The 518,155-nt window shown below is 46.2% G+C and overlaps 6 protein-coding genes across 29 annotated transcripts; 3 read left to right on the top strand and 3 right to left on the bottom strand.

Moving 5' to 3' along the window:
• Positions 1-47,185: 47,185 nt before the first annotated feature.
• On the top strand, positions 47,186-325,344 carry NFASC (neurofascin). Of its 19 annotated transcripts, XM_075910491.1 has the most exons (36): positions 114,559-114,697; positions 146,042-146,147; positions 150,227-150,434; positions 182,942-183,028; positions 190,758-190,883; positions 207,145-207,329; positions 213,848-213,865; positions 215,993-216,098; positions 216,560-216,756; positions 217,915-218,037; positions 219,442-219,612; positions 224,453-224,503; positions 233,811-233,922; positions 235,168-235,352; positions 237,605-237,736; positions 239,867-240,010; positions 240,727-240,838; positions 240,941-241,107; positions 244,726-244,873; positions 247,305-247,429; positions 249,133-249,177; positions 250,519-250,620; positions 250,780-250,977; positions 252,584-252,654; positions 254,111-254,333; positions 259,855-259,970; positions 261,430-261,634; positions 274,660-274,782; positions 275,584-275,757; positions 283,915-283,929; positions 294,009-294,167; positions 298,273-298,389; positions 301,123-301,278; positions 307,934-308,065; positions 310,380-310,446; positions 318,718-325,344. In XM_075910491.1, exons 6-36 carry the CDS (start codon positions 207,236-207,238, stop codon positions 318,944-318,946), a joined length of 4,017 nt encoding a protein of 1,338 aa, XP_075766606.1. In that variant the 5' UTR covers positions 114,559-114,697; positions 146,042-146,147; positions 150,227-150,434; positions 182,942-183,028; positions 190,758-190,883; positions 207,145-207,235; the 3' UTR covers positions 318,947-325,344. The 19 variants fall into 19 exon arrangements, with proteins under 19 accessions (XP_075766604.1, XP_075766606.1, XP_075766609.1 ...); XM_075910494.1 differs by lacking the exon at positions 150,227-150,434; XM_075910495.1 differs by lacking the exons at positions 150,227-150,434; positions 190,758-190,883 and adding an exon at positions 180,662-180,748.
• A 21-nt stretch (positions 325,345-325,365) lies between these two features.
• Positions 325,366-443,763, bottom strand: RBBP5 (RB binding protein 5, histone lysine methyltransferase complex subunit). Of its 5 annotated transcripts, none has more exons than XM_075910513.1 (14): positions 443,540-443,763; positions 442,446-442,471; positions 441,367-441,539; positions 439,981-440,121; positions 439,206-439,368; positions 438,015-438,124; positions 437,148-437,267; positions 436,644-436,797; positions 436,456-436,527; positions 435,006-435,123; positions 432,820-432,889; positions 431,891-432,120; positions 430,740-430,817; positions 325,366-325,556 (listed from the first exon to the last, which is right to left on the bottom strand). In XM_075910513.1, the coding sequence occupies exons 1-14, from the start codon at positions 443,556-443,558 to the stop codon at positions 325,498-325,500; spliced, it is 1,533 nt and encodes a 510-aa protein (XP_075766628.1). In that variant the 5' UTR covers positions 443,559-443,763; the 3' UTR covers positions 325,366-325,497. The 5 variants fall into 5 exon arrangements, with proteins under 5 accessions (XP_075766628.1, XP_075766625.1, XP_075766626.1 ...); XM_075910510.1 differs by lacking the exon at positions 325,366-325,556 and adding an exon at positions 422,915-426,036 and having other exon boundaries at positions 430,623-430,817; positions 443,540-443,762; XM_075910511.1 differs by lacking the exon at positions 325,366-325,556 and adding an exon at positions 422,915-426,033 and having other exon boundaries at positions 430,623-430,817; positions 443,540-443,762.
• CNTN2 (contactin 2) lies at positions 338,089-399,435 on the top strand. The gene is made up of 23 exons (XM_075910507.1): positions 338,089-338,227; positions 366,259-366,365; positions 372,930-373,074; positions 374,080-374,255; positions 375,376-375,471; positions 376,504-376,713; positions 378,690-378,789; positions 379,098-379,273; positions 380,170-380,306; positions 381,320-381,449; positions 382,754-382,904; positions 384,210-384,337; positions 385,040-385,215; positions 385,433-385,553; positions 386,221-386,379; positions 386,505-386,654; positions 387,771-387,841; positions 388,647-388,881; positions 389,164-389,279; positions 389,992-390,178; positions 391,454-391,566; positions 391,664-391,832; positions 392,990-399,435. The coding sequence occupies exons 2-23, from the start codon at positions 366,311-366,313 to the stop codon at positions 393,097-393,099; spliced, it is 3,111 nt and encodes a 1,036-aa protein (XP_075766622.1). The 5' UTR covers positions 338,089-338,227; positions 366,259-366,310; the 3' UTR covers positions 393,100-399,435.
• On the top strand, positions 413,655-416,033 carry LOC102460472 (uncharacterized). Its single transcript, XM_006133066.4, has 3 exons — positions 413,655-413,684; positions 413,915-414,001; positions 414,645-416,033. The coding sequence occupies exons 1-3, from the start codon at positions 413,655-413,657 to the stop codon at positions 415,833-415,835; spliced, it is 1,308 nt and encodes a 435-aa protein (XP_006133128.2). The 3' UTR covers positions 415,836-416,033.
• On the bottom strand, positions 420,010-422,765 carry TMEM81 (transmembrane protein 81). The gene is made up of 2 exons (XM_025189664.2): positions 421,434-422,765; positions 420,010-421,122 (listed from the first exon to the last, which is right to left on the bottom strand). Exon 2 carries the CDS (start codon positions 420,977-420,979, stop codon positions 420,155-420,157), a length of 825 nt encoding a protein of 274 aa, XP_025045449.1. The 5' UTR covers positions 420,980-421,122; positions 421,434-422,765; the 3' UTR covers positions 420,010-420,154.
• Positions 443,764-445,513: 1,750 nt separating the features above from the next.
• DSTYK (dual serine/threonine and tyrosine protein kinase) lies at positions 445,514-516,824 on the bottom strand. 2 transcript variants are annotated; one of them, XM_075910508.1, is made up of 13 exons: positions 516,366-516,824; positions 492,511-492,899; positions 473,887-474,550; positions 464,033-464,265; positions 463,419-463,502; positions 462,132-462,308; positions 461,610-461,739; positions 459,865-460,021; positions 457,772-457,904; positions 455,871-455,984; positions 454,825-454,939; positions 453,701-453,835; positions 445,514-449,908 (listed from the first exon to the last, which is right to left on the bottom strand). In XM_075910508.1, exons 1-13 carry the CDS (start codon positions 516,637-516,639, stop codon positions 449,721-449,723), a joined length of 2,793 nt encoding a protein of 930 aa, XP_075766623.1. In that variant the 5' UTR covers positions 516,640-516,824; the 3' UTR covers positions 445,514-449,720. The 2 variants fall into 2 exon arrangements, with proteins under 2 accessions (XP_075766623.1, XP_075766624.1); XM_075910509.1 differs by lacking the exon at positions 516,366-516,824 and adding an exon at positions 515,368-515,490.
• Positions 516,825-518,155: the final 1,331 nt, after the last annotated feature.

Below are 518,155 nucleotides of genomic sequence, written 5' to 3'. Positions count from 1 at the left end.
ACTTCTGTGGGAATGTATCTGAGTAAAGAATAGGTGAAAGCAGGTTAGAAACATCAGGGTTTGGCTCTACCTCTCTAGTCCAGCACTCTCTGGTTCAGCAAATGTCCGTGACCTGGCATGATTTTAGTTAGCCAGATGTCCACTTATCATGGGTGGGGCCAAGTTTCCTGCTATCCCATAAAGTTTGCTGACAGCCACCAGCCCTGGTTGTCAGTGTTCTGTGTTGTTATTTAGCTCTGATTTACCTCTAAATGTCTTTGAAGAGCTCAGGGAGCAGTGGAAGTGTTGGTCATGCTTCTAGACAATATTGACCTCCTGTGGTTTGGCAAATTCTCTGATTCAGCGCCAAGGGCCCGAGGATGCCAGATTAGAGAGGTTCAACCTGTACTAAACTCCCAAGCTCAGGTATGTTTAGCCCAGGTTTGAAGACCAGAAGGGACCATTCTGATCATCTAGGCTCAAATCCTACATCATGCAGGCCTGAGAATTCCACCCGTGATGCCAGCCTTGAACCCAATAACATGGCAATAAAGACAGAACAAGAGTGAAAGAATTCACCCAGCCTTACCCGGTGAAGCTCCTAAGTGGGCTATCCTAGATATCTGCTGGAACCATTTGGGCACTGCAGCTTGAACTACCTGCAGGTTATTGTGGCTTAGAAATCAAGAGCAACATATTTTCCTAGCATCCGTTATGCTTCGTCTTTTCCTTGACGAAGGCTACCACATTGAGAGATTTGCTTTTGGTCAGTGCTGTGCTCAAGTCAGCAACTGCTACTGCGGGCAAACAGGTGAAGGGACATTCCGGGTTGCTTCCCCCAGCTCTAGGTTCACCCACTGCCCATGACTGGCCTGTGTCCCTTTGCCTGGAGAGGTGTACTAAGCTTGGCGCACACGTGCCCCAACTCTCTTCAAGAGCCAGCCCACCTGCTGGCAGCCAACAAAATAAGTGGTTAGGTTTTCAGAGCAGCTGCACATCCAAGGTTTGATTTCCATTATCTTTCACCTGGCACAGCCATTACATCAGAGGTGCTGGTAAAGGATTGGGCTGATCCTCACAGTATTTTGTTTTCCTTATTGTTACCAAGCAACTCTAACGCCCTGGGGAGGACACTCACTGGCTGGAATATTTCGAACACTTTGACATTTTGATAAAAAAAAAAAAGTGAAAATAGACTAGCAATGTTTCTTGCTGAAAACACGCTCCCGGTTCTTTACCCAGCCCACTGCAGGTTGAGGGGCATCTCTTCTTTTGCTGCTGGACAGTGTTCTCTGCAAGCTGAGCACTTGGGCGGCCACCCAGAAGAGATTCAGGTGCCACCCAACTGATTAGCACAATGCCCACAGCTGACAGTGTGTGTTTCTGCTGGCGGTGCACATCCATGCATGCCTTGGTGCGCATAATAAAATGTATTCCAAACACGGATAGAAAAATTAGAGGGAACACTACTGCTGGACAAATTGATCTATTCAACCTGTGCATGAGGGATCATGAGGGTTTTGCAGTGACTGTTGTACCTTCTGTGCTTTGATTTCTGGTAAAAATACAAGGACAGAGCCCTGGCTTGACACAGAGAGTTAAAATTAACCATGTTATCCCATGGGACTCCTAGGCACTACAAGATATAAGAAAAATCCAGGGTTGTCACTCTGTCTGGGTTTCATGCTGAAGCCTAGAATGAAGAGATGGAAATAGCTACAAGCATGGCTGATATTTCTTTTTGTTTAGATTATCCCTGGTGATTATCTCTGGGATTCAGTCTGTGAACACCCAGTTTTTAAGTTCACCCATTCTGACTTTACACGTGTGCGGAGTACTGCTAAGGTATGCCATAGCAAGAATACTAGCCCATTGTGAGATCAGAGGTAACTCAGCCAATCACTGCTCTTATTCTACAGCCAATTTGCATCAAAGAATGCAATTAGTTGTATGAGGAAGATTGCACAGATGGCGGATTACTTGGCACAGCTGCCACACCCATGTAACTGCAAGGATTTTCTGCCATTAGTACAAACTATGGTGGTGGGTTTTTGCACCTTCTTCTGAAGCAACTGGTATTGGCTACTGGCCTAGACAGGAGTCTGGACAAAATGGAGCCCACTTTGATCCAGCTTGGCAATTCTTATGTCCAGGTACATCTACACAACAGCGTTATTTCGGATTAGCATCAGTTATTCTGAAATAACGAATTGCACATCTACACAGAATAAATTCGAAATAACAGTCTTAGGGTGTGTCTACACTGCATCGTAACTCAAAATAATATACGCAATTTGAGCTACACAAACTGCGTATCTTATTTTGCTCTAATTTCAAAATAAAATGCTATTCCAAAATGTCCTTTAACCCTCAAGAAATGAGGGTTACAGGGATGCCAGAATAGTGCTTCCATTATTTCTACATCTATTTCAAAATAACGGGCATGTTTAAAGATGTGGAATAGCTATTTCAGGATACTTCCGGTATCCCAAAATAGCGCCACTGTCTAGTCATATCTTCTCTCTGATTTCCGTAAACCTCATTGTATGAGGAGTAAGGAAAGTCAGAAGAAAAATGCTCTATTTCCAAATAAGTGCTGTGTAGATGTGCCCAAATTCGAACTAAGCTATTTCGACTTAAGCTACATATTTAGGCTACGTCTACACTGCATCCCTCTTGCACAAAAGCTTATGCAAATGAAGTGTGGATTAGCATATTGTCTCACTTCATTTGCATAATTAATTGGGGCCGTTTTTGCACAAGAGGCTTTTGCGCAAAAAGGAGCCATCTAAACAGCTCCGTTTTGCGCAAAACCATTCTCTTGCACAAGAGCTGTTCTTCCTGGAAAAATAAGGAAGAACGGCTCTTGCGCAAGAGGGTGTTTTTGCGCAAAACGGAGCCGTGTAGACGGCTCCTTTTTGTGCAAAAGCCTCTTGTGCAAAAACGGCCCCAATTAATTATGCAAATGAAGTGCGACAATATGCTAATCCACACTTCATTTTCATAGGCTTTTGTGCAAGAGGGATGCAGTGTAGACGTAGCCTTAGCGTAGCTCAAGTTGCAAAGCTTATTTTGAGTTTAGCCCTGCTATGTTGACGTACCCACCAAGACCAGCATAATGCCTATGCTGTATTTATCCTATTTTGAGAGTTAAAGAGGGATGCTGAAAGCTTTATTCTGCACAGAGGTGAATTTAACTTGGGGTGCATCTGCCCTGCAGCCATTGCTTGAAATAAGCTACACAATTTGAGCTATGCAAATCGCATTGCTTATTTTGAGTTAATTTTGAAATAGATTGCTATTCCAAAACGTCCCTTACTCCCCATGGAATGAGGTTTACAGGGCCATCGGAATAGTGATCCTATTATATTTCAAAGTAATGCTTGCTCAAAAGACGCGGAATAACTATTTCGGAATACTTTTGGTATCCAAAATAGCTTGGCAGTGTAGACGAAGCCTTGGAGAATAATGTTTATTTATACATGACTGAGGCAACCTTTCCCCGTACTTTTCTCTCCCTCTCAATTATAGGTGGTACCTGAGGAAATCCTGGCTGCACTAACGCAGACTGAGCAATGAGAGCTAACATGCCAGGAGCTCTAACACCATTCGAAGCATGGTTCATTTTTATTTGGACACAGGAATCTCTCTATTATTACTTGTAATGTTTTAAGGAACTGAAAGTGTCTCTCTTGGCTACATGCTAGGGGGAAAGAAATAAACTGGAAGGGTTTGGAAAAAGCATCTGCTGCTCTTTCCCCACCTTCAGGCCGAAGGCCCCTCACCTCATGCTTCTCCCCCATGCGGAATAAACTGAATCGCTTACCAGTGGTGCCGAGTAAGTTCTTGCAGGCCTATCGCTTGCACAGGACAGAGTCATAACTCATGCAAGTCTCGGGCTCTCCTGAGTTATAGTGTTTCTTATGCTAGTGGCAGAGCTATTATATGTTACCCGTGGCACCCAGGGTCTCCCAATATGTTTTGTTTTAAGCAGGGATCAATAAGCCTTCCTCCCTTGGCAATGACACCAAGAAATATTGGTCATGTGAAATACAAACGGGCCATCTCAACCCAAGCCCTGAAGCTTTCCCAATCAATCTCAGCAAACAGATATTTTACAGGACCTGCTGTGCACTCGTCTGTCCCTCCTTCCTCTCCCACATCTCTCTGTTGGGAAAGTTCTTACCTGGCTCGCATCCTCCCTCTGCTCACCCAGCCCCAACCGCAATCCATAGCTTTCCCTCTGCAGTCAAATTAAATGCTCCATGGGGCTGGAGTCATGTGTTTCAGGAGGGCTTTTGCAAGGCGGTGTGCAAGGTGGAAGGGGCAGAACTGACTCGGGAGGAGGGAGGCAGAATCCACGGGAAGGCAGAGCGTTCCTTGCGGCTGTGCCCTGAAAGTTACAGCCCACCGGGGAGCCTGGGTGAAGTGACAGGAGAACCCATGCAGCTCATGGAAATGGAGAATAGACCCTTCTCCCTGTGAGAGTCACTCAAGAGGCTCTGGCCTGGAGCCTGCCAGTCCTCACAGGGGAAGCAAAGCTGGGCGGTGAGTCATATGGGCCCATGGTGTTCAGGCACCGGGAATATTCTTGGCCTATGGCCTGGCTCAGGAAAGGCTGGGGTTGGGTCTCTCCTCTGGACTCAATTGCCACCCCCACACATTCCCCCAGTGCATCCCACACCAGCTGTCCCACAGACCCCCAGTATGTCCCCTAGCCCTGCCTGATGCCCCCATGGGGCTGGAGAGATTTAGAAGGCCCTTGGTGCCTCCTGCTGCCACATATGCCTGTGGTGGCCCTGGGGGAAGGTGGTGGTGTCCATGCACTGCCAATGGGAAGGTTAGGTGTGGTGCCTGCAGGCAGCAGTGTAAGGAAATCTCTCCACTCCCCCCACCTGGGAGCTACAGTCAGAGGGGATGCCCCAGGTAAGAACCGCACCCCTGTCCCCTCCCTCTGTACCCCACCCCCTCCGAGAACCCCTCCTCCTGCCCCCAAACTCTCTCCCCAACCCCTCTCGCTGCAGCCCCTCTAGCCCAAAAATTCGCTCACAGAGCCTGCCCTCCTCACTGCTTCCCACAGCCACTCTCCCTCTCAGAGCCTGACCCCAGGCTCTCTCCTTCATCCAAACTCCCTCCCAGAGCCTGCATCTTGCACCCCCTCATGCCCCTTAGTCCCCTGCCACAGGCCAGAGTCTGGTTAACTAGCTCTTGCAAGATAACTTGGCCAGCGGCCAGCCGCACTGGGCCAAAGCAGGACCCTGGCTGTGGTGGAACCCCACAGATGCAACAGGGCCAGTGGCAGGACCCTACAGATGTAGCAGAGTCCGTGGCAGGGTCCCACAGCTGTGGAATGACCCCATGGCTGCAGCGTGGCCGGCTGGCGGGCCAGGTGGCAGGTCAGGCAGCGGAACCTAGGTTAAAACGGTTAACTGGTTAAGCGTTATTGTTTAACCAATCAACCGTTTAAACATCCCTAGTCTGCACCCAGTAGCCAAATCCCCCCCTCCCCCCGAACCTTCGGCAGGTGGGAGGGAGGGATTTGGGCAGAAGAAGTGCGTGGGCTCTGGGCGTTTCGGGCACCATCCAAATTTCTGTGGACCGGTTGCCTCTGTACCTGTTGCATGAAAACAGGCAAAATTCTCACCTATATAGAAGGCTCCCAGACCAAATCAGGGCCCTATCATGCTAGGCACCATCCATACACATAGCATGTGGGTGTGGCCGATAACTGGAAGCTGTGGGGGAAAAGGAGTAAGAAGGGAACAATATGTCCTCCAAGTGGCATGTCAGTGGTATATCGTAGTGCAATCCATGAGGTCTAGCACCTAGGCTAGCTGCTGCCAGCGGTCTTGTCTCCCCAGCCAGCCCACGAGGACTCTGCCACACCCAGTCTTTTCCTAGGCATACACTTGTATTCTCCAAACATAGAACTTCCCACAATTGTTCATTCCACCCTGGGCCATAGCTTTCCCCCTTTGCCTCTCTCTGTCCCTTCTGCTCTGAACTGAGGTCTCACAAACCTCTCCCCAGATGAGTATGTGGGCACGGAGGCAAACAAGGCTAGCCATCGGTAGGACCTCTGGGTATAATGGGGGTTATGGATTTCATTTTTACGTGGATAGTCAGAAATCAGGGGACTTTCAGTAGCTTCTCTTCATAATGTTGCCTGGTTCCAAACAATGATGTGTTAAAGTGCAACAAAGATTCCCTGGTGCACACCAGCAGATCTAAATGGACCATAACTGCACTATAAAAAACATATCCCCATTGTGTGTAATACAAGCTCTGGGCAGAGAAGCCATAGGTATACGTAGCAATTTCCAGTGTTTTTCAGATGTTTATTGTTGGGGGGGTTTTATCACCGCGTTTTATGGGGTAAAACCTAAAATCAGAAGCTCAATATCAGGATCAGTCTTCTTCTTCAGGAATGCTGAGACCAATCACTTGCTGACATTAGATTTAGACATTTATGGTCCAAACGGAGTCCCTTGAATTCAGTGGGATCCACACAGTTGTGAGGGAAGGCAGCAGCAGGCCCTGCATTTGACTTTTCAGACCGTAGGCATTATTAGAGTTTATTGACCTATGTGCACAGTTCTGTGTGTGACAGATTGGGTTACAGAGATCTCATTGAGACTGCCACCTGATGGGCTGATCATACACTGAGCCTGCCTGCCTGCCTGCCTACTGGGTGCCCCACCACCCTGTCCTGCTGAGCTAGAAGCTCTGATCTCCCCCAGCAAAGGCACCGCGTTGGGGTTACAGCCCATAATAGAGCAACACAGATGCTGAAAATAGTTCACCTCTGAGAAGGCTTAGTTACAGGGATATGACACAGCATCTAGGTTCACAGCCCCAATGGGACCAGAACCCCAGATAAATCTGTCTAATTCTGTATAAAAGTTGTACACAGAGCAAGCTCATAAGTTCATTCCCTTTATCAATCAAAGAGAGAGATACACAATTGTTTCCTGCCCCCTTCCCCACCAGGTAACAATTATTTACACTGGGTTCATTACTAAACAACAGTGATTTTATTAAGTATCAGAAAGTAGGATTTATGTGGCTGCAAGTGATACAGACAGATCAAAGTAAGTTACCAAGCAAAATAAAACAAAATCCACCAGATAAATGTAATATTCTAAGAAACTAGTTACATGCGATTTCTTTCCCTAATAGCAGTTTTAATCATTTTCTCACAAACTAGGGAGCCTCCTATCTTGGGCCCAATCCTTTAGCCTGTTCAGTCTTAGTTGTTTCCAGCAGTTTTCTTGTTGATAAGCAGCGGGTGTCTTGGTATCTTGCAACCACTAACTCCCCTGTTGTTTGGTTCACTGCCTATAAATAGGTTTGGCATAAGGCAGGAATCATTTGAGTTCAGCTTCAACCCTTTCAACTCCCTCCCTTAGAGAAGTTTCACACTCAAAATGGGTTCCAGCCTCAGGTTACCTGCCGCCTGTCTTGACAGGCCTACCATAGTCCAAGCTTACTGGAAGAGCAAGACTATTCACAGATCATTGTCTTGAGCACCTGGCCATTAAGTTCTTTAAGTACCTCTAATAGTTTTCCCTAGTACTCCTAGATTAATAAATATGTTTACATTGCATATTTCTAACTTCAAATGAAGGAATGATACATGCACACAAGTAGAATATACATATTCAGGGATCACAAGTTCTTCAATGATAGATTATATGCCCAATTTTGCATAAAGCATACTCCAGTTATGCATGTTCATATTCAAAAACATATTTCCATAAAGATATGGGGGTGCAATATGAATAAAGTGAGACAGATGGATTTTACCAGCTAGAGGAGATAAATATATAGAGCACTATGAGACCAAGAATCAGAAAGTCTAGTCTCTGCACTGCACAGGGTATATTGATATTTTTGTGAATAGAGGTGAACTGAAAGGCATCCTGGGAGAAATATGTCTTGAGGAGGGACAGAATGTAATTGGAGGGAACACATTGCACTGGCAGGAATCAGTGGTGTTCTGTAACTGCCCTATATGGAGAAGGTGTAAAAATCAGTTCTAAGCCCCATGGGAAGAAATGAGTATGTCTATTGGTTCTGGGACTAAGGAGAAAAGAGAGACAGGATAAATGAAGCTCTCTGTAGGACCTAGGGGCACATTTTAAATACTGACTGATTCAGATTCGTAGCTGTGTAAATCATTGTAGCTCCATAGAAGTTATGAGGGGTAGGCTGGTTTATGCGCCTGGTCCTCTGAAAGGTTACAAGTTCTTCTCTAAGCAACAGGGAGGAAGGTTGCTCTGAACCAAGCCCAGAGGAAACTATTGCAAACTAAGCCACATAAAAGTGGGGCAATTTTCCATCTATTCATCCTCTTTTGTCTAATACTGTATGGCTACGTCTACACTGGCATGATTTTCCGGAAATGCTTTTAACGGAAAAGTTTTCCATTAAAAGCATTTTCGGAAAAGAGCATCTAGATTGGCACGGACGCTTTTCCACAAAAGCACTTTTTGTGGAAAAGCATCCGTGGCCAATCTAGACGCGCTTTTGCGCAAAAAAGCCCCGATCGCCATTTTTGCCATTGGGGCTTTTTTGCGCAAAACAGTACTGTGCTGTCTACACTGGCCCTCTTGTGCAAATGATTTGTGCAAGAGGGCTTTTGCCCGAACGGGAGCAGCATAGTATTTCCGCAAGAACACTGACGATCTTACATGAGATCGTCAGTGTTCTTGCACAAATTCAAGCGGCCAGTGTAGACAGCTGGCAAGTTTTTCCGCAAAAGCAGATGATTTTGCGGAAAAATTTGCCAGTCTAGACACAGCCTATGTGTTGCTCAATAAAAATTAGCCTTTGCCTGCTGTGCAGAATTATTCAGTCTTTCAATGCCCTACCTGTTTGGAAGTCACATTTTGGGGACAAGTTACCTAAGTAAGAAAAATGCTGTATCAAACCAATTCATGCGCTGCTGTACCATATTAGCCAGAATAAGTGATCCGTTCCTTTGAGACTGTCTTTTGGAGAAAACTTTTTATCTCTTATCACAAGGAGCCTCTTCAGTATGAAATGAATGGAAAGAGCTGTGTGTTAGTTTAGATGGAGTCTCCCACACTGTATTGTCGGGGCTGCAGAGCAGGATGTTGGAATTGAAGTCTGTGCACAAGGGGAAATAGACAAGCATAGTCACTATTAGTGACTTCATTCCATAACAGAGCATCCATGTGAGGGAGTTGTATGGACATGGCTAGAGCAAAATAATTATGCCGATCAATTTCACCAGGCATACAAGCCCCATGTTGTCTGATAACGTATTCATGCAACTGCAGTAACTTTGTGCCAGTGAGCAAAATTGGAGAGGTAAACCCTGATAATCTAAATGGGCCAGAAGATGGACACCCAGTATCTTTGGATACTTGGAGTTTGGAGGAAACAAAATTTTGCTGCGATTCAAATTTCAGACAATGGGAGAGGAACTAAAACTTGTTGCTGCAGTAAAGAGGTCAGCTAAAGTCAGGAATTGTTCCTCCAGTTACTTTATTTCTCTGCTTTGTGGCTGTCTCACTGCAACTATAAAAGCTTTTCATAAATCAGGGCTGATACTAACATCCCCTCTAATTTTTCCATCCTTGTGTAGAATAAATTTTGTTGTGTGCACCAAGGCACATGAAGATGGGCACTGCCAATAGAAACACATTTTGCCAGCTGTGGGTGGCTGTGGGCACTCTGCTAATCTGGGTGGCATAATCTCTCCTGGATGGCCACCCAAGCACACAGTTTATAAGGAACACTGGCTGATTTGATCATACAGAGGAACAACCATAGTTTGAGGAGACCTAGAGCTTCCTCTACCAATGTTAGAAAAGCAGCTCATTTCCTCCTCCCCCATGAGTTTTCTTTATAGCCATTTTGGTAGAGAATTTATAGGGGTGAAGTAAAGCTGACAGAGTCTCTTGTTATATGAACACACAGGCCAAGTGTGCAGCAAATACGGTGTGCAGTTTTTACAGAAAAAGCTTTGCATTGCGGAAGTTTTATATTGCTCTCTCTCTTCCCCCTACATCCTCCTATCAAATTTACCAGCAGCCAGTTGGTGCCAGAGGAAATAAACTCCTAAAAGAGCACAATGTTTGTGGGTTTTACAATATAATGCCTGATGTATTTAGAGCTCCTTTAATCTATAAGACCCGTCAGGCTTTTTTACTGCCAGTCAAAAATTCAATTACCAGGCTGTGGTGTCATCCAGTGGTGATCAGGCATGTTGCATTCTTTAGTGAACACGGATCATTAACTCGTTTTCTGTATGTGTGTTTTAGTATCAGCTAGGGGCTGACCCAAAATCCACTGCAGATAGTGGAAGGTGATATGAATGTAGTTAATCAAATAGTAATTTGTGGGTTTAAGGCAGGGGCGGGGAATCCTTTTTTGGATCGGGTGCCACAGACCCACAGAAAAGTCAGTCGGGGGGCCATACACAAATGAGAAGCAAAAAAACAAAAAACAAAAAACCCCTCCCTGACCCAGCCTAGTAGATTTTGTGTGTTCCGGGGCACCAGTGTGGGCACCAGTGTGGGCACCACCCTGAGCCTCAGGGGTGGACCCTGGCAAGCCAGAGGGGCTGCATTCAGTCTCCGCACCTGAGGTTCCTTACCCCTGGTTTAAGGGGACTGCTTTCCTCTTATGGGTTCTATACACAAAGAACAACCACATGCGTTTGATCTAACTTTTATTTCAGATCAAGGGCAAGCAACAAGATAAGAAAAACAAAAATAAAGTTTCTTACCGCCTGCCCTACCCAAGTCATTTTTTGGAAATCTTCCACCGTTCTCTACTGGTGGTATTAGCAACTGGTATTAGCAACAGCGCAAGAACTAGGTTTAGACAATATAGCAGTGACCTCCTGTCCTTTGTCCCATCTACACTAGCTCTCCCACTTTTTTCACCAGCAGGGGAGCTGCACCAGGGACAGTGAAATACTAGGAAATGTTCGATACTGATAGAATTTTAGAATCACAGGATCGGAAGAGACCTCAGGAGGCCATCGAGTCCAACCCCATACTAAAAGCAGGGCCTATCCCAACTCTGTCATCCCAGTCGGGGTTTTGTCAAGCCGAGACTTAAAAACTTCTAGGGATGGAGATTCCACCACCTCCCTAGGGAACCCATTTCAGTGCTTCCTTCCTTGTGAAATAGTTTTTTTCTAATATCCAACATGGACCTCTCGCATTGCAACTTGGGACCATTGCTCCTTGTTCGGTCATCTGTCACCACTGAGAACAGCCTCTTTGGAACCCCCGTTCAGGTAGCTGAAGGCTGCTATCAACCTCCCCCCCCCCCCCCCACCACAGTCTTCTCTTCTGTAGGCTAAATAAGCCCAAATCCCTCAGCCTCTCCTCATAAGGCATATGTTCCAGTCCCCTAATTGTTTTTGTTGCTCTCCGCTGGACTCTCTCCAATGCATCCACATTCTTTCTGTAATGGGGGGCTGAGAATGAGATGTAATATTCCAGATGTGGCCTCACCAGTGCCAAAAAAGGGGAATAATCACTTCCCTAGGTCTGCTGGCAATGCTCCTTCTAATGTTCCCTAATATGGTGTTATCCTTCTTCGCTACAAGGGCACATGCTATGCCTGAACTGAATACAAAATGGCAGCTGCTTCCACATAAGCGCAGTCCTCTAGAAATATAAGGGGAACAACAAATGAAGTAAGTAAAGATCCTCTGAGCGAGCACAGTGTGTATGCGTCCCCTTCTGTAACAGTCTGATTGAACTGCAAACAAAATGGCCGCTACCCTCAGCTGACAGCAAGGTCCTTCAGAGAGTTCCTACGAGTCACGTAGCAGCATATACCTCATCCTGTCTTTTCTTTGTTCTCCCGCCCCCCTCCCCCCCCACACCTGCGGGTTTATGTGTCCTGTTTCAAGGCAGTTGGTTTTCAAAACATCTTCCCCTCACTAGTGCGGAACCTTTGCTTGCAATGCACAGGCGCACCCAGAAAATAGCAATGGGCCTAAACGATGAGGCTCAGACCACGACATATCTAGATGAGAATCTCACTGAAAGCATAAACAGGGAGGAGGGTTTGGATCTGAGACTGCCATTCCTGTCCCTCTCTCCCAGACACCAAGGGGTGTGTTACTTACCTGTGCTACCACCAGGGATGGAATCTGTAGCAGGGTGATTAACAGTTCCTTGAATCTGCTCCAGCTAGGAAGAAGAAGCATAGGTCGTTCCAGCTAGGAAGAAGGAGCCTAGCTTTGTCAGGGCTTCTCCCCATCCCTGCCTGTGTTTTTCCATTAGCTCTGCTGCCATCTTTTTAAATGAACAGAGAGATACATAGCAAACCCTCTTCTCCTCTTATTCACACACTGCAGCTTATAAGCACCCCAGAGAGCCTCTCTTTGTCACACTACACAAAGCTTCCTCAGCACTGGAGCTATCAGCCTCCTCCGCCCTCTCCCCCTGGGATGCAGCCAGTGCCTGGCATCTCTCTGTGCCCTGGGCTGTCTTTTACTTCGTGCCGTATCAACCTGTTGAGCAGATAAAGACTGGAGCAAGATGGGCAGAAAGTGACAGTGTCCAGAGCAGGGGCCTGGCTCCATTTGATTCTCCCTGTTTCCCCCTTTTTGTGGGTTGTGTGTGCTCTACCTCCGAGCTACAGCTCTATCCAAGATTCCCAATGAAAGAGAGTGAGTGGTGTTTACTGGCAGTTTTTGTATTTGTCTGGGTTACCATGACGATGTGCACCACCTTCTGTCTTCTAGTGTGCCATGCACCCCCCCCACCACACACACACACACACACACACACACACCAAGCCTTCCCTCTCCTCTCTTCATTTCCATTTGAAAGGCAGGTTTCTCAGGCCTCCAGGTTTTGCTTGCTCCTAGCAAGTAATAACAGGCCGGCTGCTTTTAGTATCTGCACTGGCAGTTGAACACTGATTGGTATGAAACTACGGAGGGGAAAGCGGCAGTTCCGAGATGTCGCTTTTATTTGTTTTTCTGTTATTGTACCATTTATTTCCCCCCTCCTTCGTTCACTGTCCTTACAACAAACACAAGGTCACAGAAGGGCCACTGATTGCTGGGATTTGGGAAGACATCATCCTCTTTGACAGACACATGCTCTGCCTAAATAACTGATTCTTACTGTTTGTAATGCATAAGTGCCAAGAGCCTCCAAGCAAGATCTGGGCCTCAGGGCGCGAGGTGCTGTACATGCACAGACTGACAGTGTTGCCCTAAAGAGCTTTCTGTCTTCAACAAAACAACAAAGAGTGAGAGGAAATCATGCATATCCCCATTTTACAGATGGGTAAACTGAGGTCAGAGCAACTGAAGACTGCTTTGCAAAAGACCCCAGCATGTTGGCTGCACTCTGGGCACTGAGCTTGTTTTGAAACCTGCCCAGAAGTGCACACCTAGCACACTGAAGTCCTTCATGACTGGAAATCCCAGGTGCTGCCACAATATAACTATGTAAATTATGTCTCAGCAAGAGCTACCAAGCACTTCTGAAATGTGGCCTCAACTAGGAGGGCTGAGTAATGGAAAATTTAGCCTTAAGTGACTCACCCATGGTCACATACAAAGTCTGTAGCGGAGCCAGGAGTGACTTGGTATGTCCCGAGTCCCAACTCAGTGCCCTCATCATAAGATTGGACATCCTCGTAAGAAAACAGGTGGATTCTCTTCCTCCAGACGCCTCTGATCCTGGGTAGGCATTTGAAATCTGAAGCTAGATCGGGTTCTGAAATTTTCCCATCATCTCCATGACGGAGAAACCAACCCTTTGCATCCAATATGAGCGGTGATACAAATTTCAAGACTATCCCAGCTCATAATAGTAGCCACCTGAGCTAATCTGTATCAATGTGACCCATCCATCCCTCTCCACCAGAAACGTGGCCCCAGCCACATAGGGACTGAGATTTCTTTCTGTGGATGCATCTTGTTCCACAAGTTAGACTTTGCCACGCAGATGCCCAATCCTGATCCATTAGCTTAGGCTCTCTTACCCGTGGGCAATACTAGGGCTTTATTTCGAAATAATCCCCCTTAGGTCCAGTTAATAAAGTGGAGTGTCTACATTACCAAGCCCGTTATTTCTAAATAACAGGCTGCTTTCCTCGAGGAATAATGCTAATTTCGAAATACCACTGCTCCTATTTCAAAATCACTACTCCCCAGAGGAATTAAAAGTATTTACTCCCCAGTGCTTCCTGGGGCTTGAAGTTGAGGTAGTGTATCCACATTAATGGAGCCTGCCTCAGACTAATTTTGAGGCTTCCCCATAATGAGTATACGCCATTTCAGTTTTGTTATTTTGGGAGTTCTTAAATTGATTTTAGTTATTTCGAAACAGTTTCCGAATGTAGACAGGCTGTGCACATATGAAAAAGTCCAAGTGCCCTGGTAGAAATGCAAAAACACTTTCCAGCACTGCCAACTTCCGTTCAGCCAGGCACGTGTGTACCATAGGAAGGAAGATGTGCATTCGCAGTCTTGCCCACTGTATCCAAAGTGTTAAAAGTGGGGTGGCAGGCACTGGTCATTAGAAACCGGAAATGACAATTGATTGCTCTCTCCCCGGGTGAGATCAGTCTGGCAGACACAGTGTTCTGCCTCCTTTCCAGCAGAGAACATTGGTCACAATCCCCCAGCCTTGCTTCAGTCTGACCCTGCCGCTGCTGCCTTCTTAACCAAAACGGATCCCTCATTAATCATCATCACCCATAGCTCTTGCTAAGGCTGCCCCTTGCCTGAGTAATCCCATTAGCTTTCCCTTCCTGGCTCCCTCCATGGCCCTTATCAGAGGCTTCTCAGAAACCCAGGCAGGGTTGCCATCCTCCCTCCACTTCTCTGCATCTCCAAAAAAGCCCTGAGAGGAGCACATTGCCTTTTTTTTTAATTGGAATCTCTGCTGAATCTGCTAATTAAGTTCTTTGCTTGCAACTAATATTCTGCTGTTAATTCCTCCACGGAATGATTCCTCCGGCAGCCACAGAGGTTATGTTCACTGGCATCTCTCCAGGGCTCTTTTATGAAAAAAGAAGGGCCCTTTCTAATCACTGGGAATGACTCATCTATTAGCAGCCATCCTTCAGTGCCTTGCTGATGCTGCTTTGATGCTCTACATGCCCAGGCTGAGGAAGCAAGAGTGGAAGGTGCTCAGTACCTCGCCGGATCATCCCGCAAGGCCTTCTCTAGACTAGGATTTAAAGATGTGGCATTTGAATGTGCGAATGAGCACCCATGGGGTCTGTCTATAGTACAGAGTTTTGTCGGAAAAAAGGCCATTTTTCTGACAAAACCTGAGTTACATCCACACTGCAATCGCATTCTTTCGAAAGTAAATCGAAAGAACAGAGGGTTTTTTTCCGGCATTAGTAATCCTCTTTCTAAGAAGAAGAAGCCTTTTTCCAAAAGAGCTCTTTCGGGAAAAGGCGTGTGTGGACGAGGAAGAGGGAGTTCTTTCAGAAGAGGAAAGAGGAAAAAGCACAGGTGCCCTGGTGGTCATTTTGTCCATAGTCTTCACAGCTTAAAAGTGACATAGAGTCCATTCAGTGTGGACACTATCTTTTGAAAAAGCAGATCGCTTTTTCAATGCACTTTTGTGCGTGGACACTCTTTTCAGAAAAAGTTTTTTTGGAAGATCTCTTCTGAAAAAAGGTTCTTCCGAAAGAAGCCTGCAGTCTAGACATAGCCTTGGAAAGGAAGGAAATCCACAGAAAGAAATCCCAGTCCTTATGTGGCTGGGGCCAGTTCTATGGTGGAGAAGGATGGATAAATGAAGCTCTCTGTAGGATCGAGGGGCACATTTTAAGTACTGACTAATTCCAAATTCTTAGCTGTGTAAATCATTGTAGCTCCATGGAAGTTAAGAGGGTTAGGCTGGTTTACAGATCAACTCGGGTGGATAATATTATGACCTGGGATAGTCTTGAAATTTGTATCCAGATTTCTCAGACACTTCCCACACAGCTCATATTAGATGCTGAATTTTGGGCTAAGTCTACACTGGCACATCACAGAGCTGTAACTTTCTGGCTCAGGGACGGGGCGGAGAGTGTAATAGATGGGGGAAAGCCATGCCCCATCCAGACTCTGCCCCCAGAACACCTACTGCAGGTGTATTGGGGGTGAGTGTTGCTGCCCCCAAGCACCCACCCTTCCCATGCTCCAGGGCCAGGGACTCTGAGGCTGCATGCCGCTTGTCCTCTCCAGGCTCCAGGGCTGGGGAGGCTGGGGCCATGTGCTGCCCCACCTCCCCGTGGTGCTCCAGGCAGGGAGCCCATGGGGGTGGAGCATGGGCAGAAGGAGTGAGGCTGTGAGTGGGGGTGTGAAAAAACACCTTCCCCCCAAATGCAGCATCTTACAATGTTGTAAAGCACCAGCATGAATCAGGCTTCGGTGCTGGGAGCTGTGCTGTTCGCTACTCCCCGTGTGGAGGGGGTTTACACAGAGCACGGGGACACCTCTCCCCCTGCACTCATTCCGTGGCCTCATTTCAGTTTAAAGTGTAGACATAGCCTTCGTTTCTCCCCGTTATGGAGATGGGGAAAAACAGAACCCGATCTAGTTTTAGATTTCAAACACCTACCCAGGATTAGAGGTGTCTAGAGGAAGAGAATCCTTCTAGTTTTTATGAGGAAGGCCAGTCTTATGCCAAAGGCATTGAGCTGGGACCCAGGATTGATGGAGTCTCTTCTGGCTCTGCCACAGACTCTGCATGTGACCATGGGTGAGTCACTTAAGGCCAAATTTTCCAATACTCAGCCCTCATAGTTGAGGCCACATTTTCAGAAGTGCGTGGTAGCTCCCATTGCAACACAATTTACAGTTGTGTATTGTGGTAGCATCTGGGAGTCCCAGTCACGAACCAGGATCCTTGTGTGCGAGTTGTGCATAGACCTGCAGTGTGCATAGTCTTCCTGATGTGTGAAACTAGTAACATCTGGGTAGGGTTACACTGCAAGAGAAGATAGGATTTCAAGTGGCGGCGTGATTGCACCATATGTAATCTCGCTTGCTCGGGTACAGATAGCAGTGATGCTGCAGCACTCCAGAATTCAGCATGGATTAGTTGCCTGAGTAATTACTCAGGGACCCCGAAGGGGGTAGTAACGTGTGTGCTGAAGCCCATCTTGCCGAGGCTTCATTGCTATTGGTAGTTACTTGCAGGGCCATCCCAAAGGGGACACGGGGCCTGAGGCAGCCCCCTGAAGCCTCCCTGCAGGAGTCTCCACCCCCACCCCTGCTCCACCCCTTCCACAAGTCCTGCCCCTGCTCCACCCTCTTTCCCTCTCCACTGAGCAATGTGGCCTGAGGAATTATGGGGTCCTAGTGCGGGGTGACAACTGGGGTCACCCTTCCACTCACTACAGGGGCAGCTCTGCTTCTCCATGGTGGCAGGATGCTGCCCGCTGTCCTGGAGAAGCGGAGTGCAACGGGCTGGGAGAGGGCAGCCCAGCGGGGTGGAGCAGGCTTCCGGGCTGCTTTGGATCCCACCACCCGCATGGTGAGTGCGTGTGTGGGGACCCCTGCTGTTGCCCTGCACCAGGCCCCCATAATACTCTGGATGCCTCCCATCCATAGGATGGCTGGAGCAGCTGCTGCAGGGTTCCCAAAAGCACAGGGCCCAGAGCAGGTGCCCAGACTTGTCCTATGGATGGGACTTCCCTGCTGACTTGCACTGGCTATATAAAAGCAGCATAGCCGAACTCTAAGGGCACATCTACACAGCAGGGCTAAAGCCAAAATAAGCTACACAACTTGAGCTATGTCAGATGTGTAGCTGAAGTCAAAAGAGCTGATTTCGGCTTTTGGTGCTGTCCACACAGCAGCCAATGCCAACCCCATATTGTTTGGGAGCGGGAGGCCCTGAGGCAGACTGTGGGAAGGAATACACCTGAGGGATCCCATATAGGCACTGATCACTCATCCCTAGGAGGAGGGTGTGGGTCTGTAATGGGCTCATTTGCCACCTCTCCATGGAAATGGAGCCTGGGACGCAATGCGTTGGCAGCGGTCGACAGGGAAGCTTCCAGCTGGCTGTTACCATATTGGAGCTGGGCCTGAAAACACACAGTGAAGCTAAAGATGATATAGATACAGAGCTGGATTTTCCTTGTCTGGTTACACTTGCCTCTTACGGGAATTCATCTGCGCCCGAGCGGAGTGAGCCTGCCATGCCCCCCGATCAGAACGGTGTCGCTTAGTCCAGGTGCGAGTGACAAAGGGAGGCAGGTGAGATGTGAGCCCATTGGTTATACAGCTGCAGATCTATCTACATTCCAAATCACTGCTCGGGTCTATCGCACTGCTCCATTGCTCCCACTTTGGCATCACACTGACAGCATGATGGACCTTCATGCTGCACTGCCAGTGGCCCCAGGCACCCGGCTGCAATCTGAGAGGCTGATCACTTGCACACCGCATGTAAATTCAAAGGCTCTGCAAGGAGGGGTGGTTGGGTTTTAAAAAAAAAAAAACTCCCTTTTTTCTCGCTTTCTATTTTTATAAATAATACCTGGTTTCAAACTGAATCGAATACCAAGTGTGCAATTAAGTCCCCGGGTGCCAGCACTGCCGCTGAGGAGTGCCTCGATGCAACCCTTCCCGTGGGCTGACGCCAAAGCAGAGCCCATGACTGAATCAGAGCCTGGGGTAGGCGAAGGCGCTTGTAACAGCCTGATTTTGTTCCCATGCCATTTCCATGGCAGACAGGTTTGGACTCGGGCCCCAGCTCCTGAATCCCCCCCCCCCCACCCCCGGAGCTAGGCTCATCCCACGTTTCTTTGATCAAAATTCTTATTAGTGCAGACTGGACCTGCATGGAACTATCTTATGTGGGGGGGGGGCACTCGAAATTTGTTAGGTGGCAAAGCGCTTTAGAATCAACAGGATAGACGGGTGGAGAGTAAGACAGACAGTACGTGTGGGCAGGGGGAAAAGGACCTGGGACATGTTTGTTAATTACTCTAAGGCTAAGTCTACACTAGGGGACAATGTCCAACTTAGGTACCTCAACTCCAGCTGTGTGAATAGCGTAGCTGGAGTTGACCTACCTAAGTTAGAGTTACTACAGCTTCTCCACTGCGAGGGGTCTTAATCAAGAAGCATTTATTGAATATAACAGCTGCAAAGCACACACACAGAGGCAGACACATAGATTGAGCTCCATCTTTGTCAGTTTTGTTTACCATGGGCCGCATGTTCTCTGAAATTTTATACAGTGAAGAACTCCAAATGCCAATCAGTACCCAGCTGCACATGCACAGCTTTTCTGAAAATCTGGCATCTTGATGTGGTGTCTACAAGGGATTTGGATTGGGCCCTAGATCTGCCTATGCCCTGACTGAAAACTTTGAGGATGTGAGCCTAAGTAACTTGCCCGTGGTCACCTTACAGTGGCAGGGCAAGGTATTAACTCTGACTCTCTAGAGTCCCAGGCCAGAACCCCAAACACTGGAAGTAACTTTACCAGGACACTGTCCATGTTGTAACTATGCTGTGAATGGGAATCCCAACCATTAGGATAGTCTATAGAAACATAAAAACATAAGAACAGCCGTACTGGGTCAGACTAAAGGTCCATCTAGCCCAGTATCCTGTCTGCCGACAGTGGCCAGCACCAGGTGCCCCAGAGAGGATGGACCGAAGAACATGATCAAGCGATTTGTCTCCTGCCATCCCTCTCCAGCCTCTGACAAACAGAGGCCTGGGACACCATTCGTTACCCCCTGGCTAATAGCCTTTTATGGACCTAACCTCCATGAAATTATCTAGCTTCTCTTTAAACTCTATTATAGTCCTAGCCTTCACAGCCTCCTCTGGCAAGGAGTTCCACAGGTTGATTACACACTGTAGTTGACTACCCTACATTGGTCCAATAAAAGATATTAAGTTCACTTGTCTTTCTCTGATGATACTTAATTCCCTTTTTAAAAACATGTGTATGTGTGTGTAATGTGGAGCCTGAACTATTTGAGGGTGTCTCTCTGCTGCTCCAGATATAAAATACAGAAGGGGAGTCTGGGATGATTTCTAGTTGTGAGTGGTGGGCAATTTCTCTGCAAAGCATAAAACTGAAAGACAAGTGCTACTTACCAAGATAAAAAGGACCGGAACGTTTATCAATGTATCAAACTTCCAGTCAGCTTGCAACCTCCTCTTCCTTTATTTAAGACATTTCAGTAATTGCTTCTAAATCTAATCACTGAGTCTTTTTGATGTCTCCTCTGTCACTATTATGTAAATCCTGCTATATCTATGCTGTATATTTTATGGTTTGTGTATTTGCCAAGGTCCCTTAGAGTGTGCAGAACTAAAGCAGTACCTTTGATTACAAGATCAAAAAATCTCAGGAAATATAAAGATAAAAACAAAGAGAATCTCAAGGAAAACAGAGAGCATGTGGTTACACTAATTTGGTTATACTGGTAGATGGAAATATTAAGGTTCTGAATTAGCATAGAGAGAATTCCCAGTGTTCAGGAAGAAGCAAGCTATTTTCAGACGCAAGAGAACATGATGCATATGGGCAAAGGATGGCCAGGACTAAAATATCAGAGCGGGTTTTTACCTAAGCTACTTTGGCAAATGCTGACATATTAAAATGTCCTGGATGCAAACCCTCGGTTGGTGTAAATCAGTGTAGTTCTAGTGACTTCAGCAGATCTTCACTGGTGTACAGTCCTAGAAGGTCTCGGCCTTTATCCTTGTTCAGTACTTAGGACCGGAGCATCCGCTAAAGTTGAAAAGTGCATCATGCAGGTCAGGAGTGCACAAAGGTGGCATAAAGCTCACCTGGACCCCTCTGCATCCTCACCTGGACCCCCAGCCTAACTTAGAGCAGCCTCAAGCCTGCTCTAAATCACACACAGGTTGTTATGGACCCCAAGGGGCCATTGTCTACTTTGGGTTCAGGGAAGCCTCAGACATGCACCTTTTCCTTGAGTGCAACCCTTAAGCCTGTGGCCAGGTGGCACAATAGCAGCTATATATGCTATTGGAGATTCCCTTTTACAATGGAAGGCCTTCCTGCTGGATAGCTGGTTCTACATTTAACAAGGCTTTGGCAGGGCAGTGTGCAGGGACCACAAAGTGAGTGCAAACATCCCCTGAGTATACCTCCTACGGGATGGGCCCTCTCTAGAGAGTGCAAACTTGGCTTAAGGGATGTACTGTACTAGCCACTCATCCTACTCCTAAACCCAAGCACAAGGGACAGGCAGGGGGCATATCAGGGGCATGGCCAGAGCCCACTGCACTACAACAATTCTTTTTCCAAAGCATATAGAAAGGCATGGGAAACAGAGTGGGTTAGAGTACCCCCAGGTTTGCTCTTAGTTACATGGCTCGCTAGGCCAGTGTTTCCCAATGTTATTTGGCCACGGAACCCTTAGAGTTGCCTTAAAAAAAAAGGCCCCTGCCGTGTTTCGTTGAGCAAAAAAAATGCCATGGCTCTGTCTCTTTAACAGGGGGCGCGGGAGTGCCGGCTCTTCGCGGAACCCTTGCTTTCTCTTTGCGGATCCCCAGGGTTCCCCGGAGCACCAATTGGGAAACACTGTGCTAGGCATAACCTGGCATTGCCATCACACAGTATGAGGAGAATAAAGGTAGATAATCCACCTTAAAACCTACCCACACATGGATCTTCCTCCTCCCTCTCGGAAGCATAGGAATGGAAAAGGTGGGAATAAAGCCAACTCAGTTTGCTCCAGTTCTGCCTCCTGGATCTGATCCAAACATTATTGAAGCCAATTGAAAGACTGCAATGGGTCCTGGGAATATTTGAACAGGCGTTGAATTGCCAACGAGCGCCCCTTAGAACAGGTGAGAAGCCCCAGCCTTGACATTTGACCTTCCCCATAAACCAGTGGATTTCAGAGCTGGGGTTTAAGATGTAACTCATTATAGAGAAAGGCTCAAGCAATGAAATCCTGACCCAAACCCCACCCTTTCCACAGTTTCAGGGCACATGGACTCACTGTACTTTAGCTTCAGGCTCCCCTCTCATGAGAACAGACTTTGCTGAACTTAGACGATCACTTGGAGCTGCCTTTGTTTTCCTGGGAAGTCCCCGCCGACCCTTCTTCCTCCAGACGGCGATCTGCTTGGTCATTCTGGGAAAGCAGCTCCTCTGGAACTCTCCTGATCATTGCTGACAGTGACAGGCCTGGAGTTTCTCTGCCTTCCAAAGCTGAAATCAAAGCAGCTGTTCTTAGGGCTTGTTTTATAGGGGCTTCTACACTAGGGCAGTTACAACCGTGAAACCCTGGCGTAGACGCACAACAGGGTTCCTATCACCGTAGCTTACTTCAGTCTAGCAACCCCAATGCAAAAATCTCTAATACAGCCCCTCCGCCTCCCGCCTTAGGCTGCAGAGCAAACATCACAGACTCATGCTTCCTTGACAACTGCATGTGCAGAGGAGGGGAGCAGGAAGTCAGTCTTTTTGGTTAAGCAGGAGAGGAGATATAGACTTGGCTTGGAGCCTCTGAGAGCCTTCTCTTATGATGGCTGATGACCGTATCCATTTTTTGTAGAGGTCAGTTTCCCACATTGGCTGGTTAAGCTGCTGAAAGCCAGTGTAAATGGGCTGCTGCTCCCATCAGAAAGACATTTGGGAGGCTCACCATGTAGGTTAAAGTAAGAGAAAGAAGAGAATAAACAAGCTTTTTCTCCGGCTTTGAGAATGAAAACCAGATTTCTTGGCCAAAGAGCGACAGCTCCTCTGCCCCATTCACCTCTGAAAAAGATGATGACAAATGAGGTGGCCTCCAGGGCTGACAGGGGAAGCTGGCAGAACCATGGAAATCCACTGCCAGATTTGGGGGCGCTATAAATGGCATTTAATTAGCTACATTCAGGTGGCCACAATGGTGTTTAGCATGGCAGTGGCGGTAAGGCAGAACTGCAATCCTTGGCATTTGTTTATTAAAGCAGCGCCTGACAGAGACTATTGACTTCTTAATGGATCTGTTGTCACAGTAAGCTGTGGTCTTCCCTTCTCCCCTCTCCTACCACCCTCATTCTTTCTGGGATCTTTAGCTCCTGGAACATGACGAGGAAAGGGTTCAGGTTTGCTTTTTGGCTGTTCTTTTTCTTGTCTCTCAAGGAAGAAGCTCAGCTGGGGTAGTGCAAAAAGATGAGCTAGCTCTGTGGCATTGGCAACTTGGCAAGAACAGCAAAAAAAAAATGGCTCTCTAGAGAGGAAGATTCCCAGCAGCAGAAAAGCGCAGGGGGAGTCGGGCAGAGAGCATGTGTGATTTTATTGCAGGAGATCCCTTCCCTTTACATTTTGCCGGGATCTTACAAGCAATAGGAAAGCTCCAATGAAGATCTTTTCTAGTATGAGATTTTTCCCCCTTTCTTTAAAGGGACAGAGCCCGTTTCCCTACTGCTCTGCATCGTGTGCTCTCTGTTACTTTTGGCATTGGTTGTGGGGAATCAACCCCACTGTTTTGGCTTCCCTTGCTCCTTCTCCCCAAGGCCTTACTGCTTCCTACTAGGCTGTGCAGTAGCTCACTGCTTTCTTTCCCTTTCCCCATCTAATAGGCTATGTCTACACAGCTGCATTATTCTGGAATAACTGACATTGCTCCGAAATAACAAAGAGCATGTCTACGCCGCAAGCTGTTATGTCAAAATAATGTCGCGCTGGAGGACTTCTTATTCCGACTCCTGTCACCCTCATTTCAAGAGGAGTAAGGGAAGTTACTTCCTTCGACTTCCTGCTGGGTAGACAGTGCCAAAAGCCAAGTTAAGCTATTTCGACTTAGGCTGAGCAATTGACGTAGCTCAAGTTGCGTAGCTTAATTCGACTTGTGCCCTGCTGTGTAGACGAGCCCAGAGATATTCACCAAGGTGTTCTCCTTACCACTTTCTAGAAGCTAGTCTTCTTTTATCTAGGCATTTAGCTTCTCTTGTCTTCACACATCTCCTTTCCCTTCCAGTTGGTGTCCAGGTATCCAGATGTTCTTCCAACCCAGAAGTTATTCCCCCCCACCCATTTCTCCACATGTTCTCTCCCTTGTGCGTTTCCTCCACAGACATTTTGCCCACAGATATCTCAGATTCCAGATGTCTAAACGCTTTCACGGCCCCACCACCATAGTACCTGAGTGCCTCACAAGCATTAATCACTGTATCCTGTGAAGTAAGTGTAGCCTGCACACTTTCTGGATATGGTGTTTTGTCCTATTTAGTGGCACTGACACCTCTTATAGAGAGAATAATGAGTCTGTTCTACAGGCTGAGTTACTAGCCAGCTGGCATTTAGCTCATAAGCTCCAGAGATCCCAATTCCACTTGCAGATGACTGGGCTCTATTTGTGGTACACAAGCAAATATTGCATTCCTGCCTTATAGTTGGGGAGCTGAGATGTAAATAGATTAAGTGACATGCCTAGGGTTATATAGTGTGTCTGTCCTGAGCCAGAAATTGAACCCACATCTCCTGAAGTCTCAGCCTAGGAATCAAATCACAACATAGGTGCAGGAAGTAAGGGTGTGGGGGTGCTGCAGTTTCCCCCAGGTTTTGTGCCCTGTACTGGGGTACTAGCTAACCACCCACACCTGGGGGCCCCACTGGTATCTAGGGTCCTTGCACTGCTGCCTCCAGGGGTTCTGGCTGCTGGCCCCACAATCTCCCACTGCAGGCCCCTTGGCCCCGACCATTGGCCCCATGCGCACAGCTCCCCGGCTGTCCTCACCTGTGGGCCCAGCCTGGGGCAGTGAGGGGCATGGATGGGGTAAGCTCAGGGGTGCATTTCAGCACCCTCACTCTAAACATTTTCCAGCACCACGGAATAACAAGCCTATCCTTACTCCAATGCTTATGGTTTCTTTTGCCCTCCAACTGTGGATTTCTGTCCTGCTTGCATTGTGATGGTGGATGAAACATTTCTAAGTAAATAGCCGGCTTTCTACAAGCCTAACTATGGTGCTTTCTGAGTCTTAAGATTAGAGCTGTGCACTCATGTGGAGGTTTTTTTGGTTTTTTTTTATTACACAAGAAATGAAATATGGGCAGTGTTGTTTTGCATTGAAGAGTCTGTTATTTCACTGCAGGACTCCTATTTGCAATAAGTACATCAGGGAAGATTTAATTATGCTGGCATTAGGAATTGTGTTGAAATAGCAAAATGATCTATTGTCTTCCAGCAACCTCAGGGCATGTGACAGAAGTGATAGGAATAGGTCAATTTCCAGCCATTTCTAGCAGGCGCGACAGGCAGCACAGGCCTGGTTTCTTTTCAGCAGGCAGATGTATCCATGATAATAAAGCAGCACCTGCTGTGTGGAGAACCTCACGGTCTCGGCATCTCTCAGCAAGGCGCTGCGGTAGACAATGACATACTCACTCTTGTGAAAAGGCAAGGAGGGATCTATTCAATACAAGCAAGCCCATCCCATTTCCAGTAGAGGGCGTTGTTTCACAGACGTGTGGAAACACCGACACGCCACTGCTCATTTAGCAGAACTATTTGCCATAAATTGCCTTGGGGGTAAAGAGAAATTGGTGGGCTAATTTCAGTTTGCCTACTTGCCCTATAGCTTGTGAGAGGCCCCTACACCAGCCCATTAGTTCATTAAGGGCTAGATTTTCACTTGCCCTACAACCAGCAGCTCCCATTCTCAAAAAAGCTGTATTGGCGTTGGAAACGGTGCAGAAAAGGGCAACAAAAATGATGAGGGGTTTGGAGCAGGTGCCATAAGAAGAGAGATTAAAAAGACTGGGACTTTTCAGCTTGGGAAAGAGGAGACTAAGGGGAGCTAGGATAGAGGTCTATAAAATCATGACAGATGTGGAGAAAGTGAATAAGGAAAAGTTATTTACTTGTTCCTATAACATAAGAGCCAGGGGTCACCCAATGAAATGAATAAGTAGAAGGTTTTAAACAAACAAAAGGAAGTTTTTCTTCATGCAGCCCATAGTCAGATCAGGAATTTAACAGGGTTCAAAAAAGAACTAGAGACATTAAAGGAGGACAGGCCCATCCATTAGGCAGGATGGGTAGAAATGGTATCCCTAGCCTGTCAGGGGTTGGAAATGGGTGACAGGGGATGGATCACATGATGACTCCCCGTTCTGTTCATTCCCTGTGGGGAAGTTGGCATGGGCCACTGTCGGAAGACAGGACCCTGGGCTAGATGGACCTTTGGTCTGCCCCAGTGTGGTTCTTATGTTCATTGTAACACTTAAGGACAGATTCTCACAAAAGCTCAGCACGCAGCAGGCTAAGCATTGGTAAAAACCCATCCCCAGGTGACAGTAGCTTTGCAGCAACACTGAAACATCAGGAAAAAAATTGTCTTTATATGCAAACCCTGGCCAGGGAATTTTCCACTTGAGCCATGATGGACAGTGCATGGGTCCCTCTGTGGAAAGGAGTAGCCACATGCAAGCCCTAGTTAACCCATTCTCTCATTTCCTGCGGGAACTTGCCGGTCTTTAGTGAGTATGGTTGGTTCTTAAGAAACCCCTATTGTCATATCACACAGCCAAATTGCAACTGTTGGGCTGGCTTTCTTTTCCCATGGTCTTAATAGAGATGGACAGAGCCTGAAATTATAAGCAGGGAGAAGGGAGAAAGAGAGAAATGTGAACCAGCCATTGTGCTCAGAACTAGTCCTGATCAGACACATGACGCAGCCCCCAAGAGCTTGAAGAGGCTGAGGGGTCACAGATCTTGGCCCAGTTACAAGGCCAAGGAAGCCGGGCCTGCCCTTAAAGAAAGAAAAACATAGATAACGATGAATTGCCCAGCTAAGATGGGTGGGGCAGGTGCTGAGTGAGCTGCTGAGCCAAAGAGGATTTTGGTTGTGCGGGCAAGGCAGATGGAAAGACTGAAACAGCACACCCCTGATTTACAACCCCCTCCTTTAGAAAAATCATAGACCAGCTCCTCAGTGGACATGGCTCCTTGAAGTCCTAGATTTACACCCGCTGAGGGTCTGGCCCGTTCATACACACAAGCCAGTGTTAAACATTTCTGTTAGCTTTACAAACTGGTGAGCTCCCATCCTAAGTGGGGGGCATGGTCAGGCAAAGGAGGTAGAGCTAACACGCAGCTATGCTGGAGCACTCTCTTAGGGTATGTCTACACTACCCTCCTAATTCGAACTAGGAGGGTAATGTAGGCATACCACACTTGCAAATGAAGCCCGGGATTTGAATTTCCCGGGCTTCATTTGCATAAGCCGGGCGCCGCCATTTTTAAATCCCGGCTAGTTCGAACCCCGTGCCGCGCGGCTACACGAGGCACGGAGTAGCTAGTTCGGATTAGGCTTCTAATCCGAACTAGCTGTACTCCTCGTGGAATGAGGAGTACAGCTAGTTCGGATTAGGAAGCCTAATCCGAACTAGCTACTCCGTGCCGCGTGTAGCCGCGCGGCACGGGGTTCGAACTAGCCGGGATTTAAAAATGGCAGCACCCGGTTTATGCAAATGAAGTCCGGGAAATTCAAATCCCGGGCTTCATTTGCAAGTGCGGTATGCCTACATTACCCCGCTAGTTCGAACTAGCAGGGTAGTGTAGACATACCCTCTGGGACTGTGGCAACTGAATGTAGTTTAGAGCAGCCCTGAGGTTGCTCTATGTTGTTCTGAGTGTCTGAAATGCTACACAGCAGCTTCTGATACTGGGGGCTGTGAAGGTGGCGTCAAGCCACTTTTATCCAAGCTGTAGCCCTGTTACAGCAGGAAAACTGTCCCCAGAATAAGAGCCACTTTATTATTAGAGATGGACCCCAGCTGTCACATTTGAATGGGTTCTGAGGTTGACACCTAGAACTCTGAAATGGAATTGGGATCTAGGAATGAGACTTGTGGCCCAGCCCCACTGTAGGCATAATCCTGTGCACAAAGCCATCTGTTTATAAGGCCTCCTAGATGCTCATCTCCTCCGCACATAACAAAGGAAGTGGAGTGTGACCGTGGGGTGGGCCAGTTCCAGGGGTAGCATTCTTTCAGAGCCATTTATCACTGTTCCCTCCCCATAAACAGCTGAGACTCAGCTGAAATGCCTCATGGCCTGTCACCAGCCTGATTTATGGCTTTTCACTCCAGAGTCATTTGTATTCCCTGAGACATGGGATTTCTTTCCTAGTGAGCAGGCCTAGATGGAGACAGAATAGCTTCAGGGGAACTCCACCTTAATGCTTTGGAGATCTTTTCTCTGTTGTACATGCACTCGCAAACACACTAAGATCCGGACATGTTCACGCACAAGCAGAATCAAGGCAGATGTTACTGATGTATTTATCCAGATACATACTCAGAGACACAAGAACAGATTGCATATAAGACATGGACACAACAGGATCCAGACATGTACACACACACACACACACACACACACACACACACACACACACACACACACACACAAGATGCACATGGATCCAGACATGTGCACAGAAATACAGACAGATGCAGCTACACTGAGTATCAGACCCAGAGATACAATTCAATTCATTCAATATGATTTTATTGGCATGACAAGCTAGCCAAGTGTTGCCAAAGTGTAAAAAAGACAGTACTGAGATCTCTGTCAGCAGTCCAACAGCAGGTACAATTTATCAGGCGTTCAGCCAGAGTGGAGATATACAATACGTTGGTGTTTAATCTGAAATATCTGCCTGAAATGGTGACACTCAGACATACATATACAATTACACTAAGACGCACACACTTCCACACAGAGACAAACATGTCCATTAGGTCCAAACACACAGACATCAACACCTACCTGCTTGGACACAGACATACATGCATACATCAGACAGGGACATACTGATTCGTCAATGCACTCAGGCATGAACCTGCACACACACATTGATTCGGACGCTCAGGGTTTGTCTACACTGCAACACTATTTTGAAATAACTAGCGCTATTCTGAAATAACTTAGTCTGCATCCACACAGCAGGCAGTTATTTCAAAATACTGTCAAAATACTGTCGAGCTGGAGGACTTCTTACTCCGACTCCTGAAACCCTCATGAGGCTCCATCTACACTGCAGGCTTCTTGTGCAAGAACTGTTTTGCACAAGAGTTCTTGTGCAAAAGGTCTTCCACAAGAGTGCATCCACACTGCCATGTGCTTTTGCGCAAGAGAATCCATGGCAGTGTAGATGCTCTCTTGCGCAAGAAAGCTCTGATGGCCATTTTAGCCATAGGGCTTTCTTGCACAAGAAATTCATGTTGCCTGTATACATTGCCCTCTTGCATAAGAACACTAGCGCAAGAAGGCTTCTTCCTGAGAGGGAGAGTCAGAGCTTTCGCGCAAGAAGCCCTATTTTCCGATGCTGTACTGTAGATTTACTTGAGCAAGAACGCATGTCCAGTGTAGACAGGCAGCAAGTTTTTGCACAAGAACGGCTGTTCTTGTGCAAGAACCGTGCAATGTAGACACAGCCTCATTGTACAAGGAATAAGAGAGGTCGGAGGAAGAGTGCTCTATTTTGAAATAAGTGCTGTGTAGAAGCTCCCCATTTCAAAATAAGATACACAGTTGATGTAACTCAATTTGTGTAGATTATTTTGAGTTCAGCCCAGCAGTGTAGATGCACCCTCAGACACATCTATATTCTCCCATCCAAAGCTATACACACTTAGGGTATATAGTTTGCAGCGCTGAACTTGAACTAAGTTACGCTAATTGAGCTACATTAATTGCGTATCTTATTTCAAAATAGCTTATTTTGAAAAAGGGAGCATCTACACAGCACTTATTTTGAAACCGAGCACTCTTCCTCCAGCTTCCCTTATTGCTCGTACAATGAGGGTTACAGGAGTCAGAGTAAGAAGTCCTCCAGCTTGACAGTATTTCGACACTATTTTGAAATAACTGCCTGTTGTGTGGATGCGGACTAAGTTATTTTGGAATATCACTAGTTATTTCGAAATAGTGTTGCAGTGTAGACGTACCCTTAGAGATTCAAACACACTCTCTTGGACCCCCACACGCTGACTCGCACTGTCATACAGAGACACACACACTCACGTAGTCACACAAAGGCCTTGTCTACACTTGCAAGTTTTGTCATCAAAAAACCTGCATCCACACGGTGACACGATGTGTCATGACAAACACCCAGTTTTGGCGACAAAAAACTTCCACCTCTGCACAAGACTCTTGTCTCTCTCCCTCCCTTTATTGTTGACAATCACGTAGTAGACAACAGTAAGTTTTTTATCAAGTTTTGTGACCTCCAGCATGTTTCCCACAATGCCCAATTAGCCACTCTGGCCAGTGCTTTGAACTCTGCTGCTCTTCAGGTGAACAGATGTGTTCCTCCCACCTGCCAACCCCAGGAACTTAAAAAAAAAAGCATTTCCTGGTATCTGGCTCATTGTGTAGTGGTCCTCATGGCATCTTCTCAAGGAAACAGGTGGCTATTGCTCAAGATGCTCTCCTGCTTGAAGTACTGTGGAGCTTTTAGATCTTATCAGTGTGTGTGGGGAAGAAATGATTCAATCACAGAAGCTAGTGACCCATAGGAACTGGGGATGTGTCTAGACTACAGGGTTTTTTCGAAAAAACTTCCCCTGCATCTAGACTGCTGCTGTGTTCTTTCGAAAGTAAATCGAAAGAACACGGCAGGTTTTTCAACCACTGAAAACCTTGTTTTACGAGGAATAACACCTTTTTTTGAAAGTGCTCTTTTGAAAAAAGGAGCTATGTAATGCAAACTGTGCTTTTTCAAAAGAGAGCATCCAGACGCTTAGGTGCTCTCTTTTGAAAAAGTGGCTTGCTCTTTCAAAAGTACTGGTTGTAGTCTAGATGCTCTTTTTCGAAAAAGGCTTGCAGTCTAGACATAGCCTGGAACATGTAGGGTCACATTTCCCAAACCCTGTGTGAGAAGGGGTATGAAGAGACAATGGTGTACCTGGTGTGGCATCCAAAACATGCCATTTTTATAAAGAACTGGACGCAATTCGAGGTGAGGGAGGACCTATGTCCACACCCAAGGAGAATGTGGATACACCCCATAGCACAAAGTCAGAAACACTTGTCCCAGAGACAGAAATTATTGATGAAGAGGTGGAAGCAGACAAAGGGGTTAGGCTCAGTCCGGTGACAACCCATGCGCCAGGCAGGGAGGAACGGTTCTCACGTCCTGATGCCTGTGAGGACTCTCAGCAGCTGTACGTGGAGCATGAAGCAAGGGATGAGTCACGAAGCCAAAAGTGCATGTGGGTTATGGCACACCATGTCTTGGTATGGTCATGCAGGTGGGGGTTCACCGCGTCTTCATTCCCCTCCTGCATGACCATGCAATCTTGCCACTCTGTACTAGTTTCCCTAGTCCAAAAGTGATGCTGGATGCTGCACAGCTGCTCTGTGACAGCCCAATGCAATGCCACTTCACTGTTGACCCTGTCACATTATCGTCCACATCCAAGTCTTCTTCCTCGGATACTAAGGGCATAAATAACTCTGCTGCAATGTGCGATGTCCTAAGCACATTGAACACAACATGGAAGAGAAATCTGGGATCCGTGATTTCTCACAGCAGGTGCTGAAGTTTGCAGCAAGGACTGTCATTCAAGTGACAAAGGGAGTCAACAGCCCCAGAAGGGCTGGGAAGCAAAGCGGTGGCTGACAGGACATTTTTCACGTTTGCAAAATGGCTAGAGCTATGTGGTGCATTCCCACAGGGCCCAGCGACTAAAGGTGAGATGCCAGGCACTGTGGGTTGCCTGCCCATAGTGCTTTGCTCTTTCTTTCAACAATGTGGCCATGAAATGTCAACAATGGTAGGCAGAAATATAGGCTTGACCAGGTCTCAGTTTTGGCAGTTTGTGCATGTGGATGACACTTTCGCCACCAAACCTAGTGTAGACATAGCCAAAGACTCTCAAATACCTTCTCACATGGACAGGCACAAACACACAAGTCACACATTTACTCACATATCTTCCCCCTCTCCCGAGACTCACACAATCTCTCCTGTACAGGGACAGACACACACACTGACATGTCACACACATTCACAAGAATGTCACACACTTAACTACATAGCTAAACATCCCAGAGCGGTTGGCTTTCTCCCTCTGTAGTCATTGAAATGCAGGCAACATGCTGCTCCTTCGATTTACCTAAATCTTGGTCCACTGCCAAAGGCGTCCTTGGCACAGAGCATGGCATAATGGCATTGGATCAGTAACTCTCCCGTCACTGTGGGAATGAGCGCTGGGGAACCTGGCGTGAGACTTCCCTGCCATCTGTGGCTGAAAGCATAAGAGGGTCTTTATCTCAAGGAGCCACCTTCTGCATGCTGCATAGCTGTAGGTGCTGCTGAGGGATTTAACGCAGGCAGCCCCTGCTAATCCGAATGCCTGGCTAGCAGCAGAAGTCTCTCTGGTCTCTCCTCCCATGCACGTGGGTAAGGCAGGATGAATCTGGCTGTGTCTTGGCAGCTCTGTCATCAGTGCAGGGAAAGTGCCAGGTCTTAGCATGAGAAGCCCAAACCTCCACCCCACATCCTGATAGGACCAGGGAAACCGTATCACTTTCCCTTACCAATGCTGGCCTCTTGGAAATCAAAACCTTTCCCCCACTTCCTGTGCCCCCATCATCTGTGTCTAGCTCCAGCACCGAGGAACTGAGCCGCATCTGGATTCAGGGCTGCCGAGGTAGACAATCATTGTAATAATCCACCGCCGAGGCCCTCCTCTGCCCCAGTGCTGTTCTGCTCAATTGGGGCTGGATTTTCAAAACTGTGGAAGGGAGTTAAGCACCTAAATCCCAGGGAGTTGGGAAATAAGCCCAGTTCTTACCTCCCTTCGGGCTCATTAAAAAATCCTAGCCTGAGACTTTATTTGGATTGCAAGAGACTGGACTGAGATGAAGGCCTCTTTTGATGGTGGCTGAACATGAGGATAAACAGTCCTTCCCTCCTCCTTACCGCGAAGACCAAGGCTTTGTCTTCACCACAAAGTTAGTGCAAGTTCAAGTACTCTAATTCAAGTACTCTGTACTCCAGCATCATGGGGCTTTTCACTTGTTTTGGCTAGTGCCTCCCAGACACAGGCCCCCGCTCAACTGATCCAAACTCATCAGCTGCTAGCGTGCCCATGAACTAGCGTGGATATAAGCAAGTGTCATGCCAGGAGGGTGACTAGATATCCCAACTTTATAGGGACAGACCCACTATTTGGGGCTTTGTTTTGTATAGGCAGGGGAACCGACAGGATTGCCAGGCCTGTGAAGGGGCGGGGCCTCCAGTGGAAGGGGCGGGGCTGAGGCCCCCACCAGAGCAGCCCTGAGATCTGGCTGGTGTTCCAGAGGTGGTTTAAAGGGCCCAGGGCTCCAACCACTGTCACTGCCACAGTAGCAGCAGGCCCTTTTGAATCATCAGGTCCCAGGGCAATTGCTTCCTTTGCCCCCCTTGTTCCCTACCCCAGGTCAGCAACCTTGTATATAGGTTCCTATAACTCCCCTCATCCCAGTTTTTCCACCCTTGCTATCTGGTCACCCTAGCTCAGTGGTCTCCAGCTGTTCTAAGCACAAGATCACTTTTTGAATGTAAGTGCAATGTAAGATCTACCTCAAACCCAAATACACTGGCCCCGCCTCCTTCGTGCCCCTTCTCTGAGGCCCTGGCCTGCTCACTCCGTCCTCCCTCCCTCCCCCATCTTCTCTCCCTTTCACCAGGCAGCGGTAGCGGGTTGGAGCGCAGGCTCTGGTCTTGAGCTACAGGATGTGGAGTGTGAGGGGCTCTGAACTGAGCCTGAGGCAGGGAGTTGGGGTACAGGAGGGGGTTCAGGGTGCAGGCTTTGGGAGGGAGTTTGGATTCAGGGGGCTCAGGGCTGGGGCAGGGGTTCAGAGCTGGCTCCAGCTGGACACTGCTTACCTCAGGTGGCTCCTGGGTGGTGGTTCAGTGGGGCTAAGGCAGGCTCACACCTGCTTGGCCCTGCACCACTCCCAAAGGCAGCCAGCAAACTCCTACCATCCCAAATCCTGTTGTGCCCCCCACCTTGGTTCTGTGGAGATAGAATACAGGGTGGGAGGGGGCACCCTGACATCAGCACCCCCCTTCCCTGCTCTGTACCGCAGGGGGGCAGCTCCAAAGCAAAGGGCAGGAGGTGCACAGCAGTGGGGAGAAGGGCAGCTGAAGCGCTACGCTTGAGATTAGCTTCTTGTCCAAATCAGTCAGGATCCCCTGTCAGAGGCTCCAAGATCTACCAGTAGATCCTGATCTACTGGTTGGTAACCAAAGCTCTAGCTTCTAGTCCTCCAGTGCCTTCCCACAATTCCCCCACGTGTGCCCAAAAAGGAGAGAGACATTCTCCCACAATGCACTGGGAAAGAGTTCCCAGAGCAACTCAGCTTCAAACAGCACACGGAACCGTGGGACACGTCCGCAGAAGCCCCTTGCACCGTTTGAGTGTAAGTAGCACCCGGCTGGGTGCTGCTGCTTGTGTGTTTATTTCCTTGTGTGGCTGCTCCTGCTCCCGCTCCCGCTAGGCCAACTCGGGCAGAGTTAACACAGAGTGACGATATACCCCAAGAGAGCATCATTGTTCCCATTAACCCACAGAAAGTTGAGGCACAGATAGATAAAGTGATTTGCCCAGAATCACACAGGGAGTCTGTCACAGCCAGAACATGAAACCTCTATTCCAGAGCCTCAACCCTCTTCTCTACAGCACTCATCCATCCCTTGCTCTGCAATGACTGCCCACTGGAAACACTGGTGGCACTTTTCCCTATCACATTCTAAATGCTGCGCCTATGAGCAGCACTGGATTGGATTCATATCTCCCATGGGCCAGGTCTCACTGGAGTCAATCACCGTAAAGCCCAGTGTGAACGAGATCAGGAGCAGATCTGCTCTTCCCTGTCATCATCTCCACCTTGGTTGTGGGAAAAAAGGAATTAAACATCCCTTCCCCTCCCCTGTCTTTTACAAGTGCCTGACTGAAGAAAAGTCTTTGAACCATGAATTGATGAGATAGCCACGTGGAATCTTTTGAACTCTCTCTGCTCTGCAGCCAGCCACTCTCACTATCCTAATTAAGAAGTTAAGGCTTGGAAGAGAGGATTGAACAGATGCCAGTTAGGAAGAGGAAGGGCAAGGTACAGAAAGCACAAAAGAAGTGGGCTGCAAAGTTACCACAAGGAGACAAATAGAATATGCTGCAGATATTGGGGAGGGAAGGGTGAAAGCTGATGCTGTATAACTAGGAAATGGGTGCCTTTTGTCTCAATAGCAAAGAGAAAACATGACTACAGGCTTGTCTACACTGGCATGTTTTGTTGCCAAAAACGGCCTTTCCTTGACAAAACAGTGAAAGCGTACACATTACAATGCAACTTTTGTCTGGAAAAACATCCAGTTTTAGTTACAAAAAACTTCCAGCCTTGAGAGAGACGTTTGTCTTTTCCCCTCCCTTTATTGTCGAGAAAGAGCCAGTGTGGATTGTGCTGTTTGTTTTGTCGAGAGAACTGGCTTCCACCAGTATCCCATAATGCCTGGCTTGGTGGCTGTGCTCAGTGTTTTGTGATCTCTGCTGCCCTGCAGGCATGTGCCCCTCCCCTTTCAAAGCTCTGGAAAGTATCTGACAGCTGAGTGAGCTGCTCCGTTTGGGGAACAAACAAAGAACAAATCATTGAATGCTCCTGTTCTGCCCTGCTTTAGGAACACAGCGTCAGGCAGGCTGCTGCTACAGGGGGAGGGCTGGCGAAACTGCCGTGTTGCTTTCACTTTCCTTAGTATGGAGAGATCACAGAGCTATGAGGGAATCCCAAGAAGTGCAGGGATCAGCTCTGCCTTGAAGACACTGTGCTGAGACTCAGCAGATCTGTCTCTGCATGCCTCAAACTCCTTGTATGACCCTGGGTGAATCACCACTGGATCCAGATTTTTGAAAATAGCTCAGCTCCCATTTAGCACCTAAGTAGGGGCCAGATTTTCAAAAGTGCCATGCATTCAACAGGTCCCACTGTGCCACTGACCAGCAGTTTTCCCAAAAAGTATTCATAATGTTCATTACTTCTGCTATTTAAGTGCTACCGTAATACAAATAATGGGTTATAATTTCAAAAGCACATAAGGGACTTTGTCAAGGGGACCTAAGAGCCTACGTCCCTTATGTGCTTTTGAAATTATAACCCATTATTTGTATTATGGAAGCACTTAAATAGCAGAAGTAATGAACATTATATAATTCTGAACTGTCAAGAGGACCTAAGAGCCTGTCAGTGAGACACATATTGAAAACTGGACCTATTAATAACTATCACTGATCTCAATAGAAAATTTCAGCAGCGTGAATCCATCTTAAGGAGGACAAAAGATCCAATTTCTACAATCTATTTTTAAAGTTTTTAGGTTGTTGCCATTTACAAATGATGATTGTTATTAAGGATCGCTCTTACTATTAGAATCACTAGCCGGTTTCCATCCCCGCCCCCATGTCAATCAATAGTTTAATTCCCCGGCAATATATTTGGAGTGTCCCTAGCACATTGAGTGGTAAAATGCACTGAAGTAAACACTGCGGCTACGTCTACACTGACAGCTTCTTGCGCAAGAACTCTTTTGCGGAAGAGTTCTTGTGCAAGAACTCTTCCACAAGAGAGTGTCTACACTGCCATGTGCTAAAGCGCAAGAGATGTGCTTTTGCGCAAGAGCATCCATGGCAGTGTGGATGCTCTCTTCCGCAAGAAAGCTCTAATGGCCATTTTAACCATAGGGGCTTCTTGCTCAAGAAATTCATGTTCCCTGTCCACCCTGCCCTCTTCTGGAAGAGCTCTTATGCAAGAGGACTTATTTCTCATGGGGAGAGGAATAACTCTTCCGGAAGAAGCCCTGTTTTACAACGCTGTAGTGTAAATTTACTTCTGGAAGAACACTCGTGCAGTGTAGACAGCTGGCAAGTTTTTGCGGAAGAACGGCTGTTCTTGCGCAAGAAGCTGCCAGTGTAGAAGTAGCCTGCCCTGTTAAACAGATCTGGGGAATAAATCCATCTTGTGTTTACGGAAGAACAGCCAGATCCCATGGGAGGAAAACACTGGTCATGTCTTGGATTTCCCCATGACTAACAGATAAAAAAGTGTGTGCCTACAAAGACATCACTGGAATCACACAGGCACACAACTCCCTCTGGCTGTTAATTCGTTCTGAATAATGAATGCACTGACACTACTCACTAGGGACACGAGCAGACTGAGTTATTTGGAGTGGGAGTGGGGGGAAGGGGAGAGGAAGTTGAGATCCGATGGCTTTCAAAGGGTTCTATAGGAGGATTGCCAGTCTACTGCCTCGTGTTCCCACGTTGTCCTGAATCGAACCTTGCTCTTCCTATAAACCGTTGGCAGGAGGTGCTGCTGGGCTTGCCAATGTTCCTGGCTCACCATAGATGGGGCAGTGGTGAGAAAGGAATGGAGTGAAAAAGAGAAAGTGACAAAGGAAGTGAGAAAGGACGAGGGAAAGCGAGCCAGGGCCAGAGAGGAAGGACTCAAACAATAAATAATGAAGCCGAACTTTCATTACCTGATTTAGAGCAGCCCGAAAAGTGCAGTAACCGATGCCTGCGTAGCATCTGACTGGAATGGCTCGGTAGCCATCACTTCGGCCAAGATTTACCGCACTTTCAAATTGCTTCCTCCCCATCATACCCAGAGTTGCTTTAACAGTGAGAAATATCACTTGTCTTCCCCAGTGAAAACAAACAGAGCATGAAAAAAAATGCAGCTAAAATAATTGCAGGTTACAACAAATCAATTGGAACTGTGTAAATAGCCTTCAGGCAGGCATACGACACAGTGTTGTTCCGCTCACATGTTTAATGTGCGCGTCTGTGCGAAGTTCTTCACAAGGCCTCAGCAGCAGCCGGTCTGAGCAGCGCTCTGATAGAAATTCAAGGAACCAGGAACACAGACCCTGATTGTGTCAGCTTGACAGCTCTGGGTTACCCCAACTCTGGGGTGGCTGTCAGAAAGAGCCATCATAATTCATTGTCCCTTGTTATTGAGTAAAGCACAGAACTGAGGGAGTGAGAAAAAGGATATAGAAACTAGCTTCCCCACAGTCCCAGCAATTAGGTTCATTTACTACGTATTTGAGAGTTTGTCTGTGTGTCTGTCTGTCTGTTTGGTCAACAACTGTTCCTAAGCAGTAAGAGCTAGGACATCCAAATTTGGTATACAGCTTCCTCCTATCATAACTTAGAGTAAGGAAAGGGTTTGGCTGTGCCAGGACAATGGGATGTGCCTGGAATGGGATTGCTTCTCAGAAAACCGATCAGAAAAGAGAATCGTCAGGCAGATTAAAGAAGCTGGCTGGGAGTGTACCTCTCTGTCCAGGACTGTCCCAGCCTTGAGCTTCCCACCCCCCAGCTGCCCTTTAGGGAGGGGGGCCTGAAGCTACCCCCCTGATTTATAAGGGGCTGTTGATGGCTTTTTCCCTTTATCAGGGAGCGAGAGAAAAAGGCAGTTTGCTCCATCCCTCACTCTGGATGGGGAACACAGGAGGCAGACAAATATGGACCTACCCCAGCTGGGGGACATGCACCCCTTCCCCATGGAGCTGCAGTGGCCATGAAGAAGCGCTTCTCATCTGGCCTCAAGCTGCTGTGGTGAGAGAGGGCTGGGTAGTCCTCTCTGCCCAGGACAGCCTGCATCCTGAACCCCACGTCCCCAACCCCACCCCAGAGCAATGATTTAAATGAAGCATGTGCATTTTCATTTTATTTTCCAAAATAATATAATATAATAAATAAATAATAATAAATAGTTGAGTTAAGGTTGGATATTAGAAAAAACTATTTCCCTAGGAGGGTGGGGAAGCACTGGAATGGAGGTGGCAGAATCTCCATCCCTAGAGGTCTTTATGTCTCTGCTTGACAAAGCCCTGGCTGGGTTGATTTAGTTGGGATTGGTCCGGCCTTGAGCGGGGAGCTGGACTTGATGACCTCCTGAGGTCTCTTCCAGCCCTATGATATTTCTATGATCAGGCTGGAAGGGACCATTAGATTATCTAGTCGGATTTGCTGCATTATACAAGCTAGATCACTTGTACTAAGCCCAATAACCTGTGTTTGTCTAATGCATTCCTTCCAGAAAGGCATCCGGTCTTGAGGTGGAAAATCCATCCCTTCCATAGGTAGCTGGTTGCAGTGGTTAATCAACTTCACTTACCTTGCAAGCTGTGAAGTTTGTGAATTTGGTGTCTGGAGAGAGATGCTGAATCTTTTACCACCTGGGGATTTGCCCACAGATGAGTCTGCTGGGAAGATTCCCCAAAAGACAGCAGCAGAATGGGGGACAAAAAAACACTAGATATCCGGGGGAGATCCTGGTTCCCAAGCTGATAAGAACATTCAGAGTCAATGACTGTGGGGACTGGTCTTCACACCAACTTGCACCAAATTAACACAAGGTGCCAATTAAATCCCATCTTTTTATTCTTGTGCAGATGCTCTTACTTCAGAAGACCAGCATCAGCTGCAGTGTCTTTAGCCATGTTTAATTAGTAGAGTTAAGTGTGTTGACTGGACCTTGGAGAATTTTCTTCAGGAGCTGCACAAGCACCACCTTGGGAGGTGGTTCTAATCAGAGACTTGCCAGGCCCTGGGCAAGGTGGGAGGGGGCCTAGCTCCATTTCCCCAGAATGGGAGGAGCCTCAGGCAGAAGGGGAGGGGCCTCAGGCAGAAGGGGAGGGCCTGGGGCTAGCCTCTCACAGCCAGCTTTTCAGGGGCCCCTGGAGTGTGCTGTGCAGGGCTCTGATGGCAATAGCAGTGGCTGGGAACCAGGTCCTTTTAAATGGCCAGGCCTCAGGGCAGCTGCCCCCTTTGCCCCTGCCATTGGCGGCCTGGGTTCAGAGTTTCCAGTCTACATAGGTGCATAGTAGGCTGTGAGAGCCTAGACCATAGGCAGAACACCCCGTCATGCATTCATAAGCTCCTTTTAGCCAAGACAGTTGTTAGGTACTCAGGCAGTTAATTCTTAAAGACACACCGTGCAAAGCGAGAGGGCAACATCATTGTAGTGTTGAAAATTTTATGACTTGCAAGCCTCATCACAAAACACTTTGAGGGAGCAAGACAGGAGCAATTTTCGAGGATGTTTCTCGCACATCCAGGAACCCCGATGAAGAGAAGGGCCCCAAAGTGTCTGCCGGCAATGTCACAAGTCCCCCGAACTTTTCGTTGTTGCATCTCTTCATGCACTCAGCGACGTTCTGGCCTGAGTGCTTTGTGGTTTGGTACCTTGGCTCCTCCGCTTGGTAGCGTGCAAGGGTTTTAAATGGGATAAAGGGTATGTGTTCACGGATGGGACATCCTGCAGCAGTCAGTGATATTGATCTAATGGGGTTTCTGGTTGAAGAGGTGGTTGCTATAGAATAGATCAAGCCTCCGTCTCGGTTGCTGGAATGTCTGGGGGACAAGAGGAAAAGGCAGATACATTCAAGCTATTGGGGTCTGTTTTTCCAGCGGCCGTATTTCCATCTTCCTGTTGGCCATATACCATTTGGCTGGTGCTAAATTTTCCAGCCAGTACCACACAACTGCCTCTTCTCACCCAGACAGCATGGCCCTGCCACAATGCCACCCCCTAACTGCCTCGTCCAGGGAACATAGCCCTGCTTCCACGTCTATCTAGATAGATTCCCCCATGCAGCTGAGTGATCCTGGCAGCTCTCTGAATCTTGTGGACTAATAGGGAAGGATTAAGGGCTAGCAAGAAGCTGTCCCCACAACCTTGGAAGATGCACTAGGCCTTGCCTGCAACAGCCATCCTACAGCATGGACCAGGCAGCCAGACAGCCTTGGGGGCCTCCAGAACTAAATGCAGGGGTCACTACATTGTGCGGTAAAGAGACACAGTGTGTATTTAGCAGCTGAAATAGCCCCACATCCTCAGTCCGTTAGGCAGGGAGAGAGGTGTCTAACAAATGCCTACTTGTAGGTTACACTTCTCCCAAGGTGCAAGATGCCAGGGTCAGTGCATCTGAATGACAGCACAGATTGCTCACCCCCGTTTATTCCAGCCGCAGCCTTAGTGCCTGGACCTCAACTCACAGAACAAGGTGGTACATTACACTCCAGTTCCCAAGATTATCCCCCTGTGCAGCAAAGAATGAGCCCCAGTCCCCACTAACCTGGAAAGTTCTGGGTAATGTACATTTAGAGGGACCCCAAGGAATGATCTTGTCTCTCCTTTGTGATGACTTGGAAGCTGTTAATTATCCAAACCTGTACAGCGGGGCAATTACCCCACCCCTACATGAAGTGCACTTGAATAGTCAGGAGAAAGGCTGGTTTGATGGGACATGATATCTGTCTACCTTTGTTGTACTATTGTTATTTGTATTGCAGTGTTGACTAGGAGACCACTGTGCTAGTCGCGGTACAAACACAGAACACAAAGATGGTCCTGTCCTAAACTGTTTACAATCTATAGCCTATTTATATATTCATGATAGCTGGTGTTTTTCTTAAAGTGCCAGCTCCTGGACTCAAGTTGTTGCTTGAAAAGCTTAGTTTCCATCTTAAAAATAGTGTCAATTTCTAGCTAAGCCTAGAGGTTTTTAAGAATTGGTCAGACAAGCACCTGTCAGGAATTGTATAAAAGTCTCAGAAGGGTAACCAGGCTAGTCTGTAACTTTAAAAACAGCGAGTAGTCCTGTGGCACCTTAGAGAACAGTGGACACCCCATTGTTTTTTGGCCTTTAACCTAGCCTGAGCAAGCTAATGGGAAAAGCACCACAATCAGTGAGTTTGATCTTGCAGGGAGGTAATTTATTTATGCTTTCTAAACAGAAAGAAAGGTGGGTCCCTGCCCCCTACGAGTTCACGGCATAAGGACACAAGGTGCCCTAAAAGGTCTTGGCATCATCTAACCTATTAACTGATTCCCTCCCCCCCCCCATCCATATCTGACCATCCTTCCTAGTTGTCTGTACAGTGTGTGTGTGTGTGTGTGTGTGTGTGTGTGTGTGTGTGTGTGTGTGTATGTGTATACTCATGCACAATGTATCTTTGTAAAAAGGCTTTCATTTGACACTCTGTTGCTGATATATTGCCAAACGATGTTTGTTCCCACTGATTCATCTTCCGCTGCCTCGTGTGTGTTTAACTAAATGATAATTTAATGCCGTAGTCAGGTCAGTAGTATATGAAAATTAATGGGGGCTAATTCTGTAGTGTTTGAACATTGCTTCTTATGAAATATCTAAGCTGACATGTTACTGCCAAGTTTGAGAGAAGCACCCAGCTACCTAAACCCATTCACTGTCTTAATGGATGCCCTTTGTCTGTATACAGTTGGCTTAGACACATGATCTAGTTCAATCATAAATCATTAGCCTAGATCCAGGAATCTCTAGGTGAAATTTCATGGCTTGTGTTACACAGGAAGTCATATTAGCTGATAGTAATGGTCCTTTCTGGTCTTAAAAATCTATTAAACTACATAGGGCTTATTAGATCAAAGCTAGAACTGAGCAAACTCATCACAGCAAATAATTCATTGGACAAATTTGCTTTTTTTCTGTTTGTGATTTGTCCACGGGTAGCTAAACATTTTCCTGGCTACATCTTCCATCTCAAATCCTTTGTTGAATACCTTCCCCATGCATTCTCAGCCTGTAGCTTGTAAATAAGCAGTTGGCTGCATATACTGAAGTCAAGCTGTTCTGCTGAGTTTTTGATTGGCTACACAGCTCTTTTGACATTTCTGTGTTCTCCTACTAGGATAACTTTTAGCTCAGGCTTGAATATTCACATTTATGAGTTTAAAATTTGCTTTCAGCAAATATTTTTCTATCACTGCTTAACATCTGGCTGCTTCCACAAATATTCCTGCCAGGAAACTCATTAGGTAGAATATTAATGGACGCAAAAGGTCTGTGAATGCCCATCAAAGAGAATTTGGTTTAAAAACCTGGGTGAATATTCAATGCTTAGTCAGCTCTGTCAAAGTCAACATCTTTCATTACACCTGAGGGGAGTGAGGAGGGGAAAGGAAATGGAAACTATAAAACACCCTGTGATCGCTAAGGAAACGGAATCCTGCATTCACTACAGGGTGTACCTCGCTAAACCAGGTGGGAGAAAAGTGCTGGGCTTGAGGTGAAGAGGACATTGTGCAGGGGCTGGGACAAAGTGAGCATGGGTTAGTGGCAAAGAGGGTGCAGAGGTTGGGAAGTCCATGGGTGCCAGGGGAAATGGGGGGCACCATGCCCACAGGGGCCAGGGCACCAAAACACAAATTCACCCAGGGAGTCATTGTCCCTAAGGCCAGCCTTGGCATATGGGACTGGACACATTTACTGGGAACTTTTAGCTCCATCAGGCCTGACTTTGAAGTGAGCCCCTTACAAAAGATGAAGCAATTAGTGGATTACCATCTCGCTGCCTGGAAACAGCCAGTTAATCAATGCCCCACTGGCAGCCCATTTGTTCGTTGTCTGTATTTCTCGCTATGCAGTAGGTAGCCCTGGCTGCCCTCAGCCTTAATATTACTTTGTCACAGCATCAGGAAAGCTTTCCATGGGCTATTCCCAATGGCGGCGGGGGCAACGGGGAGGGGGGGGGGAGGTGGGAGGAGGAGGGTTGTATCATACGATTTGTGCCTGAAAAGTTATAGGCATTAAAGATTTTCCTGGAACGAGTAAGGAGAAAACTTCAACAGCTCTTCTTTGCCAGGGTGAATTGTTGGGCAGGAGGAGGGGCAAACTGAAAGGAAGGGTTATACATGTGATAAGGGAATCCTTAAGACATACCTTGCGTAAGATGCTTCTGCAATGTGAGCTCTTGGCGCTAGTGCCTCCAGTGATGTCAGGCTGAATAAATATTTATGGGCTGCCTTGCCAGGGTTTGTCACATGGAATTATGTGACACTAATGTGACTCTGTGTGTAGGTGACATGCGTAGGTGAGGATCTGCACTAGAGGTTACTGGCAAATGACAAACACAGCTCTAGGGACGTTCAGAATAGTGATACCTTGGGGTGAGCCACTGGGGGACGAGACAGCTCCAGGTGATGAGAGATGTTCCCTCCCTCCCCCTTGCAAAGAAAAGGGAAGCTCAGAATTGGTATTGAAACCTCTTACCAAAGTCATCCGGGTGGTTTTGAGGTACCACGCCAAGAATGGCAGGGTCGGAGTCCCCACCAAAGCAAAGCAAGCACAGTGCAGGGGTTAGTGGCAGAGGGGGCGCAAGGTTGGAGATGCGGGAATTGGGGAGCCCATGGGTGCCAAGAAGGAAACCACTTATTGCCAGCGGTCTGTGTGATATGGACCCCTGTCCACTGGGAAACAGAGACTCGACAGGCCACCAAACTGGAGCAAATTTTGGCCCCTACTAAAGGGGTCAGATTTCAACCAGTGACCTAGAAGGGAGAGCTCCCCTGTGTGAGAGCCCCGCCTTGTCCTGAGACCATTCCCTAGCATGGCAGGAACTGGTACTAATGACACTTACTGGTCTGTAGGTCTCACGTACCAACCCACATGCCAGACAGACAGCCAACACCTCTGCAAAAGCATAGCCAGAGCCAGACCCTCCTCCTCCACTTTCTCACTCGCACATTCCAAGAGGCTGTTTCACATTAGCAACTTGCTCCCCACTGCAAGAGGAAACCAATCCTAATGTGAGATGACACCAATACAACAGACTGACGGGCCGCTAATGGGATGAGACTGCCACACGGTGTCAGGACAGAGACAGCCTCGCCTGCCAGCCTCAGCCTGTTCTCCCCGGTGTCTCTGACACCGGGGAGAATGAACTCCAGGACTTCTCAGGCGAAAAAGCCCCACTGTACATGTGGCCGCCACCATCACAGCCTTTCCTACAGCGGGATGCACCCTCTGATGCAGCAGTCTGGCCAGGGACAAGGCTTTGACAGCCAGCTGCGGAGGGAGGTACATGGCTGGAAACAGAATTCACGAACCTTCAGCATCGAGTGTTCCCCCTGGGCTGCTCCATGAGTTCAATGAGTGGAGGGAGCAGCTGTGCATGTGAGCAGTTTTCAGATCAGGCATTATTTTACTATCCTCCTTCCCCCTTGTGATGTCTTCCATTGGAACTCCAGCATCCACTGACAGAGAGCCACAGTCAGCATTTGCAAAGGCAAGCCTGTGGCAGTACCTCCCCCCCCCCATGAATAAGGGTGGCACTCACACATTTGTAAAGAACCCAGCCCTCTTATTCCGGCTGTTCACAAATAAGAGAGTCACTGGCCATGTTGCAGGGGCATTTGCTGGGCTCCATGACACACAGGTCAGGGCACTCCCAGAGGAAAACATTCAGCCACAGAATATGCTGATCTACAAGTGCTTGCTGCAGCCCACGCTTACAGGGATGAGACTGCACTGGGGTTGCCAGGAGCTGTCCTCCACGTGACTATTATTGCTTCCATTTGGGCAATGATGAAAAGCCTTTCTCCCCTGCAACCTTGCTTATTCTGTATAACTGGGGAATAAAACGCATGTCCCTTCTGCTAAAACACACAATCCTGTTCCTCTCTTTTGTTCTGCATATTTCAACTGCCAGAGGCTTTGAAATGCTCTCCCAGCACCTTGCTATCACCTTCCATTGTTCCCCTAACCTTCCACCCCAAACAGGGCAGGCAGGAAGGTCTCAGAGGTAGGAGATGCAGCCTCACCAATACCAGGTATCTGGTCAGTTTGCAGCTGTGATTCACCTTCAGAAAAGTTCAGGAGATGGGGGAAGGGAGGAAGACTAATAGGATTAATCCTCTGAATTCATTATGCAAAATCTTGGCATCCTGCCAGGCTCTCTCACACACAAATGGTCAATGCTTTTCTTTAATAGCATTAAGCAAATCACAAAACATGAGGTGGGCTGATCAATCTCAATAGGTTTCTCTGCATGCATTTGAAAAAACCCAAATCTTTCTGCCAGAGAAGACCGTTGAACTGATTTTTCCCAACCCTCTCTTGGCATCAGGAGCAACTGACAGAAAGATGCTGGGGATTTTTATCTGTGCTGAAGGTCTTCCACCAGCAGGCGAAAAAAAGTGCATGCACCAAAAAGAAGAGGAAAGTTTCTGACGTGCTGAACTCAGTGCAAGCGAAGCGAAATCTCGGGCCTGATTCACAGATCAGCTACAGCCTGTCTGCATCACTCCTGAGTCAAAAAGAGGATGTCAGCTGAAACAGGGAATATGTCCAGCCCAGGCCCCAGGAGTTCCTTATGTGAGGTACAGCTGGGGTAATGGCTGCACAGCTCCCAAAGCAGGGGACAGGCTGGTAATGTGGCAGAGCAAAAAGGCCAATCTCTAGTGAATCTTGGAACTGGAGAAATTAGAAATGGAAGAGACCTAGCCTAAGCTGTACAGGTCTTTCCTCTTGACCCATACAACATTGTTCCCTACAGTACATTGTCCAGTGATTTATGCAGGCTAGTTTTAGAAGTCCCAAAGAATGTGGCTTCCATGATGGGTTTTTGCATCACAAAATGACCACATAATTTGGCACAATGAGCAATCTGAGTTCTGCAGAACGATCATAATCATAATGCCAAATTCTTAGATGCTGTTCCCCATTATCTTTCAAAACACTTCCCAGACGTCCAATGTTGGAAGAACAGGGAACAGTGCAAGTTCCCTAGGTGACTTGTGGTAGCACTGGAGAGGGGCGCGCACACACACACACACACACACACACACACACACACACACACACACGCTGCTGCCAAAATTTTAATTGTTAAATGCGTGTAAAGAGCTCACTTTTTCTCAACCACCCTCTTCTGGCCAAGGACATGTGTCCACAAGCTCCCATTCCTCTGACTGGCTCTGGGACTAAAGAGTATCCCAGATGCCCTCTCTTCTTGGTCACCTGGGACCAGACTTCTTTACTGCCTCCTTGATTAGCTACTGGAGGGTTGGGGGGAACCCAGGCCCACCCACTCCTCTGGGTCCCAGCTCAGGGCTCTGTAAATAGTAGCTGGCCACTAAAGTCTTTACTGTGCTCCGCTACTCATGCCCTAGACCACTTCTCCAAGAATCTCTTCCTTTCTTTCAGGGTTTTATCTCAAAGACCTCACAGCACCCTGTCCAGGGTTCTGCAATTCACCGTAGCCCAGCACACCCGGTCTTCAGCTGCTGGACCTGAACTTCAACCAGGTCTGCAATCCAGCCTACACTCTGAGCTGTCCAAGGTACTGATGCCTTCCCAGCTGGTCAGTCCCTGAGTCTGCCTGGCTTGAGCTCCAGAGAGGAACTGCCCGGCTGTTAAACGTTACGTTCATGTGTGAGTATATATGCATATGTGACCTGGTACACAGGGATGTTGTATGTATACATGTGTCTGAAAGGCTGATACAAAAATTTATCAACACTCCGGTCATCTGAAGAAGTGGGCTGTGCCCACGAAAGCTCAGGATACCATCTCCATGTTTTGTTAATCTATAGTGCTACCAGCCCATTCGTTGTTTTTTAAGTTTATATCTATTGTGACAGACCCCAACCAGCTGGCTGCTGCAGACTAATGGAGGGAAGATATGCTGGGCTCTGGGTGAATAGGTTTCTCTTACCTGAGTAAACAGGGCCAAGCCTAGTGCAGCATAATCAGTCAGGCTCCTAGGGCCGATTAAGAGCTTGTTGGAAGAAGCAGGCTAATCAGGGCACCTGCAGCTCATAAAGCCCTGCTGAGGCTTGTTTATAAGGCCCCCCTGCAGAGAGGGCTTTTTAGCCCAAGATTTGAGAGTGAGAAGGTGAATTGTGTATGAGCTGAGGATTGTGAGCAAGGCAGAGGTCTGTGGAGGAGCAGGACTGACTTGCTCAGGTACCAGAGGAAAGGTGCTGGGAGGGATCGTTTGGGGAAGTGACCCAGGGAAGAAGCTGCCAGAGTGGGAGTAAAAGAAACCCTGTCTGTTACCACTGGCTTAGGGTCCCTGAGCTGGAACCTGGAGTAGTGGGTGAGCCTGGGTTCCCCCCAACCCTTCCCCACACCACTACCCAGTCTGCTCAGGAGAGGGGTGACCAGGACTATGGAGAGGTTTTCATCACAAACTATGGACTGGCCTATGATGAGAATGACTCAGTAGGGCGTGACCCTTGCCTCTTTTAAAGGGCAAGGGGCTATGTGGAGGGTCACAGCGAGCCTCTGAGGCAAACACTGGCCACCAGAAGTACAAGACCCTCAGGGCATGGCCAGAGCTTTGCCACAATATCTATATGTGTTGCGTCCAACCAGCTATAGCAAACTAGCCACACCCAACCAGCCAAATAGCCACATTATTCAAGCCAACTGGCCACATTCAACTGGTCAAATAGCCACATGTGGCTAGGGGTTAGCATGTTGGACACCACAGATCTATATCTATATGCACACACCACATGTATAGATAGCGATATACTGGAATAGCAGTGTGTTTGTGTGTGCTGATGTAGAGCACTGTTTCGGTCTGAACGCGGGCTGATGAATGACTCACCTTCCTGTCTGTCTATGAAATGTGTAATATTCCCACCATTTGAATTTTCTAGACATGTTAGTGTGTAGGTCTACAGGTGGATAGAATTTGTGCTTGTGGGGTGGTATGTAGAGTTCAGGACCATCCTTAACATAGGCAGAACAGGCAGCTGTGTAGGGCATCTGAAAATTTGGGCACTCCTGGGACTTAATGTCCACCGTCCTCTTCCTATCCCTGTTCTGTGACTGTTGCAGTCTGGTAAGTCTTCCTCCAGAGGGGATACAGTTAACTTAAAAGTGAGTAAGCCAGCCTGCCTGCGTGCCCTATTAGCACAATATTGAAACTATTAAAGAGCTGTTGAAGTGGTAACGAAGCCATTTAACAGGCATTTGCCCACCACCCCAGGTGTATGCTGTCAGGTTCTGAGTTTAGTGACACAAACAATTGTCCATTACTGGGTTATTTATTAGATCATGTTAGTCTACAGGATCGTAGTTTAAAATCTGCTTTAAAAATATTTAGTGTGTTGTTGAAGATTACAAAATCACATCTCTAAAAAATTGTCCGCCACCCTCCCCCCGGCCTGCCATCAGGCAGAGGGGTATCAGTTTAATAAGTGCTACGTAGGACCCCATAAATCTTAAGGACAGTCCTGGTTGAGCTTAAGTGTGCATTAATGCGTGTCTGCTGGACAGTATATGACTATGTACAGCGTATGCATGCTTGTTGTTGGAAATGGGATATGAGTACATATAGTCCTTTGAAACCTTGTAACATCTATCCATTACCATAGTGGCTAGTTATACATGCACATCTGTGAGTATATGTATGACCAGAGCTTATGTCTGTGCTGGGTCTGGTGTATAATTGCTTGTACAGTGTACGTATACATGTGTCTATGACTTGGTGTACAACTGCACAGGTATCACCAGCTGTAAACAAACTGGCAAATGGAGTGAACTCTATTATAGAGAATGAAGAGTGAAATTTAATGCTGAGCTTCCCTTCCTGTTGCAGCCTCCTCCTCACCTAATCTAAAATTAACTTCACTGTTCAGCTGCATTTAAGCAAAACCAGTTGCCATGGCCACGCCGGGGGCTCCTAGATGTAGCAAACAAGGTAATCAGTTAAAATGAACAGCCACCAAGCCGATGCTCGCTGTAGGTTACAGATGAAGTTCATTCACTTGTTAAACCTAATGGACTGTATTGCCTATGAAATGGAAATGGAAATTCTCTCTCTGCTGGCAGCTGGAGTTTGAAGTGGGCTGGAAAGCAGAGGTGGGCGAGGGGGACGGACGTTGAATGAAGGCAGCTTGTGCTACGGGTGACGTGACTCAAAGAAGCCATAAAGCGCATGAGGGGGTTCTGGGGAAGGTCTATGCCTCTGGTGCGCTGGAAGGCAAAAAGCTGAAGGCTGATCACCTCAAACACTGCTGAGCAGGAACTGGCATTAATAACACCCTATTAGTGCTTGCCATGCTGGCCTGTTCCTCCCAAGCAGCATTGCTTCTTGGAAGGGAGTAAGTCTTTGCACCACACTGCTGCAGGAGAGACAGGAAAAGGTCTTGGATTCTGTGGCATTATCTCCACTGCCTGCAGAATCTCAAAGCACAATGGAATATGATACACAAGCTACAAACAGGGATGGCTTTGTTTTGCTACCAGAATGCAGCCTTCTCCAGGGTGAGCTGTTGCACAGGGCACTACGTTGCTTAACAGAGGAGCTGAGGAATAATCTATCTATTGGCAGAGCATTACAACTGCAAGGGGGACTGAAGTAGGCAGAATGAGCTGGAAGTTTGCCAGTCAAGAATAGTTGTTGCATTTCTAATACAGGTCGAACCTCTCTAATCCAGCACCCTCGGCACCTGACTGGTGCCAAACCAGAGAATTTGTCAGATCACGGGAGGTCAAGACTGCCTAGCAGCATCACCAACACTTCCACTGCTTACAGGCTCTTAGAAGACATTGAGGGTGTGTCTAGACTACATGGCTCTGTCGACGGAGCCATGTAAAGTAGTTTACTCGACATAGTCAATGAAGCGGGGATTTAAATAATCCCCGCTTCATTAAAATAAAAACGGACGCTGCGCTGTTTCACGAGGCTAACAGGAGTGGTTGACAAAGGCTTCCCTTGTTGACCGTGCCACGTCTAGACTGCCGCGCTGTGCCGGATCAGCTGATTGTCGGCACAGCGCAGCGGCCATTTTTATTTTAATGAAACAGGATTATTTAAATCCCCACTTCATTGACTATGTCGAGTAAACTACTTTACATGGCTCTGTCGACAGAGCCATGTAGTCTAGACACACCCTTAGGGGTAAATCAGAGCTAAATAACAGCACAGAATGTTGAGAGCCAGGGCTAATGGCTGTAAACAAACTTTATGGGACTGCATGGCCACACCCATGATAAATGGAGAGCTGGCTAACTAAAATCATGCTGGGCCACAGATGTTGCCAGACCAGAGAGTGCCAGACTAGAGAGGTTCAACCTGTATAAATGCCATAGGATCATTAGTGATCACAAGTGACCAATGTCTCATACAAAAGGTTAGTATCCCCCTCTTAACACTGCAAGACCCTGGTTCAATATTGGCTTAGAGGGAAAAGGGCTAAGTGTTGAGCACCGTCTCGCTGCTTCTGGTCAGTATCTGAGCCTGATACTGACATTGCCTGAGCAAGCCAAATTTGCAACAACAAACAGGATCTGAGCTCAAAGTGGTCCAGCTGCCAGCTGACCTTCTTTTAGTGTCTCCTGGGCTCATACAGTTGCTCCAGGGTTTGAAAAGTTTCTTGGTCAGGTTGGCTTGACAGAACAGGCCATCCTGGCTGCCTAATGCCAGAGGAATTCATTTGCTAAAGCAAGCAGGTACTCTGCCCAGCAAACTGCACCCTGGATTGGATCTGCAACCAAATTTCCTGCAGTGCTTATGCAAAATGTTTTGCCATGCTTGGCAAAGAAAAGCTGCTGTCACCTCCTGAAGCAGTAGTGAGTGGCAAAGCAGACCAGGCCACAGGGGATGGCTAGCTCTGATTGCCTGGTATGGCCCTGCATTGACAGCTAGCACAAGTGTGGAGAGAGATGGCACCAGCAGAGCATCCCAGAGGGGCAGAATCTGGCAGGGTCACAGGGATGAGGTATCCACATACAGACTTTATTTCATTTTTAACTCTGTGGGCAAGAGTACTTGTGATGTATTAAGTGGAGTGGTCAAGTGTTAAGTAAAGTTTCCTTTACGCAGCTCTCTGAATGCACCTCCATCCTGACCTGCTAACCCCCTACTATTCCACCAGGCTCAGAGAGAAGGGTGATGGGCATACACTAATAAAAACCTAAATAGAACAGGATAGCCGTGAGCCCATACACAGCTCTGCAGATGCATCTGCGGCCTGACCCACAGCACGTCTTGCTATGCCAGCCCTGGGATTCCTTCCTAGCTCTGCTGCTGACACAGCTCCATGCTGCCTAGCAACCCGCCGCGATAGTTTGTGCTGTGGACAAACCTCTGTTCAGAGTGAGGTCAAGTCCTTTCATTTGTGATCTAATCGGAGCGGGTGTCAAAAGTGTCCATTTTATTAAAGCTTGTTGCATCCCAGATGGAGTCTGCTGCACACAGAGACTCAGAGCCCTGAACATTCACGCTCAGATTGCAACACGTCTGTTCGGAGGTCACATCTCTTGCAGTTCCTGGAATTCCCTCCGAGGTTTTCTCTGAACACACCAGGCCACATAGCGCCCTCTATTCACACCGGGATTCTGCTACACTGTGGGGGAGATACATTCCTTTCCCCCCTTAACTTGTCTCTCACCACCTAGTGAAGGAGGAGGACGGCGAAGGCTGGAGGAGTGATGGTGGGTAAGGTACCAGACCAGTACCCAGGAGATACGGATTCATTCTTGGTTCTGCCACAGACTGTGTGTGATCTAGGACACTTCACTTAGGGCTAGGATATAGCATGATGTGGTAGGCCCAGCCAGATTGGAGTAGCCCCCAAACCCTCAAGCCACGGTGCACTGCAGGTGAGGATTGAACCCAACACCATGTGACAGGCAGGGGGCTGCTTTGGCCAGGCTGAGCAGTGTTGGCTACACTGCATGTAGGGTCTCCTTCGGCCAGGCTAAGCTGCCAGTTAACCAGTTACCAGGGAAGAATGTTGATATGGCTGATGCTTACCAGGTAACCAGTTAACCGGTTTACCCTTTACACCCCTACTTAGAGCTTGATTTTAAAAGCTATTTAGGCTCATAAAGATGCCGAAAGGATCTAGTGAGGGTTTTAAAAGTGCCTTGGCACCTCACTCCCATTGAAATCCTACTAAGCATTTATCTGCATCTTTTAAAATGTGGCCTTCAGTCTCTGTTTCACATTTCCCCATTTGCCCACTGGGAACAATTATCCTTCCTTTTCCTCCCATCCCTTCGCCTCTCTTCTCTGTTTAGATGGTAAACTCGTTAGAGTATGGCCTGTCTTTCATTATGCCTATGTATAACACCTAGAACCATCAAGCCCAATTCCACGTGTTGCCTGTGAGTGCTTCTGCGATATAAATAACAAAAATGGCTAATTCTAGATGCAACTCGCAGAGATCCCCAGCACAAGAATGAGTGTGTGTTTAAATAGCTCATAGATGTGTTTCTAAAAAGATACACGATAAGATATTGGGCTAAATTCAGAAATCACCAGCCAAATTCTTAAGGCAGTCTATGAATCTACATCTACTGTAAATATGTTACTTCAGAAATGAGTAATTCTACTAATCAAATCAATCATTCTAACATTCATTTCCAGCAAACCTATAGGCCCCTGAGGGGTAGCCATGTTAGTCTGTAACTTTGAAAACAACGTGTAGTCCTGGCACCTTAGAGACTAACAAAAATATATAGAATCATGAGCTTTCATGGGTAAAACCCATTTCATCAGATGAATTGGAGTGGAAATAACAGAAAACTATATATATATATATAATGTATAACAGAAAACTATATATATATATATATTATATATATAATGTAAATTTTTAAAAAAGCAAAAAAAACCCCAAACCTGTCAATTGTAGGACCCATGTTAATGAGGCTAATTAAGTGGGCTGGATGTGTCTCCATAGCTTTTGATGCAAAAATGTGCAAGTTAGAGGCATGAGATATTGGCTTTGTAATGTTCTTAAATCCATAACTGAGCTGCCAGACATGTTAAAATGTTCCCCTACAGCTTTATGTGTGTTACCATTTCTGATATCCGTCTAATTTGTGTCTATTTATCATAACACTAGCAAAATTTTCCTACCCTGATAATCTTTTATTGTTGTTGTTGTTGTTGGATTGGTTTTTTGGTGGGCAAGTAAATCACCATTAGCCTTCTTCATGATCATCCATCATAATTGCAAAGGGCGGAATAGTAATTTTTGAAGAAGGTGATAGTTTTGCAAAACTGAGTCCACATGGAGATTGTAAACCAGTTCATCTCCTGGTACAAATCAGAGCAATTCCATTGTGTTCAATGCGCATGTGTCAATTTATATCAGGGTAGTTCTGAACTTAAGAAAACTAATGGCACAGAGTTAAAAGAGTTTATTGAAAATCTAAGGGAAATTAGCTTTCCAGTGACACATGGCACAACCCCCAGCTCCTAATATTCTGGCTCATGCATTCAGTATCCCACCAATTTTTTATATATATAAAATGAGGCTGGATACTATGTTTATCAGTAATTTTTCCCTACTCACAGTTTATGTGCAACTGAGTAGCACCCACTGGAATACTTCAGGCACTTACGCTCTTTAATGGATGGTGTGTCTCCAGATGTGTCACAATGTAAAAAAGCCTCGGTAGAATTTGATTTCCATTCTTTTATCATTTCAACTGATGTTTCCTTTAAAGCATTCTTTAAAACGTCTACCTCTTTAATTTTCACATTTGCGTGAAATTATGTGTTTTAAGGATTTTCCCCGTCTATTTTTACTGATTTAATTTTTCACAGTTACAGGAAACCATGTGGGGGTGAGACAATAATTATTGTCAACTAGAATATTTACCGAGCATTGCTCAGGTCATTTGGGCAGGGGGCTTGGAGTGCGGGGGAGGGAGGTGCAGGAGTCAGGGTTGGGCGTGAGGAGGGGCCAGTGCAGGGTTACGAGTGTAGGAGTCAGGGCAGAGATTTAGGAGCTGTGGGGGGAGGGTTAAGGGAGGGGGAGGGGGAAGTCACTGGCTGCTCCTCAGGGTTGGTCTGGGGCATTAGGGGCTACACTGCCTGACTGCTGGCTGTTGTCCTGGGCCATATACACACAAACTGATGAAAAGTACTTCCATCAATAATAACCTGAAGTTTACAGATAGGCACAGTATGAAAAAATGCTGCTTATGGAGCTTGATTTCAGGATATTTGTGTATTTCTACATGGGATGTTGACAGTTTGTGTTTTAAAGATAATAAAGCTTTAAGGTTTTGAATCTCAGCATCTACGGTCTTATCTACTATATAGGTGAGAGAGATTGTGTGTCTGTCCATCCATCTGTGAATCTGCTTGTTCAAGAACTCCTTTTAATCGGTAAGAGCTAGAACCACCAAACTGGGTAGTCAGCTTCCTCTAATCATAACTTACAGCAAGGTCAGAGTTTACTTGTGCCAGGAATATGGGATGTGCTTCAAATTTGGTTGTTTCTCATAGAATAGAAAGGGAGGGGTCTGGTAGGAATGACAGTTACACTGTAGAATGACCACTAGGGGCAACGTTGGGAACTGCAGCAGCTATAACCCCATTGGGCCAGCAGGGGGCAGAGGTAGAGAAAGGGACAAGCTATCTGCTATATATTTCAGGGAGTTTGCCTGTTTGCGTGTCTGTTTGTCTATGTGTCTTCCTGTCCCCCTCCCCTACCTGTGCCTACATGCATCCCTCCCCTACCTGTGCCCTCTGCAATGGCCATGGAGAGGCTCTTCTCACCTGGTCTCAAGTTGCTGTGATAAGAAAGGGCTGGGATTGTCTTTTCTCCCCGCCTGCATACCAAACCCTATGTCCCCAGCTCTACCCCAGAGCAATGATTTAAATGAAGTAAAACAAAACTTATTTGAGTTAATGCCAGGTAAATCATCTAGTATATACATATACATGTATTTCCCCAAGTTCTGATGAATTTTCATTCCCAAACCTTTGTAATCTTTTCAAAACCTGCTACACCAGTACGTGCTACTACATTAGTACAATCATGTACTGCAGTGTATTACGCTAGTGCCTGCCAGGTTATAGCACAAGAATTCTAGATAATTAAACCCCTTTATTATTGTTCAAAGTGGATGCACAAAATACACTCACGATTCATTATCCTTGGGTTTTTATCATATTTGTTGATTTCCTTGCTATTTCCTAGAATTCATATTATATTGCAATGAATTGAGCAAGGTTCTGCTATGTTGTTGATACCTGTTATTCATTTTTCCATAGTGCCAAGATGAGGACCCAGTATTTTAGGAGCTAATATGTACATAGGTGGAGATAGGTTCTTGATTTGAACATCCAGCAATCTAAACCAGAAGTATTATTATCAGCATTTCACAGGTGGGGAAACTGAGGTACAGATTGATGAAGTGACTCAAGGTCATGCAGAGAGTCATTGTCAGAGCCAGGGTTAGCACTCAGATCCCCTGAATCCCATTTCTAAGGTCTTAACCACAAAGTCATCCTCCTGCTCATGCACAGTGCATTGTGTACATTTCTGAAAGCTCCAGGCTGTGCGTCTCTGTAAGCTCCTGTGTGCTACCCAGCATTTGGAAAGAAAAACAAGCGTTATCTTAATGCTCTGAGGGCCCTTGCTTCTTATCTTCTCTGCTCCTGGTAATTTCTCCAGCGAGGTTTTTAGCTCTCTCCTTTTAGCACTAATCACCCTTATCTGACAGTAGAGATGTATTGATTGGATAATGCAGGTTGATATGAGAAGGCTGGAAGAGGGGGCTGAGTAAATGCAGGACAAAGGATGACATGATCATCTCCAGGCGGCTGGGGAACCAGCTGTCCCTTGCTTATCAAAGATGCCACTGCTAAGCCAACTATTACCACAGAAAGACTAGAGGCTGACTAGACAGGCACCCTCCAGACAAACTTGGAAGTAACTTGCAGGGTGGAAAGATAAAGGATCCCATTGGAAGAATTCCCCACTTGAAGGCAATGTTACTGGTAGGGTTGTCGTACCTAGGACGCTGGTCTTAGATGACGTTCCATGATATGAAGTGTCTTTTGCCTATAGAATTAGCTCTGGATCCCTCATAGAAAGCAGTTTCTGGTTGAGCTCCCTTCCCCCATTCTATCTCCTATCCTAACGAAATGATCTCCGTTGAAACATGTGGGTCATTTAGGCTAGATCTACACTACAGAGTTCTTGTGCAAAAACTCACGAAGTGTCCACACCTCAAGAGCATTTTTGCACAAGTAAAATGAAAGAACAGAGGGGTGTTTCCAGTGTAGGTATTCCTCCTTCTACAAGGAACTCCTTTTTGCACAAGAGTTCTTGCACAAAAAGGTGCATGTGGATGGGGAACAGGGTTTTTTTGTGCAAAAAGAGGCAATCAAAAAAAGCACAGGTGCCCTGGTGGCCATTCTGTAAATAGCAATCAGAGTTTCCTTTCGAGAGAGCATCCATGCAGTGTGGACACTCTCTTGTGCAAAAATGCATGGTTTTTTTATGTGCTTTTGCAGTGTGGACACACTCTTGTGCAAGAAGTTTTTGTGGAAAATCTCTTCTGATAAAAGCTTCTTGTGCAAGAAACCTGTAGTTTAGATATAGCCTTAGAAGCCAACATTCTTTCTGCTGTGCATGCACACTCAACACCCAAGAACTTTTAATACCAGTAAAAGGTTGCCCTGGTGCCCCGAACTAACATTTCCTTTCCTGTGGGTCTGTGTAGAATGTGAGGTTGCAGTTCTTTGCTCTCCCAGAAAAGGAATAAGGCTAGGAAGGATGGGCTACTGGATAAAGCCCAGAGGAGTTAAGCAAGCTGGGTATTATTCCAGGCTCAGCCCACTCATGGACACAAGCAAACAATTTTGTCTCATTGTTACAGGGCCGTAAGAGTAGCTAGATATTTTAGATGGTACCTGGATTTTAGTGGAGATGTGACTCCTTTGTGGATACAGTTTGCTAGGACTGAGATCCTTCAGTGAGAAAGGTACTGTCTCCTCATGGATGCTGCTGCTTTGGCAAAGTGGTGCCCAGCGAGAGCTAATGGAGCCAGTGGGGCTAATGAAGAAGGCACTTGAGTGTGGGCTAAGAGACCTGGCTTTGTCCAGTGTTCCCTGTAAGCTGAGTACTTGGTGCTGTCACAGTTGAATTTCCCAACCTGGCACTTTGAGTGTAGGTAATGGGAGCCAACTAACAAAATAAAACCTCTGTAAGATCCTGTCTCTGCAATTCCCAGAGGAAAAAAAATGTTTCTGGTTTCAGTTTCCCTGAAATCCAGCGATTGCTGCCATCACCAAGTGTCCAGAGAGTGCCCCATTTTCCCCGGGAAGAAGTCACTTGGAATCTCTTCCCTGAGGGCAAAACCCCCAAACTTTTTTCTCTAAGGACTTGGGAAAAAACAAGCAAGAGCACTCTCACAGAGGACAATGAACCCATGCTCTCATTCCAGTAAGGTGTCTGCAGCCAAGCACTTAAGTTTAAAGACACAAAAGATCAACCTATACTGGTTAACAAAAGAAAATACTTTTATTATTAAAACAAGACTATCGTTGCAAGCATAGTAAATGACTGGGTGTTAAAAAGCCATGAATTGAAACAAAACTCGGGGATTCTCCCTGGGATTAATTCTTGGTTACAAGAGAGAAAAACAAAAGACAATTAACCAGCTCAGACAATTTCCAAACCCCAAACAAGGAAAACAATAAACCTGACAGAATATATAAGCTTTTCCCTACTCACACATTCTGATGAATCCAGGGGATCTGTTTTGGGGAGGAGTTCATTTCTTTCCTCCATGCCTGGAGAAAATTCTCCTCTCTCTCAAACAAGAGTTAACTTTCTCTGGTTTGAAATTCTTTAGCTGCATTTCATTGGCCAATGCCCAAAGCCCCCCTGCCTTAGGTTCAGAGCTTTAAGGTTAGCTTAACCCTTTCCTCACTCTCCAGGTAAGTTAAACTCTCTTTTACAGCTCCCATTCATGACAGGAACCCACCCAGGAGAGATTCAAATGCCACCTGGCTGATTAGAAGAGCTCCCACAGCTGGCAGCATGTGTTTCTACTGCTGGTGCACATTTGCACATGCCTCAGTGCACGCAACAAAATTTATTCCACCCATGGATAGACAAAATTAGAGGGAACACTTGGTTCTTTCCCTAGCTTGATTAAGGGGTAAAATGGTGGCAATAATCCATTCTTTTGTCCCTTGACTCATGTGTTTCGTTTGTAAGCTCTTTTGGGCAGGGGCTGTCTGTTACTCTTTGGATGTACAGCACCTAGGCTGTGTCTACATTGGCATGATCTTGCACCAAAGCAGCCGTTTTTGCGCAAAAACATGCTGCCTGTCTACACTGGCAGGGAGTTCTTGTGCAAGAACACTGATGTTCTAATGTGTAAAATCAGTGCTTCTTGCGCAAGAACTATGATGCTCCCTCTCAGGAATAAGCCCTCATGCGCAACTGTTCTTGCACAAGAGGCCTGTGTAGACAGGCAACATGAATTTCTTGCGCAAGAAAGCCCGATGGCTAAAATGGCCATCGAAGCTTTCTTTCACAAAAGAGCATCTACACTGGCATGGATGCTCTTGCGCAAAAGCACATCTCTTGCGCAAAGGCACATGTCAGTGTAGACGCTCTCTTGCGCAAATACTTTAATGCAAGAACGCAAGATCATGCCAATGTAGACACAGCCCTAGTGTAATGGAGATCATATTGCTGTTGGAGCTTCTAGGAACTTCTGTAATACAAACAAGAACAATTGTGCTTCTCTTTTAATTGAACAATGACCTCCCTCCACAAACCTCCCTTCCTTGACAAGAAAAAAAGCTCATTACAAAGTTCCCATAACTCCCTGAGCTAGTCTGAGTTGGGAAGGCAGACAGTGAGATACTTCAGAAAGAAGCTCTAGCAGCATCACAGATACTCAGCAGCAAACAATAATGAAAAGGCATCAGATGCGATTCCGGTAGCAATCAGCACAGCAGGCATTTAGGACTGCATCTAGCTGGGCTCTTACTCTTCCATTGGCAGCTCCTCAGCTAATCAATAGAGCTTGGTGCTAGAGGAATGTTAATTAAAGCAGAGATTTATTGGAGGGAGGCCTGGGAGGGATGTGTGGAAGTTATTATTTTACAGCAGGGGCCTGTTTTTCTGCATAGGATAGATAACATTTAGAACACATCAGAATCAAGTTCAGTCAAGTGGGTCTGACCACTGCAGGCAGCAATAGATTCTGACTGCCAATGCTAACGAAGCAGTAGCCAGGGCACATCTATCTATTGCTGTGTTTTCCTGAAACATATTGAACATCTGACTTTGCAGGTGTGCTTAACAAGCTATTCCGTGGGGGTAGGAGCCCTTAATATTGGAGTTTGGATGCTCAGGCTTTAGGGTTACAAAAGCTCTGTTGCCATCCTTGTTCACTTTTGTTACCATCTGCTTGCTCTTTGGCCTATATCAGGGCTGAGGAACATATGGCCCAGGGGCTGAATCTGGCCCCTGGCTTGCCTGGATCTGGATCCCAAGGCTCCTGCATCCTCCCCTCTGCCCAAACCTCACAATGCAAGCCTGCTTCCTGGCGGCTCCCTCCCACACACTGAACCCCTAAGGGGGGGGGGCACAAAATCTATGAGCCCGGATCCCCCTAGGCACTAGTGTGCAAGGAGAATGTGGGGCGTGTCTTTTTGCTTAGCTGGGAGCCACATCAGCCACTTTTTTTACTTCTCACTTTTGTGTGGGCCAACTGATTTTTTCTGTGGGTCGGCAGCCCCTGACCCAAAAAAGGTTCCTCACCCCTGGCCTATATAAACTAAGATGTGAATTAGTCCTTCTTAGCCTAGCCACAAACCCATTGTAACGAGCACTGTTGTGAGTAAGGGAATTTTGTGATTAAGACACCGGAAGGAGGTATTGATCTGGGATAAGTTCCTGCCTCTGCCAAGACTCCCTGTGTGGCCTGGCACAAAAGCACTTCATCTCTCCTTGCCTTAGTTTCCCTGTTTCACAGATGGGAATGATAATCCTCCCTTTCTCCCATCTGTTGTCTCTTGCCTGTCTTGCTGAGCCTGTAAAATTCTTGAAAGCAACAGCTGGCTCTTGCCCCCTCTTGTGTTCATACAGCGCCTGGCACGGCCACCATAGAAATAATTTAAAAACGTGCTTGCAATGCCAAAGCCCTGAATGAAACAAACCCTTTTAAGCATTTCATGTGATTCCAGTTCAGTGAACTACCCGGTCTATGGCAGTGTTTGATGAGCAAGCAGAGCATATGGTGCCGGGAAGCTTTTCCTCTTAAACAATAGTCAGAGCCCCAACTGGTGTAAATCATCAGCACACCTTTGACTTCAGCAGAGCAATGTTGATCTATGCCAGCTCAGGCTCAGGCCCCTGAGATGTAACATTTCTGCTTATTTTTCATTTGCAACATTAGCACTTGCCTTCTGTTTGACAGGGGAATGTTCTTTGCACAACAGGATTAGCAAAGGGTTGGGTTGTGAGAGCTTAAATTCCAGTGACCTTTCCCGTAGAGCTGTACAGAGGATTGAAGTTCCATGTCACGAAGGCTTTTGAAAATTGCCTTCCTTTCGAATCAGCCCAAAACTCTGAAATCTGTCAGAAGTAAAACAACAAAGACATTTTCATTTTGAGTCACCTGAAAAGTTTCATTTGGACAAATGGGAGAGGATTTTTATGGCAGATGATAGTATAATACTAAAATGAAACATAGGAAATGAAAAGCCATTTCAAAATTTCCTTTCAATAAGGACAAAGGCAAAGGACTCCACTTAGGGAGGAACAATCAGTTTCATGCGTACAAAATAGGAAGTGACTGTCTAGGAAGCAGTTCTGCAGAAAGGGATCTAGGGGTCATAGTGGACCACAAGCTAAATATGAGTCAACAGGGTGACACTGTTCCAAAAAAAGCAAACATCATTTTAGGATTCACTAGCAGGTGTGTTGTGGGCAAGACATGAGAAGTCATTCTTCCGCTCTACTCTTTGCTGATTAGAATCATAGAATACTAGGACTGGAAGGGACCTCGAGTCCAGTCCCCTGCCCCCATGGCAGGACCAAATACTGTCTAGACCATCCCTGCTAGACATTTATCTAACCTACTCTTAACTATCTCCAGAGATGGAGATTCCACAACCTCCCTGGGCAATTTATTCCAGTGTTTGACTACCCTGATAGTTAGGACATTTTTCCTAATGTCCAACCTAAATCTCCCTTCCTGCAGTTTAAGCCCCTTGCTTAAGGCCTCAACTCGAGTATTGTGTCCAGTTCTGGGCATCACATTTCAGGAAAAACGTGGAGAAAATGCAGCAGAGCAACAAAAATGATGAAAGTCTAGAAAACATGAGCTAGTTGTGAAGACTGAAAGAGCTGGGGTTGTTTAGTTTAGAAAAGGGAAGACAGAGGGGACAGGAGAGCACGTTTCAAGTACCTAAGAGGGTGTTACTAGGAAGGAGAAAAATTATTCTTTTAAACCTCGGAGATAGCCAAGAAGCACTGGAGTTAAATTGCAGCATGGAAGGTTTTGCTTGGACATTAGGGCTCACTTTCTAACTATCAAGGTGAGAGTTCCTATAGGTAGAGCTTCTCACCCTAGCGTTAGGGTTCCTATGCACAGGGCATTTGGAGTCAGGCTTAGAATTCCTGTGGGTAGGTCACTCGGAGTTAGATTCAGGTTTCCTGTGGGTTAGGGTTTGTATATGAAGGGCACTTGGAGTCAGGCTGAGAGATGCCACCTGGATTGGCTGCGTGAAACAACTGTGGGATAGATACAGCTGACCCATAGTATTAAGGGGCCACAGAGGATGGCTAGTGGCACCCAGAATGAAAGTAGGGTCACGCTCCACCACGCCCCTAGTACCAGCCTAACATCATGGGGCAGTTACAGGAAATGTTGCGGTACCTCTTCCCCAGAATTATCAGTGAGATAATCATAGGTCATGGCTGGATTATCGGGCTGCTTGGGTGGGCAGGACAGTGCTAGACACAGACACACGTGCTCGCTTAAATTCAGGGAGACTTTATTAGCATAACAAGCTCTCCAAGTGCTGCCAGCGTGTGTGTCAGACTGCCCGGGCATCTGTCAGAGGTGGATATGAGCCACACAGGTCAGGACCATAGGCCATGTTGCAGGTTGACCTTGTGTCTGTTCACCAGCAATGTTCATTTCTGGTGCAGTGGCAGGTTGCCATATAGTGTTGTGTCCTCCTGGCCAACTCCCTCATTTTCCCAGGACTGGAGGGTGGTTTTTCCTCTCCGCTTTTGGATAAGGCATCTTTTTCTCTAATTCACCTTCCCTTTTGTCTTGGATGTGGGCAAAAAGTGGCTCTCTCTCTCTCTCTCCTTTGTCACTTGAGCTGCACAGCTATCGTTTTTTGGGTCTGGACTGTGAGCTGTGCCTGCCAGCTTGCTCTCATACAAACCAGATTTCAAATAAGGCTACTAATTTTTTTCCATGCATGCTCAGAATAAATTTTTTTACATGCACCGAGACGTGCAGTTGTACACCACCAGTAGTAGCTGTGATAAATTTGGGCTAGCACTAGCCTCAGGCCACCCCTCCCCTGGGCATGGCAGGTTAGAGGCCAGGCTAGGTTAGGGTGGAGGATTGTGTGGCCCTCCTCCCACTGCAACAGATCCCTGGGTGGGTTCCTTGATCACCCGCATGGTGCTAAATGGCAGCTGCGTGGCCACTACAGGAAACAGACCAGCATCTCACGGTCTTTAATGTCTTTACTCTCACAACAACCCTGTGAGTTCAAGCAGCACTGTTATCTCCACTGTACAGAGGGGAAACTGAGGCACTGAGCAAGTAAATGACTTACCTGAGGTCACACGGAGATTCTGGCAGAGCAGGTACCTGCACCTGGATTTCCTCAGTGCCAGGCAAGCTCTCTCAGCACCATACAAGAGCAAGTCTCCTGTTAGTGGCACTGCCCAGCAATTGTCCATCCCAATTGGAACCGGGCCCAGAGTTTGTCGATGAGGCTTCAAAGCCTTACAGCTCCTCCGCCCCCTGAGTGCCATAAAGAGCCCAAGCTCCCTCCCAGCCGACTCTTGCCAGGTGTAATTCCCAGCTCTCTCGGCAGGTGGGAAATAAAAGGGGAAAGGAACATCCAGGCAGGACTCAGGCTGGCCAGCGTGGCATTGGGTGGTGGTGTATGAGGATGAACCATTTTCCTGGAATCCTCTCAAGGGCACTCCCTCTTCGGCAGACCAGGAGAGAGTGAAAAGGGGGTGTCTGTCACTTATTCTGGATAATGGGTCTCCCCCAAGGGCTGCAGCAGAACCCCAGGGTGGGAGCTGGCCTCTGGCTGTTGATATTCAGAGCCATGCTGTGCTTGGCTAAGGGAGAACAAGCCAGTTTCTATTTTTATAGAGGCCTTTTATCTGTTTCTCTCCACTGTCTGAATCTCTCGCATTCTCTCTGTCTCATTTTCAATCTCTCTCTTTTCCCTCATTTTTCTCTGCTTTGCAGACAGCACTAATTAATTTTGCTAATTAGTTCATGTGTTTGCGCACTCTGAAAATAAATAGACAATGCTCTCTGAGTGCTAAGTATTATTAATTCAACGGCCATTTAAGCCTCCTAATGCAGACAAAGGCACGACACGCTTCGTGTGCGAATGTGCACGCGTGTGTCTGTGGGCTGAGGGTAAGTGCTGCTTGTGTGCGCTGTGTATGTGAAGGTGTGTGTCTGCTGCATGTACTCTTTGTTGTGTGCGTGCTATGTATTAAGAGGGGGTATAGGTGGAAGTGCGTAGGTTGTGTACACTCAGGATGCATGTGGGTAGGCTCAGTGTGTAAGGTCTTTGCAATAGAGAGGAATTCACAGTGCGTTTGAGGATGTTGCATGCCTGCCTACATAGGTGTGTGTGTGTCTATGTTGCATGTGGGACTGAGCGTGAGCTCAATGCATACGTATGTTAATATGCAGATAACTGTGCAGGCACTCTGTATGAATGTGTAGTGAGTGTGCATGATCCTGCATCTAGATGGTGTGTGCAGTCAGTGTGCGTGCCTTTGGCACATGTACAAATGTGCTCTCTTTATGTCAAACACAAGAAACACAATAGATTTGACTTGGACAGTTCAAAGATTTGCTCTAGGTGCATGGGTCAGATGCATTCATTTGGGAGTAAGCGTTCCTATAAAGAGAGCTGGACCTGCCCGTATCACCTAAGTTTGGGGTCCTAATTCAGGATAAGAGTCTTTTCCCTCCTTCTCATTCAAAAGCTGCCTATTAAGTCATTCTGCATATGGAACTGAGTATGGAATAAAATGGGTTATTATAAATAATAAGGTACTTCATTATTATGTATGTTCAGTACGACTCACTCATCATTTCAGATGTTGACATGGGAATACAGCAGCTATCCTTTATGAATACTAATTACCAGTAACTTTGCCATTCCTTCTAAGAACTCTTGTGTCTTGGGTGCTCCTCTTCGCATCTGAGTCATGGAAACAGGAGTTAGGGTGTCAGGCTGCAAGGCCACCCTTCGTGAAAACACTTTTTTATGGGAGAGAAGCAATTTCAGGAGGCTGTTCGGCTAGGATCTTCCCCTGGTGTAAATCAGTGTAGCTCCACTGGTTTCTGTGTACATCAGGGAGGGGCCTTGGCCCATTGTGTCCAAAGTTGGATGTAAGGTCTGTCTGGGGCATTGCCAAGAAGTGCTAGATTCTCCTCTCAGATCTGAAAAATTGGTCTCAATTCTTGTATTTAGCTCCCCTTATAGAACACATCTGGGAGCTGGGAGTAATTAATGCGTGGGGAAGGTTGGCTCAAGGTACACAACTCCAGTTATGTAAATAATGTAGCTCAAATCAATGTTCCTTAAGCCAAGCTTGGTGCCATCTCCACAGCAGGAGGTTGATGGGAAAAATGCTCCCTTCAACTTCCCTTACTCCTTACTACAGCAAGGAGTACTGGCACCCTCAGTGTTCAATTTAGTAAGTCTTTACTAGACCTGCTAAATCAAACCCCAAAAGATTGATTGCCAAAGCATCAATCCTCAAGTAAGTGGAGACATGGCCTAAGGCTGGCCCTATTATCTCTGTGCATCACAGACTGTATGTTACATTTTGGCCTTAACTTTCAAGGCTGCCCTTGCCACAGCTCAGACTGGGAACAGAGATGGTGATTAGTAAATCCTCTGCTCCCAGGATATTCCTGGATGGGAGAGAATCTCAACCAGACTACTGTGGGGCACAAACACTCACGCTTCTCCATTGCCTAGAGCACTTCCCATTGCTGTTACAGCTTATAGACATCAGACGATGCCCTTTTGGGGTCATGACGTGCTAGCTGAGATGATAGCTGGCCCTCATTTATACTGTTCTGCTGAGTTCAGCATACTTGCCCCGATGATAAATGGGGAGTATGAAGAGCCCCTTTGCATCCTCTTCCTTCAGTAGCGCAATCACGAAATGCAGGTCAGGATTTGGTCTTGAGTCTGCAAAGCATCCTGGGATGCATAGAATTAGGTATCAAAGCCTCGTTAAGAAGCTCTTACCCTTGCCTAACAGGCTGCTAGCCTCAGCACACCAAACAAACAAGCTCAACACACTGCAGACAGCCACTTATCCCAAGGATCACAGAATCGCTCTTCCTTCACCGGGAGAACTCCCTGGAAAACTCCCCTGATAGCTGCACCCATTCACTGTCATAGAAAACACAACAGGAAGCTTATTATCAGCTTAATACCATTTCTTCTGTGGCTGACATTTCCACCAGCCACATTCAGAAAACAAAAACAATCCCACGTTCATTTGGAACTACAAGTGAAGTTCTAGGGGAAGGACTCAACTTTCCTGAATCACGGTTCTCACCTTCACTCTTGTGAAGAGTGCCATGGGTCATTTAGATCCCACACCAGCAAAACCACTAAAACCAAGTGCATAACTTGCAGTACACGTAGGGTTGCCAACTGTCTAATTGTGCAAAACCAAAGACCTTTGCCCCGCCCCCCTGCCCTTCCACTTCCCCAAAGCCATGCCCCTGTTTGGCCCTTTCTCCAGAGCTCCGCCTTCTCTCACTCCATTCCCCCTGCCTCTATCATTTTCTCCTCCTTACACACACACACACTTTCACTCACTTTCACTGGGCTGGGGCAGAGAGTTGGGGTGCATGAAGGGTTGTGGACTCTGGGAGGGAGTTTGGATGCAGGAGGGGAGAAGGGTCAGACTCAGAAAGGAGTTTGGGTGTGGGGTGCAGGGTTTAGGCTGGATCAGGGAACGGGAGTGCAGGAGGAGGGCAGAGAGTTTGCACTTACCCCTGGTGGTGCAATTTACAGAGGTACGTCCCTCTGGCAATGGCTTCTCCTGGGCAGGTGGGCCAGGAGATCTCCATGTGCCATTTCTAACAGGCACTGCCCCTGCAACCGCCATTGGCCACAGCTCCTGGCCAATGGGAGCTGAAGAGCTGGCACTCTGGGCAGTGGTGGTGCCCAGAGACCCACTCCCTACCCCAAGACTGCCAGGGCAGTGCTGGCTGCTTCCAGGAGCAGTGCAGAGTGAAAGCAGGCAAGGAGCCCACTGCTGCACCAAACTGTTAGCACCCTCTCTCCTGGTTTGGCTGAAGTAGCCAACAGGAGATAGGGCATGATTCGGGGAGACTCTTAGCAAAAGCGGGAGGATGGCAACCCTAAGTACATGGCTAACCCCCGTGCTTTCATAAGCTGAAATACTTTGCTGAGGAGGGATTTAACAAGTCTTGTGGATAAGGGAGAAGCGGTGGATGTCGTATACCTAGACTTTAGTAAAGCATTTTATATGGTCTCGCATGATATTCTTATCAATAAACTAGGCACATACAACTTAGATGGGGCTACTATAAGGTGGGTGCATAACTGGCTGGATAACCATACTCAGAGAGTAGTTATTAATGGTTCACAATCCTGCTGGAAAGTCATAACAAGTGGGGCTCCACAGGGGTCTGTTTTGGGACCAGCTCTGTTCAATATCTTCATCAATGATTTAAATATTGGCATAGAAAGTACGCTTATTAAGTTTGCAGATGATACCAAGCTGGGAGGGGTTGCGACTAATCTGGAGGACAGGGTCATAATTCAAAATGATCTGGACAAATTGGAGAAATGGTCAAAGGTAAACAGGATGAAATTTAATAAAGACAAATGCAAAGCGCTTCACTTAGGAAGGAACAATCAGTTTCACACATACAGAATGGGAAATGACTGTCTAGGAAGGAGTACGGCAGAAAGGGATCTAGGAGTTACAGTGGACACAAGCTGAATAGGAGTCAGCAGTGTAATGCTGTTGCAAAAAAAGCAAACTTGATTCTAGGATGCATTAACAGGTGTGTGGTGAACAAGTCACGAGAAGTCATTCTTCCGCTCTACTCTACGCTGGTTACGCCTCAGTTGGAGTATTGTGTCCAGTTCTGGGCACCGCATTTCAAGAAGGATGTGGAGAGATTGGAGAGGGTCCAGAGAAGAGCAACAAGAATAATTAAAGGTCTAGAGAACATGAGCTATGAATGAAGGCTGAAAGAATTGGGTTTGTTTAGTTTAGAAAAGAGAAGATTGAGGGGGGACATGATAGCAGTTTTCCCTAGCACTAAAAGGGTGTCATAAATAGGAGGGAGAAAGCTTGTTTATCTTGGCCTCTGGGGATAGAACAAGAAGCAGTGGGCTTAAACTGCAGCAAGGGAGGTTTAGGTTGGACATTAGGAAAAAGTTCCTAGCTGTCAGGGTGGTCAAACACTGGAATAAATTGCCTAGGGAGGTTGTGGAATCTCCATCTCTGGAGATATTTAAGAGTAGGTTAGATAAATGTCTATCAGGGATGGTCTAGACAGTACAGGGTCCTGCCATGAGGGCAGGGGACTAGACTCGATGACCTCTCGAGGTCCCTTCCAGTCCTAGTATTCTATGATTTTATGATCACAATTGTTTGAGGCCTGGTTTCGTGTCTTATCTGTAGGACTGTGCCTCCAGCAGCTCAGAGAAGGCTAATATTGTGGCAAGAGCACGTGGATGATTTTGGTCAGGTCCAACTCTGAGGCAATGACACAGTCTCCTGAATTACCAACACCACTTCCTATATTGCACTGGGTTTCCTGGGAGGCCTCTCATGAAAGCACTGACTGGGCTCAGCCCTGCTTAGCATGAGATAACTGCCAGCATCAAAACCCGGCCAGTGGTATGGCCAGTGGAATAGCCACAGGCTGGTTGCAAATTAGCTGCTTACCTGCTCTTGCCCGGGACGTCAACAAAGCTAGGCCCTGTTGTTTCTCCCCTTAACTCTGCTTCTTCGTTCGCAAAGGAACACAAGCGAGCAAACTGGTCCCAAAGCCCTCTAAGCAAAGGAGGGAGCCACAACTGTGTAAACCAGCGGTCTCAAACCTTTTTACACTCAAGATCACTTTTTAAGTTTCAGAACAGGCGAAGATCTACCGCCTCGCCCCGCCCCTTCCTTGAAGCCCCACTCTCTCTATTCTCCTGTCCATCACTTGCTATCCCCAGCCCTTATACACTCTGTTAAACAGTTTATTTTTAAATTATGCAATATATAAAATTAAAATCACGTTTATAGTTATGAAATAATTGGTCTGTTTTTAATTCACGCTATTTAAATGTCAAATGAAGCATTTACAATTATACATTTTGTTCTCTGCTATTTTGTAAATCTAAAATCAAGTATTGATAATTATATATTTTTTCTTCCAATAACAAAGTCTCAGTGTGACACCTGTGACTGAACAGTATCTGCCAGTGTCTTGAAGTCTGGGTTGTAGTCTGAGATTGCTAGTCGTATACAGTCCATCAGATGGGCATCTGTGATCCTGCGCTCTGCCTGGGAAGCTTGCTCCAGCACAGCTAGAGCTAGACGCAGCCTCCCTGGGCTGAGCACAGGGCAGCCGGGCTGGAGGGAAGAGAAGTGGCTGCCCGGCCAGTTGGCCATGGCGCTCAGCCAAGGTGCACCAAGCTCCATGTGGGCAGGCACAGAGGAGAAGCCGCTGATCAGCTGGAGCACGGGGCAGCCTCTTGCAGCTGAAAGTCACAGTCAGCTGGCTGGGGTGTTTCAGCCCTCCCGACCTCCCAGCTCCCACCATTCCTCACAGCTACTCACCTGTGTTGTTGCTCGGTGAGTAGTTGCTCCTCAAATGAGGAAATCTAATGTAAATGTCCTGCGCAGGCGCGCAGTTCTGAGAGGGCTCAAGAGCTATTCTTAGAGCCCCTGAGATCTACCGGTAGATCACAATCTACTGGTTGGTGACCATGGGTGTAAACCATTGGAGGGTCCCTAAGCCACAGAATTCGATGGTCGTATACCCTGCAGCCTGCATGTGAATTCCCTGCAAGATCTGCCAGTCATTGTAAATATCAAGATGTCTGTATTTCTTTGTGTCGAGAGCAAACTGTCCCGAAAGCCCCTGTAGCTCCCCATCCCAATTATCTCTCTAACTCGGGAATCCCAATTATCCATCTAGCAGCCAGGGTCAAGCAGAAAGGCAGTTAGGATGAGGAAATTTTCATTACAATGTCCCCCAGGCTTCGCTGTATTATTTTCTCCCATCATGTCACGCTGTCAAAACCCATTACTGGTGTGCCGGCATGGGGGTTTGATCATCCAGGCTGATTTCCATGGGATCACAGCTGATTAACACTGAATGAACTAGAGTATCAGAGCACGGATGTTTGTTTGTTTGTTGTGGTTCTCTCAATGGGCCTGCCAGCTTCTTGGGTTGCTCCTCTAATTCATTAAAGGATGCTTGGCATTGCCCATCTGGAGGCTTCTGACTGCTTTATATAGATTAATTAATGGAGACTCACAACATCCCTCTGAGGCAACCCAGTGCTACTGTAAATGGGGAAACTGAGGCTCAGAGAGATTAAATGACTTGCCCACTGTTATGCAAACAGCCTGTAGTAAATTTGGGAACTCAACTTAGAGCTCTTCAGTTTCAGTCCTCTGCCCATGCCTAACCATACAACTTTTTCTTTTCTAATTTCTTCACTCCAAGTTGGGTTTTCCCCAGCCTTGCACCCTTTGAAGTCAGGCACACTTGTACACAGTGGTTGTAAAACACTACCAGAACAGTAACTCCCTGCGTGGGCTTTGCACTAGTGGACATGGCTGCACCTTGTGCAAAGGAAAGGACAAGTTGTCTCAGTGGACAATCTCCTGACTCCTGTCTAGACTACATGGCTCTGTCACCAGAGCCATGTACATTAGTTTACTAGACGTACCCAAATGAAGCTGTGATTTAAATAATCACCGCTTCATTTAAATTTAAATGGCTGCCGCACTGTGCCAATCAGCTGTTTGACGGCACAGCACTGTAGTCTGGACTCTCTGCAGTCGACATCAAAGGCATTTGTTGACGTCCCTGGTATGCATTGTGGGATGAGGTTTACCAGGTAGGTCGACAAATGCCTTTGATGTCAACCGCGGAGTATCCAGACTACAGCGCTGTGCCACCAAACAGCTGATCGGCACAGCGCAGCATCCATTTTAATTTAAATGAAGCGGTGATTATTTAAATCGCCGCTTCATTTGGGTATGTCTAGTAAACTAATCTACATGGCTCTGGCGACAGAGCCCTGTAGTCTAGACATACCCCTTGTCTTCATCTTTAGTCAGACACGTGTGTTTCTTCTAACATAGAGCTTCAGTTCTTCCTTATTCCCCACTTGCTATCGGAGCATAAGCAGCACCCACTCACCTTACTCACTCTGCGGTGAAATGCCAAAATAAGAGCCTGGAAGAACAGAGCCCTCTGTTCAGCTAGAGAAAGGGCAGAGAAATTGTAATACTACTCCTGATCGCTGATCTAGAGGGATAACCTTCAAGGGAGGGAGTCTCCACATTCCATTCAACCTTTGCCTTCTCTGCCAAGCCTGGCAGAAAGGGGGAAATGAATGACCTCTGATTTTCTGAGCCTCCAACTGGGTGTCTCAATCTCTGAAAACTCCACTCTATCTGATGAAGTGGGTTTTGCCCACATAAACTGATGCCCTAATAAATCTGCCAGTCTCTAAGGTGCTGCCGGACTCCTCCTTTTTGCAGCTACAGACTAACACGGCTGCCCCCTCTGTGACTTCTCCCCAAAGGAAAAGCCATTGTCATTTCAGAGTTAGACCTTAAAATTCCCACCTATCCTCGCTTTGTGTTGCATAGAAGCCTGTAAACTTGCTTCTAAATCATACACTTGTACAAACCACCTGAATTGTTATGTCATCTCTTGGACCAAATTCCCTGCTGCCTTGAAGCCAATGGCACTGCAATCTTTTATGCCAGATCTTTTATGTTCTGGCCGGGCTGCTCTCCTGCCCCCGCTTGTATCCTGCTCCTGGTGGGGTGGGGGCTGGCCCTCCTGCCCGCTGGTGCCCTGTGGGCTGGAGCCTGTTCCATCGTTGCTGTTCCTCATTCCACTGAGAAGGAGCACAAAAGGTGCAGAGACTCGAACAGAGCGAATTCATTTAAAAACTCGGATGAATATTATTATTTGCATTTAAGATTCCGCTAGCTTTGCCTATCAACCATCCAGCTCAAAATAAGGAGACATTGTTCTGTTCCATACATCTCCTCTGGATCTCTCTCAATACGCCAGCATGGCGGCTTCCCCTTGAGAAAAGCAGTTGATAATCTTTTCAATATGTTGGGAACTAGGTTTTTAGAAGCGCTCACAGTTCCAGCTGACATTAGTAGGGATTCAGCACTGGTGAAAGCCCAAAAGCTTTCTTCGGCATAGCATGTTCCACTGAGTCTGTATTCCCAAATGGTTGGCAGAGGTTTATAATGCAGTCTCATATGTAAATAATAAATACCAGCAGAAGAGAGAGAGGAAGGCAAGGCAGGTGAGCTATGTTTTCAGAGGGGATTTAAAAAAAAGATGGAGAGCTGGTTGGCCAGGAAGATGCTCTTACGAGGGCAGGGTCTGTAGAGGAGACTCTTGTACCTACAGTGGTAATGCAGGAAACAATCGATGCAAGACAAGCTGTAAAGCAGAATGAGAGGAGCAAGGAGAAGCAAAATGCACAGTGGAGCGAAATAAGTAGAACTGGCTGGAAAAATGTCTGTTGTCCCAAGAGGAACATTTTGGCTTTTCATCAAGAAACTGAGGACTGCAAGATCAAAAAAATACAGGCTACGTCTACACTGCCCTCTCTTGCTCAAGAAAATATGCAAATGAGGCAAAGCAGTGAATATCACCGTACCTCATTTGCATACTTAATGAGCTGTCATTTTTGTTCAAGGGGCTTTTGTGCAAGAGCAATTCTTCCTGAAAAAAAAGCAGCAGAACAGCTCTTGCACAAGAGGTTTTGCACAAAATGGTGGCTCATTAAGTATGCAGATGAGTTGCGGCAATATTCATCGCTTTGTCTTATTTGCATATTTTCTTGCGCAAGAGAGGGCAGAATAGACGTAGTCAGTTTTTGACAATCAAAACCTGAAATATTTCAGCCAAAAATGAAACATGTTTTTGATTTTCTGGTGAAAAAATAGGTCTTTTTTGAGGAGAGGAAATGCTTCCCAGGAAAGTTTTGTGTAGTCATATAACTAGTTTTCTAAGTTTAGATGGAAAATTTCAGATCAGTTTTATGAGGAAGGCAATGGTGGGATTTTAAACCAAAGCAGGCCATTCTAACACACTCCTGAAGCTAACTTAAAGCCAGTGGAGGAGTTTGAGTCTGAGACAGGTGATGTGTCCACAATTCTGCACCTGCGTGGGAAGGCCCATGGAAATTAAAGTTAAAACAATAACGGAAGATGAATTCCAAGCTCTCTGTCCCAGTTAGCTGGAGGGTATCTGTACCACATACAGCTCTAATTATTTTTCCCATCTCACTCATGCATACAGGTTTCCTTTCAACAGAGACATTAATGTCACTGGATACATAAAGTGTAAACACTGTCTGGAGGTGACATTTGGCAGGCACCGAAGCAGTGTAATTGCAAAGAAAAGAAAATGCACCTTCTGTGGAAGCACCCACTTAAAATCCAATAACTCTTACATACCAGATCCTCATCTGAACTGCCTGTGGTGACTGGCTGGAGTCAATGGAGCTAAGTTTATTCACACCAGCTGAGAATACGGCCTCCAGCTATTTCAGCATGAGCCAAACACCTTCCACCTTTGAGGGGTTCAGAAAGAAAACCCAAATTCAGTCGCTACATGTCACAGCGTTACTCTAACCCCATTTCTACACCCGGAAGACCTGAAACTCCCATTTGACTTCAGCTGTATGTCACCCAGTGCTGTGTGAAATGAAGATCCTGGTTGAGCAGCATGGAGCCCTTCTCTCCATGAAAGGTATCAAAACAATCAAAATGCTGTAGAGACACATCAAAAAAAGGAGCAAGCACGCAGCAGAGAACCAGGAACACCAGCATGTCAGCTGGCTCTGACTTTTCCCCCTTCAGCTGATGACATGGGGCTGTCAGGCCCTGTCAGGGTAATTATAGAAAATTGCTACAGGATAAACATCGGTGTGTTTGGAGGAGTAATTGTGCGGCAGCCTCAGGTTCCTTGCTGCATGTCAGGTAGGCACTGAGTTTAGCTCCTAGCTTTCTGACAGGCTCACACTCTCTGAGGGAATGCATTCCCTCCTTCCTTCTTATGTATGGCTTTCTTTTCCCCATGACAGCAAGTCAGTGCTTTTCTCCTCCCCCAAATCAATTTCTCTCAGGGGTGGGGAGGAGGGGGGGTAAACTCCAGCCCTGGCAATGAAAGTGGTCTCCTTAAATGCAGTGAATTTCCCTTCTTCTCCGAGGGTTCATCTACACAGCACCCTAAACTCGAAATAAGATATGCAATTTGCACTATGCAAATTGTGCATCTTATTTAGAAACAATTTTGAAATAGCTTATTTTGAAATTTGGTGCATCTACCCGGAGCCAAATTTCGAAATAACGCGCTATTTCGAGCCAACCCTTATACTTTGTGCAACGAGGTTTACCGGCATGGTGAAATAGTGCGTCCATTATTTTGAAAAATATTTCAAAATACTGGGCAGCGTGTGCAGACCGGAAGTAGCTATTTTGGCATACCTCTGGCATCCCGAAATAGCCATGCAGTGTAGACATCCCCTTAGGGAGGAGCAAACTCCTTTGGAGATGGTGAGAGCAGGACGGGCATCTGAGCCCAAAGCACATCCAGAAAATGAAGAACAGAAACAGCCTCACAGCCTTTCCATTTCGTGGCTTGTTTTTTCCTTGCGTTTGCATGCCTCCTTGCACATACTAACCACAATACTCATTAATAGTCACTATTATTACTAATTAGCAATCTGGTCTTGTTTTGATCTGAACCAATTTGCTGATATTAGGAGGATGAGGGAGGGCTGTTTTCTGGTGAAAGCACTGGCGTCCGGAGCTCAGGAGTTCACTCCCTGGGAAAGTTTTGGCAAGAGGGCCTGGCCTCAGCTCAGCCTGGCAGGATCACTCGCTGTCCCTGGAGAACATTGGCAATGGATGGACAATCCCTGACTCCAGGGGGTACACAAGATCAGCCTGCCTTGATTGGCAGGGCTTTTGACTGGTCTTGCCTTTGGGGCTGCCTCTGTGGCAACGACTTCACGGTGAGTTTTGTCGGCAAAAAATATGCTAATGGGGGACTCATTAGCATAAGTCACAATGTCATGAGCATATTTTCTGCTGTTTCTTTTTGCACAAGGGGTTTTTGCACAAAAAGAAGCGTGGGTTTTTTTGTGCAAAAACCCCATTTTTGCACAAGATTCTTATGCCTCTCCGGGACAGGCATAAGGATCTTGTGCAAAACAGGGTTTTTCGCAAAAAAAAATCCCCATCCACACAGCTTCTTTTTGTGCCAAAACCCCTTGCACAAAAAGAAACGGCAGAAAATACGCTAATGAGATCATAACTTATGCTAATTAGTCCCTCATTAGCATATTTTTTGCCCACAAAACTCACAGTGAAGAGGAAGTCTGTGTGAATAAGGAAATAAGACAGCCCTGGCTCAAAGCAGGTAACAGCACAGACCAGCACTGGGCAGGCTTCCCAGACATTTCTGCCCTCCCAGGCTATGTCTATATTGCACTCACTTTGCGAAAAAATATGCAAATGAGGCAAAGTGTGGAATATTGCCATGCCTCAGTTGCATACCTAATGAGCTGCCATTTTCACGGAAGGGGCTTTTGCGCAAAAAGGAGTTGTCTACACTGCTCCTTCTTGCACAAAACCCCCCTCTTGCGCAGGAGCCATTCTTCCTGAAAGTAAGTGGCAGAACGGCTCACTAGGTATGCAAATGAGGTGCAGTGATATTCATAGCCATACCTCATTTGCATATCTTCTTGTGCAAGAATGCGCACTGTAGATGTAGTCCCAGAGTTTTACCACTGTGCCTTCATTAGAGATTGGCCCAAGCTTGAAAGTTCAGAGCTGGATCCAAACTGCCCACAAAATTCAGCAGCCAGAATCTGGGGCAAGGCCCATCTGTGGCCTTAATTCCCCTGCTCCCAATGTTGCAAGGCCCTTCACTTCCTCCTCCCCTCTCACCCACCTCACTTGGCTCCTTTTCTCCATGTCCTGGCTTTCTTGCGTCCCTTTGATGTCAACAGTGTAGACAGAATTCCTTGAGGGCCACCGGAAATAAGTTCCACAGAGTTCCATTCACAGAAAACTGTAGGGTCTTAAACTCACCCAGGACTTTAAGCACATCCCCAGATTTCAGATTGGGGAAGACAATTTAGATCAACTATAGGACTGGTAACCAATAGCCAATCTTTAAGAAGGAGGGGCCAAGCCAGGGGAATGGAGTGAGACACAGCTCCCCAAACTAGGGGTGTTGAACGAAGAGTATTCTTCTGTGGATGTAAGATGCTATTTTAATGATGCTAATTCCCACGCCTGGCCGTTTTTCTCCCAATGTCTAAGCACCTTGGTTTGGCTGAGCTGCGTGGCCTTCCGCCCCATCCATTATAGCCCACAGCAATGCCAAGCAGACACCGACACCAATTTCCTTGATGAATTCCCTGGCTTGTTATTTGAGGGATCGGACAGGCATTCGCTTTCGGGAGATTAATTTTTGATTTATTGCCAGCAACTGTGATTTATTCCGATCCTTCCCCAGGGTAAAGACAGGGCTGTAAATATTTTAAATGCCGTTAGCTGGTGACAAGAAACATCGCTGGATGGTAGGAGGGCAGATGAGGTTTGGAAATCATAGCAGCCTTTCCACTAAATGACTTAAAGGCAACTCTGAACACTTGCTATTCTGTTTAGAATGGGGACAGAGGAAGGGGGGAACCTGCCTCATATTAAATTGTTAACTTATTAACTGAGACAATGTCTTCAGCTTTCTCTGCAGAGTCTATTTCCTCTCACTGCTGCCGCTGATTGGATTGAATTGAATGTCAGAGCCTGCTGTGGCATTAGGGAGAATCCATATGCTCCCTGGTGAGATGGGGGGGTGGGTGGCTAATAGGAATCCTGTTTAAAGGGGGTCGTGCAAGCAAAACTATGAACTCAGGAATAGAACCAGCCCCCGTATGTTGCTCTTTACAAAGGAGGTCATGATCGATCTCCCCAACGTTGCAGTGGGGGAAACGGAGGCACGGGAAGTGACTTGCCCAAGGTCACATAAGAAGCCAGTGACTGACTCATGAATAGAGCTCAGTTTTTCTGAATCTCAGTCACTAAGCCCTGCTGTCTCCCAGCTCCAGCACCATGCTTAGGGTTTCTCTGCACTAAGGATCCTAGCCACTGGAGTAAGCTGTCCCTAGTTGAACCTCAGCTCTGAAAGGAAAACACCCAATCACCCTCACTTGGGCTCTGGTTGATGGACCTGGGACAAGCCCTTGGTGCCAACAAAGCCTAAGTGCCAATGCAAACCTCTAGTGCAGACAAGCAAAGAAGCTATTTGCCCGGGGTAATTCCCTGCCTGAACATCCTGGTGCCATGTGCAGCACAGACGGATTGCCTCTCTGCACGAGGGGGTTGACCTGACAGCCACACTGGTCTGGTTACACAGGGTAAAGACAGGGCTGTAAATATTTTAAATGCCGTTAGCTGGTGACAAGAAACATCGCTGGATGGTAGGAGGGCAGATGAGGTTTGGAAATCATAGCAGCCTTTCCACTAAATGACTTAAAGGCAACTCTGAACACTTGCTATTCTGTTTAGAATGGGGACAGAGGAAGGGGGGAACCTGCCTCATATTAAATTGTTAACTTATTAACTGAGACAATGGCTTCCCTGGCTTTCATGCTCCGTGACGCATTTTTCATGGCCATGTATTTGAGCTGTCGCTCTGGCTGCTGTGGCCCTGGTCACAAAGGCTTTTGGGATACCTATGAACAGCTGAGAGTCACCAGCCCCTCTCATGCTCAGACTAGAGAGCTGTCCCTCCCTCTCCAATTCTCTCCTCCTCATCCCCTCCCCGCCCCGCAAGGAGCATAAGAACTCCACCAGGGGAGTGACAATGGAGATTCTCTGCCACCCTTCCCTAGCCCTACCCAGAGGCAGGGGGAGTAGACTTTATCTTCCAAGGGATTCCCCCTGGAGGAATTCCTCCTGAGACAGGCATGGTGCTTTAAGAGCTCTTACAGCTTTCTTCCTCTTCTGCATGTAGTAAAGAGAGGGAGGGGAAGATAGCTGGTCTGGCAGAATCTCCGATTCATTGCAGTGGTGGGGGAGTATGAACCTCCCAGGGGGGACCTCTGCAGCAAAATTAAAAAGCTCTGACGTTCCCTGCTAGAAATCCCTTGGCGTTGCCTCCTTGACGCTGTGTTTTATTGACGATATGAAGAACCTGATCAAAGAGAACCTAGATACAGAGCCTTGTGGGAGAGGAAAAAAAAACACCCAGCAGCTCCCGCTAAGTTATGCAAAAAATGCAAATGGGTTTCTTTTTCTTAAAAGCACGTTTCATGCCCTTCTCTCCGGAAGCTTGAGACAAGTAGAAGTTTTGAGAGTTGAAAGTTAACTTTTGGCTCCCGCCAGTTCCTCTGTGTGCATGGACACGGAGGTGTATCCGTATGGTTTCGTTGTCTCAGAGAGGCCCTTACAACTTGCAAGAGATCCTTAGATGGATTAGCAGTTAGAAATATTTGTATCTGACAAAAGGACCTTAGCATGCTCCAGGAAGTGGGTTAGGCTCCATCATCTTGAGCTTGTATTGCTCAGTGTAACGATGGAAAAATCGATGAAAACTCCTTTTGAATAGATGGATGTAAGGAATTTTAGAGAGTCTGACAACCCATCCTGGCAATAGAAGCAAGTATGAAGGTAGGCGGAAAAGGAAAAAAAAACATGGATTGACTATTCCCACCCCATTTGTGTCTATCCAGAACCCTTGAATGGTGCACATGGCTGTAATGTGTATGTGTATGTGTAGGGCCCTACCAAATTCACGGTCCATTTTGGCCAGTTTCACAGCCCCAGGATTTTAAAAATAGTAACTGTGATGATTTCAGCTATTTAAATCTGAAATGTCCTGGTGGCATAATTGTAGGCATCCTGACCCAAAAAAGAGTCGAGGGCGGAGGGAGCTCACAAGGTCACTGTACAGGAGGTTGCAGCACTGCTACTCTTACTTCTGCGCTGCTGCTGGCAGTGCTGCCTTCAGAGCTGGGCAGCTGGAGATTGGTGGCTGCTGGCTGGGAGCCCAGCTGTGAAGACAGAGCTACCGCCAGCGGCAGTGCAGAAGTAAGCGTGGCATGTGATGGTACGGCCACCTTTACATCTGCACTGCTTCCTGCAGAGCTGGGCCCTCAATAAGCCACTGCCACTCTGACTGCCCAGCTCTGTAAGCAGTGCTAAAATAAGGGTTGCAATACCTTACCCTCCCTAAAATAACCCTGCCACCTCTCCTGCAACGCCCTTTTTTGTCAGCGCCCCCAATTTGAGAAACGTCGGTCTCCCCCATAAAACCTTTATAGTAAAGGATAAAAGCACACAAAAAGACCAGATTTCACTGGAGGGGAGGAGACTAGATTTCACGGACCATGATGCATTTTTCATGGCTGTGAATTTGGTACAGCCCTACATGTGTGTGTCAGGAATGGAGGCACATTATCTCAGTAATTGCCAGCAGATCTGAATCTATAAAGAAGGGGAGGCCTGCGGGGTTGCAATATGGTGAACTGGAAGAGTTTCTGGAGGACAGGGTAGGAATACTTTGCTAAAATAGGAAGAGTTATTCGGGGAGATCTCCCCACACTTTTGACTTTTCAAGCTTTCCCAGATTTTCCAACACTCTTTCAGTACCAAAGAGAATTGTAATCCTGCACCACATTTAATGTTTGTGCATGTTTGGGTCAGGGAGGTACAACAATCCCACAACATCATATCGACACATCCTCATCCTGATACCCAGCCAGTCCATTGGTGTGCAAGGACACAGCTCTGCCAGAGCACCTCAGTCCTGCTCTGCTATTCCTGCTCCATGACCCCAGTTCTCCCAGGGCTGCTCTTCCCACACTTAATAGCAGAATTGTCTCTCCGTGCACAATGTCAAGAGGGTGGACTGCAATAAACAAACAGCCACCAGTGCCCAGGTGGAGGGAACTTGGCTTGTTACACTTGTGATTTAAGACACAGCAGGCTGAGCCTTTGATTACAGTATCATGTTCACTCCCACTGTTCAATGTGATGACACCAAAGCCACAGCAGCAAAGGCATCCCTCTTCATTTCAGCGCCCTGCGGCCTTTCCCTCCCTTGACCCACGCTGCCACAGTGCGGTGCTGGGATCTCAGCCGATTGAAACATATGCCTGGCGTTTGTACGGGGAGCTTCCCTTCATAGCAGGCAGGCCAAAGATCTGACAGTGTTGGCAGTGATAGGATAGTATGAATGGGCAGCTCAGCAGCTGTTTGCTGTTTTCTTGGACTGTAATTCCTCATCTTCTAAGATATGCACAAGCCCCTGCTTGTGGTGCTTGATTCAGGGACATTAGAGGTTCGTGGGCTGGCCACAGTAGCTTTGGCACTGGTTCAGCGCCAACAGAAAATGGCATCTTCAAACAGGCATCCACCGGGAGCACTCAGTTCCACGCTGGGGGTGATCAATGCGCCAGCACTAGCAGCTTTTCCAGCCTTCGCATTCATACACACCCGTTTTCCACCTCTTTGGCCTTGTCTACACAGGCAGAAATGTGAGGTGTAAATCACCGCCGATGAGCAGCAGGAAGGAGCGTGTAGCGTATATAGGGAAAAGGGGAAGTGTTATTTAAATAGACAGAGGTCTCTGCTAGTGGGCCTCTTACCTTCTGTTGCAGAAGCCACCAGAACCTACCGAGCAGCCGCGGAGATGGGCAGCGAGGCCTTGCGTTTGTGTACAGGCACAGAACGTTCTTTGGAATCCAGCCGTGTCCATGCAACTTGCCCCAAATGTTGTGTAAAGAGCAAAGACCACCATGAGTAGAACCCCTCTTTGGGTCTCATCTCACTCCATTATTTTAGTTTATTTTCCAGTGGCTTTGTGCCCGTCTAGGTGAGGCCGGAGTGGATACCAAGCAGCTCTGTACCAATCCAGCCCCAATGTAAACAGGCCCCATTCTTCCTGTAGGCAACAGGATGTTGCTTTCTTTCCAGCATTCGGATGTCCACGTGGCTGCATTTAGCCAAGCAAGTGCAGTTCTGCTGACAGTGCCTCTTAGCATGTCTAGAGGATGGACTTGTGCTTAAGGCCTGGGTGAGGAGCCAGAAGAGCTTTCTGACCTCGGACAAGTCACTTCCCCTCTGTGCCTCAATATTCCCATCTGCAAAATGGACATAATAATACAGGCGGCTGTGAGACTTAATGTACACCTGTTTGTAGAGTGCTTTGAGATCCTAATGCTCTAGCAATGCAAAGGATGGTTGTCCAATGCCTTGTATTCTCAAAGCACTGGGCAACCTTTATCTTCTACTAGTGATCATCCCTCATCCACCTTCCTTTCTAAGTGTCATTCCAGTTGGGGCTCACATCTGTGAAGTAGGGGCAGGAAGCACCCCTTTGTTCTATGCTTGTACCGCACCTAGCACAGGAGTGTTAAAGGCTCGTAGGCTCTAAAACAAGACAAATAAATAATACCAGGGTTGTCTCTGTTGGTCTGGGATGAGCTGAGATCACTTGTTTGTTATGCTAAGACTCTTTAAGTTTGGCTAGTCTGAGCATGCTTTGCCAACTAGAGAGGCTAGAGACAAGATGCTGCAGGATGTCACACAGGGACAGCTGTACATATCACAGGTTCCTCATACTCATGGTCAGATCATACCTCCCACAGGCTGAGTCTGGAGGGCTCATGAAGGCAGAACCAAGAAGGGAATGTAACCCTTAACTGATTTCACTCTCCGCGATCACTGTGATTGACCAGGGTGGTTCTACAGCTTCATTACACGCACCTGCCTGGTCTCATTATGCGGACCTGAGACAGCTCCGTTCTGCGTTGTATTCTCCGCTACCGCCGGCTTCTCACCTGAGTTTGAAGGGGCTTCTCAGTTCCTGAACACAATGGGCAAAGCACAAGGGAGGGGAAATGCAAGACCCAGCTGTACCGTGGCTTTTCCAGGCTCTCTGACATACTAAGTACTTTGGAAACTTAAGAACCCCATCCGCTCCACCCTGCCCTTCCTTAGTACTACACACAGTGGGAGGCATCCCCACTGCCCCATAGACACCGAGTTCCCAAGAAGAAAGGTACCAGTATAGGGAGCGTGGGATGAGAAGGGATGTGTACACAGTATGGGGTTTGTTTGCACACAGTCATCCAACTCACACACCGATTGCTGTCTCATAGTGTGGGTCTGTACAGCGCCTAGCACAACACGTCCAGATGGTGGGGGGAAGGGCTAATTACCATCTGAGAGAGGCACTGAAGGGAACTTCTGTCCTGCACTGGCCATGCCGTGCAGGACACACACTAGCAACGGTATCCAGGGCTTTTCAAAACCCACCCAGCTCTGAAACTGAAGCCTCAAGAAAGCTACTTGCAAGAAGGAATAGTATTGGCTCCTGTTTTTTTTAATCTGCCCGCATAGCAAATAAAATCTTTCCCTCCCGCTGCTAAATTGGAAGAAAAAAACCCCCAACCAAACAATAAATATCTTGGAGGAAAAAATAACTGGAGCATTGAAGATAAAAGAATGGCTGTTAAATGAAAATGTTGAGGCAGAAAGACATTAGACGGCGCTAGTAATTGTTAATTTGTACTCGGATTTGGTATGAAAGGGCTTTTATTACTTCAAATCTGCATTCATTCTGGTTTTCTATTTGGAGAAGTAACACACAGATGAGATTTTAAACCCCTGAGGTACTGGGTAAAATAAAAACGCCTTTAATGGATTTCAAGTCTGGCTGGTCCCAGGCACCAACTTTTTTTGTTCTTCATTAACTCTTTAGAACTGAGAGCAATGAGGGTGACAGTGATAGATGTACAATGGTCATGTACTAATTGGGTAAGATCATTAGGCTGACAGCCTCCACAGCCCCCAGCAGGGTGTGTGAGAGGGCCGGTTCTGCTCCCTGAAAAGGGTGGGGTCTTGGATTGAAGGGACAAGGCTGGGGCAGGCAGCTCTCCACGCTGCCCAGAGCATGGTAGTGGCCTCCCACTAGCCCTCAGAGACATGCAGGGTGCAGTGCCCCCATCTGTCCAAACAGCCCTACGCGCTGCCAGGAGCACTCTAAATCACTGCTGGAGTGCTGCACAAAGGGCCAAGGGCAGCAGCGGCAGTGGACTCTTTGAATCACTGATGCCCGGGGATCTGAAGAATTTGATGTTATAGGATGCTGAGGCTAGGATTATAGCATGTGGAGAAGGGAGTGTTTTCTTGTGGTTAGGGCGTGGTCTTACGTGCAGGACTCCTTATTATCTGTATATAGTAGCATTCAGATCCTCAGAGATCAGGCCCCATTGTGCTAGCTGCTGTCCATACACATAGTAAGAGGCAGCCTCTGCTCTAAAGAGTCTAAAGAGACAAGACAGACAAAGGAAGGACGTTCTTGTTCCATTTCACAGGTGGGGAACTCGGGCAAAGAGAGGTTGATGACTCACCCAGGATGTGATGACTCACCCAGCTGTGGCGCTCGTCCACTACATCCAAAATACTCGATTTAGCCAAAGGAATTCCCATCCCTGACGAGGCAAGACCTCCTCCACTGCCTCTGCAAGGACATGTGATAGAGAATTACGTCACATGCAGCTGATTATCCGCAGCTCATTTTTGTGGCTATGGATGTGGATACTAATGTATCTAGATCCCTGCAAATTTGCAGCTATACACTTTATATCCATGGGTATCCACATCCACGGATGTCAGTGTGGATATCCGTGGCTCATTTTTGCAGATACAGATGGGGATACTAATTTTGCATCCAGGCAGGACTCTAGCAATATGCAATAGTTTAGGCCAGAAAGTAAAGGAGAATTCCAAATACAGTCAAAACGTTAGCAGAAAAAGCATGTTGAAGACATAATGCTTTGGAGACCAATGATGGAAATCACATAGTGATGCTCATGGGGGCACATAGTGGAGGTCTATAAAATCATGACTGGCGTGGAGAAAGTGAATAAGGAAAAGTTATTTACTTGTTCCCATAGCACAAGAACTAAGGATCACCAAATGAAATTAATATGTAGCAGGTTTAGAACAAACAAAAGGAAGTATTACTTCACACAACACACAGTTAACCTGTGGAACTCCTTGCCAGAGGATGTTGTGAAGACCAGGACTTTAACAGGGTTCAAAAGAGAATTCAATTCATGGACGATAGACCCATCAATGCTTATTTGCCAGGATGGGTAGAAATGGTTTCCCTAGCCTCTGTTAGAGGCTGGGAATGGGTGACAGGGGAGAGGTCACTTGATGATTCCCTGGTCTGTTCACTCCCCCTGGGGCATCTGGCATTGGCCCATTTTGGAAGACAGGATACTGGGCTAGATGGACCTTTGGTCTGATCCAGTATGGCCGTTAATTTCAAAATAATTTCCAATGAGTTCAGAAACAGGCCAGGTATGAAATGTTGTGTCACCAGAGGAAACACAGATTGAGGATTAGCTTGGGGGAAACTAGTAAGACAAACAATTACTAATTAACTACCAACTTTTTTCCTACTTAACATTTTGCTTGTGCAACATCTTCCTGTTCCTATTTCTGTCTTGTCTATTCAGAATATAAGCAATCACCTATTCTGTGTTTGGGGAGCAGCAACACAATGGGTCCCCAACCCCGAAGCTGGGGGGAACCGCACATTGACCAGACTAACTAGCAGTTTTCATAGGGTGTGCGTTTGTTGCTTGTCATGCAGGCGCCAGCTGTGCTGCTACATTAATGATCTGTATGTACTACGGCTTTGTGATCTGTTATTCTCTGTAATGTTTCATTAAGACTTTGCAACAGAGGCTCCTGGTGAGCTATACTGCCTGAAAGCAGTGTCGAGGCAGCCTTCTCTTCAGCCCAGGTTCCAGTTGTGTTCATTTCTTATCTCATTTTCCTCAGCTCAGAGGGAGCTTTGAACTCCCTTGCGCTGCACCAATGACAGGAATTAGGAAGGGGGGAAGAGGAGGAATGTACTGATGGTTAATAGAATGCTGCCCTCTGCCTGAACTTGTCAGCAGCAGAAGCTCTGCACCTAAGCTGAAATGCATCCCTCTCACTTTCCCATTATGAATGCCCCAGCCCTTTCTGCCACTGACATGAAACACCACTGATGCAGACGGTAGGTTGGCAGCATAAGCATGGCAGCTGACAGAGAGCAGGCCGCTAGCACACCGTGCTGGGCCGAGCTGCCTCGTGCCCCCCAAGGACGGGCACGGATCCAAAGACAGGCTCAAAGTTAATGTGGTTTTCAAGTCAGACTTTTGGAGAGAGGCCATCTGCATGTTTGGATTTCAATGAGGCACACACTTCACCTCCCAAAGTGCCTGGATCCAGGGTCTTCATTTGGACTCTCTCTGAATTGCATCAAAATTCAATTACCGTGACACCTACAGGCCCTGTACTTCCCCCTCCGGACAGCTGTGATTGCCAGAGGATTTGTATGCGAATGAAAATGTTCTTTATCGTCAGTCTTCTTCAGGCCTCTCTCACCCCCTTAACACACCATTGCTCTGTCATGGGACCTCAGTCATTTGCAGGTAAATAGATATACAGAATCTGATTCTTCTCTCAGGTCCCCCTCTGTCAAACCAACCTAAGAGGGAACCAAAAACAGGACTATGCAGCACTTTAAAAACTAACAAGATGGTTTATTAGGTGATGAGCTTTCGTGGGCCAGACCCACTTCCTCAGATCAAATAGTGGAAGAAAATTGGCACGACCATATATACCAAAGGATACAATCAAAAAAATGAACACATGTGAAAAGGACAAATCAAATTTCAGAACAGAAGGAGGATGGGGGGGGGGGGGAGGTAAATGTCTGTGAGCTAATGATAAGTGGGTCTGGCCCACAAAAGCTCATCACCTAGTAAACCATCTTGTTAATCTTTAAAGTGCTACATAGTCCTGTTTTTTGTTTCAGCTACCCCAGACTAACATGGCTACATTTCTATCACAGCCTAAGAGGAGACTCTATGTCCAGGTCTACACTAGACACGGAAGCTCGGCTTAAGGTACATAACTCTCGCTACGTAGATCACACGACAGGAGGTTGGCCCAGGCATTTCACATTGGAAGGCAGAGAGGGCTGTGTAGTTATGGTAGCATGATGTGGGTTATTAGCAAAGTAACCCATGTTAATGCACTAGTTCTCAAGCAGGGTACACATCAAATGATGTAAATATATGCCTGGTTTTACAACAGGCTACGTAAAAAGCACCAGAGAAGCCAGTACAAAGAAAAATTTCATACAAACAATGACTTGTTTATACCGGTCCATTTATTAAACACTGAAATGTAAGTACAATATTTATATTCCAATGGATTTCTCTTATAAGCCTACGGTAAACATGACAAAGGCAGCAATTTTTCAGTAAGAGTGTGGCTGTGACACTTGAATTTGTATGCCTAATTTTGTTAGCAAGCTGTTTTTAAGGGAGGTGAAAGTTGGGGCAGGACTCAAGGCTCCTTGAAAGGGGGGCAGCACCCTGGAAAGGTTGAGTGAAGTTGCTCTAGTAAAGCCACAAGATTTTGGGCTCCATGAAGGGATCTCTGGGTGAGATTCTCTGGCTTGTGCTATGCAGGAGTTCGGGCTAGACCACGGGTGGGCAATACTTTTTGATGGGGGGGGGGAGCACAGGCCACCCCAAGAATTGGTAAGTGCTCAATGGCCGTACTCTTCCATGATATTAATGGAGGAGGTGCAAGATCTGGGATGAAGGGTGGGTGCAGAAGGGAGCTTGGGGTAGTGGATAGAGTACAGGAAGAGGCGTGGGATCTGGGAGAGGATTGTAACCTGGGGAGGGAGATTGGGGTGCAGGGTCCAGGAGAGGGTATGAGTGCAGGAGAAGATGCTGACATGGAGGAGTGTAGGAGGAGGCGCAGTGGCTGGAAGGGGGTTATGACCTGGGGCAGGGGTGCAGAAGTTTGAGTTGTGACCGAGAGTAGGATGGGGTTGGGACCTGGGGAAAGGGTGCAAGAGGGGGGCAGAAGTTTGGGGGAGGAAGGAGGTGGAGTGCCTGGTGCAGGCTCTGCCTGCCCCACCTCTGCACACCACTCAGAGCAGTCGACTACCGAGGCCATGTGTTCTATGCACACCACAACCCCAGTGGAAAGGGGAGGCAAGTATGGCCTAGGCCCGGGGTGGCCAACCTGCAGCTCACAAGCCACATGCAGCTCTTCAGAGAAAAAATTGCAGCTTCTGCACCCGCAGCTCTGAAAGGGTCAGTGTTTCTGTCTGATACACAGAGTGGGAGTTGCAGCGTCCCGTGCAGAGTTCAAAATGTCTGCCTTAAAAGGGCAAAGCCTGCTCTGCTCTTAAAAGAGTGGCGGCCAGGCCTTTTCTTTTCTTTTCTTTTCTTTTCTTTTCTTTTCTTTTCTTTTCTTTTCTTTTCTTTTCTTTTCTTTTCTTTTCTTTTCTTGACCAAATACAGAAACTAGGGCTTTTTTTTTTCTCAGCAACATTTTTTCCCTCAGCTCTTTGCGCTGTATCCATCACTATTTTGGCTCTTCATCTGTAACGGGTTGGCCACCCCTGGCCAAGCCAGGTCCCACTGGCCAATTTCTAGCCAATGGGAGATGCAAGATTGTACTAGGTGCAGGGGCAGCCCTCCCCCAGTCAGAAAACATGTGGTCCCCACAGCTGGCCCACTGAGTGGCATTTGGGGCATGGAAAGCCAGGAGCCTACCTGTGGGGCAGCACGCCTGATCTGGTGGCGTGGTGGGCTGGATGCAGCCCATGGGCCATATTTTGCTGGCCCCTGGACTAGACAATCAGGTTGGTCCTTTCTGATCTTGAAATGCAAGAAACAAATCCTGATCTTTTAGCTTTTCAGCATCTGAACATGGCAGGGGGCTTATCTGAGCTCCAGCCCTTGCTGGTTCAAAGAGTGAGCAAGACCAGTCCTCCACCCGAGGGCTCCATCCATCCCCGACTTCCCCGCTGTTATTGCAAAACCCACGTGCAAAAGTCCCATGGCACGAGCCCAGCCATAAATCCGTCAGATGCGCTGCACCGGCAAGAATCGATTCTCTGCACAGGATCAACAGAGTCATTTGCTGTCGGGGCCTTGTTCTGCTGTGAATAATAATCAGGGATGGAAGCTCCGGCAGCTGTTTTAACACACCTTCTTGCAACCTGAAATTTGAAAACCGCTCAGGCCCCCTGTTCACGAAGAGAGGGAAATAAAAAAGAGAAGAGCACGAGGTGGAGGTGTGTGTGGAGGAGGGGAGGGGGAGATTCCTGCCACTGGTTGTCAGCATTGTCTTCTGTGGCATCTCATCCATCAAGGGCTCTTCAGGCTCCAAAGTGCTGCGGCAGTCGCTAATTCAATGAGGTGTGAAAGTGCCTCTTTGAGCAAAGAGGGGAGAAACCCAGAGGCAATCTGCCTGCCACCTTAAATCAGCTGCAAGGCACCGCCACGGTGGCTGGCAGAGGCTGCATCACTAAGTGTTTTGATGTCCCTTCTCTTCCCTCCCTATATCCGACCCGGAGGAAGAGGACTCTGCATCTCTCTTGTTAAAGGGTGAAGGTTTTTTTTGTAATTCATCCCATTTCCATATCAACTAGGCCATGTCTACACTGCCACTTTTCTGCGCTTTTGCAGTTTTTCCAGGGGTGGAAAGCACCAGTGTAAACAAGCTCCCACCACTGTGAGCTACTTCCCCTCTTTCTGTGGTTTACATAAAGCGCTGGGAGAGCTCTCTAGAGCTGCTGCTGTGGCCACACTGTCACTTTAAAGTGCCACCATCCCCTTGCTTTAATGTTTTAAGTGTAAAGTTAGCATGGGGGGGGGGGGGTATTTGTCAGAATTCTTGAGTCCCACTTCATTCCACTGCATTGTGGCAGCCCAGGCTAGGTGGTACCTAAAGGAAAAGGGGAAGCCAGTGTCCAGTATTTTCTAAGCCATCACCTGATGCTCTGGATTCCACCAACCACATGGGAGCATGCGGGCACAGTCCAGCGACAACGTACAGTTCCCCGATGCCAGCAGGTTTTGTGACAATTAGCACGTGTGTGCTCTCCACCCAGATATTAACTCCGTTAGGTCTCTGTGCCAAATGGCACCGACTGCCTCAGCAACTATATAGCTTAGCTGGGCGCATGTGTTCATTCAGAGTCAGATTGGAACTCAGAGACACTGGCCTGTTTTGGGGACGGGGCATCTGAAGTCTTCCAGAGCCCTTCAACATGCAAGAGGAGTGTCCTCTCCCAAAAGCCAGCTGTTCACACTGGGAGCTGCAGGAGCTGGAAGCGGTTGCTCGTATTTCGAAATCTCTACCGCAACACCAGCGTTCTCCCAGACACTCCAGAAGAAGGGAGACCGTTCCCAGGATAGTATTCTAAGCCAGCCCATCCCTTCCGTGATGGCCCACTCCATGCTTTATGAAATTGGCTTATGAATATAAATACACTTCAATGAAGATGTGTTTATGCAATGGAGTGACAAAGAAAAACAGCACAGGAGACCCTGGCCGTGGTGCAGAGTAGGGGATGGAGAGATTTGGGGCTTTGATGTGTTGGAAGAAAAGGAGGGTGCAGTAGCTGTGAATGCTCCAAGTCCTAGTGGGACTCCAGTGAATATGCAGGAGACCTCAACCACTATGGATACAATGGGCCAAACATGAGAGCCACCCAACAAAACCTTCTCTTCACCAGGGATAATATTTTGTGTCTTTTGCTGCCTCCAGTGCATTTTCTGCATTCCTCCAAGAGCCCATCAGAAAGCCAACCCCCCTCTGTAACAGCATAAATATTTATGACATGTAGCTAATGCAGTCGACTTATTGGATTTCCAGCATTTCAGGTGGGAATTCTTCATACAAGAGACTAATATTATCCTTGGGAGTAGCATGCTGCTGACCAACTGCAAAACAAGTGTTCCAGCTCCTTGCCCTTCATTTGATAAGCTTTTTCAAATTAAAAAATAAAATCTGCCAGCTTTGCTGGCTTAAAAATAAAACCTGACTGCTTCTCAATCACTGTCAGAATCTGAGTGGGAAAACAGGTACCAGAAACCCTTTGTGTTACTAACTGCTCTCCTTTGGCAGGTCTTCGCAAGGGGTTTGAAAAGAGCTTGCCTATTAATTAATTAACAAACCAATAATCTGTCTCCATGAAGGTGCAGGTTGAGATGTAAGCCCAGTTTCTTCAGCGGTAGGCTTGTGTAACTCCATCAATCTCAAATACATAAAAGTAGGCCTAATCTACACTAAATCCTGCCGTCAATCTAATCGACGTGACTTCAGCTAGGCAAATAGCGTATCTGAAGTTGACGTACTTACCTCAACATCTTGTGTGCGATAAAGTCAGGCGAGGGGGCTGCTCTCCCATTGATGCGAGCTACTCTTCTCATCCTGGTGGAGTATCAGTGTCGACAGGAGAATGCTTGGACCCCAATTTATTGTTTCTCAGCAAACACGATAAATTGATCGCTGATAGATTGATTGTTGCAGCGTCAATCGTGGAGAAAAGCCCTTAGAGTACGTCCCTATTGGTACTGTAAATACCATGTAAAGTACACATGCATGCAAAGGATTTGGGGACTGGGTAGAAGATTTCAAGATGGCTGCACCCTGGGGCCTCATCCCTTGGAAGGATGAAGATCTTGAAGGCAGAAGCCAAATAGTCACAGACAAAGCCTGACAGAAGATTAAGGCGCTGGTATAGGATGCAGGAGAGGCAGCTTCAGTTCCCAGCTCTGTCACAAGCTTCTTGTGAGAGTCACTTAATCATTCTGCGCCCCGCTTTCCCTAGCTGTAAAATGGGGATAATAGCACAGCGGTTGTGAGGTAAATTCCCTAACGTGCACGAGATTCACAGAGACTGTGGGGACAGGGTGATATGAGTACCTGGGTGGGTCATGCTGTTCCTTGACTTTCAAGTCAGTGTCCTATCCGCTAGAAAGCAATGGCTCCCCACATCTTTCTTTTAAACACAGAGACAGGCCTAAGCACACACGGATCTTATAAAGACACCTCCTATGAGTAAAAGAGCGGAAATAAAGAGATCGACAACACGCACCTGACGGAGAATAAAGCTGCTAGTCATGTGCCATTTCAGCCTGCTGCCACCACTGCAGAGGGGCAGGGATTTCACAAAGGGGAGGAGGGGGGACTTTGAAAGGACAATAGCACTTCTTTGTAGAAAAGGCTTTCGCTGGAACCTCTTCAGCTCCTTGCCTTGCCAGTCTTCACTTCCTTCTTCCAGTGTCCCTGCCCTGGGCCCTTCTGTTCATACCAGCTCAGAGTCATCGACAATTCCCGGAAAGGAGCATTGCTCTAGGACTGACACCTGCCAGGTGCCATATAGTCAGTGGCACTTGGGCTATTTCCTCCGTGAAGGGCAGCTCTAGCAGCGGGTATCAAAGGCCACAGGGCAGTGATGTGAGTGATGGAGCAAATGCAGCAAAATGCTTCCACCACATCAGCCAGGGGACTCAGCATCTCTCAGGGCATATTCTCCTTCCTTTCGAACCCCTTCCAGCTCCATCTAGGCCTCCCTCCCTTTGCTCTCTCTCACAGCACCTAGAATGCTACTCACTGAGAACAGCTGACTAATGATGCTGGTCCATCCCTTTGGATTAAAGTGTGGCATGCAGAAAGAAGGGGTTGAAACCTCTATGTTTTACCAGATGAGCTCTTTTCAATAATTATTCATGAGTAATTATTCTTGATTAAGCAGAGGGCTCCACAACAGCAGCCCAGGAAACGGAAGCACAATCCGATGGGACCCAGGAGGGAGAGATACAGGGGGCAGGCAGTCTGAGAGCTACAAAGCAACACACCCTATTTGTATACAGGACACAGGACTATGGCAGGAAGACAATGCAGAGAGGTTACACCTCTCAATTTTACAGCATGACCTCTGTGAGTTGAAGGAGGAGACCAGACAAAGGCAAAGCGATTAACAGTAACAATGCAAAGACACCTCGGCCCCGGATGTTGCATGTGTAGTAGCCCCATCTCACAAAAGAAATCCATGGCAAAGACACCTGCAAAAGCAGGTGGCAGGAAGGGGATTCTTAACAAAGGGACTAAACACTTCCAAGACAGCGACCTGGGCTAGCCCACATGTCAATCAAACCCATGGCGACCCAAACTTAGCATCTGCCATGTGGAAGGAGAAAATCATTCCAACAAATGATGCTTTGGCTTGATGCAAGAAATAAACATCAGTGATGATCATAGAATCATAGCACACTAGAACTGGAAAGGACCTCGAGAGGTCACCAAGTCCAGTCCCCTGCCCTCCAGGCAGGACCAAGCACCGTCTACTCTAGACCATCCCTGACAGGTGTCTGTCTAATCTGCTCTTGAATATCTCCAGTGATGGAGATTCCACAACCTCCCTAAGCAACTTATTCCAGGGTTTAACCACCCTGACAGTTAGGAAGTTTTTCGTAATGTCCAACCTAAACCTCCCTTGCTGCAGTTTAAGCCCATTGCTTCTTGTCCTATCCTCAGAGGTAAAGGAGAACAATTTTTCTCCCTCTTCCTTGTGACACCCTTTTAGATACCAGAAAACCGCTATCATGTCCCCTCTGTCTTCTCTTTTCCAAACTAAACAAGCCCTATTCTTTCAGTCTTCCTTCATAGCTCATGTTCTCTAGACCTTTAATCGTTTTCATTACTCTTCTCTGGACCTTCTCCAATTTGTCCACATCTTTCTTAAAATGTACTCAGAACTGGATGCAATACTCCAGTTGAGGCCTAATCAGCGCAGAGTAGAGCGGAAGAATGACTTCTCGTGTCTTGCTCACAACACTCCTGTTAATGCATCCCAGAATCATGTTTGCTTTTTTTCCCCAATAGTGTCACTCTGACTCATATTTAACTTGTGGTCCACTATGACCCCTAGATCCCTTTCTGCATAACACCTTCCTAGACAATCGCTTCTTATTTTGTATGTGTGAAACTGATTGTTCCTTCCTAAGTGGAACACTTTGCATTTGTCTTTATTAAACTTCATCCTAGTTACCTCAGACCATTTCTCCATGTGTTTATGTAATGGACCAACAAAGAAAAATAACCCACAGAGACCCTGGCAGTGGTGTGGAGTAGGGGATGGAGAGATGTGGGGCTTTGATGTGGTGGAAGGAAAGGAGGGTGCAGTAGCCATGAATGCTCCAAGTCCTGATGGGACTCCAGTGAATATGCAGGAGACCTCAACCATTATGGATACAATGCATAGGAATCCTCCCTCTAAAAGCCTGGAATAACCAGCGCAACAAGAAAAAACCGCCAGAACCTGGAGCATTGGTGGCCCCATGACACAAGAGCTTCAGTTTTGGGGAAGTTTCCCAGGCAAGGGATGGAAAGCAGAAGTCAAGAGACAGCCCCAGGTAATGGACCAGGGCAGTGGAAGTGTAACCTGGAGCCTATCCTGGCTCACACCTTTTCACCAGAGTTACTAAGTCACATTCTGCCTCCAATCTCAGCTACGGCTCTGCTGTAAAAGTGCCCACTCTGCCAGGCAGAGAGATGCGAATTGTCAGCTTCACTCCAGCAGGGGGAGATAGAGATGCCAGCCTGGAGCTGCACCTGTATAGTTAACAATGGAACTTACAATCAATGGGGTTGCTTGGTTGTAGCTTTGAGTAGAATGTAACCTGCCAAACCTATGACAAAGACTGCCAAAATAAGGGCTGAATGTTAGGCTCTAAAACCCTGATTAAGGTGGCTGGGAATGTGTGGGTTGATTCTAAGAATTGCTGGGCCACCATGGACTTAACTTTACATGTGGAGGAAAGAGATCTGCAGAGGAGTGGCTTGCCCAGCTAAACCAAGTATAGAACCAACACTGTCTGGGCTGCCAATCCCCTGTAACCACTAGCATAAGGTGTGTATATCTGACTATCCAGCCATTTCTCCCATAGGGTGGGTATTTTGGGGGGGCGGAGCATCAGATTTTCTAGGGAACCACACACACAAGTGAGTTTTAGCCACAAAAGCTCATGATACTGTGTGTGTGTGTGTGTGTGTGTGTGTGTATTTGGTAGACTCTAAGGTGCCAGAGGACAACTCGTTTTTATTGTTATAAAAGGTTTCGGTGCTGTAAGCATCATTCCTTCCTCTTGTCATACAGATTCTAAAAATGTGAGGAAGCATTGGAAATTGGTGTTCTGCTGCTCCCTAGTGGCTATATCACACTGGACTTCACAACATTAGCTACAGAGAGAAGGTCTAGTCCCAGACTGGATAGATGAGGAGAGAGGGAGGTCATACCCTTTTACTGGACCAATTTGTGTTGGTGAGAGACAAACTTTCAAGCTTCTTCCTGAAGAAGAGCTCTGAGCAAGCTCAAAAGCTTCTCTCTCCAACAGAATTTGGGCCAATAAAAGATAGTATCTCACCTAGCTTGTCTCTCCAATATCCTGGGACCAACATGGCTATAACAACATTGCCAAATGTGTACACTCATGATGCTTGTGTACTCAGGATGCTAGGGTAGGGCTACTCAGGAAGATGAGGGCTTTATAAAGCCCACTCCTAAGTGACTAGAGGAGCTAGGTAACAGGAGCAGCTAACGGGAATTTCACAAGGGAGTTTGGGAGGGGAGGGAAGTTGGGAGGGGCCTCGATACATTGAGCATTCTTTAAACTTCTTCAAATTAAAATAAACCCCAAACCACCTGATTTTTTAAAAAAAACCTATCAAGAACTGAATTAGTTTTAGGAGTAAAAAGAGAATGCAGACAGAAGCCCAGCAGTAGAGTGGGGCTACTGAGTATGTGAACACTGTGGTCGCCTCATCTCAAAAATGATATCTTGGCATTGGAAAAGGTTTAGAGCAGGGCAACAAATGATGAGGGGTTTGGAATGGGTCCCATATAAAGAGATTAAAAAGACTGGGACTTTTCAGCTTATAAAAGAGGAGACTAATGAGGGATATGATAGAGGTCTATAAAATCATGACTGGCGTGGAAAAAGTGAATAAGGAAAAGTTATTTACTTTTTCCCATAACATAAGAACTAGGGGTCGCCAAATGACATTAATAGGTTGCAGGTTTAAAACAAGTTTTTCTTCACGTAGTGCACAGTCAACCTGCGGAACTCCTTGCCAGAGGATGTTGTGAAGACTAGGACTTTAACTGGGTTCAAAAAAGAGCTAGATATATTCATGGAGGTTAGGTCCATCAATGGCTTTTAGCCAGGACGGGTAGGAATAGTGTCCTGAGCCTCTGTTTGCCTGGAAATGGATGACAGGAGAGGGATCATGTGATGATTACCTATTTTGTGTTCAATCCCTTTGGGGCATCTGGCATTCGCCACTCTCAGCAGACAGGATAATGAGCTAGATAGACCTTTGATCTGACCCAGTATGGCCGTTTTTATGTTCTATCCAGTTTATTGCACCAATGTAGCATATTGCATAGGGTATCATTGCACCCTATGGACAGGTAGAGTATGTGTGCATTCAACGGCAGGAGCTCCTGGCCCTCACAGACTCTGCAGGCTTTGGAAACCCAGGTGGCTGAATTGGAGGAGCTAAGGGAAGGCAGAAAGGTACATCCATGAGACTCTCCGGGACACAGTAGAATGCTTTCACTCCTGGTCAGACAACCTCTGTGCTGTTGAGGAGGATGAAAGTCTCAGGGAAGGAGAATAGCCAACTGGAGCAGAAGGAAGTGATCCCATAGTTGGAACTCTCCTTCCAATGTCATGGTATCCTCTCACACTGAGGATACCTCTCCAGGGAGAAGGAAACTCCAGTAATTAGGACAAGAGAGATGTTAGTATTAGAGGATTTGATCACTAGAAACAGAGCAGCTCACACAGAGAAACCTGCAGGGGAACATTTTAATCTGCCTGGGCACTCATTAATGGATTTAAAAGTAGCCATTCTTCTATAAAGGAATTTCACAAGCCAGCTACAGAGAGAGGGTGCAGAACTGACCTTCATATTCAAATTTGTCACCGTCTCCCTTGGCCTGAACAAAGACTTGAACTGATTAACATATTATAAAACCAGTTTTCCCTACATTCAACACCCTACTAACATCAAAAGCTAAGTATGGGACACTTCCAGCCCACTCAATTAGCCTCATTAGCATCATAGAAACTTGGTGGAATGAAGATAATCAATGGGACACGGTAATATCAGGGTACAACATATCGGAAGGACAGAGCTATTCCTACATTGACTGGATACATGTCACCTCAGGACAGGATGCAGAGATAAAGTTTCTTGAGACCTTAAATAGATTTGGAATCCAGAAGAGGAGAGACAATTCTTGATTTAGACCTAAGTGGAGTGTAGGATCTGGTCCAAGAGGTGAATAAAACTGGACTGCTAGCAAATAGTGACCATAATATATTAAATGTAACATCCCTGTGGTGGGAAAAACACTACAGCAGCCCAGCACCGTGGCATTTAATTTCAGAATAGAGGCTCAACTTAAATGTGTACCCCAAATTAAAAAAAAAAAACATACAGTAAGTCAACCAAGCTACCATGGCTTAATAACCATATGAAAGAAGCAGTGAGATAAAAAAGGCATGATTTTAAAAGTGGAAGTTAAATCCCAGTGAGGAAAATAGAAAGGAGCGTAAACTGTGTAAAAATATAGCTAGGAAGGCCAAAAAAGAATGTGAAGAACAGCTAGCCAAAATCTCAAAATTAATGGCAATGTTTTTAAGTGCAACAAAAGCAGGAAGCCTGAAGTACAACTCGGGGGGCAACTAGAAAATTGAGATGCTAAAGGAGAACTCTGTGATAGGGTCATTGCGGAGAAACTACATGAATTCTTTGCATTGGTCTTCAGAGCTGAGGACTTCAGGGAGTTTCCCAAACCTGAGCCATTCTTTGTAGGTGACAAATCTGAGGAACTCTCACAGACTGAGATGTCAGAGGAGGTTTTGGAACAAATTGATGAACTAAACAGTAATAAGTCACCAAGGCTGTGTCTAGACTACATTCCTCTGTCGGCAGAGGCATGTAGATTAGACACACAGGCAAAGGGAAATGAAGCCGCGATTTGAATGATCGCGGCTTCATTTACATTTACATGGCTGCCGCGCTGAGCCGACAAACAGCTGATCAGCTGTTTGTTGGCTCGCGCGCTAGTCTGGACGTTCCCCCTGTCGACATCAAAGCCCTTTGTCGGCAGCCCCGTTATTTCTCGTGGAATGAGGTTTACCGGGGATGCCGACAAAGGGCTTTGATGTTGACAGGGGGAACGTCCAGACTAGCGCACGAGCCGACAAACAGCTAATCAGCTGTTTGTCGGCTCAGCGCGGCAGCCATGTAAATGTAAATGAAGCCGCGATCATTTAAATCGCGGCTTCATTTGCCTTTGGTGAACAAACAAATCTACATGCCTCTGCCGACAGAGGCATGTAGTTTAGACGTACCCCAAGACCAGATGGCATTCACTCAAGAGTTCTAAAGGAACTCAAATGTGAAATTGCAGAATTATAAACCATGGATGTAACCTATACTCCAAATCATCTTTTGTACCAAATGAGTGGAGGATAGGTAATGTGATGCCAATTTTTAAAAAGGGCTCTAAAGGTGATCCTGGCAATTACAGGGTGTAAATCTAATTTCAGTACCAAACCAACTGGTTGAAACTATAGTAAAGAACAGTATTGTCAGACACTTAGATGAACATAATTTGTTGGGGGAAAAGTCAACAAGGTTTCTGTAAAGGGAAACCATGCCTCACCTTTTTTGTGGCGGTCAACAAACATGTGGACTCTTGTCCACTAAATCCTAGGGATCGAAGGGATATAGCTTATTAGATTTCCAGAAAGCCTTTGACAAGATCCCTCACCAAAGGCTCTTAAGCAAAGTAAACTGTCATGGGATGAGAAAGAAGGTCCTCTCATGGACTGATAACTAGTTAAAAGATAGGAAACAAAATGTAGGAATAAATGATCATTTTTCAGAACGAGGAGAAGTAACTAGTGGTGTCTCACGGGATCCAGACTGAGAGCAATCCTACTCAACATATTAATAAATGATTTGGAGAAAGCAGTAAACAATATGGTGGCAAAATTTGCAGATGATACAGAACTGCTCAAGATAGGTAAGTCCAAAGCAGACTACAAAGAGCTTCAAAAGGATCTCACAAAACTAGGTGATTGCACAACAAAACGGCAGATGAATTTTAATGCTGATAAATGTAAAGTAATGCACATTGAAAAACATAATTCCAACTATACATATAAAATGATGAGAATTAAATTAGCTGTTACTACGAGAGAGAGAGAGAGAGAGAGAGAGAGAGAGAGAGAGTTCTTGGAGCCATTGGGGATAGATCTCTGAAAATATTCATTCAGGCTGCATCTAGACTGGCATGATTTTCCGCAAATGCGTTTAACGGAAAAGTTTTTCCGTTAAAAGCATTTGCGGAAAAGAGCATCTAGATTGGCACAGATGCTTTTGTGCAAAAGCACTTTTTGCGGAAAAGCTTCCATGCCAATCTAGACGCGGTTTTGTGCAAGAAAGCCCCGATCGCCATTTTCGCCATCGGGGCTTTTTTGCACAAAACAGTTTTTAGCTGTCTACACTGGCCCTCGTGCACAATACATTTGCACAAGAGGGCTTTTTCCCCAAACAGGAGCAGCAAGAACACTGATAATCTTACATTAGATGGTCAGTGTTCTTGCACAAATTCAAGCGGCCAGTGTAGACAGCTGGCAAGTTTTTCCTCAAAAGAGGATCCTTTTGCGGAAAAACTTGCCCATCTAGACGCAGCCTCAGTGTGCAGTTGCGGTAAAAAAAAAGCAAATAGAAAATTAGGAATAATTAAAAAAGGGATAAAGAATAAGACAGAATATCTTATTGCCTCTATATAAATCCATGGTATATCCACATATTGAATACTGCATGTAGACGGGGTTGCCTTATCTCAAAAAACATATCTTGGCACTGGAAAGAGGTCATAAAAGGGCAACACAAACGATTAGGGGAAAAGAACAGGTGCCATACGAAGAGACATTAAAAAGACTGGGACTTTTTGTCTTGGAAAAGAGACTACTAAGGATGTGTGTGACTGAGGTCTATAAAATCATGGCTGGTGTGGAGAAAGTAATTATAGGAACAAGTAAACAACTTTTCCTTAACACAAGAACTTGGGGTCACTGAATGAAATTAATAGGTAGCAAGTTTAAAACAAACAAAAGGAAGTATTTCTTCACACAATGTACAATCTGTGGAACACCTTGCCAGAGGATGAAGACCAGGACTTGAACAAGGGTTTAAAAAGCACTAGATAAATTCATAGAGGATAGGTCCATCTATTGCTATAAGCCAAAATGGGCAGAAATGGGCTGCGTCTAGACTGGCAAGTTTTTCCGCAAAAACAACTGCTTTTGCAGAAAAACTTGCCAGCTGTCTACACTGGCCGCTTGAATTTCTGCAAGAACACTGACTTCCTACTGTCTGAAATCAGTGCTTCTTGCAGAAATACTAAGCTGCTCCTGTTCGGGCAAAAGGGCCAGTGTAGACAGCTCAGATTTGTTTTGCGCAAAAAAGCCCCGATGGCGAAAATGGCGATCGGGGCTTTTTTGCGGAAAAGGGCGTCTAGATTGGCCACGGACGCTTTTCCGTAAAAAGTGCTTTTGCGGAAAAGCATCCATGCCAATCTAGATGCTCTTTTCCGAAAATGCTTTTAACGGAAAACTTTTCTGTTAAAAGCATTTCCGGAAAATCATGCCAGTCTAGACGTAGCCACTTTGTTTTCATCACTTGATTCTATACAGACTCTTTAGTTTGAAACTGGGAGGTGAAAGGGGGAGTTTCTAGTTAGCCTGCCTGTGGCACACTTCCATAAGAGAGGAAGAGAACACAAATATGGCTTCTGTGTGGGAAAGGGCCCCAGTCTGTGCCCCATGCCCCACCATGGACAGGGGCTGTTCTGTCCGGGCTAAGGTGCCTCTGCCCACAGTGGGCCCCATGGGGCTGGAGCAGCCCCTGCCCACAGTGTGTGAGGAGCTGCGGCAGCCCCCACCAGTTACCCAGAACTGGTAAACCTCACCTGTAAAGGGTGAGGCTTACCGGTTAACATTCCATATCCCGAACTGGCAGAAGCCTGGTCTAAAGTGACTTCATCTAGGAATCACAAGGGGCTTAACCATAGCTGATCCCAGTAGAATAACTGGAATTTGCTAGAACCTCGGGGCCTCTACTCTCCGTGACCCTGCAATATGGTTCTCTTGGGCAGAGGGGGCCAATCATGTCTCAGTTAGCCGATGGGTGGTCATTTTGCGATTGCAGACAAATGAAACTAAAATGCACCAAGCCCAATTTCATTTGTGACTTTATCTCCAGAGTCGAGATGGTGTGTGTGTGTGTGTGTGTGTGTGTGCGTGCAACATGCTCGCCTCTCTCTGTGCGCCCCAGGGATCAGAGGGTCAAAAAAAGAATTGCCCTCATAATTGCCAGGTTTGGGCAGGCGGTGGCAGCACAGCATTAAAAACTATGATGATGCATGTGAGGCTTATATACATACTGCACAGAGAACTAAACTCTATAACGACACATACAAATGCTCAGCACTACTGAAAAACAGGGTCAAGGAGTAGGAAGATGAGCACCCAAACACAGAAGCCCCTTTGAAAATCTGACTGCCAGTGTACGGAAGCCTGTACCATATTGCTGTCCTGAGCTTCTAGTCTGGTCGTTCAGTGAATGACTGGCTAGCAATGTTCCACTGTTTGGGCTCCAAATTGCACCCACCCCAGATTTGGACTTCTTTTAAAGAGGAAGTAATTAGAGCAGGGATTTAAGTGAGAAAGATGGGTGCACACTAGCTGTAGCATGAAAATTAATGTCTTAGGGGAGGGAGAGCGGCTGCCGCTCCAGAGAAACAACTTGCTTGAGATGAACACCCGTCAGTAACTTTTCTGGGCAGCTGGCATGTTGCGAGCCGGGGGGCCAGTGAATAAATCTTCCCAGCAGAACCTTTTCAAAGTCAATTGATACTTTCTTCAAGTAGATCTACTCATCGCAGTAGGACAAGAAGCAACGGGCTTAAACTGCAGCAAGAGAGGTTTAGGTTGGACATTAGGAAAGACTTCCTGCCTCAGGGTGGTTAAACACTGGAATAAATTGCCTAGAGAGGTTGTGGAATCTCCATCTCCGGAGATATTTAAGAGTACGTTAGATAAATGTCTATCAGGGATGGTCTAGACCAGTGGTCCCCAACCTTTTCAGGTTGGCGGGCGCCAGGGGGCGTGGCCGTTCGCCCGCCGGGCGCCAGGGGGCGGGGACACTTGCCCGCCCGGGGGCGGCCCCCCCCAGCCGCATGCCCGGGGGCAAGGCCCCCCCATAGCCACGGGGCGGGGCCGGGCCCCCCCCCATAGCCACGCGCCCGGGGCCGGCGCCCTCCCCCTGTAAGCGCCGCGGGGCCGGGGCCGGGGCCAGGGCATGCGCGGTGCTCCCGGGGGCGGGGCCAAGGCCGGCGCCGGAGCTGGCAAGGGTACGCGCGGCGCCCCCGGGGCCAGGACCGGCCATGCGCCCGGGGCTGGCACCTGCCAGCCCAGATTGCTCCGCGGGCGCATGTAAAGAGCCCGGCGGGAGCCATGGCGCCCGCGGGCACCGGGTTGGGGACCACGGGTCTAGACAGTACTGGGTCCTGACATGAGGGCAGGGGACTGGACTCGAAGACCTCTCGAGGTCTCTTCCAGTTCTAGAGTTCTATGATTCTATGGTCTACGGTTCCTTGTCTGTTCCCTGGTTAATCAGATTGAATACAAGGAAGTGGTGGCTGACAGGAAGTAAACAAAAGGCCCTTTGCGATCTCTGCTAGTCAGTGGGGATCACACCATGTAACGGAGAAGAGAATGAGAGCCTGAGGGGATCTCTGGTCCCAGAGATCTGTTTAGACCTGATCCTGAATTCCTTGTATACACAGAAATCCCACCAAAGACAAGCTCTGGGGAGGCGGGGGGTGCCTGGGAAAGTCCCTAGGCACTTTGGGATGCTGTAAGGAAGGCTGGGCCAGACCTGCTCTCCATCCACTGTGTTCCCTTGTTCCTCGTAACAGCGGAACAAGAGCTAGGACAGAAAGCAACGTCACTATGCTTGGCTTATAAACATACTTACAGTGCAGCATTCTCAGGAGGAAACCTATTTCAATGGCTTTTTGGGACACTTTAATCCTGGCCTGTGATGGGGCAGAAGCGCCCCGCACTCCAACACGCCCGGGAGCCGTATGCCTGGCGGCTCTCCGGCCGGAGACGGGAGCCGCCGAGTCAGGCACTCCGCGGCCAGCCGCCAGGGCGGCCCCGACACAGACCACGCGGCGGTGCGCCGGGTGTTCCCAGGCGGCCGCAGCCGCAAGACGCCTGGGCAAGCCGGGGAAGCCTGGTGACGTCATGGTGCGCGTGACGTCACCTCGCAGCCGCAACGCCAGGCCGGAAGCGGACCCATGCTGGGCCGGGCAGAGCCTCACAGGCGAACAGCGGCGCGGGTATTTAAACCCCGGCCGGCATCATGGCAAGGGGGGAGCGCTGAGAGCATCATCCCCCGAGAGAGGACAATGGATGGGCCCCAAGCCGAGGAGGTAAGCCCCAACTCGGCGGGCCAAACCCAGGTGGGGAGAGGAAGCAGTCCAGGGCGGGCAAAGGGAGCCTGCGGGCTGGCGAGTTAAGGCAGACGCCCCTCCAGCCGGACCGGACAACTTGGCTGTCTAAGTCCTTAGGGTCCTGTGCTGGGGTCCGTGAGAAGGGGCGGGCCCGGACCCCCCCCTCTCTCCATCACGGGAGAAAAGCCGACCCCCTGCACGAAGGAGGCTGGCAAGCCGAAAGTACAGGTGGCTAAGACACGGGGAAACGGACTATAGGGTGACAGGTGCACGGGATTAGGGGGGGAGGTGGCAAGGACGACCGCACCCCCAAACTGGGACGTTTACATGGCCCCGTTGACATTAAAGCAAAACTCCAACTGGCTTCAGTGGGATGAGGATTTGGTGCAAGATCTTTACATCTAGTTAGTTGGCGACTTCCCAGGGCAGAGGTGAGCTTCGCTTTTTGGAATAGCCCAGAAGTTGGAGTTGCTTGGCAGTCAAGGCAGGGGTTCTGCAATGTGCCACTTGCTCCTCGCTGCTTTGGTTTCCTTCAGTTATACCAGGTGGAGCGTGGATCCCCTTTTGTACCCACCGACTGGATCTCAGTCCTCATGTTTTCTTTTCAATATCATTGTCAGCGTACTTGAACAATAAAACCCTTCCAGGGGACTGGCAGAACCATCTTCTAAGGAAAGATCAAGAGAGCTAATTCTGCACCTGGGAGGCAAGATGGTCTTGTGGCTAGGATGATGGGCTGGGACTCAGGAGATGAAGGTTTAATTTTCAGACACAGCATGGACCACCTTGGACACATCTATTCATTTCTCTAGGACTCTGCTCCCCATGGGAATAATCATAGAATGCTAGAACTGGAAGGAACCTCAAGAAAGTCCAGTCCCTGCCCTCAAAGCCCCATCTAGACCATTACTCCTGACAGGTGTTTCCATTCGACTACCCTTTCCTCTTGTTTATTTAGAACGGTATTTCTTAAACTGTGTTCCGTCGCAGAGAACAGAGTTCAAAATGGGCAGGCAACCTTTCCCCCCCCTCCCAATAACTTTTCCCCCGACCCCCTCTTTTTTTTTTTTTCTTTTTTTTTGCGCTCAACAAAAAATCCTTAGTGTTCCTCATAAAAAAAATATTGCTTGGTGTTCCTCAGTCTTAAAAAGTTTAAGAAACACTGATTTAGACTGTAAAGTCTTTGGAGGCTGGGACAGTGTCAAACTCGAGGTGTGTGAAGCAACCAGAACAATGGGGTCTTGGTCTCTAGTGCTAGTGGATTACAGTATTTTGCTCAATTGGGCTAGAGCACTTGGAAGTTTGAGCACCACGTGACCAAGACCTCATGGTGCATGATTGTGTTTCACTAATTCATTAGTTATCTAGAAATTGTGCGAAATAAATGCCAGTGCTGATGGATCAACTCTTTAAGAGGGAAGTGTCAGATACAGCTGTATCATGAGGTACAACTGCTTAAAATAATTACACAGCATAAGACACTCACTCTAGTCTACACTAGGGATTTGTTTTGCAATAACCTTCCTTAGGTCAAATTTATAAGCAGAGCATCAACACAATTATTACTAGCCTGTTATTTTGAAATAATGGGCTGTTTATTTCAAAATCTGTACTCCTACTTTCCTAAGGGAATAACGCTAATTTCAAAATAGTTATTTCAAAATAGCATTAGTGTGGACGCTCCGGTGCCACCATTTTGAAATAACGACTCCCCAGAGTAATTCGAAGTAATTACTCCCCAGTGCTTCCTGGGGCTCTAAGTTGAGGTAGCACATCCACATTCACGGAGCCTGCTTCGGACTAATTTCAAGGCTTCCCTGTAGTAAGGGCACACTATTTTGGGAGTTATTAAATCAATTTTGAAATAGTTTCCTCATGTAGACATGGCCTCAGAGAAACTCTAAGTATACAAAATGTTCAGCCAAGAAATCCTAGAGACTTTGTATTCCAGAGACCTGGACAGCTTCTTATCCAAAAAAGAGAAACAAGTTTTGAACTGTCTTATAAGATTTGTATTGCTATATGGAGCTTTGGGTCAAGTGGCACAAAAGTGGAACAGTTTTAATATCACTATTTGCATGGTAGAGTTGGAGCATGCCAATTTGTCTGTGGAAAAGCTTAGCTACTAGTATGGCTGGGGCAAGATGGCTTTGAATTAAACTGACCTTATGGATAATTGAGTCATTGGCTTAAGTGTCTGAATTCTCATGTGAACCATGTTCTTTGCGGGGTCACAAATAGGAAGAAAATGTTACATTCCAAACGGAGAGCAGCTGGCATCGTGGCCAGCCTCACACTGTGGTGACGGATAATGCTTCACCCCCTAAGCAGTCTCATTGAAGTCAATGAGGAAATAGTCAGTGTAAGGCTCTGTAGCATGGTGTAACTCAGCACTGCAACGCTTCCTGCTGGTCTCTTTGGGTATGTCTAGACTGCATCCCTCTGTCGGCAAAGGGATGCAGATTAGGCAGGTCGACTTTGCAAATGAAGCGGGGATTTAAATATCCAGCACTTAATTTACATAAAAATGGCCACCATTTTTGCCGACTCAGCACTTTGTCAGCAAAAAGTGATAGTCTAAAGGGGTATCTGTCGAGAAAGAAAGCCTTTTTCAACGGATTCTTGATGCCTCCTGCACCATGCATTAGGAACCACGTCCCTCTCAGACCACTGCACCCTTCCCTTTGGGTTTTGCCCCACGGCAGTGCCCCCACACTCTGGGGTCCACCTCTCAGGGGACCCCCTTTTCCCACCCAATGCCCATCATCATCTAGCCCCTTACCTCAGGGGCAAATTGCAGCCTGATATGCCCACTCATCCTAGGCAAGGCAGTGTGGACCTACTGTCCTTGCCAGCCCTGGCTGCTTCCCTAAAGCCCTCGTATCCTAAGGCCTCTGTTGCTGGACCTCAGTCTGGGACTGCTCACGCTGGAGTTCCCCTGGCTCACCCAGCCTTTCCCCAGCACTACTGTCCATAGTACTTCAACTAACAGTCAGCTAGGTCCTTCTCCTTCCAGGGCTGGAGAGAGAGTGTGTTCAGCCCTCTCTTTTATACATCCCCCCTGGTCTCTGATTGGCTGCCACAAGACCTCTCAGGATTGGCCCATTGCTACTGCCCTCTCCATGGGCTGTTTTAACCCTTTTTATGTCTGGAGTGATCTGGCTCTAACTAATTAATTACGCCATCCACACCAGGGCCACACATCCTAAGTACTTGAGGTCAGTCCTACAGGAGGACTATAAATCAAGCAGGGTGCTGGCTCTCAGTGACTGGAGGACATTTGGAATGTGACTGACAGAAACCCAAATGTCACACAACCGTGTGTATGCACGCGCGCGCACACACACACACACACACACACACACACACACACACACACACACACACGTCTACTTACGAAGAATGAAAACAATCCTCAGCAGCTAGCACAAGTTGCCACTGTGCCTGGTAGGGAACACAGCTAAGAGGGGCAGTCTCCAGTCAGCCTTTTAAAAAACTGAGCAAACACTCTCACACCAGCAACGTGTGGGTGTGCTCCTGGATCACTATACTAGTGAGGCTTTGTAACTGTGCATGTCTGACTGCAGGCATGAGACTGCTGAATCCTCTCTCAGTCCAATCCTCGTTTCATGGTACACCTGGCAGATTCCAGTGGGGAAAGGCAGGGGGGAGGGGAGAGGGAGGAGTGGGAAGGCCTTGAGGGAATATTGTTCTGTGCTCTCTGTGTGATGTTGATTTGCAAGGTTTTCAGTATCCCTGGTGATTGAGAGCTAGGCACATAGAATCATAGCACACTAGAACTGGAAGGGACCTCAAAAGGTTATCAAGTCCAGTCCCCTGCCCTCATGGCAGGACCCTGCACCGTCTAGACCATCCCTGACAGGTGTCTGTCTAACCTGCTCTTAAATATCTCCAGTGATGGAGATTCCACAACCTCCCTAGGCAACTTATTCCAGTGTTCAACCACCCTGACAGTGAGGAAGTTTTTCCTAATGTCCAACCTAAACCTCCCTTCCTGTACTTTAAGCCCATTGCTTCTTGTCCTAGACTAGAGGCCAGAGAATGAATCATTTTGGGGAGGAGGCAAGGGGACAATGCACTGGGCATGGGTTGGGGGAGGGCCCAGCATGACAGGAGGGGTGAGGGGAGCATTGCATTGATCAGGGAGGCAGAAGAGAAATGGACAGACTGGGATGGAGCTGGGAGGGGGAGCCTGATTTGGAGGAGGGAGGAAGGCAGATGCGCAATTATCCAAGTGGGGAGCAACTAACTGATTAGTTACAGAGGCTGGATTAGTCAGGCAGGCATGGCAGGACAGATGGTGGACTGGGAAGGAGTGAAGGGTTGGGGGGGGTCAGTGAGGTGTACTGACAAAGCTGAATGGACTGGATAATCGATAGGGGGAGATAATCTGGTGGGCTGTGCAGGATGGTGTATTCAGGGGGCTGGGAATAGGTATTTACTGTTAATTGTGGTATAATGGCCAAAGACTCCAATCCAGATGGAGATCCCCAGACTGTGCTAGGTGCTATAGAAACACACAAGGAAAGAGCATCCCTGCACCAGAAAGTTTACCGTCCAAGACCCTGATCCTGCAAACACTTAGCCTGTGTCTAGACTGCAGGGCTTTTTCGAAAAAAAGTAGCCTTTTTTAAAAAAAACGTCACCTGCGTCTAGACTACAGCCACGTTCTTTCAAAATTAAATTGAAAGAACGCAGCTTTTCTTTCAACAGCGGTACTCCTCATTTCACGAGGAATAACGCCTTTTTTCAAAAGTGCTCTTTCGAAAAAAGGCGCTATGTAATGCAAACTGTGCTTTTTCGAAAGAGAGCATCCAGACTCCCTGGGTGCTCTCTTTTGAAAAAGCGGCTTGCTTTTTCAAAAGTACTGATTGTAGTCTAGATGCTCTTTTTTGAAAGAGGCTTTTTCGAAAGTATCTTTTGAAAAAGCCTCTTTCGAAAGAGGCTTGCAGTCTAGACGTAGCTAAAGGGTATGTCTAGATTGCAGAGGTTTTTTTGAAAAAAGTGGCCTTTTTTCGAAAAAACGTCCCCTGCATCTAGACTGCTGCTATGTTCTTTCGAAATTAAATCAAAAGAACCCAGCAGTTTTTTCAATCGCGGTAAACCTCATTTTACAAGGAAGAATGTCTGTTTCAAAAGTGCTGCTCTTTTGAAAAAAGGTATTATTGAATGCAAATAGGGCTTTTTTGTAAGAGAGCATCCAGGCTGCCTGGGTACTCTCTTTCAAAAAAGCAGCTTGCTTTTTCAAAAGTACTGGTTGTAGTCTAGATGCTCTTTTTCGAAAGTATCTGGGTATGTCTACACTGCAACACTATTCTGAAATAACTAGTGCTATTCAGAAATAACTTAGTCCGCGTCTACACAGCAGTTATTTCGAAATAGTGTCAAAATACTGTCACGCTGGAGGACTTCTTACTCCGACTCCTGTAACCCTCATTGTACGAGAAGTAAGGGAAGTCGGAGGAAGAGGGCTCTATTTCGAAATAAGTGCTGTGTAGGCACTCCTAATTTCAAAGTAAGCTATTTCGAAATAAGACACGCAATTGACTTAACTCAGTTTGCATCGCTTATTTCAAGTTAAACCCAGCTGTGTAGATACACCCTTATATACAGGCTTAACTTTGCCGCTGGTTGCAGCACCATCGCATGATAGAAAAGTTGAGCAAGCGTTTGGAGGATCCGGGCCTAACTGGAGCAGGCAAACAGCAGCAGACACGCATCATCAGTAAAATATCAAAAAGAGTTTTTGTCTATTTCCTTTATTTTATAAGTAGCACTTCTCCCCAGCCTTGCTCGGGTCCTTAATTAAGTTTGCTCTCTTTCCCCTTGTTCCCTGTTGGTGACAAAGGGGAACATCCCCATAATAATCTGTAGGGAGCACTTCAGACCCATCACACCTTCCCTGAAGTGCACTTGGGGGGGGGGGGGAAGATGGAAGTCTAAGGGCTGGGGTATTCCTGGATGAGGGGGCATCCCCTTTCACATGCCTAATGATTCTGTCTCTTCTCTATATGGTCTTCTGAGAAGCAATCCCATTCCTGGCACATCCCATTTTTCTGGCACAGACAAACCCTTTCCTTGCTTTGTTACGATAAATTGAAGTTGTATAATGTTTGGTGCCCTTAGCTCTTACTGTTTAGGAGGAGTTCTTGAACAAATAGGCAGACTAAAATATACAGTAGATAAACCTTTCTGTTTCCTTTTTGATTTACGATTATTTATTTAATCCTTTAAACTTCTACCTGTTTTCTTATGGTTTTTTTTCATACTTTCTTCCCTCACTATTACCTTTCCTCAATCCCCTCCAATAGGTCCTCCTCTCCCTGCCTCCCAGCAAGGGTAGCCTTCCTATTTAAGAGTCAGGTGGTCTGTCAGCCCTCTTCATTTATGAGGCCCAGCTGGGACATGGTCAGGTAGGTGAACCCAATAAAGGGCTGTGAGAGGCCCCTGTGTGAGGGGGTGGGTATGGGTTTCTATAGCATGTTTTGTACTTGGGAGGGTAGAGTTTGTTTAGTGTCAGCTCTGTGTATGAGAGGCTCTAGCTAGCTTCTGGAAGCTGTAGTCTTTGTGGGGGAGGTAGGTAGAGGATCTGTTTTTGTTTTATGTGTTGCTAGTGTTTTGAATGCTGTTTGGGAGTAGCAACAAGTCCTTAGGGGAGGATCAGGAGATCTAACTTGTGTGAGGGGAAACTAAGGCAGCAGTTCTCCTGAAGTCTGTCTGGATGCAGTAGTCCTGCTCATGTTGCCTGTACCCTTAATCTGTTTTCTGGATGATGTGGTAAAACTCTAGAAGTCAAGTCCTCTGCTAACCCAGAGACCCCTTTCTCAATAAAGACCCCTGAGTGATAAGAGTTTACACTGGAGCTTGACTGTAGAAGTCTGAATAGGTGAGTCTGTGGTGAAAGTAGGTGGGGGGGGATACTGTTGTGGGGGGAAAATATGCTATCTCCTATTACAGTTGAATCTCTGTGCTCCTGGTGTCCCTAACCTGGAAACACCTGGGGCAAGGAGGAGGAGGTGGCTCTGTGCCCTGTGGCTTCCTCCTCTTCCCTCCCTCCCCCCCCCCCCCCCCCGGGCTGGGGGAATGGCAGTGCAGTGCCACTTTTTCCTGCTGCTCCCAGGAAAGCCCCCCACTGCTATCCCCCTCATGCCCAGGCCCTGCAGTGCTCTCCTGGGCCTGACAAAATCTCTAATCCAGCATAGCCTGTTTTCCAGGGTTACCAGATCAGAGGCTTGCATGTCTTGAATTAAGTGGGCTGGGAGTAAAGAGGAAGATTCAGTGAAACAGAAAATGGAGACCTTAGAAAGGGGAAGAGGGAAAGATCTGTATCTGTAGGGAAAACAGGCAGAAGAAAAGCAATCAGGGAGGAAATAAATTTGGGTGGGAGAGGGAGAGATGTGTATGTGCACGGGGAAAAAGAATGGCAACCAGTGTTCCCTGTAAGATGAGCACTTGGGCAGCCAGGGCTGGCTTTAGGTCGATTTGCCTGATTCCCCCGAAATGGGCCCTGTGCCCTAAAACCAGAAGTGTGCTGGCGTGCCTGGTGTGCTGCGGGAGGGAGCATTGGCCCCGGAGGAGTGTGGTGGCTTCCCTGCGCTGCAGGAGGGGTGAGTTGAGCGCAGGTGTTTCCCTGTGCCGCGGAAGGGGGAGTTGGCCTCGAGGTTTGGCAGGAAGGCGGGACTCTGCCCTGTAGCTGGGGATTTAAAGGGGCGGAGACTCTTTTGTGTGTGTGCTGGGTTTTTTTTTTTTCTTTAATAAAAAAATCCTGGCTTCCAAGGCCCTGTCAAAACTTCGAATTGGGTCCCACATTTCCTAAAGCTGCCCACAGGGCCAGCCATCCAGGAGATTCCCATGTTACCCAGCTGATTAGCACTGCACTGTCAGCCTGTGTTTCTATTGGTGGTGCACATGCCTTGGTGCACATAACAAACATTATTCTGATTATGGATGGAAAAAATGCGGGAACACTGGAGATTCAAATGTTTTTTTAACGGAATTGGTGACAATATTGTACAAAAGATGGCTTTTGTATAGTACTTTTTGATTAGGACAAAAGATAATTTTGAGAGATCTGGGGAGGATCTGGCTAGCGGAGTCCAGTGTTCTGTAGTGCAGAGTGCAATATTTTTTACAGTAAAGGTTGCCTATCACTTCTCCACTTCACAGATGGAGAAACTGAGGCACCGTAAAAGGGATGCAAATTGCCAAAGGTCCACTAGCAAGTCTGGGGAACCCAGGAATAAAATCATAGTCCAGAAATGAATAATAAAACATCAAACATTGACACTTCTTGGTTTGACTTCGATGCTTTGCTTGCAGTCTAGGTTTGGAAGATTCTTTCAAAAATACAACCAAGAAATTCTGCTGGGTGTCTAAAATTTGGGCTGGGAAGGATGCCAGGCCTTCCCATTTAAATTTGTCCTAGCTCTTCACTTGTATTTTCCTAACTGCAGACTTGGAACAATTCCACGTAAAGCTCTTCCACTGGTAACTTGTAACATTTTCTCTGGCTCCTATGTAGCACTTTTCATTGGTATAGCAAATGTTTTGCGGAGAAATTCGGTATCACTGTTCCTGCTTTACAGATGGGCTAACTGAGGCACAAAGGGATGAAAGTGACTTGCCCAAAGTCACCCAGCAGACTAGCAACAGAGCCAGGAATAGAATCTGGGTCTCTTGAATCCCATAAGGTAACTTCTGCTGAAGTATAATTGCACACTAGTAACAGAGACCAAGGGGCCTGATTCTTTTGGTGTCTCTGTTTTACACTGATGAAACCCTTAGTGATACCAATGTAGTGACTTCTGACTTATGCCAAAGTTATTCAAAGAATCAGGCCCAGTGCTTTCAGTGGGGCACTACCTCTAATTTACACTGGGCCCAATTCTGATGTCACTGAAGTATCATGTGCAGACTGCCTGCTAGCTGACTGGTAAGGTCTTGAAGCTAATAGCAAAATGTTTACTAACAGCAGTAATGTGGTTTCAGTCCCCAAAAAGTCTTTACAGCTGTCACAGTAGCCACTGCATATTGGAATAACTATAGATTTTTCTTGAACTGTCCAGAAGTAGTGTTTCTTCCTAGGATTACCAGCTGCAGCAGATGCAGTATATGCTTTAATTAATGTTACTTGAAATATCTGTTTCAAGCTGTTGCTGTTCTGCAGTGTGAATCTGAGAGGCAAGTCTCTTCCCCCATATTCATATCCTAATTGAGCTAATCATTATGGGGTGTCATGAGTGCCATTTTAAAACCTGTTTAATTTGTAAATTCTAAACCAGTTTTGAACCCAGTCTTGCAGAAGTGAAGAGCAGGGCCCAATAGGGCATTAGTGTCTTAGCTATTTCTCAGATAGGAAAGATCTATTTAAGAGTAGAACTGTCCTTGCAAATAGTCTGCTCTGTATTGTTCAGCACACATAAGCATGTTGTTGACATGCTGGTATTTATTTTCTTAACTAACTTTGTTCAAGGATAACACACATAGGCATGCATATTGATGAAGTAAAAGGTGCAATGAGGAGATGCTTTTAAAACTATAGATGGTACTTGTCAGCTGCCTATGACCCTACTACAGCAAAATACTTAGGTACATGATTGTCTTTTAAGCATGTAATTAATCCTATATTTATTCAGCAAAGTACTTAAGCACATTCTTAAATTCATGGGACTTTAGTTCAGCAAAGTATGTAGTACTTGAGCCTATATTTGCTGTGTTAAGTGTTTGTTATACCTATTTAGTTTTTCTATTACCTTAACATGTATATTTAATCAAATAATGTCTGCATAAACCCTCCTTAGTTCTGGTATGGTCCATCTATATTTGTATTGCTTCTCTAGTAATGGATACTTGTATTTTGCTAAAGGTGTTGGAATTCCTGTTTCATCCTTGCCTTGTGGGGTTGTGAATCTAAAACGTGACAACATTGGGCAAGTGCTCTAGAAGTACCAAGTCAAGCACTGATCCTTACATCTGCTCCAATGGGACTCTTGGTGGGAGTACGGGTCTGCCTGCAGGGACCAAACCACAGGATGGGGGCTTTAGAGCATGGGCTGTCTGGGGCAGAGATTTCGTGTGTTACTTGTCAACGGTTAGCATAATGTGGTGCTGAAATGGAGTGGGGTGCTACTGTAGTAGAATGATTCTTTGTTTATAGTAGTGGCTCCCAAACTTTTTTTGGCATTATGTCCCCTTTTTTGATTTTTTTGAGACCCTCATGCGTGCCCCCCCTTCCAAAAAAAGTAGCAAAACATGGGGTAGGATTGACAGGGGTGTGTGTGGCTGGGTCGCTTCGTGGCCCCCCCTGGAGTTTCTTCATGTGCCCCCACCTTGGGAACCCATGGTTTATAGTATTTCTGATATCGCTATGCAAGTGTGAAATAGAAAATAACAGCATAAATGATGAAAAGTGAAACAATGTAGGTATTTTGTTTTACTTGTTTAAAGTGTCAGAGGGCTAAATGATCACATTTAACAATATTTATTCTTTGGCATTACTCCCCCTCTTTTGATTTTTTTTTTTTGAGAAACCCTCATGCCCCCCCCCCCCCCATAGTAGCAATGGTAGGGAATAAGGCCTTATACATTGCTTAATTTTATCTGTCTTGATTTAACACACAGTAGAAAATCAAATTCTACTTGTCTTTTTCAGTTCATATCCCATTTCCAGTTGTAAAATCAATCAGTTTGCTTCAAATCTTGTAGGAAACTGAGGAAATCATTAAGGAAAATCTTATAGATTCATAAGAGGGTAATCATTGGGTCTAGATTAAATGGTTTATATGGAAATTACTTAAGCCTTCTGCTACTTTTTTACCCCAGGACAAAATCCTATTTGTGGTAAAACAGTGGTATGCAGTTAGTGATATAAAGCACCCCTTATCTTAGTATCAAAACATCTTCCAGTGACGTGTTGAGCCAACAATAGGCCGTTCTCCTTGATAATATGACTTTGTCCAAAAGCCCACAAACTAGGTTCCCATACATGTTGAAAAGGAGAAAGTGCATTACTAATCCATGCTGCTGATTCTCAGCTGGAGCCCAAGATAATGTAGATAAGCCTAAGCTAAATGGACAGCTGTACATGCTTTTCCAGGAGGCTGGAACCTCCATGATTAAAGAATCAGAGTTCCTGTGTGGGAAACAACCAGCAGCTGTCAGTGAACAGGCTAGGGTCTTTCACCTGGTGTGAGTCCAGCTCTACAAGATTGCAGGGAACATCCTTACGGACAAAACTCCAGCAGGCTGCAATCTTTGAATTCAATGAAAAAAATGCAGATTTATTGAAACCAAAGCTGTCCATGAATCAAACTTTTTTGAGTTTACAAAATATTCAGGGGAAAATGATGCAATTGTCAATGAAGACTTCCAGTTGTTTTTGTCTGAAAAACTATGCTACTAGTATTAATTACTATGAAGCAAACTCCCTTGATTTCCCCACTCCCTAAAGGTACCTCAATATCCAGCCTCTCTTCTCCTTTCACTATTGTATCCTTTTCATTAACTTACTCCGCCAGCTTGAAAACTTCCAGGTCAGTAAAACAAGCAGGGCTTTGATATGATATAGGTAACTAAGGCAATTTACCTGGAGAGTAAGCAACGAAACCAACTCCTCTATTTACCCCGTTCCCTCTTCCTGGGTTACCTCATTAATTACACTCTCTTCCCTCAATTAATTGCCCCCTTTCTGTTTACCCCCCAGATCAATGGCTTCTCTCGTTTAATCCAATTTCCTACTAGGGAGGGAATAACCCCAGTCAGTAACCCTTCCCTTGCCTCCTTGTCCCCCCTTTATGTACCCGCTGGTGCAGGCGCACCCATGCTCTCTTTCGCTCCTAGGCAAGAGCCGTGTGGGACCTGCAGCGATAGAGGCGCGCTCCAGAGCCCCCTTCCCCGGGGGCGCGCAGGCATCCGAGAGCGCGCTCGCCACGTTCGGGGACGCGCACGCTGGTCCCTGCCCTAATGCGGGAGTGGGAGGGGGAGGCTGCAGGAGGATGCGCTGGGCAGCCGGGCGCGGAGCAGGGGCGCAGCTCTCGTGCAGCCGGCGCGGGAGGCCAGAGGCGGGCGCATCCCGAGCTGCAGCGCCAGGTACAAAGATGCTGCGGGGGCGCCGTGCGGGGCTCTGCGCTGCGGCGGGGGGCAGCCACGGGGCTGGGGCGGGATCGGGCCCTGCTCCCTCCCCGCGCAGGGCGCTGCGCAAAGGTGCCTTTGGCACCGGGCCGGCCTCTCTATCTAGCAACCCCCCCCCCCCCCAGCAGCCCCCGTCCTCTCCCCGCTGCTGCAGTCCGGGTCTCTGGTCTGAGCGGGCTGCCAACCCCCCGCGCTCCTCGGCCGTGTCCGGAGCCTTTAGGGGAGAGGTGAGCCATGGCCCCGATGCCAGCCAGGCGCGCAGCGCTCGCGGGGCGCCCTCTGCACCCCGGGGCAGAGCCTGGGTGTCAACCAGCCTCCTGGGGGGGTGTCATTTGACTCCCTGCCGTGCATAGAGAGTGGAGATGCCTGATCATTGGGGGGGGGGCGGTTTTGTGGCCACCCCGCATGTGGAATCCTGCTGACAGGAGGCAGAAATTCCACCCCAGGAGACAGCTGCAGAATCTGCTAGACATATATCGCTTTATCCCCCCCCCCCCCAACACACATACTTTACTCCCTTACACCCATCACCTTTATGCCAAATGTTGGGAAACCAAGCTATGCCTTACCTCTGTCTTTGGACCCATGGAAGATATCCTGTCTAGAACCTTTCTCTCCCTTAGTGATGGAAATATGAACATCCAGACCAATATCTGATAAAAGTTTTTGCCTGTCACCTAAATGTTGCATGGCCTTACAGGATGGGTGTGAGGGAAAACACTGGTGGGTCTATTTCTTTGGGGGTGCAGAAAGGGAAGACAGCTTGGAGGTAAACCATAAGCTTTTTTCTGCTTCAGGGTATGTACTGACCTCTGATGTAGGAGGAACTCCCCCCCCCCCCCTTCCTAGGCTGTTATTTCATAATTGTTTACTTCAGGCTATTTTTATTTAATTTAACCATCCGCTGAGGCGGCTGGCATAGGCAGGGTACTAGGTTAGCTGGACTGCTAGCCTGATCCACTGTGGCTATTTTGAAAATACCTAGAATAGTATGGGGTTGCAATATGTAGATTAGAGGCCCTGCCAAAGGACTGGTTGCTTGCAAGATGGAGAGATCTGTTGTCTAGCTCTGCTAAAATTGTTTTTAAGTATGGAAGTTCCATTGTGTTGGTGTGTGAGGCTAGCTGGTGTTAGTCAGGTGGTAAATGCTGAATCATGTGTACTGCCAGCTGTGCAGCAGGTTTAGCTATCCGCTGTCTCTAGGAAATGACATAGAAATTCTCCTTTTATTGCGTAGGTGTACAGTCCCACGTCAGCTGTAGGAATGTATTGGGCCTGGAAGAACTATGGGTTGTTGTGATAGATAGTACGTGGTATGTTTATTGTGTGCTCCTTGGAAAACATGGACTCTCAAACAACATGTATGCCATATGTACTGGGCAAGATCTTTCTACAAGACCATGCAAAGTAGATCTGTGTGGGGTTAGAAGGTTGAAAGGGAGATTTTTCACTGGGGGAAAAAAGCATTCTAGTTCTATTGTAAGGAAGGGCCTTTCTTTTAGCATCTGTCTTTGTGGATTTTTTTTTTTTTTTAATTCAAGGTCAGCTCCTGAGATGAGGAGTGTTGTCTATTCAGTATTATGTCTGAAGAGAGATCACTGGCTCTCTTCCGAGAGAAAAGCTATAGAAAGTGTGTGTTTGCATTAGGGATGTTAAAAAGTGTGTAACTGCTGGAAAAATCTCAGTGGTTACATGGTTACACCCACCTGCAGTGTGGGGTGGCAGCCAATTCCTGGGAACCAGTGTGCACCCGAGTGCACACCGTCATTTAAGTGCCTCCCAGTACACACCAGTGGACTGCTGCCCCGCACTGCTATCTCTGTTGAAGGCAGCAGTATGGGGTGGCAGCCAGCTCCCCAGGAGTGGGGCAGGAGCCTGTGTGTAACCGTGAACGGTACCCAATGAGCCCAGGCTTATCGTTTAACCATTTAAACGGTTACACAAACTAGGGATGTAAAAGTATGAGACTGACATTTTTACTGTTGTAAAAGGACACAGTGGAGATGCTTCTGTCTCCTAGGTACACCTAACCCATGCTAAAGACAAAAGCAAAAATTCAGGGATTTTTAATTGGGATGCTGGCTCCTTTATTGTTAACCCAATTTCTGTAAAATGCCTGCCCTTTGGCAGCCAGCTAAATTGAGTGACAGCATGACTGCTTTGTTTTCCAAAAACTTCTTAACAGGACAGTTCAGCATGAGAAATAGCCACTTAAATAGCATGATCCTGAATGTATCAATTGATTTGGTCTGGAGCACATGCTGTCTAATCATTCTTATAGCTGTAACGTGAGAGATTCAATTCATATGTGTACAGATCGTCTCAGCCAGAGTTGGAAATCGACTTAAAGTTTGGGATGGTTTAGGTGTACAGGGTTGATTTGTGTCCCATTATATTAATGTAACATAAAAGGATCGTGGTCTGTGACTAGGGCTCATAAGCACTATAGTAATAATGGTAGTGATGCCTATTTCAGCAAAAAGCTCAGTTATATTTTTAATCTCTTGCTCCAGAATGTGGAACTTTGTCATCTGTGGGCCCTTGTCCACTTAACTTGCTGCCTTTCCATTTCTGAATCCAACATAGAAATGCCCTCTTATTTCCGAGGGGTTTAAAACTTCTTCTGCCTTGCATCTCCAGTTTCATTTCCCTACAAACTTCTCTGCCCTGCCTGCTGTCCAAAAATGGGGTGTGTGTGTGTGTGTGTGTGTGTGTGTGTGTGTGAGAGAGATATATGCACACCCACCCTTCCTTCCTTCTGGAAAACATTTGAGGGGGCAGCAGGTCCGTACTCATGAACTTCTCTGGGGGTGGTGTTTTTTCATAAATGGAGGACAATAGGGGTGAATTCACACCCTTGTGGTCCATAAGTAAGCAGGGAAATCAGCCCCAGCCTTCTCCCAGCCAGCCAGAGCATGGGGAAGGGAGGCTCGGGCAGCGTGTCGTTCCTGCCTTCCTTCGACTGGCCAGAGCATGCTTACTTGGGGGGGGGGGGGACATGCTTGCTTTCACACACATACCTGCTATGGGCCTGGGCCAAGAGCAAAACTTTACCATCTAGAACAGAGTTGTTCCATGAATCGGGAGAAGTTTATAGTAAATCCCAAGAAATTGGTTCCCAGGCAATCCCCTTCAAGTGGCTCATAGGTTCTCAACCTGTACAGTCAGCACATCTGTCTAGGGCTGAGATTCTGTTGTCCCTCCACCAGTTAGCATTTTCTTATAGATTTCAGTTCATAAAGCCTCCAGGTCCTTATGGAAGAACATTTTGGTCCTCCTACAGGATTGTGAGAAATGGAATGTTGTGTTTCCAACCCCGAGGTCACAAATTCTGAAATTGCCCCCCCCCCCAAAAAAAACAACCTGCATCTTTTTCACCTCCCCTCCCCCCCCACACACACCCACACTTTTTGAGGGAGGGAGAACCATTTCAAGCTTTTTCTCTGCAGACATGAGGGCTAGAAACCTTAAAAAGCAAATGTTCTTTGTGGAATAACATGACTCCAGGAGTGGAGCCTTTAAGTAAGACACCAGTCTGAGAATTGGCCATGCTGAGTGTGCCATATAATTGCTCTTTTTGTAACTGTCACTTTTGTGTGCAATCTGCAGCATATCGGAGTTGGTCACATAATCTGCTCCTGAATAATTTAGATGAAAAAACTGCCGAAATTCCCAATGAATGTTAATTTACAGCAAATTATTCAGGGGCCTGTTCAGACATTCATGTGCTCCGACTTTCTCAACGTTCCTGGGTCTTCAGCATAATTGTTGCTGTTGTTGGCAAAGGGTCATGCGGGTGGATTTTTGTATTGCACCGACACCAAAAATGATTTGAGATGCTCTGTCATAGTAGCAATAGATAAGGCCTAATCCTCTATGCCCATAATTCTTCAAGCTGTCCCGGGGCTTCAGCGAGGCTACTTAAGTGAGTAAGGATTTGTGAGACGGGAGCGCTCCTGTATTGGTCTTTTGTCCTCTTTGTATTTTATGAAGCACAAAAGAGTAGCTTAAAATATTTGTCAAAAAAGAGTTCTGGGTTCAGGCAGTACTTTCTGAATTGTGATACGGGAAAGACACTGGGGTTTTAAAAACAGCGTAATGCTAGTTTACATAGAAGTGACAGAAAAATTAGATGAAGACTATTGGTTCTCGGGATTTCAGGTTTGAAATACAGTTAGTGGGTAACTTATGATTGAGAGGCAAGTTTAAAGAAAGGATGGACCCTGAGAAAGTAAAGAGATTTTTATTAGTATTTCACAAATGGAGGAGAAATATTGAATACATATTTTTCTAAAGCAATTGTAACCCTCTTTCTGTTGAGGAGTTTGATTTATGAGGGTAACATTTACATTGAACTGGCAGTGTCCAATGTTATAGCAAGAATGTGACCTGCTAGGGAGTAAGCAACGTTCTTGTGGGAGGAGAGTGTGCTGCTTTTCTTGTGACATTTTAAATCTTAACAAATGGCAAGTAACTATCCAAACCCTGAACACCAGAACTTGGAGATCGTGGGAATCGCTACACTTACCATAAGTGGCTCTTCATATTTGTGTGGAATGCGGCCTTGTGAGCAGTGTTAAGAGTCTTGTCCAGCAGAGTTTTGTTTTCATGTTGGAAACATTTGTGTTCTGGCCAAGCCCATCTCAAAGTGTGGATTGCTTGCTTTGAAGCACCATTAAAACCTTTTTGATTAAAGGAGACATTTATAGATCCCGAATGAAAGGGCTTCTTTTAGTTTGTGTTTTTGCATGCGTGTTTGTTCATGGTGACTTAGTGCTCATAAAAGGAAGGGATTAAAGGCACCTGATAAACCTGGACATGATACAAGTAAACAAAGCTAGTTCAGACTTCCCTTCAGCTCTGCCTAATGCTTGAGATTTTTCAGAGCAGATAGGGAGAATTAAATGCAACCGAGCTAAGCAATAATGGATGGGGAACATTCTAATTATGGCCCGGATCCTGTAATACAATCTACCCGGACCCTGGCACCTGTGTGGGAGCTACATTGTTGTCAGTGGGTTTCTGTCCAGATGCAGTGCAATGGTCTACACAGATCCTATTTCAGGGTCTGGACCGTAATTAGAAAGTTCCCTTTCTATAATTGCTTGGCTCATTTGCACTGAAGTCTTCACTAGTTGCTGTTGTGGGGAATATTTGTTTAAGGCTTTATTTGCACTGGGGATAAATAACCACACTTCTGTTTAAAAACGAATAGCCCTGTGGTACCTTAGAGACTAACCAAAATATATAGAATCATGGGCTTTTTGTGGGTAAAACCCACTGTTCTCTTTAAAGTAGTTCTTATTCCAAGACCTACATTTTGCTCTGCTGTTCCCTTGACAGTCTCTTTAATGCTCTGGGGGTCATCTCATTTGACTACAGCTCCTTGTGATCAAAAGTTTCCTTGATATTTTCAAGCAAAGTGGCCTGTAAAAACTTATAACTAGATTCACTGAGGGGGAGCGGAGGGTAACACAAATCTCATCAAAGGCTCTTCAGTTTTCCTCCTTGCCCTGTAGGTAATCACTTTCCAGAACTATCTTCTTTAAAGTGACTTATCCAGGACTACAGGCTTAAATTTTGTTGGGGTAACTTTTTTTTAGTGCTGTTTTTTCTTCCACAAAGCATATGTCATGATATCAGTGTCTCACCTGTGCTGCTGCTCCTCCTCCCCCAGCTGGCCAGGACAGTTGCTAGCTGAGCCTGGAAGCTCAGCCCAACGTGGATTAGCTTTCATTCGCTGTTGTGCTAACTTAATTTAATCCATCATAACATAGAAAGCTTTCTTTCAGTCCTTGTTTAAAAAAAATTAAGATAATTTAGAACTTCAGTCTCCTAGCAGGGGGAGGGATAGCTCCCTGGTTTGAGCATTGGCTTGCTAAACTGAGGGTTGTGAGTTCAATCCTTGCAGGGGCAAATCTGTGAGGGATGGTACTTGGTCCTGCTGTAAGGGCAGGAGACTGGACTGGATGACCTCTCAAGGTCTTTTCCAGTTCTGAGATGGTAATTACTAGAAATTCCACAAGCCAAATACACAGGGAAGGGTTCAAACTCAACTTTGTTTACAAGTTTGATTCCTATTAGAGAGGAATGACTAACAATATTAGCTGGCTTGTACACTACTTTCTGCATCCTAATGACTTGCCCATTGTTTGGCTGGTTACTTACAGAGGTGCAAATTGTTCTTATCAGCCTCCTGTAACTAAACAGTCTAATTCATCTTTTTCCCTTCTCCCTCTCCCCCCACCCTTATTTATTTTTGGATCTGGTTTTTTAATACTCCAGTCATCTGAAGAAGTGGGTTGTACCCACAAAAGCTCATGATCCCATATACATGTTTTGTTAGTCTTTAAGGTGCTGCTAGGCTATTTGTTTAAGTTTTTCCACTAGAAATAGGTTTGTCCGGCTAATTCAGGTGAGCATTTTCAAGGGCGATACACAGGTATAAACCTTATCTGTACCTCTCTGGAATCTCTCAGTTTGTGGGCTATTGCTTTGCTAGTGGGTATGGCCAAATCCTGTCATTTTTGCTGACTCTGATCTCCACATCCTAGGTGCAGCAGCCCTCCCTTTACTAATGTGTTTGCAGTCAGAGGGAACAGGCTGTGTTGTGTAGCGACCACTCCCATGCTGCAGGCCAGAGGCTTGTAGGGGAGGGCTGGGTCACAGGGGTTTAGGGGAAGCTAAGAGTAAGCTGGAAGAGCATTACCTTGAAATCGGGGCTGCTGGTGCGCTGAGCCTGGTGTCTGACAATGGCTCACCAAAAGACAGCAGTGTGCAGGGCTGCTAGAGAAATATTCTCATCATGGAGGATGCTTTATGATGCTAGGGGTCCAGTGTTGCAGGGTACGGAGCACCCTCAATTCCCAGTGACTTCAGTGGGAAGCAAAGGGTGCTTAGCCTCTCATAGGCTTGGACGAAATTGAAGTTCTGGACCCACCTATGTTTGAATGCAGACAACTGATTTTCCAAGGCAACATTTTGCTTGTCTAATAAATACTTCCAATGCACTCTAGTAACTACCTGGGCTGCCATGCTAGACAGCAACAGTCTCCTTCACCTTTGTTTTTAGAGTGAACATTCACCTCTGTGACAGGTGCCCGAATGGAGGGGGAGCATCACCCAGACATTGTGGTCAGAGTGAGCTGCTATGCCCTGCTCCCGTCGCATCCCAGTGTGACGCCAAACATCTGTGTGGTCCTGGCAGATTCCTTCCAGAATCACGCTTCCCTGACAGCTGACTTTGTTACTTTCCAGTTAAAGGGCTAATGGATTCCTACAGGCCTTCCTCCCTTTGATGCCTGCAACAACATAGCTCTGACTCGCTGTCAATCTGCATCTGAAATCCCCCCCTGAAATGCCCACATAGGGATGACTAGGCATGGCAGTATAAACTTGGGTTGAGTGGGGAGAGGGAGAAGCCATGGGGATATTCCTGTACCTGCCTGAAGTGCAGTCTAATCTTTTTTCTGTGCTGGGTAAAAGATCAGTTTATTTGAATTCACACTGCACCTGACCTTGAGTAAGCCTAAGAATGTATGTGGATTGAGGGGAGAGGCTGTACATTAGGAAACTGTTAAATGCATAGACTAGCTGCTCGGCTTTTCTTTTTAACTCTAAAAGGTCTGTTCCTTATAGTGTTAAACAGGCCTCTCTTTGTTGTGCATTGGTCAGCTTTAGTGCTTCCAAAGATACTTGCTTAACCGATCTTTACCATGTAGAATAACTTGTGGTTTGTGTCTCGTGTGACTGTGCTCTATAAGCATACAGGAAGACGTGGTCCCAGCTTCGAAAGTGTGTCAGTCCCAAATTAGGAATGCAAAGCCCCGATCCTGAAGTAATTTCAGATCACTACTGGGAGGCCTTCCTGAAGAAGGATGTTTGAAGAAGGGATATGAGGCTCAAACCTTGTAGCAAGAGAGGAGAGGTGAAGAGGAGAGTGGAAGCAGTGTAAAAGGGGGCTAGATGATTAAAAGATTTGGAGGATATGAAACTAGAGCTGTAGGGAGTGCAGCTACATGAGGCTTTGGAGGTAAGGACAAGAAACTTGGACCATGTGAGAGAGTGGGTAAAGGGATTTGAAGATGAGGGAGACATGAACAAAGCATTGGAGAGCAGATTTTAGTGTGTAGGCATTTGTTTCCCTTACTCAAGAGGGCTCAGTGTTGAGTCTCCATGAGCTGCAGATGTAGGAAGTTCAGGACAGCCCTTTGTGGCTTAATGAAACTCAGATGTCTCTAGATCATGCACTTGAGCTGCAGGAAAGGTGGTGTGAGGTTCATTACTAGTTGTTACACAAGGGCCATGTTTCTCCTGGAGTGGCAGTGCTGCTGGTTTCAGAGGGAGCCACTTGCATGCTCTCTGATGGAGAAAATCACTATAGCTTCAGCATTTGGGGACACCCTAGGCCTCTATCCAAACTTCTCATCTGAGCCAAATGCACAATAGACAGCTGCCAGGTTTAGATGTCTGAGGAAATACTGTAAACAAAAAGGATATTGGAGGATTTACTGCAGCTGTCCATGGCCAAGTTCACACAGTGAGTTGCTATCCTTGTTTTGTTCTTTTGGGGGACAAGATCTGTTTACCAAGGTAGTATAATCTAGTACAGGTAGAATCTCTCTAGTACAGCACACTCTGGTCCAGCAACATCCATGGTCCGGCATGATTTTAGTTAGCTGCATGTCCATTGATCAGGGATGTGGCCAAGTTTCCCACAGTCCCATAAAGTTTGTTTATAGCCAGCAGTTCTGGCTTTCAGTGTCCTGTGCTGTTTAGCTCTCTCTCACCCCCAACGTGTCTCCTCTGAGCCCAGTTGGCAATGCTTCTAGACAGTCCTATCAAGGCCATTATAGACAATATTGACCTCCTGTGGTTCAGTAAATTCTCTAGTCAGGCACATGTTTGGTCCCAAGGGTGTCAGACGACACTAATTGAGCAATGGTTCAGAATTACGATAGGGATAGCCCTAAACCTTTGGAAATTTTAGACATTGTCTGCAGATCCTAGATTGAAAACCACTGTTCTATGGTAATGACTGTCTTTTGTCAACTGCTTAGCTATCGTCTTTGGCTTTCAAGGGGTCTGCAGGCCACAGATGGAAAACTATTGCCCTAAGAGCAAGGGAAACAAAAGATTAATGCTAGTCATTCAACAGCTGTCCATGGTGCTGAAATCCAAGATTCACATAGTGCACCTTTGTCGGCACCGTTTTTAAAAGAGTTGACTTCTAAGGGTTAAAACAAACGTAGCAAAGGCTGCTTTCTGTTTCTGAACAGGGTCCAGGGGAAGTCTTAAAGTGTGAAGGGGAGATGGTGGCTTGTCCTTCTGCCAAGGAAGGATTGGTCTATGTGTTGCTGATGCTACTTTGAGACCTTCCCAAAGAACAAAAGTGTGTGGTCAACCCTGGTTCTTGACATGAGTTAAGAAGTTTCAGTCATACTAGGTTTGTTTAACAGGGATCTTAATGTCTTGTTGGTGCCTAATCTAACAACTGGTATACGTCGTTCTGTTGAAAGTAATCAAGATGATTGGTACTTGGAGTCCTTTTGTTCCACAAACTCTGAACTCTGCATGTCTCTTTCACAGTTGGGTCTGGTACCACCAGCCACTCATGTTTAATTACACTGCCCTGTTTGTGACAAGTTGGGAGAGTTGCTAATATGCCTTTCGGCACAGCGTGGCTCCATGGTGATAAAGCCGTATCTGTATGCTGAGCTGTACCCTTGTTGGGTTAAGGGCATGTATAAAAAAAGCTCTTTCTTGCTGTCACTTAAATGGTGTCAGGATTTGTGAAATCTTGCTTTCAGACTTCTAATAGACCCAGCAACAAAGACTGCTTGTTGCAAGCTCATTGGCCTCTGTTTGGATCCTTGTGACGTCTCCGCAGATGTGTGCAGGCGAGAGGGAGAGGAGAGCGATAGAAGTGAAGCTTTGTAACCGCATGTGTGACTGCAGGCATGAGATTGATTCCTCTCTCAGCCCAGTCCTCATTTCATGTACACCTGGTAGAGCCCAGTCTTGTGGGGGAGGGGATTGGGGAATACTGCTCTGTGCACTCTGATGCTGATTTGCAAGGTTTTCAGCATCACTGGTGATTTGAGAGCTTGGCTCATAGAACACTAGACCTAAAAGGGACCTTGAGAGGTCCCCAAGTCCAGTCCCCTGCCCTCATGGCAGGACCAAACACTGTCTAGAGAATTCCTGATAGACGTCTATCAAACCTGCTCTTGAAAATCTCCAATGATGGAGATTTCACAACCTCCCTAGGTAATTTATTCCAGTGTTTAACCACCCTGACAGGAAGTTTTTCCTAATGTCCAACCTAAATTCCCCCTTGCTGCAACTTAATCCCATTGCTGCTTGTCCTATTCTCAGAAGTCAACAAGAACAGGTTTTCTGCTTCCTCCTGGTAACATCACATTGTCCAATCTCTGTAGTTACAAAATTCAATGTTAGGATTTGGTGCCCTCTGCATGTCTCACTCCCAAGAACACCTCCAGTTTATATAATGCTCCAAATGAAACAAGACGGTCAATATCAACCAAAACTAGTCACATTGTACTGCTTTTCAGGGACCGGCATCTAAGTGGTGGATATCTGCAGGATCTAAATGCCAAGGCCTTTAGGGTTTTCATTTTCTAGCCCTGTCAGCATCTGGGTTTGTGGCTTTGTATTTTTGGCTGACCTCTGCTCAGCTCTCTTGGTCACAGTAGCAGCTGTGAGACTGGCCTGGTGTCAGCCTGATAACAGAGCTCTGCCTTGTTATCTGGAATATTGTGTCCAATTCTCTCTCCCCGCCCCCCCCATATAAAGGATGTGGATGCATTGGACAGGGTCCAGCAGAGAGCAACGAAAATGATCAGAGGGTTGGAGCAGATGACCTATGAGGAGAGGCTGAGGAATTTGGACTTTAGTCTGCAGAAGAGAAGAGTGAGGGGGGATTTGATAGCAGCCTTCAACTTCCTGAAGGGAGGTTCCAAAGAGGATGGAGAGAAACTGTTCTCAACGGTGACAGAATGAGGAGCAATGGTCTCTTTTGGGCAATGATGTGAAACTTAGTCCTGACCACTTGTGGACATTAGGAAGCTCTGAGAATTTCCCATGAGTCTCTGCCCTGTCGCAGACACTGGTTGTTGCAGCCTGTGTAACCAAGCAGAGAATTTGGGCCAAGGTGAGCATGTCCCAGTTGCAGCTTGCAAAGTCCTCGCCCCCTGACATTCCCCTGGCAATTGCAATTGGAGACTGTGCTGTAAATTCCCTGCTCTAAAACAGTGTTGCTGTGTGTTGCAGGTATTAATCTGAATCCAGGTCCAGAAAGAAGCTTTGCCAGTGGCACCTACCTCTTAGAATAATCTGATCCAAACCCTTAGGTTGGAGCACTTTTGAGTTCTGGGGTGTTGGCATCCTGTGCCTAAATACTTCTTGGGCACTGCGAGCTCAAATCCGCTCCAGTAGAGGAGCAAGAAAACAATCACTTAAAAAACTACTCCAACTTAGAATCAAAGCAGTAAAAACAGAAACTGAAGGAAACCAGTGGTGATTTATCTCTGACATCCATTGTGTTATCTCAAGCCACTTTAAACCACCATTGAATCCATTGCAGCACTTTGTGTAAGACTCACGTATTCAGGAGGGGGCATTAATTTTGGGTGCTGTGGCTTTTTGGAAACTGCACCCGAGACAGGCTGAGCCTGATTTTTTTGATACCCTGGGAATGTGTAGCTCTGTTCATGTCAGTTGAAGTTGTCAGTGCTCAGAAGAAGGCCCCAAGATTTTCTCAAATTTGGGCATAATCTGAGGCTCCACTGAAAATATGGGCCTGTGTAACGACAGGGCAGATTTTCAGAGTGGTTCAGTTTTAGCCAGTTATTTGGATGCCAAAATTAAAGCTGAGCTGTTCTGGAAAATAGACCTGTTATTTAGATGGCTAAATGGGAACTGAGTTTTCCTCTGCCTCTGAGTTGTAACTTAACAGAACCTCAGAATGGATGAGACCATTTCGGTGCAACAGACTGTAAAATAGTCCATATCCTCCTGTTTTCTGAAGCCCTGTCTCCCTCTTGGAGTTGTGTATTATCTCACCTTCTGCTTGTTTTCTTCCGGAGGGAATTAGTCTTAACGCCGGGAGCTCACATCCAAGAAGTGGCATAAGCTTGGGTCTTAGTACTAAAAAAGAAAAAGCCCCTGAACGGCACTGCCCATCTGCTTCTACTTTTTTATATAATCATAGGTGGCTAGGGGCATGAGGGCTCTTGTTTTGGAGGGTGTATTGCAACTTTGAACTGTTTTATAAAAGGACACAGGCGTGTTAGATGATGCAAGACCTATTTTTCCCCTTCTTTTTCAAGTATGGCAGAAGTGGGTCTTAAAAGTAGCAAATGTCAACCTGCTTGTGTCCCATGTGCATATCTTATTGGCCTCTTTGTAATCATCAAGGACTTGTGCAGCTCTTGACTGGCTGGTCCTTTGTATCACTTAAATGCAGGCTCATTTAAGGTGTGTACCTTGTAAACTCTTTTTTCCTTTCAATCTTTATTTGACACCTCCCCAGCCCCAGTCTTGACTTTATTTTCTTCATTTCTGACACAAACCCCACTAGGGTAGATTTCCTAACTCCTGCTTGGCCCAAGACATAGACTGTCTGAACGCAAAAAGAATTGTTCCAGCCTGGCTAGCTCTGTAACAATGGAGCTTAAGGGCAGGTCTTCACTCATTGCACCAGAGATCAATGTTATGGCATTCAATTTAGCGGGTCTAGTTTGCCCCCTTAAACTGAACACTGAGGGCAGCTCTGGCTGGCTGGAACAGCCCATGTCTGTGGTGGGCCCAGTCCCCTCCCACCATAGATTATATGGTGACTCCCCAGGAACAGGCTGGCAGGAGCTGCTGGTCCCACTCTTGGCGGGGGGGAGGGAGGGTTGACTGCAGAGCCTACAGTGGAGCCTCCCCGGGAACAGCGCTGGCAGTCCTGCTCTCAAGGAAGCTTCACTGCAGGCTCTGCAATATAGAGCTTAAATAAGCTTTATATTGCAGCGCCCACAGTGTGTAACAGCTGGGATTTTTAGCGGTTACAGTTACCTTTTTAAGCAAACCTTTAGTGTCCACTCCTCCCCTCCCTACTTCAGTCCTGACCAAGAGACACCACCCGCATGGCTCCTGCATCCTGAGCCTATAGCAGCCAACAAGGAATTATCACCGGGCCTTTGTGATGTCGAACCCTGTTCACTGGGACCTAGGCTGACTTCTGCCACATGCACTTTCAGATTGCAACAAACTTGGGTCTCTTCTGAGGCGCTGAATGGGGACTGATGAGCTATGTGTGAAAGGCTTTTCAGCTGTTACCAGGCCTTTGAGTCATCCAGCCTGTGTAAGCGATCTTCTTAAAGTGTAAGGCGTATGAGCAATAACTCCCCCATAGGTTGTAGAACCTCTGATCGTTCAAAGAGCTAAAAATGATTTTGTTATAACTTTATATACCATCCATGTCTAGGTTTTGTGTAATGAGCATCCTTGCTGATCTACTGGGCTTTGCCCTAGAGCCGTTTTGATCCTCCAAGGAAAGCAGGCGTTTGTGTTATGAATCAAAAGTGGGGTGACTGTAAAGCTAGTTCACCAAGCAAACAAAAACAAATACTCTCTGTCTATTGTTGCAAGCAGCCTGTGTAAATCTGCTGAGTACCTGGAGAGGCAGGTAAACCAGACAAAGAGTCCTCTGTTGGATACAATGATCTCTCTGTGGTTCTCTCCGGCATTCAGGGCTTTGACAAAAGCGGGACAGGGCTATAAATCAGCATGTTATCTGCTTTCTGAAAGGCTTGTTTTCCATCTCACTTTTCTCATCTCTTAAATGGCAAGGAAGGAAAAAAGCTCAGTGTTCCCCACCGAAGCTTTGCTGTCTAGGCTGGTGCAATTCTATTGGGCTGTACTGCAGGATGTAACCTGGGTTGATATTTTTTTTGGTGATGTCACAATATTTAGAGATGCTTTTTGTCACTCTGGTGTTGACATGTGCTATGAGGCTGAACTGATGAAGCAGGCAAGGTCTGTAAAATGCAGTGGAGCAAGGTTAGTGAATTGCGGGAGAAGGGGACGTACCGGGAGAGCGGAGCTGCTGCTGACTCTCTCCAGTAGGTTATAAATCAGTCTGAGTGGTGTCACTCCTGTGAGATCTGGGAGGACATCCAAGTCCCACAGCTTAAACTGAGGTGTTTCTTCCGACCTTTAGGCTATGTCTACACTACAAGGTTTTTGCGCAAAAACTGGTGGAGCGTCCACACCTCAAGTGCATTTTTGTGAAAGTAAATCGACAGAACAGAGAGCTTTTGCCGGTTTTGCACTACAGCTCTTGCGTAAAAAGGCAGGTGTGGGTGCTCCTCAGGGGGTTTTTGTGCAAGAAACCCCTATTGGAAAAAGCAAAGGTGCTCTGATGGCCATTGTGTGAATCAGAGCTTTCTTGCACAAGAGTGTGGATGTTCTCTTGCAACAAGAGCGCATCGCTTTTGTGATGCACTTTGAGGTCTGGACACGCTTTTGCGTAAGAAGTTTTTGCATCAGAACTCTGCTGCAAAAGGCTTCTTGTGCAAAAACCTACAGTGTAGACAAAGCCTCAGGTACAGAAAAGAGTTGTGTTGTGGTGTGTTTTTTTTTTTTTTTTATAATGGTGATTTCAGGAGTCCAGTTTGAAATCTCCAAAAGGGGCATGATTTTTCAGACCACTACCATTTCCTGCCCTCTGCTCATTCAAAGTACCCAGATGTCCAAAGTCTTGTAACGAAGAGGAGGACTTCTTTCATTCTGTTACATAGGCCATGTGCAAATCAGTAAGTTCCTAACAGTGGGGTTCACATGTCAGTGTGGGAAGGATGAGAGAATGGGTCTGGAATCAGGACTTTGGGTTTTGTGTTCGACTTTGCCACTAATTCAGTGTATGGTTTCTACCCAATCCCCTGGGTCAAGTCACTTAACCTCCACTTCTCCATCTGAACAATATGGGGGGGGAGGGGAGATGAGATACTTGACACAGCAGGGATGTGAGGCTTCATGCTGGAATTTTCAAAGGACCCTAAGGGACCTCGGCCCCCAAGCCCTCCTCAGCAAGAATGGCGCATCTGAGTGCGTGGGTTCTGCAGCACCTGCCACCCAAAAGTTGCAAAGTAACAAACCGATATCCTGGAAGTGACCAGCATGTGTCCTGGAGAGAGAGAGAGAGAGTAGCATCCTCCTGTTGCTTACCTGTTAACCTGTCACATCCTTAATTTACATGCAGTCTGCTTCAGCATCTCCTTTAATGAGTGATGCTTAGTGGTTTTGGTTAACTGGGGGCAGGGCTAGCGCTGCTCACTGCCCCCCATAGGAAGGGGATTGTCCAGCCCCGTGGGGCTCGTTATGGACAAGGGCTGCTCTAGAGGCACTAAAAAAAAAAAAAGAGGCACTAACTACATTGCTCAGGGGTGTGAAAAATCCACACCCCCAACTGACGTAGTTATACTGACCTAATCTCCTGTTGACAGGAGAGCTGCATCCATCAAGGCAGCTAAACCCCTTTGGTAGGTGGATTAACTACATCAGTGGGAGAAGCTCTCCCATCAGGCTAGCAGTGTCTTCACTTAACTGCTCTCTGTAGCGCTATAGATGGAAAAACCCTAAGGGTTGAAAAGTTTAGGATTTGCCCAAGATGCGTTTAGGGATCCTTGTTGGCTCTTGAGAGCCCTGACTCTGTCCTGGGAATGCACATAATGCACATTCAACTTGTGAAACTCCTTGCCAAAGGATGTTGTGAAGACCAGGACTTTAACAGGTCCAAAAAGATCTAGATAAATTCATGGAGGCTAGGTCCATCAGTGGCTATTTGTCAGGGTGAGTAGGGATGGTGTCCCTAGTCTCTGTTTGCTAGAAGCTGGGAATGGGTGACAGAGGTGGATCACTTGATGGTTATCTGTTCCATTCATTCCCACTGGGGCACCTGGCATTGGCCACTGTGGGAAGACAGGATACTGGGCTAGGTGCACCTTTGGTCTGACCCAGTCTGGCTGTTCTGACCAGAAAGCCACGTAAGAGTTCTAGTCTCAACCCCAACGTAGTTTTTAGTATGAAAGAGAATAAATCCAGGCAGCCTGAGTGGTCTCCTTGCAGGAATGCTGGCTGATACCAGTTGAAAGAACCGGTGGTCCTGAGGATGTCTCCATTCCTTGCATGTCCTTGCTTATGCCAGTTTGGATCATTGTAGCTGTAGGCTGGGGCAGGTTCTTGCTGTAACACATGCTAATGCTCCAGGGTGCTCACAGCATTCAAGTCTATCCCCTGGTGGTGACTGAAGCTTTCCAAAGCAGCGTGAGCCACTTCAAGGTGTGGATTTTCCAGGCCACATCCCATCAGTTGCCTCTTTCTGCCTGAGGTTTTAATTGAAAGACCATTTAGGAGCATGCAGTGTTAAATGCCAATGCAGAGGGATGGATTGCAGGGACTTGCATGGAAATAATTCCATCAGGAGATTCACTTAAGTGACCTATGGTACCAGGGCTAGAACGGTTTTTAAGTGATGCACTGCAGCTCATTAGTTGTCTGCTGTAAATCTACCTATGTGATAAAGGCTGAGGCCTTAAAACCCCCCATCTCTCTCCAGAGCCCTACGTACATGTCCAAAGCCAGGGTACGGCCAGGTAAAAATGCAAGTGAAGGGTTTTTTAGTTTCGCTGACTCAGTTCCCAGAAACCTCATTTTAAGTGACCCGAATGTTCCAAGAAAATCTATCATTAAGCCTGCTGGATTATGGGCCAAGAAAGGCATGTGATACTCTGCAGCTGCTGCCATCTGTCTATTGTAATGGGAATAATAGACATGCAACTAATGGTCTATAATCTTATCAAAAGGCTGGTGGTAATTTATGACAGCGGGGAACTAATGATTTGTCACCAGAACCGTACAGGAGAACATCTCGCAGTGTTCCACAACAGCAACACTGCCAGCATTCTTAACAGTCTAAAGGGTTTTTTTTAATCAAGCTAATATTAATATGACTGTATGAACGGGGAGATGGTCTATAGACCCTCTCATCTATAGACACTAGCTTTCAAACTCTATATTGCAGTTAAATGACCCAAACCTGTTTTAATACCTAAAAATTATTGCAATAACTTGATCTGGCATTCTCTTCCCCATATCTGTTGTAGTAAGTTGAGGGTCAGTAACATGGAGTTAGCAGGCCTAAGGCCTGCAACATGAAAACAGCAACAGGCCTGCAATCTAGAGAGCAAAACTTTGGTTTAGTAACAGGAGCCAAGAAAGAGGCCCTATTAATAACTATTAATAACTGTGTAATTGTGTAAGTTAGGTCGAGCATGGAAGGACACAGGGAGGCACTGGGTACAGACTGTGAGCCAAAGGGGAGTAATGAAACATCTTAATAAGAAATGTCTTGGTACAAAAACTCCCTAAAAACTAATGCACATACCGACCTAGGTTCAGGACCAGGTCGAAATTGACAGCATGAAGGATAGTAAGTAAGCCCCCCTTTCGTAAGGTGAGGGGTGGTAACTAGGCAACAGAGGGTGGTAACCGGTACGTAAAGAAATGATGTAAGTTGTTTGTACCTGTCTATAAAAGGACCCTGCAGAGGGTGCTCTCCGGCCGACCTTGGGGAGGGGGGGCGCACTAGGCGCCTAAACGGCAGGTGTCATTGCCTAAACTTACAAAACGCACAGTAGCTTAACTTTGACTAACTGCTGTTAATATCTGTTATATGGCAATAGGCCTGCCTGGTGTTGGTACCTTGTCAACGCGGGCCATAGTGCCCAGTGGCGTAACATTGTACCGATCTCTGTTACCAACTGGTAGAGCTTCGCATTTGACAGTAAACCTGCTCGATTGATTTCAAACCTTGCCTGCATTTGTCACTTCCGGGGCCTCTCCGAGATCTCTTGTGTTGACCCAAGTGCACGGGGCTTAACACTCTAGATAAAGGGAGTACCGATTGTTACGCACGCAGCCAAAAGTTTATCAACGAAGTAGAGGTCCTGTCAGGAGCGCGCCAGAACAACCCTGACCAGACGACGCTAACACTGACAGTCCAGACCTCTGAAGGTACCGAGGTACAAGAACACCGAGGTACGACATCTGTCACCCTCTACCACCCCTCGTCTATGCTTGTTGACTCTTTATAGGCCAAACCCTGGCTCCAATGAAGTTGGAGAGCACAGCCGACAGGCCTGTGGGTAACTAACCTGTATAGCATGTTTCATTCATAGGACTGGAAGTTGTACACAGTGATGTTCATTTTATAGATGGAGTAACTGAAGAACAGATTGCTTTTTGGCCAAGTTTTAAAAGTCCACTAGTTTTTGGGGTGCCTGATTTAAGACCATTGGGCCTGTCCTTCAAGGTTGCTGAGCACCTACAACCTTGCGTGAAGTCCAGTGGAGATGTAGTAATCAGATCTTTTGAAAATCCAGCCCAAGGGGTCTCCAGCTGGCCATGGAAACTTGGTGGGCGCTACCAAAACCTTAATCCTAAAATTGCATTTAGTGTCCAGGTGGTGGGTGATGTTGGTAGCCCTTTCTGGCCTGACTTGCCTAGCTCAGTGGTAGAACTAGAAAGCAAATTCGCCTGTCTGCCAATCCAGTGCTCAGTTCACAGGTCCACAACTGCTTTGAGTTTATACCCTCTCGCTTAACTGGTAAGATCCAAGATCTTGTCTGTCTATTATTTTTGAGATGTGTGTGTGATGCTGTATGCCTCCAACTTTTGTTGGAGTCTATGGAAATTGAGGCTACTTGGCCCCTTACGGTATAGGACTCAAACCCTACACGTGTAGCATATCCACAGCATGAACCATGGAACTGGAAAATACGTATGAGCCTCATTACATGAGTGGCATAGACAAAGCTACATGCCAAAGCCATTTTGCTAAGTACTGGGAAAATACACTGTTGCATAATATAGGTTTTATGAAACCTGTAGGACTTGACCAGTATGCTCCAGGAGTAATGAATTAGGGAGGAGATTACTTACTATTTGAGCCAACAAGCAGGTGATTTTAATAAGAAATGGATTCCAGTGATGACTTAAAGAATGATTCCCAGGGCTTCCATCTCTTTTGGGGGGATGCTGCATTCCACACCAGGTTTCAAAGTTGGTACCTAGCAACTGCAACCCCTCCAAGTCCAGTGAGAGCTGTTGGTTCTTGGCCGTATGTGTTTGACTATAGATGTAGGTTGCCTAATTTTAGGCGCAGAGGTTTGGGAATGTTACTTTAAGAGTTTTTGATCAGTGCCAGGTTAACATTAGTGAAAGCTGAATTCCTTTGCTAGGGGAGTCATGGATATTTCACTGATTGGCTGGGAGGGTGGGGAAGCACTAGGAAGGGTTCCCTAAGGAGGGAGGTGGAATCTCCATCCCTAAAGGTTTTTAAGTCTTGGCTTGACAAAGTCTTGGCTGGGATGATTTAGTTGGGATTGGTCCTGCTTTTAGTAGGGGGTTGGATTCAATGACCTCCTGAGATCTCTTCCAGCCCTAGGATTCTATGATAGGGGGGTTGTTAATCTGCACAGTAGAAATTCCCTGACCCCGTTTTATAGAGTATGGCTACTACACCAGACTGCTGGCTATTGTCTTCTCTGGTTTCCCTTCTCCAATTCACCCTGCAGCAGAGGAGGGATGGGAAGCCTGCTGCATCTTCCAGCTCTGATAGCTGTGCAACCTAGAGGAGGATTGCTTCCTCTGCAAAATCCCCCTCTGCCTCGCCTGGTTACACATGCCCGGAGCCAGGGGAGGATGGAGACTTTAATGGCATCTATTAATAGAGCATCATTTCCGTGCGGCATGGGGTAGGGTGCCAGCAGTTTGCATTAAACGCCTGGGTGGTGGCTTCATACTGTTGGTCCAATCCAGGACAGTGGCTCTAAGTCTCATCTGCTTCTACCAGTGTCCTGGTACAGTGAGGGTATGCTCTAACGGGTGTGCTGGGTCTCGATTCCATGGAGACACTGAAAGTGACTGTCAAACATGTTCTGGAGATCCAGGCAGTAGGAACTCTCCATGCTAACCAAGCAGCAGGCGGCGGATGACTTAACCCTGTCATGGCCACAGTTGTTAGAAGAAAACTACTAATCAAAGCCACTGGAAATAAATCTCCGTTAAGACCTCTCCAGCCTCACCATGGCCAATGTAGGATTGTTACCTAAAGCAGGGAGCAAGGAGGCTTCAAGTATAGGACAGTCAAAAGGTCTAGGTTCCGTTCCCACTGCTGTTGCTGACCCATGCTGTCATTTTGGGCAAGCCATTTAAACAAGCCTTGCCTCAGTTTCCCAACTTGTGAAATGGGGATAAGAGTAATTGCCCACTTGGCAGAGGTATTGTAGTGAATCGTTTTTTGCAGTCCTCGAAGGAGGGCCCTGTGACAGTGCAGCGCATTTGTTATGAGGGTATTTAAAAGTTATTAAATCTCCCCGTTGCCTGGCTCAGTTCAACATATGTTACCCAATTTGCTGTAAATCCCAGTTGTCAATAAAGGGGAGAAGCTTAGGAAATAAAATGAGCCCATGCCAAGGACAGTGATGTAACAAATGTACAGCAGCAGAGGTTGCTTGCCATAAAATAGCCAACTACTACAATGAACGGGACCTTTCGCATTGTCTACACACAGGCACATGGTGCTATTGATTCTGAACAGATGTTTAGGTGCTGGGCAGGCAGATGGAACCCTGAAATGTAATTACTTGACTTCCCAACATCCCTTTAGTCACTGTTCGTGGCTAAAAGTCTCCGAGGGGCAGCCATGTTAATCTGTATCTGCAAAAACAGAGAGGAGTCCTGTGGCACCGTAGAGACTTAGGCCATGTTTTCACTTCCCAGAAGAGCGATGCTAAAGACCCACTAAATCGAATGCTATGGGTACCCCTGTTGACACCAGAACTACTCCTCACAGGAGTAAGGGAGGTCAAGAGGAGCATTTTTCCCATTGACCTCCTGCTGTGAGGATGGCGCTGAAGCTCAGCATAAGGTACATCGACTACAGCTATCTTTTTTACATAACTGGAATTGCGTATCTTAAGCTGACCTTCAGCTGTAGCAAGGACCTGGCCTAACAGATTTATTTGGGCCTATGCTTTTGCGTGTAAAACCCACTTGATCAGATGAATTGGAGTGGAAGTTAGAGTTTGGGAGGAGAGAGGGTATATACATCAATAACTTCTTTCTTTTGTTCTTGGTTAGCCTCATTAACACAGGTCAAGGTAGATGTGGCTCATTCCCAGCAATTGAGGTGGGGATGTGAATACCAAGAGAGGGGAAATTGCCTTTGCAGTGCATTAACCAGTTAAGATCCTTGTTCAGCGCTAAGTTGCAGGGTGGTTGTATGCTCTGGTCCAGGTTCTGAGACCGGCTTTGATGCTGCGCTGACTGCTGGCTAAGTGAGGCTTTCCCTCTGCTTGGCACTTCCAAAACCCCCCTGCAGCCTTGGCACTTCCAAAACCCCCCTACTGTAAAGAGACAGCCTTCTCTTTACAGTAAACACGGGCATTTCTGATGGCAGCCAAGCAGGCCTGACTCTGGACTGAAAACGGTTCCAATGGTTAGGGACCTAAAAGCAGCACAGCACACTGTGCATTGCAGCCTTGCTATTTCGCCGCCTCAGTCTATGACAAACCTATAGCCACTTTTAACATCCGACTCTGGAGGCCACAAGAAACATTTTGGAGAGTTCATAGGCACTGTCTGCATATGTTAAGGCCTAATTATAGCCAGCTCCTGCCAGCTGGGACTCTAGCAGAGGAAGTGAGCTCAGGCACCGGGCCCACCACTGCGAGCTGTGGCTGCACAAGCCTGAACTTCCTTCTGGCACAGCCCTGTCAACACCAATTACCGGGCCGCTCAAAAATGTGAGCACTGGGGTGCTGCTGTTCCAAGCTCTGGCTCTGGTGCCGTGAGCTTCCTGGGAGCAGTGCCTTTTTGGACTGCTACTCTGCACCCTGGATCCTGAGTTCTTCTGTGTAAGCCTTTCAGGGCCACGAAATGTGAAGATGTTGGGTTTTTGCTCTGCTTATTGAGCTGGTGCAAAGAGGGTCTTGCCTCCCTGTCTACTTTTTGTGATGCCTGCCCAAGTGCAGGGCAGAGCGACAGGTGGAGAAAGTTAAGGGTGTGGTCAGCGGCTTTGGGTGCATATCCAGAGGGTCAAACCTTCCGGGGCTGGAGGAAAGGATCAGGTTTAGCCACTGTTTCTCATTGGTTTTTATTGTTGTGGTTGGTTGGTTTTGTACTCAGTGCATTTTTTTCTCATTGCAAACAAACCCTTCTTAATGGAGTTTTGTTCCCACTGTGATTCTTGTGGTGTGAATTTCCCTTGAACAAAGCTCCAATGATGCCAACTGTGATTCTGGTGCAGGGGGAGGTATGCCGGAGTGGGTGTTCTTTCAGATGAAAGCTTAAGACCTTGTAGCAATTTTCAGAGAGTCCTCTCAGCACCCCAGGGGGCAGGTAAGCTGTGTCTTCATCTTAGAGAGCTGAAGCAAAAGGAGAATTGACTTGCCCCTGGCTAAAGAGAACCAAGATGCAAATTTGGGACTTCCTGGGCTCTATGCTGAGTGCTAGCCGATGCCCCTCCGCCTTTCCCTGGCTATAATTTATGGCACACTGTGTGGCTTCAGAAAGACTTGTAACTCCTAATGGACAACCATCAATTCGTACCAGTGCTGTCCAGAAAGGGCAGAATCTCATGCCAACTTTTCTCATTTGGAAAGCAATGTTGGACAATATGGGGAAAAAACCCCAGAAGCCTGGAATGAACACCAGTGCCAAATGTGACCACTTGGTCACCTGTCTACATCACCTGTCCTCCATCTTTTACTCTGCTCAGATTCAAAAGTCCTTGGAGCAGAAACTCTTCTAGACAAGCATGAAGAGAAGAATGCTAATCACTTGGATGAGATCTTAGAAGTAAGCTTTCTAACAGCTTCAAGATACATACGTAATGGGTTTTTATTAGGCTCCTGTGTCTCACAGTTTATTTCATGTGTGTGTCACTTTGTGATCAATACTCTTGTCGATGTTGTCTCGGAACCCCTTGCAAGTTTCCATGGATACAGATGTGAAGTGACAGGTCCCCATTGTTTGCTTTGACCTCACAGTGACATCTTGCTCCCAGACATTCTCTCCAGAGAATAGGCTTGGGCTACTACTTTGATTTTGTTTTGTACCGTTGCATATTTTGACCCCTCTGCAGTCCGCTTCAGGATACAGGCAGATGAGACATCTGATGAGTTTATTCAGGGTGGAAACTTTTTGCAGGGTTGTCAGATGTGTTTTGGTGGCCAGGATAGTGAGAAACGTGCAGGGCCAACCAGGCAGAAAGGCAGCATGCAAGGTTAACTCCTTCACTGCTTCAGCATGGGAAGAACAAGGATGTTGACTTATTAAAAATCCATTCCTACAGGGCATGTTCAGCTGACCTGTTCTGTGGCAGAACCGGGCTATGCTAATAAAGTAGCATGAAGAAAACCTGTATTCTACATGCAAAATGACAGACTAACATTGGTACGAGTTACCCACAACATAAAATTCGGTGAGTTTCCTTAGTGCATTTAATTCTAAAGCATTTCACAAGTTGAAAATTAGATCTCATAGCTGTGTGAAGTAGATGGGTCTGCTGCCCATTCCAGTGGGGGAAACCACTTTCCTGTGGCTCCAAGACTGCATCCATCCCTGCTCCTCATCCTGGCGCTATAAAATTAACTTATTTCTCTGATTGGCCCAGGGAGATTTTCAGCTTCTTGCTAGCCAGGCAAACGTGATAGATGTGGGACAGACCATCAGGATTAGTCCTGAATGACCCAGTGTGGAAGAATACACGTGAAAGGCTGCCTCCTGTTTATTCCAGCAATGAAAATTGGTGATTGGAAAAATGAGCTCCTCTCTTATAACCAATAACAGCAATAATAAAAGCTCACTTAAAAAAAAAAACCCTCAAATTTATCCTGCAAGACAAACCAAAATTGCTTTTTCTTTTCCTTTTAAACAAAATAAACCTAGCGGTTGCCTTCAAATCTATTGGATTTTAGGGGTCCTGAAAACAGAATGGGGTCCATTTAACCTGGAGAGGCTCGACTTAGGGACATTTCTCCCTGATTCCACTTTCAAGGTGGCAGCTGTGGGAATGTTGGACTGAGCAAATCACCTGTGCTGTAGAATTTGACACAAGGGATACATTTTCCCCACTGTGAACCCTGGTACCAACCACCTGCTATTGATTTCAGTGGGTTTCATTCCTTCTTATCAAGCTTGGTCTAATCTCACATCTCTCTTCTTCTGTAACCTGAAGTCCTGATTGTCCCTCACCTGTATCCAGTGTAAACGGGGAAACAGAAGTTTCAAGGCTATTTCTCTACCTGACACCAGCAATGTACTGGCTGCCATTTGACGGATGCAAAAAGCAGTTCTCCATGGATTCTTTCTGTTCATAAGCGAGGGTGCCCTGCAACTGCACAGTGACACTGACAAATGCATGGCTGTCCCACTGAGCAACCCTGGCATGTGACACTATAGGAGGAAGCTTGCATGTTAAACTAGTAACGTGGGTCTGAAATCTCATAAGAACGGCCATGCTGGGTCAGATCAACGGTCCATCCAGCCCAGTACCCTGTCTGCTGACAATGGCCAATGCCAGATGCCCCAGAGGGAGAGAACACAGTGGGTAAACCTCACATGATCCCTCTCCTGTCACCCACCTCCAGAAAAACAGAGGCTGGGCTAAGAGCCATTGACGTACCTGTCCTCCATCCATCTAGCTCTTTTTTGAACCCTATTTGAATCTCGGTTAATGTCTAGTTGCTGTTGTAATACAAACCACCACTGATTGCCGTGAGAGTCTGCTCAGGCCCATATTTCCCATGTCCCTCTTAACAGGGGGTGCAGGGTGGGGTTGGGTGTGTTGTTTTGTTTTCTGAAAGATCTGCTCTAAGGATTACTTTGGGGATCTTTTCTGGCCTGTGGTAGGAATGGTGTCCCAAGTCTCTGATTGTCACAGGGATCACTTGATGATTCCCTGGTCTATTCACTCTCTCTGGGGCATCTGGCATTGGCCACTGTCGGCAGACAGGATACTGGGCTAGATGGACCTTTCGTCTGACCCAGTGTGGCCGTTCTTATGGTATGCAGGAGGTCAGACTAGATGGTCACAGCAGGACCTTTTAGCCTGTGAACACGCCCACATTTTGTTTAATTTTGGACTCACCTGTGGTTACTAGCGTCAGCGGGCGTTGAGTATCCAAGTGAGTGAATGTTCACCATGCTCGACTGGCAGTAGGTCTGGTTAGTTTAGTTTCTACATTCAGACCTTGCTTGTGTCTTGATGCTTTCTTTAATATTTCAAATGATTGAAGGGCTATTTTATTTTCACCAAAGTTGCACGGCTGGGGGGAAAACTTTGCCTGGGCCAAAGGCAGAAGTGGAGTTTGCTGATGTTGTTTGCATCTCTGAGATACTTCCATTGGCTTCTAGCCCAAAGACTTGATCTCCTTGTTCAACTGGACCACAGATGCTTCCATTCCCAACATCACTAATTTCCCAGTGGTTGGAAATTGGTTTAGGGTTGTTGGCCTACCCTCTTCTCATCATCCCCGTGCAAATAATCCAGATCAGTGAGGCTGGTTGTATAATTATCTCTGCAGCTATTCTGGGTTAATGAGAAATGCAGATAGAGTTGAAATGAAATCAGTTCATGGCAGCTACTACCATGCCCTGTGGTGGGAAGGGAGCAGGTTGTGTGTGCTGGTTGTTTTTAGACTTTAAACGGAATTTCATGGTGCCTATGATATTAGCTGTCACAAATAATGTGTTTGCCTCCCCCCTCCCCCAATCAGCTGTTTGAGGCTTAAAGTTACTAGAATGGTAATTGCCATGAAAGAGTAGCATTTACTGCTGTGTGTTGGGGGAGTTGCATGCATCCTTTTTCCTAAAGATAAGAATGTACCCCGAAGCTTGTAACATCAAACAAGCATGAATAACTAACACTTTAGGGATAGGAGACAGCTCCAGCGCCACTATTTTCTGTGTTTATTCTAAAATGTCAGGTTTTCAACCCATCTGATTCAGGGATGAAAACGCATCTTTGAGGCCACCTTCCGCCTATGGCAAGCGGGTGGTTTTATGCTTCTATTAAAAAAGTGTTGGCTGAAGTCTTTGGACCCTGAGACTTCCCAGGGAAGGCAATGCCTTTTCACTTGGGAAAATAGTCAGATTCCAGGAAGGGTTTGCCCCTACCCCTATCTAATCAGTAAAATGAAAATAGCATGTTAATAAGATGGTAATGGAGTTGCAGATGTCACTGGTCAAAACCTCACTTTAAGGTTTTTGTTTTTGTGTTTTGTTTTTTTAAATGGAAGCTTTATTTTTCCTTCTGTGTATCACTTCTGTTCTTAATTAATCCTAATCTCTTGCTCCTTCAGGGGGAAACTCTCCTTTTTTGTCCCCCCACAAAAGCCTCTAGTCAAGTTTGCACATGGTTCCCTAGGGAAATCAGGTTGCTTATAAGATGTATTTCATTTCCAGGCTTCATACAATTAACCTAACAAAGATTTATCTCCCCCCACCCTCTCCTCCCTTCCTTTCAATCTCTGTTTTCATAATTATCAGCAGAACTAGGAGGCCTATAGACCGTGGCCCATGTTTTAATTAAATTACCTCTTTGTTTTATGGTTTGTGGTGTTTAAGAGAGGAGAGTTACTGGTGTCAAAGCTTAACACACCATGCACAATTAAAGTAAGAAGAGCTAAGATCAAGCAAGAGGAGAGCTCAAAACAGGGCCTCAGGATCTTAACATTTGAAGGGTACAAAATCTGACCTGGGATGCACATGGACTTATGTTTTTGTAGTGGACCAAACCAAAGATCTGGTTTGAAACCACCTCAGTCTTTGGGATGTTAAAAAAAATCTCAGATACAGTTTCAGGGTGTGTGTGTGTGTGTGTGTGTGTACACACACATACACAACAATTTATATATAAAATACACATACATGTAGGGTTGCCAGATGGTTTCAACAAAAATACCAGACACTCTTGACATTACATCACAATCTATATGACATCTTATTTAGAAAGTACCAGACATTTATATTTTCTCATATGTTTTCAATTTGTTTCCCAAACAGAAAGCTCAAATACTGGACAGTCCGATATCAAAACCGAACACCTGGCAACCCTACATACATATATGAACTAGTAAGGCTGTGGAACCTTAGAACAGGGGTGGGGAACCTTTTTTGGAATGAGGTGAGGGTAGCTGACTCATAGAAGAATCAGTCGAGGGCTGCAGACAAGTGAGAAGCAAAAAAAAAAAAAAAAAGTCACTGACGTGGCCCCCAACTGAGACACAGACCCTTTCCACATTCTCCTCACAAACTAGGGCCTAGGGCAATTCAGGCTAGTAGATTTTTCTGGGTCTCCTTAGATTCTGGGGTGGCATCAGAAATCAGTGTGTGTGGGAGAGGGCTGCCAGGAAGCTGGCTTGAGGTGTGGGATCTTGGGGGGAAGAAGGATACAGGAGCCTTGGGGGTGGATCCGTGCAAGGTAGGGGCTGGCTCCACCTCTGGGCCGTATGTTCCCATGCCTACCTTAGACTAACAAAAATAGATAGTATCAGTTTTCATGGGTAAAAACATGCTTTATTTTTATATTATATATCATGAGCTTTCATGGGTAGAACCCACTTCCTGACTCCACTCCAGCTCATCTGATAATGTTAGTCTCGAAGGTGCCGCAGGACTACCCATTGTTTAAGTTACAAACCAACACAGCTCCCCTCTGAGATTATATAAACTAGAGACCACTTTAAGAGTCTGGTTTCAACCCCTTGTTTTATTCCCTTCCCTGTTGGATAGATGGTGAATGTTGCATATAAACTAGCTTCCTCCCCTTTATGGGGAAAATTTTAGAAGTAGGGCTCGGTGTGTGTACACATCCCCGGTTTGGCATGACTCAGGTCTCTTTAGATAATTGAGGAAACTGCTGCATCGGTAAGATGTAGGGAATGCACAGTTCTGAATCCATCCGTGTGCTCGGTGACTTGTGAGGCCCAGCAGTCTCCTGGTAAAGCGCTTTGCATCACGGAGGGGATCAAAGCTGCCAGCTACGGCTCCTGGGCAGGCAAGAGCCCTGTCGCGTCAGCCTGCTTGTACCTTGGAATGGAGGAAAAGCCCGGAGTCACTCGCTAGCCTGAGGATTTTCCTGTGACCGAGAACATCTTCAGGCCCTGGAGGAAGTCACTCTGCAGACTCCACTAGGATGTGGAGCTACGACGGTTTGAAGATATATTTGAGGGTGGGAGAAGAAGAGAGTGAAGGAACCTGGCATGTCTCCCTTTTCCCCAGCCTTTTAAAAAAATCTGTATGTTGCTCCATCGTCAATGAAATGTGTGATATAAATAACTCCACATAGAAAACACTGGCCGGTAGCCATACAGTTCCTGAGGAGAATTCCTGCCCTGCATTGAATAACACAGAACTCCTTGTAACTGAGACCCTCTGTCCCAACAGGGTAAGTTGGATTTTTAAGGCCTGGGGTGTGTACATGGTCTGGGTGGGCAAATCTCCTGGAGCATAGGGTTTTATGACTCTCAATCTTTTTTCCCTTTGTTGTTGGTTTTCGTCCATAGACCATGGGCAGTAGCAGTGCAACCCCCCCTCATCACCCGGCAGTTAGGATTGGGTGCTCTGTGAAACAGTTTATACAGATTCTCCAGTGCTCTGCCCTTTGTGCTCTCAGTTACCATCACGTGACGTGAGAGAAATGCTGCTGTTCTGACGTGGCTGCATTTTATACCTGCTCTGTACTTGTTAGAGTAATTGCATGCTGGGTACAAATGTAGAAAATCAGCCACTGTCTTTATTTCATTAGAGTCCCTCCCTCCCTCCCCCTCTCCTCCACCCTTCCACCTCTCTAGATCACTGCCTTGGAACGCGCTCTATTTATTTGTTCCTCTTGGATTTCCTTTCTCTCCTCCTAGCATCAACCCAACTATCCAGACCACACTGCTTAAGTGTGTTTTGAAATTGGGGGAGACAAGTTTTCCTGTCCCTAGCGTATCTTTTGGCCGCTGGCAATCAGCTCTCTACACCTAGCCCAGCTACTGCTGTATTTGCCATCCCAGCCTCCTGGGAAATTATGGCTTGGGGGCTAGTTCAGTCAGCACGTGAACATTCCTCTGTTAGAGGAGCAGGCAATGTTATCCCAGGGCAGGCCAGTTTGGGCTTCTAGAGCCCTGCAAATCCAAGGCTCTCCAGTGGAGGTGGGTGTCACGTACCCACCCCCACCCCCACGGTACGTAGGATCGGGGTGCCCTTGTTGGTGTCATGGTGGCCCGGATCCCAGGTTTATTCCTAGGCCTGCAAGTTCACGGAGGGGAAGCATACTCGTGTATCGAGGTCAGACCCCCATGCACGGTAGCCTACCCCCCTTCGAGCCACCTGTCCCTCCACCACAGCTATCTGCTAACGGGTCATAGTCCACGTCCACTGTGGGTGTCCCTTGTCCCGTCGCGCACCCAAGTTCAGTAGTAAGAAGGCAAAGAAAAGGTCCCTCTCAAAGCTCCGCCTTCCCGTCTTTCTCGACAGTCAGTTCTTTGGTTGGGTAGGGGAACTCGAGCCCTCCTGAGCTCCAGCCCCAGGACCCTAAGGTAAAGTCGAGCAGACCTTTCCCGAATGATGAGTCCCATGTTGGGACTGCGCCGGTCTGTTTCTGGGCTGGGCACCTCCGGCGCGTCCGGCCCCATGTGGAGTGACGGGCCCATCCCATCACAGTGGGTATCAAGTGAACTTAGCACAGAGATCCATGGCTCATTTTTGCAGACATGAATTCTGTATCCATGTAGGGCCTCTAGCTATAGAAGCACCCGCTGTGAAGTAATTATCGTCTCATTGGCTTGTCCTGCCTGGGCCGTGCTCCGGTGCCATGCGAGTTAAACATGCAGTTAGAGCTGCTGTGTATTGCCTCTTGGGCTTGAGCTGCAGTAAAATTTCCCTCTCAGCGCTGCCGACAATGCAGTAAGTGATTCAGCAGAACAGAGCGAAGTGGGGATGGGAGGCGGCCAGTAAGTTTTTGTTTGGTCGTGCGCCAACTCAGCAGTCGGGTGCCCCTTGGGTGTTGCCTGGCCATCCTTTTTGAGGCTGCTGTCTAGATTTCAGCCTGGCTGGTGATTGGACTTCGGGAAAGACTTTGTGTGAAAGTCAGCGGCTATTGGAGCTTCTTGGTGGGGCTGAGCAAAACCGTGCCATCAAGATTGTTGGTGTTCAGGAGTCAGGAGTGTTGGCCCTACAAGAAGAGAATAGATTGTTTTCTGCTTCTCCGGACCAAGCCCCCAGCAGAGCTCCAAGTGAGTTGTTTTTTGGTTTCTCTGTCCACGGCCAGCATAAATACAGCACTAAAAATGCTGCTCTGTAGCTGTTGAGCTGAACAGGGAGCAAAGGCTGTTAACAGATCTCTGATGCCGGTTACTAAAGCCAGGTGTTCTAATTCCTGTTTGTTGCCAGTTCCAGAGATTCACTAGTATTTGTAATGGTTTGCACTTCAGGCTTCGTCTCAAGCACTGTAAGATAAAGCTCCTGCTAAGGTCATGGAGTTTGTGCTTGCCCTTGGAGCACCACGAACTGGACCTTTTGTTAGATGGCAAATAAGGGAATAGTTGAACATCTAGGGGGTCTGCCAGACTTCACTTCCAGAACTACTGGTAAACAAAAGACAGGACTATGCAGCACTGTGAAGACTAACAAGATGGTTTATTAGGTGATGAGCTTTCGTGGGCCAGACCCACTTCCTCAGATCAAATAGTGGAAGAAAATTGGCAAGACCATATATACCTAAGAGATACAATTAAAAAAAAAAGTGAACACACACAAAATTGACAAATCAGATTTTAGAACGGGGGGGGGGGGGATAAGAAGGAGAGGTTAGTGTCTGAGATAACGATATTAGGGATGATAATTGGGGGAGCTACCAAACTAACATGGCTGTATCTCTATTACTGGTAAACAATCTAGAAGATTCACTCTGGCAGTTTTTCTTTCTGGGCTTGGTGAAGTGAACTCCCCACCATGCAATGTGGGCCCTTAGAAACGGAGTCAATCTTGGTGTGCAGCTCTTAAAGATTGCATGGTGCTTATGAGTACGAATTTTCTGACATTTTTCTCTTGATGGGTATCTTTCTGTGTAACTGTCCACACCTAGTTACCATCCACCACCCTACAGGCGGCCACATTTCAGTGTAGTAGTGAGAAATGCCTCTGTGCATATAAGGGTCTATGTGCTTTTCCCTTTTTTAGGGTCTGTGAAATTGAACTGAAAAGCCGGGAAGGAAGGGAGCAAAAATCACCTGGCTGTTCACAGATGCTTAACCACCACCCCACCCAGGACAGAAGCTTTGCTGTGGTAAGTACTAGCATCAACAGTGCTTGGTCAGCAGGCATGCTCCCCAACAGACCAAGCAAACACAGCCACTGTGGGGGAGAGGGGGTTTTTTGTTAGCAAAAGTGCTGACAAACCGTGTTTATGCTGCCATCGGGTCCGTAGGATTGTTTCAGGCAGTTGCTCCAGGCCCTGCACTTGGCAAATGACTTAATTGTGCGACCCCTGTTGCTGTCCCGTGCCAGGCCACGCAGTAGTCCCTGGCTCACATTGCTCAGGAGGAGGGACAAAGGGGTGGGACTTGGGGAAAGAGGTAGAGCAGGGGCGGGGCCTGTGGCGAGGGAGTTGCCCCAGGCCTAGTGCCCCTCTAGGGATGTCCCTGGTGACCCGGCTGCATGGACACAGCAGTGTCGCTAAAAGCTGTGCAGTGTACACACCTGAGTGAAGAGCCTGGTTGGATTTTGAAGAGGTGTGCAGCAGGGAGCTGATCGGTGGAAACTTGTATCTAGGGTACAGCCATTGTGGGTGGATCTATGCAATTTGAATATTGCTCAGAACAGCTGACACTCCAGTTTTTATCCAATCAGGTTGGGTGGCACAGCTGGTTAGTGTCTAGTCATGGCACAGGGCCAATGGCTGCTTGATTGTTAAGATCTATGGAATGGAGACTCACATGGCTGAACCCTGAGCTCAGATCCTTGGAGATCAGCAGGTCTCCAATGCCCATTGGTCTTGGGATTCATGCGAGTATAAGGCCATCCCCTGGCTGCTAGTCTAGCCTGCTCCGGGAACCTCACTTTGCATGTGTCAACTCAAAATGTTGAAAAGAATGTGATGTGGTGTCCTCCCAACTCGTGTTACCTTTGCATGAGTAGTGTGGCCACTACATGGTGAAATCCTTTGGCATCTGAGGGGCTTGATAGGAAGGAATACGGTGTGTCTAACATCCCTACTGTAGACACATTGCTAAGGCAGAGTCGTGATTTGCCTAGAAAAGCAGGAATTGTACAGTAAGGGCCGGAGTTAGTCACATGAAGGAGTTTTGTGGGGACCACTCTTCCAGGCCAAGGAATTCAGAGTTTTGGGGGGTTTCCCTACCATCTTGTCCAAGTTCCATTATGTCCAGGATGAACCTCTCTAGTCTGGCACCCTCGGGAGCTGACCAGTGTCGAATTAGAGAATTTGTCAGAATACAGGAGGTCAGTATTGTCTAGCAGCATGACCAACACTTCCACTGCTTCCTGGGCTCTGAGAAGACATTGAGGGGTAAATCAGAGCTAAAGAACAGCACAGAACACTGAGCGCCAGGACTGGTGGCTGTAAACAAACTTTACAGGACTGTGGGGAAACTTGGACACATGCGTAAGTGGCCATCCTGATAACTAAAATCATGCTGGACCATGGATGTTGCTGGACTAGAGAGGTTTAACCTGTGGGGTGGAAGGTAGATATTGGGCAGAAAGCTGCTGTGGTGCAGAAGAATAGAACAGCTGATGCTGGGCCTGATTTTCCTCCAGCTCACACTTCTGTCCATAAAGGCATCTTTGCTATGGGCAACAGAGTGACACTGATATAAATAAAAAGAGAATTGGGCTCTCTGACCTTCTCTTGTTGAGAGATACTGCCAATGACAAACTCAGCATAAAAGCATGAGGAAAGGGTTGTGAATTAAGGACTGCAGCCTTATTCATAGATTCATAGACTTTAAGGTCAGAAGGGACCATTATGATCATCTAGTCTGACCCCCTGCACAGTGCAGGCCACAGAATCTCAACCACCCCTCTTAGAATAATCCTCTCACCTATATCAAAGATATTGAAGCATTCAAATACTTTGAAGGACCCAACATGCAGAGAGTCCTTCAGCTGTGATCTGTGCCCAATGCTACAGAGGAAGGCGAAAAACCTCCAGGGCCTCTGCCAATCTACCCTGGAGGGAAATTCCTTCCCGACCCCAAATATGGCGATCAGCTAAACCCTGAGCATGTGGGCAAGACTCACCAGCCAGACACTACAGCAAATGGGACGTGGCTGGTTAACACTTCTAGAATGTGGCCAACAGTTCTAGAATGTCATCTAGTTCTTGTGCAGAGAAATATAGCAAGGTTGTTTGGGGGTTTGGGGCTAGATTATTTTTCTTCCATGTGTCTGAAGCTTCTTAATAGGGCATTCAAATCATCTAGAAAACTGTGTGTCTGTGTCTGTGACCTTTTCCATCTCCAGTGACTTCCAATGCCAGACTTAGTGTTTGTATTCCTCACATCTTCCTTGTCTCTGTCTGGTTTTGCCAGCAGTCTGGCTGGCTGCTTCTCCTTCCAGTTCTGTTGGATGTTTGGTTTGCACCACATCTGCCTTTGGAAAACCAGAGGTATCCTATTAAACTAGTAGAAGGTTCTTTTCCCTATCTGAGCTGTGACATTCTGGGTTATTGACCAGTTCTATATCTGTTTTGCATAGTAGTGAGTCCCTATTAATATCAGTAAAGAGAGCTTCAGTATTGTAAAGGGATGAGGAAGGATGATTAAATAGTTAGATTAGTGAACTGTAAGGGGATCTGTTCTTCACTTCTGCACCAACTCCTTTTAGAAGTCCATTCCTCTCTATGTCCTTGTACACCCAACATTGCCATCTGTGCTGCAGATTGATCTTCTGTAAATGGTGTTTGTTATAAATGTCAGTGGTGAGTGGGTAGTTTGAGACTTACTTGACATTTATGAAGCACTTAGGGATCTGTGTGTGCTACAGAAGGGCAAGGTAATAACTAGGGTACTACCAAATTAATGGTCTGTCTTGGTCAATTTCACAATCCTAGGACTTTAAAAATAATACATTTCATTATTTTAGCTATTTAAATCTCCATGGTGGTGGTGTAGGAAGGGTCAGTCCTATTGACAGCCCTGGGTGACCACCAGGGAACTTGTCAAGCCAAAAAAAAAAAAAAAGGTAGACAGTTGTGGCCCTTTTAATTGCCACATGTCCCAAGTGGGCTTCCATTGGGCTCTGTCAGTGGCCCCTTGAAAATGGCCCGGCTCACCCACCCCTAACCCTGGCTCTAGTTGTAGGAGGAGTGGGGGCTGTGGTATTGGTACCCTTCCTTGTGTACTGCTGCTTATGGTGGCACTGCCTTCAGACCTGGGTAGCTGGAGAGCGGCTGCTGGCCAGGATCCCAGCTCTGAAGGCAGCCGCATAGAAGTAAGAGTGGTATGGTATTGCCAGTCTTCTGCACCGCTTCTGACGGAGCGCAGCCTTGAGAGCTGGGTAATCCCACTCCCCAAATATCACCACTCTCCAATACTGCCCCCCCTAAAATAACCTTGTGACCCCTCCCACCCTCTGCAATTACCTTTTGGGTCAGGACCTCCAATTCGAGAAATGCTGGTGTTCTCTGTGTAGTACAGAGTAAAAGCACAGAAAAGACCAGATTTCAGTCTGTGACATGTTTTTCATGACCATGAATTTGGTAGGACCCTAATAAATCCACATTAAAATGATGCTAGTAATCGGCATTAAACTGCTGGATGCTATGCTGCGATACACAGGGCCAAATATATTGGTGTAATGGAGCTGAAAACCTATTGCCTCAGTGGACTCGTGCTATTGTATGAGAAGAGCAGAACTTCCTGGCTTCTCGTCCGTTAGAAGCGTGCACTGCGGATCTGTCCTATCACTGCAAAGCTCTATAAAAAGGGTTGGAACAGAACGAGGCTGCATTAGGAACAATGAAAACCTGCCGTGCAAGTGTCTCTGGCCTGCAGTGTGTGGAACATGGGGACAAGCCCTGGCTGGTACTTAAGCCTGTTCTCAGCTGACTCCGAGGCACCGAGTACAGAGTGGGTAGTGTCAAGAACTATGTCTCCTGCATTATGCATGAGGGAAATCCAGAGAGTTGGAAGGGATGGGGGGAGTAAAGGGAGAGACCGAGGAATGGGGGAGCAGTTATTAATAAATGGAATTGTGTGTTCTCCCATCCACTGTGGCACTGGGAGATAATAAAGCTCTGTGTAAGCCAGAGAAAGCTGCATGTGGGGGGGCGGATCTTCTGAAGCAATTGCATTTTTTTTTTCTCCTGGACACTGGGAACGTCTGTTTGTGTTTGTTCTGCAGCTGAAGGCTAGGGACGGGTCTGAGCCTCGCATCCTTGGAAGCAGTAGGTCCCGGGGTGAGCTCCCTGGATGTTACTTTGGTCTTTGAGAACTTAATTCCGTATTCCCTGTTCACATGGAGGACCTTCTTGTCTGGGATAGAGGAGACTGAAAAATCTTGAACCTGAATTTCAGAGGGGATAAACATGGCTTAAACGTGAGAGGCAAAGGTAGGCTGAAGTGTGTATTAGATAGTTCAAGGGTTGTTTATGGGAGGGGTTTTTCATATGCCCAGAGCATGCAGGCAGAATGGAGGTGTAGGCATAGATAGTGTAATGGACAGGAATTTCATATACTCTTATCTCACTCAGCAGCCCTCATGAGCATCCTAAGATGTTAAAGGGGGCAAAAAGGCAGATTTTTCTAATTTGTCAAAGGTAAGAACTTTGTCCAGTCTCAGCAGAACAAGAGCTTTGAGTGAATTTGGGCTCCAAGCAAGATCTGTGTTAGCTCCGATGTCAGACAACCTGTGTGAAGGCAGCTTTAGGGGGTAGCTGAGTGAGTCTGTTACAGAAAAAAACAAGTGGTCTGGTAGCACTTTATAGACTAACAAAACATGGAGATGGTATCATGAGCTTTCGTGGGCACAGCCCACTTCTTCAGATGAGTGGAGTTATGAGTAGGGGATATGAAAACTTGAAATAAATAGGAGAAGGGAAGGGGGGAGGCAGGTATCCCAACTGACCTGAGTTTACCTCTTGGATGTGAATCCTTGAGTTACCTGGTGTGTGTTGCTTTGCTGCCACTTCTCTGTGCTCTGTGCAGCCTTCCCATGCTGGATAGAGAAATTCATCAGACTCTTTTCCCTAAATTCTTGACTCCCCTCCTCTGCTTTCCAGTATCTCCCAAACAATGCGGAGATCTCATTTGCATCTAACCCTTAGGTATTAGAGTATCTGACTATTTGAAACCAGGCTGGTGTAGCTAGAAGTAGAATGAAGCCGCTGATCTCTGTATAGGGAAGAGAGAGCTAACTAACTTACCCCTTTGGCTATTGTGAGATGGTTGCCATGCTTTCAAAGCACTGTGCAAACAGCAATGTATTATACATAGCTTGATAGAGGATACTCTGATGGACATTGCTGGAGTACATTGAAATCATTCAGCTGTTTGTTCTGTCATTTGATATATACATAACATTTCACTATGAAATTTAGCTTCAACGGGGGCAGACAATGCCTAAAACTCCCATAGAAGTTTGTATAGAAACAGAAACATCTGAATGAATAAGTTATTTTTAAATGCATTTAGTCACTGTGCTCATTATCTGGAGCTGTGGTCTCTTGCCTTTGCACTTTTTATTCATCTGTGCTTTGGGTGAGCAGTAAAATTGAGGTCTGATCAATCGTGGTAATTAACAAGTCCTTTTTTAAGGAAGATGACCCGTTGGCTTCAGTGTCCTGGTCAAATTCTCAATTTGAGGGAGCCTCTCTTGTCTCCCTAAATTCCCCTGTGGCTTCAGTTGAATGCAGGTGCCTCCTTCGCTGCCTGTTTTATTGCATTGCTGTGAAGCAGCACCCCAGAGTTATCCCCTTTCAGTGAGAAGTGAAGTGTTTGGATCATTTAGTGAGAGCCAGTTACCCTAACACTGGCTGCATCAGTCAGAGCAAAGGAACAGGAATCTTGATGCCTGAAATGCCTGGAAATGGGGAAGGAAGCTGCTTTTGTGGCTTTCCCTTCTCCCAACCACCTCTGTGATTAGCTTTGTTTTCTTACAGGAGACGTTGGATTAAAATAGGAGTTGCACTGAAATTGTTTTTTGAGCCATGCTCCAGTAGCAACCCCAGATTTTTTCTAGTAGAAATAACACTGTCCATTCATAATTATGCCAGTGCATGATTTCAACATGCCTTCCTTGCTCTGCCGCCAACAGGAGTAGGTGATGATGGGCGGGCGGGGGGGCTGATGAAACCACAGCCTCTGGGGGAAACATACTCATGGGATGGAACCAGCTCCCCACAGAGGTACCCACCATCACCCACTAATGCATCCTCAAAACCACCAAAACTGTGCCCCTTGCCTCTTCCCTGGAGCCCTTGGCTGGGGTCAGAGCTATGGAATTGGGAAACAGGTTTTACCATCAGTGAGCTCCCCCATGAAGGGGGAACTCAGCCCTTTGCATTGTGTTCCACTTCTTATTACATGCGTGTAAATCTGAATTAAATGTGGTGACACCAATGAAGTTATTCCAGATTTACATTGGTGTCACTGGGGTCAGGATTAGACCCCTAATATTTACCGATCTCTTGCTTTTTTTTTTTTTTTTTTTTTTTTTTTTTTTTTTTTTTTTTTTTTTTTTTTTGAGCCTCTTTCCTTTTGAGGTTCTCAATCTTGTTGTCATTCTCTGCTTTTCTTGCTCTTTTTTTTTTTGCTTGAGTCTCTGTTCTTCCTCTAGAAAACACAGTTATTACTGCCAGTGCCTGTTTACAGTGTAAAATCCGCTTCAGATGTTTGTGGCCAGCTATGCAAAAAAACCACATTGTTCTGAGTTGGCGGAGGGCAATCTTGCAGAACAAGCCTGCTTTGCTGTGAAGTTTTTTCCATGACTAAATATTGGTGTTTGACATTGAATGCAACAGACCACTATAGAAGCAATATAAAAGCCTCCTGTTTTCAGGATATAAATTAGTGGGGTCACTCGGGGAAACCTTCCCCAATAGCCAAGATTCATGAATGGGTTCTTTGGGATAGCCACTATATGTTTGTATTGCGCTTAGAACCCTGAACTTCTAGTTGGCTTTGATTGTAGAATCATAGAACCGTAGGGTTAGAAGATACTGCCTGGGTTATCTAAGCCAAACCCCTGCCAAGAAGCAAGATTTTCTGTGTCTAAACAACCCCCGACAGAGGGCTAGCCAGCCTCCTTTTGAAAATCTTTGGTGAAGAAGTTTTCACAACCTCCCGAGGCATCTGTTCCAACCGTTAGAAGTTTTCCTGAAATTTATTCTGAATCTGCTGTGCTGAAGTTTGAACCCATTGCCTCTTGTGTGCAAAACTTTTTGCCATGTTCTTTTTGGCAGCGATGCAAGTACTTGAAGACTGCTACAGGTTGGACCTCCCTGGTTTGGCACCCTTGGGACCTGACTGGTCCAGGATGAGGGATTTTGCTGGACCAGGGGAGGTCATTTCTGGCCCCCCCTGCTGCCAGCCCCACCATGAGGACCAGCTCCTGTCTACCATCCCATGCTGCAGCCTCTGTATCAGAGGAGCAGTGTGGGATGCTGGAGCAGCCTCTGTCCGCAGGGAGCTTAGGACCCCACGGATAAAGAGTGGCAGGCGTCTTCCTGGGAGTGGGGTGGACAGCTGGGAGCATACTGGCTGCTAGCCCCACTCCCAGGGTAGCCTAGCAACCATTGCAAAAAAATTTTAGTGGTTACACAGTTGTTAAAATGACCCTTCTTTTAAAACATCCCGTCAAAACTTTTCACAACAATATATCTGTTTTATTTAAAGTTTTGCTAGGGAGATACTTCAGAAGAGAGAATCTGACCAGGGACTTCAACTTTGGTCTCCCATGTCCCAGCAGAGTGTGCTAACCTGTGTGTGTGGTGGGCGGGGTTAGGTTTTGTCCTGCTGCAGAATGGCAAAGTTTTGGAATCTCAGAAATTTTTGTGAGATGGAAAAAACCATTTCCCGTCCAGCTCTTCTTTTAGGATGGGGGCATGTGATCTTAGCCTACTGGTTTTTTTCCTAACACCCTTTCTATTTGTGTAGTTCAGAAAGACCAAACCGTTGTCAGAGCAATGAAACTAATAGCTTTTATTAGAATACATGGACTAATTAATAAAACAGGTTTCCACTTAATATTTCTAACTTCACATACAAGAAAGATATATACGCACCAGTATGATCTACAGATTCAGCGGATTACAACCTTTAAAGTGATGACATCACCCATTTTGCATGAAGTGGTTTTGACTTATGAATATTCATAAGCCAATTTTCATAAAGCATGGGGGGGCATAACAGCAAGTGTTCAGAGCTTTCTGGAAATCTAAGGTTCAGAAAATCAGGCCTCCTTAAAGCATTTTTTTTCTTAAAAATGGAGACCCTTACAAAAGATTTCTGAAAGCAAAGGCTGGTAGCTTCTGGCAGGATGTGTTGTGGGGGTGAAGCTATAGTGTTGATGAGGCTTTTGTGTGCCTTCTCACGTTGCCCTGGTGTGTTTCTCCCACTCTTTGTTTTTCTCCCCTGGCTTGTAATTACATGTTGCAGTTCTGATGTTGGAAAGCAGTTCCAAATTATACCTTGCCTGGGTTCCGTGCTGTGCAGCTGCCGAGAAGATGCAATAAGAAGTTATTAGTCACACTTAATATCTAGCCAGCCAGTTGCAGGGGGGTGAAAAGGGCATCGTACATGCTAGCAACCTTGCCTGTTTCTCAATGACCCATCGGTGCATTATGAACAAATATAGATGTAGAGGAAATAAGAGTTCAAAAGGAGCTGACTTGTACCACTGGGATCTGGGGTGAGGAGACTGTTATTTCTACACATTTTGCTCTGTGGCTAAATTAGCATGAAACTGTCCTGAAAATCATTAGCATGAACTGGCTGAAGTGTTACAGTTAGCGAGATAATAGACTTCCCAGGAGGTGCATTGTGTGCTACAGGGATTTCAAGGGCAGGCAGCTTTCCCTACAAATCAGGTTGGTTTTTCTGTGCTGTTTCTTCTGCAATGGAACTACCAAGCACCTGTTGAACAGGGAACAGAAGGGGTTGATTAGCTCAGGCTTCAGCACAGAGTGAGCATGGTCACCTGTTCCTCTATAGCGGGAGATCAGCAGGCAACACCATTCACTCAAAAGACTATTCTTTCGATGCCTGGTCTACGGCCTCTCACGCTACTCCCTGCGACAACCCTGCCCACTGGGGAGGGAAGTCCGATAGTGAGTGAACGGAAATGCCTCTTACACAGGTGTTTAGGCATCTAAAATGTGGACAGGTGTCTGAATTCCTTTGTAAAAATAGCCTGTAGGCTTGATCTGTGTACTGGTGTGTTCCCTTTAAGCTGTCACAGTGTTATAACTTGAACACCAGCTGGTAGTGTAGTCTCACACACTAACACTTGAACAGCTTGGGTAACTCACACACCTTCTGAGTGTGGTTCACTGTCCCATGTAGGGTCACATCTATACTTACCGGAAGGGGAATGCTCTGGAGATCCATCTTCTGGCATTTGATTTAGCAGGCCTAGTATAGACCCCCTAAATCGAACACTGAGGGCAGCTTCCACCAGAGTCCCTACTCCTCCTCTTGCAAGGAGTATGGAAAGCTGATGGGAGCTTTTGTTGTCATTGGCCTCCCCCAGGGCACTGCTAAGGCTTGGCTTAAGGTAAGCTGACTTCAGTTACGCATTTTGCATAGCTGGAGTTGTATACCTTAAGCTGACTTTCCTGCTCTAGTGTAAACCAGGCCAAAGAGAATAGTGAGATTGCTCTATGGCCTTAGCTGCTAGCCCAGCTGGCTTTTAGCTCATTCAGTAGAAGCTCCTACACTAAGCTCCAGAGGTCTGAGGTTCAATTCTGCCCCCAGACGACTAGGGTTTGTTGGCATAACATGCTGCTATCAGGCCTCCATTGGTTTCAAATAAATAGCTCACTTTTGGAGGATAAGGCCTTAAATGGTTTTATTTAAAAAAAAATACAAAGGGTGGGAAGGATTGTGAGATGAACATGAAGTGTAGTTCTACTTAGTGCAAGCCTGGACTCAGGGTGAGTGCTGGTTTTGAGTCAGTCCAAAAGTGAGAGCGAACCAGAACCTCAACTATGAACTCACTGGTCAATTGCACCTCCTCCCCCCTTTTAGAAAGGAAAGCGCACACTCACAGCAAATACAGCAGAGTACTGTATTAAATTTAAACAGCTTTAAAAAGGAGGGGAGTTTTTTGTTAAACACTTGGCAAAGTGAGGAAATGATTTCTGTGCTTGTTTCATTTAAATAGTTAAAAGCAGGATTTTTCTTCTGCTGCATTAAACCGATGTTCCATCATGCACTTTTGAAAGAATAGCTGTAATATTTTGTTCAGTGTTACAGACATCCAAGGTCTTCATAACTCTGTTCTTCTGTATCTGCAATCTCAAAAGAGTATCCTTTATCTTAATTACAACCCCGATCTGCTCTTTGCTCGGTTTGACCCAGGTCACTTTAGTTACAGCAGGCAATAAGAGAGGTTAGTCTTGCTTAAATTGCAATGTGAGCTGAATGTAGAGGAATACAAGACGATGGAGGATGGTGAAGCACTGGAATGGGAAGTGCTAGAATCTCCATCCCTAGCAGTTTGTCCTGGCTTGACAAAGCTGTGGCTGAGATGATTTAGTTGGTATTGGTCCTGGTTTTAGCAGGTGGTTGGATTCAATAGTGGTTGGATTCAATAAACTCCTGAGGTCTCTTCTAACCTGAGGATTCTCTGTCTAAGAGCAGTGGTGGATGGCTGTTTGGGTGGATGGTGAGATGCCAACTGCTCTGTCCCCCATCACTGTGTGTTTTTCTTCCAACAAGCAGTTTTGAAGTAGAACCATGCCAATTTCAGTCCATTTCCGAATGAAAATGCCAATAAACGGCACCCTTCCCCCTCTCGCAATTAACACCTTTGGCAAAGGGGAAATAAAAGGGAAAGTCTCCTGCTTGGCGATTTCCGTGCAGTGCTGGGGGCAGAGTCACGGTGTTAATTTTTCATGAATAATTTTTGAAGTAGTGTCTGAATTCCACCCCGTCTTGTTCATATGGGAATTTCTCTGCATAAATGCTGGTTGCTATGGATACGTGGAACGGCCGTGGTCCCGATGGAACAAACCCAACAGCTGAGGATACTGTTAGCACAATCGGGGGGCTGCGTGTCTGGCCAAGTGACATTTGAATGGTAATAACTTTGCAAAATGTAACCATTGCTAGACAAGGAAATTACTCTGCCAGCTTCAACCATGGTGTTGACTGGTGTGACCCTGCATGACTAGGTGTTCGCTGTGTATCCCAGACGTCTGTGTGGAAAGGAAATTCATTTCAGCTTTTATAGAAGCATTCGGATTACCAGCTGCACATTTTCTTCCCTCCTCCATGAAACCCCCAGTGTTGGCTTTAAACACGGGTTCCAGTGCTAAAGTCCCTCTTGAATTTCTCAAGCCACAAGAAGCTCATGGTGGCAGAAACCTCTTAGGGTACATCTAGACTGAAAGCTTCTTTTGAAAGAGCATCCACACCTCAAAACTGGATCGAAAAAGCAATCTGCTTTTTCGAAAGAGAGCATCCACACTGCATGGACGCTCTCTAGAAAGAAAGCCCTGTTCGTAACTCTCAGACTGGCCACTAAGGCACCTGTGCTTTTTTCGATTGCCTCTTCTTTCAAAAAATGTCCCTATTCTCCGTCCACACATACACCTTTTTTTGAAAGAGCTCTTTTGAAAAAAGTGTTCTTCCTCGTAATTTCAGGCTTGCCAATGTCGAACCCCCCCCCTTCTTTCGATTTAATTTTGAAAAAATGTGATTGCAGTGCGGACACGGGTGACGTTTTTTCGAAAAAAGGGCAGTTTTTTTTTCAAAAAATCTATGTAGTCTAGATATACCCTTCGTTAAGAGTAAAGGATGGATACATCATAGCAGCATTTTAATCTTATAGCTCAGCTGGTTCACAGCGCTGGTCTTGTTGACACTCATTGTTCTGCCATACTCCTGCCTTTGGTGGTGATGGTTTTGTGAGCGTGTATGAGCCAGACACGCTTGAGCTGGAAAAATATTTCAAATACGATTTTCTGTGGCTTCATGTAGGGACGATCTCAAAGGTGACTCCTTCTGCCTTTCTCAGACAAAACTCTTCACTGTCTTGGTATTACATTACAGCAGTGTGAAGGCCTTTGTGAGCTGGGCACTGTGTATACATACAGTGAGAGACCATTCCTATGTAACAGTGGGGCTGACAGACACACATTGGGCCCTTGAGCAAGGTGTGGGGAGCGGTCACTGACTCCATGCCCCCTGGAAGAAGGGATGGGGCTGGCGGTAGCCTCCCCTAGGCAGCCCTCAGCACTGCTCGGAGTGTGCCCTGTGGGTCTTGGTGGTGAGTTAAAGGGCCTGGTGCTCTAACTGCTGCCACTATTGCAATAGCAACAGCCAAGACTCCTGGGTCCTTTTGAATGGCCGGACCCTAAGGCAGATGCCCCCTTAGTCGTCCTCCTGCGCATTGGTGGGCCTTCAATCTAAATACACCTGACAGACACACGATAGCAGGGGAAGCAAGGAGGTGAAATGGCTTCCAGAATGAAAGAATGGGCCAGTAGTGGAGCCAAGATTAGTTCTCCTGATTTCCAGTCCAGTGCAGATTGTGCTGCATTGCATTGATAATACCTCCTGTCTCCATGCCTCCCTTCACCCCAAAGCGCACCAAAGACCTTTCCGTTCTGTGGCAACGGTCACTGCAGAGGTTCATCCCACACAGAGGACAGGAAATGCCGTGAAATTTATCTGCCGGAGCCTGGTTGTGATCACCTGCTGGTGCCAATCAGGAGTAAATTGCCTTGAAAATGGACTTAGACCAGCATAAAACCACTGAATGTGAGGCCAGACCCAGGTCCCAACCAAGCATCTGAGTGATCAGCCCCATGGGGAACGTTTGTTGACCTACCTGTCAACAAGATAAAGTGCTAAATTGACCCTTCTGGAGTATCAGCATGGGACCGCGGCGTGCCTGTGTTTTGCACATGCTGAGCTCTAAGCCATTCTCTAAAGTCGATAGCCATGATGGTGATTTTGCACTCAGGAAGGGTCAGGAGGGAAGGAAGACGCAGACACTCATTTAGGCAGCTGATCAGAACTTCAGTGCAGCAAAAGACTCCTGCACCCACTTCTTCAGGTGCATTTGTAAAACTGACAGACAGTACCAAACCTGTGACCTCTGGTGCTCAGTGCATGAGCCTCTACAGTTTGTGCTAAAAGCCAGCTGACTCTCAGCTAAGGCTGTAGAGGAATCCCCTTCTTTCTCTCTCTAAGTTGGTTAAGTGCCACTGCGTGGGACAGCGAACCACACCGGTAGATGCATGGGTTACACATCCTTACTGCTCCAGTCAGGTTTCTTCTTCAGTAAAAGGAGTCATGTTGAAGGGCACAGTCACCCATATCCTTTTTAGTGCTGTCATCTCACCTACTTTCCAAGTGTCACTGTTTATCTGCCAGACTGTAGCCTCAATGCCCTTTCTCTTTAGGTTTCACATTGTCCGAAAGTTCTTTTGTAAGTAGGGGTATGTCTACACTACAGCGCTAATTCGAACTAACTTAATTCGAATTAGTTAATTCGAATTAGCGCAGCTAGACTTAAAAACTAGTTCGAATTAGTGTTTTGCTAATTCGAACTAGCATGTCCACACAGAGTGGACCCTGAACAGAGGTTAAGGATGGCCGGAAGCAGTGCCGGCAGGGCATCAGATGAGGACTTAGAGTGTGGAGCTGCTGTCTCAGGCTAGCCGAGGGCTGTGCTTAAAGGGTCCCGACCCCCACCCCAGACAGACAGTTCTCAGGGTTCCCCGCTTGCAAAGCAGTCCTGGCTTGGAGTGCCCTGAGTGCCCCCATGCGGAACATCACAGCACTCAGCAATCACCCCAGCTGCACTTGCCGCAGGCTGCCATCCGGGGGGAGGGGGTAATTGGGGGGCTGCAGGAGAGCTTCCACCCCGAGAAACCCGCAGAGCCAGCCCAGTCCTCCCCATCGGGGGCACGTACCTCATTCCTCCCTCACCTCCTTCCACTTACCCTTCCCTAGCCCCCCTTCCTGATGTACAAAATAAAGAAAACGTGTGGTCAAAAATAGAAACTCTCTTTATTGAACAAAACTGGGGGAGACTGGGAAAAAGGTGGGAGAGGGGAAGAGAGAGGCTGGGAGAGGGGAGGGCAACTAAAATGATCAGGGGTTGGGAACAGGTCCCATATGAAGAGAGGCTAAAGAGACTGGAACTTTTCAGCTTAGAGAAGAGGAGACTGAGGGGGGATAGGATAGAGGTCTATAAAAGCAAGAGTGGTGTGGAGAGGGTGCATACAAAAAAAAAGTTCTCCATTAGTTCCCATAATAGAAGGACTAGAGGTACAAAAGGAAAGGAATGGATAGCAGGCTTCAAACTAGTAACAGAAAGTTCTTCACAAAGCAAAGAGTCAACCTGTGGAACTCCTTGCTGCAGGAGGCTGTGAAGGCTAGAACTAGAACAGAGTTTAAAGAGAAGTTAGATCAAGTCATGGAGGTTGGATCCATGGAGTGGTATTAGCCAGGGGGTAGAAAAGGTGTCCTGCCCAAAGTTTGTGGAAGGCTGGAGAGGGATGGCACGAGACAAATGGCTTGGTCACTGTCTTTGGTCCATCCCCTCCAGGGTACCTAGGGTTGGCTGCTGTCGGCAGACAGGCTACTGGACTAGATGGACCTTTGGTCTGACCCAGTACGGCCATTCTAAGCTCAGGGCTCAGGGTCGGGGGTCTCAGTGGACCACCTTGATTTTCATGCAAACCTGCTCCTGAGTGGCCAGGCTGGCAGTTCTCCTGCCCTAGACGGCCACTTTCCTGTGCCTAGTGCGGAGGTCGTGGATGAGGTCCACGATGTCTGCACTAGACCAGGCAGGTGCCCGCCTCTTGCGGTCCTGGCCAGGCTCCCAAGAGCCGCCAGCCTGGTCTCAGGAAGAGGCGGAGGGCTGGGGGGCATCGGGTGGCTGGCTCATGGCATTCCAGGTGCAGGGTCTGTTGGCTGGGTGCTGGCAGGCTTGCACCTGGCACGGGCACCGTAGCCAGCCCGTGCCCCTTTAAGGGCTCCGGGGCCGGGAGGGGGGCATAAGAGTTTCCCTGGTGGTGCCCAGAGTGGCCACCAGGGAAAGCTGGGGAGGGCTAGCCTCCCACTAGTTCGAATTAAGGGGCTACACACCCCTTAATTTGAACTAGTAAGTTCAAACTAGGCTTAGTCCTCGTGCAATGAGGTTTACCTAGTTCGAACTAAGCGCTCCGCTAGTTCAAATTAAGTTCGAACTAGCGAAGCGCTAGTGTAGCGCCTATGAAAGTTAATTCGAACTAACGTCCGTTAGTTCGAATTAACTTTGTAGTGTAGACATACCCTAGGAGATCAGTGTCCTTGTTTTGTCTCCTTGTTTGTGGATGTCTTTAATAGTAGTATTCTGTCTGTCTAAATATTTCAAATAAAGTCATCAGCTTTTAAAAACCCCTTGCTACAGAGAAGGGAAGTTGTGATGGACTGGGAGCAACATGCAGTTGTGTTAAAAATAAACGTTTGAGGACTAGTGGCCCTCTGATAGCTAAAGAAGGGCACTGGTCAGAAGTGAAGTATGTTGACAGGGCATTGTACTTAAAGAAGCCGTGTTATGCACTTACTTTATGGTGAAGAGGACCGTCAAGGGCGTGCTTTCATTTTTATGTATAATTAAAAAACAGGAGGGTGGGGGGTGGAGAGTTGTCCAGGGGGTAGCGTAGAAGATTGAAAGCTACACAATCTGAGGCTTTTATTCCCAACTCTGCTACTGATTCTTTGTGTGCAACTTTGATCCAAGTCAGTTCACCATTTTGTACCTCCGTTTCCACGTGTGTAAAATGGGGAGAGGCTCACCCTCAAAGGGCAATTGTAAAGCTTAGTTGGTAATGTTGGTGCAATTCTCTGAGAGTCTCAGCTGGAAGAGGCCTGAACAGTGCAAAGCAGGGTTATGAATGCCTCCTATTCTTGACAGACTTTGTAAACGGAGAGCAGTGACAAGAATGCAAATGTTATGAGAATTGTATGCATTCTTGAGAGGGAGGGAGGTTTTTTGCACATGCAGTTGTCACATGACCCATATTTAGAAGCCAGATAAAGGATTCTAAGGTTACTTCCCAGAATAGATATTTGTTCTTAATCTAATTGCATCCTTTCAATTGTTTTCAAATAATAGTGTGCCAAACTTTATCTGCTCTGGGACCTGACAATGAGGGTGTTTTAATGCACTCAGTCTAGTGGCTAGTGAGAATTTATCTTGATTTATAGCAACCAGCAAAACTACCAGCTATGTATAATTGACAGTATTGTAAAACCAAATATAGCATTTCACACAAACTAACCAAAAATACCACGTGTGTATTAAGCTGCATCTAGGGGTCCATGCTTCCAGTGTGTTACTTCAAAAATAATTCCATTGGACTTAGCAGACTACTAGGTGCTGGGAAGAAGAGTGCTTAGAACCAGAATCAGGTCATAGACTTGTGAGAACTTGTGTGGAAGGCCCCTTGAATGGGAGTCTCATCATTCACTTCAGAGGGAACGTGATTGGTGCCTTATTGTGCTTCTAAAAGGGTATGTCTAGACTACGTGCCTCTGGCGGCAGAGGCATGTAAAATAGGCTACCTGACATAGTCAATGAAACGGGGATTTAAATATCCCCAGCTTCATTAAAATAAAAATGGCTGCCATGCTGTGCCGGCTCAGCTGATCGTTGGCATAACGCGACAGTCAAAACACATCGGTCAACAGGGGAAGCCTTTGTCAACCGCTCCTGTAAACCTCATTTCATGAGGCATAAGGGAGAGTTCGACAAAAGCTTCCCCTGTCGACCAATCCGCGTCTTGACTGCTGCGTGGTGACCGTTTTTATTTTAATGAAGCCGAGGATATTTAAATCCCCGCTTCATTGACTATGTCGGGTAGCCTGTTTTACATGCCTCTGCCAACAGAGGCATGTAGTCTGGACATACCCAGAAATTCAGGTCCGATGCTAGTCTGCTCTGGCAAACGCCTTGCTGAAGTCCCATTGCATTTAATGTGAAAATTCCTTTCCAACCCAGTCATTTCAGGAATTTTAAATGTAGGAAAACATTTTGGAAGTATCTGCTCCATAATCATCCCATGGTTTTGTGTGGTCTACCCATACAGTCAATAGCAATGGTATTGTTCAACAAGGAATCAATGCTCTTTTTCTACAGTGAGATCCCTTTTGAGTAGGGTGTATGGGTCTAACATAAAGCATAGATACGGTCTGGAGAAACTGATCAGTCCTGCTCTCTCTCTTGTAGAATAACTGCGGGAACTGGCACTTGATGCCATCGTTACACGAAGCACTAATTGGAGCCCGTATTCTCATGCACCTCAGGGTGCAGAACACTCTGCAGGCCTAATCGGGGAGTGATACTGAACAATTTTCCTCTCAGCCCTCCACTCCCATTTGAATAATGCTCAACACCTAGCAGGATCAGGATCTATAGATGAAGTGTTTGTCAATTTGCATGATGATTCCTTAATATAACTATATGGGGCCTGATTATTATTATTATTATTTTTAAAGGGTGCAAAGCTCTTCTCATTCCCAGGACTAAGATGAGATTTGTAGGCACTCGGCATTTCCGAAACTCAGTCCCGTAACCCATGAGGGCAGCTTTATTTCCTTCCATTCTGCTCTAACTTCTTTGATCAAAAACAGATCTAAGATATACAAGTGTGGGGCATGACCACTTTTTAATGGGGTCACCAGGGTTGGCGTGGGTACTTGCTGGAGCCTGGGGCCAAAGCTGATGCCTAAGCCCTACAACAAAGCCTGAGGGTACATATGGGATGGTAGGGCTCAGGTGAGCACTTGACTTCAGTTCCTTCTCCTGGGGTCATATAGTAACTTTTATTGTCAGAAGGGGGTTGTGTAACACTGACAGACTCCAGTCAGCTGTGAGCGGAATCAAACGTAGGCCGTCTGGAACTTAGAAAATGAGCCCCTACCACATGAGCTAAAACCCAGCAGGCTCTCAGCCAAGGCTGTAGAGCACGCTCATTATTCTCTCTCTAAGTCTTCTCAGTGCCACTAGATGGGACCCTACACCACATGCAGAAGGTGTGTGGGTTACAGTTGCAGTGCAATGAAATTTGAGAACTACGGATGTTAAATATCGACTAATTGACTAATCAAATAGGGCACCTCTGCCTTTGAAGTGTAGCCCTAGAGCTGTTACTACACTTCAAAGGTGAAAGCACCACATGGAGTCTGGTGTCAGCTGGGGACTCCATCGTTGACCGCAGGCTCCGGGCGGCACTGCTGCTTTGAAACACCACATGCAGCTTGATGCCAGGCTTTACGTGGCGTTTCAAAGCAGCAGTGCTGCATGGAGCCTGGGGTTTGGCCCCAGGTTTCAAGCAGTGCTGCCCTTTGAAGTACCCCCTTCTCTTTCCTCCTCTTGTTGCCTCTTTGTGATGGAGGCAGAAAGCGTGGGAGGAGGGAAGCGACTAGTTGACGAACCTATCAGATAATCGACTAGTCCTTCACATCCCTATTGAGAACCCCATGCGCTAAGAACCTAAAAGTAAACTTTATAATCTAAAATGCTTCCTAGGAGAGACCTGCAGTTTACCTCTACACAAGCTGCTGTGTTGGCCTCTTGCTGGGAGCTTGATCCTATTTCCATATCATCAGAAAACCAGTTGCACATGCTACATCTGACACAGTCTAATCTTGTTAATGGAAGCCCCTTTGTACCAGCTGAAGAGGTAGTGTGTCCTAATGCCATTCTGTATTACTGGGTGCATCGTGGACAGACAACAACCATGAAAATGCTAACTTGAAATTAAAGCTTAAAAATTCTAGAACCAAACAGTATACCCATATAGAATGTAAGTTCATAGCCAGAGGGACTCCGCTTCAACCCAGATATGATTAAACTTGTGGCTTGCCCTCTCTTCATTCCCAGGGGTTTTAAAATTGAGCTCTACATAATCTAGTACTTGCATTGCCTTGATTTTTTTTTCTCTTTAAGCTTGTGAGCAACAAAACAGTATTAACAGGGCTGGAAGGCAGAGATGAATTCTCTCTCCTCAGTTGGTTTTCAGATGTAGCAAGTGAATCAGGCATTCGCCCTCCCCAATTCTCTTTGTTCTTTGAGAGGGTTTAATAAAACTTGTGAACATAACGGGAGTTGGGGGCAGAGCGAAGATGATTTAATGTAGCTGTCTCTTAAATGCACGCTTTACTTTTCAAAAGTCTTATTAAGACCATGAAGCAGGGATTTGAAGTGCCTAAGGGATTTAGGCTCCCAAATTGCATTGACTTTCAAGAGGAAATGGATGCCTAACTCCTTCAAGCAGCTTCCAACACTCCAGCCTAAATCTACATGCATGACAACTGAATTCATCACTCTGGTGCATACTTTAGTGTTACTTTATGAGGGTCCACAAGACATACCGATTAGTGGAATATCTGTTACAAACAGATGAAAATTCATTCACCGTAAAAAAAACAAAAACAAAGGATTTGCTTATTTTTAAAGCATGGCCCGACATTTTGCTTTGCGTGCATGTTTGTTGACGATATGTGTAGTCCATCGCTGACCATGCTTACTATATGTGATTTAAAAAAACCTGTGCGGGAAAGTGTTAAATGAGAAAGTTGCCACACCTGGACATTCTCCTGCTCTTGGTTGTGGAAGGCCGATTCCAGCGCCACAAAGAAGGTTATGACTGGGGACTGTCTTAGTTGGAGTGGGTGTCCAGGACGTTGTCTGTACCTTGTCCTGCTCTCTGTGCCCCTCAATATGTTTCTAAACCTCCTTCATGGCTATGGAATCACAAATTGATTTCCTCCACCTGAACAGTCTTTGCATGCTAGAGCAAGACAGTTTCCCTATCTCGCAGAGGGCAAAAGTTCCATCAATGACTCTCACCTGATTTAACTGCGAGTCACAGCAGTTTCCCAGGGTGTACATGTTGCATGCAAGCAACTACTTGGAGAGAGCAGAGAGTAGGTGGGGACTAAAGCGCGTGAACGACTCCCAAGGAGCATGCTGTGCTCCTCCTGCCCTGTCTTATTACCCCTCATTGACACTAGGGGTGCCCAAAAGGATCTTGTTTTGAAACCCAACTCAACATTTGCCACTTTCTTTTTTAATTAAAATTCATTCTCAACAATGATGTGCAAATTTCAAGTGTTGCATATTGTTTCTGCTTGAAGACAATACAGCTTGAACCTCTCTAGTCCAGCAGCCTTGGGACCAGACTGGTGCCGAACAAGAGAATTTGCTGGACCACGAGAAGTCAATATTGTCTAGCAGCACGACCAACTCTTCCACTGCCTGCTGGGCTTTTAGAAGACATTTAGGGGTAAATTAAAGCTACATAACACAGGACGCTGAGAGCCAGGGCTGGTGGCTGTAAACAAACTTTATGGGACCGTGGGAAACTTGGCCACACTCATAAGTGAATATCCGGCTAACTACAATCATACTGAACCATGGATGTTGCCAGACCAGAAAGTGCTGGATGAGAGAGGCTCACCCTATAGTTTTGTGAAGGTTTTACAAACCAGATCACTTCTGCAATGCCCCCAATTAATCTTTTCAGAAAAACTACAAGAAATCATACAGCTTTAATTATGAGTCACGTTGGGACTTGTCCTACTGCTGTAGATGATGTACAAATCCTGCTAAAGGTTAAGAACATAAGACCGGCCATACTGGGCCAGACCAAAGGTCCATCTAGCCCAGTATCCTATTTTCCCACAGTGGCCAGTGCCAGGTGCCCCAGAGGGAGTGAACAGAACAGGGAATCATTAAGTGATCCCTCTCCTGTCACCTATTTCTACCCTGTGGCAAACTGAGGCTAGGGACACCATTCCTACCCATCTTGGCTAAGAGCCATTGGTGGACACAACTTCCATGAAATTGGAAATTTGAGAACAGATTTTCAAAAGAGTTTAGTATTGAGCATTCTGAGCTCTTTTGAGAAGGTTCCCTGAGTTTGGCCTAACTGGGACATTGGGTTCTTCTGAAAATCGTGACCAAGAAGGTAGAATATTGTATTCAATTTAAACTGCACAGGAAATTTTAAGGGAGTCTTTGAACTGGAATTTGGTCAGGGTGTTAAGATAGTGCTGGAGAGGGGGCTGTGGAAGATGCAACGATCCCAAGTGTTTGGGATGTTGGGTTGTAAATCTCATCCATGGGGCATTGTATTGTAGCATTAGTGACAATCCGCAGTGCAGGGTTCAATACAGAGTCTGATGGAGTCACCACCCTCCCTTCTTGCCATGCTGTGTCATTTCTCATCCACATGCTGGCTCGTTCCATGCCAGTTTACCCTGGAAAATCTGACAATATCCCTGCCAGAACCGATGCTAATTGAACCACTCCAAATGTGATATTTACTTAGAAGAAAGTTTTGTCTGCACTTGTAGCCCAACCACTACCTGAAGTGGAAGAGTGAGTTTGCACTACAGCCTTAGCTGAGAACCAGCTGGCTTTTAGCTCGGGTGGTAGAGGCTCATGCACTAAGCTCCAGAGGCCCCAGGTTGGTATCATCTGTTGATGATACACTGTCCGTGCACCCGCTGAGAAGCTAGATAAGAAAGTTATTAGAAAACTGGAAGTTACACCGCATAGAAATGTTGGCACAAGGAGCCCAAGGAACTTGCCATGGGTTAAGAACGGCCATACTTGGTCAACCCAAAAATCTATCTAGCCCAATGTCCTGTCCTCTGGCAATGGCCAATGCCAGGAACCCAAAGGGAATGAACAGAAGGGGTAATCAAATGCTGATTCAGCACTTCCTGATTCCCAGGCCTTTCCTCTAACTACTAGATTATGCAGCCTCTTCTCAAACACATTTTTCAAAGGTTTTATTTTTTTGGATGCAGGGCTGTGCAGCAATGAGCCTTTATGAACCAGAGTTCCATTGTGCACCGTGAGGGTGAGCTGGGAAAAGATGAAACAAACAGGCATTTGGGATCCCTGCAAAACTTCTTCTCACTTATCTTTATCGTACCATAAGTCCATGTGTCTATGCTACAGCCTATGTTGGCGGAATTGCTCAGGGGTGTGAATATTCCACATCCCCCAGTGCCATAAGCTCCACTGACATAAGCACTCGAGTGCACAGCATGATGTCGGTGAGAGAGCGTCTCCTGCCGGCATGGCTTACGCCCCTCACAGAGGAGGTTTCTTGAATGCTCACCGGAGAGCACTATAGCGTATCTTCATCAGAGGCGCTGCAGTGGCGTGGAGGCATCAGTCCGTATAGATGTACACTAACAAACTGGCTTTTCTCTGCTCGAGTCCTATAGAAGAGCTAGAATCAGTGAGGCTTAGTAGGAAAGGCATTCCATGCCTTCTGTACTCACTGCAGTTTGTGGGATGATGAGAATATTTTACAACCCACAGCAAGGGGGGAAAAAAAGTTTAACTGTTTGGAGTCCCACTTATTTAACCAGTTCAAAACCTTGAACTGGGGAGTTTAGGGGGGTATGGGGCTGGACCATGTAACTTGACATTTAGCAACATTGACTTCTAAGAAACCTCCCACTAGCATCGTCATCAGACTAAGGCTAAATCCACTCTGGCACTTCACACAACACTTTCTGGCTCAGGGATATGAACCCCCCCCCCTGCTCTGAGCACAGCAAGTTACAGTACTATAAAGCACCCGTGTGAACCAGGCTACAGCACTGGAAACCACGCTCTCAGCTCTGTTAGCTCAAGGAGGAGGTTTACATAGAACGCTGGATGCTGCATGCTCTGGGCAGCTCTGAAGGCTGGGGAGGGGGAGGTATATCATGCTCCATGCAGTGCAAAGGGCTGGTTGCCCCAGCCTGCCCCTTCCATGAGTGTCGCACCAGTCCTTACCCTCTCCCCTTGCTCAGGGGCCCGCATGGGCTGTCTCCTCCCCTGGAACTGGGAGAGCTCTCTCCAAGCGCTTGTACTGGGGCTACACTTTGAGTGTAAAGTGCTGCCACCGCTGTGCACTAAACTTTTCAAACTAGACAAAGCATCAGAGCTTCATCCCTTCCTCAGATCCCTGCACATTGGCAGATATCCATGGATACCTGCATCCGCGGATGCCAATGCAGATAGCTGAGACTCATTTTTGCAGATACAGATGCAACTGTGGATACAAATTGTGTATTGGCATGGGGCTCTACTCTTCCCAACCCTACCAAGGACAGAACATGTGCTGGTTGGGGGGCTGGCGCCATACGTGAAAGAAAAAATGTAGAATCAAATGAAGTTAAAAGTCTTAAATGAACCAAACTGTTCCATAAAATCTCTATAGATAGTAATTCCATGCTCTAACAATAAAAATATAGCACTAAGGATATAGTACTACATAGATAGACATACACAGACATCTATCAGGGATGATCTAGACCTGTGGTTCCCAGACTTTTTAGCATCACACCCCCCTTTTTGATTTTTGAAAAACCCTACCTTCCCCCCCCCCCCCCCCCCCCGAAATAGCAGCAAAAAAAATAAAGGAACTGAGCAAGGCAGTAAACTTGATGGGGGGAGGCTGGGTCACCTTGCACCCCCCCTGGAAGTTCTTCACGCCCCCCCAGTTTGAGAACCCATGATCTAGACAATGCTTGGTCCTGCCATGAGAGCAGGGGACTGAACTGGATGATCTCTCAAGGTCCCTTCCAGTTCTAGTATTCTGTGATTGGCCTTCTTGTATTGAAAGTTGAATCACCATCCTGAAGCTTTAACTCTTCTCGTCATCCTGGTGTTTCGAAACTCTGTGCAGCCTCCAGGGTCACCTAGCTGCCATTATTTTGCTCTGGGCTATGTGGGTACAGCTACACAGTAACCAGAGACTTAGATAGGTGTGACCTGGTCATGGAATAATTTCTCTTCCTGGTAGCTCCATCCAAAGAAGCCAGGACTCACGCTGTTCTAAGATAAAGGACAATGACTCAAAATGAAGAACACGATAAAAACAAATGGGGCTGCAGTGATGAATTTTTTCCTTAATGTGCACAGGGTAAAGACTTCTATTAATCTCGCTTTCAGCAATGGCAGCAGGCAGGGTTGATTGCTTACTGTGGGTTGAAGCAAGTGCATCCTTACTCGGCATTGTAAACGGGCTCTGGGACCTGGTACCTTCATGTGTCAGCTTTGCCCACTCGCATGTGTCATCAGCCTGCACAGAGGGTGGTGATCTCACATTTCTTTCAGTACCAGTAAGATCGTAACAATGTAAGTGGAGGAGGCTGGGATATTTGGAGCTAAAACAAGTAATATCATTTGGAGCAGGGTAAAGATGTGTGAGAGAGAAACACAAACCTACACACTGAAATACATTTTCACAGCTCGTTCAGGTTTTTATTGCTTCACTAAAATATAAGACCTTGATAAACTGGAGTGAATGTAAAGTGAGGTGTGAAAGAATTATGAAAGGCGCAGAACATGAGTAATGAGGGGGCTTTACAATTTAGTGCGTAAAGAGTGTGAGAGTCTTATGTTTTTCAGAGTACTGTAAATCACAAATAACACTGACAGTGTGAGTGAAATTAGAATCTAGTCCAAATCCAAATAGGTAGCAGGTTTATATTAACAAATAACAGGTTTAAAACATACAGAAGGAAGTATTTCTTCATGCAATGCACAGTCAACCCGTGGAACTCCTTGCCAGAGGATATTGTGAAGACCAGGATTTTAACAGGGTTCAAAAAAGAGCAAGATAAATTCATGGAGGATTGGTCCCTCAATGGCTATTAGCCAGGATAGGCAGGAATGATGTCCCTAGCCTCGGTTTGTCAGAAGCTGGGAATGTGTGACAGGGGAGGGATCACTTGATGATTCCCTGTTCTGTTCATTCCCTCTGAGGCACCTGGCATTGGCCACTGTCAGAGGACAGGATGCTGGGCTAGATGGACATTTGGTCTGACTCAGCATGTCCGTTCTTATGTTCGTACATAAGGCCTGGGAGTCTTTCTGTTGGCTTCAGTGGGTTTGGAAAGAGCCATGTGATGGCAACCGGTGTGAGTCAAATCCTGAAATCCAAAGCTTTCAGAAGTCAGTGGCGGGAGGGGGGGGGGGTTCAAATATTGAGTGATGCTGAGTACTCCTGTAAACGAGAACAGAGCTAAGAGTGTTCAGTACTGCTCAGGAATTGGGAGCTTCGCCTGTAGGGCTGAATAAAAGCAGAGGAAAGTACTGACCTTGTGTAAAGACTTAGGAAGAAATAAGACACAAGGGCTACGTCTACACTGGCACCCTTTTCCGGAAATGCTTAAAACAGAACAGTTTTCCGTTATAAGTATTTCCGGAAAAAGAGCGTCTACATTGGCAGGATGCTTTTCCAGAAAAGCCCTTTTTCCGGAAAAGCATCCGTGGCCAATGTAGACGCACTTTTCCGGAAAAAAAGCCCCGATTGTCATTTTTGCGATTGGGGCTTTTTTCCGGAAAAGACTACTGTGCTGTCTATACTGGCCCTTTTCTGGAACAGTTTTCCGGAAAAAGGACTTTTGCCCGAGCGGGAGCAGCATAGTTTTTCCGGAAAAGCAGCTGATTTCTTACAGTAGATCATCAGTGCTTTTCCAGAAATTCAAGGGGCCAGTGTAGACAGCTCGCAGCTTATTCTGGAAAAGTGGCTGCTTTTCCAGAATAAGTGGCCCAGTGTAGACACAGCCAAGGAGTAAAATATTCAGGACCGGTATAAGGAGGGAATGGCCTTGAAGGTACAGATAAAACCATGAAGAATGCAACCTTTTTGAGCAAGGCAGTTTGATAAAGTGGGCAGAGTAGAACACCAGCTATTCAGGACTCCGGGGTTCTAATTCCACCTCTACCACTAATTTGCTTTGACTTTAACCAGGCCCGGATTTTCAGAAACAGCCTTTCAGTATGGTTTCCTCAGTTTGAGCGGGAGACAAGTAGGGCCTCCTCAGTCAGACGTGCCACACGTGTTCAGCTCCAAGTGAAGAGAGTGAGAGCTTGCAGGGGTGAGCTTCTATGAAAATCAGAACACCCACGATTAGTCATTTTGCACATAAATCAATTAGGCCGTAGCCATTCTGTACCTCAGTTTCCCCATCTATAAAATACCTTGTAATTGGGCTGTTGTAAGGATACAGGCTATTTCTGAATTTTAAAATGGATTCTAGCAGGGCTGTCCCAGGGGCCAGATCCAGCCTGCCTAACACTTCAATCCGGCCCACAAACAGCATCTGGCCGCTTACTATATCCTGCTGCTCATGCCACCGAATTTCCAGGTGGTGGCTCAGGCAGCGGGATCCTATTTAAATAGCTCCCAGTTGCAGGTCTATCCTGGCAGGGGCCGGACCTGCAAGCCTTCTACGTAGCTGCAGTAACCCCGGGCGGCTGCCAGGCAACACGGTAGCAGCAGGGTCTGGAGCTGTGAGCCCTTTGCTGTGTTTTTAATTCAAAGCTTCCAGCCCCAGACAACTCTGGGGGGAGTCTAGTCCCCAGCCCCGCCCCAGCCTCCAGGTTCAAGAGTTGACTAGATCTAAGCTCTTTCTCACAAAGCCCCTCTATAATTAGGAGCTATGCATGCACATGGCAAGGAAAGCCAGCCCCCGAGAGAGAGAGCCCAGTGTTATTAAAGGACATAGAGAAGATGATCCAGGAGGTCTTACAGCCTCATCATCTGACTCGCCTAAGTTTTTCATTAATTGTCCCATATTTTTCTCCCCTTTTCTGCGTGTTGCAGTGTGGTCTAAAGGTTGCACATCAGATAGCTCAGGGACGAAATGTCAGATCCAATGTTCCTTTGCACTGTCACTGCTCTTTAAGTGCCTGGGGTTTGAAATTAAATGTCAAAGGCATTTTGTAGCGCATGGAAACCAGATGTGCTGGAAGATTGTCTTCGGGAAGGATGGAGCGGCTTAATCACGTACATTGAATCTTCTTAGTGAAATGGAATCACAGTGTTGCCTTATGAAACAGCCTAACTGTACGCAGCCGGGGTTGTTTTAACCTCTCCTAGTGGGCTAACGTCTGTGCTGAAGAGGGACGTGGCATCTGGCGGCGACGTACCTTTTGCCAACGTTCTGTGACATGGCATTGACGTCGCCTGGAGGCTCTCATCTGGACTCTGGCAAGGGACTGGACAGCTCACTTACTAAATCAATAAACAGCAGTCACGTTGCCATCTTGTTGGTGACACTTGATTCTTCCATCTAATTAGAGAGCTCCAAGGCATGTTATCTGAGGAGATGGAACTATCCCACAGAGGAGACACCCGGGAGGTCCGGCATGGCCCTCTGCCTGTAACAAGTGAGGATGGCTACCAAACAGATGTTCTCTATCAGCAGTGACTAGAGAACCTGGGTTGGGTCCATGAGGGAACTGTAGGACTAGTACCCGCAATTCTGTCAGGGATGCCTGTTCCCTTCTCCAAAGAGCTTAGCATGTAAAAAGCTGGTTCTCTACGATGCTGAAGGTTCTCCATTCCCACTGACTTCTCTGGGAACTGGGTACCTACCATCTCATATGGAGCACCAGGGCCATCCTTAAGACTTAAGGGGCCCTACGCAGTACTATTAAACGGATGCTCCTGTGTCCAACAACAGCTGAGGGGAGACACACGCATTTTTAGAGATGTGATTTTATAATCTTCAGCAACGCACCAATGAAATATTTTAAGGCAAATTTTAAACTCAGGTCCTGTCGACTCACACCATAAATTCAGAAGCTGTTGGTATCTACCTGGGGTTGGCAAATGCCTGTTAAATGGCTTCCTTACCACTTGACTGGCTTTTTCACAGGTTCAGTGTTCTGCTAATTGCTCTGGCAGGCCATGTCACTTTTAAGTTGACTAGATACTCTCCCAAAGAAGCAGAACCACAGAGCAGGGATAGGAAGAAGTGGGTGGGTGGACATTAAGGCCCAGGGGTGCCCCAAATTTTCAGGTGCCTTATGCAGCTGCATATTCTGCATATGGGTTAGGGCATCTCTGCGGAATACAAGGTATGTTGCAGAGTCAGACCCAAAGTAAAGACAGGTCAAATAAAAAAGTTTTATTTGGAGAGGGAGGGTGAGGTTAGGGGTATGTCTAGACAGCAGGACTATCCCAAAATAGCTACCCCGCGTCTTTCAAATGTGCCCGTTATTTTGAAATATTTTTCAAAACAATGGGCATGCTATTTCAGCATCCCTGTAACCCTCATTCCAGGAGGCTTAAAGAATGTGTCAAATAGTGCATTATTTTTAAAATTTGACACTGTGTAGGCACGCCAAATTTCAAAATAAGCTATTTCGAAATACAATCGAAATAAGATACGCAATTTGCATAGCGCGAATTGCGTATCTTATTTCGAGTTTAGGGGACCCTGTAGATGCACCCAAAGAATTGGGAAAGAAAGGCTGCTTGAGGTGGGTCTGAAGGACAGAGAGATCGTTCTAGATCTAGGCCCCAGGCCTGGGAGCAGCATAAGCAGTAAGAGTGGAGTGAAGTGAAAAGACTGGGAAGAACCTAAACGCCAAGATTGGAAGTAGAGGATACCAACAGTGAAGATCTACCTATGGGCATAGGCACCAGCTACGCAGCCCCATGGATCAGCTCGTCCCCTGCCTACTCAGCACTTCCCACCTGCTGGCCTTGCTGATCAGGCCCTCCCCGTGCCTCCTGCCCACCTTGATTAGCTGTTGGGTAGTATGTAGGAGGTGCTGAAAAGGGAAGGGACAGGAAGAGTTGTGGGTCGTTGGGGTGGATGACAGTCCAGCAACCCGTGGGAAACAAAGAGTCCGCACCTCTGAGAATATGACTGACTAGCAGATCTCTGCCATCTGTGGGTATGTCAGGTTGGCAGTATCATTGACATTAGAGGGGAAGGTTAGTTGTGGGGAAATGACATCTGAGCTCCCCTTTGACATCTGTGGGATCGGAGTGAGCATGCAGGCTACTTAACTAACGGAATAGGTGCTGGGTTCTCCCAGAACATCACCATTAATGGGCCAGTGATTACTAGAGCTGTTGGAGATGGGATTTTATGTAGTGCTTACACCGCCTGCTACTGGACTGTGTCAAGGCTCAAGTTGTCTTAGCCCAAGCTACTGTGCTGCTGAATGTGGCAAAATGTAGCAAACGCGTAGACAAGGGAGGGGGATCAAGAGGTGGCCAGCAACCTGACAAACATCTTGTTAAAAAAGAGACTGATATGTGGCTGAGATAATAGTTGCATTTTGGAGATGCACATCCCCAACGCCTCCAGCCTTACGTGTTCAAAGGAAAACAATATCCTGTGTCTGAATAGTTTGGGTGCTGAGGACACGTGGTGTAATTTTGAATGTTGGGTTGAGTGTGCAGGTGCTGGGCAGTGTGGGTAGTCTGTGATGCCTGACAGGTCAGAGTCAAACTCTGACTCTGTGCCATCACCTGCTGAAAAAATGAGTGGTTCCGAGGCACCTTAGAGACCACTCGTTGTGACACACTAACACGGCGACCCCTGAGACTCATCACCGACTGAGTTAAGCTAGTCTAGATTAGAGATGTTAAAAAGCAGATAATTGGGTAACCATGTACTCCTCGATTCACAAGGAGTGAGAGAAGCCGACAGGAGCATTTGCTCCTGTTGACTTCCTGCTGTGAAGATGGTGCCAAGCACCGTTTAAGGTATGTCGACTCCAGCTATATTATAAGCTAACCTTCCGGGTCTAGTATAGATTTGGCCTCAGATACGTGGATCTCTCTAACGTCGCTGTTGTGAGCCTATCCTGGCACGTGTGCTGATACATGTGCCTGTCAGTGGGGTTTTTTGCTTGCTGCACTCTGGGTATTGCCGATAAGAAGAATTTCTGTAGAAAAATGGCATTTAGAATGTCCCAGAATGTGAATTCCTGCCGGGGAGGGAGACACACCGCACAAACCCAGCTTTGTTTTGAAGCCCTCTGGGAACAAACAGGCACATTTTCTTGGCGTGGCTGTTTGTTTGTTTCTCTGAGCTGGTCGCAGGGCTGGTGTGACTTTCCTGTTTCTGCTCCCTCGGTTTTCCTTCCTCTGGGCAGACTCCAGCTTGCTCCCTCCTACCCCCAGGTGACCCTAGAGGCAGTAGAACTCACGGTTTCCGGTGCACAGTGTAGGGGAGGAGATGTTTGCACAGGTCAGCCCTGCGAGGAGTTGCTTGTGAGTGCCAATTTGCAGTGGGGCTGAGGAAGACAGGGCAGGAAGGGACCTCTGCCTCCAGTTAGTGAGTATTTTACATGTTTATAAAGTAGATTTCACTGCCAGCCCACATTCCTTACTTTCATAGACTCTGTTAGGGTACGTCTACACTACAGCGCTAGTTCGAACTAACTTAGTTCGAATTAGTTAATTCGAACTAAGCTAGTTCGAACTAACGCATCTAGAACTAAAAACTAGTTCGAACTAGCGTTTTGCTAGTTCGAACTAGTAAGTCCACATTGAGTGGACTCTGAACAGGGCTTAAGGATGGCCGGAAGCAGTGCCGGCAGGGCATAAAAGGAGGACTTAGAGCGTGGAGATACTGTCTCAGGCTAGCCGAGGGCTGCGCTTAAAGGGTCCCGACCCCCACCCCGGACACACAGTTCTAAGGGGTGCCCCGGTAGCAAAGAAGTTCTGGCTTGGAGTGCCCTGAGTGTCCACACTGGGCACATCACACCACTCGGCCATCAGCCCGGCTGCACTTGCCGCAGGCTGCCATCTGGGGAGAGGGAGTAATTGGGGGGCTGCAGGAGAGCTTCCACCCCCAGAAGCCCGCAGAGCCAGCCCAGTCCTCCCCATCGGGGGCTCGTACCCCATTCCTCCCTCACCTCCTTCCACTTGCCCTTCCCTAGCCCCCCTTCTTATTGATGTACAAAATAAAGATAACGTTTCTTCCAACATTGACTCTGTCTTTATTGAACAAAACTGGGGGAGACTGGGAAAAGGAGGTGGGAGAGGGGAAGAGAAAGGCTGGGAGAGGGGAGGGCAACTAACATGATCAGGGGTTGGGAACAGGTCCCATATGAAGAGAGGCTACAGAGACTGGGACTGTTCAGCTTAGAAAAGAGGAGACGGAGGGGGGACAGGATAGAGGTCTCTAAAAGCAGGGGTTGGGTGGAGAGGGTGCATTCAGAAAAGTTCTTCCTGAGTTCCCATAAAGAAGGACTAGAGGACACCAAAGGAAAGGAATGGGTAGCAGGCTTGAAACTAGTAAGAGAAAGTTGTTGTTGTTGTTGACAAAGCAAATAGTTAACCTGTGGAACTCCTTGCTGCAGGAGGCTGTGAAGGCTAGAACTAGAACAGAGTTGAAAGGGAAGTGAGATAAAGTGATGGAGGTTGGGTCCATGGAGTCCTATTAGCCAGAGGGTAGGAGTGGTATCCCTGCCCAAAGTTTGTGGAAGGCTGGAGAGGGATGGCACGAGACAAATGGCTTGGTCATTGTCTTCGGTCCATCCCCTCCAGGGTCCCTAGGGTTGGCCGCTGTTGGCAGACAGGCTACTGGGCTAGATGGACCTTTGGTCTGACCCAGTACGGCCATTGTAAGCTCAGGGCTCAGTGTCGGGGGTCTCAGTGGACCCCCTTGATTTTCATGCACACCTGGTCCTGGGTGGCCAGGCTGGCAGCTCTCCTGCCCTAGACGGCCACTTTCCTGTGCCTAGTGCGGAGATCGTGGACGAGGTCCACGATGTCCGCACTAGCCCAGGAAGGTGCCCGCCTCTTGCGGTCCAGGGCAAGCTCCTGGGAGCCGCCAGCCTGGTCCCGGCAAGAGGGGGTGGGCTGGGGGGCATCGGGTGGGTGGCTCTGTGCCGTGCCAGGTGCAGGGTCTGCTAGCTGGGTGCTGGCAGGCTTGCACCTGGCACGGGCACCGTAGCCAGCCCGTGCCCCTTTAAGGGGTCCGGGGCCGGGAGGGGGGCATAGAGTTTCCCTGGTGTTGGCCAGAGTGGCCACCAGGGAAACCTGGGGAGGGCTAGCCTCCCACTAGTTCGAACTAAAGGGCTACACAGCCCTTAGTTCGAACTAGCTAGTTCGAACTAGGCGTTAGTCCTCGTAAAATGAGGTTTACCTAGTTCGAACTAAGCGCTCCGCTAGTTCGATTCAAATTCGAACTAGCGGAGCGCTAGTGTAGCGCATAGGAAAGTTAGTTCGAACTAACGTCCGTTAGTTCGAACTAACTTTCTAGTGTAGACATACCCTTACAGCTTTAACAGCCCTGAAATGGATCTGCAGCCAGTCAGTGGTGTGCGGGGGTTTCCTTTCACTCTCCCCACAGCTGAAGAAGCCACCCCTGCTGATCCTCACTACTGGCACTTGGGGGTGGAGGCAGGATGGGAGGGTTTGGCCCTCGAGATATTTCGCTAAGCGGTCACACTTCACAGCTCTACATTTGGGAATGGAAGAGTACATGCTCATTTCTCAAATAACATCTCCCCTGCCCCTCGAAGTGTTACTGAACCCTGTTCCCTGGGCTTCCTCTCCATCTTTGAAAACAGGGAAGTGGAAGCTGGTAAATGGAGCACACCCGAAGCCATGTACCCGGCATAAGCCCTTACACCCAAATGCAGAGGTCCCTGTTCTGTTGTGTCCTCTTCCAGGCAGCTTCCCGCAGGAGCAGGCCTTCAGTGCAGTTCTCAGATTGAGCTGAGCCATCTGCATGTTCCCCACGTGGACTTTTTTCCCTTCTTGCTACAACCTAAACCCCTGTTCCTGTGCTCCGTATTTGGCTTTCCTAACTTCTCAGCACAGCACAGTCAGAGACGTGAGCTTATTTCCAACACACAACCTCCTTTCCCCTCGCCAGTGCGTCGCCTGGTACTATTAGTTTTGTTCAGCCTAGCTGTAGTTTCTGGCCCATAATGCTGCATGTTGCTAAAATGCATGCCTTGCTGCACAGAAAGGCATGCACAATTCTCTGGTAGGGGCCGGGAGCCAGGAACTGGAGTATGTGCTTTCCTTGAGTGCAGAGGTGCTGCTTTCTCTTCCCAGGAAAAAGATGTTAAGGGTTTTGGTGCTGTATAAGAAGCAGGCATTGGGTTTTCACCAACTTCTCTTTCATCGTTAGCTGCCTGTTTCCCAGACAAAATGCAGCTGGTGGCTCCAACTACAGACGGTGTGCTTAATTTTGCTTGGATACACCAGCATAACAGGAACAATTCAGTTGACAGGGTTAAGGAATAAGTTATTTACTTATGTCCACAATAGAAGAACTAGGGGTCACCAAATGAAATTAATAGGCTGCAGGTTTAAAACAAACAAAAGGACATTTCTCTTCACTCAGCACACAACCTGTGGAACTCCTTGCCAGAGGATGTGGTGAAGACTAGGACTTTAACAGGGTTCAAAAAAGAGCTAGATAGATTCATGGAGGTTAGGTCCATCAGTAGCTATAAGCAAGGATTGGGAGGGATGGTGTCCCTAGCCTCTGTTTGTCTGGAAATAGGCGATAGGAGAGGGATCACGTGAGGATTACCCATTGCGTTCCCTCCCTCTGGGGCACCTGGCATTGGCCATTGTTGGCAGACAGGATACTGGGCTGGATGGACCTTTGGTCTTACCCAGTATGGTCGTTCTTATGACTTCAGTAGAATCAGTCCAAACTCTTACCTATGGAATGGAAATGACTCCATCGACCTCAGTGGTGCTCACATGGATTTGTACCGATGTATCGGTAAGAGCAGATTTGGCCTCTGTTTTCATTTGTGTTGCTGGACACAAGATTCCTCCAGTACAGAAAAGCATTTCTCTTGGGTGTTCTCCCAAAAGACTGTAACTTCACAACCACAAATGGTGGATATCAAAGCTCCTGCGTCCTTTTTGCCCCTCCAGCATTTGTTACCCAAGTGAGCTCTGCAGCTGGTACTTCTTTGCGAGCAGTCACTCTGTGGATGTTACCGTTTTGTAACATACTTGAGCTGGGAAAGCATGAGGCTTCTAATAGCTCACATTCAAGCCCCAGCAAGGTGTATATGTCTGGTCAGAACCATATAATCCATGAAGGAGGGTAACACTAAAAGCAGATTCTGTTTGAAAACCATGGTAGGTAATTGAGGGTTTGACTCTGGGGCATCTTGCTGGAGGATGTTGTGAAGGCCAAGACTATAACAGGGTTCAAAAAAGAACTAGATAAGTTCATGGCGGATAGGTCCATCAATGGCTGTTTGTCAGAGGCAGGGAATGGATGACGGGAGGGATCACGTAACGATTCCCTCCCTCTGGAGCACTTGGCGTTCGCCATTGTTGGAAGACAGGATTCTGGGCTGAAGGGACCTTTGGTCTGACCCAGTGTGGCTGTACTTCTTACTGGTTAAGATCATGCTTTTAATTTTAAAATATGTCTATAACAAAGGCTCCTCTGAGGTCTGAGGGTTTGTAACTGAATGCCATTGTTTGGCTGGAATGCATTTAGGGACAACTTGTTTCCTAGCGGTACAAACAGTGGGACTGTGCTGTTATCAAAAAGGTGATCATGTGGTGTGTATCTGGAATTACCCCACTGAGCCATAGCGTTAGTGGCTCTCCCTCTGTGTTCCCATTTTGGCCATAAGGGCTATGCTTAACGAGGGTCCTTTGGGCTTATTTCTTCCTGGAGTTAAAAAAAAATAAAGTGGTGTATGTCATTATGAGAGTGGAGGGCACATGTGGTGCTGAGCTGCGTGTGTGCAAAGTCTTGAGCAGCAGAAGGCGGTTTTTTTCCTATGACTCTGATGTGACCGCATGCGGAATATTGCCCTCAGTCTTGTGCTTTCCTGCACCTGTAGAACACGAACCAACTGGAAAAGAGTTGAGATGTTCTCAGGGGACGGAGTGGATTGGATTGCTTTTGGAGGAGAGAGGAAAGCAGCGAAGTATGTGCGTTTTGCCTAAGCCGTGATTCCATTGATTGGGGTGAGGGGAGCATGAATTTATATCATTGCTTGAAGCGTATTGCGGGAGGTGGGATTGTTTAGTTTGGTAATAGGGGTAAAGCGAGAAGGAATGGGAAAGAGGCCATTTAGATTGAGTGGGAAAGGTGGACAGTGAGAAGGATTCAGCTGTGAAGTGCCACTTTTCTATGGGAAGTACAGGCACTCTCCGGGTTACAAACATCCGACTTAGGAACACCCGCGGGTGCTCACTAAAGCTCACCTGCAGCCTCCCTCAGGAGCAGGCAGAGGGCACAGGTGGTAGTGAGCAGTGCAAGTACTGGCTGGAAGACTTTGGAGTAGGGGAGAGCAGATGCACAGCCAGCAGCTGGAAAGAAGTGGCACTTTGAAGGGCAAACTGCTGCTTCTGTTCAACCACTGCTCGCATGGCCTCCCCTGGCTTCCTCGAGTCCTCCAGCCTGTGCTTGCACCTTGCTGCTTCCAGATAGCTGGGGTTGTGTGCAGCCCAGGGGAAGTCGGGGGTTGGAGGGGTGGCCAGAGGATGGGGCTGGCCACAGAAGTTGGCGCAGAGCCCGCAGCCGGGGGATGTCCGGAACTCCCCTTCAGACTCTCCACCTACCTCTTCATCTTCCTGTAATTAAACCTGCCTTTCCTCGAGCACCAGCACTCCAGGTTAAATTAAAAAACACACACCCTGTTTCTGCTGTTTTTCATAGCAAATATACAGTATCTCAGCTACATTATGGGTTAAATAGGCTTTTGTGGGCTAGCCTGGGAACCCAACTACCAGTGATAACATCGGTTTCCATGGGAAAATGCGCTGAGGTTTCCAGCAACCAACTTAACAACAAACGTTTGGAACACAACCTGTTCGTAAGTTGGGGACTGCCTGCCCTGGGATCTCCATTGCTTGGGACTTTTACACCTCAGCTGGACAAAGCGCCAGTCGTTGTACTGTAGGAAACAACCCTAAGGGAGACGGAACACATTATCTAATAGAGCGGGTTTCAAACTTTTTATTTCATGACCCAGTTAAAGAAAATGGTTGCGGGCATGACCCAACATCATTTGACTGGAGTGTGGACTCCGGGGTGGGGCTGAATATGGGAGCTTTGGGTGTAGGAGGGGGCTCCGGCTTTGGGTGGGTCAGGGCTGAGCAGGAGGGGCTTATATCGAGAGGCTCCCAGTCAGAGATGCAGCAGGAGTTGGGGGGGGGAGCTAAGGTGCCCCCACTGCTCACCTGATCCCCCTGCAGCAACGAGATCCAGCGCCCGACATTCTACCACCCAGTGCTGGGTCATGACCCCTAGTTTGAAAACTATTGCTCTATTAGGTTTTGTCAATCTTCTGCATCCGTGATCCCCTGACGGAGAGCCAGTCGTAGAGGGGAAGCGGCTTAGCACATCTTTTTTAGGTTTCTTTTTGACGTGTATGTTCTATGCTCTGTGAAGCAAAGCCACTAATGTTCAATCTTTGCAAGATTTGTCCATGTTACATGGTTTCTGTTTTAGGGGTCAAATTCTGCTCTCAGTTACATGGGGGATACAAGTCTGGAGCAACGCCGTCCACTCCTTATTGTGTCAAATGCTTGCTGTGTGAGAGGCTAATTAAAAAGTAGTCGTCTTTGGAGAAACAGCCAAATTGCACAGTTACGTTAAAGCTGCCAGAAAATCTCAGATGCTCAGAGGGGAAATGTTCCAGAGAAGATTCTTACACTGACATGTTTAAAAAGCACGATTTTAACCCATGGCAAAACGTCTGGACTTGCACTGGTGAAACGGAGAACTGAATCTGGACTTCTGAAAATCTGCAGTGATGTTTTTCAGCAATGTTTGAATGTACTCATGGCCTGTGTCTCTCATTAAAATGATGAAGAGGCTAAAGCCAAGATAGTCCATTGTAACTAGTGATATTTTTCCCCCAAGTGCCTCAGCTCTGTGGTACATGATCAAAAACATCCTTCAAAGGAGTCCTGATTTCTGAGAGGAGGGTGCCCAAGACCCTCTGAAAATTGGGCCCTTTTAAGGCGTCTCAGTTTGGGCATAGGAAATCACTAGTCATTTATAAAACAATGGCTTAAAAATTCTAAAGAACTTTTAGAAAACATCTAAAATGTAATGTACCGGTTCTTTACCAACCAGTCGTTCATTCTGATTTTTGTATTCCCTCCCCCAGGCCCAGTTTCCATTCACTGAATAATAGTCACCTGAAACCTTTAAGAGAAGAGACAAGTATTTAAGAGACCCAAGATATTGTGTTAAGGTAAGACTCGGCACTTTGTTTATTTCAGTCATAACCACGTTAGTTTGAATTAGAATGTCATAGTGGTTAACTCGAGAAGCTAACCATGGGCATAAGACTAACTTGCGATGGCTGCTGTCCAAACCAAAACCCCTAATCCTAATGTGACACTTGGCACACCCCGGATGGGACCAGGACCTCCAGAACTAACTTGCATGAGTTACTATAACTAACAAGACTAAGATCGGGGTGGAGGTGGCGGGGGGAGTATGTGTTAGAAATGCCTATCATTTGACAATTGGCACAGACAGGAGCCTCTGTAATACACTCACCAGTGGGTTACACAAGGACTGCAAAAAGAATTCTGATCTGGATTTTTGAAGCTTATTCCTGGCTTTTTTATAAACATCAGAATGAAAACCTCAGATCTTGAACAACCCCGATCTTGTTCGTACTTTGCTTTTGGGTGTAGATTTAGTGATAAGCATTTCTGCCAAAGTAAAGACCATATACATTTGGGGATTACAATAATGATTCCCTGGCTATTTTGGTTGTATGTGCTTTATTCCCCTCTCCTTCCTGATTGCTGAAAACAGTACTGAAATAATTGCATTACCTTAGTGGAGAGGATGTTTAGCTGCTTACCCAATTCAAGAACAGTCTATAATAACTTAATTAACCTATTCCATCTGGCAAAGGAAAATCTCAGTAAATCAGTTTAATATTTACCCAGCTTGTTCCTATCTTAATTAAGTGTGTGTGTATCTTTAACACAACTGGAAACTCTGGTGCAGAGATGAGAATTGGGGATTGGTTAGCTTTGATGTGGGCAAACACTGAGAATAGATGCTTCCCAGGCTAACTTTTCTTGAGCTTGTTGTCGCTTGGTTACGTCTACGCAGAGCTGCTGCTGTCCAAGCGCAAAAACCCAGGCGTCAGCAAACGGCATGTGCTCCATGTGTCCGTTTCAGCATCAGGAAAGCAACATCACCGCCAGGCACTGGCACAGCAGATCAGCTTCAGTTGTATCAGAATGCCCTTGAAATAAATAATCTATCCAGATCAGTCCTCATCTCCAGACAAAGGTTAATTCTAGCCCTGTTTTTGGGCCCAACATCAGCTTTATGTGTCATGATATTTAAAAAAAAAAAAAAAGATTTTGACAATGAAATTAATGGTATGTTTTGATAGTAGGGCTACACCTAGACTGCAGAGTTAAATCAGAAAAAGTTTATGGTATGCAAATTGCATATCTTTTTCCGATTTACTTTCGAAAGAGCCTTTTCCGAAATTTGGCACGTCTACACAGCACCAAATTTCGGAAAAAAGTGCTTTTTTGACACATCTGTTATGCCTCATAGAATGAGGTTTACAAAGATGGCAAAAGAGCATGTCCGCTTTTTCGAAAATTATTTTGAAAAAGAGGGTGCGTTCCTTGGACGCGGCATTGCTTTTCCGGGATACCTCCAGTAAAGCAATGCAGTTTAGACATAGCTTAGGTGTCAGATCCTTTCACCAAAGGAGATGGTTGATTCTCCGATATTTTTAATTATAAATTACAGTTGGAAGATTTTCTAAAATAGATGCTGTCACTGAACCCTGGAATATTAAGCGTGATGTGGGAATCACTGGATAGACATGTGTGGCCTATGTAACACAGAAAGTCAGACTCTCTGATCAAAAACAAATCTTTATTGCTATGGAGTGAAATCTTGGTCCCACCTTGACTTTCATTGATTTCAGCGGGACCAAGATGTCGTCTCGTGAGTGTCTGGTCTGCTACTTGAGTCACAGTCTGTTTTGTGAATGAAGTGAGAGTATCTGCCCTTGTTGTGAGTGAGTTACTTAAATAATCCTCCCAGTTCATCCAAAATAAAGTATAATGATGGTTGAGAAATATTATTAATAATCCTATGCCATTAAATGATTTTGTGTTACTTCAAACCCTAACTAAAAACCTCCGTACCCCTTTGCCGTAGGTGAAATATATGAGAGCTCTTTACACATCTCTGAAATCTGACTCTCTGAGGTGGAACACAGTAACTGTCTCTCAGTTCACAGGAACAGGTGGTGAGATATAGGGATATAAAAAATGAATTAAAATATTAACCATGCGACAGATAAAACGTCTGTTTACACGTTTAACTGTGGGACGGCCAGCAGTCCCATGCAGAGTTTAACCATTAATGATAACCAATAAGCATCTAGCCAATAACCATTAATGATAACCAATGATAACCAACTAGTTAAACTCTTTCACCTCTTGTGAGGCATCAGTATCCACTTGAAAATGTAATTTGGGTTGACAGTGTGTATTCCCGAGATGAAATCTGACTGGGACACAAAGGTTAAAACTCCTTCTCCTACAGAAAGCACCCTGGGATCTTTACTGATTCTGAGTGGTCAGGGCCTTCTGTTTACATCTTCCCTGGAAGGTATAAGTATAAAGAACAGTGGAATTCAATTAGTCATCACGTAATTTCCTGGCTTATGAGTAGTCAGGGGAATTTTAACCCCTGGGCATCCACATACTGCAGCTCATGCAATTTTGCTTCATTAACCTTTTCTCTCTGCACAGAGGGAAACCCTCGCTCTCCGTGTCAGGGCCTGTAGATCTGTGACATGTTGCATCTTGTCATAGACTGCTGTGATGCATCCGAGCAGAGGCAATTTAACCTACGTGACACCATGGGAGAGTGTAAACACTTCATTGGGGGCACACTGAGAAGCGCTGACTTTGGTGGCAAACTGTCTCCTCTTTGGCGGAGAAACCAATGGTGCTGTGGCCTCCTTCATGTGGTCTGGGAAGTCTGGGAGTTTAGGGCTTGTCTGTATGAACAATTAGACTGCAGCAAGCTCAGGTATGAATCTATCTCTCATTAGCCTGCCTCGGTCTAACAGTCCATGTGCACCCTGATGATGAGCGTTAACCATTGGCTAGTACGCTTCGAGCTAGTTCCATTTCAAAGAGGGACTGTATCAAAGTAGTCTAATGAAATGCTAACGTACATCAGCAGGGACAATACCAGTGGCACACAGAGGTCTTCCATGGGATACATCAACTCATCCAGATGTCTGCCTTGTTTTAAAACAAGCTACATAAAAAGCACTAGCGAAGTCAGTACAAACTAAACTTTCATACGACCGGCTCATACTACTCTATATCTTATACACTGAAATTTAAGTACAACATGTATATTCCAATAGATTTATTTTATAACTGTATGGTAAAAATGAGAAAGGCAGCAATTTGTCAGTAATAGTGCGTTGTGACACTTTTGTTGTATGTGTATATCTGCTTTTGTAATGAAAGTAGTTTTTAGGTGAGGCAAAACTTGGGGTACACGAGACAAATCAGACTCCTGAAAAGGGTACAGTTGTTTGGAAATGTTGAGAACCACTGGTTAGACCACAGCAAGCTAGAGAGGGATAGTTTCACACCCCAGCTTGCTGAAGTCTAATTGTTTTGCATTGACAAGCTCTTAGCCTCAGACCTGACCTACACTAGGGGACAAAGTCATACTAAGGTACACAACTCCAGTTATGTGAATACTGTAGTCGGAGTCGATGTACCTTAGTTTGAATATCCGCAGCATCTCCACTGCTGGGGGTCAATGGGAGAAACTCTCATGTCAACTTCCCTTACTCCTCACGACCTGGTGGAGTAGTGGAGTCGACAAGAACATGATCAGTGGTTGATTTAGTGGGTCCTTGCTAGACCTGCTAAATCAATCCCCAAGAGATCAATCTCGGCAGAGTCGATCTCCTGGTAAGAGGAGACAAGGCATCAGTTGTAGCCCTACTAGTGTTTGAGTCTCATAGGATCCTAGATTGGGAATGTGCAATGCATTCTGGCTTGGCCGTTCATGTGAACACAAGTTGTGTAGGACACTATTGGCCACATAGATGCAAGGCTGGAACCTAACACCTTCATGGAATGATAATGATGTAGCCTTTAGCAAGTCCCCCAAGAGCCTGATAATTACAGATGATGAGCCCTTGCCCTTCCCAATCACTTCAAGAGGGAATTGTGGGTAGTCAGTTTGTCTGTCTTAGGGGGCTCATGTTACCTCCATGGCCATAGTATCCAGACACTGTCTGGCAACATATAACACGAGGATGATGATATCTGCCATGCAGGCGAGTCACAAGAATGGAAAATGCAGTGAGTCAAGAGAACTTAGAATTCTCCTCTAACTGCAATGTCCTCAGTTCTATCAGACGAGATTTGGATGGAATTTTCTGCATTGGTGGATGCTCTTTGACAGGACTTTGCCTTTTCCAAGCACGCAACTTCCATCTGAGAGTCTAATAACCCTTTATGGATATGAATGAATTAAAAATCATGTAAGACAAGTATTATCCCCAATTTACTGATGGGGAAACCGAGGCAGAGAGCAAAGACATGGCTAGCTCCAGTAACGTAGCCAGTTGGGATTCAGTCTCTGGTTCCCAGTACTGTGTGGTTGACGTACTAGAGTCGCCTCTCTCTGGGTGTTGCTTCTATTGGCTTTGCCTGTGATTCTCGGCAGCTTGCTGCAAATCCCACAGCCCCCCCTCCCCCATCCCACACACACACACACATACATTCAGCCTGTCCTGGAGAGGGAAAGTCTGTGAAGGGAGATGAAACAAACGAGTGTGCGAGCCCAGAAGGAGAAAGCCGACTTTCCCAAAGCAATAGCTGTGCCAATTGTGTAACCACGGGCAGACGGCTGTTCATAGCAGTTGCAATGTGTGATTAGCAATCTGCTAATCGCCAGATGACAGATGCTGCTAGCTCTGGGGTGGGGCGAACAAGGGGAGCAGGCACACCAACGTTAACAGCTCATCTGTGGACATGATAAGTTTTGGTTCCTGCTATTTGCTCCCCATTGTGGGGGTTTCCCTTCTATCAAGTGCTGATGAAAAGCACCAGATTGCAAGCCTCTGTCCATCCGCAGAGTAGGGGTGGCAGCAGAGTAAATTATCTGCATGCCGTCCTGCCTGCCTCGAACATCTTTACTAAGTCTGAGAGGAGAGCCCCATCTCCGTGATCTTGTCAGTCGTTTGCACCTTTGCTGAGACTGCAACAGAGGAGCAATTAGTGCCAGCGGAGGATGTGATCTTTATGGTATGGGCTGTATAGTCTAATCTATTGTGAATTTAACGGAGATGCGCCAAATTCATTTTGGGGCAAGTCACAACTTGGTTGTGACTTTGAGTCACTACCAAACAAGAGCCAGCTTTTAGAAATGATGACCCAGAGTTGAGAAGTTCCGTAGCCTTTCATCAATCCACGGAACCATCTACTCCTCTGTTTTCCTTTTCAGAAAAGCTCTTGTATGATGGCGTGTGATAGCAGAGCAGACGCATGCCCTATCACGGGCATATAATTCCATCTGCTCACTCCATGTGCTATGCTGCTTTTTAAGCTCCTCTCTCCTCTGGCTCCCTTTGCAGTACTCCTTTAAATTGCTCCTCGTTCTTCTTAAGCAAGATTATAATAATAAACCAGACGACAATGCAGTGTGCGCCACCCACAGGTAAAAATATAAAAAGGCTTGGCAAAAAATTTTTTTTCTGATTTTGATAGCAATGATTAAGTGTCCTTCCTGCCCCCCTCCCCATTTTTTACCTATTTAAATGTTCACCATTGTGCAAAATTATGGAGTTTCAGCATCTTTTTTTTTGTATTTTTTATTTACATTTTCACCACTGTGGGAAATTGTGGGACCTCAGACAATGAGGGGATCAGCAATAATTATTTAAAGACAGATTCAACAGTGAAAAGTTAAAGCTTTATAGCTGTTAACACACAAACTTGTCAACATCACACGCCAAAATAAACAAAATAAATATCCTTCAATCAAACTGTAATTTTAAAGTTTTCAAGCACTTTTTTGTTGTTGTTCTTTGCCTATCTGAAACTTTCCATTATTATCAATGGAAATATTTTTGTTGGTATGCATGTGTAACTATGAAATCAGCATTTACCAATAAAAAAACTCATCCTTCCAAGCCTAAATATAAAGAAGAGCCCCAGACATGCCCAAATTGTCAAGAGATCATCTTGGTTGATTTCAAATGTAGGTTGAGTGCCCCAAACCATCTGCCCTAAATGCAACATTTATGGTCACTGAAAGGAAACTTGCATCAACTGTGTTCTGTGACACAATAGAAAACAAAAGGAACTTCCAAGAATGATTTTTCTCACCACTTTCCAAACCCATTGATGAAAAGAAGAGATGTCAAAACAAGCATAGCGGGCGAAGCTTTGTCCACTGAGGGTGGGAAATGGAGTTTGGTTTGCTCATTAGTAGAACTGTTTCAACAAGGTGCCCCTGCTGTTACAGGAAATGGCCCTAAAAATCTGCTGATCAGCTGTCACATTGAGAACACCCATCAGCTGCTGTGCTTTCACAGATAGGAAGTATTGGGGTTTTTCTTGTTAGCCTCTTTTAGTCAATGGATGTCCAAATCGTGTGTCTCCACTGAAGGCTGCATGTTTTCAGGTGATAGAAATGTAGCCGTGTTAGTCTGGGGTAGCTGAAGCAAGTAGTTTTCAGGTGTTAAGGCAAGTTCTGCTGTTGGTAATAGACCTTTAAAGCTAGAGCAAGTCCTTCTGCTCATGATCTGGACTGCCACACAGGTGGTCTCAGTGCAGTTCCCATCTCTGCCACATTTCTTCTGGGACCAGTGGCAAGTAACTTAATCTCACTGGGCCTTTGTATCCCTTTGGTATATATGGTCATGCCAATTTTCTTCCACTATTTGATCTGAGGAAGTGGGTCTGGCCCATGAAAGCTCATCATCTAATAAACCATCTTGTTAGTCTTTAAAGTGCTACGTAGTCCTGTATTTTGTTTCAGCTGCACCAGACTAACACGGCTACATTTACATCACTGGGCCTGGATTCCTTCTGACAGATTGATAATATGAATGAACTTTTTGAATTGAGTTGAGCATCTTTGGAGTTGATTGTAGTACAAATACAAATGTTTAGGGGGATTGTGAGTTTGTATAGAACTTCTTTAGCAGGAAGACGAGATAAATGTGATCTCTGGAAGGCATTAGGTAGATCAGTGGGCACAGTATCTCTGAAATGAATTTCCTAGGAAGTACCTTGAGGTGAGAGGAATGCAAGTTCTTTCCCTCTGTAGCTGAGTTTTGAACATACACCCTGGGAAGCGTGACCTGTTGTGTGTTCTAGATTAAATCTATATAAAAGGATGGACTGAACTTGTCATGAATATGTTTGCTCTGATTTGAAGCTGTGATGAGTCTGTAACCACAAAGAAACCACTAGAGGATGGGGTGTTAAAAGTCTTCTACCAGGTCCCTCGTTCAAACTCTGAAAAGGGTATGAGAATTTGCATAGTTTCTGTTATTGTTTTCCGTAGGGTTTTTTTTCTGTCGTTTTTTTTTACCTCAAGAATGAAGTCTTCTTGCTTAGGAAGGGCTGTGGGGAAATGTATGTCTGTCGCCGTCACTCTCTGAAGAGAAGTGAGCAAGTCTGCTTAGGCCACTTAGACTTAGATCTTGGAGCCTGTGACAGGTGATCCTGACTGGTTTGGCCAAGAGGTTATTATCGAGTGCGGCTCTTCAGCTTCCCCTCTACCCTGCTGCTGCACATCACCTGCCCTTTGCCTTGGAGCTGCCTCCTCCCCACCCCCGGGAACCCCCTGCTTGCTGTGCAGGGCAGGGGAGGGAGAAGAGGGGCACTGATGTCTAAGTGCCCCCTCTCCAACACTGTATCCTATCTCCACAGAGCAGGGCGGTGGGCACAACAGGACATGGAAGGGAGTTTACTGGCTGCTTTTCAGAGTGGCGCAGTGCCAGGGCAGGAGTGAGCCTGCCTTAGCCCCACTGAACCACCACCCAGGAGCTACCTGAGGTAAGCAGTGTCCAGTCAGAGCCCATGTCCTTAAACCCTACCCCAGTCATGAACCCCCTCCTGCACCCCAAGCCCCTCCCCCAGCCTCAAGCACCCTTGCATCCAAACCCCCTCCTAGAGCCTGTACTTAGAACCCCGTCCGGCACCCCAACTGCCTGCCCCGAGCTCAGCTCAGAGCCCCTCTCACACTCCAGATCCCTTAATCCAAGACCAGAGCCTGCACCCCAACCCTCTGCCCCAGCCTGGTGAAAGTGAGGAAGGATGGGGGAGGGAGGGAGGATGGAGTGAGCAGGGGCGGGGCTTCAGAGAAGGGGCACAGAGGAGGCGGGACCAGGATATTTGGGTGTGAGGTAGATCTTGGATTGCACTTACATTCAAAAAGGGATCTCGTGCTTAAAAAGCTTGGAGCAGACTGTCTTTGCTGGGAAATACACAGAGAACGCAGGGAACTGCTCTGCTTGGGAAAAACCTGAGCAGAATGGGAGGGGTACATGAAATATAATGGCTGGCGGAAGCCAAGAGTATGCATCTTTGTTGAACTGTGAAGGGGAAATACAAGCGCAGGTGACCTGTCTGTGACATTCCCCCTTTGCAAAATGGGGGTCACAGAGGAGTGGTTTAATACATTACTGTCTGTGAGTGCTCAGACGTGACGACGGCAGAGGTAAGTACCTAGATGCTAAGACTGTAAATGGAACTGCCCCGTGCTATAGTGTGACTCAGAGATTTGTGAGTAGACCGATTTCATTATAAAACTGTCACCTTTAACTAGAAGACTTGTCTTACAAGGTGGATAAATTCCAAAGCTGCGCGCTACAGTCGCTGCCTGGAGTATCAGCAGATCGGATGATTCAGTTCCCCCTGCCATTTAAACAATAGCAGTAGTAATAATAATACTCAAAAGCTGTGTGCAGCTCTCACCACTGCAAACCTGGGTTGTAACTTTAGTCAATCCGCTGATTCCTCTTGACAGCCAACGTTTTGCTCTATATCACGTGCTATGTGCTTTGGCTGCTTCCACATACTAGTTAATTTGCTGGGTAATTTAGGGGACCTTCTGCGGTTTCCAGTGGTAACCTCACACTTTTGATGCCTCTGGCTCACAACTACTCATGTTCTCCTCCAGTGGATATGCATGCATACCACAGCGATTCTACAAAAGGTGAGAGAGAGGAGAGGGAGCAATGGACCATGAAATAACACGGAGAAGTGATGCGAGGAACCAATAGCCCTGAGGTTCAGCGTCCGTTTCTCTGTGCCTTTCGTAGAGGGGCAGATGGGAACCTGAAAGGAGGGTATTGATTTTAATACAAAATACATTGATCTATCTGGGATTTTCCAGAAGGCCTAAAACTGAGGTGTGTAAGCTGCCTCCTTTCTGTCTCAAGAGGCATCTGGGGAGGTGAGTGAAAGAGGCTATATTAACTTACCCTGCAGGACATTGCAAATGGGTGATTTGTGAAAAGCACGAATTTGTGACCAGATATCCAGCGAGTTACCGTGAGCTGAGAGACCAAACCTGACCTGTTTTAAATGGCATCTACACTTCTCTTCTGCTGGGGTGTTTGTGTGTGTTATCCAACGTGTTGTTCTAAAAGCGTTTCTCGGGTAGTGGGAGCTTGTGGTCTTTCTGGTTGCGTCACACTGAGACCACGCTGTACACTGTTTTAGTGCTCCATTTTCTCACCTCCGGCTTTTTTGGGTCCCTCTTTTGCTCCACCAACTGGGGAGCAAAGGGGAGAACAAATTAAGAAGGTAGAGTTGGTGTGTGGGGCTGTAAGTAAAACAAGTTGGGATGCCCACAGTAGCCCTAGATTTGGCATCATGGCTTAAAGTAAGCTTTGACTGAGAACCCTGCCTCTCGTTGTGCTACTTTATCATTGCAACAAAGCTATACAACTGTACCCTACTCAACTTTATGCACTTTAGAAACCACCATTCATACCTAGTGCATGATTAGATCTCAGAGGGTGTAAATCATCATAGCTCCGTTGCTTTCAGTGGAGTTAAGTGGATTTATACCAGCTGAAGATTTGGCCCAATAATAAGAGTAGCAGTGTTATTAACAAGACCGTACCAGTGGTTATTCTGCAGGCATTCTCTTTATGGCACGTTTCAAACTAGTTGTGCCATTGCAAGCACAAGGGAAGAGGACAGGAATTTTTATGATGGACAGAGTATACCATAGAAGAGTTTTCCCCCTCTTGATAGCAGACAAGAGGACTGTTAGAATCGGTTTACAAGTAAAACTTCAGGCATTAGCCTTTACATTGCCAAGCACTTCGACACACTCGTTCTAAGAATCCTAATGTGCTCTCATTAACTTTGCTGGGGGGTGAAAATGCTCAGCACGTTGTGCTAAATCAGCAGTCTTTTAGTTACGGGATCATGCTTTATAGGGAAAAAAAGAATTGGCTGATGGAAGGTTGGGACTCATTAGAAAAGATTGATCATAGTAGCCAAAGCACAGGCTAGAGAGTTGAAATGGAATCTGGGCACTGACGTCTTGGGTACTGACATCTTTGGTGACCCTGGGCAAGTCACCAAACCCATCAGTGCCTCAGTTTCCTCACTTTGAGCTCCTCATGGTACTTAGGGCGATCGCCATTTTAAAAGCCCACAGAATTCTATCACCTACATAACTTAAGAGTGGCCATGCTGGGTCAGACCAAAGGTCCATCTAACTGTATCCTGTCTGCCGACAGTGGCCAGTGCCACGTGCCCAGAGGGAGTGAACAGAACAGGGAATCATCACATGATCCCTCCCCTGTCACCCTTCCCAGCTTCTGACAAAGAGGCTAGGGACACCATCCCCCCCCATCCTGGCTAATAGCCATTGATGGACCTACCCTCCAGGAACTTATCTAGTTCATCGTTGTTGGGTTTTTTTGTTTGTTTGTTTGTTTGTTTGTTTGTTTGTTTGTTTGTTTGTTTTAAAACCCTGTTAAAGCCCTGGTCTTCACAATGTCTTCTAGCAAGGAGTTCCATAGGTTGACTGTGTGTTGTGTGAAGAAATACTTAGGAAAATATTCCACAAAATGTATTAGAAAGTAACTTTTTCCCTAGAACTCTGTAGAAGGATTTTAGCTCTCTAGAATTTTTTAAAAAGAAGATAGAGTAATTTTCTGTTCTGGTTTATTTTTACAGTAATATTCCATATCCAGTTCTCCTGATGGTACTTTACCATAAGACTTAGGTCATATTCCAAATACCGGAAGAAACTGTTGTATCTAGCATACCTCGGCATGCAAATGATTGCCTTTTTAATGATGGCCACTGCACCCATCACAAGGGAGGGCTGCATGGCAATATTAGCCGGTGTTTCTAGAACTCTTCCATCTTCTCAGGCAGGAAGGAAAGGGTGGTGTGTCCTCCATCATCAAAGCTTCTCTGACTTTGAGGCGCAAGGCAAACTGGGGGTCTCTTGATGGCTCTTTGCTTTCGTGAATCCCAGCTCTTGCCAGTCCAGCAAACTAAGCACATCATCATCTGACTTGTGCCTGCACAAATCCTTTGGAACTGGGAAGGGATACGAAACGAATGGATGGAATTGCTCATGGTTAGTGATGAAACACTGTACAATAGCATGAACTGTGACACCCTCCCTCCCCCGCCCAAACCTGTGTTCCCCTGACCCCTTGATCTGCGTGGATTCCCTGATTGACAGCAGCAGCATATGGGTTCCTGTAGGAGGCATCTCACATGGGCAAAACAATAAAACAGATGGACAGCCTTACCGGAGGGTTGAACAATAGCTGTCTGTGGGGGAGGCAGGATGGCTGTGTACAGAGGTTCACCACTCCAGCTATTGATTACAGCTCCACAGCATTGCAGATGGACTGAATCAGGCTGCTTCCAGCCCTTTTGCTGAGGTGAACCCAGTGGAGGGGGGAAGGGAGGGGAGACCAGAAGAGACAGGAGAGCTGAGGTATGAAATTTTAATGAGGTGTTAATTGCCACTTTTCCCCAACAGGCCAGCATGCTGGTACAGCCTCTGGGTGCAAAACTCTGTGGTGCTGAAATCCCTGTCACTCCATCATATTTGGGATAGATAGATTTTTCTTGATCATGTGTGATTTTTGCCTTGCAAACTTTTCCTAACTTTTTACTCTAGCTTTCGGTTCCCAGCTAGTGCCCTAACCCGTAGGACATCTCAGGCAGGTCCAGTTTGCTCTGCTCAGCTTGGACACTAAGGATCTCATAACTGCTTTGTGAGGGGGCGGGGGAAATCTGGCCCAAAATCACACCCCTGCTGCACTATTGTGCTGTGTTCCAGCCACTGGTTGCTTTCCATCCTAGCATTTTATTATAGAGCCGTGTAATGCACGGCACATTGAATCTCTCCTGGCTGAGGCATCTAGGTGCTATAGCCACAGAGATAGTTGCTAATAATATTGGACTTAATCTGAAAATTTTTGAGATTAAAGATGTCATGAGCCTAAACTGTAGTCTAGCAAAACTTGGGTGAATTGGGAATCAGCTGTTAGGTGTGACCTACTGCAGTGATTAGATCCAGCCAAAGAAGTTGGATCCAAATGGTTTGGGACTCACCCTCCCCTCCCCCCTTACAAGTGCAGAATATGAATATGAGGGGTGTTAGTTTAAAGCAATGGAAGATGAATGAAACAGGTTTCCCTTTGCAAACCGGTTTTTCACACCCTCCTGCCCCCTGCTGCTGGACCGGGAGAGTGTTAGAGTTGCTAATGAGATTTTGTAATGAAAGATGGCAAATTACCTGGATTTGTCTGGGCTTGTGTGTGACGATCACTGTGTTCTGAAGAACAATTGTGACAGCTGAACCCAACTTCAGAAACACGTACACTGTGCTTCTCTCTCCTTTCTGAATACAGAGGACAGAAAATGCTGCCCTTTGTTGGTTTTCAGAAGGCTTTTGTCTGGAGGAACGGTTACTCTCCAGTCCCGTGAGACCTCCCGGATTAAAGTTTCAGAAAATGCTCCGCTTACTGCTTCTCCCATATCTACTAAGCACTGTGCTGGGATTGCTATTCATTGAGCCTCTTCCACCTGCACAATAATGCAACATATGTTTTAAGTGGCTTCCTGAAAGGCTTCTGGGTTTGTGTGTATGTTGCATATTGTGAGGGGCTGTATAGGTAGCTTAGCTATTTAAAGTAGAGAGAGCATACATATAAAGCAGTGTCTCTCAACCAGTGGTATGTGTACCCTTAGGGGTACTCAAGAGAAGTCTGGGGGAGTATGTCAACACAACTGAAATTTGTAGAAAACTAAATTTTTGTTTTAAGTTTTACAGCACTTTATTATTTTTGTACTTTTTACACCCAAAAATTTCATCGTCTGCCCAGCTATGATTAAGTTGTTTAAACAAATGTGTTGCAATGGTTAAAAAAAAAAAAAAAAAAAAAGTGTGTGTCTGAAAACTTTAGGTACTGGGGGTACTTATAATTTTTTTAAAGGGGTACTTTATAAAAAAAAAAGTTGAGAAACACTGACATAAGGGATCTTATTTGCCATTTTAAGTGTTAGTCCTGCATATCGTCCCAGGTAGGCAGTGCCCATGTGAACAGCTCACAGGATCAGGGCGCTAACAATCCATTTACATGCAAGTGATGACTGCTGAGGGGGAGGGTTCCAACAGGTCCTGTTACTGCCATTAAAAAGAAGGCAGATTTACAACCTCCAAATCAGCAACCTGGAAACCCCGCTACCATATTACATGAACATGGGGTAGGGAAATGAGAGGAAATGGGAATAAAGCAGTAGGGCAAAAGAGACCCCCCCCCCCCCCCCAGGAAGTGGTTTTTGTTCTCCCAAGTTTCCAGTAAGGAATGACTTTTTTAAAAAAACATCAACTTAAACTGCATAAAGCTTAATGTTCATCCTCATTTTACAAGTGATGCCAATGCATTGTTTAGTAATTTAGTCACTTTTAATTATGTGATTGAAACCCATAAAATGATACGGTAAGTGTCTTCTCGGGAACATTAGTAACAGGAATTATACTGTTCCTTCTGCCACCCTAAGTAAATACACGTTCCTAATTGCTATGAGGAATGTCCTGGTGGAGCTGCAAAGCTGATTTACAAACAGTTCTCTGCCAAAAGGTATTTAGTTTAATTTTATCATGGGATGATTTGTGTCCCCTTATTTTCCTTTTGTTGCTTTTTGTTTGTTTGTTCCAAAAGGAAGGCCCAGTCCTGCAAAGATCTACACACCTTTTACAACCAATGATTCCACCAAGAGTTCAGGATGCTTAATATTTTTTGCTCAGACTACAAGGAAGGAATTGGTTTTAATTAGAGCTCCTGAAGGCCCAATTTCAGTAAAGCACTTATTCCCGTGCTTAACTTGATGTGACTGGTTCCATTTTTCTTCAGTGGAACAGCACAGGTGTTTAAAGCTAAGCAGGTGCATAAGCTAAGCAGGAGCTTAATTTGAGACTCACTCCTGTCGTCACTGAAGCTCAACTTTATTGAGTTCATTGGACACGATCAAGCCCTTGCTGTGTAGGAACAAGGACTACTTATGGGCTTTGCTGAATCTGAATGAAAAGTCATATTCCCAAAAGAGATGGATCCAAATCAAGCCCGTAAGATCCAGGCTATTCCAATGGGAATCTGGACTGGAACCAAATCTGGACCGAGACTTGACCGCTTGGACGCAGCGCTGACTCTCACTGAAAGTTGCGTATTTGCAGCAAGGGCAGACGTTTTCACATGCACCGCACCTTTCCTTGCTGCTCTGCCACTGACTGTGCACCTGCTTGGAATAGTTAATCTCTGCCCTGTGGGGAGAGCCTGGCTGGAGAGGTAATGACCTATTTGAGTGGCATCTTCTATTAATGATCAGAACATGTGCTAAGCCTCTCTTCTGGTCCTCCCATTCTTCCTTCTGCCTTAGCGAGCCAATGGTAGTTAAATATGCCCTCCCGTCTCTTTTGTCCCTACATGCTAGCTAGGAAGCTTCCCAGCTAGGAAACTTGCTCACACAGAGCAGATGGAAGTCTCAAGTTGCAGGGAGGCAGGATGGGACCGATGCAGCAGGAAAGAGATGCTCGGTTTTCTAACTCAGCTGCCCAGAGACAGTGGGAAGAGTAGATTCCTGTCACCTTGAACCAGGCTCCTCAAGGGTAGAATGTACAGACAAGTCTGTTTCTTCACCTACATATGCATTTAATGCAGAATCAAAGGCTCCAGTCTTCTACAGTTACCCTTCTGGAGCATTGCATCCAATTCTGGGTTCCCCATTACAGAAAGGATGTGGACACATTGGAGAGGGTCCAGTGGAGGGCAACAAAAATGATTAGGGGGCTGGAGCACATGACCTCCGAGGAGAAGCTGAGGGATTTGTACTTGTTTAGTCCACAGAAGAGAAGACTGAGGGGGGATTTCATAGCAGCCTTCAACTACCTGAGGGGGAGGATTCCAAAGAGAATGGAGAGAGGCTGTTCTGAGTGGTGGCAAATGACAGAACGAGGAGCAATGATCTCAGATGCAGTGGAGAAGGTCTATATAGGATATTAGGAAAAACTATTTCCCTAGCAGTATGGTGAAGCACTGGGATGGGTTCCCTAGGGAGGTGGTGGAATCTCCATCCCTAGAGGTTTTTAAGTCCCGGCTTCGCACAGGCCTGGCTGGGATGATTTAGTTGGGGTTGGTCCTGCTTTGGGATTGGATTCAATCACCTCCTGAGGTCTCTTCCAAACCTAGAATTCTATTATTCTCGTTTTCCCAGGCTGGGTGAGTGGATTTCTGTCTCCAAAATGTGTCCTTGAATAATCTGTCTGAGAAAGGAAAAAGCAGGGACTTACAGCCAAATACCTAGCAGGGATGTTAAATATCGATTAATTGAATAGTCGATTAACCTCGTGAATTCTTATTGGTTATTCGACTATTCTATAGTTCCCGAGAGTGGGGCTGACAGCCCTACTCCTAAGGAGTCCCCTGCTACTGTATCATGGGCAACAGCACATCGTGCCAGGCAAGAGCTGACCCACAAGAGGAGCCAGGTTAAAAACCAGCTCCTGTCGCAGACTGGCTGTCTGTCACCCCATACTGCTGCCTCTGTATCAGGCAGCACCCCCTGTCTGGGGGGAGGGGGAGCAGAGGGGGCAGATGAGCTCCTGGACCCAGCGCAAGCCAGAACTGAGTTGGGCTACCTGCCTGGCTGGCTCCTAATTCACTTTAAATGCAGAGCTGCAGCGGGGATAGATACCAGACCCGGGATGAGCCAGGACTTAGCTGGGCTGCTGGCCAGCCTGCTAAAAAATTTACTGACAAGGTTGGGGAGGGGAATGCATGTAGTCTATAGCATTAGCCTATAAGCTTTTGTATCGATAATCAATTAATCAACTACACTATTACATCCCTAATACCTAGAACTGTAGTTCATTTAGAAAGATCACAAGATGAAAGTGATGCAGTTACAGCTGTTTGGGAAAATAATTTTAAAGAATGATTTTTTTCATTACAGTATTATGTTACAGTGAGAGAGTTTAAAACTGGTCTAGACTCTTTTCTCCTTCACTACTAACTTGAGTTTGCAGACATTCTGCTCAGTTTTTATCATTGGGGTATAAATATTGTTTTAATCGCAAGATAAAACTTGAGAGCTTTTGGGACTGCTATGAAAAGGGGCTGCACTTATACTTGATCTACACCTCCAATCAGTTGATTCGAGGAGCCGTTTTTCTATATTTGTATCCACAACAGAACTATGCAAAAATGTATGCAAATAACATATGTTCAAATGCAAAGCCACTTTTTATAAACCACCTATGATAATATTAAAGTTATTCTATCCATGCGTTGGTTAGAATGAAAGTTACATTGAAGTTCGCCAAGTTCTGTAGCTGAGAACTCCAATAGTGAGAAACAGGCTTTTGAGCTTACACACACTCTTCTTTGGGGTATTGTGTCCCTAGGGGAGTTGTTTGACCTCTCCTTGCAACTATATAATAGGTAGGTTAGTATATATCTCACTTGAATATTCTTGAGAATTCTTTAATGCTTATAAACACTTTGAAAGGTTCAGATAATATATACATTGAAACTGTTGCTTGGAAGAGAGAGTAGGTACTTAGTCTTGAAGAAATCACACTTGGATGCACAAAATCACTCCTCTGCCTTTTACAATAGGCCATGTTTGGATCCAGCAACAGTTTATTTGGTGATGGGAAATGTACCGTGCATGATAAGAAATTTCGTCCTTAAGCCTGTGTATCCTGCCCAGCAGATTTGTCATGACTGCTGCACAAGAATAAAAAGTGTGGCTAATTTTGTCATGGAAAACGTAATTTGTGCTTTAAACCCTGTTTATCGACTAATCACATGGCCCTCGGCTGTAATGTGCATCTGCCTCTGTAGAATAATAATAGTTTCCATTGTTTGTATTCTCCTGGAGTAAAATCACAGGAAAGTAGTCACCCCATCTTGTGGGTCACAGCTATCTCCATGGATCCATTCCTTTTTGCTTACTCCGCTTTAATCTTTTGCCTCCTCCTCTCTCTGTGCAAACATTGTTAGGTTTTAAATAGAGCTGGGCTCAAGCTGCAAGTTGCAGATAGGTATGCAGATTTCAGTGGGTCTAAAGTGGAAATGTGTGAATCTGAATCTTTGGATAAGGGTTAACTGGTTTTAAGCAGAGGGCATACTAAGACTTAAAAAAATAATTTTAAAAAAAGTTGATCCATTTTTTTTACACATTTTACAAATTGCACCTTATCCACAACCTATTTGGGTTTGATAACTGAAGTTATTAAAGTTTTACTCTAATGTTCTCAGCTTATGCCCCTCAATTCCTCCTGCATTTCTCCCCAGAGAATGAGCATAACACTTCTATTCCAATCTGTTTCTTTGTCATGCTCTCATTCGCTAGTGCCATGGTGCAATATTTGATTTGCTGGTAACTTTTATTTGTTTTGGAATGGCCATTTTCCTAAGTTCAAGGAAAAATTCCTGTTGGGTGTGGGCTTCCCAGAAACTTATTCTGCCAAAAAAAGTCATCAGAGGAAGGTTGCTATTGTGTTCAATGCAGATTGATGCACTTACTGAAAAGCGTCTTTTCGGCTGGAAGGAGTTCCGGAACAAGGAATGTGGCAGATTGCAAGTATTCTGGGCTGTATTCTCCAGTCTGGACTGAACAGTTTGTGACAGTCAATGCTGCAGTATATCCCACTTTCAGAGGGAAGAAAACCAAGCACCGACCAATCGGAGACATGCACTTGCTTTGAACTCTAGTTGTCGTTAGTTTTTCTAGATGGGCTGGGGAAATGACACCAAAATACAGATGATGCTGGAGTCAGGGTTATGCCTCAGGAGATTGGCTTCCTCTTCGATGGAATCAAAGTCTTACAAGCCGCGATGCTAGAAATCTTGCAAGAGCAGCTCATGTCATCAGAGTTCCACTGTCTTAAACCAAGATATCACAAAGAGCAGAGGGGATTTTTGGTCCAGTCCAATCTGAAACCAGATCCCCTGGAAAGACATTGTCTGGCTGCCTGGACTGTGTGCTGGCTTCTAAGATTTGGCTGACTTTCTTAAAACTTGAGAGGGTGGAAGATCACCCTGCCGCGAGGGACAATTGCTGAAAGTTATGGGCCCTGGTGTTGCAAATGTGGCAACACGTGGATGGTGTCCTGACCATGAGACCAGCTCCAGGAAAAAGAGACTGTAATTGATTGTAAAGGTTTGAGTACGTGCCCAGTTGTTTTGATGGGAACCACTCCCTTTTAGTTTAACAGTGCAGTATAGGGATATTAAGGACTAGTCGACTATCGGATAAGGAAATGCTTATTGGATAGCCAACAGGATAGTCAACTAGTCGCTTCTCCCCTCCCCACTGCTGCCTCTATCAGATAGAGGCAGCAAGCAGGGGCAAGAGGGGGGTGCTTCAAAGCGGCAGCGTCGCAGGGAGCCCAAGCTCTGTGTGATGCTGCCGCTTTGAAACGCCACAGCAGCGTTTTTGAAATGCCACAGCAGTGTTTCAAAGGGGTGACACTGCACAGCTGACCCCAGGCTCCGTGCGACGCTAAGCCCGGGATCTGCTGTGCGGCGCTGCCTCTTTGAAACACTACCATGGGGTTTCAAAGGCGCAGCGCCACTCTATCGACTTATCGAAAGTCGATGCAAACAATGCATCGACTCTTCGATTAGTGAAATACACGCTACTTAACATCCTTAGTGCAGTAATGCTTCATAGTGATGTCTCATGCAATGTTGCAGCCGAAAGGCTAACAGTCTTGAGATGGCATTGAACTGTGATGGGATGGGCTTACGTTTTTGGTCCTTATATTTTTGGTCCTGTAGCGAAGGTGATAAAGCTTTAGGACAGAACTGAGTGCAGGAGGAGGAAGAGCTCACACTCCCATGCCTTAAGAGGAGGGATTTATGTGCCAGAGTCCCATTCTCAATTAATTTCCAGCATGGCAATGTAATCGGGATGTTTCCAAAATCTCCTGTTTAAAATTTCAACTCACAGATCCCTTGAGTCACTCATTGAAGTGCATTTGAAGCCTCAGAGAGTCTCATGACCAGTAGCATCTCCATGTGTGCATATGCCTGAATGAAGCTCCGTTCCTTTGCATGAGTGAAATTCTCTCCACGCTTTCCGTCTCAGCGAGAGGAAAGGTCGTGACAGCGTGGGCTGAGTTCTGCTTTGACATGCAACAGCCGTGGGCTTGCAGCAGCACTGTGCATCCTGAGCAACCCTCCCACACACACAAGCGTGGCAGCAGAGGTTTCCAACTGCATGGTGAGTCACATGCACATGCCTCTGCTAACAATGGGTTTTCCTAGCCTGCCAAATGACCTGCCCTTGCACCACTCACTCATCTGGTAGTATGCAGCAAAAAACAAACAAAACTAAACTAAACTAAAAAGCCCTCGTGAAAAGAGAGAGGACATATCCCATGAAAATAATTCTGGAGATATTCAGCTATTTGCTGTTCTGTCTTAATGTTGGGTATCTGCTAAGAGATCTCTCTGCAGGTCTGCCACTAATGCTCTGTATTTATAACACTATTAAAGACACCCTAACAATTCAGCCACAATGCAATCTCCAATGAATTATGAAAGCCCAGCTAATGGGATTATATCTCCTCCTTTGCCTTGTCTTTTAATCCATGTTGAAAAAAAGCAACAAAAGACCTAATGCTGGCGGGCTTGAAAAGTTTCACAAACACCTGAAGGTGTTGATTTGTTGATGTGACAGTGTATGCTTGCGTCTCTTAGATGTGCCCTGTGTGCCTCAAAAGACTCTTTCAGGTATGGGAAGATGAAACAGAACTAAATAACGAGTATACAGACCTCTCATGTGCAGTACCAAATTCAGCCATCATTTGTATCTGGGTAATCTCGCTGACTTCAGTGTGATTCTTAGATGTGACTGGAGGGACAGGAGGAAATTCTGTCTGAAGGCTCAAGCCTTAAAGAGCTCAGGTCCTTCTCAAACAACATTTCCCCTCATTTCAGTTGGCGTTTCCATAGATTCCCAAAACATCCCTGCTGCCGTGCTATAGAAAGCCCCAATCAGAAATCTCCCAGTTCCAGGTATGGCAGGGGAAGTTATTCTGAACTGCAGAAGCTCTAATCAGAGCAGGTTTTTGACTCTGCTCACTTAGGCCTTCTCTACACTTCCCAGGAGCTCGACAATGCGGTGAGCAATCTCTCGAGGGTTGATTTAGCATGTCTAGTAAATTCCTGCTAAATCGAACACTGATCACACTCTTGTCAACTCCGGTACTTTACTGGGTTGAGAAGAGTAAGGGGAGTTGACAGGGGAGTTACTTCCATCAACACCCCCCTCTGGCGGTAAAGACGCCTTGGTAATTCATATTAAGGTACGTCAACTCCAGCTATGCTAGTCACGTCTCTGGAGTTACCTACCATAGTGTGACATTGCCCCCTAGTGTAGACCTAGCCTCAGAAAACCACTGGAAAGGCTCCCGTAAAGAGAAAGCATGCAATGCTCCCCTGCAATGCAGGAGCTGCTGGTGTGCAAGATTTGCTACTTTGATTCATCTGTTTGTGTGCCGTTCTCCCCGTGCAGAGAGGTTCAGCACCAGGGGCAAGCCCCACATATGCCCTCCAAACAGGACTGGTGCATACGCCCATGTTCTGGCTCTCTGCACCCGGAGCTGAGTGAGTGAGTGAGTGAGTGAGTGAGTGAGTGAGTGAGTGAGTGAGTGAGTGTGTGTGTGTGTATTTTCCATTTTGAAGTTTGATCTACTTCTTCCCACAGAAGTTAAAGGAGTTTTCCCCATCAGCTGTAACAGGAGTAAGATCACATCCGTTCTCTTTATACTTGTCACTTCCACTAGGGCCAATTTGTTCTCCCACTACATCTGTACCACTCACATTGGAGTTCCAGGCAGCTCTGCTTGCAGAAAAGAGGGCAGAACTGGGCCTGTTGACTTCAGTAATAGGAAGGATAGGATTTATCTCATGAGTAAAACTCCTCTGTGTGCCATAAGCGTCATAAGAAGAGGGCCATGGGGTTTAGTGCTTAGAACAAAGGCGTAGGAGCCAGAAGGCCCCAAGCTAGCATATTGACTCACTGCATGACCCCAGGCAAGCCTGTTGACCTTCTGAACCTCAGTCCAGCTGGAAAATTGAGTAAAAAGCAGAAAGCTTCCCGACAAAGAGATGCTACAGCTGAGCTCAGCTTTCCATAATTGACCACAAGTCGTCTTATCTTGTAACGTACAGTATGATATTCACACAGCATAATGGTATTGTTATAATTATTACCCGTCAGCTGGCTCTGTTGAAGCACATGGCATGGGATTTCATTAGCACTTTGAACTAGGGATGTAAAATCCCATTTAATCAGGTAACTGGTTAAACTTTATGTTTAACCTGTTAACCACTTAAAAGAGGGTGGGCAGGCTGGAGTACCCCTGCCCACAGCATGTCATGCCAGGCCCACCATGGATGGGGATGCTCTCCAGCCAGTGATGGGTGGGAGCTGCTCCAGCCCCTGCTGGTTAACTATAACTGGTGCTTACTAGTTAACTATTCACATTCCTACTTTGAACTCTTCTCTGTATAACTTCAGTGAAATGCAGCCCATTTTTTATATTCACAAATACACTGTGTCTTTTGTGGTATTTATTTATTATGGTTGGTTTCACTCTTCATTAGTCCTGAGTAACATAAATTTAGTCACTAGGCACAGCATAATGTTTGCATGCTGAAATGAATGTGCAATTTCTCCCTATTATTCTTGATCAGAGTTGATTTAGGGTGAATGTTTATAAACAAATGATCAATGGGGTTGTGAACACAGCAAACTTGATTTTGGTGTCTAATTTTTCAGGGATTTGTGAAAATCATTTGCCATGGTTCACCTACTTCTAACCTTCATAGTAATAGCAAAGAAAACGTTTGTTTGTCCTCAGTGTTTGGAATTTTCTTACTGTGGACTTTGATCATTGATTGGGGTTTAAATTGAAAGTACAGTGGGCATATGCTGTGCAGGTTTAACCTCTAAAACCTGGGACTCTCTGGTCCGGCAACATCCATGGTCCGGCAGGATCGGCTTCTGGCAGTCGGGAGTCAGGTAGCAAGAGAGTCTGCGGCCAGGAGCCTGGCTAGGGGAGAGTAGTCATAGGCCAGTGGGTTCGGTGTCCCAGCTGATGACGGCATCCAGGCCAGGGGGTGTGGCATTATTGGTGTCCCAGCCAGAGTGGACAGTTGTGAAGGGCAGCACAAGGTCAGCGGCAGCAGCAGGACAGTCTAAGCGGGGCTAGTGGCCAGGGCAGGGAGACACCTGTGGCTGGAAGCAGGGCTGGTGGCCATGGTGGGGAACGGGAAGCAGCAGGGGCTGGGACAAGACTTGTGCAGGTCCCAAAGGTGTCAGATCAAGGAGGTCCACCCTGAAGTAATAGGCAAGATCTTTATCTTATACGTGGGGTCCTATTTTCAAGAGTTCAGTGCTCACTGTTAAGCTGAAAAATTCACAACAGGAGCTGCTGGCTGCTGAGCTGTTTGGGGCAGATTTGAAGTTGTGGGTGCTGAGCACTTGAAAATTGCCCCCCTCCCCGCATATTTCTAGATGACCCCACTGAGATGTGCCGAGGCCCCCATCCTGCTGTGAGATCCGTGCATAAGAGCTAGCCAGTGCTGCTTTGATTTCAGGACCAGAGTCTGCTTTTGATTCAGTGTGCATCTTTGGGAAAGATTCCTTGATTGCATACAGAGAGGATGCTTTAATTAAGCTGTTCCAGATCTGTATCCATCTCATGGTGAGCAGAATTTGATCATTGATGCATTTTTTTTAAGTGCTCCAGGTTTTAAATCAGTATAATTTAGTATCTCTGGCTAGGGCAATTCTTACAGCAACCCAGGCAACGTCTATGAAAGAGGAGTTCTGATGCAAGATCGGAGGCGTGGATTCTTTCACAACCAAATTATTTGAGAGGGGCAGTATGACAGGACAGAGCACAGGCCAGGAAGTCAGGACTTTTGGATTTCTAATCCTGGCTCTGACAGTGACTCATGATATGGATTTGGATACATTTCTTGTCCTCCTGTTCATTTCCTCCCCCTCCCCCCATGTAAAGTAGGGGCATGTGTTGCAAAGATCCAATAAAGACTGTTGACATGAAGTATTTCAAAGAGGTTGATTCTAAATCTTTAGTTCACAAGCATCTTTCTGAGTATTCTGATTATGTCGTCAACAGTGGCGTAGCAAGGGTGGGGCAGTTGCTCTCAGGTGCCATGCTGGGGGGATGCAAATTTGGTCCCCCTCCATTCCCCCTGTGACCGCTTGGCTCGCCTGCCTCCTCTCCGCCCCCAGCCCATCCCTCTTCCATTTCTGCTGGCAGGTTAGTGCATGTGGGGGCCCAGTCCCAAACTGGAGGGGGTGGGGGAAACACGGTACAAGCTCCCCTGCCCTCCTCCCAGGGTCAGGCTCAGCCGTGCGCTGGAGGGGTGTGTGTGCAAATTTTGCCTTTGACCTCGGGTGCATAACACCCTCGCTACGGCTCTGGTCGTCAAATGACTGGGAGCCAGTGAAGATGCAAGAGGATTCTCTGGGGCTCACATCTCACATCAAATGTGAGACTGTAAGCTCTTTGGGGGCAAAGACTCTCTCACTATTTGCATGGACACTGCCTAGCACGATGGGACTCCGAGCTTTGATTGGCGCCTGTAAGAGCCACTGCATTACAGATGGAAATTGCTTTTGTCCTCTGATGCCCCTCCGCCCCCCATAAGGAAATGAGGAACACAGAGAGTTCTGTAATCAGCTCATTAATTTGTGGCTTGTGTTTATTTTGCAGCTGAGAATCCAAGGACTCCCACTACTGTGGCAAGAGGCCAGCTTGCCCTGTTGAAGGAAAGTGGAGGCATAATACTATCCAAACATTCAAAATGGTAATGCAAAGGTATCTCCTAACCTACACCGGAGCAGTGCTGGCTCTGTACCTTCATCATATCATCAGAGCCATTGAAGTTCCCCTGGATCGTAAGTTTACAGATTTATTTTCAACGTTCTCTAAAAATCTCCATTACGATTGTTGTAGTAGCAAAGAGGGAAGAAAAGGAGTAAGCGACCCCTCCCCACAAGGTCAACCTGTGTAGTCCTGTTCCATTGCCAACCTTTAGCTCCTGTTAGGGTTGCTTAGATATGAACTGTTCGTTTTGAAATGATTGGAGCCCTTAGGGAAGTACCTTATGCCAACTGGGGCTCTATCCAGGCTGTTCCCCATGCAAGTACTTCAAGTGCAGAAGATGGGGTCTGCAAGAGACTTTAAAATACCTTGTCTCTATAGGTTTCTGCTTAAAAACACCTGAAGGTCACCAATTTCCTGACCTCGGGTGGTATGCTGCCACCACCCAACTGCAAAACCCCTTTTCCAAACCCAGGAAGATTCACTTGGGAATTTCTTCCTGGGGAGAACTCTTTTACCCTCCCTCAGGAGAGCTTAAAAACAAAGTGTAATTTCTAATAGCTGACCTCTCTGTCTTAGGCACATGCATACAGACTCTCCTGCTTTGTAAGACACAGGAATCAGACCATAGCCTTAAAAAGGTGATTTTATTAACAAAACAAAAAAGACATACTGGATAAAGCATACGTAGTTGCCAGGTGTTACAGAGGAACAAAGAAAAACAGATTGAAATACAGAGAATTGCTTCCCTGGGATTCAGCTTCAGTTTCAGTGTACGGGAAGGGGGCACCTGGACTCAGCACAGAGTTCACAAACCAGAACTTAAAAAAACCTGATTGCATCTAACTACACATTCCCTGTCTACTCACATTTGTTATTCCAAGGTTCCATCCTTTTTAGACTTGAGTATTGCTGGGCATTCCATGTCTGGCTCCCAAGGCTTACTTCATGTCTCTTCTCAGCTCTTTCTTTCTACAAAGCACACAAAGCATTGTAGCAGGCACATCACTGCTTTCAAGTCAGATCTCACACTTTCTTACCATTGGCTCTCCTGGCTCCCTGCCAACATTTCCTGGATACCCACTGTTCTTGGTGTAACCCTTTACAGGCAAGTTAGTTACTGAATGCTGGGATGTCTGGAAAAGGATAGTACACATCCCATCTATCACAGGCGCCAGTCCTCCAATGTCTGCACATGGGAAGACCCTTGTGCCCAATGCTGTTTTGTATAATTCCCATGAGCATAATGGCCTGGGGAGAGGAGTTTTGCATACACACTGTGCATAGGTGAGAAGGAAGATATAACTCTGTCCCTCTTTTTAGGAGAAGGTACAAATGTCTGCAGAGATATGCAGCATTAGTAACACACTGTCTTCACACAGTGCAGTGGAAGATAGATGGGGCTCATCCTGACAAGAAGGAAACATGGTGGAGCTGAGAGGAGAACCAGGGAAAAAAGTGTTTCCTTTTCTTTATTCCCACTTTCCTTTCTGCTGTACATAGGCTGAGGAAACTCCAGACATATTTGTTTGGCTCGGAGAGGTGTTAGAACACCACCAAGGTACACAGAACCCCCTCCTACCATTCTTAGCTACATGCTGCCATGTAATTACCCTTCATCAGCCCCAGAAATATGGATTCACCCTTATGGGCTTTACATAAAGATGAGGGCATTTCCACCCCACAGGTTGCAGCTGTGTTAAGGCACAAGCTGACATGCCACTAATAATTAAGAGACTCTGAAGATGTATGATACGGGCAATTACCATGGAGACTGAGTATAGGGTGCTCCTTGGTGGAGGCAAGAATCTCATTAGCAGTCCTCCCAGGCAGATGCTGTCATCAAGATGTAGCTAGGTCTGGTCCCAGCAGGAGGAGGAAACCGGGTTATCAGGAAGGTTACATATAGAACTCGGCAATTTTTATCTCTTTCATCAGGCCATTTTGGGTCAGTTAGTAGGCAGGATTTATATTCTATTCAGGAGGACAAATGTGGGGGGAAATGCAGGGCAATGAAATCGCTGTTGAATTATTTGTTAAGTTGCCTTAACACCAGTGCTTAGAGAATGTATGCCCTTGTGCGCACATATTCTAGACTGTGTCGTCTAGTGGTTAGAGCACGTCAAAAGTGTCATTGGCTCAGATTCAATTCCAGGCTTGGCCACTTGGGTCAATTACTTAAACACTCTCTTCCTCTTTTTTCCCTCTGTAAAAGGGGGTGGTGTTAATCATCACCACCACCACCCCACCTCACAGACTTCATTGTGACTTTGAAGAACATGGAAATCCTTTCATGAAAGGTGCTACGGAAGGGTACAGTATTATCAATGGAGAGGAGGCTTTGGGTGAGCTCACCGATTCTTAAAACCCAAACAAAGCAATTTTTAATAGGATCTGTAAATGGACACAAAGTCCGTGATGGAAGAGTTACTTGATGTTTATGAGAGTTTCAGGATGATGGACCTGAGCTTCCCCATAGAGATCCACATCTGAACTTTCATGCAGGTTGTGGACGTTTTGATGTGAGCTCGGTGGGAAATAGGTGATTTGAGCCGAGTTTTGACAAAGTTGCCTTCAGGAACGTGGCTAGCAAAAGAAAGACATGCTTCCCCTGTTGCCTTCTGCAGCCTGGTGACTAAGATCCTAGCCTGGGGATCCACATTCAGGTCCCTGTCCTGCCTCATTCTGAGTGATCTGGGATGAAAAACTCTGTGTAGCTGCAGGTGGTGGTGTTTTAATATGCACACTGCACTTCCTTGTTCCTAACTAGAAGGCATTTTGTGCACACAGTTGGATTGTGTCACTTATCAGGCCCTGCTTTAAGAACTTGGAGCCCTTTCAGAAATGTGAGCTGCCTGAAACGGAAGTAGAAGCAGTACAGCCAGGAAAAAAAAAGAATTGATTTCAAATACAGCTTTCTACTGCTGTTCCTTGTGCCTTTGATAAAGGAAGGAGTTGTTTTGCCTAGTCAAGTGTAATGCAACCAGAGAACAATAGAGAGAAATGCTCAATTCAGTAGAATATTGCTTTATGTTTCTATGGTCCCTCTGACCGAAGGGACTTGAAGTGTCTAACGATTGCTTGAGCCTCATACCACCACCTGGGGTAGGAAAGTATTTTCATCTCTGTGAGAAGTGCAGAAGTGGAAATAGTTTTAAATGCTTTGGTTTACCTTTATGATTGTTACTTTGTTGTGTTCAGTGCCTATGTCCGAAGATGACTGGCCCTCCATAATCCTTAAGATACATACTGAAGTGAGCTGCCTTTTGCTGATGGGGAACAGGACCCATCTACACTCACAAAATTATGTCTAGGGATGCCATCATAAGCCAGTTGGATCTGCTCTGTGTAGATGCAACAAAACTGTGCTTGCTGCCCTGATTAATAACTCTGGCTTCGTTCTATGCTAAATGGAAGATTGCAGCTACCGCGATCGATCTTCCAGATTTTGATGTAGTGAGTCTAGCTAAAACTTACTAAATCGAACTCAGAGGGCAACCCTGCTGGTGTCCAGTTCACCTCCTTTTGTGAGGATTAAGGGAAGCCGATGTTAGCATTTGATCCCATCAGCCTCCCTTTGTGGGGGTGCCACCAAGCTCGGCTGAAGCTAATTTCAGCGACATATTCTACATAGCTGGAGTTGCGCACCTTAGGCTGAGCTGTCGGGTCTAGTGTAGCTCTGGCCTCTGATTCTAACTATATAGGCAGGGCCAAACTGTCATCATCCCTAACAGTCAATTATAACACGAGCCCCTTCTCCAGCTCCCTGCTACAATAGTTTTGCTAGCATCAGTGGTCCTTACATGTCTTGGTCACGGAGTGAGGAACAGAGCCAAGGAGACCGCACTGGTGTGCATTAGCCATTAAGTTGTTTGCCACTCTTGAGGGAGAGCAGCTCCCTTTCTGACTCCATCCACGCTTTGTTTGAAACCAACCACCATATTTCACTACCGTAACCACCGTTCAGACAGGACCTTTGTGTGACTGCCTGTAGCCGGATGAGAAGACAAAGGGGAAGCCAGGCTCTGGGGCAGGGCACGCCTGTCTTCCCCTAATTTAGCCTTTTTTAAGGAAATTCAAATGAACTCAGTGCCACTGGGCAGACTTCAAAGCACTGCCACTCCCTGCAGCAACTTCTGGGGGGGAGGAGGGAAATCCATAAGCGGGGCATCCCAAATGGACGCAGGAGGGAAAGATCTTGCCCGATATCTGTCCCACCAGCTGAGCCCGTTCCAAGGAGTTTTGTTTCACTCTTTGAAGACATTGAGCACAAGCCGTTCTCCTGCTGACAAAGCCTTTAGAACTGCGGGGGGAGCTGGCGTTTTAATCTCACTTTTAACCCTCCAGCCCTCTTGTGGCTGCTCAAGGTTCAGCTCCAAGACTTGCCTAACGAATTCCCATCACTCCCTTCTTGGAAGGTTACAGGTTTTGCTAAGTCGAGCAGGTGGTGCATAAACAGCCACAGCTGCTCCTGGATTGTGCTGGGCCCTGATACGTGGGCAAATTGCGAGCTGTCTAAGCAGATGAGCTTTATTCCCTGTGTATTCTGAACTGTGCAGCACTGCCTTCCTTCCTGGGGATTAGCTCTTTCTACAGGTGCATGGATGTGTATTGCAGTGAACCTCCATCAATGGAGCAGGAAGGGTCTATAATAGACAGAGATGCTGCCTCCTGAACTAGGACGCTCCCTCTCCGGGAGCTTGCCAGCTCAGCTGCTAGTGGGTCGTGTGTCTAGCTAGAGCAGCAATTGCAGTCAGGTTTAAAAAGGGGAGTCTTGGAGAGCTAAAATCTTTCACTCTGCAGCGGTTAGAGAAATAAGGAGGCAGTGCTTGTTAGTGGTTAGAGCAGTGGACTGAGAGTCAGGAGATCTATGTTAGATTCTCTGTGACATTGGGCAAATCACAGCCCCTCTCTGCCTCAGTTTCCCCACCTGTAATATCAGGGGTAATACTCTTATTGTGTGACGAATGTTGTGAATGCTAATTAATGCGATTTGTAGATTCAGAACACTTTAAAGTGAAAAGTTTTATTAATGTATGTCTTTTAATTGTATAGCTACGTAGAACAGTTGTATTGCTGCATGCAGAGATCCTGGGGTAAACCGCTCAATAATACGTGGCTCATGCAGTGAATTAATAAACCACTGTGGCACCTGAAGGGTCTTAATGGTACCAAACTATGGCTCTATAATTTTAAGTATTGTTTTCTGCCCCTCTTCTCACTGCTCTAAAATATTCCATAAGCCAACTTTGCTTTTGCATTATAGGCAATATTGTTAATTATTATTTGTTGGGAAAGTCAGCATATATTTGAATAAGACTTGTCTCTAGTTTAAATGAATTCCTTGTAACAGTAATATAATGATAGTATTAAGCCTTCATTAACAAAAGGTATAATAGTTGTGCCTTATTATGAAAGTCTCCTTTTTATCTGCTTATTGCTTTTACTAGAATTGGTAAAGAAATACAGTGAGTTACATTTCTTTCAGTAAGCAACCAAGACCATTACAAATGCAAATAAATCAGCACTCTCCTTAAAACCCTCACTAGGTCCCTCTAAAATTAACTCTGCGGTTTTTACCTTGTGTTACAGTAGTAGTTAGCCATGAAGCTGCTGCTTTTCTTTAGGGATAGCATTTCCCTTTCTGACCCCATCCCTACCAGGATCAGTGACTCTCTGTGCTACATGATGTACAAACATCCAGAAACACTATCAGAAGGAAAAGTGTCCCCGCTGTTGGTAACTTGATTATTTTGGATACGTTCATTGTTCTTCCACTTCTTTTTTTTCTAACCAAAAGCCTTCTTAGACTCTTGGTCCCACTTCTCCTATCAAGTCTGGCTCCCTGAGCCCCAACTTGTGCAGGCATTGCTGAATATGGAACTGGGATTTCCCCACTTCCCAAAAGTTTCGGAGCTTCATGCTATGATGTGAGGACAAGGCAAATGTTACACAGAATCGCAACAACAATACACTTGGGGAGGATGGGGAGTTGTCCATCGAGCAGTGTGCTGGTATTCATTTCCTCCAGCTTGGAACTAGGGATGTGAACTGGTTACCTGGTAAGCATCACCCTTCACATCCCTACTGAGGTGATTCATCCCTTACTGGGTGATGCTTACCGAATAACAGTTAACCGATGCCCGAGAATAGCCCCCTGCCCGTGGCCTGCTGTGGATGGAGGGCTGCTCCAGTCCCGCTGGGCCCACTGCGCCCAGGCTGGGGCCGGAGCCGAGAGCCCCATGAAGCTGATTTGGCACCATTCAACTGCACTAAATTCACAAGTGCAGCTTTTAAAAGGCAGGTGTGAGGTGGGAGAGGGGAAAGCATCCTGGGACGTGTAATCCTCATTGTGAATATGAAAGAACCGTGGTTTTGATGGAGATTTTCCCATGTTTAAATGAAGGTAAGTGGGCTAAAAGGCATTTGTACCATTTACTCTAAAGTGGCCATGTTTGGATATTGACACATTTATAGTCCCTGTGATAGCCATGTTGCTTACGTAATCTGTTGGATTGTTTTTCAATTAACCATCTTCTGTTTCTTCTTCTTTTTTTTTTTTTTTGTAATGCTTACACCTCGGAACTAACAGCAAATATTCAAAGTGAATGTAAGTCCTACCCTGTCTTGTTTTTTGTATATTAGCTCCCTCTTCCATTACGAAATAGAGCGGAAGGAAGCAATACCCGCTGTGCAGTGGGGGCCGTCGCTTGACGCGAAGTGCACAGGGGTGCAGCATGAGCAATCTGAGCGGCTTGTGATGGCCAGACAGAGTAAAACAGAATCCACTAACACAGCATCTGGCTTGGAGAGGGGGATGCCGTAGGAACATTCAGATATTAAGCGCATGAGCTGGGGAGTTTGGCTACACCTCTGCCTCCTCGGATTGGCTGTCTGTTGGCCAGCATGCAGATGTCTCGGCCAATGGCTGAACATTCCAAAACGGCGCTGCCTCTAAAAGCCTCCTGTATTCTGATCTGACTAATGATTACATCACTCCATTGACTCTAACAAAGTTACTCTGGATTTATACGAGATCAGAGTTTGGCTCCGAATTTTAAATCCAGGCTAGCGGATGCCCTAATTTGCAGATGCTTCTGTTGGCTCTTGCAGATGAGCAGGTTCACAGTGGAGGTCAGAGCTGCAAATAGGAAGACACAGCAGACCTTCCAAGGCAGCGGTTCTCAAACTGTAGGTGGGGACGTTCAGAGGACTATTCTTGTTGTAATGGTGGTTCATAAGGACACCTTTCCGATTCTGTCTTGCCATGAGATTCTCACCACCATTTGTCTGCTTCCAACCTAACTCCCTGCCTTTCCAAAGTGGCTCTGCCCTTTCCCCTTCAGCCATATGCAGCTGGCACCTTTGAATCAGAAAACTGCCCATAAACCTAAAGCTCCTGGCATGCATGTCTCATTGAGAATTGCTAGACATGCAGAGGGGCATGAATTCTGGGGGTGCAGCAAATAGATTTGCTGTGAAGGCAGCGATAGAATTGCCCCCAACTCATTGCACAGCTCAGAGATGACTGTATATCTTAGCTCTTAAGCAGCCTGGCTCTTCCCTGCGTTTGGCACCTTGAGAGAGGATTGGGAAGGCAAGCAGTCAGGGTGTGGTATAGGGAATCTGCCGTACTCTAGCCTACACCCTAACCCTTCCCCCATACTCCATCGGACATTGGAACCCAGATTAAGAAGAATCTGGCCTGAATTAGCTGCATTTCACTTACTTTTCTGTACATAAGGTATATGCGGACAGGAAATAAACCCAAACAGAACTAGAGGGGACCCTAGTAAAACAGATGTACTGCAAAATGATGTGATATGAGAATAGCAGCAAAGAGAAGATGGAGTCTGAGAGAGGGAAGCTAACCTTGACTTGCCTCGTGTACTGAAGGAAGTGAACTTTTGAATGGTGGGAAATTGGAACCCATAATGCGGGGATCATGTTGTGGGAATGTTTGAGAACCGCTGCTCTAGGGAGATTTCACTTCTACTAAAGAAGCGATCATGTCGCAGCAGACACTTAATCTTGCAACATAAACACTAAGAGAACTGAAGGTAAAACTGTTGTTTGACCGCTCCTACTAAATAATGGACGTGCATGTCCGATCATTTTCCTCTATCAAATTAGTAATGAACAAGTATCTCCACTTGAAGCTGTTTCCCACTCCTGGCATAAGAGACTAGGGTTTGGATTCTGATCCCCTGTGGTCTTGGTGCAGGGATAAATCTGTAGAGAGTCTCTGAAACTACACTGCTGTTAAATACAGAGTAATGGTGCAGAGCATGACCCTGAACTGGTCATTGGTATATTCTTTAGTCTTCCCAAGCCTTATCTCCTAGATATCAAGCTAGAACTATTGCTGGAAGTTTTCAGTCCATTATCTTGAATGTGTGCAGCCTTGATTGCTCTTTGCAGGAACTTTTACCTAAAACAGGGATGTTTGTGTTCTGTCTTTGACTGCCATGTTAATAGAGAGAGAGTATTTTTTAAAAAAGAAATTCACATCAAATAGCCTGCTGGTGGCAAGAAACAGCTTGAGCAGGGAGTTTGAATCCCTAAGACGGAAATATGCAGCTCCTATATTTTGAAGGATCCGTCTACTGACACTGGCAATTTCAAAGATGATGAATGTAAACAGTGAATCCCTCACTCCATTCCCTGGAGAGTTCCACTGAAGGATAATGAGTAAAGGGCTTCTCCTCACTCTTTTTTCTTTCTGTGTCTTTTGCAGTACCGCAGCCCCCTACAATTACAAAGCAGTCTGTGAAGGACTATATTGTAGACCCAAGGGATAACATCTTCATTGAATGTGAAGCCAAAGGGAACCCCATTCCGACGTGAGTGCATTTTAAAGTTCTCATGACCTTGATGTCTTGGTGGTTTTGAGATGCAGAAAAATGCAAAAATGGGTCCCAGATAGAAAGGCTGGGTACCTTGGGCCAAACTCTGCTAGTGTGAACTGGCACAGCCCCATTGAAATCAATTTTATACCAGCAAAGAACTTGGCCTCTTACATTCCACTGTACAGTGCTTAACTCTGGAATTCAGACACCACGGTGATAGAGGCCATATAAATACACAGATAGATTTAAGGTGGGAATATGCAAGAGGTGAAAGCCTGGTACTCAGTGAGACCTTGGCCCTGGAAGGCTTTATGGAAGAGCAACCAACTGTGTGTGAATGTGTTTTATTATGTGGGAAAGTTAACGGCTGATAGGTTAAATATAACCATAAGAGCTGGTAAGGCTCTTCCTGTGCGCACGTGATCACATAACACATGCATGTCCAATGCTGGCAGTTTTTCTTGGACACGGAATGGGAAGTTCTTCAACGTGGCCAAAGACCCGAAGGTCTCAATGCAGCGCAGGTCGGGGACACTGGTCATCGACTTTCGTGGCGGCGGGAGACCGGAGGACTATGAGGGGGAATACCAGTGCTTTGCTCGAAATGAGTACGGGACGGCGCTCTCCAGCAAAATCTTCCTGCAGGTTTCCAGTGAGTAATGTCGGCTTGTCATTTTTAAGGCTGAGCTAGGCAGTCTATAGCCTCTGGTAGCTGAGTGGTCCTGATTTGATTCAAAGTGTTTGCCTGGTATAGAGTGTACAGAAGGAAATATTTGCCATGCAAATGCCACATCCTGGAGTATGTGTCTTTCCTTTAATTCAGCCTGGCACAACCAACAAGGGATGTAGAGTGGTAATAAAATACCCATTATTGACATGGACTAGCAGACTGGTCTTCCTTTCCTTCCCACACACTCCCGCTCCTATATTCACCAACCCAATTGCAATAATTGTATCCTGCCTAACTTCACATCTGTTGGTTACTGTGGGATCTGGGCATAGCGCACACACAAGCATCAGTTTGTAATTGATCACAATGGACAGCAGAGTCAGCTAGGAGAGGCTGCATAGCCTGGTGGTTAGAACCAGACTTGTGAACCAGGCAACCTGGGTTTCTCTTCCTTGCCATGCCACTAACCTGCTGTGTAACCATGCCCAAGTCTTGCCGCATCATGCCTCAGTTTCCCCATGTGTAATACAGGGGTAATGACACTAACCTTCTAGAGACTGTTGTTGTTGAAGCTTAATCGTAAGTAATGTTGTAAAACACTCAGGGTATATTTACACTGTGTGGCTATTTTGGGATACTTCTGATATCCTGATATAGCTACCCTGCATCTTAACAAGCCGCCCATTACTTTGAAATATTTTTTGAAATACCAAGCACTCTATTTCAGCTTCCCTGTAACCCTCGTTTCATGAGGGATAAGGGATGTCTTGGAATGGTGCAGCATTTTCGAAATTTGGCGCTGTGTAGACACGCCACATTTTAAAATAAGCTATTTTGAAATTGATTCTAAATAAGAGATGCAATTTGCATAGCACAAATTACATATCTTATTTTGAGTTTAAGGTGCTGTGCAGACACGTCCTTAGAGATCTTCCAAGATACGTACTTTTTGGAGGGTGAAATATCGTAGCACAAGAAACCTGGGTCCATAAAAATGAAACTGCACCAGGGTTTTTCCATTGAAACCAGGCCAGGTCCTTTGAGAGGGTGATATGATTTCAAAACAACAACAAATCTCCCCCAGTATATTCCCTTCAGCTCAATGCTTGCCGTGTCTCCCGCATCTTCTTTTGATTGCAGAGTCTCCCTTGTGGCCAAAGGAACATTTGGACCTCGTAGAGATCGATGAAGGAGCTCCGCTAACTTTAAAATGCAACCCACCCCCAGGCCTGCCTCCCCCTGTTATCTTCTGGATGAGCAGCTGTAAGTGGGGACAGGGGTCAGATGGTTGCGGCTCCCGGCACCATTTGTTTCACCGAGGGAAATCTTGACTGATCGCGATGTGTGTTGTAATGAAGAACCTCAGACTCCCTTTTCTCCCGTTTAATTGCAGCAGAAATGGAACGGTTGTTTCCTGGCATAGGCCGAGGGTGCTCAACCTCTGTTTTTTGTTTCTTTATTGTCCCATGTCCCACAAACTAGTGAGAAAACCACGTCCCGGCCCACAAGCCTCAGGAATTGTGGGGGTTAGATCCTGGCATGAGTTTTTAGCCCCTTTGTGGTTCACAGGTTTTAAAAATGTAGGAATGGAAGGGAAAGGGAGAAATTGGCTGGGAGCTGAAGCGGGACAAATTCAGACTGGAAATAAGGTGCTAGTAGTGAGGGTGATTTAACTTGCCAAGGGGCGGGGGTATGGAGGTTTGGATGTTTTTGCTAGAAGATCTGTTCTAGCTCAGTCTAGGGATGTAAAATCCCATTGTAATGAGTTAACCAGTTAAATGTTAAGTTTAACTGATTAACTGATTAAACGGGGTAGGCAGAGGGGCTGGAGCATCCCATGTCCTGCGGGCAGAGGCTGCTTCAGCTCAGCTGCTTCTGTCCCCAGGCTAGGAGTCGTCAGCCTTGCAGAGCTGGAAGCAGAGACTATCCCAGGCTGAGAGCCAGCAGCCCCGTGGTGCTGGAGCAGCCCTAGTTCCCATCCCTAGTTCAATCTCAGCCGATTGCACACGAAGTGGGGAAGCCCCATGGCCTCTGCTATGCAGAAGATCTGACGAGTTGATCCCAATGGTTTTCTTCTGGCCATGGAAATCTACGGAAGAGCAGTGGTTTGGTGCTGCTTGAGTAGGCTGAGGAGCCGTTGGCCTGCGGGTAGTTGGGTGAGGAGATTGTGGGAGCCAATGTTTGCTGCTGAATGGATGTGGCTCAAGAAAACAAGCCTCTGCTGTAACCGGGCATGGTGTTGGCAGCAGCTTGAAACCAAATCACCTTGTTCAGTCCTGAGGAATGCCTGGCTCGTGTGTGGACCTCGCTCTTTAAAATCCCTCCCACCCCGCAGCATGAATTCTGTTGGCAAACCTCTGAGTTCTTGCCATCCAACAGAGTCCGTTCCGGCAGGCCAGGAGGGCTGTGTGTGGGTCTAGGTCCCTGACAGCCTGGCAACCTCCACAGTTGTATTTTGTTCATGGAGAGTTTCATGTCTGGCCCACAGGACAAGAACTGGTTTGTGCTCATCCGCTTTTGTTGACTTCAGCGACCCTGCCTCCGTTGGGCATTTGCTGGCTTCTCTGAGTGCATGGCCAGAAGGCACCCGAGTTGTTTTAAGGCAGGTGTTCGGGAGTCCAGCAACGCGGTGGCTTTTGTTTCCAATTCCTGTTTTTTCTCTCTCAGCCATGGAGCCGATCCACCAAGACAAGCGCGTCTCCCAGGGCCAGAACGGCGACTTGTACTTCTCCAATGTGCTGCTGCAGGATGCCCAAACTGACTACAGCTGTAACGCCCGCTTCCACTTCACCCACACTATCCAGCAGAAGAACCCATACACTCTCAAGATCCAAACCAGTAAGTGTTGCTTGGACCCGCGGGTGGTGTTTTAAGTCTTTCTGCAAGGGGTTCACCGCTGGTCTCATGCAGAAAAGGCATTCTGGGCAACTCTGAGATCTCTCTGGCAGGAGGGCGCTTTCTTCCCTAACATGGTTTAAAACAGGGGTGGGGAACCTTTTTTGGATCAGGGGACACTGACCCACAGAAAAATCAGTTGGGGGCCGCACAAAAAACCTCACTGACATGGCCCCCGACTGAAAATCAGAAAGACACTCTTCACATTCCCCTCACACACTAAAGCCTGGGGGGAGGGGTCAGGCTTGTAGAGTTTGTGGGGTCCCCCATGGCTCTGGGGTGGACTCCCCAATCCTGGGGGGAACTCTGAGCTTTGGGGGCCAGATCCATGCAAGCCGGGGGCCGGATCCAGCCCCTGGGCTATAGGATCCTCATCCCTGGTTTAGAATACCATAAGCATTGGCAGTTGAAGGTGACAGTAGCAGTTGGACCAATAACCTGTAGGCCTCTATTACCTCAGACCTTCACCGGCTGATCGGGTGAAGCGGGTCTATAGCTGATGCTATAGTTGTGTGCAAGAGGGAACCCCAAAACAGCTTCCACAGAGATGAGAAGTGTCTGCACTTTGCAGGGCAGTTTTTATAGAGTCTGTTTCGTTTCCAGGCAATAGCTTGGGTTTGCTTAAAGGGCTTGTGATGCATCGAAGGTTAGAGTTATTTCCTTTGCAGTGGAACTCAGTTCTTTTACTCTTGCGTGATAGCTACTTTCCAGAGCAAGTCTGAATGAGTGCACAAATACCTGCAAGAATGAGGTAAAAAGCCCCAGGCAGCAGGGAATCTCTTAACATGCTGGGTCACATTTTGTTCTTGGTGCAGTCTCCTTGAACTTGTTGAGATTTCACCAGTGTAACTGAGAGCAGAATTATACAGGGCCCAATTCAGATCTGTTCAAAGTTGGTGCAGCTCCTTTGATTTCACTGGAGATTCACTTGCTCAAGCCTGGCCTGAATTTAGCCCGTTGTTTCTCTTGCTGGGTAGGGAAGATATTGGGCTTGTGAACACACATGTAGTCTCCTTGTTTCACCCACGAGCCGCACAGCACAGGGCCAAATTATATATAAACAAGGGGCCGCTGTTTAGCTGTGTGACTCCCATTCACGTTAACAGAAAAATTTACCCTCTGGAGCCCAGGAGATTGCACTGAAAACTTGTGCTGGCTCGCAGGTGGCCTCCGTGTGAGCCCAGAGATGGACCCCCTCTCTAGGGGCAGGAGCACCACGTTTGTAATTCACTCTAACTACATAATGAGAAGTCTCCTGAGAAGACATTGAGGCTGCAGATGGACAAACCAGATTACGTCTCTAATCTCATTTACAGGCCTTTGCTGCCAGTGAAATCATTTCTCCGCTGCGGGGATCATAGGCAAGACAGTTTGCTTTGTTTCAGAATCCTTATTTTGCCTCTAGGTGCAAGGGATGTACATTTGTCTGGTAGCTGAGTATGTTAAAGGAGGAGATGGAGAGTATACATGCTTGTTCCTGACACGGTGTTCTCGTCTCTGGTCTAAAAGTAGACTGGTTTATAGGAGAAGGCAGGTTTCGGTCTGGACTGATTTTGCTGCGGGTCTGCTAGAGGAAACTTTGAGAAAGATCATAACTGTGAGACAATGTGGAAATTTTGTGAGGGAAGGGGTACTATTTATGTGTAAGCCTACAAGACAGGGGCTGGCTGTTGCTATGCACAGCACCGGGGGACAATCTCAAGTCAGGCAAGCACAATATCACCTTAGTTCGAGAGCACAAAGCTGAGCTGCTCCCTGGGTACATTTACACTGGGGTGTAAATCAGGGTGTAAAGACATTGTAACAATAAGTAGAGGGGAAGGGATTACACAAGAAAGTCGGGATGTTACAATGCATTTAGCCTGGTAACTGTGCCTGGTAAAGTTTCAGCGGGTACACGTTTATATGTGGCAGGGGAAGGTCGCTTCATGGTTATACGCAGTCCCCTGCACTGCTGCTGCAGTCGGGAGCCAGTGCTTGAGAGGAGCTGGCTTTTAAGCAGACTGATATAGAGGCAGCAGGGTGGGGGGCTGCATGTAACCATGTAGGTTAACCTATGAGCTCATGGGTTAACCATTTACACTGTCATATCCCTACAAGCAATGTGTGAACATGCCTAGTCAGCTCCAGCTCTCCCAGATGCTGCTTGGTACAAAGAAACAGCAGTGAGAACGGCATTACTAGGCTGTGTGTCTAATGCAGTGAGAGTTCAGGGCTATCCACTGTGGGAGTTAGGAGGACCACACAAGCAATGTTTCAAAGATTTTGTTGTGTTGTATCGTCATTACGCTGGATAACCAACATCCCAGGTGAAAACAGTTAACCTTCTGCCTCTCTGCATAGCTTCCCCTTACCTGTTCGCCCCTTGTCTCAGTTTGGAGTCAGCCGAAGTGGCAAACGCTCCCTGATGCCCATTTCTTTGCTCAACAACTTCTCCATTCCACGCACATGCATCTCCTCTTCCTTTCAACCTCCCTGTTGTAGCAGCTTGCCAGCTTTGCCTATGTCTAAAGAGAAAGAGAGTCTGTTTGAATGCCTTCACGCACCCTGGGAGGAGCAGTCAGCCAAGGAGAGAACTTGGAATAGTGCAGTGTTTGAAACACGGGATTGGAAGGTCATGTTATACTAGGCAAGCAGCCACCGAATTAAAGGAACAGGAGCTCTGCTAAAGAAGCATTTCCCGTAGCTTGAGAGCAGGCGGAATATTGCTTTTAAATAGGTACCGTGCTATACGTTCGAGAACAGGTAGAGTGTAGTTCGGGCTGTGCCTGAGTGGGGGTAGAACACTGACAAAGCAGGAATCTCACTCGGAGGTACACTGAAATCAGTGGAGCCCCAGTGGCATAGAATTCGATCTGAAAAATGGGCTGAGACATTCTGCACCTTTGTGGCACTCTCTCACAAGTAGGCTTAGGAATAAGACTGTGGCAAACTGGGCCCTGTGTGTAGGGACTGACAAAAGCTGTGTACCTAGATTTGTGGCTGATTGATGGGAATAATCACAGTCGAATAACATTCAGATTATCCACATACAGAGATGGTCAAATTATGGAAACATTTACCTGCCAATAAAGGGCCAGGTTTTCAGCTGGTGTAAATAGGTGTAACAGCACCAAAGACAATGGAACTATTGGCACCAGCTGAGTATGTAGCTGAATGTATTAATTGGCTGAAGGAAAGAATGTGCAAAGGAAATTATTGATGAATTGACAAGCTCTAAGAAGCTCTGTGCTTAGCTATAAACACTAAGCCACATAGTATAGCTGTTCTTCCTCTCAGTGTGTCTATTGCAACCGTTCTCTCAGGCCCTTTAAAAGGCTCATTAAGGTGGCTGCACTGTGCCATTCAATTATCCTGGACTCTTTCTTAAGGCTTCCCTTGGAAATGTCGGTGTTATTATAACATGCAAATTCCAGCCCCGGAGCCCCCTGGAGGCCCTTGGATAGAAGGCACCCTGAAGTGTAATTTTCTGGCTGTTATGATAGTATGTTTTTTGGCTATATCACATTCCAGAAGAGATTGAAATTTGTTTGTTTGTTTGTTTTTTAACTGTTGTGATATGTGCCTTAAACTATGGGGGTTGGCTGCTTTAAGAAGTGGGTGATCCAGCTGTTCAAAAATTATTATATTCCATTTTCACAATGTATATTCCATATGGGAGGAAAGAAAATTGCCCACCCACTTTGTAAAGATTCAGTAGAAAGGTCAGGCTGTATTTTCCCCTGTAGTGCTCCGAGGACTGTGTTCTTGTTCCAAACCAACTCCCAGTTGCTTCATGTAGTTCTTGGACTCCAATGAGTCATCTTAAACCTTCTGAAGAAAGATCGTATCTGTTCTTGATGTTTAAACTTCAGGACAGTGACTTTCCTTCTAACCAGCGTACCCAGTTCTTAAATGTTCTAAAACTTTCTGTAGCGTCCCTTTTAAAAATCTGATAACTGTTAGATCCCAGCCAACATTTAAGAGGAGATATTTTTTAAAATGATGACATAACCTAGGTGGTACAAATCAGCATTGCTCATTGGAGCGATGCCAATTTTCACCAGCTTTGGATCTTGGCCTCTGATTCTTTTTAATCATGCAGCAATCCTGTAATGCCAATTAATGCTCTCCAAAATATACAGTTGTTAGATACAAGTGCCTGTCACTGAATGATAGGTGTGTGTTAGAGAAGAATGGATTTTGAGACACGACGCACTTAAAAAGCCTTTTCATTAAAGGACTTTTTTGGCTGACTACTTTTAAATCTTAATTTTGTTCAGTTTTATTACACCTTTCTGTGTGGTAGTGCTGTTGCTTCACTGTGTTCAACCTATGTTTTATACTGACATAAAATAGCAAGAAAAATGCTTCCCTTGTGTGTTTAAGGAATCAAAAGTAAAATAGCCATTTGTGTCACACTAGAACTGGATTTTTCCAAGATACAGACACACTCTTTAGAGCAAAAGAATCAAACACTTAAATTGCAGTAAGTGTTTAAAATATCAAATAAGGGTTTTATATTTTGATTTGATTATACATCCTGTAGCAATGAAGCAGTCCTTTCTCCTTTCATTGCTGTCTTATGTTGCAGTTTCTTCCTTTCCTTCCAAACTGTTGCACTTTTCAGAATATTTTGTGTGCTTGTGTTGCATAGCTGCAGTATTTTTATGTTTTCAAAATAATTTTGTGTTCTGACCTGGGTATTTTGTCCCTGCCCTCTTGTGTTCCTCCATTACGGCTTTCATTTCTCAGTGCTTGCTTTGTTGCCGTGGGTGCGCTCATGTTCTTTTGTTTATTACAGAGAATCCCCATAATGAAACGTCTTTTCGAAATCACACTGACATGTACAGTGGTGAGTCAATGCTGGCTTCTGGAGAACTTCATGTTCTAACTCCTTTCTACCTAACCCAACTTACTCTTGTGTTAACACCCACTAGTTTGTTGGTCATTGAAAATGACATGCCAATTGAACAGACAAGTTACCAATCGTGATACAAATCTATATAGGCACACACACACACACTATATGTAGCGAGAGTCCTATTTCTGGTTTTGTAACTTAGTTTCAACTTCATCAAAACTGCATGTGGACAGAAGAGAACCCCCTAACATACGATATGATGTCCAAATTATTGAAAGTTAAAGCTTAAAAAATTATCTGAATGCTCAGTTTGGGGGCATTTCGATTAATGGAGTATGAACTAAACCAAAGCTTAAAGAGCAAGGAGGTTTGGCCAGATTGAATCCAAATCCCCATTTCTACTGCAAATAACACGCCCTTTTGCAGAGAGCAGAGAACAGAGAACTTAAAAAGAAAATCCAAGATTTCTCACCGTTCAGAAAAAATATCTATTAAATTTGCTGCTAAACGTAGCATTGAAAAGGGAAAAGAGGCATATGGTTTCCTGAAAAGTGCAGTAATGTGTTTCTTTGTTGTGGTGTTATGCATGTATTGAATGCTTTCTGAAGAGCCTTTCTTCCCCCTTTGTCTGAGCAGAAATACTACCTCTGGGGAATACATTTGTTGGGGGAAACCCGTGGCGTGCTCATGAATTATGCTACAGAGGCACAATTGCTGAGCTCCCTAAGGACCCAATCTTCCTTCTGAAATAAATTGGCAGTGTCATGGAAGTGATGTGATAATGTAAATAATAGTGGTGGGCCACGGTGTGTCTGTTTCATTTGGTAAGTGGAGTAAGGGAGGAGGTTTGCATAAAGTGCTGGAAATGGAATCCTAGTCAAGTGTTTGTAAGCTCTGAGGAAGGGGGAGGATGTGCCCACATGCAATTAATTCAGTGTATGCCGTTCATGATGATGTCCAGGGCATATCTGGGGGGAATGTCCCCAATGCTGGTGCAAGCTGCATCATCCCCCCGCTTAGGCAAGCCAAGGCTGAAATGGACTCTGGAACACCAAGAGAGGTTCTATTTGCCCTGAAACCATAAGAGGACTTTGAGGAGGGTTTATTTTTCGCTCTTTCCCCCTTTCGAGTACCACAAGATACTGGGTTCTTTCCACAAATGTGCACAGGCAAACCCCAGCAACCAGGTAGCTACAGGAGCAGTTGGGCCTCACATATGTTTTAAAATCCAAAGGTTCTCCACCTGTCCAGCCATCCCCAGCTGGCATGTAGTTCTCTGGTGCATGGCAGAGCAACTCAGTGTGCATTCAAGACTGGGCAGGAAATCAAGGAGCAGTAACCCAGGTTGCCAGTAGGTACAGCAGATGTAGTGCTGGGGCCAAATTGGTTGCAGTAAGGAATGTGGACCAAAGAGCGTCTGCCATCTCATTATAAGATTTCATTGAAGCTGAGAAAAGCAGTAATATGGGCATGTTATTATGAAGATATCGTCCTACAGTTGGCTTGGAGAATTAGCTAGATCAGAAAAGTAGCAAAGCTCTGCAAAGCTACTGAATCACAAGCCAGATTGACGCTTTGCACAATCAGGAAGAATAGAGAATATTGCTGCCTAAGCAACTGAAAGCCTTGCTGGTTTTTTGGCAACAAATCGCCTGACTGCAGAAGTCTTAGCAATCTTGCAGGAGTATTGATGTGTTTTCTGCCATGGCTTGCTGCCAGATGAGATGGCCAAGAGAGGATTCCCTCCCCACTCTTTTGTGCCTCCTTGTCTGAGACTCACCGAGAATGTTCTAAGTAGGGATGCCATATGGGTACGGGGGGACCTCTTCTGGAAATGGGGCGGTATTGTTTTTTGAGTGAAACCTGTCTCAGCAACTATTGAGGGGTATTTGACATAAAAAACCCAGAATAGTGCTGTCAGTGTAACCGCCCTGCTAAGCAAATATCAGTGTCAGAAGATGTGCTGTGTTTGAGTCAGGGATGCCCTTGAAATGGGAGAATGTGTGTCATGCCCAGCACAGATGGAACTGAATGGTGAAGAATGAAAATAGTTTCACTAGGAGCAGTGGGGGTTGAATCAGTTTATGTAAGTCTCCAAGCAATGGAAGTAGAAAGCGATTTCTCCCATGTGCCTGTGAGTAGATATTAATGTATGGGATAAAGGAGAGGGAATCCTATTGAGCAGTGTTTCCCAATTTTATTTGGCCACAGAACCCTTTGGCCCGCAGCAGTTTGTTAAGCAAAAAACACCAAAAAAAAACCCTGCCGAGTCCTGCTGCAATTTGTGTCGGTCTCTAAGAGGGAGTGGAGGAGTGCCGGGTTCTCACGGAACCCTTACTTTTGCTTTGCGGAACCCCAATTGGGAAACACTGCTATAGAGAACTGTCATTTGAAATAATGGGTGGCCACTCATCAAGTAATAAAGCTGGGCAAATGCTGTTTAAATACATAGAAGTTTGACATTCTCAGTGAATCCCTTTGCACCATTTGCACGGTTTGTGTTCACTCTCCTCTGTGTAATGCAGATACCGAGATTTTCCCTCCAGGCAGGTAACAGACACTGCAGGAGAGGAATGGAATTTTGAATTCAGCATAGGAAAACTGAACCTGAGGCACTTGGGGATTGTAATTTCCCACTCAGGTAGTATCTGTCTGTTAGTTCGAATTTACAGTGGCAGGACAGTCTGTCCTGAGTATATTCCTGCCAAGGGTAGCAACGAGCCCATTCTCCTGCCCAAACCATTGCTTCTATGCTGCTATTCCTGGCACACTAGTACCCAAACTGGACATTATATCTCCAGCTCCAAGTGTAGATAGGCCCTAAGAGTTGGGCTCCTCTAGCCGCCGATAAAGAAGCACACGGGGTGAGCTTGTGTGCCCAGTCCAACAGCTCAGACTTTCCATGCCAGGCCCTTGCCTCTAACAAGTGAAATACAGACCAAGAGTTGTTCTTATTCAAAAATTTCTGATAATTTCTAACAAATCAATTTGAGGAAAGGATGCTAAATTAGCAAAAATCTAATTAGGAATTCAGCTTGGATTATTTGTCCATATCATCTCTGTGTTCCAAGTCATCCTATGGAGAAAAGTTTTATAGCATCTATTCCTCAGACACACGTATCAGTCCAGTGAACAGGGCATGTGTATCCGCATCCAATCCGCAAACATGGTCCGCAGATAAAAAGCGGATATCTGTGGATTTACGGGCTCTAGACCTGTGACGCAAGGGGGGAAAGGATGCTCTAGCATAGGTGTTCCCAGAATTTTTCAGCCTCTATGGGGTCCTGAAAATTTGGCGAAGCCCATAAAATATCATGAATTTTAATTCAGTAGGTACCCAAATAAATAGAATTTATTTCTTATCAATTCTGGGTGGGTTTTTTCCCCCAAGAAAACGATCAGAAAACGAGTAACAAAACAACAGGGTCATACACATGTCATTCATATTTTCTCAGAGCTCCTGGATCCATTGTGTGGAGCCCCAGGGCTCCATGGGGCTCACTTTGGGACACCCTGTTCTAGCATCTTCTGAGTGCTCATCTGACCCCTCGCGGAGATGCTTCCGAGTTCTAAATTCCTTGGCCCCCTTCTCTGCAGCCCAGTGTCAGAGGAGGCTTGTGAAGAACTTTCCACTCGGGCAGTGTGTTGGGGTGGAGATTGCAGAGCAAACTTGCTGTGCAAAGTCGCTGGAGGCTGCTTCCGCCCTCTCATCTCTTCAGCATTGCAAAGACAGGAGCGGTTAACAGAGCAGCTCTCCAAGGAGCCAGATATCTCTCTCTGCTACTTTGCATGCAGGTCCTGAGATGGCAGGCAGACGCTGAACAATCACAGGAGCTGACCTGTCATTGTAGGAAGCAGCAGGGGAGTACAGGGGTATTTTCATCCTGATATTTGGAGATTGGCATTATAGGCCTCTATGAAAAGCCTCATTCCTATATAACTGCAATATCAGGGATGTCCTAAAAAGTTAGCAAGAGCCCTGATGCAGCAACATCTTGCTTCTGTTTCCTTTCCCTGCATCTCTCTTAGATCACACCCACCTGCAACCCAGCTAATGGAAGAGGGATGCCGGTTACAGTTTGCATTCAACCTAAAACATTTATGTTCTGTCTGCTTTGAATACCAAACTACAGAACAGCTCATTGGAACCATCCTATGATTAGAATCACAGACTCGAACTCTCCTGAGGGTTTTTTGCCCTGGGTCAGATGTGCCTGAACTCTGGTTCCCCTTCCAGTAAAGGGGAATGATGATCATAGAATCAGAATACTAGAACAGAAAGGGACCTTGAGAGGTCATCAAGTCCAGTCCCCTGCCCTTATGGCAGGACCAATCCACTCTTAAATATCTCCAGTGATGATATTGACCATCCTTGGGATCTACGGCTAAGAAGTGCTATGTAAGAGTTCAGAATCATTATTAGTAACATTTTACTAGCTGGAAAGATTTACTAGCTCTAGAAGGTGGCTCACTCATTGTACAGAAAGTAAATAGATCCTTTTGAGTTTCTTAGTAGAAATTAAATGTTTTGCAAGCTGTTTCACAATTTTAAAATCTGGACTGTAGACACTGCAGTTAAGTGGGTGTTTTAAACTACCCTGATCACACCTGCATAAAGTTTTTTTTTTACTTTGATGAATAATGGTGTGGCTATCAGGGACGTCAGCTAAATAAAGCAGGAATAAAAATCCACTTCCAATTTATTTATATCCATATTCCAGCCAACTGGACAGACTTTTCCAGCAGCTTGACACTTTCTATCTATAAATGTCACACATCTGGAATTGGAATTTTGTGTCTGCTTGGAATGATTTCTGCTGCACCCTAATGACAAATGGCAAATATTTATCAGTAGCATGTACTAAGAATGTATTCTGAGCTACCCCAGTGTGTTTGTAGGGTGCTTAAAAACAACTGGGACAGGATACTAATTTCCCTTCCTTTATTTTTAATTGTCATCATTAATATTTGTCTGGTAAAATTGCTTGCATTGATTCTTATCCCTGGCTGGTCCCTTCCCGGGCTCTTGAAAAACAAGATTATTGTTGTAGTGAGATGTGCAACCTGTTCAGACCATGATTGTCATTTAAATGATATTTGCCTAGGGAAATAGGAAATACATGCAGAATTGCTGTTATCAAGATATGATAGCTGTAGGCAGGAACTGCCTTCGTAACACCAGTCACTATGCTTGTAGCCTAGCCTCCATACAGTAGTGTTGGGTTGCTACAGTAGATTTGTCTTACTTAGGAGAGAGAGCTTATTAAAAGGTAGGAAAGGAGTTAAATATGTGTATCTACTGCACTTGCAAATGTACTGTATCGTCGAGGTAAGGTCAAGACTCCTACACAGTGGTAATCCATTAATCAAATAATTAACTAACACTTTCACCAGCACTTGTTGGCCACTAATCATTTTGTATTTTGAAAACCCTGTGATGTGTGAGTGCAGCTGTGGTGTGGCAGACAGAGCCAAGTGGAAAGCTGTGGTTTGGGCTGCAGGCAGTTTTTCTTTTGCGGGGCTGGATCCAGATGTTTCAATGGAGTGAACACCACAAACTGTTTTCTCTTCCCATCTCAGCCCCTCTCCATAAACAAAAATGGTTGTGAGGCTGTCGGGCAGGATGCTGCTTGGATATATGCGATCCTACGGGTGCCGCAAAGTCCGCCCTTCTCGCTTTCTCTCACACTCGCATGCACGCATACACACACACTGGGCAAAAGTGACTTGAGCTGTTTTTCTGATGGGAGCTGGTAACTGAGCTAAAGAATCTTTTGGGTCAGAGGGGGCCAGGTACTTCCACTCCCCCTCATCCATCATGGCACAGTTCGGCTCCTTATCCTTTCCCAAATCAACACCTCCTTTCGCCTTGACTATCTCCTATCACCTATCCTTGGCCCATTTGTTCCACTTCCGAAAGTATCACTCCAATTGCACTGCTGCTATTCTAAGCCCACTGCATCTTAGGCCCCATGGTTGTGATGAAGTGACAACAGTAGGGATGTGAATCTTTAACCGGTTAACTAGTAAGCATCACCCTTAACGGGCGATGCTTACTGGTACTGGTTAACCAGTGGGGACTGGAGCAGCTCCCCATCGGGCAGGGGACTGCTCCAGCCCCATGGGGCCCATGAGTCTGCTGCAGGCCCGACCTGCAGATTGCCCACAGCCACTCTGGCCTGGCGCAACAGAGGGGAAGGAGCCCCCCTTAATAGGCTAACTGGTTAAACCTGAAGTAAAGATCACATTTAACCAATTACACAGGATTTTACATCCCTAAACTACAGTCAGCTTCACAGAGGCATTTTGTGCCTGCAGACAGTGGGCATGTCTCTTCTTAGTTGCCTTCTCTCCATCATTTCCCTAGTTCTCTTAAGCTTTCCTCTTCGGTTAACTTGTCTGATGACTTGTGGTTTTTGTCACTGTCCTCTGGGCTCTCCAGTTTCTTTTTGTTTTTTAAAGCAAGATGCCCATTTTTTAGGACTAAAAGTTACCAAATAGAGCAGAATAATCCTCTCACCATTATTGCAGGGCTAGTCAATGCTGTCACTTTGGCTTATCTTCAATACGCACATCCTGTTATATGTGTGTGGTACTTACTGCCTGCCCCCTAAGTAAATGCTTCCATGTGTGGATGGGATTACGGTGTCCGACTTGTCACACTTTGGTTCTTTTTTTGTTATTTTAAAACCTTGTTTGATTTCAGCTGGTTTTTCCTTACAAGATCCTACATCAATGTCCTGAGGCCCAGCGGGACCCTCGGGCAGGCTCCCTGCCCCCACATGCCACTCAAAGCAGCTGGCTGCTGGGGACCAGCATGTGCATCTGCATGGTGCGCCCTTGGGAGGGTCTTCCCCCGCTGCTCCTGCCCCTGGCACAATCCTCGCAGCTCCCATTGGCCAGAAGCCAGCGAATGGGAGCTGCAAGGGCAATACTTGCGGGCACATGCAGCACATGGAGACATGCTGCCTCCCTCCCCAAAAGGGATATGTTGTGGAGATGCACATGGTTGGCACCAGCATGTGAGGGCTTGGCAGGCAGGTAGCCTGCCTGAGTGCCCTGCTGGGCTGCTGGCCAGGAACCGCCTAGTATAAGTGATTCCCAGCCAGAGCCTGTACTTGGCATCCCACCCCTCCCACACAGTAACTCCCTGCCCCAGGTCACAACCCAAAACCTCTGCACTACTGTCCCTCATCACAACTCCCTCCCAGACCTTGCACCCCCTCCACCACTCCTTCCCAGACCAAAATCCTCTCCTACACCCAACCCCCTCCCAGACCTCACACCCCATCCTGCACCCCAGTCTCCTATCCAAAGCTCCATCCTGTAGCCAGCATCTGTCCCAGACCCTGCACCCCCTCCATGAATATCACAGAAAAGTATAGCTCTTGACCAGTTAAAATTTTAGGAGTGGCCCCCTGTCAAAAAGCATTACCCACACTCATCCAACACTGTTTTAATTCCATCCATCAAATTGTGAGTTCCACTCCATCTACCGAGTTGAGGGGTGTGTGTGTGCACGTGTACACACACACACACTTCATCTATGTCCCATTGAAAACTTGGTCAAATCATACAGTGCTTGTGCAACAAATCTCCCAAGGAGCAGCCTCTTGACTTGATAAGGATGGTAGGAGCTGGGTTTTACTGAAGTATTAGACCCAGCTCACACACTAGTGGAATACAACTGAATCTCTCTTCCCAAACCAATCCTAATTGTTAATCTTGTTTCAGAACTGCACTTTTGTTTGTGCCTTTTCAGATAATTCCATGTAAGTTTCCCATCTCTGATTTCCACATGGAGACAGCACATAGAACTATGACAGATGCCCAACTAGAGATGGGATATTGTATATTCTCTCCACTGAATTTCCTTCAGCAACAGTTTCCTTTGTTAACTATGTCACAGAAGGAAATTGAGGGCCAAATTTTGTCCTAATTTATACATATGCAGCCCATTGACCACAGTAGGATTGCACTGGGATAACTGATGCCAGGTCTACATTGCATCCAGAAGGTCAGCTTAAGATACGCACCTCCAGCTATGCAAATAATGTAGCTGGAGTTGACATACTTTAAGCCAAGCTTTGTGTTGTCTTCACAGTGGGAGGCCGATGAGAGCAAACGCTCCCATCGGTTTCTCTTACTCCTTGTGACTGCAAGGAGTACTGGCTCTGACCAGAGGCATCCTCAATGTTTGATTTAGCAGGTCTTAACTAGACCCGCTAAATCAAATGCTAATCACCGGTGTTTAAGTATAGATCAAAATCTCCAGCGTTTACGTATAGATGTGGCTTGAGATGTATAAATCCAGCTATGCACTCAAGCATGTAAGCATACAATGGTGCTAAAGTTACATATTTCCTTAAGTGCTTTGTCTGGTCAAGACCTGGATGCCAAATCTGGCCTTTAATTGGTTTGGCATGGATTGTATTTCATAACCAATGTTTGTTTAAAATTTATCACATGATTTTCCCCTGTCCGCTTTGAGACAAAGCACTTAATTGGTCGCAATTCCTTCTGACTTCAGTGTCTTGGCAAACCTTGTACCCTAATTATTAGGTCCCAGGATGCTGATCTTTCTGAAGGGAAGTTTTATGGTTTTATTATGGGACACAGAAAGGGATTGTTCAGCTTAATGGGGTACATTGGTGTATCCACGTGAGACCAGGTAGAAACAGCTTTATTGAGACGATAGTTCTTCAAGATGGTTGTGAAAACCAACCAACCAATCAGACATGCACTCTTCTCATTTGCCTTTTGCCACGATAACTGAAGGTGGCTTACTCACCTCTCAAAAGCAGTTATATAGCTGGGGCAAGTTAATGTATAGGCAGGTGCAAAGGACACAGTTATACCATAACATTATCATTTGGTTCTGCATCACGTTCAAATTCCTTGTGCTCATCTTCCTTCCACAATTGGTTGCTCTCCTCTCCCCCCAGCATTTCCTTTCTCCTGACTATCTTTCTAGGTCTTCTCCCTGCTCTCAGCTTTGCGCCTTCTCCCATTTCCCGCCTATCAAATGCCCTTCTTTTCAGATCTCGTCTTTAGAACCTCCTTCATCCTCCTTGGTGCACCAGAGTTCTCCACCTTGTATCTTTCTGGTCTGAGACTGGCTCATCCAGAATACATCTTCCTCTCTTAGTAAAAGTACTGTGTGTGTGTTCACAATGCTACAGATAGGTTCTTTGCTCCTGTTGTCAACTCAGGCAGCTATGTGTGTTGCTGGTAGAAATGACATGGAGAAGAATTTTAAAATTGGTTTTTTTTTTTTTTTCTTTTCTAATGATTTCAGCCCGAGGGATTATGGAATCAACTCCCAGCTTCATGTATCCCTACGGGACCTCAAGCAGCCAGATAGTGCTGAGAGGAGTGGACCTCTTACTCGAATGCATTGCTTCAGGAGTGTACGTACCACTTACGGCCGTGGGGAAATGTTTTCTAGCAGCTCCTTTTCTGATCTGTTCTGAGTAGAATGCAAATTGTACAGGCCTTGACACTGCACCTTTGAAATCGTTGGGAGTTTTGCTATTAACTTCACTGAGGAATGATCCAATCTATAGCGTCTTCCTCCCCATCGGAAGGACAGGTAACAGCAAATGTACTCTGGGCAGCAGACAGAAAGATGAATCGCAAGCAGTGGAAACTGATGACATAAATCTTAGATGGAAACTGCCACTATGTTTTCTGGGTTGGATCCGTTTCCTTTTGTTTGTCCTCTCTGGGGAAGTAGTGAAACATGATACGGTGTCCTACTAAATATGATAAGGAAACATTCCCCGCGGAGTTCTTCTGAGCTCCCAACTGGCCAACTTTGGCCATAGGAGTGTGTACCAGCTAAACCTATGCAGAAGTGATTGACTCATGGATGCTGCTCAGAAAGTCATGCCTAGTGGTAAAAAGTCTCAGAGGGGTCGCTCTGTTAGTCTTTTAAAACAATGAGCAGTTCTGTGGCCCCTTAGGGTGCATCTACACTGCACCGTTATTTCGAGATTACTAGCGTTATTGTGAAATAACAATGATTTTGAAATAATTTCGAAATAACAGACGGCTTATTCTGAAATCGCTAAACCTCATTCTGCGAGGAATAACGCTTATTCCAAAATAGCTATTTCGAAGTAAGGCCTGTGTGGACGCTCCACTGCTGCTATTTTGAAATAGCCCCTCACTAGGGCCATTCCTAGCTATTCCTCCCCAGTGGCTACTGGGTCTCTAAATTGAAATGGCACATCCACCGTAGGGCAGCCTGCTCTGGACTAATTTTGAGGCTCCTCTGCAGTGTAGACGTGCTATGTCAAAATAAGATATTTCAGAATAACTGTTCTGGAAATAAGAGTGCAGTGTAGACGTACCCTAAATTAGAGACTAACAAATACATTGTATCATGAGCTTTCATGGGTAAAACCCATTTCATCTAACTCCTGGTGGTGTTGGTGAAGCTTAAGAACATTGATCAAGACCGTGGGGTAAGTCAGTCGTTGTCTGACGGGGGAAGGAGGGTGAGTCATCTGTGAAACTATTAGGAGAATGAAATCTAAGGGGACTGTTTTAATTGGTTCTGAGTGTGGAGTAGTCTGTTTTATGTACAGTATATGTCTTCTTTTGGAAGAACCTTCCTCTGAAATATGACCCCTAATCTGTCCTCCCTTTAGACCTGCACCAGACATCATGTGGTACAAGAAAGGAGGAGAGCTCCCAACAGACAAAACCAAGTTGGAAAATTTTAACAAGGCCCTTCGCATCGTCAATGTCTCCGAGGAAGACTCGGGGGAATACTTCTGCCTAGCATCCAACAAAATGGGAAGCATCCGCCACACTATCTCGGTGAGAGTGAAGGGTACGTCGTCTTTATCTCACCATTCTAATTACCTTACCAGTATTCCAGCGGAACGGGGAGGCAAGAGAAAGTTCTTTTTGTTTGCTTAGACCTTTTCTAACACAAAGGTCTGTGATTTGCAGAACTAACTTGGATGTTTTCCCATACCCGCACGTATTTACATCTTGACCAGCCTGATCCCCTGAAGCAAGTCCTTAGCTGATGTAAATCAGCATAGCTCAGATTTTGTTTTAAATAGAGCTACATTAATTTACATCACATAGTGGGGGAAATCGGGTATTTGCAATTTTTTTACTCATGTAGGAGTTCATGGCCACCCCTCCTTATCAGTTTCAGAAGGAGGCCATGACCCCTTGATCTCAGGTCCCTCTCTAGCCTAAGATTTTAGAGAATTAGCAGTCGCTGAGGCCCTATCTTGGTGGGCAGTCCGGGGGTGTGGCTGCAGGTAGGGCAGAACCCCAAACAGTCTAGGGACTCCTTGCTCTGGCACACAAACGCAGACTTTTAGGCCTAAGGAGGGGAGGCTGCCACCCAATGGTTCTGGTTGACAGCAAAGGTAGGGGGATCCGGGCACACCCTACTCTGAGTCCCAGCCCAGGGCCCTAACGATGGCAGAGTGTTCCACCCCAGAGTCAGTGGAGAACTACCCAAAACATGCTGACCTGGATTCAGGCAACAGCCCAACCAGGCTGTAGTCTACTCTCCTTGGCTACTTCCAACAATCCCTTTGCTCGATACCTCAGCTCTGTGGGTGTCCTCCATCTCTCTGGAGTTGATGAGGCCATAGCAGTCCGAGGAGCTCCTCAGCATTCTGGCCAGCCAGCAGCTCTAGCAAGTCCTCTGCACTCCAGGGATCCTCTTTGGGCTCCAGCAGGAGGCATCTGTCTCCTTCAGCAGTTCCAGCCCCATCTTTTATACTTCCTGTCCCGCCCCTCTGCTTCCAGGCTCCACCCACTGGGGAGTAGGTGGCCATCCCTCCCCGTCAATCTCTAAAGAAGGCCTTGCCCCCTCATTATAGCGCATGAGAGACCACTGAGTGGGAGTTTTTCTGCAGGTCTTTCTAGGAAATCCCATTCTATATAACAACTAGACCTATTCAGAAGCTTCAGGGGGTAGCCAAGTTAGTCTGTACAGGATAAACTGAAAAAACAAGAAATGGTCTGGTAGCACTTTAAAGACTAACAAAACATGTAGATGGCATCATGAGCTTTCGTGGGCACAGCCCACTTTTTCAGGGTCATCTGAAAAAGTGGGCTGTGCCCACGAAAGCTCATGACGCCATCTACATGTTTTGTTAGTCTTTAATGTGCTACCAGACCATTTCTTGTTTTTTCAGTTTATAACTATTCAAAAAACAGGACTGTGTAGCACTTTAAAGACTAACAAGATGGTTTAATAGGTGATGAGCTTTCGTGGGCCAGACCCACTTCCTCAGATCAAATAGTGGAGGAAGTGGGTCTGGCCCACGAAAGCTCATCACCTATTAAACCATCTTGTTAGTCTTTAAAGTGCTACACGGTCCGGTTTTTTGTTTCAGCTGCACCAGACTAACACGGCTACATTTCTACCACTATAACTATTCAGTTTGAGTTCCGTGGTATGTGCTTGTTTGCTTCCTTGGAAGGAAGATTATTCTAAATAGAAAACAGACTCTCAAAGGCCCTGCACAGTACAATGGAGCGGGATGGGGAGTTGCTTATCTAAGAAGTGGACCCAAGCTGAAAGTGTTGGATACGGATCTGAGCTTTGCCAAAGCTGAGTTACTGGGGTAAAGGGAAAGGCAGCAAGTGTTTTGAACCTTGAGATTCGATCTGAGCCATTTCTAATGGAACAGAACTGTACAAAACCCAGCAAGGAGTGTTTTCAGGAGGTTGTTCAAATCTTCTCTCTCTCCCTGCCCCGGTTCTAGGAATGTTATGCAAGGGTCTGCTGCAGAGTCCTGTGCTCTCATTTCTCAGCATGGCCAATGTGCATCTCTTTTCTAGCTGCTAAAATACAAGACTTGACTTGCATCTAAAGCACTTCCGCACTGGAGAAGGGCCCTAGAGCCCTGAGCAGATTTGTATCTGCATCTGAATCTGCAAAAATGAGTCCCAGCTTGCTGCAGATTTGCAGGGCTCCAGAGGGCCCATTCCACACATGTAGCATCTTCTATGGGGTCCACCTCAGCAGCTAATGAATGGGGAGGAATTCAGAGGAGTTAACCGCAATACATGTATAACTCATCTGTGTATGTTTTCCTGTCTTTAAAGCGGCCCCTTACTGGTTGGATGAACCACAAAACCTTATCTTGGCCCCCGGTGAGGATGGTAGACTTGTGTGTCGAGCCAACGGGAACCCGAAGCCTACAGTCCAGTGGCTAGTGAATGGAGAGCCTATAGAATGTAAGCACGCTGATGGTTTGGGGCTGCCTAGTAGGGAATGTGTTTTATTTATTATGGGAGCATGCAGCAAAATGAGAGAGTGCTTCTTCTTCAGGGTGGAAAAGTACTAAGCATGAGTCGTGCCAAGGTTGTTTTCAAAACAGGAGTTGTTGAAGATGTCCCAAGCACAAATGTCTTCCTTATGGCATCTTCCAGTATGTTTTCTATGAGCAAAAGATAGATTTATGACAGTGTTAGCATTGGGACACCAAAGGTTACTTTAAAATTAAAAAGGATGGGTTTTTTTTTTTGAATGAACCTCTATAATCCGGACTTCCCTTTTTCCGGCAACATCCGTGTTTCAGCATCCATGGATGCTCCAGGCCTGGAGCACTTATGGGGAAAAGTCAGGAGCCCTGTACTCAGCAACTCCTCCCCACCCTTTGAGAGCTTCTGGAGCACCACTCATAGCTAATTTGCAGTATTCAAGCTCAGGAAGGCAGAGGGAGGAACAGTCAGGGGCTATATGGGGTAAGAGGTGGGCTGGGAGTGGAGCCCTGCAGTCAGAGGGCCTGCAGGCAATGTTCCCTTTAATTTTTTCCATCCATGTGCAGAATAAATTTGGTTGTGTGCACCGAGGCATGTGCGGCTGTGCACCACCAAATGAAGCTCATGTGGGTATTGTGTGCACTCTGCTGGGTGGCATTTGAATCTCTCCTGGGTGGCTGCTCAAGGGCTCAGCTTACAGGAAACATTGCCCATGGGGATGAAAGCCCACCCATCCCCACTCCATCATTGCTGGTCCCTCTGCTGCCACCTGAGCAGAGACCCATAGCAGAGAAGCTGCAAGTAACCTCCTGTGGCAAATTCCCTGGTTCGGGATCAGTCAGGTGCTGAGGGTGCAAGACGTGGGAGGTTCAACGTGTTCTTAAAAATGACCAGTAGCAATGGTGAGAGCCAAGAAGAATGAAGGCATGTGTCCATCATGCCGATAGCTCTCCCATTATCCTTCAGTCCAGTTGGGACATGCGCCCCTCCATTCGAGAGGAGATGAAATACTAAAATGAGGATCAGAATGAAAATAAACACTGGACTGACAAAACAAGAGTAACCATGAAAAATCCAATATTTGTGCTGCACAGAGGAATCTCGATTTAATATTAAATGCGTGCATAGGTGTGACAGAGTCCAGGCAACTAAAGGACTGGATAGTCATGTGTGTTACATAATATCTAGCGCTCGCTATTTTAGATTTCATCCCTAAATCAGTGGTGGGTTTTTAAAAATTTCTCTCACTAAATGTATTTGTCCTGGAATCATGGAGGAATCTTATCAATGTCTCGCTCACTGTAACATTTGCTTCTGTATCAGAACCCTTCTGTAATGCTCATTGGCTTTGGAGGCATGGAGATCAGTTCAGGAGCAATCACATTTCAACAAGATCCTTCTAAAAAAGACACTGAAAATGGCCCTGGAACTAATGCCACTAAACTCTTTTGGCCACTTCAGATGAGACCGAGAGAGAGAGACAGGGAGAAAGAGAGATCTTTCTTCTTTAACAGGGAACTGCTAAATCTGTCAGCTAAATAAGGTCTTGGCCATAGCCCATAAACCATTACCCATGTATTTCACCTTTAATAGTTGTGATCACTGCCCAAGGCAGCTAATGTTTTTGATGTTTGTTTTAAAAAAGAAACACTGCTCCAGTGACCAGCAGTCAAGTCACTCACTTTAGAGTGAATGGCAGAGAGGGTCAGATTGAAATTGGCTCCCTACATCCTTCTCAATGATGAACTCCACATTTTCCAGGCATACCCGCCCCCCCCCCCCCTCCTGATTTGTGCTGAGGTTAGAGTCTGCGACTTAGGGGCCAGTGTCTGAATATGAGTGACAGGCAGATTTCTGTGTAGCCCTTACTTACCTTGGTCTGTAGCTAAACAGAGGGCTGCACAGATTCCCAGGATGGCACTCTGACAAGCTGTACTCCATCCCTGCTTTCTCTGGGAATTACATTCAGGAGGGATGACTGGGCACCTAGCAGATGAGGGGTGAGGGGGTTGATGTATTGTGGGGAGGTGAACGGTATTTGATGTTTTTCATCCTTATAGAGTATAATAGCAAACCAACAACCTCTCTCTGTTTGTTCTGAAGCTGCTTCTCCCAACCCAAGTCGGGAAGTGACCGGAGACACCGTTGTATTTCGGGATACCCAAATTGGCAGCAGTGCTGTGTACCAATGTAACGCGTCCAATGAACATGGCTACCTTCTGGCGAATGCCTTCGTCAGTGTTCTGGGTAACTATCCTTTTGCTATAGCTGGTCTGCTGATCTCTGAGTTACGGCAGTGGCTTGGGAAGGTCCTAACTGCCCAGCCCAGAGATAGTAATAAGAAAACCATAGTCTTTGAATTAATGGGTGAAATCATCATATACCATGGAATGATGTTCCCCAAATCTCTGGCTAATTTAAGTCATGATAGATCACAACTGTAATGGGTTAAAGTTGGTTGTTACTTGGCCCTTCCTGAAAAATCACGTGATTGCTTTCCTATTGGTTGTAAATATTCAGAGGGGCTGTCCATACAGATAGTCACACTCCCAACCCCATCTCCCCTGGCACCGAAACCTCATGCAGTCTTTCAGGCCCTCTGTTACAAAGGATACCCAGCACAGCAGTGCAAAGCCAAGCAGCTGTGTCATCCGTGAGGCAGGTTTCAGGACACGGTGGTTTTGAAGAAGAGGGAGGGTGTTGGACACTGAGTGAGGAGCTCTTCCAAGCATCAGGATTGCTGTTGGCAAGAAGGCCAGAAATAGAAGGTAGCTAGGGGCAGACAGAGCAGTTGGAGGGTAAAAGTGACGGGGGTATTGGGGTGCAGAATAGGAGGAAATGTGGAACTTTGCAAAGCCTGGAAGAAGGAGCTTGAACATGTGGTACCAAAAAAAGAGGGATGAGGCATGTGAGGTTCCAGCCCCCGGGATTTTAAAACCACACAATGGTCTTTGCTGTTTAAGATGTGCCTCCCCGGATTCTTGCCCCCCGGAACCAGCTGATCAAAGTGATTCAGTACAACAGGACTCGCCTGGACTGCCCGTTCTTTGGCTCGCCGATCCCCACCTTGCGCTGGTAAGGACCCCGGTGCTCAGAGCGGCTGATCGTCGTGGGCTGCGGAATGCGCCGTTTCCTGCTGCCGCCTCCTCTGACCGTCATTTCTTGTCTCGTTGTGAGGTTTAAGAATGGCCAGGGAAGTGCCCTGGATGGAGAAAACTACAAGTGGCATGAAAATGGGAGCTTGGAAATGAACATGGCTCGCAAGGAGGACCAGGGAATCTATACCTGCGTGGCCACCAACATTCTGGGTAAAGCAGAGAACCAGGTTCGTTTGGAGATCAAAGGTAAGCCACGGGGCGGTGAAAGCATTGCGAAAACAGAGCCGCCTGCCCACAAACAGCCGCCATGTTGCATGTGCATTAGCTGACACCTATAATTTTAGGTAGTTAGCTGGCTAAACCCAGTGCTATGTGGGACAAGTCATTGTGCATCATCACAAAGCGATCGGCCGGGGACAGGCCTCTCTTAAAAATGCCGGGCCACTGTGAAGTCAGTGGCGTCTAGATCTCCATTCCATGTTTCCGTAGGCAGTCCGATATTCTTTGAAATAAAAGCCGTCTGGCTAAAGGACAGCGGGGTTCAAGATCCTAGCATGTTGCATTCAGACATACTAGTATTTGCATCTGGAGAGTTAATGGCCATTGTGGATCCTGCTTTTAAAGAACGACTGTCCACACACGTCTTTTCAGATCAGGTTGTGCTGGAACCAGCAAGCTGTGGACAGCAGTGCAGTTCCACACCTGTGCTGGGCAACTAGACAATTTGGGCTACATTTAGTTTTGTGGTCAGTTTGGGGAAATGCAAAGACAGAGATGTGGTAATGGAGAATGCAAAACAGAGTTTCTCAGCCAGTGGTACAAGTACCCTTCAGGGTACTCGAGAGAAGTCTGGGGGGTATGTCAACACAACTGAAATTTGGAGAAATTTTTGCTTTAAGTTTTACAGCGCTTTATTATTTTTATACTTTTTACATCCAAAAATTTCACCACCTACCCGGCTACGATTAAGTTGTTTAAACAAATGTGTTGCAATGGTAGAAAAAAATTGTGTGTGTTTGAAAAGTATAGGTACTGGGGGTACTTATAATTTTTTGTAAAGGGGCACTTTATAAAAAAAAAGGTTGAGAACCACTGGTGTAAAACACTTCTTGCTCCCTGCAGTGCTGCTATATAGACATTACATGTCAAGAGCTACCCGCATTGTAACAGAGAAAAAGTAATCTCAGCCTTTTCTTTTCACCACGCTGAACACTGGCTTAACGATACCTCACTCGGTCTTTTCTTCACGGATGTGTGTGCGCGTCATGAGTTCGGTCACAGCACTCCCCTTGTGACAGTCACTTGATGTGCTGACATACCACTGAATTGTCCTGCTCTCTTAGGCAACCCCTTTACTCTGTCTGGCTGAGCCTCATCCAGCACTGACACAGAGATGGGGTCCCAGCCTTATGCAGCGTAATGCAGACACTGAGATCAGCTCAGCGCTGGGGAGGCTCCGCTAAAGGGTCTTGCCTCAGCACCCAGGCATACATCCCCAGTGGGACCTGAACCCCAGATAAATCCGTCTTACTCTGTATAAAAGTTTCACGTAGAGTAAGTTCATATTGTCTGCCCTTTCTCATGCAAGGAGAGCACCGCTTCCCCCCCCCGGTAACAATTACTCACACTGGGTTTATTAATAAACAAAAGTGATTTTATTAAATATAAGAAGTAGAATTGAAGTGGCTATAAGTAATAGCACACAGAACAAAATAAGTTACTAAGCAAAAAACAAAACAAAACACACCAGCTTCATAGACTAAGCTTAATACACCCATCTATACTGCAGCGTTTTTCTAGAAAAACAATACTTGCATCCACACTACCATTGAGTTCTTTCGACAGAAACCCCTCCGGTTTTCCAACGGTGGTAAACCTTGTTCTATGAGGAAGAAGCCTTTTTCTGAAAAAGCTTTTTTGGAAAAAGACATGTGTGGATGCAGAAGAGGGAGTTCTTTTAAAAGAAGAGGCCTTCAGGAAAAAGCACAGGTGCCCTGGTGGCCACTCTGTCCAGACTGATCACAACTGAAATGCGAGATAGCATCCAATAAATGTGGACGCTCTCTTTCGAAAAAGCAGATGGCTTTTTCGTTACACTTTTGCTGTGTAGATGCTTTCTTTCTAAATAAGCTTTTCTGGAAGATCTCTTCGGGAAAAGCTTCTTCCGAAAGAAGCCTGCAGTCTAGATGTAGCCTAAGAACCTTGTTACATGCAATACCATACCCTCACAGTAGTTCCCAGACTGGACAGCCTCCCCTTTGATCCTTCAGTCTTAGATGTTTCCAGCCATCATGTTGGGTGGTAAGCAGAAGTGTTGTCTGTCAGCCGCCCCCCTGTCCTTTGGTTTCTCACTTTTAAAGGCTGTGCAGAAGTGGGAAGCCTTTTTTGGCAAGCCTCCCTCTGTGTGGAAAAATGCTAAACTGGTGATGGACACCCATATCAGGTGATCTAAACCCATGTTCTTGTGGGGAATCTCCTCCTATGGACTGTTCCACAGGAAAAACAAACCCATTTACGGATCATTGATCCTATCAATAATGAGCCATCTGGTTCCTGAAATTCCCTTAATGGCCCTGACTTAGCATGTCTATATTAGTAAAACAGGCTTGTACTTCATATTTCAAATGTCAAATACAGGAATGGTACATGCACACAAATGGGAAAATCCTATTCAGTAGATGGCAACTTTTCAAATGATACCTTAGACAAAGCATTTTGCAATGTTGCATATTGATATTCATACGCATGTTTCCATAAAGCCCCATGACAGCGTTTCTTACTAAAAAAAAATTACTTTTCTGTTAAACTATATTAGAACAACTGCCTTACCTTAAAGCCAGGCATTCCTCACTGAGTACAGTGAAGACATAAAAGCAGAACTGGGAGCCATGTAAATTTAGTCTCCAGTAAATGCTTTAAAAGACCAATTTTCAAAGAAGCTTGGGTGCCTGGCTCCATGAAGGATATATTTTTCCTTTAACATTTTGTTTTGTTACATACTTTCACAGCCCATTGTCAGAGACACAAACAGACTGGCAATGGGATTGTCAATCTTAGGAGCTGGAGTACAATTTAACTTTGTTTTTGTAGTTTAATATCACAAAAGGATGTGGTTAGATACCTGAAGATCTGAATGACTGTTTGAAAACTTGATTGCGTGTTTTAAACACGGTGAGCTATCTGGAGTATGGAGTATGTCTACACTAAACAGAAAATTGGAACTGCTGTGATCAATCTTCTGGAGTTTGATATAGTGAGTCTAGTTAAGACTCACTAAATTAAACTCAGACGGTGCCCCCATTGACTGCCAGGACTCCTGCTTGTGTGAGGAGTAAAGGAAGCCAACAGGAGCTTTTCCTCCAGCTGTGGGGACAACAGAGAGATGTGAAACAAAGTATGTAGACACCAGCTACGTAATTAATGTAGCTGGAATTGCATAGCTTCATTTGATGTTCCCTATGAGTCTAGACCTGACCAAGTACCAGGTAGATGGCAACAAATAAAAGATGCAGAGCTGTTTTGGCAGGGTCACAGTTCAAGCAGCAATAAAACAGCTGAACAAAGCAAACAGTTTGCCTTGGGTCTTTGCTTTCCTAGTGAAATGCCCTTACTAAAAAATACTGCATTAGATCATTTCAGTGTGCATTAAAGGTGGGAAGCATTGCTGAGGAAGACAGGTGAAGTGATACTAAATTACCCAGCTTATAAGCAAGTACTTGTATGTGTCAGAGACAACCGTGGTTGCTCACCTGCATGGCTTGCAGCAACATTCACATTTGCCTCGACTTGCCGTCTTCGGTTTGGGTGCCAAATAGAGACCCTACAGTTCTATGCCTACAAGTGACTTCTTGTGATTCTTTGCAGACCCAACTAGGATCGTGAACGGGCCAAAAGATCTGATTGTAAAGAGGGGCTCCATGGCTCGGCTAGATTGCCAAATAAAACATGACTCTACATTGAAGCTCACAGTCAGCTGGCTGAAAGATAACACTCCTCTGTACATTGGGAACAGGTAGGTGCACCGCCATGTGATCTTCGGTCCGTAGTGACGTGAGATTTCTGTCTCCCCAGGCAGTGCTACTCTTCGGTGTGTCTTTCTTGAGCTTGTGCCAATGTGGATCACGGTGCGTCTGGTTTCACAGCCTAGACGGCGTTTCCCACATTCAACCGGGAGGGGGGATAATACACATAAAATAACCAGTGTCACTGTCATTCAGGGGTAGGGGATCTTTTTGGGTCAGGGGCTACTGGCCCATGGAAAAATGAGTCAGGGGCCACACAAGTGAGAAACAAAAGAAAAAAGCGCACACCTCCCAGACGTGGCCCCCCATGGTTCCCCTCACACTCCAGCCTCATGGGGGTGGGTGCCAAGGCTCAGGGCTTCCTCCCAGAGCTGAATTAACTCTCTGCTGGGAGCTTGGGGCTAGTGGATTTTTGTGCCCCCTCAGGCTCGGAGGTGGGGCCCAAAATGAGGGATTCAGTGTGTAGGAGGGGGCTGCCGGCGAGCAGGCTGAGAGTGTGGGGTGTGGGCAGGTGGCAGGGTGCAGGAGCAGGCTGGGGATCGGAAGTCTATGTGGGAGGCAGGGTTCAGGAGGGGGCTGGAGGTGTGAAAAGTCGGGGCAGGAGCAGAGGTGTAGGAGGGGTCTAAGGGTGCAAGTGTGGAAGAGGGAAGGAGATTGAGGTGCCTACCAATGTTCCCTCTAATCTTTTTCCATTCATTTTGTTATGTGCACCGAGGCATGTGTGACTGCGCTCCACAGCAAAAACCAGAAACCTAGCTGTGGCCGCTCTGCTAATCAGCGGGGAAGCATTTTAATCTCTTCTGAGCAGCCGCACAAATGCATAACTTACAGGGATCACTGGTGCCTTCTGGCCAGCTCCGGAGGCCGTAGATGGCTCCTATGGACAGTGATTCCTGGCCTGCGGGTGCGACGGGGGTGGAGCCTGCAAGGCAGTGCAGGGACAGAGCTTTCCTTCGCTGCCGTGCCCCCAGCCCAGAGGGAGGGCAAACAGCAGCTCACAGAGCCACTTCCTCCCCACTGCTGGGTAAAGCCTTTGGGCCGGATGCAACCATCCACTTGCCTTGATCCAGCCAGCCAGGCTTGGGAGTTCCTCCATCCCCCAGCAGCTAGGGTCGCCAGATAGTTTCACAAAAAATACTGAACATGGCGGGAAAAAAATTGGTTGAGCAAAAAAAAAAAAAAAAAAAGCAGCAGGGGAAGATTGTCCCAAGTGGCCTTCTGTCTGAGCAAAACAGAGAATACTGGACATTTTACATATCCAGTGTTTTGTGAGGTTTTTTACAGGGCACATGGCAACCCTACCAGCAGCAGGGAGCCGGTGCTGGTGCTCCAGCTATGTAGGAAGGGGCCTGATCCTTGGCACTCCCCCACGTGGCTGGAGCACCAGCTTGCCCCGCTGCAGAAGCGGCAGGAGCCTGAGCAAGACGTGTGCTGGAGCCAGATCCAGCCCGTGGGCCGGAGGCTCCCCATCTCTGCTGTACTTCAACATTGTGTGGTGCTGCTATTCTGCAGTGTTCGCACCTTCCATTGGAGACTGACAAGCAGTTTGGAGTTGCTTTGCCAGTTACAGAAGCCTTGCCTCTCAGGACTCATATTTTATAGAGAGTATGTCAAAAAGAATGAAATCATTTTTTTTAAGACTCTCATTAAAACCTCTTGGCTTAATAACTGCAGACTGTTTCCGAGTTAATACTTGTCTGCTTTGATCTACTGTGCTGGTACCATTGCAGCTCCCCTCTCCCTATCTGTCTCCCATCTGGAGAAAAGGAAATGAGCTTTTTTAATCAGGGGACTCAAACTGTTGCTTGGTTAGAGAGAAGAATTTGATTCCATCTCATACCCTGCTATGATTACTTATTCTGCTTAGTATAGTTAGCTGTAGAGCACTAGTGGAGCAGCAGACAGACTTGCCAGGCTGCTGGGCGCGGTGGGAGGGGCCCATCTCTGCACCCCCAGGAGGGGTGGGGCCTCGGCAGGAGGGGCAGGACTGGGGCAAGCCTTCCCAGGCTAGCTCTTCAGCATTGCTGGAAACGCACAGCCTGGGGCTTTGGCCATCGCCACTGCCACAGTAGTAACCTGGGAACCCCAGCACCTTTAAAATTATTGCCCTGCCTTGCCCCCACATTGGCGGGCCTGGGCACTTTAGCGCTTCTGATACCATGGGACTGAGTTCGGTATGACTACCTCGCTAGACGGGCAGGTGCATAATCTGCCGAAACATACCAAAGCCAATAAATGGAATGAAAAGTAGATCCCAGCCCTGAAGAATTTAAAACATGAGTCAAACCCAGCTGGACTTACTCATGCAAATAGTCCTATGGAATCCAGTGGGACTCTTCACACAGGTTAGGATCAAATCCTTCAGCACCAGTACTCTGATTCCCCGCTCTGTGTTTTTGTTATCCATCGTACCCTTTCCAGGATGAAGAAGGAAGACGACGGTCTGATCATCTATGGTGTGGCTGAAAAAGATCAAGGAGATTATACATGCGTGGCCAGTACTGAGCTGGACAAGGACTCCGCTAAAGCATACCTCAAGGTGCTAGGTAACCATTCTTCCACTTGAGTTTACTGCTAACCCCCAAGATTGGATTCTCAAAGAGAACAAAGCAGTGGAACTAAAGGCTTTGGTTTATTAGTAGAGACTGATTTTGAGTGTTAAGTTCTCAGCCAAGCATGGCTAATGTACTCTCAGGGGGTGGTTTTCTGTGAGCTTCTTAAGCAAATTAGCGTAGTGAAAACAGACAGTTTCTACACTGCTCGCTTAATCGGGCTGGGTGAACGCATGTTGCCTGATTTCAAACCTCCTCTAACATTGTGATTGAGTGCGAGTCCTCTGAAGTTTGCATTTGCAATGAACCTTCCCATTCAGCAAATACTGAAAATAAAGGAGTGGAGAGAGAACCCATAAGGAGAAATAAGCCAGTGAAAATCCAATCCAGAGTCCAAGTAGAAAGGAGCAGGAGTGGCAAGAAATTTTTATAGAGCCAAAATGTTCAAACAGGAGATCTGAAACTCAGAGAAGCAAGGCCAGTGCTGGGCAACCTGCGGCCGTTGGGGTTCTACCTACGGACCATGAAACATTTTATTTACTGTTGCCCGTACACAGGGTTGCCAGATTCACCTGGTTTCCCTCCATGTAGTTTTTTCCCCTACCGATATTACTATAGCGACACGTCCGGGGCATGCAACGTGAGATACGTGCTAATTGTACCCAGCATTGCCCATGAGAGCCGTGCGCTCCCTCTGTAGCCAATCAAAGTGCTGCTACGATTCAGTCAAATTGCACCCCCTGCAAATTCTAGGTATGCCAGCACCGTTAGCAAAACTGCCCTATCCCAAGAGAACATCTTGGGATCCATCATGACACACTTCTGGCCCACTGAGATGGAGGCCACTGATGCGGCCCATTCACTAGCATAGGTTGCCCCCCTCACACAGCTAGGCACCACCAGTTATAGCTGAAGTCAACGGCAATTCAGGCTATTCATGTCCTTTGGAAATTTGGCCCCTTAGTTAGAGAGTGGGGGAGATAGGAAACACCCTATTCCCAGGGGCGGCCCATGGCTATAGGCCGCCTAGGGCACCGCCGCCCGGGGCGCCCGATGATGACATCACGGCCATTGACAGCCCTGCGGGCGGGGGCGCTGATCGCACGTTCCGCCTGGGGCACCAGTTGCCGCAGCCGGCCTCAGACGGCTCCTGCCTATTCCTACAGGCTTTGCTCCAACTGGAAGAGGTAATGAATCAGGAGGAGGAATGGATTTAAACTACAAGGGAAATAGGGTTTAAAGACTGGAACTTGGCCATTAGACCTAGTCCCAAACTTTGAACTCTTAGTCCTCACCTGCGAGAAACCTCCTGGAGAGCCTCAAACTGTTGAAATCGATGGTGAACATGTTGCTGGCTCAGGCCCATGGTGCCCTACCACACTCAGCATGTTACAAGGATCCTGCATCCCTGCTCACTCAGCTACATTTGACTTCTGTTTTTTAACAGATAATTGACTGTAAGCTAATTAACTCAGGTTTGCTTCTCCCGTGTGAAGACAGCACAAGCTGGATTACAGAGGGTCTAGGAGCCCCTGGGGTCTCGAGCTGGGCAGGCTAGAAGTACTGATGCTCACTGGGTCCTACACTGGAAGGAAAATCCTGGTGCCTCTGCAATATTTTTTTTTTACTCCATGTCCCTTTGAGCCAAGTTTAATCACTAAACTAACTCTGTTAACAGCCACTGTCTTACCTTGCAGTTATCCAGTCTACTCCAACTAATCGTATGACAGCCTTACCCAAAGGTAATCACCACTAATCCATTCAGTTTGGTTCACTCCGACCCTGCTTTTATTTGTATGCTTTTTGGTGTGTCTGTTTGGCCTTTTGCAATAACGGCAACTGGAAATGTAGGTCTGGAGGGGCTGGAAAGCCAGAACCTGATTCTCCAAAGCCTGGCACGGTATGTTTCTGAGCATCATCGCAAATAGCCATGAGCAGAAGGCTTGTTTGTAATAATTGTTTGATTTGGTGTCAAGGTACAGTACGGTATTGCACATGGATAGTATCACTCACTACTAGCAATGTGGACGTGGCAGGAAATGTGGCTCTGCCACTGATCTGTTGCAACTGTGGCCAAGTCACTGCCTCAGTAAAATGGTCATGAAAATTGTTAATTACTTGCATGGCCTTTCTGCTTTAATGATTCTCTCTCTCTCAAAGGAAGGTGCCCCTGCAGTATCAAGTCTTGTGACGTGACTTTGGTCTACCAGAACCAAAGTAGTTTGGTTTCCTTGTCTTTTTCTCAGTCCATCCTCCCAACAGTATAAAACCCAGTGGTTACGTCTAGACTGGCATGATTTTCCGCAAATGCTTTTAACGGAAAAGTTTTCCGTTAAAAGCATTTGCAGAAAAGAGAGTCTAGATTGGCACAGACGCTTTTCCGCAAAAGCACTTTTTGTGGAAAAGCGTCCATGCCAATCTAGATGCGGTTTTGCCCAAGAAAGCCCCGATCGCCATTTTCGCCATTGGGGCTTTTTTGCGCAAAACAATACCGCGCAAAAAGCATTTGCACAAGAGGGCTTTAGCCCGAACGGGAGCAGCATAGCATTTCCACAAGAAGCACTGATTTCAGACAGTAGGAAGTCAGTGTTCTTGTGGAAATTCAAGCGGCCAGTGTAGACAGCTGGCAAGTTTTTCCGCAAAAGCAGCTGCCAGTCTAGACGCAGCCAGTGTGTTTTGCCTTTGTTCTATTTGCACACACCTTTTCTTACATTTTAATATCATATTTTTAAAATCTGCATCCACTTCATTGTGGGGTACCGCTAGCTCCACCCACCTACCCTGAAAAAGCCACCTGCCTTCCCACAAGGGATTCTACTGAAGGGCAGCACAAGGATGCCATGTTTGATCAGATTAAGAAAATACACTTGTCCTCTAAGAAGGGGGTGGGAACAACTCCTGTCACATGCAGCAGCTCCCCAAACAGCCATTAGTGGCTTTCTCACAGCTGCTCTTCATTTCGGCTGGGACTCCACAAGACACCCAAGACAGTAGGCCTTTAGTTTCCATTGACTTTCAGTGGGGTTTGGGCTCCCAATGCAGAGAGTCTGGGATTGTCAGAGGAGCTGTCACTTTGCCAACAGAACGACCAGAGCGGCCTCGCGACCTGGAGCTGACAGACCTGGCCGAAAGGAGCGTGCGCTTGACGTGGATACCTGGTGATGACAACAACAGCCCAATCACAGGTTGGTGCGCTCCCCCTAACCCCCCACCAGACCAGGCTGAGTTCATCAGACTGTTGTTGTCTTTGATACAGCAACTCTCTTCCTGCAGGGTGGGAAATGCAATGAGTTGAGGGGAACTCCACCACTAATCTAACCTCTCCCGTCTCTCTCCCCCTCTAGATTATATTGTTCAGTTTGAAGAGGACAAGTTCCTGCCCGGGACATGGCACAACCATTCCAGTTACCCAGGGAGCGTGAACTCGGCTGTTTTGCGCCTCTCGCCCTATGTCAACTACCAGTTCCGAGTGATCGCCGTGAATGACGTGGGGAGTAGCCTTCCCAGCCTGCCATCTGAACGGTACCATACCATTGGGGCACGTAAGTACTTTTGGTCTAGTTCCATTTAGCTCACCGTGCTGGCTCTGCTCTCAGGCACGGGGCTGTGTTTGCCACATGGGTTTGGGCTACCATCTGATTTGATGTGACAGGTGAGAGTTGGTTAGAGTTTTATTACAAGCCCATGTTTCCATAAAGCCAACAATCACTCCACCTACCTCAGTGAAGTTAGTCCAGAGATGTGACAGAGCAGAACCTGGTCCATGTGCTGATGGTTAAGGATGAATCTTGATTTATTTGGTTAAGTCCCGTGCACAGAGGCAAAATTCCAATTGAGAGAGTCAAGGTGTATAATTTTCTGGTGCAACCTGCATCAAGGGAGACCCTCAAAATAAAGCAAGTTGTCCATGATGCTACGGAAAGAAGGAAAATCCTTCCGCCCCTTACAAGGAGACTTAAAAGCTTCTTTAACAATTTGATCCAAGGGGTATGTCCGCTGAGGTAGATACAGACACACTACCTCCACTCAAAGCATGCTTAAAAATACGCCGTGTGGACACTGCAGCATGAGCTAGCCTGCTGAGCTCAGACTGAGAAGGCAGGCTCTCAGTGGCAGTGTGGTTAGACCCCCTAGGATCAATGGTAAAAGACCCAAACTGCTAACTCACTCTGCTATTCCCAGGTATTGGCAGAGATCCCCACGTGTGCGGTCAATGCTGCAGGGAAATACACAGCAAGATGATATTTGTGTCATGAGGTGATTATGCGTCTACACTGCACCGTTATTTTGAGATAACTAGCTTTATTTCAAAATAACAATGCGAGCGTCTACACAGCCATTCCGTTATTTCAAAATAATTTAGAAACAGACGACTTATTCCGAAATCTGTAAACCTCATTCTATGAAGAATAACGCCTATTCCGAAATCGCTCTTTCGAAATAAGGGGTGTGTAGATGCTCCACTGCTGCTATTTCAAATAGCCCCCACCAGGGCCATTCTAAGTTATTCCTCCCCAGTGCCTCCTACAGCTCTATATCGAGATAGCACGTCTACACTGCAGGGAAGCCTCAAAATCAGCCTGAGGCAGGCTTCCCTAATGTAGACGTGTTATTTCAAAATAAGCTATTTCGGAAGAACTATTCTGGAATAGCTTATTTTGGAATAGCCATGCAGTGTAGACGTACCCTAAGTCTTTTAGTGAAGTAAACTTGAAGTGCCCATAAAAGTATGTATCCCCTCTAATAGCTGCCTGCTATTAGCTGCCTGCTCTGCTCCTTTCAGATTACAGAAGGGCATCCATTGGCTTGTGGATCACAGATCATTGCTTAATGTAAAACTGAACAATAGCACTTCCCACAAAAGACACCCACTAAAAGGTATAAGCCTAGATAGTTGAAAATAACCAAAATCTGTGGCATGACTTTGGAAAGTGCTGAGAAACCTGCAGCTTTCCACCTTGCATTATCCTGAATGGGAGCCAAGCACTCTGAAAACAAAACACACAAACCCAACCCACACCACACTAGTCAGTGGTCCAATTTTCCCAATCGTTTATTAACAAGTGTCCAGATTTGCACCGTGCATGGCTTTTCACTGCCTGTGTCATTTTTCAACATTGTAAGGAAAGGTTTTGATGTGGATTTCAGGTCCAGAAATCAACCCTACGGGTGTTCAAGGAGCCGGGACTCAAAAAAACAACATGGAGATCACTTGGACAGTGAGTACAATTTTTTGACTCCCCAGCAGCTGAGGGTGCTGGGGTTTACAGAATCCTTTAGATCTAGATTATTTTCTTTCAAGGGCCTTCAATAAAACCTTCAGCTTCTGGCTGCTCTTGAGTCAAGGTTGATCCTGCTTATTCTTTCCCCTTAACCACCAAGGGCTATTAACCATTAGACTGAGGAAAGTCTCACAGGAATGCTAAGATTATTCTCAGAGCACTGGCCCTTTTAAGGTGAGCACATTTAAATCACTCCTCATTGTCTCCCCCTTAGACTCTAGATAGCTGCCAGAAAAATCAAGTCCCATGCAAACTGCCAGAACAATCAAGTCCCATGCAAGTTTGCATAGTGTTTATTTTTTGATAGCACCCCGAAAGACACACTCTGCAGTGCTTGCTAATTAGAAGATCTGAATCTAAGATTAGGGTTACAGAACATAATAACAGCCATACTGGGTCAGACCAAAGGTCCATCTAGCCCAGTAGCCTGTCTGCCGACAGTGGCCAGCACCAGGTGCCCCAGAGGGGGTGGACCGAAGACAGTGATCAAGCGATTTGTCTCCTGCCAACCTTCTCCAGCCTCTGACAAACAGAGGCCAGGGACACCATTTCTATCCCCTGGCTAATAGCCTTTTATGGACCTAACCTCCATGAAATTATCTAGCTTCTCTTTAAACTCTATTATAGTCCCTACAGAAGCAGTCTATGCTGTGGAGGGGGAAGTTCCACTTAAGGTACGCAACTCCAGCTACATAAATAACGTAGCTGGAGTTGATGTACCTTAAGCCGAGCTTGGTGACATCTCCACGGCAGGCGATCGATGGGAGAAATGCTCCTGTCAACTTCCCTTACTCCTCGTGACAGCAAGGAGTAGCAGTGCCGACCGGGGTACCCTTAGCATTCGATTTAGCTAGCGTTATTTAGACTTGCTAAATCGAACCCTGGAAGATTGATTACGAGAGCATCCATCTGCCAGTAAGTGGAGATCTGACCTTAGAGATGAGCTTGAATCAGTCAGCTCAGAAGAAACAGAAGCTTTGGCTCCAAGTTCTGTTCATAGGAGTGGAAGCAAAAGAAAAATGTAGATTACACCTGATCTTGAGGGAGCTGCCCCCCTCTTGTCTAAATAATAATTGGAAGCAGTGTTTATCTAATGTTTCCCCTTCAAGTGTCCATGTACATGCTTAATGAACACATTTTCCAGGGTACGTAAAGCAATATTCTGAGACTTGCTACTTGAAGGAAGCCTCAAATTAGGATAATTATATAGACATTTTCAAATGACAGATGTTTATTCCTAATACAGCCATACATCCTGCCTGGGATCTACATACCTGCCATAAGAAATGAAGCCCAAGTCATTGGTAGGAAGAGGGATATAGCACAGCTTTTTATTCATGCCTATATTGTGCCATAGACGTGAATGTAATAAGTTCTCTTTTTGCCCACTAAGCCGCTGAATGCCACCCAAGCTTACGGGCCCGACCTCAGGTACATAGTGAAGTGGAGGCAAAGGGATACGCGGGAGAGCTGGAGCAACGTGACGGTGAGAACCACAAGGCACGTTGTCTGGAATACACCCATCTACGTGCCCTATGAAATCAAAGTGCAGGCAGAGAACAACTTCGGGAGAGCTCCAGAGCCGGACGTTGTCATCGGCTTTTCAGGGGAAGATTGTGAGTATTTTCCTAGCCGAGGCTATTAAGTAAAAGTTAGCCAAGCTTTCCACGCCCACTGGAGATGGAAGAGCAGCACTGCAGCTCAGGGGGACACCTTTACAGCCATGCTTTCTGTGGCTCAGGAATCCAGTTCCAGGTGACTCCAGAGAGGAGAAGACTCCTCAGGTTCCATCCCTAGCTCAGTCACCAAAATCCCTGTGCAGCTCCAAGCCAAAAGGCTGAACCTCCCTTTGTGCCAACTGGAATTATCTCCCTTCTGGGAGTGAGGCAGGGAGGGCAGAGTTCTGGTTATTCATACCGAAGTCCAAGGTTCTTTAGCCATTGGGTGAAAAGTAGAGCTGGGAACAGCAGTGTTGAACTTACATGGGTGATTGCATGACCCAGAGTTCTGAGGGGGGTTGTGGGGCCAGCTCATCTCTTTTTAGCCAGCCTCACTAGGTTTTTACAGCTAGTACGGGTGTCTGCCTGAGCTGCAGGTAACTCCTTCCTCTGCTCTGAGCCTAGTGCAAATTAATTAAGGGGGTCATCTTGCATGAAATCCTGGATTGAATTGCTGTGCTATGGCTTGAGCTAATATTTAAAAACACACCAGTAACCATAGTGATGTATCTCCTACTCCTTTCTTCTGGGCTGCGGGTTTCAATGCCTGCAACAGACAAGGGCTCTGAACTGTAACAGTCTGCTGTCGGGTTTATTTTTAAAAGACACATTTTAGTTCCATCTCTACTGCACCACATGAGTGGGAGCTGTGAGTTGAAATCCTTGTTCTTGACGCAAAGAACTTGGTATATCTGAAAAGGAGACCCACAGTCTCTGGAAATAGGATCATCTAGAATACAACAAGGGCCATCTGCCCCTAACTGGACACAATCATGGAACAGGAAATGTGGGGTATTACTGCTCAAGTGACGGTGGAAAATACCCCAAACCCTACAGGCCAGAGCTATGCCTCTTGAAGTTGGTGATTATGGGCAAAAAGAATAGCTAGACAGCAGAGATTATCGCCTTCCTCCCACACTAACAAACATTACTACAGTACTTTGATGCTGCACAGTTGCCAGCTTCCACTTCCTTAAGGTATTTCTCTCCCTTTAAATACCATCATGGGAACTGTGCATTTGGATTCTGCAGGCTCCCAAATGCACCTGTTACATGTTGTTAGAACTACACTAAAGTGAGAGGTTGTCTTGAAGAAAGTATTTCAGCTAATCGCACGTTCTTTAGCTTCATAAGAGACTCTGAGATAGTTATAAAAAACACATGAAACAAAAGTATGAACACTAGACCCTTTACATGCCCCTAGTGAATTACCACATGTAACAGGCTAAACGACTTCTGAGCTTTCTTCATTGCTGCTTCTCTAAAGATGCTAACCTTCAAAGTATTTTAATTTCACTTCCATGTCTCTCTCTTTACCTTCAGCTTGTTTTTCTGTGTGACTCAGTGTGGCAACATCTCCTTTGGACCTAGGAGGAAAGACATAAAACCCAGTGTTAGCCTGAACATTCTTAGTGGACAACACCTTTGTGGGCTAATGTGGCCAGAGTTTATTCAAAGGTTCTCCAGGCACGAAGCTGGGGCTATGTTAACAGTAGCAAATCAGATGTTGGGTTGTGTGGCCATTCTGCAACAAGAGACTTTGTACAACTCAGCCGTTGTAGAGTTAGCTCGGTATACCCAACAACCTTAGGGGCCATCGCAGTTGAGTTGCATCCCTCCTTGGGTGGGTGGGCACACTAGAAAGATCCAATTCTCCTGTGTGTGTAACTAAATGGTGAGGGCAGAAGAGTTTTGTTTGACCTAGCTGCTCTGTGCTAGGTAATGTCTGTACTGATATCTACCCACTTTGTTCCACGGGCTTTTTGACTCTGACACCCTGCAGTGCCAATCGGTGTCAGAGCTGTGCCAACTCGGCATGTCTGACCAGGCACTTTGTACAGCTTACTGCTACAGTCACTCCTGGCTGTTGGGAGGTGTCTTCAACAGATTCAAACTTCCAAGGGACCATTTCACTCCCTCCCCTGGATAGACCCTAGGAATCCTTAGTTATCTGGGCTCATATCTGCACTCAAGGGGAAGGTTGAATTAAAATATGCAACTCCAGCTACATTAATTACATACCTGGAGTTGATGTACTGTGATTCAAGTTTCCCCACCGTCCCCACAGCGGGGGGCCAATGGGAGAAAATACTCCCATCGGCTTCCCTTACTTCTCACAGGAGCAGGAGAACCAGCTGTTGACAGCGGCACCCTCTGAGTTCGAGGATCTACTAGATCTGCTAAATCGAACTCCGGAAGATCGATCGCAGCAGTGTCGCTCTTCCCCAGAGTGAAGACGTGGCTTTAGACGTTTTCAAGGAAATGTTAAACATTCACAGATTTCCCATTTCCTCTCCTAGTTCAAAGTGGTCTAGTGAAAAATATTTCTATAAGGGAAAAAATCCCATTAGCCTTTAAGGGCTGCTCCGTCCTTGGTCCTGCATCTTGTCTAACGCTTCACATAACTGAATTCCTCTTGCACAAGTTTTTCACCAGCTGTTTCTTTCGGGCAAACTAAACTTGCCTCTTGCATGTTGGAATGGCCTCTGCTGTTCAGGGAGGGCTTTACTGTGAACTGAGGATCTCTTACTGCCTTGTTCTCCTTTCCACACCCCATAAACTGGTTGTTTTGCGGAGCTGTTTCTGCCGTGAGAAAAGAGACGTTACGTGTTCTGTGTTTGCACCCAGCTCCCCTGTCCTGGTGATTTTTGTGATCTGCTAAGGCATGCATGTTAAATACATAACCACTTAAGATTAAGGCTAGATCACCATGATAATCCTTTTTAGTTTGACCTTTGGCATAAGGAACTGCATCTAGCTTGTATTCAATAATTTTCAGCAGAGATTTTCAACAGCAACCAGGGATTGGGGGGTCTCTCACTTGACACCTTTGAAGGAACCTGATTGTCAGAGGACAGGTGTGTTCCACCCTTTCTAAGCCTCCCACTTTTAGATCCAATCAGGCATCACTTTTGAAACCCTTCGCCAGGGTGTCCAATACTCCAGTGGGGTGGGTACAATAATTTCAAAGGCCTATTCTAGCAGAAATCCGACGTTCTTGTTCAAGCTACAGTGAACTCAAAGCTCTGTCCATTTTTTACCCTCCGTACACCTAGATGATTGGGTGTGTAAGCAAAGGGTCGCTCTGCTGTTGGGTGGAGGGGTAGTGGTCATTCCTCCCCGTCTGAGTCTCATCACATCAGAGTCACTGCCTGGTATCGGGGAATTGGTCAATCTGGGGCAGTGCCTGACCCTTTGGGGCTGGCAGCACACCCAGCAGCCTATGGATGTAGGCCCTCGGGCAAGGTGGAGCAGCAAGTAGTCTTAGCTCTGGCAGACAAGTACCAGCTTCTTGGCCTATGCTATGGTAGGGAGGCTGCCACCCTTGGGGTTGACAGGAGGGAGTCTAGGCCCTACTCCGGTGGAAGGAATGTTCTGTCACTAGTTCAGAGGGGAACCAGTCTAGCACCCATGGGCTACTTCCTGCTACCCCCTTTATTTGGTACCTCACCTCCTGGATGTCTTCGGTCTCCCTCGGGTAAATAGGCAGCAGCAGTCCTAGCAGCAACTCTGCAGATGTGATCAAGCCCAGGCTCAAGGCTCCCTCCGGCTCAGCAGTGTTGTCAGAGGCTGCAGCAAGCACAGGCATGAGCAATCAATTGTGCTGGGGGCCTATGGCATAAAATTGAAGTCACCATGGGCTGCACATTTCAACTATATCAGTGGAAAGGGTGCAGGGCTTGGGATGGAGTGGGAGTGCAGGAAGGGGTTCTGACATGGGGCAGGGAGTTGTGGGACGGGGTACAAGGTGCAGACTCTGGCTAGGAAGTGCTTACCACAGGCAGCTGCCAGCCTGCAGCGCCATGGGGCACTCAGGCAGACTAACTGCCTGCCATGCCCCCACACCATTCCCCACAGTGGCAAAGGGCCATGGCAGGCAGGCAGCCTGCCTGAGTGCCTCTCTGTACTGTGGTCCAGACAGAAATGTTAGACGGGTTGGATCCAGCCCCTGGGTCATAATTTGCAATGCTTACTGGTTAACTGGACGATCTAGAGCAGCCCTGGATGGGATGGTGGGCCGAATGGCAGGACCGAAGTTAAAATGGCTAAACCATTTTAATATCCCTTGTGCACACTTTGATCAACTCCTCAGCTGAGGTGCAAATCTGAGTAACTCCACTGGCTTCAGTGAAGCCATGCCAAGTCACACCAGCTGGGAATCTGGCTCCTTGGCTGTGTCTAGGCTAGCCAGTTTTTCCGGAAAATCAGCCGCTTTTCCAGAAAACTTGCCAGCTGTCTACACTGGCCGCTTGAATTTCCGCAAAAGCACTGACTTCCTACTGTAAGAAATCAGTGCTTCTTGCGGAAATACTATGCTGCTCCCATTCAGGCAAACGTCCCTTTTGCGCAAAAGGGCCATTGTAGACAGCTCAGATTTGTTTTCCACAAAAAAACCCTGATCGTGAAAATGGCGATCGGGGCTTTTTTGCGGAAAAGCGCGTCTAGATTGGCACGGACGCTTTTCCGCAAAAGCGTCCGTGCCAATCTAGACGCTCTGTTCCGAAAATGCTTTTAACAGAAAACTTTTCCGTTAAAAGCATTTCCGGAAAATCATACCAATCTAGACGCAGCCCTAGTGTTTCATCAGGGTTGAACATAAACAATTGACCTTTTCATAATCTAAGATGCCTAAGATTAGCAAGACCTTGTGTAGTGAGGAAATAATTCCTCGTACCTGGCAAATGGACAGATACTAGCACATCATAGACATGTTTTAAAGTACACGGCTTAGAAAGTTGGCTGTGTTGTCTGATGATTAGAGTAGAAGCGTCTGACTAGAGATTCTTGGACTGAATTCCCAGCTCTGCCATTAACTTTGTGGGGAGAGGGGCAGGGAGCTGGAGTGGATTTTCACCGCTGTGCCTGGAATATGTAATACTTCATTCACAGCTCCCTGCTAGGGCAGGAGGATACTTTGAGATCTTCAGATGAAAGGTGTTAGGGAGATAAATAATACATTCTGGATTTTGATTTCCTGGTTTTGTGATGTGTGTATATTTACTGCATGGCAGTGAGACACCAATTCATCCCTGGAGCAACTTAAGTAGTTTATCCAAGAACTCTAGAATTTGCCTGCACTTGTATTATGTGGCATCAGCTGCAAAAATCCTTTAGTGTGACAGGATTGTGACTTTATGTTGAGATAACTGCACAAGCGAGCGCCAGTCTTCCTGCAAATACTAACACCTAGACAGAACTGCTCCTGAATGCCACAAGATGGCAGCAGGGGTGTTTGTGAATCTGATATTTACTCCAGGATGCCTGTGGAATGCAAAGCAAAATGCCCCAAAATGGCCTAGCTGGCATCGCAGAAGGCAAACACTGGAACACCCAAATGTCAGAAGAGACGGGGAGAAGATGACTGGGGGGATTTTTAAAAGTGCCTAATCTACACTTTGCTTTATTCCTGAATGCTTAGATCCCAAGGCTGCCCCCACTGATATTAGGCTGAAAGTTATAAACAGCACAGCAGTTGGTCTCCAATGGAACCGAGTATACCCGGATACCATCCAGGGACAACTTAAGGAATACAGAGTGAGCAAAACCAAATTGTTTGGACACTGCCTATTAATACAGCTAACCTTGCTCACAAACAGTGACCTGGTGATGTGACCAGGATGCAGTGGGGATGACATAAAACAGTCAGCTGGGTCTAAACTTTGGGTGTCCTCATTATGTGGGCACACTAGTGATCACACCTAGCCACTCTGGAAGAATATCTGATTATTGAAGGCTAGAGAAATTTCCAGGCATTAAACAAACATTAGCCTGGGTAACAAGAGCTACTGAGATCATATTTGTAGGGACTGATTTAGGGTCAGATGCTGCTCCCATTGAACTTCAATGACAGAACTCAAAAGATTTAAATGACTGCAGGACTGGAATGAGACTTAGTTCTGCAAATGCAAACACACACAGCCTAATGTGTGCTACTGATTAGAATCGTTGTTCTTATCTCCAGGAGATATTCTCTGTTTGGGGGGCCTGCATGTTTGACTAATGGCTATGGAAACAGCATTACTTTTCTCCACCCATAAAGGTGGTACCTGCTAAGCAGGATTGAGGATTGCTGCTGCTTGAATTATACCTAAACAACAAGACAACACCTGTCTCTCTAGCATGGTTAATTTACAACCTTTCATCATTATGCAGCCTACATAGTTTTGTGGGGGGAGGCAGGGAGGAGGAGAAAGGAACCCTCCAATACAAATCACTGATTTTTGTGTCATCCCTAATGTACACACCATCTGTTTTAATCTATGCTGTCTGGATTTGATGCAAACAAGATTTAAAACAAACCATACTAATTGAAAACTAAAGTACAAAGATAAACATGCTGTTTTTTGTATCAAATGTATGCACTGCTAATAATTCTCGCGTGTGCCAGTTGGATTCCCTGATCACAAGCAGCAAAAGTCTTGACTTAATCAAAAGTGGGATAGAACTTTTGACAATTTATCAAGAATACAGGTTGGTAACATTCTGTACATGGTCATACTTCTCAAATCCAAGAATCCACTTTTCATAGAAAATCCTTTGGATTCTGCCTTCATTCCCGTGACTCTCTTGTATACCATTGTGTATCTATTTTCAGTCTCAAATCTGTTTAGATATGTTACAGCATCTTTTCAAGTTCAGATGAAGTTGTGGCTGGACAAACTTAAGCCTCCTCTTTTCTTTATAGTTAAAACTAAGTCATCTGGAGAGGTAATGCTCTCTGCCTAGAGCTCTGAAGGTGGAAAGCCAGAACTGTTAGGTTCTATCCTGAGCTCCAAGCTGACTGTGACCTTGGGCAAATCATTTAGCTTGACTGAACTTCAGTTTTGCATCTGTAAAATGGGAATAATAATACTGACCTACTTCTCGGGCAGTTATGAAGCTTAATTAATATTTCTAAAGCGCTTTAAGAAGCAAAGAATTGTTGTGCTTTATTAATGAAAACCAATCGTGCCTGAATGGGAAAAGCTTCACTTGCCATACGTATTTCTTGAAGGCCTATTTCTGGAGAGAAAGTAGTTTGCTGAAGAACCTGTGGGTCTCCAAAAAAAGGCAGTCTGTGGGTTTTGTTGGAGATCGACCACGGGGCATAGTGTCCCGGCTGTTTCCTTACAGCAACTACAAACTGGAGATGGTTGTAGTCAATGGAAGAGGAGATGGGCCTCGGAGTGAAATTAAGGAGTTCACAACACCTGAAGGAGGTAGGTTCTTCTGGAATTTTTGCAGGCATATATTGTTATATGCTGTGTGCACATGCTAGGAAAACTCTGCCCTAGAGTACAGACCTAGAGCTTTAAAATTCCTCCTGCCCTGTATGCCAACTTCTATAGAATGACATCTTGTTTTAAAAGGAACAGAACTACCTGTGCAGGACAAGTGAAGCTCTAAGACTCCAAAGCTGTCCCTTAGCATTTCTCAGCCTGGAACACATCTTTCTGTAGTTCCTAATGGTAGAGGTACCCATAGAATCCTTGAACCAGAGTTAGAAGGGACCATACGGGTGACCTAAGAGGCAGGATTTGAGGTCTAAACCATCTGAGACAGATGGCTCTCTAGCCTCCTTTTGAAAATCTCCAGCGAAGAAGCTTCCACAACCTCCTGAGGGAGTCTGTTCCCTTGTCCTGCTGCAGTTTAGATGGAGGACACTTCCTGAGATTTAATCTAAATCCACTTATGCTGTAATGTGAAGTGACTGCCTCTTGCCCTGCCCGCCGTCAAAAGAACAACTTTGCTGCATCTTGTGTGTCAGGCTTTCAGATATCTGAAGACCACTGTCATGTGTCCCCCTTTCTCTCTCTTCCAAAAGAAAGTTCCCTCAGCCTTTGCTCATGCATCTGGCATTCTGTCCCTTTGATCATCTGTCACTTGCCACTGCATCCTTTCCCATTTCTCTACATCCACAGTGGTGGCCAAAATTGGACACAGAACTTCAGCTGAGGCCTAACGAAGGCTGAGCAGAGGGGTGTTGCCAACTCCCAGGACTTGCCTGCTAAAATATCAAGTCAAGCCCTTAGTTCTTTTTATTTGTAAACTCAAAACAACTTTTAGAAGGGCTTTAATGCTTATGAAGAGAGGATGGGTTGACTTCCCTGGAGCCTGAAATGCAACCTAAGGCCAGGTCTACAATAGACCTGGAAGGTCAGATAGAGGTAAAATACATAGATGGAGTTGGCTCACCTTAAGGTTGTGTCTAGACTACATGCCTCCGTCGATGGAGGCATGTAGATTAGACAGATAGGCAAAGGGAAATTAAGCCGCAATTTAAATAATCACGGTTTCATTTAATTTTACATGGCTGCTGCGCTGAGCAGACAAACAGCTGATCAGCTGTTTGTCGGCTCAGCGCGCTAGTCTGGACGCTCCCCTGTCGAAATGAAAGCCTTTTATCGACATCCCCCTTATGCCTCGTAGGATGAGGTTTACAGGGGATGTCAATAAAAGGCTTTCATTTCGACAGGGGAGCATCCAGACTAGCACGCTGAGCCGACAAACAGCTGATCAGCTGTTTGTCGGCTCAGCGCGGCAGCCATTTAAATTTAAATGAAGCCGTGATTATTTAAATCGCGGCTTCATTTCCCTTTGCCAAACAAACAGATCTACATGGCTCCGTCGACGGAGCCATGTAGTTTAGACGTACCCTACGCTAACGCTGGCACTGTCTTCTCCTGTCAGCTTCCCTTACTCCTCACGACTGCCAGGAGTACTGCTGCTGACTGGGGCCACCCTCAGCATTTGATTTAGCAGGTCTTAACTAGACTGCTAAATCAAACTCCAGAAGATTGATCTCTAGCATGGCAAGCGAAGACGTGATCTAAAATTGTGTTGTTTTATCCAGAGCAGCACATCGGACTCATATTGAAGTTGTGATCCACCACAACTCCCTAATCCTTATCAGCAGTGCTGTTGAAAAGCTAGTTACCTCCTATTCTATATTTGTTTTTTCTTCCCCAGGGGTAGCACACGACACTTGTCACTGAATTTCATTTTGTTTATAGCTCAGTTATAAAGAGCCCTCTGAATTTTAGTTCCATCCTCCTAAGCACTGCCATTCCCCCTTAGCTTTTTGTCATCTGCAGATTTGATCAACATGCTCTCTTCTCCTACATCCAGGTCATTTATCAATGTTAAACACCCTGTACCCAGAACAGATCCCTGTGAAATACCATCTGAGACATTCCTTCAATCCAAAATCATTCCATTCATAGTTACTTCGCTAGATGGAGAATTAGTTAGTCCTGAAAAATTACTCCCAACACACACCATCCATGGATGCACCTATACCAGAGTGTGTCTTACTCCTAATTAGTTTAATCCATGTTAGAAATGGATTAAACTGGTTCAGAGTAAGATCATCCACATGGATCCACTCATGCAACTGACAAAGTGGGTCTTTGCCCACCAAAGCTTATGCTCCAATACATCTGTTAATCTATAAGGTGCCACAGGACTCCTTGTCGCTCACACATGGAGTTACTCTGGAATAGATAATCCACTTGTTAATTTACACTGGACAAGCCCTTAGTTCTTTTTATTTGTAAACTAAACAACTTTAGAAGGCCCTTCAAGTTTCCGCTGGAGCACTGGACTGTCCACGCCAGGTAGTACTAAAAGCTGGCTGCCTTTGGCCCCACCTCTGTCCTTGGCCCCGCCCCTTCTAGGAGTGTGTAGCCTGGGCCTCCCCACCTTGCCCGTGGTCTATGGAGGCTGTCATCTCTGCTGCCTTATTACATCCCAGTCTCTGGCTCCCGCCAGCACACAGGTCCAGTAAAGTGCAGTTAGTTTCAAACTTACTGTTCAAAAATATTCTTTTGATCCCTAAAGGGGACACTACTTTGGAGCTGACCCAAAATACCAGTCACCCCATCCTTGAGTATCTAACTCAAACGATTATACAAGAAAAGACAGACAAGAGTTGTTAAATGGTCAGCTTGATCCCACATACTTAAGAATTCTGAGTCTATATAGAAGGTTCTTAGCAGTATGGGTGAGTTTGCTGGCTTGCAAGTCCCTCAGGAATGCATCCAAGGTTTGGATGGGTCCATTAAGTCCTCTGTTCAGAGCTTCCATTTGTAAAGAATTACGGCAGAGTTGCAAAGCAAGAATGAGGACAAAATGGAGAAGATGCAGTTGCCTTTTTATAGCCTTTGTGGTGTAGCTTGTGCAGCCTCCGCCCCAAACAAGCTCACAGTACGTGGGCACTGGAAGGCCCTTGTGTCCCCTGTCCACAGGCATGTCCCTTCAAGTCCTGCTGACTCGTGGCCATAGCCCCTGTCTTTTCAGTGAATTCACTGTAACCCTGATTGTCCTTGACAGGAAATTAAGCAGGCTACATCCTGCTGATGCCAATCTGTCTGGGGGATGGGAGGAAATCACCCAGAAAAGTACAAGTTTGTGGTATCAGTGTGTGATATTTCTCACTCACAATGCAAAGGTGAGACACAGAATAGGATCGTCCTTAGCAAATTACAACTTTTCCATTGGTACCTTACAAAAGTGGTGCACAACCTGTGTGTCCGGTAGGCCACGTGTGGCCCATGAGACATTTTGTTTCCTGATCCCCACATGCAGACTTGCCAGAGTCTCCTGGTTTCCAGCCACGTTGGTTTTTTCCTATTGGTTTTACTAAAGTGACACACAGAGAGCCAGGGCATGGAAAGGGAGGTTGACTATGAGCCGTGCGCTCCCTCTGCAGCCAAATCAGCACCCCCTGCAAATTCTAGGTGCACAAGCGCAGTTAGCAAACTGCCCTATTCCAGGAGACTCTTGTGGCCCACTGAGCAGAAGGAGGGCCACTCGTGCGACCTGCTCACTAGCCTAGGTTGCCCATCCCTGCCTTACAAGGCTTATCTGGTCATATTCATTGCCATTTTCTAATATGACAACCTGTCAGCTAGATTCCATACAGCCTCCCACACTGGTCCTGCCACGAGGGCAGGGGACTGGACTTGATGACCTCTCGAGGTCCCTTCCAGTTCTAGTATTCTATGATCTCTTGCCCTGTGTAGCAAGGGAGGAAGGAGGAGAGAGTCTGATCTTAAACTGGCTTGAAAACAAGAAAACCATTTCCTGAAAAACTGAAGTGGTTTCCCTCCTATTCCCCTCCCTCCTCAAAATGGAGCCAGTCCCAAACCCTGGATGCACTGGGGCACATTTATACTTACTGGGGGATACACCCTCCTGGCATTTGATTTAGCGGGTCTAATATAGGCCCATAAATTGAATGCTGAGGGCAGCTCTACTGGTGTCCTGTACTCAGATGTAAGGGAAGCTAATGGGCGCGGATGCCACCAATGCTTGGTTTAAAGCAAGCCCAATCCAGCTATACAGTATACATAGCTGGAGTTGTGTGCCTTAAGCTGACCTGCCTAGTCTAGTGTAGACCAGGCATAAGAGGCTTCCCATTGCCTGGAATGGGCTTGGGTCAGGCCCTGGGCTCTCCTGCAGCCAAAGATGGGCAGTCATAGGGGTCTAGAGGAGTGAGACGATGGGCTGAAAACCCAGGAGGCACCGGCAAACCTTGAGTGTGTCCAGGCTCAAGTCACTCGCCTCCTCCTCTACAGGGAGGGCTGCAGCTCACTGACAATGGGGGGAGAAGGGCAGGCCAGTCCTCAGCAAGCCACCCACACCCCCAGCTCTGCCAATGGTCCCCGCTCCTTACACACAACCCCTGGTTCCCCCCCCCTTGCTATTCCTGGCCTGAGCTTCCCACCCCATGCCCCTCCCTTCTAACCCACCAACCTATGGTACATCAGTCCTGGGCTCTCCAAACTTCAAGAACTGCCAGCTCAGCCTTGGCTTGCAGCTCCTCCCCTTAGCATTATAGGCGCAGACCTCACCGGAGCTAGTAATAGTCTCATCGGAGCGGACGCTGTTAGCTGTGGTGAGTTACAGATTCTGCAGCACCATGAAATGCAGGTGTCCCTCTGTGGGATGGAGCTTCTGTGAGGCTGACACACACCTCTCAGGGTTTGCATGGGCAGTACCACGCTCAGGGCATGGGGCAGAAGCAGGACAGCCGTTCTCTCGGCCTCCGACATGCTCTGACCTGCTGTGACGGGTGCTGACAGAGCAGCCTCCAGCTCAGCCTTGGCGGTGAGCTCCGGCAGTAGCCCCTTTGCACACCCCATGGAGGAGAGAAGCAGCATCGTTAAGCTTTTCCATTTAATTATAAGTTGGGCCAGTAAAAGCTCAGAAATGCTCTACTGCTTGGTGGTTAGGCGCCTGCCCGCCAAGTGGGGAGACCCTGCTTCAGCCCTTCTCTCTGCCTGTTCAGAACAGCTTTGAAAAAGGAGCTGCTTCCACTAACTAGTCCATGGGCCAAAAGAAGAGGCATTTGCCAGAAGCCCTGTATGGTCTAGGGTTTGGGTACTCACCTGGGATTCTAGGCATGCTGCTCTTGTCCCTCTTTTACTGAAGGAGGCAAAAAGGTTTGATTAGCAAGCTTCTGTCTAGGATAGTTTCAGACGGGAACCTACCAGGTTCTATGCACTATATTAACAGCTAGGCCTTTCAAGGCTACTGCCCCACTGTGCTATTTAGTGACTGGGCGGCTGAGGAGGTGGGGATTAAATACCAAGTGTCAGTGATTGGGAGCAGGTGGAAGCTGTGAACCCGCCCCTCACACACACACACACACACCTGTTTTCACTCTAGGCTTACGCCAGGGACTGCCCTGGAGTTTCTGAGTGAGGAAGGGATGCAGCATCAGAGGGGTTCGTGATCAACTCCCCAGTGAAACAGGAAAACAGCCTGGCCCAAAAGGCCAATAAGCCCAGCAGTAGCAGACTTTTACTTTGGATCTGTGAGCAAGCCCCAACAGGTGCCAGAGACGCACAAAGCCTGCAGTAGCATTTCTGTGTACAGGCGAACTAGGCTAGCGGCAGGCCTTGGGTGCTGTTGCTGGTGCAAATTTGGAGTCACAGCTCCCTTCTCCTAGCAAAAGTCAGATGCAAACAGAGAGCTAGACTGGCTTGAGAACAGGTGTACACGATGGAGACCCAGTGGTCTCGGTATGGTTGGGGGGGAGTGGGGAATAGATTATCCCCTGAGCTGGGAACTCCAGCAGCATTTTGGTTGGAGGTGCAGAGAGCACAGAGGCAGCAGGCACGCAATGCAGAGCGACAGAGTGAACAGTGTGGGCTCAGTGCCTGCCACAGACACACAACCCAGCAGTTGTGGGATCCAGTCAAGGGCAAGCTCAGTTCACAGGGCAGACAGGCTACTCCCACCTTCTGTGGACTGGTTCTGTGCCTAAGTCCCAGGCTTAGCCACCGCTGTGATCCGCAGAACCCTGCTGGGCTGCCACCTGGGTCTAGTGGTACCTCAATTGGGTTGGCACGTGGGTTCCCTCAGGGCAGGTGTTTCTGTTGCTGAACACACAATGGCTACGTCTACACTGGCATGATTTTCCGGAAATGCTTTTAACGGAAAAGTTTTCCGTTAAAAGCATTTTCGGAAAAGCACGTCTAGATTGGCAGGACGCTTTTCCGCAAAAGCACTTTTTGCGGAAAAGTGTCCGTGCCAATCTAGACGTGCTTTTCCGCAAAAAAGCCCCGATCGCCATTTTCGCGATTGGGGCTTTTTTGCAGAAATCAAATCTTTGCTGTCTACACTGGCCCTTTTGCGCAAATGTTTTTCGGAAAAAGACTTTTGCCCGAACGGGAGCAGCATTGTATTTCCGCAAAAGCACTGACAATCTTACATGAGATCGTCAGTGCTTTTGCGGAAATTCAAGTGGCCAGTCTAGACACAGCCACCCTGCTGCTGGACTCTGAGCACCAGCTGCCTGAGTCCCAGGCCAATTCTCAAACCAGGCGCTACCCTGCCCATCTTCCCTGCAGGACTCAATCAGGCAGGCAGGCTTAGTGGCTGCTTAACTCCACACAAGTGAGAGGGGTGGAGACAGCCTCCCTTGCTGTGGGTTGAGGTGCTCACCCAGGCTAGAGGATAGCTTGAGGGGGTTTCCTGCCTCTGCCCGAGGCCCAGAGGGGATTGGGAACAGGGGTCTGCCACTTTCCAGAGGAGTGTCCTGAGAGGAGAACAAGGTCTCCCTCATAGCCCAGTGGGCTATAGTAGATGTTGGTTTGATCCACACACACACCCATCCATTCTATCAGAAGGAAGATGAGTAGGTATCTGCTGTCTGTCAAATGAGAACACTAATCCCAGAACTAAGGGCTATTCTGCTGTTGACTGCTCTTCCTTGGCTGGTGAATCTGTTCCACTTTAATTACTTATTACCCAGCTCACAGACTGCCTGACCCTTGTCCAGTGGTTTGGATCCTCGCTGAGGTTGGGAAAGAGCCCGATTCAACCCCCTGCTGCCTGATGAAAAGGGTTTCAAATCGCACCCACCTACCACTCACATGGCCATCCTAACGGCTAGGCTGTGAGGTTTTTCCTCCCGCCCTCGATCGGTTGTGTTCACGTTGTTCCCCTTTAATGCTAAATTGGGCCAATGCAAGGCACAAATGGGAGCAGCCCTCTGTGGCACAGGGGAATTGTGCGCTTTCCTAGAGGCTGAGGTTCCCAAATTCAGTGTTTCTTTCTGCCGGGGGGCGGGGGCTTGGAAGTGGGCGGGAGGCCTTGAAAGGCAGGCGCTCATCCTTTCCTTTTGAAGTGGGTGCCACTTCATGAACTGGTAAATGGTCCAAAGCAAAGCTAACTTGCAAGCAGCCCTGTGTAGGCTGGTAGGTTGTGTGTGAGCTTTGCATGCTGAAGAACCTGGTTCAAGCCAGCAGGGTGGCAAGTGAAAGGTTTAGTGCAGCAAAGTGCTTTCTTGTTGCGAGTTGTTCTATTTTAACTACTATTAAATGGTCCAATGCAAGGCTTAGTCCTAAGCAGCCCTGTATGGCCTAGTGGTCAGGGCCCGCCCCTAGGGAGTTGGAGTGCTTGGTTCGAGTCCCCCTCCCACCTACTTGAGCAGGTCATTGGCTTTAAAGCCTGTGGTGTTTTCCTCTTGATGCCGTGCCCTGTGACTTAACTGTGAACGGGGTGAGCTCCCGGGCTATGGTCACTCTATAGCCCAGCGGTCGGGCTGCTTGCCGTCGGAGGTGAGCGGCTCTGGTTCGAATCCTTCCTCTGCCCAGTTAAGAAGGATTTGGAGAAGGCTGTCCTGCCTCCCAGGGGGAAGTGGGAGGTTCCTGTTTAGGTCCCCATTCACAGGAGGCCATTGTCTTTCTGAAATGGAAGGGGCTCTGAACAGAGATCGCTCACTTCACAGGTAAGTGGTGGATGGGGGCAAGGTTGGAGTGGGTGGGGGGTGGGCCTGGGAGGGGGGAGGGGGGAGGGGTGGTGGCTAGGGGGCCAGGTTGGGGGTGGGGTGGGTGGATAGACGTGGGAGGAGGGAGGAGGGAGGACCCCTGGGAGGTAGGAGAGCCTTGGTCCAACCCCCCTGCAGAGGGGGGGTTGGACCTGGGGTCTCCTACCACCTAGGCGGTAGCCTGGCAGCAGGGGGCAAAAGAGAGACCTGTTTTATTAAACAGCCCAATGAATATTTTAATAAAATGGCCCCCCTGTAGCAGCCACCTGCTGTAAAGCACTTCCCCATAACAGGGATTGAACCAGGGTCCCCAGCATCTCAGGGGAGCACCCAACCCATTACACCACAGAGGGCATCTCTGTAGACAGGCTCTGTTTGGCCCTATTCACAGTTAATTAATTAAAGTAGCAGCAACAGGAAAGGTAGGAGCCACTCCCTCATAAGAGGGCTAGTAGAGGGGAACTGATCCAGGGTCTTCAGCATCCCAGCACAGACCACTAACTGCTGAGCTACAGCAGGCTACTGGATAATAGCTCTTCCTTTGGCCCCATTCATAGTTAATTGAAGTAGCAGCAACAGGAAAGGTAGAAGCCACTCTCTGTTCGAAAGGGAACAGATCCAGGGTCTTCAGCATCCCAGCACAGCCAGCTAACCTCTAAGCTACAGCAGGCTGCTTGGTAACAGGCCTTCCTTTGGCCCCATTCATAGTTAATTAAAGTAGCAGCAACAGAAAAGATGGAAGCCACCCCCTCTTCAAAAGGGAACAGATCCAGAGTCTTCAGCATCCCAGCACAGACCACTAACCTCTAAGCTACAGCAGGGTAGTACCATTTCTTTTAGCCCCATTAACTAACAGAGAACAGTTTCAACAGGACAACTTGAGGGATGTACTCTCTTCAAAGGCCTGCTCTACCCCAAGCAGAAGGCGGAATTAAAACCAAGCTCTCCTTCATCCCAGGTGAAAAAAACAACAACCCCAATCGCTGAGCTATAGTAGGCTTCTCACTTGTGCATCTTGCTTTAGCCCGGTTAACGAAAGTTGATCAAATTCAGCAAGAGCCACTGCCAGTCTAGATGCACCCATGCTGTACAGGGCCATATAAGTAAACATTGCAAAAATCAGGACTGGTTGCTAAATTGTGTGGTTCCAATGAAAATCTATTTGCGCAAAAGCATCCTTGCCAATCTAGACGCTCTTTTGCGGAAATACTTTTAACGGAAAAACTTTTCTGTTAAAAGTGTTTCCGCAAAATCATGCCAGTCTAGACGTAGCCTATAAGTAACAATGCATGGGTGGAGAGGCATTATGGAGGCTGTAACTCTTCCTGGGATGTCTTTTTTAAAGCTTACTTTTACCCCCAGGACTATCATTCATTATAATGTGCAATGAGGGAACTAAAGCTATTGGCTCAAACCCTGAAGCCCTTCAGAATGCAAAATTCCTATAATGGGCTTGCCCACATCAGGGCTTTTCTAAAATTGGACCATTCGATTTCTGTACCATTTGGCCATGTTTGGAACAGCTGCAAATCCTAACAAGCTGGGCTGGTTTTATAACTCCCTTTGGCACAAAACCAGATCTGACAATGCGCTCGCAAGGTGCAGCTTGTCAGGGGGTTTTTAAACCCCTCTCTTCTAATGGATGTAAATTGATATGTACGCACTTCAAAGCTTCCCTTTAAAAGACAAACATTATTCAATACCCCGGATCAATGACAAACTCTGATCATGAGCAAAACCAAGTGCAGGATTTGGCCCACACTGCATAGCAAGTTACTGCTTTAGCAGCAGTGACTATTTCAGCTGTGTGCTCTTCAAGACAGTCTATGATATGTGTGATATGCCGAGCACAAGCAGAGAGGGAGCGTGTCTGGCCTCACTGGAAAGCTGTTCTGTGCTAAGGAGCAGTGTAGTTACCCTGCAGTTTGTCCAGTTTCAGTATCAAATATCAGACACACAAACACAACCCCAACAGATGTGTCTATACAGCTACTCAGTTGCCCTACTGAGCTGCTCTGTTTTGAGCAAAGGACGACTGGCAGGTTACAAACTGTGCCTCCGGGTGCATCATGTGCTACTGTGATCGCTAGAAGGCGGTTGCATGCATGCCTCATAAGATGGACTGAAAATACAGCTAGAGTCATTGCCTTGGAAAGACAAGCCACATCACTCTCACCACATATTTCAAAGAACCCAGTGAGACCTGCCAATCAGACGGGTCTACACCCAGCCCTAAGATTTAAGAGCAAAATCCTGTCCCTCCGGGTGCGCACAAACAAGCTGTACATCCCATGAGCCACCCGCATTGGATGTCTTGGTCCTTGGTGGGCAAAACTGCAAGGGGGCGGTGCATGCTGCTGCCTATGCACCCATCTTACCCTAACGCCTCATTCCTTGGGGAGTGGGGCACACTTCCTAGCTCTCAGAAACGCTAGGCAATAGTGCGGGAACAAGGGGGACTAGGGCCCCATCACTTTGAAAAGTGGCGCCCCCCCTCTTTTTTACTGGCTGTCAGGCCAAGTGAGGGGAGAGGGCAGAGACGAGCAAGCAGAGGAGGGAGTAATGCAAGGGCAGGGGCTTAGGGAGAAGGAGAAACACAAGAGTGGGGGCTTGGAGCAATACGGGGGGTCTCGGGAAAGCGCAGTGCAGAGGGCAGAGTCATGGTCAGGTGCTCGTGCCTTCCCTTCCCCCACGCATACTTTAGGGTGCTTCTGCCCCTCCTGATTTTCAGTACTGTCCTGCTGCCACTGGAGATGCACTAAAGGTGGAAAAACCCTTCCTGGAGCTCCAAGCCTACCCACACCAGGCAGGTTTTAGTCCCCAGTGGCCAAGCATCACTGTGTCCGCTGACTGCTGGGAGCCACACACACATCCCCGCAAGGGCTTGACAGGCTTGGAAGAGGATTAGGTAAAACTGCAAAATATCCCAGGGTAATCTGTGCAATCCTCCCCCCTTCTATTGTCTCCTCCACATCGAGCATTCCTGCCAAAAGGTGAATTACACCAGCCAAGCGCCTGGCTCCATGTGGCTTCGTTGTATTATAACACGAGTAAACCAGGCCCGTTCTGCATCTCAGTACATTATATAGGGAGCAGGCGCAGGACATTACTGATTGTTATACACGGAACAGCCCTTACAGTTTTTCTTTGCAAAGGGAGAGACTTGACCGGCCTCTGGCTACATCTACACTGCAGGCTTCGTGCGCAAGAACTGTTTTGCAGAAGAGGACTTGTGCAAAAAATATTCCACAAGAACACGTCCACACTGCCATGTGCTTTTGCGCAAGAGCGTCCATGGCAGGGTGGATGCTCTCTTGCGCAAGAAAGCTCTGATGGCCATTTTAACCATAGGGGCTTCTTGCGCAAGAAATTCATGTTGCCTGTCTACACTGCCCTCTTGTGGAAGAGCTCTTGCGCAAGAGGACTCATTCCTCATGGGGAGAGAAATAACTCTTCTGGAAAAGCGACGAGGAGTCCTGTGGCACCTTATAGACTAACTGAAGTGTAGGAGCATAAGCTTTCGTGGGCAAAGACCCACTTCGTCAGATGCATGTACATGCATCTGACGAAGTGGGTCTTTGCCCACGAAAGCTTATGCTCCTACACTTCAGTTAGTCTATAAGGTGCCACAGGACTCCTCGTCGCTTTTGCAGATTCAGACTAACACGGCTACCCCTCTGATACTTGAACTCTTCTGGAAGAAGCCCTGTTTTCCTACGCTAAACTGTAAATTTACTTGTGCAAGAACATGCGTGCAGGGTAGACAGCCGGCAAGTTTTTGTTCAAGAATGGCTGTTCTTGCACAAGAAGCATGCAATGTAGACACAGTCTCTGTGTATAACAGCAAACAGCCTTCAGGGTGCCACTAGGGCCAGTGCAGAGATACCCACAAATATATCTAAGTAGACAAACTACACATACAAAGGATGAAATTGGGCCACAAACGCTAACACTTCATCTCCAAAAATGCAAGCATCTGCCACATGAGCCGTAGGAAATCTCCTAGCCCTGGTCTACGCGAGGGCTTTTTTTCAAAATAACCCCCTTTAGGTTGAATTAATAAGCGGAGCCTCCACATGACCAAGCCGCTTATTTAAAAATCTGTACTCATGCTTTCCTCAGGGAATAATGCTAATTTTGAAATAGCGGGAGTGTGGATATGCAATTTCCCTGTAGCGTGGACATGCTATTTCAATTTTGTTATTTTGGGAGTTAGTACATCAATTTTAGTTATTTCAGAATAGCTTCCTAGTGTATACATGCCCCTATTGCAAACTGTAATGATATAGGCAATCTAGCTCCCCAAGAACAAATCCCTCCAACAGCCAGTGATGGCCCTTAGACGGGGAGGACTGAGAGCTAACTACAGAGAATTCTTGGGCAGGTGCCTGGCTGGCAGGTCTTGTCCACATTCTCAGGACCTAACTGATCATCTTATTTGGGGTCAAGGATTCTCTGCACGGGGCCTAAGCCCCTTTCAGGTTTCAGCTAGTGTAAATGGTGGATTCACTGTTGCTTGAAGTCTTTATACTCAGTAATTCAGCAATAGGTTGTGGCTCCATGGTGGGGAGGGGGAATTGAGGGGCTGTGGTCTGCGACAAGCAGGGGGCCAGGCTGGTTGACCATTCTGAATGTAATGTCGGTGAGACGGACACTGCCCTGGTATTGTTCCCATGAGATCAGATTGCAGTACATGCCACACAGTTACTAAATGAATAGACCTGCTTCTGTTGCCTCCAGTGTTGGATTCACATGCACAATTGCTCTGAGGTTAGCTCCATCTCACTGTGCTTATGCAACCCGCTCTGCTGGTGCATGGTTTTTAGGGCCATTTTTGTTCCCATCAGCACCTGACCTTTGTGTGTGTATATCTTTATGATGTCAGCCCGCCTGCACTGTGTACCTTGTTGTAAGGGATGTTGTCTTTTCTTTCCTTCTCCCTCCTGGTCCCATCCTTCTCCCAAGTACCCAGCGCCCCCAGGTATTTCAGAATCCGACAGCCTAACCTGGAAACCATCACTTTGGAGTGGGACCACCCTGAACATCCTAATGGAATTCTCACGGGATACAACCTTAGATACCAAGCCTGTACGTGCCACACCTGTTTGTTTTTCTCAGCTGGTCAGTGATTTCTAACTCATCCAGTGTTCGCTTCGGTGAGAAGGTTATTCAGCGCCAAACCCAGAAAGAGCATCTCCTCCCAGGTGCTACAAGGTATTTTCCCAGCTGTGACGGCACCACAGTGGCCCATTAATTAGAGACTTCCCTGACAAGGTAAAACAGTTGCTGTTTTGGATGGGGACCAATCCTGCTGCAATGCTGAGCGCCTGCAACTTTTCAGTGTAAGCCGCTCGGGGCCGCAGGTGCTCAGCATCTCTCAGGACTTGGCCATAGGGGGCAGGGGGAAATAAGGCTTAACCCAAGAATGCACTAATAAATGGGAAATACAGTAAGAAGGAGGCGATAGTTCCCTCTTCCCACCCCTTCCCTCCCTTAGAAAACTATTGCAGGAAGAGTGAAACTGCCCCAAACAGGGTGGAATTCACTGCTGTGAAAAGGGCCAAAGGAAGGGGCCGTGCCCATTGCAAATTGTATTAGGAGAGCAAAAGCAGGACTCATATCAGTCCTCTGCGTGGATGTGGATCTCATCTCTGGCACCCAGTACAGTTCAGCTGTACCATTCCTCAACGCACATCCCCTTCAGCAGGCAGCGGGCCGTGCTTGCTCTCTCGGATGGGTTGTGCTGTCTCTTGAGCGTAGTCAATCCCAAAGCATATTGGACCATCAGCTGATTTCAACCGGTGTCCCAGAGTGTGAGGCGAGGAAACGTGTAACAGGGCGTGTGTCTGAAACAAAGCTGAAGCCTACACAGCTTGCCTCTCTCCCCAGTTAATGGATCCAAAACGGGCAGAACGCTGGTAGAGAACTTCTCCCCCAACCAAACAAGGTTTACGCTCCAGAGGACAGACCCTATCTCGCGCTATAGATTCTTCCTGCGTGCTAGGACACAGGTGGGAGATGGAGAATCCATCATGGAAGAGTCGCCGGCCCCACTAAATGAAGGTAGGTGGAGGACAGCATTGCTGTGGCTTTGGAGGAGGGGTGCGTACTCCCGGTGGAGTTAAGACACAAGGAGCATTATGCCCGGGTTCTGAAACTACAGGATTACACTGAAAAAATCCCATAGACTAGGTGGTTTTATTGGGGGAACAAGGGTAACCCTCTCACTGTGACAGAAGTAGAGTCAGTGGTCCCTAGGCAAGGAAGTTCCTACCCATTAGTTCTTCGTACAGTTGACAATCTATTCTGTGCCTCAGTTACCCCTCTGTAAGGGATGTGGTGCAGATAAAATTCATTTGTGATTGTGAATTGCTCAGCTACAATATTAATGAGGGCCATATGAGTTAGATAGGCAACTGTAATTTTCAAATTTAGAAAGGTAGGAACTGCCAGAGTGTCTCAGAATAATGGTCTATCTAGCCCAGGATCTTGCCTCAAATAATGGCCAGCACCTGATGCTTGAGAGGAAAGTACAAGAACCCTCAGAGAGGACAGTAATTAAATAATAGTCTACCCTTATGGGAAGTTTCTTCCTGGCCCCAGGTAGTTAGCGGTTGTGTTAAGCCCTGAAGCATGAGGGTTTCTCTCTTTTATTACTGGAGAGAAATGCTTGCTGTGTGCACAGGAGTTAGTTTCCATATGTGTCCCCTTCCTGGTTCTGCCAGCCCCTTCACATGCTGTATAGTACTAGTTAGATATATCCTCTATGAGGATTTTCAGAGTCAGACTCTCTAGTAGACCTTTGCCATCATAAAGATGATTTAGATTAGATATTAAGAAAACTTTGTAACTACAAGGATAATTAAACACTGGAAAAGGTTACCTAGGGAAGTTTTGGAATCCTTGGCACTGGAATTTTAAAGATCAGGTGAGACAAAATACCCATCGGGGATGTTCTGCTTGGCCCTGCCTCAGGGTGGGAGGCCAGACTACACCACCTCTTGAGGTCGCTTCCAGCCCTACATTTCAAAGACCCTCTTACTGTAGCTCCACAAAGAGTTCACCACAGACACGATCGGTGCGGATTCCAGTACACTGAAAAATCTCTGTGAAGAATACAGTTGTGTTGATGTTAGACTTGGAAGACAAAGGGCCACAGCCATCAGGCTGGGATTCATCAGTGGGAGATAAAAACATAGCTGGCGATCTATCCATTTCAAGGGGGCAGGATGCTAGGGCATCTCTACAGTTTAACAAGCAACAGCATCTCTGCTGGATTTCATTGCCCAACCTGATGAGTTGTTAGGGGAGACTGGGAACGTTGGTCCACAGCTACTAACTAGCAGGCAGGAAGGAGAGGTCAGGGCTTTGCATACCATCTGGCAAGAGAAATGAAGGGAGTGAGGAAAAGACCCAAGTTAATGGATGTGTTTTGGGGATCACTATGTGTTTAGTCAGTAGGGGTGGAGTCTATACCAGGGGAGGGAGGTCTAGGTTGGATATTAGGAAAAACTATTTCCCTAGGAGGGTGGTGAAGTACTGGAATGGGTTACCTCGGGAGGTGGTGGAATCTCCATCCCTAGAGGTTTTTAAGTCTCAGCTTGACAAAGCCCTGGCTGGGTTGACTTAGTTGGGATTGGTCCTGCCTTGGCCAGGGGGCTGGACTTGATGACCTCCTGAGGTCTCTTCCAGCTCTAGGATTCTATGATATTTATAAAAGCAACACCACACAGTATTCTGGCATTTTTGTCCTAGAAGAGACCAGCAAAGATGAAAACATCAAGCCAGCCAGTGGCAGGCGGTCTAGTTTATCGGTGTAACTCGGACGACAATCAGAAGGAGACAGTACTGCTGCCTAGTGGTTAGAATCCAAGCTGACAGGGTTTAAATTTGGGGTGCAGTTAATCCATCCCCCAAAAGTAGTGTGCCAGTAGTCTGCAGAGATGCTTCTACTGTGCGCTCTCGCTTTCCTGGAAGAGCACAGATACATCAGATAGCCACCAGAGGGAGCAATGTAACAGTGTTTGGCCGGGGCTCGGAATTCCTCGGAAACAGCTTTGTATCTTCTTTGCAGTGTCAAAGTGCATTTCTGAGACTGTGCCAGTAGCTAAGAACATGGGCAACTCTCTCTTACTTGTAGGGTGCCCAGACCCTAAATAGAATAGCTCACTCATCTATAACTCAGGGTAGGATTCCATGGTCAGAGAAACACAGTGGGTTGACACTCTCAGACTGAGCTATCGCCAACCTATAAAGACAAGGTGCAGTTCTTCGAATGATTGCACATGTCCATTTGAACATAGGTGTGCGCGCTCTCCCCTTCCCAAGCACAAAGTGGGAATTGCTCCCTCAGTGGGGACTTGTCAACTTGGGCACCCCCTACTGAAGGTCGAAAGGGCCAGACCGACTCTTGGCCCTTTCCGTTCCTTCTGATGACCCGTAACAGTCACAAGAACAGCTCTCTTTGCTGCAGTAAGCTTTCCTCAGCTGTCTTCATTTTTTTCTCCAGCTTTCTTCATGCTGTATGCAGGAGTGTAAATAGTTACTAGCTTACTTCATTTTGTTGGTGCTTCTCTGTAACCCAGCAGAGCTCTCATCTGTCCTCCCCTCCTCCCGTGCTATTGCACGCTTTTTCCACTGGGATTCAGACCCTATGTTTGCTGTTACAAGACTCTGTCTTTCAGTGACCTGCCTTCTAGCATAATATTCTGCTAACAATCATAAGAACGGTCATACTGGGTCAGACCAATGATCCATCCAGCCCAGTATCCTGTCTGCTGACAGTGGCCAATACTAGATGCCCCAGAGGGAGGGATCACAACAGGGAATCCTCACGTGAACCCTCCCCTGTCACCCACCTCCGGAGAAACAGAGGCTGGGGACACCATTCCTACCCATCCTGGATAATAGCCATTGATGGACCTAACCTCCATGAATTTATCTAGCTCTTTTTTGAACCCTGTTAAAGACCTAGCCTTCACCACATCCTCTGGCAAGGAGTTCCACAGATTGAATATGCGCTGAGTGAAGAAAAACTTCCTTCTGTTTGTTTTAAACCTAAATCACATGGCCCACTCTCATAACCTCAGCCAGACCCCAACAGCACTGGTTCGCCACACCGCTAGGCCTTTCTTTAGTGATTCCAGTGCTGCTGCTCCTACTCCCAGACCTGATCTTCCAAGACCACAGTTGATTGCTCCACCTGAACGACAGTGCCTTCCATCACAGAAGCTACATGGCTAATTGCCGCAGAGTCAGCCTGTTTGGAGCAGATCTGCCAGGTCCTATGAAGCCACAGGAAGTCCCTTCCCAGGGCTACATAACCTCTCCAAATGGAAGTGGTTCTCCATTTGGACATCTCAACATAGCCTCTCAGCCATGCAGTGATCGCTACAGGCCATTCTTGAGTACTTGGTACACCCGGAACAATAGGGATTAGTGATTTCATCGATTAAGGCACACCTCACAGCTGTTTCAGGATTCTTCCCCTCCCCATTGGATAACCATCCTACTTTCTCATGTGAGATCTCCATTTGTTTTCTCAAGGGCCTAGAGAGATTATGCCCACAAAAACAAGTGCTCATTCCTCCGAGGGACCTAAGCCTGCCTCCAGTATGAACCACGCAAACTGTGCCACCTGTCCTATCATCCCCGGAAGGTGGCCTTTCCAGTAACTAGTATTTCAGTCAGAATGGTCTTGGACAGCTGTACCCTTAGGTCAGAAGCCTCATATATGCGATCTTCTTTAAGGATACGTGCAGCTGCATCCTGCCTTCTTCCCAGAGGTGGTTTTGCACTAATCAGCCAGTCTTCCTGGCAGTTTTCTACTAAAGCCACACACAAACAGGGAGGAATACAGTTTCCACCCTCTGGACCTCAGGTGTGCCCTAGTACTCTACACAGAGACGACCAGACCGTCCATAGATCCACCCAGCTCTTCACAGTGGTTGCTGATGGGATGAAAGGTCTCCCCATCTTGACTCAGAGGACCTCATCCTGGATCATGTCATGCATTGGCACATGTGACGAGCAGGCAGGTGTACCACCACCTGCTATCCTGACTGGCCATAGCACCAGGTACAAGCATCAATGGTGTTCCTGGTCCCATTCCCTGTCCTGGATGCCTGCAGAGCAGCGACTTGGTTGTCAGTACATGCCTTTTCTACTCATGACACCATCGCTCAACAGCCAAACATGATGCCAGTTGCAGTCAGCCTGTCTGTGGACTCCAAGCCCACCATGTATACAACTACTACATGTATACAGCTCTTCATGTTTCCCCCCACACACACACTCTTTTCCTTCTCTCCCCTCCTCTCCTATTTATTTTAGTTCTGGACATCCAACACTTTGGGCATCTGAAGAAGTGGGCTGTGCCCACGAAAGCTCATGATCCCATCTCCATGTTTTGTTAGTCTTTAAAGTGCTACCAGACAATTTGTTGGTTTTTAAACTTCTTGGGAGTCACTTGCACTGGAATGGACACATGAAATCACCTGAAGAAGCAAAAATTACTAACTTTTCTGTAACTGTTGTTCATCAAGATGTGCTGCACCTGTCCTTTCCAAGACCCCTCCCTCCGACCCTTTTGTCAAAGTCCGCCAGAAAGAAGGGACTGAGAGGGTATGGGGTCAACTGGGCCCTTTATACCAGCATCCTGAGTGTACTGCACCAGAGGTTGCCAGACCCAATGGGTACCGCTGAGGAAAAATTTCTGGTGATTAAGAACATAAGAGCGGCCATACTGGGTCAGACCAAAGGTCCATCTAGCCCAGTAGCCTGTCTGCCAACAGTGACAAACGCCAGATACCCCAGAGGGAATGAACAGAACAAGTGACCATCAAGTGATACACCCCTGTCACCCATTCCCAGCTTCTAACAAATAGAGGCTAGGGACATCATCCCTGCCCGTCTGGCTAATAGCCATTGATGGACCTAACCTCCATGAATTTATCTAGTTCTTTTTTGAACCCTATTAAAGTCCTGTCCTTCACCACATCCTCTGGCAAGGAGTTCCACAGGTTGACTGTGCATTGTGTAAAGAAATACTTCCTTTCGTTAGTTACCTGCTACCTATTACATGCCAGAGCGCACACACACTTACATCGAGATGTACTGCATACATTTTTTCCACCAGAATTGCTGCTTGACAACCACTTATCAATGTCTCTCATCCAACAGGGATTTCATTTATTGTGGTGAGCCAAATTAGGTTAGGCCCCAATCTTATCCGGATAAAGCACTTTGTAAATACAAAACCCTAAGGCTGTGTCTACATTGGCAAGATTTAGCGCAAAAGTGGCCACTTTTGCACAAAATCTTGCCGCCTGTCTACACTGGCCATGAGTATTTGTGCAAGAATACTGACATTCTACTGTATACTCTGCTTCTTGCTCAAATATTCTGATGCTCCCGCTCAGGGATAAGTCCTCTTGCGCAAGTGTTCTTGCGCAAGAGGCCAGTGTAGACAGGTAACATCAATTTCTTGCGCAAGAAATCCCGATGGCTAAAATGACCATCAGAGCTTTCTTGCGCAAGAGAGCGTCTACACTGGCACGGATGCTTTTGCGCAAAAGCAAATCTTTTGCGCAAAGGCACATGCCAGTGTAGACGCTCTCTTACTCAAATACTCTAACGCAAAAACTCTTGCGTTTAGAGTATTTGTGCTAAATCTTGCCAGTCTAGATGTAGCCTAATTGTGTTTTTAAGTCTTTGGAATGTTCACATCCCAGCACCAACCTTTGCAGCTCCCCTGTGTTAAGCATCACGCAACAGAGCCTGCATATTTCCTGGCAATCTTAAACTGTTTTTATTGTCACAAGGGGAGTTATAAAACAAATGCATCCACCAGTCAGCAGAACCCCAAGAGCCACCACAGAGACAGGCTGGAGGAGGGGGGGGGCCCGCTGCCACTTTCCCATCACCCCTCTAATCAATAGACGACCCGCAGAAGGAAAAAGCTACAACTCACGGATTCATAATAGGATAAAATGCTCTTTGTGAGACATCCATCCAACCGAGTGAAAGTTCAGGAGCCCTTAGGGATGGAAGACAGACAAAGCCGGCGCTTTCTATTCTATAGCATTTGCTAACAGACATACAATTCAGTTAGACTTCCGATTTTATTTAATGGGTGTTTGCTTGCCTTTCTCCTCCTTAATTGTGGTGGGTGGGAAAAGTAACCGATTGAAAATACAGTAAAAATGAAATACTTCCTACGGGCCTTTAAGCAGACCAGCTCCAGAACTGTTACACAGCATTGTAATATTAGCAAAGATTGAATTTCAGTGGTGGTCCCTGCCAGACACTATGTATTTCTGAAGCAGGCGCTTCAGTGAATGCACTGCTAAGAAGACAGGTACTGGATATGGATACTATCCTGTAGATTTGTTTGTTCTACATATGCTTGTTATTCACTTTGCTGGGTTATAGATAGTCATACTCAGTAGTGAAATAGTAATAGAAATGTAGCCGTGTTAGTCTGGTCTTGCTGAAACAAAAGACAGGACTATGCAGCACTTTAAAGACTAACAAGATGGTTTATTAGGTGATGAGCTTTCGTGGGCCAGACCCACTTCCTCAGATCAATTTGTGGAAGAAAATTGGCATGACCAAATATAACAAAGGGATATGTCAATTTTATGTGATTGCTTTTTTTGATTATATCCCTTTGGTCTATATAGTCATGCCAATTTTCTTCCACAATTTGATCTGAGGAAGTGGGTCTGGCCCACAAAAGCTCATCACCCAATAAACCATCTTGTTAGTCTTTAAAGTGCTGCATAGTCCTGTCTTTTGTTTCAGTGGTGAAAGTAACTTAACATTTCTTATAGGTAGTATCCTATTGCATCCTGCGTCCCTATCAGTTCTTTAAATAGCTCCCTGCTGGCTTTTGCTCCAGCTTCCTAACAGATCTACAGCATTTGCCCACAGCTATCTCACAGTGCTAGTGGAGATTCCTTGTATTTCCTTCCTCGTACTTGGAATGAGAAATAATTGTCTCAGAAATCCCTGTAAATACAGGCCCTGTGAATGTCAGCCTGAACAGAGCTTGTGTTCAAAGCAAGTTTCCCTTTCCTGGCCAATGACACTCACTAAGAGTGAATCTTTTAGTGAAAACAAACAGCAAGGATGAGATCTGGTATTCTAAGCCGCATGAGAAAAGTGAGCAGGATTTGGCTCTTGAACATGAGAGCTGGTAGGTCTCAACACACGGCTAAGTTAGGCAGGATTCGATTCGTGAACATATGCACAGTGTTGTTTATCAGCTTTAAATGACTACGGTTTGAATTTTTACATATTTGCTATCAACCCCCTAAAAAGAACTTGGAACTCAATGGGAGAAGGTTCAGATTACAGCAGCTTGGGTCAGATTCACCTTACATAAGTAATATGAGCCTGAGGTTGGACTTTACAGAAAGCTAACCATGCAAGGTGAGATTTTGTCCTTAGTTGAATGAAATGTAAGCACCCGCTTAAATGCTTTCCTTAATCAAAGGCACGCATCAGGGCAGAGCCTGATCATTAGTATCCGTTCGCTCAGGAGGTGGGGTGTGTTTCACTGAGGCTATGTCTACTCTACGAGTTTTTGCTGAAAAAATATGCTAATGAGGGTCTCTTTTGCATGAGTCTCTATCTCATTTGCATATTTTCTGCCAATCCGTTTTTGCACTAGGGGCTTATGTGCAAAAACAAGCAGTGTGGACGTTTTCTTTTTGCGCAAAATCCCCTTTTTCCGCAAGATCCTTATGCCCCAAAAAAGGAGGTATACCGATCTTGCAGGAAAAGGGGGTTTTGCGCAAAAAGAAAATGTCCACACTGCTTGTTTTTACGCAAAAACCCCTAGCGCAAAAACAGATCGGCAAAAAATATGCAAATGAGATCGCAGCTCATGCAAATGAGTCCCTCATTAGCATATTTTTGGCTGAGAAAACTCGTACTGTAGATGACGCCTGGGAGTGATGTTTCATTTGACAGTTCTCGGGAATCTTCCTTCTCTTTGGCCTATGCAAATAGCTATCAATAACAGGCAACTGTTGGGGTGTGTGTGGCTAATGAATTTTCTCTCTCTCTCTCAAAGCCTTTGGTGACAGTGTGAATGACTGATCCCCTAGTCTCACAAGTGTGCTGTGGTTTTATGTGTTCCTTTGTTTTCTCTTCTCCTCTCTTCTATGCTGTCCTCGTATTCTCCTCCCTATATCTGGCCGCTGAACTCCGAAGCCACTCCAACCCCAGGTATCGTACCAGCTGGAGGCGGAGGTAACAGGCATGGGGCAATGCGCCATCAAGGGCTGTCTCTAGGGTGTGCTGGCACTTACGCATGTACCACATTAACCCATTCAATGAGCAAACTAAGCTATTGGGGGATAAAATGGCTATAAGGAACACTGCTGTTTGGAGCAAAGCACCGCAGACAGGGAGAAGAAAATACCGTGGTACTACCATTAAAGTTGTTAGCATCAGTACATCTCTGCACAGTACTCAGCCCCTGGTAATGGTCTGCAGGAGCTAGCATCAGAAAAATAAAATGAAACCTACTTCCTCCTGCTTTTGCTGCAGAAGCACCCAACTCAGGGAAAGCAGTGTGCGGCCTTGTCATTAGGGCATGGACGCAGGGCAAGGCAGGTTGTAGCCCAACTCTGCACAAGCTGCTTTCCCTTTATGCATCGCTGTCCTCTACTCTGTCCAGTGGGGACAATGCGTGGCATTCATACTGCCCGAGGGTGTAACGTGCAGCTTAATTAACGTACACCCTCAGAATGCTATGGCGATGCTAAGAGATACCATGTACAAACACCCACCCACCAGCACAGAGGGGTAGTCTCCTTTGACAATGCAGCATTTTACACAAATAATGGCACCACACACTGAAAATCCTTGTACAGCTCTAGGGCAGCTGTATCATCTAGAAACACACATGTGAGTTGCTCGTGTGTGTTTTGCACAGACAATTCTACATGCGAACACCACAGTGTACACGACACACTCTCTCCTATGGCCAGCAGTTAGAGAGCTCTCTCTTTCCCATGCTTCCATTGAAAGGGTTAAGGGTTTTTGCAGCAGCTATGCATGTCTGCATGTGAGGCTATTTGCTGGCTTTGCCCTCTGCTGTATATTTCCATCACAGCACTGAGATACAGAGAAACTACGTTCTTTTGAACGGGGGGGTGGGGGGGCTCTGTCTGCTTTCTAGGAAACCTAAATCCCCAACTACCCAACATGTGTCAACCCTGCAAACACTAAAGCATAGCTTCTGAAACCTTTTTTGCAGGGGAGGGAGGGAGAATAATGAGGGGGTTTTCCCCTGTGTAAATATAACAGGATCCGTGGCATGCAGCTTTCGGAGAAATGACTTTTTCAGAACATAGCATTTGAGATTTTTGCAGAAGCAGTTGCAGCCCAGCTGATCCAGTCAGAATGATTCTGATAAGCAGTACATGGGTGTCTACCAGCAAATGCATCCCAAATACCCTGTGCCAATGAAAAGCTATTGATCTGAGATGCCAACACTCATTTTTGCATGCATGAAAGGGATCTGTAAGAAGCCATGCTTTATATTCCGGGACACAGTTCTGAGGATTGGGTAGGGGCATTTGGTTTTCCTTGTAAGGAAATGGGATTTCTACGGGAAATTTGCCTGTGTGATGACTGCAAACAGTGCCTGTTTTCCATCACAAAATGGTGCATTTTAGGTTCTGCTTTTCTACTCCCACAGATGCCCTCCCCCCATTTTGTTACAGCAGTGTTTGTTTAATCAATATTATTTTGCAAACTTCCCTAACTTACAGACCTGTCTTTCTTTTACTGTATTGTCCCTTCCTAAAACAAAGGGTACCAGATTGGTCTGCTCTGAGCTTTGAAGTAATGAATATAAAACATACACTTTTCCCATATGGTTTCATACAACCAAAGGAACAAGAAACATCTCATTTCAACCCTAGCTTAAAAGAGTTCATGGAGATCTAAAATTCCTCTCTGGGCCAGGACCAGTGTTTCTAGCTTTGGCGGATCCCGTTGAATCTTAAAATCACATCTTTCTTCTTATTGCATCCTGGCAGTTTCATCATGACTGTAGCCGTTCATATTTCTCAAACTGCGGAAGTTAGAAGGAATGCCTTGCCCTTTGGCTAGTGAGTCCTAAGCTCTCACTGTAAAGGAACAGAAAGGTTAGTTTGTATTCAAGGGGCCACGAAGATGATGTTTGAACTGAAAACGAGGAGAAATGTTAGTAACTGAAATGATGTGCTTGGTAAGATCAGATAGACGCCATTCCTAGCTTTTCAATGGCAAACAATATTTGTTTCTTCCCATAGCAGTGTGAGATACACTGGTCTGTAATGGGACCACTTGTCCCTCAGTCAAACACAGGGGTGGGCAAATACCGGCTCATGGGATGGATCCGGTCCACCAGGGGAAGCTCCCACTGTGCCCCCACCATGATATTTACCTGCACAGCCGCAGGTACCGATGACCACAGCTCCCGTTAGCCGTGGATCACTAATCCTGACCAATGAGAGCTGTGGGAAGTGGTGTCCTGGTCCCCGCCTCTCCCGACCACTCCCATTGGTCAGGATATGTGGCCAATGGGAGATGCGATCACTGGTGCCTGCCGCCATGCAGGTACATATAGAGGTGGCAACCTGCCGGCGGCTAACCCTGGTGAACCACTGCCAGGTTATTACCCATCTCTGGTCTAACATAAGTAGCAGGGATACATGAGACTAGAATTAGAAATCACCGCCCTTGTAGCAGTTTAAAATTTCACTCCACATTGTGCCCCAGGGTATGATTAGTAGATTTATGCTTGCAAGGATTAGATTGTTGGTGTCATCTGATATTAATTGTATTTGACCTAGAAGGCTCTTTATCATCCTAAGAAGTGTAGGTTTCTAGTACAATTTTGTTTGACCTTCTTATATAGACTCATCTCTCTGCTCACCAACTTAGATTTTCTTGGCTCCTTGGATGCTCTGTTACAGTGAAACTGCTACTAATCTCAAGATCTTTTTCACTCAAAAATGGTCCTTTTGGGGGGACTGCAGGGGTGGACGGGGGAATGACCAACACCCCCTTTTCCAAGTCTGTTGCAACTGTGTATGGGAAATCAGATGACGTTAATGAAATCAAGCCAAACGCTTCATCCTTTCAGATTTACATTTCATGACCATGCCAGATCTAGAGAGGGGCACAGGCACAAGGATGGGATTCCCGTGTAAAAACCCAAAGGGGTCTCATTTACATATGGAAGAAACAAAACATTTGATAGTCCACACAGAGCTGCATCCCTGCAGCACTGTTGTAGAAGATTGCAACCAAAAACCCAAATGGTTTTTGTTCCTTCACATAATACCGTACAGATTAAAACTGGAAGCTTTTTCCAAGCTCGAAAGGATTGTATTTTAAATGGCTAAATGCTGATTTTTGTTGGTTTCTCCTTTGCCCCCCTTCTATAAAGGGGTTCAACGAGGAAAAGAATCCTGCACTTGGGACAGAAGAATCCCAAGCATTGCTACAGGCTGGGGACTAACTGGCTAAGCAGTAGATCTGCAGAAAAGGGACTGGGGATTAGAAAAGCTGGATATGAGTCAACAGTGAGCCCTTGTAGTCAAGAAGGCTAATGGCATATTGGGGTGCATTAGATGGGGCATTGCCAGCAGCCCTAGGGAAGTGATTATTCCCCTTTATTTGGCACTAGTGAGGCCACATTTGGAGTACTGCATCCAATTCCGGGCCCCCCATCACAAGAAGGATGGACACACTGGAGAAAGTCCAGTGGAGGGCAACAAAAATGATTAGGAGGCTGGAGTGAAGGATTTATGAGGAGAAGCTGAGGGATTTGGGCTTATTTAGTCTACAGAACAGAAGAGTGAGGTGGGGATTTGATAGCAGCCTTCAACTACCCGAAGGGGGGTTCTAAAGAGAATGGAGAGAAGCTGTTTGCAGTAGTGACAGATGGCAGAACGAGGAGCAATGGTCTCAAGTTGCAGTGAGGGAGGCCTAGGTTGGATATTAGGAAAAACTATTTCACTAGGGAGGTGAGGAAGCACTGGGATGGGTTCCTTAGGGAGGTGGTGGAATCTCCATCCTTAGAGATTTTTAAGTCCCGGCTTGGCAAAGTCCTGGCTGGGATGATTTAGTTGAGATTGCTCCTACTTCTAGTAGGGAGTTGGAATCGGTGACCTCCTGAGGTCTCTTCCAACACTCTGATAAAAGGAGTAGAGTTGGGGAGAATGTCACCCTTAACACTAGACACAGAGGCTATGTCAACACCGCAAGCTTCTTGCGCAAGAAGCTTTTTGCAGAAGAGATCTTCCACAAAAACTTCTTGCACATGAGCATGTCCACACTGCAAAAGCACATCAGAAAAGAGATGCGCTTTTGCACAAGAGAGCATCCATACTGCATGGACACACATCATGCTTCTTTCAATAAGCTCTTTTTGCGCAAAAAAACCCTGTTTCCCATCCACACACATCTTTTTGCGCAAGAGTTCTTGTGCAAAAAGGAGTTATTCCTTGTAGAAAGAGGAATATCTATACCGCAGAAACCCCTCAGGTTCTGTAAATTTTCTTGCTCAAAAACACGCTTGAGGTGTAGACGCTCCGCGAGTTTTTGCGCAAAAACAACTGGTTTTGCACAAAAACTCTGCAGTGTAGACATTTCCTGACAATGATAGAAAAGTATCCCTTGTGGAAAACTGCAGACCTCTCTTTTATGCAGGCCGTTCAATCTGGCAATCTAATGTGAAAAACCATCCCTTGATTTTCCTTCTGGGTTTTCTACAGTTATTAGATTTGAACAAATTAGTGTAATTTTTTTCTGTGTACAATTTCCTCCTGTTGAAAGAAAAAAATCTCTTGGTAATGCATTTGGTTATCCATCCAAATTCATAAAAAATTAATCACCTCCCCCCAAGCCTACTGATTCTATAGAGATGCTCAGGGGTAAAGTAGTGATTGCAGCCTAACAGCACATTAAAAGCTTCTCTAAATAATTAAAGAGCAATAGGGGCGTGCATGGTTTTGTCATATTTCACTGCACATTCAGGACTGCACCCCCCGGTTTCTGAGGACTTGAATTCATAGAGGAGTGGGAGATAGCCATGAATCTCTAGCCTAGTGCTGGAGCACAAAAGGAGACAAAAAGCATGGGGGAGTCCTACATAAAACCCACTTTCTAATCCGGTGATTGTAGCACAGAAGATGGGCCCATCTGCCTGATGAAAAACCTTCTCCTCACATGGAGTGTAGGCGCCTGTCAACTCTCCATTCCTGCTGTTGATCTGAATGGTCTTGGGAGAAAACAGTGATGGGGTTATTAGCGTATGCAGGTTCCAGCAAAGAGCTTAAGTGGAGTCAGCACGCCATGAAGAATCCATTATGTCCCAGGTCTCTCTCATTTACTTTTGGATTAATTAGCCTATTAACTCCAGCAGCCAGTGTGTCTGCAGCACTTCCAATCCATTTTATCCGAACAACTGCTCCTCACCCCTGGGACTCCATCTTCTGGCAGCGTCCTCAGTATCTGTAGAAGGAAGCTTAGGAGAGGATGGACTGGGCTCACAAAAGCTCAGGGTCCATCTGGATCAGAGCCTACCCGGCCTTCAGAAGAGTTGACAAGGAGGCGGCTTTGCAATGCTGAGGATGGTGCTTTACATATTATTGATCCTGTGTTTTAGGGAGAGTGAATTGTCCAGTGATTTAGAGCAAGGGAAATGGAAGTGGTAGACAACAGCAGACTCCTGGGTTTTATTTCTGATTTGCTGTTGGAACCTGGGCAAATCAATTAGCTCTAGATTTTCATACCTGGGCTTCCAGATTTGGTGGGTGCCGTTTTGCCCTGCCATTTAAGAGCAACGTTTTCAAAAGTGGCCTGTGATTTCCAGACTTGCTGAGGATCTTGCAGGCCCCATTAACTTCAACTAGAGCAGTCAGTGCCCACCCTTTTGAAAACCAGACTTAACGTGTCTCCTGTCTCCTGAACATCAGAGGCCACACTTGAAATTGTTGGCCCTAGTCGCTAAAATCCCTTGCTGGGGCCTGCAAATGGGGACTATCGGTGACTAAATAAGGCACGCTGCCAAAGTTCATTATTTTGTGCCGGCTAAAACATAGAGTAGAATTTTCAAAAGCACCCGGGTGACTAAAGAACATGGATCCTACTGAAAGGGCCTTGAAAGTTAATGGGACTTGTGCTCCTCCATTAGGTGCTTCCGAAAAATTCTTCATTTCCCCGTGGCTCCATTTTCATATCTGCCGCCTGGCAACAATGATACTTTCTCCCACAGGCTGGGCTTCGTTAAGTTGTAAAAGCGCTTGGAGATCCTGACACTTGTAAAGGTTTAATACTTTAGTGTCGTTTTTACTGCTCCCTTGCCGCTCATTCCAGACTGGCTCCCTGACCGACCATTACCCCTGACAGTGTCTTTAATGGTCCTGATATTCAGAGCAGCTCTGATTCTCTGTCAAAGTCACCCTTTATCCCACTCCTGTCTGAAGTCAGCCCTCATTAAGGGCTGGAATTCAAAGGGCAGAGAATCTCCCCTTCCCCTCCCCCTCGAATTACCAGCTGAGCTATTCTTTAAGATTCATTTCATATTAAAAACCCAATGAAGTGCTAGCTTTGAATCATTGTCTCCCTCCTGGGCAGATTAAAGCTAAATCACCCCCAACCCAGGGATGTGCTCTCCTTCCCAGCTCCTCCAGCTGGAGTCTCACCTTCCTCCCACTTTGATCTTCTTAGTGGTGCAGCATGGGGGTGCTGTCTGATAGCCTGCTTCTTTCTCACAGCTCCATCTGGGGCACCTTTGAGCTATGGGGTTCCAGGATCTAAGGATCCTACGTTTGCCTGTCCCTTGTCTGCCACAGGCTTGACATCATGGTTCATTTTAATGAACACCGCAAACACACACACATACACACACCCAATCTCTCACACCAACTTGCAGTGGCATACTGCATTCCCCTGATACAATGTGATGGCGCCACCCTGGGGTAGTGTTTCCAATGGAGCGTTCAACGGTGTTGCTGCATTTTGGGCAAATCCTTCCTGTCGTTGCTGTCAGCCAGAGCTGCGAGGCACAGCTCAGACTTTCTTTAAACAGGCCGTCACCTTGGGATGCGAAGGACACCTGCAGCAGCGGGACCACTCTGATAATGGAACTCCACCTGTTTGGGTTTTCTTAAATAGATAGGATTGCAGTGTAATGTGAGAATTAGTAAACACACGCCAGCCAGTATAATACGCTGCTGAGCCATTCAGAAAGCCGAGCACCAAGTCAGAAAGCCATGCACCAAGAAAGGGGCATTGAGGGGAGAACAGACTTTACATCCTGCCAAGTGCCTTGGGTGCAAAATAGACCTTTAAGGATTTAGCAGGAGGCACATACTAGTGGTATGGTATCAGGACAGGCAATTAGGTCCTTGTGAGTTCTAATGCCAGTTTTGCCACGGATATCTCTGCCATTGATCAAGTGACTTCTTTGTGCCTTGATTTCTCCCACAGTAAAATGGGGTTAGGGTGATTCACAGGGAAGTTGTGAGAAATCAGTAGGTTGTATTGGTTCCTATTCTGGGTCTTTTCATCACGTGTGTTCAAAAGTCTGTATACAGAGGGTTATCATTTTAGAGTCCATTGAGTTAATATTGCCAGTAGCCACTCTGTTCTCTTGGGCTTCAGGAAAATGCAAGGAATCTACAGAAACAGTGCTGTTAATTTTTCTCGGCCCAGTGCAAGATTTTGTCCCTTATAGCCCCAGGGCATAAGAAACACCCCTGATCTTGTAATTGGTTATGAAGAAGAGCTGTAGGAGAGCAGGCCTCTCCTGTTCTCAAAGGGGCATTTGTTTTGGGGTGGCCTAATCAAATAAAAAAGGCCTTTGTCATTCTACATGTCTTCCGTAAGTCTCCAAGCACAAGTCCTGTGGTTCTTTGACTTGAGCTCTGGGTCTGACATGCTGCATTTTCTCTGGATTCTCTCACGTGTTGTTTGGCATTCTTGCTTCCTCACCAACATCAAAGCTTTGACGTGGGGGTGGCGGGAGGTGGATGGCTTTATTTTCACGGCTGTGCTTGTGCATGATGCTGGCTGTAGCTGTGTTTGTATCTGAGCGCTAAAGATCTGTACCCGACCCGATATTGTGGAAAGAGAAGACGTGTTGTCTTGCTTGCACACTGTAAATTGTTTCCTTTTCAGTTTGAGTGGGGCATTGGGGTTTTTAATGTTGCTTTGGTGTTTTAATCATTCCATGTGATGGGGGGAAATTGGCAGGGTAGGACTCTTTGGGTCTGGCTGCTGTGAAACCATCAAATGTACATGATACATGTACACAACCCTTCTATCAGCCTGTGGGAAGCTCAGAGACACACTCTGAACCTTGAGCAATGAGTGACCTGGAATGTAGCAGAGTCATGTGCAAAGAAGCATCCTCTTTAAAGAACCAAAATAAGGTCCCAAACCTGGCCGGGGCGGGTGGGGGTGTCTGACATCAGCTGGCTTCTGCCTGGGCACAAGACCTGCCAAATTGTATATCCAGTATAAGTGGAAACATGGAAGTGGCAAAGATCTGGCTAGGTTCTGGGCTGTCTTTTTAAACTCCTCCCCAAAAGTTGGTTTTATTTGGATAAAGATCACAGTTAAAATAGAACCTCTGCCAACTCTCATTCATGACCAATAGAGACACTGCACCTCACCAAATCACAACACTTAGCAAGGGAGAATCTTATGAAAACCTTCCGTACAAGGATCACAAAGCAAAATTTGGGATTAATTTTTCTGACAAGTGCTATTTGATCAAATCCACACTGAGCCAAAGGCAATAACTGTCTGAGGGTTAGATTATTAAGTAGGGGTGCAAACATTTCACACGGCCTGACCTTCATTCATAACTAAGGAGCACTTGGACATGCTTCTTCAAATAGCAAAATAACCCTTCTGTCTACCTTCGTAATCGATTTTAAGGCCAGAAGGAACCACTGTCAATGACATGTCTGATCTCTTGCCCAACACAGGCCACAGGATTTCATCCAATCAGTCCTATTAACAAGAGCTACGTAGTGTCACCTGCCTAGCTAAAGGCACAAAAGTGTATAGGCGGATCCAAAAAGTGAAGGATTTCTTAAATGCCGTAATTCAGTTTGTGATCTCAAGCACAAAAAAATCCACTACTGGACCATTAGTACATAGGATTAAGTGTTCTTTCAGTTTGCATTACAACTGTGGCGGGACTAGGAGAGAAAGGGATGTATCCTTCCTTGATGCATAATATGTGTGTGCATAATTTATTTCTATAACCCTTTTTCTCTCCTGAAATACAGCATAAGGGGGATCTAATTGGAGTGAGGAAAAGAATGGTGTATAGAAAGTCTGGATGATGCAAACTTCATCTTAAATACGTACATAGAAAAGGCAGATGGTGGGAAGCAAAACTGAAGACATGCCTACCAGATTAAAAGAGAAAGCTGCGTCCCTCCTCTAATACAAATATCTCTTCGGCTCCCCCCGGCTCCAGCATTTTTAAGATAGAGCTAGAATGGAAATAATTCAAATGTCTACAAGCAGAATGCCATTAGCTCAGGAACGCTGTTGGTCTAGTTCACAGTGGGCTAAAATAATTTAATTTCGCTTAGCCTAGTCTGTGCCAAAGAGGATTATTATATATCGTTAAGAGATAAATCTTATTTAAAGGGAACTTGACTGCTCTGAGCTCAAGTTTCTTCTCAGTTTCACTGGGTGGAAAACGGGGAGCAGAAATTGGCCCTGTTGTTCATCTTATTTTATTTTCATTCCAAGGATGCCAGTTCTTGCTGTTTAAACCCAAAACGGGTACGGGTGGGGGATATTTAAGGCAGAGCAGCTGAAAAGAGGGGCAAGTTTTTAAGCCACGTGAAAGGGAATAAAACCAACAGCCAGCCCAAAACGAGACTAGGAGCTGTTTGTTTGGGAGCCAAGCTCACCCACTGCCTGCTGCTTTTCACGTGTCGGTTCTCACCTACGGCATTTTTCGCGTGTCCCTTTATCCCAGAGATTCCAGGCACCCCCACACGCCCACCTCTGCTGGCGCCGAAGTGCATGACCGTGGCTAGAAATGTGCACGTGGAAAGAATGAAAAGTCAGCTTCGTTCGCTCATTTCAGATGGTTCAGTTTGGTCCCCCCCTCCCCTCAGCCCCCAGCTCCCATCCATTCTGATTTGTCTTTGCGTTATGCTGCGCCATTCTGCGCTCTCTTTCAGGCGTGTGATTAGCCTTTGGGGGTGGCAAATGCCACGCGTATAACCTCTGCTACAATTGCAGTGTTTTACATTTCCCTCTCCCAGCTGCAACCTCGTTGCCTACAACGCCAATCAGTCCAACCAGCACTCCAACCACCACAACCATCGCCACCACCACAACAGCTGCCACAACCACTACAACCGTCGCCAGCACTACAACCACTCCAGAGAGTGCTCCGACAGCCACCACTAAGCAGGAGTTTGGTACTACGCTTTCCTGTTTCCTCTAACCCGTCTAACTGTAGCTGGGCCTTTCAGCTATTTCCTGTCACACTCAGCAGCAAGGGTTGTAATTAACAAGCTGCACAAGAGGTCATGTAAACCAGGGGTTTTCAAACTAGGGGTCATAGCCCAGTACTGGGTCGTGGAATGTCGGGCACTGGGTCTCGTTGCTGCAGGAGGATCAGCGGGGGTGCTAAGGCAGCTCCCTCCTGTTCTGGCACAGCAAACCGTGCTGCACCCCAGAAGTGGCCGGCAGCAGGCCCGGCTCATAGTCGGCGGAGAGGAAGAGCACACATGACTCTGTGCACTGCCCCTACCCCGAGCACAAAATCCACACTCTCATTGGCTGGGAACCTGCTACTGGCTGCTTCTGGGGGCAGCGCGGTTTGCAGTGCCAGGAGAGACAGGAAGCTGCCTTAGCACCCCCACTGCACTGCTGACTGGGAGCCACTTGAGGTAAGCCCCTCCTGCCCCAGCCCTGACCCCCACCCCAAAGCCGGAGCCCCCCCCTACGCCCCAAAGCTCTCATCCTCAGCCCCATCCCGGAGCCCACACTCTAGGCAAATTATGTTGAGTCGTGAGCACCAACAATTTTCTTCAACTGGGTCAAGAGAAAAAAAAGTTTGAAAACCCCATTGCTTTAAAACCAACAAGTGAGGGACTTCTTAGTGGTTTGGGGGTGGCTTAGCAAGAAATTGGATGGAATGTGATCTAAGGATCAAAGCACGGGACAAGTTTACAGGAGCTTGGGTTCTAATCCCATCTCCTGTGTGATCTTGGATAAGCCTCACTGAGATGTTGAACATCTCAGTGCTGCAATTTCTCCATCTTTACAATGGGCAGAATATCAGCCTCCTGAACTGTTGTGATTATAATTAATATATGCAAAACGTTTTAAATTCCTTAGGAGATAGTTCAGCAGGCCACAAAATATTATTAAATCTTCTATTGCTATCTGTGAAAAGGGATTCTATTATTATTATTACCAGCTGAGCTAGCCAACCTGTTATTGTGCATGGGTTTCTTTTGGCGTATGCTCACTGCTCTCTTAGTAGTGTAGTCTAGCTCTATAACTCAGGGGAAATTTGCGGAAGTATTTAAAATTGTAAGATACAGACAAGTTCCACCTTTGGGCCCGGATCAATTTATCATGTGTTACAGCCTCTAGTGGAAGGATTACATCCTGCATTTCCATGGAGATGGACTCTCCTAATGTAACATGATTCTAAATATCCTTAATTTATTGACAGGGAAAATGGAGAGGGGTCTCTGTTGCTTTTAAGAGAAAGTTACAGTAATTGCATCTCTGGTAAATAGATGGGTACTTACTGATAAATGACTACATTATCATTTGTATTCACTAACCCAAAAAGTGCATTAAGTTTGTGGCAGAAGCTAATACAATCAAAATAGTTCACAGTTAAGTTTCAGCTTAGACAAAGAATCACATGTGCAAAAGATCCCTGCAGCTCCCCTTTCAGAGGAAAGGCAGCACACTGACTAGTAATAAAAATCATGAGGATTTTTTTTATTGGGGCTGCTAGATGCAAACAGAACATATGTTCCTCTCTAGCTTACAGAGTAGTGATAGGCCTCATCTACATGACAAAGTTACACTAGTTTAACCCAAGACGTTAAACCAATGCAAACCCCTGTCTATTCACCGATGGATCGGTTGATTAGGAACACGTTTAAGCTAAATTGCAGTGTGCTACTCTTACCTGAAATGAGAGCATCCGTAAAGGGTCTGAGCTGGTTTAACCAGATCAATGTATACACCAGTTTAAGTTGAGGCAACACAACTTTCTCATGCAAACAAGGCAAAATACAGACTCTGTTCCCTATTGTCGCAGGATTTCCACAACTAAGCAGCTTAATAGAAGCTGCTACCAGAAAAGTCTCAGACAAGTTACTGCATGAGAAATGTTCACACAAATTGAAAATAGGCAGTATCACATAAGTAATGGGTACTACCACAATACAGAGAAGACAACACTGGAAAAGACTCAGATGAACCAAACAAGCTAAAGAAATCAGCAATGTTAATCTCAAACCATGCATCAGAACATAAGCAGAGAGATCATCTGCTCATGCAGTTAGCCTAGATGATTTTACCACCAGTGTTGTGACAAAGTAATGCAATGTAATTTTAAGAGGTGGGAATAATAAATTCTGGGCTATCATCTCATAGTTTGGAAAGCATATGTTTTTGTTAGGTTTCCACCATTGTCACTTTGAAATATACAAAAAAAATGCATTTGCAATTTTTGTGTTGTTTAAAGCAAATTGATTTTTTTAGCTGAAATGAATTTTGAATTCTGACATTCAAAATTGGAAAAAAAAATTAAGCTGTATGCTCATAATGCAGACCATTTTTAAGTGAAAAATTGTGAAAATGGGCCATTGTTGTCAATTTAGGATGAAATGCAGAAACTTTACATTTTTCAGAAAAATTGTGAAAGTCTTTTACAAAGTTCTTCTGCTTCTGGGAAGCCAGCCAGGCATCCAGTGTGCTCCAGGGTCAGAACAAAAACACAATCACACAATGATCCTTGAAGCATCAACTACCCCTTCATCAGCTGACCCAATAACCCTGCTGGTTACTGAGACTCTGGCTGAATTTATCTCACCAGGCAGAAATCAATAGGAACTGCTATGTTCCTAAACAGGGCCATGGTGAGAAACTGTTCTCTCATTTGACTCCACCTCTTAGTCCTTAGTCCATTTTACGTGCTATGCTCCCAGAATTGTCTGTCCCAGTTGTTCAAAAATCATGCATGAGAGCCCCCATAAGGGTTTTATTTAAATGATCAAATTTCGGAGTTTTTTTCCTTTGCCTTTTAGGATTCAGAGCCTTTAGGCCACATTGGGCGTATATTTTCAAGCTTTTTTGGTAACAAGGGTAAAGAAAAACCTCATTTTTTGTTTTAACTGAAAGCTGAAATTCTCCTGCAGTCAGCTGACTACGGCAATTGCACATTTAAGAAAAACAACAGGTGTCCAGATGCACAATATAATCATAGAAGTTCTCAACACTCAGCTGCATTGTAACAGCTAGAACAGGTTGGACCCCCATCTTACACAGACTGTTAGAACATGAGTAGACTCTTTGGCTTTAATGCGTCTACACACCCACACATATAAGCTAACTATAGGTGTGAGTCTTGGTAGGATGGGGGCCCTAATTATGATTTCTTGGGACAGGGTTCCTGCAGCTGTTTCTAGTTACTCCATTTCCCATGGCTGAACACTGAGCATCCAATGGGATTGCATGGCCCTGAAAAAAATAGAGAAGGAGATGTCCCTGTGCAATCCATTTATATTATGGAAAAATCTTCCATTTTTTAAGAATGAAACTTTTTCTTCTGAGTACAGGAAAGGAGTCAGAAACCACCAGCATTTAGCTTGCAACACCAAAGTCTGTACAACGGTGGGATGTAAATATCACAATGTAATTTTGTCTAAGGCCCTTTGCAGATGCAAGTCACAGTAACTTGCTGTATTTTAATAGGAAGATATTTAAGCACTCTCCTGAGTAATACTGACATTCCTCATCTTGAAAGCCACTTATGTTTTTACTAGGAAAAGCTTGATTGCATGATCCAACTTGTGGTTTGCAGATTATTAACGTGGAGATGCTCTTTCCTACTCCCTCCTCTAGATTGTGGTAGTAAATAATGCATTGATGAATGCTTCTCTCACTTTGGATTAGGCACTCTTTTAGCCAGACCATAATAGTTACGATACAGACATTGATCTATCAATAACATAAGGCAGAGCCTCTCTGAATTTAAGAACCGACTTACGAATTACACAAGATGTGATGCTTTCTCAATTTTAAACACAGCCATAAAGTGAAGGATCAGAGCTAAGATTTCAGCCAAGTTCTGAATTTACTAACGAATACAATGTGCCTTAGGTATTGTTGCAGACGTAAGCTAGCAAGGCATGTCCTCCACTAATGCAAGGGGCTTTAACTTGTGTAATTCATAACCACTGTGAAATAGTTTGTCCAACCCAGAGGTGAGTTTAGGGTCCATGTGTGTATAATCCAAAGTACTAACTCCTGTTCTAACCTGTCCACCAGCCACGAATGGATCATCCATATGGAACGTAAAAGCTTTCCCTAACAGTAACTGGGCAAACATCACCTGGAGTCACAATTTTTCTGCTGGAACTGACTTTGTGGTGGAGTATATCACCAGTAAGCATCAGAGCGCGTGGAGCTACTGCAGGGCTGTTACGCCATTAGACCTGTTCATGGGGGGAAATATGCCAAGGAAACTCTTTGTCACTAAGAATGCATTGGAATTGTGTGCATTGCCACTCTTCCAAACGCAATTACCTTCTCCTTTCATTCCTTGCAGCGAGGGTCCAGATCCATGCATTCTGAATTAAGAGGGCTGCTCATTCGTGGGTCCAAAGAAAGCCATAAGGACCGCAGCTTGTCACGAGATTAAGGGCTATAAAAAACAACCAACCAAATTGGGAACAAATTCTTATGGAGAGGAAAATGAATACTTTTAAATAGACAATCTATGGCGCAACAGTCAAAAAATGTACCTGCTTTTGAGGCACAATCACCTATGATCCGTAACTCTTGTATAATAGCTTTCCTTGTCTCTCTAACTTATAGGTTCTACTTTGCCTGGAAATTCAAAACCTGTCACCTGTCAGGTGTTTTTTGGTCTTGGGGGCTTTTTTTTCTAATATTGCTTTTGAGGTGCCAATAGGCAGATAGTAATGAACGTTGTTTGCATCTATTTCCTGAACATTCATAATGTCTGGTGTGAATTTGATGGTTTTAAATAGTCTGTGATTCTTGATAGTGATCCAACTTGGTTTACTCCACTGTGCTAGAGATAACTCACATGCTACCCTTCTATTGCCAGATAGTACCTGCTCCCATTGTAATACCGATACACCTTTAGTTACAAAGCAAAGCGATATCTGCAATTCTCAGCCCCGGTTTAAGGAAATTAGTTATCCTCTCCTCTACATTGTTCTCCAGCATTTGAAATACTCACCTGGTCCTCAGCCCCCCTCTTAATGTAGTAGAATGCAAAGCATTTCTCGGAGGTTTGGACGCTGGTCCTGTTCCATCCCTACTACTCCCTTTCACTGCTGTGAAATCTTACACACATGCAGCTTGCACCTAACATGGAGCCAGATGCAAAAGTCCCTCTTCAGGGCAGGCTCCAAGAAAAGTTGCACCTGAGTCAGAATTTCAACATCTGGGATATTTCCAATATCAGATGTTGCCTCCCCAATCTCCTTTAGAAAAACTCCCCAGGAGACCTCTTCTTATTTACCCTCCAAATGGCCTGAGGATGCACCTATACCTTGGAAAATGGCACCTATCCGGTTGCCAACCACAGTGGCGTTGACGTGCTCCTACAAACTGAAGAGCTGGTTTTCATTTAACGCTTCCAGGTTCCCTCACCTCTAGAACAACACCCCCACTCCCCTTCTCTCTTAGGTTAGAAGGTTTCAGAGCTTTCCCGCCTCTTTACACCACTTCTTATACAGAGTCTGAAAATGTGTCACCTCCCATGGCTTTGGCTAGAGCACCCCTAGAATGAACAGCCGTTTGAGCTAGCGCTCTCCCACTTTCACCCATCTGTTCTGTGCTAACACAGTCTCACCTCTCCCTGTTTAAATTGCCTGCACCCCGGTAGGTTGCAAAGCTAAGGATGCAGCGTGGCGTTCGCCAGCAGGCTGCACCATCATTTCCATAACTCCTGCCTCAGTTTAAACTGGACACTAGGGTGCAGAGTATTCTGCTAGCCCACTGCTCTGTAAGGCATTTCCTCTTTTGCAGTACATATTGTGCCGCTTTCTTACAAGCCACCAGCCCATAAAATCCCCTTTTGTCTGCTGAGGGCTGCAGGATTTATTGAAAAGATACAAAATACGCCAAACATGTTGGGGCATGTGTAACAAACCCAATTCCAGCCACAAATGAGGCTTGAACCTAGGGCCATCAGCAACACCAATCCCTGCCCACTTGAGTTGTAGAAGCAGCTTCCTACCTTGCAAGAGGCTGTATGCCAGAGGTAGGCAATAAAACGGCAGCAGTTCACCAGGGTTAGCCTCATGGCGGGCTGCCGCTGCTATATTTACTTGCACCTCTGCAATGAGCAATCACAGCTCCCATTGGCCATGGAGCACCATTGCCGGCCAATGGGAGCAGCATAAATGGTTGCAGACCGGGACACTACTTCCTGCAGCTCCCATTGGCCAGCGATCCGTGAGGTGTGATTGCCTATGCCTATGAAAGCGCAGGTAAATATAGCGGGCTAACCCTGGCAGACTGGATCCGGCCCATGGGCCACTATTTACCCACCCCTTCTCTATGCAGACCCACCGCTAGCAGGGACATGATCACGCACACCGAGCCAGCCTTTCGACATTTTTACAACCATTGATTCATTAACCAACATCAATATATGTCGATTTCCATCTTGCAAATGTAACTGGTGTGTAGACCTTGCTATCCATTCCTTCTCAAGGGCTTGAGAGATGGATCTACTCCTGTGCCCTGTAAGTCTGCAGACTGGCTTGATCTGATCAGTGGGTCCAGGCAGATCCCAGACCCTGCCTCTGCTCTAATTCTCCCAGCCACCGAAACCTAAAAACTGGTTAGTAAAAGAGGCCCAGCCATCTCCAACCACAGAGAGGGGTCTCCTTGGTGTTTACTAAGACATTTTCAATATGACGAATGAGGGTGCTATTAAAACCCTGTCATTTACCTGCATTTTCTGTATTCCCAAATGCGCGGTAACTACAGACACTGAGGACATTGAGATGTTATGGTCCCCATCCATCAAATCATATTATTTCTGCCCAACAGAGAGATGTAGCTTGCTGCAATGTCGACATTAATATGTCTGAGTTCCCTGCTGCCTGGGTTTGATACGAGGTTTCTGTTTCTCAGGTAACAATACAGTGAGATCTATTCCTGTTAAAGCTCAGACCCCTTCCTCTGTGCAGCTGGCGGACCTGAGCCCCGGGATGACGTACCACTTGTGGGTTTTCCCCAAATGGTCTAGCCCCAGCGAAAACTCTTACATAACCTTTACAACAAGCTCAGGTGAGACGGGTTCCAGCCCTGTGGTGTGATGCGTTTCCCAGACATTTCATTCCATCCAGAGCTGTACCGCTCGTGTGCCTTATCTTCTGGCTGGGGTAGCTTGGACACCACCATGCATGGAGCAAATATCATTCACTCCACTGACAGGGTGCTCTCTCTGCCCTCATTACAGCGCTGTCTCAAGCTGCGGTGAAATTTCCACCGTCAGATAAGGTGGTCTCAACTGCGCATTAAGAAAAACAAAAATCCGGATGCAGCCAAAAATGTAGCAGGCTCCATTTGAAACCAGGAATCCTGCAATAAGGGTAGAGATTGTGCACTCGTCAACGCTTCAAGCATTAAGACAGACTCCTACTAAGGATCCTGCTTGCAATGACAGGCTTTGTGTTGGCACTTTCACTTGTGTGTTGCTTCTTGCGATGGCGGTGGTTGTTCCGTCTGTGTCTCTATACCTGGGTGTTTGCGGTAAGGGGTGTTGATACATTCATGACAAGCTATGGATGAGGAATAATGCCAGGAGAATGTGATGTGGTTTGTAGAAGGCCCACAGAGATGGTCACGTAGGGTTTACAGGACTCTACAGGGTTTACAGGTTTGCATAGGACTTTACAGATGTATAAGATGACAGGTATCGTTCTCTGGGAATGACACATCTAATTACACAAGCAACTTTTCAGGCTTATCACCTGCTGCATTTTATAGCATGTTAATTAGGGGCTTAATATGGCGCCATTAAAGCCAATAGAAAGACTCCTAATGACTTCCCTGGGGGTTGGATCAGGCCTCATATTTAAAACTTCTGTGTTATTATTGCATGAGTTTTGGCAGAGCCACAATAGGGATAACAGAGTCAGCCCAGGATGTTGTGGTAGGTGCCTTTCTTCAATGCTTATTGAAATATGACCCCAACGATTTATTATAAAATTAAACAATAACCAACTTTTATGTAGGATCTTGAAAGCCAAATATAGTGCTTGACAATCTCTCTTTAAGTAGGAAACGAATGCTGTTCACAATCACATCATGCAGTGCTCCAGATAGAAATGGGGAGGAGAACTTGGCTCTGTCTGTATCTTATCCATGAGGTCCACCGTGTTGGTATCCTTAACTATGTCAAGTTATCCGTATACTGTAAGGTGCTAACAGGACATGTGAGAGATGGAAAAAGCTAATACTAGTGCATCATCTTTGTATAAGAATACACAACTCTGATAAATACTAACAAACACCTTGGAAGTATAGCCAGGCCTGGCGTGAGAACTAACTCAGTTTGATTTGCCTCTATCAACTCTAACCACTATCATGTGGGAAGGGTGGTTAGTTTGACTTGGGTTTTTCCTTTTTCTCTCCCAGTGGTGCAAGGAGTATGTATATTCCTCGCTAGGGTCATTTTTGTGGCAATGCTTTTGTATAGAACTGGAAACTCAAATCCAAAAACCTTCTTAGTTCAAGCATTTTGGCTTCAGATCCCTACATCCGAACTTGCCCCTAGAGTTCTGGATTTCATTCTGATTCAAAACTGAAAGGAGGCTCTTTCCCAGTTCAGATTTTCCTATTTTCTTCTTTGTGAATAGCTACAAGTTGCCTTTTTATAAAGACAGACACATCTCTTTTCTGTCTCTGATGCCTGTCTCTTTACCCTTCTTGGGGGCTTCTTGTGCATAGGAAGCAAGAGAATCAGGGTTCAAGGAATCCAAAAAACAAGTCGCTTCCTTGATTTTAACATGCACTATACATTTGTTAGCCCAACATCCGCATTTTCAGTATTTGAAGAGCTCCTTATTATATTGGCATTACGAGTCAAGAATTCACCATCTTTATTCCTCTGATAAAGTCCCTGTCAGCCTGGGATCCACAAAGCTGTCACTCATTTATGCATGCATGCATGCCGCAATTTCATTTTTTCCCCCTAGCTGGATGCTGCTTACATGAGGGTTAAGAACCCACTGCCCCATCCTGTGCTGTCATTAATGTTTTTTGACAAGAAAGCACTGTCCATTTTTATTTTGGTTATGTTTTGCAAATATCTATTCTAGAGGTTGCTGCTTATTTATCTGCATTCAAATTGAAATAGCCCACCTGCACCGCGCCTGCAGTCTACTGCACTCTGACTGCTCTGTCGACGTTATTGAGCTTTTGGTTAATCAGAACAGTGCTTTCCAGTTGTAAGTGATGCCTTACTACAAATGTAGCTTGATTAAAAAAGGGGGGGTTCTTTTTTCACCCCTTAATAATGTGGGAAGGAGGATGCAAACTTTGCAAAACATACCAGTTACCTTGGTACCTAGAAACTAACCGTGTATAAAAATCAAACTAGCACTGGATATATATTTTTTTGCTGCATGTCTTTGTGTGTGCAGTAGTTTATATATTTATAGTCCCATCTATGTACTTATGAACATACACCCGGACAGGAAATGGCGGTCTACAATAATGGTCAAATATGACAGCTTACAATACTGCTCATATAACATGATGGGGATTATTACCATACAATAAATGTAGTATTTTTCATACAGTGTAACTACAGTCTTAAATTTTCAAGACCACCTAAAGTGCTAAGATGCTCAATCCATGTTGATTTAAAAGGGAACTGGTTTCCTGGTTGTGGATCTCTTTGAAAGTCCAATTCACTGTCAACCTCACATGTACATTTTTAAAGTAGATTAGCTGCCATACAAACTGGACAGTGAAGCCGACTCTAAAGACCACCTACAACATGAAGCACAGTGAATTACCTCTTTAAACCCAGTTCAAGGTTCAGCCTTCAGAAAAAAGGCACATATGTTTTGCAAATTGCCAGATCAGAAGTTTAGGACTGATTTCGCTGTAAGTGCATAAACTGTCATTTTTAGCTAATGCATTTTTTGAATCACGGTCTATAATTAATTCAGGAAATCCAAAATCACTGCAACTGTGTTTCAAATTGATGCCTGTTGGATTACACGACTTCTTTCTTGTATTTAGCTAAATTGCTGGCCGTGCATAAAGACATCAAAACATCCCGTCAAATTACAACCACCCACTTACTCTCTTTTTCTCAAATTCTGTGATCACAGTCACTCCATTTACACTAAATACAGGTTTGCTGGAGGTGTAATTTTGGCATCACGTGATTTTGGGGGGATAGGAATGGCACTCGTCAATCTACTTTGATAGTAGCCCAGTTCCACTAGCCTAATGAGACAACCTACTGTTAGTTTGTTTAAAACACTCCCTGCTGTGGCAAATCTAACCTCACTCCACACAGTGGCATGAAGCTTTTCTTTCAGGCTGCTTTTGCTTTCACTTCCGTTAAGAACCACTCCATTTTTCAGCATTGTTTCTCTTTAGAAATCCCATCTTGTTAACATTGCCAATACAATTTCCTTTCATTTCAAAGCGCTCCAGTATAATTTGACTTCCCCTGCCTCGACCACAAACATTTGTGACTCTAATCCAATTCTCAGCTCCATTAAATTCTCTCACCCTTTTCGTTGTAAAAACTGGCATCTTAACAGAGGGTTCAGCTCCCCAACCGGCCCCCTTAGTAGAAAAAGGGCCATGCACAGAATACCAGCTGATAAAGGCAAAGGCAGCCGATTCCCACTGCAAATCAAGGAGTACTGATCACCAAAGGACAGATCTACACTACAGAAGGTTTGCCAATACAGCTGTACCAGCAAACCTGCCTACTGAATATGCGGCTTCTACTAACAAAAAAGGGCTATTTCCGGTATACCTTATGTCAGTTCCCCAACCAAAATCAGCCATACCAGCAAAAATACTCTTATGTTGGTATAATTGTGTCTACACTAGGGTTTTTGGAGTATAATAATATTGTGAAGTAAAAAGGCAATGTAGATTGGACCTCCCTGGTCCGGCACCCTCAGGACCTGAGCAGAGCCGAACCAGGGAATCTGCCTTACCAGGGGAGGCCAAGGCTCCTCTCCCAGCTGTCTGCCCTGCTCCTGGGGCCAGTTCCAGCTACTCGGGTCCATTGCTGGAGCCGCCTGAGGCTGCGGTCCCCCTGTGTCGGTCCTGCTGCCTCCAGTTCAGCCAGGGCTGCAACCCTGGCTGACTGGGGCTCTCTGCTCCAGCGATAGTTTTGATCCAGCAGGACCAGAGAGTTCCAGATTTCAGAGGTTCAACATGTACAAGGTGGGCCTGGAGAACCTAATCAGCTTCCCAATAGCACACACTTGTCCCTGTGTTGTTCATATTCTGTACCTTCACCTAAAATAACCTCAGTGCTATTTGGCAAAGTCGGTCCTCTGCGACTACCTGTCATGAAACATTTCAGTGATTCTAAAATGTGGGTAACTTACAAGTTCTCAGGCATTATTTGCTGCTGACAATCTGAATAAAGACATTAGGATGTGGTCTGTGACCGCATGCACACAGTTCCCATTTGCCTGACTTTGAATGGCATGCATTCAACTGGAAATACCCAGTGGGCAAACACCCTTCCCACCTCTCCCGACTTGAAAGCCCTGGCATCTGATTCTGTAGGGCTTAAACGGAACTTTGGACCAGGTAAAAATTGCAGGGTGGGGCTCTCATACATTCGGTGCAAAGGTGCTTTTACATAACTGCGTGAAAGTTGGTCCAAACAAGGGCTGATTATGGGACTACTGTGTGAGTGTATGTCACTGCTTACGCTGATCTGTGCTGTAAAAGGTGGTATTGAGCCCTGTGTAAGCTAGGTGTTGATTGGCTCTGAGCCCTCGTTCATATTAGAATTTGATACCATTTATCTAACTAGGTGATATTAAGCAAACCATGTAGCAGATTAAAGACTCTGGTACAATCCCTTCCAGAAAACACAACTAATCTAGTTGAGGTTAGAGATGTAAAAATCCCGTTTAATCGGTTAACTGGTTAACCATTCAGTTAGCCGAACATTAAACTGGTTAACCAAATAAGTGGGATCCCAGATGGGGGACTGCTCCAGTCCTCCTGGAACAGCTCTTGGCCACCCTCGGGTTACCCGTTCACATCCTAGCTGAGGCTGTTAATTCTCCTGCGACAAATAAAGCAGGGGGCATTCCCTGCCTTAGTCCTTTCAGAGCGAAGCCAAGTAACTTCTGGCTCAGATTTTCAATCCCATGGAGGTCAGATCCTGGCAGGCCCCTCTTTCTTGCCATGAGTATCTATATTTATGCTGCAGTTTGGTTACGTGTCGCTGGCCGATGCGCTGAAGGTTATTTTCGTCTCTGCTCAGTTTTGCTGAATACCAGGTGCATGTCAATTAGGAGTGCCAGGAAATAGCAGGCAGTTGCTATTTATAGGCTGGAGCATTGTTTGTCCTACTGTGTTTAGAAGCTGCAGGTAATCCTTGCCGTCGTGTTGTAGGAGGTTGCTCGGGGAGTAGAGTTAAGCCTGGAGATACCTCTGCGGTCCTCATATTAAATTCTGATGCATGACATTGCCGTATGAAAAGGGCTGTGTAATACAGAGCATCCTCCAGCAAGGGGGTGTGCCACCCTTCCGGGCTCTATGGTCAAGTCCCCTCTTGTTGGAATCTAGGGGTGTGTCTAGACTACTGAGTTTTGTCGACAAAAGTGGACTTTTGTCGACAAAACTATACCAGCATCTACACTACCGCTGAGTTCTGTCGACATAACGTCGACAGAACTCAGCAGTTTTGTCGACGCTGGTAAACCTCATTTTACGAGGCATAACGCGTTCTGTCGACAGAAGGTGTTATTGCCTGTAGGGTTGCGTCTAGACTACAGGGTTCTGTCGACAAAGCAGCTTGCTTTGTCGACAGAACTCAATGTGTCTGGACGCTCTTTGTCGACAGAAGTTTTGTCGACAGATACTGTCGACAAAACTTCTGTCGACAAAACCCGGTAGTCTAGACGCACCCTAAGAGTGATTAATCACTGATCTCCACTAGGACATCAGCCTAGGAAAATTTGTAGGTACCAGATAGAGCACCCGAGCTGAATTCAACACCCTCCATGTCAAACGAGTCAGGGGGTACTACTGAGGAGCAAGCGAAAGTGGTGGAGTGACGCCAGAGTTAGAAGGTGCACAAGTGCAAACTCCGGCTTGTCCTAGCTTAAGGACTAGCACTGGAGCAACTATGCCAAGTGCTGACCTGGGGCTAGTCCCAAGATTGTCCCCAGCTCTGCCACTGCATGCACAGAGCACGACAGTCAGGGAACTTTATATACAGTGCTTTGTTCTAACTATGTGCCAGGACCAAAAAAAAAAAACCCCAAAGCTTTTAGCTGCTTCTTGTAGGAATTTCACCCCTCATTTATGGGGGCTGCCTGAAATACAGCTTTCAACTTCTTTCCCGTCGCTGTGAATGGATGATCAAATCTGTTACCCAGCTTCTTTTGCCTTTATTTTTATGCACCCTTCATTAGTCTGTGCTGAATCCATTTCATTTATGTCGGTCGTGACCCTTTGCTGTGCTCAGCTCCTGCCAGAATTTTGAGTTGACAAAGCATTAAAAAAAATGCAAAGCCCATATTTCTATTTAATCTCCGATACCAAACTGAACAATACATATACACACACAGTTCAGAAATGTGGTGGTAGAGATGGATCGTTTGTGAACTGATGGACTGGGTTTTCCTAACAGCTTGGCTCGGTATTTTTTAGTTCTCTCTGCTATTCGATGGTCCTTTTTAACTTATTTTCTTGAAATTCCTCTTACCAGCTTATACCAAGAACCATGTGGACATTGCAACCCAGGGCTGGTTTATTGGGCTGATGTGTGCCATTGCGCTTCTAGTCCTGATTTTGTTGATAGTGTGCTTCATTAAGAGAAGCAGAGGCGGGAAATACCCAGGTAAGAGCAATATCCAGCAGCATTTTAAATTCATGCTATTGAGTTTAAAGAAACCCCTGCGCGCCCGAGAGCTAAGTCAGTTGTACTGATCTCAGCTACACTTTTGAGTCAAAGGGGTTTTATTCTTCCCTGTTATGAAAATTAGAGGTAACAGAAAGAATGTGTTAGTGAAAGGTAAAGGAGAGCACTCCCTGCTATGCAGGAGAAATGCTGCATAGTCCATCACCCTTGTTAAGAGGGTCTGGACACCTGCTTATCAAAGAGGCTTCTCTCTCTCTCTCTCTCTGCAAAAGGATCTCTTCCTGCAAACATCTCACTGAAATCGTCCCAAGATAGAGACTGGGCTTAGGAGAATTCACCCACTGAGGCATCCTCTCTATCAAGGGTGGGCAAAAGGTAGGGTTGCCAGATGGTTTCAGAAAAAAAACCAAAAAAAGGACCCCAAGAGTTGTTAAGCAAAAAAAAAAAAAGTGGGGCCCAGCATAGTGAGGCTTTCTGGCCCTTAACAGGTTGCCTCCAGCCCCCCGCCATCTTGCCTCCCTGCGGAACCCGGTAAGCACGAGGGTTGCCAGGCTGCCTCCGTATTGAGCCGGACAGCCCGGTACCCTCGCCTCCTGGACAGGAAAAAATCAGAAAGTATCAGATATATTAGGTGTCCTGTATTTCCTGAATTTTTTTACCGAACAGGAGGCGAAAATACCTGACTGTCCAGGTCAATTCCGGGCACCTGGCAACCCTAGCAAAAGGGCCTCAGCGGGCTGTATCCAGCCCACCAAAAGGGTTGATCTGGCCCATGGAGGCCCTGCCACTTCCCTGCCCCCAGGCCAATTAGGGTCTGGAGGTGGAAGGGGGGGAAGGGCACAGTTTCGTCTGCCCTGTCCCTGCCCTGCAAGGAGCACATGGTGCTTAGAAGCACCGCACACTCCTGGTAGGGCGGGAAGCGACTTCGCATGCTCTTCTGCCCCCAAACCCTGATTGGTCTGGGGGTGGGGAAGCCCAGAAGCATCATGGCCTGCCCCTTCCGTTTGAGGTCCCACCCCTTCCAGTGCAGCCTGGAACCACTTCAAAAAATTTTGAAGTGGCCCCTGGCAAAAAATGATTGCCCACCCCTGCTCTATATCAATTTGAGTACCTACACCTTGGTATCCAAGCACTGTGCAAACACTCAGTACCTGACCCTATAAACCCCTCCTGTGTCAGATTCCTACCCCACAGCCCTGTCACCAGAAAGAGTGCAGGATTGGGCCCTAAGTAAGATACAGGGGCAGACATCTGGCAGTGACTTTAGTGAAACAGACAGACACAAGGACGAATTGCAGAATTAACAATGCCCGCTCGGATCATTCCTTGCAGGAAATAGAATAATTCTCACCTCTGGGACTACGGTAATGCACAATGAACTGCTCAGATGAAAGGCTACATACACCAAGTACCATCACCAGCATTTGCCCACAGCTGTATTATCAAACCGTTACTTCCCCTCTTCTCAGAACAGGATTTATCTGTTTACTGTGTGGCAACAGCTGGCAAATGTTGACTCTTTAAATTGCTTCATTGTACAACACTGGTGCCTCATTAGAAAGAATTAAAACCACAAGCATCATAATAGTATCTCATGCACCACTTTAAACTCATGCTTACGGCTCGATAAAGAAATGGATACAATTGGCACCCTTAAAATCCTGACGTGTCCCACTCCCAATAACATCCTTCAGAGCATTTGTAACATGCCTCGCTCTGGCTCTAACTTCCTTTGCGTTACTCGACCTTTACGTCAGTGAAATCGAGAGAGTCATGCCGGAGAAGCGGAGGTGAATCCAGCGCCCTTAATGCAGGAAATAATTGCAGATACCCGTGGCAAGGTAGATACCACAATGCAAGATTTTAACTATACCCACTGTGGACACTGTTGAACCTAGGGGTCCTTGTCTGGCTGGGATTGTGTGATGCTTCTCTCCTGTGTGAAGTCACCAACCCCTACCAAGTTACTCTCTGATTCCTAAATGAACCTATCCTTGCAGAATGGCAGCTCATTGGGAGATTAAACACATGAAATGATTTGTAATGACTGTCCCAGCACAGTTGCCAAGGGCTCTTGGTCCGATGTGAAATGTCTCAATCGCTTTCCATGTCAGTAACTGTCCTTACTGTGTATTCTCCTCCTCCACATTTCTTAGCAAAAAAAAAAAAAAAAAAAAAAAGCTGAACAACCCCCTCCCGCCCCCAAGGAGGTTTTTGAAACCGCACAGTGAGGATTTTAAAATCTCCCCTATTTAACTTCCCTTTTGCTTGGCGATTTGCTTGTTTATCACAGTGCGTGAAAAAGTTGAAGTCCTGGATCCCGAAGACCACAAAGCAGATGATCCGTCATTTGACTACAGGTATGTCTCTACCTGGCATGTGTTCAATAAGCCACCCCCACCCGCCTCACGTCTCAGCCCCTTTAACTCCCCCCCCCCACATAACTTTCACCAACGTACCACACTCATGAATTACTTTTCACCTTCCTTTTCCTCCTCCTCCTGTGTCCTACTGTGCAAGATCACTACAAAGAGAGGCATCCCTGCCTAAATATCTGGACAAGCAACCGAACTCGAATGTTCTAATCATGGATGTGAAATCACAGTTAAACAGTTAACCACGATCCTGTGGGCGAGGTTGGGCCTGCAGCCTGATATGGTTGGTCCGGCTGGGCTGGAGCACCTCCTGCCCAGGGCACATAGGTGGGGATGCCGTTGCAACGTGGCCAGGTCCTGTCTGGCCCCACACAGGGCTGCGGCTGCTGGCATGGATGGAGTTGCCAATGCAGTGTAGCCACGCGGGGGTCCTACCTGCCCCCACCTGCCGGGCGACGGGGCTGGAGTTGCTGCAACATGTGGCAGGACTGGGCCAGGGTCTGTGCAACCCCTCCTGCTTCCCTGCCCAGGTTTCCATCACCCGGCCCGGTTCACCAGATACTGATCCAGTAAGCGTAATGCTTACCGGGTAACCTTTTCCATCCCTAGTGCTCGTGAGGGCTTCCTCCATTCCCCTCTCTCTGCCTTCCCAAGCCAGAGATTGCTCTGAGAACCACCACTTGGGACAAGAGCATTCCCCATGGGAGGAAACACTTCAAACACACACACACAGATTCTGATGCCAGGTCTTCCCCAACACACTCCATTGAAACGTGCCTTTCTCTGCCTAGCAGACCCTGCTCCAGCAGTGATCTACCCCACATTCTCTCTGCCCCTCTCAAACTCAATGGCATCCTTTGGAGAACAACAGCCTCTTCTCCATCCAGCTGCAATAACACCTGCACAAGAGGCTATGTGACTTTCTGTGGCTGTTTGCATGTGGCATCAGCTTTGTGGCTCCACATTGCTGCCAACAAAAGGGGGGGGGGAAGAGGTAAAATTGCCAGCTCTTCCATTTTCTTCCCTTTTATTAATCACTGGGGTGCACAGTGTGCCTGCTTCTTCAAGTGTCTGCAACTTGCTTTTGCACTAGGATTTCTTCTACTTAAGTAAGCGCAGTGAGCTTTTCCATCCAGGCGTGATGCAAAGCCCACGGCTGTCAACGGGACGCTTTCCACCAATTTAATGGTTTTTTTGATGAAGCTCTGTGCCATTGCACAGTATTCCAGCGTTCCTTGATACACTCAAACACCAGAGACGGGAGGGACTCATTGAAAAATGCAGAGCAAGGTAGACTGTTTTGGTATCAAGCTGCGCGGACTGTAGCATACACAACTTAGAAACAAGCACTGTGTGTATCCCGCACCACGCAGCTCTCCAAAAAAAGGCATAATAATTGGATTTTTTGTACAATCATGTTTCTGTCATTAGTAGCAAATGGCTACAGTCATTATATTCCAGTGGCAGCTGTTTTTCCTCCAGAGGATGCCATGGGACCACGTTTCATTTTCTGCCTGGCATATGCCAAGATACAGGATGCAACTAAACCCCAACAAAAACCAAAATGCTAACATGTTGGAGGGCCAAATGAATAGAGATTCCTCCCCTTTCCCCCCTCGATCCCCTGCATGTTTGGGCTGTGGATTTGGAGCTCAGGTGTCATGCCACCACCAGTGTGCACCAACTGTTTTCTCCTGTGCCCTCCGTAGCTGAATGTTCATTTTGCAAGAGCAGCCTGCTCTGCGCATGCCGGCGCTCCAATGCCAAACCATCCGTCAAGCGCACAGCGGTGAGGTTCTGACAAGATAATCACATGGAAGGGACTTGCTTTGTCTATTACCTTTTGCCAGTGCTCAGAAGCCAGCCCAGCTGGCTCAGTGGAACACAGCGGGACCAGAACACAATATGGTTTATTAGCCCACAGGCAGGCAGAGAGAATTTATTCCCTCTGAGGCTGTTCTCCTGGTGGGAAGTAGTTATTCCAATAAGGATAAGCTCACCTTGACAGAACAGCTTACGAAAATTTAATTGCAATTTACATTAACAACTGTACCTTCTTTTCCATGCACTGTGTACAAGTCCAGGGATATTCCCTCCAGATGCCTGATCAGGACTCGGGAGCAGCAAAGGAGAAGCCAGCCACTAAGGGTTCCATTTCAGGTTTCGCCCTGGGCCCAGCACACAGGGATGGATTTTAGGGATTTCACCGCTGTTCTCGGATCCCTGTGCAGTGCAGACACCATCCATAAAGTTTATAGCCGTACCTCTCACTGTGGGGTCTCAGTGCTTCGATCTAAGTAGTCACTCAGTCACCTGGCACGCGCCCCAATGGGTTGCTCCCTATAGGAACAGCTTAGCAGCCTCAGTGGCAGGTTTGAAATAGCTGAGGTCCCAAAAAAATTCCAGCTTATGGCTCTTTCAGCTGAGCTCTTAAAAACCGAGCACTTGTTTTTTCCTGCATGGACAGACACCCTGTGCGAGTGGTTTTCAAAGACCGGGTTGCAACCCAGTACTGGGTTGTGGAATGCCAGGCACTGGGTCACATTGCTACAGGGATGCTAAGCCAGATTTCCACCCTGTCCTGGCAACACGGACTGCTCTGCCCCCCAGAAGTGGCCAACAGAAGGTCCGGCTCCTCAAAAGGGAGCCGGGGGCTCCACACACTCCCCTCCCCCTGAGCGCCAGATCTACATTCCCATTGGCTGGTTTCCAGCCAATGGGAGCTGGGAAGCACGGCGCCTGTGCATGAGAGCAGGGCGCAGAGCCGCTTGTGCGCTCAGCCTAGGACTTGGACCTGCCACTGGCCACTTCCGGGGCACAACATGGTCTGAGGTGCCAGGGCAGGCAGGAAGCTGCCGTAGCACCACCACCGTTCTGCTGCCTGAGAGTCACGCCCCTGCCCAACCTAGCGCCCCGATCCCCTGCACCAGCCCTGAGCCCCCTCCAGCCTCCCAATCCTGGCCCCACCACAGAGCCCACACTAGTCAAAAGACACAATTATGTGGGGTCATGGGAACCCAAAATTTTCTTTATTCCCACTCCCACACTGGTGGCATTGCAGGGACACATACAAAGCATTTATGGCGCTCTGCTGACTACAAGTCCAGGAGCGATTTAAAATGCTCTCCCCGCACACACGGGAGAGGAGGACAAGCTCTCCACGTGACAGCCACAGGGCCAGGTCTAGAGTGCTCCGTTTAATGCCCTATCACCAGCCAGGGAGTGGGATACTTGTGAGGACAGTGGGAGGAGGTCAGATAGGTCTATCTAGTGTTAGTACGTGGTAGCCCCCAGTGCGTACTACGCGCTTTCCAAATGCTGAAGGACAGCCCCTGTTTTGAAGAGCTTGCCAGTTACAGGCAGCAGATAGGAAACAACAACTTAGATGCAATTTATATATAAAAATCAACAATGTAGTCGGTTGTTTGTCTGGGGGAGGGGGAGGCTGCTACCTCAGTGGCGGTATTTTTAAAGGGGACTGTCTCCTTACAGTGTATCACAGAATCCCAGGGCTGGCAGAGTCATCGAGTCCAGCCCCCTGCCCAAAGCAGGACTAATCCCAACTAAATCAACCCAGCCAGGGCTTTGAAAAACCTCCAGGGATGGAGATTCTACCCCCTCCCTCGGTATCCTAGCAGTCACCTACTCTCAGTAAAAACAATGAGTAGTCCTGTGGGACTTTAGAGACAGGGTTAAATGAGGCAGATTCTCCCCAGAGCAGTGGCTTTGGCCAAGTCTTCATGACAAACGCTGCTGGAGCACTTCAGTGCAGAAGGTCACTACAAGGAGTGGAGACGCCCCCCCCCCCCCATGCCGTAGCTAATTACCACCCCAGAAGAGACGGTGGCTAAGTTGATGGAAGAATCCTTCCTTCCTTTGACCTAGCACATGAACAGCGTGGGTTAGGTCGTCTTAACTCCGTCATTCAGGAGTGTGGATTTTTCACACTCACTCCCAGAGACACAGTTTGGTTGACCTCACTTTTTAGGCCAGGACTCCACTGTGTTATGTTGGCTGATGAAGGAAGGTGCCACTCAGTAGCTGAGCATCAGAATTTGGCTTCAGATTAGCATTGGTGTAAAATGCTGAGGTGTTCAAATCACAGGCACCTTGGAAGCTTGAAATGTCGTTACCAGCTAAGCGTTCGCCATCCTGTGCAGAACCAGACTTGACTATACTATCTTCTAGCTGGATTCTCTTCTGGAGACTCAGGTCCCTGCGACTCAAAGTGATAGAGAAAGGAAGGGAGCAAGACTCTCCCTTCAGCCAGCAGAGCGAGAGGTGAACTTGAAGAATTGGTATGAAGGGAGGCTGGCGGATTAAGATTCGGAATGGTAGTGATGCTAGGCTACAGGAAAGTGAATGAAGAGAGATTAAAAGGAGATGAAATCTGAGCTGACGGGAGTCCTTCATTGGTTCCCCTCCCTCCCTCCACATAAGCATGTCTGATATGCTCTCATCCTACCCTCACGTCCGTACTGCCCCATGCATGCTGCTTTCAAATCTCTGCAGCCTATCATTACGAGGTGCTATCATGTGTCTCTATCCCACTGAAAGAACAATGGTCACCCTTCACAGGGGCTGGGCTGAAGGGACCATTTTCTTTGGACAACGTTCTGTGCCAGTGACTATGCCTCATTCTACCAAAGGATTACCAGAGCTTAGTGCTGTGAAGGGGGAAATTGGCCGAGATCTCAGGGAACCAGAGCCTTTCACCCGTAGGGCTCCAATTATATTCCAGCCCAGGCTGACTGACTGAAAGAGATGATGCTTCACCACATGTGCAGGGGCCTACATGTAATGAGTTCAGCAGGTCTCATTTCCATTCCCAGTGACAAGGTGTCTACCTGGCAAATAGCGCCGGCACATCTGCTGTAGCCAGTCTACAGCAGAGACCAAGAACTGAATGGGCCATGGAGACAGAACTATTTTCTTATCTTTGTGAGAGGAGCAAGTGGTCCCGGGACCTATAGGGGTCACCGTCAGTCTCCAGGGCTGTCAGTGCCACCTTTCACCAGCACGACATTCAGATGAAAAACCAAAGAAAAGAAGGGGGAAAAAATTGGGAGATCCACTCAGCTAAGACTGAGCCAGTTTATTCTAGATGCTGCCCACTGCCCCATAGCAGGTCTTCCAGTTGGCTCCTAGGGACAGGCACACTGGTGAATAGCCTGTGGTCTGATCACCCAATACTTTCTTTTGTTGTATATTAACTTCTGCGGTGGGGGGGGAGGGAGCCGGTGAGGTTCAGCCAGGGAGGAACGTAACACCAATTCCATTTGGTATAATGAGGCACTCAGCCCCATGAAGAACGCAGTGGTTTAGTACCTGCCTCTTTAAATGCCTACCTCATCGTATCTCTCTCTGATCCAGCTCTTTCTGCTTCTCTGTTTTATTCCCATTCTTTCTCCTCCTTTTCACCTTGTCTATCCACATGGACCATGAAGGTCTCTTGAAAGGTAGGATCCTGTGCTGCCCTAAAGTCCGGCACATTCAGCTTTTTCTTTGAGCAATATATTTCTTTCATAGCTGAAGTACATCTTACCTCCTGTCCCGCCACCTAACCTATTAAACAACCATCCTCTCCCTCCCACTGAGATTGCGGGCACTTCATGTCCAGCAAGTTGCAATTCAATGCGTTGGGAACCCCTACCAGAACCGATTAAGTTCTAAGGGCCCAAGCTGCAACCTCTACTTGCAACTAATTCTTATTCATGCAAGAAATCCAATTCATTTAACTTGCACAATTAAGGGTTGCTCAAGTGGGCACGGGTTGCGGGGTCAGGTTCTGAGGAAGAGGAATTCTGAATCCTCAGATCAGCTGCTTGCATGATGCGCCTCTGATGTGTTGACCACAAGAGGCACTCAGTCTATGCACTGCATGGAGAGACCGAGGGATTGAAGACGGCAAAGCCACAAGCAATAAGATACTAGACCTAAACAATCAGTTCTACATATTGAACAGAGCCTTAAAAACCCACCGGTCTCTCCCTGACTTACAGCGAGGAGTCCTGTGGCACCTTATAGACTAACTGAAGTGTCGGTCTATAAGGTGCCACAGGACTCCTCGCCGCTTTTGCAGATTCAGACTAACACGGCTACCCCTCTGATCCCTGACTTACGCAACTCTAGGCCACGGTTCCCAAACAGTGCTGACTTGGGTGCTCTTGTTGTTTAAATGCTCACATCCAAAACCACAAAAGGCCATTTTAATAGGATTAAGTTGCATCAACATGCGGACAACTACACACATCGCCTTCCTAATGTACTAACAGGCCACAATAAAACCCAAGAGAGAGAGGCAAAGCCGGGGGGTGGGCTTGGAAAACTTCCTGGCCCCAACATCTCACCCCACATGAGGAAAAGTTCTGACCCAGATCCCATTTTTCCAAGGTATGGGGTGGGTTCAGAGAAAGAGCATTTCACAAACTGCTTTGGTTTTTGCCACTCTCTGCCTCTGTGAAAGGGCAGCCCTGCTTGCAGATTTAAATTCTTAAAAGAAGCTGCTTGTAAAACTAACCTGTTAATTCTTAGCGTGATGCCAAGTTAACACCAGGCCACAAGCATTGCTTTTGTTTGGCTCCTGGCTCTACAAAGTGCGGATACAAGGTAACATGATCCAGACCTTCAAAATGCTCTGAGGGACACTGAACCCCTCCAACATATGGGGAGCTGACGCCATCACTTAAATGCCACGAGACAGATTAAATGCCCTAGTAGGTCATTCCCACTAAGCGGAACTAAGATCAATGGGCCAAAGTGCAGCTCCCAACGTCTTCACAGCACGCACAACTCTGAGAGACGTTGACTGCCAAATGCTACAACCTGAATCTAAATTTTCAGGAGCAGGAATGAGAAGGAAGAGTGAAAATAGCCCTCAACGGCCACATCCCGTATCTCTATTGAAATGAGTGGTGTTACCACCTGAACTTTGCCCAGCCGTTTTACCTGCACAGCAAATGTTTTATCCCTCGCTTGCTGCTGGGATGGCTGTGGGACATTACCAAAGAGCCATGAAACAACAGGCCTTTGAGCTTAGTTGTTTCGAGTAAGGACGCTGCATTGTTTCCCTTGAGAGAGCAATACCCTAAGCATAGCATAAATGCAGCTTTCAATGAGGTGCTGAACAAACGCAGGAAAGCTGTATAAAATTCCTCCTTTTCCTTTTAAATGCTGGATCATTTGTTTACATTGATGACTCAGCAAAAGCAATGTTGGACCATTCCAATTTTTTCCCTGAATTTTAGCTAGACGCATGTACAAAAGTAGGCCAAGAAGTAGTGTTGCTTATTTTGAACCAGACAGTTCTGAGTTTGAGTCCTCAGCCAAAAAAGCCCATAAAGAAAACAATTAAATTTGATATATAGGATTTCAATAGAGATAGCATCTCTACTGGACACAGGAGATCAAATACGGACACACTATCAAGGGTTACGAAAGGCATCTTTTCCTATAGTGCAGTCCATAGTTTTTTTCCTATGGACTTGCTTAATTTTTCTGGTAGAAAACAGTATCATTTCATAGTGTAAAATGTCAGAAGTTTTAAGGATAAAGAATCACACAGATTAACCTCAAACAGGTGAGATGAAATGATTGGAAATAAACTCTGAGAGGTAAATTTCCACAGGTACTTTAGAGATTCAGAGATTTTGGCATCCTAGACCTACTCCATTTCCTCTAAAGTAGAGCTTTGAAAAAAGCAAAAACAAAACACACTCCTCCAACTGCATGTGGACATGGATATCTGAAGGACTGCTTATGTCTTTGGAAGAGAATACAGAAGTGAAACTCACTAGAGTCTAGACACAAAAGTGGGCCTGCCTATTTTACTGTTTAAGGATGGCTGATTTGCAAAAAGTAAATAGAGAGGAGAAAGAAATAAAAGGAAAAAATTGTAAAGTTCTTCCAAATTGATTGATCAAAGCATTATTATCTATACGCTAGATAAGGACATTAGTTTTCCTTTAAAAAAAAAAGAAACTTAAAAAGGAGGCTGGGTTTTCAAAAGAGTCAAGTGTGCAAATTGCACATGCAGCTGTGAGCCTCATGGATGCAGGCTGTCTGGCAGTTGCATTTGCATAGCAAGGAAATTGTGACAAGCCTATTTGCAATCCCAGCAGCCTAACTATGCACCTTTGAATCTTGCAGCACACACACTGGATTTTTTTGGAGAACCCAACCCCCAGTTTTTAGACAATGTCCCTTAGCCCCCACCCTATCTATTCTAACCATGTCTATCTGTCTTCTGCCATCCAGCGACGAAGACAACAAGGAACCGCCAGGCAGCCACACCTCTTTGGATGGTACGATAAAGCAAGAGAGCGACGATAGTTTGGTGGATTATGGAGAGGGGGGTGAAGGGCAGTTCAATGAAGACGGATCCTTTATTGGCCAGTACACAGTCAAGAAGGACAAAGAGGAGACAGAAGGCAATGAGAGTTCAGAAGCCACATCCCCCGTCAATGCTATCTACTCCCTGGCATAACGCAGTATAAATGCAACCACAACGACAAATATAATACAAGGGGGGGTAAAACCGCCGCTGCCAAGGGGACACGAGTATGAAAAAAAAACCCACACACAATGAAAAAAGTTCCAACAAAAGCAGAACAGTCCAGGTGGTCCCCAGTGCCACCCTCTCCTTAGCAAACAAGAGAACAGCAAGGATTCTTGGGGTGCTAACATGTTGTCGCTGTAGCTGAAACCTGAGCTGAACCAAAGGGGCCAGAGGAAGAACCAACTTCACAGGTTCTACATTCAAGCTTCAGAACTTGGCCCACCGACCCCTCCTCCTCCCCAGGTCGTCTTTTTTAGATCACGCAGCATCTCTTTGGTTCATCATTTACACTGTTGGGGTTCCCCTCCCCTCCAGTTTTTGGGTAATTTTTTTTTGGAGAAAGGTCCCAAATCAGAGAAATGGTGGTAGGGGCAGGGACTGGGGACAGAAGACCTTTCCAGTGTAACAGCAGCATGAAACCACACAGAGGGATGGTCCATCAGCTAGGAGTAGAAACAACACGTTCCTTTATTAACAGGAAGTTCTCTGGGACTGTATTTGAGACGGACAGCTTGACAGCCAGCACCTCGCTCGTAACGCCTCCAACGCAAGTCAGCACCACTAAGAACCTTCCACTAAGGTCAAACGAGCAGCATCGCACAGGACCCCAGAAGACGACTATGCCCATGGAAAGTTTTTGTGGGTGTGGTTGGATTGTGCTATACCTCTTTATTAAGGCTAAACGTCCTCACTGGGTTCTGTCACCAAGGGATTGATGGGTGACATTACCCTGCATCCATGCTACTTAAGAAATTCTGTTGTTTTTTTAAAGGGACGTTGGGGAAGAAATTTAGGACTTGACAGACCGATGCAGCTTACCTTCTGACTCCCAGCGACTGCTCAGCCACTAGGAGAACAGTATAATTTGCCTGGAGAATTATGTGGGAAATTATTTTATAAACATGAACACCCCACTACTTTTAAGGGAAACCCCATAAATCAGTGGGTAGCAAAGAGGAAGAACCAGTATTAATATAGTTTCTTTTTCCTAAGGGTTGATACAGATCCAGCCATGAAAAGATGGCACCGAACAGCCATGGGGTGGGGTAGAAGAATAAAAATGTGACCCTGCATTGCAGCTGCTGCTAAGCTCCTTGAAGGTTTCAGGGGAGCCTAGTCCTGTAAACGGCAGGGAAGCAGGGTATGGGCTCTCCTTGTCCTAACAGGGTGCCGCTCAGTTTGTTCTCAATATCTCCTCTTAGCCTGATGCAGTGGCCTTTTCCCCTATGATCAATCACCCCACAGAAGAAATGTCCATGTGTTCCAGGGTGCATGTGGCACACGGACGCACCCATTTTTGTTCTTTACATATCAAGATGACTCGGTCCAGCTAACCTGCTAATACACTGTAATAACATGTCTTACTAGGAAGTTCTATCATTAAATGCTCTTCCATATGCCTTATATAGCTTCAAACTTCCCCTGAAGTTTAATAAACTAAGAATATTCACCCTCAGCTTAAGCCCCGGATCTGATGGTTTCTCATCTGTCAGTCCACTAGGAATATAAGGATCCCTGTGCAGCCCTCCCAGCTGAGACAGCATGGATCACTGTAGAAGATAGAGTTTGACAATAGACTGTACGTAGTGGCAAATACAATGTGTATTCTCCCCATCTCATGCACTTTTGCAACCAAAAGTTCCTTTGCTGAGAGAGATCAGACAACTTCCAACACAGTTATACAACAATGTTAGGCAGAGTTGTTGGGGTTTTTTTTTATTAAAGAAGATGGCTCTGTTGGACGTAATGGATTAAACGCAGTGGGATTCATACAATTGTTTTAGCTTTAAAGCTATTTTGCTACAAAAACATCTTGCCAACAAAGATGTTCCTTCTAAAAAGGATAGTGTAGACCTAATGTTTGCCACATTCTCGAAAGCTGACATGATACCTAACAGCTCAACTATGTTGCATTTCTAACAAAGAAACCCAAATGAGGCCCACACCTGGGCAACGCTCCCAGTTAAATCAAGCATTGAAACAGGAGGGAGAGTGTAGCTGTGGCAGAGGAGTGGGATGCACCATGGGAATCAGAATGGGTCAGATGGCGGATACAGGACTGCCAAAGCTGCCCATCCACACAGGGGGACTGCTGCTAACATGGTCTCAGCCACAAAGGAAAGTCACCTGTCGTGGTACTTGGTTCTCTTTTTCCTTCAGAGAGAGAAAAGTCACAACCAACACTCTGTTACTGTCAGCATAAATGTATCAGAGCAAGAGGCTTCATTCTAATGGACTCCATAGGCATTGTTCCATAGCAAGGGGAGTTCGTCACCCACCCCGCTCCAAAGAACAGTTTACAACGCACTCAGCCAAATTTCCAGTCATGCTGAGTTTAAGAGGGCGTGTGCTGTACACATTTAGGGGACGTCTACACTGCACGGCTATTTTGGAACACCGGAGGTATCCCAAAATAGCTACCCTGCCTCTACACAAGCCGCCCGTTATTTCGAAATATTTTTTGAAATAACAGGCGCGCTGTTTTGTCATCCTAGTAAACTTCGTTGCACGAGGGATGAGAGATAGCTCAAAATAGCGCATTGTTTCAAAATGTGGCACCACGTAGATGCGCCAAATTCAAGTTTCAGACTAGATTTGAAATAAAATATGCAAATTGCGTATCTTATTTCGAGTTTAGGGTCCTGTGTAGACACACTCTAAAAGTGATGTGGTACACTCAGGCCAAGTCACCGAACAACAGCCTCCCCACACACCCAAGATTAGCACCAAGAGCACAGCCTTTGTCATTTGATCTAAAGCAGCATTTCTTAAAGTATGCTGCGAGACAGTGGGAAGTGTGCCGCAGAAAGAACAGAATTCAAAATAGCTGCCTTTAAAGGGACAAGCTTCCTTTTTTCCCCCCCCTCTCTCAACAACTACTTTTCTCTGGGGGCTTTTTTATTCCCCCCTCACCAAAAAAAATCCCTGGTGTTCCCCATAAAAAAAAAAAAGTTTGGTGTTCCTCGGTCTTAAAAAGTTTAAGAAACACTGATCTAAAGGAACACCTCCATTGGCGGGTAGCAACAGGAAATGCTTATCCTTCCTTTGGGCCATCTACTAGCAGGGAATGGCACACATTTAACTACCGTATTACATCGATATGGCCAGTGGGGACAGCCACTGTGGGCCCTGGACAAGGTGTGGGGTAGGACCAGGATAGCCAGTCCTTAGAGCCTCATGGAGTAGCACTCCGGCGCTGATTCAAAGGAACCCTGGGCCCCTTCGAACTGCTAAGCCCCACGGCAACTGCCCCCTTTGCCCCCCACCACCAGCAGGCTTGTGTGCAACTATGGCGTTACAAGGGTGTTCTTGTGAGCAGCTTGGTCTGTGATTCACACACACTCCGTCCCGTCCCTGTGAATCACTTCACTGAGCCACCCACATTACATCTGTTTGGAAAAGGAAAGAGCAAAGTGTTTTGCTTTGTGGTTATTTCATCTATTGCTCATGGGAGCCACCCCAACGTTCCTAGACAGCAAAGAGTAGAGCAGGTTACCTCCAACAGACCAGAAGGAGTCTGGCGCCTTACACCTCAGCACACAGAACCCGACACCCTAATGTTCCTTGAGTAACCACAAAAGAAAAATAGGCTCCTATGTAGGATGAAATGGACAAACTTTCTCTCTGGTTTAACTGAAGTCAGTTAGAAATTGATCAGAATCTTAAAACAAAAACAACCCCCTCCCCCCCCCCCCCACACACACACACGGATGAAAATATTCAGGGTCTATAGGAATGGAGTTGGGATCTCTGGAAATTAAAAAGCTTTAGGATGTAGCATAACATCCGCATGGTGACGGGGAGGGGTTCTCAATCTTTTCCTTTGTGAGGCCACTCCCAACATGCTCCCCAAACTCTGCGGCCCAGCTGCACCACCACAATTGTTTTTCTGCATATAAAAGCCAGTACTGGAGTTAAAGGGTAGCAGGCAGGGCCCCATGCCACAGGCAAGACCACAAAGCTAAGTGGCACAGGCTCTAGGGTGAAGGGGCTCAGGACCTCTCGGTGCAGTCCTGTGTGGCTGGGCTTTTGGCTTTCTTCCCTTGGCCCTAGCAAGTCTAACACTGGCCAGGCTTGGCAGACCCCCTTAAAACTGGTCCACTGCACCCCAGAGGGCTCAACACCGCAGCTGAGAACTATGGCACTACAGTTTTGCAGCAGGCACACGTAATTCTCTGTTACATCTATTGGGAGGTTCACAAAACTACACAGAGCATTACATTGCCTACCACATTCCATAGGTCTTCTGCCTGAATGTATTACTAGGGGGTTCCCTATAGTCACTGTGGTTTTGGTAGCTAGCTCACTGCTAATTAGAATGTTGGTGGCTAAGTTAATACATGTGCGTGACTTCTGCCGGACCTTACTGCAAAATCACCACAGTGGCCCCAGAGCTAGTCACACACCATGCCTGATCAAATGTGTTTTTAGATTAGATTATAAGCCATTAGGATGAGCTGTGGAGCTGTACTGCAGGAGACATACTGCAGGGAATAGCCATGCTCTTCCCCTCCCGTCCCCAAGTCACATATAGGCTGGATGAGCTAAAAGGTCTTGTTCATCTATCATACCTGTCCAAATGCAATGCGAACTATCCACATTCTCTCTCTAGTGCCCACATGGGTAGAGCCCTGCGAATCGGGGATGTTCACTTTGCATCCGCAGGTATCTGCATCTGCAGATGCGGATATCTGCGGCTTATTTTTGTGGATACGGGTGCAGATACCACATTTTGTATCTGCTACATATCTGCAGGCATTTGCATCTGCAGCTGTGGAGATCCACACATCAGGTTTGCAGATGCAAATAGCAATTTTGTGTGTGCACAGGGCTCTGCTCATGCAGGATTCACAGGTCACCAGGTTGCTCTGTACACCATGGCCACAAGGAGGCAGAGTCCATCAGCTAAGGAGCACTGTCAAGTGTCCAGGGCATATGCTGTGATGTGCAGCCAGAAAGGTAAACTGCTTTCAAGGTCACCAAGCCCACACCCAGGCTGCATCTCACCAGCTGAACCATCCCGACCACGATGCCAAAAGGGTATTAGAAGATTGCACTATCCACGCCTGTAAGCATGCTCTCAACTGGTGTCAGCAGCGTTTCCCCTAAACAATCTTATTCGGTAAACGGGATGTTCCAGTCTACTCAGTTTCTACATCCAGATTCAGGTAGCGCTTTCAATTGCCCTGCCAATCAAGTGATGCCCTGCACTGTTGAACTGGCAACTCTTTCATTAAAATGTTTAATTGGTGGAAGACATGAGAAACTAGAGAAGGGCTTGACCCAAAGCCCCAGATCTGAGCATGCTCAGAATCCTAGGAAATGTCCTAGCAATGGTCCCTCTCATTTTTTCCGTCCATGTGTGAAATAAATTCTGTTACATGCACCAAGGCATGTGTAGATGTGCACCACCAGAAGGAACCTATGCTGCTGGCAGTAGGCATTCCACTAATCCAGTGTTTCCCAACCAGGGTTCTGCAGAACCCTGGGATTCCGCAGACCATCATCAGGAGTTCCGTGAGAAATCGTGGAATAAATAAATAAAAATTTTGAAATACTGCAAACAATTCCAAATATCCCTTGAAATATCGCCAAGCAAACATTGTCATAGGTAGGGGTTCCTTGGGATATGAAAAATTATTTTAGGGGTTCATCCATGGGAAAACGGTTGGGAATCACTGCACTAATCAGCTGGGCAGTATTTGGATCTTTCCTGAGCGGCCACCCAAGTGTTCAGCTTACAGGGAACACTGGTCAGGACCCAATTCTGTAACATGATGAACTAAAACCATCCACATACTTTGGGGGAAGGTAGCTATATACTCCATTGCTTGGGCCCTACTACATCCAAACCTACGGAAAAGTTCTATAGCTGTTTGAAATGTGGCCTTATGAGAACAAGTTGGTGTTTCTTCTCCAGCAGATCCTAAACACAACAATGTACTGAAGCGATCGCAGAGAAACAGGGGCTACGTATGCATGACATTGAGGCTGCTCCTAATTTTCCCTACAGACAGTAACTAGGGGAATCAGATTGATTGTGTTATGGAATGACAGCTCATTCGCTTGAAATTCTGCTTTCAGAAATGCTATTAAGTCTAAATTGCCTGGAAACTACCTAGCTCATCCCACTCCTCATACCCACACATTTCCCCCTCCCCCTATTTCCTGCAAAAAATGACCTGGAGGTCAACTGTTCTACTAAGTTTCTGACCCCAGAGATTGATCGGCCAGTTATGAATTGTGTTTAAGTGACTAAACAATATGCAACCCATTACTTGACAGAGACATCCTGCTGTAGATATTCGGGGGGGGGGGAGGCAGATTAAAAAGGTGGGAAAAGCATTATTGACCGTCATTAAGATTTTGTCTCGTTACATGTTTTACCTGACTAGCAGCACTCAGTTGATCCATTGTGGCCTTTTCCCATCCAAGCTAGCAACTGTCTTGACCCGGAGAAGAATTCTGAGGTACTGAATTCATTTCCTGGAACGTAGCCAGAAGTGAAGGGCATGTCCTAGCACAGCAGTGATTGCCTCTGGAAACAAGATGCATTGTACTGGGTTAATTCTGTACTAGCAACAAACAATTTCAGTGAAGCAATAAAAAAAATAAAACCTCATAAAAACAAAAAACATGTTTTGTTTCATGCACACCCACCCATTTTATTGAAGGGAATAATAATGCTTTTCCGATTCTTAAAAATGCCACTCTGTCAGTGGCGTTGTCTTTGCCCAGCAATTTTCATTTCTCCATGTATTTGTTCCAAGTGGACCTCATTCTCAGATCGTGACATCAATTGCAGTCCAAATCCAAGTCATATCTGCAAAACAGATTTCTTCCTTTGCACAAGGGAGTTTTAAACATTCATTTCCACAGCTTGTGTTGGAAAGAAAGTATTGGACTATTTTTGTTTTCAGTTTTGTTTCATTTATTATTTGTCAATGTTTAACCCAAAACTCTGTCTAAAACCTCCTGGTCATTCCAGTACATTCTACATATTTATTTGCCTTTAAAAAAATAGTTATTTTGTGTTAATCTGCTTTTCCCCCAGTGATAAATGCATATCTGAGGCTGTAAAGAAAGGCTTACAGCAAGACAATTGGTGGACTAGAGAGAAATGCTTAATATATGGACTTATAAACTGACTGCATGAGCAATGAAAAAGGCCAAAATATTCAGTTATCTTTGGGGGGGTAAGAATCACTGTAAAATTGATTTTTTTGTATAGAGAACACTAAACATATAATAAAAACATTGTCCAAAACTGAAGCAAAGCCTGAGATTTGTTTCCATCCCACTCCAAAGAAGAAATAGGGCTCTGACGTTGCTCAATAAGGCCAAGTCTATACTTATCTGGAGATCAACTCTCCAGAGATTGATCTTCCAGGGTTTGATTTAGAGGGTCTAGTTAGGACCCGCTAAATCAACCGCTGATGGCGCCTCCATCAGCCCTGGTACTCCATGAGGTCCCAAGAAGAAAGGGTATGTCTACAACTTGCTCCCTAGTTTGGCCTAGTTCACTCTACCTATATTCTGAAGCAGGTCAGGATAATTATCCCCTGCCTACAGGAGAAACTGAGGCAGAGAGTGGGAAAGTGATTTGTCCAAGATTACCCCACTGATCAGTAATAGAGCTGGAAGTAGAATCATAGAAACATAGAATCATAGAACACTAGAACTGGAAGGGACCATGAGAGGTCATCGAGTCCAGTCCCCTGCCCTCATGGCAGGACCCAGTACCATCTAGACCATCCCTGATAGATGTCTATCTAACAATCCAGATCTCCTGAGGCACAGTACAGTGCTCTGTCCACTAGGCCACACAGCCTACTGGCCTACTTTCCACATGGGCACTTCTCTCCTTCCCAAGCAATAGGTCAAGGAGCAAGCATGGGGAATACTCCATCTCTCAGCTGGGCTGACGTGATAAGGAAAGCGATCTACACTATGCAGAGAGCTAGCCCAGGGTACGCTCCTCATGGAGCACAGAGAAACCAGGGACCAGATAACGATTCTGAATCACACAGTAGGTCTGCATGTCAAACTGGTGGTGACACCCAGGCTGAGGATGTATTTCCACAACTGAGCGTTCTGTGGGTGTGGAAGGAGCTGTCAATCCCCTGTCAATCACCTGGAAACCCACTTTGGGGGAAGGCAGTGTGGACAATTAAAAAAAAAACTTATTTATGGTGCTCAAGTCCCACCAGCATGATAAGAATACGTATAGCATCAGAATTCCTGACTTTCATAACTGGCACTTGACATATTATTATTGGTAAAAACCTGGCAGAGAAGACAGATCCAGAAAAAAAGAATACGTACATAAAACAAACTGTCACAAGAAAGGAGTTCCGCATTGTATTTATCCTGGAGAAAGAGCCACAAATGTGGGCAGTGCCTGATTTTCACAAAGATTGGTGCCACAAATCAGAGAGAAGAATCAAGCCTAGAACAGTCAACCTCTGATGAAGACACATGGGAAGATGCTGTCTAGCCCTTGCCTAAGGCAGTGTTTGTTTTCAAAGTTTTGCCTTCCAGTTTCCAAATGCAATAGTCCTGCATTCTGTGGAACGGGAGCTTACAACACAGGGTGACATGAATGGAGCTGCTGCCAGCAGAGGACTGGGCCCTGAACTGTGTCCACAGCCAGCCCATAGAAGGAGGGATTATAGCATTTTGAAAACAAAACTGTATGAAACATGGTGACAGCCTTCAACAGAGAGGGAATTTTGTTTGTTTATTTTTAATAAAACTCTTCCTGCGCCATCAGTTGTCCAAATCGCATGGGGTAGGAGTCCTAGAAGCTTAACAGGCATATTGGCATCAGCACCATATCCAAACAGAGCAGTCTAGGTATCTGCCAGCTTCTCTCTGGTTAGAAATCTCAGGTCAATGCCAAATGATTGCCTGACTCCTGCTGGACAGCACCCAGTACCCCACAGGAGATACTCAGCATCTTGTAGACCTGGTCCAACCTTCTGGTATCTACCCATCCAGACTCCTACATGGTCCCACAGCACGGTGGCCACTGCGTGTTTGCCACACCAGCCAGGCTCAGGCCCGGGAGCTATACTGGCACATTGTACGTCTAAGCACAAGGTCTGAGCCAGGCGTCTTTCTAGTGGAGCCTTGGCTCATCTCTAAGTGGAAGCCCCGACAGCCCGGAGGGATCTGCGGCATTTGGGCGGGTTGCACAAGGAACGAGTCAGCCTACAGCAGTGTTTCTCAGCAACCGATCCCTGGACCAGCAGCAGTCCCGGAGATCTCCCCAATGCAGTTTAGGAAGATTCAGAGCACTAGGATAGTAAGTCATCTTCAGGACAAAGTATTGGAGGCATCCTGGGGAAACGGACGGCGTGGGGGTGAATTGCCACCCATGCAGGGAGGAAGCAAATCCAAATACAAATGCCTGCCCTATGCCCACTCAACCCAGTCACATCTCCTGGCACTTCAGCCTTTCCGGGGCATGCGTCCTGTTAGCAACGCGTCGCCCTTGTACTGGTGACGCGTGTCCGTCATACAGCACCCCCGCACGCTGGGCTGGCGCCCTGTCTGCTGGTAGGCCAGCAGGCACCGTACAAAAGGTGGAAAGAGGTAGAAAGGCCAGATTCATGGAGACAGCATGAAACAAGTGACAGCGATGCTGGCTGGTGCCCTTGTAACAGGCGGAACCAAACCTGGGACCTCTGGAGCTTAGTGCACGGTCAGAGCTAAAAGCCAGCTGGCTCTCGGCAACGGTCGCTGAGCCAGCTCATTCTCTGTAAATGGTCTACGTGCCACTCCATGGCACAGTGCCTCACCCCCGGCAGGTGTGCAGGTTACACCCTTTCAGCTGAGGAAGGTATTGTGAGATCAGCATTTGCACACCATTTCTACAGCTCTGTTAACATTTCATCCCAAGGCACCTCACTAGCTCCCTTACTCCCCAAAGCCTCTGGGAAACAGAGGAACATTATCTCATTTCACAGGGCAGGAGGCTCAGCCACAGAGCCAGGAGGGGACTCGCTCGTAGAGCAGCTCCCAGGCAGAGCTGGGAGATACCCCAGAGACCGGACTTCCATGGGCCCTTCTCTACCAATGCAGGACTCTCACAGAGCGCCCGCCTGGTGTGTGCTTTCTATGCCCAGGAGGGCAGGGCAAACAGCAACCCCTGTCAGCATCAGCACTTGTCATGCATCCACTGCAGCTCCAGCAAAGGGCAGGTGTGTTACAAGGTCAGACTGGAAGAGGAAGCTTGGGCAGCCCAAGAAACATTTGGAAAAAGAGTCACAGTTTAAACTGGCTCCCTCTTCCTCCCGCGCATCAAGGTCTGGATCCAGGCCTGGCAGATGAGAACCCTCATCTCCCTTTTGGCCAGAGATACTGTGTTTTTCATCTGTTCCCGCCTGGCCTCCCAAGGGCTTGGCAGCGCGCTTGACAGCAAATCCCTGGTACGAAGCCTTGACAGGGACGGGGGGGAGTGGAAAATAATACGGGCAGAAGAGTCTCTTTGGCTAATGAAACTGTAATTGCTCCAAATCTTGCTAATAGGATGAAAGTATTAGTCATCCAGTCCCTCTGCAGCGGGCGCTCTCCCCGCTCCCCAAAGTCCTGAACGCTTTCCTTTGCCTGCCACGAGCCAGCATCTGAAATACTTACAGTGGGTGCCCTGAAAAGTGCTGGAGAAACTTAGCTGGACTGGGAGGATCCACTGACAACGTGGAGATTTGTGGAGAGTGGGAGGGAAAGGGACAGGGGTCTGGATCTCAGCCCAGAACAGCTGAGGGGAAAACTAGATAAGATCCCTGCCCACCCAAGCCTCACTTCACACCACCTTCCTGGAGTGCGGAAAGTGGCCGGGAAGGAAGCCTACCAAAATCGGGGAGCGGTGGCTTTGGTAAGACCCTGCTTAAGTGCACCCCTCAGTGACATAGCCCTGTTTTTTAATGAGCTGTTGGATTGCACCTTGCAGGGCATAAGGGCAGGGTGTTTAGCGGTGCTCCTTACCCCAGCTCAGAAAACACAACCTGTCCTGTACTCTCTCGCCTCCCCTCTCCCCTCACCCCAACCATCTGTTGCAGAAAGGCACCATCCACAAAAGGGAACTAGGGCACCAAGAACACCCCAAAGCCAGGCAGTCAGGCCCCCGTAGGGCTGTGGAGTACCCCACCTAGCGCATAAAGGTGCAGCAGATCGACAGCCGGCCCTGTTCATGCACAGTACCCAGTTAGGGCGAGGGGGCTGCGGGGACAGGAACGAATCGGAGAATGACCCACCGTTCCTGTAGGATAATGGTTCAGGGTGAGGGAGACAAGCCCCATCTGCTCCTCTCACTAACCTCTTGAGCATGGACAGGCCCTTATTGGTCTCAACTGGCTTGCCAAAGCAGCACCAAACTCCCCATGCTTATTAGGATTCCCCCTACACCCACACTGGTAGCTTTGCCCTCCAGAGGTGGGGGAGGTCCCAACTAGGTCACTTGCTCCTAATTCAGAATCACCCCTCTTACCCCCACTCCATGTGGGGTGAGCTGGTTCTGCAGACGTACCGACGCACCACAAATCCAGTCATGCTTGGGGGAGCCCGGATTTTGAGGGTACAGCTACACTGCCCCAAACCGCACAGGAGCAAGTCTCAGAGCCCAGATCAGATGACTCTGGCTACACTGGAGGGCTAAAAATGGGTGAAGCCAGGCTCTGAGACTTGGAGCAGGGGATAGCAACTCACAGTCTGGGTTTTAGTCTGAGTCCAAACACGTGCACCGCTATTTTTAGCCCTGTAGTGCGAGCCCGAACCACCTGATTTGTGTTCCAAAACTCGATCACTGGTGAGAGTCAGCTACAGGTGGGCTGAGTTCACTCCCTGAAGGGAAAACCACTGGGAAGCTCAGATTGACCGTATACCAAACCAGACCGCTGGTCCCATCAAGTCTGGTCGCAATCTATCGGCAGTGCTTCAGGCAAAGGCAGACACCACCAGATCCCACATTGACAGCAGGGATAATAGTTCTTCCCTACCTTACACAGAATCATAAAATTCTAGGTTTGGAAGAGACCTCAGGAGTCATTGGGCCCAAAGCAGGACCAATCCCAACTCAATCATCCCAGCCAGGGCTGTGTCAAGCCAGGACTTAAAAATCTCTAGGGATGGAGATTCCACCTCCCTCCTTAAGGAACCCATCCCAGTGCTTCCCCACCCTTCTAGGGAAATAGTTTTTCCTAATATCCAACCTAGACCTCCCCCACTGCAACTTGAGACCATTGTTCCTCGTTCTGCATCCCTCACCACTGAGAACAGCCTCTCTCCATCCTCTTTGGCACCTCCTTCGGGTAGTTGAAGGCTGCTACCAAATCGCCCTCACTCCTCTTCTCTGTGGACTAAGCAAGCGCAAATCCCTTAGTCTCTCCTCATAGGTCATGTGCTCCAGCCCCCTAATCATTTTGGTTGCCCTCCACTGGGCCCTCTCCAATGCGTCCACATCCTTCCTGTAATGGGGGGCCCAGAACTGGACACAATACTCCAGATGTGGTCTCACCAGAGCCGAATAAAGGGGAATAATCACTTGTCTAGATCTGCAAGCAATGCTCCTCCTAATGCACCCCAATATGCTGTTAGCCTTCGTGGCTACAAGGGCACACTGTTGACTCATTTCAGCTTCTCATTCACTATAATGCCCAGATCTTTTTCTGCCAAACTGCTGCTTAGCCAGTCAGTCCCCAGCCCGTAACAGTGCTTGGGATTCTTCCAATAAGGAAGGACAAAGTCTCTAGAATCTAGATTCTACAGTGGTGGAAGTGCCTTCCAATAAATAAGTCATCTGAACTCCTTGCACCTTCCAAAATAGAAGATGCTCTGAAGTAGCAGGCCAGTCAAACGCTCAGCTCACCTTCGCCTGCTGCCCCCATCATTCATAAAGGAAACAAAATATTTATTAGCCAGACGTGACTGATAATGGACCCATTCTCTGCCTTACGATCGATACGGAGAGAAAGCCATACACACATTAGCCACAGTCACTCTTTATGGCAGGATAACCAGACCCATTCCTTCTCTGCCCTCTGCCTACTCTCCTGGGAGTCTGGATCAATGTCCGCAGACTGCCTTAAATTATCCCGTTTGGTGGAACAGAGGCCTCTGTCCATTTCCTATCATTTCCCAAGAGCCATCCTTTCGGTCCCCAATGAGACAGGGTTAGGTGATTTCCCCTCCCCTAGCTGATTTGACAGCAAAGGCAGGTTGTCACCTGCCAGTGAACCAAAACTTGCTAAGAAAAATCAACCCCTTTGAAGCATGTGGGGAAACCCCTTGAGCAGCAGGTAAACCTGTAACATTTGCAGAGAGGAAGCAGGTTGATTTTTAGCTGTGATAATAGGAGGAAACCAGGAAGCATCTTCTGTTACTGGCTCCAGGACAAATTACAGTCTGGGCAAACACACTGCCTGAAATTCCTTCTGCAAAGACTGTAGCACCGCTAACTTCACCTGCTCTAGGGATGAAGCGAGAACCCCGTCCTAAAGAGATGTGCTGCCCTGCAAAGGAAGGGGCCCAGAGACCACAGGGATGGGCTCCGCGTAGGAAGCCAGATGGACAAGCAGAGCCCGCCTACGCTCGGTAAGCCTCTGCTCATTCTTTGCTGCCCACACGACTGGTTTCTCCAATTCTCTCCATCTGTTCCATCCCCAGGACAAGCGACTCCAACACTGCCCACTCACAGTGGTACAGGCGTGATCTGGAACAATCTCCCACACCACGGCCAGTTCAAGGCCTTGGCCTCTCTGCTGAGAGGCGGATAGTGAAAGAGGTGGCCACTTTTCTGTCAGAACCTGAAATGAGACCCAAGAAATGCATTTCACTTGGGCCAGACTGCGCTGGTCTAGGGCTGCCGGTCCCTTCCAACCTGGAATGAGCTCAAACCGCTGTCCTAAAGGAGATGATCCCATTGCCAACCCACTAAGACTCCCCATTTGTTTGGTAGAAGCTTTGCTTGTTCTCCTGCCACGGACCGAACGAAAGCCCAGTCCATCTCTGGCACTCTCGGTGGTACCAAGAGCCCCCAGGACACTAACCCCGGGCCTCACCAGTCAGCAACCCCTCCCTCACGCTACCACTGATGGTGTTGGCTTTTGTGGCAGTTCACGCACGTTCCAGATGTGCCGCCTAGATTTCTTCTAGACCAGTGTTTTCCCAACGGTGTTCTGTGGACCCCAGGGTTCCGCAACGTGAAAATTCCATTACGGTAACATTTTATGATTAAAAAAATAATAATTAATGCAATGTGATTTTTGTTTTTAAATATGCGCAATTAAACTAAATGTTGATCCCATGACCTTGTTTAGCATTTGTTTATTATCCTTACTTGTTTGTGGTCTACTTTTTCAGCTCCATATTAGGGATTATTAGGGGTTCTGCAAAATTCTTTCGAGTTTAAAAGGGTTCCCTGGCCAAATAAAATTGGGAAACACTGTGCTAGGCTGGTCCCTCGGTTAACAGTAATCCGTGCTCTCCTGTTGTGGCAGACAGTCCCGGCACGAGGAAGTCTGTTGGAATCTAGCTGTGTTTTTCTGTGCTGACCAGGAAAAGCACTTCAAGGTTCAGAGAAATCACATGTGTGGCCAAACCCCTGCACCATGCACCACACTCACGACCCCCTCTCTGGGGCCACCGAGGCCTTGCAGCAGGGGAGCTCAAGGCAGTTGCCTTCCAGTGCCACGCACGAGGCGGATGTGAGTGCATGCTAGTACGATTGCTCAGTGGAGCTGAGCGGTAGCACCCCTCAGGGCTCCCCTTGCACTGCAGGGTACATGGTACGCGCAGAGAATAGGCACTTCAAAGGAGACCTACTTAAGTGAAATTTTCAGTGTGGCAGGTGGCTTGGCACAGCTCTCTCCTAGGGTCCCCCTCCTGCTACGAGACAAGAGTGACTGGTAGTCAGATGTATAGACAGGGCCCTGCCAATGTGCGGATAGCCACTTTGCATCCATGAACGTGGGTGCAGAACTCTGTGGTTCATTTTTGCAGATACAGACATGGATACAAATTGTATATCTAGGGGCTCCGTGAGAGATCTCCAGGGGCTCCACAAGGTTGACAAACTGGAAACATCGATAGGTACAACACACACAATCAGCTGGGGCTCCGCATAAATTTTTATGCATGTAAGGGGCTCCAGAGCCCAGAAAGTTTGAGACCCACTGATTTAGAGAGTCTGCTGCAAGGATGGGCAATCATTTTCAATGGGAGGGGGCACGCCGAGAATTTGGTACGTGTTCAGGACCTGCACTTTCCTAGGACATTAATGGAGGGGGTGCAGATTCTGTTTGTAACTCAGAAATGGCCATTGCTCTGAACAGAACGATGTGGTTCTTTCAAAAGTTTACTACTGAACTTTCACATAAGCTTTGAAACTTTACTAGTCAGGAAAAAAAACGCTGCTTAGTTTAAATGAAACCAATTCAAACAGTTTCCTTACCTTGTCAAATCCTTTAAAAATGTTCCCCTTTTAAACATAGTTTATGCTTAACAATGTACAGTATTGGGCGGGGTGGGGGGAGGAAGGGTCTTCTCTAGTGCTACCTGATTGTCTAATTCTGCTTCCAAATGACAGGCCAGTTCCTAACTCTGGGGTTCTCCTGGACACACATGCACTAAGAAAACGCTGCCATATCGGGGGCAAATCCAGCACAGCTGCTTACAGCAGGGATCTCAAACTCAATTGACCTTAGGGCCAGTGCCAGTCCTCAAATACTCCAAGAGGGCCAATGGGCACTCCCATTCTGGCAGGGCTCTGTGCAATCCCCCCTTGCACATCCTCTGGCCTGCCTGCAGCCTCAGGTTATTTAAACCCCCTCAGCAAATCCCACCGCTCCCACCAGCAGCACAGTGGGGCTAGAGTGGATTCCAGCTCCTAGCTCCATGCCACTGTGGCACCTCCCTGTGGCCTGGGGGAAGTGTGTGTGCAAAGCAGTGAAGAAGAATGACTGGGACGGCCTGTGAGATGATGGCAGAGGTTGCTGCATTGCTCCACTTCCCCTTGGCTCCCACTGCTACAACGAGTGCAGGAAAGACAGCTGCCTTGTGCCAAGCTTCCCAGTAATCCCTAAGGCCACATCCCTTGGGGGAGGAGGCTTGAAGGAAGGGATTAACCCTTGTAAATATTGACATGCCAGGGAATTTTCAATAATGCCCTGTGAGCTCAGATCCTACAAAGATGAGCAATACAATAACTGATAAAGATAGACAGACCCACCAATCAACCCTGGGTTTACATCTCATCTGAAAGCATGTCATTAACCTGTGGAACTCACTGCTGCAGGAGATTAGTCACTGAAACTCTGGCCATTGGCACGACAGAGGAACAAACAGACACATAGGCGGGATACAGAACAAATACACTCTTGTTTTGTAAGATTATGTGTTTGCCTCTGCGAGAGGGCCCACTAAGTTGCAAAAAAACTTTCCTCCTTCCCACTCCAGACTTCTGGAGCCCTGCCAATCAATACAGACACATTAATGCATTAATTACTCTTCTGTAATGGCAAGCCATTAATGAATGGACAGACCCAAACCTGATCTCTTTCCATTATTAATGATCCTATATTGGAGTCAGGGAAGGCCAGATGGATTGGACAGCAAGTGACGGGTGGTCTCTGCAACCTTCCCCAGTGTCCCCCTCCCAATCCAGAAATGTGCACAGCCTGATGAAAGACCTGTTTGTTTAGCCCCCCTAAGCTGTGCTGCCATTGGATGGTGTTCACCAGTGCCTAGCATGCCCCAGGGGCTGTGCTGAGAGTTACCATCTGGGAGCAGTGTCCAGTGTCACTGTGCACTTTGCGGCATGGTGGAATATATTAATTAGCAAAGGGGAGCAGAGTGCACGCCAGGCCAAAGTTGTGATGCAGCTCCAGGTGGTGGCAACAACAAGCGGTTGTTATCTACAGCAGCTTGGGGGGCAGGAGTGTGAGTAGGGCTATTCGCCATCCTGCATATTTGTGGGGTGTGTGGAGCCGGGGGGGGGGGGGGGACAGGAGCTGTGGAGAACTCACCGTGCCTCCCGCGGTGAGTTCAGGAGCCGCATCTCCCAATGTTCACGAATGTCGCCATCTCCAGCAAGTGTTTCCTCTAATGGGTTTGGGGCCTCAGCCTAGCCCTGCAGGGACAAATGGCTACATCACCAAACCAGCCAGCACCTGGTCTCAGCAGAGCTGCCAAGGACGGATGGGCGAGGAAGAGGGCTCTCTCTCCAGGGTGAGAGCAAGGTGGGCAGCCATGATCTGCCCCCTGGGCTGCACCTGACATGTCTGGACTCTACGGCGTGTGGAGAAAAACCACGCGTCAAGCTCACAGCTGGGTGGAAGCAGACCCAGTTTTGCTGACGTCAGCAGCATTGCACCTGCTTTCACCAGGGGCCCAGTGCTCTCCCTCGTGCTCAGCTCTGCAAGCACGTGACCAGAAAGACCTGTATGTGGGGGCAGAGGGCTACTCTGCTTTTATTCTCATCTCATTTCGGATTTGGGGGACAATAAAATATTTCCAGCGATATAAAATATACGATAAAATATTGCAGGCAGGATAAAAAACAAAGAGAAGGATTTGGAGCTTAATTCAGTCAGTGACTGTGTGTGTAAATCCCCCAGAAGCAGCATGCTTTGAAATCCCCTTCACTCTGGGGTTTCAGTGCCCTTGGGGCCAATTTGCTACCTGTGGCCATCCAGGTCGCGTTTCATGCAGAGCTGTTTTATCTCGGCAAATCTCTCCCTTGTATCTTTCATAGCTACCAAGGAGGAAGAATGGGCTCGTGGTTAACGCACTGGTCTGGGAACAGGAGAAGGTGCATGCAGTTCCTATCTCTGCCACAGCCTCCCTGTAGGACCTTAGGCAACTCATTTAAACTCAGTGCTGCAGTCCCCCTGTCTGCAGCATGGGGATAGTGATCCTTCCCTGCCTACCTCCCAAGGCTGTTGAGAAGATAAATCCATTACTGCCAACGAGGGACTCAGACACACTCCTCTGCCATGGGAGGCAGATGTATGCCTAGACAGAAATAACACAAGGATGCCTGTGATCTGGGATCGTGCAGGCAGAGAGCTATAGCATCTGCTCCTGGTGCAAACTGGACACCTGGGCTCTGTATGCAACACTGAAACCCAGCACCAGTGTTCCCTGTAAGCTCTGCCATTGTGCGGCTGCTCAGGAGAAAATTCAAATCCTGCCCAGCTGATTAGCAGAGTGCCCACATAGTGTTTCTGTTGATGCACATTTGCACCTGCTTTGGCACACATAAAAATTATTCTGCACATAAATGGAAAAAATAAGCACATGGATGGAAAAGATTAGTGGGAGCATTGCTCAGCACCTCCTGGAACACGAGAGGAAGTTTATGAGCTGGGTCCAAGCTTTGACATTAGCCCTCTCTCCGTAATGGGACCGAACCAGAATATGCCCCTCCCATCATACTTATGGAAAATGTGAATCTGAATGTATCTTAAGGGCTGGGCCTGACATCTAATGGCAATTCCCTTCCTCCCCGTCTCCAAGTAAAAGTTTCCCCCTCACCCAGCAACGTCACAAGGGATCGAGCCTACAAATCAAATTCTGTGTCCCGCTCAGCGGGGCTCCTTCAGATCTGCATCTCAGAGGGTTCCTTCCACTTCGTCTATTACCCGGTGATACGTTTGGCAAGGCAGGACCCTCCCCTAGCAAAATTCACCTTCCCAGCCCAGAACCGGGAGCCCTTCACTTCCCAGTTCACCCCCACAAGAATGGAAGCCGGGATTCCCCCTCACACCATGTGCCTCCCTCTGCCCTACCGATGGGGGCGAGACAATTAATAGAGGGCAGGGGCTTTCTGATCCAGGCTGGGGAGAACGGCAGCAGCTCAGGCGGAGACAGAGCATGAATTATGCATGTTGCTGCAAGCCCCCCCCCACCCCCAGCCTGGTCCTTGGACCAAGGCAAACGAGGTGAAGACAGCAGCGAGCCAGAGAGCCCTCTCCCCCGGGACCCAGAGTGCTGGCTGAGAGGGAGTGAGCAGGCAGGGGCGGGCGGGGAGGGAGGAGCACATCCTTATGCAGAGATGCTGCAGTGGCTTTGGGCGCACACAGGCAAGCGGCAGCACAAAGCAAGGACTCGCCTGGAGGAGGAGGGCGGGCAGGAGAGAGGAAGGAGGCTGCAGCATCCAGGGCTCTAGGATCTCCCCTGCACACACCCACACGTGTCCACCAGCCCACGGTAAGTGGTCTCTCTCTCTCTGCTGCTCAACTGAGGGGTAGGGGGAGAGAATGACGGATTAGCTGGCTTTCCGGGAACCAATTCTAACTTTCAGTGTTCCCTGCGCAGAGGTGCTGGAAATTGGGGGCAGCCGCACTCCCTGGAAACGGTTTCCATCATCGACAGGGTTTATAGCTTGGTTCAATGGCTCTCAGCCCACCCCCTGCCCCCCGCACAAATTGTTCCAGGCTGATGCTCGTCTTTTCCCAGGCATATGACACCGTTAACCCCTCCTAGCACACCTGCAAGCCACCCACCGGGCTCCATAAGGGGGCGTGGGGCTGGTTTGCGCCTTTACCCAAGGGTGACTGTGGAGCAGGAAACACAGGCACTGGCAGGGCTGGAAAAGGGATGAGGGTGGACTATGTGCACGGGAAAGAGGGGGGAATCCAAAGGACACGTCCGGGATTGTGTCAGTTCTGGTGGGGGGACCGGAGAGAGCCTCATCAAGCCCTTTAAAAGCAGACGGGAGCTGCTTGCGTGGAATAGTGCTAGGTTTTACCCCCCTGCTTTCAGGGAGCGGTAGTATGTCGGGGGTGGCACTTTGAAGTCCCCATTGCTAAGATCACGGCTCCCACATGTCTGAGCTGGAGGGGAGAGAGCACAGAGAGGGGCTCCCCCAGGTCAGGCTCCTGCCCTCTTGAGAGCTCGAGGCTTGCACCGAAGGTAACTTGTAAACATAAGCTGGGAGAGATGTGGAGCAGGGTGCAGGCAGAGGCGTGTGAATCCACTGCAGCAAAAGGGGATCAGAAAGACCACAGCCCCTAAAATCCCCTCCCTCCCCGCACCAAATTAGAACTCCAGCTCTTGGGCAGGAAGGCGGAAGTTCAGACTCCACTGTGCACCCGGAGGCCCGTGCTCCAGCTGGAGTGCGTGCGGAAGGCGTCCGGCTGCTACAAAGCCCAGGGCGCTTGTGGGACCGCCATGGTTTTCCGTGGGGCTTGCCTGCGTTGTGTCGCAAGTGAAAGCCTGCAGGCAGGGCTGGCAGCACCCAGCATAAGCGAGGACAGAGGGAGGAATGACACAGGGGATCACAGGCAGCCGGGGCTATGGGCTCCTCTCTGGCTCTGTTGCACCCGGGCTTTCAGACAGCTGAGGGATCCACGCCAGGGTGAAAGAGCTAGTGGCCAAGGCTGCTCTGCAGCTTGTGTTTGAAGATGTGGGTCCCTTCGCCCATCCACTCCCACTCCGTTGACTTCCCTACAGCTGCAAGCCTTCTCTGGGCCTTTGAAATGCTGCATTTGTTTCGCCTTTGGGCTGGTCATTTAAAAGTACCTTCACTTTCTTTAAAGAAAGGGACATTAGTCAATTCCTTGGTCAGGAACTAACCCTGCCCCTGCCCAGAAACATCCTGGGTAACTCCCCTCCCTCGCCAGCCCTGTAACTTTAGGCAGAGAACCTCACTTCCTGATGTGGCTTGCAAGCGTCAGCCAGTGCTACCCAGAAAACAGCCAGCTGGAATGAGACTTCCCTACGCCCAGTAAGACCTATTAGCCATTTAGTGACAGTGCATAAGAGCACGGGGGCTGAGAGCACACGCCCATGCTAGCCCAACCCCTATGCAACCCTTTGTTTCAACTGGATCTTCTTCACTTCCTGTCCTAAACAGCCACATCCTGTTACCCAGCTTCTAAGAGCTGACCGAGCGCTGGCTTGTGCAGTCAGTGAATCAGGAAAGCACAGGTGGAAAGGTGCATGGGGGTAGGGGGGGAGAGAATATTGAACACTGGAGTCCTCTCCAGTTGCAAAGGTAGGGCAGGAGGAGTCCACCTGGACTGTTCCCCTGCTGCTCCCGTTCAGAGGGAGGGCCAGGGCTAAAAATGGGCAAATCTAGACTTGCCAGCTGAGGGGTGTGATGGCCAAGCTCTGGGTTGGCCCCATCTCCTCTTCCGAAGAGCCTGCGTCCCCTACACACACAGGCAGCGAGTGGCATGAACCCATGGTGCCTGTGCTCCACCAATGTTCTGGAACATGGGCCTGGCTCTACCCATGTGTGGGGTTATATTTTCAGAGCTGTCCCCTCCATAGGCTGGGCCAGGGCCACCGTCCCGGGACCTGTGCTAACCCCCTCTCCCCCCGCAACCTCTTACCAGAAACCATGCTCTCCCCCAAGTGACAGCTGATGGGAATGGAGTGGAGCGGGGTAGGGCACTTGCTACTGTCGAGCATGCCCCCCCCCCACTAACCCTCCAACCTGCCCTGGCCCCCGGGTCCTCCAAAAGTGTGGGGGTCCCCAAAGCACAGGGACCAGGGTGGTTGCTCTGCTCCATTCTTTGGACAGGACAGTTCTGCCTGGATCTGTTCTGAGCACCACCAAGAGTATACACACCTGGCACCCGCAGCTACCTGCTCGTTCTAAACCGTTGTACGCTGAAGCGTTCCAGGCTGTGTACACTTTAAGGGGAGGTTTTAAAAGTAGGCCTAACAAATTCAGGCACACAGTCTCATTGACTTTAATTGTGCTCCTAAATACCTGCAGCACTTGGGCAAATCTCTCCCCGGTGGCAAAGAGAATATTGAGGGTAACTTTTGAAAGTGAACCTCAAGTAAACGTATCACAGTAAAAGGTCCGACACACTACTTCTTACAAATGCAACCAGGAGATGGGTCTGCTCGGACCGTCTCAGCCGGAAAAGCGCCCAAAGATTTGACAATGTTGTTTCAGCTTGAGCTGAGCTGGAACACTCGTTCCCCCTTTTCCCACGAACCGATGAAAATCTAAAATGCCTTCCAGCCATGAACCTTTTTTATTCCTCACAGGCCAACAGTGGGTTTTCCCAGGCACAGACGCCTGCTCCGTCACAAAGGGCTGCTCTCACATGGGAAACAAGTCCCCCTGTGGCAAAAGCTCACTCAAAATTCCCTGTTAGGTCCAGAGGATGATGCAGCTACATTTCCCAACTCTTTCAGAGGGGTAGCCGCATGAATCTGTAACTGGAAAAAATGTAAAAAAAACCAACAAATAGTCTTGCAGCACCTTAGAGACTAACAAAACATGCGGAGGGTGTCATGAGTTTTCATGGGCACAGCCCACTTCTTCAGATGAATCTCACAAAAAAAATGTAGATGGTGTCATGCGCTTTCGTGGGCACGTTGTGCCCACGAAAGCGCATGACACCATCTACATTTTTGTTAGTCTCTAAGGTGCTGCAGCTATTTGTTTTTAAGATTTCCCAACTCTGGGTTTGTTGGCAGAAGCGGGATCTCACCCTCCAATGATGCAAACACTCAAAGAAATTCAGCTCTGGGGTTGCACCTTGTGTGATCCTCCACTGCAGCCGTGTGCACTTCTCTTTGTCTCTCCCGGAAGGGGCTCACTAGGGTGAAATGGCCTCTCCCTCTCAGGGCCAGACAGGCACTCTAAGGAACAGGGGAGGAGGGATCTGTGGATGCTAGAGTTGCTTGGTACCAGGCCTTTCTAGAGCCGCATCTCCTCAGAGCAGGGGGCAAGCTGGAGGAAAACTGGAGCGGAGCACGCAGCACACAAGAGAGCACAGTCTGCCCTCTGGCGACCGGCAATCAGAGCTCACTACAGCCCAGCCACTCCCGCCCCTGCCTGACAGCCCCACCCTGCCCTGCAAACACATCCCTATTTTCTCTTCATTCTCCTCGCTCCCTTTTAGTAGCTTCTTTTCCTCCTCTCTCACTTCACTATTTATCATTTTCTTCACCTTTTATTCTTCTCCCCCTTTACCAGCCTTTCCTTTCCCTCTTCACTCTCTCTCTTCCTTTCATTCTCTCTTCCCCTCCCCACTCACCCCTTTCCGTTTTCTTGGCCTCTCTCATTTGCTTTACTTCATGTCTTAGTCTGCTGCTCCCAGTGTTCCCTGTAAACCATGCACCTGCGCAGCCACTCAGGGGAGATTCAAATGCAGAAATAGCAGAGCACCCACAGCTAGGGTTTTTTTTTTCTACTGGTGGTGCACATGCACCTCAGTGCACATACAATTATTCCACATGTGGATGGAAAACAGAGGGGACATTGGTTGTTCCACATCATGTACATTGCAGTCATGCCCAGAATTTTGGTCAAAACAGCATTTTTTGACAGAAAATTGGTTTCAATGAAACTGTCCCGCCGCCCCTAGAATAAGACAAATTGCCACCTGATGGAGGATCCAGTTACATCCCAAGAACGTCCCCCATGCCATTTTTCTAACACAAGGCGCATGTGGCTTAATTTCAGCCTCCCTCCCGCTTTTTTGTTTCTAGTGCAGCAGTAGTGAGAGCCCCATTCAGAGAGCTGTGGTGCTAGATGTAGGTACCAGTTGGACAGTGATAGTCATGGCCCCAGAAAGCTTGTCTGCAACCTTCAGGGTTGCCAGGGGTCTGGTTTTCCACTGGAAAGTCCGGTTTTAGAGGAACCTGAACAGTCTCCAGTCACAAGTACGGACTGGACACCCAAAGTCCACTTACCGCAATTCTGCTGTCTCCCCCCATCCCTCAGCCAACCCAAGGCCCCCTTAGCCCCCTGAGGCAGGATGAAGCAGAACTGGAGGTGCCCCTGCTGGTAGTCCTGGTAGGCTAGGGAGGGACATTTCCTCTTCCTCACACTCTCCAGCCCTCCCTACAAGCCTTTGGCCTCAGAGCTGCTGCTGCTGAAGTGAGAGACACGGTCCCCTTCAGCATCCCCCTTCTCTTTATGGTGAGTTGAGCCTTCGGCAGTTTGGGTAGAGGGTGAAGGTACCAGCCCTTAGTGCAGTGGCTCCCAGACTTTCTGGCATCATGCCCCCCATTTTGATTTTTGAAAAACCCTCACTCCCGCCCCCCCCAAATAATAGCAGCAAAAAAAAGGAACTGAACGGGGTAGCAAAACTTGATATGGGGGGGAGGCTTGCCTTGCGCCCCCCTGGAATTTCTTCAAACACCCCAGTTTGGGAAGCCATGCCTTAGTGTGTTACGAAGCCCCGCAACCAGTCCCAGCAGCTCAAAGTTGTTTTGCTTTGCTTGGGGTGGGGGGTTGTTAAAAGAAGCCTCCGCGCTTTCAGTATAAGGGTACTTCAGGGCGGGCAGGAAAGTGTCGAGAACTAGAGTGTTCGCTTCCTCCAGGGGCTCGCACGCCGCCTTGGAGAGCCAGCGCTGCAGCAAATGGGTTTGTCTGTTTGTTCTGAAGTGTACGCCAACAGGGGCGAGTCAAAGCCACTTTACCTCTCCCTGCTCAGCCATCCCATTTGTAACCAGGGCTGGCCTTACCACGAGGCGAACTGGGGACCCAGAGTGTAGACAATTGTGTTTGCTGCTGGTGCAGATGTATTCTGTCTGCTCTAGATGCACAGAGATGGTGGAGTGCTATGCTGGAGGAAGGAGGGCAGAATTGAGACCTATCAAAGTTTTGGCCCAAACAAGCGGGCATGGGAGAGTCATTTGAGCTCCCCACCTCAGATGTTAAAATGTTGTGGGCCGGCCCTGTTTGTAACTGCATCTTGCTAGTGTCTCAGGTGCGGTTGTGTTGGGCCTGCTGGAGAGCATACATGCAGCTAAGTATTTGGTGTACACCAAATTTCGGACACAGCTGTCGAGTCCGGTTTTGAGAAATTGGAAAGTTGGCAACACTCAGTTCAAGGCGCTGTCCCCCTCCAGCCATGCCTGGGTCACAGAGAGCGGTCGATAACCCTGCTACCACCTTGGCTAGCAATCATTGTTCTTTTAGGTCTGGGAGTTGTGGCTAAGAAGCCCTGGTTTCCGTTCTCACAGCCAACATCCCACTCAGGGTGGCCTCGTTAGAAACTTCCAGGTTACAAGGGTCAGACTTCAAGAGGGGTTTTTAATTCAAGCACTCAAAGTCCTGATGACATCAGAACCCTTATGTAAGAATTGGATCTTGTTGTTCTACCTCAAGAGTTGGTTAAGAATGCGGCAAACAGCCTCTCTCGTGGTATTTCAGAACTTCCAGACAGAGATAAGAATCAGAAGGGGAGGAGGTGGCACATTTTAACACCTCCGGGCTAGAAGCTGCCATGGGCTTGAGGTTCCTCATCTGTTCTAGAACCAGGCAACACTGGGGAGGCGAATGGACAGTGTTCCCCATAAGCTGTGCTCTTGGGGGGGCCATCCAGGGGAGAGTCAGGTGCTGCCCAGCTGCTTAGCCGAGCACCCATACCCGGCAGCATGTGTGTCTACTGGTGGTGCACATCTGCACATGCCTCTGTGTGGATAACATTTATTCCACACAGGGATGAAAAAAGATGGCGCATTGAGTGTGTCATTTAGGGGAAGGGAAGGAATTGCTTAAGATCCAGGCCTGGGAGAAGATTCAGGGCAGAAGTTCTTTTATCTGAGCTGGTTTTAATGAGGACATGCCGGGGGAATCTCTAAGAAAAGCACATGCTCCCATTACTGTGACAATGCAGTCAGGGAGTAGGGATCTGAGGCGACTACATTCACGGTTCTCTTTGTCTTATAAGTTTGGAGGATTAGACTCTTTAAGATGCAACCTTTGCTGGTCTCTCCCCTCGACTGCTAGCTGGCAGGTTAACCCTACCAAGGGCTACAGAGTCTGCTGTTTCTATGGCAACTGTTGTGCCCTGATGAACCATTAGAGGTATCTTTCCGGTTAGAACGAGTAGCATTAGCCATATCCCGTGGTGGGAGAAGGTAGGCAGACAGTAACGGCCCAGGAATAATGATTCATGAATTCCCCCAGGATTTTTAGAAAGAAGAAAGAGTTAAATCAAATAGAACAGCTAATCAGAGTAGACTGAGTCTAAGGCACCGTAATGCTATTCTCTGCCACATCAATTAGTATCAAAGGAATGAAGCCCCCAGAGCCTGTATCACTTGAGTGACTTTTCAGAGAATTTCATGATGTGGATTACTATTTCCTCCTACAATTACAGCAGGTGATGTAGACAACGCAGAGCATTCAATGACTCCACAGCTACGGGCACTACTTCCCACCCCCAGGCCTGTGTACAAACACAGCTGAATGCAGGGCAGAATCGATACACGACAGAGTGCACCGTTCACACTAGGGATGTAACAGTGCAGTCGATTAACCAATAAGCAAAAGCTTATAGGTTAATGCTATAGACTACACACATTCTCCTCCCCCCCCCCCCCCACCACACACACACCCCTTGCCAGTAAATTTTTTAACAGACTGGCCAGCAGCCCAGCTCAGTCCCGACTTGCACTGAGACCTGGGACTTACCCCCACTGCAGCTCTGCATTTAAAGTATATTAGGATACAGGCGGGCAGGCAGCCCAGCTCAGTTCTGGCTCATGCCTGGTCCAGGAGCTCAGCCCCGGACAGGGGCTGCCCAGGGACTATAGACTAGTCGTCTAACCGATAAGAATTCATAAGGTTAATCCACTATTCAATTAACCGATATTTAACATTCCTAGTTCACACCCAAGCAAACATGAGCATTCACATGAAAACGGACCTTTGGAAAACCAAAGCAAGATCACTTTGGGGGATTTTCCCCTCTCGCTGCACACCAGAAGCATCTTCTTTAGGGAGACACATTTATAAGCCCCAACCTGTTTTAATAAAGTCTTAATGAGCATAGTCCTTGAAAAACATATTATAACTCATACCAAGCACTCATTTCCACTAGGCAACTCCCTTCCCTAAGCAGCCACTTTAAACCAGTCCCAAGGTTTCTAATGTAATTTTGTCTGGTCTTTAGAGACCAGGCTGAAAGGCTGCCCCATCTCTGTAAAATGCTTTGGCATTTTCGTTTCAAGAGCAGCACATTCACTCAGCCACCGCAACTGCAACATGCTGCACCTCACAGCCGCTTGGGACCTCATGACAACCACAGGGACGGAGTTTCCTGAGCCAAATGTGCCGGGTTCCGTTGCTCAGAGAGCCAAAATAACGTTTGCAACACGGGGCCTATGACACACAATATTTCCTCACTTCTGTTCCCTTCTAGCAGAGGGAAGTAGTACTATCCATACTAGTCAAGGATATTAATCCATCAGGCAGCAGGCATTTTGCTTGCCCCTTGAGATGTTTGCTCGATAGAGGTTTCTCGGTGGCTAGTTGCAGGTATGAGCCCTTTCCTCAGCAAACAACAATGCCAGTCATCCTTGGCAAGTGGGATTTCTGAAACTACCAGAGCTTTCCCTGCTCTGCAAACATTATTCACAGGAGCACTACATTCATGTGGTTGGATTCTTGGGAATGCCAGCAATTGGCCTTTCTGAATGTGGGGCTGTCTGTTAGGCATAAAAGCCAGGAGCCGGCAACTGGGCAGCCGCGTGGGGCCGGGCGCTAGCAGCTGGGGCAGGCCAGCAGCCAAACCCCACAAGAGAATTTTGGTGTAACCAAGAGAATTTTTATTGGTTACATAGTGTATATTTTTAGATATTTTTACATTCCTACTCTTTGTAGGAATGAAAGCACTTTGCCAGACATGCAACGATCCACCAGTCCTCCAATGCAAAAGCAGACAATTATACCACGTTGTCTTACAAAGCACACATACTTGCTAAAGTCTCAGTTAACAGGAAGGTGCCAAGCATGTTTTTAGAAACTATGTTATGAGCAGTAGTTCAGAAAACAAACCAGGAGCACAGAGAATCATAAGAGACAGGTGGAGACAGACAAACAAACTTCTAAAAATCATCTGCATCAGCCTTTGTATAAATCAGGGCATCGCACGGCATGTCAATACTGCAAATAAAACAAAACAATACACTGCAGCCAGTCTCAGAGCTCAAGTCCCCTGACTCGGGCTTGCAAAGCTTGCAGAACAAGGCTGAAAGTAGCTGCGTAGACCTTCATCCTCAAGCTACAGCACGAGTTGGCAATTATTTTTGATCAAGGTCCAGATTTCTTGGGCAAGGCACAGTCAAGGTTCTCACGCCAGCGAAAAGTAACAACAGAGAAAAAATAAAATGATTTTGGGGTCTGTCCAAGGGCAGCTGGTGGCCTAAGGCTCTGCTTGACTACCCTGAGGTAAAGCATCTACACTACTATTTTGCCACCTACCTCAAATCTGACTTAGCTGACCCAAGTTTTGAGATCTGCTGCCCACCCCCATCTCTCCACCATCCTAGCACAGAAGTTTCCTCAGATGTAATATTATGAACATTGCAGATAAATATGTATTTATCTGCAATGTTTTTCATCCACCAGATGTATCTGTACTGTATAAAGTTCCAGGCAGAGCATGTCCCGTGGTAATGAAAAGAAACAAAGCTGGAACATGAGTTACGTGGAACCTGTTTGCTTGCATTTGTTGCCGTTTTCTTTACAAGTATACCTTGTTTACAACAGACCTATGATCGATATATTTTGACAGCAATTATACAGTCCAGTATCTTACAGAATGGTAGGATGTTCAATGCTGTGGTAAAGGGAGAATTTCCATGCTTTCCAATGCGATATGGCAGCTGTTTCCATCCTGGAAGGGTTGTAAAATATTGATCTTGTTTTCTGACACTGATCCAAGACTTGAATTATTTATTTTTGTTATTTATTGTACAATTTATCAAGCTATCAATCTTATTTCTGAGAGGTGTGTAATCTGGTGGGGAATTGATAATTTTGGACAGGAAAAGAAATAGATTTTTGTGATAGGCTTTTGATTTATTTTAAGGAGGGGCTATTTGACACTTTGGAATATTAAAAACAGCCCCAGCCACTATGGATCAGGGAGCAGAAAGTGAAACGAGGATGACACAGGGCTCTGCAGTTTATCACATGGATACCATGATGCACAATGTGGCTTATTGTTTTACTTGAGTCATGACGAGCCCTTTGTCCCACTTGTGCATTTGTGAAGGGGCATTGTTCGATCAACACTTTCCATTCTCCTGACCAAAGGTCCCACTAATCTTTTCCAGCCATATGTGGATTTTTCCATATGCAGAATAAAGTTTATTACACGCATCAAAGCATGTGCACCACCAGAAGAAACACAAACCTAGCTGTGGTGTCTCTTGTAATCAGCTGGGCAGCACTTAGGGTTCCCAGGTGTCCAGTTTTTGCCCAGACAGTCCGGTATTTGGGTCCCCCATCCGGTTAAAAAAAACAGAAAATACCAGACATATGAAATGTCCGGTATTTCCTGTTTCCCTCAGACGGAAGCCCAGTGGGGACAGTGTTCCCCTGCTGCATCTGACAGGGAATGAGGAGCACGAGGGGCTTTTTTGGGGGGAGGGTCAACCAAGTTTACATGTTCAGGCAAGCCTAGCAGCACTGGATTCTCTCCTGAGCGGCTGCACAAATGCATGGCTTACAGGGAACACTGCCCCCAAGGGCTGCCGGTGCTGGTATTAGGACACTCTGCACAGCCCAATGCAATGTGTTGATGGTGCTACAAATAAGTGCTGGCAGGGTTGGGGACGCTGGAATGCAGCAAATACTACTGAGTGCACATGGTGAGGCAGGGCCCACATGGTGACTGTAAAAGCCACACAAGTACTTGCTGCAGCAGCCGTGCCATCACTGTGCTCTGCAAATGCTGAAGCCCTTTGGCACTACTAAGGCTTTCCAAGAGGTGTGTGCATCTTTCATCTCTACCACCTCGCCTCTGGTTTTGGCGCTTGGCAAGCGATGCGCCCTCCAGCAGCTGACAGAGCGCAGCAACAAACTCATGGCTGCGAAGCTGCTTTTACCGACACATCAAAGGGTTTCTGCGGATGGCACCATGGTAACGAGGACAGCATAGAGCAGGTTGTTTGGGAAGTTGTCAGCGAGGTGAATGCCCTATGCTTTAGTCAGAATTTCCCTTTGCTGAGCTGTGCACATACGATAGCTGGCACAGATTAGAAGAACAAGAGATTTTATTAAAAACATTTACTAAAGGCCTCTCTTGTTTTGGAGGTTTTATTCTTCTGGAGATTGAGGCAGTGAGGTTTAAGGGACAGAGCATGAGACTTAGTCAGGACTCCTGGAGTCCATTCCCATCTCTGCTACTGACTCTACCATGTGACCTTGGCCATCTCACTTAGGTGGTCTGTGCCTCAGCTTCTCCATCTGAAAAATGGAGTTAATAATCAATACCCCCATTGCAGAGGGGGAGGGCTGTAAGGTTAAATTCAATTAGGTTTAAAATAGCCTTTAAAACAGTATGTTTGCTTAATGGTGACAATGTTTTAAGTTTCAGCACCTACCACCAGGGGCCAAAATCAGCCTTTGAGGTGGAAATGGTCTCAAACACCTAAGTGATGAGTTAAAATCTTTCCTGACTTGACACCAGTATCCTCAGTTAGATTTCAAGAGAGCACGAACAGCAAGAGGGAGACTCAGCTCAGACCCAATGCACCCAAATCCCTCTTCTCAGGACTATATTTCGGGATTGGTACAGTGGCACTGACTTCTCTGCCTGGCTCTGATTGGCAGCCAGAAGATAAATCTCCCGGAATAAATCTGTTTTGCTGTCAGTGGCAGGAAGCAAAGGGGGCTTCAGCAGAGGACCGATTTGGGGAAGTTTGCAGTCTACCCAGGAGAAGCATCTGAACATACAAGTGCTGATCTCAAACTCTAAATTCTGAGACTCACCGAATGCTCATTAGGAACAACACACAAATACCTCTGCTTGGCAGAACTGCATTTTTTAAATATGTCAAAGGAGAAGAGCAATGATTGTAATCATTTTTCCTATTTTTACCCATTTCAGTTTGTATCATTGTGCACAATTATGGGTTTTAAACATTTTTTTCTATTTAAAATTTTTCGTATTGAGGGAAGTTACTTGACAGGGATGCAGATCAGACAAATTATTTAATAGTAACCCACTGAAACTGACAGGGTTAAAAGCTTCAAAACCATTCAAACAAAACGTTGACATCACATGTCAAGAGAGACAAAGTAAACATCCTTAAATCAGATTATAGTTTCAGGCAGTATTTTTCTAACTTTGCCTACCTGTACATTTAAATCACCATCTATGGAATATTTTTATCATGTGTATGTATATACATGGTGAAATCACAATGTACAGTCATCTGTGCATAAAAAACCAAATTCTTCCAAGCCTAGAAATATTAAATGGAGACAGACTCAAGGAACCACATATGGGTTCAGATTTCAAAAACCCAGAAGTGCCAGAGCTAGAGGAAGGAATGTAGGTTGGCCAACTATATAGTGTTTTCCATCAACCGATCTCAAAATACTTTTCAAAGTACGTCTGTATCAGATGAGGAAACCGAGTCACAAGGGAGGAGGGAATTGCCCACGGTCACCAACAGGCCAATGGCAGAGTTAGGACATGAAACCAGGACTCCTTGAAACCAGTGCGCTATCCATTAGGCCACACTGCTTCCCACAGTTATAAAGAACTAGTCCATTTGCTCTAGATTCCAAATATTGAAGTTTTGGTTTGAGGTTCATCTCTAATATTGGGTATTTTAAACTTGTATTATATTTGCCTATGAGACAAGCGTCCATAGGACCAGGGACCCATTCTGCCAAGTGGTGTACAAACACGTACAAATACACAGTCCTTGCCCCAGAGACTTTAGAACGAAGGTCTTGCAAGCTGCTGATATGGACAGATCCTGCCTTGACAGAAAGCCACTTAAGTAGGCAGGCACAGGAATTTGCCTGTCTGGAACAACTTGCAGGAGCAGGGTCTAAGCTGGGGGGAAATTGAGAAGAACAGAGGCATTGCACTCTGATACAGTGCAGGCTAGGGACCTGTGTTGTACATAAATGCACTCCCCAGCTACTAATTAAAAGCACTTAAGAATCAGAAAAACAGGAGGAAGTTTAGAAGGCTGTGCCTTAAGCAGGATAGCCTTACTAATGTCCTACTGAGAGCACATCAGAAAGCTCTGCCTGCTACTCATCCTGGCATGGGTGAGAGATTATGGGTATATTTTGTCCTTGTTGGAAATAAATGCTTCCAATTGGTATAGGCATTGTAAGAAATGCTCATTGAGAGCAGAACCTGTGGGGCACAGAGCACCTGTTTTCAGAGTGCACCAAACAATCTGCTCCCATGAAATGCAGATCTGGAGGTTTTGCATCCACCTGTTTGGTCAGAGTTTCCAAAGAGCTCTGCTCCCATTTAAGCACCTAAATGAAAAGGCAGATTCCTAAAGTGCTGAGAGCTCTTCTGAGAATCTGGCCCACACAGGGTTTAAAATCATAGGTGTTGGGAGACAAGAGACAGACCCCACCCATCTCCCTGCTGACGGAAGATTGTTTCATATGGAATGTGTGTTACTGGTTTGTTCGCCAAGTGCAATTCACATTTGCCATGTGATGGGGCTTTCACCACTTGTCTTGAGGAGACTTATAGACGTCTCAGTATATTTCACCATCAGGAATTCTCTCTTAATACAACCTAAGTTCACCCCTTTTCTCAAGTACTTCCCATTACTCCTAGTTATACTCCCATGAGCCATGCTAAATAGTTCCTTTTCATTCCCTCAAAGCTAGATGACACCTTAGAGGCATTTTGGGAGACAGGAACCAGGAGATATTGATCTGTCATCGATTCTGACCAACAGGCAGTTTCCATTAAGGAATAAAATAGCCAATGATCAATAGGACATTGAAGTGCAGCCAAGGAAAAAAAAAGTGCAGTTATTAGTTCTGAGACACATCAATCTCCCAACAGCCGGGGCTTTGACATTCCAGTAAAGGAGCGAGGAGAGAGATGACAAACCCTGACCTTAGCAGAACCCTCTTGGCACCACAGGGCTGCCAAATGCAGGCAAAGCAGCTGTAGAATCCTGCAGGAGAAACGGTCACCAACTTGGCACCAGCTAAGCAAAGAGCATCAAAGCCTCATGCCCAGTTCCTTCTGCCTGCCCAGCTAACGAACTAAAGACTCCCCAAATCTCTTCTCTTCAAGCCAGCAGCACCCACCCCCCTCCCACACACACACATACATACACACACTGCAAGCCAAGTAATTTAAGGCACAGAAATAAATCCAGCAGCACTGGACTTCCATTGGATTCTGGCTGTATGGCTCTGTGCCGCATTCATTTTGTAGCTCATTTGTGGCAATTAACAAATGCAGTAATAGTGTGTGCCTACCCGTGTGCTAATCAACAGATTGGCTTATGCTTATGACTGGATGTCACCTCTCCACCCTTTTCACTGTGCCCTTTGTAAGGGACAGATCTGTTGCACTTGTTCTAGGCCTTTGCACAAAGTCAACTGATGGAAGATCTGCCCCTGAAAGGCCATCTCTGCAAGGAAAGTGGGAGCAATGGACACTGGTCTCGGGGGACAGCTGGCCCAAGGCAAAAGTGGGTTAGTTTCCAAAGTATAGACAGCCACTCTGACCACTCAAAGTCATTCTAGATCAGCTGTTTGGCATGAAGTTGTAAACATGGCTGAGATGAGGCTGACACACCTGGTGGGTGGGGCGGGTTTTCAGATTAAGTCCTACACACGCGTGCGCACGCACACAGCTGGGCCAAATCAAAACCTCAAACCCTAACACACACACATTGGAGCTACCACCCCAAATCTGAACTGGGCTCCATATCCAAAATATGCCATTGGCCTTTCCCCTCTTTACTGCAGAGCAAAAGCTCAGGGTTTACAACATTACCGCTCTGAGCTCACCCCTCCAAAAGCACAGTCTAATCCAGCCAACAACAGGGAGACAAACAACATTTTAAGTCATTTTGGGGGTGGGAGGCAATATGAAGTCCAAGCTAATGACTCAGTAGTCACACAATTCAGGCCCTCTAGGGGTTCCCCCAGCTGCAATACAGCCAAGGCAGAGTGGGGCTTGCATTCAGGGCTGTGCACAGAGATGAAGGACAATGTTTAATATCAAAGGAAAGCCCATACAGCTCCCTGTTCACATCAGATTTTACTGACTGAAATTCCAATTCCTCAAAGTCTGTGCATGAATGAGGAGCTCAGACTGCCCTGTCTCAGCAAAGCCCAAGAAGGGAAGTTTGTGGGGTATTGGGTCCCTGTTTTCCTTTCCAGCAAGAGAGCAGGGAGCTGGTAGTACCGGGAGAAATCAAACCACCCCCCAGATTGATATTTTAAATTCCTGTTTCTTTTCTTTCATTCACTTCAGCTTACCTGTTCCTAGCTGCAGCTCTGGCCACTCAAACTTTGTCTGGAAAATGAGCTCCCTTCAGCTTCTTGAGAGACTAAACCCCACACACAAGCACTAGTCACCAGCACAGCTATAGTTAGCTAGACTGGACTTGGGGAACAATTAGCCTCAGTCAGCCACAGCTGGGAGTTGTTCTCAGCTCCCTGGCCTGTCTCAGACACAGCCTATGGTTTTGTTTGTGTGCTTTGCCCAAGCTTCTGGGATTCAGCAAGCCCCTTTGGTAGCGAACACACCTGAGTGCCCAGTCTGGCTCTGGTTATTTCTCCCCACAGCATGCTGATTTTTGTTCAGTGTTTGTAGCCCCTGCCCAGCCAGTAGGAAGCTGTAAAAAGCCAAAGGGATTTACCAGCGTCAGGCCATTATCTTGCAATTATATCCATGCAGAGGGGACCTGGCTTTTACTGCAGCATGGCTCCAGGCGGGTGCAAGAGTGTGCCAAGGCAGATGCAATTCCATGATCAAAGACTTTCTCTGCAGTGCTTTTTAGAGCCAGAGCTGGGTTCAGGGCTTTGCTCTGCTACATTTCCAAGAGCCATTGGTCACAAGGTGACCAGATGAGCTGTGAAAAATCAGGACCCTTGTTCTTCCGAGGGCAGGTTGGAGGGGGAGTCATTGCACCTCTAAGACAAAGCCCCTGATATTGGTACTTCTCCAGGGTCACCTAGTCGGTCACTTTTTCAATCCCCTTGTTAGAGCAGGCTGGAGTCATGGGGGAGCGTCGTAGTTGTACTTGAGCCTCAGGGCGTGACAGCTTCATGTTCACAGCACTGTGGCCAGCCTGGACGTGATTCAACCCCTGGAAGTATTGGAACAGAAGGAGACGGTAGCTGCCACCCTTATGGCTTGAAATATGTGACATAGCCCCTGTCCTGAATGGGCAATCAGTCTGGAGGCCCCATATGGGACAGAGCAGATGCTCAACAGCTGTTGCGATTCTGTGGTTCAGTGGTCACAGAATAACTCCAGACAGCAGCTGTCATGCGGACAAGTGTTTTGCAAACTGCAGGCACAGCTCTGCCAGGGCTACTCAGTCCGGGCCTCGCCCCACTTGCTGCTTGGGACCTCTACTAACCTGTCTCAAGCCGAGGGGCTGGAAAGAGAGTTTCAGTCCGCCACTGTCGGCCCTGCCCCTGCATAACAGGGCGTGTCCCCCTCTCTCATACTTTGGACGGACTGCTAAAGCACTTACAGCTCCCACCACCACCCTGCCCCTGCCTCTCTCCCTCTTGGTGCTATTCCAGGTCTGCCTGCCCCCGCTGGAGAGAATCAGGCCCGTGTGCAGGGGTGGGGTGATTGAGTAAATGTACGTTAAGCAGAATGGAAACAGCCAGCTTGTTCCAGTCCTGCTTTCCACTCAGGGCTCCCTGCACCCAGTGGGCCGTGGTGGCAGTAGATAGAAAGGGAGGCGTGTTCCCCTGCTTCTCAAATATTTCATCCCCGGTAGTAGATCTGCCCTGAAATCAGGCCTGCAGGGTCACTGGGAGCCTGGCCACTTTGGGCGTGCATAGTACAGCCGAAAATACCGGTTCTGTCTTTTTAGAGCTTCCACGGCCAATAATAAACTGAATCCAGCCAGTCCAGCCTATGACTCCAGCCTCAGGCCTCCCAGCGTGCGGTTGCTGCAGCCTCACAGGGACGACCCGTAGAGAATGAGCTACCGGTTGCAAGCACCATCTGCTCCCCTTGTAATCCTGCACAGAAAGAGCATTCTGGGGCGAAGCGCCTTCCTTTAAAAACACTGTATCCAGCATCCTTTTCACCTGGGCTGGTGCAATTACCACACAGTGAGGAGAGAGTCCTGCGCAGAGAAATCTTTTGTGCGGTCCACGTACTCTTGCCTTCCCTCCACCCACATCTTCCGGCTCCTCTGGGCCCCTCCTGGGCACAGCTGCAGCTGACAGATTCTGGGGTGGACGATCCGACCCCTCACAAGGCTCTTGCAGCTGGGATAACAAGCCACCTTGCTGTTCTGCCACAACCACAGGAGCTGAGATTTGTTCCCAAAGGTCAGGGGATGACCAGGAAAGATTGTGCCGAGAGCTGTGGCTATGATATGAATGGGGCTTGTTTGGGGTGAAGGAGGGGGGGGGCATAATTTAAAATTTCCCACACATTTATCAGTGTGTATTTTTTTAAAATGATAAGGATGGAAAGCAACAAAAATGGATGGCCTTGGGGAGGGGGGAAGAGAGGGATGGGCAGCACTCTTCTGGGAAAGCCAGCTTGCTCAGGGGTGGGGGGACCCTTCCACGCCCTGCAGGCCTGTTGCTGAAGCAGTCGGTGGGTCTCAGCCGGCAGGGCCCAGCTCCCTGCCTGTCCCATGCCCCCTCGGTGCAGAGGGGACAGCCCTGAAGCGCTGCCGGGAGGGGGCTCTGTCCTACAGCAACCGCAGAATGGGGATATTGGCCCCTACCAAGCCTGTCACTCCCCCACAGCAAAGCAGCTGCTGCCAAATGGCTGTTGCCCTCCTCCTCCCGTGCCGTCTGGGGGGAACGAGGTGTGGGGTGTTCCTGCACTACCACAGTTCAGGTTGACAATGGGTACAAACGAAATACCCAAGAATGTGGGGGCGTGGGGAGGAATTCAGTAAAAACCAAGAACGAAGAGCCTTTGCCACAACCCAAGGCTGCTTTCCTCTGTTATCCAGCCTGGCCAGCCCCTTTGTAAATGCCCCGGACTCCAAGACCTGGATTTATTTCTATGCCAGGGCAGAGTCTTCATGGCTTTTCTAACCTGCTGCCCACAGGCCCAAGGGCCTTGTGGTGACTGGAGAATTACCAGGGGACTGGACTTCCCCTCCCCACCCGACTCAGACTCCAAGGCTGCCTGCGCTAGGGCCTCGGGGAGCAAGGAGCCCCCAGGGTCCTGCAGGCCTAGCTTACGCCACAGCTGACATGGCAGGCCTAGATATTACAGCACACGAGATGTACCTCGACCCTGCTCTGGGTTAGGATAAATGCCAGTGGAACCGACAGACCCTTCAGCATATTATCCTGGTCGGGTCCGCTTTCCAACTGGGACTGCACACCTGTTACAAGGCGCTCAGCTCCCTGCAGGTCTAGCGCCTCCTGCTGGTCACTCTGGTCATTTGCTCGCCAGGCCCATATCGCATCTACAGTTTGCATGCCAGCACTGTGACTCTGGGGCCTTAACCCTCTGGCCAGGCCATGCCGTGTTCCCCCTTCTGGGTACAATCCAGTCTTCCCACTCATTGCCTCAGGTGCCACTCGCTCTGTAGCTGGTAGGGGAATGCAGGCACTCTGGGTTCCAGTCCAGGGGCCCTTGGCTCAGCAATTCGGGGCTTCTCCCTGCCCCTTCCCTGGGCTTCTTCCAGCTCCCTGGTTCCCCTTCTCTCTCTGGGTGAACCAACTTGGAGAACCCTCCTCTATTCTGCCTGCCTGACTGCAGCCTTTCCCAGCAGCCCCAGCTGGAGCCTGCTACGCGACTTTATGAGCCTGATCCTAATCAATCTCCTGTCCCCTGGCTCCTGTTCCAGGAGCAGCCTGTGGAGTTCATTGATCTCCCTGGCCACCTTCACCCTGCTCAGTGCTGTGTGTGTGGTGGGGGGGTGGACACCCCATCGCACACCCCGATCAGGGAGCCGTGTTGTTGCCTCCGTTGTGTAAAGAGCCGGTTTGACTTTGCAGAGTTGCCCGTGAGCACTGGGGCTGTGCACACATTGGTGTTTGTCTGAGCATCACAGCTACACACAGGGCACGGCAGACTTGAGCGTGGATCGATTAGAACCCAAATCGGAAGCACTCACGGGTCCTTGGAACGGACGTTGCTGGTCCCAGCTAGCTAACCCAAAGGGAGCGAAGTCCATCTGTGGCAGCAGCATCACGTCATCCTAACCTCCCATCGCCCGGCCTTCATTGGGGCCACCGGTTGTTTTCCCCACGAAGCAGCTGTGCCTGGTGAATGTGTTCACCACAACACACCGCCCTGCCTTTTAGAGCAACTTCATCTGTAGCAGCAGCTCCCAGGGAAAGCACGCGAGGTGGGAGCTGAGGGGAGGGAGGGGGCTTAGAAAGCGACGAGGAGGCTCAGGGGGATGCTAAGGTCCCACTGCAGCACTTCAAACCTAACATCATTTCCATGAGCATGATCTTTCCCAGCTCCCAGGAGCTTCTTAGGAAAAGGCTAATGCTTCAGTGGCTACATGTATGTGTTTTCAGACATGCACTCTCTTCCTCCATTAATGAGGGCATCCATTAGCAGGCCTGCCAGATCCCCTTGCGGTGCAACAGACGGGGCTGGAGTGCTTGTCAAAACATCAGCTACAACTGGGGAAACAGGCCCCAGAGATCCCTCCTCTAATTAGAGATAGAAATGTAGCCGTGTTAGTCTGGTGTAGCTGAAACAAAATACAGGACTATGTAGCACTTTAAAGATAATTAGAGATAGAGCCAGGTCTGGCGGGGAGGAGGCTCAGCAGAGATTCTAAACTCTGGGGATGTGTCTACATTGGTGCAATCCTGCCTGTCTACACTGGCTGTGAGTTCTTGCGCAAGAACACTGATGTTCTAATGTATGAAATCAGTGCTTCTTGCGCAAGAACTATGATGCTCCCGCTCAGGAATAAGCCCTTTTGTGCAACTGTTCTTGCACAAGAGGCCAGTGTAGACAGGCAACATGAATTTCTTGCGTAAGAAGCCCCTATGGTTAAAATGGCCGTCAGAGCTTTCTTGCGCAAGAGAGCGTCTACACTGGCATGGATGTTCTTGTGCAAAGGCACCTGCCAGTGTAGACGCTCTCTTCTGGAAGAGTTTTTGCACAAGAACTCTTCCGCAAAAGAGTTCTTGCGCAAAATCATGCCAGAGTAGACGTAGCCTGGGGAGGTTGGGATCCAAATGCAGAATTCAGGGACCAGAATTCTCAGGTGGGGATCAAATGTAGGCCCAGCTCAGATCTTCAGATAAGGGCTGAATGGGGACAGAGAATCCAGAACAGCCACTGGAAGTTCTAGTCCCATCTCTACATTTACAGGGAATGCAAGCAATGTCTCCATCTATTATATGGTCTCTATAAATGTTTATCATACACCTGGGCCACATTCTGAGCTCTTTGTATTTTTGCCAGACATTTTCAAGGGGGCTAACACAGGCCCAGATGAAGCCCAAAGCATAAGAAATGCTCATGGCCCACATACCCATGACAGCACCCACATGCTTCCTTCCTGAATTTTGTTTGAGGTATGTACTTCCCCTTTCCAGATATGGCTCCTTGGGATGCTCATTGCCACGGAGAACCATTTAAACAGGTTTCCTCACCACTAACTTTCTCTCCTACCCTCCCTCGCCCCTCCCACCTGCCATCTGAGCACTGATTTACACATAAACCAGACACCAAGATGGACCTGGGACAGGGCAGGCCTTACCATGAGGCAAACTGAGGCAGCTGCCTCAGGTGCCAGACTGTGGGGGGAGGGGAGCCACTACTAGGACCCAGAGTGTAGAAAATTGTGTCTGCTGCTGGTGCAGATGTATTCTCTCTGCTCTAGATGCACAGAGATGGGGGAGTGCTGTGCTGGAGGAGGGAGAGCACAAGAGACATAATAGGCAGGCAGGAGAAAAGGGGGAATGGGTCGTCATTTGAGCTCCCCGCCTCAGGTGCCAAAATGTTGCGGGCTGGCCCTAACATAGAGGGGGTGCCACAAGGGTCAAACCGCCATAACATCAGGCACATGCCAACAGGTCAGCATTAGCCTCCTCCTGGAATCTGGAAGGAATGAAAGTGACACCAAAATGAGAGGAATGGGACAACAAGCCCATAAATCCCACCCCGCCAATGATTTCACCGAGTGGGTTTCCCACGGCATGACTCTGTTGGCTGAGTACCGAGGTCTTGCTTCGCATCGCAGGGTCACTTCTCTTTCTTCTGGATGCAGGTCCGTTCTGATTGTCCCCTGGACGTAGTGAGAAAGGGGAAGCGAAAAGGCAGTGGGGAGAGATCTGACTGATTCCCTTTCTCTTCACCTGAGGAAATAAATCAAGTTGGGCCTTTCCATTTCCACAGCTAGCTGCACTGGTGCCATTCCTGGGGAACAGTCAAGCATCGCCAACAAAGCGTCTCTGCTGGGCTATCAGGAATGAATGCCTATGGCTTGAAACACACAAGGGCACTGCCAACATTTGCAGCAGCAGAACTGCGACATCTTGGCTTGCAGCCAGTTGAGCCTCCTTCTTTGACCTTCCCTGTGCTACTCTGCAGAGTAGTAGCACAATAGCAAAGCACATTTGTACGGGGCCTTTCCTTTTGAAGGATCCCTCAATACGCATCTATAGATAAGGCCCTACCAAATTCAGTCAATTTTGGTCATTTTCATGGTCATAGGATTTTAAAAATCATAAATGTCATTATTTCAGCTACTCAAATCTGAAACTTCATGGAGTTGTAATTGTAAGGATCCTGACAAAGGAGTTGGGAGGGGAGGGGGGTTTACAAGGTTATTGTGAAGGGGAGTTGCAGTACTGCTACACTTACTTCTGGGGTGCTGCTGGTGGCAGTGTTGCCTCCAGAGCTGTGTCCTCAGTCAGCAGCCACCACTATCTGCTCAGCAGCAGTGCAGATGTGAAGGGTGCATGGTGTGGTATTGCTACCCTTCGTTCTGTACTGCTTCTGGTGGGCATTGCCTTTGGAGCTGGGTGCCCGGCCAACAGCTGCTGCTCTTCAGCTGCCCAGCTCTGAAGGCAGTGTAAAAGTAAGTGTGGCAATACCATAACCCCCCTGAAATAACCTTGCAATCACCTTTAACTCTCTTTTGGGTGAGGACGCCCAATTTTGAGAAACACTGGCCTCCCCCTGTGAAATCTGAAGAATATAGAGTAAAAACACACGAAAGGTCAGATTTCACGGTCCATGATGCATTTTTCATGGCCATGAATTTGGCAGGGCCTTAGCTATACAATATGATTTATCCAAACTCCTCTTATCCCAAAGACCCATCATTGGAAATTGAAAAACATCCTTTATCCTGCAGGAATCTTACTAGAAATCTGAATAAATTCTACACTCCCTTTCCTAGTCAGATAAACAGGGGTCTGGCGCAGAGGGGCATTTCGCCCATCACTGCAGTGCAATCACTTCCGAGATGAAATTCAGCAGGTATTCCGCACTGATAACAAACGAATGAATACTGGATTCAGTTGAATCCACAGAGTGGAACGGATAGTTTGGCAAAATGGAATAACCCAGCTTGGAATTTCTGACATGAAAATGTTTGTCAAGGAAAGAGCTGAGAGAGAGATTTTGGAGGCGTGGAGGGCTTCATTGATAAAGGGAGGGTAAAAAGAGAAGATGGTTTAAATAATAGCAGTGAGGGCATTGTGAAACTGGGCTGGGCACTAGAGGTATGTCTACATTGCATTCCTCAAAATAACCCTTACTCAAAAAATGAGGTTTAACGGATATTTCGAAAGAAGGGTTTTTTTTCCAAAATAACCGCATCTACACAGAGTTTTTTATTTCGAAATAGGGTATTTTGAAATAGCGGTCAGATGCAATTATGCAAATTCAAATCCACACTTCATTTGCAGTTTTGCTTATCTACATTTGCATTCCTCTCTCAGAAGAGGAATGCAATGTAACATACCCTAGCTGCTGGGATTCGGTATAAATTCAAACAAAGGACTGGGGTTCAAAAGACAGTGAACCAATGTTTGATAAATAATTAAAGCCATCTCACTTGTGAGGACATAGCAGCCTTGGAGACGAAAACACTACGAGGAAGGTTTCAGAGATGTAGCCATGTTAGCCTGTTTCAGCAAAAACAAGGTGTGCAGTGGTACTTTAAAGACAGAGGCTACGTCTACATCGGCAAGATTTTGCGCAAATACTATTAACGCAAGAGTTTTTGCGTTAAAGTATTTGCACAAGAGAGCGTCTACACTGGCATGTGCCTTTGTGCAAGAGATGTGCTTTTGCGCAAAAGCATCCGTGCCAGTGTAGATGCTCTCTTGTGCAAGAAAGCTCTGAAGGCCATTTTAGCCATAGGGGTTTCTTGCGCAAGAAATTAGCGTTGCCTGTCTACACTGGCCTCTTGCGCAAGAACAGTTGAGCAAGAGGGTTTATCCCTGAGCGGGAGCGTCAGAGTATTTGCACAAGAAGCACTGATTTTATACATTAGAACATTAGTGTTCTTGCGCAAGTACTCACGGCCAATGTAGACACAGCCTAATGGATGTATTAGGGCACAGTAATTTTTCCTCACATACTCCCACTTTCTCATCGCTGCTGGAGATGAGCCATATCCACTCTGATTCAATTCGCACTCCCATCTCTGTATCCCTGCCTTTCTTTGATTTTCGCTGCCAGCATCTGAGGAAGTGAGCTGTGTCTCACAAAAGCTTATGCCCTAATAAATCTGTTAGTCTTCACAGTGCCACTGGACTCCTTGTTTTTGCCAGAAGGAAGCTGGCAGTTTGGCACAAGTAAATATGCAGAGCCTCAAACCCTCTCCTTCTATGCCGAGAGCTCCTGTCCCATCCCGCCCACTCGGGACTATTGTTTGCTCACGCTCCACACCGAGGAAAGGCGGAATGGAATTTCCCTTCATTCGAATGCAGCATCCATATTTTATAAAGCAGAAAAATGTGATGCGCAATTAAAACCAGAGAAGTGACAGATCAACGGATGTGCTCTCAGCAAGCCTCACCTGCTGACGCGATCAACCAAGTGCATCTTTCTACCGCAATAGGGAGGATGTCCCTGTGGGTGCAACACTGGACAGGGACTCAAGAGAGCTCTAGGCAAGCGTTTCTCAGCTTTTTCAGGTTGGAGGCACTCCTTATTGAAAGTCAATATTTTTGTGACGTCCTTCCATGTATTCTAATCATAAGAGTAAAATACGTATCAGTGCACAGCCCAGATAATTCGTGTGTGCATGTTTGGAGAGCTGATTGAGAGTACTTGGCCTGCACGGGGAATGAGATCTTCTTTGCTGTACATTATAATAAAACCGCCACCATCTCATGGCTCCTCTAATTGCCCTTTGAGACCCACCAGGTGAGTCACACTGATCTATGGGACGCAGGAGTGTCGCATGTTATAATAATGATACGAGTTACCATAGCGCCTAAGAGGCCTCGGCGTCAACCTGGACCCTGCCATGCTAGGCACTGTATAGACACAGAACAAAGAGATGTTCCCTACCCTATGGCACTTACGACAAGATGCAAACAGGTCAGTCGGGCAGTACAAGGGAAGCACTGGTCAGCAAAGGGGTCTCCGCACGACACTGGGGGGCTTGAGTCTCATTTACAGCAAGGCTGAATTCCACAAGAGTGTCCTACAGCAACTTTGATATACTAGACTCAGACCCTTAATTGCTCTGTCTCTCAAGACCCCACCCGTAAAACAGGGATAATGAGTCTGAGGAAGTGGGTCTGGCCCACGAAAGCCTAGGTTACTCGACTTAAGACTCGACTCGGGTTCATTGTTTGTGACTTGAGACTCGACAATTTTGTTAAATCGACTTGGTGAAAAAATTGTCCGAAAATGCCGATATTGATAGCTTGTACAAAAGTGACTTGACATTTTTTTAAATTAAGACTTGAGACTCGACTTGGGACTTGACTCGAAAGTGACTTTAGGGACTCGAGACTCGACTTGAGACTCAACTTGGACTTGACAATGATGACTTGAACACAACACTGCTTTAAAGTGCTACATAGTTTTTCCTTTTGTTTTAGCAAGATAAGACTAACACGGCTACCTCTCTATTACTATTCCCACCCTTTGTCAGTCTTGTCTATTTAGACTCTAAGCTCATTGGGGTAGGAACTATCTCTTATTAGGAATCTGTACAACACCTACCACACCCTCATGCTCCTGTCTTGGTTGGGGATTCCAGGCATCGCCTTAACACAAACAGACATCACCACCAGTATGCAATGGCACAATCGCTGTGGACTTTCATAAGTTTCACACATCATCAAAAGCAAAGGTCTGATCCAAACCCTTCTATCCCAGCTCTCCAGAACACTGGGACAGTTTACATCTGGATCCAATCTTCTCTTCCCCAAGCTCAAATAGCATAGACTGTTCATCCTGGGGAGGAGGTAAGAAGCAGAAAGAATGGAAGGGATTTTTCAAATCCCAGGTATGCGTGTGTGGCATGAGAGAGATGATCTTCCCACCCTGTAAATCACACGAGCAGATATACCCAGGCAACAGCGTTTCCTGTAAGCCAGGTGCTTGTGCAACTGTTCAGGAGGGATTCCAATGCCGCTCAGCTGATTAGCAGAGTGTCCAGAGCTAGGTTTTTTGTTTCTATTGGTGATGCACATTCACACATGCCTCAGTGCCCATAAAATTTATTCCACACATGCATGGAAAAGATTAGAGGGAACATTGCTGTGGAACCAGCTATGTAATCAGGCACGTGTGTTTCAATTATCTATTCGTGCAGCAGCAGTGCCTCTAAGCCAAAGACTCCACAGTACAGGGCACTGGACAAACATAACAAAGAGACCTTCCAGTCTAAGAGGACAGAGTAGGTGGGTGCAGAGGGCGTAGGGATCACCAGGGGAAAGCGATAGCGCAATGAATGGTGGATAAGCAGCAATCACAGCAAAGCAGCTGCCTCCCCTTTGTGGAGTGGTTTCGATACGGGTCTATTTGGGGTTCACTTTAAGAGGCTCCCCCAAGCATACTGGACTAAGGAGCAAGCCCCTGCATGTGGTTTTTTAAAAGTCATTTTTGTTAAGAGGAAAAAGGAAATGAGCGCAGCTTCAGTGTTCTTGTGAAAGGGAAATGGCCAAGCCAATTGAAGCTGGTCAGGTGGCAAATCTAGTTCAAAATGATGCACAAGCAGCAAGACTCGGAGATTGCCAGGTGTGCGCGGTGGGCTCAGGGGAATGTTGCAGCAGGAGGAGGTAAGACGCTGCTGCAGGCTTTTTTGACCCCATGGAGAAGGTGGGAAAGAGGGAGTGTGCTTTGAAGACTGCTGCAGCCACTAACACCATCACTGCATCAGCAAATGCCCCAGAGCTCCCATGCCTCCTGTTTTAACTACTCACAGGCTTCACTGCAGAGAAATACAAGATCAAGTAGGTTGCAGCAAAGCCTCTAGGAAGACTCCCTAAAATGTCACCACCGAGCATGACAGCTCAACTGCTCCATCTCGTAGTACCCCACTCGCTTTGATAAATGAGCTGGTCCATTCCCCCCCCCCCCCCCCAGCCCAAAGGGACACGGGACACAGTTCACAGGCTGATTCACACACATTCCACCAGGCACAAGCTCCATGTCCACTTGGTCTCTGTCCCTGGGGACAGAATTTCACGGCGCCTCCTGCTGGTTCCACTGGGAATTAACTGTTCTCAGGACACAGCCCCCTTCAGACCTACGGATGTTAAACTGCAAATTGTATCAACTACACGATTAGTGGATACGGGGGCCCTCCACAGAGCCACAGCACGAGCCGACTGGAGCTGGGACTGAGGAGTCCTAGCTCGTGGCAGCTCTGGACTGCTGCGCCTCTGCATTTTAAATGTAGTAAGAACCACTGGGCTCTTACTCCATACTGCTCTTTCCTAGCTCATGCCAGGTCCAGTCGTCCCTCTTCACGGTGGCCTGGGCTGGCTGAGGGCAGGGGCTGCTTTGGCAACAGCCGCCCCATCCCCCCCTTGCTGCTTCTGATAGAGGCAGCAGCGTGGTTAGGGGGAGCAGGCGGCAACACGGAGACAGTGGGGGGGGGGAACCAGCTTTTAAGTCGGCTCCCCCCAGCACCAGCTCCTGTTTCCTCTCCCGCTTTTCTGCCTGTCATACAGAGGCAGAAAGAGGCGGGGGGAGCGAGTAGTTTAGAACTCCGTTCAACTACCCGAGAAGCTTATGCTTAGTCAGCTACTCACTCACATCCCTGTTCTGGCCGGTGTCTCACTCATTGCTGCTCCACGCTCTGCTCTGGACCCGTGCTGCTCCCAGGATGATGGTGTCCTGTTGAGGACACTACCCTCTGGCAGTGCCCACCACCCTGGTCTCTTGCCCCCCTTCTGGGGGTATCAGCAACCCACAGCCTTGCACCTGCTACTGTGATCCACTGCAACCTCCCTGCAGCAGCAAGCCACAGTCTATAAAGGCCACCCGAGTGTGGCAAGGTGCGGTGCAAGGGCAATGGAGGGGACCCCCCACATCTCTGGGTCCCAGACCAGGGACCCTCTGGTGGCAGCCTTGTCCTGCCCTCCTTCACTCGCCCTCTACAGCCTCCTGTTCCCTGTGACCCCGGCACCCTCCTAGCCGTTAGATCGAAGCCTGCAGCCTGGCAGGTATCAGGCTGGAGCCTCCCTCCTGCTCCTCTGCCCCTGCCCAGCACGGCTCCTTCAAAGGTGCTTCTCCCTGGGAACTAGCCCTGGTCAGGACTCCACTGCTCCCTGCTTGGCCGAGCAGTGCCTTATAAGCAGGGCTGCCCCCAGCAAGCCGCCTCCTCACTGGCTCCTTCCCTGACTGGCCAGAGTTCTGCGCTGGACCCTTCCTGCCTGCTTCCTTTGGCTCATCTGTGGACCACGCGGCAAGGCACGGCCTGCCCATGAGGCTAAGGAGAGAGAAATAAATTGAGAGGGGATCTGAATGGGAAATGTTCAGGTTAGTAGCAGTGCCCAGAGGCAGAGCTGATCAGAAGTGGTTTGCTTGATTTTTTGGTTTCGGGTTGGATTTTGGTTTTCATGGATTTTTCACCAAAAAATGAATTTTCACCAAATTAATTTTTGTGCACCTCCCCCTCCAAACCTGAATATTTTTGGTGTTTTGAGAAAAACCTGAAGAATCTAAGTAATTTTTTTCTTTTGGGAGACAGAGACAGAGCGCGTGTGTTTAAGGGTAGAGACGGGGGGCGGGGGTGATTTTCCAAACTACAGGGTCATCCGAGAGGGAAAATGGTTCTTCATCACGCAGAAGGACACTCCTCATAGGGAATGCTCCACACCAGAGAGACAGCCAGTGGGAAATTGGCCTGCCCAGTTGCTGGGAATAAATCTACTTTTCCTTCCCTTTCAGGGTCCCTGTCTCTGTTCCTCAGTAAAGACAATCCTCACCCTAGAGGCACAGGATGGGAGCTCCCATGGAATTGGTTTTCGTGTCATTAGCCATCATCACCTTTACAGGTAAGAGGTAGCCCCTCAGCCTGGGAGTGCATGCCTAGTGGAGGTACTGACTGACGAGTAGCAGAAACACACTGGCTGGGGAACCAGCTAGGTTGTTTGGCTCCTTTCCCACCTGGAATTATTTGGGGTTCACCTGAAAGGGCTCATCTAGCACGAATCACGTGTTCGGCACGTGGCTCTCACATGGCTTGTGGCTGCATCTTGGGAGGCATTTATACAGCTCAGGAGCATGGCTTTCACGCTGAAGGTCCGATTGCACCCATCTGGGAGCGGGGAGGGAACGTACAGCACACTGCAAACGGGCTGCCCGCTGTGAAATCCTTATGCAACACTTACATCCCACTTTAGCAAGTGGAGCGTAGATTTGTTCTGGCCTCCTGCATAGGTGTGACTGTCACCGCAGCGGCCAATCGCACTGTTGGCCCAGCCGCCTCTGTTGGCTGCTTTTCCAGGGAGGTGTTTTCCATCGTCTCCTTGATCTCAAGGCATTTCAGGCTGTGCTTTAAAGGGACATCCTCTCAGCAGGGAGATGGTTCCTTCAGACATTTGAGAATTAGATCATGCCTTTGAGATCATTCATCTGCCCGGGGAGAGGCTGCTCTGCTGTCCTTTATAAATATCTAATGACCTTTTAACATCCTCTGGGTCCCTCGGGCGGGGCAGGGCTGACCTAGATCAGGAGGCTATTCCAAAATATGTCTGACCCAAATATGGTGGACCCAGCAAGACAGGGCTGGGTTCTCACCCTTAACTAGCTGCGTTTGTGAGACTTCATGGCTGTGTCTACACTGGCAAGTTATTCCGGAAAATCAGCCGCTTTTCCGGAAAAACTTGCCAGCTGTCTACACTGGCCGCTTGAATTTCCGGAAAAGCACTGACGATCTAATGTAAAATCATCAGTGCTTTTCCGGAAAAACTATGCTGCTCCCGTTCGGGCAAAAATCTTTTTCCGGAAAACTGTTCCGGAAAAGGGCCAGTGTAGACAGCACAGTACTGTTTTCCGCAAAAAAGCCCCGATCGTGAAAATGACGATCGGGGCTTTTTTGCGGAAAAGCGCGTCTAGATTGGCCATGGACACTTTTCCAGGAAAAGCGCTTTTCCGGAAAAGCGTCCTGCCAGTCTAGATGCGCTTTTCCGAAAATGCTTTTAACTGAAAACTTTTCCGTTAAAAGCATTTCCGGAAAATCATGCCAGTGTAGACGTAGCCCACCTGTACTCGGGCAAGGGCTAGAAAGAATGAGGCACTAGAAAACTCAAAGGGGATCTTCTCTAGTGACCTTGAAACTTTTGATGCAACGGATCCCCATAACTAAGAGAGGGGACTAGCACCTCATGGTGAAACCCCTCCAATGGAGCCCACAGGGAATTCAGGACTCCTGGGTTCTCTTCCCAGCTCTGCTGCTGGCAGCCTTGGGACCCAGGCAAGTCACGTCCCCTCCCTGAAAATCGGTCACATGAGGGTAAGGGCCTCACTTGAGTGCCGAGAAGATTACAAGCTTGTAACACGCAGAGAAAAATCTCTGATGAACTGCGTTACCAGAGTGCAAAATATTACTGGGAGTCTAAAAATATCCCTGCTTCTCATCGCTGAAAAGAAACCTTAGAAAATGCATGAAGTCTGTTACTAACCAGAGCTGTGTGCACTTGCTCCCACAAGAAAGCTTCTCTTTACAAGTCACTGCTTTGGATTTTGGTTTAGTCTGCCTGGTCACATTTGCTGTAAAACCAATTTGTTTCCCAGCTCTCTCACACGCCAGGCTTCTGGCTGGGGGCATGCCATAAAGCAAGGCATAGAAGCTGTCTGTGCTTTATAATTGCTGCTGACGCAACTTTGAATTGGATAGCCCGACTGCAGCATTGACGCTGTCCTCCTATTCCCCCCTTTACTGTGCGCAGGGCCAAAGAATCTAACCTCCCAGACAGCTGGTCTTTCCAGATCTGGCATTCAGCATGGTCTGAGCAACAAGAAGAAAAATCAAACGGGCAGAAATCAGCTAGTTCTGCTACACAGGGTGGGTTTGGTGCAGGCCCCTCCCTGCTCACTGCAGTGGAAAAGGAGTTGGAGGCCATAGTTTTGTCTGTTTCCATAATACACAATGTAGCTTTGTGATATTGATAGAGGTGGCTAGGCCTGTGGTGTAATATTTCACACTCGGAGCCACAACACAAGTCCGAAAAAAGTTGAATCTCTAAGTATTTCTGCCGCTGTTTTTCCAGACCGCGCGATTATCTGGGTGCTCTAGTTTTCATCTTTTTCCTGTTTATTCTGTCGGATTTATTTCCTCAAGTGAGATCCACTTTGCTCAAAGGCAGCATTTGAGATACAGTTTTTCTTGCCCCCTTCCACCAGCTGTATGGCCTAGGGCACCAAGTTGAGAGGTCAAGTAAGGGAGCAGCTGTCCCATTTTTCATGGGACAGTCCCAATTTTGACTGGGTCATCCTGCTTCCTGTGAACTAATTTGGCAGGACATGATTGTGCCTCAAAATATCCTTGGGGCTTTTGAAAATTTGCATCTGGATCTCATGACCCAGCGATGCAACCTCCTGCTGTTGTGATAAGAGGACCTTGTCCCACAGGGCGAGGTTTCAAAAGCGACAGGTCGAAGGTGAAGTGGCTTGCCCAGGGTCCTACGATAGAGTCAACCTGGCTCCAGCAGACTTAGAATGTTTTTCAGAGAGCCAGCCGAGTAAGTTTGTAACGGGAAAAACTTTAAAAAACAACAAATAGTCTAGCAGCACCTTAGAGACTAACAAAGCATGTAGATGATTTTTTTAAAGAATTATCTGTCTTCCTGGGTGCCGATCCCTTCACCCCAACCCAGCGAGAGCGTTAACACCTTTAACCTTGATCTGCTCATATTGCTGAACAAGTGAGACCTGGTCATATCTCCCAGACACGTGGGAATCATGGACACCACCTTGTCTGAACTTCATGCACTCTTCCAATATAGAAAATCAATGCCTGAGCATTGCAGACCACCACTGAGAAGGGCAGTAGAGGATAGCAACAATGTTTGGGTGGCATTAAAAGGAAAGATCAGCCAGGCTTGGCTTTTGTAGCTTAGGAAGCAGCACCTAGACACAGAACAATGCATCTGAGCATTAACAACATGACTTTTCAATGAGAAATATATAGAAATCATTTGCCATTCATTACTTAAATTCTAATGACTTAAATGGAAATCTGGCTGCGTACTTGTTAAGCCTCAGTACATTGGCTTTTTACTATTGAAATGTATTAACACGCAGCAGTCTTACTAATTCTGCCTTTAACCCTGATTATTTTATCCGCTGACCAGCATAGAGCAATTTCCAGTCGAGAGCAGCTCAGCAAGTCTGCTACTGGCAAGGCCAGGAGGAGAAATTCCCGGCTTCTGGAGGGGGCTATTCCAACAGCAAAATGGGGGCATCTGCATAGATTTGGGAAGGGGCTATGAAGTCCCATAATACCCAATTTCCTCACCTCTGGGACAGATTGTGATGCCAGTGGGGCTACTACCATTGTAAGTTACATGGGGGGGGTTCACACAAGTCAACCTGTCCTTGTGTGTTTGGCCACCGATACCCAGTCCCCCACAAAGGGTCAGTTTGAGTCCAGCTCATTTGCAGTCGGATGCCCCAGCACGGTACGGGGGCTCAGTGGGAGGACTCAGCTAATTGGATAATATCCAGGCACCAGTCGGCAGGCACAGCAGTAAGCAGCCAGCTGTTCAGAAAGGGCTTAGCCAATTAGCGGCGTTCCTCTCCCCTCTTGCTCCCATCCCTATATGCCATGGTAGCCGGGACAACAAACAAGAACCCTCTGAACCACAGGTAAAGGGCGTGCAGACCCAGAGGAGGCCTGCTGGGTATTTCTCAGCTGAAATTCACTCTTGCATAAAACATGACACTTATCAGAGGCGCTTCATTGGATCGGTGGTCCTGCTGCATCCTGCAGAGAAGGAGACAGCCTGACGGCTGGCAAGATAGCATAAGAGAGTTATTAATTCAACTACAAAGCCCTCAAGGAGCTTCCGCCAATCACATCCTGATCTCGGTGGGGTGGGAGCTTTCCCTGGCTTATCAGTTTGGGGCAGATGGGCCTCACACTGAGGCGCTCACTGTCTGGTTCAGCTGGTGGAATGGTGACAATGAGGGGGAAAACAACACTGATGGTTGTGCCCTCACCAGCTGCTTTTGCCGTTATGCATCACAGGCTGATTTGTATTATTCATAGTATTTAGATGACCATTTTTATGACGTGCGCCCAGGAGGGAGACTCTGTCAGCGTTTCCATTTGTCTTGAGAGCAAGGTCAAATTCCTCAGTCTTGCTGATGACATAATGCTTTGCGCTTTTCAGCCACGGTGGGTAAGAGACCTCCCCTCCATTTTGCAGAAGGGGAAACTGAGGCCCAGACCAGTGACGTGACTTGCCCAGAGCCAGAAACAAAAAACACTGATTCCCAGTGCAACTCCCTCTCCAGTTAGGCCACACTCAGTCTCTGAATATAGAAGCTTCAGGGGGCAGCCGAGTTAGTCTGTACAGGATAAACTTAAAAAACAACAACAAATGGTCTGGTAGCACTTTATAGGCTAACAAAACATGTAGATGGTATCATGAGCTTTCATGGGCACAGCTCACTTCTTCAGATGACTGGAGTTTTGAGTTTGGGATGTCCAGACACAAAATAAATAGGGGAGAAAGGAGGGGAGGGGGAGGAAACAAGAAGCAGAAGGTATGTAAATATCAAAGGGAAAATCAAACAGGCAAAACCAGATATAGAAGCATTTGTGAGACTTACAGTAAATCAAATCGAGAAGGCCCCTTCTCCATTATGAAACAAAGAGGTGAATGGAAAGGAAGAGGGGCAGCTAGCAGAAATCAAGTCAGGTGGCATTGCTTTATACAAGGGAAAGGGAGCAAAGCATGAAGATTCAAGTGCTGACCCAAGAACCTTTCCCCTGGAAGGCAAACACTATGGCTACACCAGTAACATCTCACTAGACCTACCTATCTTATGAACCACCATAGTACTTTTAAAGTTTTTTGGGTGTCTAAAGATACTAATAGGTGCCTAGTGAGGTTTTCAAAAGTACCTACACGTGGCTAACTCCTTCATTTCAATAGGCCGCTAACTGCATCTGTAAAAATCTTTACCTTTAAAAATCCAGCCCTGCATTTCTAGACCATCTGTGGACTCAGCCCCACTCAAGGAGCAGTCCTCTGATTGACTGCTTCATATTCAACTGTCCAGTCCTTGATGCAGATCACAAAATCACAAACTGCCCACACTTTATTTCCACTGAGCAAATGGCTTGATTTTGATCTCACCCAGTTTTTTATGGTGGGGTAACTCCATTGGTAAGATCTGCTCCCAATGTATGCAGCTGTGAGATCAGAATCCAGCCCATCACATCTGAACACTGCCAAGCAACCCTGGCACTCACCCCCTGCTGGTAGGCAAAACAGATCTAACCATGACTGCGTGTTCAGTGACTTTGCATGGCGGCTGGGAAAGGAGGGTTTCCAGGTCCAGAAAGAGGTGGTGACACTGGGATGAGATGATTTACCCCCGAGCCCGAAAGGGAGGCAGGACAGAATCATGTTCTCCAATCTAACTCCTGCCTAACACTCATACCTACCTACTTCTCGGGCAGAGGGCGAATTGGAGGAATTAATTAGGTGATGTTCAGATGACAATATCAGGATGTAAGTTGCCATCACAAAGCTGAACTTGGCAGTGTCAGAGCCAAGAATAAAACTCAGGGGGTATGTCTACACTACCCCGCTAGTTTGAACTAGCGGGGGTAATGTAGTCATCCGCAGTTGCAAATGAAGCCCGGGATTTGAATTTCCCGGGCTTCATTTGCATGAAGCTGGCCGGCGCCATTTTTAAATGCCGGCTAGTTCGAACCCCATGCCGCGCGGCTACACGCAGCACGGAGTAGCTAGTTCGGATTAGGCTTTTAATCCGAACTAGCTGTACTCCTCGTTCCACTAGCGGGGTAGTGTAGAGATACCCAGGGATACCCAGCTCCTACTCCTGTGGCCAGTCCACTGCTCCATGCTACCTCTGCATTACCCTTTCATTACTGCTCTTTGCCTGCTAATCCAACCGCCTTAACCATTTGTTGTTTCCTAAGTCCTGCTGCCCACTCCCAAACAGCGCTGGCAGAGGGAGAGTGAAAAGATGGTGTCAGAGGCCCATACATGTCAGAATATAAACCTCCCAACGGCAGGGCTAGATTTTGGTTGGGCCATGCTGACCAATGGATGGGGTTTTCAGGTTGCCATGGCTTTTAGTTAGCATGGTACTTCCCCTCCTATCAGGGGAAAAAATGTGAAACCAGAAATTAAGTCGGTAGGAAAAACCCAACCTCTGAACTAGAGATGAGGCAAAGTTCTGACCCGGAACTGAACTCTTCAAAATCCAAGGGGACTTGGCTGTGGGATTCTGGGATAGGCCTCCCTCTCTAGCTGCACTTGTGTCCCTTTTAAAAACGGTTTGACCAAAGTTTGTTCCACAACCTCTCCTGGAGGAGCTGAGCTCAGCAGGATTTCTCTCATGCTGCTCCCTCGCAGGACGGTGCCCGGCCCACGGTACCATAAGGAACTATGGGCCAATCTTTGAAGATCAGCCAGTCAACATCCTCTTTCCTGAAGGCTCCACAGAAGAGAAGATAACATTGGCTTGTCGCGCAAGAGCCAGCCCTCCTGCAACTTACAGGTGAGGACAGCTGCCCCCATTTGCCTGCCCTGCATCCCTAAATGCCCTGCTACTGCACCAAAGTGCTTTAGAGAGACAGATTATGGAAACACCTAACACAACTGTCGTGGGTTTGGACTACAGCAGGAGAGGAGCCTCCTCTATCCACACCAATACTACCTGTCCTCCTTGTGCTGTAGGGTTTTGTTATGAAGAGCCCTGGAGGAGTGGTGTGTAGGACAGAGTCTTGCACAGCGAGGTCAATGCAGCCCAGGTCGGTAATAACAAAGTTGTTACCGCTTGCCGGCTGTTTGTAGCTCCTATGCAGAATGAACTGGTGGCCATTTTCTAATGAAGTCCCCTCAGCCCTCTCCTCAGAGAGGGATATAGAGTCAAGCCCTCTCACCTGTGAAGGGCAACTGAGCCACTGTCTGGGACCTATCCCCCTCCCAGAGCAGGACTGGGACATGGTAGCTGGGCAGCTTGCCCGGCCATTGTCCATTCTTTAAAGTTCTCCCCCCTCCCCAGCACTTTCCACCTGTGTTCACTTCACACATCATTAGGTTTTGTTAAAAAAAAGTTAAGGTGGACACTAGCTGCCTCGTCTACGTGTTGTCCCCGCACGTCCCTCCTAAATCGCTGTGGGGCTTTTAGTCTCTGCGTAATGCCAGTGTCAGCCATTCACAACAGAGAAATCCTCCGTCCCACCAAAACGTTTGAAAGTCATGAGTTGAAATTCATTTGGGATCAGAGGAATAAACAGCAGGACAGCATGGGCCTGATAATCTGGTGCTTCTAGCCTGGTTTCCCTCCCTTAACAGTAGAGGTGGCTGAGAGAGAATCCACCTGGTTCCTATTGTCACCTAGCACAGTAAATATTGACTTCATCTAGCAGTAGATACAACAGACCTTACAATGCACCCCATTGCATCCCCCTCATACCAGGGGCTAGTCAGCACACTTTGGTACCAGCGTGAGGTGACCATGCAGCTGTGATCGTTTCCTCCTCCCTCTCTCCCCCTCCAGGTGGAAGATGAATGGCACAGAAATGAAGATGGAGCCAGATTCCCGTCACAGGCTGGTTGGAGGCAATTTGGAGATAAGCCACCCAGTAAAAGCGAAGGATGCTGGGTCTTACCAGTGCCTGGCATCCAACCCCATGGGTACGGTTGTGAGCCGAGAAGCCTACATCCGCTTTGGCTGTAAGTCCCTTGTTCATCTCCGCAGTGCAAATGGAAGGCAGCTACTGCACAGGGGGGAAACCAAACCTCCCCCTGCTGACATAGGAAGATAAGGGAGATGTTTCCGTAGCCCCCCATGGTTAGTGGGCTGGATGCAAAAGGCTTCTGTTCCAGTGTCTTTCTACCACTTTTTCCTTTTCAAAATATATTCGTTCAGTGCCGTGACGACAACTGACGCAAGGGCCATTTATGCCTCTGTTGGGTCGGGTAAAATATACATGAACTTCTACTTTTGCACACTCAGTACCTAATATCATGTCCTCAATTAAATCTTCTAGAGCAGTGGTCCCCAATGCGGTGCCCGCAGGCGCCATGACACCCGCTGGGGCATTTATGTGCGCTCACGGAATGACATGGGCTGGCCCCGCCCCCGGGAGCATGGCACATGCGCGGTGCCGGCCCCGGACGCGCGGTGCATGGGCAGCCCCTGCCCTGGGCGTGCGGCACATGAGTGGCTCCTACCCCGGGTGCACGGAACATGCATGGTGCTGGCCACGGGCGCGTGGCGCATGGGTGGCCCTACCCCTGGGCATGCGGCACATGAGCGGCCCCACCCCCGGACGCCCGGTGCATGAGCGGCCCCGCCCCTGGACGCCCGACAGCCCCAAAATGTTGGGGACCACTGTTATAGAGCCTTCCACTAATGGGAAAGGACCTGCCCAAGCCTTGTGGTGCAATTAATTCAATGCACCACCAGGAAAAGGGTCTCGGGAATGGTCTTTGGACCCCCATTTGGAAATCCAGGTGTTTTGCTGAAGAGGTGAGTGCATGGGCCTGGAGGGGGCAAGGAAGGCAGAGGATCATTCTCCAGCATCTCCTGCTGGCCACCCAATGAGGCAGTGCTGGCTGCGTTCTTGCAAAGGCAGCTCATGACCATGGCTTTTGGGGGCAGCAGTCTCTGTATGAGTGACAGGCCTCCCTGCCCTGCCACCGTGCAGTTCTCTCCTTGGGAATGACATGAGCAATGCTCCCTCCAGAACCACACCGCGGGCCTCCCCTGTGGGCCCGACAAAACCCGATTACAATGGAACGTACCCCCTGGGCAGGCTCTTCACTTGCTGGTTTCACTGTGTCTGTTTAGTTTTGCAGGAATTCTCCACAGACGAGCGAGACCCTGTGAAGATCACCGAGGGCTGGGGAGCCGTGTTCCCCTGCAGCCCCCCTCCGCATTACCCAGGTAAGAGAGTGGCGGTGAAGGCAGGGGTGGGGAACCTTTTTTGAGTCGGGGCACTGACTCACAGAAAAATCAGTCGGGGGCCGCACACAAGTGAGAAAGACACTGCCCATGTTCCCCTCGTACAGCCGAGCCTAGGGGAGGTGCAGGCTAGTTGATTTTTGTGCTTCAGCACCACGGTGGGGCAGTGCAGGAGCTGGAGAACCAGCACAGGCTCCACAATGCTGGGGGAAGCCCTGAGCCTTAGGGGCTGGACCAAAGCACCTGGGGGCAAGAGGTTCCCGACCCCTGCACTAGAGCAAAGGGGATAGCAGAAGTAAAAGGGGTTTGCGGGATTGCAGGTGATGCTTGAGGTGACCTCATATGGTGAGAATGAGCCAGACCCATGGGCCTGGCCCTTTCTTGCAGGGAATTCTAGGGGAGCCCATTTTCAAGTGTTACCTTTGAGTTCAAGTCTTGTCAATCAAAAGGGGCCATGTGATGGGGCTGGACAGGATGACCACCATGCATAGCACAACTTAGGGTCAAGTCTCGTCCCAGTTTGGGACATAACCTTCTTGGTTCAGCCTGCTCTGGAGGCAGTCCAGGGTAGGGATGTAAGCGATTAGTCAATTGTCCGATAAGCAACTTGACTTGACTAGTCACTTCCCTCCACCCTTGCTGCCTCTATCAGAGAGAGGCAGAAAAGGGGGGGAAACAGGAGCCGGTGCAAAAGTTGGTGTGTCCTCCCCTCCCCCCCAAGCACCATCTCCACTCCGGGGTAGGGGAAGCAGAGGCATAGCGGGGGACCGGGCGCGAGCCGGAAATCAGCTGATTCCCAATTCACACCTGGTTCTCCCTCCTCTCCCCCCCCTTAGTGGCGCTTCAGCCTTTTAATTGTATTAAGAGCTTAATGGCTCTTAATACATTTTAAAGGAAGAGCCGCAGCAGGAAATTCCATCGACTAGTTGATTCGCTGATTAAACGCCATTGAACATCTCTCGTTCAGGAGAGCCAGCTTTTCTCACACCTCACCGTTGACTCTCTCTCATGCAGGCCTGTCCTATCGATGGCTCCTGAATGAGTTTCCCAACTTCATCCCAGCAGATGGAAGGCGCTTTGTCTCGCAGGTGACAGGAAACCTTTACATTGCCAAGACAGAGGCCTCGGACCTGGGCAACTACTCCTGCTTTGCCACAAGCCACATTGACTTCATCACGAAGAGCGTCTTCAGCAAGTTTGCCCGGCTCAACCTTATGGCGGAGGGTCAGTGTTCGAAGGCCGTTGCATGGGAACACGGTGCCCTCAGAAGCCAATTCCTAGAGAGGGAACAGCTCTCCAAGATAAAGTAGGAAAGAGGGGAACTAGATGTTCCTTTCCTCTCTGGGTCCCTTGGCCAAATCCTGCCCCAGTCAGGAGTTACGGATAGTGACTGTTACCTGGTGGTCTCAGTTGGTTGGTGGTGGTGTCTGCCTCACAAAAGTGCCCTCGCATTGGCACTGCTGGGCTGTATCAGCCGAGAGTGAACCGTCATGGCTCCTGAGAAACTCTCATTTATTGCAGCTGTAGGAGTGGCAGACTCCTCTCTGCGGGTCACCGGCTGCCTCAGGCTGCCTCCACCTCCAGCAAGAAGGCTGTAATGGGGATTGGTCTGCAAGGGGCCTTCTCATGGGTCACGCACAGTTGCGGCAGCTGTGTTCAGAGAAGTGCCAGGGCTGCTGCTCCTCCGACACCACTCCCAGCCCCAAAAGAGGGTGAGATGGTGGTGAACCCTGACCCCACACACTCCCACAGACCTGGCGAGCTGCCCATGGGGGAATTAGCTGCACCGCACCAGAAGGTTTTATGCCAAGTTCACTGGCAGCATGACCCAGCCTCACCCTAAACCTCTCACCACGTAGCCGGAGGACAGATACGTTAACAGGCATCAGTGGGAGAGAGCAGACAGAGATGCAGCGAGGAAGAGGAGGCACAGGGAGGCCATGCTAGGTGGTGAGAGCTGCTGAGGAAGCTCTTTGCCCAATCCTGATGGAGCTATGTGGCATTACAGACCATGAGCCAGTGCTAAACAAGATGTAAGAGCAGGATAGGAAGTAGAGAGCAGCCGGGCCCTATGGCTGGTTAGAACTACTCCCAGGGGGAATCTTTCAAATCTAGGACAACCATGGGTAAGCCAGACCCAGAAATGAAGGGGGGAGCCAGCTGTGGTAGGATACGCTGCAGAATCCTGTCAGTGATGTCACAGTGACTACAATTAACATTCCCGTTGGCACTGGCACTTGTGGTTGTCACGGAAACCAGGTCTTTGGCTCAAGATTCAACAATGTTATGGCCTGACCAGTGTTCCTTGTAAATTGGGCGCTTGTGCAGTTGCTCAGGAAAGATTCCAATGCCAGCCATCTGATTAGCATACTGCCCACAGCTAGGTTTTGTGTTTCTACAGGTGGTGCACATGCATACACGCCTCGGTGCACAGAAAATTTTATTCTCCACGTGGACAGAAAAAATCCGCACATGGATGGAAAAGATGAGAGGGAACATTAGGCCAGACTCAAAGCCACTTGATGTTAATGTGCTTTGAATCAGGCCTTTTGTTTTCTGAAACAGCTAGAGACCATGGGAGAAAGAGAGAGATTGAGAATCTGGAATTGGAACATTTCCCTTGGAAAACCCTTTCCATCTGCAGGGGTTTGGGCGATGGCAGGAAAGCTCCCGGATGTGGTTTCTTTTCAGAACAGATTAAGGCTCCTGTTTTATGTAAAAAGCAAAAATTACCAAACTACCTAAAGATCTGCAATAAACTGCAGGAGCCCCGCAAGGAAACATGCAAGCCACTGAGATCGCCAGCTGCAGCGTTCCCTCATTAAGAATTTAGGAGTCTCTCTTAGGGACTTCTGTTTGCATTAAGTTCATCCTGTTTGCATTAGCAGGATGCACCCATAGGGAGGGGGCTATGCTTTAGAAGCAATTGGAGACTGACCGAGCGAAGTGACTCACTAAGTGCCTATTACACCAGTGCTCCAGGAGCCACACTGGCCGGCCATTGGTCTCTGGGGAGAGTTTAAAGTGTTGGTTGTGACCTATATACACCTTAAAAGGGTGGGACAAGCCTACGTGACAGACCACCTCTCTCCCCATGCTGCATTGCCACAGTTTGGTCAATACTCAAACCACAGAGCTAGCCCTCTCCCCTTAGTTCTAGAAGCCCAGAAATCTCCTCACCAGTGCTTTTCTTCCAGCAGATGCCAGACAATATGCACCCAGCATTAGAGCCAAGTTTCCTGCCGACACCTATGCCTTAGCTGGGCAGCTGGTGACTCTGGAGTGTTTCGCCTTTGGGAAGTGAGTATTCTTCGTTCATTTCATTCCACCCTTTGGCAGTGGGGGTAGCAGCTGCATTGGAAGGGAATCAGAGACGCTAGGGCCTTCGTAATGATGGGTAGAAAGAATGACTCGCCCCTTCATTTCCCAATGCAGAGCAGGGCGAAGGGCCAAGCCATCATTTCAAACAGTGGAGACTCTTTGTCCTGTCTGCCACGTGAGGGTGCAGGGCGGTATTTGTGGAAGGCCACTGCACTGGATTGGATTGGATATGTTGCACTGCGCCTGAGGCCCTGTCGTTTTGCTTCACTGCGTTTGCTTTTACATAGCCCTGTCCCCCGGATAAAGTGGCGAAAGGTGGACAGCTCCCAGCCCTCCGGGTGGATCTCCACTGAGCCCCTCCTGCAAATCCAGGACGTTGACTTTGAAGACGAAGGCACCTACGAGTGTGAGGCTGAAAATGCTAGGGGAAGAGACACCTACCACGGCCGCATTATTATTCAAGGTAAGGCCCTTAAACAGGCCCTTTCCCAAAGCACACAAAGGAGACCCAGGGTCACCTCTGAACCCGCCCTAATCAAATCCACCACAGAACCCTATGAACCACATGCCCAGGTTTCTGTTCCCCCCCAGGTTTCTGTTCTGTGCTATAGCAGGGATGAATGAAAACCTACCAAAGAGCTCTCTCTTGAGCAATTTCCAAAGAGGGTGGGTCAACCGAGATAGAATCCCATCTGGGCGCATCAGATTCAGTCCAAACTCCCCCAAAACCCAGAGGTGCTGGAGTCCAGGGTCACAGACTGGACCCACTCTACAGGTTTGATTGAGCTGTCATCACAACCCAAATCTTCCAGTCCAGATCCAGCCTTCCCCACAACTCAGTGAGGATGTGGCATAGGGCCCCATTTCATTTCTAGAGCGAGAGCAAGAGAGAAAGAGGTCAATGTGCTTTCCCATGTGGTACATATAGTTTAGAAGCAGGGCTGTGGGCTGGAGGACCCGCAGAGGCTACCTCTTAAACTAGGATTCCTCTGCTCATGTACATACGCTCACACTAGCACGACGCAACAGTGGCAGTATGGTTAGCGGCAGCCATGGCGTGGCTAAGCAGTGTGGACTCGCTAGCCCCCAGCATCAGGTGGGTTTGTACCTATCACAGCCTTGGCTGCAGCAACGCATGCTACTGTGTGTTTGCGGCTATTTATACTGGCACTTGCTCAACGAGGGGAAGTAGGCGGAGAATCCAACCCTTGGCTCAAGTGCATTGCGCTGGGGTAACATATTATGATCCATCACTGCACTCCCATGACATTGACATGGTCAGTGCAACCCCACGTCCCTGGCCCAAGCAGCCTCCGACCTGGCCTTCCTGGCTCCTACGTGGCTCTTGCCCCTTTGCAGCTCAGCCAGAGTGGCTGAAGGTAATCACGGACACAGAAGCCGACATCGGATCAGATCTCCGCTGGAGCTGTGCAGCAGCGGGCAAGCCCAGGCCCACGATCAGATGGCTGCGGAATGGGCAGCCGTTAACCACGCAGGTATGGCAGCCCTCGCTTGGAACAGTGAATGGTGCAGCCGAGCTGCTCTAGACCCTATGGGTCCAATGCTACAGCCCCTTTGTAGTTCTGCTAGTCTCTGTCCTCACCCAGTCCCGTGAGCCTGCCCAGCAATGCCAACTTCCCACACGTCTGAGCTCGCAACTGCTCCAGCACAGAGACCCCACAGAGCTGTGCCACCACCTCTCAAATCCAATCCCAATCCCTCAGTCCAGGCCTGGAGCACTCCCTGCTGCTCCTGATCCCAGCATTGCCTGAGCAGAAACTGCCAGCTGCACTGATATGGGCCAAACACACTTCATCGATATCCCCTCCGCCACCACCAGGGAAGCTGCTGGGATTTCCGAGCTCGTTTCACATGTTCATTCCCACCATGCCCAGTCACTCCCCACTGTTATCAGCAGCCCTGGGACTTCACCTGCAAGCCTCAGCGCAGGAAAGCCTCCTTAGAGCAGTGGTTCCCAAACTTTTTGGCATCATGCCCCCTTTTTGATTTTTGAAAAACCTTCACACACACACACACACACACACACACACACACACACACACACACACACACACACACACACACACACACACCCCACACACAAAAATAGCAGCAAAACTTGTTGAGCAAAAAAAAAAAAAAGAACTGACCAGGGCAGCAAAACTTGATGGGGAGGGGGAGGCTGAGTTGCCTCATGCCCCCCCAGAATTTCTTTACGCCCCCCCCGAGGGGCACGCCCCCCGAGTTTGGGAACCCATGCCTTAGAGAGCAGTGCTTTCCTCCCACCAGTCAGTACATACCTACACACTGTATGCACTGGCACAGCTACCACGGCGCTGACAGCCCTGTAAATGCTTAGTGAGGAAGGCATTTTGGTAGACAGAAAAATTATACCAACTTTGGAACAAGCTGGCCTAGGAGCAGAACTGAAACGCGGCTCTGAGCGCCTGCGTCTTGCGCCTCGCGGTCTTGCTTCCCGTCTAATTGGCCTGCCTTCCTGTTTGCACAGAACCGCATTGAAGTGAGCGGCGGAGAGCTGAGGCTTTCCAGGCTAGCCCTGGAGGACTCTGGCATGTACCAGTGTGTAGCTGAGAACAAGCACGGCACGGTGTATGCAAGCGCGGAATTAACAGTCCAAGGTAACTCCTCATTTTCCCTAAGTCCCAGGCTGCCAAGGACTATCTAGAGCAGGGCTACTCGGGGCCACAATGATACTCACAGTTCATGCCAAGGGCTGCAACGTAAATGCGGTTGCATATACATGCAAATATATATGCAAATATATGCAAATAGCTTCTTTCACCCTGATGGGCATGAATACAAAGATTAAGGCAAGACTACACAACACACTGGCCCTGTTTAAGTCAGTTCTGCTGATATTAATAAAATGCAAATATTTACCCGATTTCCACCCATATGACAGCACTTTTAATAAGCAATGACAGTCCAGGAATTTTACTACTAAATCGCATATCAACAGAAGACCATTCTATTGACTACTTTTTGGTTTTGGCTCCCACCGTGTAAACCCTAATTGCACCGCGGGCTGCAAACAAATGGGCCGTGATCTGCAGATTGAGTAGCCTTGATCTAGACACTGAAGTGTTTTAGAAAGAGTCCTAATATGTTTATATTTACATTATGTTTTTCATCTCCGGCCATTACAAACACAGGAGAAGCACTTACCCACCACTGAAATGCAGCACCTCTGGACAGGGCGCATCAACTACTTACTTATAGTACAGATTTGTGTAAACTTAGTCCTCCTGAAAGATGAACAGTCCTGGAGAATGAACTCCTCTACTGAGCCACAAAACAGTTTCAGAACAGAGCCCCGCAGCTCAAGTTTCTCCCTACTACCGAGATTTCCCCTGACCCGGAGTAACCGGTGCTGAGCAAACAGTTCAGTATTCATGACACCGTCAGTGTGCTGGGGCGGGCAGCAGAGAGGAGCTGGGCAGAGCCCACGCTCATTTCACACAGAGCAGTGATAGCGCCTTTGTGTTGGTTCTAATCGGAGCTGGATTTGAACCAGCAGTTTAGAGGTGAAATGTTCTAAGCAGCAGCTGTTTAGCAGCAACCTGACACAGCAGTTTAGGGCTGCCAGTAAAGCAGAATTCCATAGCCAGTTGAAAGGGGAAATTTTAGGGCCCGTTATGCATTTACGCTAGCTGGAATTTGCTTGGGACAGTGAAGCAAAACTCCCCGTCGTCTTTGAAATCGGCTGGTTTTGTGGCTCCGCACAGACCCACCCTGCAAGCATTAAAGTGGTATCACTGTCACCTCAGAATTAGGTAGAATCTCTCATAGCTGGTAGTGGAACAGCCAACACAATCTGGCAGTCATTGAGCAATGCAGCAAATCGGAATCCATTTCCACCGCAGTCTTACCATGCTGATGGATCAGTATTTGAGAAGATCCCTTAATCCTCTTTTCTTCTTAGCCTTAGCGCCAGATTTTCGGCTAAGCCCTGTGAAGCGGTTGATACCAGCAGCCCGAGGTGGAGAGGTCATCATCCCATGCCAACCAAGAGCAGCACCAAAGTCCATTGTGCTCTGGACCAAAGGAACTGAACTCCTGATCAACAGCAGCAGGTACTGGCACCAAGTCTGCTTCTAGCTAGCAATAACAGCTAAAAACGTGTCTTCCCTTGAAGGCAACCACCCAGCCTGGTGGCCCTCTGGTTAACACCTTTTACTATTATTCAAGACCCGGGTCGTAGTCCTTGGGAATGTGATAACGTGCATTGGGGCGTTCTTCAGGAAGATGGAGGGATTTAGGGGATGGGAAGAACGAACTTCCGGGAAGAATGGAGGAAGAACTGAATCCGCTAAAAAAGTGCCCCTCCCCGGCACAGTTTGCACTCACCACTTGCAGCGCCTCCTGCTGGCCATGCTGGGAACTAATTCTTATGCTCTCCCTCTGGTGACATTTCTGGCCCCTCTTGCTCCGGGAACAGCAGTCTCCTCTTTGTGGCTTGGTCCTACAGCCCAGTTACTTATGTCCTCCCCTTCTGGGGAATCCAGAGTCCTTACAGACCCTCTGTCTGATGTCTCCAACCCTGCTTCCCCAGTGGCCGGTAAGTCTGCCCACTACACTAGTTTCCAACCTAGGGGCCCTCTAACAAACAACCACCGCCCCACCCCTTGCTGCTGTTTTCCTGAGCTGGTTCCTACATCGCTAGCTCCCACCCTCCCTGGCTTTGCTAGTTTCCAACTCCCTTTACTCAGGGAGTGATGGCAGCCTACATCACTGGAGCGTTTCCACGGCCCTATCCCCCACCCTCCCCTGTTCCTGCGCAAGTGAACCCAATCCGTGGCCTCCTTGTAGCCTAAGGCTCCCCTGCTTGCAGCTTAATTAGCTAATTGGACCCACCTGGTGTGACACAGTTCTAGCAGGGATCCTGTGGGGAGCACATTCCGTCACACAGTCCTACGTGGGCTGGCTCCGGCCAAAGGCTGAGGTAAGCAGAGTAGGTTTGGTTCCCCAGGAACCAAAAAGAAGTACAAGCAGGCGGTTCCTGGTGGAACGGAAGCACGAAACCTGAGCCCACCAGCTAGTCCACACGGAAGAGCAGCACAGAGCACCGATTACCTGGGCTCCGTTGTAGGGCAGGCTCACATTCCTGTGTTTCAAACCTTCCACGGAGCACACATCACATGGGATTGATTATCAAAGGTTCCTTCTTTCCAAAAGCCACTGGCCTTTGCTGTCCTTCATTCTCTGCCTCTTTTTAACACGTCTTGCATAGTTTTTGCAGTCTGATCTGTATGACCTGCATCCCTAGGGAAGTCAGCAGCATCCGGGAATTCCAGGTCAGATGGGCATGTGCAGTGAACATGGTGGCTGTCCGTGCCTTTTTAATCTCACTTCTTGCTGTGGCTCTTTTCCTTCTGCAGGGTGACTATTACCCCTGAGGGCACCCTGATCCTCCGGAATATCAGCAAATCTGATGAGGGGAAGTATACCTGCTTCGCTGAGAATTTCATGGGAAAAGCCAATAGCACAGGAATCCTCTCGGTTCGAGGTAGAGAGCTCTCTTGTACTCAAGCTGATGCAGCAAGGAGGGTGCTAATAAATGCTCTAAGGTGAAGGGGGCAGTTTCTTCTCCTTCGATTCCCATAAAACAATCCAGTCCTCAGAGGGAATCACACCCTTACCTCATTTCAGTCCCTCAATTCAACCCATCTTCCACAAAAGGCTTCCATGAGCAATTGGCCCTGAAATAATATTTCTATTTTGCATCCAATTTAATCCTTTCTGCCCCTTGGATCATTTGTGGTTCCTAGTGAGAGGGGGACAGAAACGTGGGTGGTTTTGCAAAGTCAAACCTCCTGTCAGGCTGCGTGTTGTAACCAGAGAATGACTGGTGCATGCACGCTGCCTCTGCGAGTACAGGCAGTCCCCGGGTTACGTACAAGATAGGGACTGTAGGTTTGTTCTTAAGTTGAATTTGTATGTAAGTCGGAACTGGTACATACTGTAGGGGAAACTCTAGCCAAACATTTCTCCAGAGCTCAGTTTTATTCTCCCACACCTCACTTCCCTCAGTCCTTTATTCTCAAGCTGAGGTGTCTGCTGAGAAAAGCTGCTCTGCGTCTCCCTGGTCTGCTGGGGGGAAGCAGCTAGTGCGGGGTTGCCTCACCCTGTTAGTAAGTAGGGATCCGATGTAAGTCGGATCCATGTAACCCGGGGACTGCCTGTAACGGCCCTCTCACCTCCTCCGCAGATGCCACCAAAATCACCTTGGCCCCATCTAGTGCTGATATCAACTTAGGTGAAAACACTACCCTGCAGTGCCATGCCTCCCATGACCCAACTATGGACCTGACCTTTACCTGGTCCTTGGATGACTTCCCCATTGACTTTGACAGGTCGGAAGGACACTACAGGCGAGCAAGCATGGTGAGTATCAAGGGGTTCTGTGTTCTCTCCAGGAACCTGGGGCAAAGGGGCAAACAAAACACCCTGAGTCTGGTTTGCCTTGGTCTCTTTTGGGACATGTCCAATTTGCCAATCCTCCGAACCTCACGAGGAGGGTCCTGGATTTTAAGGGCCACATCTCATATGCTGCGAGGTGCCCCGGCTTGATCAGCCATTGCCTTCTCTCTCCCCGGCACAGAAAGAGGCTATTGGGGACCTCGCCATCCGGAATATTCAGCTGAGGCACTCCGGGCGGTACACGTGCACGGCCCAGACAGTCGTCGACAGCGCCTCCGAGTCGGCCATGCTGATTGTCAGGGGTAATTTTTACGCCATTTCTTTCCACATCCTTCATGCAGTGCACAACCAGCCCAAACGGAATTCCCTGCCAGGCACCAACGCGGTCTCACATTCCAAAACCTCCCACTAACAGCCATTTGAATTCCTCATGATCTGCAGTATGACTTGGGGAACTTAAGGACCAGGGGCCGAATGCAGCCCCCGGCTTACCGGGATCCGGTCCCCAAGGCTCAGGCCCCTCCCCCCCGCCCCAAGCAATGGCACTCCAGCCCCCCTGCCATCCCCTCCCACAGGGCTGGAGCACACAAAACCTACTAGCTTGGGCGCCCCTAGGCTCTGGTGTGTGAGAGGGATGTGAGAGAGGGTCTTTCTGCTTCTCAGTTGGGGACCATGTCAGTGACGGGAGGTGGGGGGGGGGTTGCCTCTCACTTGTGTGGCAGCCCCAATTGATTTTTCTGTGGGTCAGTACCCCTGAGCCAAAAAAGGTTCCCGCCCCTGTAGCCAGAAGAGAATAAGAATCTGGAGGAGATTCCTCGCCAGACCCCAAATGTTTTAAGGGAGGCTTTTGAGGCTACACTTTCGACCCTTCAGGGTACAGCAGCCTGATGAAGTGTTTCTTGAAGAGCAACAAGCCCTGCCGATCCTCACAGGGCTGTTAACGTGACTGTCCTTCTCTCACTGTGCTAGGACCTCCGGGGCCGCCCGGGGGCGTAGTGGTAACAAACATCAGTGACATGGCCATCCATCTGAGCTGGAGCCGTGGCTTCGATAACCACAGCCCTATTGCCAAATACACCATCCAGGCCCGCACCCCACTCTCCAACAAATGGAAGCAAGTGCGCACCAGTAAGTGTTTTTATGGCAGCAGCCGTGCCTCGGCTCAAATAGATAGCTCTGGGGGTGGAACTCTTTCTTTGCTTCCTGACAGCCGCTTGCTCTATTGGTTGTGTTCTCCTGTTATTGGGTTATAGATCCTGCAAACATCGAAGGCAATGCAGAGGCGGCCCAAGTGGTGAACCTCATCCCCTGGATGGACTATGAATTCCGGGTCCTAGCCAGCAACATCCTTGGAGCTGGGGATCCTAGTGGGCCCTCCAGCAAAATCCGCACCAAAGAAGCTGGTAGGTGCATATACTCTCAGGGTTAGAAGGGGACATCAGGGATCATCTATCTTGGTTTTTGGCATCGCCACAAGTTCATCAAGTCATTGAGTATTCCTAGAGATGCTCATGCCACAAAATATACTTTTTTCCTTACCCATTTACATTCCATGGATAAAGGAGCCACAGCGTTGGATTACTGCTTCACAAGTGTTATTTATCATATGCCAAACATTAATAATGAACTTGGGTCTTGTGCAAGGTGCAAAAAAGAGAGACACTCCCTGCCCCGAGTATTTTATACTCTGAGAACTTTATAAGATCCTAATGGTAAGAAATGGAAAAGGCCTATTAAAGCTAGACTAGTGATTCTCAATCAGGGATACAGGTACCCCTGGAGTTACATAGAGGTCTAATGCGAGGGGGGTACAACAATTCATAGTGAACTAATTTTACCACAGGCTGCATGAAAAGCACGGGACAAGTCGGGACAAACTAAAATTTCAGACAATGACATGTTTTTACAACCTCAGCGTTTGTCACAACGTATTTTATAGCAGCATGGTAAAAATAAGCATATTTTCAGTATTATGGTGCTGTGTCACTTGAGTGTTTATGTCTCATTTTGTAAGCAAATCGTTTTTAAGTAAGATGAAACTTGGGGTAGGCAAGACAAATCAGCCTCCTAAAAGGAGGACAGCAGGCTGGATAGGTTGAGAGCCACTCTCCAACTTACTGCAAGGACAGGGTGAAGTCCCCTGTGACAACTTACTGCATATTAAGTCAATACTGCTTTTGGTCTTAGCCAAAAGCTCAGGTGCTTGAAGTGCCCTGACTGTGTGTGGTGAACTGGCAACTCCCACTGAACAAAAATTCACCCCCACAATGCTTTTTAGGGTTTGGTTTTCAAGGGCTCTGAAAAGCCACATCACCAGCTGAATTTAGGAGGGACTGTCTGAGCTCAGCACCTCTGCAAATCACATCTAAAATATCTTCAGTAGTGAAGGGTGAGAAGCTGATGGGCTGGCAAGGTGAAGGAAGTTGATTGCTCCCAGGTTTTGAAACGTGGGTGCTTTTCTTTCACGATTCCTTTGTTTTTAAACTCTCGCATTCTTTCTCTTTTGGGGAACACAACAGCCCCTACTGTGGCACCATCTGGGCTCAGTGGAGGAGGAGGGGCCCCCGGTGAACTCATCATCAATTGGACGGTGAGTTGGCAGCAAGTGCAGGCCAGTGAAGAAGGCAGAAAAAGGAAAAGGGAGAAAGGCTTGGATCTCAAAAGGGAGCATAGAGGAACTATCAAGGGAGACAAAACAGAAGAGGGAGGGGGAGAAAAGGAGACAAAAGTCACAAAATCAAAGATGGAAGGAAAAGGGGGTAGCAGACTACCACTTAAGGTGTGTCTAGACTACAGGGTTTTTTCGAAAAAACTTCACCTGCGTCTAGACTGCAGCCACATTCTTCGAAAGTAAATCGAAAGAACACAGCAGTTTTTTCGATTGCGGTAAACCCCTTTTTACAAGGAATAACGCCTTTTTTCAAAAGTACTCTTTCGAAAAAGGCACTATTGAATGCAAACTGCTTTTTCGAAAGAGAGCATCTAGACTCTCTTTCAAAAAAGCGGCTTGCTTTTTCGAAATATCTGCTTGTAGTTTAGAGACTTTCTTTCGAAAGAGGCTTTCGATTCTTTCGAAAAAGGCTTGTAGTCTAGCTGTAGCCTTAGGTGTGGGCTATTGTGACTATCACAAGACTCCAGGGGCTGAAGCCTTAAAACATGAAATATCCCAGGACTTGTGGTAATGCTGCGAGGGTTAGCAACACTGCCGTAGCATTTATGGGGTTCTACAGAGCCAAACTCTACCCGCTGCCACATGTGCAAAACCCTCCCTTATGGGATCTGAGCACACATGCTCCCAGGCAGAATTCTGCCAACTGTCTAGAGAAAAATCTAGTGCAAGCCCTGCGGGTGTAAAAGGAGCCAACGTGTCCTTTCATTCTTCGCCCCGGTTGCAGCCAATGCTGCGGGAGTACCAGAACGGAGATGGCTTTGGATACATCCTGTCGTTCCGCAAGCAAGGCGCCCAGGCATGGAAGACTGCGCAGGTGCCCCACCCAGAGTCCCTGCACTATGTTTACCGCAATGAGAGCATCGAGCCCTACACCCCATTTGAAGTGAAAATCAAAGCATACAACAGGAAGGGGGAGGGACCAGAGAGCCTGATTGCCATCGTGTACTCTGCAGAGGAAGGTGAGTGCACCTAGAAGCATACACCCAATGCAGAAGAAGAGGTGTTTGGCTCCCAAGAGCTCTTGTAACACAAGACCTCTTGCCAGGCTGCCCCACTGGTTACATAAAACCCATAGTCAGCGCTTCAGACATGGGGCCTCTAGTGAGTGTTCCTGCTATACCTGTCCCATAGCCACTGAGCCGGCCTCTGGCCATGAAGCCACTCCTTCCTGGGCAGTGACCCTGTCCCCCACTGTTATGAAATAGACTTAATTGCTGGGTTTTCCTTCTGTCCTTTGCCAGAACCAAAAGTGGCTCCCTCCAAGGTTACAGCCAAAGCTGTTTTGTCCTCGGAAATGGACGTGTTGTGGGAGCCTGTCGAGCAGGATGACATGAATGGAGTCCTTCTGGGCTACGAGGTAAGAGAATGGAAGAGCTAGCGTGGGAGAGACTCAGGCTGAAGCGCACGGTAGTGCAGTTCACTAGGGGCAACAGGAAGGGAAAGCAAATAACCCAGTTAAGACTTGTTAAATCAGACTCGGAAGGCACCCCTGTTGGCAGCCAGTATTCCTGCTTCTGGGAGGAATAAGGGAAGCCAAAGAGAGCTTTTGGTCCCATCGGCCTCCTGCTGTGGGGATGGCTGGGAAACTCTAAACTAGGTCCATTGACTCCAGCTACATAATTAAGATAGCTGGAGTTGCATATCTTTATTCAACCTCCCCTTTTAGTGTAGACTTGGCCTCAGTGGCTTAGGCACTAATACCATAGACTCATAGACTCCAGGGTCAGAAGGGACCATTATGATCATCTAGTCCGACCCCCTGCACAGTGCAGGCCACAAAATCTCACCCACCCCTCCTAGAATAATCCTCTCACCTATATCTCAGATATTGAAGCCTTCAAATACTTTGAAGACCCCAAGATGCAGAGATCCTCTAGCTGTGATCTGTACCCCATGCTACAGAAGAAGGCGAAAAACCTCCAGGGCCTCTGCCAATCTACCCTGGAGGAAAATTCCTTCCTGACCCCAAATATGGTGATCAGCTAAACCCTGAGCATGTGGGCAAGACTCATCAGCCAGACACCCAGAAAGTTCTCTATAGTAACTCCTTGATGTACTCATCTGTTTAGATCCGGTACTGGAAGGATGGCGATAAAGAGGAAGCTGCTGACAGAGTGAGGACAGCAGGTCTAGTCACCTCTGCTCACGTGACAAGCTTGAACCCCAATACAAAGTACCATGTGACAGTCAGAGCCTACAACCGGGCTGGAACGGGGCCAGCTAGTCCCTCTACCAACATCACAACAACAAAGCCACGTGAGTGAGCGCCATGCACAATGTCTATATTCTGTCCCTGTTGGATCAGTGGCAAAAGACCAGGGCTGAGGCTGTGGTTTGAGAGTTTCGAATCTGCTCAGACAAAAAAATGCATTGTATGCAACAGGAAAAGTGTCGGTCCGTGTTTTCCCCTGGTATAAACTATTTGTTTTTAGCTCAAAGATTTTGAGATGTTGGATCCCAAATCATATCATTTGAATAACCATTACTATTTACTTTCCCTGTACTTTAAATCTAGCATGAATTTATCAGCCATTATCTGGAGAGCTGATGAAGCTAGGCACCAGGGCCTTCTATCTTGTGATAGCCAGAGAATCCCTAACTTCAGAGATCAACTGCTAAGACGTTGCAAATGGAGTAGAACAAACAGCTAATGATAATCCGATTGATGTGAATGTAAGGTTGAAAGCTTACACACCTTACATTCATCTTGATGTAAATGTACAGTGTACAACTGTTTCTAGACACACAAGGTCTAGAAACCATTTAACAAATGAGCAAGAATGCTTTCAGGCTGAGAACTGATCCAAGCTCTATGCTGGGAATTAATCAGAAAGAAATATTTCAAATCTGGGCAAAACATTACTTGTTGCCAGTCACATAGGATTGTATTTTTATTCAGATAACTCTAGCTGAAATGCTCTCCTGCTGTTCCTAGCCATATTAGTGTGACTCATCCTCCAAGTAGTCCAGTGGATCTCAGAAGGGGATCTGGGAAACCCTTGGGGCTCGTCTACACTGGCCCCTTTTCTGAAAGGGGCATGGTAATTTCAGAGATCGTAATAGGGAAATCCGCGGGGGATTTAAATATCCCCCGCGGCATTTAAATAAAAATGTCCGCTGCTTTTTTCCGGCTTTTAGAAAAGCCGGAAAAGAGCGTCTACACTGGCCCCGATCCTCTGGAAAAAGCGCCCTTTTCCGGAGGATCTTATTCCTACTTTGGCTGCTGGGTGTAGGAGTAGGAATAAGATCCTCCGGAAAAGGGCGCTTTTTCCGGAGGATCAGGGCCAGTGTAGACACTCTTTTCCGGCTTTTCTAAAAGCCGGAAAAAAGCGGCGGACATTTTTATTTAAATGCCGCGGGGGATATTTAAATCCCCCGCGGATTTCCCTATTACGATCTCTGAAATTACCATGCCCCTTTCGGAAAAGGGGCCAGTGTAGACGTAGCCTTGGTGTCAGCTAGAACATCCCTCCTTTTGCTTTTTTTGTTTCTCATCCTGTTTGAAAGTCTTGGTCACCTTGTATCTCCTAGCACCAAGGAGGCCACCTGGCAACATCTCCTGGACATTTTCCGGCTCCAGCGTCAGTGTCAAGTGGGACCCTGTGGTTGCAAAGGCGAACGAGTCTGCAGTCACTGGGTACAAGGTACAGGCCGTACCTAGCAAGTTCTTCCCTTCCTTATTCTGTTGCAGAAAACAAAAAAGGACCCCACCATGCTAAATTCAAACGTCTCTTCCAACAGATGCTCTACCGGCAGGACTCACACTCCACTCCCACACTGTACCTGGCCAGCAAGAACCGCATTGAAATCCCAATGCCTGAAGACTCCACTCACGCCTTGGTTCAGATTAGGGCAACAGGGCCAGGAGGAGACGGAGTCCCAGCAGAGGTTCATATCCTCAGAAACGGTGGTGCGTCTTGTTCTGCTCTTCTCTTTCTCCCTTCCCTGCCTTATTTCTATGCACACATCCCTCAGGTGGATACTCATTTACCTTGGTCATGCACCCAGCAGCCATTATCCCATAAAGTTTTACTAACCCTTGGAAACAAAGGTGAAGCCAAGGTGTGATGTGAATTTAAAGGAGCTAATCCTGTATCCTTCCTTTCACAGCCCCGTGTTGCCCCAGGCCTCAATCTGGGTCTTTGCTCCAATTCCGGTCCATAGAGTAGCATGAACACTGGTTCCAGATCCTACTACTTCCATCTAGCACATGGGGAGGGAGAGCAGTGGCAGCTCTAGCCCAGGTCTATAACCCGACCAGCTTTCTCACATGCATGTTAGTGAAGGGCATTTTCTTTTCTGGGGCTCAGCTGTGGCTGCTGGGTCATCCAAGTTAATGTCTCTTCTCCCATCTCTCCTCACATGCAGGCAGATCATGATCAAGCCCTTAAGTGTACTCTGAAGCTGGTGTTATTCATTTTGGGCTAAACTATACTCAATTTATGTTCATTTACGTAACTCCATTGATGTCAAGGGCAAAGCTCCGATAGGCTTCAATAGGGCCAAGAGTTCACTCTTAGGGCATGTCTTCACTCGCCGCGCCCGAGATCGACATGCTGGCGCTCAATTTAGCAGGTCTAGTATACACTCAAACTGAACACTGAGGACAGCTCTAGCTGGTGCCTGTACTACTTGCGAGTATAAGGGAAGCCTGCAGGAGCATTTGCTCCCGTCAGACTCCCGCTGTGGGGACACCGCCAAGCTTGGCTTAAGGTAAGCCAACACTAGCTACATAGAATGCGTCACGTACCTTAAGCCGACCTTCCAGGTCTAGTGTACTCCTGGCCTTAGTTCTGACCCAGTCAAGTTTCCCATTGATATCAGGGTTTTGCCTGAGTCCTTCAGAATTTAGCCCATAGTAAATGTTAGAGTCTAGTCTCTTTGTAAACAAAGTTATTCCCTGAAGATGCAAAAACAATAAAGCGAGCAGCAGCATCCAGCATTCCAAGAACTAACATTTCACCAAATCCTCACTGGTTCCTTGGGGAAAAAAGAAAGAAAATAAGCGGTGCCAATCCAACAAAGAATTCATTCGTCATGGTTGTTTCTTTTTTCCCCCTCTTTCAGGTACAAGTATGATGGTGGAAAATTCTGCTGCCAATCCAGCACCGCATACTGTCGTTATGATGACTAACTCCCTAGTAATGTTGGCTCTGATGGGCTCTCTGGAGCTCTGATGCTAACTAATGCAATCACTGGACACAATTCCTCCTAAGCCGGCGGGGAACTAGTCGACATTTGGCCATTTCAACTACGAGTTTGTGCCACAGCAGCGCTACAAACAAAAAGGGGATTGTCAAAATCAACTTAACGGGGAACAAACAAAAGAAACACCCTTTTTTAAGAAAATAGAACATTTCATACAAGACATGGGTCTTTAACCAATCAAAGATTTTTTTAAATAAAAAAAAAAAGAGGAAGAATTCTGTCTGAATTCTGGGAGCCAGCGGTCTTATGTACTTTATCCAGGAGGTTTATTGCCTTACAAAGCCATGTACGAAAATAATCAGACTGCTAACCTTGACTTTTTTTGAAATATGTAACTTAGCTTTTGAGGGGAAGGATTTCAAAGTTACCAGCATGCTCCATATCAACCCCACAGCCACTGCTGAGTTGACAGCTCTGGTCCTTAAAGATAAGGGAGAATATTATTGGAGGGGCTTTTCTGAGCTGCGGAGCTAAATCAGCTATTTTGTCGCAACTGGCTCAAGGAGGAAAAGCCTCAGGAGAAAGGAATCTCAGTGCCCTGCCCAGTGCTGAAGGAGAGGAATGAGCTTAGTAGTTAGGTGGTGAAAAAGAAAGTGATAACAGATCGTAGGTGAAATTCAAATTGTTTTCATCGCCTCTTACTTGCAATGCTGAGGCTGACTTAATGCTGCACAACAGTTCATCCTGGCTATTCTGCTAAGAGGTGTCACCTTCAGTATTACCCACATCCTGGGATGGCTTTATTGTTCTTCCTTTGGATTTTTTTTTTTTACACTTTTCTCAAGTCTGAAATTTGGGGAGAAAAATCCAGCCTATTAAAACCATTTCAGAGGAATTCATCTTCCACATTCAGAGAGGGCACTTAAAGGGTAAGAATACGGACACTGCAACCAAGGATTGGTGGCTCACGGAAACCATTGGGGAGGCAGCAGAGTTGGTATTGTCTCAGAGGAGACTTCTCTCTAGTGCAAACGATTCCCACCTGGCCAAAGTATTAGCCACGCTCCACATTTGTCAGATCAGTGTCTAACCAGTGGAGAAGTCTGGCTTTTCACATGCAGCCTGCATGCAGTCAGATAACAGGAAGAATGCTGATGGGACGGGATGCTCAGTGGCTTCAGCAACCAGCCTGGCTCAGAAAAGTTTATTGCTTTCCAAAGTTTGTCATGCCACAAATTTGCTGGTGAAAAGATTGCACAGTCAAAGTAATCCACAACCTGATTCACAGCACACTCTTCTCTTTCTCAGGCTGTCTTGCAGGGGGACTGGCCCGGCTCCTCTTTCTTCATAATTGACGGTATTGCTTAGCTGACCAAGTTATTCCATAATGCCCTAACTAAGAGGTTACATTTGCAGGACCAGACCATGGGCCCCGTTCCAAGCATCCACCATTCGCTTGGACTTTCAGGGTCAAACCACTGCTAAAGAATGTTTCCCAGAGTGATGATGCCAACATAGGGGCTGGAGGAAAGCTTTAGGACTCCAGCTTATGATTTTCTCCTGAAGATTACTAGCTAGATTTTTTTTTCCTAGCTGGTTCATAAACTATGCCTATGGCATCTGGAGACGAGTGGCTAGATTTTGGCTAGCCTTCATGGGATTGTGCAGTGAGGATGAAAGGGACTAAATAGCCCCAGCCCTTCCTTACACGGTACATGTAAGGTTTGGCCAGAGTTACAGCCCTTGAGGTAGAGGGAGCACAAGAGCTGCTACCACTATCAATCTGCCAAAGCTCAGATTTGCTATTCACCCAAAAGCAGGCAAGAAGGGATGGGAAGTAGTACAGCAGACTGGCCAACATGGGGACTGTGCTGCAGCCCTTAAATGGCTCTACAAAGCACTATCGGGGGGGGCCAGGAGATATTCTGTCTCCAGGAGGTGGATGTGGGCTGTGGCTAAACATCGCAGTCCTCAGTGTCATAGAGAGGTCAGCGACAGCTTAATCATTTTTAAAGCTACTGTGTGTCCCAGGTCTTATTGCACATTTAGGAGCTTAGGGGCATCAATCCTTGCTCATTGTCCAGGGGTTATTCCCGGCAGCATTTACTGGCAAGAGCTCATTATAATTGCATAGCATCTGTCCTAGTATACACCATCGCCACACGCTTTCCGGCAAGAAAGCAAGTACACCAGTGGAATCCCTACATGAAAAGCCACGTACGTGGTTAGAGCTCTGGGGATTGAGATAAAGCATGGTTGTTCATGCATTTAGAAAATGAGAGGTTGGAAGAGAGAGAAAAAATTCAATGGCATGGAAAACTGCGGAACAGAACGAGAGACCAGACAAGAGATGGAGGGCTTCCTCTCTCTGGTTTCTCCTTCAGATGAACCACTGAGAGAAGCCAAGTGAAGGGCAGTGAGTGACACAGGTAAGACAGGAGAAATGACAAACACAGAGTAGAGGAAACTGATCATAGGCCTTGATGTCACTAAAAATAAATGTGCATTTTTTTACTTCAGGGCGACTAATATTCCTGAAGCTTCAGGGGGGAGCCGAGTTAGTCTGCACAAGTAAACTGGAAAAACAACAAATAGTCTGGTAGCACTTTATAGACTAACAAAATATGTAGATGGTATCATGAGCTTTCATGGGCACAGCCCACTTCTTCAGATGACTTCTTCGGTCATCTGAAGAAGTGGGCTGTGCCCATGAAAGTTCATGATACTATCTACATGTTTTGTTAGTCTATAACAGGGGTGGCCAACTCATTTAACAAAGAGAGCCGAAACAGTAGCATAAAAAATGCACAAGAATTGCCGAACAAACAAAAATAAATAAAAGGAGGCTGCCCCTTTAAGAAACAGACTAGTATTACCAGGAGGTAAAGACAAGAGGAAAGCCCATTATCCCATGGTCATAAATGTACCTTTTCTAGCAGGGAAAACAAGGCCACAGCGTCACCAGGATCCCCACCCATAGTTACCTCTGTTGAATGATGCATCATAATCCATTCAGAAACAAATTACCTTCTGCTTCCCCCTAGTGGATTGTTACAGTGTTTATGAATGACGGCTGTTATCTACATATAAATTATTATATCTATATTTTTGTACATTTTGTGTTTAAAAATCTGAACAATGTTATTGATGTGTTTCTTTTGCTTTTGTTTTGCAAATTAATTTGTGTTGTTAAAAATGCCTCACTTTTGTTATCCCGTAGCACAGTGTTGCCGGGCCTTCATCCTTCGTCCCAGTAGAACTGGGAAAGAGGGGAACTTAGAAATAAAACCTTGCTTAAAAGCATAGAGACTTAGAGCTAGATCAGCCACGATGCTCCATAGACCACCTGGCCAGGTGGAAAAACCACAGCATCATTGATCGCCATGGCAACAACAACCTTGCTTAGCTCTTAACTGTGGCATGGTGTCACTTCAAAGCCCTGCAAAAATGGGAACTCACAGTCCTTGCACCCACGCTGGTGGAGGACATAATTGCTAATCCTGTTTGCAGATGTAGAGAGGAGGCAGAGAAGTTTAAAGCAGCAGCCCAGGGAGTCAATGGTGAGCTGAGATTAGAATTCAGGAGTTGTTCAAGGCTCTGGCCTGTGAGCTATTTCTATTGTATTTAAAGTGGCCGTTGCAACTCTGGGGAAGAGGAAAAGGAACTATTTTCTATATACCAAGAGGGTTGAGATGTCTGCATTCCCCTGGCCAGTTCAGGGTAGCTAAACTCAAGCATGTGACTGTAGATCTCTGTATAGGATGCGACTGTGTTTTCACTGATGACATTTTAGGCTCAGGGTGCTCTCCCTGCTGAACAGCATTAAAATAGTGACTCCAAGGGAGTTAGCAAACTGAGGTTCACAAGTGTTGTCCAGTTCTAATGAAGAAATGTTTAACAGCACTTGTGTCTAGATATGGTCCCTAGCAAGTGCTTGCAAAGCTCACAGTCTGTATCTGTGGCTGTGCCAATTTTAGTGACTATTATGGCTTTAGGAAAGAAAGGGAATGTGTACTCCTGATCAGATACAAAAGTATCTGTGTGAGACAGGATCTGGCGCATGAATGTTTAGAGCTTGGAAATACTAACGGATTTTAAATAGTAGCAACACACAGCATTTTCCGTGAGGGTTAATGCATTTTTACATACGTTTCTGTTAAATGCATCACAAGCACATTTTTGCAACGTGTAAAAAATTATTTGAACTGGATTTCAAATGTGACAAGTTGACCAGCTTTCCTGAGGGCAGCTCTAGATTCTAAATAGAGGGAATACATTCTAATGTCTAAAATGTACAAATGCACCTGTGTTCCCCTGAAAGTGAATTGCCCTCAACTTTAATTCATTAAGGTTTGCACAGTGCTTTGAAAATGTAAAGTGCTATATTAACTATTATTCTTCAGTATGATTTTTAAACAACATTTTAAATCCATGTACGCCTGTACTGTACCCACAACTAGAAACGTGTGATCCAGTGGCCAGAACACAGGGCTTAGAACAAGGAACTCCCAAGATCTAATCCCTCTTCAAGCACTGGGTTCATCTCTTGCGCTGGGTGAGTCACTTCAACTCCAAGTGCGTCAGTGGGATAATTAAACCTTCCCTACAGCACATATGCAAAGTAGCAAACACACCACATACCGGCTGCTAAATAGCATATGTGGATTTTTAAATCAACGTATGGTAAATGAGTATTTTTCTCCCTCCAAGGTTTCTTTCAACGGGTTTGGGGCAGGAGGAGTGTGTTCCCACTTGATTTCACAATGGGAAGCAGCAAGAGAGGGAAAGGAAGCAGATTAAAGAGCCACAAAGCAGCAAGATGTCACTGACACATGGGGGATGAAGGTAGAAGCAGAGTATGGGAAGAAAAATGGCCCCTTTGCATCCCGCAAGGAGGAAAGGGCCAATTCCAGGCTTAGAGGACTAGCCAACACGTAGTAGAAGCTGCTGTGGCCAAGGCAGTTCCAGTTTGGATGCCAGGTGTTACAACTGCCTCATCTATACTATGAGCTTATTGCATACTAGTTATTAGCTGTTAGCTAACACATAGTAATAAACCCACATCGTTTTTTCTGGCAAACACAAGGCCCAAGTGGTACTGATGGGTATTCAAATCTTGTTTAAACCATGGGTGGGGAAACTAAGGGCCAGAGGCCAGATGCAGCCCCCAGCTTGCCTGGATCCGGCCCCGAAGGCTCAGGGCTTTCCCCCATCCTCTCAGCATTTGGGAGCCCATGCTGGTGTTCCTGCCTCACCACATCCCCACTGCAGGGCTGGAACACACAAAATCTACCAGGCTGGGCCCCCCTAGGCTCTGGTGTGCAAGGGGAAAGTGGGGAGTGTCTTTCTCCTCAGTCAGATCTCCCCCCCCCCCCCCCCCACTGATTTTTCTGTGGGTCAGTGGCCCAGGAACCAAAAAAGGTTCCCCACCCCTGATGTGAAACAGCACAACAGGCTCAAGCAAAGGGAGGAAAGGAACAAAGGCGACTGTGTGAAATTGCATAGGGCTGCCTCAGGCAGTTGGCGAGATGGAGTTCAAGGAAGAGGTATTCAAAGCCAGGGGAGGAAAAACAACTTGGCTTCAAAGTAATTTAAATGAATGTGTTGATTTGACACCCTTGCATTAAGCTGCAAACCAATTTCCTGCCTCATTAGGAATCCCCTGTGTTTAATTGGCATGGGTGTGTGATTTAGGGATTAAGGCAGGCGACTGAGTCAGGATTCCAGGAGTCTGTTACCACCACGCTGAGAAAAGTCACTGTGCTAAGTCTGTGCTCCTGTATAGTAACACCTCCCTCACAGGGGACTTTTGAGGCTTCCATAACAGGTGTGAAATTCTCTTATTTACCCAGCAGTGACTTACTGAACAAGACAATCTTCCATCTGATACTCTAGAGTTTTCCACACCATGCTTCCAGTTATGTCCTCTGGCCAAAATTCTGCACAGCTGTACATGGATGTAATTCTCTAGTACTTCAATGGATGACTTCCGGTTTACAGCAATGCAACAGGGAAGAATGAGTCCCTCTGTGGTTTTGTATTGGACAGGAGACTGCTTTGTATCTTGCCCAGGGAATCATTTGCATGACACTTGAATCACCATCTATTAATTATTTTAAGATCCCACCTTCACTTAATTCTGCAAGGCTCCCCCACCTGTATAAACCCTTAGCTGTCAATATTTTACTTTGACTTCACTATCCAAGAACAGGGGCGGGTTTTGTCTCGATAATTTTGTTGTAGACTATTTTTTTAAGAAAAACAAAAACATTGTAAACATCCTCTATTTACTGTAATTAAAGTTATTTATTTGGCTACAGTAGCACGCAATTCGTAAATAAAGATCTCCAGAGGATTTAGACACATGCTTTGAGTCTGAAGTATTTATATGCAGCTTTAAAACAGATCATGGAATGGCTTGTTTATAGAGGAGACCTGGATGGGAAAGTTCACAGTGCAAGTTGGATTGGTTGTTGGGTTAAGCCGAAGAGCATTTGAAAGCACTACGCTCAGATAAAATGAAAGGCTCACTTGAAACTCTGTGAAAAATGGAGAATTTTTCCACCAAAAACAGCTCTGTAATGAGTAATAAAGATGTAGCCATGTTAGTCTGATTTTGCTGAAACAAAAGACAGGACTATGCAGCACTGTAAAGACTAACAAGATGGTTTATTAGGTGATGAGCTTTCGTGGGCCAGACCCACTTCCTCAGATGAAATTGTGGAAGAAAATAGGCATGACCACATATACCAAAGGGATACAATCAAAAAAAGTGAACACATATATAAAATTATCACCCCTAGCATCATTATCTCATAGACACTAACCTTCCCTCCTCACTTCCCCCACCCCCATTCTAAAATCTGATTTGTCAATTTTATTATATGTGTTCACTTTTTTTGACTGCATCCCTTTGGTATATGGGGTCATGCCAATTTTCTTCCACAATTTGATCTGAGGAAGTGGGTCTGGCCCACGAAAGCTCATCACCTAATACCATCTTGTTAGTCTTTACAGTGCTGCATAGTTCTGTCTTTTGTTTCAGCCCTGTAATGAGATTGTGCTAGCGTTCTGGCCACGGTCTATCGCAGGTGATTGTATACGGTTATTCTACCCCATGATGTAGGGACACTTCCTCTAATTCTTCTCCATTTTGTAAGATTAGCAGCAGAAATTTGATTTGCACCTGCTGTTTAGAGAACTTCAAAAGGGAGCTGTGTTAGTCTGCAACTTTAAAAACAATGAGTATTCCTGTGGCTCCTTAAAGCTTAACAAATAAATATATATAACCATGAGCTTATAGCTTTTTAGATATATAACACAGCAGAAGTACCACCTGCATTTTAGAGGTAGACGCAACAATATCTATGATATATACAGAGGGCCAAATTCAGCCTGAACATATACACCTCCTTCTGTGCCATCAAGTCTGAATTTGGTCAGGAGTCCGGGAATCTTTGGTTCAAGGGTCCTAATAAAAGTGCAAGATATTTCCATGCAGCCCTGAACATTTACACATTTGCTATTATAGCAAAGAAAGACCATAGGGACCCTTTAAAAGAAGAGTAACTAAGCGGAACCTCCCCTAAGTCCTCCATTTGGATGCTCAGAACTAAGATACCTAAGCGGGTGCCTGCCTGCCCACGTGTAGGATCAGAACACCACATTGGAAAGTGCCCGCCCCCCCCCCCCCCCAGGAGTGTGACTCTCTTTCCTTGCTGGCATCAATGCTCTTTTCTGAAGATTTCCAGTCAGTAAGAAATGGGGCAGCAGTTGCACATTGAGTCAGGGTGTCAAAGGACTCTCCTATAAAGTCTCCAGAAGGAGGTGGGGGTCTTGACAGTTTTAGTGTCAGTTGCTCCTCAGCCCAGAGCGAAGCAAACACAAACCCACACCCCTGATAAAGCAGCAGCTGCCCTGCTGAGCTGAGGAAGACAAGGAAACCCCATCCATCCCTAATCCATCACCATTTACACAGCAGCATCTGCTGTTTGGGGCGCCCCTTGTTCCTGAGGGAGGTATTTTTACTAGCCCGCAGCTTATTTTTGTTCCTCTCTGGAAGGGAAAGTGATCATTCTCTGATGTGTCTGACAGGCGGGAAAGGGCATTTGCTTAGTTTCAAAACAGGATCCTTCCAAGGGGAGCGATCATTAGACAAAGACGGCACGATGCACCTGACATTTTTTGGAGGACTAAAGCATGGAGAACAGAATCCTTTCTGCTTCCTAACTCGTGAGGAACAAAAACCTCACGGCCTGTGCCTTTTTCCCAAGTAAGGAGGTCACAGCCAGTTGACCATTCACTCCTACATGCCACAGCTGTTGTCTATGGGGTGCAAGACTGGTAAGCTTAACCAGTTCCCATCTCAGCCATACACGCCCCTCGATGGGACACAGATCTCATCAAAATCCTAGCAGGAGGCTGGCTCTTCCTAAACTCGTTTGCTGCTCCACTTGCCTCTAGGACCATCTCCCTCACCATTCCGGTGGAGAGGAATAGGGTGCCAGTGCCTCTAAGGGGGACAAAACAATTCAATGAGATTTGCAGAGAGACATCTGCGCTGCCCGCCCCTAGGACCCCTGCACCGACGCTGTTTTTTCTGGAGGCTGCCAGTTAAACATAAAAAACAAGGCAAGCTTGAGGCTTCACCAGGGAGTAGCTGAACTGCTCAGCACAAGGAAATTCAATTAGCACAGAGGAAGCCCTAATCCCATTCCAAAGCAAAGGCGATGAGTGAGAGGAGAAGGAGCTGTTTGGAACTGTGTTCATTGTCCTCAAAGCAAGGACATGCTGGGGCTTAAGGAGGGTCTGAATGGCGATTTCTCGCCATGTTTATCTGGTTAGTGTGTACCAACAGCTGGAATGACAACATTCAAACTGGAAATAAGAGGGAATTTATTAACAGTGGCAGCCATTGACTATTGGGGCAATTTAGCGAGGGAAGCAGAAAATTCATCACCACAAGGGAGACTTTAAATCAGTACTGGATGCCTTGCTAAATTACGTGCTTTAGTTTAGCTGGTGCTTCAATCTTCATTCCCACAGAAGGCAATCCTTTCCTCTCTTGCAGGAATCAGTGGGTGAAATTCTCCAGTCTGTGTGATCCAGGAGACCACATTAAATGATTAAACTAAGTCTCCCTCTGGCCTTCAATGCTATTCGTCTCCCTCCTTCCAGGTCCCAAAGAGTTTTGCAACCCAACAGGCAGATGCTGCAGGGGCATGCATGCTGAAAAACTCAGTATCATAGAACTGGAAGGGACCTCGGGAAGTCTTCTAGTCCTGTCTGCTGCCCGCATAGCAGGACTAAATATCTTGGTAAAAAAACTGCCTGCACATTGTAAGCAACTGCTAACATTGCGCAGCTGGTATGGCTGCCAGAGCACTGTGCAGTAGCAAAATGGTTCTGCACTGAGGATCTTCACGGGCATCCGCAAAATCCCAAAGTCAGTGGGTGCGATGTGAGAAAAATAAGGGAGCGAAGTCAGGACAAAACCGAAGTGCTACCTACGCAATGCCCGGAGAGAAACTAAATCACTACAGAAAACTTACAGCAAGTCAAGGGAGGCTACTGTGAGGAAGTGGTTTCAGCCATACCACAACCCACAGTTACGTTCAGCCCAAGTCTCTTGAAGCATATGGCTGAGTGCCCAGCTGTGCAGCCCAGAGACACGGTAGCTCTCCTTAAGAGATCTGGACAGAGGTAGGGATGTAAAGGACTAGTCAGCTAGTCACTCCGGTGCCTGTATCAGAAAGAGGCAGTTGTGGGGGCGGGGGGTGCTTCAAAGCAGCAGTGCCATGTGGAGACTTGGGCCAACTAAGGTGTTCCCAGGCTGTACGTGGCATTTCAAAGCGGCAGTACCCCATGGAGCCCAGGGTCAGCGGGGGAGTCTCCAACTGACTCTGGGCTCCGCACGGTGCTTTTGCCTTTGAAGGAGGAGACACCCCATCGACTAATCGATGCAAAATGTATCGACGCAAAATGTATCGACTATTGGATTGATCAGTTAACATCCCTAGAAAGAGGTAATAAGATTTCTCTCCTGCCCACTTGCCTGTCGGACAGGCAGACACAATTGAGTGCCTTTGATGCTGCAGCAGCACAAAAAGCTGAATGATTTATGCCAGCCTCTCAGTGTCTTGTTTGCTGCTAGGCCCTGGTCTTTTCTACTCTCTGTGCACTACATGGTCACATGCCTAACTCCATGACAGACGCTTCTGCATTCCCCTGGATTGGTTCGAGTGATACAAGTCTCAGCCCACCACAGCAGCCAGTCAGGGCTGCCAACCTCTCTCCCCATCTCCCAAGCATCTTAGAAGCATTGCAACCTTTAGTGGGTCAGCCAGGGGACCCCCCTGGGTAGTTCTGTTGAAGATTCTCCTCTCTTCAGTAACAGGATGTGCTCATATTCATGTGCCTTGCCTACAATGCACTCACTAATATCCACAATCAAATAGCTTCTGCTCTAGTAGTGGGGGCACCAGAGTCAGACTTGTGAGACCTGGATTCAAGTCCCCGTTCTATCAGATTTCCCTGTGGGACCTTGGCTTTCATAAGTCACTTGGCCTCTCTCTGTACCCATTCCTGTCTGTAAAATGGGGACAATGACCCTACGTCAAGGGTTCTTGCCAGGATGAAGTCACTACAGACAGTGAAGAGTTCAAACACTGCATGCTGGGGCCATGTTAGTTACTAACAGAAATAGTTCAACCAAACAAAGGAAACCGGAAGCTCAAAATGGTCAAGTGAAGGAGGACCCTAAGCAATGCTGGAGCTGGAGAAACACAAGGAAAGTGAGAGAGCAGAAGAGGGACATGAGTAACCCAGCAGGAGTATGGGAAAGGCATCACAGAACCAATATTCCTCCTACTACACCCCATAGAAACCTGAGTTTGCAAAAGTCTGACTTGTCAGTCAGAATGTTTTATTAGGCTCTGTTTGGTTTGCTTCTTTCTAAAATGCACATGGGCGCAAAGGTACACATCCCAGGCAGCAACATCCACCTGGGTTCACAGAGCTACCTGTCCTTACTCATAAAATGCACACCACCACTCAGCATGCAATAAATACATATGAATTTTCTGGTAGGTGGGCTTGATGGGGGGCTGCTCATCTCCTGCCACCAAATCTGACTTTGTGCTTCTACCCCCCAAGTTGCTCTTGGAGGCTGTGGGTCAAGTGGCCCCAGACCCAAACTCAAAGTTTACCCGTTTCCTGTGGCTTCTCTGACTTGGCCCAGTCCACCCAGAACTCAGTTCAGCTTTCACATGGTTCATAAAGCTGAGACTGGGGGAGTTTACACACAGACTTGTTACTGATATTGCCAGTGGCTCTATCCAAACCCTAGCGGATGGCATTTACTACCCATAGTACCCATGTGGGTCACCCATAAACACACATGGCAATGCATGGTGCCTTGACCAGCTATCAGAGTGGGGCTGGCAGAGTCTTAGGCACGGGGGTGGCCGCCGGCTCCCTGGAAGCAGGGCCAGTTACCAGGAGCTCACATATGCCAGAAGCCTGTCAGCTCCAAGTTAAACTGCAGAGCCTGCAGCAGGGGGACAGCCATCTCCCCAGGTGGGCAGAGTTTAACCGGTAACGTAAACTGATAAACAGCTTACCAGTTAACAAGTTAAATTCTAACATCCCTACATTGAACTACGTTAAAAATATTGCTCATTACTCCATGCCTTTGACACAGGGATCTCAAAGCACTTGACGGAGGTGAACAAGTATTTTTATCCTCCTATGACAGATGAATAAACTGAGGCACAGAGAGGCTATGGCCACACAATGTCAGCAACCAAGGCAGGAAGAGAACCTCTTGCTGTAACTACTATACCATGCTACCTTACATTAAGACTGCAGGCCAAATTAAGCTGAGGCTATGTCTACACAGCTTCCCTCTTCCACAAAAACCTATGCAAATGAAGCACAGCAATATGATAATACAAATTTCATTGGCATAATTAATTAGGAGCCAGTTTCACACAAGAGGTTTTTGCGCAAAAAGGCGCCATCTAAACTGCACCTTTTTGTGCAAAAACCTCGTGCGCAAAACTGGCTTCTAATTAATTATGCAAATGAAGTGCAGCAATATGCTAATTCACACTTCATTTGCATAGGCTTTTGCAGAAGAGGGAAGCTGTGTAGACATAGCCCTAGATTCATGTAACTAGTTAAAGCCATCAGTACCACTTGTCCAATTAACTTAGTTCACAGTCCTCACACTAGCTGGTACTAGGGATGTAAAATCCCATTTAATTGGTTAACTTGCTCTGGCTCCCACCTGTTAACTTTAATCAGTAAGCCTCTCCCATTAAGGATGAGGCTTACCGAATAATCATTCGCATCTCTACTTGGTACTTCCATGGGGAGGGTAAAAAAAGTGTGTCTGTAAGTGGGCATGGCAGCAATCCAGATCAGCATCACAGTCCATATGACCAGACACAAACACAGCAACTGTTCCTTCGTTCCGTCACAGCTGCTATCGTTACAAACTGGCTAACCTGCATAGTGTATTTGGTTGCTATATTAACTGCTTCCAAAATCCAGGCTGTCCTGGCAGCCCCAGATGCTACTTTCAAAGCAGACTCTGCAAGTCTGAAACGACCTCACAAGAAGGCACACAAATGCAAGCTCAGGCTCATTTTGAAGGCACTACTCCCTTATCCTATTGTTTCTTGTGTTGTATTTGTGGAGATCCATGGGCTGGGGCATTAATTGGTGGGAGCCCATTACTTGGACTGATGTAAAATCACAGATTTACATTCCAAAGGGATTTTGTAAAGGTGAAGGAGATAGCATTAAGAAAATCAGCAGGTGACAGCCAGGACTCTTAAATCCCCCTGAGATGGCAGTTCAGTTTTAAAAACCATTAATGGCCAGGGTTTTGATTGACAGCAGTATTTAGCACCAATCAATATATTTTGCCTCTCAGAACAGGTTGTCTTCACTGGAACTGCCAAATAGATAGCACATTTTAAACGTAGCCCTGAAGAATAAAACAGGAACATCCTGTACTGGGCAAAGTAGTAGTAAAAAAAATGAGTACAAGATCTTTTGAAAAAGGGCTATTTCCAAAAGAACCACAACTAGCACAATTCAGATCCACAGACTAAGTGGGAAAAGAGTTAACCAAACTTTTGCCATCCTTACAAAAGTTTCAGTTCAAGGTTTGGCTTAGTATTTGTTTGAGCTGAACTGACACACCACTTTGAAATAAAGGTAATTAGTGAAATGTAGCTGTCAAACTATCACTCCAATGCTGGAAAAAGGATAGTTCGAGCAAACGCCTTCGGTAACTGTTCAAGCTAGGAGTCTAGAGGAGCCTGCTTTGTCGTCATGAAATCAAGAGCCGTGATTTGTATCCTACCTAAAAACAAAAATCACCACTTTCAAGGACATTTTAGAGGATTGCTTGGTTCCCAACTTTGTTTGATTACTGGTTTAATTCTATGATGTTTGCTGTGGACTCAACAGTCTGGACAGTGCCCTCTAGATCCCAAAAGATTACTGAAGTCCAGGCTCAGCTTCTCAACAGAGATTTCGTTAATCACTTCCTACACAAGTGCTGCTTTGTGAATTCCAAATGGGCAAGTAAAGGGATCAAACCACCCATCCCCCGGCCTCAGCAGGATGCAGAGACCAAAATAAATAAACTCCATACTGAAAAAGCATTAAGGAGAAACAACCCGTCTCCACAATAAGCCAACAGGCTTAGACAAACTAGCCCTGGGATTGGTCAAAGGGCAGTAATGAAAGGTCCCTATCCCACTGGAAACATAAACAAGTGCCACCCTTTTAAAGGAAAGGGACACAGAGAGAGAATGGGAGGATTGCTCATTTGAGTGAGCTCAGAAATTTGGGACAGAGACCGAGGGAGAGAACTGGACAGGGCTTTGAAGATTCTAGGAGTCCAACCTCAACAAAACCACCCCCGCAAAAAAAGGAACGGCTGGAACATGATCTTCCTCTTCTCCTCTTGGGACCGAATTAAGGTACAAAGAAATTATCTTTGCTTCCATGTGAGTAAATCCTGAATGCCAAGAGATGCAACAGATGGTAGAATCTATTCTCTGCACTGATGATGCTTCAAATCAACAACATACAGGGAACCCTTCCTCTTAGTTCAGCCAAGTGCATTTATTTCACTGAGGCTGAAATTAGCGATCAGAATTGCAGCTTCCAAAAATAAATCCGATTTAAAATTAGCCGTTTATCTTGTTATCTCTGTGGACACCAGTATCCATATCACATGGCAGTGCTTATATTATTAACAACGGTGAAAGGCATTTTAAAAACATCACATGAGTTTTTAGATTTTCCCTCCATGGTTGTTTTTGTTGTTGTTCTATTTCTTGGTTTGTTTTGTAACTTCTAGTTTTTGCCTCCTTATTCATGCTTAGCTATGTTTTCAAGAGAGTTCAGGGCCTGGCTTTCAAAGGCGAAACACCCACAAAAGTGGGGGGGGGGGAGACAAGTTTTCAAAATGGCTCAGGGCCTAGTGTTGGAGAATCTGGCCATTTATTTTGGTGTCTAAATATGAAAGCTGAGCCCCCCTCCTTGGCAGCTTTCTGTGGATGCAATTGAGCCCTGCGGTAATGTCTGTGTAGAAGCCTGAGCCTGCGTTGGTTTTAGTGTCAGATGATTTGATTCCAGTGACCTTGATCAAATCAGAGAAGCAATATTAAAAAAATAACTGCACCAAGTGGAAGAAATGAATCGTCACTTTCAGTGTTCCCTCTAACCCTTTCCATTTATCTGGGTAATATTTTTTATGTGCACCACCAGTAGAAACAGAAAACCTAGCTGGGGGCACTCTGTTAATCAGCTGGGCAGCATCTGAATCTCTCCTGAGCGGCTGCCCAAGAGCACAGCTTACAGGGAACACTGGTCATTTGTAACAATAGATTTCTGTCATTTACATCTTTGGCATTTGATTTGCTGCCTACTCACAACATATCTATTGTACATTTGCTGCTGTAATAACCAAGATGAATCTTCTGTTGAATTCAGTATATTTAATACTCTATTACTCTTTAGAATAAATGCTGCAATGCTAGATGCTCTATGCTTTTCGTACCATTGAGGATAAATGTGATAAGTGGAGCAGAATGATCATTCTTAGCATCTATAGTTCTTTATGCACAAGCCTCTTTCACATATAAACTATTAGTACTGGAAATAGAAACTGAGTATAAACATATTCAGAAGTGAATTAATGCACAAAATTGTCAAAAATCATTACAATACTTCAGATGGTTATTTCCTTTTCTAACACTAAGGGGAAAGCGTTGGCAAATGCTACAATGGTCACAACAACCCCAGTGTACTTCTGCTATGTAAATTGTTCCCACTGACCTCGCTCAAATTATCTGAGCATCTTCACTGGCCAACAGTCTTTCCCCCCCATCTCCCTACAGACCAGACCCTGCAAGCCTTCCAACTAGGCTCCCACCATACACCTGGGCCATTGGCACTGAAGACAGCAGAGACAAAACAGATTCCCCTGTTTTTCAAAGAATATAGGCCCCCTTCTACTTGATTGAAAGGAGACTCTCATTAACAGGGAAGGCCTGTGACGTATAACTGGGTAGTTACGGTTCCATTCCCTAAAGGGCAGGGGTACACATGTATGTGCTTTAAGTCAGTTGGCAGTCTATGTATTCAAATACTCCTAAGCACTCAAGTGCCTATGCCACATTTCACTCCTCCCTCCCGCCCACCTCCCGCTTCCTGCAATCACTGGAAACTGGGGGGTTTGCACAATCAGTGCCCAAGGCTGTCCATGAGCTGGTGACCGAGTACCTAATAGCATCAGCACAGTTGCCGCTCTCACAGCATTCCTTATTACTTTGTGAGGTGCTTTGAGACATGTGTGGCATCTCTCCCAACACGTGCAGGACGCCTCGAGCTGGATTGTTTCGTTTATTCCAGCAGCTAGGGGAAGTGCTCAAGGGAACACACACTCCACTGGACTAAGTGCAAGAAATGCCCAATCAAGTTCTCTGCCAAGCAGATGGATTACTCTGTTTTGGGGGTTCAGGAGAACCAAAATCAAGGGATCGCATGACACCCTCTCTACAGCATAGAATTCAAAAATTAATTTGTATATAGAATGTCGCATCGTATACCGCTGCCTTCTATGGGATGAAATCATAACTGTTCATCTGTGTCACAGATCCTGTAAATCAGGGTTGGGGAACCTTTTTTTGGAGTCAGCGGCCACCGACCCACAGAAAAATCAGTTGGGGGCTGCACACAAGTGAGAAGCAAAAAACCCAAACCCTCACTGAGGCAACTGAGTAGGAGAAAGACACTCCCCACATTCCCCTTGCACACTGGAGCCTGGAGGATCTGGGCTAGTAGATTTTGTTGACTTCACCCCCACAGGGGGACAGCAGGAGAGTGGAGCCCCAGCACAGACTCTCCAGTGCTGGAGGGGGGGAGCCCTGAGCCTTGGGGGCCGGATCCAGGCAAGCTGGGGGCTGCATCCGGCCCCCGGGCCTTAGGTTCCTCACCCCTGCTGTAAATGGAGAACAGAGATTCTCTTAGGCTCAGAGGGTATAAACCTATGTTTTTGGTCAAGGAAGAGCCACCTTTTATCCCCACTGCCTCCTGAATTTCTGAGCAGCCATGCTGTTCAGGGACACAGGGATCCATAAAACCCTAGATGGCCCAGATTTGTCACAGTCTTTTCTTCTCTTCCACGGCCTTAGTTCCAACGAGTGAAGTACTGGATTGACAAACAGAGAAAGATCAAAAAATCCAAAAGTGAAGACAACCTAGTTATTCAATGCAGACAAACATCTACAGCAGTGATCTTTAAACAGCTGCCTCTGCCCCATTACTGTGTTAGGCTCCCGGTAATGCCATTAGCAAATCTGACATCCTTCCTGCATGCAGCATGACTGAATTTAGAATGGGCAAAGATAACTGTTTCTTATTTATCAGGAGCATTGGCAGGGAGCTAACATTTGTGCTGCAAAGGGCTTCCTGCCAAGACTCCACATAACAAGAAAGTTTAGACAGCAGCAGCTTGCCTACCCTCGCCTGGACATGCGCACGAGAGAAAGATAGATAGCAGCAGTAAGGGAAAAGAGGGGGGAATTTAGGTAACAATGGGAAAGGGGTTTTTTGGGGGGACATTACAAAGTTAAGAACAGAAAAAGTTCTCTCTCCCGTGGTGCAGCCATTTAGATCTGGGATGGCCTGCACATATGAATGGCCATTATTCACGTGCATGGCAGGAGGAGAGCATTAACAAATGCAGGGGGGATAAAGATTAGCCAGCAGTTCTAGTACCCCTCAGAATGTCACCCACTTTGGATCTGTTCAGGGAGGTCACATTACATCTCCACTTTAGTAAAGGCTCTGGGATCTTCCTCTTAGCAAATCTGCACTAGCCTGTGTTAACCAACATATTTAAACTAGCAAGGACATTGCAATTAACACGCTCGCTGCTCAAAGTGAACCAAGACTTGCTACATCTGAAAAATCAGAACCATCATGCCCAAATCTGGATACCCACCATTAATAGACACTTTTGGAAAAGGTTGGCTTTTACATGCCTCAGTTATTCCATCTCTAAAAAGGGGAGAACACCTTTGCAAGGCAGTGGAGGCATTCAATTGCTACTGAGATGCAAAATGACATTATTCTTCCTTTCCCACCATGAGACTTCCTCAATCTGGGAAGGAGACAATGGTTTGGTCTGTCTCTTCAATGTAATCTCTACATCTCTAAAGCACCACTCACCAACACCATAACACATAAGCTCTGTGTTTAGTTTACAATAGCCAGGAAGACCTGTCCAGATGGGAGCAAGTTCTTTGCCGGTTTAACTGCTAGCTTCCAACTTAAGCATGAGTCCACCCCTGCAGGTTGGGGTAGAGTGGCAGCACGCCCCCAATATGACCAACACGGGACTCACTCTGCCCTATGGTGGATGCAGTGCAACAGGATAGCCGGGAGCAAGCACCTCGCTTTGGGGCAGGAGCTTTTACAGAGGGAACCTGAGTTACAAAGCCCCTCTTGTTCCTTTCCATTCAAGAGCTGCCTTTGTGGATATAGCATATGAGAAGAGGGGTTGGGGGCAGACCTTTGTACATCTTGCGATGTGCACCAAAGGCATCACAGCAGTGCTATGGATTGCATTTGCACTCACAAGTGCAATTAAACCAGGGATGGAGAGCCTAAGGCTCGGGGGCTGGATCCTGGCTCCTTGATGCTCAGGGCTTGGATGTAAGAGCCTCATGAGCCGGAATCAGGCAATCCCAGCAGGCCCCTCCCACTCCCATTTTTGGCCCCACCTCAGAACCTAGTGGGGCCCACAAAATCTACTAGCCCAAGCCTCCCTAGGTTCTGATGTGCAAGGGGAACGTGAGGAGTGTCTTTCTGCTTCTCCGTAGGGGCCCCCGAGTCAGACAAGCAACAAACTCCTGAGGGTTTTTTTAAAAAAACACTAAGAAAACACAGATCCCTGTTGAAAATGCTACGAGTCAAACTGTGGTTGAGAATTCTGGGGGAGGTGAGAAACAAATGTAAGGACTTGTGTCTATGCAGAGTTGCGTGGGGTCCATTTGAGATGTGGTGTTAAATCACTGCAAATGGCTGCTGCTGTGTGGATGTATTCAACACCGATTAAAACCGGCCTACTGCAGTGTTGTTCACTTCGGAACAGACTGAAACTAAACTCAAAGGAGCCGGTTTTGAAAGGAACAAGTGTCCCAAGAGGGGTTTTCAGCAGTTTAACTAAGTCAGTGAAAGACCGTGTGCAGACCTTTATTCTTAGTGGAATGGTATTTTCATAGTGACCCCCAATGCATCTTCCAGACACGTAGGGAACACGTCATTCGCTATCTCCATGGTGGAATAGAGCCGCTGTTGAAAGACTTTCTGTCTGCCATCTTAAAATGGCATCGCTTTCTGACCAGCCCCCAAAACAAATTCATTCTGAATAGCAAAGTCACAGCAAAAACAGTAGCCAGTTCTGTTCTGAGCAGTGCCCGACCGAGCCATACTTGCTCCCCAGGCAGCGGGTGCGTGCACGGCGCATGCGCAGCCCCATCCCTGGGCACCAACCTATGGGGGGGCGCCTGATTGAAGTGATAAGGGGTGCCACACACCCGGGCGCGCCCTTACCACTTCAATCATGAGCCCCCCCATAGGTTGGCACCCCGAGTAGCTACCCGGCTAGCGCCCCCCACCCCGCTTAATCCGGCCCTGGCTCTGAGATAGAGAACAGCCGGCAGCAAGGAGATGAGGCAGGCAAATGTGAAACGTCAGAATATTGCTCACTAAAGTAGAAATTTAATCTTTCCTTTCGTGACTCTCCAACAGGTCAATGGAAAGGACATCTGCAGAGCCACCATGCAGGAGGCACTAGAAATACTCCACAACACAGACGAACAAATCACGCTGGAGATCCACAGAGAGAAGCCCTCCTGTAAACCACCCTGCACATCTGATGCAGCAACCCAGACCGACTCCAGTTGGTGGAATAAGCAGTACCCAAACAGGGAGGATTTCACCCCAGAAAGCTGTAATCTCTTCCTTGGCAGGTATATGCTCAGTTTGGTTTAGGGGTCTTCCGAGAAGCAGAGATGGGATTGCTACACATCCCTCACCTCTGGACTTGCCCTGAACAACTTTGAAAGAGACAAATTTTATTGTTCGACTTCCCGTGTCTCAGCAGGCTTGTCAATGCCTTGGAAAAAGCTGCTCATGTTTTCTTTGGCCCTCCTGTTGTACTCGCTTTGCCACAACATTACTTGGTCCACAAGTCCATTGTCCTATATTTAAAGATACAACAGTGAACACCATGAAAAGAGATGGCCCAGCACTAGTCAGTCACAAGACCAATTCTTCCCCATCTGAATCCTTTCATGCTTAGTAAATGCTGTGTTGATTTAAACCAGAGTGGGGAACCTCACGCCCAGGGGCTGGATGTAGATCCCAGCTTGCCTGAATCAGGCTGCTGAAGCCCAGGGCTCCCCACCCCAAACACTGGGGAGCCTGCACCTACTGTGGGACTGGAGCACACAAAATCTACTAGCCTGGACCTCATTAGGCCCCGGGGTGGGGGGGTGTCCGTCCCTGTCCCAGTTCTTGGGGTTTTTTTTGGCTTCTCACTTGTGCAAGGTCCCCAACTGATTTTTCTGTGAGGCAGAGGCCCCCAACCAAAAGAAGGTTCCCCCGCCCTGTTTTAAACAAAGCCCATTGTTACGGAAGCACTACGGCAGGAGAGATTTGGGCCTTCCAGGCTTCCCACGCAGACTGCTCACTCGGTTTTGGTTCCTGTGAACCTGAGCGGGTTTCTCATGGGTGACGGCCTGTAGCTTTAGGACAGCCTGATCCAGCTTTTGCCCTGACCAATCCCACCCAAAAAGCAAGCCCCTACACCGCCTCAGTGTCTGACATTCCAAAGAAAAACTTCCCAATTCACAGACCACCCCCGGGCTGCGAGGGGATCACTGTCTGTCTTTGGCTTATCCCTACCCGCAGGTCCAGCTACAATTTCTTGCTGCCCCAAGATTGGGATGGTGACGAGCCCAGGTACCTGCTGACTGCACCTCATGATATGGAAAACGAAGACGAGTTGGACTACGAGGTAGCACTTCTCCCTCTTCATAGTTGCTTTTCCGCTTAAAGAGGTTTGAGGGTGTGACCAGGGCTCCAAGGCACACAAATATAAACACTAAATAATAATGAAATAAGGTCAGGCTCCTCTCATGAGCTGGGGAGGAAGGGGCTCTGAAAAATCCCAATCAGCCACCTCAGCCTTACCCTGAGTCACACCTTAACCATCTCTGTACACGTCAAGTTTTGTTTCTCTTTCAGGAACTGGCCCTCAGTCATCAAAAGGAGAGGAGCTTCAGCAGCTGTTACACCATCCCTAATGATAACTACAGCGTCTGCTTGAGCGTGGTAAGCTCATGCCCCCTAATGTATTTACACAGCAAACCTGGGGGCCGGAGAGGGTAACAGGTAACTCCTGAGGTGTTGGAGGACTAGGCTAAGCCCTGGCAGGAATGAAACTGGACCACCTAAGTGTCCAGTGTGCTGTGTCTTATGGCTTAGTCAAGCTTTGCACAGTAGAGATACAGGCCTGAAATAGAAGGCCTGCTGCAGGCAGGACTGAGAGGTGCTGGCAGAGCTGTGTAGAAGACTAGGACTTGAAGGTGTGCATCACAATTAATTTCTCAAGGGAAAAACTATATATTCCAAGCAAGTCTCAATAAAAATACCTCAGAGCGTATCCCCAGAGTTTAGCAATATTCTGCTCAATAAAAAGCAAGGAAGATAACATGGAAGCGAGTGAGAAGGCAAATTAAAATATAATTGGCTACAAGACTCGATTAATCTTTTCTTTTCCCATTCACCCAGTTATTATAACCCACCTCTGATGGCAAATGTTCCATCTCCCATGAAGTCTGCAATGCATTGCAATTCATCTGCAGTAGCTTAGTGCTGTGTTTCCATTTCCTGATAGCTGACTTAGGGACTCATTCTTAGCTGTGTAGGAAAACTGCAAAAGGAAAAACTAAAAACTATCTGTGCTCCTTTTTAGACAGAAGAAGAAAAGGAAGGAGCGCACACATTTCTGCTCCCCCATGACTGGGACAGTGGGGTTGGCTGTACTGATGGAAGCACCCACCTGGATGAGATTTCGGGACCCGATATGGATGCTGAACGCCAGTATGTACCGAAGAGGGAGAGGGCAGATCATGGTACTGGAGGGACACTGGCAAAGAATGAGCTAGCTAGAGATGATTTCTTAACCTATGATGAGTTAAGTGATTCCAGTTTCTACAGTGTAAGCCCAGAAGAGTACAGGAGATTTCAAGAAATCTTGGAAAGAAAATGCCACCAATACCAGCTTGTTAAGGCTCTCAATAGAGACCAGGGAATACCACTTGCTCTAGGAAATCAGGAGGAAGGGCCTGAGCAATCCACCCTGCAAGACCAATGGCTTGCTACATGTCCTCCACTGGAGGGAGTCAGCACCATGAGCCAAGGGACAAGCCACCGAGTGGGAGTTGGTCCCCAGAATGCAGTGAACAGAGTCAGACAACAAGCACATATGGATAAATCAACAGAAGGGCAGAAGGACCCAGATCCAGTTACCCTTACACCATCCAATGCTGCTGCTGAGCCAAAAGCACTTGTGATTCCGTATCATGCGCGCCGTTACGTGAGTTACATGAATCTAGTGCAGGAAGACGCCTCAGTAGAGTGCTTAAGTGACAGGCCTAGGTCATCAATGCTCTCACATCAATGCAGCGAAGCCGTCCAGGGCAAACTAGACGAAGGGACCGGGTGGAGCCTGACATGCAAAAGGCACAGACGCCCCTTGAGTAAACAGCACAAGAGTCAGCTGCTGAAGAACAGGGCACTGCGGATCATGGAGGAACGCAGAGGAATGACGACAGATGATGATGCCTTGAGCGAGCTGAAGACCGGGAAGTACTGGAACAAAGCTGAGAGGAGGCAGCACCTACTCTTGTCCAGGCAGCAGAAACAAAGAAAGGAGTTCGTGATGCAAAGCCGGATGGAGCAGCTGAAGGAAGACAACAGAGCAGGGACGGAGGGCAGAAGAGATCTCAGTATCATTGAGCTGAGTCAGAAGAAGCTGATGAAGAAGAGAAGCAAAAGAATCTTGGACAACTGGATCACCATCCAGGAGCTTCTATCTCATGGGACCAAATCTCGAGATGGCAGGATAACGTACAACCCTTTGTTGTCAGTCACCACTGTGTAACGTTCCAATGTACCTTCCCGGAGTGGCAGAGGGCTCAGAAAATGTGAAATACAGGTTTGTGATTGGCTCCACGTGCCCCCAAAGGCCTGCAGAAAGCCAACAAAGCACACCATATTCTCAGTAATGATAACACACATGCACACTCCTAGACTATTAGAAAACAGATACAGAAGCACCCGTTCTACCACTCCCTTCTGCCCGTGCAGGACATGCCCTTTCTACAGTATCTAGTGCTTTTTCAGTTATGTGATGGGCATTTGGCGATGTGCCCCCAGAGATTGTATCACAATATCAACATCACAGAAAATTTCCTGGTACTCAGTCTTCTATTTACCCTCAGTGGTTACCTTGATTTCCTCTTCCTCTGTATTAACATTCAGGCTATGTCTACACTGCAGGCTTCTTGTGCAAGAGCGCGTCCACACTCCAAAAGTGCATCGAAAAAGTGATGCGCTTTTGTGCAAGAGAGCATCCAGACTGCATGGACGCTCTTTTGCAAGAAAGCTCTGATTGCCATTAACAGAAAAGCCACCAGTACACCTGTGCTTCTTTTGATAGGCTGTTTTTGCACAAGAAACCCGTTTGCCATCCACACCCACCTTTGGGTATGTCTACACTACATTCCTCTTTCGAGAGAGAAATGCAAATGCAGACAAACAAAATTGCAAATGAAGTGCGGATTTGAATTTCCCGTGCTGCATTTGCATAATCGAGTCAGGGAGCTATTTCGAAATACCCTACCCTCTTTCAAAAAAAGAAACACAGTCTAGACACGGTTATTTCAAAAGAAAACCCTTCTTTTGAAATTACCCTTAATGCGTCTAGACTGCGTTTCTTTTTTCGAAAGAGGGTATTTTGAAATAGCGCCCAGACGCAATTATGCAAATGAAGTACGGGAAATTCAAATCCGCACTTCATTTGCAATTTCGTTTGTCTGCTTTTGAATTTCTCTCTCGAAAGAGGAATGCAGCGTAGACATACCCTTTTTGGGCAAGAGCTCTTGCACAAAAAGGCTTATTCTTTGTAGAAAGAGGAACTGCTATTGTGCAAAAAGCCCTCTCTTCTTCTGATTTAAATTTACTTGCGCAAAAACATGCTTGTAATGTGGACGCTCAGCGAGTTTTTGCGCAAAAACTGCAGTGTAGACGTTGCCTCATTTATATAGCCCAGTGGTAGGAACTCCCAGAGGTTACTTTCATCACCGTCCTGCAGGACTATGGGTAAATCCTTGACCTAACAAAGTCCCGTCAATTTTCAGGGCTACTACAAGAGAGGAAATGCTGCAAGTACATTAAAGAAACCTCACCCCTCTTATTCCCTGAGCATGGTAACAATATTTTTTTTTCCTGAGCTTGCAATCTAGTCCTATTTTTCAGAGAAGTCCTTTAAACCAGTGGTTCTCAAACTTTTTTTCTCGTGTTGAAGAAAATTGTTGATGCCGCGACCCAACATCATTTGATTAGCGTATGGGCCCTGGGGTGGGGTTGAGGATGAAAGCTTTGGCATGTAGGAGGGGGCTCTGGCTTTGGTGATGTTGGGAGGGAGAGAAGTCAGGGCCAGGACAGGAGGGGCTTACTTGGAGCAGCTCCCAGTCAGCTGGGATGCTAAGGCAGCTTCCTGCTTCTCCTGGCACCACTGATCATGCTGCTCCCAGAAGCAGCCAGCAGCAGGTTCCCAGCCAATGGGAGTGTGGAGCTAGTGCTTGGAGCCCTGTGCACTTTCACCCCTCCACACACCACCTAGGAGCTGGGTCTGTTGCCAGCCACTTCTGGGGCACAGCACAGGCTGTGTTGTCAGGACAGGCAGGGAGCTGCCTTAGCACCCCCACTGGTCACCTGATCCCCCTGCAGCAATGAGACCCAGCGCCTGACATTCTCTGACTGGTAGTTTGAAAGTCACTGCTTTAAACTGACGAAGCATTGCTGCAAATCCACCTGTGGAGTAAGTAGAAATTGAAAAAAAGTAGTAACTGCTGATCATTTCATATAAGCGTTGAATCAAAGAACTGACTTTGCAAAGAGGGTGCAGCGTGCACTCTTAATGACCAGCAGCAATTAAGGCACAGAAATCAACAGGAACTGTGCCAATTTCTTCCAGCTGAAGATGTGGGACTGTGTATTTATATGTAATATATGTCATACTGGCTTTTATAGAAAGTGCTCTGCGGAGAACTTGTTTACTTCTGTATTCATCCACTTCTGCCACAAAATACCACCTTTTTGTAAAGAAATACCAGTGGGGCTTTACATAATGTGTTTCAAATGTAAGTACAAAAGCTTGTCATAGTTTTCCCCTGAATTAGATGTGCTGGTTTCATGAGGAGAGGAAGACCGGGTAAACCCTCTTGTTACAGTAAACCAGAGACAGAGATTAGAGTGAGAAGAGACTTCTGTGGATCCCACTGTCAGGAGAACTGTTGATTGCTACCTGATTTATTCTCTCAACTAGGACCATCCCTAGGGCGCAACACCCTTTGCCCCACACCCTGCTCTTCCCACCCCTGCTCTGCCCCCACTCCAGCCCTTCCCAAGCCACACCCCTGCTCTGTCCTGACCCCTTCCTGCCCCTGCTCCACCTCCACCGCACCCCCATTCTTGAAGTCCTCCCCCCCCGAGTGATGCAACCTGGGATATTACCAAAGGGGCCTGGCCCCAGCCCACTGCGCTCCCCCGGTCCCTGCGTTGCTCAGGGGAGCGGAGAGGAGCAGGCTGGGGCCAGGTTGCTCTGCTTCCTGCCACCCCAGTTAAGTGGGGCGACCCAGCTCGGAGATGGCGATGGAGCGGAGCAGGCGGTTGGGTCGCTCGGCTTCCTGTGGCTCCTGCAACCTCAATGAGTGCAGGGGGGCCCCACACCAGGCCGCCAAGGTAATGTATTCCCCAGGCATTCCTGGGCCCTGCAGTTAACCTCCATACGGGGCTGTCCCATCCCTGGGATGGGTGGGGATGGCTCCCCCAAAGCACGGGACCTGGGGCAGCTGCCCCAAACCATCCTATAGATGGGATGGCTGTGAGCTCACCACAAGGAAAAGGGACTTCAGCAGATGCATAACACTAAATCCTTTTTACAAAATCCTTAAAATGACGTGGTTGCTGACTGGCTGAGAAGGCCTCAGAGTAGCAGCACTTGAGCCAGCTTGGGTGAAAATTGCAGTTATGCCAGCTAAAGCTTGCAGTCTCCCCTATTCTAGCCAGCAAAGAAAGCTTGACTGGCGCCACACTGTTGCATGACTGGGCCTTAGCGCTGTCCGAGGCCCAAGGGGAAGACAGAGGATACACACATATAGAGGAAACAGGGGAGACCCAGCACTGAATTTCATCACTGAAGCAGTGTGATAAAACTAGACAGTGCACCAGACAAGGAGTGAGGTGCAACAAAAATGACTGAAGGTCTAGAAAACATGACCTCTGAGGGAAGATTGACAAAAATGGGTTTGTTAGTCGGGGAGAAAAGAAAGCTGAAGGGGGGACATAAAAACTGTCAACTACATAAAACATTGTTACAAGGAGGAGGGAGAAAATTGTTTTAATCTTTGAGGATGGGACAAGAAACAATAGGCTGAAATTGCAATGACGGAGGTTTAGGTTGGACATTAGGGAAAACTTCCTGTCAGAGTAAACACTGGAATAAGTTGCCTAGGAAGGTTGTGGAATCTCCTTCACGGAGAGTTTTTAAGAGCACAGTATACAAACACCTGTCAGGGATGGTCAAGGTAATACTTAGTCCTGTCTTGCATGTGGGAACTGGACATGGGGACATCTTGAGGTCACTTCCAGTCCTACAATTCTATAATTATCTCACTAGATGTTTCACAGCATCTAAGAACAATGGAGCTCCAATCTGAGGCAGGCCCTATATTCACTACAGCAGTACGTAGGGAAGAAGAGTCAGGCAAACCAGTTACAAAAGCCAGTTGTGGCATATCCTGAACTAGTCAGAAGTTAGCAGGATAGGAACTGGTGAGCAAGGAGTAGTTTTCTCCATATCATCTGTACCCTCCTAAAGTTAAAGCCTCAGGTGGCTTGAACACCCAAAATTAATGAACTCTTTTGCAAATATGGGTTCTAATTAACTTGCCCAAGTCTGCATCAGGACTATCATTGAGACTCAGGAGTTCCTGGCTCCTAAGTCCTGTGAAAATTACCACAGACTTATGAAACTAAAAGCAAGCACATTATGAGAGCTCATTTGATGGCTTTAATAGTTAAAGCTCATTTGATCAGAAACACACCCCTACACCCCTTTGAAATACTGATGTTAAGTTAGCTTACTGCAACACTTACGCTAGCCCTTTGTAGGAAGAGACCCCATTAAAAAGCAGTTCACTTCTCTATGGCTCTGTTTTTCTTGCGAGCCTGCAGCAAAAAGTAGACAACTGTGCCCACCAACACGCCTCCTGCTACCCCACTTCCAATTCCTATCAGGAACACCAACAAAGCCCTTCTTTGCCAAGACTGGTGATGCCACTGTACTATGACACTCGTGCCATTCTGTTGGTTTCCTTCCTTTTCATTTGCTGCTAGCTTCTGCTCCCAAGTCAAGGATTTTTCAAAGTTCAGATCCACCAAGTTACTAGGTATCACTCTGAGGCCAAAGTAGATCCTCTTGACGAGTTTGAATGTCTTCATCAGCTGCACATCACACCGGTAAGTCCCTGCATCAGATTCTTTGGCGGGGGAGAGTTTGATGACAAAGCTTGGTGTCTTGAAAGCTTTGAAAAGTGTATCATCTGTGGTGATTATGCCTCTGGCAAGCCGCCACGTAAAAATAAAGGCCTGGCTACCAACGCCAATCATCTCAGAGGTCAGGCAGCTGAGCTCAAATGGTCTGCCAATGGGGACAGTGAAATGGAGCAACCCACAGATCCAGCTGGTCAGGCAGTCTGATTTGCGGAAGGTACAATGACTCCTTTCCCCATTTGGGGCAACCTGACATAGCTCCTCTACCTTGAAGCCCAGGCCACAGGTAACACTGCAGGATGTGGTGCTAACCAAGACCTTAGCTACTGCTGACTTCAGCTGCTCTGGGACAGTAATTGTTTCAAGGGAAGCTGCCCACAAAGGCAGATAGAAACCAAACGCTAATGTGCCGCAGATAAAGCTGTTTTCCAAGGTCTTCATCTCTGCCGACTCAGAGTTATAAGCCATGGGCAGTTAGTAGTCCAACAAGTACAAGACTTTTTTCATAAGTGTTCATCCTACGTATTACTGAAATTCCAGGAGCAGCATTTTCGCAGCCTAATTCCCCACATACATGAAATCCTCCAAGGACAAGGACTTGAACTGAAGTGCTGCTAAAGAAAACGCAACCTATTAATAGGTTAGCCCTTGTTCATCACATGGTTCCTATTTCTATAACAGAAGTTTAATACTTTGTTTTAAACTACTCATCTTCAACAACAGAAATCCCCCTTTGATACAAAATATTTTAATATAAACTCTAGCAAGCAGAAGGGAGAACTGAAAAATGATTTTAAAACAACTTCTGCAGCAAAGAGAAATTATTCCAGTTGAGTTTTTCCAGCCCCAAAGTATAAAATATGATCCATAATAAAATCTGGAAAGCCCAATACAATGCCAGCAATAGGAAAATAGTACTTACCATGTACAGAAGTAATATTGTCTTACATACATGTATCCTCAGACTTAAAGCATTCCCCAAATCTCCAATATCATGAAGATAAGCTTTTGACTTCATTGCCATCAGAACATCAAGAGTTTAAAGGCAAATTCATAACTATTTTAATAAAATCGTTTATATGCTGAGCTATTTTCCTTTCTAACAAGGCATGAGGCATTTTGTATATGCAGGAGAGGTGTCCTGGTTCTTGACTTCCTTCTAGGGCTCCATTAAGTCTCTAAAGTTTCCATAACACATGCTACTTTGAAACAATTATGATGTCATAAGCCAGGCTTCTACTAGGCAGGATGATGGCACAAAGAATGCCGCACAGAACCAGGCAACCATGTTCAATGGGTCATTTGATGAAGAACGCTCCAAAATGGCCAACTCCCATTAAAATTTTGAAGTTAATCAAGCCAGGCTGCCCCAAGCCAGGGTGAGGCAACAGCATCAACATTAGCACATAAGACTGGGAGTGAGAAACCCATGGTTAAAGCTGAAACCTTTGCTAGTGGTATTGATTTCAGATACCTCTTATATTAGCTGTGAATTGGAGATCCAGGTTCTATTCTGGGCTCAGATACTGACTCACTGATCATTGGAGAGTCACAACCTTCATGATTCGTACATTAGAAAAAAAATGGGCATTGCCACTTACGATATACAGAGGTGTGAGTAACAGAACAATGAGAATTTGGGATCACAGCTTTGGAACCAGAGTTGTGAAAGTCTTCAATGACAGATGCAATAATGTGCCAAGTTTTGTGCGTCATAAGAAGTAAATATGGCATTTATCTTTGATGGAGCAATACAGTGTTGTGACAATAGTCCAGTACACAAAAGTAGCCCCTGATCAGCAAGCTGAGTATTGGATATTACGAAGGATTTCCTAGGATCAGACTGCAGGAACATGGACATGCTACTTAAAAGTGAACAGTGCTAACAAACAACTGCCTCTCTTACTGATACCCCCTTGGATTATTCTGAAAGAGTTTTTAAAATCCAGTTTACTATTCTCTAGTTATGCTCTCTCCATGTCTACAATCTCTCAATATTTCTACTAAACTCAGCATAGCATCCGAGTACTGGAACATAAACTCAATGACGTCAATGTCACTGGCCCTTATGGTCAGTTTCACTTTCAGGAACTTTTGTTTTGTTTTGCACCAAAATGCAAGGGAGAATAGACTTAGCATCTGTTTGTACTGGATTTTGTTGGCTTAGTTAACAGAACGTGAAAACAATTTTATTAGACTAGGAATTTGTTTTTGTTAAATAAAGGTATTTTATTAAAGCAAATTCTTATGGCAAAATAAATAACCCGTAGATTGTAAGCTCTTTGAGGCAGAGACTGTTTTCTGATTGAATGGCACCTAGCACAATAGGCTCCTGATTCATGGCTAGGAATTCAGGCACTACCACGATACACAAATGGAATGAAAGGAGCACAGAGACTCATCTGCAAGTTTAAGAAATAAAACATACCTCTTTATTTACAAACATAGAAGCTAACATCACTGCTCTATATCAGTGATGGCTACCAACTGGCCATTATCGGATCATTTTGTACAAAACTACAGAGATATCAAAATAATGAATTAAGACAACAGAGGGGAAAAAAACCCAAGGATATACACTGTACATTTGAAGAAGCATTCAACACAACTGACAGCTGGAGTCCATGACAATCATGCTTTAAGACAATCTTCAGAGCCGTTGCCTGGGCAGTACTAGGGCTTGTGATGGATTCGGATACACTATAAGAGTTGCATGAAAGACTTGAAATGAGCTGTCTGAGAGTTCAAAGGGCAAGGAAAGCATAGTAGAGTATATGTGAGAGTGGAATAACAAATAGCTCCATTAAATGAAGCAAGCCACTGGACTGTAAGTTAGGAACAAAACCACTGGCTTTCTCATGAATGTCTCTGATTTACAGTGTTCCTTCATCTCCCACTGTTTGTTTTCTATGCTGCTGCTGGCTGCTTTGCTTATTTTAGAGAATACATAGGTACCTGACTGCAGGGTAGCCATTAGCCATGGTGGGTCCCTGGGCAAGATGAAGGGAGGCTGGCTCCAGGCTCCTGGAAGGGGCAGGGCTCAGGGCAGCTGGCCCTCAGTGCACCCCAGAACGCCGCATGCACACAATCTGCTTGGAGCATGCCACACAGTGCTCCCACCTCTCCTGCTTGCCTTAAGAGCAGCCTGGAACACAGAGGCGGTGCACAGAAGCAGGGATTTTAAGGGCTTAGGTTGCTACCACAGCAGCGGTTGGAGCCCTGTGGGTCCCTTTGCATCACCGGGTCCTGGGGCAATTGCCCTCTTTGCCCAGGCTTGTCTCACCTCCTGGGTTTCTGGGACAAGTGGATTCTGTATTATGAAGGACGTTTTGAAGTTAAAAACAAAGCAAAAAAATGAGAACAGGCTGGATGCACTAAGGCAAGGAAATAAATGAAAGTAGCTGAAGAACAAGTGTAACCCACCCTGAGCAATGAGGAGAACAGAGACTGAAAGCTCTGTTTTAATTTGCCGCATAAAAAGCCGAATAACTTGCTGGCATCACCTGGAAAGTAGGCAGGGATGGAGAAAGAATCGCTGTGATGTTCCATCTGGTCAGTCTCAAGCAAAACAGACGCTCTTCTGCTCAGGGTTGAATAAGGATCACCTTAAATTCAGATGTATTGTCAGGATTATGTGGGCTACACACAAAGAAGTTATTGGGGGAGATGGTACTGTTGAACTTCAGTTTTTCCATGCCTTCTGTGTGTGTCTGTCACCTGTGGTTTGTCATCTAGAACTGAAGTGGAAAGAAGGAGCAGCCACACAACTTACAGATTGAAACTGAGATGGGAGCATTTCATTCTAGGTGATATCATAAAAGAGGACATTGCATAATACCACCACAGGTTTTAAAAGCATTAAGCAAGTAAGCACTTACAAAAAATATTACACCAACACTGTACAAAGTAAAGTAACAACTGATCTTCCAGACTCCATGAGGAAGCAGTCCAACACTACATTTTTGCTACTCAAGCTAAGATAGTGATTTTATTATGTGGGGTCCCTTCTTACACACTCCGGAGCAACTCCTGAAAGACACTAGGAGCGTCAACTCTACTGAGTTCAATGGTTGAGGGTAGAGTCAGCACCCTGAAGAACCAGCAGTATAATTTGCAAGACATCCTGCCTAATTTCCTGTGAACTAATTTGCAAAAAGTTCCCCCCGATCAACCATGTTGCACACTCCAAAGTGTGGCTTGAGGCTGATCTCAATTTTGTGTATATATTAATCAATGTCATTTAATCATCAGAATGGACCAATCTGACTGACTTTAGAGATGCTCCCAACCAGTTCTCCTTGCACAGAAGTACAGTGGCAGTATGATACAAGTCACTGGGGAACAAGGTAATTTAAAGCATACATGGGAAGAAGAGAAAGTTTGAGATTTTTAAAAACATAAAACCTCTTTCTCCTCCCTTTATTCCACCAGGGGAAAAAATCTGACCACTTAAAACAATATATAAGGCTCCTTTTCTCTTAAACCTGCGTCACAGTTTCATGATTGGCTCTTCTTGGCTCTTGTTCAAGGTCTTTGATATTTAACTGAAAAAAAAAAGCTTGAGTATTTATGCTACAGTTTCTTTTGAGATAAATATTGGGGTTCATTCTTCTTGAACTGCAACGACAGGTCAGCAAAAGAAGGATCCAACAGTGTCACTTGATATGACGATATAAAAAGAACTAATACTGAAAGCAAAAACAACCAAGTAGCAAAATGCAATCTTTTAGACCTTAGCCTAAAGGCAACAAAGTCACATTCTTGGCTCTTATCTAGACATGCTTCCGTCTTCTCCCTCCCCAACTCTACCAACAAAAATGTTGTGAAGCTGGCATCTTTCATCTCCATAAACCACTACATAAAGTGCCCATTCTTTGCAGACTTTAGAGACTATCTATCCCCGCTCCTAATTTGAAATCCTCTCCTGCTGGCATGACATCAGACCTTGCACATGAGCGAGCAGTGGTGGTACAAAAGGGCTGTATGTATAAAGATATTAACAGACTTTTTTTAACTTACTGTAAAGTACTGTAGAGATGGCACAAAAGAAAGAATAAAACGCACAACAATTCACTGAAATGAGTGGATGAAATGGAAGTTTTCAGGAATACACAGAGGATAACATGGTCCTGGGATTAAAAATCTTGGCATGCTTCAGAACTAAACAGAAAATGATTTCTTAGCTAAAGGAAAGCTGGTACTTTGCTTCAGCAAATGCTATAAGGAGACACTCCATTCAGTTTCTTTGCAAATCTCCCATCCTGAGAGTCAATATCTTACACTGTTTGGGGAAAAGGGGTTTGAGGGGAAGGAACGAAGGCCATTTTCTCTTCCATAATTCACTTCTTCTAAAAGTCACTCCCTGCATCCATGAGCAATCAGGTTGCTGCTGTATTAAGTTCAAGTCAGTTCATTATCTAGCCAAGTACTTTGTCCATATTCCACAGGATGGTGCCAACATAGGAAAGAACAGAGGAAGAGAAAGCAGACATGTCCTCATAACAGTTCTGAGATTGCACCACCTGCTGAAGAGATCAAAGAAAGGTGAAAAATATTTAATCGCCAGGGAACCCCAAACCAGCTCTAGAAACTGGAGGCCACCCAATACGCTAACATTGCCAGAAAAACAAACTAAAACAGATACTGCAACTATAGCATGCTACTTTTTAGAAGCATGACAGAGTGCAGTTTGGCAATTATACCGCCACTTAAGATGCCTGCGCACAGAACCCTAAGCACAGAGAAATACCACATGTGGACTCTGTTCTCATTCTGCAGTAGCTTGAGCAAACTTACCTGGTTTGAGTTTCAGACTTAAATTCATCCCGACACTCAGATCACAACATAACTGACCTCAACCTAAGTTCCATTTGGTTTTGGATTTCAAGTTTTTTGCACAGTTTCAGTCTTAAATTATAACACGGCTCAGGCAATTAGCTTGTTTATACTGTAACTCATTTTTACAGGATCAATTGAAGAGAAATACATTGAATGTCAGACTGGGCAACATAATGGCAGAGACTGATCTGGGCTCAGCATCCCAGATATCTGGCTTGCGGAGATTGAATTCATCATGGCGGTGCAGCAAACAGCTTCCAGAGGAAGTGTGCCTATTGCACTGCTGTTCTAGCAATGGACCCACTAATTCACAGAGCAGCACTGCAAGGAATGAGTGGCTTTAAGCAGGAGGCATGGTATAAATTAGGCTTTGCTAGCAAAATGTCTGTGTGGTGGGTCATACTATAAGCGGACAAGACTCCTAAAGCAAGGAGAAAGCCATTTGTGTTTGAAGGGGACTATCCACAAGCAGCGAATCCTGATGCCTTCAAGAAAAAAAAATTGATTGCCTGGCAGGGCAAGCATGAATACAGGGTGGACAAGGGAAAAGAGAGACAGCAGGCCTGAACATTTCTATCTATGAGCTAACTGGGCTTGAGGAGTTGAAAGAGTGCATGCTCCTCCAGGCCGGGCATTTCTGGCTACTCCATCAACTTATTTCAACCAGTGTATTCTCCTCATATTGACCTCAATCCTGCACTGAGATCCACTAACGTGATCTATGAGGAGTCCCATTAAGTCCAATATGATGTGCACTAATGCCAGGTTTCTCAATCTTTTTGATATCAGGCACTAGCTGAGTCAATGAGATCTCAGGGACATGCACCGGTCCATGGACTGGTTGTTGAGAAACACTGCTCTAATTGGTTCTCAACAGAAGATAAGTATGGTATAAAAATAATACTAATTAGCTGCTTAATGCCCAAGCAAGCTCAAGCACATCTGAATTAGCACCAATGAAAAAATACAAACTTTATTGATAGCACAATAAAAAGAAAAGACTCCATTGCCCATTAGCACCCACTAAGATTGTTAACGCCAGTGGGGGATTGGCTAATAATTTGTTTTATAAATCCACCATTCCTTAGGAAAAAGAAGCCCTGGTTTCCAGGATCTCAGAAAAAGTGTGTGGCCTCCTAACCCTCGTTTCAGTAGGTGAAACAATAAAATGGCAACAATAAAAATACATAATATTATGAGTGCGCAATACAGGCGCACACATTCCCAACATCAGCAACAACGATGGGTGAAATTCTATAGCAAGGGATCTACAGGTATCAGACAATACTGTAATGATTCCATTTAGCTTTTATATCCTTGAGTTTACAATGATGTCCAAAATCAAGGGAAAGGGAACTCATTTTAACTTTTGCTGCATTCAGATCATATACTAGGAAATTTCTTTGAAAGGGCATTATAGAGGAGATGGAAGTACAGCAGTACTGATGGCAAGCTGCAAAGAAAATGCAGGCTGTAATCCACCTACAAAAAAAATGTCTCAGGCAAGTCAAACAAACATTTATAAAGCTACCCCTCTAGGACTGTACACATACAGTATCCGAAAAACACAAGAAAAGTCTCGCTAATGATGGTAATGCCATTTGCCTAAGAACAGGTAGAATATATAGTCACATAAATGCAAAGGTTACACATCTTGTATATTGTTTAAAAGCACTGAACTGGAGTGTTTTTTCCCCTTTTCTTTCCTTTTCAATGTTGAACACTGTATGATGCTTTCTCTCCATTTATAGCTGTTTGAATACAGTGCTTAATTAGCCATGTATAGTCCTGTATTCTGCACACACTCATTCATGTACCTGTTTGGTTTTAAAAACTGGTTCCATCCCTCTAGCACGACATGATGGTGCAGGCAGGAGCAGGATATGCAAAGAAAGCCTGCCAGAGTAGTTCAGAATCCTCAGAAATCAGATACTGTTTAGCACTATAGTTTTGCTCTAAACTAAAGTGTATGGTGTCTAGTTACTTGGGCAATCTAGGATAATTTTAGATACACCTAAGTGCCAAAACAAGGACGACATTTAAAGCCATTCGAATTACATTCACTATTAAGAATAATTTTTGCATGGCATCAGATTTGGTTTTGGCTAACAGCTTCGGTTCCATTTCAAGCATTTTGGAGGGTACAGAACATCAAAAGATTAAATGGCAACAATAAAAACCAGTCAAGCTGCACATCCAATAGACAATTTTTGCCCTGGAAGGTAGACAAATTTCTGATATCATATCCCCTTGTATGCAAAGAACAAGCACTAATTGATACCAATACAAGCAACATAACAGGAGCAGAGCAGGAAGGACAATGAGCAAGGTGGGTAACATAGGCCCAGCAGTGTGGGGAGCAAGGAAAAAAATCAAATCTGGACAGCCTAAAATCCATAGCAGGAGCTGCTGTACTCAAGGACATGCAAAATTTTGTGTATGAATCACATCATGTCTTTGGATCTCCATGCATCACTTACTTTCACACACCTAGAAAATGGCACTTAACACAGCGAACGCCAATTCATATTTTGCTTTTCTGTACCTGACTGAGCGTTTCCAAATATGCAGGTAGAGGAACATGATCCCAATCTTTTACTGCAGCATGTGTGAAATGCTGACCCTTTGCTTTCTGTCCATTTTAGCTAAAAAGGACATTGTTAAGTAGCTAAACTCCCATAATTAGTGGATGGGTTTCCTAAAGTTAACGCACAAGAATCAGCAAGTGAACAGAAAAATGCAAAGTCCGCAAATCCTGTTCTTATTTACAGCAATAAAATTCCCACTGAATTCAATGGAATTCCAACACAGGTGTAAGGGGAGAATTAATTTCCTCTTGACAGTGTCCTTTTTAAAGTATCCTTTAAGAAATAGAGGATTAGGAAGATCTCATCTTCCCCTGCCAGATCAGAGCATTGTGCATCTGCTAAAAGGAGTATCACTACGTTTCTTTAGAGGAAATGAAGCTTTTGCCTAATGGAAAGTTACAGGTATATATTTTGGCATGAACTCAGACACAGTACTCTGTTACAGTTAGGAAAACATGAGCTTTGGTAGCTGCTCATTCAGGAGAAGCCCAGAGGTGGAGAAAATAAAAGAGTTCATAAGCAAAGTTACAGAAAAATACTTTTATCCTCAACAATAAAACAAACTACTGTACTACTTTGTGAAAATCCACTGAATATTTATGAATTCCTTCATGATCAATGGTTAGTTTCTTGCATAGGGAGGGTGTGGATGTGTGTATATTAATTGTCAAAGCTTGTATGGTGAAGAGTGTTATATGAAAGCTATTTAATTAAGAACTATAAAAAAAATGACTGGTGTGGGCAAATAAAGGAGAATTGTTTACTCCTTCCCATAAGAACTAGGGGTTACCAAATGAAATTTAATAGGTAGTAGGCTTAAAAACAAACAAAAGGAGGTATTTCACACAAAGCAGTTAATCTGCAGAACTCCTTGCCAGAGGATGTTGCAAAGACCAAAGTTCTTAAAAGAACTAGATAAATTAACAGAAGATAGCCATTGATAGACCTATTAGCCAGAATGGGAATGGCCACTGTTGGAAGACAGGATACTAGACATATGGACCTTTGGACTGACCCAGTGTAATCGTAACTTTTTAAGTACCAGAAATAATCCATAAAATGTACAATATACCAAAATAAGGAAGAGAAATATCAAGTCAGCAAGAAACTTCTCAAACGCAGCAATAATCTTTGCACTGCTAAGTACCTGCAACCAGGTCAAAGTAGCCACTGCTAGCAGCAATGCTCTTGTGAAGCAATTAGGCTTATGCAAATGTAAGGTTCTTTGACATATCAACCACTACTGATGACGGCATGGAGCAATACCTTACACCTCAAAATCCTCCACACCATTTACATTCTGCCCTGACACCAATGTCAAAACACAATTTCCCTGGTTGGCAAACCAAAGCCTATTGTGAATTTAAGAGCCATCACGTACCATGGCAAAGAATTAAACCATCACTAATATTTTCACTATTGACAAAAGACTGAGGTAATATTATATTAGACAATCCTGTGTGTTTTTAGTTGCAATATACGTAACCAGGTGTGTGTTTTCATTTGGTACACTGTTTTTGTTCTGTGATCAATATAAAGGAAAATTTTGCCTATCCTTGACAGCAGCTAAACAATTAGTGAGCAAATGCCATTTGGGAAGATAAAGTGGTAAGACTGTATCAAGTCAGGGTCTGTACAAAGCAAGGCCACCAAGCAAGCCAACGACGCTCACGCTGGGTCCTTACCTGTCAAAGGCTGTCCCAGCTCCGCCTGCACTTTACCCTTCGCTGCTCCTTCCAGAGGTAAACCACCTCTGTCCCCTTTGTAGAGTTTCGGTTTAAATGGAGAATCTTTCTCTTTACCTTTTGATCCTTTAGGCCTGCCTGCTTGCTTCTTCTTGGATTTACCATCTCCCTTCACACCCAGCAGCGGATGAACTTCTGCAGAGAGACAGGTGCACTTGAAATAGTCACACATGCATTATAGCCATTGGAGTGGCAAAGTGAAGTCACCTGATCCACCACTCCCCTTATATTTCCGTCATCACAAAATGGGTTTTTTCCATCACAGAAGGAAAAAACGTTTTGAAAACCTGTACAAGAGATTGTTTTATTTTTAGAAATGACTAGCACTGATCAAACATCCAAAACACTGTGAGTGCATGAAATCAGCAGGGTGAGGGCAAATAGGGACTACAGTTATGGCAATAATTACTTCTAGGAATCAGTCTCAGACTGCTAAATCAATGCAGCTGAAGAGAACACCTTCCCACAGGATACAAGTCAGCTTTTTATCAGGGAGACACATTCAATTTTAGCAGAATGGCATAAACACAGAACAAAATGTATTTTGCTATTTCTAATCATACTTATGATCTCAATATACCCATTTAATATACTATTTCTAATATACTCAATATACCAATTGAATATACTATTTCTAATATACTTATGAACTCAATATACTGCATTTCTGTTGCTGTAGACTGAGGCTCTAATGCTATTCTAAAGTGAGGGCTAGCAGAGATAAAGGTGACTTATTCAATGGCAAAACTTTTCCAGTTTAACCTTCTGTGGCTAAATGAGCAGATTCATGAATGATGTACAAAGAGCAGTAAAAATCAGTTTCAGAGTGACTTCACTCATTTCTAAAGGAATGCAAGTTACCACAGAGCTTTTATCAGAGGGATAGCCACATTAGTCTCTATCCACGAAAACCTACTTCAGTTGCATCTGACGAAATGGGATTTTGCCCAAAAGAGCTTATGCCCAAATAAATCTGTTAGTTCTTTAAGGTGCCACAGGACTCTGTTATTTTAACAGAACTTCGTATAGGGCGATGGCCAAAGACAACAACTATCAAAAGCAACATCAAGGTTTTGTCTATTAGCAGGATTAGAAAGTGATTTTGTAATGCCTGGTCTTGAAACTGGTGGCAGCTGGAAATGCAGCAAAGATGAAACATCCACCATCAGAGCAGAATGGACACTAAAAAGATGGCAGCTTTCACTCACCGTCATTAGGCACTCCTTGCAGTTCAATGTTGGTCATTTTGGGTTTCTTCTTTGGCGGCTGAGGTCCATCGGATGATGACTGCCTCTTTTTCTCAGAGCCTATTCCCTCATCAGTTAAGGAGGTCTGCACAGCATCAGGTGGAGGTCCATAAGGGTTTTCTTCTGGGTCTTCCACTTCAGGAGCAATAGGTAAATACAACAATGCCTTGGAGTCTTCCAGTTCTTCATCGCTGTGAAGGAGAAAATATTTTAATGTTAAGCCATGTACATTTAATACATTTTTCTCTAAGTCCCAAATGTAAGATTGTTGCTGCAGGAAGAAGTCACACCCCAACTCTACAGAATTATCAGGCAATAAAAATATGCACTGCGAACAACAAAGACGACTGAGAAGGGAAGGTGAAGCACTGTGGAGGCAAGGAATCTAACTCCAAGAAGCACAGAGTGCCTCATGACACACAAAATTGTGGTAATGGATTTTCATAGTACTCCCTGGACCACCATTACGTTGGCTACGATGTGAGATTCGAAGCTTAGGCAAATTAAGAAGGTAAAAACAGATATATCTTTACAAGTTTGTCAGGTCTTTGGGGGAAAACAACAGGGGAGAGCAATATGATAGGACTATACCCTTATTGTTTCTCAAGGACAACTAAAGATGGTGTGAAATGTTAAGGTTTTACACCTTGTTAGGGTAGCACGTAAGACTGCAGAATACAGTAGTCTTGTACACTCTGCGTTTGGTCTCAGTAAGTTATTCTCTAGACACATAACTCCTCTCAGCCCTGTTAGGAAAGCATGCAAAACCCCAACACATGAAAATAACAACATAGCCACTTGCTACATATAGAATAAGTGCAATTTACATATTACACAGAGAATCTTCAGCACATATTTGGGATTTCCAGATTTTTTTTTTTTAAAGTTACCTGCTACAGAAAGCAGCAATGGGATCTACACTGGTTACATCCACCTCCTCATCTTCTGCAGCATCAGCACCTGAAAAACAAAGAAATACAGCGAAGTAGTCAGGGAGGGAAAACACAGCTCTCTCCTATGTACAAAGAGCAGTAAAATGTCTGATGCCGGAATGTCTAGTATGCAAGATCTACGATAATGAAGTTAAGTCAAAAGGCCAAAGACATTTCTCTTGAATACAGCAGAATCAGATTTTTCACCGCTTGCCCAAGTATCCGGGTAATCCAGCAGCAATGTCTTAAAAATCCCACCTCTACCTTGTTAATCTGATTGAAGTCATGTAAGCAAACATATTCAGGTATCTAGCACATTTTCTGTAATAGCTGCAAAGAGTTAAGCCTTATCTATACCAGCAGCCAAAACATTTTTTCCTGAGGGACAGAATGGGGCGGGCCCATTGTAAATGGCAGAGCATTTTCCTAGTGTAGGTGGATCTTAAATTATGGAGGTAATATGTTAAAAGTACATTTTGTTCTATTTAGTCATAAACCACATCTTAAACTGAGTATTTAAAAAAAACAACACATTTATATCAGTAAATATTTCAGGTTTTTACTATTTCCTATGTCATGTTTTAAAATGGACTTAAAATTGGTTTAGGTTTTTTTATATATGTATAAAAATAAAACAACTCCCACCACTAAATACCTTTTGCTGCCATTTAAATTGGGACAAATTGGAGAATATCCAGAGAACGCACACTGTAATAGTTTTCAACTACAGATAACGCAACTGCGGGAGTGGGGAGAAAAATTGTTATCTTTAAACTTCAGAGGAGAGGAAAGAGCAATGGGCTTAAACTGCAGCAAGGGCGGTTTAGGAAAAATTTCCCATGAGGGTAGTTAAGCATTGGTATAAATTGACTAGGGAGGTTGTGGAATTGTTGTCACTGAAGATTTTTATGAGCAGATTAGACAAAACACCTGTCAGGGATGGTCTGGATAATACTTAGTCCTGCCTTGAGTGCAGGGCATTGGATTAGAAAAAGGGTTTTCAAACTCTGGGTTGCAGCTTGTAAGGGCAAACCATTAGCTGTCTGCAAGACACTTTGTTTGACACCTGCACTTCCACAGGTACAGGCAATCTCACCTCCCGTTAGCTGTGGATCTCTGTTACCAGCCAATGGGAGCTGCGGGACGTGATGTCCTAGTCTCTGTCGCTTCCCACAGCTCCCATTGGCTAGGAACAGCAATCCATAGCCAATGGGAGGTGTGATCGACCATACCTGCAGAGCCACAGGTAAACAAAGTGTCTTGCAGCCAGCTAATGGCTTGCCTTTACAAGCCGTGACTCAGAGTTTGAAAATCCCTGTACAGCCAGTCCCTGAGTTGCGAACGGTCAAGTTACAACTGTTCGCATTTACGACCAAAGCTCCCATGGAGCAGTCGTAAAAGCGGTCCCCGAGTTACGAATGCAACCCGCGCTTATGAACAGCACAGTCGCTATGTAACTCAATGGGGTCCAATTTACGAACAGATTGAGTTACGGCCAAATGTTTGGTTCGTAACTCGGGGAGAGGCTGTATTAGAAGATTTCTCCAGGCCCCTTCATGTCCACAATTCTATGAATCTGATTTATGCTTGAAAGGCCCAGACATGAAGTAACATTAGACACTGCATGTGCTACAAAACATACACAAAATGTGTTTGGCAATAGCAGAATTTTATAAACAATTTGGAAGCTCCTAACCTTTTGTTGATTTAAAAATCATCTTTCACTCGAATGTTTATTCTGGCACCACCAAGTGGCAAATGTTGTTACTGCTAGAAATTGAACATTTCCTCTCCCACTAACAACAGTGATTCCCTCCAAGAGGCTTACTGCATGTTTGCTTACTGCTTTTATTTTGTTTGTGCATAGGTATTTCACTTTGTATGGCCTCTTAATGATAGGTGCTAAGCTTATTTTTTACATGAAATGGTAGATATCAAACAAAAACCTTCGAAGCAAAAGCACAAGTGGAGGGTGTTGCTTTGCCTATGACAAATAATCCTAGCTTGTTTTATCCTTCATCATTGCTTTTAGTCACATATCTTTAATTTCTATTTTACCGTGTGTCCAGACATAGGAATTATTTAACAAACAATATCACGTATAGCCATGTCTCTGTTACACATATACTTGCAGTATGTGTTACCTGTCTGCTCTGGCTCACTCTTATCTTCATCCTCAATGTCAAACTCTGATTCCCTCTCTTCATACTCTACATTTTCATCCAACTCTTTAAAGTCAGGCGCAAAGGCACTCCAGTTTTCCTAAACCACAAATTCAAAGAGAACTTTACCTGGTGCAAACAAGCAGCAGCTGCAGTGAGACATTTGTGTAATTATGCCCTAGCCCTGCACCAAAACCATGTGCACTGTCACAAGACTGGCCCCTCTTTGAGCTTCACAGTCACATGGCAGACTAAACACTGGGAAAGTGAGTTTCTGTGGTCATCTGGTCATTTTCATTTCTTTCAGCCCTTGAAATCAGATACTGTCATTGCACATTAATAAGGACTCCCATAACTAGGAGGATGCATGCTAGGTTTCATCATTTTTGTTCGGGATTACGTTCAGGTCAGTTATATGAGAATAATAAATTGAGAAAGACTTTGTTCCTGTAACGTGAGAATTCAGGCTCTTCTATAAGGCTCAGACTCAGCAAGGTGCTTATGCTTAGGGATGTAAGAGTTCAACCGGTTAGCAGATAAGCTAATGCTTATTGGTTGCCATTAACAGTTAAACTCTGCAAGGGGCAGCCCCAGGAGCAGCTAACTGTCTAACCAAGAGAATTTTTATAGGCTACATGATAAATATTTTTATTCTTTTTTTTACATCCCTATTTATGCTCAGGCTTATCTTCAAGCAAATGAGAAGTCCCTTAATGTACGCTGCTGTGCTTAAAGTGAGCAAAATCCAAATACACAGGGTTGGAACTTAACTTCATTTACAAGTTGGATTCCTATCAGAGAGTAATGAATAAATACATGGCTGGCTCCCACACTACCTTCCACATCCTAATGACTTAACCAGTGGTCCCCAACGCGGTGCCCGCCGGAGCATTTATGTGCGCCCGCCTAGTGACCAGGCATCCAGCAGCCCCAAAGATTTGGGACCACTGACTTAACCAACCAACCTAACAATGGGGACTTACAGAGGTGCAAATTGTTCTTATCAGCCTCTTGTAACTTGAATAATCTAATTCACTACTTTTTTTCTCTTTTTTTTCCTTTTCCCCCCTTCTTCCCTCTCATCCCCGCCTTCTCTTATTTATTCCTGGATCTGGACTTTTAATACTCCAGTCATCTAAAGAAGTGGGTTGTACCCACAAAAGCTCACGATGCCATCTACATGTTTCGTTAGTCTTTAAGGTGCTGCTAGACTATTTGTTGTTTTTTAAGTTTTTCCAGTTACAAACTAACGTGGCTACCTCTCTGAAGGTCCAAAATCCTTCAGTATGCCCTTAAATCAAGAGCAAATTCAGTAACTTTTTGGAAAGAAAATTCTGTGGAGAATCGCCTGCCAGAACACTGAAACACAACCTGCCCAGAGAGAATTAAGTGGCTACTGTCCCCTATGGAAATGTATCCATAAAATACCTACCACTTGATTCTGAGCCCATATTGATACAACACCACTGGAAATAGAAGCGATGATAGGTCGGACAGGATGCCACTAGAATTATTTGGATGAATAAAAGAGGAGAAAGAAAAAGTTTATTTTTAAGGGAATTAAGAAAGCTTGTTTGTTAGAATTACAACTGACAACAAAATTATGGGGGAGACACTCACTGCTACATCTAGCAACAGCTCCCCTCTGGTTCCATGGAGGATTTTCACTAAGTTTCCAATGCTCTTTTCCCAGATATACAGGGCATGTTGCCGTGCTGATCCTGCCACGATGTACTCCCCATCCCCAGAGAAACAGCATTTCTTCCACGGTGTCCTGAATGCAAGGGAATTAAAAACGTAAGAACAGTCACATTGGGTCAGATCAAAGATCCATCTATCCCAGTATTACATCTTTCAACAACGGCCAATGCCAGGTGCTTTAGAGAAACTTAACACAACGGTGAACAAGTGATCCATTCATTAGACAAAACAATGCATTTACATTACTGTACAACGTAGAGAAGGTAGGATTTTAGCACAAGCTTTATGAGAAACAATTATTAGGTTACATCAAAGGTGATCTGAATGAGATCTATTCTTTGTCTGAACATACTGAGCAGTGAAGGTTTCACCAAAACATGTAGCTTTCTCTCTCAAGCCACCATTCTCACTGCTTCTTCCTACCTGTTTACTAAATCCTGCAGCTTCTGCATTGGTTCAGGCTCTCCATCTCGCCCACAGGTTAGTATTTCCCGGCCATCATACACCCTGATTATTCGGTCAGCCGTGTTTATTAAAAAGCAGCTGTGGGAGGGAGAACACAGAAGAGAGCTGTTTACATTAAAGCAAGGATTTCAAGAATAATTTAAAAATCCTATACTAATGGGTAAAATACCCTGTTTTAAATGTTTAACAATAATGGTCTGCACGTAGAAGATGCTGAGCACACACAAATCCCCCCGGATGTTAATGACAGTTGAGTTAACAGGTTTGAACCCCATATAAACAAAACATTTGCTATAACATGTACCTATGAAGAAAACATATGCCAGAGATGTATTCATCTCATTTCCTTCTCGTTCCCACTTTTTATTCAAAAAATAAAGTTATCCTTTAAAAACTAGCCAGAACTGTGAAATCAACACATTCTTCTGTCACATTTCCAGCTCTTGACATTTCTGCAACAGAGAGTGTATAGCTGTTAAGCTTGAACTTGAATTTTATAGCTGACACATCCCCCACAGCAACTAATTTTGGAGCCACAGCAACAGGTAGTCATGCTCTTTTACTCAGAATATTTTATCCAAAAATGAGCTCAAAACCTAAAGCAGAATGGAACCCTTCTAATGTTATTCACTGCTGTACTTCAAGGGTTGATTCTTGCAGTAGAGTTCAACAAAACTCTAGAGGTGACAAGTAAGGAAAGGCTTTCAACATATTTATGTTTAACATCGGTGTCTATATGGATTAACATATGTTCAGTTAGTGTATTTATAATCCATTCATCCATATTAAAACTTTTCAATTCATCTCCAGTTCTCTCCTACTCACCTTCCTTTCCGGGCAAATTCTATTGATTTAATAGCTGTGGTGTTGCTGGTTCCAGTTGTTACTCTGAAGGAAGCAACCAGATCCTGCGTATCTGTTTTTAAGACCAAGATCTGAAGATTATAAAAAAAATAAATAAATAAAAAAACACAGAAAATAATCAGTATTTTCATGAACTCTCACAACGTGAGGCTGTGTAACCTAGGTATGATGCCGGAGACTAAGTTGGGATTTTTAGTTTTTAGTTTCTGTTCTGCAACTAAATCTTGTGGTTTTGAGCAACAAGGAATTTGTCCACCCTATGCCTTACACCGCCTCGTAGGAAAACAGGAAGAATGTGTACCTCACAGTGAGAGGTATAAATCAGCAGGTGCACCTTGGTGAGTACCTCTATCTCGGATAAGAATTATACAGCTATGGCACTTTTTATCATGTGATTTAAGTGCACTGGAAGAAGACAGACCCAAAGAAATCTTTTCAATAACAGTAGCAATTCAAGTATCAGCGGGTGGGCCATGTTAGTCTGTCTGTATCTGCAAAAACAATATGAAATCCTGTGGCACCTGATGAAGTGGGTCTTTACCCACAAAAGCTGATGCCCAAATAAATAAGTCTTTAAGGTGCCACAGAACTCCTGGATGTAGTAGCAATACAAATACTTAGTGCTTAAACAGCATTTTTATCTCTACAGATTTCAAAGATAAGGTTAATATGCTTTACCAAAGGTAATAGTCATCATATAATAGTAATGATTCAAGAAACTCTCAGAGGGAACATGTCTCACAGACCAAAACAAAGGACTTCATCCTAAAAAGGCCAGGCACTTGACCTCTCTAAATGGACACTTAAACCAGGACTCTGTGGCCTGGCAACATCTGTGATCCTGCTGTTCCAGGACCAGAAAGTTACACTAAAGGACCACCCAGTGGGGCCAGAGAACATGGAGTGCCCCAGAAGGGCTGCCTGGCAGGGCTAAGGAGCCCGATGGGGCCAGCAGGGTAGTAGGGCTGATGACAGGCTCTGGCCAGCAGCTGGGCCAGGTCTGAGGTGGGGGGGCGGTGGCAAAGGGGCCAGAAATGACCTCCCCTAGTCCAGAAAAATCCCTCATCTGGGATCAGTCATGATCCAAGGGTGCCAGACCAGAGGTCCAACCTGTAATTACACTCACTGAACATCAGCACTTTGTGGTCTTACCTTCCCCTTGGCATTGCCTGTATAGATATATTCCCCTCGCCTGTCAAAAGAGGCCACCACATTTAGATCAGAATCATCATCCACAGGTAGAACTACGTGTTTTGAATCAGAGAGCGTTAGCATCACTGGTGCAGATTTCATGGGACACACCAAAACCCTGTTTCTGCAAAGGAGAAAAGAAAGAAAGAGTTAGCAGTTTCTCTCTTTTTCCAAGTGTCTCCAATTTTCACATTTATTAGTATGAAAAAGTTGAAGGATTGTGAGAAAAGCAGGGCTGTAGTGTAGCTGAATAGGATACAAGTTCTTTTGTTTCCTTGGCTTCTCTCCTGCATTCATGAGCAACAGATATTAACTGACTTATTCTAGCCCACAACTGTGGAACAACATAGTCTTATTCCTCCCCTCCCCCAGCCCCACGTTGACGTGTACATCTCTTTAGGGATGTTTTCCCAAGCATATACATCAATTGTGCCAACTCAACAAAAAATGTGTAAATAAATTGTTAAGACACATCCTTTTGTTTATCCTTTTCCATTTCCCAAAACTATCTTTAAGCAGGCTAGAGTCTTAACAAAAACATTTTTATTCTTGTTCATATTGCTAAGGCTTTGAAGGGAGAGCATCTGGTGGACTAGACACAACATTCAGGTGTTTTTACAAAATCCTTTTACAAGACCTGATATACAGGGTTTTCATTATTATACAACTGCACAAGGAAAACATTCACTCAGCTCATAAAAGCCCCCTAAGGAGGGCTCTTTTCTATAGAACTTACTGGTCTCTGGGGTGGTACTGAACTTTCAGGATGGGTGAAGGGAACCGAAACCTCTGGTCACAGTCTCCAGACAGAACATCCCACTGTGATACGATGTTATCAGTTGAAGCGCTCACCAGTTTGTGACCATCTCGACTCCAGCTGCAAGAGAAGAGAAACAAATTACCCTTTAAGGAAGACAATACACTAAACTAATGCTCACAAAAAAGTAGTTTAAATTATCTATTAGAACTATGAATTGCTATTGTAAAAATGTCTTCTGGGCAGCTCAATGTAGCTTTCATCTTTGTGTTTCCACAGACTGACTATGCATATCGTTTCATCAAAACTCAGCTTAGAAAAGAGGAGACTAAGAGGGGATATGATAGAGGTCTATAAAATCATGACAAGTATCAAGAAAGTAAATAAGGAAAAGTTAGTTACTTGTTCCCATAACATAAGAACTAGGAGTCACTAAGTGAAATTAATAGGTAGTGGATTTAAAACAAAAGGAAGCATTTCTTCAAGTAGTACATGGTCAACTTGTGGAACTCCTTGCCAGAGGATGTTTTGAAGACCAGGACATTAACAGGGTTCAAAAAAGAACTAGATAAATTCATGGAGAATAGGTCCATTGATTCGTATTCACCAGTACGGATAGGAATGGTGACCCTAGCCTCTGTTTGTCAGAGGCTGGAAATGGGTGACACAGCGGGGATAACTTGATGATTACTTGTTCTGTTCACTCCCTCTGGCATTGGCCACAGTCAAAATAAAAGATACTGAGCTTTGGTCTGACTCAGTATGGACGTTCTTATGTTCTTACTTAGAGGATGAGCTCCTATGAAGTGCTGATAGACCTCAATTTATTCATTTTTATAGGTTACTTCAATGGATCTTGAAAATGGCCAGCACTTCACAGCAAGTTCAGAGTTGACCAAATTCCATTCACAGCAAAGCAGAAAGACAGACCAAGATACTGTGCTAGGACACAGATTATAATCCGGAATAGAGTGAAACTGGAATGAATTTGCTTTATACAAAAGTTACCAGTAAAAGAATTCTCTAAAATTCTCTGGTTTTAAGGGCCAATTACACTATTTGACAGAAAGACAGCTCTTTTAAATCACAGGAGTGCATTCTTGATGCTGTAGTCTTGACAACAAATTTGAAAGACCTGCAATTCACAGCTATTGAGAAAAGAGGTAAAATCAGACAAAGGAACCCAGCAAACATAGTGTGGCATCCAACATAAAAGGGGTTTCAATCTCTGAACTTGAAAGAGAATCTTAGGAATGAGGCACTGGAGTATTCTAATCCCTTAGGAGCCTCCCATAAACTCTGGTTTAGAACAGAAATTTCATAATACTTAAGACCACATTCAATCTCTATAAGGTAATTTCTTACCATAAAGAACAGACAGGGTGGATATGGGCACTTATGATTTTGGCTATGCCTCTCGTCAAGAAGTCCCAGATGACAATGCGGCCATCGTTACAGCCCACTGCAAGCAATGTGCCCCACCTATTGAAGGTGCACGTTAAAGCCATACTGATACAGTCCAGCGTCCCATCAGCTTCCTGGAAATAAACAGTGGCAGAGGAGACCATTAGAATTCAACTTCTGCTTTCAAGATTTGTGCCCACTTTATCTACTTTTAAGTCTTATGGGCAAAACTTATGAGCTACCACCTGAGATTTCAGTTGAAAACTAAGATCCAGATATTTGGATCGGCATAGTCAGACTTGAAGGAGCACTCAACCAGGTTTAAGCCAAACCACTAGGAGTGAAACTGCTTTTAAAAGTGCATTTTCTAAAGCTCACTAAGTACAAAAATATGTTCAGAATTTATTTTGAAGTGGGAAAGGAGCATATTTAAAATTCCCCTTCTCCAAGCCAAATGGCAAACAGTCAGCCCAGATGTAAGACAGACCAAGACTACTTTTTATTTTTAATACAAGTTTTATGCTAACAGTGTACTTTTCATGTGTTCCAAGGAGCCACAAATCTTAACCTGACAGATTTCAAAGTCAGATAACCTGATGCCAAATTTGAAGATAATATTTTCCCCTATAAATAACACATTCATAAATGAACAGTGTTTTGGGTTCTCGAAGATACCAAACAACTCAATGCAGAGATCTATATCCATACAGGCATCTCTTCCCTACTGCACTTGACTGCTTACAAGCAAGTCCTGCACATACAATGGCTTCATTAGCACAATTAATTTTGAGATGGATATAGTTGCAAGGCATGACAACTTAACTTTCTTAAAGCCTCAGTTAAACAGAGCCCTATAACAGATGCCGTGTGTGTGTGTGTGTGTGTGTGTGTGTGTGTGTGTGTGTGTGTGTGTGTGTGTGTGTGTGTTTAAGAACAACAATTAAATGATGCAGGAAAGATTTAAAGTGAATACAAATAAAGTCAAGCCAGTAATCCAACAAACGTTAAAGAAAAAGTGACCTTTGAGAAAAGAGATTTACCTCAGGATAGTTCTGTCCAAATGACTCTGCAACAAAACAAACAATGTTTGAATAAAATTCTATAAAAATCACATACTTAATACTGAACTATCCCACGCTGTTTCAATTCACACACAAGCCATCTGAAATTATTCTAATGGAATAGGTCCCACAAGCACGCTAAACTCCCAGTACAATCAATGAGAAATAAGATATTTTGCATGTAGCAGGATCATGCCTTGGCAAGCATAGATAACCGCGAACATATCAGTGTGGATCTTTATGTTTTACCCCAGATGCTTTACCCAACTATCAAGGTGTGTCGCTGTCAGTTTTCAAATAAGATTCCTCCCTGCTTCAGCTCCTCCCTGTGTCCCTCCAACAAGGTGTCATACATCTGCACAGACTCTGGCTGAGAGGAAGGAGCAGCTGTGTTGGTGAAACTGACTGAGCGCACATTGGCAACAAAACCAGCAAGGGGCTGACAGCTCCTCCACCCCTAGCAGTAGTCCAAGTAGTTCTGCATTGCAAAATTAGGATTCTCTGTTTTATTGAAGGCAACCCAGCCGCTCGGCCAGGTTTTCCAGTTTTTTGGTTAACCCCCTTTCAGAGCTGGTCCCACCCTGGCTAAGGGACAGGCAATCAGACAAGAGGGATGAAGAAACGACTCCAAAGCGCTCTTGCCCCCGAACAGCTGTCAAAACCCCCCTACAGGCAGCTTCCTGCCTCCCCCTCTCCTGCTCCCTGGCGCCCCGAGACCTTCCTACAGAAACCCGGTTCTCCTTTCGCAGAGCCCACGTAGGGGCTGTTCCTATTCCCTGGAATAATAAAACATGGGGGGGGGGGCGAGACGTGATTTCCGCCCGAAGGGCGACAGCCCCCAAATCCAGCGCGCCTGGCGGGGGGGGGGGGGGGGCGCCGCACTGAGCGACCAGCCCGCCCGTGTCCCCGCCAGGCCCCAGGATCGGGCCCCCCCCCCCCCGCGGGAAGGGACGTTCCTCTCCCCCCCCCCCGGGCCCTCGAGATGTTCCGCCCCCCCCCCCGCGGGCCCTCGGGACGCCGCAGACCCGCCCCCCCCCCCGCAGAAGGGGGGGGGGGCGCTCGCACCCACTCACCGAGCAGCTCCAGGTTCATCTTGGCCGCGGTCTCGCTCCGTCGCGGCCCCTCCTCTCCCACTCCAAGACCCCGGGGGCCTTGCGGTCTGGAACGGGGCTGCCCCAATCGCCGCCTGATCAACTGCCCCCCCGCCGCTGCCGCCTCCGCGCGGCTTCCCACCCCGAGCGCGGCTGCGGACGCGGGCCGGCAGTGGAGCCGGACGGGGAGGGAAGTGCCGCGCCCGCGCGAGCCGCGCCTCGGAAGTCAGGCAGCGGCGAGGGCACCTCTCTGTGGTGCGCCGGTTAAAAGGTTCCGAGCTGCAGCAAACGGTCGAGTGAGAAAGGTTCCGCGGGCACACGGGTAGCAAGGGAGGAAGAGAAGGAGACAGCACTGGCGCTCTGCTGTCTCAGCAGTGTTTCTCAAGCTTTTTAATAAACTACCCCCTCCTACCTACAGTTTCAGACACAATTTTTTCTGCCCTTGCACCACAGTTGTTTAAACAACTTAATCATATCGGGTAGGCAAAGAAAATTTTGGGCATAAAAAGTACAAAAATAGAGCACTTAACTGAATTTGTTAAGTTTTTCTCCAAATTTCAGTTGTGTTGATGTACTTCCCAAGCTTCTCAACTATCCCTAAGGGTACTCATACCACTGGTTGAGAAACTGGCCCAGAGAACATAGATGCCAGTTCTCCTGCAGCATCATGATACTGTACAGCACCCCCTGTGTAGCTCTCGCCACCGCACAGACTTTTGATTAAGCCATTCCTATTGTATGCCGCATGGTTGCCAGGGCTCATAACCCTGTTATGAAGAGCCCCTGAGAAGAAGTTGGCCCCTTTCAACCTTTATTCTCTAGTCTCCCCCTGGACAGAAATAACTAACTGCATCCACTGCTACAAAAAGCCTAGCTCTGCAGCACTCCACCCTCTCCCCCTTCTGAACAGTTTGAAACTGGTCATGATAGAGGAAGCCACTGGAGAAGCCTGACCTGCACAAAGCTTGAGGTTTCGAGACACTGATAAGCAGTTGCCATTCATTCAGTCAAGTGCCACTCCGATTACTCTTCCCCATCCATTGCTATAGGAGTTGCCTCTGCAGGATAGTGCATGAGCAGTCAGGTCCCATATCGACAGCAATGTAAGGAGAGTTCAGTTGCCAAAAAGAGAGAGTGCCATTTCTGAAGGACAAGTTAAGAAACTAGATGGAAATCAGTAAATGCAAGGGGCAAGATCTCCTACTATATAGTGACAATATACTCTACTCCACTCCCAAGACACATACTTATATAAGAGGAACTAATAAGAAACCATGGTGCAAATGTCAGACACAGGAAGAGTTAGTGAAGCATTTCTCCTACCTATAAGAGGAAAGATACATTTATTCCCTGTTACCTCAGTCATTCCATTCTGCTTGGGAACTCACTTCATGCAATGTTGATCATTAGATAAGGAGATAGACAGTTTATGTTGAGTTGCAGAGAAGCACTGTGGGTTTACTACAGGAATGTTAGCTAGATGACCGTTCAACCCTCATAGTTACTCGGGGGTCACGGGAGACAAGCTTCTTCTGTTTACTCTGCACAGTAAGAGCTACAGCCCTAATAAAACAACAACAATACTAAATTTGAAAAGCTTACTGAGACTGAAGATAAATATGGTCTATCTGAAGGGGAGTCTCAAACTATGGAGACTGCAGAAAGCCTAGAGATTATGCTCTACTTATCCATTCCAAAGTATCCACAATGGAGTACAAGAGGGAAGTCATCTCATACGAGGTTTATGCAGGTTCAGCTCTATTGACATTACCCTAGTTACTACCGACACTATAATGAGGCAGACCAGTGTCAGTCTCAAGGGCTAGCTTTGCGCCAAAGCACTGGAGTTCAGCAAATGTTCATGGACACATTTGGATTATGGACTTTATCTGAATACACATATTGGAGAGGGTTCAACTGAGGAAGGGGGAAAAAAAGCCAGACAATGCAAAAACATAAAATGTTAATGTAACCTTTATTATTCAGCACAGTGTGTTCTGTGCATTTTAACAATTATATATATATAAAATAGACAGTTGATAATGGCATTAAATCAAGCCTTCTTAACCCACCATCATGTCTCTTAAAAATACACATAAATGGACCTGGTACAGGAAAGGAAATTAGTATCACAGAAAGTTATAATACAGGGGAAATTTTTTCATTTGTTCTTAATGTCAATTTCCTGGTTATTGCACTTTTTCCTATGCACTTGGTAAGTTTGTTACCTTTTCCTTTAACAATGTAAATATACATCATACTTTAAAATAAAAAAGGAATACAAAACCTAAAGGCATTACAATGGAGCTGTAGTTCTCATTTTCTTCTAACCTCAAAAATGTAACCGTTTTCACTACTGAACTTCAGTCAGCCAAAGCTCAATAGGCTCCAAAAATGACAGGTATGAAGTAAAAATAAAAACTTTCAACTTTAGTGCTACTTAAGCCCCTGAGGGAATTTTTAAATGCAGATGTGCTCCTGTTTTCTCCAGGAGGGGAACATTTTTTAACGTTAAAGTATTTTAAAAAGTCAAGTCATTCTGAGATCTTCAAGTAGGACCAGCAGGTCCAGAGAATGCAATATGAACACAAAGGAAAGGAGAGCAGCAGGGAACAGCAATGGGATGCAGAGGGATTACTAAATCCCATTCTGAAATTGTACATAACTTGTCACCATCTGTAAACCAATATAATTGTTAATATCCTCTAACCCTCCAAAGAGAAACTGTGGAGAGAAAGAGGCTAGCATCAGCCTTCAAAAAACTGTGTAAAGCATAAAACAGAGTAGCTTGCTTTTCAATTAGAAAGGAACAAGCAAGCTGTAGCATATGCTTAATGTAGTTAATAACCCTCTGACGTAGGTTTAGATACACATTTATATTCCCCCACTCACAAATCAGCAACTTCCTAGCCTAGACATGTCCTATAGATCCAGATATACAGTACATTTGACAGCTGTACAATCAGCAACAGCAATGGCAAAGTATCAGAACACTGGGGCTGAGTCCTCCAGGATCACTTACGATCCACTGCATTGAGGAAGCATTTTCTTCCATCTTATTCCACAATATGTAGTGTATGAAACAAAATCAAGCCACTTCCGTTCTGGACAGAGCAATTGCTGAAAAAGCTCCTCCCTTGGTAAGTCAGTCAGGTATGAGTGGTTCTTTTCTTTGCACAGCAAGCTACTAGCAGCTTCCAAGTTTAAATCTTAAGCTTGCAACTACATTTATTCAGTAAACTAGTTCTCTCATTTTTACATGCATCCAACTCACTGCCTCAAGAATAAGCATTAACCTAGAGCACCTGGTACAGCCACCCAATTAGTGGCAGTATGTAAACCTCACAATGCAGCTTAGTAAAATCTTTTTAGGTCTAAAGCCCACCTATGCATCTTTAGAAAGGCTTGCAGTGAAAGCTGGGTAGGTAAAGTGGATTTTAGGGGCAAAGAGTACCATTGGTTTGTATCTTTCTATACTGCACATTATGACAGCCTGAGGCTTTTAAACATTTCACTCTTTTGTGGAATCTTGTTCAACACAAGCAAATGATACCATTTTACTGGCACACACCACTGATTTGGGTCCACATACAATCCAAAGCCACCAGAATTCCTGTTAAACATGGAGCTTTTTCTAGATGTCTAATAGTGAGGGTATATTTACAATCTAGTGTTTTAGTATTTTATAGTACATCAATTCATCCACAAGCCATGAAGACTGCTTCATATGATAGAAATAAAGAACCCACACAAAGTTAGCGGTCAATTACACAACATTAGGAATAGCCACATTTGTTACTACCTTTCAGTCTGCTAAAACAAACACACTACAAATGGTTTTGGTTATATCAGCTAGTAGAGTCTTAATGGGATCATCATTCATGCATCTTATTTTTTCTCTGCTGTAATGAAGAGTTATTTTTGAAGCAAAAAGAAGAGATGTGAAATCTGCTATGCAACAGGTCAAGTGCCCAACAGGAAAAAAAGTGTGTAGGAAAGTAAGTGTGTATTAATTGTGGTGAAAACATAAAACAATCCCAGGGGGATTTAAAAACAAAACCCCAAACACTTCAAGGTATTTACAATTAGCATTTAAAAGGCATAGGATAAAAGGAAGGTGCCACAAGGAGAAAGGTATACAAGACATTTCTGGAATTGAATATTTTAATATTTTATATATATATTTATATATATATAAAAATTCAATTTTATTTAGTTTTATTATGTTACACGAACTATGTTTATAGCTGCAAAAAATACTGACCTAGACTCTTCTAGTTCTCAACATAGTTACTAGCCATCAAAGGACAAAGTAAATGGATATAAAACCAATTAATACTGTTAAAGTCATTGGTGCCATAGATAAACACTAAGACAGTGAAGTTCCTAGCAATATTCCTGCTTTCAAAAGAGATTGGTTTTTCGGTGCATGTGATTTATAGCTGCTGTCCATATCCATTCAAGTTAGTGGAGAGGCTGCAATTTGTCCATGAAACTATGACTACAGTTTTTAATGCCACTGTCTGTAGTTAAGTAAAAAGCAGTGTTTTAAAAAAAGCATTATTTCAGTTATATTGCATGCAGAAGATGGGTTCAACTCTAAAGTAATACTGCAGGGTTATTTATCTCTCTCCTTTATTCAAGCTCTTTAAGAGGCAAAAGGTGACTGGTTATAATTTTGCTTTGTACCACCCAGTAGATTCCAGCAGCAAGGTGTAATACTTTTCACATGCCTGAATAGTTTTGCACACAGCATGCTAGATTTCCTGTTAAAAAGAAGCCACTGCCTGACCCACCTTCTGCAGTGGGAGGGTGCTGTTATACCTAGGGACAAACTGCCAAGTAATCAGTTTCTTCATGCATACAAAAAAGTCTTCTCTATTTTGGTCCACCCAGGACATCCTCCCACCCCCATGAGCACTTGAAATTATCAAACCTTTCCCAAGCAAGTGCAGAGGGATCACTGTGGCAAGGGGGTGTTTTCAGAAGAAGCCTTTCATTCAGAAGAAGCCTTTCGTTGGGTATCAGGACTTTCCTGCCCCACACACCTTGCAATTGACCCCTGATTTTTAAATATAACCAAATTGGACACACAAACCACTGCATCCTCCACTGAAGAACGGCATGCCTGTTTTCCCTTGGGTACTCTCTTACCCAGCAAAGGACTTTAAAACGTTGCAGAAATGTTATTTAAAATGTCTACAGCAGAATTTAAAACCACCATTGCCTTTACACTTGGTTCAAAACAAGGACAGTATTTTAGTTAAAAAACACACACTGGTAATTTTCCAGTGGGTTTGGACATCAGTCGATAGTTGCTAATAATGTTTTGTGTTTCTAAACTATGTGCAATTTCTCTAAACCATTTGTTTGAAGTACCCATCTTACCAAAAAGACTGTAAAAGAAAAGCCAGGTTAGTCTGGACACCCAACAAAGTTACTTGAAGCAATAACTTGTTTACAAAGAGTGATATTTCAGGTTAAGAGTTTAAGAGGGAGAGGAAGGGAGTCAGATAGCTTATAATTCCACGGTATTTCCATAGCAGTGGAATGTGGAAATCCTCCTTAGGTAAAGTGTGGATGCCTTGATCCTGTCAATGTAAACATACCGAGTGTTGTAAGAAGCTAATGCACAGCGACACTCCTATCCTCCCGCCCCTTGTAGCCTAAGAGCCCCTCCCCCAGGTAGTTACTGTCATTTGTCCCCTAAACCATCAGAGCTCAATTAAAGCTGGTGGATACACTAGATCAACCACAGATAGCAGCAAATGGAAGGTAAGAGATTTTGTTTCAACTGTTAGCACTGAGAACTGCAGTGATAAATCCCTAGCGACTCAACTGCTACCTGAAGCCCAAGATACCTTTCCTTCGGTCAGTCTGGAGGGGATTAGCAGAGATCCCTTTCAGTCCAAGAGGCTTGGATTCTCCATCTTTTTCATTTATTCACTCATTTTTGTAATAAAAATGGGGGCCAGGTAACTTGTGCACTGGAGTGGAATTTTTCTGGTTGCTACTCAAGATGGAATGTCCATAATGCTCTCAGAGGCGAGACATCTTCTGTTTGCTCCAGTGCCACTCCTGTTACCCAGAAAGGGCTACTTCCTTCAGAGAAGATATCTGCAAGTAGGGGGGTCAGAATTCTCCCATAATAAAAACAGTTCTTTCAGGTAGAATCATCTAACCCTTTGTTTGACTGTTCAGAGCTTGACTTGCAGAGTCTGTCCATGATTCTCTGCAGCATGGGCTGGACAATGCCCAGTAGGGGACGCTCAGAAGGGTCTCCATCCCAGCAAGCTTCCATCAGCTGCCAGCATTCCTCATCAAATACAGGGAGGCGCTCTGGGCGTACTCCTGGAAAAGAGAAAGAACGAACAAGGGCTAGTAACTACTAGAAAATCTTTAGCCACTTGGGCTCCAATTATGGAGGCCTGGGAAGTGTAAGGATGCATCTACACTGCACCATTATTTCGAGATAACTAACGCTATCAACAATGCGAGTATCTAAACAGCCATTCCATTATTTCAAAATTATTTTGAAACAAATGACTTATTCCTCGTAGAATGAGGTTTACAGATTTCAGAATAACGCCTATTTCGAAATAGCTATTTCAAAATAAGGGGTGTGTAGACAGTCCACTGCTGCTATTTTGAAATAGCCCCTCACCAGAGCCATTCTAAGTTATTCTTCTTCAGTGCCTCCTGGAGCTCTAAATCAAGATAACATTAGAGAAGCCTGCCTCGGACTAATTTTGAGGCTTCCCTGCAGTATAGATGTGCTATTTCGAAATAATTATTCCAGAATAGCTTATTTCGAAATAGCCATGCAGCGTAGATGTACCCTTCGTGTTAGCAAGGCACTCCTAGTAAGGCAGACACTGTTGTGATAATTGAGCCTAGAACCTTATCCTAATTAGGTGTATACCTGTGAAAAGTGAGCCTAAAGATCATAAGATCTCACCATAACCTATCACAACAAACACTGATGGGAAAGCATATGAAAGGAAGACCAGCAGATTGAATTAGTCCAAATAAAAAACCCTACTGATACAACCCCAGGGCTGTGTGCCTGATCATCAAGAAAAGCATAGAACCAATCAGTAAATCAAAGCTAGTGTCTAAGAAACTAGGTCTAATTGAGGGGATGGGCAATCACACACAAATAGCTGCCTTTTGGGGTCCTTAATGAAAAGAGGCTTTGGAGAGAAGAACTGGCTATGGGAGCATGCTTCATCGCAGCAGCCACCAACTCCTGCTCCCATGATCTCTTGGGTCCTTGGCCTTCATCATCCTGAACCGGAGAGGAGGACCCAGATGAAATAACCCCTCTCTTGGCTCCACCGAAATACCAAATACTACCTGGGACGAAACAGGTTTGGACTTTAACCACACCTCCCCCCACCCCATCTCAACTAAAGCTCGCCTTTCTCCCAAAGGACAGTTATTTACCAGCTAAGAAACTGTCAGAGGGATTGTGCTTTTAAAACGCTCTCCAGTGAGAGAGAAAAAAAAAGGGATGTTAATTGAAAGTCTATTTAATACTTGGTATTTCAAATGCTTTCATAGAATCATAGAACTGGAAGAGACCTCAGAAGGTCATCAAGTCCAGCCCCCTGCTCTAGGCAGGACCAATTCCAACTAAATCAACCCGGCCAGGGCTTTGTCAAGCCGAGACTTAAACACCTCTAGGGATGGAGACTCCACTACTTCCCCAGGTAACCCATTCCAGTGCTTCACCACCCTCCTAGTGAAATAGTTTTTCCTAATATCCAACCTGGACCTCTCCCACCACAACTTGAGACCATTGCTCCTTGTTCTGCCATCTGTCACTACTGAGAACAGCCTCTCTCCATCCTCTTTGGAACCTCCCTTCAGGAAGTTGAAGGCTGCTATCAAATCCCCCCTCACTCTTCGCTTCTGCAGACTAAACAGACCCAACTCCCTCAGCCTCTCCTCATAAGTCATATGCTCCAGCCCCCTAATCATTTTGGTTGCCCTCTGCTGGACCCTCTCCAATGCGTCCACATCCTTTTTGTAGTAGGGGCCCCAGAACTGGACACAATACTCCAGATGCGGCCTCACCAAAGCCGAATAAAGGGGAATGATGACATCTCTGGATCTGCTGGCAATGCTCCTCTTAATGCAACCTAATATGCCATTAGCCTTCTTGGCTACAAGGGCACACTGTTGACTCATATCTAGCTTCTCATCCACTGTAACCCCCAGTTCCTTTTCTGCAGAACTGCTACTTAACCGGTTGATCCCCAGCTTGTAACTATGCTTGGGATTCTTCCGTCCCAAGTGCAGGACTCTACACTTGTCCTTGTTGAACCTCATCAGATTTCTTGTGGCCCAATCCTCCAATTTGTCTAAATCATTCTGTACCCTATCTCTGCCCTTAAGCATATCTACCTCTCCCCCCAGCTTAGTGTCATCCGCAAACTTGCTGAGGGTGCAATCCATCCCCTCATTCAGATCATTAATAAAGATATTGAACAAAACCGGTCCTAGAACTGAACCTTGGGGCACTCCGCTAGAAACCGACCACCATCCTGACATCGAGCCATTGATCACTACCCGCTGGGCCCGGCCTTCTAGCCATCTTTCTATCCATCTTACCGTCCATTTATCTAATCCACAATCCCTTAACTTGCTGGCAAGAATATTGTGGGAGACCGTATCAAAAGCCTTGCTAAAGTCAAGGTATATAACATCCACTGACTTCCCCATGTCCACCGAGCCAGTTACCTCATCATAGAAGCTAATCAGATTGGTCAGGCACGACTTGCCCTTTGTGAATCCATGCTGACTATTCCTAATCACTTTCCTCTCATCCAAGTGCCTCAATATGGATTCCTTAAGGATCCCTTCCTTAACTTTAACTGTTAGTCCTTCTTTGTATCCTTTATTAAAGGTAAAAAGGATTTTAATGGTGTATCTGCCATATCACTAAGCAACCTGACATCCCTATATACATCAAACCCCAGATCTTGTTTAATGTTGGACAAGCACAAGGTTTACAGTGACTTTGGGCCCATTTAGTCCATATAAATAATACAAACAGTGCCCAAAACAGTTTCCCCACAACCACTGCAGACAAGGTTTTAGAAGCTACAGAAATGTGCACTATCAAATCTCACAGCTGCTAATGGCAAGAGGCACCCAAGTCAAGTATAAAGGTGCATGATTCAGTTCTACTGGGAGCGGTCAGCTACAAAAAAAGGCTCAACTGGGGGGAGGAATCTTGTCCTAACAGCTCAGCCACAATTGCAGAAATCGGCCCTGGAACACAAGAATGAATGCACACCATGCTTCCTTTTGAACAATTCATGGCTCACCCATTTGGTGTAGCCTCTTTTCCCTATGTGGAAAAGTTGTGGACAGGAATTAGAAAAAAACATATAAGGCACGGTGTTTCTTAAACTATATTCACCACAGGAAATGTGCGCTACCAAAAGACAACTGCACTGTTAAACTATTTTGTTGCTTGAGAAGCAGAAGTTCATTGCTCAGAATGGGAAATGAGGATTGAAAATCTTTTACAGTGAAAGACTAACTAACTGCCATGCATTAACCATCTCCAGCACTTGGTAGTTTTAGCACTTAGTCAAACACTTGAGGGTGAAGGATTTTTAGGGCTTCTGGAAATAGCAAGGAATTAAACATTCCTTCAAGGATTATGCCATAGCTAGCTGCTTCTGGGATGTGGTTTACTTTACCTTCTAACCTTGACACATTGTCCTTTTGAAGCAAGAACAGCGTTTAAAATTGTGCTAGCACCATCGCAGTGATCAGCAGGGACAGGTTGTGTCTTATTGGAAGCTATTTTAGAATCCTGCCAGTAGCTAGAGATTTCAGTTAGACCTTAAGTGACACTGTCAGCATATCCCACTGAAGTTTGCTCAGATTCCAACTAAATCTTTAGAAACAAAAGTGTCAGATGCCATTTAATTATCTATACTCTTGGAGGGGGATAGTCTGCAGTGCACTTTTTACTCAAAGGCCACTAAATCCATAGGGAGACTGGGACTCGAAATACAGTTCCTACTTAAGGAAATATGAAGCAGGTAAAAAGGATTTAGCTTTCCAAGAGGTTGTACAGAGTACTAGATCACTTAACAGCAATGCAGCGTTAGTCATATATACCTCTTCTAACATTGTTCCAAAGGTGGTCTTTGCTTGCACACCTCTCAAAAGCCTCTGGTAACTTCACGTGTCCTGAACAGATGTACCAGAATAGGATACCAAATGCATAAACATCCACCGAGTTATCATATTTCCCTGTGGCAAACAAGCAACAGACAGATTTGATCAAAAGAACAAATGAACATCTCCATATATATCTTATAAAAAGGTGCAAAACTAATCTGAGTGTTCGTCTCACAACTTCCTGTATGTTGCTCCACCACTATCACAGCACGAAAAAACGTAAGGCCTCCAATCCTTCAAAGATTAACATTCAAAGCAGTCCTATCAAATTCATGGGACTATTTACAGTACACAGAGGGTAAGCAGATGCTTTAAGTTTTTACAAGATCAAGCCTAGCATGTTCACTATAAACACTTATTAAAACAGAAGCAGCTGCGTGTTACCCTTGGAAGGATACACAAAAACAGATTTGCTGTGACTAGTCTAATCTTGGGTGACAGGTCTGTGCAGCACAACAAGGTTCTGTTCTTGACTGAGCCCTAGGAACTACTGATAAAAAAAAAAAAAAAAAAGAGGGAGGAGTCTTTTCCCACCCAACTTAAATTTTTTTTAAAAGAAGGGGGAAAATAGTTTGCGTTACAACCATAATACGGAGTCAAATTTTGAATCAAGACTTACCGCATTTTTAGAATAGGAAATGAGTTTAGAGGTCATCCGAACCTCTGAATTACCCCAACTTTTTGTAGTAACTTATTCTGCATTTTGTATGAAACACTTTCAGACCCTAAAATACCACTAACCTTTTTAAAATGGTTTGTATGAGAGGGATTAAATACCGCCAATAGCCCTTCCAATGAATTAATGTGTTATTTCCTTCTGTAGGCTAATGAATCCCATAGTAACCTCTCTTCTCATAAAAGGAGGAAAAAAGTGGAGATGATCATCACTTAGACTGAAAATACAGGAAGGTGAGGTTAAATACTCACCACGTGCAACTGAAGTCTAGCACAGTTTTGAATATTTCCCTCCCTCCCCCAGAGTTAAAGGCAGAGTACAAAGTTTTGGGCCTTCGGGACTCAATCTGCAGACAGTCAATAGGAAATTCCATTCACCACCTTACCTGTGAAGAGCTCAGGAGCCATATGAATGGGTGTCCCAACAATACTGCCAGACATCATGGCCTCAGGCTTGCAGAATCCCAGGTCTGTGATTTTGGCTCGATTCTTTTTGTCAAGCTGTAGAGGCAGTCATGCATCAGGTGATGGTTAAACATGCTTTCACGTCTATTATTGGCTTGAATATTAAAAGAAACTTTACAAAAATTCACGTCTGAATTGCTGGGAATTTGCTTTATATACATTGCTCTGAATTACTGAATGCTCTAGGGCACTTGGACAGTAAGAAAACTAAGTAACATGACAAGTTTTTACTTGTTTATTAACTAGGATACATGGTCTAGCAGCGTGAGGACTAGGAACCAGTAAATCCTAAATCTAATTACAGCTGTAACAAACTACCCTCACACAAGTCTCCTCACTGCTATCTCACTTGCAAAATAATGATGCTTTTACAGTTCATAGGGACACTGTAACATTAATATTTGGTGTTAAGTGCTTTGAGAGTTCATGAAGAATGCTAACAAAGTGCAAAGCATTTGTTCATAAGTCATCTTACAGAAACATCTAAGTGAATAAGGCCATTATATAGCATTGACAGTACAGGCAGTCCCCGGGTTACATGGATCCGACTTACATCGGATCCCTACTTACAAACGGGGTGAGGCAGCCCCGCACTAGCTGCTTTCCCCCAGCAGACCACGGAGATGCGAAGCTAGCGCGCCCCCCAGCAGACCAGGGAGACGCAGAGCGGCTTTTCTCAGCAGACACCTCAGCTTGAGAATAAAGGACTGAGGGAAGTGAGGTGTGGGAGAATAAAACTGAGCTCTGGAGAAATGTTTGGCTAGAGTTTCCCCTACAATATGTACCAGTTCCGACTTACATACAAATTCAACTTAAGAACAAACCTACAGTCCCTATCTTGTACGTAACCCGGGGACTGCCTGTAAATGAAAAACAATTTCAGTTCCTCTTTGGCAGCAGAGAGAATAAGAGGCTTTTAGGGACTAACCAAAAGAAAGCAAAGTATTAAAAAACCCCTTTCTCTTACCAATACATTTTTAAGTTTGATGTCCCGATGAACAAGCCCCTGACTGTGAAGAAACCGGATCCCCTCAACTACATCCAAGGCAATCTGCAATCGTGTCTCCAACACCAACCCCGCCTGAGGAAGCAACACACGGAGGAGGATTTACTAACCCTATTAATATAAGTTACACTTTTGTGTTTGTGAGATTTCTTTGTTCTTCTCCATAAATACTGTCTAGCTACAAAGCAGCCCTTCTAACAATACAAGGAGCCATGGGTGAATACCAGCTAATGAAATGGACTTTTGATACTAGCATCCTGGCACTTTAGTTTCATTAAGTTCTGAACATGGTATCCGCTTACCCTAGTCTGCTTAGTTCTTTTGATTAGTAACAAAACATGCTGCTACACTCCCACTGTTTACTCCTGAAGTGGCGGCTAAATTGGCATGACAGCATAATGGAGGCAACCAGCACTGCAGGCAGCAAGATGAAAGAGATGGATGGGCCACCAGCAAAAAAGCCACATGACTTCTGAAAAAAAGCTAGCGAGACATTCCAAGTTGTCAGCTGCTAAAGATCAAGCAGTGCAGCATCTCTTATGCCACCTTTACCAACACAGGCCAGATCAAACATAGAACACCAGTCTCAGCCACATTAAAGCATTATGTAATTATTACAATACTGCCATTGTGCTCCGCTCCGAAAATTTCTCCTTCAGGAAGATCTTGGTTTTAGAGGACTACTTAAGATAGACATGAAATGAAACATCATTGCAATACACAATCTAGGGTTTTTTAGGTCCCATATTCTATCCCCTACTGTGTTTAAACCAAACTAGCTTTTGTCCATTTCACTGTTATACTGACATAGGGCACAGCATCCCACTTTGTTCTGTTCACAGGAGTTTGAAGCACCAATTGTGTTCAGCTTGGGTTTGTCAAGTTAAAGAGTTTTCTTCACTTTCTGGTCTAAATAGTCTATTATACTGTTCTGCCAGACAGTGGATGCACTTCAGGTTGACAGCATGGGTGAAGTGATTTACCAAAAGCACACTCAGCTGAAAGGGGTTTTTACACGTACAGTGCTGCAGAACGGCAATCCAAAAAGTCACCCGAACAGGACATCTCCCAAACAAGCTGAGCATTACAACTTGCAAAATTGAAGTACCAATTCCATCTATCATTTGAGCCTTAGATATTGACTTCTATTTTAAGGGACTTCTACTATCCAACACACTGGCACTAGAGTAGCCTAAGACAGGTCAACAGCTTCTTCTACTTTGCAGGCCTGAATTCTCAGCTACACTAAGGTCCCTTTACACCATGTCAGCAATGCAAGAGCCAATATTCCCTGGAAGCTGTGCGCTTGGGCAGACACCCAGGAGCGATTCAAATGCTGCCCAGCTGATTAGCAGGGCGCTCACAGCCACTAGCATGTATTTCTACTGGTTGTGCACATCCACACATGCCTTGGTGCACATAAAATGTATTCCATGCATAGATGAAAAAAAGTTAGAAGGAACATTGAATGGAGCTACAATGTTTTAGGAACTTCCCCAATTAAAAATGAGATTACATTTGTTCTGCACTATCTGCTTAAATGTATTTTTATGGTTGTTCTGTAGTCCAGATTTTGCAAATCAGGGATAGACTGTCCACTTTAGCATTAGGCTTACTGGCTATTTCAACCACAGACCAAAGCTAATCAAACCTTAATTTTACCTAAAAAACACAAAATCTACAACTGTCACAGATAAGTAATTTTCCATTGTAAGCACTTTTGAGTGCTGCCGAGATGGCATGCAAATGCACGGTATGCCTGTCATGTATTGCTCAGCACATATTTGCTATGAGTCAGTTATAAATACATTGAGGAAAAGGACACCAGAAAGAGCTAAACAGACGGATCACTTTATTCTCACCCTTAGTCCTGTATAGAGATCTCTGTGTAACCGTTCCATTATCAATAGGACCGCAATGCTGGAGCCTCCCCCATAGCCATAATCTATCACCGACCCATGGAGATCTACCAGTCGCTCATGCTTTGGTAAAGACCTGGAGAAAAAACAAACAAACAAACAAAAAAAAACAGTACAACAGGTAGCCACTGTGACTATATTCCCACAGCCTACAATTCTGCCTAATTCCCCTCCTTCCCTCTTAAATCAAGCCATATCTCCTTGTAAATCATCTTCTAAGCCGGGGCTACTCAACATGCTGCCCACAGCCTGTTTCTTTGCGGTCCATGGGTGGGAGCCAAAACAAAAAGGTAGTCAATATAATGGCCTTCTGTTGATATGCGTTTTAGTAGTTAAATTCCTGGACTGACATTACTCATTAAGGTTACATCTAGACTGCATTCCTCTCTCCAAAGAGGAATGTAAATTAAGCAGATGGAAAATTCAAATGAAGCATGGATTTACAAATCTCGCACTTCATTTACATAATCATGTGAGTGCTTTTTCGAAAGGGTTTTTCGGAAAAAACCCGCAGTCTAGACAGGGTTCTTTCCTAAAAGAACAAAGCAAAACAAAAGCAAACCCACCTTTTTTGAAAGAACCCATACTCCTGAAAAAAAATGGGGTGTACAGGTTTTCAAAAAAGGTCCCCCCCCCCCAAAAGAACCCCCCATCTAGGCTGAGCAGGAGGAAGGGGGGTTGAAAAACCGTTTTGAAAAAGTGCTTGCAAGCAATTATGCAAATGAAGCACAAGATTTGTAAATCTGCCCTTCATTTGAATTTTCGATCTGCTTCATTTGTATTCCTCTTTCGAGAGAGGAATGCAGTCTAGACAAGCCCTAATAGTGCTGTCATATGGGTGGAAATCAGGTAAATATTGCATTTTATTAATATCAGCAGAACTGACTTAAATGGGGCCTGAGTGTTGTGTAGTCTTGCCTTAATCTTTGTATTCATGCCCGTCAGTGTGAAAGAAGCTATTTGCATATGTATGTATGTATGTATGTATGTATGTATATGCAACAACACTTAAGTTGCAGCCCTCAGTGTATGCTATATCATTGTAACCCCTGGGATCTTCGAAAGTTGAGTAGCCCTGATCTAGGCTCTAAACAAGGGCAATAGGGCAAACAAGGGATAACTGGAGGCTGCTCATTGCTACCACCACCATGTTATAGCAAAGGACAGATTACTGAGTGCATGCTGTAACAGGAGGTCTGCGTTGCAGCAGAGGCAGCTCTATGCATTGGTTATATTTCCTACATTGTAGTCCCACTGATTTTTTTCAGTGAACCAGGGCCAGCCCACAATATTTTGGCACCTGAGGCAGGGAGCTGAAATGATGCCCCCATGCCGCCTCGCTGCACCAGCAGCAGACAATTTTCTACACTCTGGGTCCTAGCGCCCCGCCCTCCCCCCCAGTCTGGCACTTGAGGCGGCCGCCTCAGTTCACCGCATGGTGAGGTCTGCCCTGCAGCGAACATGGAACTAGCATGTTTTGGCAGAAAGTGCTCACTTGTCATTGAAGGGAAGATACCAAATCCAGAGCAATGAGAATTGTGCAGCTCTACGCAATACTAACTTGTACTTCACTGCATGAAGGCACAGGGGATGGGAGTATTGCAGACCGAAGAGAATTAGCCCGAGGAAAGAGGAGGTGGGGCAGCAGGCGAGCTTTGTCTGGAAATGGGTGACAGGAGAGGAATTGCGTGAGGATTCCCTGTTGTGTTCCCTCACTCTGGGGCATCTGGCATTGGCCACTGTCAGCAGACAGGATAGTGGGCTAGTTAGACCTTTGGTCTGACCCAGTATGGCCGTTATGTTTTTTTGAATAGTCTTATCTGTTCCACAAGTAGCACTGCCAGTTATAGTTCCCACTGAAAGTTGTGCAGCATTTAGTGGCAACCCTCAGCACTAAGTCACTGAGAGTGGCAGGGAACTACATGGGACCAAAGTCTCTGCCTCAAGCCATGCAAGCCAGTACTTGTAGCTACTGAAATTTAACCTGGCTCAGCTGACATTTGTAGATCAGAGGAGAAGTTTTACCAGTTACACACCTCATATAGTGAAACTCAAGTGCAAGGTCATTCCAGTGCTTCTCGTCTGGAGGGACAACGGATTTGAGTGCACATGGAAAATGGCCCCCCCAGCTATCACACAAGTACACCACTCCGTACTGCCCTCGGCCCAGTTCACGACCTAGCTTCGGTTTACCTGTGAATAAACAAAGCGTCACTCTGATCAGAGGTAAAGCTTCCACATTCTCCCCACTCTAGCATAAGTTTCTTGCTAGGATGATACCATGGGACAGAACTAGTATTTCACAGTTCAAGGGGAGGGGCGTGGATCCTTCTTGAAATCAGGCAGTTTAAATTGTTAGGTCAGGGATAAACTGACACTGGTGTAGACCACAATATTTATATGCATGCAGAAAAGTAACAGCTGTGGCTGCACGAGCTGTCTCTGGACTCTTCTGCAACAGTGACTCATGCCATTTGTGGAGGTACTAAACAGGAAAAGGGGAGCTTTATCTTCATTGCTAAGTCCATCCTTTGCCTCCTCTGACATTGCCCACATAGGAGACAAATAGCACCAGTTGTGGTACTGTGGGGAAGGGACACCTATCCATAAGCGAACATCATTTGCCTTCCAGTCTCTGGCACACAAGCCACAGAACTGTCTAACAAATGTTTTGGTCAGTACCCACAAAGGCGGGGTTTGATTCCATAACCATAGGGACTGAAGGGTGTGTATCCCATTATCAAGCCTACGAATCATCCCGAGAAGTCTTCCATAGTTTTAAGAAAAAGACAAAACAAATGGTCTGGTAGCACTTTATAGACTAACAAAATATGTAGTTTTCAGAGTAAGTCTTCAAAACAAGTCTCTAAATCTTTATCGTGCCTAAAAGTTCTTGGTAGGCCCACAAATTGTTTTGTTTTAAACCAGCCTTGCAAAAAATTCTGTAAAATTTCTACAGAGCTCTCCCAGTTCTGAACAGGATGTAAAGAGTTAACCAGTTATCCAGTAAGCATCAGCCTTATCAGCATGTTTATCTAGTAACTACCAGCCCAGCCAATGCAGCTTACCATGGCATGCTGCAGTCAGGGGGCTGCTCCAGGGTTAACTGGTTAAACACAGTGTTTAACAAGTTAATTCTGGTTAAAAAGTTAACATCCCTAGTTCAGCATTTACAGAACTAATTGGTTTTTTGCTATCCAATCATCCTATTGCTCCTGCTCAGACTTTCCACTAGCAATGTAAAAAAGAGTTTAAAAGTGTAACTCTGTCAGGGCTAAAAATCCTAGTGATTCCCCAGCAACACAAGCTGCAGGCTCTGCAGTATAACTTCACCCTGGGGGCAAGGCCAGTAGGGGTTGCTGTCCTACTGCTGGGGAGGCTTCCCCGCAGATCTTCAGTATAAGAGTTATATTGTGGAGCCCTCAGAGAAGCTGACTCCCCGGAAGCCAGCATGTAACCATAACAAACAGTTAACCATTTAAATGGTTACACTTTTACATCCCTGTTTCCCAGTAGAGGATGTTGTGGAAGATGGGCCAAGTTTTTCCTTTTCATGGCCCTGCAGGACTGAGCAACCACACCAAATACATCGAGCCAGCTGGCATATGTCAAGTAGAAACAAAGTCAGAAGAGAGTTACTGATCCAGCCAACACTGTTATAATTATCTACAGCTAGTTGAGGAGTCCCCCTTGCTCCTCTGACTCCTGCAGGAGCAGGACAGAACCAATCCAAGACACACCCTCCCAAGAGACACTCGAAAGAGCGGGTGTAAGTGCTCACCGTGTAACAACGCATCCTGCAGGGACCTGCTCTCCAGTGACAGGCGTGCTAGCCGCGGGGCATGGTCTTTCCGTACCTTCAGCCAAAGGTCTTCTGTTTTCTCCAGCCTGCCTGAATGGCCAGCCTCTAGCTACCAAGACAGAAGGCCAGGGAGGGTATGTGAGAGTCATTCTACATGATCACATGCCTCACAGAAGCAAAAAGGTGAAAGTAAGGTAAAACACTGGAGTATTAGAGATGGGTCATTTCATTAAGGCACCCACTTCATTGCAGGGAGGACTCAAAGTTGGCCTGCCATGCTGATAAAGCCTGAGCATCACAAGCCGGAGCGTCTCCCACGAGGCAGGCAACACTTCCACACTTAGGACAGCAATGGGCTAACTATTCTCTTCAATGCCAGGCTTCCCACCCTTTGGCCACCTCAGCTGTGCAAGTTCTAGGGGCAGCACTGTCCAGAAACCCCCATGTTTCTCCTTATGGTGCTCTGCATATGCGCTGCCCAACTCCGAGTCTCACACCTACCTGTCGCAGAGAGGCGGCAAAAGCCTCATGAGAGCTGTTGAGCCTGGTCCGGAATTGGCTGCAGATGCTCTTGGCCAGTTTGGATGCACTGAGGCTCTCAATAGCATCCTGAGCTACTTTCCGCTTCCACTCCACGGTGATAGCAGGAGGGCTGACCCATGTAATCCGCTGAATTATCTAACAGAACAGGATAATAACATTCAACCAAAAGGCCAAATCTTGCCCTCGGGCCTCATACGCTACTACCTACACCTGTGGAAATCTTTCTAGGGTTCATCGAGGGCAGAATTGGATTAAAAAAAGAAGAGCAAATATGGTTCTTCAAGCTGTGTGGGCAACTCAGCTTTTACTCATGGCATGCAGACGCTCTATGCACACAAGTCCAGTTCCTTTTCAACAGCAGTGTTTTGCTGGGGCCACACCTGTACCCCAAGTTCCCTCTTGCTCCCTATCGCTAAGGAGACAGAGCCAGCTGCACCTGAAGTTCACTTGTAGGGAGACCAGTGCTACCATGGCTAGTATGGACTGTGAAGATGACAAATAGTGGAGTACCAGCTGGGCTGCTCCGCCTCCCCGATGATCTTCCAGTGCCTCTCTCGAGAGAGCCTTTTCTGAACTCTGCCAGACCCCCACAGCTCCCATGCGCAACAGGCATTGAGAATGCCAGCCATTCACAGGCATAGCTGGTGCAGCGACTTGAGGTCTGCCTTGTACAAGAAAGATGCCTTGTGTAGAAGGAATCTCATCACTATTGTAAGATTCAATAACTAAAGCCAACTGGCAAAGAAACTTAAAACTAGACTGTGACTAAGCACTTTTCCCCTCCAACAAAAAAATAAAAGTGAACTAGCTGCACAAAGCAAGGAACACCCATTCAGGTACTGCAACAGGAGATAAGGAACTGACTGCAGATGTTGCTACTCCCCCCCCCCCACGCCTCAATACATGCAACTATGAGGAACAAGGTGGTATTCAGAGTGCAGGCTCAGTCCCAAAAGAATCCAATCTCATGCATAAAGAGTGACATTAACATGGACACTTAATGACAGTGGTTTGTATGAACAATAAATAGTTACATGCAAATGTATTTGCATGTAAATAGTAACGGTCAAATCAATTCTTTGCTTTGTGAAGCATCCAACATTTACAAGACACATGATTTATTTGCACATTGATGCTTTGTAGAAAGTAGCAAGATTCTACAGAACAGACAAGCAGAAGTTATTAATATTTAGTATCAGCCTTCATGAGCAATCCCTGCAGCATTTGTAATCCAACAATTCCTACCTGTTTGAGCTGTTCCCATAGCATTCTGGTTACTGATGAGCCCGAGTGAAAAGTGACTTCTACGTGATAAGCTGCATTTAGTATCTGGAGTGAGGAGAGGAAAAATATGAGCAAAGTAGGAATGATGACTTGGTTGAGTCAGGTTTAGAATGGAAAACCTACCTAGAAAAATAAGAGCACTGGTCCCAAAAGTCTTATATCTTGTCTCTGGCAATCATATATAGCTGATGTTGCACACAGTTCCCAGCCTACCTGACCAGACCACTCCATGTATTTAATCTTTGCCACAGACTGAGGAAACTCAAGAGGGCAGTTGAGTGACTTGGCAGAGAGATTACACAGCACGGCCAAGTAATGCTAAGAACAGAATCTATGGTTCCCCAATTCTAGCCCCTTTCCCATAACCACTAAGTCAGTTCTTCACAGGTTTCTGTTGCTAATGATTTTAGTAGGGCTTGTACAGTATAGTCTCGCCCAACTCTTCCTTGGTTTTTAGCGCTACTCTCTTATTCTATCAGGATGAAGATCAAGTTTTGCTGTGACAGCCCAACAAAATTCTTTGTAAGAGGAGTTATGCTAAGACCATTCTCAGCAATTGTTGGAGCCTACCATACCTGTTTGAGATAATTGCTTGTGATATGTGCTGAAACATCCTGAGATTTCTCCAGACTCCTCAGGCATCTCTCTAGAGTCCCCACAAAGCTTTCACGCAAGTAGTCTACGGAGCTTATCAATTTGTTGGCAACCGCTTGGTTTAGGCGAGAAATGATCAGTTCTTGGATTTGCTTCATGCAACATTTAATGTCTTTGGAACTCACCGGCTCCCCATTCTCAGGAATTATAATGTCTGCAGGAAGGAAGGAAAGCTTTGTACAGACAGGACACACAGGCTATCACAATTGTATTATTCACAGTCGAACATGACAAACTGCTGCTCGTGTGTGTTGCAAAGCAGCTACAGCACAATCCTACTACGGATTTGTATGGATAGTGTGTAACCCCCCCCTCTCCACACACACACACACACACACACACACACACACACACACACACACACACCCCGCTTCTTACACTAATTATCTTGAGTTTTGACCCTTAGGATCCATCCATGCTATTGGACAAACTGCTGTTATCAATGGTCTGTTTCAACTAGCTTGCTTTCACAATGTGGACAGCAGCCCCTCCACTACTCCTAAAGAAAGATAGTAACAGACTGAAGGGAGGGCTTTAGTTTTGTTTTACTTCGGGGAGGCAGGGAGGAAATAGGTGATCTTCTCAAGTATTATGATTAGCAGTGTTCTTTCAAAAATGAGTCAGGAAAAGGCCTTGTGGCAGATGCCACGTTAAACAGTTTAACATGGTTTTAACTTGGTTGGGAGAGTCATGATTTCTGCAGTTTTTATATAAGAGGAACTAAGAATACCTCTATAGCAGTGTTTCTTAAACTTTGTTTCATGGTACACTGGTGTGCCGCGGAGAACAGAGTTCGAAATGGCTGCCCTTAAAGGCCATTCCCCTGCCTTTTTTTTTTGGGGGGGGGGGGGGGCGTGCTCAACAAAAAAAAATCCTTGGTATTCCTCATAAGAAAAATTATTGTTCAGTGTTCCTCCATCTTAAAATGTTTAAGAAACACCGCTCTACAGACCAGACTGTTTAATGGTCTATAAGGAGCAGGAGTTTCACCCTATCCATAAATCAAGTGTTAACAAAACTGGCTTAGAAGTTGTGTAAGCTTGTTCTACAAGCATGCATCCTTTGTGGGCCACATACTAGATCTAAGACCCAAGACTAATGTGAAAGGCCAACTAGTCACCATTTGACCGCCAGAGGTTCTCACTTTTAAACAAAGTTAATTGTGTCCTTGTCTGTGTTTGCACCTCAATAAGAAAAACATTAGAAAAGTTTTATACATTCCTGCTCTTGACTAAATATTTTGCCAACCATTCTGCTAGCAAATGTTTACAGGCTTTTAAAAAAAAAAAGAGATACAAGCAAAGCATTTCTACGTATGTAACAACTTTGCTGACAGAAAGAAGGTAAAACTTTAAGGTACTGCTAGACTATTAGCTGTTTCTTAAAAGATGAACAACCATCTACATCTTAGAAGGGGAGCTGAGTTAGTCTCTAAGAGGAAAAACTAACAACAACATATAGTCCAGTAGCACCTAAAGACTAACAAAACATGTAGATGTTTTGTTAGACTTTAAGGTGCTGCTAAAACTATTTGTTGTTTAAAGTTTTTCCAGTTACAGACTAACACGGCTACTCCTCTGAAGAGAGTTCTTGAACACATTCGAATAGTGCAGGGGTTGACTAAGTAGAGAGGAGAGGGAGAAGACAAACCATTAATCTCTTTAACTCCATGATTCTCAGACTTTCCAAAGCCATAATCTCACCCCCAGCCAGTTCATTTTCTGACACAAATTTTTAGTTCTTTCACATTAAATTGACTGAAAAGTTACCACTAACCGCACAAAAGTTAGAGATTCAAGTCTCTGAATGTACTTTTTAATCCCTTGCCTATTCTACTGCAATTTCAAGCCAACTTAATAGCCTGTGCTAATACCATACACACTACTACAATGCTCCTGCCCGCTTCTTGACATTTACAGGATTACTATTAATAGTAGCATTAGTGTTATGTCATAGAACAGGGCCCCATTTATCAGACTCTGTAAAGACACTGAACAAAACGGTCTCCCAGCCTCAAGGAACTTATAATTGGCTCCCAATTAGAGACGAAGACTCGTTTTCAGAGGGCTGTGGTATGCTTCATTTTCCCGTGATACACTTGCCAATCTTCCATCTAATCCTCAAGATGGAAGGTGACAAGATTACCCTGGCCTCTGATTTCAAATGCACCTCTCAGCCCGCACTCCTTGAGAGTGGTGTGCTTGTGCAGATACTCGAGAGATTTAAATGCCACACTGCTGAGCACAACACCCATAGCACAGTTGTATGTTTTTACTGGTGGTGCACATAACCTTGGTGCACATTAATCTTTTCCGTCCATGTATGGAATAAATTTTGAGGGAACATTAGAACCATTTTCCAGTCAGAACTGAAATCCAGTCTCAACTCTACTGTTAAAAATAAGGTCTCATGCAAATCACCGATTGCTGTACCTCAGTTCCTCCAGATTTCTCACATCACAGAAAGATTATCTGGGGGGTTTATGTTGCCTAACATACAAATGCCAAGTGTTTTTTGATAGCTATTGAGCTAGTAAGTTGCTACTGAAACTGGCTCAGTACACGCACACAGTGCTCAGAGGTTAGGCTGGAGATCTGTATTTGAACATAAAATCCAGAGGGAGATTTTAGCTTCTTTAAAACAAATCAAGCGACTGCCTAATGACATCCCAGGCCACAAGAGGAGACTCCACCTTTCTTCTCATAGCACATTCTCAAATATTATCAGTCATCATATGAGCAGAGTCTGGTTTTACATGCTCCTGAAAGTCCACATGTACAAACAGAAGGCCAACTGCAGCATGTCTACACTGTAATTGACGGCGTGATTAGAGCGGAATTAGGGATACACTCACACAAGCTTCACAGTTGCAAAAGCAGCTAAAAGAAAAGCAATGAAGATGCTATGCAAGCTTACCAGAGACTCTGGATACATACTTGTATTGCTAGCCAGTGCTGTCATGTCTTTGCTGCTACTTGTAGCTGTGCTAGCTAGATTAACACTAGTTGCAGGCTCGCCTCCAAGGTGCAGTCATACCTGATTGTAGTTTGGTCACAGAACATACAAGTCCTTGGGCTAGGTCTAACTCCAAGTGCAACTGGCAGCAAGTGCTGCCCATAACCCAACCGCATGCACACCAAGTCTCTAGCTCCAGTTAAACGGCGCTTTAAAAACCTCTAGCTCACTAGCCATTAGCCCGGCAGATAAAAATTTTAAAAAATGGAAATGATTTAAATTGGATTTTTTGATAAAATGCTTTGAGGGGAAAAAAGCCTATGTAAAGATAGATGTAATTGAGATACATCATAGCTCCATCATAGCTCAAAAGATCTCATCATGGAACAGGGAATTCTCAATTCTAATTCGAAAGAAAAGTTTTGTAAATGATTTCCAATAGTTCATAGATTAGGGACCCAATTTTATAGAATTCCTAGGGCTTCTGTATCTATTAGAAAGATTAACCTAAATATCTACCCAGTGGAACTCAGTGCTCAATCTAGAACAGTGATTTTCAAACTGTTTTCCTTGCAATCCAGTAGAAGAAAAAACTGTAGATGACCACGACCCAACAATTATATCTTCACTAGAGTGAGGACTATGGGGTGGGGCCAGGATGGGGGGGGGAGGGGAGGAAGAGGAGAAGAGGGCTTCATTTGGGCATGCAGGTTCTGGGGTGGGGTAGGATGAGGGTTTTGGAGCGTAATAGGGGTTCCAGGCGGGGGGTGGGGGGGAGAAAGAGAGGTGTTCAGAGTATGAGAAGCAGCTCTGGGCTGGAGTAGGGGTGGGTTTCAGGGTGAGTGCAGGCCCCATCTGGGGGGTGCAGTTTCTGGGGCGGAATGCAGATGGTGTTTGGAGTGGAGGTGGTGGATCAGGGTTTAGAAAGGCTCAGGGCTGGGGCAGGGATTGCTGCTCAAGGTTGGGGCCTGGGCGTTCCTCTGCCAGCTCCCCGTTAGCAGTGCAGAAAGGGTGCTAATGCAGGCTTCATGCCTGACCCGGCACTGCAGACTACACCTCACAAGTTGCCAGCAGCCAGTGGAGGCCATGCAGAGAGCCCCATCCAGCCATGCCTAAGAGCTGGACCAGCTGCTGGCCGCTCCTGGGTCACAGCAGGGTCTGCAGTGCCAGGACAGGGAGGAAACCTGCCACAGCACCTCTGTGGCTTACACTACAGCAAGGCAAACTATTGCCTGTCATTCTGCCACCCAGTACTGTGTCACAACTCTTAACGTGAACATCACTGGTCTAAAAAAGATACCAGAGATGCTTAGTTTTACAGTTCTCAAATTGTGGCTGTGTGTCTCCAGAGCTACCGCGCTTGTTAACAGCAAACATGTTTTTAAATACGTAGAGGTAAGAAATAACAGGCCTCCATCCTATTGTCCCTCAGTAAATGTGTGTGCACAGACAATCTCTTACCTCTCTCTACAAGACTAAAGTTTCAAAGAGTTCAATGAATGGAAGCCAATATTTTAAATTTCTCATGTTGACCTGGCTGACATTTTTAAATGAAAATTAAACTGACTATTTTAACAAAAGCAAATTTGATTTTCAAAAACTTGAACGTTTAAATTAAAAATGCATGTTCTTGTTTTGGTAAAATATACTTGCTTGCTGTAGAAGAAAAAAAATATATATCCAGAATACATAATGTTGTTTTAGTTAAATACAACAATTTAAATGGTCTGTGTGGTGATGTTCTCCTAATACTGCATGGCAAGAGAATCCTCCAAACATTAATGATTAACCTGTTAAATTGAAGCAGATATTTGTGAAGTCACTAGGGCTATGTCTAGACTGCAGGCTTCTTTCGAAAGAGGCTCTTTCTAAAGCATTTTTCGAAAGAGCCTCTTTCGAAAGATCGCGTCTAGACTGCAGGCGGATCTTTCGAAAGAGAAATCCGCTTTTTCGAAAGAGAGCACCCAGCGAGTCTGGATGCTCTCTTTCGAAGACGGCCTCTTTACATTGAAGAACGCCTTCCTTCGAAAGAGGAACTTTCGAAGGAAGGCGTTCTTCCTCGTGAAACGAGGTTTACCGCCATCGAAAGAAAAGCTGCGTTCTTTCGAATTAATTTCGAAAGAACGTGGCTTGAGTCTGGACGCAGGGGAAGTTTTTTCAGGAAAAGGCTACTTTTCCCGAAAAAACCCCTGAGTCTGGACACGGCCTAGGAGGTGAACTGCTTCAGTTACCTTTGATAAATGAAGTAAACCAATCATTCATTTTCTGATAGAGCTCTACAACTTATCTGAATGGCTTTCAAAATAAATTACTTAAAAATCTGTAGTGTGTACCTTCTAAAAATGAAACCTACATCCCTGAGTTGAGGAATGCGTATTAAGGTTAAGACAACCAAGAAGAATGCATCTTTATGTAGAAAGCCATGATTAAATTGAAACTGAAGTTTCATGCTGCTCTGTTCAAGCTAGTAATGCAGAGGGAATTCCATTACTCCAGGACAAGTAAAACAAAAACTCTACGCCAGGTAAGTGTTAAATTCGGTGTGACCACCCTGCCTCAAGCAGAGTTAGCTCAAACAACACTGCAGTATAGAGTAACAGGTAGTGATGATAGCTGTACTTACAAAACAAACATTCTATCATTTTACGTAAGTCACAGAATAATCTCTCACTAACCAATGGTGACTGCACCACACACACAAAAATCAGGCTACATAATATTGCACATACTCATCCTCCACTTGATAGCAGGTGCTCTATTCCACACCTTCCAGCTCGCCTAGAAGTCTGCATGCAATTTGTTTCCTAGCTTTAAAAGAAAATCAAAAGTGCAAGTCTAGAAACGTAAAAGCCTCTTTAGAACACTAAGTGCTATCTGAAGGTAAGAGAAAAGCAAATAACTTCCTCCAATCTTACAATTGGAAGCTATTTTCAATTTTGTTTGAAGCGGAAAACCCCTTCATGTCACTTCAAAGGGCATTTCCATCTCAAGGTTCCTTCCTGCAGGACCAAACGTAACCACATATCATTGCCGGACAAGCAAGAGAAAGTCTCCAAGTATATGCCACATCAAAGCATCCATTTGTTGCTAATCATGGGACCGTCCTAGTGCCCCAGACCAAAAAGACTCAGAGCGTTAGTTACTTAAAGTCTACCCCAGTCTCTCCAGGAGCCAAAAGCTACCAAAAGAAGCTACATCTCACTAGAAAGTGCACTGAGAAAACATGCATCTTCAAAAGCTAGAACACCCTCCATGGTGTTCAGTTTGCAAGAGCAGGCCTTTCCAAAAGAGGGAAGCCAGGGTTGAGCTTGGCAGTTGCTCCATGATGGGAGAGGACTAAAAGGACAGGCTGGACCAAATCCTGGGAGATTTCCTGCCCACACAACTTCCAGAGGAGCGAGCAGGTTTTGGCACAAGATTTGAAGCCCTGTGCTAAGGGCCGCTTTCTGCTCTCTAGCTCCCAACAGCCAACCCTTCCTTATCAGGACACTGTGGGCAATGCTAGTCACCACTCTGGGGCCGTGAAAGAATTTTTCCCCCATTCCACCCCATTGGTCAAGATTGATTTGGGCTTTTGTCTTCCCCAGAGAAGACTACAGGTTGAGATTTGGGCAACAGGAAGGCTGGAATTCTGCTCCTGGAAGCCAGAGTCAGAACCCATGTGAAAATTCTGTAGCGGCTGCACATTCTGGAAGGTGCACAGCTATGGAATTCACTGATTTAGGCTCCAGATCCAAAGTGGTAACAGAGGGCATCTGAAGGCTCCCTCCTTAAGAGATGGATCAACATGCCTATTTCCCCATCCCGGGGAACATGCAACCCAGAGGCAGACACTGCCACACAGCAATTGCATTTTATGACAGTGCTGTCTTGCTGCAGAGGTCACCTCAACCCCCCCAAAATGGCAAGGATTATAGTGGGTCACTGGAGGCACTGTCTAGTGTGATGGCTGGCTTCTCCTGCAGCTGGAGCACCCTAAGAATTGACAAAGGATCAGTGTGGACTCCGTGACTGCCTTGTCCCCTGATGGGATCTTTGGATGTAATCTCACCAGTAAAACTGCAGGCTAGTTAAAACCCACACCATGCGTTCTTCCGTGCATTGAGCATGGCAAACAAACAGTTTTAGGAACTAGATCATACATTCAGGCTATGTCTAGACTACGCTGAAGTTTCAAAAAGAGGATATGCAAATTCTGTGGGAATTGGCATATCTTCTTCCGATTTCACTTTCAAAAGCAGAGTTTTTGAAAGTGAAAGTAGTCACAACACGGAATTTTTGGCAAACCTTCCCCCCCTTTTTCAAAAAGCCACTCTTCCTCAAAAAATGAGCTTTATGTGGCTTTTCGAAAAAGGGGAGGTTGCAACACACACACACACACACACACACACACACACACACACACACCCCTTTCACTTTTGAAAGTGAGGTTGGAACAAGATACGCAAATTCCTGTGGAATTTGCATATCATCCTTCGAAACATCAGCGTAGTCACAACATCAGGTGACAGCCCAAAGGTGAACAGGAAATAAAAACAGTGGTAAGGTAGCCAGGGACCTGTACAAAAGTGTTTTATTTTTATTTTGAGGGTTCAATACTGTAAAGCTGTTTAAGAGAACAGACCTCACCTATGAAAGGGGAAGAAAGGGACTTTCAGTTCTAGGAGTGCAGGGTAGAGTCTTTAAGAGATTTACAATTAGTCCTCACAACCCGAGTTCCCTCTAAGCTGTGTAGCCACACAGCTGTCTTTCAAGCGCTGCTCATTCTTGTGCCACTAGGGTTGCCAGGTGTCCAGTATTCACCTGGACAGTCCAGTATTTTCGGCTCCTGTCCACTTAAAAAAAAAAAAAAAAAAAATCAGGAAATACCAGACACCTAAAATGTCTGGTATTTTCTGAATTTTTCCCCTGGCCAGGAGGCGAAAATGCCGGGCGCCTGGCAACCCTACACACACTCACCGCCCAGCCTCCCTCCTGGTCTATGCATTTCCTAATTTTTTATTTCTGTTATGCTTAAATTTAATTATTTGAATACTGTGATGAGTTCTAAAATGCCTAATCTGTCCTGGCTGGAATAATTATCCCTGTAGTAACTTTTAAAAATATATAGGGTTTGTTTCTATTGTTGGTGCACATCCACAGTCTCAATATTGGTGCACATAAAATTCATTATGCACATGGATGGAAAGCATTAGAGGGAACATTACTCACAACTACAGCTAGGCCAACCAGTAAAGTTTCAGTTCACTGACAATTAAAAAGGACTATAGTTTTCTCAATTTTGGCAGTTGAAAAGTCAAAACAATATTTTGCGATCAAACAAAAGGTTTTAGAGTACTTTTTACAAGTTTGTTTATGTATGTATATATAAATAAATAAATACACATCAATAAACAAAAATAAATTAAAACAAATATAAATAAAAGCATAAATAAATAACTTGTATATATAAATAAAAAAGCAACTTCCCTATGAAGTAGATTACAAGAGGTCAGAGTGACACGTTCCAAGAAAATTCTGAAACAATTTAGGCTTTTTGACCAACAATTTGACAAAGGCAAGATGAATCTGTAAAATGCTTTGGTGTTGACAAACCTGCATTTCTTGATTTTGCATGTTGATTTTTACTATAGTTCTTCTCACAACTATTCCCCAAGGAGGAACGGCAATTATTGTCTCCCATTGCAAGATGGGACATTAAGGCCTACAGCTTATCTACACCCGAAACCCAACAGCGGCACAGCTCCAGTGCTGTTCTAGTCTTGTGCAGCCAGTACCTATACACATGGGAAGGGCTCTTGTCAGCATGGGAAATCCACCTCCCTGCGAGACAACAGATAGAAGAATTCTTCCATTGACATATTGAGGTCTACACCAGAGTTTAGATCTGCTCAGTTATATTGCTCACAGGCATGGATTTCTCAACAAGGTAGCCAAGTCAAGCTAACTTTTTAGTGCAGGCCAGACCTAAGTAGTGTGTCCTGGTCTACACAGGATGAGTTACTATCAGAATGAATTAGAAATCTGGCATTCCTGGTCTTGTCTTGTGTTAAGGCCTACTTCTGTGATATGCTTGGGGGGTGGGGAGAACAACACTCCAGTGTAGACAACTATACAAATTGTTTGCTTTACAGACTAGATGATGCAAAAGAGGTGATACAGGAAGGCAGATCTCTGAGCCCCATTTATACTAGGGATGTTAAAAATCATGTAATAGGGTAACTGTGCAACTGCTGAAAATCTTAGTGGTTACATGGTGACCTGTGCTGCAGGTTCTTCAGTATCAAGTTTTGCTGTGGGCTTTGAAGTTAACCCTTCTCTCCAGAACAGGGGCGGCCAAGGGCTGCCTGCTCAACACCCAGGGAGGCAGCTTTGCTGAGTGTAACTGATACCATTCACAGATAAGCATCCACTTACTGGTTAAATGGTTAGTTGTAACCCTAAACCGGACATCCCTTTTATATTAGGGATGTTAAATTTAGATTCATTAACTAATCGAATAGTCGATGGGATTTCCATCAACTGTTCAATTAGTCAATAAGGGCACCTCTGCCTTTGAACTGTAGCAAAAGCCCTTCTGGGCTCTTGCTCCAGTTCAAAAGCAGAAGCCCCACAGGGAGTGTGGAGCAGGCTCTTGTACATTTCAAAAGCAGAATCAGAGCAGAACCGGCATGAGCGGAGGAACCTCTTCCCTGCCCATCCTGGCTAGCAGCTACTGATGACCTATGCTCTACAGTTTATCTAGCTTTTTTTTTTTTTTAAACCCTCTTACAGTCTTGGACTTCACACCATCCTCTGGCAAGGAGTTCTCAGACATTACCTTTGAATTCCATGTTAGCAGCATCTTCCAGCAGCTCCTCTTTCATGTTATTGAGAGTCTCTATGATCATGTCCTTCATCTCCTCTTGCTTGCGATTAGCAATAGCCATCAGAGACTCATAGAGCTCATTCTCCTTTTTGCGGGTGTACTCCAGCCGTTTTGGGGTGATCTGCAAGTCTCGCTGCATATCAAAAGCCTGGTTGATGAAGATGTCCAAGCAGCGGCAGTGCACCAGGTTCAGAATGGTGGCTGCATCCACCAGGTGCTTCTGCAGTACCTGCCTGGAGAAAGTGCTCAGGAGGCGGAATTTCTCCACCTGCTCCACCAGCATGCTCTGGGCTTTGGCATCAGAACTAGGGGCCCCACAGCTGCAGTGGTTAGTACTCAGATAGTCTAGGTCCATCAGCTGACAATACAGGGATGACTTCTCATTCTCAGCCTTCTTGGGAGAGATCAGCTCAGCCTCGGACTCTGGCACTTTGCAAAAGAAAACAGGCAAAGAGAATTTCTCTTTTATTTCCCGCAGTTCACGTTCATCAGATGCTGAGAGTTTTGCCTCACTGATGGCAAAGGTGACGACAGGTAGGACATTGTTCACATACTCTCCCAAGATGACCTCTGCAGACTGGAATCCCCGACATGGGGCTACCACAACGTCCACCTCCTGAAAGAATCACAAATGATTTTAAGTTTTAGCAATTAACCCTTGCTGAGAACCCTCCCATCCTCCCTCTTTGCACTGAAAACTCATCCCCTTGGCAGGATTCATTTCATGGTCTATAACGGGGTTAGCAATCTTTCCAAAGCAGCATGCCAAGATTTAATCCTCCTGCCCCGTTCTCCCGGGAAGGGAGGGGCTCTCTCCACCACGCACTCCATGGACCACCTGGGTCAATGCAAACCTTTCCGCAGACTACCAGTTGCTAATGGAAACTCACCTTTAAATTAAACCATTCTCCCCAGCTGCAGCACTAGCAATATGGCTCAGGCCTAATTATGTAATTAAATTATTGAACCGATTAAGCATTTTAACCCTCTCATGTTAATTTATCAAACTTCATTTTAAATGAAGTAAAATATTATGTCCAACACAAAAGGTTTCAAGGTTTTCTTCGTTTGTGGCAGGGGTAGGGAACCTTTTTGATTTGGAGTCACTGACTTGCAGAAGGGAAAAAAAAAAAAAAAAAAAAAAAAAAAAAAAAGGTGTTGGACCACACAAGGGAAAAGCAAAAAAAACCACAAACCTCCTAAAACCTCCAACCCTCATTGATGTGGCCCCCAACCGAGATGCCTCACACTTCTGGCACTCTAGTCCCCCACGAGGTGAAGAGAAGAGACAGGAAGGAGTGAGGTATAGGGCTTCCCATAGGCCAGATTTACTTTACTTTTCTGGGGTTCTAGAGTTAGTGGATTTTGTGGACCCCCTCCGGCTCTGGGATGGGAACAAAAAAGTGAGGGGTTCAATGTGCAGGACATGGTGAGGAGGACAGTACCTGGAAGGGAGTTTGGGGGCAATAACGCAGAAAAGGTGAGAGGATGAAGTGCAGATTCTGCAAAGTAAAGTTGTATCCCTCCTCCTCACATCTTCCCTCGCTCCAGCCCCAGGATCCCCCCAGCCTGATCCCTTGCATCACCTCATCCCCCTCAGTGCAACCCCTACCCCCTCCCATCCTGCCCCACATCCTTCTTCAGTTAATGCACACTAGCAGGGCAGCTGGGGTGAGGAGAGGTGGGGAGGGGGAAGCATAGTCTCTTCCCTGCGTGGCCCAGCACTTTGCCTGCGGCTCCGGGCCTGGGAGAGGCAGAGCCCAGGGCTGGCGCCAGCCCTGCTAGGCACAGTGGAGCACTGGGAAAGGGACTCCCTGCACCCACACACAGCTTATAGGGAGCAGCGTGGCACAGCCCGGGCCCCAGCATGCCACGTGCGCCGGCTGCACAACCTCGGCTCTGCAGAACAGGCCCAGCCTCGCGACCCTTCCAAAGGAGGAGGCAGCTCCAGGGACGCACATATGCCGCTTGTGGCACGTGCCAGGGGTTACTGACCCCTGGTCTAGAAACATGCAATAACCATGAGTCCATGGGGCTGGTTGCAGCTTCTCCAAGATCCTTCTATTAGCCTATATAAGTCATTATTCAAGATCATTTCTCATTCTTTTTAGGGTCTATAACAATATTAGCCAATGAAGCCCTGGAATCAACATACAAGGTTCAAATCTAGCCCAAGTTTCACATGGCAGTATAAGATACATGGTTTTATTTTAGATCTCAAGCCTCTTTCTCTCTTGCGAGAACTGACTTTCATTTCACTGTGAAAGATTATGAGAACAGAGACTAAATATCTTTGCTCGCTTTAATATTTCAGCCTTGCCACTCGAGTCACTTCATTTTCACTCATCATATCTCGCTGAGATATGGTTAGAATGTTTTCAAGTTAATTGAAGCTATTGAAGTCACTGACTCAAGATCAATGTATTTGTGGTTCAGCCTTTAAGACCTTCTACAGTACTGGGATGATTTTCAGGATGGTTATTAGTGAGAGTACGCTGCCAGCCTGGAGAATGAAGTTATTTGATCCACAACACAAGAAGAGCTCAGGGAAACTTGTGCTGTTCGCTCTGCTATCTGCTAGAGGCACTCAACCAGATCTTGGAAGGGACATTTAGAGCAAAACAGGAGTTCAGCCTCCCTGGCCTATTCTGACCATTTCTAGAATGCCAACAAAGGGCAGTTAGTTTCCACAAAGTTCTGGAAAACAGACAATACATTGCAACCAATGAACTCATTAGATGTATGGTAATGCCAAATTCTCACACCAGAGTAAATGCAGGACCACAGATGTCGCTGAACTAGACACACCCAGCACAGAGTTTACCAGCAGCTGGGAGCAGAACTGGATGGTCAGACCAGCTGAGGCCCTGGGGCATCACACTCCACAGCCAGCCAGGATGCTGGAGGGGCCAGGAAGGCCAGGGGTGGGGGGGGGGGGGGGGGGGGAGGAGGGAAAAGAACGCAGAGCCTACAATTGGCAGAACTGTAAGTGCTGGCAGGGCTTACAAGCACCACTGGAGCTTGGGGGCCAGGCACAGAAGTGCCAGGTAGCTGGGGAGAAGAACCCAGCTGAGAGGCTGACTCCCTTTGGACCCAGACCTTCCCTGGTCTGACAAACTCCCTTGTCTGGGACTGGTCAGGTCCCCAGGGTGCTGGACCAGGGAGGTCCAACCTGTACTGCACAGAGCTGGCTCTGAACTAGTTACCTAGAGAAAAGGCTACCCTATAACTATTTCCACCCCCACTGCCAACCAGGCATAGAATCATAGAATAATAGGATTGGAAGGGACCTCAAGAGGTCATCGAGTCCAGCCCCCCGCCCTCAAGGCAGGACCAAGCTCCACCTGCAATGCTTCTGAATAGGGCTGTAAAAATCCCATTTAAATAACCAGTAAACTGATAAAATGAGGTCGGGGGAAGACTTCAGGCCCCCTGCGGGCAGAAACTACTCCAGCCCAGCTGCTTCCAGCCCCACACAGAACTGCCGGCTCTCAACCCACGTGGGCTACGAGTCAGCACCCCAAACTAGGGCCCAGCAGGGGAGCTCCCCAACTACCAGTTAATTGTTACTCAGTAAGCATCACCTATTAAGGGTTATGCTAACCCATTAACATCCCTTACCCATCTCTCCCCTTCCAATTCACCAAGGCATTTCACCAATAAGAAAAAACATAGCCCTATATCACTAATTTATACAGCTCAATGCATTTCAGAAAACATGGTAAGTATCTCAGGTACAGCTGGGGGTGGATTCCACATAAGTTAAGTGACTGGCCCAAATGGGACTGGAGTTCTTACTGGGTTGCAGTGATTATTGATGTCCATGAATAACTCATCAGAAACGTATGACTTAGACTGATCACTTAAGTGGGCTAGTCTGAACTGGTCTCTTTATATTGTCCCAGTAATTAACTCCGCTGTCATAATGTTCACTTAGTTTTTTTATTGCATAAATGACAATGGCTAAGTGTAGCAGCAGTGGATAGTCTATTCGGGGAAGTAACTAGATGAACAGAGGATTGATGCAGAATGTTCCATGTGTGTCAGTCATACAGTATCTATGTACAGCTGGTCTAAAAAGACCAGTACATAACTGCAAAACGGATCAAAGAACTTCTGATGCTTCTAGCCAAAATTGTAAAGATGCTCTGCCTGTCCACATACAACCTAAACTTTACCTGACTGACTGCTATGCATGTGTATTTCATTTCTGAACCTAGGAGAAAAGGTTAAAAACTGTTTTTAATATGTTTGAATGAATAGTGACTGGGGAAAAAAAACAAAAAACCAGCAATGGTCCTTAAAGATTTGGTTCAAGGTCAACAAAGTAGTGAGGGAAGTTAGTAAGGATTTTCTGTTCCTTTCTCCAAAGGTACAGATAGTGTTAAAATGATGCCTTCCCTGACTGGACACTTAGAGCTTTTAAACTGTTTTATAACTACATGGTGGCTTAATGGATCATTGGAGGTATTTAAGAGCAGGTTAGACAGACATGTCAGGGATCTTAGATATTGCTTGGTCCCACCGTGAGGGCAGGGGACTGTACCTGATGACCTCTTGGAAGTCCCTTCCAGTTCTAGCATTCTAGGATTCTAACACAATAAACCAATGTAGATGCAACAGTCTAAAAGAAAAGATAACTTCGCTACTAAGTAGTGTATTTTATTTTTAAAATTAGGGTGAGGCTGTTAGGATCATGAGCAAGGTTCTTAGGGAGAAGGGAAGTGGTGGGGGCTGGAGCAGCTCACCACCTGCAACAGGTAAGGGGCTGTTCTAGCCTTGTAGGGGGTCCCACCACAGACAGGGGCTGCTCTTGTCATGCAGAGCGGCCCCTGTCTGGCAAGCCCCAACGCCCTGCAGGCAGGGGCAGAGAGGAGAAATGCTCTCGTTGGGCCTCAGCCGGGGAGGGGGGGGAAGCACGCGCACCATGTGCCTCCTTTAATCAGTTAATAGGTTAAACATTATGTTTAGACCATTACATCAATTTAAACAAAAAAAAAAATAAACAGGATTTTACATTCCTATCCTGGATGGCCTGCATCCTGATGCTCCACTGGTTGACTCCGCCACTTGGAAGAGCTAATACTTAACTTACAATGAATAGCCAGCTCTGAAACAAGCTGTATTTGCATTTGATGAAGAGTTAAATATTTCCATTTGGGTGTGTCTGAAAGGCTTTAAGAGTTCAAGAGAAACGCCCACATAATCCAGAAATGAAAGTGAGATCTTTACTGTGCACCAGAAGGAGCCACTCTGAGCTTTTGACTAGGAATTTAGTCATTTTTTTTACTCTAATGAAAGACTCCAATGGTTTCCCATTTTTCTCCCTAAAAAGAAGTCTTGCCAGCATTTTGCTTGTTATGATTGTCATGGGACTCCGAACCACGTAGCTAAACAAGAGTACAAGTTACAGAAAAATTGGGTGGACAATTCTGCAATATTCACATTGACAGATGACTCATATGGATGTCTATAAACAAAGGAGGAAGCCAGTGCTGTCTCTAGGAGACGGGCAAAAAGAAAAAAAAACAAAAACCCAATAAAATGCAGTACGAGCAACTGGTCTCTGCTTTGTAAGGTTTTCCGGCAACATTAGCAGCATTTGTTTTCTTTACTGTCGTGAGGTAATGTACTCCAATTTATGGAACTTCTCTGAATATTTCCATGTGCTATTCAGCATCATCTTCTTAAATCTTGGATTACAAACCCTTTAAGGCAGCCATCTAGTATTCTTGCATGTGCCCTGCATCACATACACCTCTGGTGCTCTAGAATCATTTTCTTAGGTCTATTTCACTAAGAGGACTGTTGCTAGCTAGAGTCATATGGGGATTCATGGAAATATCTTGGAACCCTAAGTCAGTCCTCACTACATTAGAGCTGACAGTAAGTATGCTTTGCAGTATTTGACAAAAGCTTTCAAAACATTATTGTAAAATAATTACATTCATGTTTTCCTGAAGTTAAAACCCTACCTAAATGAAGACTTGATGCCTTGGAGACCTGAACACCAATTACACAAGTATCTGGGTTACAATTCTGCTTCTTGGGAGAACATTGCCTGACAACTGAATAGGTATTGTCAATGTAAGAACTAATACAAGTAAGCCAATTTGGAATGCCATTTTCCTCTCTGGGACCGCCTGTGCATATTTCTCTCAACTAAATTCTGTACAAGCTCAGACACTAGCTCCAGTAATAAAATAAAATTAAACATACGGGTAAAAGGGAAAGATTCTATAGACAAATACATATGGGAGAAGAGACAAGCAACTGAAGATCTTTATCTTTTACTCTTGCATTGTACTGCAGGATAAAAAAAATTGGCAAGGAATTTTCATGTTCTCATATACCATCCTCGTCAGCAGCAAATAAGTCTCATCCAGTACTTCTAATAGGACTCTTGTACACACACACACACACACACACACACACACACACACTTATATCTGGGACACTCATTTTCCATTTATTTTGAGGAAAGACTTCTGTAGTTAGAGGTACTCCGTGGTGATCCTTTGTTAACCTAGTGTTTACTGGTGACTTTCACTAGGCATAATCTACTTGCACTCTCAACTCAGTATTTCACTCAAGTACTAACCCAATTACAGTAACCTTCTAATTCCAAGAAAGGGTCTACCATAATGCAATAACTTGATCAACAACCAGATGCTGTTGGGCTGCACCACTCATGGCAGAGTCCAGATGGGCCCCAGCTGGAGCAAGTTGGAAGGCAGCTGAGGGTGGGGGAGCCCGGCTCCGGCTGCCCTAAGTTCCCACCCCATGCAGACTGCCAGAACGTCTGCACCAGAGCTAAACAGATAGCTCTGCAGCGGCGGAGCTTACAGGGAATTTAGGTCATCACCCTCTGCAAATAAAAGCTGTTAGTGCTACTTTGTTTATTTGGATAAAGACCTTCTGTGTCAAATAGGAATTCTGCTCCACTATGGAGGTTTGTGGTCTTCCACCCAGAAAAGGGCCAATTACACAAAAGTCTACAGATCAACACACAAGAGATAGGAAACAAGTTTGAACTGTGTTAACACACTAGACTCTTCTCAACTTACTGCAAAAATCCCCACAGAATCTGAGACACACAGATCACTAAGCCAGCAAAACTGAAAGTAGGAACATTCAGAGCAAAGCACCAGCCCCAGAGTCTGGGGTAACTAGATATGGTGGAAGGAAATACAAGTTTCACAGTGATTGTTCTTCTGAACACCCTCCCAGCACAGATCTCACATTGGCAGGCCCAGTGTAAGACCTAAACAGAAATGCACTTAGACATTTAATCTGGTGCACAGCAGAAGCACTTAGCAAGAGTCCCTCAGGCTAGCTTAAATGCAGTAGTACCATATTGGGGTTTGGAGGAAAGATTCAGTCAGAATCCAGCCACACACAGTATATCTATACTGCACAAGGCAGTAAACCTCAGAGCCCAGGTCAACTGATTTCAGCTTGAGTAGAAGGCTAGAGGACAGCTGTGAAGATATTCAAGCTCCGTCTGGATCTTGGGCTTAAAGGCCCCTCCTGCCTGCTGGGTCGGAGAGCACAGGTTCCAGCCAAATCCAAAAAGAGTTTACATTGCTATTTTAGCTCTGTAGCACACGCCTGAGTCACTTGATCCAGGCTCTGAGACTTGCTTCCAAGCATCTTCCTTCACAGAGTAGGCCAACCCTTGGGACTTGGCCAGTCAAAAACCAAACATCAGGGAAGGGCAGACAAATAAGCAGTGGCAAATTTTTAAAGTGCTTCTACACAAATGCTAGGAGTCTGACTAATAAGATGGGTGAACTAGAGTACCTCGTATTAAAGGAGGAGATTGACATAATAGGCATCACTGAAACCTGGTGGAATGAGAAAAGTCTGTGGGACACAATCATACCAGGATATAAAATATATCGAAAGGATAGAGCAGGCCGGGTGGGTGGCGGAGTGGCACTGTATGTGAAAGATAATGTAGAATCAAATGAAATAAAAATATTAAATGAATCAACATGTTCCACAGAATCGCTATGGATAGTAATTCCATGCTCCAATAATAAGAAATTAGCAGTAGGGATATATTACCGACCACCTGACCAGGACAGCGATACTGACATTGAAATGCTGAGGGAGATTAGAGAGGCTACCAAAATAAAGAACTCTATAATACTGGAGGATTTTAATTATCCCCATACTGACTGGATACATGTCACCTCAGGAAGAGAAGCGGAGATAAAATTTCTCAATGGCTTAAATGACTGCTTCTTGGAGCAGCTGGTGCAGGAACCCACAAGGGGAGAGGCAATTCTCAATTTAGTCCTGAGTGGAGCGCAGGATCACGTCCAGGAGATAACCGTTACAGGACTGCTTGGGAATAGTGACCATAATATAACAATTAAGATTCCTGTGGTGGGAAGAACACCTCAGCAGTCCAGCACCCTGGCATTTAATTACACAAAAATGAGGTTAGTTAAACAGAAATTAAAAGGCACAATGACTAGAGCCAAATCCCTGCAAACTGCATGGAAACTTTTTAGAGACACCATAATAGAGGCCCAACTTAAATGTATACCCCAAATTAAAGAACATAGCAAGAGACCTAAAAAAGAATCACCGTGGCTTAACCACCATGTAAAAGAAGCAGTGAGGGACAAAAAGGTATCTTTTAAGAAGTGGAAGTCCAATCCTAGTGAGATAAATAGAAAGGAACATAAACACTGTCAAATCAAGTGTAAAAATGTTATAAGAAAAGCAAAAAAAGATTGAGGAACAGCTAGCCAAAAACTCAAAAAGAAAAAAAAATTTATTAAGTACATTAGAAGCAGGAAGCCTGCTAAAAAAAAAACCTAGATGATCGAGATATAAAAGGAGCAATCAAGGACGAAAAAGCCATTGCAGAGAAACTAAATGATTTCTTTGCTTCAGTCTTCACGGCTGAGGACATTGGGGAGATTCCCAAATCTGCACAGTCCTTTGTGGGTGATGAATCTGAGGAACTGTCCTGGATTGAAGTGTCATTAGAGGAGGTTTTGGAACAAATAGAAAACTTAATGTTAACAAATCTCCGGGACCGGATGGCATTCATCCAAGGGTTCTAAAAACTCAAATGGGAAATTGCTGAACTATTATCTGTGGTTTGTAACCTAGCCTTTAATCTGCTTCCGTACCTAATGTCTGGAAGGTAGCCAACGTGACACCAATATTTTAAAAGGACTCTAGAGGCGAACCTGGCAATTACAGACCAGTAAGCCTAACTTCAGTAGCGGGCAAATTAGTCAAAAAAATTGTAAAGAATAAAATTGTGAGGCACGTAGAAGAACATAATTTGTTGGACAAAAGTCAACATGGTTCCTGTAAAGGGAAATCATGTCTTACTAATCTATTAGAGTTCTCTGAAGGGGTTAACAACATGCGGACAAGGGGGATCCAATAGATATAATATACTTAGATTTTCAGAAAGCCTTTGACAAGGTCCCTCACCAAAGGCTCTTGTGTAAATTACATGCCCATGGGATAAGTGGGAAGGTCCTTTTTTGGATTGAGAACTGGTTAAAAGACAGGAAAAAGGGTAGGAATAAATGGTAAATTTTCAGAATGGAGAGGGGTAACTAGTGGTGTCCCCCAAGGGTCAGTCCTGGGACCAATCCTTTTCAATTTATTCATAAATGATGTGGAGAAAGGGGTAAGCAGTGAGGTGGTTAAGTTTGGTATCATCAGCAAACTGTTTAGGATAGTCAAGACAGAAGCAGACTGTGAGGAACTCCAAAAAGATCTCACCAAACTGAGCGATTGGTCAACAAAATGGCATATGAAATTTCATGTGGATAAGTGTAAAGTAATGCACATTGAGGAAAAATAACCCCAACTATAGGTACAGTATGATGGGGGCTAATTTGGCTATGACAAATCAGGAAAAATCTTGGAGTTATCGTGGATAGTTCTCTGAAAGTTTCCACACAGTGTGCAGCGGTGGTCAAAAAGGCAAATAGGATGCTAGGAATTATTAAGAAAGGGATAGAAAATAAGACAGAATATCTTACTGCCCCTGCATAAGACTATGGTATGCCCACATCTTGAATACTGTGTTCAGATGTGGTCTCCTCACCTCAAAAAAGATATTTTGGCCTTGGAAAGGGTTCAGAAAAGGGCAACTAAAATGATTAGGGGGTTTGAAACAGGTCCCATATGAGGAGAGGTTAAAGTGACTGGGACTTTTCAGTTTAGAAAAGAGGAGGCTGAGGGGGGATATGATAGGAGGTATAGAAAATCATGAGTGGTGTGGAGAGGGCGGATAAAGAAAAGTTATTTATTAGTTTCCATAATAGAAAAACTAGAGGACACAGAATGAAATTAATGGGTAGCAGGCTTAAAACTAATAAAAAAGTTTTTCTTCACACAGCGTGTAGTCAACATGTGGAACTCCTTGCCAGAGGAGGCTGTGAAGGCTAGGACTATAATAGAGTTTAAAGAGAAGCTAGATAATTTCCTGGAGGTTACGTCCATAAAAGGCTATTAGCCAGGGGATAGAATTGGTGTCCCTGGCCTCTGTTTGTCAGAGGCTGGAGAAAGATGGCAGGAGACAAATCACTTGATTGTGTCTTCGGTCCACCCTCTCTGGGGCACCTGGTGCTGGCCACTGTCAGCAGACAGGCTACTGGGCTAGATGGACCTTTGGTCTGACCCAGTACAGCCGTTCTTATGTTCTAAGATCAGAACTGCTCTCAAAAAGACGACTGGAGACAAATGTACGCTTCACAGCCTTTGCTTAGAATGCTCTCTACAACAATTAACACCAAGTGGATGTGCAGCCATGTTCATGGTCAGCTGTAATGGACAAATGATGAGGAGAATTCAAATGTAACAGCATTGCACTGGTACCCAAGCAATATCAGCAAAGCCAATTCAGCAAAGTTACTCACCCACCTAGTTTTGTTACCCATGGAACAAACTATATTGTCCCTTTCCCCTTTAAAAAATGATGACCTGAAGTACAGGAGGTCCCTGACTTGTGATGTGATTGGTTCCGGAGGAAGTCACAAGTGGGGGGCATCAGAACTTGAACCTGCATTTATGGTAGGCGCCATGAGCCATCGTAAATACAGGCCGACGATGGAAGTTAGGAGTTTCTGGCCCCTTCTGCACTTATAAAAAGAGGTTGCAAGTGGTTTTTTTATTGGAACTCAGGTAGTCACATCTTGGGGCCTCCTGTATTGAGTGCATGGGGCAAGCAAGGGTTCCTAAGACTAACTGCACCTGCACTTGATGGACAAAGCTTGTCATTCACGGGTGCTTAAACCTCTACCTCGAGAACAATGAAGTTTTGCTATGACAAGTGAAAGTGTGAACATTGCAGAAACCCCCTCATGGGGGGGGAGGGGGAAAGGAGAGGGAGTATTTTATCAACAAACGTGCTGACAGTCTTGTCGCTAAAAGCTGCATAGTATAGACATACAGGAAATTCCAAATAATCTAAGTGTCAGCACCTATTAACCCCAGACATCTGCACACAAAGGTAAGCAAGTCACCCCATCAAGAGTGAAGCACAAAGCAAGACTGACCTGTGATCTAGGGTATAGAAGAAGTTTTCAGTCTGCATTTATGCCTACTTGTCAGTTTCCACAGCAATGCACAATATTTCAGAAATCTCAGTTGGGGCCTGGAAGCACTAAGGACATAGCAAAATTAACAAGTGTTTGCTTTCACCATAAATCTGTCCTGTTAGATTAATTATTCCTCTGTGATCCACATGCATTCTTCTGTACAAGTGATCCACCAGGAGTAGAATAGCTGTACCAAATGTAGGGTTTTCTGGGGCCATTTACATTATAAATATGCTTAAGAGCAAATATACTTTCCAGCAAAAAATGTGCTCCCAAACCACCATACCCATGAAGAGTCCGGTTCCTGGCTCTTCTTTCTGTGAAGCCAATATGCACCTGCTTATTGGTTAATCGTTTAGTCGAGTACACTATTACATCCCTAGTTGAGATTACTTACACGCCAGATCATCTGTGTTCCTACAGAGCCTCACAGAACCTGCAATAATGTACTGTCGCTTAAGGTCCTCTCTGTTCTTTATAGAAAAATAAGACTTGGTTAGGCAGGTTTGGATTAGGCACCTATGTCATTAAAAAGTATCTGAGCAACATGCTTAAACTCATACAACATCCAACACAAGCAATGGACGGGTCAACATTTCCAAGATCAAGATGGAATTCTACTGGTAAACATTAAGAAATTGAAGTTGAGGTTCTGACCATTATGAGCAAGATGCAAGTCAGATGCAGAGCGAGTTCTACTGAATGCCAATGTTGGTCTAGCAAGCAGGCTTTCAGAGTCCATAAGGCAAAGCCACTGTCCAGCCCATTCTCATTTTTACAGAATAGTAGCACACACAATGTTTCTCCAGCGTGTCTAGTAAGGGGAAGATGGAGTCATTAACAAAATACCTGGCAGTAAGGTAAGTACTAATCTAGATGAGCATGCTGTTAAGAGAGGGTAGGGGTTAAAAGGGGGGGGGGGGGAGGATGAGACTATCAGGAACAGCACAGGAAGCAACTAGAGTGAGTGTACATTTGCAGCTTGATTTTTCAAAAGTGTTGAGCTCCTTCAGATCAAGAGGGCTCAACAGGCATTGGGATGCTCTGTACCTCTGGGAAAAAATAAACTAGTGTGGACAATTATACTTTGGAGTGATGATTTCTCTCAGTATGCTATTGTGACTAGCAGCTCACTAGCTTTGTTTCTCTAATCCAGTGTTTCCCAAATGGTGTTCCGTGGAACCCTGGGGTTCAGAAGTAAAAAAGGGTTCTGTGAGAAAATTCCATTAAAGTAACTGTTTTTTTAATTCTAAAAAGTGATTTTTGTTTTTAAATGTACAATTAAACTAAATGTTGATCTCATGACTTTGTTTAGCATTTGTTTATTATTATCATCATCCTTATTTATGTGTGGTCTACTTTTTCAGCTCCATATACAAGACTTATTAGGGGTTCTGCAAAATTCTTTCACATTTAAAAGGTTTCCGTGGCCAAATAAAATTGGGAAACACTGCTCTAATCAAAGCAAGCAGGAATTTCTTGTCAAGAGCCATACTACAGAATTGCAGATTTGGGCTTATGACTATATTAAGAGTGTGCTTAAATCCTCTTATTGCTTTAATAATGTGCCTGCACAACTGTTTATCACCTGCGGGCATTTTACCACGGTGTTACTGACCTCTGCTCAATGTGGTGTGCTAATCAGCTTCTCTGCTGAACATGCCCACTGAAGCTAGAGCAAGGACGGAAGAATTTCAGAAAGCTCCAAGGCAGGGCCAGGGACATGGACTACTAACCAGTACAGAGGTGCATGCTGCCAGTGGGCAGGCAACCCCCCAGAGCAGTGAATGACAGTGTGGCGCGCCACACACTGGCAGAGTTAGGAGGAGGGGCATTACTTACCTTGTAAACTAAGAGAAACACATGGTGGGATGCCCAAATTTCTCCCTGCTTCCTCCCTGTTGCGGGTAGAGGTGAGCAGTGATGCATAGAGTACCTGGCGTTACTGCTGGCCCCCTGCAAGTGCATCTCCAAATATCTCCTAGGAGTTAGGGGAGGGGACAGTGACCAGCAACACCAGGAACTCCATGTATTCAGGCCCATTTCCCTAAGAGTACAGAAGGAGTTAGGGGAGAAGAGGGTGCAATAGCAGAATGGAGAGATTATTATTACTGTTAGTGTAATTTATAAATTTCAGACATGCCTCTCAGATTAAATACCTGAAATCACTCCATTTCATCAGCAACTATCATCTCTTCATGGTTTTCTACACTAGCACAAGAATGCTTCAACCAGCTCCCACCTGCCTGAGTTGTCTCCTTCCCCTCATTTTATTCCTGGAAGCCAAAGATTAGGTCTCGAAGCCTTTCATCTGCCAGGAGTCCTTATTTATATACTTAATCCCAGTGCACTCATGCAGGTTGAAGCATCAGTCCTTGGCACCTGCTGCAGCTCAGCATTTCAGAGTTTTGGAGCAGGGCTACATTTGTGTTGATTTGTCTGCAAATGTGTTTATGTTTTGCTGCTGCCATGAGGAACAAAGAATAATTTTATGTTCTACCATATAGTCCTTGTATCCTAAAGTAAAGTCATAGATGGCAGACTCTTGTTGGCTATATACACATACACACCAGGTGTGGAGGGAGATTTAAGAGTCTGCAAGAAAACATTCTAAGACAGACTTTAAAGATTTATAATGTTATTAAAGCTAAAAGGCATGTGTTTGCACAGGAATTATTTCCCTACAAATTAATTCCCAATACAGGTAATTTCTTCTGAAGCAGCACTGGAATCCAATTTTGATTAGCTTAATCTAATTATTACTTTTGTAAAGACTGCTTAATAGTAGACAATGCAAGTCAAAGATCAAAATGTATACCCCCATGCTATGGTCCTGCACTTTATATATTTTAGCCAATATAAAAAGTTACACAAATATAACAATAGAACCTTCATGAAGCTTTGCATGCTGTATTCCCTTTGACTGGTTGTTGTGACTGTTTAAACCTTAATCTCTTGCAACGCCAAATCCACAGCTTTGGAGAGTGGAAATTCCTGTAGTAGATTATGCCATGTCTGCCCTGTTTTATTAGAGCAAGCAGAAGAGCATGCTTCTCTTTCAAATCATTTATCTCCTCATTTTTCCCCCTAAAAAATTAGGAAAATTTCCCTACAAAAATCAAACAGGTAAAAGTAGTATCATATCTGCTTGTTCAAAAATATTAAGTCTGCCCAAACAGACCAGCAAGAAGGAAAGCTGATTTCTAAATGATCCTTTCTGACAACATTGTATGCAACCAGGTAGAGCAGATTTAAGACAAGTTCTACAAGTTCTGCATCTTTTACAATGTGTAGAAAGATCTGTAGAGAGTTTTCAACTTTTTGTTGCCCAAATCACATAAAGTGACAATTAAATGTGTCATACTGTCACTTAGCAGTTCTCTAGCATGCTGGCTTCAGACCTCAGTGGTGGTAAAGCACCCAGTCAGCAACACAGCCCCTCTCACTAAAAATTAAGCACAGGGTGAAGACAGTGGGGAACAAGGCACCATTTTCCCCTAAGGCTGGCCCTGACCAGGACCAGATGATTTGACAGAGAAAGCTATCCCTATTCAACTGATCCTTATCTACATTAAGAAAGGATCACACTGTTGCAGTGTATTAAATACACACTCTTAGACGTTTGATCTTCCTTGCTTTTAGTCTAATGAAATTTCATCTTCAAAAAGAAGCCTCCAGCCCAAATTCAGGCTAGCAAGTAACCCTTCCCAGTCCATCTTCCACTAAAAATGGTCTCCTTACTTTGCCATCCCTTTTCAAGTTTGAGTGGCTGTTTTCATCTAACTTGCCCCAAATATGACCAGAGCTCAAACAAAGAGATCTTTGTCACTTGCATGAGAAATTTGCAGGAGTTGCAAGCTGCACCATGCTCAGATCTATATAAAAATTTAACCAAATAAGTGAGTAAAATATTTCAACTTAAAACTAAACATTTAAGCTTAACTTCACTGGATATTACATTACCACATGCCCAAAAGATCCAGTATAAAAGGCTTTTTCCAATATGAACACACACCACCGATGGATAAAGTCACAGAAGTAAACACTCACCGTTCATGGGCTGATTTACTCTTTAGCTGAAGGCTGGTTTATACACTGTACGTTGTAACTTGAAATTCCGTACCCCCAGCCTTGTTAGTATTTTCTTTCAATGAGCTATTGATAGTATACATGTACAGAACAAAGAAATAAATCGATAATCTCACTAATCTGAAAAACAGGATAATTTCTATGTACTCAGAATACGATCTATTTCCTAATGTAAATGTTCGCTAGTCTTCATGTTATGGTCTATGTGGAGTGTGAATATACTGCAAATGCTTTGAATGCAAGCTACTGTAAATGAGTCTCCTTCTTTGAAAACAAGTTAGATATTTGTGGAGCCTCCACATCAGTAACAGGCAACCTGTGGGCCACTTGCAGCCCATCAAGGTTCTGCGCGTGGTCCAGAGGACATTTTATTTACAGTTGCCCATGCTCAAGGTTGCCAGATTCCGCTGGTTTTAATTTACAAAGTTTTCCCCACCACCACCATTACTAAAGTGACACGTATGTAAAGCAAGTCAGGTGCATGTTGAGTGCACACAACATTGACTGTAACAGCCATGCGCTCCCTTTGCATCCCAAGCGCTACTATGGTTCAATCGGCACAGCCGGCAAATACTAGATACACAGGTGCAGTTAACAAAACCACCCTATCCTGGGAGACTACTTTGGTTACAACAATCTTGTGGCCCACTGAGATGAAGTAGGGCCATTTATGCAGCCCACTCACTAGCCTACGTTGCCCACCTGTACAAGATAGAGAAGCAATAAGAATGCATTACCTTTATTTTATAGATGAGGAAATTTTGAGAAGTTACACAACTCGCCCAAGATCACAGCATGGCTGTGACAAAACTTGGAATGTAGACACCCTGTTCCTGGTGGTTATAATCTAAAAAAGGATTAACTTGTATGGCACTCAATTACCAAGTCTGAACCTGGGATGTGCCAATAATTCTCAACTCACAATGCTGTCTGGGAGTGAAAGGTACTCAGTCTTTGCAGAATATAGAAGGATTTCTTCATTTCAAAGTAGCTTGGTACGGTTACAAATCCATGCAGCAAGAGCGGATTTGGAGAATCTGGTGAAGACTATGGATGAAAGAGTTTAACTGATAAACCTCAGCTTATTGGTTGCAATTAACTCTTTCTGCCTTGCCAGACCCGTTCTCAGGAGCCGGCTGCCATCCCACGCTGTGAGCTCTGCTGTAGAAGGTGGATACTGCACAGCCTGCAGCACATGTAACCACTAGGGCTACGTCTAGACTGGCATGATTTTCCACAAATGCTTTTAAACGCAAAAGTTTTCTGTTAAAAGCATTTGCGGAAAAGAGCGTCTAGACTGGCACGGATGCGTTTCTGCAAAAGCACTTTTTGCAGAAAAGCATCCATGCCAATCTTGACGTGCTTTTCCACAAAAAAGCCCCGATCGCCATTTTCGCGATCGGGGCTTTTTTGCGCAAAACAAATCTGAGCTGTCTACACTGGCCCTTTTGTCCCAATGGAAGCAGCATAGTATTTCCGCAAGAAGCACTGATTTCAGACAGTAGGAAGTCAGTGTTCTTGTGGAAATTCAAGCGGCCAGTGTAAACAGCTGGCAAGTTTTTCCGCAAAAGCAGCTGCTTTTGTGGAAAAACTTGCCAGTCTAGACGCAGCCTAGGATTTTTAACAGTTACTTTAAAACCCTTTTTCAAACCCCAATTGAAGACATGCTAAAGTGATGGGAGAGCACTATCACTTGGTGTACGCCACTTCCCCCCCCCCCCCCCTTATGCCACCTGGGGAACACAAAAACAAACGAGAGACATTCTCCCACCCACAGAGCCCAGTGTAGCCACCACGGTAAGAGGATCTAACAACATCAACTTCAGTTCCTTTAAGCATATGAGTGAGGTTGGGTAAATTGCATCGATTTACCACAGTAGTATAGACCTGCCCTATCCCAGAGCTGGCATGTGGAATGCTAAGACTATACCCACAGGGCTGACATGAGCAGAATGCAGCAAGGCATACTTAGAGGAGACACATCTGTTCTCAGGTCAGTCATTCTGGATAGGAGGCTGATTCTGAAGGTATTGGGGGGGGGGGCGCTGCAGTCCTTAAGGTGCATCTGGGTAGCAATAATAACTAAGGCCAGGTCTACACTAAAGGGGAAGGTTGAATTTCATAGCTGGAATTAATGTACTTTGATTAGCAGCTCTCTGCTGTCCCCACAGAAAGAGGCTGACTGGAGCAAACACTCATCAGCTTCCCTTACTCCTCGCAGGAGCAGGAGTACCAGCCAATGGGGGTACCCTCTGAATTCTATTTAGCAGGTCTTTACTTGGTCTAGTTAATCGAACTCCAGGAGATTGATTGTGGTAGTGTTGATCTTCTCCAGAGCAAAGACATGGCCTGAGTGCTTTATCTGTGGCTAGAGCAATAAACACATGTATCCATTTGCCCTCTGTTAAATCACCACAGCACTTCCAGGCTTCTCTGGGGTAGGGATTTAAAAGAGTAGTCAATTAGTCAACTACCAAAGAAGCCTACGCTCATCGAGTAGTCAACTCAACTACTTGCATTTCCCTTCCCTCCGCCCGTCCTCCCTTCCCCCTGCCGTTTGCTGCCTCTATATCAAAGGCAGCAGGGGGTGGTGCTGGAGAACCAGGAGCTGGCTCCCCACAGCACTGTGTCTGTGGTGGGGAGAGAGGGCAGGGGAGAAAGAGGAGCAGTAGTGCTGCGGCTCTGCCTTTTAAATGTAGAAAAAGCCACATGGCTCTTCCTACACATAAACTGCAAAGCCACAGTGGCCCCTTATAGGCTAATTATGCACTCAATACAATTTGTGCCTCTTCCAGCTTCCTTCGCATTGTTTTACGTATTCACATACAATAAAGTTTATCTTTGAATAAGCCTAAATACAACAGGTACAAATGCTAACCCCACATGTGTCGCTAATCAGTACCTTTAGTAGCAAGTACGGCAGCGTCACCTCCAGCTCTGCTATCTGGTGTGCTGGATCCTCATTGTCCCCATGGATTTCCAAGTCCTCCTCTGGTATTGTATCCCATTGCCCTTGATGGGCTGCCAACATGTGCACCAGTTCATACTGCCCAGGTAGTGCCAAACTAATCCGTGTTTGTGTCCCATGTGTGAAGCGGATCCGCCGCCTCTTACAGTTCTCCTCGCTGCTTATTTTGGTGGTGGGTAGCAGCTTTTCACCCAAAAGCATGTTTAGCAATTGGCATTTGGCATTGCAGTTCTGACCAAAGATTAGAAGGCATGGGTGCCAGTTCACTGTCAGCTGGAGGTACTCCTCCTCATGGCGGGGGAAGGAAATGGAAATCAATTGCCCTAGAAGTCAAACAAAGAGATTGCATTAGGAATGCTGGTTAACATATGCAATAGGCAGCCCTATGAATTTGTGCCCTACAGTTCCATATCTATACATCAGCACAGCATTCCTTTCACAAAGGGGAATGCCCTGTAAGGAGCAAAGCAGAGACCCAGGCAGACACTCATGTTTAATAAAGTATTCCCATATTTGCACCTTCAAACTATTTTCAGCCAGATTTTGAATTGAATTCATACCAACAGATGTCCATTGCATTTAAGACTTTATTTTTGGGCCACACAGGGTCTAATTAGAAAGGTTCTCCTCTCTATTTCTGTATTTACTAAACCAAACTGAATACAAAGTCAATTCCAACTTAAGAGTTAACATTTTGACAAGATCCAGGCTAGCCTGGATAGTGGATGGGGAGGCGGTTGAATGACACAATGTGAAACATCAGATGATGTTTGTAACTTTATTTTTGTGCTTCTACAGGAGCTTGGTAGAGAAACTAAACAAATCTTAGCCTCCCTGGGCTAAGCACCTTGATTTCGCAGGCTGGATAATGGCCCTAAGAGGAAGTCATTTAACCAAGATGTGGCACTTCAGGCCCATACTTGAAGAGGGGGTGCAAAAGCACTCTCCCCAAAGTCCCCAAGTGATCATGCTCCTGCCAGCCAGGGAAAGGGAGACCATAAGAACAGCCATGGGGTCAGACCAAAGGTCCATCTAGCCCAGTATCTTGTCGGTCAACAGTGACCAGTATCAGATGCCCCAGAGGGAGGGAACACAACAGGTCATCATGTGATCCCTCTCCTGTCATCCATTTCCAGACAAACAGAGGCTAGGGACACCATTCCTACCCATCCTGGATAATAACCATTGAGGAACAGCGCACTGCCTGAGCCTCCCTCCTCTCCAATGCTCTGACCAGCCAGGGGAAGGCTGGGGCTGATTTCCCCCCCTTACCTGGGGGACCATAGACTTGTGGCCCATCTTTACAAAAAAAGCACCCCCTCACTGCAACTCCTGCATACGGGCCTGCACTTGGTACCCTATTTTAACCGCTAGACCACCAGACTTAAAAATTCTTTCTATTTTCAACCTGCATACAATATATTCCCTCACCCTGGCCCAGCACGTGTGATTCACAGATCAGCCTATTCCATAGTATCCTTAAGATGTGTTCTAAACCTCCAAAGAAGAGTTCAGAGCAAAGCAACTGATAGTTTGTTACAGCAAGTACTAGAAGAAAAAAACCCCCCCGCTCCCAGATATTCTCCACACAAAAGTAAGTTTTTAAATGGTCTTTCCTCAGCAAGTTAAATGTCACTCCTGGCTCTATTACAAGCAGAGAGAAGGAAACCAGGAAGGTTGAAATAAGGGGCACATATACTTACTGCTGGTAGTGTACCATACTGTAGGGTGCTAGAATAATGCTTCACCTTGGGCTTCAAAACAAGATGGAGTGACAGTTAAGAACACGATTAAGCATTTTGCAAAACACTCCAAGCCTGAGGTTCCATTTCAATGGAATGCGTGCGCACACACCCCCCCCCCCCCCCCAACCCGGTGGTTTAAGTCCCCTCCAGCCCCACATACTCTAGTAACCGGACTGTGTAAGACATCCAAGAGGATTACAAGTCCAACAGGCTCATTCACGTGTCCAATGAGCCAAGATTTTACAGGACAACTGACCATTTCTAAAGATCCAGGCAATGCCACTTGAAAGCCTCCCCCATGGCTAGATTTGGTACACTACAAAAATAAGGAAATTAAATGCTTTTACACCATCTAGATAAGACAGAATGCAGAGTAAGCAAGAGCCTCTTTCTCTTTACTGCTGCCAAAGTCAAATGTTGCATTATCAAAGAGTGAGAAGCACTGAGATTGTATCCCTATTTAGTTTGACAACTGATAAAGTAGGTCTTTGCTCACGAAAGATTATGCTCCAATAAATCTGTTAGTCTATAAAGTGCCACAAGACTTCTTGTTGTTTATGCAGATTCAGAATAACACGGCTACCTCTCTGATACAAACAGGGATGACTTTCACTGACTGCCACCCTCACCCCCACCACATGTAAATGGCTGAGGAAGGGAGAGGGGAGGTAAGATGGGAATGCCAAGCTGAATAAATAAATCACAAGAGTTGAGTTGGGGAGTGGGAAGAAGGTCCACATTGTAGTCTTGGAGTAGCCAGATACTTAGGGTACGTCTACACTTGCTCCCTAGTTCAGACTAGGGATGCAAATGCAGACGAGCAAAGTAGCTAATGAAGCCAGGATTTAAATTTTTTTGAGGAGTAATGTTAGTTCGAACCAAGGGCTTTGGTTCAAACTAACACATCCCGGCACGCACTTCCTGGTTCGAATCAGCTGTGATTCGAACTAGCATGCCAGCGAGATCATGCTAATGGAGCACGGGATATTTAAATCCCAGCTTCATTAGCTACTTTGCTCGTCTGCATTTGCATCCCAAGTCCCAACTAGGGAGCAAGTGTAGACGTACCCTTCCTGATCCTTATTTCTTCACTCCTTTTCCACGGGCCTTTTGTTTCAACACTGGAAGTTGAGTGAACAGAGAACACGGTCACATCATGCAAAAATCAGTAAATCGCTTACCACGTAATGTTGATTTTTAACACTATGTATGCTTTAACTTGAACTTTAATCTGTGCCATCAAAATCACTGTTGAATTGCTGGTCTGTAAGAAACTGACAAAACTGTGTGTGCTATGAAGTGCGGCTTAAGGGTCATTAGTTAAAACTAAAATCCAACAAAAAATAAAATTATTATTATTATTATGTGGAGCCAGACTCATCTGGGTAAAGCAGAATAGTTCCATTGTGTTCTAAAGAGCAACAGTGATTGAAACTAGCCCAGAATCTGGCCACATGTTTCAGATAGATTTGAAGAGATTCATACAAAGGAAGCTTCTAGGTAAATGAGATCTGCATATGTGAAGAGTCTTGCATCAACAGTGCACACAAACAGCGAAGAGATGAGTAGCTAAAAAGGTGGTCAGAAGCTACAAGCCAAGATCTGAGACACAAGAAAAAAAGATCCATGCAACAAGTTTTCAAAAGTGGAGGCAAATTTAACTGGGATCCTGCAATTAAGGGGGAAAGACCCTTCACAGGAATGTGCTTTTTCATGCTGTAAAAGTAAAAAAGTGATAGCAAGAATAAAGACGTAGGAAATAAGTCTCAAAATTCTCAATGACCCTTTACTAAGATCATTTCTGCACAGCATGCTGCATGGACAGTAACTACAGAGTGTAATGCCTCCGAGCTGTGCAGGACACCAAGGCAATTTTGATTGCAAAACAGAGTTCTTCTACTCTACCCTCATCCTGTGAATGCATCAAAAAGACAAAACGTACTGATGTCTCTAAATTGTATCTCTATCCTTTCTAATCTAAGTGAGTCTTCACATGGAAATTAATGGAATGCACAAGACTCGCTAGCAATGAAGGAGGAACTTCATTCACCCTAGTAAGTAGTGTCGTATGACAACATGCACCAAGCTGAGCCATTGAACTAAGTGGATTTTGAATATAAGTGAATTTGGGGGAAGGAATGGCAAAGAAACAACCTTTCAAAGCTGAAGTAGCTTCTTATAATTAGAGATTCTCCAAGTTATTCTGGATTTCTTAATAGGTCAATATATAAGGGGACCGGAGAGGTTTTTTTTTTTTTTTTTAAATGAACAATGGATGGATAGTCATCCAATTACAAGATAACTTCATCACCTATTTCTAGAAACCCGAGCAGATTCAGAGTGAATACTCCCCCTTGAGTGCTACGTTATCTTGCCAGCCATCCTGATTGGAGTGCTTCACAGTTAAATTCCCAATGGCCTGGGATTGTCAGTGAAAGGATGAAAATTACAAGTTTCTTGGCTCACAGCAACAAGTGAGATTTGCCCACAAAAGCTCATGATAAAGGGGTTTTGGGGTTTTTTTGGTTAGAAATAAGCTCTTTTGACATAAGCTACACAACTGATATAGCTCAAGTTGCGTAGCTTATTTCAGCTTTAGCCCTGCTGTGTAGATGTGCCTTAACGTTCTACAGGACTACTCTTTTTTAAAGTTACAGACTAATATGGCTACTCCTCTGAGACATAGCAGCTCACTAATGAAGGGCAATGATAACATAAAAAGCCAAACATAGGTTAGAAAAACTGTTTGAAGTATTACGGTCTCAAGAAGTGCCTTCATCTGCCTATCACTATCACCATCCTTTGCCTGCATGCAGACTGACTGGTGGTGTTTGTATTAGAGACCCACATAGGACCACACAATGTAGACTCCAAAAAGAAATACTGGGCAACAGATGTAATGATCTAGACACAAATTCATCTCACTGACTGGCTTTCTCTGATGTAATATCAGAATCTAATGGACTCATAAGAGCTCTGCTTTCATGGCTTTAATTTATTGCCCACTTCCAGGTGTGCCGTGTCTTTCCAGGTAATTAGGCTTCTGGGACAGCCAAAGCCACCAGATAAGATGCAGCCTTGTCTATACAGGTTACAGTATGCTTTATTGCCCAATAACAAAAAAAACCATACAAGGGACAACAGTTTTTCAACGTTAAGGAATCATTAGTCATTTCAAAAGCATGATACCTCTTTAGCCTTCACATTAAGCTAGTGGACTGTTGATATCTCGGTAGCAAAGAAGGCAACATCCAAGATCAGAGAGAAATTTCATCAATTCATATTAGTAATTATCACATTAGCGATTTGACTGGGTGCAGAGAGAGCACATGGCTCCTACAGCCAATGCTGTATGCAATCGACATACATCTCACTTCATGTGCCCTTGCTTCACATGTGTCACTTTGGTAATACCAGTAGATTATTAAAAAACACAAACACACACACACACACTAACTATGGGGACAGAAACAAGTGCAACCTAGCAACCCTGTACATGGGCAGCAGTAAACGACATGTCTCATGGACCATACATACAACCCTGATGGGTTATAGGTCACCCACCACTGGTTTGGACACTGAACACTATAAATGATAGGTACCATAAGCAATTATACAGTGCTTTCTCCATTTATCCAATAAGACACAGTCCGTCCTCATCTGAGTGGTGGGATAACCAACTCCACCAGGAAACAGGTGCAGAAAGTTTAGGAGACTTCCCCAAAGCTAGAGAACATGTCATTTGCTTAGCCAGGTTTCAGATTCCTGCTTTACTGTCAATGTCACTAAAACTAAATGTTGCCTTAGACTTTGTACTTAAAAAGGTCTCAGAGCCTTGTTGACTTCCCCATCATTCAATCTACTCTAGATTAGAGCAATGTCTGCTAGATTGAAACAAGTGCAGAGTTACAGATGGATCTAACAGCCAGGAAGAGCTAAAAAGGCCAGACTGGAAGGGAAAAAAAGCACAACAGAAAAAAGTCTACTATCATGCAAAGGAACAGTTGTGATACGTATATTCCTGCTAGAATCTTGCCTAACAATTGCTCAAGAATATATGTTCTACTTCTGTTGCTAAGCACAGGGCCTGTTAGCTGAAATGAAATAAGAAATAAAACTTCCTCGCCCACCCACTGCGGGGGAGCATTTGACTGAATCTGCTCCCATTCCAAAATCTTGTACATTATATAAAAGATGGTGTTCAAAACATTACAAGCTAAAGACTAAATCCAGTGTAGCTGAAATTTCTACACATATCTAGGTCAAATGAACATGTTATTGTAGAAGTTTTATGGACCAGAACTCTCTCATATGCTCTTTTATTGACAAAAGAGACTGAAAACACTTTTATACATGGAACCTCTTACATCATATGGCAGTTATTCAACATTTCACAAGAGCACTGAAACTCAAAAGGAAAAAAAAACCCCACCTGTTAATTCTTCCACAAGGTTTTGCACCAATTATTTTAGAGACCTGATGATTTGCTTCACTATACATTTAAAGTAGTAAGCATGTTTGTCTTCCCTCCATGGCACGGTGAAGGAGTCCTTAAATCCTGAGGACCTCCCTTATCTTGGGGTTACCTTGTGCTAATGGTTGGTAAAGGCAGGATTAAGACAATTTTTTAGAGATGTGATGTTACAATCTTCAGCAACATACTAATGAAATATTTAAAGGAAATTAACTCAGGTTGTGTCAACTAAATCCAGAAACTGAGAGTATATACCTGGGGTTGGTAAATGGGTCCCTTCACAGGTTCGATGTTCTGCTAAGTGACAAAACCTGCCAGAGCTATTTAGGTAACAAGATCTTCTCCGGAGGAAGCAAAGCCACAGAACAAGGATAGGAAGAGACGGCTGGGTGGACTTTAAGACCCAGCGGTGTCCCAAGGTTTCAGATGCCGTACACAATTGCAGATAGGTAAGGACGGCCCTGCGGAAGATGCAGCACAATATGGCATCCCACCTCCACACTAGTCACATTGCCAAGCTTTTTTCATAGCCACAAGAGCTAGAAATGGGCTAGGTTTTACACAGAAGCCAAGATTCTAGTGCAGTCAGACTTCAACAACCCTAGACATAGGTCTGTAGTGCTTAGTCCTCAATTGGGAAAAAAAAAAGTGTAAAGTCAGCATGGAGCATCGAACAAAGAGTCCCACCTAAAGTTCCCAGAGCACAACAGTCATGAACCACATTTCTTTAAACCTACAGATATTTTTTTCCTGTCTACTTTTCCATTTCTCCTCTGTGCAACTGTAAAGCATTCTGGGATATGCTGTCTATAATACTCCATACAAGATGGTGCTATATTGAACAAAATCCCTACAAAAACAGGCAAATTTGGAGGAAAGTCACTGCACATTTCGGTCAAGTTTCTCAGACTTCTGTTGCCCAAATCAATTCTTAAAAAAAAAAAAGCTGGTCACATAGGCTTTATAAACCATCCACATTTTGCAAATGTTAGCGTTTGCATTTCCCACTGGCAAAAAGCATGCAAGATTTCCAGTATATTGCTGGATTAAATATAGGAAGGGAGGACTCCCACCCCACCACCATACCTCTGTGCACTTAACCAAAATAGACACCTCCAACATCCAGGAAGCCTTTTGGATCAAAGAGAAGTAGAAGGCATAAAAAACCACCTTTTCAAGTAGCTCTTCACATAATGGTTTTGATTTGCACCTCAGACTTTCATCTCATACTCTAATTTTTAAAAGGCTCTAAAACTGAACAAAGGCTCAGAATATCCCGCAAGCCATTAAGCCACACAACCCCCCTTGTCATGGACGTCAAGTTTCGTCGTCATGCTGATATCTTGCGCCAATCCTCAATGCCAGAAATAAAAAACTCAGAGGGCAGATTCCAAGTCTGCTGCTCTATGGCAACACATGTAATCTTGTCTTCTTAATCCCATCAAGTGTTTGTAATTAGAAATAGTTGTTGCAAAATTGAATTAAGGGGAAAAAGTTATTTCCTGTGCTAGAACAAGCTTGACGGCCCAGAGACTGTCTAATACAAAGATAGCATACTCTGTTCCCTCGGATCATTCTCTAGCTACTGCCCCCAACAGAAAGTAGAGGAAGGTGCCCTAGGCCAGAAGGGAGAATTGCTACAATGCAGTATTTGCAACAGGTTTTAGGGATAGGAAAGGTAAATTCCCTAACTCTAAGGGCAGAAAACCTCACTACCCACAAATAAAATGAACATTGTAGAAGTTCAGGACAAAAACCTGAAGGACCTTCACAAAAAGGTAGATTTTAATTCATGCCTTGCTAGTAATTTCCTGCTCTAAAACAGAACATCATGTGTAAATGCAGATTACGAGGGCCTTAATCCATTGTTGATGTGTCAGCTTAACTGAGACTCGCCATCAGAGGCAAGTTTCAGGAAAGGGTATAAAATAATTAATTTATTTTTCCTTGGTCAACTCACATAGTTTACATTCCTGCAGATACAGAGCAACTAAACTTCAAGGCCAACGTTCAATTCATATCTTGTGTTTAGGTACAATGTCATTTCTACAACACAGGCCCAACATCGCAACAGAGAAGACTTCCACATATAGCTAAATTAGCCCCCATTATATTATAACTAATCAGGAAAGATCTTGAGTCATCGTGGATAGTTCTCTGAAGACGTCCATGCAGTGTGCAACAGCAGTCAAAAAAAGCAAACAGGATGTTAGGAATTATTAAAAAAGATGGAGAATATCTTATTGCTCTTATTTAAATCCATGGTACACCCACATTTTGAATACTGCATACAGATGTGGACCTCATCTCAAAAAAGATATACTGGCATTAGAAAAGGTTCAGAGAAGGGCAACTAAAATGATTAGGGGTTTGGGACGGGTACCATATGAGGAGAGATTAAAGAGACTGGGACTTTTCAGCTTGGAAAAGAGGAGACAAAGGGGAGATATGATAGAGGTACATAAAATCATGAGTGGTGTGGAGAACGTGAATAAGGAAAAGTTATTTACTCATTCACATAATAGAAGAACTAGGGGCCACCAAATTAAACTAATGGGCAGCAGGTTTCACATAGTGCATAGTCAATCTGTGGAACTCCTTTCCTGAAGCGGTTGTAAAGGCTAGGACTATAACAGGGTTAAAAAAAAAAAAAGAACTAGATAAATTAATGGAGGGTAAGTCCATTAATGGCTATTAGCCAGTATGGGTAAGGAATGGTGTCCCTAACTTCTGTTTGTCAGAGGGTGGAGATGGCTGGCTGGAGAGAAATTGCTTGCTCAGTACTGGAAAGGGGCAAATATAGTGCCCATCTATACAAAAGGAAACAACCCAGGAAACTAAAGACCAGTTAGTTTAACTTCAGTGCCAGGGAAGATAATGGAGCAAGTAATTAAGGAAATCATCTGCAAATACTTGGAAGGTAGTAAGGTGATAGGGAACAGCCAGCATAGATTTGTAAAGAACAAATCACATCAAACCAATTTGATAGCTTTCTTTGATAGGATAACAAGTCTTGTGGATAAGGGAGAAGCGGTGGATGCGGTATACCTAAACTTTAGTAAGGCATTTGATACAGTCTTGCATGATATTCTTATCAATAAACTAGGCAAATAGAACTTATATGGGGGTACTATAAGGTGGGTGCATAAGTGTACTCAGAGAGTAGTTATTAATGATTCTCAGTCCTGCTGGAAAGGTATAACAAGTGGGACTCTGCAAGAGTGTGTTCTGGGACCGGCTCTCTTCAATATCTTCATCAACGATTTAGGTATTGGTATAGAAAGTACGCTTATTAAGTTTGCAGATGATACCAAGCTGGGAGGGGTTGTGACTAATCTGGAGGACAGGGTCATAATTCAAAGTGATCTGGACAAATTGGAGAAATGGTCTGAGGTAAACAGGATGAAGTTTAATAAAGACAAATGCAAAGTGCTCCACTTAGGAAGGAACAATCAGTTTCACACATACAGAATGGGAAGAGACTGTCTGGGAAGGAGTACGGCAGAAAGGTATCTAGGGGTTATAGTGGACCACAAGCTAAATATGCGTCAGTGTGATGCTGTTGCAAAAAAACAAAACAAAAAAAAAGCAACCATGATTCTGGGATGCATTAACAGGTGTGTTGTGAGCGAGACACGAGAAGTCATTCCTCTGCTCTACTCTGGTTAGGCCTCAGTTGAAGTAATGTGACCAGTTCTGGGCACTGCATTTCAAGAAAGATGGAGAAATTGGAGAGGGTCCAGAGAAGAGCAACAAGAATGATGAAAGGTCTAGAGAACATGAGCTATGAAGGAAGGCTGAAAGAATTGTGTTTGTTTCGTTTAGAAAAGAGAAGATGGGGGGGGGAACAACATGACAGCAGTTTTCAGGTATCTAAAAGGGTGTCATGAGGAGGAGGAAGAAAAATTGTTCTCTTTGGCCTCTGAGTATAGAACAAGAAGCAATGGGCTTAAACTGCAGCAAGGGAGGTTTAGGTTGGACATTAGGAAAAAGTTTCTAGCTGTCAGGGTGGTCAAACACTGGAATAAATTGCCCAGGGAAGTTGTGGAATCGCTATCTGTGGAGATATTTAAGAGTAGGTTAGATAAATGTCTATCAGGGATGGTCTAGTCAGTACTTGGTCCTGCCATGAGGGCAGGAGACTGGACTCGAAGACCTCTCGAGGTCCCTTCCAGTCCTAGTATTCTATGATTCTAGTACCTGTTCAGTTCACTCCCTCTGGGACACCTGGCATTGGCCACTGTTGGCAGATAGGGTACCGGGCTGGATGGATCTCTGGTCTGACCTAGTATGGGCGTTCTTATTTTTCAGTACATCAATTCCCTACATCTAGATTCAGGTAGTTAGCAGATGTCATCAGTTCAAATAGGAAATCCTGACAAGCAAAATAAACTCATTTCCGTTATGGTAGCAAAATGCGGGATGTTGACAAGCTGTAAGAAGTGAAATGCCAACGACACACAAAATGATCTGGTTATCTTCAAGAGGTATTTGTTATTCTAGAAAAGCCTCATGTAATTTTAAACTCAACAGTAGACAGATTTGTAAAGTGTTTACATTAGTATTGCAAAAGCCTTGTGAGAGTTGTTTTCCCCATGAGCAGGCCGGTGTTCTCCAGACCCTTATCCACTTGTAATTTATCCAGCTCTAAGAAACACACAGCCTTGAAATTAAAATTTTGCTCTGGCACCCAGCAAATAATCTTATTTGCCTACTATCCAATATACATTTAGAGAGTATATACACCGATAATGATGAGAGAGAAGCAGACACAGAAGTGACCCAATGTTGCCAGTGAGGGGAAAAAAAAGCTTGCTAACTTGCCATCTGCAACTTTTCAGTCTAAGTGAGAGATCTTGTGTAGCTCACCACCCACAACCACTGTACAAAAATCATTACTGTTATTTTACATATTATAGTAAAAGCAGCTGCCTTACCATGACCTGCTGGGGGAAAAGTTGTTCTGACAGCATGCGCGCACTCACACACTATATAAAGTGTTTGTAACCCTTTTTATTGTACATACTATCATGCATAAATTTAGTCAGAATGAAAGAATAAATGTATGATACTCACCATTGTTGTGAAACCTTTGAATACAGAAAGCAGAGGATACTATGTACAGTAGAGTGCAGCACTGGCTAATCACTTAAACTATTAATACAGTAACTTAACACAATAGAGCACTTTATTCACTTAAACACAAAAGTTACACACTTCAACACTAATACAGTCTGTAAGTTATTCACCCAACACTGGAGGGTTGGGTTGCTGAGCAAGCTACAGGCTTGTGGATGTGAGGGGGCAGAGAGGTTGGGAGTATGATGGGCTCAGGACACAGATTTGCGGTGTGTGGATGGTGCAGAAGTGTGGTGGCAGAAGACTGAGGATGTGGGGGTGCAGGAGTTTGGGGATGAGAAGCTCAGGACAGGGGGTCCACACCAGACAGCCCCTCCGCACACTTCCCCTGTAATCAGTTAACAAGTTTATCACCACATTTAAATAAGTTAACCAATTATATGGGATTTTACATCCCTATCTGGGCATATCAAAACAGGTGATTCCCTGTGTCTGGAACTGTCCCAGAATTTGGGACCATCCATGAACATATAAAGCTGCAGCAGCCATGGAAAGGTGCTTTTCACCTGGTCCCAAGCTGCTGGAGTGAGAGAGGGCTGGGGCAGTCCTCTCTCCCTAGGGCAGACTGTATATCCCCAGCTGCACCCTAGAGCAAGCATTTAAAGGAAGCATGTATGTTTTCATTTTAATTAAAAAAAAAACCTTTTGAATTAAGGACCTGAGCAACACCAAGTAAATCTTGTAGTCACTTATAAAAGTTATGCAAGGACACCAGGTTAACAGGTGTCTAAGACTCAATGATTAGGTTTTGTTTCAGAGACACACTTCTCACAAGACTCAATGGATTTCCTAAGAATCTCTTGTAGGAGAAAATGTTAAGTACACTTGCATGTGTGTACCAGGAAGCACACTCCAAAAACTTTAAGAGTGCTTTGGGAAGTGGTACTAATGTTCAAGAGTTGTTATTGTTCATCCGTCGACTGACAGATAAGCCACATCCAAGGACTTCAGCAAAGCATAGGGTGACCATGTCCCATTTTGGCCAGGACAGTCCCTTCTTTAAAGCCCTGTCCCAGAGCCCCAACTGTTTTGGAAGAAGCAGGCATTTGCCCTGTTTCCTCTTGCCAACTGATGAAGTTAGCAAGAGGAAACAGGGCAATACCCACTTTTGTCAAAAAAGTGGGGTGCAGGGGAAGAGGACAAGCGAAGAGGACAGCCATGTGGGGCAGGGGAAGAGCAGGGTTTGGCAAGAGGCTTGTGCCAATCCCATGAGGGAAGGGTGGGCTGTGACAAGCAGCTCATATGCTTTTTGGGAGCAGGGCGGGGAAGGAAGAGGATGGCTCAGGCTAGACCCACACAATTCTCCCATTTTCTCTTTCGGAAATATGGTCACCCTAGCAATGCAACACGACCATGAAAATCATATGCCAATACTTGAGCAGCAAGTTCATTTCATAAATGGAAGAGCCTTAGAATCCCACTGACAGAATTCCCTCCCTCCCCCTTTGGAAATTCTTGAAGGTCTTAATCTGGTTGTCTAAAGCAAGACTAGTTACAGAGTTGAACAGAACAGAGGTTTTGATAAGGTGACCTAAGGAAGCTCTCCATACACCTAATTGAATCAGACATGAGCATAATAGTCTTAGACCACATTTTACAGGCTGCACTTTCAGGAATGCCCTTTGCCGCCCCCAAAGTATCAGAAGAAAACTCACTGAGATTCAGACCGTCGCAAACCATTTTTAAAAAACAACCCTTTCTATATGCACAGTTTGGACCATATATGTACAAGACTACCTTTGACTTCAACAGTAGCTACATGTATTCACTCTGGGCAAAATGTAAGTCCTTTGAGTAGCTCCAATACTCAACTAGCATTCCTGGACAACAAAAACATTTCTCCTCTGTTCCTTTAAGCTTCTGTATGCTTATACAGGATTTAATTCAATCCTTTCCACACAAACTGCATATCAACACCATATGATATGTCTTTGGGAGAATCTCTAACACACACCATAGACCAAATTGCCAGTCAGTAGCACATGAGTTGTATGGTTTTGTAATATGTTTGCTATGAAGGCAACCTGCTTAAACCAATAGCTATAGTGTTTAGCACTTCAAATCCTGAGAAAACAATGAGTTCTGAGATATTAACATGTATTGCCCAATTGAGATGCAAGAGTTTAACCAGTTAACTAATAAGCATCAGCTTATAAATTCCTGTTGACAGTAAAACTCCTGCAGGCTCCAAGCACCACAGGTTCCAGTAGCCCACGGTGCCAGAAATATGTAACCAATGGAATTTTAACTGATAACAAGGTTACTATTTTTTAACATCCCCTATTTCCCAATACTAAGTCTGTTAATGGTTAACTAACAGAGCTATTATTTTAACCTGCATTACAATAACTTCCCAATAATATCATTTAGCTAACATCACTCAGCTTAGGAGCAGCACAATTTGTTAATTAGACGTTTAAACAAAACAATGTCTGGTTTACCTGTCCATAATTCAGATTACCAAGCATACCACAGAAATACTCAAGAAGTCTCTCAAATCTTGTCACAGTGAGGGATGCTCACAATATGTATACGCACAGCATCTATGATGCTTCCCTTACTCTCCCCAAACAAAGCCACACTACCCTAGAGAGTTATTAGTGAAAATGGGAGAGATCCAAAACTGCATCATGGATTTGGCTATTGATACTGATTTTACACACCTGACCTTCACTGATGGCAAGCACTGCAAAACCTTCTGATAGAAGAAATGGATAACTCTCAATATTGAAAAACTTGAAGCTGCTTCCTGAATACCAAGAAGTCGAATTGAATGTTTTGCAGTCTTTCCAGAAGTCATACCGCAACAGACTAGCCTCGGCAGCTAACTACATTGAAAATTTCAGCCAAGTCTTGGTAGCAGCGTGCAAGACATGGAGTTTGAAAATTCTGAGACAAAGCAAGTAGTGATTCATGCCTTAGCCTAGTTACAGACATACTGCATCTCTGAATGGAATGAGCAAGCTCTAGCAAGGCCTAGCATGAATATATCAAACTCAAAACACTTTGCAGAAAGTCACCACCACAGCTGCAGCTAACTCAATACAGCAGACCTTGTGAAGACATGTTCTAACAGTTTGTAAGGGTTCTCCCAGACCTCGACTAATGCAGAAAGTTAGCACAAGACATCAGCAAGGCTAGAATACATTAGCCTAACAACAATGAATCACCGAGTGGATCAGAACATGCCCAATGCTACATGCTTGTATGTTTCATCTAGGGTTGCCAGACGGTTTCAACAAAAATACTGGACACACTTGACATTACATCATAATCTACATGACATCTTATTTAGAAAATACCAGACATTTATATTTTCTCATTTGTTTCCAAAACAAAAAGCTCAAATACTGAACTATCCAGTTCAAAACCGGATGTCTGGCAACCCTAGTTTCATCCTTCTTCCTAAAAGTAACATCCATCAGTGACCAGCATCCATTCCATCAATTAATTTGTTATCAGTTTCAGTGACAGAGACAGTGATTAAGCCCAGTACCATAATACAGCGTCTCTGTACATGTTCTGTACAAACTTGGAACCTACACCCCAAACAAAATGCCATCCCTAGCCTAAGTAATACCAGTCTACCACCAGGGGCTTAATTATGAAGGTGCTTTCTGTGTGGAAATATATATATCAGTGAAGATACGGGGAAACAAATTTTCAGTTTTTTAAAACCCATAATTTTGAAGTTGACAAAAATAAAAATGCTTAAAAACAATCAATATTATCAGTCATAATTATGAACAAAAAATACATTCTACTAAACTGAAATAAAGATCGTATTTTCTGGTGGAGTTGATGTTATATCAGAGACTGAAAGACTCTCTCACGCCTGGTCTACACTAGGTCAGGAAGGTCAGCTTAAGGTATGCAACTCTAGTTACGTAGAATACATAGCTGGAGTGTCCACACAGCGGGAGGCTGACAGGAGCAAAGTCTCCTGTCAGCTTCCCTTACTCCTCGGACTGGGAGGATGACAGGCCCTGGCTGGAGCTGCCCTCAGCATTCAACTTATGAATCTATACTTGACTTGCTAAATCAAACACCAGGACGACCCAGTGCAGGAGTGAAGAAGTGTCCTTAGGACAAAGACTTGAAAGTGAAGGTTCACACAACATTCAGATGACACAGATGTGATTGGTCTGCATAGGAAGGGTTCAGGCTCAATTATTCTTAAGTCACTGGTACATCAGACAATTTTTAAAACTACTTACTAGCAAACTAGTCAACCAAATCCAGAGCAGTGTGGAAAAGGAGATAAATTTCTGGCAAAGAGCAGTTCCTCTGATTTTACTGGTGGAATTTACACATCAGCTGATGTTACAGGACAAACCTCAAATAAATACCCATACAGAATAGGGATGTTAAAATGGTTCTTCATTTAAAACCATTCTAACTCTAGGCTCGCCGCTCAGCCAGCTACCCAACTCCGCTGCAGTTCACGTGTCCTTCTTACAGTACCAGCCTAGTGTAGCTTGCCTCTGCCAGAAATCACTGGCAGAAGCCAGTTAACTATTAAGCATACTGATAAGCCTCTTGCCTACTGGTTAATGGTTAACCGTTTTAACATTCCTAATAGGGTAGCTTCCAAGCAAAAGTGTAAGTGAAATAATTAAGAAAGTATCAGTCCAACAGCCAACTTCATGAGGCCAAGATAGCTCAGCAACTAAAGTAAAAACAGTGCTTACTGATGAGCTAAACTGTAAATTTCAGTATCAGATGGGTGGCCCAGATCGCTGAAAAATTCAGAGCAGCTACAACAAACACTGGAAGCTATGATCCTTAGGGTATTCACCCCTAGCATTAGAGAACTGGCTGATTAAGAAGTCATTTTAAGTGAATGAGGTCCACCAAAATAGATTTCACTTTTTCCACCAACAGAACTTCTCCTGCTGCTCCAGAGTCCAAGGAGAGGAGATTCTGGGTCTGAAAGCACCATTGCAAAAGATTTTCACCCATGGGCCACTGAAGCATATGGTGCCATGAGCACCAATCTGCAACTCTAGGGTAAAATGAGATCACAAGATTTAGTGGGGAAAGGGTTGGTATCACTCATTCATGCCTGAAGCGGAAGTTTCTGCTCCCTTGCCCCCCCCCCCCCCAAGAAAACCCCACTATTTTATTGCTACTCGTTTTAAAGCAGCACTCAGAAACCCTGATCAAGGCCAGCAGCTCATTTGCTAGGCACAGGTAGAAATTATCCCTGTTCTGAAAGATTCACAAATCTATTCACCAAAGAACTGGCTGTACAGCAAAAAATGATATCTAAGATCACTCACAAATTTGGCCTGGGGGCACCGAAGGAGAAAGCACAGCAGTGAGTTACCCAAACTACATTTCAATGAAAGTAGTAAGGCACGGAAACCAAAACTACTCCATTGTAAAAAACGTTACAGAACCCTAAGTCACAGTGTCTGTGGGTGTAAGTTTCCTCCTATCAAGAGTGAAAGGATCTTAAAAATGGGAGGACCCACCAGTGCCACACTGTGACCCCATCCTCCTATGTCAAGGTTAACCGGAGGGGAGGCCGAAGCAGCTCCCCCCACAATCATTCAGAAGTTTAACTGTCCCTGCTGTCTCAGCCCTTCTTTCCATTTGATGAGAAACAGCACAACCAAACCCTTACTTTATGATAAGAGGAAGCTGCCTACCAAATTTGGCGGTCCTAGCTCTTACTGTTTAGGAGGATTTCCCGAACAGACAGACTCATGGATGGACAAACAAGATCTCAAATATACAGTAGATTACATAGACTGCAAATGTCTGTGAAGTGCCCTTACCCCCACAAAATGATTTTGCGGATACTTTAAATACTCAGCAACAGATATTTATAAACGTACACCTCCCTATGTATTTTGCTCATCAATATGCTAAAGCACACTCTTATAAGAGCAGCCATGACTATACTAGTAACACAACCACGGTCTTAATGATCTATGGAGCTGGGCCAGGTCCACACTAGGGATGTAAGTGACTAGTCGACTATCAGGTAAGCATAAGCTTATCTGACAGTCGACTAGTGATGCAACTAGCCACTTCCCCCCCTTTGCTGCCTCTATCAGAGAGAGGCAGCAAGAGGGAGGAGCAGAAGCCTGTGCTGGGGGAAGCTGGCTTAAAAGCCAGTTCCCCCCCCCCAGCACTGTCTCCACAGGGGGCAGAGGAGGTAGAGCCACAGTGGGACACAGCACAAGCAGGGACTGAAGCAGTCTCCACTGGTGCTGGTTCTGCTGCGATTCTGCTTTTGAAATATACAAGAGCTCCGCAGGGAGTGCTGGGCCAGCGGAGGGCCCCGCATGGCTTCATTTTGAAATGTACAAGAGCCTCACTAGGGCTCTTGTACATTTCAAAGGCTTAGGTGCTGCAGGGAGTGCAGGGCCAGCCTGCCGCAGGCCCCACCCTCCCTGCAGAGCTTCCACTTTTGAACTGTAGCAAGAGCCTACTGACTATCCGATTAGTTAGATTAATCTAAGTTTAACAACTCTAGTCCACACCACACCTTGAACCTGGTAGCCACAACAGCATCTCTCTCATCTATGTGAACATGTTCTTTCAAAGCAGCATTGAGTCAGACTAGTGCCAAGCACCATCCAGCAAGTACTCTAGCAGTCTTCTAAAACTGATCTCAGTTTTAAGGATCTCATTTTCATGTGTTTGCCATCTCTTATCAAAGGATTCCTCAATCCTTTGGGGATTGCTGCAATACAAAAAAAGCACGTGGTTATTTTAAGCATGATGTGTAATCTTGTTAGATGAACAAGAAACAAATGCATAATAAAAGAGCCATATGACAAACATTCTGTGGTTGCCATTTAAGAGCTCTTTCAGAACAGTTACTCTCAATAGTTGTATATAGGGCATTCTACATTCTACAAATTCAACATCAAGTCTAGCAGTTGTATGTATCAATTCTCAAGTACTGCTAATCAAACAAATCACTGAAAGATGCACATGCACATGCACCCCCCCCCCCCCAGAAAGACAGCCAAAACATTAAGTAATGCAAGCTGAATGCTTTCAGATTTCAGAATACTGTAATACACCTTCAAAAGAAACTGCTGGCAGAGACTGAGGAGAACAAAACTGTTATTGGAGGATCAACTGGAGATAACACAATAGGGAGGAGTAAGGGGTGCATGAACTAATCACCTCAAGGTAAGGTTAGAGATATCAGGCTGCCTGGCAATTTCAAAGTCTTTTTATTTTCCAGAACAGCATCCTAAGATTTCCCTTCTTTTCCATACCAGTCCCAACTCAAAAACTTTTCCTCTGCTCTCATGGTATGGTAGAATCTTATTTCAGAAGAATTCATAAGGATGCTATGTCTAGAGTAAAGGAAACAGTACCTCAAACAGTAAGAGAGATTTTAGTACTTATTTACATATGCATCCATGGTTACTTTGCTTTCACTTACTTGTGAAAAGTGCAAAGTATGCAGCCAAGCACCTTTCACAAGGTATGCTGTTTTCTTCACTATTTATTTTGATCAGTTGCTACTGAGACACAAAATCAAATTGGGGGGGGGGGGGAAGTATATATTTCTACTATCCTCTTTTTTTTTTTTTAAATAAGAGATGCCTATTCTCATTTCCATTTACTCACTGCGACAGCAATTCAGAGCAGTCTTCTGCTCCACAATTCAATCAGATCACATTCCAAAACATGTAGAACCTGCCCATTTCTCTTTTCCATCTTTGCAAATACCGTCAACACTACTGGTACCACAGCACTCACAATTCCTGAGTATGGCAGAGTTTCACCTAGGTACCAATTTTTAATCACTTGTAAGGCATCTTCTCTTTTTAGATTCCATGTGTATTTCACATTTTATTAATCACTGTTCAGTGTCTGAAGTGCAGTAGATGCAGGGTTTGTTTAGTTTTTTTAAGGTAGACGTTAAGTAGGAAATATCTTAATTGATCTCTATCAGATGAACAGTTTGCCCCATCACCACTGCCAAAAGGTGACCACTTTTCAATTAGAGATATGTCAACTCCACACAACCCTCACTCAGTTGTCTAGTGGGTTTTATTTTGCCATCTCTTTGCATATAAAACAGGGGTAAGGAACTTTTTTGGGGGGTCAGGGGCCGCTGACCCACATAAAAAAAATAAAATCTTGCCAGGGGCCACACACAACCAAGAAGCAAGTTAAGGAAAAGAAAAAAAAAAACCCACACATCCTGTGTCCCTGAACTGAGAAGGAGAAAGATACTCCCCCCACATTCCCCTCATACACCACAGCCTATGGAGCCCCAGCTTAGTAGATCTTGTGCACTCCAGTCCCGTAGGGGAGTAGTGTGGGGACTGGAGCACCAGCAAGGGATCACCATGCTGGAGGGGGATGGGGGACAGGGAGGGAAGAGACCCTGAGCCTCGGGAGCCAGATTGAGGCAAGCTGAGAGTCACATCAGGCCCTCAGGCCTGAAGTTCCCTACCCTTGACATAGAAGAGTAGAACCCACTAGCATCTAAAAACCCACAGTCGGAACTCCTGGGAGATTCCATTATATAACTACTCAAGATGAAGCATGATGGCTAGCGAAGTCAAAAAGAGGAACAGTCAGAGTTTTGTAAAAGCAGCAGCTTTCACACCGAAGTAGGCTAATGATCTGTTTGAGTTTGTATTGCAGAACTATGATGGGGCTTTCACAAGAAGCCTCTCTTTAGCAACATTTTCTCCTGGTCATAAAACCACAATAGAATTTTTTTTTTTTTTTTTACACGCATATATCCATGACCAACTTTACCTCTCATCTCTTCCATTCATGTGCAGGTTCCCTCTCCCCACCCCAATCTATATGTGGGGAAAAAAAATTAGGTGTACTGAGGTAAGTATGAATGTGCACCATCAGGAGAAATACAAAACCTAGCTGTGTGTGCTTTCCTTGCCAGCTGGACAGCACTGGAATTTCTCCTGAGTGGCTACACAAGCGCCAAGCTTACAGGGAACATGGTCCACCATCGTTGGGGTCGGGAAGGAATTTTCCTCCAGGGTAGATTGGCAGAGGCCCTGGAGGTTTTTTTGCCTTCCTCTGTAGCACGGGGCACGGGTCACTAGCGGGAGGATTCTCTGCATTTTGGGGGTCTTTGAACCATCGTTTCAAGGACTTCAATATCTGAGATATAGGTGAGAGGATTATTCTAGCAGTGGGTGGGTGAGATTCTGTGGCCTGCATTGTGCAGGGAGTCAGACTAGATGATCAAAATGATCCCTTCTGACCTTAAAGTCTATGAGTCCGTGACCATGTTTTATTGTTAAATCTGAGAAATACAAACAGTGATACCGTAAATAAAGGTGTTCTCTTTTTAACCATAACTAGCATAATCTCCTAGCTTCCATCCTCTTGAGCTAATTTTGCTTATATTGCTATCAAATAAATTAGATGTTTTGGTGCTCAACCCACACAAGGAGGAGATATCCTTTCACTGTGATCAATCATTTTATCCATTACAGATTAATGGTCATCCTTCTAATCACCAGATAGTTTAAAGTTGGTTTAAAAAGTCTTTCAAATACAACATATAAGCTAGGACTCAACCCCACAACTATCTAACCATTATTTTAATCTCCTTCCCCCCCCCCCAATAAAACCAGCATGGCTGCAAATCAACTTAACACATGCATTTCTGTAACATGTAGTTAGAGAAAGAGATGAAGTCAACCTATCTTTTGGATAGCTTGCTTCCCAGTGGCTAATTTGGGGCCAGATATTTCATTTTCTATGTTATTTTATAAACATTACCTGACATGATAGTGTTCTTGAAAACAAGCTAGATAGTGTCTTAAAATAATAAAAAAAAATTACACACCTGTTGGATATTGTCACTTTCTGAACTTAGACTTTATGTAATGCTACACTTTTATCTCAGCCCTAACGATACAGGCACTAGTATTATTATTTAATTCCTGACTCATGTGCTCTTTGCATCTTAAATGCTGTAACATTCTGTAAATTCAGCAACACTATTTAAATCACAATACAAAGTTGTGGTTGGCGTTGTTGTTTTCTTTAATATCACACAGTCCTTTTTAAGTCAGATTTTTAAGAGGAGCTTTCTTGGGGAGGAAAAAAAAAAGTCAGTAAGAGCTGTGCTCCCTGATTCTTAAGGCACTCTTGAAAGTCTTGTCCTCCATTACAATTAGGTTCTACTAAATGGTAATTTGGGCACTAAATTTTCCCCCCGTTTTAGATATTGTAACCAAGAGAAAGCAGCCCCAAAATTTCAAATTACACACATTTATATATGCGTTAGACAACTATGCTAGAAGCACTTATATACGCAAAAATAACTTGATGCATGCAAATAGTTCCATTTAACACTATTGACTATTCACATGCTGAAGTAGTATGTAGAGGCCATGACCCTGGGATGCATGCAAAAGATGCTCATGTCTTAAAGTTAAGACATTCTTACATCTACCATTGCAGGATGTTACACAGCCACTGAACAAACTGCAGTTCTGGACACATCATTTAGGCTAGCTCTAACCACAGTAGCCTGCCCACTGACTAGTTGACAGGCTGCTCAGGTATTCTTTGCAACCTTGATACCTAAAGGCCAAGTGAACTCCTATTCAAAACCAGGTAATCATGCCAGGGCTCACACTGGAATAATAGTGGTTCTTTCAGATTTTACATTTTTTTCCCAGCAGTTTAAAGGGGTGATGGATGCCATGTACAGTTTATGCCCTAAACAGAGAGGGTTTTTTTTTTTAAAGAAAGTTATGACACCCAACAAGGGAATGTTTACATTATTTAAGAGAAAAATACCATTGAAGACAGTTTTATTTGTATTTAAACATTTCTCCTGCAATGTTTGCTAACCACATGGTTTAAGTATTGTGCCACTACACAAGTAATCAAAGCTGGCTAAAACCAGAAGTGAAACTGATTGGTTTGTTTCCTATTTCCAGGGAAACTAAACACAAAAAAACCACAAAAGACAGAACGTAAACAAAAAGCATCAGCAGTAAGAACTAGGTGAAATTTTTAGAGTGGTCTTTTCAGTCTCAGGTGTTCTATACAGAACACTATTTTTATTTTGGGCATGACAGATTAAGTCTCACAATAACACTGATTTTTATATAAGGACATTGAATATTTTGTACACATAGCCGATTGAGCAAAAAGCTAATAAAGAAAAACTTACATGTACACTTCAAAAATAATATCTGAGTGTAAAGTTTTAAAGAGGCATTCATTGCAGTAGTTCTTTAGCACAAAGACATTCCTTGGTATCTACCATTCTACACATAAAGATGTTTGTATAATGGCTGTTTACAATTACTCATCGGTAGAAAAAAAAAAATGTAATTACTTCCAAGAGCTCTTACTGAAGCAAGTTGCACTGCACATAAAATCTTCTAATTTTACAGCAAATTGCAAAATTGCCACCACTCAGCACCTCATACCTCTTAGCAAGAGCCTCACCTTTAATTTGCCCGCAGATCTCAACTTTTATATCATGGTTTAAGCCCTTGTCCCACAGAGCTTCTCATCCCTCCCATGTGCTTTACTGCACCTCAGCAGGCTCAGCCCTTTGCCCCTTTCTGTACATCTCTCCCTCCCCCGCCTCCCCCACTTTTTACCTCGTGGGTGCTGCTCCTGCAGGCCTTACCCCCAACCCCATAAACTACATACTCTGCCCTAAGCTCAGCCCTATGCTCCCCCCAACACACGGTCTCCCCCCCCCCACACACACACACTTTTCCCAAATACACTGACCTCAGCTACTGTCATTACACACACCCTGCCCGCAAGCCACCCCACTGCTCCCCTCTCCCCCACAGAAAATCCACCTTTGGCACCATACAGACCCCAGGCTCTGCCCTCCCCTCTCAGGTAGTCTCCCCCCCCCCCGCTCAGCCCCCTCCCCCTAGGTAGTCTCCCCCCCTCCTCCTGCTCAGCCCCCTCCCCCTAGGTAGTCTCCCCCCTGAACCCCTCCCCCTAGGTAGTCTCCCCCCCTGCTCAGCTCCCTCCCCCTAGGCAGTCTCCCCCCTCCCCCTCGGTAGTCTCTCCCCCCCTGCTCAGCTCCCTCTCCCTAAGCAGTCTCCCCCCCTCCTGCTCAGCCCCCTCCCCCTCGGTAGTCTCCCCCTCCGTAGTCTCCCCCCCTCCTGCTCAGCCCCCTCCCCCTCGGTAGTCTCCCCCCCCTCCTGCTCAGCCCCCTCCCCCTCCGTAGTCTCCCCCCCTCCTGCTCAGCCCCCTCCCCCTCGGTAGTCTCCCCCCCCTCCTGCTCAGCCCCCTCCCCCTCCGTAGTCTCCCCCCCTCCTGCTCAGCCCCCTCCCCCTAGGCAGTCTCCCCCCCTCCCCCTAGGTAGCCTCCCCCCTGAGCCCCTCCCCCTAGATACTCTTCCCCCCCCCCTCCCTGCCCATGGAGGTTCCAGCCCCCCACTAGCTCGGCTCCCCCGCCAGGGGCGGCTCCCCGCTTACCGGCCTGCAGCAGGCTGCCGCTGGGGGCGCTGTCCCCAGCGCCGGGAGTCGGGGGGGCGGCCGGCGGCTCCCCGGGCCCCGGGGGGGCGGCCGCGACGGAGAAGGGCTGCCCCTGGGAGTACTTGATGTCGCGGAAGAACTTCTTGGTCTCCCGCAGGTTGTGCTGCAGCCGCGCCAGGTGCCGGTTGTAGTGGCCGAAGCCGCGGCACAGCTCGCGGATCACTCCGCCCCCGCTGCCCTGGCCCCTAGTCGAGGGGGCTCCCTCGCCGTCCATGTCGTCCGGGTCCGCTCCGTTCCCCACTTCCCACCCCGGCGGAGACTCCGCCGCTGCCAGGCTGCAGCCTCGGCCTCCTGCTCCGGGAGGGAACAGCGCCCCGCGGCCGGGCCCCGCCGCCTTCTCCACTGGCAGCGCCGCGCCGAGCCGCACTGCGCACGGAGCGGAACCTTTATCCGGGCGCCGCGGAGGGAAGGGGGAGGCGGCTGGGGGGAGGACCCCGCGCCGCGGGGCACCATGGGGATGGTAGTTCTCGGCCGAGGGCGGCGGCGCCTGTGCCGCGGGGCATTGTGGGAATGGTAGTCCTCTAGAGGGGACGCGTTTCCCTCTGCGGCGGCTGTTGCCGGAGTGCACCATGGGATGTGTAGTCCTTTGCAACAGGATGCCTCAACAGCTGCTGCAGAGCTGCTTCTCCCTCACCAAGCCTTTTGGGGATGGGTGTTCTTCATGGTGCAGGACCGGCCTCTTGGTGTGGCAGAAACCCCTATGGGGGCACATCCCCTTCCTATGGGCAGAGGGGGCAGATCCCCTGTTTTGATGGGGAGAAACCCCTTTGTTAGGTTCATATCCCCTTTCTATGGGGAGAGACCCCTTACTGAGGTCAGGTCATCTTTCTAGGGGGAGAGACCCCAGTGGAGGGGCAGAGCCCCTTTCTATGAGGACCTTTATAACCCCTAATTATTGGGGCAGGGGGTAGAAGGTTACTTTCCCTAGAGGCAATTTATCCTATAGCTGTCTAGTACAGGATTTCTTCCTCTGGAGGAGCTAGAATTGCGAAGTGTCAAAGATGGGATACTGGATTAGACGGACTGCCAGTCTGAGCCAAATTCTTATGGTCTGCTGGAGCTCCCAAGTGGGGAAATGGGATGGAAAGTCTTTGGGAGGACACCGGGGCAAAGATGAGGAGCTGCTTACCTACAGAACTGCTTATGGAAATTTTAGTGCACTAGCAGAGTTCAAAGAGCCTTGAATTTAAGGATGAGAAAAAAATACTTTTCTATTCTACTCTATATAGGTTCTTAAAGAGTGCTTATTACCATAGCATCTGAGTGCATCTTCCAGTAGGGCTTTAAGTGACATGACTAACAGTTGTTGCACATGTTTCTCTCATCTTATTCCCAGAGGGCAAATTACATGTTCAGGGTGGTGCAGGTTTTTTGTTTGTTTTGTTTTGTTAGGGCTTGTGTTGTTCTTGCTTTATGAACATGTTGCCACCTAAAATGCTTAATAATATTTTGCCCTCCTCTAACACCTTTCATCAAACTCCTTTACAAACACTATTTAATCGAAGTCCCCGCTGATTCTCAGTGAGCAGAACCTTGTCATTGTGTAGAACCCCATGGACACTATGGATCTGCCCATAATTTGTTTTTGTGGATCAGGGACTAAATACCACAACAATTTCTATCAAGCAGGTAAACGGTAGTATCCCCGTTCTGTTCTCAAGAAAAGCTGAGGCACACAATAGTTGTTTAACTTTAAGCACATGCTTAGGTCCCATTGTCTTACTCTAAGC

The sequence above is a fragment of the Pelodiscus sinensis genome, chromosome 27 (genome assembly GCF_049634645.1).
Source record: "Pelodiscus sinensis isolate JC-2024 chromosome 27, ASM4963464v1, whole genome shotgun sequence".
Lineage (NCBI taxonomy): Eukaryota > Metazoa > Chordata > Testudines > Trionychidae > Pelodiscus > Pelodiscus sinensis.
The sequence above is the reverse complement of the archived record's forward strand: the minus strand, read 5'-3'. Positions and strand labels throughout refer to the sequence as shown.

Bases quoted from the DNA above. Each gene is read 5' to 3' on its own strand.
- LOC102460472 (XM_006133066.4), top strand. From the start codon at position 413,655: ATGGAAAACGAAGACGAGTTGGACTACGAG. The intron at 413,685-413,914 runs GTAGCACTTCTC...TTTCTCTTTCAG, and splicing joins AAGACGAGTTGGACTACGAG to GAACTGGCCCTCAGTCATCA. The intron at 414,002-414,644 runs GTAAGCTCATGC...GCTCCTTTTTAG, and splicing joins ACAGCGTCTGCTTGAGCGTG to ACAGAAGAAGAAAAGGAAGG.
- CNTN2 (XM_075910507.1), top strand. From the start codon at position 366,311: ATGGGAGCTCCCATGGAATTGGTTTTCGTGTCATTAGCCATCATCACC. The intron at 375,472-376,503 runs GTAAGAGAGTGG...TCTCTCATGCAG, and splicing joins CCCCCCTCCGCATTACCCAG to GCCTGTCCTATCGATGGCTC. The intron at 382,905-384,209 runs GTACTGGCACCA...TTCCTTCTGCAG, and splicing joins CTCCTGATCAACAGCAGCAG to GGTGACTATTACCCCTGAGG.
- TMEM81 (XM_025189664.2), bottom strand. From the start codon at position 420,979: ATGGCTTATAACTCTGAGTCGGCAGAGATGAAGACCTTGGAAAACAGC.
- NFASC (XM_075910489.1), top strand. From the start codon at position 207,236: ATGGTAATGCAAAGGTATCTCCTAACCTACACCGGAGCAGTGCTGGCT. The intron at 250,621-250,779 runs GTTGGTGCGCTC...CTCCCCCTCTAG, and splicing joins CAACAACAGCCCAATCACAG to ATTATATTGTTCAGTTTGAA. The intron at 298,390-301,122 runs GTAAGCATCAGA...TCTGTTTCTCAG, and splicing joins TGTGGTGGAGTATATCACCA to GTAACAATACAGTGAGATCT.
- RBBP5 (XM_075910510.1), bottom strand. The intron at 439,369-439,980 runs GTAAGTTCTATA...TCTCCTTTGCAG, and splicing joins CAGTACCACCCCAGAGACCA to AAACAGGGTTTTGGTGTGTC. The intron at 436,528-436,643 runs GTGAGTGTCTCC...AAATAATTCTAG, and splicing joins AGCTGTTGCTAGATGTAGCA to TGGCATCCTGTCCGACCTAT.
- DSTYK (XM_075910508.1), bottom strand. From the start codon at position 516,639: ATGGACGGCGAGGGAGCCCCCTCGACTAGGGGCCAGGGCAGCGGGGGC. The intron at 461,740-462,131 runs GTAGGTGTGAGA...CTGTCTTGGTAG, and splicing joins TTGCCGCCTCTCTGCGACAG to CTAGAGGCTGGCCATTCAGG. The intron at 460,022-461,609 runs GTGAGCACTTAC...GTTTATTCACAG, and splicing joins GCAGGATGCGTTGTTACACG to GTAAACCGAAGCTAGGTCGT.